This window comes from Rhopalosiphum maidis, chromosome 3 (genome assembly GCF_003676215.2).
Source record: "Rhopalosiphum maidis isolate BTI-1 chromosome 3, ASM367621v3, whole genome shotgun sequence".
In the NCBI taxonomy this organism is placed as follows: Eukaryota; Metazoa; Arthropoda; class Insecta; order Hemiptera; family Aphididae; genus Rhopalosiphum; species Rhopalosiphum maidis.
Window position 1 is genome coordinate 49,485,617 of NC_040879.1, and position 576,716 is coordinate 50,062,332.

Below are 576,716 nucleotides of genomic sequence, written 5' to 3' on the forward strand. Positions count from 1 at the left end.
ATTTAAACCACCCACCTACCCCTGTCCTAACCTAATAAAAATGTTCTTCGTTCAGTTTAAATAATAACTGCTTAAGTCTTAATTATGTATCACTAAATATGTATGTTCTTAGTTCTTACATTTACTTGTATATTAAATTTTAATTTATTTAACCAAAATATACCTACAAAAAGCAGTGGTAAGCTTAAAAATTTAAAATGTTGGCGTCCCAGCTTCTTATTTAAGTTTTTGTTTTGGAATGTGTGTATACAGAACTGTACCAAATACTGGTAAATGTTTTGTCTGGCTTGACTTTAAAATAAAGTTCATAAGGTGCCTTATCTTTTCTGAACTAGTACCGGTCATTTTTAATATATATACCGCTGTGTTTACTCCTTCAGCCCATAATGACACATCTAAATTCTTAGCACATATAGTTGTTTTCTAGCTGCTTCAACGACTGTCCTGTTTTTCCTTTCCACTTTACCATTTTGCTCTGGTGTATATGGAACTGTCGTTTGATGTCGTATGCCATATTTCTGTAAAATACTTGTAATATCATTATTTACAAATTCTAATCTTTTGTCTGTCCTTAGTATTTTGACTTTAGATCCTGTATCTGTTTTAATACTTTTAATAAATATTTCAATAATATTTTTCACTTCATACTTATTATTAATAAATTATACCATTCTGAAGTGTGAGAAATCATCTTTGAATAATAAGAAATATTTTGACCCAACTATTGAGTCCTTTTGCATTGGTCCATATAAATCTGCATGAATTAGTTCCCCTACATTAGTATGCTTTGTAGTACTTTTATCAAATGATTTACGTTGTTGTTTTCCAATTATACAGTCATCACAGAAAAATTGTTCATCCTTGGTTGTACAATCAATTATATTTTTTACCAAAAAATTCTTCACGTATTGAATATTTTGATGACCCAATCGTCCGTGCCACAATTGTAATGTGTTTTCTACTGCAATGTTCGTATAACATTCAGTTTTATTTGGCACTTCAACCATAACCTGTAATTCGAATAATCTTCCGTTCCGTTTACATGTGAGGACTACTTGTCCATTCTTTGTAAACTCACATATTTTATTATCCGAGATTAGTTTTAAACCTTTATCTAATGCTGTACCACATGAGTATAAATTAAACTTTAAATCTGGCACAGGTAATACGTTCGCTAAGTAATTTATTTTCCAATTACCGTTTATATAAGTTAACATATTTATATTACCTTTGCCTGTTGCATACAAATTAGATCCGTCACCGATTGTTATATGTTGCGTTTTCACTAATGGCGCATAACTAGAAAACCATTCTAATTTGGCACACATATGATCTGATGCGCCCGAATCTAATACCCACATATCCGCTGTGGTATTATTTAGTGTTGACTCGTTAATAAATGCGTTTTCGTTTGAATCTGTAGTACTTGTCTTTTTAACTCCATGCTCCGAAGGTAACTCTTACAATCTCTTTTAAAATGTCCCTTCTCACCGCAATAAAAATAACTTAATTTATTATTATTATTAATAAATTCATTTTTACTTTTACTATAACTGCCGCGTTTTCCACTAGATTTGTTTTGAAATTTGGCTGAAAATGCATTCAAATTTTCTAGATCGCCCACTTCACCTTTAATCTGCTGTATCCTTGATTCTTCAATCAACAAACGACTAGTTAAATTATTTACCATTTTACTTCCCGTTGGGATGAGTCCAAAGCACTGTAAAAATGTTGATAGTCTTTTGGCAACGTCATTAAAATTTTTGTCATGACCATATTATCCGAAATAGGTTCTCCTGCTAAACTCAATTTCCTTCCTAAATTTTCTAATTTGGAAATGTGTGTCGATATATCATCCATTGGATATTTTGAATTACTGAAAAACTTATGTTGAAGCAAATTTTTACTTGCCTCAGATTTCTGCTCGTAAATACTAAGCAGTTTCTCCCTCATTTCAAATGCAGTTTCACAGATAATTAAATATTGCAACGAACCATCATCTATTTTGGTAACAATTAATTTTTGACATTTACTGTCCGCCTTTTTCCAAGTTTTGATTTGGTTCAGCCATTGTAATTTGGCTTCCTCGTCAGTTTCCTTTTCCGACGTCCTCGTGATTTTTGAACTTGGTTTAGCCCAATTACCAGATATAATACTTCCCACTTCGCTTGAAGTTAGTATAACTTTCATTTGAAATTTCCATAATAGCCAGTTTTCCATACCTTTTAATTTCGTGATCCTCACCGAGTCTTCCATGACTGATGAATCCTGTATACTTAATGATTATCGAAATTACACCGTATACTGTACTGTTCCTGAAATTCAAATACCCTCCAACTGGTTGTAGTTTTCTGTGTTAAGATAAATGCATAAATACATCAAATAAGCAATTCGACCCAGAATGTGTATCTGGGCCCATAACCTGTTGAAATTGAAGTCTGAGTGAACTTGGATATTGAGATATTTAACACAAATGATAACACGACTTTATGATTATAATAACAGTATAATACACACAAGATGAGCCCTATTTATACGCGTCATTGACGTCACATAATCATACCTATGTATGTGTGTGGTATTAATAAGTATTGCTTTACATTACAATAGAAAGTTAAACTATGATATATAATATATTGATACGTGCACCTGTATGCTTAAAATGTATGCATACTAATATTAATTGTATATTTCAACAGTGACCATCGTAAGTAGTAAAAACAAATTTAATAAAATGTAGTTATCAATTTAATTATTCTCATTAAAGTAAATTAATTACAGTAAATTTAAATATTCATAAAGTATTAAACTATTTTAAAACTTGTAACATTAGCTATTCACAAATATAATTGATAACGCAGTTAATAACAATTCCCAGCATAAGATCAAATAAAATACCCTTTCCACCGGCTCTACTATGGTGGAACGCTACTTGTACAAACTCTATGAAAAATCGATCCTTACTTTTTAAAATTGTTCGCCGCTCAGATTCTATCTGTGATTTTCTCTCTTATACTAATGCATGTCCCCTCACAACTCGCACTTTAAAAAATGAAAAAAGAAACAGTTGGAAGCGTTTTTACTCTTCCCTAAAACCATCCTACACAATCCAACACCTCTGGTACACAGCTCGACGTTTCAAAAACTACGTAATTTCCCTCCATGCGTCTAGATAACGATGATTGGTTCGAGTTTCTGCTCTAAAATTGCACCATGTTGTGTCCCAAATAAATCGGAAAATTTCCCTTATTATACTCCTTCTGTCCGTCTCCATCACATTGTTACAGATAATTTAAATTTGTCAGAATTACAACTAGCTATTTCTTTCCGTAAGTCAATAGCGTCTGGTCCCTATAATATCTCTCCACTTATGCTTAAGACCTTCTCCAAAACGCTTTAGATTCCCTCTTTTCTATAATGAACAACATACTTAATAATCAACAAATTCCCTCGTCATGGAACTCCTATAAAGTCATACCTATACCTAAATAAAATTCTAATACTTCTTTCCGACCAATAGTAATCTCTTTCACTCTGTTTAAAATATTCGAACATATGCTTAAATTAAGGCTTGATTGGTGGCTTGAATCTAACTCTATTGTATCAACTAACATATTTGCATTCAGGAAAGGTCTGGGAATCACGGAATGCCTCTCTACGTTCATAGATCGTATTTATCACTCCTTTAACAACAAACAATTCTTTGTTGCTACATTTATTGATATCCGTGGTGCCTTTGACTCTGTCAATATCTCCACTCTTATTTCACATCTCCTTTCTTTACACGCACCTCCAAAATTCTGCAACATATTGCTCTCTCTCTCTCTCTCTTTAATCACAGAAATCTCGTCTTCTCTCCCTTTGGCTCATATAACTTTCGTTTTACATTCAAAGGTCTGCCGCAGGGCAGTTGTCTTAGCCCTTTACTTTTTAATATTTATATGAGCATTGTCGAAAAAAATCTAACGTCATTCAGACACCAATGTTTTATTTATGCTGATGATATTGTTATTTTCACTTCTGATAAATCTCTTAATATTGCTGTTTAACATCTTAACTTGGCTCTTAAAGACCAGTGTCCAATACCTGATAGGGCTCTCGTCCCTCTTGCCTATTAACAATTTACCTCTACCAATTCGAGCTAACCTAGACTACGGTTGTTCAGTGTCGGCCCGGTGGAGAATTTTGCGGGGCCCCATATGACCATATAAATTAATTTATTAATTATTTTTATATACATTATACAATATACACATCTATATTTATTTTATATTCTATTTTCTTTTAATTTTGTAAACTTTAAGCCCTTTATGGTATGCTAGAAACCTAAATTTGTATGTATAAATCAATAAAATCCAATTCGCATTTTAATATTATATAGGACACAAAATAAGTAGGTTTAATGTACTTAGGTACAATGTATAAACAATATTTTATTAATAGATATTTTTATATTGAACGATGCAATGAATATACATTTACTTTGAATAAAAAAAAATAATATAGGTAATATAATATTATTTAAAACATTTTTTCGCGCTTTTTATGATGCAAACAGATCAATTGTCTCATTGTAGCTCAAAGAATCGGCAATACTATGTTCGATGCTGATAAGGTCTAGGTCCGATAACTTATGCTGCGATAGATTGCTTCTTAAATAATTTTTTATCAGCTTCAATTTAGAAAATGAACACACTGCGCCAGCTGATGTAACTGGTATGGTAAGTATTATTCTAATTGCAACTTCTATATTCGGAAATGAATTAGAAACGTTTTTTAAAAACGTTAATGCCTGCAAAGGTGTCGTGTTTTCATCTATTATATTTCGAAAAATAAGAAGTTCCATAAATAAATCTGCTTCATTTATATCTCTAGAAGTGCCTTCACTCAATACGTTTTGCAAATCTTGGCAACAATTTTTAATAAAACCATCATCTTGATGTTTAAGTTTTCCAATCCTATACAAAAATCCAAATTTGAGTTAAATGTGATTTTGTGCTCAAATCATCCTTTAATGCTTCGGTAGCACGGTCAATTAGAATCAAAAAGTAATCACAACAAAAAGCTTCTTCTGAACTAATTGTGTATTCATCGTTACTTTCGTAGTTAATCATTTTTTTTTCTTTTTTGGTCTTTTTTCCTTGAACCAAGCAGTTCCACCAATAGATTCAACGATTTCCATTTCAACCATTTTGGCGTTTTCAAATCCATTTGTACGATTTTTTTCTAGAAAAGTGATAAGACTACCTAAGCTACTAGCCGATGCATCTATATCCATTTTAGGATCTTGTAAAATTTTATATTTTACATTTATTTTATATTTTATTTTATTTTTTTATATTCCTGAACTACATATCTTTTTCTCAAACAATCTACCTCTTACTGCTCTATCTTTCACTGCAGAGAGCTTTACTCTTATTTCAAACCTTGCCTCTAATAAATACTTAATTGCTTCTGATTCAATGTCTTGTCTACAAGCACTTATAACTAATCCTTTTGACTCCATCTGTCTTCCCTAATCCTTATCATTAAATCAATTAAGCTCCGTCAAGCTAATTATACCATCCAATTTATTTGGGTTCCAAGCCATATCGGTATACATGGGAACGAGGTCGCCGACAATCTGGCAAAATCAACGTCTTATTTAATATGTCCCGCACTCACCCAACTTCCTCGTACCGATTTCATTCCAATTTTACGGCGTCATATATCTAACCTCTGGTCTAACCTCCCACTAGATACAAAAACATCGTACCAAATGTTCTTAACAAAACATTTTTTAACAACCTAAATTTACCAAGATCAAGTATACAAGTATATCGCTTATGTTTTGGTCATACAAAATTTATATGCCCACTCGAACAAATTAGGACTAAACGACTCCACACTCTGTACTCTACATTTTAACAAAAGTGATTGTGATCTCTTTCACCTTATTTTTGATTGCTCTTTCCTGCACGCGAAATGCGTTATTTTGTTTGATTCTCTTAAGTCCATCAATATCCCCCTAATCTTTCCTCCATCCTTAACTCCAATTCGGAAATAGTTGTAAAACTAATTATTTATTTTATTTTGGAAGCTAGTTTTATCGCTGTTTTTATAATTGTTGAGGTGTAATAGTAAAACTAAAAGCTAAATAAAAAAAAAATATTATTAAAATACGAATACTTTATGTAACTAAAATATATTTTTATATCTAACCAAGTTAAAAAAAAAAAGAATCAGAAAAGAAATTTTTAACTGAATATAAAGCTTCTCTTATAGTATTAAAATAATCTTATCATATTTTAAACACTTTTTTTTTACTTATCCTTTAATTTGTCTACATCGCTATCAATAACGTTCACTTGAAGTGGTTGCATATCGTTTATGTCAAGTGATTCAGTGGCAGTAGAAGTGGCGTTGTCGCATTATTTTCTTATTGTTGACTGGTTCTATTAGCATTCATCTTTGATCGGATTCACATTAGTTGCAATAATTGTAGTAATGTATATCAATATTAAGAAATGGTATAATTTCATAAAACTTTAAGTACTAATAACATCCTAAAATTTGAATTTCTTTAATGTATGTACAGTGAAATTAACGACCACATAACATATTTTGTAATTCAAAATTTCAAATAAAATGATAAATCATGATAATAAACCATATTTCTGTTATAAACTGTTAGAAATTCGTCGAAGTTTAACATTCCAAGAAATAAAAATCTTGGGTAGAATATGAGATGAAAATGGAGACGGACTAGACCTAAAACGCACTCAAGCGATTACAAGGTATAAAACTTTGAACACCTTCCGTGAACTTCAAAGTTACATAGTATTTACTATAATACATTAAGACAGTATAAAATCATTTTCTGTTTATTGCCAGATCATTTAGAAATATTAAAAAAACAAATCGGCATCAAATAACAAAATCAACTAATTATAAAATTATGCTATCAGATGACGAACACCGAGCTAAACTAAAATTAGTTTTTATTAATATTAGTTAATATTTGTTCACACAAATTTAAAAATTGTGAAATAATAATGTTGAAAAAAATATTATAATATTAATGCATTCTTTGTTTGTGTAAGTTTCTTTATTTCCACATACCCACATACCACTGAAAGACTGTTAGTCTAAACCTCTAGTTAAAACGTTGAACCCATGTGAGTAGCATATATGTTTCGAATTATGTATTCAATTTATATTTCTTAAATATTTAACACTTATGTGGAATTCCGTGGAAATCCTCTGAAGTTTATCGTAGTTGTGTTATTTGGAATATCAATTGTCGTAGTTATATGAATAAGTTTTTCAAATCCAACGTATATTTTTGCGGCCATATTGTGTAATATTACTGGATTTTTTAAATGCTTTATACTAAACTTTACAATTAACCACATTTTTGTCATAAACTGTATTATCATTTCTGGATATTGCCAAATCTCATTTATCGTATCTTCTTCCCAAGGCATTCCTGGTATTACGAACCTTATAAATACACCAATAAGTTTTCTATTAAAATATGATGAATAACAAATAATGAAATAAAATTTAAAAAAAAATGTATTTAATTTGTATGACCAGGTACCTAGTAACTACTGTGTGAAAATCCTTCAAAATAAAAAAGTGAATAATAACTTACTGACACAACTAAAACTTATTTAAATAACTACCGTTAATATATTTTGAGTTACACATTTTCAGTAAATCAAATTATAATATTGTCGGTAAGTCTTTTACATAATAAATTAAATTTAAGGATATATTATGTAGGTAGGTACCTATCTTATAACTCAATTTTATTAGGCGAGTACGACGTGAGATAGATATTGATAATTATTAATATTTATGTTGCACCACTTGAAAAAGTGATCTAAATCTTCCCTTAACTCTAAGCATTCATTAGGTGTGTTCATTGAATTATATAATAGGTACATTTTAAATTATTGTCAAACCGCAAAAATGTAGAATATTTAAAAGTTTTATCCAAATCATTAACTAATAGTATAAATAATAAAGGGGATAAATTACCTCCCTGAAGCACACCAGAGGTAACTTCTTTAGTATCAGATTAAATATTATTAATTTTTACATGATGTTGTCTGTTAGTAAGATTCAACACTCAATCTAACGTAATAAAGGACCATAGATAGCGTATACCTATCAGTTTAAGTTTTACAATAATATTTTAATGTCCATGATATTAAGCTTATTTATGATTCCCACAATACCACATTCAACTGTGAATATTAGATTTGAGTAAGTTCGTACTAGTTCGTATTACTTAAAATATGTTTGTACAAAGAAAAAATACGTTCTACTTCTACTACTCTAGTTATTAGTGCATATTAAAAAAACTCGATAATTTAGGCGTTATATTTAAATAAATATCTGCTTTACCCGATATGACTTTATAGTAAGATTTAATAGATTTATATCCTATTTAGTAGTTATATCCTTTATTATTTTTCAATTAAGTATACATTATACATACATTTGTGTATAGTTTTTTATCCTATTTGGACCAGGAATATTTGTTAAAATATCTTCAGGTTTTCTAAACCTAATCATACTATTAAGTAGCTCACAATTCGATTCTTCCAAGTTTGTAAGATTAATGGATAACTCAGATAAGTGTAATTGTATGACTACTATAAACCACATTTGGCTGCATTATATTGTACAAGTTGTTTCAGCTTTTTCACACTGATGAGGATTAACATCGTTTTTTAAAATTTAATCATCATTAAAAAAATTCCAATAGAAAATTGCAGCAATAACCATGTTTTCGACTTTGTAATAATAGGTTTGGGAATCGGGAGGTAAAGGTATAGGTATATCCGGCATTTCTTTTTTGTATTTATTTATTCTCGATGGTACACTTTTAAGAAAGCTTTTTTTCCTTAATATAAACGAAATAAGTTTCATATGTAATTAGATTTTATATATTAAATGAATTACCATTGTTAAATAATCTATTTATGTAATAATGAATTAAGTTTAGTCAAGTATTTGTTTATTAAAATACCATATTTAAAAAAAAAATCCAAAAACGTGAAAAATAGCATTATAAAATTAAATAGGCAGAGAATGAGAGAACATAAAGTATATATAATTTATAAGCAATAACTTATTACTTATTATCAAAAGCAATGATTTTATAACAAGTAGCAACTCTAATATCTAATAATTTGTTTTCCGAAAGTCTGCAAAAAAAAGTCAAGGGGAGGATATAACCCCCCCCCCCTGTGAACGCATCTGCATATTGGGTAAGAACTTGAAATATTTCACTTTGCGAGATGTATTAACATGACGATTGAAGGGCGAAGATCCAAAAATCAAAATTTTTACAAATTACTTACCATATTACTATATCGTATTTTATTACCTGTATTAAAACTTTCAATTTGTTTATTCATGTTGTGTAAAATAAAAAAAAATGTTTTGTATTTTAGTATTATAGTAACATAGTTTTAATACGTTAAAAAAGTGTTAACAGGCCAGAACGTAGTATTGCCGTATATAACCTAAACTTACTTTAAACTAATGAAATTTAAAATAATAAATATTACTGTTGTTAAGTATTTTAAAATAAAAAAAATGTTAAGAATACATTTTGGTACCTGATATTATATCAAAACATAAATTTATTTCTCAGTTTTAAAAAGAATATTTATTTAAAATAAGTTTTGTTGAACATAGAACAATAAATATTAATTAATAAAAAACCAAATAGTAAAAGATAAATTACTAAAAAAAATAAAATAAAATTCTTGATAATATTTGAAACACATCATAATATTATTTTTGATAAGTTTTATTTTGAATTAGCTTGTGCTATACTACACCTTATGTCTGTGACACTTTTCCCGCCACAAGTGACTCTGCAACCGAAGTATGTATAACTATAATTTACGTTTTCCAATTTAATACCATCCATGATAATGTTGGTCTACTTGTTGTCTGCTACCAATTAGTATCTTTGTCTTTGTCTTATTAATATTGATATTGTATTGTTGATAAAGTGTGTTATTTATTTTTTGAAGTATTCTTTCTAGGTTTTCTTCGTTGTCTGATATCATAGCAATATCATCTGCGAATCGAAGCATATGAACTAGCATTCTCAGATCTCTTAGTGCTTCCTCAATGTACAAATTAAATAAAGTAGATGATAAATTATAACCTTTTCTTACCTCTTTTTGAATTTGCACTTCTTCGTATGTGTCTTATTCCCCTTTTAATTAATATATCATATATGTATTAATCTTTTGTCTTTTAAGTCAATACCTATCTCATCCATAATATGAAAAAGGTTAATGACCAATGTATTAATGGAAAGATTAGATAACTAAGTTTATTTTAAGTTATCTAGTTGATAAATCTGGCACCGTAATGGTTAGTGAACTAGGAACCGTTAGTTTGTTTCGTTATGGCGATTCCGCAAGAGAAAGCGTTTTGCGTCCTACGTTTCAATAAATGCGAGTCGGAAATAACCGTTCAACGTGATTTTCGAAGAACTTATGGAACTGAAGCTCCTACTTCTCAAAGCATTCGACGTTGGTACAAAACTTTCCAAGAAAGTGATTGTCTGTGTGCACAGAAACGCTCAGGTCAACCTCGTACCTCTGATGAAAACGTCGAGCGTGTTCGACAAAGTTTCGTTCGAAGTCCACAGAAGTCTACACGTCGTGCGAGCCTAGTGCTAGATCTCCCACATTCGACCATTTGGCGTATTCTTCGACGTTGTTTGACATTGAAGGCTTACCGAATACAACTGTTTCAAGCCCTCCTACCGGATGACAAACAAAAAAGGATTGATTTTTGCAATTTCATATCCGAAAAACAAGAAGAAAATGAGTCATTTGTCTCACGCATTGTTTTTTTCGGACGAAGCCATATTTCGTTAAGTGGAAAAGTCAACCGGCATAATGTCAGGATTTGGGTTTCAAAGCAACCACACGCAACTGTTGAACATCCAAGAGATTCACCAAAAATCAATGTTTGCTTTGCAATTTCCAGGAAAAAAATTGACGGTCCATATTTTTTGAAGAAAACACAGTAACAGGTAACACATATCTAAACATGTTGCAAACGTGGTTGTTTCCACAGTTACAAGTAGATAATGATGAGTTTGTTTTTCAACAAGATGGAGCACCGCCGCACTGGAAGTTAGAAGTTCGCCGGTATTTGAACGGTGAACTCCCTCAGCGATGGATTGGGCGTAAAAGAAACGACGATTTGGCTATTCATCCCTGACCACTACGATCCCCCGACCTCACAGTGTGTGATTTTTTTTTATGGGGCTACATAAAAGATAAAATGTATGTAACGTTTGTGAAGAATTTGATTACCGTATAGATGTGTGTCGGGCGGACGGTGGGGGTAATATTGAAAATTTGTAACCAAAATAAATAAAACTTGACTATTAAAAATATATTTTACTTTAATTCACCCTTATATCTTCATTTTTAATATAAATATAAATTTTTGAAATTGGATGAAGACTTTTGATACACCGTGTACATGGATTTATTTATTCAGAACATTTTTTCTTTAATTAGTCTAAGACATAGGATTGTTTCTCTTGTTCCTAATTTTTTCTAAACCCAAATTGATCTTTTGTTAAAATTTTCGACGCATGGGATATTTGGCTTAATGTTCTCTATTCTTTGCATTTTTCATCTTTTTGCTTCTCTGATATAGGCATCATTACGTATTTTTCGAAGTTTTCAGGTAATTCTCTTTTTTCACAGGCATTTATTATTACATTACACAATGCTTCTTTTCCAGTTCCTACTAAAGCCATAAAAAGTTCGCCATTCAGATTATCGATTCCAGGGGCTTGTTTGTTTAAATTCCTTAAATGCTAATTCGATTTCATCCACCATGATGGTCCTACAGTCATATTTCCATTTTCCACTTCTGGGGTTCTGTGCCTTTTGTCCGTGTTTTCTATTTTGTATAACTCTTCTATGTATTCTTTCCAAACTAACATTTTTTCTCAATCTTCCAGAACCATTTTTCCGTCTTTTACTTAAGACCTATTGCTCCATTTTTATACGTCCCAAAGAATTGTTTTATTATTTTATATGCCTTATCACTTAAATCTCTTGTTAGACAATTTTTTACATTTGAGCACATGTATTCTAACCATTTCTCTTTTTCTCTCTTAACTTCTCTGTTCGCCATGTTTATATGGTCAAATATTTATATGTATTGAATATATAAAGAAATATACAACTATAATATGTCCAGATTTTTTAATTTATAGTTCTACTATTAATATGAAAATGAAAATAGGAATGTAGATATATAGAATGTAGTCCGATAGAAATAACACGGGCAATACTGTTTTGTGGTTTAAATATGGAAATATTACGTCTTGACTTGATACTAAAAAGAGACAATAACAACCTTTTGAATTGAAAGACAATTTTTAAATAAATATTTTTCATAGAAATAATCGATTTTAAAGTTTTTGGCAATACCACGTTTTGGATTATCGCCCTTCAATTAGTATTAGTAACTATTATTATCAAAATACATTAGTAATGGTTGTGATGATTTTAAATATATGGACACAAATTATGAACTAAGATGTTATTAATGTCGTTTACATTGTTAAATTGGAGGGAAGTTATTATAAGTAACTGAATATAACAATGTTTTTTTTTTTTACATATTGCCAGAAGTATTCGGTCATATCGATTACTGCATTTTGAGTTTTGGTTAAATAATTAAAATAACTACTTACATTTTTTTCGACATTGTGAGAATTTGTTATAAAAGCAATTATGTATTATATAATAATATTATTTGAACATTAATATAACGGTGATTTGCTATCTAGGAAATATTTTTAAAGTTAAAAATATTGTTTAGTTTAAGGTGTTAATTTTATGCAGTCCATAAATTGACTAATAAAATCAATATTGTTAGACTTTATTTACTCCGAAAAATAGTTTTTGCTCCGTATAAGTTATAGGACTATTAATTATTTGAAAATTCTGAAAACCAATTCCTAATGCAACATAATTTATAAATAAATTGGCCTTGATGGGCAAAATGTTATGTGTAATAACACATACCTACTCAACCTGTTATCTAATAAACTTTTAACTCATACCTAACGCGGCATGGTTTCTTTACTAAATATGTCTGGGTGCCGGTTGAAATCGGTGGATCATTTTTCAGTTCTATCAACAAACGTCTATTCTCCATCAACTCCATCATTTCCAACTTCAAAGCTACTGCTGTCCTATGTCTATTTATTTCCAAACGATCGATCATCTTAAACACTCGACGCATGCGTGCATTTAGCGCTTCCAATGGTTGTAGGTCGTCCTGTTTAATTTTATTCACCTTCATCGCAATGTCAATTATGGGGGAAATACTTGGCTCTACGGGCTGTACAAATCGCTGACGATTTCTCAAAGCTGATAATAAATTTAATATCCCGAAATTAAACATTGTCATGTATTCGTGGATACAATATAATATAATAATTTTTATCGTCTACACGAATTTAAAATTATTAAATAAAAATGTTTGAAAAAATATGAAACAAAAATATCTTTATTAAATAAAAAATGTATACAACTTTGATTTTATAAAAATTCGTTTATTGTCATGGAAATATAATGAAACTGTTACTATACTAAATTAATTCTGGGGATAGTAAATAAAATATATTTTTAAAAAAAATAGTTGGTGGTTTACCTTGCGTTTCTGAGTGTAAAGCGTATTTTTGTTATAAAGTCGGAAATATGAACTAATTACAAGCGTCCAACAACTAATGATGTTATTTTATTACAAACGGCATTTTCTTAGTTGACGTAATTTATGAGTGATTTACGATTTTTTTGTAGTGAAATAGTGTAAACTGTCAAGTGTTACCTAGTGTAGATACACTACCTTACCTATCTCAGTGCATACCTATTTTATATTCAAAAGTCAAACCCGTTACATTTTTTTGGTGTTACTGTAGTTAACAGAGGAATAGGTAAATTAAATACCAAAAGCACCTACTGTTCATTCCCATAAGTGCTTATATTATTTTATAATATGTATAATGAACTTGGTCAAGAGTCTGAACTATTAGAAATAGGCATTTCTTACAATTCTGGATACGTTCTGCCTATTCTACCTCCTCAACAGTGGCGGTTTTGGTTGTATTTTTTTAGTGAGGCAACTTATGTATCACTGCCTCACCTGAATAACAAAAATTAAACTTCATAATAATGGAAATAATAAAATATTATATATAATATTCAAAAAAATATAAAAGTAATTATAAATAATATATAATATATGTCTTGTATAGTAAATAATATAATAAAGTGAGCATTTTAAAATTCGGTAGTCCTGAAAAGGACTTTTTTTAAGTTTGCCTAGTTCTGAAACTATGAAATAAATAAAACTATATTTAACTATTATTCATTTGATACACTAGTTGATGGTATGGTCAAAATAAGAATAAAAAATGTATAAGCTTCAGGTAAAATGTCTTTCAATGAATCTTGTTCAATAACTTTAACTATGTCATAAATATGTATTAAATTTTGATATTTTACATCACTATACAAAACCACAAATTTCACTGTTAGTTTATTAATATTATAAAATATATTTGAATAGATTAAATTCAAAATATTTAAATCATTGTCTGGAAATTTACAAAAATATTCTTTAAATTTAGTCACATCAGCTAACTGTAAAAATGGTAATTAATTTGTCTTTAAATCTAGTATGTACTTGCATTAGAATATTAGTAAACATTTCATAAAATGTTTTAAAATTTGATTGATTGTTAGATTCATTTCTTGAGCTTTTGGAGGTTTTGTAAAAATAATCGCTTGATTAAATAATTTTAAAAATTCAGACTCATTTCTTTTTTTTATTTATAATTTCACATGTTATATTTATTTTTCTTAACACGTTAAACGCCGATGTCAACCCGTGGTTGACATGACTAAACAGGCGCGCATAGCCGATGTCAACCCGTGGTTGACACGAATAAGCTAAGCGCTCGCCCATGGCCGGTGTCAACCTGTGGTTGACATGCCGCTGCCTGTCGCTTATTGCGATATTTTGAAGGCGGCTATAGCTGTACATATTTGAAATTTCTGTCGGCTATTCAGTAATATATTGTTTATTACGTAGTGTAGTTGGTTCTAGTTTTTCCTGATTTTTACATTTTTTTTGCAATTTTCATTGTTATATGAAGTAGAAGAAAATATAAGATAAGTTATACTTTTATTTTACATAAATCCATACATTTTTTTTTTCACATTTGGAAAGCTATATTAAAATATTCTAATAAAATAATATTCCGGACCTTTTCCGTTAATTCACTACCACTATTTTTTTTGGTTTCAATATTCCTCATACAGTAGATATATATGTTATATAATAATAATAAAATATAAAATAAAATTATATTATTGTTTGTAAAAAATTGATTTTCCGCGAATTTTGAAGTTTATTTAAGTATAACATTTTTAAAATAAATTATAATTATAAATAATCGATAAATACTTAAAACATTTTACCATCGCACGAAAAATTGAATTTTAATGGTTTATAATATATAACAAAATTATTTTTTTTTTCAAGAAAAATTGGCAACCCAATGACTGACGAAGAATTATTGCGTTTGTTAGAAAATTCAGATGATGATTTTGGCTTAAGTTCTGGTACTGATTTGGGGGAAGGGGATTCTGGTGATGATGATTTTGATCCAGAATGGTCACTTCCGATATCACAAACCAATAATACAGTACAACAAGAAGAGGAAAATATATCAGATGTACCTATTATTTCTTCATCGAGTTATACATGGAGTAATAGACCACCTATAGTGACACATATCCCGTTTTCAAAATCCAAAGGATTGAAGGTTTTTCCGCAAGGAAATGACCCTATTGATTATTTTAATCTATTATTTGATGATAGACTTTTCGAGTTATTAGTTAACGAAACCAATAAATATGCAGTTGAAGTTTTTTTATCTGGATCTGGGGGTCCATCATCTCGAATTTCTACGCGGAAAGATACAAATATACCCGAAATGAAACTTTTTATTGGTTTACTTTTTCACACTGGAACTATAAGAGTCAATCGTTTGGAAGATTATTGGAAGACAAGCGAGTTATTCAACTTGAATTTTTTTCGGCAATATATGAGTAGAAATCGTTTTATATTACTTTTGAGAAATTTGCATTTTACTGAAAGTGAATATGATGTGAACAATCGCCTGAATAAAATTGAACCGATAGTAACATATTTCAATAATAAAATGACAGATGTTTATGAACCTTCTGAAAATTTAGCACTCGATGAGTCAATGGTTTTATATCGGGGTAGATTAGTTTTCCGGCAATACATCAAAAATAAGCGCCATAAGTATGGTATCAAACTGTACATGCTCACAGAATCCGGTGGGTTAGTCCACAGAATTATGATATACTCTAGACAAGGAAATGGTACGTCTGACGATTTTACTTATACAGAATATGTTGTCGTAAAATTAATGGAAGGACTTACTGGGTGTGGTCGATCATTGTATATGGACAATTATTACAATAGTGTAAAGCTAGCTCACATACTTCTAACAAAAGGAACATATTGTACAGGAACTTTGCGAGCCAATAGAAAAAGAAACCCTAAAGAAATAACTTTGAAAAAATTAAAAGTAGGAGAAAGTGTTGGAAAGTATACCAAGGAAGGCGTATGTGTGATGAAATGGCGAGACAGACGAGAAGTTTTAGCTATAAGCTCTGAGCACACTAATGATTTAGTTGAAGTTACTAACAGAAGAGGAGATCAAAAATTGAAACCTAAGGCAATTTCTATGTATAACAAATATATGTCGGGAATTGATAGACAAGACCAAATGCTATCATACTACCCATGCGAAAGAAAAACTGTAAGGTGGTACAAAAAAATCGGGATTCATTTTTTTAAATTATTTTTGCTAAATGCCGATTACTTATACGTAGAAAACGTAAAAAAATGTAGTCTGTATGATTTTAGACTTTCCGTTATTACAGCATTGGTAAAAAATAAAACCAGCATAAATGTTCCTCCAATACTTCCTAATAAAAAAGCACGCACTATCCTACAAAAGTACCAAAAAACGAAAAAAAAAATATATTAGAAAAAGATGTAAGGTTTGCCATTCAAACGGCACACGGAAAACAACAATATTTTATTGTAGCAGTTGTGAAGGTCAACCTGGTCTATGCATTGAAAACTGTTTCGAAATTTATCATGCATAATCAAGTTTGTTATGATTTATTTTTAAAAACATTTTAAGTTTAATTATTATTTTGCGCATTAAGTTTTATTATTATACAAAGTAAAAGATTTTTTTTTTTTATTTTATATTTATGTATAACTATACAGTGTTATTATAATACAAATGGTATAATTTTGAAGTAAAAGATATGTTTTATTCTTTTTTTAAATATTTTGAAAGGTACCTTTCATTAAAATTGTATAATATATATTATGTATTATTATTTATTAGTAGTTATATAATAATAAAAAATAAAAAACGAAATAGAAATTATATTTTTATAAATAACTGAAAACGGGCGCCATTGGCCGGTGTCAACCACGGGTTGACACTCGTTAATTATACAAATTATACGTGTGGCGACAGGCGCCCGCACGTCAATCGACTGCAGCGACGGGCGCGCGCATGCCAAATCGACGTCGGCGTTTAACGTGTTAAGCAAAATTCTATATCAAATGATTTATTTTGAAGAACGTTAAATAAATAGTCAGTATACATGAATATATTACTAAATATGAGTGCTAAAAAAGCAAATTCAAAAGTTTTTAAATTATCTAAATGATCTATAGCACCATAAATAGATTCAGATGAATTTTGGATCATTGCTAATAAAATCAAAAACATTTATTAACCCTGACAACTCATTAACTACTGTATGTACAATTTTTGAACGCGAAGACCTTCTAGTTTGAACGAATTGAGAAATTCATTTCTCTTCAATATTATTAACAACATTGGTACATGAAGTGAATTGTGAAAATAAGCAGCATACCAGTTATATTAGATAAAAATATAAAACATTTAGCATTTATACTACAACCATGTTGCAATACCCAAATTTAATCTATGAGCTAGACAGTGAGTAAATAAAACATTAGGAGCAAGTTCTTTAACTTTAGTCTGTAAACCTGTTAAATTACCTGACATTACATTACACATGCCTCATCATAACATTAGCCAACTAATCTATTTTCCACATGAAACTCATGTAAAACATAATAAACCAAATTAAATAAACCTTCAGCCGTGCGATCTTCACTAAGATTATGAAAACACAAAAAATGTTCAACTTATTCAGATTTATCTGTAACATATCTAATTATAATTGAACACTGTGTTTATTGACTGGTCTGTAGTATCATCAATTTGAATTAAATAAAATTTACATTGCCTAATTTCTTTTTTTATTTGATTTATTAAAGAATCAGAAATACACGAAATTAAATCATTTTGTACGGACTTGGACAAACCTGGAAATGTGTTTTATGCTTTTATAATGATTTTGTATTTCTTAAGAACACCTAACAATATGCAATCAAACAACTCTCTAAAATGTTCTTTGTTTAATGAATCACTACGCTCATCATGACCACAAAAAACTAGCTCTTGTTTTCCAAAAATAAAACCAAATCAATTAAGAACTCCATCAATAAACGATTCAATCTCACATTTTTATTATAATTTTTTTTAAACAGATTACCATGCTCATTAATAATATCCACTATAGTAAAACTATTTTTTTCTAAATACTTTAATCCTAAATGGTTATGAATATGTTCTTTTAATGATTGATGTATTTGAATAGGCCTAGTTAATTTTTTTAAATCATAATAACCAAAGGTATTCCAAACAGACTGAATTTCACCCAATAACAAACATGGCCAACAAAACAATTTTTGTAAATGATGACTTATATATAACCAAGAATGTTGTTTTTATAAATTTGGATTGAATGATCTACAGAAGGATGGCCAACACCTAACAACCAAAGTCTTTCAACTACATCATGACATTGTAAATAACGCTTTTGAAGAATTTGTTGAAAACTCTCTAATCTCTGCCCTTCCTCTCTACTTAGCACCAAAACCGTTTACGCCTGGTGAACTTCAACATCACATAAATCTGTTTCCTCTCAAAATATCTCCTGGTCTAGACCTTATTACAGCTGAAGTACCTCGCCAGCTACCAAAAAAAGCAATCGCACACCTCATTTAACTCCATCTTAAGGCTTTCCTACTTTCCTCTACAATGGAAAACTTCTATTATAATCTTAAAACCAGGTAAACCACCCGAAATCCCTTCTTCTTATCGTCCAATAAGTCTTCTGCCTCTTTTCTCCAAATTATGTGAAAAACTAGTATTGAAACGTATCTCTCCCTACTTAAATGACGTATCAACCATCCCACAAACCCAATTTGGCTTTCGCAGGGGCCACTCGACTATGCACCAAATACATCACTTGACAGACTCAATAGTAAACTCTCTGGAAAAAAAGAATATTGCTCAGCCATCCTCCTCGACGTGGCCCAAGCATTTGACAAGGTTTGGCATCCTGGCCTTCTGTACAAATTGAAAAACATTTTACCCCCTCCTTACTACTTATTCTTTAAATCATACATCGAAGACCGCTACTTCACAACAAAGGTAGGGTTTGAAATTTTGGCTTTAGCCCCAATAGCAGCAGGAGTCTCCCAAGGTGCCATTTCATCTCCTATCCTGTTCATTTATACTCGGCATAATTACAAATTCTCCGTTCTATGTTTCAAACCACACTCTGCACACGAACTTAAGAATTAACACAGTAGAGGAAACTGCAAAACTATTTTATAAACGATTTCGTTCACAACTAACCAATCGCCCAAATCCTCTAATATCAGCACTAAATTCTGACTCCATTCCTGGAAATCCTACTCGCAGACTAAAAATATTGTCGCGATCTCAACCATAATTAAAAAAAAAAAAAAAAAATTTATAAATTAAACAAAATTTTTCTATAAAGTGTCGCTATTGGGTGGCTTCTTTTTTCACGTGTCGCATGCCAAATTGTTATATATATCAGCATACATGCTTAAGCCTCGATTAAATTGAGCGATTTCACACGCTTGTCGCCGGCGAATTAACTCGCTGCGATTAAAGTCGCTCAATGTAATCGGTCTAGTCGCTTACTCGCCGCGTGTTGAATACTCGTTGCTCGCTCGCGATTAAAGTTGACGGCCGGGCTACTTTAGTCGCAAGTCGCTGGCGTTTTTACACTTCAGCGAGTAAAATCGTTCAGTGTAATCGCCCTAGCTGGCAAAATCGCTAGTATGCCAGCGAGTAGTGACTGGTCAAAATGTCGGAAGCTGTAGTTCACGCGGGAGTTATTGTGATTTCTCATTTATTGCGACAGGAGTTGGAAAAGAAAAAGTATAAAAAGAAAAGATTATGGATCAGAAGTTGGATTTCAAGGCGAGATAAATATGGTGCATCCAGTACATTATTAGAAGAATTAAAACACGAAGACTCTACAGCCTACCGAAATATTCTAAAGATGAACGGGGCCCAGTTTGATACATTGTTACAGATGATTGACAGCCTAATAAAGAAAGAAGACACTCAAATGAGGATGGCGATTCCGTCGAAAATAAAACTGGAAATAACTTTACGTTATTTAGCTACTGGGGATTCATTTAAGTCTTTACAATATCTTTTTCGCGTTTCTGAATGTACAATTTCAGTATTTTTACCCGATGTACTTACTGCGATTTCTCAAGTGTTGGAACCATTTATTAAAGTTAGTATAATTATAAAAAAATAAGGTACTAATAAATAAAGTTAAATTTAACTAAATATCAACAAAGTTCTTTTATTTATTTTTTTTAAACTGTATCATTATTAAATTGTATAATATAATAATTAATTTTAAATTCATACAAATTATTGGTCATTGTCTGAAAAAGAATTTATGATAGCTTGGCTTAACATATCGTATTCCTCGTTCACACGTGGAGTAGATGTATAATTACTTATTGCACTTGACGAGGTAGATGGTGATGCGACATTCACATGAAGTTGTTCCGTATAATGGTTGTTGATGGTATTGTTGAGGTAGAGGTTCCAAAGTAGATAATCTGAACCGAGTAATACAACTTTGTATTTCAGACTGTAACAAAATAGCATGGCGTTGTGGTAGTTGGCGAAGCTCGTATGCAACATACTTTCCAAATTGATCATACGCTTTTTCTTCATTTGCACTCTGAGCGATTTTGTCTAATTGTTCAATTGCAATTGCTATATCAGGGGCTGTTTGCTTTTTAATTTTTTTTACTGACCCTGATGGTGGTTTCATTTTTGTTGGCGACGGTCTTGGTCTCCCAATTGTTTCATCTATTTGAATATCGTTTATGGATCCCCTTGTTGAACCTTCATTTTCAATTTCTTCGATTGGGTTAGATTCCACCTCATTCGAACATTGACTTAAATTGGTTAAAATCTAAACAATAATAATCAATTTGGAAATTTAGATTATTTATAATATGATTCCATACATAATTAAAAAAAAAATGATTATACAATATAAACTTAATTTAAATTTAAAATTCTCGGGTGCCTGCGACTGCTGATGAATGGGGGAAAATAAAGGATACATTTTTTCATCGTTGGAATTTTCCAATGTGTTGTGGTGCAATCGACGGAAAACATGTGATAATTAAACGACCTCCTGGTTCTGGCTCATCATTTTATAATTATAAAAAAACCTATAGTGTTATATTGTTTGCAATGGTTGACGGTGATTATTTATTGTTTTACATACATCGATATAGGAGCTAATGGCCGAGCTAGTGATAGTGCAATATTTCGAGACAGTACCTTAAATATCGCATTAGAAAATAATACCTTAGGTGTTATTATTGGCGATGATGCATTTCCATTAAGAACAAACTTATTAAAACCATATAGTAAAACTGGACTTAATAATTATGAAATAATTTTTAACTATCGTCTTTCACGTGCTAGAAGGGTGGTGGAGAACGCATTTGGCATTCTGGTGTGGCGATTCCGAATATTTTCAAAACCAATTGATCTACAGCCAAAAACAATAGATAAATTAATATATGCAGCTTGTAGTCTACACAACTGGCTACGTAAAACTACTCCAAATAGTTTTTTTTACCTCCACAAGCAGTTGACCAAGAGGATTTTAACAACGGCAATATTATTCCTGGGGAATGGAGAGAACACGTGAATAATCTAGAAACTATCAATAGAATGGGCAGCAACAGCTATAAACGAGCTGCAGAAAATGATAGGAGTTCATTGGCAAAATATTTTTAGAGGAAAATCCTTTACCGTGGCAATGGGAGAAAGTTGGCATAACTATATAAATAAACCTAATGAATTTATTTAAAGTACTTTTAAGTAATCAGTTATGAAAAATTAAATTTAAAGTATAAGCAAATAAATACATGTTAAGCTATTCATTTACGTTACACATTTATATCTATAAAATTAAACAAAATATTCTTATTTATATTGTCTGAGTTTTGTTCATTATGAAATATTTATCATTGCACATTATATACTAATTTTAAATAGGAAATAGTTTCTCCATACTTTAAATATTGATATTAATTATTAATTTATAACACTAACAATATTATTATACTATATAATATTCAAACTTACCAAATTTGACTGGCTGTGTCTTGTTGATAAAACTTCACGAAAAAAGTTGGCAGAGTTGAACCACGTAAGTCTTGGAGAATATATTTCATCTGTTCCACTTCCACTTTTTTTTACTTTTTTCGATTTTTGCAAGCTCATTTCTATAAACATCTTTTAAATTTTTAATTTTTGTCTTGAGTTGCTTTTCATCTATTCCCATTACCAATCCTTCAGTCTCGAGGTCTGCATACAACTTTTTAAACATTCGGTCTTTTAATTTTATGTTCAAATAGTCTTTATGTTTTATGTTCCACAGTAATGGATACTGTTCGTACATTTTTAAAAAGTCAACAATGTTATTACAATTCTACTTCATCAAAAATTATAAAATTTTAAATATAAAAGAAAACGAATGAATTATCTATATTAATGACAACTTCTTGTCACGTGTATATCACATGAATGCGTGTCCGCGACTAGCGAGGGAGCGAATTTAATCTCTCAATGTAATCGAACAAGTCGCTACACGCTCATACGTGTGCGACTTTAATCGCCGACACGCAGCGTGTAAAATCGCTCAGTGTAATCCTGGCTTTAAGTACAGGGCGACCGTCAACCAAAATGTATATATTTTCAAATGCTTTTTGAGTAGGTAGCATAACATTATGCCGAATACCAATTTATTTTCAAATTGAAAATCTATTCTAATACAAAAAGAACAAACGGAAACGTTACAGTTAACGTGTTCAGATATAGCTGTATGTATCATTAAAATTTAAAAATCAACACATTACATCGCAGACGGTCTGAAGAATATAATCACTACATCTTTATACAAACTATAATGTCCTCCGCTATTTTGGATATTCAATGCGTACTTGGAGTCAAAAGTAAGTACAGAATTAAAGAGATATCTATTGTGGATATAAAATGTTGTACTATGCAGCATTGGATATTTAAGCACTCTGCTGCAAAAAGTAGGAACGTAAACAATTGGCTTGAACAACGGTACCACGGCTTAACATTAGATTGTGTATTTTAATAATAAAGAAAAAAAAAACATTGGGATTAAACACACCGAATGGAGCATAACGCTCACATACGCCGCGCGCCGTAATGAAATGATTACGCTTATCGAATATAATTATTAATTATCTGTATTGTTTTATACGTTTTTATTCGAAATTATTTCAATTTATAAATCATTATTTAAAATTTATGTAGTTACTAGTAAGTAAAGTATATTTACCATGGCGAGAGGTTTAAGACCTAACGAGTTAGTTGATCTCTTAAACTTTGGTCGAGATTCCGATCTTTCTTCGTTATCTAGTGACGAAGAAATAGTAGGCAATTTTCCTGAAAAGGAATTTGAATACCTTTTATCTAATAATTTTTCGGATTATGATTTTGATTTTGATTTAGAAGATACTGAAAATCAATTTGCTTCAGAAGACGAACAATTTGAACCGATTGAACAACAGGTACTCATAAATAACGAAATTTTAAATGAACAGCCTTTAAATTTAACGGCTTATAATAAAAAAGTTAATAACATAACAAATATACCTCTCGTTGAATCTCATAGTGATGAGAATTCAATCAAATAGGATAAATTTATTCCTATAGAAAAACGAAATATAATTTGGGGAAAAACACCGTTTTCTCCCCAAGTAATTAATTTAACACCGATAAATGAGCCAATTTATCCTACAACAATTCCTAATCCCATTGATTATTTTTCTAAATATTTTTGTGAAAATGACTTTGCTAATATGGCCCAATATACTAATCTTTATTCGGAACAAAAAAACTTAAATAATTTCAACAAAACTGATTCCGCTGAAATGAAAATAATGATTGCTATACATATGTTATTTGGTGTATTGAACTATCCCCGGAGTCGTATGTATTGGGAAAACAAATATCGAATAAACATTATTGCAAACAATATGTCCCGGAATCGTTTTTTTCAGCTTCGAAATTGTTTCCATGTTATTGATAATGAATCTGTTTCAAATGATAACCGTGACAAATTTGTAAAAATTCGTCCACTTTATAATTCGTTTATCAAACGGTGTTCCGAGCTTCCAAAAGAAAAAAATGTATGTATCGATGAACAATTAATTCCATTTAAAGGTAATTTGTCTATAAAACAGTACATAAAAGGAAAACCTACTCCGTGGGGTATAAAAAATTTTTTACTATGTGGACAAAGTGGTATTGTTTATAATTCACTATTATACCAAGGCTCAAATACTAATATCAACGATTTTATGCAGAAAAACTATGGTCTAGGCGGTGCGGTTGTGCTCAAATTAGTAGAAAACTTGAAACCTAATAGTCACAACTTATTTTTTGATAATTTTTTTTCGTCATATAATCTTTTTGGCTGTCTTTTAAAATATAAAATATTTGCGATTGGCACAATTCGATGCAATCGATTTTGTAACCCTCCATTTCCGAAAGATAAAGAACTTGCTAAGATGGGTCGTGGAACCAGCTTTGAAGTGTCTTCAAATCATAATATTACGTTGGTTAAATGGTTTGACAATAAAGCTGTCAGTATTGGTTCCAATTTTATTGCGTCAGGAATTCCTGTTCAAGTAAAAAGATTTGATCGGAAGGAAAAATGTTCGGTGATTATAGAATGTCCTGAAATTATAAACTTATATAATTAAAATATGGGAGGTGTCGATAAGCACGACCAGTTAGTTAGCTATTATCGTACTTTTATTATGTCAAAAAAATGGACATTACGGATGATGTTTCACATATTTGATATGGCGGTGGTCAACTGTTGGCTGGAATATAAAAGAGACACAACTGAATTAAATATTGAACCAAAAGATGTTATGGATTTATTGCATTTCAAACAGCGCCTAGGAGAGAGCTTAATTAGCGTTGGTGTACAATTTTCTCCTTCAAGTAAAAAAAGAGGTCGCCCTTCTAACTCTCCCCCGATAATTAACCCACGAAAGAAGTTAGTTAAAAAAGTAGATGAAAAACCATTGGAAGAAGTTAAGAAAGATAGTTATGGCCATTTCCCAGAATATGATGATCGCACTGAAGCAGTACGTTGTAAAGTTGAAGGATGTAAAGGCAGGACACACGTTTATTGTTTAAAATGTAAATGCCACCTTTGTTTCACGAAAAAAAACAACTGTTTTCTCAAATTTCACACATGAATAACTTGTTTACGTATTTGTATTAATTAATTTGCATATTTTGTTGATTCTTATGAGGTAAAAGTCATACCATTTATTTTGTGATACTAATTTGTTATGTCTAATGTAATAATTTTTATATTTTAATTATCAAGTTTTTTAATAGTTATTTTTTATGATACTTTCTGTGGTCTTCCATAATTTATTATGTATTATTTCTTTTGTATCAGTACCTATGTTTATTTTATATTTTTATTTTAAAAATGATATTTTTTATAGTTATTTGTTATGATTATCAAATTATACATATATTCTTATTAATTAATTTACTTGTTTTATTTATTTTAGTGAGGTAAAACTGTAAAAGTCATGCCATATTATTTTGTGATAATTTTAGGAAATGTTTGATTAATCCCAATGTACATTATGATGTACATATGTGTTTATCTATGAATACCCAATGCACATTCTAATGTACATACAGTCATTACATTATATACCCAATGTACATAGTAATATTTTCGGTCCAGATGGTCAGAATCATCTGAAACTTGCTAAATATCTTTATTGAATGCCTATCATCATGTATAATGAAAAAAAAAATTTTTTTCTTCAGTTAAAATAATTCGGGTCTGAAAGGGTTAATACTACAAAATGTACATTGTATAAAGTATTTGAATTAAAAAAATGGTTTATAAATAGTTCTTAAAATTTCACTTGCTATCCGCCGTAAGTGCCAGGTGGATTGCCCAGCACAGTTGTCGACTTGCATCGGTTAAGGACTGATAGCTAGACACCCAATTACTATTTTAAGTATTTATATTTTTTTATTCATTAAAAAAAAAAAAAACTGGGCATGCATCGTATACCGTGTTACACCAATTGATAACTGATAGCTAGACACTCAATTGTAATCTTCGGCATGTTTTTTATAATTTTTGAATTCAAAAAAGAAACCAGGCATGTGATGACACACTTTTACACCGAATGATAACTGATTAGTTATAGAATAACAGTTAACTCACAAATACGGTAATCGACTTGATCACATTTATTAGTGACCAATTACTAGACACCCGATCACCATTCTCTATCGATTTTCCGGTGAAACGATTTTCACTCGACCACCTCGAAGGCGGCTTCTATACACCTGGATCGAGTTTCACCAACTACTAGTAACAATATAATAAATCTATAATTTAATACGAATTATATTGTTAATAGTCTAATATTCATAACGTTTATATATCGAGTTGTCTTCTTTGCATATGGCGTCGCGTTAAAGCTCATTCTGTGGTGGTATATTCGAAAACAGCTATTTAGTATTAGTGTATATCTGTGCGCTATATCATTGTCATCAATCCGGTGTAACTGTGACACTTTAGCGTCTGCGAATAACAGACAGCCAATAAATGAGGAATCGCCGATAACACGAGGTTTCGTTATGTGAATAAATAAACACGTTTTTTGAATGCGTCGGTCGACGATACAATTTTTATTAATGTTAAGTAACGCAACAAAAACGACAAATAGATGATTTCGTGTACGTTCGCAATGAAAAAAACACAAAGTATTAGTAATATGGAGGTAAACAGTCACAGGACGGAGTATGTCGTCGCGCGAGTCGATACGCAACGTACGTCACGGTAAGGCGGAGATGTTGTGATCGAGCGCGCGCAAACGAAAGTGAAAGAAGGCGTCGGCCGCCGGAGACAACGCGCGTGGTATGGGTGGTAGGGGGTGACATGGTTAGGTAACAAGGAAAATAATAATACAATAATCCAATAATCACAGTACGTACGGTATACAATAAAATAGTACAAATAACATAACAATCTAAATAAATATAACACAAACGGTAGTGGAATTGTGGAAATAACCCGGTGTCTCCACTACATTATGATTCGAATTATATTTGTTCCAACCAAACACTTTTCCACTCATATTTTGTGTTAAAAATAGTGATTGGAAATAGTATATTGTGTGGCAAGGGCGGAAAATGACCTTCCCGAGCGAGCCACACATACTATTTTTTTGTCACGTTCGTGCGTTTATGGAAAAGGTTATGCAGGTAACGCACTTATCTAGGAACAGTGCAAATTAAATATTTAACTGTTTAAATATGTTTCCCCCGATAACATATCAAACAATCAATTATCATCCTTCTTGATAGAGTTCAAACAACTCATTAATCCCTTAATTCAATTGCTTACCACAGTCATTAATAAATTAATTATAAATAATGATAAATAATCAAATTAACAATAAAAATCTTAAAATCATTCTCTGGAATGCTAACGGTCTTAAACAAAAACAACCTGAACTATTAAACTTCCTTTTAGAAAATCAAATTGATGTAGCTCTTATCACTGAAACCCACTATACAAACAATTCCAAACATTTCTTTCCTGGCTACAATGTTTACAGTACCAATCACCCCGATGGGACGTCCCACGCCGGTTCCGCTATCCTAATATCATCTTCAATCCAACATTATCCCCTACCGTGTTTTCAATTCCCCACTATCCAAGCAACAAACGTTTCAATCTCAATAAATCATATTCCTATAGTTATCTCAGCAGTCTACTGTCCTCCTCGGCCAAGTATATCGCAGTTACTTCTAAATCAATTTTTATCCTCATTAGGTCGCACCTTCATAGCTGGAGGTGACTATAATGCAAAACACCTACTATGGGGTAGTTGTGTTGAAAACCCTAGAGGTCGAATATTCTTCAATTCCATCCAAACGAACAAGCTCTCAGTCATTTCCCCCCCAGGTCCAACCTACTGGCCAACTCATTTAAACAGGCAACCCGATTTACTTGATTTTTTTATAACATCAATCCCTAACCATATAAATCATAGCATACAAAATGTATGTGATCTGTCTTCAGACCACTCACTAGTCTTGCTAAACATTATGAAACCTCCAATTCTTATTTCTCCTCGTCCCTCCCTTTCCAAAGGTCCAGTCAACTGGAATCATTTTTCCACGTCGTTAGTAAATAATACAAACTTAAAAATTTCTCTTAAGTGCAGCAACGAAATAGAATCCGCAGCTCAACATTTAGTCAGCTCAATCCAATCAGCAGTCTATGAATGTTCTTATCCTCCTAATCCGAATTGTCACTCCAAACACAAACACAACGAATATCTTTTACCCCCCGATATAAAAGATTTTTGTTGAAAAACGCAGGATACGTTCCCGATGGCAAAGATCACGACTACCTTCTGACAAGTCAACCCTCAATAATGTGTCAAACACCATCAAAAAATTAATCAAAATATATAAGAATAATATTTTTGACAAAAAATTTAAACCTTTAAATACTCATGATGGATCTTTATGGAAAGCCACGAAAAACTTGGTCAAATTAAAAAAATTCTCTAGTCCCATTAAAAAAGATGATGGTTCGCTTGCATTTTCAGATCTAGACAAAGCAAATCTTTTTGGGGAACATCTCTCGAATATTTTCACACCTCACCAAAACATTATTCCAAATACCGCACATTTAGATAAAATAAATAAATTCATTGATGCCCCATTACCTATGTCTCGTCCCATCAAGCGTGTCTCTCCGAATGAAATTTCAAATATTATAAAAAGGTTAAAGCCCAACAAATTCCCTGGGCATGACTTGATAACGAACAAAATTCTAAAACATCTCCCCAAAAAAACAATTGTCTTGCTTACATATATATTCAACTCTATGTTGAGATTGTCTTATTTTCCTGTCATCTGGAAACTATCCATCATAATTCTCATACCCAAACCAAGCAAACCCCCTAATGTACCAACTTCATATAGACCCATAAGCCTACTTCCAACATTAGGAAAATTATTCGAGAAAGTCGTTTTGAAAAGGCTAAGATCAATCACTGAAACACAAAAAATAATACCCAATGCCTAATTTGGATTTCGCGCAAAACATTCCACAATACAACAAGTTCATAGGCTAGTTGACACAATTTCTTCCTCTTTTGAGAAAAAAAAAATACTGCCCAGGAGTATTCCTCGATGTGGCGCAAGCGTTCGATAGGGTCTGGTACACTGGTCTGCTTTATAAAATTAAACAATTCCTTCCCGCGCCCCTATACCTATTAATTCGATCCTACCTTGAACATCGTTTCTTCAAAGTACGTCACGGTAATTCTCTTTCTTCTCTTTTTCCAATCCAAGCCTGAGTCCCTCAAGGTAGTGATCTCTCTCCTGACCTTTATAAAATCTTCACATCAGATATCCCCACAACTCAAAACACGTTCTCAGCCACTTATGCCGATGATACCTCCATCTTATCCCCAAATTGTAGCTCAGTAGGAGCATTTAATGCTAATCAACTCCACCTCGACCTTATTGATAAATGGTCCTCTAACTGGAAAATTAAAAACAATGCCGATAAATCCACTCTCGTCTCTTTTACCCTCAATAAAAAAAACACACCCATTATCTCCTTTCAAGGAGTTCCTATCCCCTCCTTGGCCCAAGTTAAATATCTAGGAATAATTTTAGACAAGAGACTAACTTGGGGTCCTCACCTCAAATCTAAAAGAAAGTCTCTTAATTCAAGATCCCATTTACTACGTCCTATGCTGAAATCCAAACTCCCAATCCATAATAAAATAATTATTTACAAATCTATGTTAAGACCAATCTGGTCATATGGAGCCCAAATATGGGGTTGTGCAAAACCAACCCAAATTAAAACAATTGAAGCATTTCAATCCATTTCCCTCCGCACAATAACGTCAGCTCCTTGGTATGTTTCTAACCACACCCTTCACAAAGACTTAAACATCGAATCAGTTGAAAACTTAGTTAAAACCCAGTATAAAAAGTTTCACTCCAAATTACTTCATCATCCAAATCCTCTGATTGCAAACCAACACTCAGCCACAATTCCAGATAACCCCCCTCGTCGCCTCAAAAAACGCTGGTGTCGCGACTCCTAAACTGAAACACTACTCCCTGTCCTAACTGTCACAAGTCAAAAGGGTCCTATCACTGGATAGTTTCCCTTCACAAGTCTTCAAAGTCACTAAAATAATGTTAACTTATTTGCTTATTGTATTATATTTGTACAGATTGTAAATGTTATTTTTTTTTATAAATAAAAAAAAAAAAATATATTTATGCGTCATGCAAGAAGGTTATATTATGAATATAAGATGTAATCAAAAGTTTATGTTTCATAAAGACTGTGGTATACATTTTAGTTTCTGGTTGCGCAGAGGATACATGTCCGGCACTTTTGGGGATTTCCTCATTTCCGCTCGGCACTTTTGAGGATTTCCTCTTTTCCGCCAACAAGAATGAAAAAGGTTGCTTTCTAGCGCTTCAACCGTGGTCGAAAACCAAACTTTCGGTACAGGCATGAAAAAAAATATTTTGCGGAACAAATAGTCATCCACACCACTTCGCACACCCAATAAACCTAACCCATCTTTATCCCCTTTTGCTACCGGTGTTATATGGTTCAGTACAGTATATACACTAATTTGTTTCTTCTTTGTCGTTTGATTTTCTTTTTGAATCATAAATTTTCATTTTTTTTTTTGTTATACTTGGACTTTCAAATTCTTTTTTATAAAGACTATTGGTAATGATTACAGTTTTTCCTCTGCGTGTACTTCTACTTCTAATAGCATGAGGAATCCTTGAAATATACTTAAAAGAAACATAAATGATAAGTGCTTTATTTTTTATTGTATTACATTACAGTCATGTAAGGACAAAACATAATATTAACGTGTTTCTCAATTAAACCACCAGTTTTATAAATAGTTTTATGCTATAAAATAAAAAAATAATGTTCAACGATTTCAACATTAACAAAATACAATTTTATCAATATTCACTTGATGATTTTTATGATTTTGTATGTCTGACTTTCTGGACGACGCAGTACTTGGACCAGATCTCATAATTGAGGTCGTCGTCAATGGCCGTTCCGCCTCGGAAGTCCTATCCCTCGTTCCAGACTACGGCACGAGGTTAGTGGACTTTTCCTTGGGTTCGGGGCTGATGTACAAGATCTCTAAAAACTGGCCTTATTATGTCAATGAACGGATCACATCTGCTTTAAGATTTTGCGGAATCATTAGATCCACCGGCAGTTTCAACGATGATGTAGGTATTTTTTTATAATATTATTGTTTTAAGTTCTTCTTAAATTCATAGTAAGTAAATACATTATTTTTTGAACGGTATTCTGTGTAGTAGTTTTTTTTTTTTATAGATATTTGTGTTTTTTATTCAGGGATGAAACTTAAGACAATACAAGACTTTTTTGTTTTCGTAGAAAAACAACATCAATAAAATTTGTTTGGTAAAGAAGAGCTCATTGAACAATCTCAAGAATTACTTGAGGCAGCAAAAAGAGTTGGGTTAGACATAAACGTGGAAAAAACAAAGTACATGATAGCTCAGAGGTCGGTGTTGACGGAGGATGTACACACTCATCTAGAAGTGGGGGCATATAAATTTAACAGAGTACAGAAGTTCCAGTACCTAGGTACACTTATAACTCAAAATAATGAAATACAAGCAATGAGATAAAAGCAAGAATACATGCAGGCAATAGATGCTATTTCGGATTGAACAAGCTGTTTAAATCCAGAATACTGTCTAAGAACCTAAAGATATAACTGTACAGAACACTTATTCGACCAGTGGTGATGTATGGATGCGAAACTTGGACGCTTCATAAAATACAGCAGAATAACCTCTTAGTATTTGAACGAAAAGTTCTGAGGTCGATTTTTGGCCCTTGCATAGATAGTCATACAGGAGAGTGGAGAATCAGACATAATGTGGAAATTAAAGAGCTACATCAGAAACCAAACATAGTCAACGATATTAGATATTAGAAAGAGGCGGCTCTTTTGGGCTGGCCACGCATAGCGTAAAGAAAGAGACCTTGTACAAAAGGTACTATGTGGCTCTCCAAAAAGCGTAAGACCACTTGGTAGACCAAGGTTGAGGTGGGAAGACCAGGTGTCAAAAGATGTGGAGCGGGCTGAACCGGATGCTGATTGGAGAATCCTAGCAGAGGATAGAGAGAGATGGCGTGGTATATGTTTATCAGTTTGGTCTTAAAGGCCGTCAACTACGAAGAAAAAGAAGAAGAGGACGCCATATCCACATGTGTTGTCTTTGTCTTACTAACGTACACCATAACAAAATTTCGTTCAGCAGAATACATTTTGTGATGTTAGTAATAATATTAGAGTAAATTTACCTATTATCAAATTTAAAGGTAAGAATATTATCGAAACAATGATGTATGCTTTTAATGATATTATTATTTTATAGTGAGTTACAGCTATGTAAAATATTAGTAGTAATAACTCACTACTATATCAAACCACAATCATTTATTACAAATTTTAAATTTAATTTTGAAAATATATCTCACAAATGACAACATTAGTTTAATAAATCCAATAGTTAACCAAAAATTAGAATTAGATCATTTTTAACAAAACCAATTAATTTTAGAAATCATTAATGTGTAACGTTATTATTTTATTGTTTGCGCAATCTATAATGACGGCCCCTTCAGATGTGCTGTTCAAACAGCGTGCTATTATTGAATTTCTTGTTGCCGAAAATGTGAAACCAGTCAATATTTATAGACGTCTGCTTGCGGTTTATGGGAACCAAACTCTCTGTTCGTCGTTGAGCATTACGGGTTAAAGGTTTTGAAGTAGGAAAGGCGATTATCGCCGATCAGGATCGAAGTGGGCGGCCGGTGACGGTAATTGATGAGGCCCATAAACAAAAAGTCGATGATTTGGTCAGGGGAAATCGGAGGATTAAACAATCAGAAATAGCAGTAGCATTAGGAATATCTAAAGAACGAGTCCAGCATATTCTTCGTGAACTTGAATATCGAAAAATATGCGCGAGGTGGGTGCCCAGAATACTAACAGAAAAAATGAAGCAAGACCGCGTAGACATTTGCCGCCAACTTATTCTGCGTTATGATAGTGAAAAAGAAAATTTTTTGAATATTATTTTTACCGGATATGAATCTTGGGTACATCATTATGACCCAGAAAACAAAAGGCAGTCAATGGAGTTTCGTCATAAGACATCACCGTGCCCAAAGAAGTTTAATGTTCAAGCGTCAGCTGGGAAAGTCATGTTGACTGTGTTTTGGAATTCAAAAGGTGTGATCCATACAGAATATTTAGAGAAAGGATCAACAGTAAATTCAATACGATACATAGAGACAATAAAAAGTCTAAAAAAAAAAGGATAAAGCGTGTCAGACCAAATTTAACCTAACTTTTGCTTCATCACGACAATGCAAGACCTTACTGTAGCCATGCCACCATTACAGCAATTGAATCACTCCGGTTTCAAGTCATTCCACATCCACCTTACAGTCCGGATTTGGCCCCATGCGATTTTTTTCTGTTTCCTAAGCTTAAAGAACATCTCAAGGGTAAAAAATTCAATTCTGACGAGGAAGTTAAAGCTGAAGTTAAACGATGGTTCAATGCTCAAGCTGAAGAATTTTATTTGGATGGAATTTCTAAACTAGTTAATCGTTGGCAAAAATGTATCGCCCTAGAAGGTAGTTATGTTGAAAAATAATAAAATGTAAATAAAAATCATTTAATTTACTATACACTTGTTTTTAATTTATTATTCTATGTACAATTGTTTTAAAACTACGCGTTAAGAGGCATTACTTATCAGCCCGCCTTCGTATATTTTTTAACTTTGAATTTTTAGTATTATAGTATAATCCATATTTCTTTTACTTGTGTGTAATTCATTTATTAATATAGTTATTTACTTATTTTAATTCACAATACTGACATCTGTAAACAATTTATTATTATTATTTTTTTTTTAATACAGATTTTTAAAAACTCTACCAATGATAATTTTCGTTTATTTTTAATTATATTTTAACACTGATTCAATAGTTACCCATTTTCTGAAAAATTTCACCATATAATAGAGTACTTACCTAGGTATAGACTTAATTATTTAAATAAATATGTTACACACTATGTTCTGAAATCTTGTCAATGATAACAAATAATCTAACAAAGATTAATAAGTTATTGAAAAAAAATAACTTCCTTATTTAATTGGAAAGTTAAAAAAATGAACTTTTTAATTAAATAGTATAATTTATAATTTACAATATTATTAGGAAATTGTGCCTCAAAAAACATTTTAGACTAAACACAGAAACAGATTAAAATATTAAATAACAATAGGTATACCTAACAAGAAAATTTAAAATAGAAATTTTTAATGCGTATATGTAAAAATATATATTATAACCATTAAAACAATTATTTTTTCATAAAATATTAATATTATGTATTGTAATATTATTATTAAGTATGTACACGTTTTAAAAAAAAGTAACCGTTGTATCCATGTTTTGTGTATTTTTGTTCCATGTGTGACGTACTGAGGTGTAGTTAAAGTCCATCTCTCTCACCATAATATATTGATATTTCAAAATGTTCAGACAGTGGTTGGGAACGCGCAGTTCATATATTATATATTTATATGTCTATGGGTGGTAACGACCTTCTCGTAATTTCATCGTTTGTAAGGACCGATCAAATATTCCTGAGGATTCCCTTGGTTACATATACTTACGGGGTGTTCCACGGAGATCTGACAAATGAAATAACTTGTTTTAATTAATATTTTAAAAAAAATTCTTTTAAATATAATTCATAAACATTTTCACTACATTTTTGCTTTTTTAATACTGAAAATAAAAAACTAAAAAATTGATAAAAATTTTTCCAAAATATACAAAATTGCCAATTTTTAAAAAAAATTAAACGATAAAAATGTTTATATGAAATATTTTTAAAAAAATTATATTTTTTGAAATTATAATGTTTCTAACATAAACTAGATCGTAATTTACCTACCTAACAAGAATATTGATATTTAAAAAAATTGTAAAAAATCAGCCAATTGACCTAAATGTTTTTACCACCTAAATTTTTTTTAAATCAGATTAACAAATTAGCTATTTTGAATGTTTTGGAAATTTTTTTAATCAATTTTTATGGTTTTTTTATTTCGTTTTTAAAAAATAAAAAATATATACTAAAAACGTAATGCCTGTGGCGATACGGCCGGTATCACCGGCTCCATTTATGACGTAAACCGACGTATTTTAGAATCTGAGAGTAGTCATAGAATTAAATTTTACAACGTATCATGTCGGTAGTACAATTTCTTGGTCATCAAAATGTTGCTTTTCGTGGATCACCTGAGCAGTTATTTAAACATAATAATGGACATTTTTTAAAAAAAATTTAACTTCGGCCAAGTACAATTATTATAATTCTGTGATGGTTGAACAAGCAAGAAGAAGAATTAAAAGTAAAAAAAATGTCTGAATCGCTGTCTGCTGTACGTCGCTTATGTACCGTCGCCGTCATGATGAACGAGTATCTCGTAAGACATGTATAATATGTACACATAATATTATGTCTGATAGCTACTGACTAATTTACCAATATTGGTTTTATCTATATCAGCGGTTCTTAACCTTTTGTAGAACACGGACCCCGATGAAAGATTTTTAGAGATCGCGGACCCCCTACCAATTTTTTTTCAAATACCTTTTTTTTACAAAACATATCAAGTTATCATAACCAAAATTATAATAACTATTTTATACTACAAATTATAGAAGTAGACATAACAAAATGTACACATTTATAATTATTACACTTGAACAACATTAAACACTTAAATTAAAAAAAAAAAATTGTAATATAAAATTATTTTAATTACTTAATTTTTATTTACTTAATTAATAAGTGTTAATGCGATGGTTGATGTTGCATTTCAGTTACGAGTTTTTGAACATCGGGCTCAATACTCGAAAGCTTTAATCGTAGTTCAGATTCTACGTTTTCTATTCGGTTTCGAAACTTATTCTTAATATAAACGAGGGCGGAGAATGCTTTTTCACATAAATAAGTTGTGGGAAATGGAATCAAAACTTTCAGAGCTTTACTCAATAATTGTGGATAATCCTTTCGAACATGCAACCAAAAATGTTCTAATGACTTTTGATTGAACTGCATTTTTAAACTAGTATCTGTAGACATTTCTACAAGGCTATCTTCTTCCAATGATGTCAGTCCATTTATTTGATGAATATCAATTTCAAAAGGTTGTCGAATCCAATTTCTACTTATATCTGGAACAGGAAAGTAATCACGAAAGTTACGTTGCATATCACCCATGTGTTGTATGAAATATTTAGAATCTTTATCTGACAATTCTTCTTCAGTTGATTCAATAAAATTTTTGATATTTGGAAATGGATCGTAATTCTTCTTTGACAGCCGAAGACTCCACAGTTCCAACTTTTTAATCATCGCTTCAATCTTATCTTCAACTTTGAAAATTGTAATATGTGTTCCTTAAAGACTTAAATTAAGTGCGTTTAAATGAGAAAATATATCTGATAGATATGCTAAAGTAGCCAACCAAGAATAATCATTCACGCGTTCACTCAACGAAAATGATTTATGTTCGATAAAAAATAATCTTACCTCATCTTTCAATTCAAATAGACGAGAGAGCACTTTATTTACCTCGAGATAACCAACGAATTTCAGAATGCAACAGAAGTTGATAATGTTCACTAGCCATGTCTTTGCAAAGTTGTTCGAAAATTCTTGAATTCAATGATTTTGCTTTTATAAAGTTCACAATTTTTACAGCATCGTCCAAAACTGTTCTCAAATGTATTGGTATTTTTTTGGAAACTATGGCTTCGTGATGAATGCAACAATGATGCCATGTGACTGATGGTATGATATTTCTAATCCGTGCAATTAATCCAGTAAATTTTCCTGACATTGCTCGAGCACCATCTGTACTAACTCCTACACATTTAGTCTATTCAATTTCATTCGCTATAATAAATTCATTAATTTTACAAAATATTTCCTCTGCCGTGGTGTGTACTACAGTGGTTACGAATAAAATGTCTTCAGAAATGACATTATCGTATTCGTATCTTACATAACACAGTAATACTGATTTATTAGTTATATCGGTACTTTCATCAAGTTGGAGACTAAAGTAGTCACTTTTATTAATTCTTTTCAACAACTGCTTTTTAATATTTCCTGATAAACGATCAATTCGTTTTTTTATTGTATCATTTGACAATGCAATTTTATTTAAGCTATTTGCAGCTTCTTCGCCGATCATTGCAGAAACCATAGCTTTCGCAGCAGGTAATATCAAGTCCTCTGCGATCGTGTGAGGTTTCCCTGATTTCCCAAACTATGAACGATGCTTTTACGGCGCTTTCATTTGTACAATCAGTTGCAGTTTTTTTAATAAATTTCATATTTTTTCTCAATTCTTGCTCTTTATTTTTAAAAAAACCAATGGATTTCATGGCATGTTCTTTATGCTTAGTTTCGAGGTGTCTTTTTAGTTTTGATGGTTTTAAAACCTCGTTTGATAATACCTCAAAACATACCACACATTGAGGTTTTGGTTCTTCTTCAGATCCGTTGGACGTGAAACCCATTGATAAATAATAACTATCATACTTACGAAGTTTTGTTGACTTTTCTTTACTCGTACACGGAGTTTTTTCATCATCAACGTCAGAATTCTTCCTTTTTAAATTTAACCAACGTTCCATTTAAACTAAAAAGGCTAATGTCTTTAAGATGATTTGAAAAAAAATCACGTATTAATTTAAATTATGTAGGTATAAAACTGATCAACTGCACTTATTGGTAGTAAATATACGACTGTCGAGTGCCGACTTCAATGCTATATGCCTATAAAATTCGTATGAACAAGAAACTGATAAATAAATATTAATAATAAAATTATTAGGTTTAGATACTTAATTGTATCGAATTCCACATTATAATCGGTGTAATAAAGATAAGATAGGTTTACCTATCTCTTACAATATAAGATATATTTTATAATTTTATATGATACAAAAATAATAATCGAAAAATATTGTAATAATACACTCATGTCACAAATTGACTTATGTTAGGTGGTAAAGTTGCCGCGGACCCCCAATATGAGTGTTGCGGACTCCCAGGGGGCCGCGGACCACAGGTTAAGAACTGCTGATCTATATGATTTATTAGGTCTATAGGTGGTTTGTGCCGTCATGGTCACACTCTTTGTGTTGCACAAATTTATAGAATGACCCCTGTCATAAGATATATACATGTAAAAAATAAAATAAAAATGTGGTCGCAGTCATTCATTTGTTTGATGCATGAGTATAAAGTTATCCAATATACATTTATCAAAACTACGGTTTTAACTCATGAAATATAAGCATTTTTTTTAGTATAAAAAAGTGTGTAATCCTTTTTCACAACAAAAAAGAAAAATAAGAATCCATTTGCATTAAAATATGGTTTGAAACTATTGTAATTTCAACTAAACTATAATAAATGTTAAGTATCATTATATAGTAATAAAAAAATCCATAAACTGTAATGATTGTAATAAGTACTGATCCAATGTAGAAACTGCATGAATAAAAATTGTATTTATTAATTTCATAATAGCATATAGATTCCTTTAAGTATAAATTGAATTGTTAGTAATAGTTCAAAAAATATATTTTGTATACTCACACATGGCTTAGTAATAAAGTACCTAATTTTCCAGCGTATCTCTCTAAGTTCTAGCTATAACCAGTTAAAGTTTTTCTCCATTTGGGTCTGGAATTGACACACTCTGTTCCTGTAATGTTGCACTTGGTTTCGTTAATGTTACATTATCTTCTGAAGCGTTTTTATCGTGTTCCGTCGATATTACATTTTCTTTTGGAGCTTTTTTATCGGGTTCTGATATTTGCTTAGATTCCATTGCCACAATAGACTTCTGTGTTTGTGAATTAGGGTCTAACGTTACTGAATTTGATTCTTGTAAAGGTGCAATAAGGTCCACCAACGCGTCAGTATGTTCTGTGAAATTTTCATCAGGTTCTTTTGTTTCAATTACATCTAGTGTTTGTTCAATAGAGTTGAGCGCTTCTTCATTAGGTTCTGTTGATGATACCGTGGGTTTTGATACTGCTGCACTCAGTTCTGTCGTTTCAATGGAATCTGGTGTTTCTACAATAGAGTTGAGTGCTTCTTCATTAGGTTCTGTTGATGATACCGTGGGCTTTAATGCTGCTGCACTCAGTTCTATCGCTGCACTAGGTTCTGACGCTACATTTGCTTCCGGCATTGTTACATTAAGTTTAGTTAGTGGTTGGCTAGGTTCTGTCACTTCATTAAGTTCTGGTGTTTCTACATTAGAGTTTTGAACTGCTACATTTGTTTCTTGCTTTAGTGTAGTAGAACTCATAGCTGCATCAGGTTCCGTCGTTTGAATAGAACGCGGAACTGAAACACTAGGAGTTAGTGCCCCTGCTCCGAATTGTCCTAGTTTGAAGGGTAATATCGTTTGGTTTTTTAACCATGATGTTTGTGGTTGAATTTTAGTTGCTTCAGTGTACTGCCAATAGCAATGCAACATCGTCATGTACATTAATTCGTACACGATAACTGTATTAAAATCATTATATAGTTATTAACAAAACTCAATAAAACTATTAATTTAAAATACTTGATACTTTTAGGTTTCGTTTGTGCAAAATAAATTTAAAAAAAGTTAATATATTTTAGAATTTTATTGAAGCTAATTATTAATTATTTATTATATAGGTACAACTATATACTTACCAAGAATATTTTTTAAAAATTGAAAATATCTGACTGGAGCCCAATTCGAACTAACAAAATATACAAAAATGTATAAGCACATACCTAAGATTATATGTTATCTAAGAAAACTAATACACCAATAGTAATAAACAAAGCAACAATATAAACTTACTTATAGTTACGGAAAAAAAGATTAAATATGTCCAAAATACATCCAATTCCTGTTATGCTTAATGAGTTATGGATGTGATTGGTTATTCCCTAAACAATATTATAAAATAGGTAATGGTTTGTTCAAATAATACAATACTATTACCTATACATAAGTTGCTGTTAATTTTATTTCATACGCATTACATTAATTATAAATGGTATTAACTTAACCCTGAAATGCAGAAGTTGCTTGTTGGCAACAATCATTATAATATTATTTAATAGGTATCTAAAATACAACATGTCAAAATATAAATACTAGGTACCCTAAGATAGCATATAATATTTATTTTATAATATATATGATATTATTGAAATGATTAATTTGTTGATTGCTATACTATTATAATTTTTTTTTTACCGAAATTCAGGCATCTCGCGCAAGATAACTTCCAATACCAAAAATTCTTATTGCTTAAACCATTTTATGATTTATTTTATAATTCTTATTAATTAAGTCTAATTGATGACAAGGCAAATATTGAAGAAAGTATTAGAGAAATAGAAATTCCGCAAACAAAACAATTTTTAGGGATTCAAATCTCAAACAAACTAGAAAAATGAAAAAAGATCAAAATCAAACTGTACACCACGATAAGTGATGCCAAAACTTCATCAAGTGAATGCACTACAAACAATATTTTTAAGTGTCTGAGTAAAGAAGTTTCTTTCTTAAAGCAAATACTAAACAATTATCAAAAAGCAAAGACAACCTTCTTGGAAAAATTTGTCATCAGATTCGAAAATAGCCCAAATACAAAGAAAATTGTTAATAAAACCAACTACTACTGAAAAAGAAAGAGGTATTAAGACCCTGAAAAAAGATACATTAGTACAAAATATCCAATTGAATTTTGACCATATTAATAATTTTTAAAGTATTTGTATTTTATTGTAATTTTATGAACTATAAAAACATACTTTGGAATTTGTAAATTTTTAATCAACCAAGTAGTCAACCGGAAACAAAATTAAATACAAAAAAACCGGAGGAATGAAAAAAAAAAACAGCAATAAGAAAATGTTGGTATCGGAAATTAGCTTTTCGCGTTACTACTGTTTTTCTGATTACGATAAATCAGTGTTATTACTAGGGCTTGGATTTGAATGCATTTCCATCTATGTTTTGAAATATGTTTCACGATGTTTTTCAAGCTATAAATGTGTTTCAAGTACTCCGTGTCTAACCACAAAATTTTTTTGGGGCATTTTTTGCAATTAAGCGAATTTTAAATTTTTCAGGGAATTTTTCATTTTTTAGGACTTTTTTGACATATTTCTCCTATTACAATAAATAATCAAAACAATCCGTTAGATTCTATAACAATAAGTACACTGTCGCTGAAAGAGGTGTGTTGAAATTATTTCGACGAAGAAGATATATTAAATGGATTTTTGAATAAGAATTAATTAATTGTTTTGGAATAATTTGGTTGATTGATAAAAATGCTGTTATACTCGTATAAATTAAAAATTACTAGAATAATTTTATAAATTAAAATGTAATGCATGACAACTTTTATGACCTAGTGCACCTATACATTAAATATGCCGTTATGATATGTTACATTTCAAAAACTTTATACTTCGTCTTGTAAATAACAATTCGTCATATTAGACCAGTGGTTCTCAAACTTTTTTATGTATCACTTAGGCATATTACCAATCAGTCGCGTACCACTAATAACTAAAAATAGAACGATCCAAATTCCAAATTGTACAGTTACATACATTTATTTTAAATAATAAGGCAGTAAAATACTACAACTACAGTATAATTATTTTTTTTTAAATAAGATATGAATTAAATAATAATAATAATAATAATTGAATGGGTTTATTATCCAAAAACGGCTCTCCACGTATCAACATATAGATGTTATAAATTATTATTTTCTAAGTGTGAATGTATTGCTTACAGTTAACAAATTAAAATACTTGTTTTCGAGAGACTTAAATAATCCAAAAAAAAAAACGTTTTAATTAGTTTTTCTTCAATTAAGTGTAATATAATAATAATAATAATAAAATATCTTTGCCATAGTTTTAAATACATTTCTTCTGTATATACCTTAGATTTACTACGTTATCTAATAATTCATAAAATATACGTAAATGTAGACTTATATACTCCACCACATAACAAAAAAGAAATAATTATCAACCATTAATCTAGATCGTAAATACTATAGGACTTATAATAATAGAATAATAATAATAATAAAGGAATTGATCACAATTCATAGTTTGCCTACGTAGGAACCAGACTGTTTCAGATGACATTTCAAAGTTAGAACGTGCACCTTCACGCAAATTTTTGCTAGATTTTATATTTTAGAACTTCAAACGTTTTTGAATTATTATATTTTTTTTACTAGAAACTATTGAATTAAATCGTATTTTGAGCCTTAGAAAATATCGAGTTATTTTGAATATATTACCTCATCTTTGTAACGTATGAGGGCTGCTACAATTCTATTTTTAAGATATGTATTAAGATTCATAAATAGACAAAAATATGTTAAGACATAATTTTGAATATTCAAGACCCACTCCAACCTTGAATGTATTCAACTATAAGGTTGAACATGTTTCACATAAAGGCAATAAATTACCATTAATATTGCTCCAATGGCGTAAATGGCTCCAACGTAGTGAATTCGATTCATCATGTTCATAAATGTCATCACCTTGTGTAACGTTACAAAATATACGTGTGGGTTAGAATTCAAAGTCACTATACGAAGCAAATTAATCAAATGTATAATATACCAGTGTTTCCCAACCTATTTGTAATGGCAACCCACAAATGTATTGTTTGTTGGGTACGAGAACCTTCTCTAAAAAAATATGTTATCATAGAGTAAGTATTATTGATAATCATTTTTGATTTCGATCATACAAAAGTGTCCTTAACGCCATTTCTAACAAAAACAAGGTAACATTCGAATTCCAGTGTTGGAGGTATATTCAACGTTTTATGCAAAAAAAGATACTCAGACATTCCCCGGCGTACAAAGAGGCTTGTTAATTTTACGATTTATGTGAGAAAGGGCCTTATCCCTGGACTATGGTCCCTTTTTACATGAATTTACCTAATTTCCATTGCTGTAGCTAGTCTAATTTATCAATTGTTCTTTATTTCGTTCATTTTATTACCATGTCTTTTACTATTAATTGATATAATATCGATAAAAACATTTTGCCTGCTCATTTGTATAACTGATGTTCTGTTTATTAAATGTTATTATTTAATGATAATGATAAATGAGTTCTATATTGTATTTTGTAACATGTTACAAAATAAGATAAAATAATAATTGTACATCCATAAGTCATAATAAACGAAGACTACATTATGTTATTGCTATTTATGATTTCGTGTAAATTACATTATTTTGACAAGAACCTGACTTTTCTTTAGCACATTTTTTTTTCATTTATGCAAAAAAGGACCTTAATCCAATTAATTTTTATTAAAATCAAATTAAAATGATAAGGAACCCTTTTTGCACGAACCAAATATTTTATTATAAGCGATTTTGTCATTGAATTTTAATATAATGATTATTTTTTAATTAAAATATTTAGAAATAAGTGTTTAATCATAGACTAAAATTTTTCGTTTATATTTATTCATATAATCTCGATGTACTGTTCATAAGCCAATAAGCAGTGTTGGGATTTATCTAGATGAAAATATTTATCTTTATATTCATATTAGTTATATTTTCCGATCGGTAGTGGCGACAGAAAAACACAACAGTTTATATAATATATATTTAATAATGATAGCGTATTTCTGCGAATACAGTTTAATTATAGTTATGCATATATTACTACGTATAATATTATATATATATCCCTTGGAATTGCCCATGAGAACATACGGGTTTGTCTCGTACACGGCACGCAGACGTGGATTGTACAACTGCAGCTATATATATTATTATTGTCATTTGTCGTTCTCTAATGTTCTTGTTGTTACCAAGGTTTCTACCTATCCTTATTTCAGATTTTGACTAGTGATATCTAAAATATTTAAGTATGAAGCGGTTTTTGACTGAAATATCTGTGAATAATATAAAAAACCTAAGTGTATCAACTTCATTTGGTTTAGCAGAATTATCTGTATTCAGACCATTTTGATAATGGGGTAAGAATTGTGCAAACGGTTCATCCTCGTGAGGCGATAACACAAGGAAAAAAATTAGCCCATTTTGATGATGCTCATACACTAGCACACTACCGACAGTAATTGATCCTCATGGTACTGAGCAAATAAAACATACTATAAATTTAGCTGATCATTATTTATTTGACGGTAAATTTTAAATTTTAATTGCAAAATGTATATACTACCAAAAATGGGTTTTTGGGGGGAGATATAAATACTTTAATAGACATATTTAGTCAACACATATATTTATATTTTTACATACAATATGTTGTATTGCGTACAAAATTTAGTCTCTGTGGTTTTTTTCTTTTTTTTTTTGGGGGGGGGGGTGTATGACCTTTATTCCCTCCTAAGATACGCCACTGATAAATGGTATTTAATCTAGTGGTTCTTTCCACATTGGGAAGTTTCTGACAAAGCCACTGCATGTCTACATAGATTTTTCATAATATAAAAAAAAAAATACAAAAATATGCTTATCTATTTTTTTTATCTAGATAATATTTTAGTTATCTATTCCCAACACTGCCTATAAGACAACAATTTTTTCATACTTACAATACAATTATATAAGTTACTAAAAATATATTTATATAAATTGTAAATCTGTGACCTACATTGTACCATACTGGTTAAATTTCACATTATTATTATACGTAAAGGTAACAAATAATAAATAAACAGTCATCGATTTACGGCTAAAATTATTTTCATATATTTATTTAAATTTGTATAATATATATATATATATATTATAATCGAAATAGTTGCCTCGTTAGTTAACAAAAACCGCAAGTCGCGACCTATAAAAAATATTTCACGTCCCATAAGGTTGGGAAACACAGTAGTATACGGTAAGACAATTTTATGTTTTGTTATAAATATTGTACTTACCAAACAAATCACTGTTGAAAGCAGAGTGTATTTTTGAATAGAAGCATTTTTAACAGTAAACTGAATCTTAACCATAATTGTTATAAAATCAACGTATTAAAAAAAATAATTAGTTACTTGCTGTATTTTTTTTTAAACATAATAATTGTTTCGATTTGTTTATAAAAAAAAGTAAATCTTGGTAGTTACGGTTAGTATGTAAATATTTTAATAACTACAATTATTCAAGCCTATTATTAAATAACTTTTTTTTAAATGTATTTAGGTAATGATCATCGTTTTGAGATTGAAGCACAACAACAAAGCGCTGTTACCACGTCCACGATGGCTGATCAAGCAACACCACAGATCCCACGTTAGTGGCAGGTGCTTCGCAACTTCGTGTGGCTCCAGTAAGCACCCGGGACGTTGACCCGTGGCCTTGCGCACGACGCCAACCAAAATTGTACTACATTAACGTCTTCGCCTTCGCTTCAAAATTTATACGACTATTAAAAATCAACTTTGACATCTTTTCGGCCTCTTAAAAATTCACACGCAACAGTCAAGAACTCAACTTTTGATCTATTTCAGGAACTTCAATAAAATTTTCCGACCAACATTGCAACCACCATGTACTCTGCATACATGTTAAATTACTTTTTCTAGTATCACACCTTTAGCCTTAACTTTTACACTTCAAAATAATTTATATAAAGAGTAGAGAGAAGCAGGAAGAGAACTATTTATAACACAAAATAAATTAAAGTATTTCTATATTATCTTAATTTTTATTTTATTTTAATAAGATCACATTATTTAATATGTGATATGTATTGTCTAACTTTTGTTGTATTATGGGAAAAATAATAAAAGTCAAGAAGAGGAATCAATTAAACAGTTTTGTTTAAAAACACAACAAAACAAACAAATTTTAGGTGAAATAATACGTATAACAGAACACCATATCCAACAAACAACCAAAATGATAAAAACACATAACATATACACAAAGACCATACAGAATTACGGAGGTTATCATAAACCCAACATTAGACAATTAATCATGGAGAAACCAGATGATAAAGATAACACCATACACAGTGTTAAAGAAGAAATAAATGAAGATGATGACAGGACAAAAAATTGGAAACAGATCGGTCAGTCATAGACCCCCTCTAAAACAAATATCAAGTTTAACAAAAAAGTAAAATCTCCGCCAGACAAGTTAAATCTATTAAAATCGGAAGATTTAATAAAGGACGAAGATTTTGACATCACTAAAGTAAAGACACAACAGATGGGATGTCCATATATAAAAATATTTATAAATAACAAAGAATACGAAATGTTAGTAGATTCGGGAGCAGAGATGTGTGCAATATCTGAAGAATACTACGATAAAATAGTAAAAGATAATACAGGGTGCGGCGTAATGGACTCCCATATTTCAAATAATCATTAGCGCGTAATTAAACTGATTAGATTAAAGTGGTTTATTTCGCTAGATTAGATTATTAATAAGGTTTTTAGTCGTCACCATGCCGTGGTCTGGTGAACAACGTGGTTTCGTTATTGAGGCATTTTTCAAAAACGCTGAATGTGTGATTGCGACACAGAGAGCATTTCGCACTCGGTTCAGTTTGAATCCAAACGAAAGTGTCCCTGATCGGAAAACGATTTTGAATTGGGTACAAAATTTAAGAGCAACGGGATCTGCAATGCCTAAAAAACCGGTTGGACGTCCCAAGTCCGTGAGAACACCGGAAAACATTGCCGCAGTAAGAACATCGATAGAGCAGTCTCCGTCACGTTCTGCTCGGAAACATACCTCTGCTCTCGGGATATCGGATCGGACGGTAAGGCGAATTTTGCACTGTGATCTTAAATTACACCCATATAAGATTATGGTAACTCAGGAATTAAGTCCAACAGATTGGGGAAAACGAAAAGATTGCTGTAATGCAATCCTTACAGTTGTGCCTCCCAACGGTATTGTGTGGAGTAGCGACGAAGCACATTTCCACATTTCTGGCACAGTGAACAAACAAAATTTTCGTTATTGGGCAGCTGAAAACCCTCTAAAAATACACCAACGACCTCTTCATAGTCCTAAAGTAACAGTTTGGTGTGCTTTGTCCTTGGTAGGCATCGTCAGGCCTTATTTTTTTGAAGAGGGTGGTGTTACAGTTACTGTGACTTCCAACCGGTACTGCGAGATGTTGGAGAACTTTTTACGCCCGAAAATCGAAGAGTACGAAAATAATGATGTCTTCTGGTTTCAACAGGATGGGGCCACAGCTCATACAGCCCGTTGTTCTCGTGCTGTATTGCAAAAAATGTTTCCTGGTCGCTTGATCTCCTTAAGGGAAAACATTACATGGCCTCCTCGCTCCCCTGATTTGAGCCCATGTGATTGTTTCTTATGGAGATACCTCAAAGCTGAAGTTTTAAAACATCGACCAAGAACCATTGAAGAACTAAAAGAGGCCATCCGTCAAGAAATCTCCGTGATTCCACTTGATATGCTGGCGAAAGTGATGAAAAATTTTCGAGAACGGCTCCATATGTGCGTTGCTCGTCAAGGCAATCATTTAGACGATATAATTTTTAAAAAATAATTAAAAAAAAACCTTATATAATATAGTTTTTAAAAATAAAAATTTTTTTTCTTTATCTTGTATCGTTTTTTTTTAATTCACTTAGGAAATGTGGGAGTCCATTATGCCGCACCAATAATACCGTTCACCGGATTAAGTATACACGACACAATAGGTTAAAAAACCTATAAAAGTAAATAAGCAAATTCTAATACCAATAGAAATAGAAAAAGAACGAATATAAACACCATTTATTGTAATAAACAATTTAAATGAAAAGAGTATATTAACTAGAAACATAATGGATTTTAATAATGATAGTAACCTATACATATTATATAGTTCTACCATATGTGCTTACCTTTCTATACATTGCCATGAAAGAATATTGTAGATATAATGCTAAGTCCACACAATTTGCTTTCAGTTGTTTATGTGGCTTCGAACCAAGTTTTCCAATCCTAAATAAAAAACCAGATTTCGTTAAACTTCGAAGTTAGTTCAAACCGTTGAGTGATGATCTACCCAGTCCACTAGCTTCGAACAGTATTAATTTATAATTATAAAATATTTATATTTATACTTAATTATTCCATAATAATTAACGGTGTGGAATCGGTTACCATATTTTCGAACAGCAGTGAATATCTATGTATTATGAAATCAATAACGTTGCATAAAATATGAATACCCATTTTTATTCACATAAACATGTAAGGCGCAAGGCCCTGGGCGTGGGCCCTACACAGACCGGTTGCTGCGGGGCCTGTAATTTGTAGCGGCGACCGTTATGTACCGTGTGAATTTTGTGCCACGTAAAGCCCCATCTGACTTTTTTCCATTAATTTAATTATTCTGAAATTTAAAAGGTATTTATCTGCACGAGTCAGTAAGCGACGTTTTTTTATTTGATAACAATTTTAATAAAATGTATTTGTTTATTAAAAAAAAATTATTATTTCTTCTTCAATTAACGAAATAATGACAAATAAAATAATTAATTTATAATATTTATTACAGAAGATTCGTTTGTATGTGAATTATATGAATATTTTCATACCCTTCATGGTCAATATATCTGCATGCGCTATAAATACTAAATACGTATTATAAAATGTTGCGCCCAGAGGTTTATCCTGATTAGCACTTGAGTATTCGGGAGTTACATGACCGGTCATTGAATAATTGTTTCTTCGCAGGTCATAAACTTCAACGAAACATAGTGGAATTTTAACCTGTTTTCGTATCCATGAATATACATTTATCACTGACATCTATAAGATGTATCGCCTATATTCTTCTGGAGTACCAACAATTCCAATAAGTATTATTGGCGAACGTCACCGCACTACACGTTACGACAATACGGTTGGTTAAAACAAGTTGACTGCCATGAGCATCATATTTGGTGCTCAGCCGTTTTTTCTCCACAAGTACCCGTAAGCATTTAGAGCCACTGGATTTGGATCCTTCAGTCGGATCTGTTGCTCTATCACTCGAATTCTGCTTGCCTCTCGGGAGAAAACCTCCGAATATCGGCATAGGACTTCTTCAACACGCATACTGTACACGCCTTCCGGTAAAACTGCGGTTGTTTAAGTCCACTCCAACTATTACCGGAGTTACTGGATTTCTCCAACTCACGGAAACTTCTCTTACTTTTCAGATGGATTATACAACCATTATAGTCCCAAGCGATTTGTTACTCCTTGAGGAAATCATGATGCAGGTCCTCTAACACTGAGGCCCTGAAACTCACCTCCAAATCCACTATCCGAGCCCGAAATTCGGAAAACTCAGTAATTTCTCGGGTTCTTCCGTCCGCCATCCAGTTTTTCGATTAAACTTCTTTATCACCCACGGTATGACATTAGTCCTCGCCGCTTGGGTCAGTAACGCTACTACTGCCGCGAGTGCAATCTCAAGTTCTATAGTCGATACCGGAACATCCGATACCCTAGTTTTCCCTGTTGACACCGTTGTGGTTCAACAATCCGGAGGCTCAATGGTTTTCACCGGATAACTTCTCACTCTGATTAGGAAATGTGCTTATTTAATTTCCCTAAAATTAGCACTTATAATAATGCGTTCCACGAACGTGGATCAAACAAGACTGCCGACTTGACCGGTCACGTGTCGTGCTCTTGCGAAATTAGATAAGCAGCGGCGGTCGTTGCGATAACGACCGTGATAATAGCATCTTCAATAAAATTTCCGACCAATCGACATCTCAACTGCAATCAACACAGAGCCATAGCCCGACAACGAAAACGACATCCATCGCTCACCGAACCCAACTACGCAGCTCACACAGAGATCATCGACTCCAAATCAGGTCAATTTTTTCCTTTACCTAGGGGAAGTAATGTAGTGACACCGTATTATCACCACTTTACTGGTCAAACCACCCGACCAACGATTCTCACATTTTATACGTGATTTTTACTTTTTTACATTGTATTCGTTCTCAATATTTTGAGTTATATTCTTTTTTATATTTTTATCTGTATGCGACAATAGTAAATTTTATAAATGTATTTATCGACGCGACGCAGTGATCTTGCCCCCCACTCTTGTGGGTTACCACAATATTTCCTTCCTTCGCCTCCCCCCCCTGTCGTACATTGGTAGCACCGACCGCCACGGTCCCGCTCGCTTTCTCTCACAACTACACGGACCACGGAACATGCACGCTCGCCAACGCAAATTTCAATGTTTCGTTGAAATTCATTTCTTTAGGTATTTTTGAGTCCATTTTGATGATGCGTATAACGATAATGTTGTTTTTTATGTTTCAGTTTCCTTCATCCGAAGAAGAATGGAAAGAAGTAGCAAAAATGTATGAATAACGATGGAACTTCCCTCATTGTCTTGATGCGATAGATAGGAAGCACATAGCGATTGTTCCACCGGCTAATAGTGGATCGTATTATTTTAACTATAAAGGACATTATAGTTTGTTTCTTATGGCAATTGTTAATGCAAAATACCAATTCATGTACATGGACGTTGGTATGAATGGTAGACATTCCGATGGAGGGATACTACAAAATACTGTATTTTTTGAAAAATTAGAAAATGAAGAATTACATATTCCAAGCAGTGAAACGTTAATTGGAACAAACAGAAATTTGCCATATGTATTTGTGGTAGACGATACGTTCCCATTACGTCCCGACATGATAAAACCGTTTCGGAAGGCCGATTTAATATCACAAGAAAAAAAAATCATGAATTACTGATTATCTCGTGCCAAGCGCGTAGTAGAAAACGAAAACGCTTTTGGGATAATGGCATTTCGATTTCGGATATTTTATACTAATATAAATTAGAACCAAAAAATATCGATGAAGTAGTTAAAGTTTCCTGTGTATTGCATAACTTCTTAATTGAACACTCAAATAAGTCTTATGCACCTCACGAATGTTTCTATCGAGAGAATTCTGAAAACGGAACTATAATTTCTGAAGGATATAATACACAGAATAGTACAATGGAAAACTTAGAAAGAAGAAACTCAGGGAATACTTTGAACACCGCAAAGATTGTCCGAGAAAATTTTATGAATTATTTCAATCAGGAGGGAACAGTACTATGGCAGGATAATTATGTTAGTTGAATTAAAATTTTTAAAATTATTAATAAAATATTATTATAATGATTTATCATTTACTTTAAGATTAATTAACTTATTTTAAATAATTCTGTGTTTTTGTGTAATATCAATAATAATGTTTTATTCGACTAAGTAAAAATAAAAAAAAAAATTAATTTAAAAATATTATGGACTAAGAATTCCGACTAAGTGCTCTGAACTGAATACAAAAAAAATCAGTGAAACGGTAAATACTTTTGCAAAAGAATGGCTAAATGACATCAAGGGATCTACTGATGATTTTATAGCTGAGATGACCATGTGGCACAGGTAACAAAATATTTAATTTCTTATACATAAAAATATTGTTTGTGATCTATATTAAAACATAAAATTCATTGTTGTTTCAAACATTGTTTAAATATATCAAAAGATAAACGGTCGAAAACATTTATTGAGACTCTCAACAATTGTAATTCTGCATTATATTCATCACACATTTTTGCAGATTGGTGCAATTCTAACCGTTCCTGTGGCAACAAGCGAACGGTCTTTTTCTTGTCTTCGAAGATTGAAAACATATCTGCGCAACAAGACTGGTGAGGAGCGATTAAATGGATTGATTCTATTAAACTTTTACAGAGACGGGGAAGTGACTTGTGAAGAGGTCATTGATATAATGGCAAAAAAACCAAGACGTATAGATCTTGTTTTATAATTTAAATTGAATTGACAAATTTTAATAATTAATTTTTAATCTATGATATGTAATATGTATAGTGTAAGTGCCTAAAATAAATAGTTTAAGTGTAATACAGTATGAATAATATGATATTAATGAATACCTACTTTAAATTTTTTCAAAATTTTTCCTGCGTTCACCCCTGTTTAAAGGATATCATGGAATATACAAATATTTTATCAAAATATTTACAATCTGTAAATATTAATCATGCCACTGTTATTGACATGTCTAATAGTACTATAAATATACTTAAAAAAATGCAATCAAAAATTGAATGTAATAATAAATGGAATGAGGCAATGGAGATGATTAAAACAAATAACATTGATTCTCCCAAAATACCTCGAAAAAAAAAACGTTCCGTGTAAGCAAGGTGGTGGCGAAAAGGGACCACAAACTTCGAATTTAAAAGAATATTATCGTATTTAAATTTACTATCCAGTTTTATATATTATAATTAGAGAAATGCAACAACGTTTTCAAAAAAACCAACTAGATATATTAAATGGATTAAAAGAAGTAATAGTCAATGATAATCCACTATATGAAGCATAAAATATTGTTTGTAACACCTACAACTTTGATTTAAAACATCTGAATACTGAAATCGAAGTTTATAATAGAATGTTCAAGTTGAAGCACTCCAACGTAGAAACAGCTAGTATTATGGTAAAGAAAATAGAATTTAATAAGAATGATGATTTACAAAACGTATTTCCGATTTTAACATCAATTATTCATATATTTCTTACTATACCCACTACAACTGCCAGCTGTGAAAGATAATTTTCGTGTTTAAAGAGACTTAAAACTTATTGAGGACCACAATGGGTCAAAAACGATTAAGTAATCTTGCTACGTTACAAATTGAAAAAAAAAGAATTATCAATATAGAAGAAGTCATTGATGAAATCAACAATAATGCCACTGTGAATAGCCAAAAATTAAGTTAAAAATTATGAATACCTATTGTAAATTATAATATAATTAAATAATAACATCTATTGAATATACTTTATTTATAGTTTTAATGCTTTTTTTTTAAATTTAAAAGAAAAATGGAATCCTCCTTCAGGCTTAAGATCAGGGGAGAAGAGAGGTATATGCATATTTGAATATCTATAGTCACTTAAAAAAAATTGCAACACCAAAAATGTTTACCAAATTACGCCACTGTTACAAGATACCAACTAATAAATATATATAATTATACATATTTGTCATAAATTATGTATACTCTTGTAAATTGTTGTGTTGGTTGTTTATTAATTTTATTGCTTATTTATTCTGTTGAACATTGATGGTTAATGGTAATTCAGTTTATTATTATATATATTACATTCAGTTTTAAAGTCCACATTCGATCCACATAACTATCGGTCTTTCTCTTATCTTCGGGCTAAATGTAAACGTGAATCTAGGAAATACTAGACTTTTTTGAACGAACTTAATCCTCTCTAGCTCGCTGTCCTAATAAATTCTGCGACTCTGTCCGTAAAAACCGTACTACCAGCGTAATTCCCAGTTTCTCTAGTACTAATAAACAAGAAATTGTTGATTATTTTGCCTCTCATATCAGCACTGTTTACTCATCTACCCACAGTATCCTGGACACTAACGGAGTCCCTAAGTATTCCTTTCTTCGACTTACCTCACAAAACTTACTTTTCCTTGGATGATGTGCTTTTTAAGTTATACTCCCTACGTGGAGTGTCTTCAGTTGACTCTGACGGTATTCCGGGGGATTATCTCTATCAGCTTAGGCAAGTTATCTCCTTTCCGATATGGTTGCTTTTTTAGTGATCACTTGATGAAGGTGTTTTTCCTAGAATTTGAAAAATCAGCCACTTTACTCATGTTTTTAAATCTCGTCAAGCATCGGACATAAAGAACTACCGACCAATATCTATTCTTTCTCACTTATCAAAAGTTATTGAATCTCTAGTGTTGGACAATATTATGTTCTTTCAATCAGGTTCTGATTGACAATTAACACGGTTTCCATCCAGGGCATTCAAGTGGAACTTACAACGTTACTTTCTCTAAATACATTTAAAATGCCTTTTAATTTGATTCCCGAGTTAACGTAATTTATACAGATTTTACTTAGGATTTTACAATGGCTCAAGCTCTTAGGCTCTAAATCTCGTATATTTATAGCCATGTCTGGTGTCCCTCAGGGAGAACAATTTCTCCAATCCTATTATCAATATTCATAAATAGTGTCTCGAATGTCCCCGCCATAACAAACTTCTGTGTTTTGCTGAAGATTTTTCTTAAAATTGATGTCCTGAACGATTGTTTAAACTTGCAAGATGATTTAGACAGATTTGTTAAGTGGGCTGAAGTTATCGGGTTATCTCATAACATTAACAAATGTACATCTATGTCATTCACCAGACGTCGCATTCCTTGTATCTTCTCCTATTCAATTAATGGAACCCTCCTTACTCAGGTTGATAGTGAAGTTAGCGATCTTGGCTTCATCCTTGTTCTTTCACTGTACCCTAGAGCCCACATTGGCCACATTATATACAAAGCAAATAAAGTATTAGGCTTCATAAAGGAATTTAAATTGTCAAGATCCCTAAAGACATTATACTGTGCATGACTCAGACTGATTAAGTACGGTTCCGTGGTGTAGAACCCTCGCCTGATTGTACACAGCCAACAAATCGAGCGTGTCCAGTGCAAATTTCTCAGTTTTGCAGGTTTCAATTTAAATATTGCCCATAACTTAACCTAACCTCATGATTATGTCCCGATACTCTAAAACTTGAATTTACTATCTCTAGCTGATCGCCGTATTGCCCGTGACCTAACTTTCTTTCAGAATATCATACGTGGTAAAATTGATTCTCTCTCTCCTTCAACACATAAGTGTGTTATATATATGTAAAATATCTAAACAATAGATATAGTAGAAATTTTTTCATTATAGAATGGTAATCGAGTGTCTAGAAATCGGTCACTATAATAGGCGATGAAGTATCATTGATAATAAAAACCACGTTAATTTTTAAGATTTTTAGTACGTAGAAATAATAATAACATTTTATTGTCGTTTCTATTATATTATTTTAGGTAAGTAATTTAAACATATAAAAACAATAATTAAAATGTATTAAACAATAAATCTATTATATTATTTGAGCAACACAAGAAATTGTTTATTATTATCGCCGCCTGCGTTATAATAAATGCATCTACATTAAACATCATATATGTATAATGATTAAATTAATACGTAACGAAAAAATAATATATATAAATATATTTTCAAATAATAAAAACTATAAATTATTGTTTTAATAAGATAACGAAACGACGGTAAGGTACACCCAGTGCCGCGGCGGACAACGGGTCAACTATTACGCGTTTTATAATATAAAATTCATTGTGTGATCATTGTACATTTACAACATAATTAGTCTATTTTTTTTTTTTATAAGCTATTTTGCTACGAGGTTGATTGCTTGAGTCATCAAACAGTAAACAGATGAGTACAGCCAAATTATATTATTGAATATTACACAAAAATAATAATAATATACTATATTTTATGTTTAATAAATAACCCTAACCTATCCTAACCCTAGGGAGTACCCAAAAGAAACCGAACTGATGTGTTGGGGAGAAGAGTAGTATTAGTATTACGTTTTCGCCGATGTGACAGTATACACATACTTCATAACAGTCATTATGCTAACTGCCGTGGCTATAGAATGTCGCCTTCAGTTAGTGTGATATTTTCTTTAAGTTGTTTTGCGTACTCGTTTTTTTAATGGCTGATTCGCATGAAAGTACTTTGAACATTGGAAAACAATTTTGGACAAGTGTCCAATGGAGAGTACTTTGAAGAAGATTAAATGTTTTTTTGTAAAAAAATTTAATAAATAACTTTGTACAAAAATAGTTTGGTTACTTTTGGGTACTTTTACGTATGTATAAATGTATTCTATACCTCAGTGTTTTTCAACCTGTGCGTCGCGGCTCCCAAAGGCGTCGCCGGTCATTATTAAGGGAACCGCGTTCGCAATAGTAACTAAAAATACAATTTCTGCGCACCAATACATATTACATTTTGGGTGTGTGAGACAAATCGGCCGTCGATAACCGTGTTTGCGATATCGAGTAATAGCATATTTCGATTACTATTTACATTTATTTGATGATATAATGCAACAAAAGCAAGCACAGCCGTCCCATTAAAAATAAAGTTAGATTAAAATTATTATAAATAATTTAAATTTGTTTATTTTTAAATATTCGTATGGGAGCCGTACATTTTATTTCAAAATCAAAAGGAGCCGTGGACCCGAAAAGGTTGACAACCACTGCTATACCTATTTAATTTATATTTAACTTACGTACTATGATTAAATTATTATTTAAAACGTATATTATTAGAGAACCTACTTTGACTATTACACCAAAAATTGTTTATGGATCAAAAACTTATTTTCTTGACACAGAAACGGGATCTAATTTAATTATTTAAAAATCCTACTTTACAAAGCCGAAGGAATTTGAGATGAGTTTCTGTTGTATATGCACACCCGCGCTCTGGCGGATTTTGCCGAACAAACAATAAATTAGGTTTTGTTCTTTTTCTCTTCACTTGTTTTCGTTTGCTGTCGCGTTCTCTTTATATTTTAAAAACTTATTAAATAAACATGTCTTGTTAATGTATATTTTACTTAAATAAATCAGCACTGAAATAAGGTGTTTCATTTACATTATTATGTGTTTCCAATTGCGGAGGCAAGAAACACAACAGTTTCTCATGTTAAAAATTAACGGTTTTGCATTTGGGTACATTGACCAAAATCAAGAGCATACTTTGAAAAGTTGTGGGCACAAACAATCTGTTTTAATGGCACAAATCCTGATGGTTTAATTATACATGCAATGGTGGTAACAGATGTTCGTTGTGAATGCTATTCAATTGCATTCTTATTGAGTATCTAATAGAAACGATGAAGTAGTGTTTAGTACGATACTTGAAACAATAAAAGTTCGAGTTGATTATCTGCACCAAAATTATAAAGAATATAATTTCAAGCAGATCTTATTTTAAAGGTTGAATGAAATATATGAGTCAAAAACTCTTTTGTACATGGTGTAGTAGGTTATCTATGTGCTGTAACCACTCAGTTGCTGTAAGACTTCTTTAACGAAGAAGGCGGTATCCGACCAAAATAGCGAAACAATAACCGCGAATGTAAAATCACGAAATTAAAAATAACGAATTTTAATAAAGAGCGAAAGTATACGATTAGGCATTTAGATAGGTTTTTTTAAATTTTTTAAAAAAACGATTAGGTTAGTGATAAATTATATGCTACACCATTTACCTAGTTATTAGTATTATAATTTGTAATTAACAAATTAAGTCTTTTAGCACAGTACTTGTACTTTTATTTTTCTGTGGTTGTTCTTCAGCATTATACTGTTCTCATTTCAATTCTTCTAAATTTTGAATTTTCTTTTTTCCGTCAATAAATTTCCATACAGTAGCATGGTTTCTTCCTAAAGAATATATAAGCTACACATTGACGCACTGCTGAACTACAACTATATTAACTTGTCTTAGCTCAAAGATAATACGTTTGACAATCTTATCTGGGTATATTTCCAATATTAAAATAGTTATAATAGTAACTATGATAGCACATTGGCGATAACCCGATACGAGAGGATGACTGACGTCAATGCGAATTTGTAATTTGGAACCACGTTTTTATGCAAAAACGCGGTTTTTACTACAATGGCGAAAAAAATTATCCAACATAAATAATAAAGAAAAATGAATATAGCTGTACGTAAAATACTGTGTGATTTATCAACAGAGTCGGATGTAGAGAAACTTAAAAATAAACTTATATACATTTCTTGAATGAACGAAGACTTACAAAAATACTTGTATTATTTTGTTCAATATTAGAGTATTCACATTTTTGAAATGAATGAGCAAGTTCCATCAATATACATATAAGTACCGATAAGTTTTCATCTCAGTATCATCTATCTAATGACTTAAACGTGATTTACGTTTATGTGGGGTGTCTAGTAATTGTTTTGCACATCGATTTGTTTCAATAATAAGTTTATTTATAATATTAGCTTTAAGAAATAAAGAATAAAAGTCGTATGGAATGCCAACAATTAACGTTTCATATATTTCAGAATTTACACCTACAGTAAGTCCATCAGGATTGTATAGAATGACACATCGTGCCATGTAATTAAATTTGCTATAAGCTACGCTGTTGGGTGTAGGTACATAAACACTCGATATCTGTAAATCTGTTCCATTGTTAAGTTGACCGGGATTCATAATATATATATATATATATTGAATAAATACAAGTGTACACTACATCGCATAGTAATGAAATAAAACGTCTATTAAACGATGGCCGGGAATATTTGTTCGAACACCAAAACCAAAACGCTATGTAAAAAATGACAAAAGAACGCTATTTGACACGGTGACTATAGAAAAGGCAAAGAGTACTATTGAGGAAACAAATTAATAAAACGCGCTCTGGTGGAAATTATTTGTATCTTTCGATTCGTGGTAGATTATTGTGATTATACTTGACTACTTGAGCACTAACCATTGTAGAGCCTTAATATTATACTAATGATTCATATTAAACACTGGTTTATTTTGTTTAATTCGTTCTATGTTTTACAAAAGTACATTAATTTTGTAAAAAGAAGCCAGATTACTTTGCAGTTTTCATGTTTTCCAAATATTACTTTCAAACCTGCTTAAAACGTCCTAAACTACGAGTAGATGTAATTCCGATTAAATTTGAATCATTTTAGATTTTAATACAGTTTCCATAATTATTTAAAATTAATTTTTCAAAATCAAAAATGTGAAATGAAATGAAATTTTTTTTAGTAGCTGTTTAAAAATCTTTAATTTAATATGTTACCAAAACATAATGCAGTATTTAATAACGATAACAATGTAGTAAATATTGGAAATGAACAATCACAAAACAATAATGGTGTATTATTAATGACTTCTTATGAACTTTACAATAAATCTAACTACTTGTTAAATAATGTGTTTAGATAATAATAAATATAATAATTTCTAACATTCAGAATGTTCATTGCTATAATGTAAATAGTAGTTAAAAATCTTAAAAGACATAATATCGACAGAAATATAATTGAGGAAAGTTCAACAAATGATGGAACTTTTCCATTAACAAAAAGGATAAAGGTTAATAATCTATTTTTATAAAAATGGAGCCAAAAATGTATAACAATTCATCAATTAAGAACGGTTGGGCCGATTTGGCTCAATTTTTTTTCGAATTGAAAAAGTTACAGCAAACTTTAGTTTATAAAATTATCCATATGACATTATTAATCGTTAAAATGCCCCCCCCCCCCGACCAACACCAAAAAAATGGATCAACATGGAGAAAACGATTTTAACATGTTTTTACTACATGGGCTTAACAACCTTATTACGCTCCCATAATTCCAACAGTAGTGGTGGCCGAATGGGATAAAGTGTCATTTAAAGAGTGGTGACCAAGATATCAAAACTTTTTTGCAGTTTTTTTTTAAGATTATTATCTTTTTGGATAAATTCCACTGGGAGCGTGAAAAATTGTTTTATCCAAGATGGATGTATAGAGGTGTAAACAACTTGCTATATTGTACCATTATGATTGTAGTAAACCGTCGTAGTCGCTTTACTATTACTATTATACTAGTATTAAAATATTATATCTAGTACAGGGGTGGCCAACCTTTTTTTATATTGTGCCAAATTATGTATACAAAATTGAGAATGTGCCTTAAAAAATATTTATTTCTTTACAGATTTTCAATGTTTACATAAATATATAAATTTTAGATTTTTTTCATAGGTACTATTTTTACTACAGTTCAATTGCAATGTTTTTTTTAATGATTAGGTATGTTGAATTTGCTTCATGGATATTATCTCTTCATAATTTAGTTTAAGTTTAGTTGAAGATAGAAGCATTAAATTTTTCAAATGAGAATTTGTTAGTTTGGTTCTATACTTATTTTTAATGAAAGTCATCCGTGAAAAACTTTTCACTTATATATAAGTAGAACCAAATCTGCAAACTAATTTCACCGCTACATTATGTAATTCTGGAAAATCTTCCTCGGGTAGGCATTTCCAAAATTCTATTATCTCAGATGACTCTTTATATTTGCATTTTAAGATTGTTGAACTTTGAAGTTCAATAATTTCCAATTGCATATTGGGGTTATATTTTTGGAGATAGTGTGTCTCTATGATAAATGGATTAATAAATAAGTTATTTAAATCTTCTTCTTCTTTAAATTTGCTGAATCTTTCTTGAAAATTATCATATAGTGATGAAATATGATTTTTAAAAATCGTCAATGGAATATCTGTCGGTAGATATAATAGATTTTAACCGTACAAAGTGATCTAAATTTTCCATTCCTAAATTACTTTCGAAAAGACGAAGTCGAGACATGAAAGAATTTATAGAACCTACAAGGGTTAGAAATAAATTTCCTTTACCTTGGAGTCGTTTATTGAGAATATTTAAATGTCCAAGAATATCAGTTAAAAATGCAAGGTTTATTAACCAATTTTTATCTTTCAGTACTTCACATTCATCAGGAAATTCATTATTTTTTTCTATAAATTCAATAACTTCGTCTTTTAGACTCCAAAATCTTTCTAATGCTTTTCCTTTTGCAAGCCATCTTACTTCACAAAATAATAATAGTTCACCAGATTCGTTAATGGCGTCTTCAAATAGAGTTCTGAATAATCGATGATTTAAAGGCCGAGCTTTTATTTTGTTTATACATAGAGATACTGGTTTTAATACATGATTAAATTTTAAAATTTTGACGCATAAGGCTTCTAGGTGTATAATACAGTGATATTTATTTAAATTTCTATTCAAAAACTCCTCTAGTAGTGTTACACAACCAATATTTTTACCTATCATACATGGAGCACCGTCTGTGCATACACTTTCAAGTTTTGACCAGATTAAATCGTCACTTTTTAACAACAAAGTTTCAACACAACATTTTAGTTTATTAAATATATCTGTACCTTTTGTCGATGTTTCGAGTACTTCAAGTCCTAAAAGTTCTTCCGTCACTTCAAACTTAGAATTCACACTTCGAATAAATATACTTAATTGCGGATTGTCCGTAATATCACAGCTTTCATCAAGCGCAAGAGAAAAATATTTAGAATTAGTGGTACTACATGAAATTCTTCTCATAATTGTATTACGTGATAAAGAAATGTCATTTACGTACGTAGAAATTTTTGAATCATTTGCATTTTTTGCAAAAATATCAAACATTTTTTAAATGATTTCGCCATCAGAATAAGGTTTTCCACACTTGGCTAGCAAAAATGCGATTTCATAAAACGTTAACACCATGTCTTTTTTTTCATTTGATTGTTTAGTAAAAATTGATTGCTGAGTTAACAATGAATTAGTATTCTTTTTAATATATTCCGTCCTCTTTACAGAACCCTCGGGATATTTTTCAATAATATCATTGTGATTATTATAGTGCCGTTGAACATTGAATTTTTTTGGAACTGCAATTACAGAGTTACATACTAAACATGTCGGTTTAGATTTTTTCCCTTCTATACATAAAAATTTTTCTATCCATTCTGTATTAAAAATTCGCAAAGAAATGTCATCTTTATAACTTCGTTTTACGCCTAAACCTGAAGTTCCTGGTTTATTAGATGCCATTTCACGATCACGGCGATTCTAATACGACTAACTTTATTGTAGTAATCTAGTACATACGTACCGTAACAATTCTCGAATCGGAATAATAATCGGAAAATCCCACTGCGATAATATAATCTAATTTAATAATACTTATTTTTAAAAATTATATATTATTTTATCTGACTCTAGTGTGCCATTCCATAACAACAAATGTGTCGCAGTTTGGCCATCCATGATCTAATAAGCCGTCGGAGCCGCTTCACTATTACTATTGTATACATATTGACGTAGCCATTTTTACTATTGCTGTTATGTTAATATTATTAACTAATATTGCAATGATATCACGAGTCGTGACTACGATGTTTTTAGCTGTTTACACATAATGTTACATACGTTATATTAATTGGATTTCAATTCTACGAAATAGAAGATTAACAACCTATGTGAAGTAGCACAATAATAGTTGTATTATTAAATCATAATTTTGGAAAGATCAATATATTTTCGGCTTCCTTTATCCACCACTTCTAATCTTTACCGTGCATTCGTCCAGCGGAGACTTAGTATATATACAGGTCTATCCGCTGTACGATTAGAATTAGTCTACCATCCCAGATCACCGAACTTAGCTTAGTCGTTGGGCCGCGCCCTAACATCGCCGCTTGTATTCTGAGTCTAGATCCAAAGTCTTAACTAATTTCTCGGGCAGAGTTATTTCACTCTGTCCACAAACTTCTTTAGTATATTGCAATTAAAACATTTATATTTTTGTCTTACTACAATAAACCATTATTTACTAACTCAAACTGCTGTTGTTCAACTTATTCGACCAAACCCGAGTTCCGTCTACTCACGTACGACCGACAAGCGTTCTCAGAGAAATACATATGTAACGCATGCAGTGCGATGGTGGACCAAAAACAATACACCACTTGTAACTGCCACCGGGAGCGCTGACTACCCGACGAGGGCTCATACTAGTTTGTATGACACATAATGCATTTTAGCATTTATTTTTACTTTATAATATCACGTCTTCTGCAGTTCTATTCCCTGCTGTTTATATATTTTATTTTGTTTGGGTAATCCAGTGATACACCCAGGTACAAAACACTTGAAATGTTAGGGCGACGCGACGACTCAACTAAGTCTGGTGATTTAGAATGTAAGACTAAGGCCCTCCGCACACGGTAAAACTGTTTTGCAATGAGAATCTCAAATGAGTTGCGTGAGCGATTGTTGTGCAATTGGTTTGCGATCAATTTATGTATTTTCTCCGCACACGAGATCGATCGAATTTCAATCAGTGTACGCAATTGTATGCGAATTGATGTTAAGAAAGAATGTGCGTCTTTTAAAGTTTTTCATAGTTTTTTATAGTTAAACATTAAATTTTTACAATATGTCGAGTAGTTCTGATGAAGATAATATAAATGACTACTATCAGTACCATAAATAACGAAAATTAGTACGAAGAGAATATTGGACTTATCCATATATAGAGAAAAATATGAAATGCAGGCTGTTTGTTGCAGCAGAACAACTAAATCAAACTGATACTAAGTTTATAGCATTCTACAGAATGTCAAAAGATTCATACCGGGAATTGTTAAAGTTAGTTACTCCTAATATACATAAAATAAACACAAATATGAGAGAATGTGAGTCGGCCGAAGAAAGAATATTGATAACTCTGAGGCAAGTGCTATTAGTCTTTATTGAATTATAAGGTTCAGAATTTCTTACATTTAAATCAAAATAATGAAATAATATCGACAAATAACTAAATTAAGAAATTAATAATGATTATTAAGATTACTATAATGGTGCGAAATTGGACTCGCGCTCCTCATCGTAGTTTTCGAATGTCCCAGAAAAGTTGCTATAACACTCGAGTGCATTTGATGGTGTACTCCCAGATGTATACGACGTGGTAGACTGCGAAGTGTGTGTTAACGGAAATGAAGTGGTATATGGCGACGAGAACGTTGACGATGATTGGGATGATATATCATCTATAACGCTGAAAATTTTTTGTTTAAATAATTTAATCTGATACTTATTAAAATGTTCAACTTTAGGCATCAAACTTAATAAAAAACATCTTGAGAGCTTCTTTGTTTTCATTGTTGTAAGAATTAGTAACTAAATTTGCTTCCAATCTTGCCTTTTTAGCTTTAAAGTATTTAGCCACACAATTATCTGCTTCCACTGCCGATTTATTTTTGAACTTCAGGTTTTTCTTAGTTCTAGACGACGAGAACTGTTCAGAATGATTGATTTGTTGCGCTAGCATTGGTGATGCTGGTAATGCGGAAGGTGATAGAAATGGTGCTTCTAACGTTGGCGATGATGGAAGTGGTGGCGGTTGTAGTTCTGAGTACGATGAGTTTGTCAGACCATCACATACTTCTGTATTTTCTATAGTTTCATCAATCGTTTCGTCCTGTGGTTTCTCCGGAAAATTACCAGTGAACGGCGGAACTAGCGTTTTTATAAATGGGACAGAAAACTGCATGGCATCTGATAAATAGTATGCCTTTTTTTTTCTACCAGACCCACTTGCCGGAGTTTTCATTTTTCGTGTAAAAACAGCACGAAGATTACGCCATTTTTCTTTACACTCGGCCGCTAAAATCAATGTAGTGAATCTCGTAAATGAGTAATATAAGTAGTGTAAGTAGGATTACTGGTTAGGTACTCGCTCCGGTCACCTAACTAAATTATTTACAGTAATTACACAGTTTGCACTGTTTCACATATGTAATAATATTTACTTATATTTTAACGGATATTTGGCTACATGATGTACATTTGTGTCTATTTCAGTGCACGAAACAACTAAAATAATCTGGGACACATTAAATGAAATATATATGCCGGTACCAAATAGAGAGCATTAGAAATTGATAGCAGATCGTTTTGAGTCAATTTGGAATCTCCCAAACTGCATTGGAGATCTGGACGGGAAGCATGTACGAATAGAGAAATTTCCCAACACAGGTTCACAAAATTATAACTATAAATCGTACCATTCTGTCGTTCTAATGGCATGCTGCGATGCAGATGGATTATTCACGATGATAGAATCGGGATACGCAGGAAGAAACAGTGATGGAGGCATTTTTAAAGCTAGTGCAATGAAGTATTGGATTACCCACGGAGGTTTCGACATCCCTCCACCTTCCCCGTTAATATATGATGAGACAAATACTCAATTTCCATACTACTTTGCAGCAAATCTGTTTAGTTTGAGTTAACAAATGTACGGTTTCCTATTACGCTACATATGCAATGTCACCAAACAGTCGCTCACGCAACTCATTGAAGATTCTCGTTGCAAAACAGTTTAACCGTGTGCGGAAGGCCTAAGTCTCCGCTGGACGAATGTACGGTATAGAATAAAGGAGGTGGATCAAAGAAGCCGAAAATGTGTTGGAAGTGCTAATACTCATCCTTCAGATGTTTTTAATAGTACAACTATTATTATGCTACGATTTTATGTGAATTCGTAGAAAACCAAATGTCAACTTATTCGTAAACAACATGCTTAGATACGACGATTCGTAGCAAACTAGTAATATCATTGCAATAACAATTTAATAATAATATAATAGTAATACTAAAGCAACTACGTCGGTTTACTTTATTAGTTTCATTTTAAAAATGATAACAATATACTTTCATGTGGGACATATTCGATATTATGATGCTTCTGAAAACAAGTACAGCACTAAAGGCCATAATAGATTCTATTATAAATTTTATATAGGTATTCTAGTCACGAATAAAGATGTACTGGTTACACATCCAACTTGTAGTATAACGCGACTCGAAATACGGAATTGTAAATGTATTGACTAATAGTCTTCTCAATTTATTTTAACCGCGGAAATTTATCAAATATGATAACTAAATATCTACTTATTTACTTTATAAGACACTAAGTCTCTGAATAACAAGATTATACTTGCATAAAAAGCCCACACGAAGTTTCAAAAATAACGTCTGAAATACCCAAAGATAAAGAAGAAAAAAATGGTAAGTAACTTTATTTTTATTATTTAAAAGGTCAAATCGAGTTAGTTCAAATTATTTTTATAAAGAATACTTGGACATCAAGTTCCACAAACCCATTAACTGTAAGCTATTATGCCTAATTGAAATAGGTACTTACCTATATATTTAGATATGTTTAGTGTTTACAATATATCTTTAATGGGTAGTGTTTTACTTAGGTAAGTATTGAATATTGTATATTGTATGTATATATATTATGTTGTATATATTTATTATTTGAATAAATCTTGTGTCTAGTAACTTGATTTTCTAAAATGTGTATGTGGTTTGGATATCTGCTACAAATCTAAATACATTAGTATTATTAATAGATTGTATTTAATTTAGTATATTAACAAAAAATAAAAAATCGGTAATAAAGTTTACTAGTTGTTAATTTTCAGTTATACTTACGTTACTCTGCAGTACATTACACGTATAGTATGATACATAAATACGGGTAATAATATTGTATGGACTAAGGAGTAAAGACCAATTGAATCAGTCAATATCAAATTATATCGAATAAAACGTTCAACCCGGGGACGTACTAAGGAAGTTTTTCTTGGGGGCCCAAGTTAGTAGGTATCTTTGTATATTTAATGGTGTCATGAGTACGTTTTTATTTGCCAGGATACAGTTATCGAAAGCACTAGGAGCGTGGGGATTTTAGTAGTTAAAAAAATTTTAATCGGTATCAACCATTCTATAGATTGGAGTAAAGATTCATTGAAAAAGTGGCCGCATCTTCGATAGAGTGTAACAAAAAAGTAGGTTCTCAATTGTAAGAGTTAAAAAAATCAGAGATGGAGGAGTAGTTGACAGATTTATAGTTCTTGTTCGTATGGTAATGGCATTATCTTTCAGATATATAAATTGCAATTTTATGAGCTGGGGAGGGTGGTAATGGTCAGGGATGACAAGATATTCAATAGCTGGGAGTACTAATACAATACTAGAGCTGGAAAAATTAAGGTCTAAAATCCTACCATAATTATTTAAGTTAGAGTTGAGCTGGAAGAGATTGTAATAAGAGAAAGCATTGATAATAGAGTGGGAAGTAGGATTAAGATCATCAGAGGCAATCAATCTTAACTCATCCTTGGACGAATCAACACTAGGAATGTTATAGTTACCTTAAACAAGAAATTTGGAGGAAGTATAATTGGAAAGACCTAGCTCGGAGTTAGAGACAGTAGGAGAGAGCCAAGTTTCAGTCAATATTATAATATCATAATTTCCAAAAGTTAGGAAATTAGTTTTAAGAAGGACAAGCTTAGTTCTGATACCTCAAACATTTTGTCAAGAAAATATTGAGATTTGATGTGGAGGAATGTTCAACATTTAAGGGATCAGTTTTATTAGTAGTTAAAAAATCAAAAATATATTTAAAGTAGAACTAACACGTTTAGTGTTTACACAAAGTACGCGAAACAGTAGAATAACTGAAATGGGCACAAATTTGGTCCAATAAAATGTTGAAAGGTAGAAAACATGCATTGGTTAGTTTTTTGAAATGGAAAGTAATTTGTGTTGATTAATCTGTGTAGTCATTGGGACTGGAACAATTCGAGGGAATCCATTGTAGTAGCGGATGGAAATATTTTTTGGCTTTTGTTTAGTACGCAACTCATTGTAGGTTTTACGGATTGAGTGTCGCTCTGAAGGTGTAGGAAAGGCATAATCACACAATCCACTTCATCGTTCGACAAAAGTATTATTTTATGAATGTGTAGTATGGAATTTCTACTCTTCTCAATTCTAAAAGCTTTGAAAATTGACGTTGATTGTATAAAAGAGTCAAGCTTTTGAAAAAAATTATTGCCTGTGACTCTTTTTGACGCCAAAGGGTCTAGAGATTCAGGCACTCCCCATATTATGATATTCCTAGCTCATTGGGATCTTAGATGGATCTCGTGAGTGATGTTATAAAGTAACGAATTATTAGCCAACAAAGGTGATGATGAAGATTGAGCAATATTAGATATAGTTTTTTCAGAGTTAGCGAGTCTAGTCTCAAGTATATTTATTTTATTATTAAGTATGTATTTTCGAGTTTCAATTACTCACTTGGGAGACTTGCTGCGTTAATCCTTCGAGATTTTTCTTTAGATCAATAAATAGAGCTGCTTGAAAATTCACAAAATTATTGTTAGATGTAAGAATGTCTGATGGAAAAGATTATAAATTTATGAGAAGTATTATATTCATAATATCTGAATTAGATGGAGCTGGATTAACAGATTTGGTAGACATAGAAGTATCCGATCTAGTGACTATTTGAGAAATTGGCGGTTTAAGAAATTGAGAACTCATAATTAAATGTAAATTTTCTGTGTCACGCTGAATACAGGAATTTTTGCGTATACCGTGTATACGGTGTGTGTGGGACGATCTAATAAAAGACGATACGGGTAATTAATGTGACAAGCGATAATAGTTGCGGCTACTTTCTTGCGGATAAAATACAATATAGATAAACTTATAGTGGCTGTTAAAATAGAATAGATTCACAAAAGGTCCTTGAGGGGAGATCAAGTCAGACCGACTCAAAATCGACACCGGTCTAAACGCGCACTTTTTTCGGATTGATCATGACAAAAAATATAAAAGAAACTACTTTAATGGGTACCAGAGTCCATTTTCTTCAGATAATTTTTTTAGAATTTTGAAAATTGAATATTAATTAAAACCATTATGATTTTAACATGGTTGAAAATGTTACCAAGCTAAAATGAAAAAAGTGTTAATAGGTTTCTAATATATTTTATGTATTTCGAAGGATTAATATATCCTTATAATATTAATATAGTATTATATTTCTGTGTGGTAGAAGAATATTTATGATAAATGTATATAGAAGTTAGAACATATAATTCAATAATATCTTGTAGTATAAGGTAAAAGTCAACAATGGAATGTTCATCAACGATCAAAGAAAAACATTGCACATTTTCATCAGGGTATCTATTAAATTTTATATTGCACATGATTAATTTAATTTTTTAATTTTTTACAATTTAAAATTTAAGATTTTAGTTAAGTATTGTTTTTAAGAGGACGTCATACTTACACCACAGTTATATTGTCATCATTTATGGTCAACGTATGTAACAACCATTCATCCAATTTTTTTAAAAATTACTGGAATTGGTTGTTTATAGATTGGATGACGTTATACAGGGTGGGGCACTGAAACGGCCGATTTTCATAGACAAATTATAAAATAAAAAAACCAAATAAAAATTAATTATTATTTATTATAATGAAGTATATAACATGCCATTTATTTTTTAAAAATTATGTCCTCAAGATGATGGCCATCTCTTCTCAAACACTCTTCTAGCCTACTTCGTATATTTTCCACTACACGGTGTATCACTTCCAAAGGCGTACTGGAAATTTCTTTTTATTTTGTTTTTTAGTTCATCAATATTTCGAGGTTTCTGTGCATAGACTTTACTTTTTACTTTTTAAATATCCCCACAAAAAGAAGTCACATACTGATAAATCCGGTGATCGAGGTGGCCAATGAATATCACCATTTTTGGAAATAATGCGATTTCCAAAAATTTGTTGAATAGCATTTATTGATACTCGGGCCGTGTGGGATGTCGCGCCATCTTGTTGGAACCAAAAGTTATCATTTTAAGGAAACTTCGTTAGTTCGCCGACCAAAAAATTATTGATCATATTGACATAACGATTTGAATTAACAGTTGTTGCCCGTCCATTTTCGTCCTCATGAAAATACGGGCCAATGATGCCATAATGTGAAATTGCACACCATACAGTTACCCTATCGCTGTGTAAAGGTCGTTGATGAAGTTGGCGAGGATTTTCTTCAGACCAATAACGACAATTTTGCTTATTCATAAAACCATCAAGATGGAAATGTGCTTCATCAGACATCCAAACATTTTGAATAAAGTTTTCATTCTCGTCCATTCGGGTTAGCATTTCTCGACAAAAAGTTTTGCGGCTATAGTGATCTGCAGGTTTTAATTCTTGAATCACCTGCACCTTATACGGGTAAAAGTTTAGGTCACTGTGTAAAATCCGACGTAAACTTCTACTGGATAAATTTAACGATAACGCATGTTTTCGTGCAGAACGTCTCGGACTCTTTATGAGAGCGGCTCTGACAGCAACGATGTTTTCAGGTGTGCGAATAGTTTTTTGTCGTTCAGGCTTCTTTTTTAATGCTAAACCCGTTTCTTCAAAGTTGGTTATCCATATTTTAATAGCCTTAGCCGATGGTACCGAATCATGCCGTTTAAGATTAAAATGAAGACGAAATTCACGCTGTGCGGCTATGTAACTGTCATTATTTTTGTAAAATGATTTTATCGCATAAGCACGTTGTTTACCACTCCACTGTTCCATGTTTACTAAATGGCATGTTGTCTTTGAACTAATAGTATTTAGTGAGAATTCTTATCTTAATTACTACTGAGAAAATCTATTTTTAAAATCGGCCGTTTCAGTGCCCCACCCAGTAGTTAATTACATCATGTATATTCATTATAAATTTGTTTTGTTTAATAAATCCACCGGTTTGGAGAATAAATATATTTACATATTCCCCCATAATAGATAGTTTTCTGTAAATCTGTTCCATTGTTAAGTTGATTGGGATTCATACTGATTATATATATTAATTGAATACGGTGTACACTACACCGCATAGTAATGAAATAAAACGTCTATTGAACGATGGCCGGGAATATTTGTTCGATCACCAAAACCAAAACGCTATGTAAAAAATGACAAAAAAAAACCGGTGACTTTAGAAAAAGCAAAGAGTACTATCAAGGATACAACACTCTCTACTACCTTTACCCATTTTCCATTTCGTTAAAATGACACACCAAGCAAGTTTCATGGGAAGAAAAAAATTAACATTAAGCAGTTGAGTGATGTATGTTGAGTTTGGACGCAAAAACACAAATTCAATATTATATTTCGAACGGGCCTTCCATAGTCAAGTGGTGTGGACAATTTTGTCACCAATTATTACTTGTTTTCTAATGAACGGTATAACTATTTTTAGTAATCAGCAAAGCATTGAACTTCATACCACCCTGATTTACTTCAATTATACCTAGCATTTGGAGGTCTGTATCCACTGATTCAAAAATCATAAATATAAATTGCCTTGTAGACTGTAAGTTGGTTAGAGTTCTCCCCAGTTCCAAGTACAGGCAAACATTATAGATGTCAAGACCTTATTTTATTTCATTATTCTTTCTGAATACTTGAACCTTCCTTTAGTAATAATTTTAACTCAACCAGGGTCATCGCTCAGATTCGTTTCGTCGTAGTTAATAATATTTTCTGGCAAAACGTTTTCTAAAGATTTTTCAAAATTATCGAAGTATAAATTTATCATTTCCTTACTTACTTGAGTTCTTGCACGTCTTATATTGTCAAAATATTATGTTTTTTGAACAAATCCAAAAAGTTAAACCATTTTCCAAATATTCTAAAGCAAGTATAATATCATTTGCAGTTTATTTCGTGTATGGTTTTTGGAGTACAGTTCATTTATATGTACGGGCTATTTTTGCCACGACTATTAATCAACAATAATAAAATTATAAAATTATATTTTACATTTAATTAAATTATTAAAATTAATAAATAACAAGATTTTCAAGAATTAAATTTGATACAATTTTATATATTAAATGCACACGTAGTTACGTACCTGTTCGTATTGGAATTAAAATCCAAAAATGGATCGATACGTATCACTTGTATAAGTCGTAACTATTCTTGAACGATAGATTTGAACAAATATGTATCGATACGCCCGAATATCCTCTAATAAGATATAGATTATCGGTGTTCTTATTCACCCGATTTTGTTCTTATGTCTTCTAAAATTTATGTCCCCGTAAAAAATGTAATTCTTATAATACATTTAAGTGTCTTAATTATCATCAATATGTGTTTTGGTAGAATAATATATCATAAAGTCGATTAGTCGGAAATTTTGTTGTGGTTGATCGCAAGTTGAATTTTTTGACTTGTGAAAATTTTTAAAAGGCCAGAAAGATGTTGATTTTTAATAGTCGTTTAAATTTTGAAACGAAAAAAAGTTCTGGCGTTGATGTAGTGCGAATTCGTTTATGGTTTGAGCACCGCTTTTTGGTTGCGAATGGCGGGGGGCACGATACCACGTTGTCGCCATAAGGCTGGTGATAGTAGCAGACCACTTGGGGCGTTCCGTCGCAGAAAGCTGACGAAGAGTCGAGAGTGGCGGACTTTAGTTCGTGTGTCGAAACCAAGTCTTTGAGCCGACGAAGTTCAATTTGTAGGTCGAAAAACAGGTACGCAGCCCATCGATTCTAACGTAAAACGTGTCAACGTCAAACGTGCGTGCTGGCTCACCCGAAGTTGAGCGAAGCACCTGCCACCAACGTGGGGTCTGTGGTGTCGCTTGATCAGCCGTTGTAGACGTATAGTGATTTTAGCGCTTTGCTGTTGTGCTCCCATTTTGAGAAGGCGATGCACAGTGGTCGGAAATGCAAGTTTAGACGGACAAAATTGTTTTATTTACAATATGTTTTCTAAATGTTTTAATTTAAATTAAAATAATAATTAATTTAAAAATGTATTAGAATTAAAGAAATTATATTTTATAATGATTTTTTTTTCTATACTCATAATTATTAATTATTTTATTCAGAATTATCGTTTTCGTCACTGTCGCTATTAATGTCACTATTTTCGTCTAAATCAACTATTAGTAGTGCTTTAATGTCTTCATCTAGTAATTTCATATTAAGTTTTGATATTTTTTTTAAACTAGAAATGTAGAGATATGAGGATACAAGAAGCATATGACCTAAATCCTCATTTTGTGAAACCCTGTTTGTTTTGCGTGTATTATTTTCTCCGATATTCCTGAAATCTTTATTTTGTGCCTCTTGCGCCTTTTCTGATAACTGGCTTGTATAAATAACATGTTCGTGATTACTTAATTATATTATATATTACATAGACAAACTATGGGTAATTATCAACTATTATATTATTGAAAATAGATTTATGTTAATCAAAATCCATCCAAGTTAATCATTATTTAATATTAATTGATATATTGTATTTGTATTGCTTTTCAAGGATTGTGCATCGTATTTTTGTATAGTAATATAAAAATTATGAGCCTTCATCGGGTAGGCGACGCTCCCGATGGAAATCACAATTGGTGTATCTTTTTTCAATCAATTTATAATTTAAATGTTTGCACCTCTATATATCCACCTTGGTTTTATCCAAGAAGCACATATTAAATTACTTTTATCATAGTTTGTCGGGCAACCACATGAACTTAAATCGTGGACCTTTGGAGCTCGAAACAATGTAATATTTGTATAATGTCTTGAATAAAATGCTGCCAAAGTAACTTTTAGAAAAATTACAAAAAATATATCTGACAGGATGACACAATAAACGAAGAAGAGGAGATATGAGATGACGTAGTTGGTGCAAGATATTACAAGTTGTAGGCCACTGGTCATTTTTGCAACATTATCGGGACCGGTCCTGCAAGCAAATGAGCAAATGCGCAAATGCAAATGCAAATGCGCATTTGCTTGAGCACGTAATGCGTTGTCCACTACGGAAAACGAGGTTCAGCCTCGGCCGCTAGAGCAACGGTTTACGGTGATGAAGTTGGTGCACGATGATATTGAAGATTACGATTCTGGTGACAAACAGCGGTGACCGGTAGCAGTGGCGTAATTTGGTCATGTTTGTGGTGATGGGGGGATGAAATGTTTTTATTTTTACATATAGCCCCCAAAAAAATTATATATATATATATATATGTAAGTACAGCTAACATTAGGGATTCGGGTTTTTTGTATTATTTCTACAAAATACAAACTAATTAAACTATACATAATAATATTTATTGATAAATCAATAAATAAATGTAGTCAATAATTCTTTTTAAAAAAAAAAGCTCGTGGTAGTGGTACGACAACAAAATCCTCCCTCCTCCGTAATTACACTACTGGCCAGTGGCGAGACTCCACCAGCGGGGGTTTGTCGTGAAACAAAATAAAAATCGGAATCGTTGCTCGTGTCAGTACCACTAGCCGCCAGGTCACAATTATCCGTCGTTCTATGTGACCTAAGATTCCGGGCGCTCGCACAACCACCAGAAGGTCAAGCGCGTCACGGCCACTGTGAGCTCACGATGACAACCAACAACTCATCACCCCGTAAATGATCGGAAAATGTGCGCGGGTGACTAACCGTCGGACACCTTTCGTGCACTTTCTCGTATACCCTCCGTCCTTTCGTTGTTGTCATCATGTCCATTATCTTAAGCTAAAGAGACTAAACCCTTGACGCTATTCGCATCGGGTGCAACATATACCCATCACAACGCGCTTGACGCTTCCCATACTGCCGAAAAACATCGTCATCGTTGTCACCGCTTTGTACGGATGTTATACCCAGATCAAGCCAACCGACGAGCTTGTCAAAACTGACTGTTCCTGGCCTTAAAAAGACTACTCGGAGTAGCCAATATTATAGGAGCCGTTGAGTAGAAGGGGATTAAGAGTTTTATGGAAATTATTAAGTAATATGTAAATTGTTATGGAGGAATGTATAGCGAATGGCAGCTTAGATGCCTACAAAAAGTACAAAAAATTATCATAGAATGAGCACAATTTATGTATTTGTATTTCGCCCCTATAATTAAGTTAACTAACTTGCCTAATTATTTCGCTATTATATAAACCTCGAATTAATGGAGTTGTGATAGTCCTATCAACAGCTTTCTCACCAAGAGCATTTCTCAGAAATGGTACATTCGAATCAATGTCTTCCGGCTCATGATTGTGTGGTGTTACAATCACGATTTGGTTGTCCATCTCATTTTTACTGATGGATGCTGAATCATAACGTATAGGACGGACGGAATTTTTTTTATTCGTTTACAAACTAAACGTAATCTATTGACGAGTGACTTCTTATAATAATATTTATAGCACAAATTATCCACATAAAATTTTGAGTTCAGTCGTATGCCGGGAATTTTCCTATGTATTCTTGGGGCTTCTTCTTATTGTGCTGGTGCTTTTTTTCTTCCTGCTGTGACGTATTTTGAACTGCAGGCACTTGTCGAACGTAGGTATGATCTTCACATAATATTGGTTTTCCAAAATTCTAAGTTTCTCTATATAGTGTACACAATAACATTTTTTATGAAATAAAACTATAAATAACAAATTAATATAATTTGTTTAATATCATTAAGGAATTATGCCTATAAAGTAATTATTATATAATGTGATGCAGGAAATAAATGTTTATGAATTAATAAAAAAAAATTTTTTTTATTATTATGTATAAAGTCCCAGATATTGGGATGCGTCCAAAAAAACCCGAACAGTTGACTGTGGAAATCAAAAGATGTTAAAATGAAGATTTTATGTCTTAATTCTTTTTGGAAATGTTGGGAAGGCACTTGCCCACCATTCCGCCACGTGTATCTCCATCCCTAGTTAAGTGTCCCGAATTATTGTGTGATACCATTTTATATTTTGATTTTTGCTCATGCACGTAAACAATTTTTTTTAAGAACATAAAACGAAATTATAGGTAGGTATTGAAGAACCCATTTTTTAGTAATAAGAATTTAGAATCATGTAAACATTTCGTTGTATTTGTGACAGTCGTCGCCAGTATATTTTTTTGCAATCAGTCAATCGCATGCTGGTAACATTAACAAGACGTTTTATTTCTACAGTGTAAGTTTAAGATTATTCATTAAGTAAATAAATAAAAGTAATTATATCGATCAAAACTGCGTTAGTAATTTTCTTTCCTCAAGAAGAACCCACTATCAAAAACAACCGAACCAAACCAAACTGGAACGGGATATAATAGTATTAAAGTATTATACATATTTAGTATATAGCTAAGTTAGATGCATAATGGTCGTATGGTCAACCTACTATAAACATGGAGGTATAAGATGTATTTAATAGTATTTGATAAAAATAAATCTTTAAATATTATACTTAATAATTGTTATTCTTTTGTTAAATTACTTTTTATTCGATTCAACACTGTGTTTTTTATTCTTGTCAAACGTATTTTTTTGTTGCCCGTTGGCAAGATTTATAAATAACTCTACCAGGACAAATTGCCTAATGTTACTTTCAAAAAATTGAAATAAGTGTACCAAATGAGTCGGCGAATAGTAGAGGTCAAGATATCGTCAAAGTTTGACATATAGAGCTACTTATTAAAACTTTGACTCAACAATATAATATAATAAAATGGAAAATAAAGATTTTTTAATTTTTCTTTTAAACTATTGAATCATAATAAAATAACAACGATCGTAAGAATATTCTAACTTATTTTTTTATGGCTATTATATATATACCTAGTTATTAATAAAAAAAGGGTGTGGGCAATTGTGTATCGCTTTGCTGTATAGTATATACACATAGGCGTGCGCAGACTTAAATTTCCGATCCAGCCTGGAAGAATTAATGCCCCAACACTTAAACAGTGCCCCTAATTTTTTTTGACACATTAACATACTGTAATATAATATATTACAACATAATTATAATAATTGTAAATTTAAAATTGTGTACATGTATATACCTATGCAAACAGAATCAAGTTGTATGTACAATGTGCATACGACATTAATGTGCTAGGAATAAGTACTTGTATATTTTTTAAGTTAAAAATAAAATTACATATTATATTAATACATACTAATACATTTTTTATATCTAATTATAATACATATAAACTTAGTAGGTAATATAAAAATGTGTAATTATGTAATAATTGATAAATTAATTTTCTTATTTCCCATAGGCGATAGGCCATTGTCTATACTATGAAGTATAGACTTAGTACTTCTTCAGTCACACTAGGTACATATTTTGACATTTAATGCACAATGTTTTAGTCAGATGAATAAATCAATAAAAATTATGTGGTTGTACACAAATATTTTTACTTTATTTCACTATTACGATAAATACAATTTTCAAGATCTCGACGAATATAATGATAAAGTCAAATATAATATACACAAATTTGAAATTTTACTATGCCCCTAAAAAGATTCCTGTCGAGCCGGGGCTCGTCCGGTTCGCCCCGTGCGCACGCCTATGTATATAAACTATTATAATGGATGTGTTAAATTTGAATGCAATGAAAAATATCATTGTATACGAAAAACTATTCTGAACGGAGATGATTTGTCAGTCTAGGATAATTAGTAGGATACATTATATTATTACCTATATTTAAATTGTAATATACCTATCGTTATTTTACGCGATTTCGTTAAAAATTTAATTTTATACGCTCATAAAATTTGTTCTATATTGATGCTAGAATTTTTTTTTAAAGTTAGGTACTTGAAGGAAAACATTGGAAAACCTTGTATTGGATTTTTTAACCTTAGGTATAAATCACAAAAATTTTATTAATTTAAAACAAATATTTGTAATTTTTTTAGGACATTTTTTGTTATTTTTATGTCATATTTGCATTTTTTAGGTCATTTTTTAATGTTTTTAAGGTCATTAACTTCCGAGCCCTATAATATCTAATTATCTTACGTACAATTGGAAACCTCGGCCAACGGCAAATTCCGCATGTCAGCCAAACTGGCATACGAAGCACCATTTAAGAACAAGTCCTGAATTCAAACGACGAAACGGGAGAGCAAAATGATGCCGATTCATTTGGAGATCATGGATCATAGCATTGTCCTATACCAGGTGGAAGAGAGCCAGGCATATGAAGGCAGAAGAACTAGTTTTCTACTTTTCTACTTTATTAAGATGATGCAGATAACAACAACTTTCCAGCCACGGAACTTGTGTTGTGTAAGTGAGATACCTACATATATCTATAAGTGTCTTTAGTTGTTGTGCTACACATAACCCGTAATATAACATTATAGGTTACACATGGCCTTTTTAGATAAAATATTATTTTTACCACGTCGGCGACTTATTCCTAAACATATACTTAAGTATAAACATTTAAGCTTTTTCTTGATAGTCAGAATCATCATAAAAATCGCGATAATAATGATAACATTCATCATGAGAGTAATAATAACATGAAAATAAAAAAATATATATATAAATAAAAAAAAACACACATTACTGTAAAATTCATCACTCCATTCAAAATCTAAAAACTTGGAAAATATGACAAATAACTAACAAGTAATTTTTATAATTCAATGTTATAAGTATAATAATTTTTATCTATAGTAAATTATTAAAAATTATTATATATAAAAAACTAGGCGGAGTGTCGAAATTACGTTTTTGGAACGTAACTTTTCCAAATACGCCTTTGGACCAAATAACTTGCACTTTGCAGTATTGCAGTTTAAGTTCAATTCAATGGTATACGTATACCTAAATATAAATATATTATTATTTATATCTGTGCTTTTGCCGATTGGAAGATATTGGTATTTGGTAATTAGATAAATTGGATTTCAGGACTATTATTTTATAACTGAAAATAGTAGTTTTCGGGAATAAGGAAACAGAAAATATTGAGCCATGGAAAAACGTTCTATTGGAAATTGAGTGCAATATAGTAAAATAGTAACACAGTACAATAACGCAGTGGCGCCATTTGAGTTTTATAATAGGGGTGCCAAAATTTAAGCAGGTCAATTTTTTTTTAAATAGTAAATACAAATATGGTCTGTGTGTAAGTAGCTTGTATGTGATTAAACTCTTGGAGGGTATATTTTAATGAATTCAAATTATTCATTAATAATTTATTTGCCTTTGGGTATAGATCCAAAAATATTTAGTATAGATACATATATATAATCAGTGCAATTTATTCCAAATAAAATTAATATATTATATTTATTTATTAACATATTATAATAAATAATAATACAATATTCCATACAAAATGCATTAGTTTTTTTAATTAATTATAATATTCTAGCTTATACCTTCTAGTTTTTATTTTAGAAAATCGTCTAAATTCATTTTGCTAGCATCTTCTATTTCTATCGCTATGACCATTAAATCACTTAATCGTTTGTCAATGACAAATTGTCACCCATTGAATTGACATAATATTATACTAAGTGTAGTAACCGTTAGGTAGTCTGTAACGATATCATAGAAATGTTAGAAATACAGAATTATTTAGAATTACAAGTATAATTTATTGTATAATGGAATACCCACATACGCCGATACGTACCTATTATATATTCATATATATACCGTTATTTATACTATATTTTATTATACCGCATTTATACCTACTAACGAATAAAACATTATGTGGAAAGTTGGAAATAGCTTTGATCAATGATCATAGACGTATTATAGTACATGCTATAATCTAATAAGAATCAAAAACTAATAAATATTATACATTTATATTTTATACAATATATACCTACGGGACTACGCATCACATAATACCTATTCATAACAATTAATAATATATTTTAATTTTTACTCATAAGTCTTAGGGCCATAGGCCATCGCCCGTGTGCCGTCGGCACGTAAATTTTACTCCAGTCCAATAAGACTCGGAAAAAAATAATGGCACAACAGCAATAACGCAATTGGATAAAATGGTTTTTAGTAGGTAATAAATGTTATGTTGACTTTTTCTATAGTCTACTTTTCCTATGGGAGATAATATATATAATGGATAATTTGGAAAGTGGTAAAACTGGTAGCAAGTTCTTGTTATCAAAATTATTTAATTTCGAAATGATATCACAGAATAATTCATAATAAATTATCAGCATTCTGTGATACGCGATAACAATTTACTTTTTCAAATCATATTATTATTGTTATTGCTTTTGTTCATTATTATTTATTAGTTTATTACTTATAACATATAGTCATATTCTGTTTTAAAATTGTTCAGTTTTACAAGTTATTACACCTCGAGTCATACTGCCTAGGTACTTCTTTGTGAGCGGCAAATCAAAAAACACTTAAAGAAAATCTAATGCGTAATCTTTCACAAGTATATGATTTAAATTAATTTACCTATTATTTTTTTTATAAGTAGTTTTTATAGAATAGTATAACAGAAATTACACACGAAAACAAAACAAATTGTTGAATTCTGGTTCAATATGTGACCTAACACTTAATTTAATTTTCTAACAATTAGTTCCTATCACTAAATATATAGTTATAATATATGGAAGGTACCATACCAGCAACCATATATGATGTTTTTAAAGGTTGAGTAGTCAATTGCATTTAGATGATTTCCATAGTTAAATGAAAAAAACTAATATATTAAGTTAAACATTAGATAATTTCTAATAGTTTAATTATAATAGTCTTGAGGCATGAAGGTGTATGGATCTCAGCAACTATGGTTTATTTCAATATGTTCTTCTTCCAACTCTGATATATGCCGACTCCTATAATCTCTTTTCTACACTAAAGATCTTACAATACTTGGCCAACGCCATTGTTGTTATTTTAGTAAATGTGAATTATAATTTTTATTTTATTTATTATTTGTGATGTATAATGATTATTAGAAGCAATTTGAATTATTTTATTAAATTAATATGTAGTTTTAATAACTTTGTAGCGTTTTATTATCGTACTAATATCCATGAATCCATAACATAATTTAAATAGTAAATTATATAATATTATTAATATTAATATATTATAATATGTATAGTCATATTGATGTAAACTAATATAATTTCTTTGTATACAGAAAAAAGACACTAAAATTCATAATAATGGATTTTGAATTTTCAATGGAAAATAAAACAAGCATAGTGGTTATCTCCTGCGCTATCTCAAATAGCTCAGATCGCTTCAAAATTCGAAAACTTGAGGGTAGACCTTTATTGTTACCCCTCAACTAAGAGGTAAGACCTATGAAGAATCAAAGCTATTGTAGCTATTAAAGAGATAAAAAGAATATTCAGATGTAAAACGAAAATACGAGATACATGTCTTGACCAGTTGAATAAGAGTCTAAATATTACGAAAAACAATCTAATACACGGGAATGATATTTGCATCAAAAAGATTCTTATCAGTTATGTCTATAGATAAAGATGTGAGTAAACCGTATTGTTATGAATTAATTTATTTTTTAGAAATAATGTTAAATCCATCAGTTATTTTAACTGATAATATTGTACTAATTCCTCAGCTTTTTCACTGTAAAACCTAACTTCAATTTTTATGGAATAAACCTTAATAATTCCCTTTCTAAATGTGAAATTAAGCATTATAAAATAAAATAAAATATAAATATAGATAGTAATAATTCAAGTCACTTCGATTTATGTAAGCAACACACTAATGCTCGTGATATATAGATAAGAGTTGGTGTTTGCTTATGTGACTTGATTTGATAATTATTCAAGAGACGTGTTTATGTTAGATTAATCTAACAAAAATTAAAAATTATTTAGAGTTGTGCGCCGCGTCCACTAGAATTTATGACAGATATGTAGTGGAACGTGTTCCGTCACAATCTAAATGCATAAGGAGGATTGACCAAATTAACTTAATAATCAATTGAGATTAATTTTATTCAAATAAGTTGTGAATAAATATGAATATTAGAGAAAAATAAATAAATAAAATAGAAAGAGTTAAGATAGTTTTGAAATTAATAACTTTATATGCACTTAATCTTACCATTACTCTGTACAACATATATTAATATTATATTGTATAAAATATTTAAGAGAGCATAAAGGTTATATTAATGAAATACTACTAATTTATTGTAAACCATCTTATTGTACAAGATTAAATTATTTTATTAATCACATATGTAATCACAATATTATAAAATCCACTAACCACATATTTTATTGTATCAATGAAAAATAATGTAACTATTAACTAATATATATAAGTATTTAATCACTTATATAACCAACGTATATTATATAATGTATAATTCGGAAAATATGAAAAAAAAAAAATGTTAACATGTGTGTAATAACACACAGGTGTAAAATTTATTAAAATATTGTAAACAAGTTTTAACAGTTTGTATTGTACTTACTGCAATTTAACCATTTTTGTACTAGACCTTGAAAGATTTCTGTCTTGAGGACATAAACCTTTTTTTTGTGGGGAGATGCTACGTGCTCTAACATCTCAGAATAGTAATAGTAATATAGTGAGTTCCGTTTAATGTGATCACTGGCTTATAGAATCAATCGTTTATTGAAAATCCCAAACCAGATCTTATATTACTAATGTTATGTTAACCTGTTATTAGAATCACCAAGTACTGGATAATTGAATCATTCTTAAGAACATTCTTATCGTTTTAATGGTATTTCAAACTTTCACTAAAAAGAAATAAGAATTGTTTTGAAAAAGTTAAAAAGAGCTATTCAAAAATATGTCGAAAACAATACTTTTCAGTTCCAAAAGTTATAGATACAATGTGCATACATTATTATTTATTTAATTTTAAATAATCAAAAATCATGTATATATTATACTAATTGAGTATCGATTTTAATTTTAGGCTAATATGAAAATGAAATCAGTAAATTCTTAAGTACTATCAAAAATAGCTAGTTTCTTTACTTTATTTTAATTTAATTTTAGACATACATATAAATATAAACTCATCATTAAATAAAATGTCTTATGGAATCAACCAGTTAATAGAATCAAAAGGATCTGAACCAATGTGATCACATTAAGCGGAACTCACTGTAGTAATTCGTATTAATAACAATAACAGCATATTAGGATGTCTCTTGTGGCAAAAGATAAACAATAGTAAAACTGTTTACTATCACTAACACTTAAAAGGACGTCATACCCGCATGTATTGTCTCTGTCTTACTAACATACATCATAACAAACTTTCGTTTAGCAGAATACATTTTTTGATGTTAGCTTTAATATTAGAGTAATTTTACCTATTATCAAATTTAAAGGTAAGAATATTATCTAAACAACGACATGATTTTATTGATATTATCATTTTAAAGTGAGTTATGAACATTTAAAGTTGTTATATTTTACATAGCTGTAACTCACTTTAAAATAATATCATTAAAAGCACATGTCATTGTCTAAATAATATTCTTATCTTTAAATTTGATAATAGGTAAATTTACTCTAATATTAAAACTAACATCACAAAATGTATTCTGCTGAACAAAAATTTGTTATGATGTACGTTAGTAAGACAGAGACAACGCATACGGGTATGGTGTCCTCTTAAAATGAATCAACTTATTTTATGTAAAAACTACGCAGTAATAATATTGCAAAGAATACCATTTATGAACATGTATAAACAAGGTTACATCCTGACACAATCTAATTAGGTTTTCGCATGTCCTCGTAAATCCTAAATTGTGTAAATACACATAGAATAATTTACAATCAATTATACTTTGAAAATATTTGCATCATCTTATTTATTAAACCAAGGCTACACCACCACTGTACATCAATTGTTGATTGGCCTACTACAATATATAAATATTTTAGTAATAGCTTTAATATATATTTATACTACATCTGTTTGAACATATTATAAAAGTAGGAAAATAAAACAATAATAGTACAAGTAACCAAGTAAAAGTTTATTAAAAATTTTATTACCAGATAATGGAAATTTAGTAAATATCAAATTATAATAGTTTAACTTAATGGTATAAAATGAAATATTTTTTTTTGTACTCTATTGTTTATGTTTAAACACACTTTTTTTTATTAAAGCTTCTTAGTCAGTTATTTGAATTTATTATTGATAGAAATGACATATTTTTAACATTTGGAAAATAGATAACAATAATAGTATCAAAAGTCAGTAAGGATGATTTTATAGCGTTTAGTATACTATGTACTAACTATAATATTAGTAACAATATAATACATTTAAGTTTTAATATTTACAATTAATAAAATAATAAAAATTATTGTAGAAGTTCTTGTGGGTGTCTGTTTGAATTAGCGTTTGAAAGGTGGATTACTTGGTCTGTAATATTTCGCACTGCTAATAGAATTTATGTGGTTGAATTAGTTGATTATTCATTTTTTTATGTACTCAGTTATTGTGGGTAACTCAAAGTCTTTATGAAATGTAGCATTGCGAACAAACTATAGAGCATTAGATTGGAATTCTTGTATTTTATCATAATTTCCACATACAAGGACTGCATATAAAAGTATTAATCGTAGAATTTGCTTATATATAATAAATCAATAATATAATGCCATAAAAAACAGGTGAATACCAATAGATCGTATATTAAACCAGGTTGTAAGTCATTAAGTCAAATTCAAGAATAGGTCTCATATACGTCCAGTAGTAAGTTTATTGCATACTAATTTTATAAGCAAATTATTATTATTATTATAATTGTGTCTTATAATATTTTTTTCAGATTAACTCATTTTAATCTTATGTTGATAGAGAATTGAATGATTTTTTAGTGATGAATAATCTATGTTCATATTGTCATTTTGATTAAAGTCGGATGCAGTTTCAAGTTTAACTCCTGCTAAATTTAAATAGGTAAGTAATTAATTAATTTAATAAATTATTAAATATGCAACGGAAGATACATTTTTTATGTTTTAGTTAACATATATCAATTTATGCAAAAATAAATAACCAAGGAATTATACCTTGCTATTCAATTAAATTTCTAGTTTGTCGTCTTTTTTGGTAATTATTAATTAGTATAAAAAAATATTTTTAATATTTTTATAGTTTCATAATTTTAGTTTCAGAAAAACAATAATAATACAGGTAAAATTGTATTATAGGAAATAAAGAAGCTTGATGACACCTATGAAAGATCTTATATTCCTTGTATTTCTGTATCTTTTTAATCTATTATCTAATTCACTTTTAACTAAAATAAAAAATAAACAAAAAATTTTTAAGTGGAAAATTGAAGTATTTTTACTACTGTTAAGTTAGAAAGTTTTAACTGACAGAAATAATAAATAGATAAAAAAACACACATCATTGTAAAATATATGTATTTATCACCCTCACAAAATCTAAAATTCTAAACACTTACTTTTAAAAACTTACAACTGTCCTATAACCATATCTATTTGCCTGATACTTCGATTAACACTATCTAAAAACTAAAAGTAATCAGGTTTAATATTCTCCCATTAAAAGAAAATAAATATTTATATCAATAATAAATTAAAATTTTTATTTAAATTATTAAACAACCTATACTTATTAGATCATATTAATTTTAAAAACTCTTAAAAACACTTAAAACCCAAAAATAAAATCATTATTTTAATATTTACATATTATGCTCTCTTAGGAACTATTTAGAAATATAAAATATTTTATTCTAATGAGTATTTAAAATTTAAAATGTTAATTTATACCCATTTTTATAAAATTACCTATATTTTTTTTATTTTTTTCAAAATCTAATAAAATGGAATTAATTTTAAATCATTTCTTATGTTCTAGGTTTTTAGAAATCCGAAGGTGCTAGAAATATAATGATGCCGAAAGAATCTAACAAAAAAAAAAATAAATAAATGCTCCAGTACATTTATTTTATACTAATAGTCAGTCAACTAAAGATCTAATATTTAATTTTCAAATTGATTTAATTGATTTTAAAGTTAGTCCATTCATACAAAGTATTACTGTTTTAGAAATATTACAAAAAAAGGTAAATAATATTATATTTTATAATTTAAAATGTTTAATTGTATTACTATGTTAACAGGATTAAAATCATTAAAGTTCTAGTTGGCAACTAAAGAAAAATATACTGCTGAATGCTGTGAAAATAGTTATTCTAATTCCATAATTCAAGATTCATTTGAAATATTTATCATGATAATTCGATAACAATATCAAATATTTTACATGAATATTCACCTAAAAATGATGAATGTTATGACTTTGCTTTCACTACACTATAAACTGATAATATGATGATGTAATTAATAATTACCTATATATAATTACTAATTATACATAGGTTTTAAACGTGTGGGTCTAACTATTGATGATGTATCACATAATCGTAATTATAATTTTAATGCACCTGTTACTGCCACATACGGAAGCAAATTATTTTTATCACGTGACATCAGTTATATATCAGTAACAACTAATTCAAGGCCTCCCTCACCTCTTGTCGTACTTACAATTCATACAATACATTTATAGTAAATAACAATTGCATAAATATTTTTCATAGGATGGATAAAATATTTTCCAGTAAAGCTTGTATCATCCTTTTTCGAAAAAGTATTATTTGGATTTACTGTATCTGACCTAATTGAAGTATTTTCACAAAAATGAATAGGTACTAAAACCAATGTTTATAATTGATTGTTTTGTAGAAAAATTAAAAGACATAAAACATATTTATTATTATTTCATTTCTATTGAAATATTTGAAACTTTAAATAATATGAAATCAAGTTCTTAAAATGTTGTATCTAGTCTAATTAAATTTTAATTCACGGATTTATATACAACAATATCATTAAGTAATATTCATTACAAATTTAATCTTGTACCTATTTGTTAAGCTTAATTCGCCTATCAATTTATGATGGTTGTAAGTAATTAATTCACAATAAATGTTCAGGTCTAACTGTGAGTGAACTTAAATGTGTCACTTTGAAAAATCGTCATCTAAAATGTATTTGCAAATCTTGTAATAATGATCAATGTGATATCTCCAAATTAAAACATTTAATTAATAATCCATTAATTTAAGTTAATGATCTTAAAACTCAAAAACCTACAATTTTGGATCACATCATTCTAAAGATTTCATACTTTGAAATGAACATGACTATTGGACCAAAATAAAAACTATCTGATGAAGGCTATATTTTCTTCAACAGTCGATGTTATTGTATATTTTAAAATCAAAGAAAAAAAAGATTATCATTACAATCTCCTTCTATCTTTTATATCAGTTCTGACTGTATACTTTTCCAAAAAAAATTTCTGATGAATTAAAATTTCAAAGAAATAATGGAGAAGTACATTTAAATTGTTAAGTTTGTATAATATAAGATTAATCGAAAATCGGTTTCAAGAATAATCGACCTAATACTTGTGATTTTAATTCTTTAAATTATTTTTTATAATCAATATTTTTTACCAGAATATGCTTGGTATTCTGGTAATAATTCCTTTTTTACGTAATACTTTATCAATTGTTTATTACGATATAATTTTTTTAAATGAAAATTGGTTAATTAATAATGTACTTGATGAGGAAATTAGTTTTACAAAATATAATTTATAAAGAGATAATTGAAATTTAACTTGTAGAATCTTAATTGCATGGTGGTGGTGCATTAATTGCAGCAAATAATAAAATATGTTGTCAATTATTAAATGTTGCTGTTGTTGTTGGATTTGAACAAATATTTTTAAAACTTGCATAGTTCTGGAGTACTCCAAAGTTCACATCTTTCCATCTTGGACTCCTTTTATTTACATTATTTATATTAATGATTTGTCTTCTATTTTTAATAGGTCTGTATATACTATATAGTCATATATTTTCCTATTATTCTAAATTGTTTTCATTGTTCATTACCGCTATAGTAGCTAGTACCTACTAATATTTTACATATTTTTTTGATATAATAATATATATGTCAAATTTATGAAATGGCTAGCAGTAATATATTCAGGTAACTTAATAATAATAATTTCTATTATCAGTTGCAATTATTATAATCTACTCCTATTGTTACTATTATATTTAAATTTATTTTATTCATCGTACATAACTAATTCAAACATCTTTTAATTTTTATCATAAAAAAAAAATGAATAAAATATTATAAGAAATAATTTTTTTAAATTTTTTTGATACATGCAATGCAGCATATTTTTATAGGTAAAATAAAAATAAACTTATGAATTATTTCATTTAAAAAAAAAAATGTGATAAAATGTTAGAATATTTTAACATAATTGCATGGTAAATTAGCATGGTATTCTTTGAAGTAGAGTAAGCACAGAGGTACATAACACATCTTGCACTGTTATGCACGTTTATGTTTTCTCTTTATTTTTATATAACATTATGTACAGCTTTCAAAGTATTTTTTCCTTTTATAGCCAAGTTGTAATGGTATAGATTCTTAATAGTGGTATTCACAAATATTATTTGTGTGGAGTTTTTCGGTTCCTTCTTGTGAATATCAAATGCATTGTGATATTTTGTGTTATATGTCATCTGAATCAAATATTTTAAAAGTGAATACTTAAACTTTTTGAATCTAAAATCTGTACATCCCGAATGTTTTTTTATAAATATAAAATCTGTTTCATACTTTAATATATATATAATAAGTGGAATTTTACTTTTTTATACTACAACTTACCCAACTTGCGAGGATAATATTAATAACTCATCATTTGATCTACATGATCAAACCACATATAGAATCATTAAATTGAGCTATTTAAACTGGTTTTGGCCTATACCAATTTATTTTTATGGAGATTCTTTTTAGTTAGTATTTGGTTGTTAAACAAAGAACATACTTTTTGTCTTTCCATTTTTAAACATAAATAATGTTTCTTAACTGTTTTTTTTTCTTTACAAATTCTTTTGGATTAGTTCTCAAAGTGCCTGTATTTTTTTTTTTTTTTAGATAGAATTACACTGTTAAAATAATTATTCATGGCTTTTATTTAAGTGCCTAATGAGATAGAAGTATTCGGTATTAATATAAAAAAAAATTTGGACCCCTCTCTCAAAATTTGTTTTTAATTACGGCTTTGATTTTTTTGATTTAGTTATCATTTTCTATACCTATAAATGCCATTTTAACAATATTTTTGACAAGTTGTACTATATATACATATTATACACAATTCATATTATAATTTATAGAGATATTAATAGTACTTAAGTTATAGATACCTATCTACTTATTTTTAATTTTACTATGAATCAATTCATACTGTTCTGTAGTACGTAGGTATTGACTTATAAGTTAATAGTTACCTATACTTATTAACAGTTAATATTTAATAATAAATATATTAAAATTGTTATTTGTTTTTGGCAAAAATTAATTCATCCTTCAGCCTACCGTATTACTAACAAAGAAATAATACAGTAGATTAGATTAATTATTGCCAAAACATTGCATTTATTATATTATTGTTATTACTTTTGAGTCAATAGATATTGACTACTTATAGTTTATAGATTAATGGTATAAATAGCCAATAGGTAATAGCTTGAAATTAATAAAAACAATTTGAAAATAGCATTGCATAAGCATAGTGAAATATACTTATAATAAATAAAATATAAAATATATAAAAAATATAAATTACAATGAAATAACTAAAGCTGTAGTTTTTTTTTATCAAAATGTATACTATTACTTCAAATATCTATAAAAATAATTGAACATATATATTATTTTTTAGATTTTTGTAAGAGCTATTTATGAGAAATCATGTTTTACATTTTCAAGTCTTAAAATAAAAATTGAACATTTTATAAATTTTAACTACAAAATAATTTGCAAATGTTCATGATTTCATCAACATTTTAAACATCTTTATAAAAATAAAATAATTTAAGTTGAACACCATTGCTTTTAACATTTTACCTTTGCTTATAAAACACTATAATACACAAGTTCTTACATAATAATTAAAAAAATTATATTTTTTAAACTTGCATTATAATATAAAAAAATTACCCAATATACAATACTTAGCAAAATAAAATGTATTCATATAGAAAACAAAATTATATAGTGTTTAAATTTATAAATATTCTTGCTGATAATTTGCTTTTATCATATTTAAAAGTAATATCACAAAAATATTTTTGTATGAACAAAGGGGTAAGGACCTGTCAATTTTCTAAGTATATTTTAAATATATATAAATATCAATTTATAAAAACATTATCAATCCATTTTAGATTCTAAACGGAGTGATGAATGTATTGATTTTACAATGATGTGCGTTTTTTGTGTTTTTCATCACATTTTGGAGTAGTAATAATGCTTTGATTTTTGACTTCAGCCTCATTTGAATCTAGTTGGTACTTTGGGGGTCACAAGTAAAAAATGTCCTGTAGTTTTCAAAAGCGTCAGGAAAATCCCAAAAAAAATAACGGAAAAACGGGAATTTTTACGCATAAGCAGTTTTTGATAACCGATTTTTTTATTTTACCATTACTCAATAACGATTGTAAATGATTGAAATTTTCACCAAAAGTTTATGTTAGCGTTATCTATTTACGAATATTAAAATATTTTGACTTTTTAAAGCTATTATTAACAATTGAAATTTTCGATATTCCTACATTTTTTTTTTTTAAATGCCGATAAAAAAAATTGGCATACCAAACAATCTTTAAAATTTAATAGAAGGTTTATAATTAGTTATACTCATCGTAGTAAAAAAATAATTAAAAATTGTAAGTCACAATTTAAAAAAAAAAAATCCCTAGCATCAATATAGAAAACATTCTATAAGTGTATAAAATTTAAATTTTTACGATATAACGTAAAATAACGATATATCCTAAAACGATTTAAAATATGTGTTGTTATTCAAAAAGTATAAGTCGCAGAAACTTAAAACTTTAATCAGTATAGTTGAGAAAAATAAATTACTTATCAAAAAAAAATGTATTACAGTTTAAATATACCTAGGTAATAATATAATACATCCTAGACTTACAAATCATCTATGTTCAGAATCGTTTTTCGTATACAACGGTCAACGATTGCATTCAAATTTAACACATTCATTATAGTGACCTATTCTGAACGGAGTGATGAATGTATTGATTTTACAATGATGTATTTTTTTTTTTTTTTTGTGTCTGTCATCACGTTTTGGAGTAGTAATAATACTTCGATTTTCGACTTCAGCCCCTCTTTGAAAAGGAAAATTCATCTAGTTGGTACTTTTGGGGGTCAAAAGTAAAAGTTCCAGTAATTTTTTAAAGCGTCGGAAAATACCCTGAAAAAATAACGGGAAAACGGAAATTTTTACGCATAACCACTTTTCCTCAAAATCGATATTTTGATTTTGCTGTAACTCAAAAACAAATCATTGTGAATACTTGACATTTTCACCAAATGTTTATATTATAGTTATCTATTTACAATTAAATTTTCAAAATATTTTGACTTTTTTTTAAATTATTTATAGACAATTGAATTTTTCGACTTTTTAAAATTTTTTTTCTTAAAATGCCGATAAAAAAAATTTGGCTATCCAAAAAATCTTTAAAATGTATTAGAAGGTTTATTATAAATTGTACTTATTGTAGTAAAAAAAAATCAAAAGTTGTTAGTCACAATTTTTGTTTATAAGCATTTAAAGTTCAAAAATTTACGACATTTATTCAAAAACGCGAAAATTTTCAAGGAATTTTAAAGTTGAAAATTTATAAAATTTTTGTGATTTATACCTAAGGTTAAAAAACCCAGGTTATCCATAAGTTTTCCTTCAAGTAACTGTAAAAAAAAATTCCAAAGTCAATATGAAAAAAATGTTATGAGCGTATGAAATAAAAATTTTTTTCGAAATCACGTAAAATAATGATATATTACAATTTAAATATAGGTAATAATATAATATATCCTACTAATTACCAATGACTAACAAATCATCTCCGTTCAGAATCGTTTTTCGTATACAATTATGCCTGTTATTGCATTCAAATTTAACACATCTATTATAGAGACCAATGACCTACTCTCCATCTCTAATATACAGCAGAGCGATACCCACTTTTTTAAAATATTGACATGATACAATCCTTATTTATTGATGGTAAAATAAGTGGCTTTATCTAATATAATTATTAGGGCTGGGATTTTGATACAAAGGCATCTTTTCTTCTGATGTTTTGAAACGTTGATCCGTAAATATAAAATGTGTTTTGGGTGATACTGATTATTTTAAAATATTTTTTATTTTGCATTTTTTGACTAAATTAACCTTAAATGTTTTTTAGGATGTTTTTAGTGCATTTTCTTGGTTTTTAGAGCATTTTTTACAATTTCTTTGTAAAATGAACGAAAATTGTTGCGATTCACAAGACACTTTCGGCAAACTGCTGACGGTACGAATAATATATTATAAATATTTTCATATATTCACATATTTCATCATAGCTAGGCTTTTCCCCAAAAATTATCACCGTTATACACTTATTTTGAATTATTATTTTTATACATACATACAAAGGTATTTTTTTTTAAATTATTATTTTAAAATAAATAATTAAGAAAACAGAAGCATAAAAAAAATAAACAAGTACCAACGCATAATAAACAAAAAAATATATATTACTGAAGTATAATTTAAACTATTTTCCAATTTTTAAGCTATAATTAATATTATTAAAATGCATTATTTTAGTGAATTTTTTTAGATTTTTAAGTCATTTTTGCATTTTTTGAAATTTCTTAAGGCATTAAAATCCCAGCCCTAATAATTATAGACAATATATTATAATAATTATATAACAAACCAAAATTATTTAATTTACTGAAATTGTTAAATTTTTTTTTAAATTTGAAAATCGCTACAAAAATCTTAAATTGTACTTTATAAAAATTAATCAGCCCTCCCAGAAAAAAAATCTTGGCTACGCCACTGCTCCCATGTAAGTAATTTATTCTTCAACACATGGATCACTTGAAGTTTTAAAGTATCGTGTAAAAATAGTAAAATAAAATAATGCCAACAAATCTTCAAATACCAAAATCTGATTGAAATAAATACAGATCTAGGTAGGTAGATACAACATATAATGTTAACAAGAAGTAATAAAAAACATGTATATACATATATATATATATATACTCACAAATTGTATCATTTTATCTAACACTAACAGTATAAGGTTTGCCAAACAACAATTTCCCATATGTGACTTTTGTATTCGCACGTGATTAGATTACGGTGATTGGTAACAGCAGCTTGGCTCCTCACATTCTCGCCACGCACAATAAAACTATCACTCAGTCTGTTCGCACACAACTCCTAACGAGATTAAATTTTGTTTGGAAACATCATATGTTGTATTATCAGTTAATATATCCAACGTAAAAATAAAAAAATCATTGAATACATATATCTACAATTGTATTATAATATTCACATGTCGCGGCCGGGAAAAAAATATATTTTTAACCAATATAAAGTCGATAAGCATAAAGCAATCATAATCAAGTACTTAACTATCCTGGCGATTATTAGTACTTACCTTAGTTAAATATATAATATAGTTATAGTGGATATTTTTTTAATTAATTATACGAGTGCCTATTACATACCTATTTATAACATATTAATCATCTTAGTGAGTAATTGGAATTAGTTATTTTTCTCATTGTTAGTACCTACTTGATTTATCTTTTGATTTATTTAGAAATAAGTTATCCTTCAGTAGACGAATACTTACTATAGGTACCAATATTTTTTTTATATTAATTTATTCATTATATCTTTTGTTATATTCGAAATAAATTATACACAAATATATCAGCGTGGCGTTTAATCATGTGTTAAAATGTGACAATTTTAAAAATATTCAATCTACGTAGTGTCGTTTTTTACAAATCAATTTTATCTTTAAATATAATACTATATTAGGTACCTATAACTTATAATATTTACCTATCTTAAGCTATTTACAATATTGTTTTCATATTTATTTTAAAATTATTATCAACATTGTGTATTAATTAATCCGTTTCAATTACTAAAGAAAAAACGCTTGTCAAGTCAGAGTTCGGCATGTAAACTTTCTTGATTTTCAATTTTTAAAAAATTATTAATTGTGTGCAAAATGTATTTATAATTTATTTTATTTTCATTTTCATTTAGTGAGATCAATCTCTGAAACCGGAAACCGGATTTTGTTGTTTCGGGTCTTGTTAGATTCACATTGGCTAGGAGAAGTTCAGTGAAGATTTTTTATAGTCAATTCACTACAGAGCTTCAAAAAAAAAAAAAAATAAAACACATTATATTGTGCGTTTTTTTTATGTTTTTAGCATTATAGCTTTATAGTGAGTTAACAATTGAAGATAAAGTTCTGAAAATCTTCACTGCACTTCTAGCCAATGTGAATTTAATAAGACCCCAAATAACAAAATCCGTTCTCCAGTTTCGGTAATCTTCCACGCTAAATGAAAATATAGGAAAAAATAACTATTTTTTTAACTGTGAAAAATTAAATGACTTTTTTGAAGATTTTTAATTTTACATTTTGTATCTACTTGATAATCCTTTTTTAATGAGCTATCAACTAACTTTTTAGCTATAATAGTTTTGGAGAAAAGTTAAAAAAATAGAAATTTTGGGACTGTTCGCGCCGTCATTTTTGTGGATTCTATCGTTATACCGTTTGGGTGTGATATCGGATCTCTCTCATTAATATTTTATATTAAAGCTAGGTTAATTATCTGCTATTCATTACAACTAAGTTACATTTTTATCATTTTCCTATTTAACAAAAATTCTTTAAGTTTTAAAAATTCAGACTTTTTCATTTCAATTACCATGCTTACTTGATTAAAAATCAAGAAAGTAATATCTGCAGTAGGTATAGTTGGTTTGGAATGTATAATAACATCATTGAGTAGGTAATAATGAAAGTTCGAATACTAGTTCGATTTTTAGAGTGGATTTAATCTAAATATGCCTGGTAATGTACCTTCCTATATTGAAATATTAAATTAATATTATTTATTAAATATGTATTTTTAAATTATTTTAATATTACCTAAAGATTGAACCGAGCTGTGACTAGAAGTTTTTAAATTCGGAGCAATGTATGTGTGTACATTAATGATATGTGTTTCTTTCCGATAAGTAGTCGAAAAATGGTTTGATTTTTGGACATCGAATTGGATCTAATTTGTACTTTGGAAAGGTAAAAATTAAATTACCTAAATCATATTTGAAATAATCGAGAAAAACAAACAAATTTAAGGAAAAACGTGAATTTTTACGCAAATCTAGTTTTTGACAATATCGATTTTGTTTTTAGGCAAAAAACAAAATCTAATTAAATCTAACTCAAAAAATAATAATCATAGAAACTTGTTATTATTTTTAGCAAATGATTATAATATGATCGTTTTCAACACATAAATTATATATTGTTATGTAACCAGTGGCGTAAATAGGGATAGGTAAATAGAATAATAATTTAATTGATAATGCCTATTACATGCACGAAATTTACAATTTTTTATCTGTTTATATATATTATTATATATTTCAACGATTTTCTGGCGGTGTAAGTGCTGCACTTGCAGCACTCAATTTACGTCACTGTATGTAACATAACATAATGTATAATATTTTTATTTTTTATTATTGGATATACATTGATTTTCAAATGTTATCATTCTAATAAAATATCATTTAAATAGGTGGCATTAATATATATAATATATATTTGTTGTGTATCTATTGTATCACTTTTGGAGTAGTAAAAATGCATCAATCTTCAACTTTGGGGATTATTTCTAATAATATGTGTTAATATAAATGAGGTATTTTGTGTACGAATATAACAATTCATAAAATGTCTCAAGTTCAATTTTTTTTTAAATTCAATGAATGATTGTTGATGACATTGAATATTTATACTTAAAAAAACGATTTTTCCTCACAATAAAATTATTTTTATATTGTAGTTAAAAAAATATTAACTTGTAATAATCAACTTATATTTTAATTATCATTTCTTATAAATAATGAATTTTTAAAAATATTTAGACTAATTTTAATATGTTCCTAGTCATTTGAAATTTTTGAATTTTTTTTTGAATTTTGGTTTTATAAATGTTGATAAATAGTAATGCTTGGTTTAAAAATCTTTAAAATGTAATACAAGGTTTTTGTTATTATATTTATATTTGTATTATACAAAGAAAGTTATGAATTTCAAATGCTTATAAATAGCACAAAAGAACCAAAATATTTTGAACATTTGATTATTTTTGGAACATACTAATACACGAGTAAAATATTAGATGAAAAATGTATGTCACAATCATACTAAATCAAAATAAAAAAGGTAGGTAATTGCCAATTAGGTACCATTTTGTTGTATATAAGGGATGGAGTGTTCCATTGTTTTGTGTGTGTGTTAAATTTAAATTCAGTGAAATATTATTGCATATGAAAAACAATTCTGAACGGAGACTATCAGTCAGACTTTTTTACTAAGTATGTCTTATGATTTTTTTTTATATAGCTATTATTAAGTCATTTATTTTAATTTTGACATTGTGATAGGTTTAAGATTGATACAGTTTTTCCAAAAATATTACATTTGTTATATTGTTATGATAATAATTAATTATAATAATATACATTTATACCATATTATATCAATTTATATAACTCAAAATGTAATAACATCTCTCTATAAATACCGTAAAATAGTAAAAGTAATATAAAGTGCATAATATATATATATCATATTTTAAAATAAATTTAAAATGTTCATTACGTATAGTAAAATTCATATTAATTAACTAAACGTAAACGTAAGTTTACACGAGCGATGAGCTGACGAATAATAATTTTAAATTATAAAAAGACAATCAACATCGTTATTTATCGTTTAAATAAGTAATTTTGTCAAATTTCAATTAATTTATTGCATATTAAAAAATTGTGGTTATGTATATTTAAATTTTTTTGCACAAATATAAGAGCAACTTATGTAGGACGTCATTAAAAATGTTTCAATAATTTTTGCCCAGTGAACAATTTTTTATAGTCATTTTTAGATAAATATCTAAAAAATAAATCTCATACCTAAAAAAAACTAAAAACGAATCAAAATATTATGAATTATACTATAGAGATAGTATAGAAAGTTATAATATAAAAATTTTGTGAAAAATTTAAGTATCTACGATAATTCGTTTTTGGATTACAACAAAAATTGTTTGGAATGGAATAGTTATTATACAGGGTAGTATTCGCTGTCATAAAAATTTTAACTTCAAACGGTTATAAAAAACCCCTTTTATAATAACGATTTCAAATCTTAAGTTTAAAAACAAACATTTTTATAAATTTCTAACAACAAAATAATTTGTACATTTTTGAGTCATTGACGAATTTTGTTAAAATTCTAAACTTTAAACGCTTATAAAAAAATATTGTGATTATAGATTTTCGATATTTTTAGTTGAAAAATTTGTGTTAATATGTATTTCTACTTAGAGAATAATTTTTAATCGTCATTTTAAGAAGAAAAAAACTAAAATAAATTAAAAATTTCTCATGTTTATAAATATATCAAAAACAATTGAAATATTTTAGAAATTTGAACGTAATATATAGAAAATATTAATGTAAATATTTGATGAATAATGTCAAATATCTACGGTTACATTTATTCTTATGTTACACCAAAAAACCAAAATCTATTTTGTCAGAAATTGGATTTGCGTAAAAATTCATGTTTTTCTTAATTTAAATTTTGTTTATTCCGATTAAAAAAAAAAATACTGGAATTTTTAATTTTAACCTATCTAAAGTACAAACTAGATTCAATTGTTTATCCAAAACCACCCTTAAACATGCATAAAAAAACACATTATTGTAAAATCAATACATTCATCGCTTCGCTCAGAATCCATAAAAAAGTAGCTAACCGTTCTGCTGTACACAGTAGGAAATCGAGTATAGGTACTTCGTTATTGAGTCGGTCACTGTAATGGAGATGCCAAATTTAAATATGATATATGATAAATAATTGCACGTGAAAAACGATTCCGAGTGGAAACGTCTATCATCCTATTATAATAAAAATATATTTTAACCTCACAAAATTATCAACTATCTATGTAGTTTTAATTGTCTATTTTATTTTAAGTTGAAGATCGAACTTTTTTTCAACTTTCAATCATTAATACACAAAAGTTAATAACAATTGTATAATAATGTATAAATATATTATATTATACTATTAAAGGATTAAATATTAATAGTATAATAAATACAATCTTATTTTTGGCAAAAATTAAATCATCCTACCGTAATAGTGTAATACTAACAGTAAAATAAAATAATTTAATATAGTTATATAAAAAAACATATTATGAAATATTGGTGATGTAGGCTATGTAGCCGATATAAGATGACAGACAATATTCGCTCAGAACTGTTTTTTGTGTGCGATGACTTATAATTCAAATTTAACACATAGGTACATTACAGTGACTTACTCAGTGATGAGATATACACTTAACACATATATACTGTACAGTAGAACGATAACCTAATTTTATTTCACCTTTTTAAGTCTCGTAATTGAGTTTTGTATATTTTTATCTAATATATATAACCACAAATATTCAGCCCTCCGGCCACCCTACTATCGGATTATATAATCAACTCGAAATAAAATATATGTCTAAATATATGAATAACAGTGATACTATTTTTTTTTTTAGGACGAATAGAAATATTTGAACTTGCACAAAAAAAAATTCTGGATATCTACGCGACCACGTTACTGAAAATAACTGTAGCGTAAATGAAAATATGAGTAGTAAGCTTTTACATATATATAGTGTGGTGGGAAAATTGTTTTTCCCTCTGGTTACACAAAGCAAGGGAGGCGTAGGTTAAAATCAAATTATGTAACGCTTCGTTAGATTTTATTTTGTTTCTTGAGCTCAGTGCCAAGTTACGTATCATCATTTCAAAATGGCGGCTTCGTAATGAGACTTCTTTTTTTCTGCCGATCACGAATCGTTTTTATATTGAATTGTTTTATATACATCAAGCGAATATTATAGTATCACGCCTTCATTTATAAATAACCTGTTATAGACTTATGATGCTGACATTTCTTATAGGATCCTCAAAGGTCGTAAAATAGTTATGGGTCTTATTACATAATTGGAAACATAATATTGTGTTAGTAAGAGTTATTTCAAATATAAACTTAATGTTATTGATTAAATAAAAACGGAACGTAATTGATTAATATTTTTATAAAAATTAAACGATTTTTAATGTTTTTTGAAAATGCTCTTAGTAGGTACTATAACCATTATTAAATGTATTTACGTATATCATAGTAGGTACCTGTTCAATGTTATACATACAAATGAAAAATATGCTAATATTTTCCCTGATCCTACCACAATTTTTTAATTTAAAGGATCAGGTATTAAATAATAATAGAAATGAGTAATATGTAATTTATATATAACACTATAAGAACTACATTTTAAATAGGATTTTATATTATTTTTTTTTGATACGCGTGGTTGTGTGAATATGTATTATTATTATTCTGATTCAATAATATATATATATATATATATATAAAGGTTTAAAATATTATAATAATGTACATTGTACATATATTATTCCTACTTCTAAAACAATTTTGAGATAGGTAGTTAAATACTATTATAAATATCATAAATTAATATTATAATAGTAAATCTTACTTAATATTTTTACTATATTGTACTAACTTAAATAAAGTTATATCATATGTGATCATTAGGCTTAGGGACTTATATGTTCTATAAAACACACAGATACATACCAAAAAATTAGCAAATGTTTTACAAAAAATACCCATAAGGTTAAACAGATATTGTTGAATTATTAAAATTTTTAATTTCTATTTATTTATATTGTTATTATTATTATTTGTAAAGCTATATCACTTTTATATTAATGTTATCCAAAATTCCGATCCTTGAATAAAAATTTTAAAAAAATCACTCAATATTTACATATAGGTAATAATTATAAATTGTAAGTATATTTAATTTTTAAATTACGCTTTTATGAATGGTTTTTGCTTTTGCAGAATAGTTAATGTATAAACACTAAATGATAGATAATGCGTTAATACCTAAATGCTTAGGTAAATGCTTTATAAAAAGTAAAACTTTAAAATAATATGCACAAATGTGTAAAATGTAATTTTGAATTAATGGACCTTTCACTTCAAATTTTTATTTGACTCTACTGTCTATTGAAAAAAAAACCAAATATTCAAATGTTAAAAATTCCTAAGCTTAAATCATCAATAGAGTATAAGAATATAACACATGAATTTTACCTACAAATCGTGTAGGTTATATTGTATATAATAATAAAGAAAAATTATTCATGTGACAATTTTCAATCATTCAATTAATTTCTAATAACTATATGTGAAATAAATTTATTAAAACGCAAATCTTAGAATGTTTTATTAATTACAGTTTTCGAATTTTAAACGAAGAAACCATACTGTGCAAAGGCTAATCTAAAATAGTGGCTAAAAATATAGTAAGTCTGTACAATTTTCGCCTCTCTATAGATTCCAATAATGGGAACGATGAAATAATATTGGCTTTATATTATTATTTTTATTATTACATCATTAGCATCTTTAATATATTTATATCATAGGTACTATTATATGTATGTGATTTCTTACATACTATAGTAAAAGTGGGGCTAATTTCTCAGTTTCTATTATTTAATTTGATATTAACGTTTTTTTCAGTATCTGAGTACCTACACTAGTCTAATTAAAATGTTTAGGTTTATTTAGTTCATTTGGATAAGTTTGCTACTAACATCTAAATAGTTTTATTTTGAAATGCTTAACTATATTCTTTGTCATATAATGGCAAAAAAAATCTTATACGTTATAACTAGAGTCCGGATTTTTAGCAATCGTATACTGTTTGATGGGAGTAAAAAATGTTTGTATTTCATAACCTGTAGAAACTGTCAAAAAAAGCTTTTTTTGCATATTAGTGCATATTTTAATTCAGAATATTTTAGTTAATGGTACATAATATAGAATATTTTAGCATATTTCCGTTATATTGGATTATATTAAAGGATATTCAGCACATATAAGACAATAATTACGGATCGCCGTAATAACTTTGCTCCGGAAAATTTGGAAAAATATATTATTGTATATATTTTTTAAAAACATTATATGATATTTTTTTTTTTATATATTAATATATTGCATAATGTAACATAAGATATACTTATATAAATAATGATAAATTATAAATTCATAATCACAATCAATATTGCATTTTTTTTTTACTTATTAGTTATAGTACTATCAATATTTTTCAGAATATTTTGAGAATATTACGAATATTTTTGGGAATATTTCATCAGTTTTAGCTGCATATAAACATCATATTTCAAACGTTTTAACAAAATATAATTCCGGACTCTAGTTATAACTAATAGTATAAATGCGTAAATCCACGGATTTAATGGAATTGAAGGATTTCCTATAAATGTTAATAGGTATGCATGACACGGATATAAAGTCAACCATTTGTACCTACCATATACATATTAATATATTATTATGTACTTATTATGAACATTTAAAATTATAAATAATAATATGTATACAATATATACCAAAATGTATTATAATCTACAGTACTACACTTAATTATAGTTAAGATTTTAATGGAATTTGTAGTCTCAAGTACCTTATAATACCTTATGTCCTTATATAATGAAGAATTAATATTTAAAATAAAGATAATATTCTGGTATGTTATATTTATGTATATTGATACTTACATCAGAATATTTAAATAAAAAATAAATCGATTTTTTTTTTTTTTAATTTATATTTTCAATATAGAATATACTTGAAAATATTAATTTAACAATAACAATGACATGACTATACATTGTTTTTAGAAAAATTAAACAATTTAATTTTTAAGATTTTATTTAGTAAATAAACATTTAAGTGGGTAATACATAAAAACAATTATTACATACCTATTAACATTTTACTGTTATTGGGTCTTCTTAAAATCATTTTTAAATTGCTGAATACATAATATTGGTATCTTATTGATGTCGAATGTAAAAAGAATTGCACGACATTTACATTTACTGAGGAATGAGTCCGAACAAAAAGTATCACTGTCAATATTAGCCCCAGCACATAAAGCACATAAATACACAGGGTAATAATACATGGTTTACACACATACGTTTAATAATTTAAAATTATTATTTCTTACACATTTAGAGAATAATGGTTTACAAATTATTGTGACTTTATTGAAATATTTTCTTTTTTAATATGATAATACATAAATCTTTATTATTATTAAATTAAGGCCTTAACAACACATGTTATTAGCCCACATGATAATATAATATTATCTAAATAAGGGTAGGTATATCTATTTTAAACACGATAATGATTTACACATACACCAGAGACCTACCGGTACCATCGTATGGTGTACGTATTAATACGATAAATATTATATATTTATATAATGTGATATCTTCATTTATCAGTGATCATAACTTTTTTTCTCTTAATATATTAACATTACAGTTCTCTTGTAAAGTCAATTTTACGAGTTATATGGTTCATTTTGACAAATTAATAATCAAACTACAATTTAACCATACACAGGTATACCAGCAACCAATATAAGCGTCAATACGTGTATCTAATATCTAAATATAAACGCTAATCATAACGCAACAATTCAATTACACGCTGTTAAGCGATAGCATTGAAATTGAATTCCAAAAGAAAATTATTGTCGATTTCAAAAACAGCCGTTTATATTAGCCTCGAACTGAACAACTTATTCAGTTCAAACAGTTGTAATATTTCATTCGAACGATCACAATGGAGAATTCGTATACATTATCATGCGCAAACGACGCAAAACTTAACTATAAGTCGTCGTGGAAAACGATAAATAGCTTAATACTCGCACGCCAGCCTTCCCATTCGTACGTGACTGGAATTACGAGAACTATGTTTGTTTTTCGGCAGACCGTGCGGACTCTGATTAGATCAGATCCGCCGCTTATTACCCGTAGTCCCTGCAGGGTATATTAGAGCTTGATGTTCGCCAACAAGGCACAAACACACTTGTTTACTCAACATATAGTTTCGCAGAGTAAAAAAATAGAATGTAAGCCTCAAAACGGGTAGGTATCCAATAACGGAACAACGTCGTCGTCTTTTAAAACATATATACTTCAGCCGACTTTTAGGTATGGTGCAATGAAATAAAATTTAACTGCAAACTAATAATATAATAGGTGGAATATAATATTAATGCCTATAATATAGGTAATAAGTATAGTATCTTATATTGGACCTATTTGCTACAAGTCCAATAGGTATATAATTGTATAAATATAATAATATGATTGTACAAGTAAACTTATAAAATTGAATTTATTTTTTTTTGTTTTATAAATTTAGTAAAATACCATAGAACAAGAATTAAGAATATAAAGATAAAAATAATCCTTTTAGCTTTTATGTCGACTGTAAAGCCGCATTTACGGGATCAATAAAAGTTTATTTATAATATTACGTATGTACATGCAATGATAATAGTTTGAATCAGGAAAACAGCGCATAAATGCGCTTAAATTAAAATGCAGAATAAAGTGACAATACCATGGGAAATTATAAAAAAAAAATGTGTAAACTAAAAATAAAAAATAAATGCGTATTTTAATTGTAATAGAGGAGCAATCACAGTATATCAGACACCATTAATTTATTAAAAGCCAACTTAGTATTATAGGTATACATAATATTATCTATTAATTTATGACAATTATTAGTACGATTGAGATATAAAATAATAGATTGCATATAAGTAACACAGATTTATGATAATTATTTCTCAAAGCTTGTATACAAAATCTTAAACACGAGAACAGTGTTTGTAATTTGGTTACTCATATTTTTGGCTACTCGAATAATGTTTGTTAGATTTATAAGCGTGACAAAAAATAAAAAATAATAAAATAAAAACCCGTATAAATAATACGATATAAAATCACATCGTTCTCGTGAACAGAAATGAATAAGCCAAATAATACGACCAATGCGTTTGGTAAAGATACTAACAAGTTGTTAAAAGCCCGTAACCCCGCATATATGCCAACTACTAAAGAATAAGAGATAGAGGCGTGGCCCACTGTACAAAACGGCAACCAATAAGGTCGTTCCGTTCGTTCCCCTTTTCTCACCCTATGCACTGGTAGCTATATCGCCAACCCTCGTCCCCCTGTTAAGTAGCCGAATGGTTTTTACAATCGTTCTCTGTATGATAAACTCCATCTCGTAACAGTCGACCACATGTGCACTGTAGAAACACATCAATTGATACTGCGGCATAGTGTTATTTCGCCTAAAACCAGTCAAATTATTTTATCATATTAATTACTTAAATCATAATCACTGAGAACGCGAAACATTCAATTATGTCGCGGTCCGATATTGAAGAAGACTCGTGCCCCAGAGTACGGTATTCGGCGAGCCCATTGGATTTGAAACAGAAACCTACGAGTGACTCTCCGTCAAAGTCGAAGAAAACTTCATTTTGTATAGAAGCGTTGCTTGGCCATCGCGAAGTTTCACGTAAGACATCAATGACCGCGTCATCGGACTGTTCGTCTACTCCTTGTTCGAGCCGTAGTGCTTCGATATCTCCCGGCCCGGAACAACAGTTCGGATATGAAGGTAAACACAGCGACGAGAACGATGCAATTTCGACAACAACAATGAGATCATTAACTTACAATTCCAACTATTTGAAATCCGACTTCCCGATCACTTCCTCTGCTACCGACGTTTTAACCCGTGACCATAGACGGAATGGTAGTTTTGGATTTATTCACGGATCTTCAGCATTTCAGCCATTACCTCGTATAGACACTAACACCAATAATTCGCCGAGCTCAACAATCGCAACAGTTTCGGCAACAACTACAAATCCCAATCGTTCCAATGTCTCTGCTGGCCAATTGCAACAGATGCAACTTGAGTGGTTTGCTAGAGCAGGAATGTTTTACGCTGGACCAAGATTACACGATTTAACAGGTAAAATATATTTTTAAATTATTTTTTTCGCTATAACGCACAATGTAATAATAACGTTATTCAAATAAGTTCAACGACAACTAACAATTTACTAAAACTTTTATAATGTATTATTATTTTTGTGAAATAAAGATTGATTGAGTTTAATAAATAATAATATAATATTTTAAATTCCTATAGGTCTTACAAAAAGTAGAGAATTTATTACTTTATTTAAATTTTAAGATGATATTTTTAATATTTAATACATATTTATTTGTAATTAGTAAATATATTTATATTTTGTAAAAGTTTCATTTGAAAATTTATATTAAAATATATAATATACTAATTATAAATATACTATTTATAAAAATAGTAATACTTTTTCCAAATACCCGTAAATGTGATATTTAATTAACTACCTAATAGAACAAGATCAAATAAGTCAGTTACATATTATTATTATTGTTTTAATAAAGTTATTTTTTCTAATTTAAATAAAAAAAAATTAGTTTAAGGCTTATCATATTATAATACATCTCTAAATCAAAGTTTTACTATTGTCTACATTTTATAATTATTATCTACAATACAGTTTTACGGTAGAACTTCCCGTTAAAAAAATTTATAAATTACTTTGAATTTCAAATATTGATTTATCTCCAGTGGTAGGTATCTTTAGAAAAAATGTATTTTTAAAAAAATATAATATAATGATCCCGATTATAGATTAATTTATTATTATGTTTCACTTTATAATGTTTTTAGTCATAAATACAATTATTTTTTGTTCTAACTATAATAATTATCTTTAAATCAAATCTATTGATAATACTAAATATTTCTAAGGTAAGTCCGTTCATCCTTTTTGAATCTAAATTTGATTCACTTACGCCATGAACTCTTAAGTTGTAGACACTTAATCCAAAATTCAACAAAACCTTCTACACTTTATATAAACGAAGAAAATGTATTGAGTTAGATTAAGTTAATTTTTCATGGAAATAAGAAAAGTATTTACTCTATTTATTAGTTTACAATATCAAATAATATTAAAACAAGTATTTTAAACACAAATTTGTTTTTATTATTATTTTTTAAGGACGGACCTTTCATAAATTTATATCTACAATTACATGTAAATTAACTAGGTATAAGTACGATGTGAATCGCTTTAAACTAATAACAGTTTAGATTTTCCATAGAGTTATATGTTTTGTTTTGTACACATCATTCTTAAATTTGTTCTTAAGCCAATGCATATTATCTATATCTATTAATGTTATTTGCTATTCGTGTAACATTTAATCAAATCGGAAAATTCTAAGCATGTATTTTATATTTGTATTTTGTATCATATTTTGATTAACTCTTATTTTATCTACGTTCATCTATTGATGGGCGATAATTATAAACGAATTATCCATTGGTGATACGCCAACAATTGAAAACAACAGCAGATTAAAATAAAATATAAATTTTGATGTCTTAGTTTATCTGTAATACCAACACGATTAACTTATATATTATAATCGGTAGATCAACCATCGATTCATATTATACATTCTATCCATTTAAACGTGGTTTGTGCTCATAATACTATAATATTTAAACTGAAAAACAATTTTTTTGTTCAAATCACAAAAATAAATTTAACGATACTTATGTACAAATAGAAAGAAACAAAAATTTCATCCCACGATGAGTAAAAACAAATAATCTATGGCCGTAGATGTCTATCTGAACTTTAAAATGAATATTTTATTGAACCTATACATAATATACGTGTTTGTATAGAAATTAATCGAAAAATAACAAAAATAATTGTGTCTAAACATGCATTATAGGTAAATACCCGCTAAACGTGTAAGCAATCGACTTGAAATCGACATTAACTAAACCGAATCGGTATCAATTCGGGAGTGTGTGAACTCTGAATATACAAGTATGCTTCAGCTATTTCATTCCTAAGGAATGATTCCTTCAAATCCCTTGTTCAAACATCTTATTCGTGCTCCGCTTTTATTTATTTATGTATTATTTCAGTCAACGTCAAGCGAACGTGTAAACAAACGCATTCCTCGGTTTTTTTCATGAAGTTCTTTCAGTGTAAATGATACGACAAAATACGAACCCGATAGTGATATTTTGTGAAAAGGCGATTGTATAGATTCCGCCGATTTTCTAGTCATAGTCTGTTGGTATTGTAACTGAAGAAAGCGGTCAACCGGCCGGCCGGCAACGGATCCGTCTTTATTCGATTTCAGATTGAACTAACAAGGTTATATTTATTAAAGTTCACAATTAAATAGATAAACACATGAAAAATAGACCCGAGGACCTAACACTCTGACTGTTATTTTTATAGATACCTATATCTATAAATTTCTTTTTGCATTTTTGCTTTCAGCCGAAAGCACATATTAAGTTTTGAACAAATTGCTGTCCTCTATATTCTACGGCCGCTTTGATTTGATTTGTTTAGATAGGCAATGTGTGGCTAGGTAAATAAATTTGTTTGTAGGCACCGTGGTTCTATTCTTTCTAAGTTGATTGAAAGTTTGATTGGTTTGTAATTCGTACAGCTCATTTTCAGTAAGTATTGATTTCACCATAACGTCTGCAAACGGAAAACTTTTCTTCAAACGCTATGTCGCACATCGCATTGGTTTCAAATAGAGTCTATTTAATACTACAATTATTAATTTATTTTTTTAATCAGTTTATTATTATACAGTTTAAAAGTAAACAAAATAGTGTACAATATGCAAAATGTACAAATAAAACATATTATTTAAGTTATAGTATGATCACAATACGTAGATACATAGAATATGTTTTGATGTATTGTGCGATTATTTATTTATGTATTTTGTATGTTATAATAAGTTTTTCTTCAATTAAAGCACCGTTGTTAATGAACGTTAAAGTATTAAAGACATATCTAAATATTTACATTCAAAATAGATTTTACATTTTTTCATAGTGATAAAAAATTAAAATGTATGAAAATCGTCCATTTAAAATAGCAATCTAAATATATTACCAAGTGAGGTTTGAAATTTTTAACTTGTTATATTTTACTTGTCCATACAATTTTTATAAAATCTTCCAAGTGGAATATATGAAATATACTTAATGTAAAACATGAAAAAAATTTCTTTTTTAATGTATAATGTATATACCTACTTCTACTTCTTCTTTCGTGTAGCCGACCAATCTTATAATATGCTTATCTCCGATAGTATTTCTTTTAACCGATTTCTTGATATATCTTAACTTAATTTTTTATTGATTTAACCGCCGGTTTTATAAGTATGAAAAGTTAAATGTGTGGTAAATTTTCGGTATGATGATTAGTATACTTTGCATATAGTGGTAGATAATTGGTTATGGTACTGATTTGAATGGACAATTTGGTTGAAAATAATAGAACTAAATATTATTACTCGAGCTTTGAATTTAATGCAATTTGTATAGCATAAAAATGCATTTTAATCTCGTTAATATAAAATATAATGCACTATAAATCTTGAAAATTGCATTAAAAATCTTATAAATTTATAATTGCATTGAAATCTCAAAAATTCACCATAAAATGCACTGCAAGTAACTATACAACAATCATGATTTAAGAAATCTAAAACTGTATCAAGTGCAGCAAAATATTTTAGGTTAAAGATATTATTTATTTAGTACGATATTCGCGTAGAATGTGTGATTTATTTATTTGAAGAAAATAATTTAAAAAATATATTGGAAGTTTCTATCTATAAAATTATTAAAAAATATCGAAAAATATATACAAAATTGAAAAAATGACCTAAAAAAACTTAATAAATCAAATATTACAAAAATTCAAAAAACTGCAAAATAAAAGTTTTAAAGTTTAATTCATTAGTACCTAATTCAAACATCATGTTACGGAAGTTATGTTCTACAAAAAATTAACATTAATCCATTGTAATATATCAATTCACAGCCGTAGTTATTATACCTACCTAGTAATACTATTACTACTTAACAATGTTATTACTATTAATTTATTGCACTAATTATTAAGAAGGTAATTATATCTAAAACTATATATTACATAACGATTCCGAATACATATTACATTTTAAATTCTTAGCAAAGCGATGATATATCTTTAGCCTAAACTTCAAAGGTTGTTATCCAAAATAGTAAATTTTACAGGAGAAGAAAAAAAATTTAATTTAATAAATTCAGATAAGTTAAATAAGAATTAATTGATTTTTCTTAATTTGAGTAGTTATGTTTTTGTTCTTGTCAGCTTATACTTATTATAGTATTGAAAAAAAAACTCACCAAATTCAGTCTACAATAAGCATTTCTACAAATTGGAGGCAAATACTGCAAATTGTATCACTTTTTATGTGTATTTTATTTGAATTTTTTGGTTTTTAATTTGAGGGAGTCTAAATAAAAAAGAACAGCAAACGTATTGAGCAAATGTTTTACAATTATATTTAAATAAAATAAACGACTGAACCGTTTTTCAAATAATAGACATTCAAATTTAAAGTAACAATACTCTGTGCCAAATTGACTGTTTAATAAAATTGCAAAAATATTTGTTTATTTTCATAATTTAAATTGTGTGTCTTCTTAATAGATAAATTCTGTATTTATACTTTCTTTATAGTTAATTTTTAAAACAATTCAAAAACCATGTTTAGTTTCCTATACAACTAATTCCTAAAAAAAGTTGAAATACTATAAAGTGATCATAATTAATAAACAAATTTAATTATATTAAAGCTATTTCAGTTGAAATAACTACTAATTTTGTTGTTATTTTTGTATTTTATTAACACAGTTTTTATTATTTCTGTGAATAATTTACAAATATATAATAATAACAATAATTTTGACAATTTTAAAGTTCAACTTTGTGAAATACCTATACACAAAACTTATATAGGTAGATTATAAAACTGCAATACTTACCTCACGACGTTCAAATGAGCTATGCGTTTATTATATAAAATAAAATAAATAAATACCTACCTTATTATTAACTATCGTTATTTTTTTTCGTTATTTTATAATGTTTTTAATTACAGTTGACTATGGTTTATGAACTGTAAAAAGTTCACTATTAAATCTGTAAAACTGTCTTAGTATTGTCTTATAAGACAATATTACTGAAAAGTGAATAATTGCTTTGTCTGGAAAATAAAGTTACTATTGGCCGACAAAGTAAATTAACTTAAACATAATTTAATACTTTATTTAAATATCATAAATAAGTTAGACTAACATGTTTCTCAAAAAAATTTAAACTATCGATTATTACAATATAAACTAAGAACGATATCAACAAGAATACAGTTTATTATTATTCCTACATTCAAATTATTTGTTAATTTGTTACTATCACTCTATATTTCAAATTACGAATTGCCTTTATTTAATTATTTACGTAAACCTTCCAAATTGTTCATAATACCGAGTTTGAAAATGGAATCTAGTTAGTTATCAAAACTAATAATCTGATACTAACAATCCAAAAGCAAATTTGGTGTTTGTTTTAAAGTAATATTATTGGTTTTGTCGTCTGGTTCCGCCGCCATGACTGTGCGAGAACTGCAGGGTTGCTATGGTAATAATTATATTTTCCTCCCTTTGACCATTTGTCCCTTCGCATTCCGGAATATAACACCGAGAGGTGTATCAAGCCATTCATTGAAATAACGTCTGAAATTATCATAAATAATGATAATTAAATTAGGTACATAAGCTTATATTCTTTAATCATTTTTATTATGAAAATTTATAAATAGAATATTTTTATAAAGCTATAAATGCATTACACCTTATATCACGCTTTTCAATAGGTACGCGAACACAATTTTATAATTGCAATTAAATTTTAATTTCAAAACAAATAAAATGTATGACAAATTATTTATAGTTATTTACTAATGATTGATAACAAATATGTAATAAATAATAGTAGATTTACAATTACTATTGACTAATGAGTATATCTTAAATATTATGATAAATGATGATAAGTACAGTTTTCATAAGTCCCAATCGAAGATAAAGTTCAACTCTCAATTTAAATTCCAGACAAGTAAGGTAATTGTATAAATTTAAGCAAAATAATTGAAATAATTATTACATAAAGTAGATATACAGGAATGAATAAAATACCTATAGTGATAAATTATTTAGTAAGTTATTAGATGCATAGTGTAACTCTTGAGTTAAGAAAAACATTTTGTTTAGTCAATAAATACTTTTAAATGTTAAGTAGAACATTTTGTTATTGAATTGATATTTATCTATATACTAATTTATTAATTTCCATATATTGCACAGCGACACATATGTAAAAACTCGAGTTAAATTTATTATATTATTATGATTTATCTACCAATAACATAGGTATTATGTTATTATTTAAAATATTATCTAAGAATCAAAAAGGTATTCAGTTTTCATACGACTGTAAAAACAGTTTGTCATAATTCACAATCAAGTTCATTAGTCAGTTAATAAGAAACTTAATGAGATAATATTATACCATAATAACTTAAACGAACAAAATTAAAGAATAATATTGGATTGAATTTTGTAAAACTGTTTAAACGAACTTGGTAAAGTATTTTAAGTCAATCAATTTCATTATTAAGTAATTTCTAACCAAAGCACGTTATAATACTCCAGCCTGTTAGCAAAAGATTTCAATATATATTCTTCAGCTAAATTAGTTAATCCATAAGTACCTTGTGCCTTTTTCAATGATATTTCTACGTAAATGCCGTTTAAAAAAAAAAATCTTCAGGTTATTCTCAATGTTGTTTTTCATAGAATTTAATGCGAATTCCGGTATAGGTATAGATACCTATAATATGTAATTATCTAAAATAATGTTTGTTTAACAGTTTGTATCAAATGCTAAATACATTTAGTATAGATATCTAGTATAGTATGAATATAAATATTATTACTTATTATGAAGTAGGTACATTTATTGAATATAAGAATAATATGAACTAAATTATTATTTCCAAAAAAGATACCATAGCGCCCTTATATTTTTACAACAAATTTATCTGCAGTCTACTTAATTCAAATTTTAGTACTTAGTTTATTATTTTCACTTATTCCAATTATAATTTCAGACATTTTTTTATGACAGTTAAAATAAATTAATTTAATAGTAGATACAAATTTGTCTGCATTTTTGGAAATAATTTGAAAAAATTCAATGTTTAAGATTATATTATTTATACCTATGAATAATATAAATCACATAGTAATCTAAGTATGAGTTATGACACATATTTATTAGCACTGTTTACATATTCTCGCATAGCACAATGAATAGTAAACTCGATAGTGATCTAAATCTTAGGATTTTGGTTTGGTTTTAAATGGTAATTAAATATAATTTTGAATTTGTATCTACTTTTTTGAACTTTTACTCAGTATTCTTGTTATAAATATCAAGTTAATTATCAGTCATACACCTATTACTAATTATTGAATAATATACAAAAGAGTATATTTCATTATTTAAAAAATTAAAGGACAAATTATTAATTGAATTTAACTCAGTTAAATATTGAAGGTAACTAAATAGAGTATATTGGCAACGGTTAGAATTATTATGCAGATGGTGAAAAGCATTAGACTGTATAACCATTCGACCAACGTCAGTTTTCAATTCTTGATGAGGGTATAAACCTACGACAGCGCTGCTTTGTCTTTAATTAGAAATGATAATGAATGTGTATACTTCAAATAAAAACTTTCATTATGCAATTCTGACTTGTCGTCATTATTTATACAACAGTTGAGGTAATCTTAACCGGGAGTAGTATTATAATTTTAATCGTGTTAATTTAAAAAAAAAGGTTTGCACTACAAAACACAACGTGGATTGTATTTTAGGTATAATATTTATTAAAATGTATTTGATATACTATTGTAATATAAAAATATTTATTCAGGAATAATGGCATTATAAAATTAACTTATAGATAATACTAGACTTATAGACTAGACCTATAGACTTTTAAATAATAAGCATAGGACGTTTATATTATATACTAATAATAAAATTAGTAATGAATCTATAAAACTATTTTTCAATTTTAACTAGTGCATGATAAATGAAAACATTGATAACCATTATAATATAACTGATAGAGAAAAAAATGTAAAGAGAAATTTACAATAATTTATTTTACACAGTAAAAACAACTAGTCGGATATTAATAAAGGCTTGAAGGACACAATCTGGAGTGAAGTATAATAATTTTAAAAACAACTATTTATTTTTTCATAATTTTGTTTCATAAAAATAAAAATAGTTGTATGTATTATGCGCATGCATTTGATTCACCTTCGTAGAATCTGATAAAACTGTTTATTTTGTAAAAAAACAATACATTTCATTCAAAAATGTTCCGGTGTCGTATTAACTTAAACAGTAAATTATATTTAATTACTTTTCTGAAGAGTAAAATTTCATATTGTCAATTTAATACATTGTTATAAAATTGTTGTAACTAGTTAGTAATTTGCTTTTACAACTAGGTAGGAATATAATCTTATTTTCTATGACGAATAAAATAAGTAACATAGGTACTTCTATTAAAATTATGAAGATAAATTTTTATTTTTGTTTAATTAATGTAGTATGATTATAAACTTCTAAAAATAAAACAATACATTTTTACATAATTAAGTTAATTATTCACCATCTACAAATGGAATAAAATATATTCAATATTAAAAATACCTTACAAATATTTATAACTTACAAACTAATAGGATCATCAAAATGTATAGATTATAAATAACACCAGTAGTAAACAATCTACAGAATAGATATTCAGTATAAATCATAACTTAAAATTTATTGCCGATAATTACATCAACGATTTACCTTCAAAATGAAAAAAAAATTTCAAATATTAAGGAAAATTACGACTTTTATTAAATAAAAAAATTATTTAACAAGCGTATATTATACCTATGTTATAGTATATATATATATATACATAGTTTAACACTATTTATATTTAATAAGACATTTTTCTTGATTACAAACTGCAACTAGGAATGTAATTACTATGGTTACACATCACGAATTACCTTTGAAATAATTAAATTGCTTATTTTAAAATGTTGTTGGAAAATAAATATTGTACACCTCCTACCTACTAGATTTTCATTACGATAATTTGAAGTGTTTCACGATTTCCACGATGTGCTTTTCATCATTCTTTGTTCTGAATAGTTTTAAGTATCAACAATTTACAACAACCACCTATATATCTTATAAATATAAATGTTATAATACTATAATTTCGTTGAACTTTCTATAAGATTTGTTTATCAAGAATTTCACTAAATAAAAGAAAATAACAGTAAATGTCTACTATATATTATAGAAAATCGTTATGGTGACACAAACATTTTATTGTTTATACACAAAGTTCATCTTTTCTTTTTCTGATTACTGCTAGCATAACTGAGTAGTTTGTGTAGTTTTGAAACATGTATTCTGAACAATAGGGGAAAAATGTACGAGATTTCATATGCCAGACTATTTGGAATTGCAGATTTTTTTTCCACGGCAGTTGCAACAGGGACGATAAAACGACTGAGCTGAAGAGAAAACATCTCGAGGGATTTTCATGTAAAATTTATAGCCATTATGCTAAGTATACCGAAAACCCTAACAGTGACAGATAAACAGTTAACAAAGCTTAACTACAAAACATATACAATCAAAGACGATCAGTTTTTCAGCAGTTCAAAATGTTCTTAAATTCCCCTTACTTTTTGCTGCCTTCCCTTTGCTCTTTGTGCTATTATAAGATACAGTTAATGGTAATTGATTACATTATAATACCCAAAATATTTTCTTACAACAATACGTACCTACATCGTATAATGTAAAATAGTAATAAAAACTATTCTGAAGCATAATTAAATTAATTTATATACGTATATTACCTATACCTAATTTTGTGGTTTTGTTTAAAATGCTTTATAGTACTTACACATCCGAATTTTTAATTCTAAACATTCACACAGATAATTTTTCAGTTTTCATTTTACTCAACAGAAATACTAAATGCAGAATATAAATCTATGACATATTGATATACTCGTATTGGCGACAGATGGTGTGCGCGCATGGCACAAGCATGATAATAATATATATACCAATTTATTAGCAGGAGGTTAGAGTAATACGCAATTATATAAAATCACTGTTTGTATTTATTTACGGTCAATAATTGGATAATATGATACAGGAAAAACATTATTAGATATATTTATAATATGGTGAATTATAGTGAGCAAATAAAGATCAATAAAATACTGAAATCGCATCAAATAAAAACGTACATCGACGGATAAGATGTTTCCTAAATTGAATTTACTTAAGTAATAAAATAAAATATTTTTGTGAAAGTAATATTAACTACATTTTATATATTACCTTATAAAAGCCAAAAACCTCGAACGCAACAATTTATTCCAAATACTTGTTAGGACACCTTATACTGTATTTTATTATAACCAATTTTCAACGTGTTCTAAATAATTATCTATCAAAAGTTTATTGTGTGGGATTTTAATTCATTTATGGAAAAATTAACGGAGTTAAGTTTCAGTTTTACCACAAAAATGTGTTATGATAATTTATTTTTTTTTTATAAAACGACTATTCTCAAAATAATAATAACGACTTTGTACCTGAAGTGTTCGATACAAAGCATATATATTAATATATATTTAACGTTTGAAACGTTTTGAAAATATTCAAAGTTTTACAAAAAAATAAATTACCAGTGACATATTATAGTTTTATATTTGCGTTAACATCACTATTGAAAACTTTGTGCCAGAAATATCTTATGTATTCAATCTATAAACTTATATAGTATATAGAATATCATCATATATAAAGCTTGAAATATTTATATTCCTATAAAAAGTATTCACATAAAAAAAGGAAAACATATTATTTTAAGCTTCGACCAATAACTTTCTCGCCATCAGATTGTAATAACGTATAAGAAAATAAAAATATATGTTTATAGGAATTGTCCAATAGTATTCGGACATACGAGATGTATTTATTTTTTAATTTTCTAAATCGTTTTATGATAATAATAAGAAAAACTCAAAGTTTAAATATTAAACGCATTTTTTTAATGTTATTGGCTTAATGGGATTTAATAATATTAAAAGATCTTTTTAACATTGATATTACTAAATTAAGTTATCAATTTTATTAAAATATATTTTTATTATTTCTAATCATAAAATAAGATACTCGAAAACGTTTAAATTAAATAAGAAACATTATTTCTCTTTCCGGAACTAGCTATTTTAACACGTCTGTATATTATATATATAATAATTTCTAATATGTTGTTTGATGTGGATTGTATTGGAAATTTTTGAATTTCTTTCCCTTCAATTCATGTTGTGATGGTCCACAGCAAAGGCTAAGTGATTAAATTAAGTAGGCAATCCCGTCGTCCGGATTCGCTCCTTTCCTCCCCTCGTCTTCTAAATGGCTTTTGGCTCGACAGAGTGCTACGCAGCGACCAGTTTTATTTGTTCTCTCCCGGGCGTCGTCCCTTTTTATATTACTTTGAAACCCTGGTAGAAAAAAACGTTCAACAGATGCGGACAATTTGCTCTTTGTAAACATTCGGCAAACGTCCTAAATTACATCCCCAAAAGCGTCTATCAATTATGCCATCATTCTTCTATGTTTAATCTGTATAGGAAAGAACCAAAATTACCACAATTAAATTATAAATTAGGAATTGAAATGTACAGTTCAACACTCGTTATAGCGCGATTGTTATCAAAAATAAATATAAAACAAATGATTTAGCTACGATCTAATAGTATCGCGGTCAGTCCTGCATCGAGTTGTTACAAAAAAATGTACGAGACAAAAGTATCACATTAATAAATAATCATTTATACTAAACAGGTACATTTTAATCAAAACAGAAAATTAACACGATACGTTATTCAATTTTATTACTATGAACAAATTAAAACGATAATATTAGATGTCACCAATAATCACATCAGACAATATGTACTACGTATAATCTGTGGTAGATTAGAGGCGGTAAAATAAAATATCCAATAAAAACTTAATAATTACTTATATAAGTAATTGTTAATGGATAATATGGTGCATAATATATAATAATATGGTAGTTTAATAGTTCATGATTTTTAGGTATTAAACCCATAACATTTAAGAGCCGAACCTATTATGATATTATTGTCGTTAAAATACACGTCCATATTTGTTTGTGTTTATTTTTATTAGATGAAATATTTTTTTAAACTTATTTTCTTAATTCATAATAGTTTTTAACTATACATTTTTCGATAGTGTTCCAATATGAAAAATGAATTGACTATAATTTTATCTGAGTGTAATATGTTATTCTAATGTTTTCAAATAGATACTAATTTTCCATTCATATAATTTATGCATAATTATTACCAAGTTATATAATATAAATATAGATATTATAAAATTGCCATCATCGTTTTAGTTTAATCCATTTACTATATTTTTAAATTGTATTGTTACTTGTTTTTGGTACCTATAGTTGATAAATTGATAATAAGCTCATTATACACTACACAGATATATATATATATATATATTATAGTTGTACTTTAGTGGCAGTTGCAGACAATGTGACGAGAATCATTAGTCTCGACTAATCAATTAATCAATGTACTTATTATAACAATTACTTCTTCGTTGTTGTTGTTCTAACGATCTTTAGATTTTTTTTTACGTTTTGGTTGCTACGCGGACGTACTGCGAAAACATTCTCGCGACGTTGTCGGTTTCAAACTGCAGGAAAAAAAGTTTTTTTACGTTTTAATTTAGCCAATTTTGGTTTTTATCGCAGTGCAAACAGATAGAGCCGTGGGTTTTTTTTTTTACTAAAACGCCAGTCTTCGTTCATTTTGAAAACATCACTGAACAATTTGACTATACTGACTGAATAGTTAACAACAACTATTTTTTTTTTGTCGTATAATAAATTTACTTTATTTTAAAATCAATCAATTATTAATTTTATACCTATTATATATTATAATTTTGGTCGTCAGTAGTCAATAACTTTATTATAATCGTTTGGCATGTGAGTAGCCGAGTAGGTATAATAGGTATTATTTTTATTGTGCACATACTAACATTTTCCTAGAAATGTTCTAGACCAATACTCTATACAAGTCCGATATAAAAACAGTACTGAACGTGAAAGAGAAATATACTTTTTTCGAACGAATAATATTAATTTTGAAAAATAAATTGAATTCATTAACCTATTTTCTAGGTTTTTAGGAAATAGATTTTTGATTTTATTTTATTTTTATTATCCAATATAATATAAAGTAAAATAACTTATTTTTAAATATCTTACACCTGAGTTGTATTATAGGTATTCACGAAATTAAAACTGATAAAAATCTATTTACGAGCAAATCTGCAAGGTAAAAGGAGCATACAAACCAAATATAGTTTTCAAAATTAAAATCGAGCTGTTGAAAGTATATTTTTCTCCCATTTTTTGATCTAAACGCATAAAAAATAAGTATAGGTTGTTTCAGTCTCCTCAAATAGAAAAGCCGCAAATTTAAAAATATATAAGATAAGTATATGTATCCATTAAGACATTTATTATTATATACTTTAACGGTACATAGCATATACGGTATGCGGTGGTTATACGTAAAACTTTTGTGCAAATAAAATTATATATAACGCGCGCTTATCATTGACTTTTAAACTTTCCTGGTTCAAGACGTTTTTCCAATCTACGTCGGTACTCATACAAAAAAATGCTATTTACTTTTTTTATTATGGCTTACATATGAATTTTTTATCATAAATTTATCATAGCTACGAAATCCTGTATAGTTTATTAATTAATTTTCATTGTAATATTATACGTCAATATTAAACGAGATTTAATTTAATGCAATACGATTATATTTATATGTACTGCGGTCTGCGCTTATTAATTTTAAGGAAAGATTGATGTTGTCCAAAATAAAAATAAAAATACATCAATTTGATATAAGTAATAAATGCACAGTATGTAGTTGTACTACGAAGTATACAAATATGGAATAATCTATAGTTATTCGAATTAAAAATTATAACAAAAAGTCAATGAAAAATCAATATATGCATATTAAATTATAATAGAAGTGTTCAAAGTAATTATTTAATTTGATTTCAATATAGGCATTTAAAATAATTCATATTAAAATTGTTTTTTTTTCTTAACTATTAAATGATTAATGTTGGTTTAAAAAAAGTTTAAGCCACTATTCGATATTATTGTATGCCGACGAATGATGATCGAATTCCTATTAGTCAGTAGTCTGAGCTTTTTAGTAGTATAATTTATAATTTTTAATATATCTGTATTGGCTGTAATATACTGTATAATGTATGCGCGATGTAGTTCTATCGGTCATGGAATATCACAATAATATCTGCAGGTTACCTGTATTATGTAATTGGTTTCTACAATCGTCGTTTAAACCGAAGCACTTGACACTGACATTTAATTTAAATCCGCTTCATCAATAACGGGATAATGATGATCCATCAATTCGACATTATTTATCCATCAATTTATAAAACTCTAGCTTTTAAAATCAGCTCTTTACTACTACTTAAGCTATACAACGTATTAATATTATTTTATTATTTATTCATTAATTCGATGGTGTTTTAGCTAAAATAATTTAAAATCACTATTATTTTATGATTATTATTATGTGCAGTTATTTACTCATATAAATTGATCGTTAATTATTAATAAATATTGAATTCGATTTTCGTTGTTATATGACCTTTGCCACGACGACTATTTTATTATTTAGACACGCGGTCGATTATAAGTTTAAAATAATATCTTGGCCGTCCAGTGCACACAATGTGTACGACGCATTTAGTACATACAATATGTAGACGCATACTTATAAACATGTAAACAATATTTCGGTGTAAATATATATATATATTTCATCAATTATCATAAGGGGAAAGGTGCGCCTGAAAGTGAGCGATAGGTGTTATTATGCGACCTACGCGAGTGGCCGTTTGATTTAAATTGAATTATCAGAGTGGCCGAAGAGCATACGGATATTACGCGTCGTACGTACCTGGGCCATAACAATTGTAACGGGTAACTGTATTAGATATTATATAATTAATATTGTCAGCACTCGAAACTGGACCGAAAGTCGGATGTGTACGCATAATAACAATATGAACGCGCGCGCGCGCGCGCGGGTATAGGTATATATGATGTAGTCTCACACGTTTAAGCGTTCGGACATCGACGCAATTACACGCGCATACATATATATATTTGCGTGTATACACACGACGAGTATGGCGTTTTGTATTGTCGCGCGTGCGTGTACACACACACACACACACACAACAATATAATAATATATACCATGTCACCACAAGATTATAATATACTTTATTATACTGACTCATCGTGTGTATGGGCGCGCGCGTGTGTGTGTATAATATTCGAGCACATAAACATCACGCGCGTAGCGTTTCCCCCGACGTTGCAATTAGGAGGAGCGTCCAATTAATCGCGAGAGGGTCGCGAGAGTAGCTTAAAACGGACAAGAACCATCACCGGTATAAAAGTGGGGTGGTGGTGGTGGTGGTTAATAGATAACGACAACATTGACTAAACGTTTAACCATTGTTCGCGACAGTTGCCATTGTTATGATAATTTAATTCTCGGATAAACACAAATCATATATTATAAAAGGGTGCGATTAGAAAAGGCCAACCGCCTCCCCCCACCCCCATAATAATAAGCAGAATCACACACACACACACACATACGGCGAACGAATATTATATTATATTAGTATGTCCACCGGGGCCACAATGGGACGTCATTTGGCGTGATCTTGTGTTTACTCGCGGCATGTGGTTCACGGCTATCGTGTCGGGCCGCCGCCGCCGCCGCCGGGTGACCCCATCGCCGCGCACTTCTCGTTATCGATTGTCCCGGCCGGCGTGGCGGCGGTGTACGCGAACGACAAAACTCTTTTCGAACGACAATAACAATAAATAATAATACAACAGTGATAATAATAATAACGCGATCGTATTCGGCATAATGTGTTGTGCACACACCGCCGCACTGCGGAGTGACGAATATTTGTCGACTTTACAAATTAAGATCGCATTTTGAACGAGCGGCAGACGGCGCGCGCGTACGACACGACGTGTACTGTTACAATAATTCCTAACCGTAATAGTATGACATTGTTACGTTTAATCTTTATTTTTTAAATGTGTCGCGATACGTCTGCACGTGTAAAGCGGCAGGGAGACAACGGACGGGGCTGATCTCCGATGGTTTCGCAGTCGGTCTTTTGGAAATGCCTTGAAACGTTTAATCGTCCGAAACTATTATTGAATCCAAACGCCGATCTGCATCGCGTTATAAGGCAATCGACTGTCGTTTGGGAGGCGGGTGGCCTCGATTAGTACCGATCGACAATTATCCGGATTTTGATCTATCGCGACCAACGATGATACGATATCATATCTGCTTTTCAACTGAATACCATCTTATCGTAGTGTTGTATATTGTATTACTATATACTTATTTTCAATTGAGTTACTTGCTGTATGTATATATATATATATTAATTGTATTATCTGTACGGTTTTCAAAAGTATTATCAATACTAATCAATAACGATTTATACTGACGTAAAATTTGATCTCCTGCGCGAAAATATATGCTCGTTAGATCTTATACAAACAAAAATAGTTAAGCTACCCCGTGTGCTGGCTACGGTAGTGTTATACTTACTGTAGAACACCGGTGGTACATGCTAAAGTGCTGTGAATGTACGTCGAAACGGCTAAATGTTACTATATAATATGATCCGCACTCGTCCCGTTTTCGATTATTTCCATTTGATTCGATGTACCTACTTATTCAGAATCCAAAAGAAAATAAATAGTCGATGATCGTTCGTTAAACTTTAAACGCCTAACTGAGTTATTTATACAAACGCGTGCCTGAGTATTTTTACTATGCATATGATTTTAAAAATTCTTATAAACGATACATTTAATAATAATGTGCAGTTGTTATCGTAGTTACGTTTAATTTACAATTTTATATTAATTGGAAAAATACGTTTTTTTCTAACTTTGTTGCATTTGCATATGCATGTTTTTAGCATATCGGAGTTAAAGTTTACTAGTTGAGTTATTTTATAGTAGTTTATACCAGTTAAAAACCATAAGTTATAATTCAAAGATTTTTTCAGTGAATATTTTATAAGTTTATTCATATTTTGTAATATTAATACAATTTTACTATGATACAGATTAAAAATAATCTTTTTTCAGTAACCAATTATACATTTTGTACTTTGAATCCAGAACTTATTGTATAATACTAGACGTCTGTACTTACTTAATTGTTTTAAATTGTTGATTATAAAAATGTGGTAGATAATTATGTGAATGATTTTTACAATTTAAAATACATTTTTTTTATAATAATAATTTATCATTATTGATGTTTTAGAGCATTAAACCCTAACTATGGAATTGTAGGCTAAAAATACATTAAACTTATACAATTTATAATATTTTTAGATAGTTTTAAATATTTGTTATTAAAACATCATCTTTTTAATTAAACAATAATTATGTAACTGTGAAGTAAATAACATTTTAAAACTACCTATAATATTAAACAAAAAATACGTATGCTAGAATATATGTATATATATATAATACATAAATATAACATAATGTATGTCTCTAGCCAAAGTAGGAAATTTACCGATAAAACTGACAATCTGATAAAATATGTATAGGTATACAATATATTTATAGGGATGCAATTCATTTTCATAATCTCATTGGATAATATTTTAAGAATTACAAGAGACAGAACTGAAAATAGTGTGGGATTAAAAAGATATGTAGTTACAATATTTTATATTTTATCTCGTACAACGTTCGGTGTTTATTTTATGGTCTTTTTTAAAAATAATTTTATTATTATTTCACAAAGAAAACGTATAATAGGCACATCAGTGACATCTATGTATCATAAAATTATGTAAAATGAAAAAAATCTATCTAGTATTGTACGTACTATATGTTAAATAAAAAAATGAATACATATTAGGTACTTATCCAGACGAAGGTTTAGTTTAAATATATAAAAAAAAAAACATTTTTTGTCCACTTATTTATTATTTATGAAATAGCTTCCAGCGGTCTTTTGATTTATATAAAGAGATATATCTAAAAAATGGGGTTTTATTTATAGGTCTTTGTTTATAAACGTACCGATTTTAACTTGAAATACCAGCAACAAAATATATAATGTCAATTATCTGTTTATATTATGTCATTACTTAATACTTATATAGATATAAACCAATAACCGGAAATATTTGACTTTGGCCAATTATTTATAAGTGTTAGAATTTGAACTTTTATGTTAAATTTTTATGTTATGGTGTATTTTTTAAGAACTGCGACAATTGTATCAATATTATTTTTATAAAATATTAAAACGTATAATTTTGATTTTTAGGTTATGTTTTAAGACTGAATTATATATAAGATTCTCTAGATTATATTATTGCAATAATATTATAATGTCCATAAAGTAGTTAAGTTATGAAGTAGTTAATTATGACCATTGTATAGGTGAAAATGGAAATTGGCCATATTAAATATTTCGTATATAATTGATGTACTAAAGAGTTATAAAAGTATAATGATTGTTAAAAATTACACAGTTGTTTTAGTAAGCTTGGCTTCAACATAATGTAACATAATAATATTACGGTATGTACATACCTACAAAGTTAGTACAATAAATAATAACATTTTTGAGGTTGCACATTAGTCTCGTTTCGTTAGATTCAAACATCATGCTTGAACATATTATAAAAAAAAAAGAGAATGAACGATATTGTGAGATGAATATGAACTTTGTACACGTGCAATTTAAATATTATAACCAGAATTAGCACATTAGTTATATTGTTCTAAATTACTGATTAAGTTTTGCTTTAGCGTTTGCTATATAGTGATGAAAAATATGTTAATTTAAAACGAATTTTTATTAAAACATATTTTATTGTATGCTACATATTATAGGTACCTAAAACGTACAAATAATTCAAACGATATAATTAAGGGAAAAGTAGGTAACGGTTGTCATATTTATCTAGACACTGAGTAGGTCACTGTAATATTTGAATTCAATAATAAATCACTACATACAAAAACAATTTTGAGCGAAACGATTTGTCGGCTTATAGATTACTTAGTATATTTCATGATATACTGGAATTATGATAAATTACTTATAAGGAACTTTGTATTATACAATTTTATGTATTTTGATAAAGCCTAACATTTTTAATCAATATGACTATTAAAAAAAAATCAAAACTGTGTTAATATGTCAAAAATAAAGATACAAAATATTTTATGTGTAGAAAATGTTAATAAATAGTTAGTGAAATTTTCAAATTTTTACGATTAATTGCTTTTGATTTTTACAAAATAAAAAAAAAAATGATTTGATAAAATTAAATTTAGTTTGACATAAAAAAAATTTTTGTGTATATATCCTGATTTATTTTAAAGTATTTGATTAATATTTCTATTATAAAAGATATTAAAGTTGAAAATCAAAGCATTTTACCACAATATAACGTGTAGACAGACATACGAAAAAAGTAGGTGACGTAAAAGTTAAAATTGAATTTCATGATAAATCATTACTCACGAAAAACGGGTTTAAGCAAAGATTGTTAGCTTATTATCACGATAATTTATATGCATATAAACATAAAGTATATTGCTTTGATTATTATTAATCATAGTAATCTATTTTATTATTTATAGTAGTAGTATCATGTATATTTTAAATAGGCAATATCATCAAACAAAATTAGTCTTAAATATTTTGAAAATGTTATTTAGTACATAAAACATAATAATATAGGTACGTTAGTTTCAAATCTCTACGAAAAGTATTTTTGATTTACAACAAAAATAACTAAAACCGTTATTCTTTGAAATTATTTCATACAAGAATTTCATCAAAATTTGAACTTGAAATGCTTTCTATCTTTAGAAAAAAATTTTTAAAAAGACAGAGATGTCCAATATCTATAAATAATAAATGTATAAAATGTCAAAATATTTAAAAAATTATATTATTTACAGAAAATGCTAATATAAACATTTGGTGAAAATTTCAAGTATTTAAGGTTATTCGTTATTTAGCTACACAACAACTCGATTTCGTTAAAAATTTTGGTTTTTCCCAATAAAAATACATGAAATTTTCAATTTTTACTTCTCAAAAGAACCAACTAAAATCAATTTTTTATTAGAAACCGTCCCCAAAATTTTTATAATTATTTTTTTGCGTAGACAAACGAAAAAAAAAATATTATTTTAACGTCTATCATTGTTTAAGTAAGACGTTCTTTGCTCTTCTTGAAATCTAAAAATTCCCAACTCTATTACATTTTTAAATTTAGTATGAACTTTATTATTATAAGTTACATAATATATTATACTAATTATAGAGCAAAACAAAATATTAGTTTGAGAGAAATTTTAAATAAACAATGAATATATAGTGTTATTAATAATTGCATAGGTACGAGTATTATAATTATTATAAATCTAAAAATATTTATGGTAAAAAAAAATTGTAATAAAATATAAGATATGTAGGTATCTTATCAATTTATTTGTTATATACTTGTTTGAATTTTAATAATCACAAGATATAATATCGTAATTTTAGATTAATATAATATAATTAATTGAAAGTTGGTATTTCGATGCTATAAAAATATTTTTGTTATGTTTGGTTTAGATTGGTATCTAAAGTAAATTATTATTTACATGATGCACAAAATCACAAATAGTTCTCTAAATTATAATGTGAGTCTTCAACGTATCAAATGAGCATATTATCTCAATATAAAGCGAATAAACATTAAGTATATGTTTACACTTACACTATCAGAATCATATTGGTTTTTAAACATAAACTATGAAAAAAGTGTCTATTTTAATTTATTTTTTACTTTTATTAATTACATATATTAATATTACAATAATACAATATGTTATAATTATTATTGTTATCTTATACAAGTTACTATTAACTAATTAGCCGGATATTTACCTCAATCAGTTTAAAATTTAAAAAATTGGCTTGTTAACTAAGAACTATAATCTTATAACGAATTCAAAATTATTTAGATTGTTTAAATTTCCAATTGCAGTATGACAATGCTTTAGTGTTTAAAGTATACTCAAGACTTGACATTATAATACGACGTTATAAATTATATAATTATATATTATACTATAAAATAGTTATTGGCCGATTATAAATTTTTTTTTTATTATTATTAATTAATCCGCGGCAACAAAGGCCACTGGATGGTTTGTTCGTTCATTTGTCGAGAGGAGGAGGAATGGTAGGTTGAAACACATTTTCTGTATGTGTGGCAAGGATTTGTCACTAAAATCCTGACTGGTCACCCATCCGGGAACTTGCAACACCGGCCGATACGTACACTCAGAGCGTTTCTGCAGTTGAGTGTACTACACCAAGCCACATTATAAATTTATATCATCTTATTTTGTACAAATATTTTATTATTTAAAGTTTGATTCATAGGTAAATTTATTCATATCACGACAATGTTAATTTTGTCAATAATCAACTTACACACATTTAGTTTCAGTATTATTATCGATTACCTACCTACTTTAATCATACATAATGTTATTAATGTTAACAAGACCCTCAGAAATTGTTATGCAAATTTAGTTTATGATCACTTGAAGTTGAAAAAACACTTTAATAAACCGATCTTCCCTCAGTTTTATTTTTCGAACGCGATGATTCATCATTGCTTTCAAATCAAAAATTATAATATAACATTATCCTGAATCAATGGTGAATGAAGCGTGACAAATTTTCAACACCCACTGTTTGTATATGTGATCGGTTTAAAAAAAAAAAAATAATAATAATAAAATGTATACAAGCAAAGCAACAAGAATAAATTAATTTTACATTCTGGTGAGTAAAGGTGTGAGAATCGATTTCTGTGTTTTTATATCGTATGTGGTTACTTTAAATATAAGATTCCGTTTGATATATTTTATATCGACAATTTAATTTATATGACGTATAAAATTATTGCGGAATGAATAAAAATTGTATTTAAACAAGTCATTATACAAATAAGTCTGTGGATGACATGCACATTATTATATTTTATTATTTTTATGTAATTATGGCACATTAAAAAAATGTACAAACTTTAATTAAATACAAACGTTTATATTTTTATAGGTCCACATCCACATACTTTACTGGGGAAGACAAGACGGCCAAGAACTGCATTCACTAGTCAGCAGCTTCTAGAGTTGGAAAAACAATTCAGACAAAACAAATATTTATCCAGACCTAAAAGATTCGAGGTGGCTACAAATTTAATGCTCACTGAAACTCAAGTAAGAATAGTTAAATAATTATTACCTATACGGCTATACCTAAATATTTTTGAAACTTTATTGATGTATAATAAGAATATATATTTTTACAAATACATTATGATTTTGAATCAATATTTTTTTAGAAAATTTTTTATTGTCTAATTAAATTTAAATTATGTTAAATGCATTTTTAATTTTAATGATAGGTTAGCGTTAGGTTATTCTAGTGTGTGATGATAGCTAATGCATTAGATACATATTATGGTATTTTTCAATGAACTAATAATAATAAATGATACAACGATACAATGATTATTTACAATTTTCTATTTTACATAAAGTATTACTAAATTATTGTCTAATATTATGTAGTTTTATAAAATCTAACATTTCAAAATGCTAAGTTTTTTTTTAAATTTACGCGGATGTTAGAACTGTATGGTACCTACAATTCTTTTCTAAAATCTAGTGCTGAGGTAAACGAAGTGTAACTAATTTTATTATAGTACAATAATATGAATGCATAAAAACAACGTGTCTCTGTTATTATGTATACGTAAACAATATACCTAGAATCTAGACACTAAATGTCACATAATATTTTAAAAAAAATCTCAATAAAAAGTCATTGAAAAATGGGAAACAAATATTTAAAGTCAACTTAATCAAATAATTTTAATGTGATAAATAATATACACCAAAAGAAAAAAAGAAGTTAATAAAAATATTTACTACTTAAGTATAATATATTAAAAAATAAAAAAAAATTGATAAACGATACGTTATATTATAACGTATAAATTTGTGAAGCATAAGAGAATATTATATCTATCTTTTAGTGTGATTTATGATAGTCAAATATTAATAATATATATAATCTCTTAAAATAATCTATCTTGTACGTAAAATATAATCTTCATTTTTAAATAATTATTTTGTAAATTACTCGAACTTAACTTTTCTTTATACATTTTTTTGTACTGTTGTCTGTTTTAAGTGAAATTTATAGACTTTGTTTTAGGTTTCATCATATATGAAAAAAAAAAATCAACATTATAATATGGATAAATACTAAAGTTTAACACTAAAATACAAAGACCAAATATGTTATTATTTACTATTTGTTTTAAGTATAAACATTAAATACACAAACACGGATACGAAAATTACATAATAGATCATTAAATAATGAATAATAATGATATAGGAATATACGCCCAATGTGCGTTGTAGGGCCGTATAATTAACCTATTCGTATGCGCAGGGAAGGGCCGCTGGGATTTTAGATTCTGAGTACAGTTACTGATACAGTGAAGAATATATTGTATTAACATTTATGTGCTAAATATATTTTTAGTTATTTTTAAATTATTTACTTATGAACATTTTTAAATCTAACCATTTTTTTATCTTTATAAGCGTTTTTTAGTTAATTATTTTCAAGATTAGGTACTTGCTTAAGATATCATGATAATGATTTTTATTTAAATCAAGTAAGTAAATTTAGTCTTTAATATTTTAAATTTCAATACGTGTCTAAATTTTAATTATACTGTCGCTACATTATAATTGAGTAATAATATTTAATAATATATATAATATAAGCTATTAAAAATCTTCACAACATTTTTTTTTAATTAGCTTTCTACGGCAATAGTCATGCAATAATTTCTATTTGCACTAGAGAACATTTTAATAGTTAGAGAATTGTTTGAAATTTGAAATTGTTTTTACTGTACCTAAAAGTTGTTAGGAAAAACGTAAAAATTAGCCGTCATCACTCATTAATGTAAAACTATAATAGCACACTTACTCACGTACTCCATTCTAAATCTACAAATAATTGCTCTGTCTACCGTGACTTTTATTGGCACGACAACCTGAAATAATCATATTCACGCGTTCATTTTACAAAATATATATTTTAAAATATTTATTTTTTTTCATTGTCATTAAATTATTAATAATCCTTTTGGATTTTTATTATACATCGATATTATATTATATTTGAAGTTATAACAAATGTCACATAATAATTACCTATCGGTGCTTATACTCGCGTATGTATTTATGTTTTAAACTTACATTATCATAAATTTGAGTTAAAAGTGCTGCAATAAAAAAATCATCATTATTCATCTCAGACTAGTAATATTTAATTAGGTTTATGTATAAAACAGAAACATCGTACACTCGTAAAACTTTCTTCATACTATATTTGTATTTTTATAATTTTATACACATTAAATATTTATGGGTAGCTATATAATATGTGAATACATTGTACATACATTCACATCAAGGAATCCCCTTCAGACATAGGTAATCCTTTCTGCTAAATTTCCTGAAATGTATATATTATACGTATGCTAATTCAAGCAGTAGTTAGGTGTATAGAGACTATAGAGATACCGCTGAGCGTTATAATTTCACCACCACGCTTTTACATTGCTTCAGAAAGTAGTTATCCGTGTATAGTGTACACATAAAAATATAGTAATATACCTTCGAGAAATATGAAGAAATTGAAAGAGCAGATTTAAGTTAAGTATAATATCTCAGTAGTACACACAGTCGCACACATCATGATCGTTAAGTAAATATATAATATTAAAAAAAAAAAAACGTATTCCAATAAATATATAGTAAATTTAATTTCATAATATGTACAAACCGGTGTCGGTCCACAATTCCACATCTCCAACTTTTTTGTGAAAAAATAAAAAGGTATTTTATATTATTGAAAATTAAAAATGGTTTATGTTACAAATTTAACGGCTCACTAAACATTGATTTGAATTTTATTTTGTCATAATAATGAAAATATAATCAAATTTAAACATAATAACAATAATAATATACCTATCTATTTATAAAACATTTTGTTGAACAAATTAGGCGAGTTCTTTGAAATCGAAATGTGTATTTTTATGCGGTAACAAATATTGCATACGTGCATGCCTACTTATTCATTGACAAATAAAAAAATTAGTATTTGAAGGTGTATAATACAATCTCAGTAAAAACATGTAGCTCGATGTTATGCATAACTTCGTGTCTATTTACTAACCTACTCATAATAGAAATTATTCTGCAGAATAATAGAATTATAGTATATCTATAGTTAGTATTATATAATATTAGTACTTATGTATTAATAATTATTTTAAATTTATAAAAAATCATTATTTTTTAATCAATATGAAATGTAGTTTAACTTATATTGAATATTATAACTTACGACGTATAATGAAATATATTAGTTATAAATTTATGAACAATTTATAACATGTTTATTAATTAACTATATTGAAGTTAAATTAGTTTATACATTTTTACTCATAATTATTAATTACAGATAATAGTTAATGTAATCTAACTATTTTTTATTTTAGGTAAAAATTTGGTTTCAAAATCGCCGAATGAAATGGAAACGTAGCAAAAAGGCTCAGCAAGAAGCTAAAATATCTTCACGAGACGATACGATGTTGGAAAAACGAGGAACCGTAAATATTCGAACATGCGGCACTGGGAGTAATGATCTTCAAAGTAACGCTAACATCAGATCTCCCGAAGAATCTCGCATAAAAATAGACTGTCCGACATCTTCCGCTGCCACAACAATTCAAACTCAATCTCATCACAATTCTACTGCTCAACTAAACCATAATTATCACACTTTAAACAATATTAGATCGCACGAGCAAGACGGAAATTGCGAGTCATTGTACAGACCGTACGTATCATAACAGACTTTCGAGTAAATTTGTTTTGTGTATAAAATTCCGATCAAAATAATAACAACGTTGATCGTTTTGTATTATAGATATTATTAACTGGTTTTAATTATTTTATAACTTAATAAATTGATCAAATCGATATACATTATACCTAATATTATACTGTTTTTTTATATATATATCATAATATTGTACTATTGAATAAAATAATAACTTATTAACAAAACAATTAAAAAGTAATGTATTCAGTCTAAACACATTTCTAAACATTTAGAATTTATTTGGAAAGCATTATATTTAATAAAACAAGTATATCTACCTAAATATTTTTAATTTTATGTAATGAATATTAATCTGGGTTTCCAGTAATATATTTGTTTAAAATAATCATCTGAAATCGTTATCATGATTTATAATATGATAAACACATTGTGCATACTCATATTATATAAAACATATTGTTATTTACCAAGTATAATATTTACTTTTACATAAATTTAATGTTCTTTAACAATATCGTATATTATTTATTTTAGTTATACGAGAGAGATAATAATTGTATGTTTTTGTGTGACTGTTTTTATTCGTACTTACTACCTACTAATTTAATATTACTATGAAATATTTTAATAATAGATATTATGAAACATATTTAATGGATAAATGATAGTACTCAATCAAAATCTGAAAATTGTATAAGTGCACGCTTTATTCATGTGAATTGTAAATAACTACATGATATGTGAATATTTAATAAAAATAAAAATTACATATTATATAAAATAAGAGCGTTTCAATTTCTTACCAAATATCCGATGTACTTGTTTGATAAATACTATAACAATATTAATTTAGTTATACCTTTATCAAGTTAATTTTAATAGAAATAATAATTAATCTTATTATCGGCTGCAGGCTACATAATAATATGTGCTGTAGATCTCGATTCTATTAAAAAACATAATCGACTAATTGAGTATTTTCATCGGTGATTACTGATTATACCTTACCTTATATTGTATAATCGAAGTGTTAAACTGCAGTGATTCTATTGAAGTTTAATCCGGGAATTCGCTGTACAATTTTTACAGTAGAAATATTGCAATAATAATAATAAACCTCACATACCTATACCCTACATCAATCGATTGTTTTTTCAACAGCATTATTTTATAATTTATTTTATTCAATTTTAATTCGACAACTTGTATTATTAATTAGATACAATAATAACAAGTATTCGTATAAAAAATTACGTCCACTTTCCAAGGGGGATTCGCTAACCGTCACCCCTTAAATATACTAATTGTGTTAAGAACTTAAGGTATTACAATCAAATATGATTAAAGCGACTTGAACTAATCAGTTATAATTATATATAACACATTTTTCACAATAAATGTACATAATATTAGTATTATAATTAATAGGGTTAGAATGTGTATGTATTGTATATATATATTTTCTTTTAGTCGTGCACATTGCAGACTAAGTAATAAATACGTTTTTTGTGACATAGATTCAGATATATTAAATTTTATTTTTTATATTTAGGGGTTAACAGGAATGAATTCGTATTATAGAAAAAATCAGTGAATAAGTGCATATTTCAATGAATTTCATAATGTCATATTTGATTGTTTTAAGAGCATTTACTAATTTTCAAGCATATTTATGTGTATTTTTTTAGTTTTTAAGATCGTAAATAAACATTTTAACCCTAATAATAATACATATTAAGTATACGATGAGAATTTTAAAACTTTACACTTGAATTTATTATAGTTACATTATTATAATATGTTAATACACCAACACTATACAGTATAATTACTACCATACGTAGATAGGAACCTACTTAATATTACTATACCATCACGTAATACAACATTTATATGGTACAAATATTGAGAAATCCTTGTTTAATTAATTTAATTAGGTAGGTACACTATTAGTCTAGTAATCCCGAGCTTAATCCGAATAGATTACGTGTTATATAATATAGACGTAAGCAAATATCTATATGTAACAATATTAATAATAATAATAATATTAATGTTATTAATAATATGAATATTGAATTATTTCGTTGTTATTTACCTCGTATATTTCAATAATCAAAAATCAAATTTTCGGCACATGAATTACACTATATTGATACGTCAATAATATATTAAACCGACGTACGGGGCACTAGTAATGTAAAAGTTATAATTTTGCGATGCCGGTGAATTCAATTAAGTGCTCAAATGTATTGTGTTATTAATAACATATTTTACAAGATTAAAATTTGTTCTCGTTAATAACAGTATAAATGCATTAATTCAATAGGTTGAAATGTGTGACGTTGATCCTAAATACATACGAACGATGGCCCCGTTAAAGAAAACAAATGAGCTAGGGCGAGTTTACAATTTCCTTCAGAGATTAAAAAGTGGTTTTATGTTAGGCGGAGCAAGCAAGCAGCGGTCCACCAACGTGCCAATGTGAACAGGCGGCGTTTAAGGGAGGAGGAGAGTTTTCGCCGCAGCTCTAATTAGCTCCAGATTAAAGTAATGTCGAGGGAGCTATTAGAGACATTTAGCTGTTAATTAAAACTGTTTTCCAGTCGGCCCAACTGCGGGCAAACGTGGTAGACACAGGGGAAAACGCTCGTAAAAACTTGTGATTAATGATCAACGAGAGAGGAATAAAACTATATTCTACTGGCTGGCCATTTGATGAAAACGACTATGGTATCGCTCTTCTTCTTCATTTTCACCCTCGTATAGTTTACATACACTACCCTAATTGAAAAAAAAACCCAAAATTTATATTATTCAAACTCGATTGTTTTCCCTATGTAGGTGTGTACCTATACTAATTTTACAGACACGTGTTTTTACGTTGCTTATAAAGTTATAACAAATTGATTTTATGTAAGAAATTATTATTTTCATTTTAATAAATGTATTTGAAATTTAAAAAATGGCCATAGTGGATTAATGATAAGACCTGAATAGAAAATAATTGTTGTTTAATTGTCGTTGTAACCTACATAATAATTATCATTTTAATTATAACCAATTCAATTTTCGATGTATACTAACAAATGTCGATGTTACTTATAAAGTTATTAATACTAAGTTTATTAAGATGACATCACGCATTTACTTGAAGGAATTAATACAATATAATAAATAAAACTATTAAATGATTATCAACATTTTAAATGTTGAACATGTATTAATAAATTAATATGTTCCGCGAAGTAATGAATCGAGAAGATTACCACTCGATTTGTAGACAGTGTTAAGCACTAGGTAAAATCTAAATGTTCGCTATCGCTATACAATGAAAAAAACTTTTACTGTGCAATATTGTATTTATTTTTTCAATATCACGTTTATAAAAAAATTATTCCAGTTTAAAAACGTAAAAATAATGGACTCCAAAACAATAATAACTTTTTTCGTTTTATGGTACCTAATATCGAAAAAAATAAAATTTAAATTTCACAATAAAAGTTTTTCTATTTTTGCGGTGCGATCACTCGAATTTTTAACTAGGACTATAGATTGTCTATATAGCTTTAATATCTACTTCTTACCCGTGCAAATCAGATTTTAATGTTTATGAGATTCCAAGTATGAAGTAGAAATATAATATAAATTACATATTTATATATTCGTGTAACAGGTGATTTACCTTAAATTTTAATTATAATTGGTGGTTTATCATTATTTTAAATATTTCGCAAAAATTATTTTTATATTTCTTTTTTAAAAGTGGTAAAATCGTTAAGTCTACTTTTAAGCTCATACTATTAATTACTTATTCCATAATATTATATTCAGAATTTACATCAAGTACCGATACATTTAATGTTTACTGTAAATATGCAAGAAATTGTAAAAAGGAAATTTATTTTAGTAATACTGTAGAAAGCACTCGAAAATGTAAGTTTGATAATAGGTAGTTTATGAAATAGAAACATAGTATAGTTAAACTGTTCAATAAAGAAAAAAAAATAGTGTATTTATTAATGAATTTTTATTATATGATTTGATTTATTTGATTTATAATTTTAATATTCCTTAACAACTAATAAAAAATAGTTTTTAATAATTAATCATCAATTATAAACTAATTTTGTGGGAAAATCAGCTGTTACACCACAAATGGCCATCATATTTATTAATTGAAGCAAATACTCATTTAGACAATAACGAGTGTTAATGTTTAAACTGAAATAGTAAGTTAGGTATATAAAATTATTTAATTTTAAACTACAAAAAAACAATGTAATATAAAACTATTATTGTTTATTTTTAGGGTCCGCAAACAGTTAAATACTCTGATTAATAATCTCAATAAATGTTCTAGAAAAATATCTTTAAGTGCCTTAACAATTAGACATATAAATGTAGTACCAACTTGGGTATGACACATTCTTTATGTTTATACGATTTATAGCAGAAAAATACTTCATCTTCAACTGTGATGATGGTTTCTGATAGAAAATAAAAACTAGTAAGTACTTTAAAAAAGTCAAAATTAATAATTCTCAGTATTTTTTAAAATAATCAAAAATGAAAAAATCGATTAATCTTTCGATTTTTTTTTTAAATATCAATAAAAAATTGTTTACTAAATCAAAAAGCTTGGAAATTTAATTCAAGCTTCCTTATAAGTTTTAATTTCCGGGATTAAAATATAACAGTTGAACTTAAATATATTTTTTGTAAGTGTTTATATTAAAATTATTTAATAATTCTTTGTAGTTGAATATTATGAAATATTAAATTTTTATAGCTATGTGTATAGTTACCATTTGAAATGCATAACAAATATTTAATCGTAAACTTAAATAATTTTAATTTATTGGATTACATTTCAATGAAAAGAAAAATATAGTTAACAAGTTAACATCATGATAATATTAAACACGTAATTTCAGTATATTATTTGTTCCTATAACGTATTTTTTACTACATTTGTATTATGGTATTGTAGATTAATATTTTCCGAGTAATTTTAAAGCTTGCAGTCAATGGTTTTTTAGTTTTGTTGCAGCAAAAATGTTGAACAAAATTACTCTTAGGTGTATAATAACCATTAAGTATAATATTAATTATCTTCATATGATGATAAACCTACATAGTTGAACTGCAGAAGAGATTTAAGAATAGTATATACTTAAATTTGAAATGTTAAGTGGTCGGAATTCGTCTCGCTTCAATCATATTGATGCAATATAGTGCTGTAGTTTTGTTATATTAAATTTTAAAACAATGGTAAATTGCGAAATAGGCATGAAAAGTAAAAGTCATAAACCCACGAAAAACTCCAAATTTTCTATCGTTTAATAAAATCTTGTTCGATAAAATGTAATAAATGTACCTATTGTTGAAAAATGTGATATATATATATAAGTTTAATCAATATCGATTTCCGGTTTTAAATTCACTAAATTGTAAAATCAATATCACATAATATTATTACGTTTATAAACTAAGAAAAAGAATATTTTCATTTCCTGTAAATTTAATATATTCTAAATTTATCAATGTATCATTGACCAGCATAGTAGTTTGTCACACCCAGGCACCTACAATTTTTCCCTTGTATAGAAAAAAAACTAAAAGAGTTACAACAAAAATACAGATTAACTGACAAATTATTTGACAGCACATGAGTAAATTGTGTAAAGGAGTTCAGCTGTCCGTAAATAACCTAAACAATTTAGGGAATTATATGTGCATTTAACAGCTGTCCAATTACAGTTAAATTTATTATATTATTTGCTGATTAATTACGTACTGGAATTACTTAGGTTAGACAGTAGGGTAGTCTTATTGCTTTTTTCAAAATATAGTTAAGTTTATATATTATATGAACTAATCGTATTTATGTTTCTATAAGGCTCTAAATAAAATATTTTAAAAATATATTTTGGCAATAATAAATAAATTAAATATGAAAACACAAGGAGGTATAATATATAGTATATACATTCTACATACGTCGTACATAATATTGTAAGTAAAGATCTTCTTTAAAAATAAATCATCGCGGACTAGATAATTGTTTAAAAAAATTGTAACGGGATTGCATTGTGCCAAAGCACCATAACACAAAAAGTAGAGCCATCTTATAATCTGTGCGTTTCAGGCCGATAAACATTTGCAGGAAATTACACTTCCTGTTATTAAAATATTGAAGGCACAGTTCTTCTATACATAAATTGTCTTAAAAAAAAAAAATAAATAAAATTACGAACTGTCAACTTGTGCTTGCTGTCACAAAGGTAATTATTAATGTACAAAATATTATCGTTTCGTTGATTTCAAATGTATATTATAATAATAATACGAGTACGTGACGCATTAACTACATATATATTTCACCGGTGTGAGCGAATAGCGAGACGGCTCGTGTCCTGTACAGTCGCACATATACGTACACTGTACTACTTAATTGTTGTTAGCAGGGAAGAATAGGTAGACTACCTATGCCGTTCGATATTTGCTCATCTATATTGCAATTAGATCAGATAATTAATAATAATAAAAAAAAGATGTTAGAGCCACCTACATTTGATCCAATTTCATATAAAATATAAATGTATCCGTCTCCGTGCCCTCGTCTAAATCAGCGATCGGTGGTACTGTGTGTTCTTTTTCGTCTACTACCAGAGTGTATGCAACACACATTTAACTAAATAACAATAATAATAATAATAATAGTGTGAAATGTAATTTATAATTTTCAGTACAAAAATACCTGTATAATATGTATTTTAATTATTGTACTATTTGTGAGTTTATGTAGGGCCTAGATATTATTAGACCTATTATACATTAAATAAGTATTAATGATTTAAATTTTTTTTTGCTGCATTGGTTTTTTTATTTTCAAAAAATAAAATGTATCAGTATTCTGTGGTTTTAATACACATTTTTAATTAACACTATGGGACACAGTCGCTAAACTTTAAATAACAATTTGAAAATCCTTTATGTACCTAAACAATATATTTTATGTACTTATAGTTAAAATCGTATGTTTAAATTTATAAGTTTATACAAATTTGTTTGGATCCAAAGGTCTTTTATAATTTAAAAAATAGGACACAGTATGTTACACGGGTGGTTGAAAAGAAAAAAACCAGAGTTATAATTACATTGATAATAATAGACTGTTCATATTGGTATACATACTTTAAAATATATTATTAAAAAAATATTGCCGATAGTATTTAATTATTTTAATAGCATATAATATATTTTTACCTGTAAACTATATTATTATTTATATTTTACACGAGAAATAGTTGAATTGAAGAAGCCATCCATCCAGTGACAAATTTAAACTTTAAATTTACTTATATAAAAATAAGCATGATTATATATTTCTTAGATTTTTTAATTACAATATAAAAATGTATGAGCAACATTCTACTTATTAATTGTCAAGTCTAACTTATAAACATAAAAAATTTTTGCTTATATATCTTTAATATTTTTCGATTAGTATATGAACGAACAACTATTGTTAATGAACTTAATATTATATTTTTAAGCTTTTGAACCGAGAAAAAATATAATATTGACAATTAAGAAATAAAAGAAAATTAAAATGTTTTGTATAAACAGTACAAAATAATTCAAAATACTTTAAAAATTATTCTATGAATAGAGAATGTATACCTTATCAAATCAAAATTATTATTACAACCGTTATTTATTAATCACATAATATAATAAGTGCCGAGATTATTATTAACTATTATTGTACCTCAGTGATAACCCAATCGTTTATAATTATTGTATAATGATAGTGAAAGGTTTGCGGGCCAACTGCAGGTTTATTCGAACTTTTAAATAAGTTTCATAAGACATTAATGTTTTGGAAATACAAGAATTTCACCAGTATTATTTTAGGTTCTAAACATTGGTGTTCTTTAACACTCACGAGACTATATAGATATTTATTAACGCAACTTGACTAAATTTAACTTGTAAATTAATATCTTATTGTTACATCCTAACATATATTTAAATAACAATGTATATTTTTGACATTTTATTAATATTTATTTCTTGAAGATCAGCTGTATATCAAAAAAATATTTATTAAAAATAAATTATTCAAATTTCTTAACAAAACGAAATTTGTTTTTTTAAATGTTTGAAACTATATAATCACAAATTAAACAACGGACGAAAATAGTGAAGGTATATTATAATGTAATTGTTGTCCGTTACAGATGATGATCACAATACAAGTTATTACAATATAAACCTAAAGAAGTACGTTCAAATAATTCTTCTTTGACAGTTGCCATTTGTGATCCAAATAGGACATACATACGTTGTTCTGTGTAATTTATTTAATTTTAGTGAACATAATTAAATTACTATTTTGCAAATTTTCTATAAGTGTGATTTATTTTTTATGAAAAAGTTGTACAATACAACTATCTATTTAAAAAAAAAAAAATTGGAAATTATGTAAATGTAAATTTAAAAAAAATATAGCCAAGTACACAAAATATTTATTACACATTTATTATTTAAAAATAAAATTATCTAAAACATTTATAGGATAAAATGAAAACCTCTAATTTCCCAATGAAGATTATTCTAGTTTTTGCAGTATACCTAATCAAATATTCAATGGAATTAGATTATTCGAAAATACAGGTACCTATTTAAATTATTTTATATAATTAATTTGTTTTTACTTAATATGCAAAAAAAAATTGACGCACATTGCTTTATTTATGATTGATATATTATACAACCAGATAACTTTTTATTTTATCATTTATTTTTATCCAAGACCCAGATACATTTATTTAAATAAATTTGATCCAAAACATAAAACATAAAATATTCGTGAAAAATTTTGAATTATCATAAAACAATTAAAAGTTTTAAATAGTTTTTATTCAATAAGTAATAATTTACTTAAACAGTAATACAAATAAATAAATCACAAAATTTAAAAAGTAGGAAAATATAAATTTAATTCAATGAAACTTGGAAACTGACTGAAATATTTTAATTATGGACAAATATAATTATTTATCTATAATAACTTATAATATAATAGGTATTTTTAATTATTAATAAATTAAAAATTAAACATCTATTATTATCTTTTTTTTGAAAACGTGGTATAAAACTAAATATTTTTTTTGATAAAATATCAACACTGTATAATGTATATTTGTTATTTATAGTTTAAATCGAATTAAATTTTAAATATGAAATTATTATTTTTGTAAAATAATAATAGTAAGCCATAGTATTATTAACATAATACCTACTATTAATAGTAAGCCATTTACCCATATTTAGGGATTTAATACTAATATGGAAGAAGCTACACAATTCCTTCGTGAATGGGAAAATGAAGCAGTAGCCTCGTGCAATAGAGTGGCAATGGCACAGTGGACATACGCAACAAATATAACGGAATACAATAAAAAGCAAATGGTGAATCTATAAAAATTAAAATATTATTAAATTTTAGTTTTGAAATAACGATATATTTTTTTAAATAGTGGTTGTCTTTTAACAATTTAAAATAACAGTAAAACTAGTAGAAGGTATACGTGATGAATAAAATGGTCTGATATTGGTAAATTGTTGCCCAATTCCTAAATAAATTACGAGTTGCGGACACACAATAATGTATTCTTATACATAATATATAGTACATAGCAGGGGCGGCCAAACAGTCGATCATATTAAAATTTATTTTTTGGGTCACGCACACGAAAATTAATCGAGGTTGTAGTGAACAAATTGTCGATAAGTTTTATCTGTATAATTTTTCATATATTATATAAATTTGCTATGGAAGTCGATACTCAAAGGTGAAGTATATTTTTAGTAAATCGTGATCAAAACAATTTTGGCCACCCCTGGTATATAGTATATACACATAATAATAATATATAGGTAGTATTAGGTACATTAAAAAAAGTAATTTACTAAATAAATTATTAATACTACGTATTTTCCAAATATTCAAATATTAAATTTAAAAAAATAGTGATAATAGTAATAATATTAATATTAATATATTTTTTTTAAATCAACAATATAATATTTCTCATTTAAATTTTCAATTTTCATATAAATAATATTGTTTTGTTGGTTTTTATTTTTATTGTATAATATAATAATATAATAATAACATTAATCATATTATATCAACATAAATAGCTACTCACGCATGTCGAACATTTCGTTTATTGTTTATCACCACCATCGTTTCTGTCAGGTACATTAGGTTTATAATATAAATAATCTTATAATATAATATCTACAGGTACATAGGTAATGATAAAAACTCGGGACACAATTCACCCACAACCTAACAGTCTTAACTTTTACAACGATGTGTTTTTTTCTGTTTATAATCACGTTTTAAAGAAACGAACATGCTTCAATCTTCAGTTTTGAGTGTAGTTTCAGCTAACAAATTAAATATTGTTGATTCTTTTAGAAGTCAAAATTAAAAAGATATTTTTCAAAATAAATGAATATACTAAAAAAATTTACGGAGAAACTGAAATATTTGAATATAACCATAGATCTCATGAATGTCATCAAATTTATATATTACCTATCTATGTGACTAGGTATAATATAATTTTCAAAATAGTTTGTCTGCTTGAACAATTTATAAATATATAACATTTAATACTTTAAATAATTTCTTAATTATTTAAATGTTGATAACATTTATTATTACTAGGTCAACAATTTAAAAAAGAAATGTAAGGCCCTCTCATAAAGTCACAAGATGATCTTATGGTAATTTAAATATATAGAAAATATAAATCAATACGTTTTTTTTTTTAAATTACTTGAAGTTTAAATTTTTACATAAATCATCAAAACCACGATATTTAAACAAAATATATCGATTTTTCCTTTAACAATTTTAGTTATTTTTTTTTTTAATCAAAAAATTTTAATCTATGAACTTGAAACTATTCACTATTTGACCACTCTAATCGTTTGTATCATAATATAATGATAATATTTATTTTCAATCAAATTTAACTTTGTATACAAATACGTGGTATACCATGAATGATCATACTTAAATCATACTATGCATCAGTATTGACTTTTAAAGAACTTGTATATTAAGTGATATACACATTATTTTCAGTCATATTTAATAAAATCAGAATTTACCCTACCAATGTGTAGTAAAACTATGTTTTACACATACCTAGTGTAAAAAAAATGTATTGTGTCAGATTTTTATACATTAATAACAAGTTATTACATATATTATGCGTTTAGTATAATGTGAATATGTAAAAACTTAATATATACGTAAGTTATAAGTTTGGCTTTTACTGAATTATTAATTAATAAAATTACGCAATAATTGTTTTTTTTCTTTAGTAAATAATGAGTAATAATCATTAGGTAGTTGTTACCATAATTATCATTGTAATAATAATAAGTAATAACTTTTATATTTATTGCTTTCGAACTCTATTACTATAAAGATAGATGAACAAAAATTGAATTCAAAGTTCAACAGAGTATCTTGGAGAAAAGCTTCTGATTTCATGTGGACTCGTATATCTGATCCTATTATACAAAGACAACTCAAAATTTTGGCACTGAAAGGCCAATCAAATATACCAGATTCAAAACTAAATCAGGTAGGTACCTATATTTATATCTACTATATACTTATAAATATATGTATATATATATATACCTGCATTAATATTCATTAAAAATAAAAATTGAATTCTAAATCTAACATTGTATACTAGTTGTACATTGATTAACTCAAAATAAGTTCTAAAAAGTAAAATTAAAGGAACCAAATATTTGTCATTTCTCATTTATTAGTAAGACAAATAGGTTATGAAAATCATTTTTCGTGAAAAAGAACCACTCATGCTACAGTTATAAATGAGAAATCAAATTTACACAGGATACCTATAAAAGACAAAATTTTCTGAGCCATACCTATAGTTTTTAATGGATTATAAAAAACTAATAATTATTTTTTGTATTATTGATGTAAACAAAATAATAGAAATGCTAAAGTATAGCAAGTATAATTTCTTAATTAAAATGTATAGGTAGTAGGTATACTTGGTTTCTTAACTATGGCTTTAGTTGAAGTCATTTATTTTCGAATAAAATTGTTTTTTATTTAATCTTGTTATTGTAAGCAATAATTTTAATGACTTGGGTGTGTATACAACTACTATTATAAGATACTTTGAATAAGTACATATTTAAACATATTATTATTAGGATTTAAAATTTTAATTCTTCACAAAATGTCATTAAAATTGTCTATATCAAACCATTTAAAAACAGATGGCTTTTCAAATTTAGATTTTCTCATACACGTATCGGTCAGGTAGATCGTACATACAATTTTTATTAGTTATCCAATAAAATATGTGTGTTCACATTTTGAATTAAAATTATATTATCCCTTTTTTATTTCTAATATAAATCAAGAATTTTGGTAACAGTATCTTAAACATATAGACAATAAAATTTTGAATTCGAAGAATCTTTTTTATTATGCGATTTTGTTGATAAATAGTATACCTATTTAGACGTTTGAATGTTTCGCCCACTAATCAAAACACTTAACAAGTAAATACCAAGCTGCGTACCATTTTATAAAAAAAAAAAAAATATTTTTACGTAGACGGGCGTGAGCTATATTGTTTTTTTTATATATATATTTGAAGTACCAATGCAAAATATGATTACACGATATGAAAATGTTGTTCACTAATTATAACTTTATTATTTTAGTATGTAAAACAGGTATTAATCTATTCTCGTTATATAGATGCATTCAATTTTAAATGAAATGAAAGATATTTATGCTAAAGCGAAAATATGTCCATTCAATTATAGATTGACATCGTATTGTGAACTAAGTCTTGAACCAGGTATCAATAATTTATTATTTATATATTATAATAAACAGTCGTGTGCATAGTAATATGATAATTTTGAAAAAAAAAATGCAAAAAGATTTAGTAAGAGTAATGGCTAACTCAAGAGATTTTGAAGAACTATTGTATACCTGGCGTTCATGGAGAGATAATATTGGACATGAGATTCGACCTAAATACATAAAATACATGGAATTGGTTAACGAAGCTGCAATATCAATAGGTATTGTGATATTTTTATTTATTAAAAACAATATAGAATTATTAGTTACGCTATATTAAATAATTAATAACATACTCTGTTTAAAAGTGAATGAAAATAAAATAACCGGAATAATCTTAAATCTTATTATTTATAATTCTGCAGTAGTATTAACATAATATATTTACACGCAAATGTACAATTAAAACGTTGGCTTACCTGCAAGTGCGATGAAATATCACTCTTTTTTATTTTTAACTGTAGGGTTTGAAGACGCAGGTCAGCAACAAATTGCAATGTATGAAGATGCAAATTTTAAAGCAAAACTTGACAATTTGTGGACAGCCATAGAGCCGATTTATAAACATCTTCACTCTTACGTACGGCGAAAATTAGTTTCTCACTATGGTAAACGCAGGGTTCGAGTCGATGGACCAATTCCAGCACATTTACTAGGTAGGTATCATGAATACAATGTGAATACCTAATGTAATATATAAAATATTATGATAAATTATTCTGCAAAATGATTTTTAAATATAAACTATATAATTATATTCAAATGTAAATATAGTAAAACCTCCTTATAACGGACCTTCTACAATAGGTGGAAATCTCCTTAAAACGGAAAACTACAACAGTTCCGCGTAGCCTGTATCCCGTATCGGTATTTTAGTCTACCTATAACGGAAAAATTGGTTGGTACCGAGCTATTCCGTTATAAAAAGGTTTTACTGTACATTGTATTCAATAAGTATGTACCAGAATAGGTGTATTTTAAGTTAAACAGTTTTGAAAAATCTGTTTTTCATATTCTTAATTCATTTACTCCAACCTTTTTTTTTATAATATTATAATTTACAATTTATCTTATGCAGTTCTATGTTTTTGATAAGGTAACATGTGGGCACAGAACTGGAAAAATATAATAGACTTAGTGATTCCATTTCCGAAGAAAAGACGTATTGATGTTTCCGGTGAAATGTTACGTCAAGGATACACGCCTTTAAAGTAATATGTCCATTAGAATTAATACATTTAAACAAATAACAATAGCGGAATGACCCAAATACATTTTTTATTTTTTGAACATATGTATCAAATCATGAACAGGTTAATTTAATTTTTAACTGTGAAATTATACTTAACATTTTCATTTTAGATATTAAATGTATATAACTCCCATAAAAAAACAATAATAATATACAAATTTAAAAAATTAGAATCTAATCATTTCGAAAAAGATGGGTAGCAACAAAAATAAATAAATTCAACAAATATCATAACTCTTACGAATAAGAAAAAAAATATGTAATTTTTAAAAACCAATTTATTTATAAATTTTAACAAAAAATGTTTATTTTTACCATTTTTTTTTTTACGAAATTTGAGTCTTATAAACGAAGTGTGAGTCTTTTAACGGAATTTTTTTTATAATGTTTTTGGATACGTCCGGACTGTTCCAGACGATTTTGAGTTCAATAAGCCACTGAACTTTATATTCGCGAGTCTTATAAGCGGTGTTCACTGTATAATTTAGGTGAGGCCTATCAATATAGGATAGGTAACTAAATATTTGAAATCATAAACACATAATAATATTTAATTATATTATACAGCTATGAGCTAAGACACTTGCCATAAGACGTATGCAACTTATTTGTTGCTATCGCTTAGTCTACATAAATTAATAAGTGAATAATTACGTTACATTTTTACTTTTTAGTACTTAACATATTATGGTATTACTATTTTGTTCGCCTTTTCAATAAAATCGGAGTAGATGCCTATTTGAAAAATCTATTTAACATTTGGCTCTAATCAAAGTCAAAGTAAACCCTCTAAAACGCGATAAATGTAAATCCTATGTACATAAAGTTTTAACGTGTATAAATCAATAGTACCTACTGTTCTTTTGGCCATTTAATTATGTAAATATATACATCGAAGTTATAAAGAAAATTAGATTATAATGATTTAAGCAAAACGCAAATACTCATTAATTATCCAAAGATAAAAAATAAAATAAAATGTGTGGTTCGATTATATTTTTATATTGTTTAATGCAAGATATAAGACATATATTAAACTGTATATTGTAAATGAACTAAAAATGATCTTTCAACTATAACAAATGTCTTCCAACTAGAGACAAAAATACTTATTATGCATTGTAATATAATCAAATAATTAAATGATTAATAATATTAAAATGGCGCGTTTATCAAACCTAATTAAGCATTACTATATTTCATAAAATTAATCTATTTTTCATTAGGTATATTTAAAAATAAATGATGTAAGCATTTTCCTTATAGTTCTGTTCAGTACCTAAAACTAACTGAAGTAATTTGAAATGGTTTTGGTTCGAATACACTTAAACCCATAACACTCACTTTACAACCCTAAAAATTTTAATTTAAAAACTAATACGTTAATACGTAATAGTGTGAATCGTGTAGAATCCAGCATAATTATTTATTGGTGTATCAAGGGATTTATGTAATTTGAAAAAAGAACACTTTATTATAGCTGTACCTACGTTTAAAGTTATAAGTATAGTGAATTTGTTACACGGATGCTTACTAACTATATTTAAACGAGGCAAATATCGAAGAACGTTTTTGTTAGGGGAATAAGATCATTTTGGTCAAAAATTCAAAGCATTCCAATTTCCATGATTCTATGTAACTATTGGTTATCATTAGAGCACGGATGTTGTAGTACAAAAAAACTAGTAAAATTGATTGCAGTATTAGGTACACTAAAAAATACCGAAAATTGCACTTAAAACTTTTAGATTTTAGTTCGTACTTACCTGACATGCATTCGTGCCCTAGTTATCATATTCAAAACCCAACACAGATGTTACCAAAAATACTACCTGAAATTTAGATTCTGAAGCGGCTAATGAATTTATTGTTTTTATAATGATATGTGGTTTTTTATAATTTCAAGACACTTTTTACTGTAGAAATAATATTCCGATTGTCTATTCGTTAAATGTATTACTATGAATATTTATTATTTTTATTATACATTAATAAATATGGTTAGTAATTTAGTATAAGTAATGGAAGAGTCTTGTAAAGTACTATTATACTTGGTAGGTCTATTCTTTATCTAAACAGTGGTCGGCAACCGTCAGCCCACGCGACTATATACGGCACACTTTGAATTCTAAAATAACGATTTTTTTTTAACATTTTATTATTTTTTAAGTTTTACAGAATTTTTTTTTTCATAATAAATAATTAAAAAATTTTAATTTTTATTTTTGTCTGGCCAGTGAACTTTTTAATTTGCGAATGTAGCCCTAGAGTTCAAAAAGGTTTCCGACCACTGCTGTAGAATATTAAAATAATAGATACTAATAATATCCTACATAATATTAGGATGTTTCAAATTTCTGAAGAATTTTTCACATCACTTGGATTGAAAGCGATGCCAGTGGAATTTTGGCATAATTCAATTTTGGAAAAGCCAACAAATAGGCCAGTATCGTGCAAAGCATCTGCTTGGGATTTTTGTAATAAATATGATTACAGGTAAATATTATTGTACATATAAAAAATTACAAATAACCAACTAGTTAATTTTGTGTATTTTTTATTTAGAGAAGGATCCACTTGTATTTATTTGGTGTTTAAATTAAAATATCTTAAAATTGTTACATAAAATCATAATAATAAAAGTAATCATTTTTAAAAATTTAAGCTATATAAATTTATAATAATACGTGAACATTTACTGATTGAATTATTATTACTTTTTTTTTTTTTATTGGTATTTAAAATATATTCAATAGGTAGTTTAATATTGAAAAAGTATGAATAATTAATGAAAATTAGTTATTTACTTGAATAAAAGTCGATTTTGATTACTTATTAGTTATTACATATTTTCTATACAGTTATTAATATAATATGTATTGGATTATGGGAATTATACCACCTGACACCTACTAAAATTATTATACAGTTATTAAATAAAAGTTTTTAAATTATATAAGCAAGTACCTGAACATAATTTAAAACAATTTTAAATAATAACTCAATTTTTTTTTTTTAGAATAAAACAATGCACTGAAGTTACAATGGATGATCTGTTCTCGACACATCATGAAATGGCTCATATTCAATATTATCTCCATTATTCTGATCAGCCACTGATGTTTAAAGAAGGAGCGAATCCTGGTAGATACCAACTACAAATATAAGATTATTTCATTTATTTAAAATTAGATCAATTACAAACAAATCAATACATTTAGGCTTTCACGAAGCTTTGAGTGACGCAGTTATTCTTTCTGTCTCCACACCACGGCATTTGCACAGGATTGGACTATTAAATAACATAACTGACGATTATGGTGCGGTATCAATTTAAAGTTAAAAACAAAATATTGTACGCATTAAAATGTTATTATTGTTTTTGCAGAAGATCAAATAGACTTCTTAATGGAAATGGCTTTAGACAAAATTGCTTATCTACCTTTTGCCTATTCAGTTGATTTGGTAAGTAGCTCCGAATATCAATACATAATAATACTAGAAAATTGTGGGTGCTTGCTATGAAAAAAAAAATGTTTATCAAAACAAAAATTGTTTTTAAGCAAAATGACTCTGTTGTAGTTAGTTGTTTTCTAAGGAGTGTTGTCTAGGTATAATTCATTATGATTCTAATAGCTATATAATCATTACATTTTCATCATAAGGTGTTTATAAGGTAAGCAAATGAACGTTGGTGTGTGCATAAATGCGCCCACAAAATAGTATTTTTGTATTCAAAACACTCAAGCATACGCGGACACACGTAGTCTAGTTTTTGATATTGGGTATGTGCGTATGGCATAATATATCTGTCTATAGTGGTCTTGAAAACTGCTATATTTGTAATAACATTGTACGACTGACACCACCATAAATATAGTATGATTTATTAGCATACACTTTTTAAAAACTTCACCTTAATAAAAAAAAAACTGTGTAATTTACAATAAACCACCATTAATATTTATTTTTGTTTATTTTGCCATAGATACTTAAAATGAGTTAAATTTACTGTTTAAAATGGTTACTAATTAGGTGTATTATTTTTATATATTAACTTGCTTTCTTAAATATTCTTTTCCAATCGTTTGTAACTCAATTGTATACGGCGTTATTCAACTTTTATAATATTAATATTCATTAAACGATTATTTTATTATATAATACGTAGCCATATCATATTATGGATTTATAACTTAAACTCATAACTCTCATTTATAACATTTTTTATTTTAATAGTTAAATGAAATGGCTTTGTAACTAATGAAAATACATTTAATAATCATTAATAATAATCTAAATTATTGAATTATTCATTTATTTTTTAATTAATTTGAATTAGTGAAATATTATTATATAGCTGACGAATATCTAGTGTCTACCAAAACAAGAAGTCAGTCGTGTAATAAATACTTTTTCGGAGTTTTAAGTTCAAATACAGATACTTATTTTGAAAAATAACTCGGTAAAAAAATGGTTTGGGTAAAATATAAATACTTTAAAAAAGTATTTATAGATACATTCAAAATGTTTCAATAACATTTTTGGTATCTTAAAAAATTATAAATCACCTAACCTAACCATTACATTAATTTTATAGATCGTTTAAAAAATAAATCTTTTTTCTTTAAAATACTTTGTCTATAAGCAATTTTTTCAAAATTATATCAAATATATTTGTATTAAATTATTTAAAAATAATATGAATACTCTTACAAGACTAAAAGTAAAAACTTATATCTGGTATCACGATACTCATTTTTAAGTATTCATTCTTGTCTATATTTAAAATATAAATGTAAAATTATAGTGGCGATGGAGTGTTTTTTCAAAAGGCATACAAAATTTAAATGCTCGTTGGTGGGATTTAAAATTATTGTATCAAGGAATCATTCCACCGATAGCCAGGGATGAAAACGATTTTGATCCAAGTTCTAAGTATCATGTGATTGCTGATACTCCTTATATAAAGTAAGTATAACACCTAGCTGTACGAACCTATAAAAATCTCAAAAATAGTTTTATTATAATTCTAGTAGTTTTCTAATTTCTGGCTACCTCTAATTGTGGATACTCTAGATTATGTTAGCATAATGTATTTGTGTACAATTGTGTAGGTATCCTAAGTTTTAACCTTTATTTAAAGGGAGTAATACAAAAGTCAATTTGCAATTATCAAGCACAGATATAATACTTATTGGACTGCGCGTTGCAATTTTGTAATTTAAATCAAAATCAAAACGTCTATATCTTGACACAAAAATATTGTTATTATTTGATTTATAAAATATATATTTATTATTACTTATTAATAATAATGAATTATTACAAAGTTTGTAATGGTTGTCAAATCGTTAAAAATATTTAATTAACTATTTAAATGGTTTTTCGTTTAAATTGATTTTTTAAGATTGACATGATTTCATAACTTGTTTGAACGTAAAAGTAAAAATAAAAACTGCGTGTTTGATCTACGTATGTTTATTAATAAAAAGCCATTAATAATTTCTTATTCTATAAGTATTCATTCTAATAGAAGTATTTTTTTTTCCAAAAACAAATATAAAATTATATTAGTTCCTGTGATTAAATTATAAGTTATAAGTCAATACCAGCAACCAATGTACAGTATGAACGGTGGTGTGAATAGGTTTTTGTCTAAATGACTTAAAATGAATTTAAATATTTTGAAAATTTAATTGCAGGTATAAAGAAAAATATATGTAATTAAGTGTCAAGTCACTTCATATTTTTTAATTATTACAATAAAATACTAAAATAATTATTTTTTATTTAAATATATATCTAATTCCGTAAATTAAAATATTAGATAAGTTCAAATACTAAACTTATTAAAAACGATGAAACTTTGTATTTTTAATAATTTTTATGCGCTAATATAAAATACTATAAAAACTTAATAATTGGATTTTCATAAAAATTTTTTAAAAATAAAAAAATATATAGTATAACATATTATATAAAAAAAATTTTACAGTTTCAAGTTAGTTAGATAAAAAACCAATATATTTTGAAAATTATATAATCCTATAAGTATTTATTCTATTTTGAAATACAACAAAATATTACTATTTTTCAGTTAATTTTTTTTATTTATTCAATTTATTTAAAAAAGTAATTTTTACTTTTGAACTTTAAAGTATCAACTAGATTTCATCTTCTACCAGCAATCACCTACAAAGTTAAAAAATTATGCATTTTTACAGTTCTAAAATGCGATGATAATCATGCAAAAAACTACATAATTCATCAATGAACCTAAAAATATCATCATCTCTTCACCGAGAATCTAAAATATTATGCTTAATTAAATATATATATACATTAATATAAATATTGAAAATAAGTAACCGATTATAAAATTTATTAGTTTAACAACTATAAAAAAGAATTATTGAAATGGTTAATAAAGCATTTATGATTTAGCTTAAATAATTTAGGTATATAATTTCTTTCTTAATAAATTATTAAGAATTTTCATGCGTAGTCTATTAAAACAGATGTTATTGCAAAATGTTCATATAACTACATAAGTTTTAATATAACTTATACTTCCATAATCTCTAGCAATAAATATAGATTGAATATTTTAATTTTTATATTCAAATATTTCAGATTTTTCATTAGTATAATACTTCAGTTTCAAATACACGAAGCCTTGTGTACAGCAGCAGGACATATTGGTCCATTACATACTTGTGACATATACCGCTCAAGAGAGGCTGGTCGGATATTAAGGTAAGAACCAAAATGTTTCATACTAATGGCGTAGGTATAGTCTAACTCACGTCATTCTTTTAAATGTAGTTAAATAGAAAATAAAAAATACTAAATAGTCTTTAGGAATTGATTTAAAAAATGGTGAAAGATAAACTTAATTTTCCGGCAAGAAATATCATAACTATACTACTGACCTACAATTTGACAATTTAAATTACTAAAAAATTCACAAAAAAAATGTAAAAAGACTTAATAACCTACAAAAAATGCATTAAATTTAAAAACAAATCCAAACGGATTTATGTTTTCACCGCATATTTTAATGCTAACTGAAAATAAAAGAACAAAAACCTATATAATCATACAGAATATATTACTGTAAAAAATATATGTTTTTACTTATATAGTAGTATTATGATACATATGTATAATGTATATTGTATAATATATAAAAAAATCTAGTCTCATCTGTATTATCACTACAACAGGTATCTTTTTAAACGCATTCCACTCTCCAGTATATATACAGAGATACAATTAGTCCAAATGACCGTTATTTTAATTGTTATAGCTCAGAAACAAACCGTTAAAATCATTATGTATATACGACAAAACTAAAGTTGTTTTGATAAATCCACACATGAAACTTTTTCAGTCTCATACACCGTGTCAATACGAATACTGATTTAAAATAAAAAAATGTCAATAAAACGTTACCTTCCACTACATAATATTAAATTTTATTATTATGTTAATGCATTATGTTTTTTTTTCTATTAGTGAAATAATGTCAATGGGTTATTCAAAACCATGGCCACAAGTTATTAAAATCCTTACTGGAGGAAGAACGAGTGAAATTGATGCACGGCCACTGATTGAATATTTTAAACCACTCACGCACTGGTTAATTAATGAAAATAAAGCGGAACGAATAGGATGGTCTAGATTAAATGAAGACATAGGTAATTAAAAACCAAATCATATTGTTAAAAATATACTATAGCCGTATTCGCTTTTATAATTTCAGCACTATTCGAGCCCTTGTCGAAGGCTAGCAATTGCGATTCAGTCGACAAATACTTAATTATATTCGTGATTTTTAATATAGTAAAAAATGTATACCATTAATTTTATGTTTAATAATAGTTTACAAATTTTTTATTTTAATTCTATAATGTAGTCTTAATCTAATTTGAAAGTATTAGTTAATATTGTATATTGTAACTCATTAGTAAAATATTAATGTAAAATACATTAATATGCGTTGATTTATTTCTATAATATAATATATCCATTTAATTGCTTTAAAATAAAACGAAGGATGTATAATTTAAAAGTATGTTTTGTTTAAGTTATATATGTTTGTAATATTAATGACTGCAAAGTACAAACACAACAAAATATTTTAGGAATATCAATTATATAATATTATAACCATAACCTATACATAAAACGGATAAAAAAAATACAGCAGACAAATAAACCTAACCACACAAGGGGCCCGATTGACATGAAATATGGTACACAGACATTTAACACCACCAAAAATTCAGGTAAACAAAGTTGAACATTTGTACAACAAAAAGAGGGACCTATATGTTTTTACTATTGCAAGTTTTTTAAATACCTTTAAATAGTTTAAAAAATAAATAATATTTCTCGTGTATAATACACTTAATCAAGGTAAAAATATCCTGTACCGAAATATCCAAGTAACAATGGTGAAAATATCTAATAGACACAAAATCTCAGATTGAAAAAAAACCATTTGATAAAAATAAAAAAAAATTAAAAATAGATGGGAAAATGGGTATCGCTCTGGTGTATGGTATATGTAGAAATGAAACTGTTACGAATGCGTTTAAATTCAATGATCACTGTTAACGGAAAACGATCCTGAGCAGAAACGGCCAGTCAGCTTGTATCAATAAGTACATTTCACGAAATATTTTTTAGTATTGCTACAAGTTAATTTTTTTACTTATTATTTATTAATATTTAACTATTATAATAATGTATATTTATACTATATTGTTACACTATTCTCGTATTATTTTTATTATATTTTAAGTCAATACCACATTACTAACATTATGCGCGTATTATAAAATATAATAAATATTTCTGATATTTTTTAATTAATAGACGAAAACCTATAAAAAAAAATTGATATTCAATTTTGAAGCTTTTTGCCGTAGGGAAAATTATTTTATGCCCATTTATAGAAAAAAATCTAAACAATTTCAAATTCTATAAATTGCTCAAAAATATATAATATACTTAGAAAATTATACTATGTGTATCATAAATATTTGCTGAAAATGTTAAGTACCTATCCACGGATACGAGTTTTTAAATTATATAAAAAAAACAAAATAAATTTAATTAAATATCAGTAGGTATTTAGATCTATTCGGAATCTAAAAAAACGACGGTAGCAAAACAATAGACAAAAAAAACATTCGTTCGGGTAAGTAACGCAAAGCCACTGACGCTTTTTAATAATAAAATAATTACGAAAAGGGGAAAATTATGTAGATTAAATGCCCGATTTTAAGTTAATACTTAATATCTATACTACCTATCATAGTATCATCAATTTATCTAACAGATTTATGGCTATTATTTCGATCAGTTTTTATGCAATATGTATTGAGGCTAAAGTCTAAATATTTCTTAAATAAAGTAGTGAAATGTTTAATAGTAACAAAGGTACCTATGTACATTGTACAATGTCAGATGTTTATTAACAAGCGATGTATAATAATTAATTGTTCTGGTCTTCTATTCTTATTTTGTTCGTGTAAATATGTGAATTAGCTAACTGTATACTCGCCACGTTATCAATTACACAAAACGTATGGGTTACTTAAATTAAATATTTATTTCAGCAATTATTTTAAATTTCTCTCCTAAGCATTAATTATTAAACTTAATAATCTTGCTTCACACTCACTGCATTCGTTTTGAAATATTCGTGAATAATAAGTAATAAGTAAATAATTGTATATCAGATTTACTTATTTATTAATTTATATATAACATTATAAGCACCCTTCATTATAGGAGTAAGTAATGCGATTAGTAAACGTTATTAAGACACATTATATACACAGTCACATCTTAACTTTTAAACTGAATCAATATCGCAACGAAAAACACAATTATATATTATTCGATTAAATGCTATATATTTTCTTTAATATTAGTCGACTATTATTTATATTATTACCTGATGTTTATAATAGATGCACATTCGTTGTAATATAAAACATTGTTCGTTGGGACTTAATTTTTTTATGTAAATTTTATTATACGCAATGATTGATATTTTAAGATATTATTATGTATTAATACTATGCATCTATTTTTACCGTTTTACAGTAAATACTAAAAATATAATAAATTAAATATTTTCGAAAAAAACTATATCAACCTATCGTAATACTTATAGTAAAATAAATGTCTTAAATAGCTATATCAAAAAACCATTTCATGAAATATATTCAACTAATTAGGTGTATACAATAGTATATCATTGAATTCCAATTTAAATATTCATAACAGCGAGCCACTGGACATCTCATGTGATATCCACTTGCCTACTTTTTGACAATTATTATTAATAAGAAAATGTTCATTCAAATAAATATTTTTACGCAAAATCAGTTTTCAACTAAAGTGATTTTGTTTTTTTTTTTTTATCGATAAACAAGTACTCGAAAATTCTTTAAATCTTCACAAAAATGTTTACCTATTTTAATATTTAGTATAATTTTCTAAATATTTTGACTGGTTTTTAAGCATTTATAGATATTTGAAATCTATTTTTTGGTTTTTTCATTATAGTTTTAACTATAGATTTTTTTCTATTCATGTCTATTTCAAAGTTTTCCTAGTGTCAAAATTAAATTTAAGATTTACTCTAACATTCTTTGTCCTTAATATATTGGAATGATAATTATTATTACTATCGAGTATTCAAGTTATTGGATAACACAATATTACAAAACACAGACTATGTCACCCGGTTGTGTATAAACGGAAAACAGTGGAAAATTCTATATATATTATGAATTATAATCATCAATTTTTAATACAAGTGTAATTTTTATTCAACATAATAACTATATAAAATCGTTATTTATCGTTAAAAAAATGTAGTAATGTGGCTTCAATATCTATAAAAAAAAAAATGTGCCAATGTATTTTTAATATTTTTAAAATTCTATAAGAATAGCTTATGAAGAATCTTATATTAAACTCAAGTATTTAGCATGTTAAGATGTCAATACACATTTTTCATCAAATTAGCATATCCACTCTAATATACATAAATATACGAACAAGACATAGAAAAATGTTTTATTTTTTTAACACTTATTGAGGCTGATAATAATACAACTAAATGAACATTATTAAATACATCAAAATACATACATTAAAATTACATTGAATCAAACATAAAGTCATAAAATATAAAGCTATAAAAATCAAGTTGGTGTCCAAGTATATCATGGAACGCGATCTCTTAACCAACCAAATAACTATCTTCTACTTTTCAGCAGAAACGCAGACTAATTAATCAAATTTTTCTATCGGCATTGCAATATTGTGATTCACGAAAATATTCAATAAATATTAAGTAACAATTTTAAGGTATATAATAATATAATTAAATAAAAATAAATAAAAATAACTAACGAATAACATAAAATCACTATAAATAAAAAAAAACTAATAACGTAGATAAATATATTAAAAAAAAAAAAATTAACTTGTCATAAACTTGTCACAAGTTAACTTTAAATATTCGATAAAGTATTTATTCTGTGGCAATTTTAATTTTTACGTTCGTGCACTATTTGGCCAAGAGATAATGCTAGCGTAACCTACCTACGCATATTATACACATTTTACAATAATTAATAGAATATAATATACGAAACATTTAATTTAATCACAATAAAGTTTAAATTGATAAAAATGTGTTGTATTTCATATTTTAATGTTATCGTTACAAATATGTCAAACGTAATGAAATATATTATTTTGCACATCATCAATAATTGTACATAGGTATTATAATCTAATAATTTTCTCCTTATTTATTTTGACTTTTTATTAGTGACGCGTAGGAGCCATATAATGATTATTCAATTACGTGTTTTAATTTTTCGTCGAATATACTTTTATATTACGGTAGTGAAAAAAAATACCGGAAGCTCTAAGTAGCTCCTCCACATAATACATAATAATACGTATATTTTATACATACAAAATAAAGCTTTTTTTTTTTTTTTTAGTTTCTCTATCACGTTTTCCCATTGGTTTTTGAGAAAAATTTTTAAAAAAATGGCAACGTTGTAAACTTGCAGGCTATACAGCGAACGAAAACCGCAAGCCGGTACCCGTCTCGTTGACGAAACTTTGATCATCATCGTGCGGGCTGCCAGGCTCGGTATTACATTATTTCGTAGAAATATGTCATTATAACTATATACGTGTGGGTCACACAATAAGGTTGAGGCGGCTAATATTGATTTTCCCGAGGGCCGTCTGCGATTGCGCAAGCTCGGCGGCATCCGACCGACCCGCCGTGAACTTATCTTGGCCGTAATAATATACGCTTACAATATTGAGTTGTTGGTCTCCGTCATTTAGGTATAGAAGGAGGAATACTGAAATTAATTTTTGTAATCGCAAATTTTCACGCTGTTTTATTTTTTTTACTAAAAAGACTGAAAACATTATATTATTTTATATACACGTTACAACGGATCTACAAAAAACAAGGTAAGTTACAAACTATGAAAAATAAAAATATATACACTGCAGTCATTCGTAAAATTCGTAAAATAATCGTTTTGAACGCATAGAAAATAAAATGAAATAAAGTGTTATGCTGAAAGTTAAACATAATATATAATAACATTTATACTATTAATATAACTGCATGATTTATACTTAAGTAGATAATAAGTATAACAGTAACTTTATAACATTTACTCATTAGATTATACTGTATTGTTTTATGTGTAGGAACGGTGTTCGCCTGTGCCGTTCAAAATTGTGTCGATATGAAATATCGAAATATTATAGGAACAATTTATACGATTTATCTATTTAGGTAGCGTAAATGTAATAAATAATAAGAGTGTAGCTATACACTAGATACATAATGTTATGTATATACAATAAATGTATCAGTAAATGTGTGTATGTATGTTTGAAAACAATGTTTTGATACATAATTTGATAAAAGTCAATAGAATTTGAGGCGCAACTGTGATGTGGAGCGACACACAAGGGTATAGGTTCTCGCCCTAAATTCCTAAATATTGTTGTATTACTAAACTTTGCCTATATAAGATATTTTAAATATATAAAAAATGAATTAATATTGTTCGATTTTAATTCATCAAATTGAACTTCGAATCATTAGGTAGTTAATTACTTACATTAGTGATGTAATTAAAATTAATATCTTAAAACACCAACGACGGTAAAAAAAAAAATAGTAAAAATTATAAAAAAAAATACTTTCCTTACTGAAATATTGTAGTTTTATGACTTTAAATCGTCTTAAAAATATATTTTCAAAAACATAATATACACTTACCGATGAAAAGTTATCTGCTTAGCGATGAAAGAATTCACCTCTTACCTATATCATGTATTATATACTGGCAATGTGTTTTAATAATTATTACACGGAAAATATATACTTGTATACCAATTGTTACCAACCATTATTCGCATACTAATCATAACATTGTTAGGTACCTACCAGGCAAATTGTCATAATTTAAATAATACGGTGTGCCCTAGTTTCACTGCTGTTTGTTTTATCGGCTCACCGCAGGCCGTCGGTTCCTACACCTACGCGTTTTCAAGGCTGTAACTACGATATACCTATATCGTTTGATGTGTGTTTGGATTTGTTAGTGTGACTGAACGCTTCACGCGTTATGGGCAAAAAAACAGTGAATCGAATAATCGAGTTGTTTTAGTTATGTTTATCGCCTTAATAAAAACAATTAAATTAAACTGATTGAACATCGGTGACAAAGTGTTTTCATCTTTAGATATTTTAATAATGTGACATTCACACGTAAACCACTTTCGGTATAAGTGTTAAACTTAAACTATTTAAATAAGTAAGTGAAATTAATATTCATAAACAAATCTAAATATATAAATTTGTATCGAATCGGTCAGTTAAATATGTATTAAAATATATAAATATAATCTTAGTAGATACAGCAATACAGTTGCACACATATACATGAACTTGTTTTTATATACAGTTAACGTTTACCAATATAAATGTGGTATAAAATAAAGATATAATACTTTTTTTATTGGAAACAATTAAATAGTATTCGCTCGAGTTCAAATAAAAATAATGTATCTGTATATCATTATTGTTTTGTGTACACATGGAATACCTTTTGATATATTTATATGAAACGTTAGAAAGAAGCGGTCCTTTCAGCACCGTTTTTTAACTACATTTTTATTATGTGTTTTTAATACCTGCAAATGATAGTAGTAATGTACTCATACTTATGATTTATTGTTATTTTCCACTTTTGCTCAATTGGTAGTTAGTAAAAACTTATACAGTCTAAATACAAATGATACGTAATTAATTAGGTAATTAATTACATAATATTTCATAAAACTGCTATTTATATCAATTTCAGTTTTTATTTATCATAAAACAAACACAATAACATTTTACCTCTATCGGAGATATTGACGTATATATATATTACCTACCTATTAATCGTGTCAATTTATATTCATTTTTTCTGTAGGAACAACCATCATATTTTGTATAAGCTGTAACTTTTTATTAGTACCCGCATATTAATATACTGCACAAAATATACAATGTATAAATTTTCAAATTTCTATGACTAAAAAATACTTTATTTAGTGTTTTTTTTTTAAAAAAAACAATTTATATTTATAAAAAACGATCGATAGATAAATAGCACACATTAATTATACTAGATATATGTTCTATACTTATAATTTAGTAATCAAATTAGTTTTTGAACACTCTTGAATTAAAATTTATCGGGAATCATTAGTAAAACTTGGTCAATGATATTATATTTCCCTATAATACCACAATATATAAAATTAATTTGTTTTTGAATTTAGTATTTTTCCAAAAATTAATATTTTGCCTCCAAATCCATTGTAATGTATAATAAATTATTTCAAAACATTGTTTTATAATATTTTTTTCCGTAAGTTTGTCAAGAAATATTCTGTGCTAAGTGTATGGAAATATACACGTTATTAATATAAATATCTGGGAAGAACTGAATAGTAATTTGTCAAAATTATTTAAAATACGATATACATAATTTAAACAATGATTATCGATCAATGATTAAAGACATATAAAGTCAATAGTTAATAATATTTCTCTAGTACTAGTATTATCTAGCTCTAGCCCATTCTTTTTTTTTTATGAAAAATCGTAAAACAACTTATTGTCGTTATTATTTTATTGTTATTTATTTTTTATGGTTTATTGGAACAGAGTATTTTATACATCTGAAAATCACTAGACGGTAGACATATTCAAATATTTGACCATGGTCTCTATAGAGTTGTGTTATTCCTTAACTTGATATAAATAGCATTAGAATTTTCAATTATATTAAGGGATATTTTATGCTGAACGTCATCACTGTCTGGACACAGACAAACAAAAAGTAATTTTTACTTTTCAAACAATATACGTTGACATATAGTTTCTGTTTCGTTTCTAAGTTTATTTAGTAATTTTTTTTTCAGAAAAAGTTATTTTGTACCGTACCTATATATTTGCAACTACTTCTAGTTTCCACCCACCCCAATTGTACAATACAATGGTATTAATATTGTGAATTAATAAACTGTATATTGCTTTACTATATTTAGTCAATATTTGATGTTAAAAAATAAATATTTTTTTAGAAAAATACTTACAATTTATTATGAAATAAAAAAATATAATAATAATAAAAAAGTTGTGTTAAATATATTTCCGCGATAGCATTAATGTGACCAGTGCCTATATTGTAGGAAAAAATTATTCAAAGTAGGCACATAAAATATTAATATTAAGTAAAAATAATTCTTATCTGAAAATGTATCTGAAACTACAGATAACAATTTAAAAAAAAATTTTGTAGACATATTAATTTAAAAATAACTAATAAAAACTAATATATATATATATTTAATTGACGACCCGGAAAACTAATGTAGTAAGGTTAATGGATTAAAAGCGTATTTAAAGTATAAACAGTGTATTGTGGATAAAATTAGGCGTGTCTATTATAAACGTACATCTAGTTCCGAGCCTTTTCCCGTGGGTGGAAACTGGAAAGGCGACACCGCGACGGGCGTCAAAAACAATATAATATTATTACAGTATACAATGTATATTATACGTACTCGTTTATAAATTATAATTGATTTGTATGTACCTATATATACGAATCAATGATGCGACAGTATTATATTAAATCGAATACACGCTGAAGCTTTAGTTTTTGTTACGAGTTAGATAGCTATCGTGGATTATATTTTAATCATATTAATTATTGTAGTTACTATTCATTAGATTTCAAGCACAAATCCCTTTGGTATTAAATAACGAATACAACAGTTTTATTACATTTATTTGACTTGGTTTTTTTTCCTACTGGGCGTGTTGTTTAAAACTAATATAAAATAATGAATAATTGATTAAAAAAAGAACATTTTATTTAGGATATACGTTTTATTTGCGTAGTAAGAACCTACCTACACTTTATTTCATGTCGATAAGTCAAGCAAACAATTTATAAAAATAAAGCTATAACTCATTATACAAATATTTGTGGGTAGCTTATATTAGTTATTATTGTTGACATAAAATAATTTATTTTTAAAGCTTTGGAAGAAAAACAAGGTTATCTTAATACAAATAGTTACCCTAAAAAAGAAGACAAAATCACAATCAAAATGCGACGCTATGAAAAAAACAATAGTTAAAAATAACTAACTTAGGAACCCATCTTTTAGCATACATTGAAATTTGAAAGTTTATTTGGCAGGTATATATTTTATGATGTAGTTCAATAAATTTAATAAATATAAAATAATAGATAATTAAATACTTTTTAAAAGTGTTTTTTAATACACTTAATACTAGTTAACTATAAAAAAAACCTGTATCATAAAGCACAATTTATATGTCCAAAAAATGACTATCCTTGACTAGTATGAATACCTATATAAGTACACTTACATTATAAATCGTTTTATTGCTATAGCAAAACAACATTTTAGACTCTATTTTAGATTGCTTGTTTTGAACACCAGATAAAATTTTTTTTTAGTTTTAAGGTAACCTACTATACAATTTACATATGCAGTAGTTCAGTTAATACTGGCAGTTGGTACCTTATACGTAAAACTTACCATATTCATTAAAATAAAAATCATAGTTAAATTTTTTTTAGGATTTTTTTTTATTTTGCACATTATTGCATAAACTATAAAATTATATCTAAACAGAGTATCATAAAATTGGAAGTAGGCTAAAATTGCATAAATATTTTTAATTTGTTTTATCAAATATTTCCATTCATAACAAATAGACATATTTCAAAATAAAAAGTGATTTTCTATAACATTTTATTATTATATTCCGCGGTTGTTGTGGCCATTGGACGTAACAGTGCAATACATAGTGTATTAGTGTAGATAAATTAAGACATAACAATTTATAGATTAGTTGATAACGGTGAATAAAATTTGTTTTTTAAATAAATTAAACAAAACAAATTTAAAAAAAAAAAAGAAAAAAGGTTGTATACAATTAATATAAATAAATGAATGTAAAGCATAGATAAATTGTTGAAGAGTGATGGTTTGTTGATGTTCGCTATGGACAAAGTTAATGAGATGTGTTGTTGATAAAAATTGGCTGAGCTTGGTGATGTACTGATATTGGATGGATTGTGCTTGGGCGTAGGACGTTTGCGCATCGCTATTGTTACGAATGACCTTATTCGTAGGCCGTTTGCGCATCGCTTTTGTTAAAAAAGGCTTAGGGTATTCTCCCATAGCTTTTGTTTTTTATAGGTCGTTTGAGCATCACAATTTTTATAAATTACGTATATGATACCAATAATTACAAAATTATAAATGTATAAAAAAGAAAATCATTAATGTTCATATTCAAAATAAATAACATTTGTTGTGCAATAGCTATTATTACAAATACCTAACCTTTTATACGCCGTTTGAGCATTAAAATTTTTATAAATTATGTACGTATATATATATATATATATACATATCAATAATTATACAAAACTATGAATTTATACAAAGAATTCTTAGAGTACTGGTCTATTGTCGGTTTTCACTGAAGCATAGCACGTTTTTTTCGGACGTTTCCATATAATATCACTTGTGTTTGGTGTAATACATTATGTATATTATGTATTTGTATTCGTGTACTATTATTGCCGATACACATCTCTTCGATTGTATCAAGTGTAATGTAGTCATTTTATAACGAAATATTTAAATGACAAACTGTTAATATTTAATAATGATAATAACGGTAATGATAAGCTTTTGAACATGCGTATCCTAACAAAACCAAAAACTACAGTTCTAGATATTGCTGATTTTCGTATAAATCTACAAGTGTGGTTCCTAAGCTTATAACTTATAAGTTATGAGTTATCGGTGTATCATCCGGTCATGTCAATATAGTAGGTAGGACGACAAACCAAATTTCTTACCATCTGAGGTGCTAATGATGCGCAAACGACAAATACTTCTGTGCTTAATATTTCCGCTATAGGTGGTCACTGATCAGGTATTTGAAGTTTTCTTTTCTCTGTATCGTTTACATTCGGTAAGAGTAACAGTGAGAAGGAGCCCGCATTGTGTACACTAAGGGGTGACGTCCTTAAAATTATACAATTTATTGGACTTCTTAATTCTTTAATATAGGTATCAATGCGTAACAACTATGGTGTTATCCATTAACTTTGTTCAAAATGTTTAAGTGATTTTTAAGTAATTAGATATTTAGTCAAATATAGCGATAAGTTACTAAAGAGTGAAAGTATGAGTTTACTTAGGTAATATCAATATTCTTTACCAAAATTATAATATACTAAAATATTATATAATATTTTACCGAAAATAAAAGTATTTTAGTCCAAAAACATGAGTTAAAATATTCAACATTTTTTAATTACATTTTTTTTTTAATTACGTCAAAACAAATTAATTGACGCATGTGAATTTAATACAATATAGTATTATAATTTAAATTAATAAAACTACGTTAAGCTAAAATTACTGGATATGATTGAAAAAGACTATCCACTTTCATTAATTTACTAAATATAATTTTTATTTGTGCCTCGAGGGTCATTATTTTTTCCGCTGCTCATAAATTGTATATTATCAAAATTAATTTATAATCCCATTCTCCAGGGAATTAAAAACAGTGAAAATATGTTTGTCCTTTAACGCGAAAGCCTTCGTTCTACACTGTATTAGCTATGTCATAAACCATAATTATTGTTTACAAAATAGTCAAAAATAATTTGAAAATAAAACATTAAACTTAAAAATATATGCCTATCATCAAATTTGTGTCATTATTATCAAAACATAGGTTTTTAGTTTAGTTTATTTGTTAAATTATTCAACTTTTCGAGTAAAAATAGTCGAATCAATTATATAATAATCAAATTATTATTTTAAGATTTTTTTTTATTATTATTATTATTTAGTGAGACAAAAATTATTATACTTCAACACTTAAACTAGTAAACATTAACATAAAACATAAACATTAACATATAAACATAGTAAACCGACAAAGTAAGACATAGTTGGTAAAGCTCACGTTATTAAATTTTGAGACCTGGCTGTAAAATAAAGTTGAAGATATGTTTGATAATGATTTTATTACTGGCTGAAAGAGAGAAATATAGGTTATAGATTATAGGATCTAATTTATTCGTTTTACATATTTCTCAACAATTTTAAGCATTTTAGATATTTCGCATACGAAATACAAATAATAGTAGGATTTTAAATATTAAAAACAGGTTTATGAAAAATGTACGCATTATAAATGCTCTGAATATTTTATTGTTGAATATAAGTGCATATTTGAAAAATTTCCACGAAATAAATGCATACCTACATCAATATTTTTACGGGTATATTTGAGTGCATATTTAAGACTTTCGTAACGCATATTTACTTTTTTTTTTATGAGGATATTTCATGAAATTTTGACGCACAAAAATGTTTATTTATTTTTTACGTATTTTCCGAAAAAATACATAACGAAAATTCTTATTATTAAACGAGTATGCTATTAAATGCTTTAAATCAAAGATGTCTCAAAATACATTAATAATATTATTCTAAGCTTCCGTATTCTAGATAAAGTTTAAAATTATGTTATTATTATATTGATAATCTTTTGTTTTTAATAAAATTTTTATTTTTTACAGAGCCGACAATTTATGCAACTTTGAACGGCTGTAATGCTTGATTATGACAGACGAAAAATGTCAAGTTGTTTTCCAAACAAATCAGAAATACTGTTTAGCTGCAGCTGCGAAGATTTATAAAAAAAATGTCTTCAACGATGTAACATAATAACAGCCATTGATATTAAAATCATAATAATTTGTTTATTATGATACAAACACTTCGGTGGCAGGGCTATCCGGTGATGATCTCACGACTGTATCAGTACATGTTGAATTTTTCATAGTGTTCTTTTTTGTTAAACTCTAAACTTGAGCAATACTTATTATATGTATGTAAATACGTAAGAAAAAACAAACACTCCAAACTGTGATATATCTCCTATATTTTTGTTACATAAAAGCTGCTTAGACAGTACATTTAGTTATCCAAAAATACCTTTTTATTATTCAAAATAATTACACTTACGTGCTATGAGCGAGAGCCAATTCTTTTGCCCTCGGCTGATCGACTATTTAGCTATTGTCGGAGCTCATCCCAATTCTTCAAAAAGAAGTTCTTTATACGAGTTACAAAATAATGGAACCAACAATGACGAATACAGCGGAATCAGTTCAACGGTATCCAGTAATGATGACAACTTTTATATTCAGGTACCTACAATGATTTATGCATCTTATTATTCATTATAAATAATCACTCAAGAAAATCTGTCCAGTGACACATACAAAAATTAGATATAGATACTAGGTACTGCCTACCAATTGGGTGTATAATGTTTGTTTTGTGATAAAATATTGAATGGCTAAGTGGCACTTAAATAATAATTCAATTAATTTGATTTTAAGGCACGCTTGAAAAACAGATAGTTAGATTCCATTGGTTTTCCGAAAGTTTTACCTTAAGCTTAAGAATCAATACCTAAGAAAAATAAATATGTTTAATTTATAAAAAGTTAAAATTTAAAACTAAATAGTTTGGATTACTTGAAAGTTATTTGATTGAAAATAACATCGTCGAGATTCCAAACAGATTATTTCCAATAATATTAAAAATATAAGTTTAACTAGCTGTTCTAATCATTTTTATTACAATCACCTAACTATTAAAATGTTTGTTCTTGATATTTAAAGAATGTCGATTATTGCAAATTATCATACCTAAAAATTAAAATATCCAATTAAAATGTACAAAATTCTATTAATTTGATGGTTTTGATAACATTAGAACCCAGAATTACTCCGACGGTATCCTGCAGAAGACCATAAAGATTTTATACTACCGGAAACGATGTCATATTTTTGTCAACCAGAAGGATGTGTTTCCTTCAAGCATAGCCGATCTGAATCGAACAAAGTTACATCGTTTGTATTTACACTAACAGATAAAGATACAAGTCAGTATAATTCACCTTAATAAATCTAATCATTTTTATTTTATCGAAAGTTTTATTTGATAAATATTTTTTTTTTCAATAGCCCGAACTAGGTACGGCGTGTGTGTAAATTTTTACAGACGCGTTGGTCAATGCTTTACAAATACTTCAAAGAATATAAATATAAATGATGAGCAGTGTGTAAAGAAACCACAAAACAACCATTCTTCGGTATTTTTAAGATGGTAATACTTTAAGATAATTTAATAAATGTAACATAAGATTTTTATTTTAAAAACACAAAACTAATCTTGACTCCTTCATTATAAAAATTAAAAAATGTTGATGTTAAGTTATTGATTTTATCAAAATACTTAAATTATCAAAAAATATTTTTATTATTGAATATACTCAACTTCAAATTTGTTTCTAAGTATTTATAACCATCAACTAATTATATGTAAATAACGAACATAATTAACTACCTATAAACTATTAAATAATAAAATATAAACATAAAAAAAAAATCATATAGAAACCTTTTTAGCATTAAAATGTTAAAATAAATCAATATAACATAACATAAAGGTTTTTTAATTAATAATTAGATTTTAAAAGTTTACTACTAATCATTTTTTTGATGAGTAGTATATATTTGATTTATTATTTAACAATATATGCTACGACAGGTTAAAATATACTTACACGGAAAATACACTATAAGTGTAATAATGTTATATGACTAGAAGTACCTATAACACTGAAGTGAATTCTAAGATACAACATTTTCTCTAATTTCTTATTAATTAATTAAATTTAAAAACTCTTGAAAAAATGGACACCGTTTGAATTGTATGCATTTTAATCCAATAAAAACAAATTATTTTTCGTACTAGTGTTTTTAACATAAGAGTTAAATCAAAAGAAATTGAAAACAAGAACCTTGATAAATATAAATAGTCTTTTTTTTCAGATTTTGCAACTTTTCAATTAGTAAACTAGTTGACACAGCTCTAATTATTTATACATATTCACTTAAATGATAAGGAAATCAAAGAAAAATTACTATAAACTCGATAATAAGTAAATTTAAATTGCGAAAATAAATATATGTTAGAACATTAAAGCATACAAACATATTAATTATTTAGATGAATAATTTATCATCGTAATACTTGCCTAATTCTCATTAAGAAATTTAATGCATTTATTTAACTATAACCATATCAAACAATTATGAACAATACCTACTTATTAATTTTTCTGAATGATAAGTAAATTAAGATCAAAAAACATACTCATCTAGACAAATTAATAAAATACTTAATAATTACAATTAAATTGTTAAATAAATTTTTAATGTTGATTTTCTATTTTTGAAAATTACGTTAAGTTTTAGTTGAAGAATAAATTTAAATAGTTGTAAGTAGATAGGTACCTATTTATAATGATTTACACTAACTTTACTACTTTAGATAGATTATAATAAATATTTTAAAATATACTAAACTTAAACTAAAACTACGTATTAAACTATTTTTTTTATCTTGACGATTATAATAAAACAACTTAGTACTTACATATTCCACAACATACATTTTGATCCAAAATATGAATTAATATTAATTAATTAAATTTATATTAATGTGTTTTATTTACAGTCATTCTACAACTTCTTTTGGCAAATCAATGTCTCAAGAACATCCCACGGATCAGACAAACGATAAAGTTACACAAAATATCTCATCACAGCCAGTAAGTGTTCAACAATTGATTTTGATATTTATTAAATTATTTGAAGTTTTGAACACATTTTATATTTTTATTCATTATCCAAAAATTAATAAAATTAGTCTATTATGTTCATAATTTATACCTAAAAAATTTTTAATTTTCGTTATTAATTATTTCAGGAATCCCAAGATTTATATTCTCTAACATCGTTGTGTCTTCTTTCTCATCATCCATTATTTTCAAGTTTTCGTACATGTTTGTTTTATTTAAAAAGCCTTATCGATTCGTGCAATAAAAAAATCAATCGCAGCAGAAAAGAAGGACATAAGAGGTACATATTACACTTGAATGTAACACTTGAAAAATTTAGAATTGCATGTATTAATGGTTAAACGTTTTCGTATATAGAAAAGAATGTATATGGAGTTTATTGACTGGATTTTTAACTCAAGCAAATTCACCGAGAATTATACAGTTTATCAAAGAACTTGAAATGTGGATTTTACGTTTGCTCAGCACTCCAGTTCCTGTACCAGGAAAGACCAAATTAGAAGTAAGATAAATTAAATAAGAACAACTATCACATCGATTTATACAAAACAAATTAAAAAAGATAGGAAAGAGTACCGGCCTGCTGTACATTATAGGTGTCGAGTAAGTCACTATATTATGGGTGTGTTATATTCAATGATGTATTATTGTACATAATAAAACGAAGACGATTCAGAAAATCTAACAAAATGTATAAAACACAATCTGTAAAAATATTCATTTTTTAACTTTTTATTTAATTTTATATATTTCTTTTTACCTAAGACAATTAATTATTCTAAGTTGATTCATACATTGATTTAAAAATATATATATTTATGCCTGTATTAAATGAAATTTATTTTCGTATAGGTTTATTTGTTTTCACAAAACGAGCGACAGCCACCACTGGCTTTCGCGTTACCCGATCACACAAGATTTTCACTAATTGATTTCCCTTTACACTTACCATTAGAGTTGTTGGGAGTAGATACGTGCCTTTACGTATTAACTATTATTTTATTAGAAAGTAAAGTAAGTAAATAAATAATATTTTATTTAATGTAATAGATAACGTTTATGATAACTCTTTTAATTATATTGTGTATTTTACTAATATTATGTTAAACTTTAGGTTGTCTTCCAATCGAAGGATTATAATGCACTCACTATGTCAGTAATGGCTTTAGTGGCACTTATGTATCCCTTGCAATACATGTTTACTGTTATACCATTACTACCTACAAGCTTACCAAAATCGGAAATGGTAAGATAATAATAATAAAAAAAACGCAATACATTAATATTGATATTAATACATGCGTTTGAATAACAAATTACATAATTCAATTGCCTTGTATATAACTTTTAGCTATTCGAGAGTCCTGTGCCTTATGTTGTTGGAGTTCCGTCCAGTTTTTTTTCAACAAAACGAGATTTCAGGTTAGCTGTGGATGATTTAATGATTATCGTGTATGCATTACAATAAACATTCTTTTGTGTTTCAGATTTCCAAAAGACGTTTGGATAGTAGATTTGGATTCAAATAAAATAACACCACCGATAGTTGTTAACCGGGAAGATGCTATACCACAGTTACCCAAGTCTGAAGCGTCAACTTTGAAAAATAATTTGAAATCTGTAATTATTATCATCATAACAGTTAATAAACTTGTAAATATGACAATTCTTTCTTATTTTATTTATGTTAAAATAGGCTTTAAATGGACTTTCGCGAATAAATATTTATAATAAAGCAACAAATAGTTTTCCGGAACATGAAATTATGTCAACATCACGGCCTCCAATAGAATATACAAGTACAGGTGAAGACATCTCAAAAAGAAAAATGGAAAGCTTTCAACTAAGTAGTAATGTCGTAAACACTGATAATAGTACAAATCGAGGAAACGAAATAAGGTGATAATAATATTTATTCATTAGAATGAACTCTACTATATACTAAATATATATTTCAAATAATTTCGCGGCACTCTGGTTGGGAATTTCTGGTCTATGCTAGAGATTTGATTATTCAGAATATACTATCATAGACCATAGTTAATTCCTTAATAGTCATGTATTTTAATTACTTTTAAATTTAAAAAAAAAATGCTCATTAACTCTGGAAATCACTTATGTTAAATGGATCATTCCGTACAGGTTGTCCTAACTAACTTTATTTTATATCTTAGTCATTTATAATTATATATTTAAAGATGATAATTTTTGTTAGAGTAATGGTCACATTATTTTTTATTCAACAGCTGTACATGATGTGCGCAAACAAAAAGTCTAATTTTTTTTATATTTAGATTTAATAATTTAACGATAAAAATTAGACTTATAAAGTGGTTATCTAAAATTGTAATTGTTATATTAACGCCAAAATATTATAAATAGGTACACTCAATAACCCTCTATTTTAATTTCTTAAGTTTTCAATTATTAAATCATTGGAGTATTTGGAATAATGGTTATTTGTTTAACGTATCCACTACACTTACCATTCACATATAAATTTATTTTTTCTTTGATGCACTAAATACTTAAGTCTTAAACACGGCACTTTACTTTTTTTTTTTTTTTAGAAGACAAACGTCGATGAATACAGCGTACAATACTGTCGATATCGATTCAGTGGATATTGCAATTAGAGTGGCTATGGTTCGTTTCTTCTTGTCGGGTGACGTATTGGCCAACCTAACAGAACATTCACGAACACTGAGGCTCTACCCTAGACCTGTAGTATTTTTTCAAATAAATTCTTTTCTAAAGAGCCGCCCTAACCCTTCACTTTTCACGTGTCAACTGGCTCGAACACAAGCAGTTGATTATTTTGCCGAATGGGCATTGACACCAAACAATGTGGTTTTCCAACGGATTCAAACAGGTGTTAACGACCCGTCTATGATTGGCGATAAGCTTAAATGGTTTGCAAATACCTTAGAGCCAGTTATATTTACCGTATGGCAAGAAAATTGTTCGATTCAAAACATAATGAATATAAATGTAAATTCTAACCAACCTTCTTCGGCGTTGGGTAATATAATTTCCGACACGTTAGATATTTTTTAATATATAAAAGACAAATATACTTATTTTGTATTTACATAGCTGAAAAGAGTCATCAGTCTGATAGTGGTGGTAGTGATACCAGTAGCAGTGAAGACGAGAGACCAGAAATTTATCGCGAAGATTTCAAACACAGTGTTGCTAGTGAAAAAATTGTAAAAATAGGTATTTATTATAATAATTTATAAATATTATACTATATATTCAAATATATAATATATTGCTGCCTTAAAATGTATACGAATAACAAACATATTATATTATATTTATTTAGAAAGTCAAAGACTCAATATTGGACCAATAATACAAGGAGTACATTCTGCTTATGAACCACCAATAACATTACAATTCCCATTGACATCAGATGATAGCCCAGACGATGATGGAACCATAGAATCAATAGGCAGTAAATCTATTGGATCATCGCCGTCCAGTAGCCACAGTGACATGAGCTCGCCCATGTTTAAACCCGAATCTTTAATAGTTTGTATTTTTAGTTCAACTACTACAGTCCTAAACTAAATAAGTGCTAGACTATAACTATAAAAAATAACATTTTTATCGAATTAACTATTTTTAATAAATGTATGAGTTTCCAATCAAAATAATTAACCAATACTATACCAATGCACATAAAATACAAGCTAAAATATTACTTAATAAATTAATCTACAATTTAAAAATTGATATCAAATAACAACTTAATGGATAACTATATCTTTTAATATTGTATACAAGCTTATGCGGTAAAATATTAATCATTACCTATACATTTAATTATAATTATCGTGAATAAATAATATTTTAATTCAATTAAGGCCCGGTTTTTCATTCATTCAGTTATCCGCCAGATACGTATCTGGCGGATAAATGTGAATAACCGTAAAAAATTAAATATCTGTGTCTGATATTTTTATTTACAAAAATTCAAACGTTAAATATTGTTTTAATATCATTATCGTATTAATTTTTGTATTCGAATTATTTATCATAATGAAACTAATTGTCAAACAAATTAATTTAATTATAATCGGAGAAAAAAATAAAATATTTTTTCATGGTAATATAATAGCTCAGTAGTAATTCATATTTCACACAATATCATTATTATTATAATTTTTAGATTAAGTAACTAATATTTATGAAAGGTAGATAATTTACATTACACCTAGCTACACGAAAAGCGGAGACCCGTGAATTAAGCGTGGCGATTTAAGCATATATACATACATGGAAACAGGCGAAATTTCCTGTAAATAATTTATTAAAATTACATTATTGATGTTTGATTATTGTAAAAATAATGTTTAGGTATATAAAAAGTAACTAATTAACAAAAGTACATGTCTAGAAAAAAAAACTTAATTATAATTTATTTAATTACCTATTGTTTATAGTCGTTTTATCAGTTTCAAATAAAAAAATATATGCATTTGGATTATTTAAATGTATGATAGGTACTATTGTATACTTATATTAAAATAATTTTAATACAAGTGTCAACTATTGAATAATATCTATTATTATATTATAATTGATTAAGTATACAAAGTTCCTAAGTACTTTGTAAGTTGTAGGTCAATGTATGTATGTATCTCTCCTATTTTCTTCGTCCTCCGTTTTCAACTATTTGGAGTCCTGTCACCCGTGTACGCAACGCCGAATAGTCAAAGTATTAGACTACCTACTGAGATTTAGAATTTCTATCGTATGACAACTACAGCTTTTGTACGGTTTAATAATTCAAATCAGTTATATGTTTTACTAATTTAATACTAATTAATCATTATCAAAAAAGAATAAAATTAGGTACGACAAGACACCCATAATCGGCCCATACTTCACTGAGATTTTCTCGATAGCTTGCCGGCTCAATACTATACTTAAGTATACCTTCTATTAATATTAATTATATAACACATATAGGTAGGTAATTATTAATTATCACCTGCATTATAAAAACTTTAATTTTTACCCAATTATAAACCCGACTAATAAAATAGTAAATATAATTTTAACATAAAGTCATATAGGTATTTTCTTGATTTACGTATTACGTATGATATTTAATCATCGCACAACAATGAAAATAATAAAATAACTATAGCGTGATAAACATACACAGTGTTTACATAAAAAAAAAATGTTTCTCGAGTTCACAAGCTATAAACTGCGAGTTTGTTGAAATTAAATTTATTTAAATGTGCTCAACTTGCCACGCTTAAATAGTCAAATGACATTGGTAGGTATGTAGATTGTAGAATACATTTATCACATTAATTTATTCCAATGACTCCATGTTTCATACCTTTATAACCTCTTAATCCTCCAACTTTTCACAACTCAATAGTACATTTCTAAATCAAGCACATTTTTAAAATCATATCATAAATATAAATACTATCCACAAATATATTTGTCAAATTGTAGGATATCGTTAGATCTAGCCAATTGCAACAATCACCTTCACAGTTGGCTGCAACTGCTACGAGTAACAAACTTCTTCTAAGCAGACATAACACAGGTGGTAGTGATTCTGCTTTAAACCATGTAGTTGTAGAACAAAAACCAAATAGTAATTTTAGACCTACATCGCAAACATCTACAGTAAGTTGAAACTAAAACTGTATATTTAACATATTAACATTAAATTATTATACAAACTGTATAAAGTGATTTATTATACAATTCACTATTAATTATTTCATAAATATTATGTATAATAGTATTCATTCACTCATAATTTTAATTTCTGGCTATTGTTTTTTTTTTTTTATTTTAGTCATCCGAATTCTACCAAACATTACCGGGGGCACTAGAAAAGAAACAAAATATAACGTCTAGTCCACCATCGTCAAGAAAGGGAAGTATAAATAGCTTACACCAACAGTTGACAAGACAATCCAGTCAAAATAATTCAATATTGGAACATTTTGCTATTCAAGCCAAAGAACTTGTCAGAGAAACAGCCAGGCAAAGTAGTCAAGAAGGAGCTGGAGGAATACTAGCGCATGTAGCAGACAAATTGACCACTCAAGCAAAAAAAGCTGCAGGTGAAGCTACAAAATCTGTGCACGAAGCTAGTAAAACTGCATTTGAAGCCAGTAAAACAGCGGCTGGTGTCAGTAAAAACACTTTTGATGATTTAACATATGTTGGAAAAAGTACAATCGGTGACCTCACTAAAAGTGCAAAACAAGTAGCGTCTAAAAAAGGATTTAAGGTAGGGGCTACTTGTATTGTTTATATTATTTATTAAGCTTTTATTTCAAAGTCAATTGTTTTAGACAATTTAAGTTTATCTTCAAAATTCTACATATATATTTTATAGTTTTGAATATGCAGGAGAAACAATTTAATCATTCGATGACTCGGAAAAATGAGTCGCATTAACACTAATGATAATAATGATATTTATTAAAATTTTAAATTACATATAAGTACCTATGTGCATTTAAATATTATTTAAATAATTATAAATTAAATGCAATTAAATACAGTAAAAAGTATAGAAAATAATTATTTTATATAATACGTTACAATATATTTTATTTATTTAAATAATAAGTAATTATAACCTTTACATTTAATTTCATAGAACATTTGTTCAATATTTAATTATAAACTCTTTCTAGATAAATTTGAACTTATTTTGTTTAGTGATAAATCTTTAGATAAAATCTGTAAGGCCTTAATACTTCACTGCCACCATATTTTATTTTAGATATGAATTGTACAGGTACTATCAAATACATATTTAGGTACATACGTTGTTGTCATAAACGTAATTATCAATTTCGACACTGAAATCTAGAATATTAATAAATGTAATGTATATTATTATATTAAATAGTATACCTTTCCATGAATAGGTATAATAAATATAATATACATATACCAATTACATATTATTATATTGAATTTTATATATATTTATTTATAGTTTATATTTATTTTATAGGTAGGATTATTAGGTGAATCAACGTCTCTAAGCTCACAACAGCTGAGTTTTGATGATGAAATAAATGACAACAATCCATCAACTAATCCAATATCAACTAGTTCTATTTCGGAAATTAGAAAATCGTCAGTGACATCGATGGGAACTGGTGCCACAAAAGATTTTTTTTCAAATATATCAAACGATATAAATGGATTGGCAAATCAAACTACAAGCATGTTTACTGATTTATTTGGTAAGGATTAGAAAAAAAATACTATACATTTTTCCTCTACAAGAAAAATTGAAGAATTATAGATATGTCCTTGGGTTAATATAAACACTATAAATTAAACAGTATGAATTCTTGGCCATAGGTAGATTTAAAATCAATATTTTGATTACCGCCAAGAATAATGAGTATTAAGTCGCCATAGTAATAGATTTCAATAAATAGCGTTAGGTACATAAAATCTTTTACCAGTAATGGGTCAGAAAAAGAAAAGTTATATCCATCCCAAAGCATAATATTATCTATGTTAAAAATTATTTATATTCTCAACTGGAAAAACAATGAATCATAGTTATATTTAACCTACAATTTGTCTGTGAAACCATTTCTTAGAACTTGGTATGGTAACTTAATTATATTATGTGTCGGTTGCTACAGGCAACCTAAATACTACGAAAAAAAATAGGTAATGAAAAATAAAAATAGTATTGTACCTAGGCCAAAAACATATCTATGTTAAAATAATTATTAATATTATAATTTCCTAGTACCTACTATAGTACCATAATAGAATTCTTTTTATATTCACTTTATTCCTTTACATACTGATTCAAATTTTAGGATAAATGGCGCATTTATATTTGATCTGTCTAATTCAACTATAAAGTACCCTCGACTCTCAAGTACCTATACCTACTTAGTTTCTTATCTTTAATTCAGTACTTTTGTTTCTTTTTATATATTTTCTTATAAAATATGCTGAATTGTCAGCATGATTTGCTTAAATACTAAATAAATAATAAATAATATGAGTATTAACACAAAGAAATTTAATATTATGTTTTAGGTGGTAATAAACAACAAAAAAATAGTAAGTCATCGCTCACGTTGCCAGTAACTAAAACTAAAGAACGAACTTCCTCTGGACCTTTCCCGACAAAAGGTAAATCAATTTTTTTTACAAATTTAATATTTTAGTATTTATATTTCGTATTTTTTTTATTAGCCGGGCGTAATGATTTAGTTGAAAAATCTAGTTTAATTCGTCACTCAAATCCGAGAAAACTAAGTGATACGACAAAAATACCAAACAAAAAATCAGTTAAACCAAATAGTCACATGGATAATGAAACGTTTCTAAAGGATGTATGATTCATACCACCAAATCGTTTTTAATTGACATATCAATGCATAAACTAACAAGTTCTTGTAAATCTTAGGTAACAAAACAAATTCTTGATGGAGATGGGATAGGTTGGCTCAAGCTCAGTAGATTCAAAAAGTTAATGGAAGAAGAGGGATACCGGAATTTAGTTGTCAGTAAACTTAACCGCACACTGGATAATAAAATTAGTCCAAGTGATCATATTGATGATGTGGTAATGATTTAACACATTTTTGTTATACATTATTTCATTGATATAATTGACACTTATTTCGATGAAATAAATTTAAATGTTATTATTATTATTATATTAAGATTATATTTTTTCCTTCTAGTATATAAACAGATTTGTTTGGAAAGGAATGCTTAAAGCCTTATTAGCAATTATTCATGGATTAGAAGTATCTTTTGGCAATCAATGTGGAGGTGGATTAGCATCTGCATTCCAAGTACTAGAAATAGCTCATACTCATTATTGGGCTAAAGACATATCTATGACTGGTTTCGAATCTCAAGTAATTATTCACATTTAGTTGTTTTATGTAACATAATGGAACGATAGATTAATTATTAGTTTTAAACAGATGTGTATGTTTTCGTAAATTCCAATGAAATATTATTTAAATGAGTAAGTGTTGATTATTATTGAAAATTTTTATTATATTGATTTGCAAAAATTTAAAAAAGTGGACATTAGGTATTTCAATATTATGAAGATCTATATTTTGAGTAGTTAAGTTAAAATATTATCTATATTTTGATGTGTGGGTATTAAAAAAAAATCTAAGCAGTGTTCTACTATTAACATTAGTATAATACAATTATATGTGTTGTATAATAATAAATATCTCTTTCTAGTCTCTACGACTTATACATGAGATTTGGTTTTCACGTTATTACTCTTGTTCAAAGTTAAAACCACTAAATATGCAATATACTCGAATAGGGGTTTTCACTGTTTGACTGATGATTGTTTGATATCACGATTCTCTAACAAGGTTAAGTATAGTTTTATAGTTCAAACTCTTGTATCCGGAAAATTGAGTAACGCAATAGGACTATGTTCATGGCTGTTTTTACATCAACATTTTTTTAAAAGATCTGCATATACACTCACTTCACAGTTTCACATCTAATCGTATTAAAAATAGGTGTAATTAGTATTTTTTCATTTTTTCCTGGGTAGAGAGATACGCCTAAACTATTTTTTTCATGAAGTTAGTGCACTTAAACCGAAATACATCAAGCACTGAATCAAATCCGCATTTTTTCAAGTGTAAACCAACACCAAATTTCCCAGGAACTGAAGTAAATATACTTAAACCGAATTACACCAAGTCCCATATTTTATATTTTGTTCATTTTTACCTGTGGAAAAATTCAGATAGTAAAACTAGTATATTATAATATTATAATATTTAAAAATACATTTAATTGGAATATATTAAACTTTCTTTCTTTGATAATCATATTTATTTAAAGTTTTTGCAATGTTTTTATTGGTAATGTCATAAGATTATAACAACAGAGTTTGTGTAGAAAACTTATAATTCATAGTTTTATCATATTATAAATAATGCCATTTTTCAATTTCAAAATCTATCCATTATTACTCCTAAAACAAAATAATCATCTAAATATTTTTGTTTTAAACTTTTAATAGGTACTTATTGATTATATCAGCTAAGTTTTTAGTAAATACTTATTACATCGCTAAAAATAAATTAAATTTACCAGGGTAGATCTAATGACTAATTGACAGGAATAGAATATTTTTAAGGATTCTTAAAAATTATTTATACAATCATATTATATAATTTGATTTATCTTCTATAACTTTCTGTGAACAGTTAATTATACCTGTCTTATACTGTATAAGTTAAACAATTTCTGGATCACTTATATACCTATCTATTTTATTATTATTTTAATTTGTAGATGTCCAGTCCATATAGTAGCCGTGAAAATGTACAATCACCACTACAAAGTCCAAGTATTGCTGGTTCACCAATGTCAAGTGTTTATCAAACATCTAGGAAATCATCTCAAACCAGTACATCTGGATTATCTGGTAAAATTCTTATTTTTGTATATATATATATATATATGAAAAACATATTATGTAATGTGCTATTCACAGAGTAATGCTTTTAATTCTAGAGTACCTTGCTAATACATTTTTATTACTAATCAATCGTAAAACTGACGAATTGAATAGAAAATATGTGATTTCTAGCCAATTTAATGTAGGTATTTTACATATATCATTAGTCGAAACGAAGACGTGGATACATCTTACTGATACAAAAGTTGACACAAACTGATAACATTAATAAAAAAATAAAAAATAATAAAAAATGTAATTCAATTTAATCAGTTTTTTATTTTATTAGTCCTATCTTGGCTATAATTATATCTCTCAGCTAAAAAAAGTAATTTATATTATTATTGTGTTTATTATTTACTATTATGACTTATAAACTTGACTTTTTAAATTCATATGTTAATATTATTATAAACTTTAAATTGTAATTATACAATGTATATGCAGACGAAGTACTACAGACTCGGAAAAGATATACCCTTCAAGTAGAACTGAAGTAGACGTGAGAGAATTTATCATCGGTAGAGTTTACAATCGTCCATTGTCATTTTCTGTCTATGGTTTATGAGATAACAGAAAAATCATAGTGTAATATAATATAATTAATACAAGCTTACCATTTGAGTCTGAACCAATATTGTTCGCACAACCCTATCGTGGCCAAAACAGTTTATTGCATAATAAAAATAATATATAACAATAGAAATAGTAAAAATGTGATACAAATGATTTCAAAAATGTAGGACTTTAAATCTTTAAATTATATAAAAATATTTCAAAAACTATTAACAGGTACATTTTAAGAATATGCGAGTGTGCTTTTAAAAGAATCGCGTTGTATTTATATTATATGCTTATAAAAATATTAGTCTCAAATTTAATAATTTTAAACTAAATCATAATATTATTTAAAATTGTTAATTAGAATGTAAAAATAGTGGAGCTGGAAAATTTTCACACGAATTTTCATTAGCTGATGACGGAGAAGGATCGACTTCTAATGTTTCTTTAAATGAAACGTTCAATGAGTTAATGAATATCGAAAACAATAAGCAAGAACAAATTTCAACAAACCCTTTCTTGGAAAATGAAGTAAATAATTTGTTTTACATGTATATTTATGTATAATTTACCATAGACATTTTATGTATGATTTTAATTACTTTCTACTTATATAAGAATGTGTATTATTTCTAAATATAAATTAAAAGTGCTGTCAAAAATATCTAGATAATAACCAATTATTGTATAGCGTTAGGTAATTACACTCTGAAAGGATCTGAAGGAGTTCAATTAAAATATTTTTATAGTTAAATAGATACTTTTCATTTATATTTTATAAGAAAAAAAAATTTAAACAGAATTATTTGTTTAAGTATTATTAAAATTATTTTTCAACAATTTAATTTGATGAAATCAAAAAAATAAAATCTTAAATAAATAATATTAAAAATAAAAAGCAAAACACAAATAGGTATAATTATTTTTTCTATCGATATTTTTCTTATTTGATCGAAAAATATTGCCAATACTGCAATAAAATTAACTTAATTATATTATTTATTATAATATACCTACCTAATATCTACATATTTAAAAGAAATATTTAATTAATTCATTGTTAGAATAAAGTTTTTAATCTTTTAGGCTTAAAAACATTTTTAGAAAATGTGGAAGATTTTCTTTCCTACATAGCATAATCGTATCTATTTCCGGAAAGTATAATACATAACCTGAAATATTTATATTTAAAAGCTGCATACATTTTACATACGGGGGAGTGAAAACAATAAATGTAACTTTAAGTAAAAACGTTAAATTAGATACTAACTACTAGCAGACCATTTTTTCATCGATAAGTCAATTGAACCTGTAATGTTTGATTCATTGATGCGAAACAATTACATTGAGGATTAAAGTGATAATAAAGTATTCATATTAGATTTATAAGGTGAATCAAATAATTCGTGTTCTTTTATATTATCACATTTTATATAAATCAAATGCATCAATGCAATTAAATATCATTAAATTAATTTTAAATGTAAATTCGTTTTAATAATTTGTACTTTGAAATAATTCTATTAAGATTTGGGATTTATATATTTTTACTCATTTTAAAAATAAAAACACAAATTTACGAAAGCAATAAGAATACGTATTTTGAATTAAATATAATAAATTGTTATTGTTGGTGAAATAATAGCAACGATTTTAAACTCTTTTAAGAGTTACTAAAAAAAACATCTACTCGATTATTTAGGGAGAAGGATCATCCATTGGGCCTATAGTAGTATCAGATGAATCCAGTTGTAACAGTAGTACAGTACTAGTCAACAATCCGTCGTTTTATTTGAAACGGATGACAAGTAATAATTGCAGAAACAATGCATCATTCTTTCGAAGTGCTGTATCGGACAGCGAACTTGATAATACAGGAGTAAGTACATTGAAAATTTCTTCTTAATAGTTGTATATTAGGTACACAAGTTTAGCGTTTTATGTTTTATTTTAGTTATTACTTAAGTTTTACAATTAAATTATAGAAAATAAAATATTTTCCATTACAGCTTTTCAAGACGAATAATAAGAATCGTACTCAAAGTATTTGGTCTAGTAAATCATCACTAAGCGCTGGATTTCGATACCACGGAGGTAATTTGTTGAACACCGCATCTGGATCACCTAGCCCAGAATCAGGACGTACTTATTTGTTTGAAGGTATTTATGTGTACCTACATTTACTATTTTTAAATAAAAATACTTTTAAATGTATAATGGTTATAAAATAAGATTATGATTATAATACTAACACACCCATAATTATTTTGTGCAGGTATACTGGGAAAAGAACGGAGTACAATTTGGAACCAATTAAAATTTTGGGAAGATGTATTTATTGATGCTGTCAGTCAAGAGAGAGACATGATAGGCATGGATCAAGGACCAGTAGAAATGATGGAAAGGTCGATAAAAAGATTTTTTTATTTTATATCATAAAATAATATATATACATATTTATAAATGTTGGTATTTTAATAACTATCTTATAGGTATAAAAATCTAAACCAAAGTGAACGGAAACGCCTAGAATACGATGAAGATAAGCTCCTATCCATAATGATATACAATTTAATTGCATTTATGATCATGGTAAACGTTCCTAAAGAAAGTATTATGAAAATCGTTAGGACTTTAGTCGGGAAAAGTAGAGTGACAAATTGTTACGCGACTGAAATAACGAGCCTCATGTCTCAACTATCCAATTTAGTAAGTTATAACATGCTTTAACCAAAATACTTATTTAAAAACTATTTGTTTGGTGTGCTATTTAGAATGGAAATGATGTCGATTTGAAGCCATCAAATTCAAGACAGGCACATAGACAAAGCTTTGCTGTACACTGTGGTGATTCAACTGGGGAATTGTTGTTCTTAGAAGTTAGAGACGACGGACTAGTTTTAAGATCAGTGAGCGGAGTGATTGTCAGTAGATGGTGGTATGAACGCATTGTAAACATGACTTACAGCCCTAGAAGTAAAATATTTTGTCTTTGGAGAACCGCCAACGGTGGACAACTTCAACTGAACAAATATTATACAAAAAAAGTAAGTGACAATCTCAATACCTACTCTTTATCCAATGACGTGATGAACTTAATAGACGTTTGCAGAGCCGAAAATTTACATTCAAGTCTCATCCTTTTACAATTTATCTAACCGTTTTAACCTAATCAGTCGGACGTACCACTGTAGACTTTTTATTTAATATCACAGACTTCAAAGTATTTACCTACTTTTAATTAGATGTGGTCCTTAAAAATACAAATTACTTTAATTACTTATATTATTATAGCTCTATAACAATTTTAACTACCACATGTTATCCAATTTAAATGTTAATTAAAACGATAAAAAATAAAGAATTATACTCTGTAGAAGTTAAGAAAATAACCAAACGACTAGTTTTCATCAGATGGTAGTCAAGCAATACACATTTGTTACCCCCCCCTCTCCCTAAATCAACATTCTGTTGTAAAATTGACTTTACACACAAGTCGGCCATTTAGAAGTTCTCTTAAAGGCAATGGTCAAACTGCACTCGGGTTTAAAAAACATATTTTTACGAAGATATCGTACATTTTAAGAGGTTAAAATTTAGAAAACACTCATTTCCCTTTCATCTAAAAGGCTAAGGATTGACATTAGTTATATTAAGAATATATTATCCGGCTATTCTTTTATCGATTTTCGATGACAAAATTATCTGAATTACCTAAATGACATTCGAGAACCAATATAATACTATATTAAATACGCCATAACGTTCGTAAACAAAATTCGTAATATTATTTTTTAACGTTTATTAGTTTATTTTTCGAATATTTTGTTGAAACCTCTTTTTTGAACGTGTACAGTTCGACCATTAACTTTTCTTTTACCCAAGTCCAATTCGATCATCCTATTCTTGACTTGAATAGAGTATAAATATTTGTTTTACTTTTTTTTTACAAAACATAGAGTAAATATTTTTTTATTCTATATATTACGCTATACAGTGCAAAGATTTATATACTCGTATCAAGCATTCCATGGAAAAAGCCGCTGAGAGAGGACAAGGTATCATTCCTGGAGTTGAATTAGGAGGCGAGTTTCCTGTTAAGGACATGGCAACTGGGGAAGGTGGTATACTTCAAGTTTGCATGGAAGGTGTTGGTTTATTATTCGCTGATAGTAAGGTAAGTAATAAATAAAATGCATGTCGCAGCAACAATGATATATATTACTATTATGCGTTTTATTGTTATTACTATTACTATTATTATTAAAACTATTGTTATTGTTGTTGCTGTTATTATTATTATTGTTAATATAATATTATTATCATTATTATTATTATTATTACAATATTATTATTTTATTATTATAATTATTTTTTTTATATACATATATTATCATTATTATTTTAATTATTATCAATAATATTATTTTATATGTTTATTTTTTATTATTATAATTTTTATTGGTAGTATTTTGTTTAAAACCCTCCTTTCTCAATTTATTTGTGGTTAAAAGAAAAACAAGTTTACTACCACATCATAGATATATATGTATATATAATAATATCTTTTCGTGTATAAGTAATAAACTATTAATTACAATAAATAAGATACAGGATAATACCTATAACGGCTATAATAATGTATAAATATCACATAAAATATGGCAATATATCAATAACAATCATGAAAATATGACAACAATTTTAACTGCTTTATCCTTAAATCCTTATTTTTTTATAACTACAATAACTAAATTTTTAATATTTGTTATATCTTCTTTCATTATATCAGATATCTTAATGTATGTTTCTTATAATGATAAAATATTGTTTTACTTTTTGTAGTGGATTAATTTTCTAACTTCTTTTTAGATCATTCATATGTTTTCTATTTTAAAGAATTTTCAAAAAAATGTATATTAATGTAAATTTACATATTATATATATATATATATCTATCTATATAATTTTCTATACCCAACAAAATTAATTTTAAGCAAAAACTTTTTTTCTTTTAACTATATTATGATTACTAAATTTACATACAAAGAAAGCTGTTAATTACAACTTACTACTACAAATTTATATATTTTAAGGACCTCTCAAAACTTTCTTAAAACATTATTGTTGTGTTGATTTTAAAACATTAACACAATAAATACGTAAATGAAGCTGCAATACATTTATGTATAATATATAGTATCTATTTATATTCGAATAACCCCACTTCAAATTCGGGTCGTTGGTATAAATTAACTACACTTAATTCATGATGTATACACGATAAAATAAAAAGTACCTAGTACCTACCTACTATTATATCATTATCGTGAATAGGCGTGTATATTTTCTTAAAGCTTTCTATTAACCGCGATTTTTACAGAAAATTAGGCATGCGATACTTTATATCTTTTCTGATCTATATATTTTTTTATATATATATTTACATAATATATATTTTATTTTGTGTGATTGTATATATATATATATTTGTATATATATATATATAGATACATTGTGTCCTAGAAATACAGAACCATTCAAAATGTCCCTTTAACAAATGAATATATTTAATACATTTTATATCGACAAATTTGGGAGATAAACGATACTTGCTCACAACAGATGGTTTTATTTATATTTTTTTATCCCAAATTTGTTTGAATTAAATAATTAATACGAGTGATATTTTGAATGGATCATGATCATTATTTCTGAGACGTATTGTATAAGTATATTCAATATTCAATATTTTTGGATATTTATATTTACATTTTTTTTTTTTTAACAATTCAGAATGTTCAATACGCTTTATAATTTATTTATTTATTGTTATTTTTATTCTCAAAGTTTTATTAATAACACCACGCTCGTTAAAATATTATACTTCACACGTGTTTTAACGCTCATTTATATCTAAATATTTATAAAAATATATAGATATATGAATACATAATATATAGATATATGAATACATACATATATATATATATATATCAATAAATGTATACAACGGTATGATAATTTATTGTTATCGCCTTGAATTAAATTTAATGTTTTATTTCAGTCAGAAAAACACGTCGTGTTGTTGTTATTCCTCTTGTTAACTGCAAAGTTTAAGAAACTTTTGAGATGGTCCTCGGTCAGGTCGATAATATAATGATTATCGAAACACGATGTATAATAATATTAATTATTCGTGTTAAACATAATGTTTAGTTGTGTTTTGTTGATTTTCAATTGTCCTTTTTTTTTTTTTTATGAAATGTCATAACGCGATGGATTGTTGTCTCGTTCAGGACTTTGAGGTACCTATATTAGCAACATTTACGTTTAAAAAAAGTACGGTTTTGTCATTGGTAATAGATATTATAATATAGTTTTGATTTCCTGTTTGCTATAAATCAACCACTCTAGTGCATATTACGTATATACGATTGGACTGTAAAATATTTCGTTTATTTATTTATTTTCTTTTATTACCTATATATATATATATATATTATGCAGACGAGTAGCGTCACTGTTTTTTTTCTATTATTATTGTTTTACAAATTACTGTTCCTCGATCGTTCTACCCTATACACACACACTAAACGTGAACAACATAAATAATAATGATGCATTTATTTAGGAGTTTCTACAACGGGGAGAGCATGGCTGTAATTGCACAAAAACATTACAAAAAAAAAAAAAATTATATTTATATACATATCACATAACTACATCTATATGCATATAACATACCTATTATGTATTCATATACATATACTTACTTACCTATCTATATATATATATGTGTATATATGTGTGTATGTTAGTGCGTGCGTGCGTGCGCGTGAGTGAGTGTGCGTGTGTGTGTGTGTGTATGTATGTGTGACGTGAGTGTGTGTGTGTGTGTGCGTGCGTGTGTGCGTGTGTGTGTGCGTGTGTGTGTGTGTGTGTGTGCACGTGCGTGCTTACGTACATGCCTGTTAGTCTGTGTAAGCATGTAAGTCACTAAGTCACTCGATCAGGTACCTATATATTTCAGTAAAAATAATTGACGATGAAAATAATTTAAAAAAATATATATGTATATATGTTTATGTATTACTTTATAACAGCTTAGTTTTTCAGTAATATATATAACATAGATATATATGACGCATGTATATGTTTACATGTACCTACCTATGTAGTACGTATATATAAATATGTATATACATATATTTATATATGTGTATCATCAACGTGAATTGATAATGACTATGTGTAACGATTACCTATATAATTATTTACAGTAACTGCCTGGCCATCTCACTAGTTGACTTAAGCTTTGATTTTTGATGTTTGTGCTTTTGTCCGACATATTACATTTCATTATTTATAAAAAAAAAAAAATATTTATCAAAACGATGTTCAACCATGTATAATATGTTTTAAGTATTATCACTGTTCTGTGTTTAACTTTAGACTTATTACCGTAAGTGTGTGTACCTGTATTATAGTATGATTATAATATTATGTAGCTGCACCGAATTGTTTTTACATTAACTAGTTTGCGCTTACAATTTGTATTACCCACTATTGTGTTGCATGTGTATTACTGTATTTAATTTAAATAATTACCTTTATAAAATATGTGGTATGTGTTATTATTAGGTACCCACACTAGGCATAAATTATAAAATATTTTAAGGTTTAATAGACGATAGCAATAGATACCTACCCGTCTTTACCTATGTAACGTGTTGTAAGTTATTGGTACTTATAAAAATTATTTACGACGTGTATAAAAACTATAGCGCTGTTTTTCCGATATGACGATCAGAAGTTCCTTGTACGAGTGATCCATTTATCGCAAGACGCTAACTTTTTGAAAATATATATTTTAAATAATTTCAAATCATTATAAGACAACGTTTTTAGAAAAATATTATGTTTCAAAACAGAATATTATTTGGAGTATTTTTATCTGTCAAAATCAAATTTCAGTCAAACTGTTTATTTATTGTAAGTATTTAGTAGTGGACCAACATTTTGCGGGGTACTCTTAACCATCTCAATTCTAAACTACGAATACTTATAATTATGAACTGCTTGTCCAAAACTGTATTTATATGTATCGAAGTTCTTCAATAAAATATATTCTAGTTTGAAACAAGGTATTAAAAATGCATGTTATCGTTTGAAAAAAATAAAAATTTAAAAAACGTTGTTTTATAAAGACTTAAATTATGTAACGATGAAAACGTAAAAATAGTTTTAGAAATAAAGAGTGTTGCGTTAAATGGATGTACGAGTATTATATATTCTATATTTTCTTAACAGCACCAGTTTTCATTATAAAAATTATATCGCCATTTTTGTTCTAATAATAATACTTCAATTTACCTACAGTTTTCTACGTCCAGCCAATAATAAGTTAACGTAGAGCATTTCAATTATCATTTGTTACCTATATGACCAATAATTACATAAGTATCTCGTATCTACTGGATACTGATGGATCAGTGTCCCGAAAACTGTTTAAGAATCGATTTAAAAACGATATCATTATTTTCATTAGCCGCGTGTGACGAGTAGGACTGACTTTTTTTTTTTGAAAGTGCTATAATTATTTTGGTAAGCTCAGTAGTAAATGGCTAATTGTTTTTTTTTAAAGACTATAATTCAAGCTTGGATGGCAATTTTCAATAGCATTTCTTAAAGTACCTATTGAAGAACGGCTGAAAATGTTTGAAGAAATTCGTGCATCGATTTAAACGCGGTACCTATTAAAATGCGTAGTGGCCAGAGAAACAAAACTGTGGTTTCATCAAGCTCTGCTAAAAATTGTTTTTTCAATGCCATCGTTTATCATTTACGAGCACTTCATTTCGGCTTCTGACGTTTCTGTAGATATCTTGTTCATCCCAATTTTTCCCATCAATGGCAACTCCGAGTTTCGCGTCGATCGCGATTTGTGTGTTTATGTACAATGCTGTACCTACCTAATTATAAAATACGAGTATAAATAAAACGATTGATTAACTATAATTTATTGTTGTAATAATTTTAATGACTAGTAATTGTCTTGATAAAAACTTAATTAATTAGTAGTATATAATATATATTATATATGTATATATATAAAGATCAATAAATTAGGTGCACAATTTTAATCCGATGCCGTTAGCGAATGTAAAATTAAATACTTAACAACTATATATACATAATAAATAGCATCACCAGCACATCTAGTCATCTCACTTAAAATATTGTTTACGTTAAGAACTAATAACTAATTATTTCGTTTCAGTTTTTCGTTCGACTTGATCACGTGCGAAAGTGTTTTACAGTGCAGAAAAAAATATTTGTTTTGGAAGAATACAGTGAGTATACCCAAATAATTTAGTTTATTTCAAACAACTGTTGCTAAAACCATAAACGTTTAATGTGTTTAAAGATCCGAAATTGAAGCATATTATTCAAAGGCAATACGAATCACCTATGGTAAGTAGTAACTAATGATGTTATGTTCTAGAACTTAAGTTCTCTATACATATGTATATTATATAGTATAGGTTAATAACTGTTTTAAAATGCATGCCCAAGACACCTATATCGCAATAATATAATTGCATGATTAATGTTTGTTTATATTATTATTTATTAATTATTAAACCTGAACATTTTGAAATGTTCAAACTCGATATCAGTTATTACTTTGAAACAATATAATTTTTCCCTTTATTAGAATCTGGTTTCGAACGCGGTGATTCATTATTGTATTAAAATTCAAAATAACAGCTGAAAACCACCATCTCACCAATGTCACCAATATTATAAATATTCGCCGGGCCCGTATTAACAAAAATTGCCGTCAGGGGCAACATAAAATTTGCCACCTCCCCCCCGCCACAAAAAAAAAAAAAATGTTACTTTATTGATATTACCGAATTGTAGTAGTAAATAGTTACATTAATGTAAATTAAAACTCAGTTATAACCATTAACCAATATACTATTTGAAACAATTTTTAAAATGACAAATTAACTTAAAAAATAAAAATGTTCAATTAATTTATAAGTTAATAACTTTCTGCGAGACTGTTTTGAAGCAAATGATTTAATAATATAATTGTAACCAATTGTTTTAGTTATGGATGACTCTATATTTAATATGGCTAAACTGTTCAATCTCTCTGATGTCATGGTCGATCTTAAATATGTTTTAATCTCCGTAGAGTAGAAAATGATCTTTCCGTTAAACAGTTTGAAGCAGGAGTACATAGGAACGTTCTAAGAGCAACATAAACATATGGAAATAAAGCTTCTATGTTTTTTTTCTTTTATAAATTTACACATATTAATAATATTTGTTGGAGGGTTTTTGATGGTCTTAAGCAAGCTCTGAAAATGAACACACTCGTTTTCAAATCATTCTTGTATATTTTTCTTAATTTTTTTGCATCATCGCGAACTTCTGAGGTTTTTTGTTCACTAATATTCAAGAAAAATAAGTATTTAGATATTATATCATTATAAGATTATTATAGATACATTCAAAATCTATTTTTGGTGTAATTATATTATTAAAGTTATTTTTTATTATACATTTATACTAATTATATATTATTATATTTTATTCTACATTTTTGTATTATACTCATTAGGTAAAATTGTATAAATAAATTTTACATTTTTGACCATTTCAATATTTTGCCGCCCCTAAACCTAATTTTTATATTTCCGCCAGGAGGCAGGAGCAATTGCCCCCCCCCCCGAGCCCTCCCTTAAATACGGGCCTGAATATACCTACATCATGTTTTCGTTTAAAGTATTTTGTTTAAAATAATCTTAGTACCTACGCATTGTAGCTGTATTATTTTTTTGTGTGCCTACGACCTACCCGTATAATGTACATACAAATATACAATTATACATTATTACCTACAAAGGCTACAAATAGAGCTTTCAGTTATTTTTATTCATAGGTAATCTGTAAATTGACAGTGGCCCATCCGACAAACTCGTCTTTTTCTTTCTTTTTTTTATATATTAGCTCAATTAGTAATATCTACGCTGGGATACATATCTATAATAGTTAATACACTGTCCGCATGTTTATGTATTGAATCATTAATAAAAAACTTAATTAGAGTTAATCTCACTATCAATGTTTTAATTACTCAACTCAAACATGTGTTATTATAATAAAACAAAAAGGGTCGATTTAAAAAAATTCTAACTATGCAATCTTACGTGGTTGAGATTGAAATAAGTAGGTATATGATTCGTAAAATATAATTTTTGTATTTTTCTTAAGAATTCAAAACACAAATCAATTATATTTCTTTTATTTATATAAGCATATACAATTTAAAATATTCGACGTGTATAACAATAAACTCTAATAATAATTTCACATTAGTCGCAGACATGAATTGTGCAAAAACATTCATTTTTTTTCATCTGTAGGTAATTTGAATTTCTACTCTAATGTAAATAAGCCTTATTGATATATAAATTGTAGTTAATCAAAAATAATATAGTAATTCATTTAAAATACGATTAGATAAATTCAGAAACACTCGCTTTATATTTTCATGCATATAATTTAAAAGTATTATTATTCATAACCAACTAATATTTTAAAATGTATATGTTTTTTATACTTACCTACCTGTAGTAAATGAAGTGTAATACACTAATACCGTATTAGTGCAGATGCAGAATGAGTATAGATCGCTATATGTGCCTAATTATTTTTATAGAAGGTGCATGGAATCTTCTCTGAGAAATGTGCTGCAAAATATATATTTTAGATATTAATGTATTGTAATATAAAATAACAATAACTGTCAAAGACTTTTCGAGTTTTGCCGGACAATCAAAAATTTTAATTTTCTAATTTATTGTAATTATTGTTTCAATACCTAACAATAGCGACAAGTCGTTTTATCTAATAGATATACCTAAGATTTTCAAATTCTAAAAACAAAATTGTTTAATACCATTAAAGTAGTCATAGTCAAGATACAAGATTGAATTTTATAAAAAAAAGTCATATAATAATATAATTTCGATTAATTGTAATGAGTTTGTATGACTTTAAATTAAAAGTAGGGGCTATCCTTTGAAAGGCTAATCCATAAAGACCCCTTAATTTCCTTCCCACTTAGTACCGTTGCAACCATGAAGACTTGTGCACGCCTATGCATATTCATATTATTAAGAATTTAAAACAAAGTTTATTTTATTTAACATTATTATAATGTACATACTACAATTATAGTCGTATATCATTAAGTTTAGTTATAGTAAAAACATATAAGCTTATTGTAATATGAGTCAACTGCATCTGCATGAAAAATTGCATTTGCGTATAATATGTTTCCAAAGAATTATTAATTATGCTATGTAAAATGTATTCATAATTGTCGATGGTGATTATTTGACAACGTACTATTTTTTTATAGATAACATTATGTTGTTTTAGGCTAGCGAAATGTTATTGTCTTTGCACCGCATCATGTCTATTGTATATACGCAAACATTGATGCTGAGAACAATGAAAGTCACGGAGAGCTAAATTATTATTATAATATAAACTGGAATGTTCTTGTTTGTCACTCCCACATTAAGGTTTTGTTTTGTTTTGTTTTTTTTTTTTCATATACGTTTTATTATATTATTTTATTATATGCCTTCTTCAATACAGAGTGATCAATTTCACTTAGTGTTACCTATGTTCATTTTCTCAGTCAATTCGGTTAACCTACCGACTATAAATAAATTATTTTAAAATGTTAATAGGAACACATAATATATGAATTAAAAATATAGGTAATAAATTTATCAAAAAATGTATATTTTTTATAAAATTAATAACTATATGTTTTTATACTTAAAGGTTTATAATTCTATTTTTCTTAAAATTTTGAATGCATATTTATATGGTTAATTAAAATGTATCTTATTCCGATTTATGAATCACTTAAACAAAAAATGAATAACAATTTTAATTGCATTGAAATATTACCAACAATCTTAGTACCTAGGTAACAAATTTGATTTTAACAAGTATAAAGTTCCTTGAAATATAATGCATTTCTCTCCAAATAGTAGGTAACAATATAAATTTATCAAACGTTAAATTGGCTGAGAAAATTAGAACATATGTATATTATAATATACCTAGATGATTTATTTTTTATTCAAAAAAAAAATCGATTAAGTGGTAGTAGTTTAATTGATGCATTGAATTGCTTTGAAATACATTGAATCAGCTATAATACTTAAAAACAAATATATTTCATATAATATACACAACTATTTTATCATGTTTGTTTGTTTAAGGCTGGACAAATTTGTTATGCAGTATTATGTGTGTTTTCGTATATTGCTGCTGGTCATAAACGGACAATTAGTCAAACTTATAAAGACAAAACACAACGAAAATTGTCAACATACTCAGCCGAATCAAGTGAAAAATGCTAATGTCTCAGGACATTATTACAGGTGTTTAATATACCTAAATATGTAAACAAGGAAATATGGTATTTAAAATTAAGTAGAAATTCCTATTTGTTTATTATTATATAGTTTTGATGTTCAATGGCTATTCATGTTTAAATGGCTAAATAACTTTCGTAACACCATTTTTTTAATTAGATTTATTTAGATTATTTATAACTTTACTAAATAATATGTTTTTTTTTTTTTTTAAATATATAGGATAAAAAATATTATTATAATTATTATATTATCATTTACTATAATCTTTATAATATTAGGTAAAGAAAAAAGTACCTAATAACAGATTAGTTATATTTTCTTAAACTTATGCAATTGTTAATTTCTTGCAAATACTTAACAAGTTTAAGCAACCATGTTATGAACATAAATATATATACATACATATATACATATATATATATGTGTGTATATATATTAATAATTGTAGGTACATGCAAATATTTAGAGCATTATAATAATGTATAGTTGTATCAAATTTTATTTTAAAATTGTCTTTGTTAATGTGTTATACATATAGCTATAACATGTGTTTAATGTGGTGTTAATTTTATCAAATAAAATACATATGCATTGTTTAATACAATTATTGCTGTAGGTATACCTACTAGGTACCTACTATATTTTATGTAAAAATATACAAAAAAATTTTTTTAGTGAGCAACATATTAAATTCAATGAGTCATATCAAAGTTGAGGTTTCATGTACAGTTCAATTAAAACAAAAATGTGCTGTTTGCCCAACAACTATTTGTTTACAATATTTAAAAATATGAATATTAATTGTTTATAATCAATCAAGATCCATTGCATTTATTTATAAAACTTAAAAAACAATAATTATACTATTTATATAATATAAAACTTGGAACGGTTTCGAAGATTGTTGAATGTTTTTACGACTAATTATGAACGATATTACTGCTCATCTACAATACGAGTATCCTGGTTATTAATAAAATCTATTAAACATTAAGTGGAATTTGTAAAGTTTGACTAAAAAATGTATTACTAGATGATTAGACTGAACCTTTCATTTATCATCTATTGTTATCAATATTGAGTTGTGTACAACATGTGTGGTGCTGATTTTAAGTTAATACTTATCAGTGGGTGGTGTCTGTTGGGTCCCCTAGTTGAAAATGTGATATGATATACTAAATAAAGAGTCAATAATGATCTGAAATAATTAGTTGTATTATCGTATAATGCATTTATGCATTCATAACTTAAACATTTAAAAGATTATTTACAAGAATTGTTTGATGCCCTCTCCCCTTCCCATTGCTACTTACTGTAATAATAGTGGTGGGTGGGTACATGGGGTATTTTGAACTTGCCTCCAGAAAATTTTTAGTTTGCCATGTCACTGATACTTAATAATTCTGCGCACCCAGCAATTATCTACTGTGAGCAGGGATACACAGGGTTAGCAGGGTTACGTACACAGAAAAAAGTTTTGGGGGTGTTTTTGAAAATTAGTTATTGAAAAGTAGAACTTTTTTTAATAAATATACAAAAAAATTTTATGAAAATGAAGTATACTTAAAATACTTTTTTTAGATACAAACATTAATCTAACAAAATTAATATTAAAATTGAATAAGTAAATAACCATGCAAAAACCCAAGTATTTCGGGGGGTGTTTGAACACTCAAAACACCTCCCTGGCTGTGAGTAATCCATTTCCCAAATATGACTAAGGTTTAATGGGTATATTAATATTAGACAATAGTTTGATAGCCCTGTCCCACTGTGTAATAATAAAATTTATTATTATATAAGCATATGTGGTCCTTAACAATTATAATTACTTTTAAAAGTAATTTTTTTTTTTTTAATTTAAATTTAAATATTTATGAATATGGACTAAATCTATTTCGATAGATGAGAACAACACTAGTCGCATGCACCATTATCTAATACAGTGAAAACTCTATAACGAATTTGAAGGGACCAAGAGATTTCTTACATTATAGAGTTTTTTTAATAGAGTATAGGAAGATAGAGGGTATAAGAATTATATAATAGATTATAAATCAAACCAACCATTATAATGTAATATTTATGTTACATAGAATTTTTCGTTTTTAAGAGTTTTTACTATAATAGATAATTGGAGACCAATATTAAGTTTATGGAATTGAAAAAATTTAACAAAAAAAACTATGAATCTTACATGATGGCTACATTTTAAGCAGTCTATTTGATTTAATTTATAGAACAATAAAACTTGAAACTAGAACTGTAAAGTAAAATTTTATTTATAGACCATCTATACAATTGAATTACAATTTTAAATATAAACATTTTAATTTAAAAATTATATTAGACGTAATAACATTTTCAATTAAGCACTATAAAATATTGTTCTTTAGACTTATTAGTAATAGTGAACTTGTACTCGATGTAATACCTTAAATCAGCGGTCCCCAACCCATGGTCTGCAGCACACAAGTGAACCGTGAGCAGCGTAGAACTGGGCCGTGGACCATACCACAATAACATTAATAACGTATTTATTTAAAATAATATTATTGTATATTTTTATTATATACCTTATAGTATTATACATATTATATATACACGTTTATTATTTGCTATTAGTCATTAGTGGGCCTTAAAGATTTTTTTACAAAAATAGTGGTCCACACAACTTTTATTAGGTTAGGAACCGCTGTCCTAAATCAAAACATGAAAATTTAGTATTTCAATACAAAGTCCATAATATTGTTTTGAATAATGTTTTATAATAAATATCAATTACATATTTAACTTAAATCCTATCCCATTATTTACTCAATGTAACCACTTAAATTATTTATTATAAGGCAAAGACTACATCTCACATAAAATAACAAACAGTCATTGTTAATTATATTCATGTACAATTTGGCAACAGTAGGTATTCAATTCACCTAATATACATATGATTGCATCAGCCGCGTACATAGTACAAATAAATATAATAACAAATATAATTACATTAGACAAAAAAAAAAAACCAAAATAATATCAACAAACATTTCAATATTTTTATATTGGTTGCTTATCGTCGACAATGAGATTAACAATGATTAAGACTACAATTAACTTAAATGTTATTATTTTGTTTTCGTTTTTGATGGATATATAAAACTAGTAAATGTGGATGGATATTTAAACTGTTGATACATGCCACTTGAATTGTTGCTACCATTTTTACTATTTGATCCTGTAATTTTATAAGATGCACCAGATTTTGCAGTTGATGTAGTAGTAGTTATATAAAATAAATAAACTCGTAAATGATCACATATTTCTTTACAGACAAACATTGAGTACACTGCTAAATCAATAACAGTCCATGCCTGTAATTATAAATTTATATTTAACATTAATATTTATCAAAAAAAATAGAATATATGAAATTATTACCATGCAAACACACAGTACGTAGTATTCTGGCAAAATAGAATCAAAATATTGATTTAAAAATAACATAGCTGGGCCTATAAGCGTGGAATCAATATATTCTATTGGACTTTTAGTCATATGAGCAATCTAATAACAGAAGACAAAATTAAATTGTAAAGTAAAAATAAAAATGTTATATTAAATAAAGCTTATTTACCACAAGTTTATTTGTTATTTTAGCAGTCACTAAACCAAATGCCATTATGTAAAGTACAGGATGAGTTTCATAAATGTTTTCAGTACTCTTGCAACTAATAATATATCCAGGGACAACCACTAACATAAGAGGAATAGCAGGAGACAAAACACTGGTACCCTAAAATTAATGAATAATGAAAATTTATTTAAGTTTTAAATAGTTATTTGACTTACAGCTACTGAAGATCCATTTTTGCCAACACCACCAGTAAGTATAACTGATAAATTTGATTTGGCTAAGACCATTGATATAATTAATGTCGTAAGTAGTAATACAAACTTGAGTTTGACATTGAAAAAAGGAATCTAAAAATAAAAATGTATTATAATATATTAGTACATTATATCAAGAAAAAAATTGTTAACATTAATATAGAATACAAACATAGCATATAACTACTAAAGATATAAAAAGTAATATTATTAAACTAGATATGTACACATATAATCTAGAAATGTTAACTACTATTACAACAACACAATACAAAGTAAGATAAAAAAATATATATTTCTTTTTAGTGACAATAAATAAAAACACTGATACCAGTGCCACATTAAGTATGCATTGGTGACAATGCAAGCATATATTATATAGCCCATTTAATAGATAATTGATATGTCCAGATATTTTAAGTAGATTTATAATTTTATTGAATGTAAATTTCTGAACTATAATTAAAAAAGAGTACGTTTCATAATATCCAAAAATAAAACATATTTTCATATATTATTTTGAAGTAAATGTATTTTCTTAAATATTCCGTACTTTTATATTTTACTTATTTGGATATTGACAATAATTAGTGCTAGAAAGATTTATATGCAACAGCATGTTTTTATGAGACTTCTGATTATTGATTTTGTCAGTAATGTCCGTGAATCATCTTAATATGAGATAAATGGTGTTTTTTATTTTACATGTTTTTGCATACTATTGCATATATTTAATAAAAATGAATATTATTGCATACTTCGATTATAAGAATGCAAAAAATGCATGTTCTATAGTATATTTTGTAATTAATATGAAAGTCTACTAATTATAATAAACACGAGGGATCAACTTCTTGAGTGTAACGGAAGAATTGTAGATAAAGTTAAAAACAAAATATCCTTGGTTTTACAAAAATATAAAGGATTAAAACTACAAACAATAAATAAAATATTAAATGGCGAATCAGACTATGACAATTTCAGTTGTAATTTAACACTAGGATAAATTTCTTTATTTAAATATGCGCCAACTACATCATGTGACAAAAAATATATTTAATCTGTCATAAATCATAATAAATAAGTAAACAATTTACTATTTTTACTATTCAATCTATTTTACTCTAATGACTATAGTTAGCATTTGGACTCGTTAAGATTTTTTGACTTCTCTATTCAATATTTTTCTCTTTTATAAAAAAAAAAATAAATTTGAAAACTTGGTATTAAATATTTCTTGTTTTTAAATATATTTTGGCAAAAATTAATAGAAAAATATTAACATATTTTAACTTTTTATTATATAAAATTCATGCTCTAATAATTAATAAATAATTAGTTCAGTAGATAAGTATTAAAAACACATTTTAACACAGGTGATCCATAATTACAATTTCAGTAGATTTAACCATAATAATAGTATAATATATTTTAAGTCAAAATGATCGTATTATATACGGTATGAGTTAAAAAGATGTCAGTGTACTATTTGTTTTCTCTTTAGCTAATGCATTACATAACAAATTTTAGTTAAGAAGAACTAATCTTCTGTAGTTAGTTTTAGTATAAGAATAAAATTAGCTATTATCAAACTTAAAGTTAAGAACAATATCAGTATTTTTATGTTGGTTTTTTTTACAATATTTTAATTTTAAAAAGAGATATAAGCATTTTAAATTTTATATACTGAAATACTTATAACTTTCATAAAAACTAAAATATTGTACAAAAAACAAAATAAAAACATGGATGTTCTTAATTTTGATTTTGATGCTATTTCATTTCAATCAATTCACTTATATTTAATCAATAACACAAAGTGGGTTTTACTTAATGTAAATAATATACTATGTTGCATGCAAGCCAGAGAGAAAACAAATAATGTACTGACGTCATCTTAATGTAATATGTATGACACCCCCCAGCACCCTTGGTAAATGCAACACTGGCTGATATTAACATATAATAATTTGATAATTATATACTGTTGTTTAAACATTTCTACAATGATCACGTTAATCAACTTATTAACTTATAAATATTTGAAAATGTTTTTTTCTGTATAAGTGCACTATCTTGTTTAATTTATTACTCACTGTTATATGATTAGGTACTTACTTCATAATCCCAAATACCTGTACCAAAAACAGCAGACATTAAATGAAGAAATATAATAGATAGTTGTGTTTCCGTGACATCAAATTTACCAAAACGTAATGTACCTAAGTCATAAGTAAAAATAGTAACAAATTAAAAATATATTACTAATCTAGAATAATCTTACTTTTTTGAAAAATTTTAACATACCAGAAACATAAGTCTGCCAATGAGCAAAATAAAATAAAGCAACAGCAAAAAAACTTTGCAAAAACATCCATGATGGGTATTCTCCTAGTTTTACTGACACACAGGCTGACAATGTAATGAATACTGAAATAAAAATTATTAACATGGATCTAAAATAACATTTAAATTTATTTTACCAGTAGAAACAGAATCACAACCATGATCAAATAATTCTCCTAAAGGTGAAGAAGAACCAGTTCTTCGAGCTTGCTTCCCATCAATAGCATCTAAACTCTGATAAACAAATAAACCAAAACCACACAAAAAACTTGCCCATCTAGGAATCTGAAAATGTTAAATAAAAGGACATTAAAATTAAGATACAAGTAAAAATATACAATTACTTAAAACAATTTTTTTTTATTTAATAATAAATGCACTCATTTACATTTTAAAATAAATACTACACTCAGATCTTAGATCTGAAATACAAAAATATTAAATTCTACACATGTAACCACAACTAATTATTCAACTACCCAAATATCCTAGAAAAATATTTAGCCAAATTAATGCCCAGTAATCGTCATAATAAACTGAAAAAGAAATTACCATCTGACATTACCTTTTAACCAAACTCAGAAGTGTTGTCAGTGTGTGGCTTTCTCCATTTAAGCCACCAAACCAAAAAAAATACTCAATCAGCAATTATGGTTATTATGCTAAAATTTCTTAAGTTATAACAAAAATGAAAAAAGTTAGTAAAGAAAATGATTGAAATTGTAGTATAAATATTAATGTAAGGAATCAATAACTCTATGCACACTTAGATAATAAAATAAAAAATGTATTAAAAAGAAAAAAATATATTCATAAAATTCTAATTTTAATGATGTTGTCTACAAATGATGTAGCTTATGTTATATTATTATTAATGATCAAACATTTATAATTCTCCTTGTAGAACATTTATTAATAATCTTAATAGTTAACTAAAATATTTTTTTTTACTACTAAAATATCTTATAATCAATACTAATATAATAAAGCTGAAATCCTTTAGTTTGTTTTCAAGCAATATTATCCAGAACTATCAGTCAGATTTATTAAGTTATGTTTGCATTTTGTTAGCCTAATTCTTGAAAAAGGTTATAGGCTATTAATTATCACGTTACAATTTTAAAGACGAAAAAAAAAGAAAGCTTAACTAAAAAAATAGTATGGATGTGCAATTTGACAAAAGTAGATAAGGGGCCGACAATGTCTAAAGTCATTTTTAAAAAGTCCTATATAAGAGATGATATTTTTTTATAGGCAACAAAGTGAATGAAGATAACCAGGGCTGGCAAGAACTTTTGTGGGCTCCAGGGCTGATCGATTCTAGGCCCCCTTTACTTACACATATTTGTCTGACATGATAATACAATTAAATACATATTGTACAAAAGTGAATACAATACAAATATTTAAGATTTATAATATGTAAACATCAAGAATATAGTAATTTGGTTCAATAATCATTTTGGGAAAAAATAAATACCAACACTAAAATAAACAAAAGTAAAAACCAATTATATCCTTAGCTTCTTGAGATAGTGCCTGATCCCTTACCAGTGGCCTAGCCAGGGGGGGTTTTGGGTGTTAAAATCCCCCCTCAGCTTTATTTATATCAAAAATATAATGTTTATAATATAAGAATACAATAATTTGGTTTTGGTAAAATGTATTCTGTTATGTCGTATTCAGACACTACCACAGTTTAAAATAAACTTTATCTTAGATAGTGCACACTACTACTATTGTTATTTGTAAAAAGAAAAAAAATTATTTTAAATAAATATTTAGAAGTTAAAGATATATTATAATTTATTTGAATAATTTATGAGTACATTTCAGGAAGTGTGAAATCCTTTGCAAGTTAATTGCGAGTAATTTAGAATTAAATATATAATATTTTCTAAAATAGTATCTATGATATGGCAAATGATTATAAAATAATTTTGTAAAAAAAGTGTCACAGGCCCTGAGGTTTTAGCCCTTCCTGCCCCGCCATCTCCCTGGCCCTGAAGATACCTAGTTAAGGCCAGTTAATGCTTTAACTAGTTAAGGAATACATTTTTTATAACATATCCAAAAGATTAAAATTTGAAATTATTCTACTTATACAACTATGTTTACAAAAATAACATCAACAATGCATAATTTTAATTTAATTTATGCAAATAAATTTTATAAAAAAAAATAATAATAGTAAGATAAGAAATGTGTTTGGTCTAATTTAATAATAATCTATTAAAATATATACTTCATTAGTTATTATTATAATACAGTTTTTATACAGTAACAAATTAAAATATGGTTAGTTCATAGATAATGATATCTAAATTATCTTTATGGTTTGTATAACTCGTATAAAACTGTAATACATAGTTGTATATTTAAGTAAAATAAATATAAAATTTGATAATAATATTATGATATTATTTAGTTATTAATACCAATAATTATTAGTAATGGTATAACAAACCAAAGCACAAAAAAAATATAAAATCAACATTTTAATTAATTTTACAATTATATAAATCTCACAAAATATATTAAAAATTTTTTTACAATTTACATTCTTGTTAAAATAACTTTCATCATTTGAAATATTTTAATTTATTATATTTTGAAATCATACACAAGTTGTCTATAACTCAAAGAGCAATTTATATGATTGATTGTAATATAATTTTATTTTAGAATATATATGGGCAGAGCTCTTTAATACAATTAACAAGTAGATAAAAATGAAAATAAAGTACTATATGACACAAATGCAACAGTATACAATTGAAAAATATAACATAAATGTATTGTACATATTTTTAACAACAATGTAAATAATGACATACTTCATGAAATTTAATTTTATATTAACAAATTAATTTGTCTTTTCAATTCAAATATTTAAAAACTTAATCTTGGTATTGATTACTAAGATATCTAGTAATTTATTAAAATGCAGGGGGGAATACTGAATAATAAATAATAAATATCAAAATTTAAAGTTTAATTAAAATGATATTACCTTAGAAAAAGTAAAATAATTTCAGAAAGTTGAAATCTATAGAATTTGAATACCTATATAAGAAGTAAATTAATTAAAATCTTTAAAATTGCTATTATTTAATAAATATTAATTGAAAATAACAATTATGAATATTATTCTTATTTGATTTCAAAAATATTTTTCTGTGTTTTTAGGAAATGTCTATAAAAATTACTAGTTTATACACAATATTATCTTTATAAAGTTATAAAACTCAGAAATTATTAATATTATTGCTACTAAATAATTAGATTTCTTTATGAATAATGTATATGTATGTAATGAAACTAAAATTGACAATATTTTTTAAACACTGCAATGGAGAAATAAATATCATGTTTACATAATATTATGTAACATCACAATAATATTATCATAAGTATTTATCCCCACAAAAAACTTTTTTAGAAATGAAAAATAGTTTAAATCAGCAATGATTTGCATACATTTAAAATAAAAAATTGGAATTAATGTTTTTGTAATGTTTCAATATTCTTCTGACATCATGCTCATTTTATATAATGTACTAACAATATAATCAATTATTTTTAATGTTAAAAATTGTGTAAATTAAATTATTATTAGTGGATATAATATGTCATAAGAAAGAACATCTGTGTATGTAAACTTTAAAGACACTGGATTTTTGTTTCAATTGAATGTTTATATAATTATTAATTATGCAAGTTATAAATATTTTAGGAGAAATATATTGAATGCTAAGCAAAAAATACTAGATTCTAGAACAAACAGTAGTTCACTAATCAGTAGAATTAGCAGTACAAAAGTAACATGTTTCTCTAATAATTGATTACACATAACATTCCAATTATTTTTTTATTAAGTGAAAAATAATATTGTATAAATAATACAAAATATACTGGCTGTATTTGAATTTTATTATTCGAAATATTACTTGTATCCAGGGCTCATGAGTTCATGCCCTAAAAAATGCTTAAATAAGTATGCACTTATGCACTAAAAGCTGGCAAAATATGCATTGAAAGATGCCTTTAAAAATTCAGAAATATGCATTTATATGCACTAAAAATCTAAAACTATGTACCAAAAATATGTAGATAAAGAAAGAAGAAATTATAAGTAAATTTTGGAATAATAAAAAATGTCCATTCATATTTGTCACAATAATGACTGAAATATCAAGAATACATCACTGTAAAACTATTAAGAAGATTAGAGTAAAAGACTATGTCATATAACATGTTTTCCACTAATTACTTAATGCAAGCTACGAATACATTACGTACACGCTTTATCTGCTCCATACGTTTTATTTTTAATAATTTTATGTTGTAAGAACTCTAATATATTTAAACTGGGCAAAAATATAAATTATTGCATTTTAATCAAATTTTGGTAAAAATACTCTAAATATGCTCAATAAAATAGAAAAACGCATAAATATGCCAAATAGTTTAAACAAACCTCTAAATATGCAAAATATGCAAAATAAAACTTCATATACTCAACCACGGTACCTTGAAATTGATTTCCATGTCACCTAGCATTGAATATGACTTAGCAAGATTGATAAGCATGAACTCACAATCCCTGCTTATATCATTAAAATTAAAATTTATCTTCAAATATAACTCGTATAGTTAAAAGATTTGATATATATATTTAATAAGTAATAGGTAGTTAATATTAAAATAGGTATATAAAACTTTTTGATAATGATTTAAATTGCTCTAACATTACAAAAGGCTCATTTACTAAATTTAACTATTATATTGTACCTAGATTATAAAAAAATATTAAGCAATAAATAATATAACTTCTATTATTTTTATACAGATTTTAATCAAAATGTAATATACATTCAAACCTAATCCTTATTTTTTTATTCTTATGTTTGTTGGTAAAACCATAAATGAAAAACTAATAACTAGATTTTGTATTTCATTGCATTTGCATTTTTTTATTTTCAAGTGCTACTGTTACACAATGAAATTTTTTCATATGACCGTCATTTTATGTTGAATCAACTTATTTATAATATAAAATAATTATTAAACAATAATTCGACCAATTATTTTATTATTTTAAATACACTTTCAAAAAAAGGTTTGGTATTTTTAAATTATAAATGCATTATTAATTGATATTTAAACCATACTATTAACAACATCATCAACTAACTTAAAAGTAAAAAAATAAGGTTAATATACAAAATGTTAAAATTGCATATATCTTAAACTGTTAGATAAGCTAATACTTTTAATATTAATGAGTCATAGCAATTAAAAGAATAACCTTGTATAATAAATTGAGTATAATATATTTTTCTTTTTAACTATTAGTCTATATCAATTTCAATTAAATCTAATGCAAATTTCCACTTACTTCAGAATTAGCATTTGGACTATAACGTATAATCACCAGTGTAGTAACAATATTTACGATCAGTCCAATTAGTGTAATTAAGTTTGGTGCCAACCATATGGGTGTTTTTAATACTAGCCAATTCCAAAAAGGTTGCAGATATGCATCGGTAAGACTTCGGCTCTCACACTTATATGTGTGTTCACTAAGTTTCTTGAGTTGAACTGGCAATAGTATTTTATTTTTTGTAAAACTAAACATTTTGGTAAGGATGCTTGAGTACCGACAGTGCATCAATGGCTAAATAATGACAGATGTGTGGTTTTTTATAAGTTTCGGTGTGGCTACTGCATCATGAAGATATGTCTAGAACAAAAATTTAGTGTCAATAATCGTAACATAAAAATTACCAAGTCGCAGTCACAAATACTGAAATCAGTATTGTTATTATTATGTAATTATTATATTATTGTCACTGACAAAAGGAAAAACAAAAAGCAATTACGAAAAAAATCGCAAGTATTTCTAAGTACTTACATCATATTTTGTGCGGTCAACAACGAGCCATTTTTGTTCTTAGAAAACGTATAAACATTACATTTATCGCATTCGATCAAATATGTAAGTTTAAACTTTAACCTCTAACCAAAACACGACCAGACTCGAATAAAATATGAAATAATAATACGTTTTAAGTGTGTTGTGAAATATTACATGAAAACGATCGAGACCCACTGGTTATCGATAATGCTCGCCGGATATCAATCGGACCATATTCGTTTGGTTAGTGATAACACCACCGCTGTACCAAACGTCTCGCCAACAGCATGCTACGTCATGCCGTGGCACGACGACAACGACGACGGCAGCTGGCCGTGTTGCGGTTCCGGAATATTGCTATCGATACACATCAGCAATCGCCTAACTGTCGGTCGAGTTCTGATAAGAAAAAATATTAACTATTGAATGCGATTTTTTACTACAACATAATTATTTTATTATACGACATTACGACAAATTATTTTGACATTTGACATAATTTTATTATTATTATAATTGCATACACATTACTTCCGTACAAACTATTCGACTTTAATATTGTAATGATGTTCTTCACTGATATCATACATTTAATTATTTAATGAATAAGTACATTACAACTTATCCAACTGAATTCAAAATCGAATAATAATCGATTATCTCCCTATCTAACTGATATTTTCATTGATTTTAATTGTTTAAACTTAAACTTAAGAGGACGTCATACGCGCATGTGCTGTCTCCGTCTTACTAATGTACAATACCTATAGCAAATTTGCGTTCAGCAAAATCCATGCTGTTAGCTTTTAATATTAGAACGTTTTCTGGCATAAATGCTAAATGCAATTTAGTTTTTTTGTAGCTACTTTGTTATAATAATATATGTCTGTTCTTTTTACATATATTTTTTTTTTTTTGAATATAACGTGTTTGAAATGTTTGAATTCTTTGAATCTCAACGTGTATGAAAACATTTGTTTTTGAAAAAACTTCCAACATAAAAAATTATTTTTTAAAAATGTTAAGATTCAGTATAGGTAGGCATTTGTTATATAGTGGTATAAGCTATAATTATAGCCTATAAATGGTACAATTAATAGATGTGTACTCTAAAAAATATCGAAATAAGTAACTATTTTTCAATTATATATCCAAAAAAAATAGTAAATACTTACCCAGTGATTATGACACTGACAAAATAAATCATAACAATGTGTGATACAACTAACGTGATACATATAAAGTATAAACCTATATACCTTCCCAACTGAATTACAGCAGTTCTTACTGTTTCATACGGAGGTTTAACCGGTTTAAAATTATTATCATTAGATAGACGTTTAGAAATTTAGAAACTTGGAAGATAATTCGATGTATTTTCTTTATTATACCTACGCACTATATTTTCTATTTAGACATTTTCCATTTTCAGTTTTATAGCGTACCTCGTACGACTACTTCATGTCTACATAAGTAGCTACCTACTGTTTATTTTAATAATACAATTGAGATTCTGAAAACAGATTTAAATTCGTCATGAAGTCTTAAATGTTCTGTTAAATTTTTCTGAATTTCCAGTTTATCTTAATAAATAATAAATTATAGTGAACAAGACATGCATAATATACATATACTTAAGACTTAACACATATTTTAGATACATGCAATAATATTTAATATAATATATTATATTATATACCTAAGTCTTATTTTATAATAAATTATAATTCCAGCTTAAATTTATTAGTAATCTACCTATAGTAATATCAAATATTTTGTTTCATTACGTGGATAGCTATATCATTCGATAAAACAATTACACGATATCAAATTTTAGTATCCATATCGGGAAAAGATATTCACTTAATGACATTTTTGAACATTTCAGATTTGAGAAACTGAGTAGATTAAATAAAAAATACCTACATATATTGACGAATAATCGGAAAATTGTTGATTTTTATTTAAGAATATGCATAAACCTTATAATAAGGACAATAAGGTATAACGTATATGAGAATATGTTACAGTTAAGACAGGTATACAATATAGTTCATCTGTATCATTAGGTAGTGTTATTACTTATTATAAATCAAAATATTTTATCACATTGATTCGGATAAAAAAAAATGGTGAGAAAGTGGGTATCGCTATGCTGTATAATAGAGATGGAGAGTAGGTCACTATAATGGATGTGTTAAATTTGAATGTAATGACAGGTATCATTGTAAACGAAAAATACTGAATGGACATGATTTGTCAGTCTATCATAATTAGTAGGATATATTATATTATAAGCTATATTTAAATTGTAATATATCATTATTTTACACGATTTCGTAAAAATTTAAATTTCGTGCACTCGTAAAATTTTTTCTATATTGACACATTTAGTAAAAATGTCAAGTATTTACAATTATTCGTTTTTGAGTTACAGAAAATAAAAAAAAATATCGATTTTATCGAAAACTGATAATGCGTAAAAATTTCGTTTTATCCTTATATTTTTAGGGTTTTTCCTGACATTTTTGAAAACTACTAAAAAATTTTTACTTTTAACCCTCCAAAGTACCAATTAGAGGGGCTGAAATCAAAAATCAAAGCATTATTATTTCTACTCCAACACGTAATGACAGACATACATAATTGTAAAATCAATACATTATTCACTCAATTCATTTATTCATTTATTTCAACAATTAATAATTATTGATATTTAATACATTTAATTATCAATGGTAATAGATATATCATATATGTTTATCATACATCGATTAGATTTAAGCACATAACTGATATTACAGTATAACACCTATAATAATATAATATAGATTATTATTTGAAATTGAATATTTAATTTTAACAAAAAAGGACGTCATACGTTGTTACGTTAAACAGCAAATTTGCATTCAGCGAAATCAATTGTAAGTCATTAACTTTAATATTACAATAAATTCATCCATTATCAAACTTAAAGATAGTTAATAAATAATAATATTATCTAAGGATTCTTATGGCTTATTGATATTTAAATTCTTAAAATATGTAAAATGTTAAAACTTTAAAATGCTCATGATTCCCATTTTTCCTAATTTTTTTGAAAAATATAGGGAATTTTCAATTTTGACCAGCTAAATTACCATCTAGATTTCCAAATCTACTCTTAAAGTTGAAGATCAAAGCATTTTTTCGACTAAATCGTGCATAATATGTACAAAAATCTTCACACATGATGTAAAAATAATTCACATTATTGTAAAATTAATACATTCATCACTGCATTCAGTATCTAAACATCAAATGAAAACTAATAAAAAACTCATTTAATTTACCATTAAAAATAATAATATAAAAATAAATTTTTTATCAGTAGGCCTGCAGATAAAATTCATAAATGGGTCACTATTTGATGACCCCCGTTATGTATATATGGGTAAGTCATCGCCTATAAGTGTATTGGAATTGGTACTTATACTACTTAATAGTTAAATTATATTAATAATATATGTAATCTTTCTTTGATATAAAACGTGCCGATACAATATTGTGCCCACATAAATTACTCGTTATTTTTCTACTGAACAAGTGTAGGTACTCACACTTCAATGTAGAATTACTACCTAATTCATTTTACTATGTGACAATAATCGTAAATCATTATTCATAATTATCATAATTATGATCGGTTAACATCGAATGTTTGATGATAATAAAAAGATTTTAAATATTATAATAATTATGGAACTACTAGCATTTGCATATATTTGATAAGTACCTACTCAAAAATATAAGAGAGTAAACTACAAATATGTTTTATATTATATAAAAACTAAATTTTAATTTTAATTTGCATATTTTTATTTTTATTTGATGAGAGTTTTTATACATATAAATATAGATTTTATGTAAGAAAATAATTTATTCGAATAAGTAGTTATGTAGGTATACCTACATGATGGGTAGATACTTTCAGTCTTGTTGTATTTTTTAAATATAGTCATTGTCTAAAATTATATTATTCTAGTCGACCTATTATGATTTATTTTATTGGAAACTTTTTTCGTTAACTAGTTGGTAGTTTAGGTAGTTAAAATAACAACAAATATTTATGATTAGAGGTACACCAACTCGAACATAATTAGTAAACAATATTTACTATTTTTATAAACACTCAGACCTCATTAACACTCGTCAGTTGAACACCATATTTTCGAGTTACATTGTACACGTACATATTTTTAAATTGTATTAACATACTTCATTATATTTAAGGTCATATAGCAAATGTTTGTGTATTTTTAATTACTATAAAAATCATATCTTTAATCATAATCAATAATGTAAGTATTGGTACTAATTATTCATTATTATGAATTATTACTTGGCAGATGACAGGCTAGGCACAACTAGACCTCTAAAATGTGGGGTGCTAAAACTGTCGATAGTTCAGGCGCGGATCCAGACTAAATTTACGGGAAGCAATACTATGTGCGTATCATATTTTATCGGCTGCCCAAAACAGCTAGATATCCTAAAATTTACCTATGTGGCATAGTCTACGCATGGCCCCTTGGATCCGCGCCTGCGACAGTTTACCAACTGATAATATTTCACTAAAATAATAGTAGTTAGGTATAAAAAACAAAGGATGTTAAAGACGTTTTTGCACCCCCTTAGTTACACCACTGCTTATAAAACTAAAAAACATTAGATATATTATGTAAACACTTATACATTTAAAAACAATCAAATATGTGCTTAATTTTTTTTTAGAGGTTTAATTAATAAATAAAATTGCGTAATATAAATATATTTCACGCTATTACTACTCGTAAATAAATAAAAACACTTTTTTTTATCTAAATTTAACTAACTTAACTTTTATTTTTAATGATTAGAAAATATTCAATAACATGATTTATTTATAAATTTCATTTTTTTTGTGCGCAGTCTTCTGGTGTGTGGGTGCATTTAAAATTTAAATTATAAAATAAGGGAATGTCGTTTTGATAAGTTAAAAATAAAAAATGTGCAGTAAAATATTCAAAATAAAGTCTAAATAATATGCAACATACAACATACAATTACAAATTTAAATTTGTCGTAACATAAAACAAATCTATATCTATTTGATCTTTTATTGTGCCTTATTTGTTATTATTTAAACTAGGTACCTTAGTCTTTAGTTTTTAATAGTAAAAGAACAACATACAACAAAAAATATAACAATGTATGAATAAATACTTGCTGACTTATTGCTGTATAAAGTGAACGTTAATAAAAAAAACAAAAATAATCTGTAACTTGGGTCCTGTTATTATATACTTATTATACCTAAACGCTTATGCCATAACTCATAAGTCAAGATAAAATATGAACAGATGAGTGGTTGCGGATAAAATAACTAGTAATTATAATTATAAATTATTCACTAATTACATTGTTATCATAATTTATTATTTTTTAAGATTATTATTAGGTTATATTATACTTATTATTACCTATATTATTATTTATAGTACCTAGTTATTACTTATTAAATTTGCAATTTACATTATATAAAGTAGCTATATTATTTAGATGCTGGAATTTCCGCTTAGGTAGGTATATAGTTCAGAGTAACAATAGGCAATAGCTACCTAATTATTTTCATAAATTCTACAGTTCTACAAATTTAGTTCAACTATAATTTACCGTTTACGACTACTATACTATAGTAAGGGAGGTAATAATAATATATACTATTATGTAATACTATTGTAGTATTGTAGTTTATAAGTATTTTGTAGATTTATAATAAAAGATATTATACATTTAAGCTTATGACAGTTTATCACGTCACAAATTCTTACCTACCTTACGTCCTCATCTCATCTGCGTTTTTCCGCTCGAAAGATAAAAATAAACAATAATACTTAGCTCGCACTTAAAAATACATTATATATAATATTATGCTCTACACACAACACACACACTACATTACATTCAATAGTTACCGCGCCAACACCACGTTAACGTCACCACTTATAGTATGGCACATAAAACATAATATTAATATATTATACTAATACACGCCCACGGCGACACGATGTCACGATCCACGCGTCTATATTACAACTATTCAAAGTAATAATTATGATTAAAAAGGAGTTTAAAATGGTTTCTGATGTCAAATCGGATCTAGGTGTTACTATGGCGGTCAAAACCAAAAAATGTCAAGTTTTTTCCAAAATAATCGTAAAAATATGTTTACATTTCGGATATTTATACAAAAAATAATGCTTTTAATTGTTTTGTTGTATTAGAAAAAGTATTATTTAAATGAACTTGAAACTTTTAATTGCATTTATAATTAGGTATTAGTAATTTTATTTTATTATTATAAAATGTATAATAGTATACTGATATAATAATAGCTGATAACGACAAAATGCTAATATTGATCGCTAATTGCTATACATTTTAATAATCATCATGGTATTATCTGAATATTTACTGGATATTAAAATATTGAAATGACTAATAAGTATAACAATAACACAGAATAGCAGAACAATATATACCTATTACTTATGTCATAATATGTTCGTAAACGTGTGTTTGTCTACAATTTTCGGTAAGCGCAGAAAATAGTACTAATTAGGTATTTAGGTCTGTGGGACAATAAATTATTACCTAAAATTTAAATAATTATGTATTGTCGTGGTGATATAATGTATTGAACTTTGACTATAATGTAATGTAGGTAGTAACAATATGTACAAATTAATACAGTAATACAAAAACTGCCCTAAATTAAATTTAGTTGAAAATTCAATATTATATAAAAATAAAAAATATAACCCAATTTATTTTAAATAAAAACTATATGGTCGATTCGCTAATTTCCCCTTTATCAGTAATCTTAAATAATTAATAGATTATTAAATATGCACTTATTTCAAAGGCCATTGCAATATATCAACATAATTGTTATTCATAAATATATTAATAACCCAAAACAATAACAAATTGGTTTGGATACATTTTATTTACTTATTCCGTTCTGAATAGGCAAAAAAGAATAATAAAAATTAACGAATAAGCAAAAAAAACAGTATTTTAGTATTTAAAAATAACTATTAAATATAATGTGAGTGCTAAATAAAATAAATTCAAGCAACACGTAGTTTTCCTAAGCAGTCACCCATCAAAGTATCTACTATTGTACTAACTACACCCAGGCCCGGATTAATACAATCGTAGGCCCTAGGCAAAGCCGTAACTAGAGGAGGATCCAGGGGTCCGGACCCCTCAAGATTTTTTAAAAATAGAAATATTTTATAGTGATGAATAAAGTTAGATGACTATAAACTTTCAGTATTAATATTTAAAAAAATAGTGAACTCCTCCCTCCGAATTTTTTTTCAGTTGCAGCCTTGGCCCTAGGCACAGCGCTTTTAATTCCTATGCGCTTATACAGCACTGCGGTGTCCAGTATTTAAATGGGTATAAAACCTTCTGTTTAGAAGAGGAAGTATTGAATTTCGATGTTAATCCTTTAAAATCTAAACTTTTATACATGATAATATTTTAATAAATCAAAAAACATTTAATTTTACTCAGTCTACAAATATATAGAAAATTAAATTGTTAAAACTATAAAAAACTTATTTTATGCCAATTTGAATATTTCTTTATCCCTCTCGTATTTAATTATTAAACAAGATAATTGTAACAAAAAAAAATAATAGCCACACATTTTATTTTTGTAGGCCCCAAAAATGTTCGTAGGCCCTAGGCACAGTGCTTATAGTACCTATGCGCTAATACGGCCCTGACTACATCCGACATCGTTTAACTTCAATGATCAGACGAAAACTGATGTTCAACGTGGTATGGTAAGTTAGCAAGGAAAAATATTGATCTGATGATTAGGGCTCAGATGTATATGTATTAAAAAAACCAAAATATGTAAATATATATCTAATAACAAATTGCTTTATATGTGATAATAAAATGAAAATACAAAGTATAAAAAAATTATAGTAAAAACATTACAAAAAAAAAAATTAAAAATTGCTTTTTAAATAACAAAAAAAATAAGACACTTGAATTGAAATTATTATGAAATTGAACCTTGTTTATCTTGATCATGATAACAATGAAATATCATGTACATGTTCAAATTGTCAAAGTTAAAGATCAATAGCACAGATTTATACCTACTAAAGGAGTGCTCAACTTTAACAGAGGTAATGTGCGAATTTCATGTTTGCAATGTCCAAAGAAGTAAGCTCAGCCTGCAATATATATCTCTAATTAATTTTAGGCAGTTTAACCGAGAATTTTTATTTAATACACTGTAAATATGTAAGAAAAATGGAATTGTTGAGAAATATGTAAAAGTATGTAAAATAAAAAATAATTCATTTCATTGGAAATCGCTTGAAACGAATTTATCACTTATCTAAATTAATTGATCAAATCACAGAAAAAATATGTATTTACGTATAAATCTGAGCCCTAATGATGATATATAGGTATTTAAAGGTAATAATAAGTATATTCAATATTAGTATATATTAAACTGATACTTATTAGATAATAGATATATCCAGATATTCTACAAAATATATAATTATAACCATTTATCCATTTATTTATACCTACTCACTCAGTCAGTCAATCGTATAATCAATGTGGAAACAGTGGCAGTGGAAATGTACTTAAATTGTTTAGAACATAGTAAATACCATTATCAATTGGTAATGGTAGGTACTAAATGTCTAAATATGAATTTTAAAAATTATCTACCATAAGTATTTGAGTAGATACTAGATACCTATATCGGGTTATATTATATATAACCCGATATAGGTATGTATTATTTTACAGTAACTAATAAATAATGAATATAGAATACATAATCCCACAACCCTCCAAATACTTTTTTTCGTAATTTCAATTTTCTAAGCGTTTTGATCATTAAGTTGTAATAAGAATAAATTATCAGTGATTCACTGATCACCAACAAAATCTTATACTCTTACATGCCGCTGTAAATGTTTATAAAAAATAAGCATACCTATGTAGGTATCTTTAATATTTTTAAACAACTATACATAGATCATCACAACTTATGAAAACATTTTGTGTGTTAGATACATTTTCATTAGGTATTTTCAATAGTTTTTTGACCGGGAAAATTTTTTGTGTTGATTTTTTTTTCTATAAATATCTTACTAAAAATAAATTGAAAAATCCTAATGTTAGCTCAATAAGAGTAAACATATTTTGAAAATATCATACCTAGAATATGCTGATTATTAACATTTTATAAAAATTTCAAATTTATAAGTCATTTTAAGTCCAGTTATTTTTATTCGAATAGGAACAAAATAAGAAAATTGTTTGATGAGAAATCGTTATTTTACGTATGAATAACCATTTTCTTGCAAATGTAATACAATTAAAATTAGTTTATGAATTATGAATGTTATTATTAACAACATTGATTTTTACATAGATGTACTTAAGTTATTTTTAAAATATCCCAATTGAAATAGTTATAACTTCCACAGTAAAAATACTTTTCTCATATTTGATATTTGTACCTTTTAGTCTTTAATGCATTTAAAATTAATAATAATTGGTAAGTACTATTTTAAGTTTATGGTATTTACCTACATGGCCATATGTTAGTGGTGTTAAAATTATATAGGTAGGTAATATAAGAACTTAATAATTACTCTGACAATAGAACATGCCATAATTATCTAGTAGCGATATTATTAAATGAAAATACAATTTAAATAAATATAAGTCTTATTCGATAGTTAAATTTAATCCGAATCTACGATTCTGAACGGAGATAATTTGTCAGTCTAGGATAATTAGTAGGATATATTATATTATTATAATAATAATAGCTATATTTAAATTGTAATCGTTATTTTACGCGATTACGTAAAAAATTAAATTTCATATGCTCATTAAATATTTTCTATATTAACGTTAGAATTTTTTTTTACAGTTATTTGAAAAAAAGTTATGAAGAATTTTGTGTTGAGTTTTTTAACCTTAAGTATAAATCACAAAAATGTTGTGAATTTTCAACTTCAAAATTCCTTTTAAATTTTCGCGATTTTGACATATTTCGTAAACATTTGAACTTTAAATGCTTATAAACAAAAATCGTGACCAAAGATTTTTGATTTTTTTTTTCTACGATAAGTTCAACTTATAATAAATTTTCAATTAAATGTTTATGATTATTTGGTATGCCAATTTTTTTCATCGGCATTTCAAAATAAAAATTTAGAAAAATCGAAAATTTCAATTGTATATAAATAGCTTTTAGTAGTCAATTTCAATACAGGTTTGATGTGACATGTAGAATAATTAAAAAAATATCCAAAAATACATACCTTTGTAGAAGTAACATAAAATGGAAAATTAACATTTTGATTATAAAATGATAATAAATAAATAAAATGACATACATGTAAGCATTATAAGCCACTAAACAGCATTAACTTTTAAGTTTTAACAATATATATATATATATATATATACCTAGGTATAAATCAACACTAAATAATGCATGTACCAATTTAATTACATTTCCATTTGAACAAAATCATGCATAATAACAATAAATAATTATATTATTTTGTTTGTGTATACAATATTTAGTTTGCATGCCATCTCATCTTGACACGTTGACGGACACTCGATCAATTTTACTACTATTACAGTAATCGTCTATTTGTGTCTATTATGACAATTTAAAATATTACTGCTATAGCAGTATTCTAAAAACCTTCTTAAATGCGGCATTACTGTAATGACAGTAATAATTCCAATGGTTTCTTGTGAAAGAGTAAATTGTGGTTGTCCACATTAAGCCAATAGCGCATTTGGCCACTGTCGAATTAAAGCGAATTTTTATAGGTAATTATTTCAATTTTAGCAGTAATGAAAAAGTGCCATTCTGAAGCATGGCTTTAGAACAAAATGGTATTATATCTGACTGTCCGTCAACGTGTTAAATTATACTCAGTAATTGATGCAAAACGTGCAAAACGTTCTAAACAAATCATAAATATTTTATTTGAGATACAATGGTATATATACATTATAAAATATGATTTTAGCACGCGTCGGGAAGACAAAAATAACATTGGTTAGACAACTGGAGAAGGTAAAATATAATAGAACCGACTGTCGAGAGTGACACGGAACAGTGAACGGCACTTACTTGGTTTTTCGATTCTTCATATGAACAAAAATGACGGGCAATCCGATTCAAAGCAATCGTAAACTCCGAACTCGTAATACAATAATCGATTGTATTACAACTATACTCGGCTACAGTCGGGACCGAGACAAAATTAAAATTACAAATTTACGAGCAAAGCGGCAAACAGAAAATCTACGAGACAATGTACGAATTACTAACATTAGTATAAACTAGTATTTTCCATTAATGTATAAATAAAAAATAGAAACATATAGGCAACCAATCTACTAAGTGTGTGCGTTGTGTGCAAGCATGACGAATAAAATACAATTATATTGGTCACGCCAATCACGCGTGCGACTCGCGCAGTGGCACGGTGCGCGAGCTACGACTAACGATGAGTATAATGTAATGATTGTAAATAATTGTAATGTATTGGCCAATGCTCAACCCAAAACGGTCAAAACACTTATTTTTATGTTAAAATTAGGTTATCACTTATCATAAGCAATATGACGGGACCATATTGTTATACGTAATTATATTAATTATAACTATTTATAAGTCTATGGGCACGGATGAGCTCTTGACATTTTTCTTTGGCCGTGACGCCACAATTTTTATTGTGCATACTGATAATTTTGTATGATTTTATTGTACTTTTTATGTTTGTATCGTAACTCTACAATACGTCTTGCTTACATGGTCCAGGTCGAAGGCGAGAAGGGACGTCAAGGGTTGTCGACGACCAAAGAAGGCCGTACTTTGTTAACTAATGTGGTCCGGATTAACAGCAAATTTGTGAGTACTGAGTGGCATCAACTATCTAAGTCACTAGTCAAAATATTTTGTACCTACTTAAATTTGTATGTTTATATGCCTACAGACTTAAGTAGCCGTAACTTATTACTTATTGAAATAAGTCGTTTAAATCAAATTGATTTTTTGAAAACTAGTAAAAATGAATAATCAATGTGTTCAATCCCAAATCAGGTAATTATTTACATAATAATCATTTTAATTGTAAAATAAAATCTTTCTGTTCTTTCTGTTCACCTAAATAACCAAATAATCTCCATCAATACTTCTGTTAAATACCTAGATCCCCTATTCAACAAAAGACTAACCTGGGCTAGCCATATTAAATTTAAAAAAACATTACTTCAACAATCTCAGACTCCATAAATTAAGATCACTACTCCGATAATATCGGAGACATTATCCCATAATCTCTCTGAAGAACAAAACGCTGATTTACTAACAATAATATAATATATATAATATCAAAAATTTAAACCCAATCAAATTTCAATTGTTTCAAACAATAACTCTTTGTATCATTACTAATGTTCCCTAGTACATAGAAATCATATTTTACATTATGATTTCAATATACACACTTGCTTCCTATCATTGTAACAAATTTCATATAAACTTCAACTACACTAGCTCCCTCATATCCAACTCTCTTCTCACACAATATCTGATAACCCTCAACGTCATCTTAAACGTAAAAATCTTTGCGATCTATTAAATAATCTATAACAACTTACTCTCCCAAAGTTCACAAATTGTAAATAGTATTAATGGATTCTCTACTAATTCACGTTTTCCAAGTCTAGTACACTAATTGTTAATGTATTTAGGTAGATATTTATCGTATTGTATATACAGATTGCAAATGTCTTTTATGCATACAAAATAGAAATGAATTTAAACAGTTTAATGATTGCTAATATTTTTATAAAACATGCACTCTTTTTCAACACTTTTCTACAGAATTATTAATCTATAATTATGTAATGTATACCTTGTACAGACATGAAACCATTATTGATGGATATGTATTAAATCAAAATAATTCATAATATATATTAATGATTCTATTACGAATATTTAGTGCTAGTCTAACCTATTTTACATATCATATTGTTATTCTGTAATGTGTAAAATTATTACCTTCATTGTATGAAATATCAGAGCATGGTTGTATAAAATATCAATAAAATCATTGATAAGTTTAGTTAGTACCTAATTGTTTTTATGTTATTATAGTTTTGTTAGTAATTTTCTTGGATTTAAGTATTACTTAACGTGTTATAGAATTCTTAGCAATAGAGGTTTTTTTTTTAGGAATTAAGCTGCTTGGAATTTTTTTCATACTAAAGGCTTATTATTGTTTTAAAATTAATTTAATTATAATACACTATTATCCTCTTTCAAAGTTAACAATGTATGTAATTTATGTAATTTAGTGCTACACAACTATTTTTTTAACAGAATATAGGTACTTGATTTAATATATAGTTCAACTTTTTTTAGTTCAGAAAATTTGCATCATATCAATACTAAGAGACCTCTACAACTTGATGAATGTTACAATCCATGTAAGTTAAAATTAGTTTAATACTTTAAAAATGTTATTTTTTTTTGTTTTAATGGGTTATATTATATTTTTAATGTGTTTCAGATAAATTTAAATCAAGAGAAATTGGTTATTACCCATATATTGATATAGTCACATTAATCAAATTAGAGTTGCAAAGTATTTTAATGAATTCTGAAAACAAAAAAACAATTATAACGGATATCCTACCTTATGGATCAAGAATTTTAGGTCTTAATATTGATAATAGCGATGTTGACTTAAGTATAATGTATGGTTAGTATTATGATCTTTGTAATACATTAATTTACACTGTAATAATTATTTTATAAAGCATTAAATAATATAACTTAACTGTAATTTTTATCTTTTAACAGTTAAAAATATATATATATAAAGCTAAATGGTGGTTGATTTATTTATTCATATTCAAATTATTTATTAAATTTTAACACATTCAGCATTTTCATTATGTATATTATTTAACAATTTTTTTTAAATTTTTTATTTTTATAAGCCCCTTTTATATTATTGGTTTTTTTCATTTATATGTTTAATTATTTTTTCAGTTTCAAAAACATCAGTCAAAGATGTTATGAAATCATTTGCTAATAAGCTTCGTCAAAGTCAAGTATTCATTAAAGTTTTTCCTTTGTTTTATGTTAAAATACCTATCATAAAATGTATTCATAAAAATACTGGTATTTATTGTGATATATCATTTAATAATATGAGTGGAGTTCATAACTCTCATGTTATCAATTACATTTTAAGTATAGACCATCGTATTAAACCAGTTCTAATGAAGTTAAAGATATGGGCTAAAAATATTGGGCTTATTGATGCTAAGGGATTTTCTAGTTACTCGATCTATTGGCTTGGACTATTTAACATGCAAGTTATGGGAATATTGCCCCCCCTTCATGATTTACAAAAATCTGTTCCTGAAATTCTAGTTAATCAATGGAATTATGCATTTCCTAAAAATAAACAAGAATATATTATTAACAAACAAGAAACTCTAAATGTGAGTGACATATTCAATGTTTTCTGTACATATTATTTAAATTTTGATTTTGATAAATTTGTGATAAGTCCATATACTGGTTGTCCTATACTCAAAAAAGATTTTGAAGATGTAGAAAAACTGCCAGAAGAATTATGGAGGTATAAGCAATTTTATAAAGAAAACAAAGAATGCCATGAGTTATTATTGTTAAATACTAAAAATAATAAAAATACAAAATTTAAAATATACATTCAAGATCCATTTCAACATAATGTAAATATTACAGAAAGAGTGGAACCAAAAATATTTAATACATTTATTAATGCTTGTGTAGAACTAAAATCTTAATATGTGAAAAAAAACAATTTTAATTTAAAATTTTACTTTATTAAAAATTATTCGTACTACAGTTATATTATTTTATTATAATTTTTTTTATATTTTTTATTGCATTTTTTAATATCTTAAGTTTTCTGTGTTGTATTAAACAAATATTTTTTAATTTTTAAAAAACTGTGATAAATTGAATAAATAAATCATATTAGTATGATACATTTTTTGAATTTTTTTTTAACATATGTAAATATTTTGGTAGTATAAATCTAAGCTCTTATTATTACTGTTATTTATATTACATTTTCACTTTAATTCAATTTGTATCTATCATATTTGTACTGATTTTCTTTATACTTCATTTGCAATTCCGAAACTCTTGAACTTTTTAATAAGTCTGTCTGTTGTTTACACATTTTTTTATGTTAGCTTCAAATTCATAGTTAAGAATATTTTCTAGATAATATTCTTACCATTAAATATGATAATTGGTAAACTTATACTAATATTAAAGCTAACACCACAAAATGTTTTCTACTGAACACAAATTTGTTATGATGTACATTAGTAAGACAGAGACAACACATGCTACCTGCATAATGTTCTCTTAACAAATCCTCATAGTTCATATAAGTATTTTTTTTTCATGTTTATCTTTGATATCATGTTTATCAATTGATCAGTTCATTTATAGTACATTCATTTTCAATATTTCATTTATTTTCTCTTTTTTCTTTTTATAGTAATAATTTAAACAATTTTAAACTAATTTGGTTTTTTCATTAGCAATTTTTATTTGAATGGGCAGAACATTAAATACTGTGATGTACAATCCTTAAAGTTTCCAATTTGTTAACAGTTAAAACAATAAATGAACACTATTATATAATTTAATTAGAAGTATCTCAAAGAAAAGGCATAAAATAAAACAAATGGTAAATTTTTTTATAAATTAAAAAGTATATAATATATTTATTTATATAATTTTAATTTTAATACATATAAAACAAATCTTTTAATATATAAGTGGCAAATATTTAATTTTAGAATAAGAATAACTAATATTTATTTGCAATTAAAAACAAAATAACAATATCTAGTTAATCTTAATTATTACAAAATATATTAAGATAAGAGGTTAAAGTTAACAAGTTAAATACCTTTACCATAGTATATCTTTAAACCAGGACAGTGGAGTATTTGCTTCTTCTAAAAAATAACATTAAAAATAATTATTAATATTATGCGAATAACATAAAAATATGAAATGTAAAATAAGGTTCACATTGTGTTAATAAAACAAAAGTAATTCAAAGTTTGAATTTTGTAGCTCTAAAAAAGCCCCTTAAAATAAAGCACATAATTAGAATATAATGGCATAAAAATAAAAATTGGTCTTAAAAATTTTAAAATATTTTTTGTAAGTTATTAATAAAATAAAGGCCAACTAAAAAATCTAAAATACAAATAACAAAAAAGTACTAGTAAAATCAAAATAAAATTTGTATTATATATTACAATACATTAAAATTGGATTCATATTTATAAATGGTATAGTTTCATATTAGACTAATAAAAAAAAAAATTCAAACACAAAATTAGATTTATAATATTTTAATTGTAAGGTCAGCAATGCGAAAAAAAAATATAAATATTTTTAAACTTTATTTTATTTTATATTATTAATTAAAGATTTTTTACCTGTAGTTTTAAGTGAATTTGCTCCGGAAGTTGTAGAATTATCTTGACGATTTTGATGGAGTTGCATTTGTGACTTATGTCTCTGTTCTTGATCAGTAAACAATTCAGCATCTTTTCTATACTCTAAACTGTGCAATTCTTCTAGTCTAGAGTTAATATTAATAAATAAATAATATGTTTAATATAGAAAAAATTGAGTAAATAGGTAACTACTCTGCTGTACAAACGTACAGCAAGTGCCAAGTGTATTAAGAAGGTCAATGTAATAGTTAATATAAATTAGAATTCCATAAAAATTATTGCATATTAAAAACGATTCTAAGTAATTACCAATTACTAAGTATATTACAGTTGTGCAATCATTTAATGAAATATAGTGTTGCTTAATTCTATCTGTCATTCAATTTTTGATAATATATTTCTATAATTTAACCTAATTTTATTACTATAGATTTGTTTTATTATGCAAAATATCTATGATATCATTTTAGATTCTAAGTACAAATGAATGTATTGATTTTACAATGATATGTTTTTTATTATTATTTTTTTTTTGTGTGTTCGTCATCAATTTATAGGACAGTAAAAATTATTTGACTATTAACTTTGGGAAGTCGCAAGTAAAAAATGCTTAGTAGTTTTCTTAATAATCAGGGCGAACAATAAACAAATAAAAGTAATAAAATAACTAATAAAATTTTTATGTTTAACCAATTTTTGACAAATTAATTTCTTGAATTTTTTATAATTCAAAAATTAATAACCGTAGAAACTTGAAATTTTAACCATGTGTTTATATAATCATTTTCTATACATGATATGTTTGAAGTATTTGATTGTTATTTTTTCTTAAATGTAAACAAATATTAAAAATGTATATGAACATTTTAAATGCTTATAAATTGCTTTGGATTGGTCTAAATATTTTATACATTTTATTGAAAATAATAATATACATAGAAAATAATAATTTAAATAACAGTGGAATGTTTCAAGTTTCTATAACTAATATCAATTTAAATCTATATAAAAAACTAAAGTTGTTTAACCAAATATTAGAATTTATGCATGAATATTCAATGTTTTCAAAATTTAAACTTTTAACACTCATACAAAGTTATAATGAATTTACATCAAATTATTTCATTTTTTTAAATTCTATTAAATTGAAAAAGACATTTTTGAAAAAAATTTACTCAAAAAAAGTTTAAGTATATTGAAGAATCATAAATTGTGTTAAAAATATAAGCAGCTAGTGAAAATTTCAGGTAATTATGGTTATACATTTTTTAATTACAAAAAATAATAACATTAATTTGATTAAAAACTGATTTTTGTAAAAAAAATTTCAACATAGAAATAATAAGTTACATTAGAAAAATCTAAAATACCGAAGCTAAGTAGGACATTGATGCCAATACATTAAATTTGTCAGCAATAGATTGATAATAAAATTATAATAATTATTATTCTATATAAACAAAAAATAGAAATGGCAGCTGTAAAACTATAACATTTAATTATAAAAGTTCATAATTTTATTTTATAAAATATTTTACTTGTCATCCATGGTTTTTAAATCAAATTTTTCATCTAATACATTTGATGTACCCAATTGAGATTTATTGTCAGATAAGAATTGAATTTGTCTGATAGAATTTGATAATTTCAATTGCAGCATATCACGTTCTTCTAATAACTAAAAATTATAAATTCATATAAAATCAAAACACAAATTAATAGAAAAATTCACATTTTAATTATTTACCCGGGTCAATTCTAGAGTTAATTCATCACATCTAACATCTCTCTCATGCACGGCTGTTAATGCTCTGTCCAGTTTGTCTTGAACTAATCTTATATCATCAACATTTCGATTTAAATTATCCAATTTTGATATTTTAACAGAAAGAAATTCTATTAATCGATCACGCTCAGCAATGGACCGCTGTAGCTGTTCATTTTCTCCATTTGTTAATAAGGAAGATTGTGTTGCTTCTTCACTAGAACTTAAAGATTTATTTATTGATGATTCCTCAGGGATGAGAATATTGCTGTCTTTAACAACACTATCTTGAGTTAATTTTTTATGGAGTTCATTGGTAGATTTATTATTTTTAACAGATATGAATTCTAATAATGTTTCCGTGCAAGATTTTAAGTCTGACATTAAATCAATTAGTACATTACTTGATGAAACTTCAATATTGCATATATTAGTTAAAATAGAAGTAACTAATTCATGAATAGTTTGAACATAAGTTTGTAATCGTTTAACTTCAGATTCTTCTAAATTAGAACCATACAAACTATCACAACATTTAGCATCAACTATTTTATCTAATTTTTTGGATTGAACAACTACCCAGTCACTATCATTTTCAATTGCTGGCCATTCGCATAAAACTCTTGAATAAGCTGAATCAATTAAACGTTGAGTTTCTTTCAATTTTCCTTTTAGAACTGTATTTTGTTCATTTATGTGAATAGAATTTGAATCTTTATCATTCAATGAATTCTGGTCATCTAAATTACTTTTAAGCTGATCATAATCATTTTGCAATATTTCATGTTTTTCCTTAAGTGCAGTCAATTGACGATAAGCTTCAAGTTTTTCACCCATGAGATTTTCAATTTCTGACTGACATTGGATTATATCTGCTTCATGAGTTTCATTTTCATTGGAATATTGATCATTTAATTGTTTATACTTAGAATTTGCAGATTCCAAATCATTTGTTAAGTTAACAATTTTTTTTTCTAAGTCAATTGTTTTAGCTCGGCATTCTTTGAATCGAGATTTTAAATTTTTGTAACGTACCAATAAAATCTTTGAATCGCCATTTTCTGTAGAAGCCATTACTTCTGAATTTTGTAATTTCTTCAAACATACATCCTCAGATACTATTTTCTTACCTTCATTGTTTTCTTCAAGGTTTTCTATAGTTTGAATAAATTCATTTTGTGAGTTTAAATTTGAATATTTATCAGTTTCCAGTTCAATAGGTTGTTCCACAGTTTTCAATGAAATTAATCTCTGATGTTCACTAATCTGATTGTTTAAAAGTTTATTTTCGTTTTTTATTTCATTTATGTAGAACTCAAGTGTACTTAATGAATTTAGTAACTCTCCATCATCTTTATCATCATTAATAACCAAACCCAAATCTTTTTGGATATTTTTTAAAAATTGTTTTAACGTAACGTTTTCATTCTTAATACATTTTATATCTACATTTTCTAAAGACAGTAAATTGTTTAATGCAGGACCATTTAAGTCTGTTAATACTTCTTTATTTTCTAAAGTACAAGAAGACATATTTAATTTTAGTGTATAATTATCATTTTGTAAGTTTTCTATTAATTTGAGTAGTTCATTATTTTGTTTGTGATATTCATTTTGTGTTGATAATTTAACCTTTTCTACAGCTTCAGATACACGTTTTTCAACTTCAGTGTGGTCAATTAATTGTGCATTAGAATGTTTTTGAGAATCATTTAAATTTATAATGTATTCTAAAATATGAATAGAACCAAAGACCATTTTTTTAAGACAAATTTGCAGTTCATTATCTAGAATGGTATTGTTACTAATTGAATCGACCATTTCAATCACATCAATATCGACCTCAACACCAACATTTTCAAAAGAAAATAATGATGCCAGACCCATCAAAACACAACGAAATATATGTATGTTTTGATTTTGTAAATTTGATTTAATTACAATTTTATTTAATAATTCGTAACAATTTTGAAGTTCTTCATCACAGTTTCGTACAACAGTACTTATTTGTTTATTACTTTGAATAAGATATGCCAATCTCTGATTCAAAACATGTATTTCTTTATTTAAAGATGCAACTTGCTGCTGTAAAATTGAACAATTGCTTTCAGATTCTTTTAAAGCTTTGATTTTTACTTTCAGTAGTTGTTTTTGTTTTTGGTATCGATCTGATAATAATTTATTATCTTCCATTGCAATATTAGTTCCATTTAATTTATTTAAAAGCATATTATTCTCGTTTTTAACAAGTTCTAACTCATTAGTTAATTGCGTAGACAATGTATGAAATTCTGTAATAGTATTATTCAATTTAAATATTTCTGTATCTTTTTTGCTAAGACAATCATTTAACTCTAAACGTTCGCATTTAAATGAGTTATTGTCTTTTAAAACAATATTTAATTGATTAGTTAATTCATTTATTGACGTTATACTATCTTTAAGTTTATTGTTACAGGTTGTAATTAAAACTTGATCATCTTCATGTTGTCGAATAAAATTCTTTTTATTTTGTTCATATTCATTTGAAGCTTCCTTCATTGCTTTTTCAAATGTTTCACGCATGTTTTCTATAACTGCCATTAGATCAGATATGCGTTCTTGGTGTGTGTCGTTATCAGCTTTTAATAATTTTATATTTTCCATAGATTTTTCAATTTGTCCAGTTAATTTAACATTAGCATCATTTAACTCATTGTTATTCATTTTTAATTCATCAATTACCTTTTCCAAGAGTGTCATACGTTCTTTATCATTAAGGTATGCATCTTTCAATTGAATCCAACGACTTTCTGTCTGCTGAGCTTCCGTTATTTGATTTTGGAGTTGTTTATTTAATTCTTCATTTTCAAGATTTAAACGTTGAATCTCGGATTCTTTTTCTAAAATAATAATAATAATACATAATATGTACTCTGCTTTGCTAAGAAAAAGTGCCAAGAACCAATATATTAAGAGAAAAATACATGCATGTATTTACTTAAAGCATTTCCGAAGAACAATAATTGTGCTTTTATCCTATATTAATGAAATTTCAGAGATATTCTCTCAAGAAAAAATGTGTAAAATTAGTATACCTATCAATTGGCGTATCTATCTTATTTTATTGAGTTACAGCACTTGCTTACCAGGGCAGGCAATTAGAGTAGATAGAAATAAATTAGTAGTAAATAATAGAAGTAACCAGGATATAGATTCAATGTTTTACAGGAACAAAATTTGTCATAACTTGTAAGGCTACTAGTCTTTTTTTAATATATATAAATTGTAAATGTGTAAATGTTTTTATTTACTTTATTTTACCATTATATTTATTTTTAAATTAATATTATATTCAATAGCTAGAGGACTATTTTATGCTTCCCATCTCTTCTATTTTTTTTTTTATAGAATAGTATATTTGTGAAAAACTGAAAATCCCCATTAGATATTATATCTAAATTGTTTATTTTTAAAATGTAAATATATATTATACATTCCAATACACAAAATTTATTTTTATTTTTTTTACCAAGACTTATAATACAATATATTGAATAAATTAAAAATTTATAAATAAAAGATTAAAAATTGATTCAATGTTAGAGTATTTCAATGAAAGCAAAAGTATCAAAGCTGGTTTCTAGCCACAGATAAGAATACTTTCAAATGAGTCGGGAAATCTAATCACGGAAGATAATCTTATAATGAACAGTGAACCATTTCAAAGAGTACTTTAATCAACAATTAAACCGACCAGTTATAGAATAAAACAATGAAACTATCTACAACTATATGGAAAAGCCCTAACAAGAGGAAATTGACAACATAATTAATAATTTTAAGAACAATAAAGTACCTGGGAAAAATAATACAGTGGCCGAGTTGCTGAAGAAAGGTGATACTGAAATAAGAAGAAAAATTAAGGAGATGATTTCAATTATATAGGCCACAGAATCTTTGCCAGAAGAATACTGCAATAATATGCCCTAGATTAAAAAGGGAGACCCAAATAAAACAGAATTACAGGGATGTATTTCTCTTAGACACATGTTACAAAGTGTAGATGTCATTAATATTAGAAAGAATTAACCCATATATTAATGAAATAGTCGAGAATTATTAATATGTTGTATACTTAAAAAATGTATATAATATTTACTGTCAATTTCCATTAATAAATTATCATTTTCTTGATGATGCACTGGTTTACTCTCCAACAAAGCTACATGGCTCGATAATAAATCATTTTCTTGTTGTAAGCTTAGCAATTCTTTTTCCATATCTAATACATATAAGTATACATAAGCAATATGATTAATTAATAATTTTAAGTAAAAAACAATTTACCGCCTATAAGATGTTTTGAAGTTTCTTGATTGTGTTTTAGCATCAACTTTTTCTAAAAAAAAAAAATTGTGTCAAATATTTTTATAAAATGGTTATTTGACAATATTAATTATGTTACTTATGTTTAATGTTTTCTTTTATAGCAACACCTCGATAAGACGGAATTGCTGGGGATCATGAAATTTGTCTATGTAAATAGGGTTTATGTTTTGATGGGTTCAAAAAAATTAAATTTGAAAAAAAGCACCAAAGAAATTTTCCGTATTACCAAGGTTTCCGCTTTACTGAAGTTCCGTCTTATTGAGGTTTTACTGTATTAGAATTTAAAAATGTCACTGATATATTATATTAAGACATGATATATAACATACACATTACACAATCCAATTGTAATAAATAAAAATGTTGAAATAAAATTATTACAAGATTTGTTCAAAAGATACATGGACTGTTTAGTTCATGGTTAAATGTATTGTTCATGAGTACTTCCATCAAGGCTCTACAGTTCAGCGAACAAGACCTACTACATTGAAGTTTTAAATTATCTGAGAGATGTCGTCTATCACAAAAGGCAAAAATATGGAACAAGGTGACTAGTTTTTCAATTACAACAATGTTCCTGCTTATTCAAAACTCGTGAGTTTTTAGGGATCTTGATATAATGATATGTACTATATAAATAAAGTTAATTTTGTTTTATGACGTCAGTCAGTGTATTTTTTTTTTATTTGATTATATCTCGTATTATAGTTTATTATTATATTAAATCTAAGTATAACAAGTATTTTTATTGAAAAAAATTAATTAATTAAAATAATAAAATTTAATTGACCATGGGATACTAAATTATGTTTAAGAAACTATTACCTCACTTTTGATTTATTTAATGTTTAGTGAATGGTAATGAAACTCGACCTAATAATTATAACTCTATAACTTAAGAAGAACCCACACTCATGTGTCATTGCGCGTCTCATCACCATCTTACAAATATATAACACAATTTATTAAAATACTGCAGAAATACCAAGATTTTTTATTAGCTATACAGTTAATAACTTATTTAATTTCTAATTAATCCAATTTTAAACAAATAGAATCATGAACACTAAATACATAAGAGATAAATATAATAATAATCTTATAATTTTAAAACAACTGAATTGTTTTTTCTTTAAAACAATCCACACAGATTATATCTGTGTCTGTACAAAGTAAACAAAAATCAAAAGATAATGAAGAACTGTCTTAGTTTATTGAAATTAGATTATAAATTCTACATATATTTAACAAACCAATAAAAATTATAATAGTTTAGACCTAGAGTTATAAAATAACGATATCCGTGGGCTAACTTTATCTAGCCCGTATACAAGAAACTAATTTTTATTTGATTGTAAATTTAATTAAAAGTTTTTATCAATTTAAATTAAATTTTTTTTTGTATTTATTTTTTTAGATAAATATGTATACAGGTATACAATTTATATGCCCTCCAAAAAATGTTAACTGCTGATCTTTGGTCTATATGGTGTAATTATTCTTAACATGTATTAGTAAATAATATATCTCATGTTAAAATTACTAAAACATACTTAACTATTAATAATATACTTTTACCAGCAATATATTGTGATAAAATATGATTTAAAAAAGGCTATATACATGCTAAAAATATTATTTTCTTTAATTTGTGTAATGGATAGGTAGATCAAATGTCAATGTGGCATACTTCTTAGTAGTAAATAACTAATGCTCTAAATAAAAATATTTTATATGTCTATAACTTTAATACTGCACAAGCCAATATGTTATTAAGCATGTTAGGTTATTAGACAATATTATTAAAATAATAAGTAAGTATTGTTTCCATTACATTAAATTCCTATTACTTTCCAATAAACTTCAATTAAACTAGGCAACTAAATTAAATAAATACCCATTAAGTATTCTGTAAATAAAAAATGTACTTACTTCATTCTCATAGCTTATACTTAATTTTTCGATTTCTGATTTTAGACTTATTTCATTTTTTCTTAGTTCAGTATTTTCTTTATCAAATTTAATATTTTTTTTTTTTAATTTATCACAGAGTCGGTGAACATCCTCTAAACTAAAAAAAAGTAAATAATATTTGATATGTTAATAATAAGCTCATTAATTCTTATTTTGTACTAACTTATTTTTTAATTCTTCTGCTTCTTCTGCAATATGATTAATCTCTTGAGTACATCTTAAACGTTCTTCATTGATGTTTTCAATATTTCTTTTTTTTAACTCTTCCACTATTTCTAAATGTAATTTTTTGTTTTGTGCTATACTTTTGTTTAATGCCTCAATTTTATTAATTTTTAATTGCAATAACATATCTTTTTCAGTAATATTGTTCTATTTTTATAAAAAAAAATAATTAACATTTAATAAATATTTATTTATGTAATTAAATATAATACAACTTACACGATAATTTTCAAGTTTTTCATTCAATTCAACAATTTGACTTTTTAAAGATTGTATATTTCTTTCCTGATATTGTGCTGATATAATATCTTCCTAAAATATAAAAATTAACTCAATATTAAATATGATAACACAAGAAAAAAACATAATATAATATCTTTTATTCAATTGATAATTCATTAGATTAAATTATAAATTTATTGTAAGGTTTAAAAACAATCATGTTGATTTTTTTATATCATTATTATAATCAGTAATTTCATATCTGAAATCTGATTTACAATTTTAATTTCTAAACTCACTAGATCACTAGGATCTTTATACATCAACATAATATTTTTGTCAATTGTGTAATCAATTTATATTATTTTGATGTAAGCAGTATCATTTTTACTTTCCATATTCTACTAAAATCATAGAACATATAATTTATTGAATTTGCATATGTAATAATTGAAATAAATAAGCATAATAACATTGTTTATTGGTAAAAAGTTGATTAACGAGAAAAAATATAGATAATAACTATTTCTAACATTAGTGTATTTGAATTTCACAAAATTAAAATTATAAAAAATTGTTTTCATTGTATTTATCCAATTTGTGAGATATTAAATATAATACAAAGAATAAAAAAAAATGCTTATTTATTATAAACCTATCTATTATAAACTATAATTTGGTATCTAAAAAATAAAGAAAAATAGTAGAAAACCAGTACAATTAAATAAATTACTGGTTCTAATTACTAACTTAATTTCTGCCAGTACTATTGTTTTAATATTCAAAGAAAGAACTTTTAAACTTTAATTAATTAAAAATAAAATTAATATTAAATAATTAAAATATTTAAAAGGAGTTATACCCACATGTGTTGCTTTTGTCTTACTAACGTACATCATAGCAAATTTTCATTCAGCAGAACATATTTTGTGATGTTAGCTTTAATATTAAGAGTAAATTCACCTATTATTAAATTTAAAGATAAGAATATTATCTAGGAAATGTTATGTGCTTTTATTGATATTATCATTTTGAAGTGAGTTATAGCTATGTAAAATACTACAACTTTAAAATGTTCATAACTCATTTTAAAATGATAATACCAATAAAACCTTAAATACCTTTAAATTTGATAATAGTAAATTTACTTTTATATTAAAGTTAACATCACAAAATGTGTTTGGCTGATCGAAAATTTGCTATGATGTACATTAGTAAGGTAGAGATAAAACATACGGTTATAACGTCTTCTTAATACGTAAGAAAACTTACATAATATGTTGCATTAGGTTTCTCTTTTTCACGTTGTTGCACATCCAATACATTTTCATCATTCGCTTGATCGTCATCATTATATTTTTGCTCATCTATTTTACTATTCTCAACTAACTTTCTGCAATAAAAGTTATGTTATTTTAGTATAATACATTTTAATAGAATTTGAGTGTACACTGTGCATTGTATGTTCATTTAAATCTTACCAAAAACCATAACATATTATATAAAAGGGAGTTATTATAACATTATATTACACTCATATATTATTATTATAACTCATAAGTCAGTGCAATTATACTATAGAATAGTATAAATAATTCTTAATATAAAAGCCTATATTAGCCTAAACTAGTCTTAATAATTTCAATATTTTATTGTATAAAAATTAATAATATATAATATAGAAAGAAGTTATCCAAATCCTAGGGATTAATATTTTTTGAATTAAAGAAAATAACAATTATCGTTTGTGACAAAATTATTGTTTTATGATGGTTTCATACTAAACATTTTTTATTTTTTATTCTAGTAAATACTATTTATGAATAATCTTGTATTTCAAGTCTACATAAACAAATCTTTACTATATAAATTCCTATTAAAGTGTTCCAATACATATCTGAAGTATACAAATTTAAGAAAACACTAATCACAACCAAAAAATAAACTGATGTTTAATTAAATCTGCTTAAAACAATTTTTTGAATACAAAATTGATTATAGCTTTGGAATTTTAAATTTTGAAGTGATATTCTAATTTTATAAATAAACAAGTTGAATTTTGATCCAAATCATTATGTTTATAGTTTTAATAAATAACTATTCTTACAATATGGTGTTATATACCTACAACAACTATGTGTTGATTATATGCAAAAATTACTAGAGATTATAATAATTCTATTTATCTACCTATACTTTATTATTATTTTCATAGTATTTTTCAAATTAAAAAGCTTAAATCTTTTATTCAATTGAATTAGTTAATTCAAAAATAACATGTCATAAAATAGAAATTTTCCACAAACCAAAAATAACTTAATAACCTGAGATATTTAATGTTATTTTTGTAGTGTTCCAAATTCTAATGGCTCAAATTTTAAAATATAATTTTTTTAAATGGTGACATATTGTTTTTAAAATGACCAATTAAATTAAATATAATATTAAATAATTATTAATCATACCTGTCATTTTCTAAAACTTGTCGGAATAACAAAATTTTGTCACTTGTATCAGAAATAACACTATTACTCTGTATAGACTCTATACTTTCTGCTGATGTGATGGGCAAAGGTGTATTACACCGACTAGAAGATGTATATCTACCATGATATTTTTCCATGCGCTTAGCAATTTCCTAAAAATAAAATAATTATCTATTAAATTAATTATAAAAAATTATGATTATAAACAAAAATATAGAATCATAATATTTTGGTTATAAACATAATGTTAATTAGGTTAAAATGTACTATAATATACTAGAATACTATTATATACCTGTGTTATTTTTTACATACATTTTGTTAAATTTAATTTAGCATTATATAATATGTAAAATTTATTTTTTGTAAATAATAATATCCAAATTTCAATATCTAACTCAAGAACACAAAAGATATTCAATCATACCTTAAAAACATATTCTAAACAAGATAAACTAGTTTATCGTCGCAGTAATAATAACTGAGTAATTAATAATCAGGGGTTGGGCTACAGAATTTATAGCACTAAAAGGATAAAAACGTATTTTAGTGAGTTAAAATTTGAAAGTACAAAAAATAATATATCTAGAATAATTTACATTTAATAAATTAAAAAACTAAAAATTTTCAATTTAATTGGTAATGTATTTTATTTATAAATAGAAATAATAGTTATTAATTAATAAATAATATAGTAAAATTTTTGTGATCAGATCTTGGGGGCATTCAAAAGCAGATTAATATAAATCAATGGAAATTTTGAAGAAAATTACTTAAAATTATTAAATATACTAAATTCTGCTTAATGTAATAACACTAATATAGATGCAAGTATTAAGATTTCATTGAACAACATGAGCGTTTCATGATTAAGATTGAGTTTTAGAAAAGTAATCGTACTATACCATTGACTTTATTAACCAGGAATTACAATAAGTAACACTTATATATACATCCTAAGACATGAAATTGTGGTTATAATCAAAATACAAATTATTATCCAAGAAATTAAACAATACTAACTTGAGCCTTAAGTTTTATCTGATTTGTTGTTAACTCCCCATCATTATCATCACTATTATTTGAGCTTTGCTGTTCCATAATGACAAGGCTTCTTGAAGTGTTAGTTTACTGTTTTGTAATTTATTCTAAAATAAAATTTACTCTATGACGGCTAAAAGTATTGTAGAATAATTGGTGATAGGAATAATTTTCTAAGTAAATCATAGTGAAAAATACTGCATTAACATAAAATTGAACAAATAACTATTTAAATAAAGTAATAATGGTTACTATTAGTGTGAAAATTATTCAACTAAAAATGAAAAGCACAATATTTTCAGAATTACGTCGATTATGTATGGGTAATAGCCAATAGGTACCTCCTATTATCTATTAATTAATTATTATAACATTTATCAACGTTTTAGAGGCACGTCATAACACGTCTAACACGACATAAGTACGAATAAGCAAATGGGAAGGTCTAAATTCTCCAAACACAGTAAGCAATTGAGTGATTGTAAGAGAGATAAGCCTTAAAAACACCACGAGATCATTTTTTAAAATTATTATTGATAGTGCATATTACATAATGATAATACATGGTAATCAGCCGCACTGCAACGACAATTATTATGATTGGATGTTAATCAATTACCAGTTCATATTTTCATAAAAATATGAACAGTAGTAAAATAGTAGCTTAAAAAGATATTACCAACTAATATGGCAATAACACTATTACCTAACAATTTTAAATAATTCGTATCATACTAATTAATAGTGTTTGAACCCTATAATATTTTGAGTTAATTTATACTTCTATACTATTAAGACATACAAATACAAAACACCAAATAATGAATTTAAATAAATAAGGTATATCTAACTGCAGTTGTAACTGTGTTACGCAATCGTTGTTTTTGGTATTATAATTTCTTGAAACGCGGTTCTTAATGTTCTTATTGTTTTAATCGTGGTTTTTATATAAATACATTAAATTTATTTTATATTCGATTAAGACTGTTTTACTGCGTAAAATGGAAGAAATTGATGCAATAATATTTTGTACTCTAAAAGAGATTGGTTGGTGAGTTTCTTTTTCTTAACTTAAACTATGGATAATATACAATTTATATATTTATTAGTGGTAATGTATAGATGTATATATCATTATATAAGTACATTTTTTTAAATATAATTTTTGTGGTTATCTATGTTATAAGTAATTGTTCAAAATGTTTTCAGCAACTTTTGACTGTCAATAGGTACAACCCTTTTAAAAGTTTAAATTCAAAGTACTATCCAGTAGATAGTTAACTTAATTATGATCAAAATATTCTTTTGAATAAAATTATTATGTCACTCATTGTCACCTGGATTATACATGATTTTTTGAAAACTATGTGATAAAAATATTGAATTCAATCATTTTAATTTTAATTTTTTTAATGTAATGGATTATTAATATCTAATTAATAACACCTTTAAAACTAAAGCAAAAATGTATTTGAATTTAATAATAAGTGTTATAGGAAAAAGAAAAGCAACATTTTTACATACAAATCCATCATCCCAATTTAGTTGATATACATTTTAGTACCTACCTAATAAATATTTTAATTAAAAATTTAATAAATTAATAAGTTATTAAATTATTGTTATATTTTAAATTTAATTTCTTTGTAAAGTGATAAATTTCCAACTTGCCACTTGCTGAATGTTTTTTTTTAATAACACTAAATTTTAATTTTTAGTTATTTTCATCAGTATAAACTACTTTAGTAATTTTCCACTAAATAAATACATAATACATAGCAAAAAAATGTTTTCCCACAAGATCTTGAAAGAACTTAGAAGAAGTTGATCATTTTATAATATGTGTTCAGTGTTTACTAGCATTAAAAATATTTGCTTTTAGTAATTTTTGTAAAAAAAATTTAAAGTATTGAAATAATGCGGCTTATTTACGGTTGCAGGAACTTCAACATAATATATAATAAACTATATTTGTAAGTAATAGTTCCTTTTTTTTTTTAGTGAATTCTCGGAAAATGAAACTGCTTTTACAAATATAGCTCAGGAAAATTTAATAAAAGCAATAATAATGTGCTTACAAAAAATTCAACCAACAATAAACTTATCTTTTACAATTCCTCGATCTATGTCTGCTAAATATCAATATGGTATCACTGTAGCAGATGCTTGTAAGGTAAAAGTAATACTATTTATTAATATATTATATAAGTGAGTTCATAGATATCTATTTATGGTATTCTTATAATGACTATACAAATTTAATGACATTTATTTTTAGTTAATTTAAATAAACAACTTATCTATAATATCCATATTATATACAGTCCATATTATCTACGATTTGTAAAAACAATAAATTTCAACTTAAGAAAAAATATTAAATAATTAATATCAAATTATATGGCTAATAAAGTAATAATGAATAACAATATAACTAAAAAACAAACTTTGAAAAAGTAGAAACAAAAATATTACACAATTTTTATATTTATATAAATATGTTACTAACAAAAATTACAGATTTTTTTGATGTAACACACTTTATTTTTTAATAATAGATATACATATTTAAAATGATTTGTGATTCAAATATAATAATAATATAGGTAATATACTGATTTGTAATAACTTTTTCAAATTTCTATTTTTATCATGGGCCTATTTCTTCTGGTTCCTTAAACATCATCAAAAAACAATTTTTACTATAAAATATTGATAATTGTTCATTTTTTTTTTCTTTTCATTAGTTATTTTTGTTTACATGCAATATGCCACTCAATTTTCCAACATAGGCAGTACTGGTACTTTATAGGTCAAATTATGTAATTATTAATTTTTATATCTGATATTATTGTCTGAACACTATATTATCATAAATAAAAAAAGCTACTAATTTAGTAATCTACTCATCTAATGGCTAAGATCAAAATATTAAATATAATGATTAGCAACTACCAAATTTTTAAATAATAAAAATTAAAATAAAACGATAATACAAATTATTGATTATTCAATATATAGATAAATACACTTAAAAGTAGGATATTATATAGTATAAAAAAAATATTAAATAATGTAAAAATCAATTAATACATAATATGTTAATTTTTAATTAAATATATAATACATACAATAATTTTAATAATGAATTGTTTTTACAGTGCAACATTGTAGACTAATAAACTGACTACCAAATGCTATCGTATATAAAACCCCATTCTTTTAGGAAATAAATCTTATTTAAATTAATCATCCTGATAAATAATTATAATGTATAGAATGATTCACCAAGTTCACCAAGTATGCTTACTCCCAGTTTTTCTTTAATATATGTTCAAATTCTGATTTTTGGAATTTTCAAATGTACTAAATAAGAATTTTTTGAAAATATAAATTTTAAATCATTTATATCAAAACTTGAATGAGAAATTTATGAGTTATTAAAATGTATATACTAATGATAATAGTCCTTAAAAATGGTTGTACAAAAATATAAAAGTACAATTTTCAAGCTGCTATCAATAATATGCCCGTTAGTATGCTGAAAAGAATAAAGAGAAACTTCAAAACTCAATTATCTCAATGCTTTGACCAGAACAAAAGACACTTAAACAATATGATTTTTAAGATGTACAAATAAAAACTTTAAATGTCTTCTTATATCATGGAAAAAGAATTAAACCGATGTATCTTATACTATTTGTGTTATTAATATTTTAAACAATAAAGTAGTTTCTCTACCACACTGTGTATTGAAAAAAAGATTTTGGTTGACCACATGACACTTCTTAAATATCATGAAATGTGTAAGTATTTGAAAATAAGATCTTTAAGCATAAGCGGAAATTTGGTGAAATTACTGAAGGGGCTGAGCAATATACTCATTACACCTATATAATACTAAGACCTGTACTTTAAACTTCTGGGGGGCTTAGTCTCCCCCAAGCCCGATTTCCTCCTATGTCTTTAAGTATGCTCGAAAATTCTAAAAAACATAATCTAAATGTATTAATCATGCGAGTAAACATGCCTGGCAAATTATATATTGGACGTTAGCTAATATTCAATTATACAAGTTGTATTTATCTATAAATAACACATTTTTATTACAACTTAAATTCATTCTTATTTATTTTAATATCAAGCTTTTTTTTTTTTAAATATTATTGGTTATTCAAATAATATAACAATTTAGTTTAGGTAGATAACTTTTAAGTTTAGTAAAAACTTTACTTATAATTTGCTAATTATGTTAAATTATTTTAAAAATTATTTTAGAAAGTTGGTTTCAAGTCTGACATAGGATATCAAACAATTTTATATGGAAATATTACAGATATGAGAAGAATATTAATGTTTTTAATTGAAAAATTACCTAAAGAAGTTGAAAATATCATAGAATACAGAAGTATGTTGTATATATGTATTTATACTCGTTTAATTAAATTATTGTATAAGGTATCTCAAAAAGAACCCCGGAAATACATCAAATTAATTCATGTAAAAATAACAAAAAATACATATCATTTTCTTCAGAAGAGGTTGAGATTTAAATGTAAAAAATAATATCGGGCATATGCTGGAATTGTCATACCAATAAATTTTGTTTGCGAAAATATGTTTAACATTTTTTCAATGTTAACAATACTTATAACAAAAACAATATTTATACAGTAAGGTAACTTGTAAGCAGAGTTTAGGACTTATAGTATTTACATATATTTTTTATTCATTCTAAAAAACAGTAGTGTGCAAAATAAATTAATTTCTCAATGCCATAGTATCCAAGCTGAAATTTGAAAGTGGATATTTTTACATATTTCATGGTTTGCAAGATAGTGATTCTTGGGGGTTTTCATATTTTTTATGCATATTTTGAAAACATTTTAAAATTTTAAACAAAAACTATATGTACATACTTAACTAAATCAGAAAAATAAAGTAAAGCTTTGAATTGAAAAAAAAATATTAATGCAATCGTATATTTGTATGTTTTTTCTGTACTTAACTTGCGAAAACATTTAATTATTCAATGTAACAATGATAGTAAGATAAATATAAAATATAATTTTTAATTTTTCCTATATTTATTTAGTTCACAAATAAGTTCAAAAATTGAGAAGTAGCCTATTATCAAGAAATAATACAGATTTATCCAAAATTTTAAACAATATTTTTCTTTTAAATTTTTTATTTTTACTACTTATTCTAAAATATGAATAATAAATATAATTAAATGCATATTTTAAAATTTTGTATGCATATTTCATAGGTTTTAATGCATATTTTAGCACTTGTTTAAATTTTTTAAGTGCTATAAGTCCCAAACCCTGCTTGTAAGTTATAATATTTTATTTTTGAAAAAAAATAATTAACAATATCTTATTAGATGTGAACCATATAAATACATTTTTATGTATTCTACTATTAATATTCTATATTAATTATTTTATTTTATTATTTAGGTAAACGATGTGCAATTTTAAAAGAACTTAAAAAAAGTTTATCGTCTGATAGAAAACCATTGAATTCTTCATTATTTTCAATATTTTCATACATCTCTGTACTTTTAGAATCAGGTGTAACTGTACCAGGACATAAAAGAAACTGTACACCTGCTGGTAAGGTTTATCATTTATAGATCATATATAATAGTTAATAAGATTAACATTTAATTATTTTATTTTGTTTTGATTTTTTAGAATGGAGAAATTTCTGTATTAATAGTTTAAAATATATAACTGAACAACCATCAGACTTGAAATATTTAATTCCTTCACTAATAACACTTAATACTAAAAGGTTGCTGAATATTTATGAGTTTGAACTTAAAACAACAGATGATTTATCAAAGGTAAAAATATAATTTTAATAAGTAAAGAAAAAATTCTAATAAGTATATTTAGTTCCTACTCTCCTAGGTTTATTATAAAAACGTCTATAAAAGTATAGTTATATCAATTTAAATTTTAAATATTTTAAAATGTAGTAATTATCAATTATTCTACGTTGTTTAACTACTAAGTTTTTTCTCTGTGAAAGATATTAAATAAAAATGGCAATATATATTTTTTTTAGAAACTATTGTTGATTCAATTAAAATTTTTAATTTAATTAAAATAATTTCACTGACTGTCTAATAGAACACAAAATTATTTTAAAATATAATTTATAAAAAAAAATTTAAAATAGATAAGTTAATAACTTAATGTCAATTAATTTATTTTTACTATAGTAAATAGACATTATTTTACATACATTTTTGATATTAAATTTATAATATTGTTAAATTATTATTTTTTTACACTAATTTTTGATATATTATTTAAATTATATCATATCTATTAGCAGGCACATGGCCAGGGTTTTTTTTTTGTAGGAAGTATTTCAAATTTAAATTTGAGTATAATGAGAAGGGTTCACATACTATGGATTTTAGTCATCAGTCTTCATTATAATATCAAATATGAAATAGAAAAACCATATAACAGCAGATAGTAATTATTATTTTTTTATAATTCTTATGTTAAGGAGAGTATTACAACACCAAAACACTCCTCCTTTAATGTTAATTAAATATTACTTCAAAGTTTAAATGTAACTAGGAAATTACTTACACAATTAATAAATCTGTTTTAGTCTAAAATAGTCCAAGGTGAAATAGAAAAATCAAATTCTAAACAAACAAGTAATTTTAACCCTATAGTTAAAAGTTTATCTAAAGATCAAGTTGAAAATATATCAAAAGAATCTGAAGCAACGTATATTGAAGAACTAGTTTCAAGAAATAACGAACTAAAAAATTTATCCTTAAAAGTAAGTTGTTTCTTTGTAAATAAATAAAAATTGTTTGTAAATATTTATCCTATTTCTATGTAGCAACATTCCACAAACATAAATCTTATGTTGAAATTAGAGAAATTAGAAAAAGAAATTGCTGTTCAAGAAAAAAGTTTAAATATTATTGATAATCCCGAGATTGTTACTAAATTAAAAAATAAAGTTGATGCAGCACCAGATAAAATAAAAAGAATGAACAATAAATGGAGTAAATATGAAAATGAACAGAAATTAATTATATCAGATCTAAATGAAAGACTAAATAAAAAACGAGTGAGTATTTTATTATTTTACTAAAGTTTTAATTAATCTTTAAAAGATAATGAGCTCCATAAACCATGTTTGTGTGAAGGCCCATAGGTTCACATTTTAAAATATAAATTTAATAAATTCATAGTACAATTAAAATAAATTTATCTTATATAACTAAAATATTAATATATTTTATTATTCATATTTATTATAATACAAACAAAATTTAAATTCATAATATAATTATGAATAAATTTTGATTTGATAAATAAAATTCAAATTGCATCTGACTATAATACAAACCAAATTTGCCCACCCCTAGATTGTAATACCTAGTTATTTGTATTAAATTTAAATACAAATGTAATTTACTAAAAATACAGAACAGTATTCATATATTTTTAACGAATTTTGATAACTTTTAAGGCCAAAAATATTAAACTAGAAATGGTGTACGGAAATGAAAAACTGAAATTACAAAATATTTTTGAAGATATACAAAAAAAAGAAGATATTATAAAAATATGTAGGAATGATTTAGACTCAAAGCCAAATTATAATTCAAGGTCTGTAAAATGTATTCTAATCGAATTTAAATTACTGTATAGTTAGTAAAAGTATTAAATGCTTAATACATGTTATTTAGGTCAAGTTATACACAAAGAATACTAGAAATTATATCTAATATTGAAAAACAAAAAAAAGAAATTAATAAAAATTTGAATGATACCAGGCAAGTTCAAAAAGAAATAAATTCTTTAGATGGTAAAGTAGAGCGATGTTTTATTTCAATTGATGAATTGATGTTTAAGGTATTTAAATATTATTAATTTTATCCTAGCTTTTAATTTTATAATACTAAAATATGTTATATAGGTAGCAAAAAAAGATGATACAATTCGTAAATGCTATAAACTATTAGCTGCTATTCATTCTAATAGTTCTAGCATTATAACATCTGTAAAACAGACAGGTACAATTGGAAGAGAAATTAAAGATTTAGAAGAACAAGTATATTATATTTATTTTTATTATTATCATTGTTATCAAACATATATTTATTCAGATGTTATTTAAAATATGTTGTATTACTTTTTTTTTAGATTGAAAATGAAAACCCTCATCAAGCCGCAGTTAATGTTCAAAAACTTAGGAAAGATTTAGAACTTGTTAAGAACGAACAACTATTATTATTAAAAAAAATTAAAAATCAAAATAATTAAGCTTGAATTCTGTTCAATTCCTAAGCATTAACTCATTATATTTTGTAGCTAATGTCAGATTCGAGAACTCATTATTGAAAAATAGTTAACTTAATAAATATAATTATTCATTATTTTTATGTATCAGTCATATTTAATATATCTTTTATAATACCATTTAATTTGTTTTATTAAGAAATTAATATTGTACGAATTTAAAAAATAATCAAATTTCAGATTCAACTTTATGATTCTGATTTATACTTAAATTTAATTGTTATACCTTATTACAAAATAAAATTATTTACTTTTTAAAAATATGTAAGATACATTGTCATAATTTTATTTTATAAGCATTTGATTAACAAATTATTTGTTTGTCAAAAATTTAGAGAATATTTCAATTTGGAAAGAAAGATCGAAATGAAATTATCCTGAGATTAAAAAAGAGTACTCATATTTTAAGAAAATTTCAATATTAAACGATTTTGGTACACACATGCATGGTGCATAATTCAATTTACTTTTTTTAATTAATTGTATAAAATTATTTTTTTAATCTTATAAAATTATTGAATTTAAAGAGCTTAAAATTGTAAAACAATTTGTGGTTTACGGCAATATTTTAACTATTCTTTTTACTTGAGGTAGCCCCAATATTATTATATGGCTATTTGTACACAAATATGAAAAAATGCGTAAATAAACATTAATGCTTGTTAAATAACAACATTGATATAAATACATTTTTTTAATGTCTTAAAGATTTTGTAAAATTAAGATAAATTATAAAAACATATAATTAAATTTATTATTCATTAATTTCAACTTACTCTAACTTTGTCAAATTTACAATTAAAAAAACAATAATCCATTAAAATGTATAAAAAAAATTAGCAATGCCATTAAATAAAAAAAGTAAATTGTATTGCAATTGTATTTGTATGTATTGTAAAGGTTAGAATGTTCTCAAAATGTGTACAACGGAACTGTCTAACTTTCCAAAAACCCTATTTTGATCTGAACTCATATAGATTAAATATTTACCTTCTATTCATCTTAAACACACTATTTGCTGTTTCCTTCTAGCCACACATTGTCACAGCTGCTAGTTTCTGTTACAATCATTAGCATTAAATCTATCTAATTATAATTATTGTCTGTTGTAGTAATCTCTCACTACTGTTTTATTAAACCTTTACTGTGCTTTCCGTGTGGTCGAGACGTGAATATGAAATGATTTTGCAGACTTGCTGATGAAGTATAACAATGATTAATCATTATAAGTATTATATAGCTTATTGATATAAAAAAAATTAATATAATAAAATTCACAGACCCAGTGTTAATGAAGTCCATCCGAAAATATTGTTTATGTGAACTCTGAATCTAGATATACAATGCAATCAGCAATGCCAAGACGTAGCTAGAGCAGTGCAACTGAGAGCATCAAAAGACCTAAACAATAAAGCAACTATCATGACAAATATCCAATTGGAGGAGATAGTCCCCAGAGAACAAGGTTTTATTTTGGTATCTACACAGAACATCAGGGTTTATTCTAGCTATTAGTCACCAAACTCGTCTCTCCAAGAATTCTTGGACTTCTAAGAAAACTGCAAGTTAGCATCAGAATGACACAATCAGAGTCAAATTCTTAAATACTATTAAATCTTACAACTTGCATACATAAATTTCACAGCATTATGTTTTTTTGTGAATTTTATTTATAACTTTTTAATAATTATTAAATGTTGACCTTACGGGTTACAACATTATACAACACTAAAATTTCACCTATTGACATGCAAGGACTCACTCGTCAGTAGTCACGGTTGTTCAACAACCTACCTCAACAGTTTGGTAAACTTTGATCCACTGCCTGCTGGTTCTGTAACGCTGAGCAAAACGATTCGTTCCACGCCCTGTTTGCAACACATGGCAAAACGGAAAACATTTTAGTCCGAGTCCATCTTTTCTCTGAAACACGTGTTCTATCAGTGAGGAATAAGGAAGCAGACGAAAGAAGACGACTTCCCACGTATATTTACTTAGATAATAAAAATGTACGCCAAAAGCAACTTTTGGGAAGATAAAGCCTCTTGTTTAATGTACTCTACCTTCATACAACCCATTGTACCCTAAAATATTTATTAAAATATAAAAAAAAAGTTGGGACATTTAAGCTTTTAAGTTGGAACCAATTCTAATTGTATAGTATACAAAACTTGTATTTATACATTCTTAGTAATTTGTGTAAACTCAGTAGACTAGAAGCAGTAACAAACAGGTTCTGCTTAAGATAACATTATTAATACTATTATTATATTGTTTTAGGGTTATTGTAACCCAATTAAACTGATATATTTATACATAATTTCTTACATATATGTAGTATTCTCATCGTCATTTACCAAACTGTACATAACTTGTAAAAATTATTATTATTTAGTCAAAATAATTTAGTTCCGTGAAAAACCATTGGTAAATTTTATCCGGCCCGCAGACAAAGAATAAATAACATATACCATGACATTATATGTACTTAGAATTTTGATGGCCCATAAAAAATTATAGCAGAAATAACATAAAAAGTTATAATTTGTAAAAACATTGTTTGACACAAAAATACGTCGATGGACAAAAAACATTGTGCTTTATTTCTCATTTACTATTTTTGCTAAATTGATTATTAGTCATAACAGTGATAAACGTTTCTATACAAAATATTAAGCATATAACATTGAATTATAAATAATTAAATATAATTGTTTAAATTGCATATACTGTTACAAAGTTAAAAAAGGCAATAACAGAAAATAACATAGTTTAACTCATATGTATACAAATATAATAAAAAAAATTTATATCATATATTATTGGACGGATGTCTTGCTGATTTTGATTAATAAATGCACTTAAAAATCATAAAATTGACAGATTTATATACCAATACATAAGTACAATTATCAAAATAAATCCATGTGTAACTAGTATAACAGTTTAGAAATTTAAAAAATATAGATACGTTAGTTCAATGACATTTTAAATAAAATATTTATCAGTAACTTTCTATAAATAAACTTTGAAATTCTTTAAATGTATATTTTTATTACAACAATAATAATAATAAAAAAAATGACCAGATTTAAACATTTAAAACTTATATCACATATTACATTACTTGAATAATTTTAACGATTCTATAGAATGTAGATCTTTAACATTTATCAATAATAAGTTTGAAGTTATAATATTATAAGCTCATAGTAATTTTATAATACAAACATAATTATAAACAATACATACATTGTTTAAACTGTTAAAATAAATAAATTAACAACATTAAGGCATGTAGATTTTAATATGACTAGGAAAAAATTATTTTTTAAGGCATTCTTTGGTAATAGTTGGTTTATATGCAAAAAAACGAACATTATTGATTACAGATAAAATAAAGAAAAAATTATATGAAATTGTAATAAAAAACAATAAATAAAATTGACCAATGCAAAAAATTTTTTTCCGTTTTGATAAAAATAATATAATAATTAATAATCCATAACTATTAATTAAATATAAAAAAATATATTATCAAACAAATATTTATTGTAAAACTTAATATCGTTTTTTGAATAAGTAACAAAGATTTTAATATTGTTTTGTTTCGGTAATAGTTTAAATTATTTATAAATTAAAATCTAATTAAAAACAAAATAAAATAAACAAACAATTTTTAACAAAATATAATTATAATAAAATGTCTTAGGTCAAGAAATAACAAAAGATCAATTTAGCTGATAATTTGGTATAAAATAATCAAATTATTAATAGATATATTTTATTTTGCTATTATACATTATTAATTTTGATTTTTTTTTTTTTTATTAGAAAAATATAATATTGATTTCAATGATTATTTTGATAATTTTAAACAATATATAATGTTTCTATTTAATAAATTTGATCTTAAAATAATTAATATGTTTAAATAAAAACATATTAATTTAGTTTATGCTTACTATACTAACCATCATAAAATGTATAAATATTAAGTAAGACAGATAGATTAACTTGTTAAGTTTTTATGTAATTTTATATTCTTTAAACTTTTAAAGATTTTATACATAATTATTTAAGTAGTTATTTATATTTGTTTACTGTTAATGTATAACAATCAATTCAATTATTTATTATATCAATAATAAAGATACTAAATACCAAATAATCAGCTCTATTACTCTTTAAAAATGATATGATATTTTACAGTGGTATAGGAATAATATTAAAAAATAGCTATAAAATGTCATTAAAAAAAATATATGTTAGTATAAATATTAAAATATATTAAATTAATTTAAAACAAAAATGATTGTGATGTTTGATTAAAAACTATTATTATATATTAATGTTAGTAAAATAAATATGGTAAATAGTGATTAACTGTATAAATTAGTAAAAATAAAACTATTAAATTGTATCAGTATGATGCAGTTGATGTGGTTGTTTGTTTATGAACTGATATATTTCCTTGGGCAATTTCTCCACGTTGTATTGCTTGATACTTCAGTAAAGCATCATATCCATATGCGAACATTGCAGCAAATCCAAATAACTATATAAATTCAAAGATATATGTTAGCATTATTTTCTAATTATCATATATTAATAAAATATTTCTTAAAAAATTTATAATTATTATTTATAGATAAAAATTTAAAGAGTGATACATTAAGAAGAAAGCTTGATTGATAAATATGTTAAAAAAGTATAGAAATATAATTTATACTTATTTATTTTATAAATAATGTTCTTAAGATGAATGTACACTATAAAAATATACATAAAAATTATTATGTGAATTGCGTATTTTAATTGGTAAATATACCTAGAACATGACTAAGCTATTATGAATTTCATTAAAATCAAGATAAATATTTTTCATACAAATTTGTGTAATTACTTTGTTCGGATAGGAGGTTTTATCCCCTAATTTATCAGGAGAGAAAATATTTCCTAAAGATTAATCTAACCTAATTACTATTGTTAACTAAAGAAAATGTAATTAATAAGTTCATCCAAATAAATAAATATATATTAAAATATAAACATAAAATAAAAATTTTAATTTATAAAAAATAACTTAAATATATAATTTTATAATCAAAATAATAAAATAATTTTTAGTTGAAATAGGAATACCTATGTTCAATTATTATCAGAATTTTTAAAAAATTATTGAAGGTATAATATTATACCTTTCATAAAAAAGAACTTCACAATACTTAGTATTGACAAATTCAAATTAAACATGTTAAGTTAAATGTGTATAGTAATAACTGATTTAATAACTATAATACTTTATAAAAGATAATTTAAATAATTTATTTTATGTTATAATATCAAGCAATTAATAGTTTTTTTTTTTCACAACAGATGTATGAAATATTTTTTGATTCCATTTAGAAAATATCCATAAAATTCCATAACTATTGAAACAATTTTAAAAATAGCAGATTATGTCATAAACTCATCAAGTCAACTAAAATAAAACATAAAATTGTGGGTCATACAACAAAAATTGTGATTAATAATTTTATAGTTAACTTATAAGTACATACCAAACTTATCATGTAGCTAAAATGTAATCCAGTATAAGCTGCTGCAGATGACGCTGATAAAAGGTAAAGTATTGGCCAACAAACATCAAAAATCATCTCCTAAAATTAAATTATTTACGTATTAAAAAATAACATAGTAAAAATTGTTAAAATCTTATTATGATATATGATAATATAGTTGCATTTTCAGTTTAACAATACTTACAATTTTAAGCCATGGTATTTTATAAAAACATTCAACCACGTGAAATATATAGAACACCAACATAAATAAAGAAAACCAAAATCCAAACATTGATATTGATGTGACAGCGCTATTTTGATACCACATACTGTATGTAGAGAATGAAACTGCTATAAGACTTAATAAAACAAACACCTATAGATAAATATAGTTGTATTAATTAATAATTTAATGTCATCAAAAGGTAAGTCTTGTTGGTATTATTTATAATAATTTTAATCTTAGTTTCTTATAATATGAAATATTTGAATTTAAATTGGATATTTAACTTAAGATTATCAGTAATAACAAAACCATTTAAAATTTAGAAGTCTTATGATGTTACATAAACTAGGTATACCTTAACAATTCACTAGTAAACTGTCTTAAAATACCTAATGGGACCTTGTTTCACTTTTAATTTATTATGAATCATAAGTTTACAGCCTGTAGGTTTTTAGCTTTAAATGCTGATTGCATAATACTATTTTAAAGGCAATTTTTCATTATTAAAAAAAGAGATACACAAAACACTTTTATTTAAAATTTTGAGAGAAGTAAAAGTCAGGGCTATCCACAATAATAAATGGAAACTTTGATTTATAATTATGAGTAATACTTTACATTCATATACAAACTGTGGCTTATACTCAGTATGATGAATGATTAAAGTGAGTTGCAAAACAAAAATTTAATGTAAGAGCGTATCTCCTTTGCTTGAAAATCAGTTGCAAAAAATAACTCAAATAACTTAATATTTGAAGATTTTTTTAAATAACATGAAAACAATCAAAATATATGTTATTAACATAATGGAATATTTATTATTATTCAAAACAACATTTTTAACCATAAAATAATTGTTAATGTAACAACCTTTATGTTTATAAGTTAACATTAGATATTTTTCTTTTTATTCTCTTGTAACAATATAAATTTATGTTAATAATAAATAGATTTATTTTAAGAAATCAAAATTACAAAATCAGTGATAAGCCACATAAATTATTATTATTATTAATTAGGTACTGAGTTATAGTAATTTTATTTATACAAATTACATATTACATATAGCTAGCTATAATTGTAATATGTATACTTAGTTTTCAAATATCTGCATTTATTTTTAAATACTTACAATTTGGGCAATTTTTAATTTTCCTTCTAATGTGTATAAGTATGCATTGTCATATCTCAAGTTTGAGATAATTTCAGTATTAGTAACAGTAGTAGTAGTAGTATGTTGACTAGGAAATCCTGGATCAGCCATTTTAAATTATTCGAACACTATAAATAAAATAAAATTTAATTTTAAATTTATTTTTGTACAAAATACTTAGGCTAAAAAAAAATTCTTCATAATTCAAATATTTTAAAATTACCTATAAGTTATGTAAATTGTCTTTACTATATCATAGCCAATTTTATATAATACTATCTATGAATGTATATATGCAGAGCGCCCATATTTTAAAAGAGGGGGAAATAAATGTTTTATTTGGTATCGGTAAATAAAAAGTGCACATTTCTTTGTTTTATGATAGCTAAGTCATTTGATAATAATAGTTTAATTTCATGGTAATAAATATAAAATTAATACTACAATTTTTATACAAAAAAATCATTTTATTCTACCTAGTCATTCTTGACAATGTCTACTTATCATAATTTTATTAATTCTCAAAGAGGATAATCAGGCTTTACTAAAAATTGCCAATTTTTGTTTTCTATTATAACTCAAAAACGAATAACTATAGATACCAGAGACGCCCGGAAAGGGGGACCAGTGGGGGCCATTCCCCCCTCTGACATTATTTGTGTAACTTACAAAATTGGAAGTTTTTTACATAAAGTTAATCTTGGGTATTCAGCGACTATTCAACAATCCTTGTATCTAAGTCATATAGGAGGTATTTAATCGTAAAAAAAGACATTATGATTATTTTCAATCACTGAGTCACTTTTGGCTAATTCCTACAGATTGTCTGTTAGTGCGGACAAGTCAAAGTAATTAATTAAATTAATTTATTTGCTTCAAACAAAAGGAGATTGCCATTACTTTTTGAATAAAATAATAAAATATGATGTAAATTTAATCAAATAAAGTTGTTTTTTTGTTTAAACTTTATTATGTTTTTTCTTATAAATATTATATATAATAGTGTAATTTTATATTAACTTAAATAAGTTTTGATTTTTAAAAAATTATTAATAATAGTATTACAAAATATGAGTAGATGAAAGATGTAGCGGTAAATCTTCCAATAATTATTTAGGTACTTGCAATTGTTTTGCCCCCCCCCCCCATCCCTGAGCTACATTTCTGCGGGCGTCCCTGATAAATACTTAAAATTTTTACCAAATGTTTATACTATCATTTTCATTATATGAAAAAATGTTCACAAATCTTTTTGCGTTATTTATAAGTATAAAAAATTTGGTTTTATTTTTGAGCTTCTTTTTCTATAAAAGTTGATAATAAGTTATTTGCTGAGATAAAACCAAACTTGAAAATTTAATTAAAAATCCCAAATAAATTATTCTTATAAGTGTACAAAATTGTTAAAAATACATAAGCAAAATATTAACAATAACTGTATATACATTTGAATTTCAAATGTAGACTAAATTACATATTTCAATACTGAAAACAGATGTTAATCATGTTTCTTTATTATTTAAAAAACATTTGGGGAACTTAAAACTTTTACATATTCTATTAATTTTATAATACACTGAGCTATACACAATGATATTTTTAAAATATGTTAATGAATTAAGATATTATCTATGAACCCATTCACACTATTTTAAGGTAAAGTGGTATTAACTCAAAAGTTATTAACAATATAAAATATTAATATGGCATAATTTTATGTTATTATAATAATTAAATAATAATAATATGATAAATTCAATACTATTGGAAAATATTAAATAAATCTACCATAATAATAAAAGTAAAATAAATAACTTTAATTGCAATATCAAAAACATAATATGAAATATACTAAGTGATATAAGCTGATATATCATTTTTTGTTACAATGATATATGATTGGATTCAAATTGAGCACACTCATTTGACATATAATATATGATAGATCATTACCTATTTGCATACCTTTTTTAACCTTAATATAACATGTATATTATACTTAAGTTGTACAATTAAATAGTACAATATAAAAAACTATAAAAATTAAATTATAAGCAATTAAAAAATTCTTCATCTAATTAATGCAACAAGTAGTAGAATAATCCTATCCTATACATTTGATATAGATCAGTGATACCCAACCTTTTTAATTCAGTGTGTCACTTTGGTAAGCAATCATCTCCAAACGGGCCATCAAATATAAAAGTACAAATAATCCCAATCTTAATATAATAATATAATTTGATTATATATAATAAGTGTACAATCTATATGGCGTATATCTTATCTTTTATTGACCATTGAAAATATCACGGATTGAAGTATATATTGTAGGTACATACAATGATCAGTATATCAGAAAATAAAAAATAAATGATTTATAAATTTGTGACGGGCCACACACAAAAACTTCGCGAACCGCAGAATAGACACCACTGATATAGAACTAAGTTATGTTATTGCATTATCCAAAGTTAGTTAGTAATTTTTTTTATTTACCTAACATCTATTGGTAATATATTGTAAATTTTTGAACTAATATAAGTATCTGAATTATGTTAGTCTTTTTTAAGAATAGTGATGTGAACTTTGATATAAAATATTATTAGTCTAATACCTATTATTTTTGATAATATAAAATACATAACTGGTAACATACATTAAATTCCATCTTAACTAATTAGACTAATTTTAATTATTTAAAAATACAAACATATCAAACATGTATGTATATTGCAACACATACTAGTTAAAATAAATCAATTTTTTTATAAACATTTTGTAACAAAAATACATTATATGAACATCAATTTCATATAATAGACAATACCTAAATTATTAACTAATTTATAGAATTGTTAATAAATAGTAAATTAATTTAAATATTGATTATTTATAAATAAGATTGATCATAATAAACGTATTTTATGTTATAATAAATTTTGAAATTAATCAATCAACGAGTTGTATTAGGAGTAACAAAAATTAAAATTGATAGCGACAACAGGTTCACTAAATTGTCTAAATTAAAAATATGTTATCACAAAACAAAAAATAACTTAGATGTATAAATTACATAAAAATTGTATATTTCAAAGATTTTTAACTACCAAATAAATTATACATTTTCGTGAATTTGACAAATTTTATCAAAATTAGAACTACAAAGTACAAATACTCATAAAAAAAATATATTAACAATGTATTTTTAATATTTCTATATGACTATAATAATAACTAATGAGGAACCTGGTATTAATTTTAAAGCTCTTTGATTATTAAACATACATTTTGTTAATTTTATTAACATTTAGAGAAAAATAAAAAATATTAAATATTGAACGTCTGTTATAATATATAGTTCAAAAAGTAAACATATTTTGAATTATACCATGTATAGAAAATATTAATATAAACATTCTGTGAACATTTTAAGTGTTATTTGTTTTTGAATTACAAAAAAATAAAAAAATGGATATGTTTATAGTGAATTTTATCAATATATAAACTTCAGACACTTGTAGATAAATAGTTTTCATATGACTGTAAACTTTTTTATTTATTCTAGTAAAAACAACTTGTGATAAACCTTGAATAAAATTTATTTATCTGGTTAAAATATTAAATTAAATTTTAGAAATTTTAAACACCATAATTATTTGCAAACTTTTGCGATTTTTACTTAAACATTATTTGCTTAATAGAGACTAAGTGGTTTATGCAGTCATGCTTATGCAAAATATGGAAAATTTTAAAAATATGAAGCTAAGCAAATTTAAAAATAAAAATTTTACTTAGCCATTTTTTGGATAATGGGGGCAATATTTTTATTTAAAATTGAATGTAATTGTTAATGAAATAATTATTGAAGTAAAATCATGCTTAGAAATAAAAATACTCTAAAAAAAATATTATATTTTATATATTGTCATTTCTTGTCAAATAATAGGTACTTAAAAAATTAATCAATTAGATACATTTGAAAAACTATTATTTTACAACACTTGTACACAGATTTATACAATCTCATTAAAATATATTTTTCCTCTTCACACACACACGTCTTCTGTGTTTAATTTGTACATGGTATTATATCAATATATTTTAAAAATTGAGATTTTTCATCATAAATAGATTTTAGAAGTCGCCATAAAAATAACGAAATGGTATTCTATAAAAATCTTCTGTACCTACTTTGTTATAATCAGGAAATAATTTTCTATTTTAAATAGTGGTTACAGTTTTAATTTATAAATACGTTTTAAGAAGTACCTACTGTAGTTTTGCCACATTTTACTATTTTAGGTGTACTATACGGACTATTATAATATAATATTAAGATAAGAGTATCTGTCTATTTATATTATTCACATGCAAACATCGAACTTTACTTATTGTTTATCAACAAAATAATAGTTTATCTATACGGTGTACACTGTATAATATACAATGTGAAAGTACATAGTATTATCACACATTTTGCTTATGTATTCATACTTAAAAATCATTGTCCTTGCCCAGAATTTAAAAATACCAAACAATGGCACATAACTTTCGGCTAGGTATCTCTAAAATATATGCCAAGTATAGCATTAAAATAAAATGATAATTAAATATTATATTTTATGGCAATCACTAGACGACGAATTTTTTTACTTTCTACACTGTTTCACACTGTTTACAAGAGAAATACCTGTTGCGAGTAACAAGCACCTACGGCTTTAATATTAACATACTTTACCCTATCAAATGAATCATAATAGGCGATGTGTCGCAATGTGACCAAATTTGGTAATTAGCAGAAGGACAAGGCATAACAGATACATTTATAATGAGCAATATTCGACGTACTCACACAAACACACACACTCACACATATATATATATATATATACACGCACACAGTATAAGATTGTACTTACGCGGTGCAGGACGAAAACCACAATATTTACGACTGAATCGAACGCGGTGGAGAGGACTGAGAGGAGATAAACAGTAGTGTCGAAAATCAAAATTCTACAGGACCCGTGTTGGTTGGGCCACAAACGATTGATAATAATTCCAATTGGCAATTAGTAATTTATTGTTAAATGTATTAATTACATACACGCGCACACGCCGATGCGGTTTTACGTCAAAAACGGTGATAATAATAATATGATATATGATATTATATAATTAAAAATTTGAAGGTACTATACTGTCTATACTAGTATCACTGTGGCAACTGGCGAGGATTCCCGATAACGCTCGACAAACCGCTGAGTATCCGTCGAACTCGGACCGTTGGTCGGGCGAGTGCAAGTGGTGTTCGACTTCCGTTCGCGGGCCAACGCTCCCGCAATCATGGTGGGAGTGTTTCAAATCCTCCCCACCCCGACTCTGCGTCACCGCGCTAATTAATAAATGGACGCAACACCCGTAAACGTAATATTTAAGGATGCCAGCTGCACACTGCCACACTATTCGTTTTCTCTCTCTCACTCTCTCTCTCTCTCTCTCCTACAGTCCGACCCACGCGCAACATAACAAAATTGGTGATCACCAGAACCAACCAACCTCATGTCAACTTGTGTTGTTAGCTCTAATTTACAATCATAGTAAAAGTTACAGAAAACACGCTCTGCGGGCTGCAGCGACGTGGTGAACGACGTTCGTCTGACATACAATTGCTTAGCCCTAGAAATGTATGTTGAGCTTAAAAATTAAAATTTTTATGGATGAATGAATACCTAGTTAATTGTCATATTATTTTTTATATTAAACTGTTATTGATGGCCTATGGCCTATAATGAAAGTTCTAAATTATAAGTAGTTTTAGATTAGGTATATACTATGTTGTAGGGACTAGGGGATATAGTGGTTGGCGGGTGGGTCATTGCTTAATTATGTACTTTGCTTTGCTTTGGTTTAAAATAATTAAATATTAAATATTCTATAAATTTGAATATCATCAATATAGCCATATAGCCATATAGATATACAATATTAATAATAAACCTACCTAATAATACACCTACGAACTATATGTACCTATCTATATACACAGCAGCATAAATAGTTACCAACATTTAAACATAACTCCCGAAAAAGAAACCAGTAACAATTATACAGAGTAGTATCGTGTAGTTATGTGTAGTTACTAGTTAGCAGTTACTATTCGCTAAAGTACGCAAGTGGTAGCATATAAAATATAAATATATAATATTAGAGTCTAGAGAATACATAGATACCTACCTACCTACCTACCTACTAGTTACTACATAATAGTACTATTAGTACTGTACATAGGTACACACGAAAAATTGAAAAATAATGAGTAATATGTGTATTATGTATTTATATACTAATATTATTATATTATTCCTTATATACCAATAGATAATATAATATAAATATAATAGGTTTTCTAGGTAGCGTCTAGTTTTAGCTGTCGATAATGTGCACACTTTCAACTTCTCAAAATGATTTTCTGATTTATCAGAGCTAAATCAGTCTTGTAAAGTATTCGAATACAAGTATTTCATTATTTGGATACTAGTATTTAAATACATTTTGAAGTATTTTTTAAGTATTCTGACTACATTTTAGAAGTATTTTTAACAAAATTTAAATACTTGTAATTAAATATTATAAAGAAATTAGTTTTATCAATTTCAGTAAAATTTTAAACATTAAAAAAAATATCAGATAAAAATTTCAAAAAAAATTTATTTTATAAAAGAACATGTTTGGGCCAATATGTTATTATCTCTAAAAATCTTCAAAGAATTGATTGTAAAAAATTTTAAATTTACTGTATCAGGTACGGTTTAAGTATGTAAATCTGTAAAAATTACAAAAAAAAACTTATATTTGTATTTAAATATTTTGTAAAATATATAATTTTATAAGTATTTTTAATACTTTTTCATGCGAATACTAGTAGTAGTATTTTTAATTTTAACACTTTTTTAAAAGTATTTTTTATAAGACTGGAGCTAATATAGCCAGTATAGGTAGATACTTAAAAAGATTAATTATTTTATACAACTGTAGGGGCACCCTCACATTAAATAACAAAATATAATATACTAATATATAGATATTGCCTCAGCAAAAATTGCTTCTTGAGCCTTGCCAATGTTAGTGACTTGCATGCTAAAATAGTAAAATATGTATCATAATAATAATTAATATTATGATATTTTATTATTTATGCATCATATTATGGCTTAAACTAGTTAAACTACATATTGTATATAGGTAATGTATATTATATTTTTTATGTTAAATGCCATTTATACATCTATAGTATATTAGTATAGATAATAGATACAACAATTTATAACGTATTCTGTTAATTTTTATAATATTAATGATAGGTAATAATAGATAATATTTATTAAATCAAATCAATTATTAATAAATATAACGCCCCAGTAAAAGTACAGTTAATACGTGAAAAACAGCATTATCGTTAAATTAATATTTAAAGAGAATAATAAAGTATTTAAATAAAAACTATACATCAAATATTTAAACTATAAATACCTACAAGCAGTGGCGGATTTAACGGGGAAAAAATGGACATTTGCTGCCTGGGCCCCTACACGAAAATGCCCCAGTGTCCCAGTCCTCAGTCCTCACTTATTTTCATTTTAACAAAAATTGTCAAATATAATTAGTTAATTCTTAAGTTTTTGAAGTTTTGGATTGTAACACATCAAGTAATAATTGGGATAACAATAATACTGCATTCAATACTGGCATCATTATAACTATTTTTATTTATATTGTTTCATTGCCTAAGTAGTTTAATAGTTTTTTAAGATCTGAAAGAAGGCGAAGGTAAAGTTCTCCACGAGTTAGTATTCACGACAATTCAAAATTATTGGGCCCTTTAAATAATATGCCGCTAGGGCTTTTTTCCTTAAATCCGCCACTGCCTACAAGTTAATAGCTTAGTACAGAAATAATAATAAAAAAAATCAGGTATGATTTAAGCACATTATCGACAGGCAACACACAACTATTAGTAAACATTTTATATTTTGAACAAAGTATAGCAAAAAGTAGATTAAATCTGAATTAAATGTTTAAACGGTTTAAACTATATTTAATTCGTTGATAAACTAATCGATAATACGATGATAGCTGTTAGTTAGTTGCTATATCGATGTATATTCCAGTGGTGGATTCAGGATTTAATTTTTTTCGGGGGGAGGGCCCATAGTCCAAAACGCAAATCTTAAATTGTTCAGTAATTAACAAATACATACAAATATGTGTATTTAACTTATGCCAATGGGGGGGGGGCGAGGCTTTTCGGGCTCCCCTTAAATCCGCCTCTGGTATATTCGTTCATGAGTTGAATTGCAGAGGTTCTCAACTGATTATATAGAAATAGAACTTAGAACTTATACTGCTATAGGTATAAGAAAGACGTCTTTCCATTATTCTGGTTTTTAGATAGGTTCTAAACGAAGCTACAAATATGACCAATATAGGTATTAATGATGTAGGTAGTTTTTTTTATAAATAACCTACAGGATACATAGTAGAAAAAATGCTTTGGTTTTCAACTTACAATGTGGTTTTGATTAGAAAATTTAATTTAATTTATACTTTAGAGAGGTCAAAATTCTTTATAGCCTTGTAAGTACTTTTCAAAATAATCAGGAAAAACAAAAAAACGGGAATCCGTTTTTGGAAAAATCAATTTTTTTTTTGTTATAATTTAATAACTAATAACCATAAATATCTAATATTTTAAATTTAGTATTAAAATTATAAAACTAAAAATATTAGTTGTCTAAAAAACTATCCTAGAATAATTCATCATTGTTTATTTCCGCGATAGTGCGATACAAAAATTATATGTTTATCATAATTCATAACCGTAATGAAGACGAGGTTATTTTCATTCACAAAAACGATTGTATGTCCTAGTAGAACAAAAAAAAACAGTGATTCAGAAAATATAAAATAGATACTTCTTAGTTCTTATATTTAAAAACTGTATGTTTTTAAAAGAAAAAAATGTATTGAAATCTGTGATTAATGTTTACTTTTAAAAGTATAAGTCTTTCAAATTTCAATCACTATTTTATAAGTATTATTATTATTATTTATTATATTTTATTATTTGTCATAATTTTAGATTCTATTAAGAGAAGTGTTAAATTAACACTGTTAATAATTATATTGTTTTACGAGATTCCTAATACATTTTTTTTAACTTTAAAAATATATATTTTTTAAAAGTGTTTTGAATTTCAAATTTTTATGATTAGTTATTTTCTATGTATGATACAATTTAATTTTTTTTACTACTTACAGGCTAACAGAAAATTTGTCGATTTTGACATGAAATGTAAAACATTTTAGATAGTTTTATGCTATTTATATTTTATAGATATTTAAAATATTTTAATATGAATTAATTAATAGGTACATAATTTTAGGTAATATATTACTTTTTTATAGCTTTATTTATATACCACGAACCTATTCACACAGTTGATCGGTATAAGCTGGTTATATTGACTTAAAATATATGATATAATATTTTAATTTAAGTTTTTTTTTTAATTGTATTATAGATAAAATTGAGTGTATCAATATAATGAAATGTTGTGTGTGAACAGTGGCGTACTTTTTTTGGGGGAGGGGATGTCTACGGTGTCTGGACACCCCCAAACCAAAAAAAAAAATTCAATATTTAATGTCGATAAATTTTGAAGGGAATTCGGCAAACAATAATATGTGATTCGTTATGAACTAATCTAATATTATATAGTCATAAACTAATTTTAAATTAGTTCATAACGAATCACATATAATTGTTTGGAAAATTCCCTTCAAAATTTATCGACATTAAATATTGAATTTTTTTTTTTTATATAAATAAGTTATAAACTAATTAGGAAGGAAAATCAATTTAGTTTTAAATAATGTACTTATTATCTTATTATATTTTTAATTATTTATAAAATTGTTAGTCTTATATAGCATCATTAGTATCGAATTTAACAAACAAAATACATAGTAATAATTATGTTTACGGTAGGTATTTTATACTTGTATGATTTAATTACTACTTTTAATTAAATAAATAAAAATGTTTCATTACAATATTTGATGAGTATATTATGAGCTTTGTGGTAGTAGATGTAAAACAGGAATATTGCAACCATTTAACAAATAAGTATATACCTATATTATCTGGACACCCCTCAAAAAACATACAAAATACGCCACTGTGTGTTAAGAGTCTACTCTCTTTTTGTCCTTAAAAGTTGAAGCCTTTTGGGCTTAAGCTTAAGCTAATAGCCCTATGTACTCGTATTAAAGGACCTGATTTACAGTTCTTTATTACAATGACGTGTTAAGTACAAAATAATTGGGTAGGCTCGTTTTGCTCTGTAGTATGTACAGAAGCATATTTACAATTTTAGCATCCTAGATGCAAAAATATATTGGCGTCCTTTTTTCCGCTTAAAAAAACTGAATCCTAAAAATTTAACTTTTGCTATTTATTAGTTTTTATGCATTTTTAACTAGAAAATAGTTTGAAATTGTTTACGATGTTTACGAATTTCGTCAAAATTCTAACTTTAAATGCATAGTATAAAAAAAATATAAACCTGTGTCCTGTGCCTATGCATTTTTTATATTTTCATAGGAATATAAAAATATCTTTTGTGGGATCTTGTTTTAAATTTTCAAGCATAACTACCCAGCAGATAATTTAAAAAAAATTATCGTATAATGAAGATGATTATATAAACATTTAGTGAAAATTTCAAGTATTTGTAGTTTTTGAGTTACCTAAAAAAAAAAAATCCATTTGCATGAAAAATTTTGGTTTTTTTTTTTCATTTTTTGTTTGTATTTGAGTATTTCCAAATTATAAAAATAAGTATTTGAAATTTTTTAAGTTTGACCTCTGAAATGTATAAACTAGTTAGTAGACCCAAATTAATATCCAAAACCACCTTCATTTTTGAAAATAGTAACATATTATCGACAACTTATCGTATACTCATAAAAAAAAAAACTATTATTCTAATAAATTATTTATATAACTCAGCGTTATTATTTTAATATATCCTCATAAAATATAACATAACTTATAAGAAAAAAAATTAATAAAACTTAATTAACTACAAAATAAAATTGGTAAATATTTCTTTGTATCAATGTTTATTTTATTATGCGTGTAGTCTTTATGTTTATGTTCTTTAATCTGTAAGTGTAATACTTAGCAAATATACATTCAATATTAATGGTTTAATTTTTTAGTTTTAAATTTTAATATTACAATGATTGACCAATTATCAAATCTATAAAAAGATAACTATAACATAAGATTTTTAATAATTTAAAAATGTTGAGAGCACACATTTAAAGGTAACAATTAACAACTAACAATATAATTTTTCTTAAAGATTGGTTCAGTATTTTAATTGTATGGAAACCACTAACTAAGATATATTATATCTTAATCTGTGACGGAAACAGAAATATTGTTATCTTTAAAATTGATAATAGGTCAATACACTGTGACAGAATAAAATACTGTAAAGTTATTTGATTACAAACCAAAAAAACTAAACATAAATTGCTGCAAATATTTTTATATTACCTACTTGCAAGTTAAGACAACAAAGCAATGCGGTGTTCTGATAATTAATAGTTACTAATATAATTGTGCATTGAAATAAAATGTATCAAATTTAAATCAAATTCACAACTTAGAATATTAAATAATAGTTGATACCCAATGCTTATATATATATATATATATATAAATATATTGACAAATTAAACAATGTATTTAATGATATTTTTATAAATATACTAGCAGATTCAGTTTTCAAAACATAATCTTTAATTATATTACACATTGCGATTTATTATTTTTTTTATATTATAGAATTTTAAGGCTTATCTAGGGCCCTAGATAATATTTTTACTTTTGAAATTAATATTGAATTAATAATTATAATTATTACAATTATTATCTAATATTAAAAATTATAGTAATATAGAAGATTATTCTGAACATAACTATATAGTATGTTATGAGTTAGTAAAATGGATATAATACATGTGGATAAGAAGTCCTCTTTATACATTTTATTAGACAATTTGAAATACTGCAATAAGTTTAATTTATATTGAAATTTATTACTGTTTTAAAACAAATTTCTTGAAAATATAGTCAGTCTTAAGATTACCAAGCTAACTAGGCAAACAAAAATACATATATTAGTTAATTTTTTATTAATTTTTGTTTTAATTATTTAAAAACATTCAAATTAAATTAGTATTTACACAGTATTAGTATATAAATACAATTTATAATACATTGTTTAATTTCATTATCAAATCAAAATTACAATTTGAATGTGTTTTATTTGAGCAATTTTTTCGATATTTTTAGGAGTAGCAAACTCCTAACTCATATAATAAATAATTATTCAAAATAATTACGGCATCAAATAATAAGACAACTAATCTTATATGGTATTTAGTGTTTTCGTTTGGAATGTTCTTACATTTTATTATTTATATACTTTTTTTGTATATTTTGATGTTATAACAATAAGTACTTATACAATTATACATTTTCACAATTTAAAATAAATAATTTTTGATTACAATTTCAAAGTTCATTAGATATTATTTGTTTCATAATTGTAGCATAAAATACTTCAATTTTCTTTACATTTTGTATATCTGAGGTTTTAAACTGCAAGCACTAAAACACGAATACATTATTATTAAATGTTATAGTTAAATTAATGATGGTATATTGTAATATATATTATGATGGTGTACATATAATCTATCTAACACAAAGGGTATAATTTATTCTACAGAATTAAAAAATACAGAGTAATTTTTTCAGGGTTAGTAGAAATATATGTATCAAAAAAAACATTTTAAAAATAAGGCAATTTAATTTGACCATCAAGTATATATTATAATAAATATAAACATCATAATGTATATTTTAATAATATAATATAAAACAATTTAGTTATTTACCGAAATATCATCAGTTACTTTTAATTGCACAGTTGATTCACTATGACAATACTTCATAGTACATCTGACCTAGAATAAAAATATTTTTGGCATTCAATTTTTACAACAAAAATTATTGTTGCTAATATGATTAATTAACATTAATTATGCAACTAATTTAATTAAATTAAATAATTATTTTATTTTATTCATTTCTTAGTAGATATATTAATTTTATGTTTTATTTAACAGGTAGGTATTTATTAGAAATATAATACTCCAATTCACTAAAACAATTTAATTATTGTTTTTATCCATTTCTTTTATGAAAAATATTAGGTAATTTGGTACCTTTGACTTTTTTCAATACCAAAAATTTAAAATTTGTTATAACTATAGTAAGCAAGTTTGATTTTAACTAAAAAATGATTATATTGTTTTGATTAAAATTTAAAATTTGATTTTGTTGCTTAAACTATTAACAAATTATAGAATAAGCCATACAAAAATAGATATTCAAGCAATAGAAAATTACATTATTTTATAATTGGTTTGTTACTGTGGTGCTACATTTTTAACTTTCTAATATTAGTCCGCTATTTTATATTTCTAATGTTTTACTTACACAGATATACAGGTGTTTAAGCAATTTTTTTTTTTGTAACAGTAATACATGTGTTTCTTATTTTTACAAATGTTTAAGTAATTTGATTTATACTATTCTTTTGCAAAACTAAAATGCATAGTAATTTATAGACTAATTATAATTATTGAATAGTTTTGTGTGATTTTATTTTAGTGTTAAGTTTAAAGTATTGTACGTGAAAACGTTAATAAAATGATAATAATTAATTTTTGTAAAAAATTGTAACAGATTTGAGATTGTGGATTTTATTATGAAAAGTTAAAAAATATATATATAATTTAATGCATATTCGTTTTTTTATTAGATGCACTTAATAAATGATTTCATAAGGTAGGTATGTATCATTTAAGGAATAGAACATACTACATACTTCTAACTTCAATGGTGAAACACAGAACATAATAGCCTAAAAACAACTGCCTAACATAGAAAACAAATCTTAATATTATCTGAATACATTTAAAAAATGTTACGATAAATGAAAAATTTAAATAAAAGTAAATTAAGGTATACAAATTTATTTGTACATATTTTCACTGTAAGACGTGCGATTCACACGATTAAAATTATTGTCTTAACAAGATAATAAAACGTCAATCACCCTGGTCGGATCTTTGAGGAGCAGGTTGTACGAAGCGGTTTCAAATTCTTTCCACGTCTTTAAATACATGTTGACGTTCGGATAGTCGCTTTGCTATAAAAGGTCGCCGAAAGAGAAATACGGAACGGTCAGAACGGTCAACCGATGAGAATTCACATTGGCGTCGTAATTCTTTTCTGGAGTGGGTCCACGACGGTGAACGCAAAAGAACGAGTACGACAAACACTACGGATTAAACACAAACCGGTACCTACATTGACGCTTGTCGCTCGTCGACGTCGTGGTGTGGACAGACGGTGACGTCGGTATTCCTTGTGAATTGATAACGTTTGTGATAAGTTGATAAAAGGCGTGGGACAGTTTGCAGGGGACACACAGTCGTCGCGATAAACAACTTGGCACGCATGTATACCGGTACGGCGGTAAAATAAAATTACATACCAGCTACCTAACGTATAAGCATAATATACAATTTAATTGGCATCGATTTATCAAAATAATTATATAACTTCATTTAATATTTATAGTCTTTCAGATTTGTCTTTATAGGACATAGGTAAAAATGTATTTTAGTTCAGTGGATAAGTAGGTAAGTAAAAAGTTTAAATTTAAATTTTATTAATATTCTGTATTTATTAGTTGGCAGGTACTTACCACTTCGGTTTTATATTTTTCAATTATAAAAATTTCAGGTGATTTCCAATTAATTGTTTCAAAATAATGTAATAAAAACATCGTTTAATACGAAAGTATTATATATTTCCTAAATAACATGACGTCCAAATTCATTGTTTCCAAATAAAGTAGATTTAAAATGTATAGATTTGAAATTATGTCAGTTCTACATTTATCAATTCCGTGTACTTAATCTCTATTATTAATTTATTGTTCCTTGGTTAGGTTTAACTTAGCTTTACTTTATCATGCAACGATGCAACCAACTATCCTCGTGTTGTAACTTGTAAGATGTAAGGTATAGATATAGGCATATAGATATATCATGTGAGTATGTGACATGTTGTAATAAGGCAGACATGCGATATGCTTAAGATTTCTATCAATTCTATTATCTGCAGCATATTGTATTGAGTATTTGAATGTAAATAGGTATCTACTATCTAATTTAAAATAAATTTGTTTTTGTACAGATGTAAAAATAAAACTAGGAAGTTAGATTGTACCTATCTTTTTCAATTGATCTTATTTGATAGGTAACTATTTATGTGTTTTTCATATTTTTCAAAATACTTATCTACTTACCTACTAATTAAAGTTCTGTTGAAATTGTTGTACAATGTACATAGACTTCAACAATTGATCATTTAGTAAACGAGAAATTTGTCAAAAAAATACTATGATAAGGAATACCAAGAAAAAAGTATATTAATTCAATTTTGAAAAATAATATATTAATATATATGTATACCTATATAAAAAGGTAAAGGTACCGCTTTATTGTAAGGTACATCGTACATTATATGTCGAATGATTCACTATAGTCAATAGTTTTGGGAGTGTTAAATTTGAATTTAATAATATATCATTAAAAACAAAAAACGATTGTTAGCGGAGATGGTCAGTCAAATATCTGCCTTAATCACTCAGTATATTTCATGATATTATTGCTTATAACAATTAATTAATACATTGATATCATTCATTTTTAAAATAGTTAATTTTATTCTAATTTGAACCTCTTCAAGTGCCTATAAACAATAATTGTGTTTGAACATTTTTTAGATTTTCTAGTACAAAATATTTATGAGAAATATTATACCTATTAAATTTTCAAACTTCAACTAGAAATATTTTATTATTTTTTTTATTTTTACTACAAAATACTTGTAATTTTCGTGATTTTGACAAATGTAAAAATTTTAACTTTAAATACACATAAAAAAAATTAACGGAAATATATTTTTAATAATTTTTACAGATATATGAACAAAATTGTTGGGTCTATTATCACGATTATAAAGAACAGGTTATGCGTCAGAAGGAATATTTTCGGTCAGATTTTGTTACAGTGGTGTAGTTCTTCAAACTGCCGAGCGCCGTTAGTTATCCGTGTTACATATTAACATTTTCCTATACAAACCATGTAAAACTAATTTTTTAATTAATTAATTAATTAACATTTTGTTTTAATGTTAGTAATTACAATAATATAATAATATTACATATTCATAGGAAATGCATAGACCTGCATTTTGGGTGCTATAGCCTACTGTATTTTTAGACCTTCTTTTTTTTATTTCGGCCCTACGCCCCTATTAACAATGTCTACAAACTTCGATAATATTAAATTATTTTTCATCAAACTAATTGAATTATTTTATTTTAATTTAAAAGGTATTAATCTTTTAGATATTAATTATAAAATATTTTTTTAAGAGATAGGCAATGATATTTTAAAAATATTTTGACAAATTTTAAATTATTTAATATTTTTGTTTATTTTTTTTTCACGCGGTTCATGTTTGAATAATTATTGTTTGAATGTAACCTGATTTAACATAACCTAACCATTGATAATTGGATAATTCTGAAATGAACATTATAATATGGTTTGTCAGACGTATGACAATAATATTCAGTGGCGTGCCCAAGGGGGGGGTTAGGGGTTATATTCCCACCATTGACTTTTTTTGTTGACTTCAACTTATTAGATACTACTCTATTATCAGTAATAAGTTATTGCTTAATAAGTTATTCTAATTATAGAACAATACTCAATATATATGTTTCTTTTGCGACTTCTGATAATTGGTTTTGTAGGTAATGTCCACGAATCATCTCATGATGAGATAAATGGTGGTATTTTTATTTTGCATATTTTTGCATATTTTGGATAAAATGCATATTATTGCATATATTGAATAAAATGAATATTATTGCATATTTCGATTATAAAAATGAGAAAAATGCATGTTTTATAAAGTATTTCGTAAAACTTGGTTTGTTTGTCAAAATTACATTTTATTTATATAAATACAAACCTATGATACAATATAGGTATGCGATAAAAGATTGAATAGTTTGACGGAGAAAAATAAACACAGTTAATAAAATTAAGTAAGTCAATATACAATACAAGATGGTCGTAGCATGTAACACACGTGAATTCATGATGAATGTAAATTATAAATTTAATTTATGAATTTTTTATTTCTCGATTACATTATATTAAGACAAAAGCTAATCACTGATATATTTCAATAATTAATATTTTTGAGTTTATCTTATAAAAATTTAAATGCATATTTTGGTAAATAAAATGCATATTTTCCATTTTTTTATTGCATATAAATCCTAGCCCTGCTTATAACATATATATAACATATATTCCCCCATTGAAAATTTCTGGGCACGCTACTGATAATATTAATATATTATACGATTCATCTTCACCTTCACGAATTCACAATAGAATATAGATAAATATAGATGTAGCACGATTATAAAGAAGTTTTTTATAATTGTGAGATGTAGATGATTTTTTACAATTATTTTAGAGCACGGTTAACTAGCAGTGCCTACCTAGTGGTAAAGAGCCCAACTATATCACTGTAACAATTTCTGACCACGGTTGTGCCATACAAATCCACTACCGACGCATAATCTGTTCTTTATAATCGTGCTCTATTATATCTATCTTTTATTCTTTTGTAAAAAAAAGTCTATAGTAAAAATTGTTAAAATACTAGTACCTACTGTTTTGTATAAAGCTGTTTTGATACTTTGATAGAACTGGTTATGTTAGTGCGAAATTTATAAATTTACTTGGGTATACATTTAGTTTTTCATTATCTGTGATAGTGTGATATATATTAAAACGTCTACACCAGGCATGTCAAACACGCGGCCCTTGGCTCATTTTTTTGTGGCCTGCGGCTGCCAATATTTATGGACAAATCAAAAATAATGGTAAAATATTAATGTCGTGTACAACTATCTTAGATTCTTAGAGAACTGTTAAATGTTAATGTTAATTTCTTTTAAGCTTTTTTAATTTAGCAGTATGCCCGTACCTAGTGTACCTGCTGTGTTTATAAACGTAATGAATAAAACTGAAAAATTTGTATAAAATATATTTATTTTTTTTGATAAATTTTTATGTGCGGTCCACACAGTAAACTATTCAACATGTTTGGCACATTTTATACTTTGAGATTAACATGCCTGATCTACATCATTATCCTAAAAAAACCAACTCAGTATTTACAATAATTATGATATACTCATATTTATTATATACCTATCTGCTATCTAAGTATTTTTTATCTATATATTCTATACATATAGGTAATTAATTTAAAATTTATTAATTTTTATTATTATATTATTGTTTATTAATTTATTATTACCAAGATTTTTGTTTATTTTGACATCTAATTTTTGTTTTGTTATGAAAATAATTTTTAATTTTAGGATAAGTTTCCATATTGTATAATTTTGGTGGCAACTATAAAATACGCAAATACGGTATACAGTCAAATGTCAATATTAGATAAAAAAAATCCTTAATACTTCCACAACTTTGAATCCATTTTACGGAGGAAAACTTCACTTTTTAAACTAATTAATTCTGGTTCGGTTTTATATGTTTTTAAAAATACATTTATTAGTACATAGGTATATCTACTACCTAGTGATGAACGATATGGTAACACTGTATATATATATATATATATATATATAGTAAATAGTATAGGTATTATTTATAGTTATTATATTCATCAGCCACTAGAAGAAAGAAAATTAGTAATAACTATATTTTACGTGGTAAGCATTTTGTAATATTTGTAACTAAATATATTCTATTACTCTTATATTGTATATTATTGAATGGAACCCAATCTATTTTGAATAGCCTACAATTTCCTAAAATATTATAAACTAAGACATTAACACAGTAACACTTATAGTAAATAATAATATTAATATATCCTGCACTATATAGGTATCCACAGCCAGTCCTTAATATCTTAAATTTCTACGAACGTTCACAGCAATAGAATAATTTATTCCAACTATCAAATGATTAATTATTTTGGCTCCAATATTTTATTAATTCAAACAAATAAGTAATAACGGCTTACACTAAAGCTCCTATACATGCATTTCTTGGTATGTTAGTAAATTATTATTCCACTAGTTACGTAAATTATATCGACTGGTCGACTGGATCTGGTCGTATCATTCCATTTTAATGAAACATTGAATAACAAGTGATCGTATTCAGATTAAGAATCAAATAATTTAATAATATATTCAATTCAACTAAGTTAGTTGTTTAAATGTTTTAAATATCAATATAATTTAGTTGAACATTTTTAGAATATTATTTTATTTTATTTATAAGACTAAGATTTGTTATATATACCTACCAACGTCTAATAAATTAAAATTTTTAAAGCAATACATGAAAAATTATATTATAGAATCACATAACCAATCCCAACAAGCAATTTTTTTTTATGTAACTGTTAAGAATTATAATTTACTGATGTTTAATGATTAACTCATAGTTTGTATTACTTATATAATATTTTCTGCGACTACTGCTTCCAATCGAGTTTCTGAATTTATTATTTCTCTATTTAATTGTTATCATTTAGTTATTTTGTTTTGATTTTACTAATTCGAGTACCTTCTTGAGTAATCTAATTGTAGATGATTGCATTCACAATTTTGAAGAATAATAATATTCAAGTAAATATACTAAAATTTTAATGCCTGCATAAATTAAATAAACATTTTTAATTATTTGCTCTTTATTTATGAATGCGGATAGGTACTCTGTACCTATAGCTAATTATGGATAATTTTTACTTTAGATTAATTTTCAGAAAGAAAAAGATAATTACTATAAGTGACTAATAATGAAGATAAGATAATGATTTCTTGAAAAAATACAAGTGTCAAGAAGTGTACTTCAGTTTAGACTTTTTAATGTGTACATTTTACGTAAATCTCAATATTTTTTTCGTTTTATGTTTTTAGTTAGTATTAAAATCAACTGTAACTTAAACAAACTGTTTATATTTAAATAAAAATAACTTTTTATTCTTGAATTTGAAATGTTTAACTGGAGGACAAAAAAGCCATCTCAAAATGTACAGTACAAATACTCCGGTAAGAAAATATTTTTTACTATCATATACTTTTTATTCAGCACATACAAAAATTACACACATCATACATTATGTACATAATTATTTTATATAATATAATGTAGAGGTACTATATGTATTAGTCTTTAGCCCTTAGGTTTATGATATTTAAAATTTAAATAAATATTTAGACTATGAACAATGGTGTAAATTGTTTCTATAAGTATTTTGCGTAGTTATTCTAGACCAACATATGAGTTATACTACCTATAGTTTTTAAACAATTTAATTTTTTAATTAACTATAGATAATAAATACCATAAAATAGCCGTTAACTACATAAAGCATAATACATTCGAAATATATTCAAAACCCCCCGCAAAAAAAAAAAAATTCATACACTATTTGCGCCTATGAGGCTACTAAGCTAACTAGATTAAGGACTCAATTAAAAACAACGGGGTGTTGTAGATAATCGTTCTGCTGTATTGAGTGACGAGTATTTGAGTATAAGTCACTGTAATGAATGTGTTAAAATTTAAATTAATGATAAATAATTACATATGGAAAACGATTACGATGATCGAAAACATTTTGTCAGCCTACAAAATTAAGTATATGTATTTTTATGATACATTTTATTGCTATTATGTATATGTAGGTTAAATTATTTTTTAGATAAATTAAGAAAAATTGATAATTAAAGTTGTAACAAAATGTTTCAAATTTAAACGATTAATATTTGTAGAGTAATAATTTATTGTAAAATGTTAAAAATTATTATTATACGTTTGAATTTACAGTACCGTCAATCACTAAAAAATAATTTATTAGCGCTACTTTTTTTTCCAAATAAAAATGTATGAGAATTCTTGTAATAAATTTTTAAACCTTAGGAGCTAAAATAAAAATATCATGCATTTTTTAATTACATAATAATTTACAAATTTTCGTATTATTGATGAATTTTGTATAAATTTGAACTTTTAACGATTAAAAAAAATTGTAACCATGACGTATTCCTAATATTTTTTAATTAGGGTATGAGTAATTGATGAGGAATCTTATATTAAATGTTCAAGCTTTTTAATTCAACAACAAAATTATTATATATCAATATAAATTTAAAAATCAAAAATTGTAAATAACACAAATACCAAAATATTTTGAATAATATCAAATCTAAAAAATTCTAATATAAAAATATAAATATTTAGTTATAAATATTAAAATCTCTACAGTTATTTATTTTCTAATTATTACAAAAAATCAAAATTTATTTTGTCAAAAACTGGTTTTGATTTGAATGAAAATTCTTATTTTCCCCTATTTATTTTTTATTTTTTCTGATTATATTGAAAAATAATGAGAATTAAATTACCAACTACCTGCATGCAATTCGCTTCAAGAAACTGATCTTAAAGTTGGTTGAAGATTGAAGCATTTTTTACCACTAAAATAGATAATGACAGATAAGAATAAAAATATTATTTTAAAATCAAAAAGTTCCGAGAAAAGCACAAATATCTAAAATTATAATTATAACTAAACAGTTAGTATACAATGAAAGATGAAATTCACGACAAAATGAATGTTTTATTTTTATGTTTAATACATCGAGACATCGTTACCATTTTTGAATATTTGATATTGTTTTCAGTGTTGTAATGTAGGCATATAGATATAGATACTTATTAGGCATGTACTTATAATGTTTATTTTGATCTTAAATAATACTATTATTATTATGAATTATTTAAATTTGTCTGGATTACAATGTTCAAGTGACTTTTAAAATATTAGATAGGTACATGCCCGTACACATGATTATTTGAGTCTGCGTCTGGCATGTGGTTGTGCAAAGTACAATACTGTATATCTATTGTTTATGTAAATATTTAATATAATCATCTATGCGACTATGCATACGCATCATTTGTAATTAAATATGGATAAAGTCCTATTGTAATATATATATGTCAGGATATCCTATTTGTGTTTTATGGAGATATCTATTATGTGCTTGAGTATTTTCATTTATGCAAATTAATATTACTTTTTCGTATTTGAGTACTTCATTATTAGACTTAATAAATAGAAAAATAGTTTAATTATAAAAATATACTTAGACAAGTTTGAATTTGATTAACTATAAAAACTTATTATAAATAAGTCAGTAATTGATATTGTAAAATCTAAGAAAAATAACTTTTTTTTTTGTAAACTTTATAACTTTTATTTTTAAATAACCTTTTAGTACTTATATAATTTTTACATTCTTTCAAAATAAAACGGTTAGGTCGTATATATTAAATTTTTGAGTAGATTGATTAAAAAATAATTATGTTATAAAATTGTCTTATTTTAACTTATTATTATTCTTGTAAATTCCTTGTGTAAAACTAATAATGTCATGTCATGTGATAGAAATGATAGAATGAATACAGTATAAATATATATTATTGTATTGATATAAATGTTCTAGCGGGATACAAATAATAGACTATAATAGTTAGTTGGGGCTTTATTAACATCTTGCCTATAACCACTGACTAATGCCCATAACTAACCATGATTTTGAGTTAAAAATAATTTTACGCCCTATGTATTACCGCTAAGCACATTTTTAAAATATGTACTCCTTATTGCAAGATTTTTGATTATAATATTCTGCTGGTGAAGTGATGAACAATATATTATGATATAAATAATATAAATTTTATAATATATAAATTTACACAAATATATGTCGTAGGCCAAATGGAAAATTAGTTTTATTGCAAAAAGACTAGGCTCTTTGCATTAGGGTAGCCCGTTTGTGAACTACTTATTATTTTTCCAAACAGCCTGCTGTTTTTCAGGCTCATTGCATACAGACTAACAGCAGTTAGGCCTTTTAAAAACTACAATCATTTTATGGTAAAAACCGTTTTAATTATTTTATTTTTAGTGTTATTGATAATAACACAGTACAATAAATGTAAAATGTAACATTATTATTCATTATCTACTTATTACTTATTAATTTTGTACAGTTGTTGACTATTGAATTACTAGTTTTATTATATATTATTAACAAAAAAAAAAAGAAAAAAAAATATGTATTATTATTATTTGGACGGACGTTGGGAGAAATGTGTCAAGTCAAAAATGCTGATTTTTCAGAAGAAAAAACGTTTCTATTCATTAATTTTTGTTTTTAATTTCTCGGAATAGTTATTTATATCTCATAGACATACTAATTTTCAGATTATCATTTAACTTTAAATCTTAAATCATTTTAACTTTTGTAGTGACTTGACATTAATGACATAAACAATATCTGACTTGATACCTTTTGCACATGTTTCTTAGCTGTAATAACACCCACTAATTTGGTTTTATAAAATTCAGAGCTATCAGCGACAGCTATCATACTATGTTGATCAATACATACTATTTTTTCAAACTAGTTAAGTACCTAGTATCTACTTGGTTTATTAACAAATTTGAAAAGAATAGTTTTATAAAATAAACCTATGCAAGAAAATCAATAAATAAATCTATAATAAATTAAAATCTGTAACTATTTCAATATTTTAGTAATGGAGGTAGGAGGTATTATAATAATAGTATAATACGTCAAAAATTATTATAACTTATTAATATTCTGATTCGTTTATACATTTCATATATATTACCTACAATTTTATTTATATATACGTAAACAAAATAAATGCTTTGTATTTGGTCTTAAAAAGTTGTCATTATTATGTGCGAGTTTTCCAACTTTGACAAGCTCCTATGTCACCCTGGCCCGGATTTACCCGTTTGTGGCCCTGCAGGGGCCTATTTTTTAATGGGCCCCCAAGCAAAGTTATTTTTTATAAAATTAATAATTTTTTCTAAAACAATTTTTTTAATTATAACCAAAGTAAAAAGTTGATAAAAATAAAACAACAGTTTCTTTAATTTATTAGTTTTCATCTATCTTATATATTAATACAATAAGTTATATTTTTAATATAATTAAAATCATTTTTTTCTTGCTTTTAGAAAAACTAATTTCTGGATAGTCTCATCAAAGTTAATAGATTCAAAAATATATTTTCTGATAATAATACAATTAGAGAATTAAAATTTTCTTTTGTTGAAGTAGTTCTATACCTATTTTTTTTATACGTACCAGTATAGGAAACTTCCTTATATCTATAAATCGATGTACATAATTTTTTAGGACATAAAAAAGCATATTTTCTATAAAATTATATATTTTAGTAATATATTGTCAAATTTAGGATTAATTTAAATATTTTATAATTTCTATAAATTGTTACTTTTATTTGTTTTTTCAGTGTTTAATATATTTTTATGGTAAATCATATTTTACCAAAAACAAATATTTATGCATTCAAAACTCAAAAGATTATTTTGATAAAATTATAAAGCATTAAAACTTCTTATTTTGAAGATTTTAAGTGCATATAAAATTATAAAAATGGCCTAGTTATAACTTATAATATCTTATAACATTTATCATTTTATCAATTATAATCTCAGGTATTAATAATAAATTACACTCAAATAATAAAGTCGAAGTTTGATAATTCGATTATATAGGTCTTAACATCCTATATTATAGGATATAAAAAAAATTAATAATATAATTTTTAATTCGTAAAAGTTGTTTTATCAATTAGGCAGTATGTAAGATTATGTTCCTTTTCTTTGTAAGTCCCTATTTGGGCATGGACCAATTGCGCTAACATACAAATTTTGTTTAGGGTCACTATATCAATTGCGTTCCTTATATTTTAGGATAAGTATACCGTATACCAATATCCGGACACCATTCATAAAAAAAAAAAATTCAAATAATTTAATATAAATTATAAATTTACCAATTACTATGTAAGTCAATTCACCTCATCGAGGGGGGATTGCTCCCTCCATAAGGACGCACCTGCCTACAACCTACAAACTAACGGTAACCAAAGCAATTAAAACTTGACTATTGTACAAATATATTTTACTTTATTTCACCCTTATATCTTCATTTTTAAAATAAATATAAATTTTTTAAATCGAATGAAGACCTTTAATACACTCTATATCAATTAAAATATCGCATAAATATTTTATCTTACACCAAATGTTTGTTTTGTAGATTGTCACGGAGATCAAGAAAATAGACAAAAGTGTTTCAGAGTCATACGATTTAATGACAAAGAACAATTTAAAAAAAAATCAAATCGAGTCGTGACTACTCAATACGGAATTTTATCATTTTTTCCACTTTTTATCACTGAACAATTAATAAAGTTCACCAACCAATATTTTTTATTTATATCTATACTACAGGTTAGTATGTAATAGATAATTTACGACTATTTAAGAATAACTTAATAATACTGTACTATTGTAGCGTTGTATAATGTATTAATGCCTATAATAAATTAACTACACTAATGTAATATAGTAGATATTATATACTATATTAATATTTAATTGAATTACAATTATATAGGTATCTGAAAATAACTCTTAAACTTTCCATCAGCATAATGGGATATCTAATAATATATAATATGCGTTATTACACTTCTTTAAAGTTTATAAAAAGATATATTAATATTTTTAAAAGTTTTTTCTAATAACATGTTCTCCTTCTATTTCCACACACTGTAATAATATTATATTTTTATAATAGTCTAACCCTTAGCATAAAATCAATAGTAATACCTACCAGCTACTACTCTAAATTATAATACCTATAACACTAATTTTACATAATTGATAGCCTGTATTCTATATGTATACTATATTACTGTATATTTATATTAAAGAATAATTAATGGAAATATTTAATATGTATCATACTAGTTATATAAAATTAAAGATACTAGATATTTTTAATTTTTTAAAGTTTTGAAAAAAAACTGACGGTTAATATTAATTTAAACATAGGTACCTATATTATTAGTTATTACCTACCTATTTATATATTATAAATGTATATTTTTTAGCAAATACCTGATGCATCTCCAGTGGGCCGATTTACAACTATATTACCTTTGACAATTAAGTTTGGATTCTCGGCTATAAAATCAATTATTAAAGACCTAGTAATTATACTTATACTATTTCTTTTATATATAAATTGTAGCACACTCTTCATAATATGAATTTTCATTTTTATTATTTGGTGGCTTATTGCACAAATTCTTGATATTTGTTACATCTTAGGTACCTATCAGATATATTTTTAAGTTGCATTATTTATAAGTTGCAAAAATTGTATATTAAATATTAATTCTATTAATTATAATAGCATTGCAGAATTAAGAAACAGTATAATATAGGTATAAGGTAGACTACTACCTAGTACATATTAGTAATCACTAATTTGTTAAAAAAAAAAATGATGACTAACACCTTCTTTAAAATTAGCCAATTTTTCATTTAAAATTCTAAATGAAGTGATGTATGAGTACTGTGTAGTGAGCTTTTGTGAAAAATGTTCAGTAAATTTATTTTATATTATCATTTTGTGGACATAAGTTTCAGGATAATTTTTTTTTTTAAGTTCATTATTGACACTTGAAATGTTCTAGTTTGTATTTATTAAGTATTTTCTTTTATATATATATAGATAACATTTTTATTAGTAAGCCAAAAACGTGAAAAAAAGGTCCTGAAAAAGCATTTCTTAAAATTTATTCTTACAGGTAGACTGATACCTAATATCAATGTGAGAACCTCAGTTTTTTTATTTTCGATTATATTTTATTTATCAATCTTATCTGCATACTGCATATTTGTGTTCTAAAATCTTTAGTGACTCAAATACTTGTTGTGTATTATTTTAATATTAAGGACTTGTACTTATATTTTCTTAAATTTCTTTTAAAATGTTGTTTTAAATTAAAGTTTTTAAGAGGACGTTATACCCGCATGTGTTGTCTCTATCTTACTAAGATCTAGTGCATTTATCTCATAGGCTTTTATTGATATCTTAATTTTTAAGTGAGTTATGGTTATGTAAAATATTAAAACTTTAAAATGCTCGTAACTAGCTTGAAAATTAAAATACCAATAATAACCTATAAGATGCCTTAGATAATATTATTACCTTTAAGTTTGATAATAGGTAAATTTACTCTAATATTAAAGCTAACATCACAAAATGTGTTCAACTGAACGAAAATTTGCTATAATCTATATTAATAAAACAGAGACAACACATGCGGGTATAACGTCCTCTTAAAAAAAGAATTTTATGATAAAAAGTGTGTACCTATTCAAAACAGAAAATTAATGATTTTGACTCTAAAAAGATTTATAGATAAAATCCGCACACTTTATTGGTTTTGGCGTAGTAAAATAAAACCGCACAGATCAGATATAGCCATGTAGGTAATTAAGAAAGTTAAAAATTTTCCAACAAGTATAGAAAAGATGCTAAATTTTATTTTGAATTGCATTATTTTAACCATCTAAAATGGCTTTTGTTTACAAATAAAACAAAATGTTTACTGTAACATGTAAACAAATATTGAATTATTTTGTAATTATTGTTATGAGTACCTAGATAATATATGTATTTAGTAATATATTTTAAAATGTATTATATTTAAAAATAATAAATAATACATTTGTCTGCAACTCGTACAGTTGCAGTAAATGTGCAGTTTTTGGATACAACGATCTTAAAAAAGTGTGCGGTTTTGTCCTGTATTTTTATCTAAAATGCATGTGTGGATTTTAGATTCAACGATGAATAACAAGTAAATAACTAATTTAATGAAATCTGATCTATAAAATATATTAAATCACGATTGGTACAAATACTATCTTAATAATTGTGTAAATGTTTAATAGATTAATCATATTAAAGATTATAAAGTTAATCATAAATATGTGGAAGTGTTAAGAAATGGTATTTTAGTTCAAGAAAGATGGAGTGAAATCGGTATAGGAGATATTATTAAAGTTAAAAATAATAATATCTTTCCAGCAGATCTAGTACTACTTTCCTCCAGGTATTTAAACGATTTCAGTAATTTATTTATTTTCTATAACTAGATAATTTTTAGCGAACTGTATGAACTTGTCACATAGAAACTACGCGTTTAGATGGTGAAGAAAATTTAAAAATCAGACAATGTGTTAAAGAAACATCTCATTGTAAAGAATTAAAAGATTTGATTGGTTTAAATGGAATAATTGAATGTGAATTGCCAAATAAGTTACTTTATAATTTTTTAGGAAGACTGACAATTATGAATAAAAAGTGAGACATATTTATAATTTTTACGAAACTACATGTTATGCATTAAAATTGAATACATCTACTTTTATAGTCCTATACCTTTAGATAATAAACAATTTTTACTAAGAGGATCAGTTCTGCGAAATTCAAAATGGATCTATGGAGTTGTGATATACAGCGGTCATGAAACTAAAATTATGCTTAATCAATCTTTACACTCTTTAAAAGAATCAACTGCAATGGAAACAATTCAAAACTCGTTACTAAAAACGGTTTTTCTATTGATTTTTTTCCTGAGTATTATGTGTGCTTTATGCTCTTTGTGGTGGACTAAAAACCATACTAATAAACATTGGTATCTTGAACAAAGAGGTAATACAATATAAGTACCTATTTAAATAGTTATTTTTATTTGAAAAATATTTTTCAAAAGTTAAACAAATTTTAATAATAAGTTATTATTAATAACTAATTTAATTAATAACTTATCTATTTAGTTGTTCATTTTTTATGATAAATTTAATTTTTATTTCTAATGCAAAATATTTAATAATACTAACATATTATATTTACTATGGAAAATAATATCTATGGCCAGTCAGCCAATGTCTATACAATTTATACCCTCACATTTGTTAAACATCCGTTAATTGAACAATAAAACTTGCAACACTTTTAATTATTTATAAATATATAATATGTATTATTGTTGCCTGTTGGTATCTATTTAATAATTATAATTATAAATAAATTAGTAAGTAGGTACCTAAGTATCTGAAATTATCAGGTAACAATGTAAAATGTAAATAGGTAAATAAATTCAAACTTTATACTCATATAGTTTGTTTATTCTTTTATATTAATAGATGTCAATGCGTACACGTTTCTTTTACAATCAATCAGTTTTTTCGTTATATTTCATAATACAATCCCCGTATCACATGTTTATATTGAAGTAGTGCGTTTCTTACAGGTAAAATGTTTATTTTTTTTTTTATATTAAACAAATAATCGTAAAAATAACTAAAAAATATTATAATAATAAGTAGGTGATATAACTAATATTAAAACAGGTGCGTCCCCGAGGAGGAGGGGCGATAGGTGCGATTGCTGCTTCTAATAAAAGAATTTTAGACTTTGTTATATAATAATATAATACCATATATATATATTTTTTTACTATTATTATTATAATTTACTTTAAAATTGTAAGTACCTATTTTACTGCATCTGTACAATATATCAGAAATGTTTAAAGCTAATATAAGTTGAAATTATATCAAATATATTATAGGTTTAAGTTTTAGTTTATCAAAGCGGTATGTAAGAGTTAAAAATGTTCGCCCCCCCCCCGTAGAATTGACCTGAAGACGCCCCTGTATTAAGAAGCTAAATATATGTGCCTATATTTGTTAAAGCTATTATATAAAAATAACATTTCAATAGATATTTTTACAGAAGTACTTAAACGTCTTGAATATTGAACATTTATCTCTAAAGTTACTACATTTTATAATTCCCATCATAGATACATCTGATTTCTAGCTAGCAGTAAACAACCATATAATCGACGGATATAATAAAAAAATGTAATAAAAAACATATATATCAACACTTATAAATATCTACACTTTTTTTATTTATTTTTTCAACGCAATTTTATGATATGAGTTATAATACTAACTTCGATTAGATAGTATTATGCAGATGGTTGATGATTATATAAGTTTAAAGATAGAAATATTTCTAGTATTTGAAGGTCAAATACCTCTAAGTTACTTACTTGCCTATTAACCAAGCGTTAATGGATAAAGAGCACATGTTAATTTTATCATATTTCATTAGTTTATTTTTTGTCAAAATTGACCTCAATCTATTTCATTTACAATCTGGTTAACTAAATTATCTTAGAAAGTTTAAATTAGCTTCAAATTAAAAAAAATTATTTAGGGAATTTTAAAATCATAAAACAATTGAGATAAAACTATAGCGTATTATTTGGTAAAATTATATTTTCAAGTTAACTTTGTAACCCATTTTAGTTTTAGTATCTAGGTATACTACTTTCTGTATTTATTTTTAGTTTAGTTTTTCACTGTTTTTGTTTAAATTGACTGATATTTATCGATATTTATTGATTCCACAGGCTTGGTTTATTAATAATGATATTGATATGTACCACAAAGAAAGCAATACACGTGCTAGGGTTAGATCACAAAATTTGAATGTCGAGTTGGCAAAGGTATTTATTTATTAATTAGATATTATTATTTTGTTATTATAAGATAATGCACACACGAATATATTTGACACAATTATTACTGTATTAGATTGGTACCTACCCTCATTATATTTATATTTTATAATCTTAATAAATAGACACCACATATTAATTACGAATACCTAATAGATAAATTTTGTTTTATCATAATTAGAAAATGTTTAATTTACTAAAAGCATATTTTTAGTAATAACTTATAAGCTTGTGTATTTCTATACTATTCATTAGATAATATATATTATATAATAGTACCTATGTTGTTCAATCGTATAATAATAATTAAGAGGACGTCTCAATGTACATGAAGTTGCCCCCCCCCCGTTTTGTCTGATCGATTTCAAAATACCACTAAATAATTGCAAATAATTGCAAATCTTTTTTTATATTTTTTATTAATTTTTCAACTTACGAAAATAATTATATCTTTAATTGCAATATATTTATTTATTTTATATTCATAACTTGTTTAAAAATTTAAATTACATAAAAAAGTAAAACATACAAACATAGATATGAATATTACCGTAAATTTACTATTTTCTGTTTAGGTATAACTAGCAATATCCATAAACTTATTAGTGGAAGATATATTTTTTTAATTTATGAACAATCAACAATTTTTAAAACGAATGGCATGCTTGCAAAATGATATTATTTTATTTTTATATATTACGTGAAAAATATTTTTAATACTTAATTACTTGTTTTATACATTGTTTACGATTTTTTTCAATTGCAAGAAATCTTAATTTGCGATTGTTTGGTGGTATTTGGAAAACGATAGAACAAAGTAGGGGGCTGGCTAAAAAAGTTTAAAAATTCATAAAAAATATAAAAAAGATTTGCAATTAGGGAAACTCGATTTACAATTATTTGCAATTAATTTGCTATTGTTTGGTGGTATTTTGAAAACGATTGGACAAAGTGGGGGGACCAACTTCATGCTTATGACGTCTCACCCGCATGTGTTGTCTCCGTCTTACACAAGTACGACATAGTCAATTTTCGTTCACCAGTTTCAATAGTGTGCTTTTAGTTTTAATATTAGAGTGAATTGACCTATTATCAAACTTTTAGGTAAGAACATTATCTGTGTTCTCTCGTTGACTTTTTACGATATTTTAATTTTTAGGGAGTTATGAGTATGAAATTATTAAATACTTGAAAATGCTTATAATTCACTTAAAAAATTAAAATATCGTTTGCTAAGGTGTTTGTTAACTATTCATGAACAAAAATGTAATTTATTTTAGGTAAAATACATTTTTTCTGATAAAACTGGTACTTTGACTAAGAATATTATGAAATTAAAACATTGTTCAATTGCTGGAGAACTTTATCCAGAAGGATCTCAAAATAAAATTATATATGTAAGTTATTTCTGTTTAATAATTAAATCTAAACTGGTTTTTGACAAAATCTATTTTGTTTTTGTTGTAATTCAAAAAAAAGAAAAACTGTCGACTAAACATTTTAACCTAGAAATGTCTTATTAGCATGGCCGTAAGGGCACCCACTAATTATAGCTTATAATTTATAGAACTCGATCAATCATTCTACCAAAAACAACTATGTCTTGGAATTTTTGAGAATAATGTCTATCTGTCATACAGTTATACCTGAGAAGTCAAAACTGACTGATAAAATAGTGTACAACGCATCGTCTCCTGGTAAATACAAATTTATGCAAACAACGTACCTACGATATTTGTATATTCTAAGATTAGTAATGCAAATGCATTATCACAATTATTAATATAGTTACAATGTTAGAATTCTCAAATGTTGATACTGTTTATAAGTGGTTTTATTTTTAATGAAGACGTATTTACTAAATTGAACCACTAACCTAACTAGAATAATTTCTTTTGCGAAGAGGTAAAGAAGTTGTTTTTATTAGAAATAACTATATAACCCTGGTAGAAATTAATTAATGGTTACTGTGACTTTAAATTGGTGCTTGATAAAAATATTAAAAGCGCCTACCTACTTGAACCTAAAAAAGATAATATTTGTAAGTTCGTACACAAGATAGGTATATACTATATACCTATATATACATTCCGATATGTATTTTTAGGGTTTAATAGGTTTGATATACGGTTATAAAATTTAGTCGTAATTCGTAAGTCAATAACAAAAAACAATTTTTATTTTTTTTTTTTTTGGTCAGTGGCTTATATTTTTCTACCTTCAGCATGATCACTATCGTTGGAACTTGGGTATCTATTTCTTTAGCAGATAGATGAGTGAAAGCCTACTTGCACGTTTCGTATTCTTACGAAGACTGATAAATAGAAGTGTTGATGCTCACTTACTTCTTCCTTAATTAACAGTTCAACTTCTCATTGTACAAGAAATTTTAGACATTACTTTTATTCTTTTTCCGTTTATATTTAAAATATATATACCACTTGATTATTATGGGAGAAACCATCAGATCAATCGTATGATTTGTATGATTTGTTTGATTATGAACCCTCTAACTTTTTATTTTATTCAGTTTATTATAAACTGTTTATAATCATTTAAGTATCATGAAGAAAGTGTATAAATTTACTGTTGTCTGTTGTTTATTTTCAAAAGGACCTCGCAAATGATTAGCTTATTTTTGTGTAGACACTTACATATCAAATGACATATATTGTATATATACAAGCGCGTAGGAAACTTATTACATAAAATTGTAAATAGTAATATTTATATGTATTTTAATTTTTTTTTATTTTTATATTTTTGTTTCATTATTATACTTGGGTATTTATATTTTTTCAAGTCATATATTTTTTTTAGATTTTAGTTTTCTGTTTCACAATTTATTCTAAATAATTTATATATCTGTATGCATATAATTTAGATGAACAAGCATTAGTCATTGGATCTCAACAATTTGGATTTATATTTCATACTCGTAGTCCAACATCAGTTACTATTACTACATTATACGGAGAGGAGACTTATGAAATTTTAAATTTAATAGAGTTTACAAATTCTAGGAAAAGAATGTCAGTTATTGTTCGGACACCTGATGGTCAAATAAAATTATTTTGCAAAGTAGTACAAATGAAAATAAATATTAATATAAGTATACATGTTTATAATTTTAAAACTTTATTAAACCTCTGCCAATTTTTCTAGGGTGCAGATACCGGTATCATTAAACGCTTATCAAAATCTGGTGAAAAGTACAAAAACCAAACCTTGATGCACTTAAATGATTTTGCCCACTCTGGTTACCGTACGTTATGTTTTGCATATAAAAATATTTCTGAAAGCTTTTATAATAAGTGGAAAGATGAATATCTCAATGCATCTGCCGTGTTAATAGATCGTGAAAGTGCCAAAAATAAGGTCGCTGAAAAAATAGAAAAGAAACTGACGCTAATTGGAGCGACTGCAATTGAAAATAAATTACAGGACAACGTTGGTTAATATTATGTTTTTAACAATAATATTACGTACATATATGTATAATATATATATTAGTATGTCTTATAAAATACATAACAAATTATAGTTACCTAATTACTGAGTTTCATAAATAATCAATGTACATTTAATTAATTAATAATGGACTAATGGTCCATTAACATGATTAAGTGGCCTGTGATTGATTCATTAAAATTTTAATGAATCGTTAAATGAATCAATTTTATCTCCAACGCTCAATGCTCAACTGACGTTCGAAATGCGGTGGTCTGCCTATATTTGGCATCAGCCTATCCCGGCAAACCATAGCTTTCTAAACCTTAACGGAAACGACACCTGTGTGCTTCACAAAGACAATCTGATATCGAACCGATCCCCTAGCTAGTACCGTATAGCGCGCTGCACCAGAATTTCACAAGCATTCACTTGCAGGTGTGGTGAACGGAAGGCGCTTCTTCGTCAAAACCACGCATTTTGATTTATCGGGAGCAAGTTTGAGGCCGTTGTTGGACATATAGTTGGCAATATCTGACTGAATAGAACCCGTACCGGTCGTACCTACTTACTTACTTGATTTAAAAATATTTAGCCAACACCGGAAGTTAGATTAAATATAAAATAACAGTAAAGCAGTAGCACTGTTACAGTTACAATACCATTATATTAAGTCATACAAATATGTATATTATAATATTATTTAATTTTTATGTAAACCCATGTATTTAATTTTTGTAGTTACTTTTTACTTAAAATCTCATATGTTGATTGATATTATTTGCTGTAGGTACCAAAAACTATCCAAGCATTAATGTGTGCAGCAATTAAAGTATGGATACTAACTGGAGATAAAGAAGAAACAGCATTAAATATTGGATTATCTACAACACTCATTACACAAGATAGCTCAATAATTATTTTTAATGAATCAAATTTAACGGTAAATTTATAAATTATAAATAATCAATAGATAACTAGGTATTTACATTCAACAAAATCAATCTGCTGTGTAATATTAAAATCTCATTAATCTCTAGAACCATTAAGTTTAAGATTTTGAGTTAAATAAAAAATTATGTAGATAAATAGGTAGTAGGTACCAACTAATGGTTTTAGTTTGTAGTTTTCGTAACTGTATATTATTAATTAGTTCTTTTATGTAGTAATTATACTATTAGCTAAAGGTATTATTATTCTTAGAAATACAATTAATAATAATTATGGTAATAACTGAATAATATATTACCTACCAATAATTTTAGTTGAAATGATTTTAAAACTATATTTTACCTTATGTACCTGAATTTCAAGGATCTCAGGCATGCTATAAATCAAAAAATGTATAATTTGGACCTTAAAGTTGAAACAATAAATTGTACATTGATAATATGTGGACGATTTTTGAAGCACGCATTGTCTAGTGATCTTAAAATGAAATTTCTCAAATTGTGCTTTAACTGTAAGTCTGTGATCTGTTACAGAATATCGCCTACACAGAAAGCTGAGGTAGGTGTCTAACTGATTTAAATTATTATTTTAATTTATATGATAAATTATTACTGACGACTCATATTAGCTAAAAAAAAATGGTAATCGTTCAATATGTAACCAAATTAGACTACACGATCTACTCGTATTTGAAATGATGATCTACTTGCTACTCAGAAGTATAGGTACCCACGTGTAGATACCCACATACATAGCTAATTTATGTTTTTCTAAAGTAGAACTCTGAACTTTATAACACTACGGTTGTTGCCTATGAAAAACATGGCATGAATAATTCGTATTATTTTGTGTTTAAAGTTTATCAATTTATATTTTAGTAAACATTTATTTAAAACTGATTTTTTTGAATTGAATAATCCCATATAATTTAATTACTATTAACGCAATGAACCAACAACTAAATATGAATTAATAAATTGTCAATAATTATCAAAGTAATATTATTATTTCAGACTATATACGAAATATGAAAATATATTTTATTAATATTAAATTAAACCCATGAGTGTGGACTATTAGAATTTTATTACAGAGAATTATTTTAAATTATAATATTTGTATAGTTATTTACATTAATCATTTAAGGATCTATGATCCAATATAAATATAAAATGTTTATTTTGAATATTTACTTATTTGATGTACTAAAAATTATAATATTTTCTTATAAGTATAGTCTGTGATATTATTGACAAAAATACACGTCATAAAACATGCATTTAATAATAAAATTAGACCTTATAATATATAATCACGGCTGTGGAGAGTAATCAAGGGCACTAGGCCTATTTTTACATTTAAGTAAAAATTAGGTAAAATATAAGATTTGATTGCTTTGGCCAGGCCCAAGCTACATACTGCCCCTTCTCGTCGTGCCAATATATAATCGAATATAAATATAACTATCGGTACTACGTCACCAATTTATATCGTTTTAGTAGGTTACATATTAAACCCGTGTTATTATTAGTAGTCCCGATAATGAACGAACATCGAAAATTTAAAATAATGTACATCTAAAAAAAAATCTAAATAATATAAATTAAATATTATCAGATAATCTAGAGAGAACTAAAATATTAACACAATAATAAGTTAATTAGCTTTTAGAAAAAACAATGTATTACAATTGTTGAAATCCATGTAACAGATTGTTGATCTCGTAACAAAATATACAAATGAAGTAACCTTGGCTATAGGTGATGGAGCTAATGATGTGCCTATGCTTCATAAAGCTAGTATCGGAGTCGGTGTAGTAGGTTTAGATGGATTACAAGCATACAATGCTTCAGACTATTCAATTGGACAAGTAAATAAGTAAACCTAAATTATTTTAGTTGTATGTAATTTAAATCAATATTTTTTTCAGTTTAATTATTTATTAAAATTATTGTTTGTGCATGGCGCTTGGAATTATGAAAAGATTACCAAAATGGTTTATTTTTATCACTATAAAACTGTTGTTTTTAATTCATTGCAATTATGGTTTGCCATTTATTCTGGATGGTCTGGTCAAGTACTATTCGATAGATGGAATATTTTCACGTACAAATCAGTAAGTATTTAGTTAAAACTATGAGTTGCTTACTATAAGTTACCTAACTATATGAACATAAATACATAATATAAAACTCTCTTGGTTGTTAGCCATGTAAGCATACCGATTGTGATAAATAGTAGATACCTATCAAATATTAATCAAGATACTTAAATTTAAATTAATAACCAGATGCAAACAGGTTTTTTGTGTATGTTTAGTTATTTACAGTTTCACTACCGATTGTAATGGGACTATTTCTAACTTCATGCTCAACAGAAACAAGATTAAAATGTCCACAGTTGTACTATAAAACTCAAAATGTATTTAGTTTTAAAATGTTTTGGATATGGATAATTAATGCTTTATTTCACTCAATATTCTTATTTTGGATATGTTTATTCATCATGAAGCATGAAGTTATATGGATCAAGGGGAGAGTAGGCGATTATTCAGTATTCGGAAACATCATATACACTGTAACGAAAATTAGCATAATGATCTACAATTAATAATCATATCTAAGTTATATTTATAACTATTATCTATTTTAATAATATTGTTGGTCGTTATTTATCTAGTGTACGTTGGTCATTGTGTGTTTCAAGGCAGGTTTACATATTCAGTCATGGTCTTTTATTGTACACTTAGCTATATGGGTATCAATACTACTATGGATATCATTCATAATAATTTATGAGTAAGATATGTAAATATGTAATTAATTATTTATTGTAATATTGACTATTGTACTATTTGTACTAATTAAAAAGATGTTATACTCACACATTGTATTGTCTCCGTCTTACTATACGTTAGACAATTGTATGTTAAAAAGAATACTTATTACTGTTTTAAAATAATTTCATGATTATTATTTATAGCCTTATAGGTATACCTATTCCTTTTTTGTAAAAATTATTTATTTATAGTTTTTTATTTTGTTTTGTTATTTAGCGAATTAAAGAACATTTTAATGCATTTTACTGTGTTCATCAATATAAATGAAATCATATTTAGATCGCCAATATTTTGGATTACAATACTATTTACTACGAGTGTAGTTCTATTACTTGATATTATAATTATAACGTTAGTATTAAGTGTGATTTGACAAACAGTAAACTTAATATTTTCAATATATTTTTTATTAAATACATTTTACTTAACTTTGTTTTAGAATTCAACGAACTCTAAGCAATGATATGACAAATAACGATTAAGAAAAATGGAATTTTAAAAAAATAATGCGATACCAGCCACATAATAAATAACATTTCATAACTTTATTGAAATAGACCTATTAGTAATTATATATTTAAAACAATTGAAAATATACAATTATGTATGAAGTAAGCAATTTACTAATTTTTAAGAATACTTTACCCTACTTTCTATGAACTTCTATATACACTTATTTACCTATTTGACCTATTTGTTAAAAGTTCTTGGATGATAAACTGATAACTAATAACTAGGTATATTGTGGTTTTTCAATATCGATATAGATTTCCAGAGTGCTGTATATTATTTATATTATTTTAATTGGATATATATTGCATATTATTTTTTTTATCACATATTTTTATGTAGATATACGAGTATGTTCAATTTTGATCTTTACTTTGGTATTGTAATAGTAAATAATAATATTTTAATCGGATATAATATTATTAACTGTTAAACTAAGTACGTATTGAATGTAATAAATTGTTGTATTTATGTCATATGAGAGATATATGACTTGGTATTATAATACCAAATTCTATCCATGTTTATAATATTACTAACTATTCCACATGGCTTTGTGAGTGTACAGTATTAAAATGATTAAATTTCTTCCAGGATCTCTTAAATGACGGAAGGTGTGATTTGAAATAAAGTATTGTTTAGTCTTGTAAATTATCGAACACATTTTAGGGGGAGAAGTGAATGCCCCTCTGGAGGCATATTATATAATGTACACGGTCAAAAGTAAGTATAATTCAGAAGCAGTTACTTGATAAAAATTCCAATAAAACTAAACTTTTTAAATTATGAAATAAAAATTAAAGTTATACGTAATTTATGTAGGACCATCAATAAATGGAATTCTTTATTTAATATATGTAACTATGATGTAGAGGCCCAACAAATTGAAAATTGCCCACTCCCCTTAATAGTTTATATCACCAATTATATTTCATAATATGTTTTTTTCAATTATTTTTATAGACATCTATAGAAAAAAACTAAAATAAAAATTGAAAATTTGTCATACCTATAAATAATCTAAAAAGAGTTAAAATTTTTTGAAAATATTATTATATAATGAAAATAATAACAAACATCAGGAACGCACACAAAAAAAAGTTTTGGGGGGTTTACAAAATTTAGTAATACATATAGTGCCGTAACATAATGAAACAATTTTTTCCTCGTTAATCGAAATTATTTCGTGGGAGGGGGTGAATCCTAAAACCCCCCCTGTATACGTGTACAAACATTTAGTGAAAAATTCAAATATCTTAGTATCTACTGTTATTTTTTTAATTTAAATACAACGAAATATAACCGCGTCAATTCAGATAACATTATAGACGACATTATTACGCACGACCTCTCGAAATCGACGTTAATCGATGTAATATTAATATATATATCCATATGGGTTATAGTAATGTTAACAAATCGTACATTTAAAAATATATAGGTATACATTTTTTATACCAAAATTGACGCATATTGCATAGGTATGTTGGTATGTAATGACGTAATGTATACTCACGCAAAATACACATCAAACAATTTTATTTTCATGCTGTACAGGGTTAAACAACCCAAAACGGCCAAAACACACTTAAATTTTCGTACTTCGCTTATACGAAAAACTTACAAAAAAAATATATTTTAATTCTACTCAACCCAAACTATACGTTATAAATTAGTCTCTAACTAAAAATGACAAAAATGTCTCAGATATCAAAATAAATTTTCTCTCAAGATGTAGTCTATTTGTGCCTATGTTGTGATTATTACCTATATTAATTTACTTTGAAGCAACTATTTATCAAATCAAATAAATTATTTGTTCATGCAATTTGTAAGGTAAGAACATTTTTAAATTTTGGGTTAATCAGAAGGTTTTAATCAGGTTTGCCTTAACTTAATTCAGCATTTAAAAGTATATTTGAAAGCCAAACGATTAAAAGGAAAAGTAGGTATAACACGATTTAGTGTATGGTTGGAAAAACCTTTAGTAGATTATTAAATTTAAAAAAAACATATAATAATTAATTGAGGTCCGTTTAACAGATGTTTGTCTCTCCGCGTAAGACTAATGCAATCCAGTGGAATTTCACGTCAGCAAAATTCTCTCACTCATGGCAACCGTAACAAAATATTACGTTGCCTCAGCACAATGTTTACTTCATGAGTCCTACTTAATTTAGTAACTTACACTTTAAAGTCTAGAACATATCATGTCTAAAATATCGAAAAGGACTTTTTTTTTCCTAATAATTTATCTAAGTCGTAAGTTTAAGTGACCTAAACAAAAGTATATTATATTACTTATAATTATTTTTATAATGTTGATGGTTGTCTATAGTATACAATAGTAATAAGCTCGTATAGGTAAACAAAATGAACAACAGTGATAGATTCCTTCAAAAGTAGAATATGACATTAATTAAGTAGATGCTAATTAATAGTAAAAGAAATAAATCGAACAGTAATAGACAATCGGAATCGAGTAGGCATACATTTTACATAAATAATTGAATAGTAATAGATTTTTAGGTTTTGGATAGGCAACTATGTGTACAAATCACGGATGAATAATATTATACCGATAATATACATATGTGATTTAGGCATTCTTATCAGTTATCACAAACTGACAACTGTGTTAAATTTTTAATTCTTATCCTTACGCTTTGCAGTTTGCAATGTTTGCATTTCGCAGCATTAGCCATATTAATTGTGTATTGTTGATAATCACAGTGTTCAGCGTATTAAATATTAGGGAAGACTAAATGCATTAGACAGTAGACATAGTAATCGATAATAAGATATTCCGAAAATATTGTGGAACGATTGGTAGGTAAATATAATTTTTGAAAATAAGATGGCTAGGGCATGACTATTAAAGTTATTAGTTTGTACTGATACGAATGATCATTATGATTTATGACGATCATTATAATTTATGAATAATTTACTATTATGGTAATCTCGAGTTCTTAATAACCGGATTAAGCTACCTACCTAATCAAACGTCATTGGTACGTAATTGTTTCACTTATCGTTGTTGTTAATTGCCAAGAGAATCATTTAATATTGTTACAGTTGTCAGATGTTAATCAAACGTTTATATTCAGTATTTAAAAATACATTTTCCGACATGGACAATCTTATTGCTGTTTGTCAAATAACATCAACTGCCAATAAAGAAAAAAACTACCAAATGTGCAAGACGCTAATTACTAATGCTCATAAATGTGGAGCTAAAGTATGTATGGATAATGTGATGTCATATTTAAAAAATAGTTTTAAGCCACTAATTATTAAATAATTAATTTGTATTTATTTGTATTTGTTATTCTCAGATGATTTTCCTACCGGAGTCATTTGATTACATCGAGGAAGACAAAGCTAAGTCATTAGAGATGGCTGAGTCTTTAGATGGATCTCTTATCAATAGTTATAAATCATTAGCTAAGTCATTGAATATTTGGCTGTCTTTAGGTGGATTTCATGAAAAGGTAATATTGTTAATAATTTTAAATGACATTGTTTTTAAATTATAAAAACTTTATTAACAACCAAATAAACATATAATTTTTTAAATACAATTAATAATATGTTAAACATAGATAATACTTGCAATGTTACTAGTTAAAACCATTTTCATTTGTTAGAAAGTTATATTTAGTTGGTTTATTTGTAGATAAGTTTATTAGAATAACATGACTATTTTTGTTAGATTTGTTTAAATTTTAAAATGTTTATAGGTATATCATAATAAAATACTAATAAATATATTGGTAGCCTAGTAGGATTTATAAATTAAATATAGTTTATCAACATTATATAAGAATTTAAATATATTGTTAATAATGAACAAATATGACTTATATGACACAAAATAATGTGAGACTATATGAATGTCAAACATCTCTCAACTTAAAATTTAAACACTACTTATTAGTTAAATAAGTTTCTATTTTTTAAATTAATTTACAATGTAGTATTGAATTATTTTCAAGTTTTCAGAAACTAAATTAAGGAACACACATTTGGTTATCAACAATAAAGGTGAAATAGCTGAAACTTATCATAAAATACATTTGTATGATGTTCAAATACCTTCAAAAAATATTCAAGCGTTAGAATCAAGTGTAATTGAAGCTGGTAATGAAATCTTACCACCAGTTAAAACACCAATTGGAATGTTGGTTTAGCTATTGTATCCTTTTATATCGAACAGTTAAGTTAGAATAATTTATACCTATAATTAAAATTTATAAAAAATAAAGTCATAAGTCACAACATTTTTATCAGCAAAACAATTTTTGAAGTGTATAATAACAATTTCAATTACAATAAAGAAATGTTAATGTTCATAATGATTTTTTTTTTTAATTCAATAAACAAAATTTTTATTTTTATAGCATTTAAATTATTAACCTAAACCATTATTGTATTTGTACAATATTGTTCTGCTAAAATATATTATTTTTAATTTATTTACTTTTAACATTTTATTTTAATAAAATAACAATTGCTTTTCATAAAATGCCATAATAAAGTAATAAACCACATTTTATTTACTTAAAATTAATATTAAAAATCAAGTATTTTAAAACATTAACAATTATTGTATAGTTTTATTTATTTATACATACACAAATATTTCTTTAAATAAAAGTTTAGTGTTATGATATGCGATTTTCTCAGATGGCTATAGCGCTAGCTGAAAATGGAGCAGAAATTTTAACATATCCATCAGCATTTTTTTTTGGGACAGGTGCTTATCATTGGGAAATATTATTGCGAGCCAGAGCTATTGAAACTCAATCTTATGTAATTGCTGCTGCACAAACTGGCAATCATACCTCAACTAGAAAATCTTGGGGCCACTCTCTGGTTTGTTTTATTACTATTTAACTTATAAATAGTTTTATATTAAACATTGTATAGGTGGTTGATCCACTAGGAACAGTAATAGCCCAGTGTTCTGATGAACCTGGTTTTGTTTTGGCACCAATTGATTTATCGTTAATAAAAAGTATTCGCCAATCAATGCCTATAGAATGTCATAGACGATATGATATTTATCCAAGAATGATGTCAAGTACCTTATGTAAAAATAAGTCAGTTGAAGATTCTTATGAATTTAAATTTGGTTCATCAATAGTTAAAGGGTTACAAGTCTTTTATAAAACACAATTATGCTTAGCATTTACCAATATTAAATGTGTTTTACCAGGTCGTATCCTTTTAAAATGTATTAAAATTATATTATTTTTATTTGTTTTCTCAATGTGATATTTTCATTAAGTATATATAATCAGATGTTTTAGTGGCTCCTCTTAGAGCCGTAGAAAAAATTACTGACTTGTCTAATGACGAAGTTGGGGATCTATTCCTTACAGTTCAAAAAGTTCAAAAAACCATTGAACAAGTACATAACACTAATTCATCATCTATTGTTATTCAAGACGGCCAACATGCTGGACAAACCATTAAGGTATGTATTATTCATTTTTTTTATAATATATTTGATGAAGTTAAATTCTTTGGTATGTAAACATTTTACATTTCTTGATTTCTATTGTTACACACAAAATTCTAAAAGATATATAAAAATGTTGATATTAGTTGTGAACTACTGTTATTTTTTTTAAATACATATCGAATACTAAATACTACTATACTTCCATTTTAAAATTAGTTTCTTCAATAATTAATTTGATTTTTTTTTAAATTATATTTATTCTTAGACTTAACATTTAATTAAAATAAAACAATAACTCACAAATAAACTATTTTATAAATTGAATAAGATTCAAAACAAAAAATAATTAATTTTGCTCCTAAAGTTATTTACTATTAGTTTATTACATTACATACCTAATTGAATTAAAATAGATAATTTTTTACTATGATAAAAATTAAAATATATATATATATTTAGTATTTAACTGTTATTTTAATAGATACTGAAATAATAATGAGTTTAAGTTAAAAAATATGTTGAAATTAAAAATTATTAATTTTATTAAAATACTTTTCCTTGTGTACAAAAACTATGATTGAGATTGCACTATACATGCACGGATAAAATATTGTTCTGTTTAATTTGTGTATATTATTTTTATTATTAGCATGTTCATGTTCATATTATTCCAAGAAAAGCTGGAGATTTTTTGGTGAATGATGATATATACAGAAAATTACAAAATGAAAAAGACTGTACAAATTCAAGGAGAAGCGATGATGAAATGGCACATGAAGCTAATCTATTAAAATCGTTTTTCTTAAAAAATTAGTTTTAAAAATGATTGTCATTAGTGGGGTTTAGATTACATTATTACTCTTTACCAACATTTATAATATAAATATAAAAATAAACGTAAATAACTTAATTATAATTCATGTTTTTTTTCTTGCTTTATTCTTAAACTTATAGGTAATGTATAATATAATTAAGTCTTATAATATATGATGAATACAACAAAAACGGCCGTAATTTCCTCCAATCAAAATAGGTACTATTTTCCACAACAAAAAACAAAATTATTATTTTTAATGTGTGAAGGAAATATGACTTGCCCACAAATGATTAGGTGTTTTGAAGTTAATTTTAAATGGTAACTGTGAAAAATTATTACAAAGTAGTGTACACACAACACAAATAATATGTTTTTGATAAAACAGGGTGTAATATGTATTTAATATAAATTGGTTTTCTTCATAATTTGAAGAAATTCTTCTTGACTGACTTCACCATCACCATCTTTATCTGCTTCGTCTATCATTTCCTATAATATCATTAATACCATATTACAATGAAATGTATATCATTTTATGTAATTCCAAAATTTTATTTTTTATAAAACAAAATTAATTTACATTTATTATTATTTAATTCTACTTGATAAATACTTTAGATGTAACTTTAAAAAAAATTTATTATTTCCAAGTAATTAAATTTTTTTTTTCACCAATACTAAGCAATAAAAATTCTAACAAACTTGTTATAAAATATAATGCATGACTGAATCCAATTTTAAAATGTTATCATAAAAACCAGATATTAAATAAAATAATTAATTATATTATACAATATTTATTATCAACTAAATTATAAGGGATGCTTTTCATTTTTATTGAATTTTTTTATAAATGTCTTGTGGTTGTAACAGTATAGACTAATGATGCCAAACTTTTTTTCCTCGGAGAGCCACTTGTTAAACAATTATCTTTGAGCGGGTCACCAAATATAAATATACAAATAAGCTCAACTTTAATCTAATGACATAATTTTGTCACACATAGTAGATAATAGGTATACATAACAAATACAATATACCTGTAAGTATAATAAGTATATATTAGACTTGTTTTCTTATCTTATATTGATTTTTTAAAACATAACGGATTGGGATACACATTAGTTTGATCAGTACGCTTTTTTAAGTGCACAGGTGATAACAATATTAAATCATAACATTTTTATTTGAAAATATTCGACAGAAAAAAACACAAATATATTTTTGATTTGTTATTATTGTATTTTTGGAAGATTTAAAAGAATAATCGTATTTTAAAATAAATATACTGTTTTTGAATATTTTGTTTTATTTTAACGGGCTATATATAATGTGACCTATGGCTCGTGGGTTGGGCACCACTAGTATATACTGTCACATACTTTGATTATTTTTTACCACTGCTATGGTTTTCTATGGACTCCTGCATAGTAGTAAGGGAACGCGAGTGGCAATCTTTTTTTCTTTAGACAGTATCCTACTAATAAAGAGAGTTTGTTTGTAGCCAAGGTTTTAACTAATAAGTTATTGAACTTGGCCACTTCGTCCTCTTGACTAAGCAACTAAATGTAAAGTAGCAATAATAATTAATATATTATGTTTTAAACTATTTATATTCACCTGAAGTTCTTCATCAGCAATATTCTCTCCTAATTCTTGTGCAATACGTTTTAAATTGGAAAATGTTATTTTTCCTGTACAGTTATCATCAAAAAGTTTAAATGCTTTAATAATTTCTTCTCTTGAATCTTTATCTGCCATTTTCATTGACATCAAAGTAACAAAATCATCATATGTTATGACACCTGAATAACATTTTAAGTATTGATTAATTAGTTGTTATTTATTAAGATAATTAGTTATGTAAAACTTAAAAACTGATCATTAAAAAAATAACTTACCAGTATGTTGTTTATTCAAGTTAAGCAACATACGTTTGATTTCTTCTTTTTTTGGTTCAAATCCCAAAGCCCTCATGGCTACCTAAAATTTAAATTAAATTAATATCATAATATTTCTGAGATCATACAGTGACCATAGGTAACTAAAAAACAGAAATTATAGTCTACGAAGCTAAATTAATTTTATATATTTATGATACTAAATACCTTTAACTCTTTGGTTTCGATTGACCCAGATCCATCTACATTAAACAATTCAAATGCTTCTTTTATATCAGCCATCTGTTTTTCACTGAACTCAAATTTATTGCCTCCAGACTTTTTTCGGTTTGTAGCTGGCATCTTTATACCAACTTATGTACTACCAATAATAACAACAACAATCTAAAAATAAAACATACAATATGTTTAAGTGTCTGTCTAGGAGACCACGTTCAATCGCTGTATTGCTAATTTTTCAGAGTACATTTTAAATCGCACAAAAATGAGTGTATTGACAACAAAAATTATTAAAACCAAAGTACCTAGTAGTACATGCAATGCTGTGTGTATTATTGATTTTTGAAATAAAACATGAAAAATTCAATTAGATTTGCAAAAGGAATCGTGAGACAAACATGGGGACTTGATCATTTGAGGAGTATAAATCTGACAAGCGAACGGTTAGTGGCTACAGGTCTCTGGTATGCTTGTATCGGTCAAGGAGTGAACTTTAGGTCAAAACTTCATGAACCTACTTGCTACGTAAGGCATTAAATTTATGTTCCTCACATTCATTACAGTTTTTTTTGCAATACAATTAATTGTCTCGGTATGAAAAGCATTTCCGGAATTGGAAATGAGAGAGACGTGAATTGTGTAAAATGTGTGTACGTGTGTGTAAAGCAGATACACCGTGCGCGTTCGTAGGGACTGTTGTCCACTTTAAGCACACGATGACGGTTGTGCACACCAACCTAAAGACGGGGCGGCGGTTTTCGTGCTGTCGGCCGTCAAATCGATGGCGAACGCCAACGGATATCGGACGGGCAACAGAATGATCGAATCGACTATTGAGTATACGTGCCAAAACGCAACAGAATTAATGCACTGCTCGCGATTTTTTTTTCCAATTATCGATGAAAACCACCACTGGATCGATGACGAGCGACTGGTGGGTCTGTGCCTCTGTGGGACGGAACAGCGCGGCTAGTGGCTTGGTTATCAATATCACACATTCACACCACTATTATATTATTATAGTTAATAGTCGTGTAAACAAATTGTTTGCGTTCCCGGCTAACCGTACCTAAGCAACGCGATTTCGATTATCGGTTTGAGAATAAAAAAACCAACAACAACAATAATATTCTGTTCGGTGGGTGACGGTGTAGGAAGATCGATATTGAGAAGACTTATTAGTTTTCTCTCTTCGTTATTATTAGCCGTACACACGGGTAAATAACACGATATCGCCAACAGTCATTCGAGAATCGTGATAAATTGTAAAATATACAAAAAATAATGATGATATCGTTTGTGTGATAATCGTGAAATAAATATGTTCATATTGTGTATAACGATAATAAACAGTATATTATAATAGGTACATATTATGATTTGCGTTCAATATGGTTGTTGCTTTTCACAATAACAATAATAATATCGTTATCTACGTGTAAAGCGGCGCATTCGTGATAACTGCACCGTGCAATGTGCATTCGTTTAACGCGGCTCTTACTACACAGTACATATGACGGTCGATCGGTCGAAGCGAGATCAATAGGCATCTGTTGCAATTAAACTTCACAGTATTGCACTGTAAAATACTTTTGTAGGGTTCCCTAAAGTCTATTCGTCCCTCTTTGTTTTCCGTTTCTAGACTTCGCATTAGCACTACGATCGGTGTCGTGTTTAGTTGGCCCGGAGTTTTTGTACACCGCAATCATGAATAAACAATTAGATCAGCTCACGGACGTGTTCATATCGGATGAGGTGTTGTTGATGTGCCACAACTTGGCGCTGCTCACGGAAAAGGAAGAGGTCGCCGCTCTGCTCATTGGCCAGGTAAGCGTGCCGATGCAAGTTTTTGCCATACCTAGCACGAATGCGTCCACTTAATATTGGTTTTTCTAGAAAATAATACACGAGAATGGGACCACTGTGTCCGTTTCGGCGCTGTCGATACCACCTCGGGGAGAGATAAAAAAGGACCGAGTAGAAATCATGTCCGAAGACTTGGTAAACGCTATGGAAGATGCCAAACACTTTTCCCGCATCAAAGGTGCTAACTTGAATGTCATTGGCTGGTATCATTCACATCCTCACATAACTGTATGGCCTTCTAATGTCGGTGAGTATTTAATTATTTCAAATAATATTTATAATTAGTGTACCTATACCTAATTGAAAACATTTAAAATCACATCATCAATGAGATCTAGTATTCATACTGAAATTCAATTTAATATTAAATTATGTACTTATGCATAAATAAATTTTTAAAATTAAAATATCAATAAAATCCTTTTAAATACTCTAGATAATAGTGTTATCTATAAGTTTGATAATAGGTAAATTGATCCTAATACTAAAACTAACAATATAAAATTGATTCATATGAAAGTAAATTTGCTATTTTATGTTTGCAAGACAAATCATCACATATGGTTAGAACATCTTCTTAAGAGGCATTGCTATGGTTATTATTTAAGAGACAACTTTTAGGCAATTCATAATCTCGTCTTAGCCGCCCAAGATCTATGTGTTAGTTGAAAGTGATTATTTATGTAAGTGAAATGCAATGCGGGTACTGGCTGGAGTACGCGCATGCACATGTCAATAACTTGATAACAATAAAAATTCACTATACAAATTTAATGACAACTTACTTATTGATTTGACAAAATTTAAGTTAGTCAACATCGTCTGATCTTAATTCTGAAAAAAAAATTTTAATTCAGCAGAAAAATGTCTGTTGGATTGTACGAAACATTTTGGTTTTAATTTAAATTTTAAATTTAATATTGATTTGAAAAAATTCATATTTTCAAGTTTTTATTACCATTTCATTAGAATATAAGATTTAATTTTTACAAAGTATTCTGTACGATCTATAGACAATTTTCTGCAGAGTTCAGAATTGTTTTCAGAATCAAAATTGGACATCTTTTTAATTTTGTCAAAACATTACTTCTTTTGAGCTCAAATCGACGGCAGTAGCAAGGCCCCTTAAACAAAACTAATCTTGTGTATTTAGCATTGATAAAAAAATGGATTAAACCATTTGATAATTAAACTTAAAGTTAAAAATATCTGTGTTTTTATATTCACTTTTTTCAATATTTTTGCAATTTATAATAGTTTTTAAATAATTTAAATATCTTAGAAACTCATGATTTTCATACAATTTTAATAATTATGTAAAAGTTAATAGTTATATTTGTTTAAAACGGTTAAGTCTATTACGGAGCTTATTTTAAAGGGCTTCTAATTTCAAAAAGAATGACTATAATTACTATGATTAAATTATTCATAAACAATCAATTATAAAGTTATAGCAAATGCATTACATTATTTATAATAAATGGTAATTTATGTTTTAATAAACTACCATTTATGTTCATAAAATATTACTCTACTTATACAATGATACATTATTTATTAAAAAAAAATAAAGTTAATATCTAATTTTGATTTTTATAATTTTTCAGATTTACAAACTCAACTAAACTTACAAAATATGGATTCATGTTTTATCGGTATAATTTGTTCATCATATAATACAGACACTACAACAATGGTAAGAAAATAAATAACTGAAGTACCTACTAGTATGCAAGGCATTTTTGACTGTTGAACTCTGATAATTCAACATAGTATTATTTTAATGATTATGTGAGATATAAAATAGTAATTTACAGCATTTTAAATGCAAAAATTGTCTTAAACTAAATATTTTTAATACTGTATTAATGTGATTAATAAATTCATTAATTTTTAAATTTCCAAAAAATCTAGAATTTATGTATTTTCATACACATTTATTAGCCTAATATTAACATATCACCATATTAGTCATGCTACATAAATAAATGTTAATATAATTCTACAATATTGTTTTTAAAATTATATAAACATGATTTAATTTTTAAAACTAATATGAATAATTGTTTAAATATTAAAAAAAAAAAAAGTATAAATCATTCATTACATTGTATTGTTTGTATTTTGTTTTGATATTTATTACTTGAATGAGCTAAATAACTACAAACAACATATATTTTGAAATGAAATTCCATGAGTGGTATACTACAATTTATGACTTAAAGTGCAAAAACTATATTTAGTTTTAAACTTGATTCATGCAGCTTTTAAGAGTAAAATAATTTAATTTATTAACTAAAATCTTCACATTCAAATATTGATATATCTAAATTATATTCAATTCTATTTATTACTTACAAAAACAAAAATAAATCTTATGGCCTAAACATTTTTTATTTATTTACTCAATATTTTCACGAATATACTGTAGCAAATTCTAAAATAACTAGAACACAGTGGATTAACATATAATATTATTGTATTAACTTACTGAATAATTGAACAACTTAAGTTTGATATACTTTCATTCAGTTGTTTTTTTTCATCATCATGTCTTTAGATAATTTTGATTTACTTTAATATTCTTTAAAATATAACTAATGGAGTGAATTTCTCTCCTCAAATTATGCTAAACCTAAAATTAATAAATTATTTGTGCAATTATATCTTGTCAAAGTGCTATAATTCATTCTTTATACATTTAAAATAAAATAATAATATAAGTATTGTTATGCTACTAGAATTTTCAGAATATAATTATTATAACTCATTGTCTCAGTAAATACTCATTTAATATGAAAAAGTAATAGATATTAGTATTTATTTTAAGCTAGATTTATAAGACCTTAAAGTGTGCTACTTTGATTGTAAATTTAAATAAAAATATTAATAATATTACAATATTGTAAATCATTTGTTTTAGATGAAAGAAATGAAAACAGTATGCTTTCAAGCGAAACAAATAAATGGTATGGTGCATAGAATAGATGTTAAATTTCAGGTTGCACCTACAACCTGCACCAGTCAATTGTCATTTGGGGTAATTACTTATTTATATTTTTATGTTTAATCAAATACTATACATAATTAATATTATAATTATATAAATCTGAGGTCTGCTGCTTGCTTTAAATATTATAATTTATTGATTGATGTATGTTATTAACAAATTTGAACCTCCTTTTCTTATATTGAAATATATCATGGTATTGGACATAATCTTATTAATTTATTTTTATTTTTTATTTATCTTAATATGTATTACTTCATATTGATTTAGTTGCAGATTAATACATTTATAATTTTTACTATTACCTTAAATAAATAAATATATAATAATTTACACTTAAATTACATAAAATAGTTACAAAAGAATAATGATATTTACACTTGTAAGTAAGAAAAAAGTAATTTTCATATTAAAGCAATAACTTATTTATTTAGCGTTTTTTTGATAATATTTTGTATAAATAACAGTTTTAATTATTTTATATTCAATTTAAGTAATACAGGTTGGTTCCAACAATATATATATATATATTAATTAAATAGATTGATAGCATATTCCAAAATTTTGAAATTATTACAAATCAACAATTTTTATTGTAGCTTGAGCAATATTTCTGATAGAAATTGATCTAGAATATTGTTTGTTCTGTATAAAGATTTAAAATTTTCATTACACAATTTAATATTTTAGATGATTATAAATTGTGTATGACACAATCTTTTTTTTCTTTTTTGTGTATAAATCTGATCAAAGAAATATTTATAAATATAGCTAATTTATGTTTATATTTTTAGGTAATTGTAAAGCATATTGAAACATTGTATGACGAACTTATAAAAAATTATAATGAAGCAAATGAAGGTGATATAAGTCCAATGGCTCAGCTTCATAATGATTCAGGTAATTCTATCATGAAAAAAGTTTTTCTAAACAATCTAAACTATCATTTTTGTGTAATATGGAGTCGACCACTTAAATAACTTTAAAGATTAACATTTATGTCTGAAATACCAAGTTTTAAATTATAGTACACCTTAACATTTATTCATTAAGCCATGTTCCTTTACTTTTATTAGTTTTGTAGTGAAATGTCTTATTTTTATTAATATTCTATTCCATTCAAAACCATAATAGAGTTGTTATTTCATCATTATTACATAATTCAGTTTAATGAATAAATGGAGATATTATTAATAATATTTTGGTTTTTAGTATATACGTTATCTGGAATACATATGTTGGAAACAGTGGCTAAACCTATGCTGCAAATGTTAGAAACACAACGTGATAGTTCAACTAAAAGAATTCAAAGTCTTCAATCAAAACTAGAACAGCTGTCATTAGGTATTAATGATGAGTCATATTGTGACGGTACAAACAAAAATTATGATGATCAAGAAAATAGTGATGATTCTTCTGAAGGCTTGATCACTTCAGTACTAACAAAAAATCAACCCAAAGATAAAAAAAAAGCGAAAAAGTCTAGTATGGTCTCCTCTCCTGTGTAAATTCATGAATAATGAGTATCTTACTATATTTTTTGATTACTTGTCATTTTTTTTTTTAAATATAATGTATATTGTTTAATGTATATAAAAAAATTTTGTTGAAATGTTTTTTTTTTTAATTATTATTATTTATAGTTTTACTGATCACCTATATACAGTTTGGGACATTTTTGTGAGTAATTTGAATGAGCCAAGAAAATATTTTATGGATGGTAAAAATTTTGAATTGCATAATAGACATTTTATCTATATAATATATTATTAAAGACAAATCATTTATTTCCAAACGAAAATTAAATGTAAGAACGTTATATAAATGTCATAAATTAGCATTGTTTTCAAATGTATAAAATAATATTATATGGGCTGTGAATTAAATTTTATGTTAACTATACTCTTTAAACAGTTTAAATCTATGGAACTACAAAATGTGTTTTTATTTAAAATTTAAAATTTATAGTCAAAAGTGGGAAACTTAGTTACCACTTACTGTATAGTAAGAATCAAATGAAACTTGTAATTTAGGTCATTTCAATTGATGTATTAAATATGAACTCATTGATAATTCAATGCATTCAAAAATGTTGAGCAATCTGTTAGCATATATTAATAAATATATTTTATCTTATATTTACATTATTTCTAAAGAAATTTATTTTACTTAAGTATTATGTTATTATATATAGAGAATTATAATGAATAATAATATTCATTAACATTTTAAGTCTAATATTTTTGAATTATAACAGAATGATAAATTGTTATGCGTTTTTTTAATATATATTTTTTCAACAGAACTTCAGATATCTATAAAAAAAAATTTAATTTAAATTTTTAATTTTATGAAATTTAAATTTCAAGCCTTAGGTATAAAAATTAAAAATATATTTTAATTACAAAATAATTAATACATTTTCATAATTTTATCAAATTTAGTATAAATATTAAACTTATTAAAACAAAATTTTTAAATTGCTAAAAGAATAAATTAGGTAAGATCGTTTTAAATAGCCAACTTTTTTAACCAGACCTAAAATGTTTATTCATTTCAAAACAAAAACTTGAGAATTTCAAATGCCCATAACTAGCATAAAATTTAACTAAATATTTTGAAAATTTCATTGAGTATGTAAAATTATATGCAATTTACTCTATTAGTCTAAAAAGTAAAACTTTTAAAAAACATAGTACTAAAAAAGTACTAAAAATGTTAGGAATTATTCAAAATATTCACATTTTAAATGAACTATTAACTTAGCGTTTTTTTTTTTTTTTTTTTTAAGTGATTGTATCTATTTGTTCATTTTTTTTGTATAACAGTAAAAAATAACCTTATGAGGAACCCAACATTTTTAACAAATTTTTTTTTGACTTATAGAACCTCATAAGATTCAGGAGGCTCATGATTATAAAATAGCTCAAAAATATATTACAAATTATAAAATATTATAAAATAAAATAAAATATGAATAATATATGCTAATAAATACACTAAACATAAAAAATAATATAAAATACATTAATTTATTTGGAGCAACTAAAAACGCCCACTCAATAAATTTTAAATAATAAATATAATATTATAAACCACTGTCAGCAGTAGAGTTTAATTATATATGTAAATATTAGTTAAATTATATATAATAGATGATTAACACCTGATTTATAAGATCCATTTTTAAATTTTATGGCAAATAATAATCATTAATTTGTGAATCTAAAATATATATGAACAGATTCTTGCAAAGATTTGTATATAAACAAATGGTAAATTTAATATAGTTCTAAAATTTGACAAAATGTTATACATACCATAAAAAACATTGACGTATTATATTAGGTATTATATTACAAACACCAACAATTAATACATACTGTCAGGTAGTTTAATTTGGTAATAAAATGATTTACAACACTGAATTTAACACCAATAGTATATACATGCTATAACATATATATATATATATATATATGTGTTGATATATATATATATAAGTATATAATTTAATATAAATGTAAAATAAACGAAATGCTTAATCGTATAACTTGTAATTAATAAATCATACATGAAGATATTTTACTTAATGTTGAACACATATTACAGAAAAGAACTCATTATAATTATGTTTAAAGATATATTCAATTAACAATATACACCGAAATGTCTCGTACTCATAAATTCCCAGTCACCTAGCTCAAGTATAATCCACTTAAGACTAAATATAGTACATAATATTTTGTGTGCAAACTAGTTGAACAATTTATATCTACTTGTAGTACAAAAATTATAAACTATACTAATAAATAACTAATTAATTACAGTAAAACTAATTGAATAGGAAACGATCAAAATACACAACCCGTTAAGACTACCTACTATGTAACTAGATTGATGTAACATTAGATGGGACCGAATAAAAATATTAGGAGAATCAACTATCCACTAGATTGGTATTCCAATATTTCCGAGACATTTGGCATACATAGTACATTATTATTATAAATAATTTATCGTAAACAGTTCTGATTAAAACATAATACAATAGTAAAATAATATGATGAAATGTTTAATAGTATTTTTTTGATAAATAAAAAATTGCACGTGAACTTTCTTATCTCAATTTAAATACAAGTATATTATTTTTGTAAATATAATATGGAGATGAAATTGATAAACAGTCACTTTTTTTACTGTTAGGTAATTAACAATTTGTATTTTATTAAAAATCAAAAATGTTTGTTAATTTATATAATTATTAATTGAATATTGCCATTACAACTTAGAACTTAGAATATAACCATATACAATTTTGAACTTCTAAATCATATTATATTTTTTTATAAATAGTGCATTATAATTATCTTTAAATCAAAAATAATTAATATATTTTATTTAAATTGAGATTTTATAAAGTAAAAATTATAAAATACTTGTACATTGTACTTAAGTATTTCTAAAAATACTATTAAACTTTCCAGATAACTATTTATAATATATACCACAGATAAACAAATAACTATGAAATGTATAATAGAAATAATAATAATAATAATAATAATAATTATAATTAAAACAACGTACAAATTAATAGTACAATTTTACAACATTGTTTACTTAAATAAAATCTAGATTAAAACATTAAGCCTTAGAGGGAATGTATTTGGGACGAGAAACAAATTTATTTCAATATAAATACAAATTTAATAACATTTTGATTAAAAAAAAAAAAAAAAAAAACAATAATAATTAGTATATTATAATTAAAAAAGATGCCATTTTCAGATGAAATGTTACATTATATTTATAAAAATAATAACTAAATATGAAATGACGGTATTTACCTTAAATAATAATAAATTTGTAAAAATAATTCATAGTAGATGAAGTTCTTGTAAAAATGTTACGGTTTATGTTATAAGTTTAAATTGATCGATTAAATTTGGCTAACCAATTTATATAATATATACATATTTTTAACATGTAAATCTTACAATGTTTTTAAAAATTTTTTCATATTGCTAAACTTTATAGCAAATAAAGAAAACTTCTAACAAAACATTTACACAGTTCTTGGTATTTATTCAATTATTATTGGACTGTTTTAATTATTACTGATTGATTCAGTTAAATTGTAGATAATATGCATTATATAAAATATTTGCCATTTAGTATTATTTACAGTAAGGAACCTACAATTGTTAACTTTTTGAAATAATTTAGTATTTATTTTTCAATAGATTTTCTTGCATCATTTAGAAATATTAAGTAAACACAAACAGTAAAAATACTTAACAATATGGTTATTTTCAAATGATCAAAAATACAAATCACAAAAATGATATACCACATGATATTTAATAAAGAGAGACTTCATAGATAAATCATTATATTCAGTTTGGTTTACATTAATATGTAATCCTATAATAGTTTGGAATTAAGTTTTGATAAATATGAATTGAAATATTTTATGATATAACATGTATGTAATAGTTAAATACTTTACTAATCATTAAAAATATATCATTCAAATACAGTCACTTGAATAATTATTTAAAAAAATTATTTATTATGAATTGGGATTTATTTTTAACTTATCGTAATTTGTAATTAATAAACAATATAAAATATTTATATATATATATATCGAGATTTAATTAAGAAAAAAAATGAGTTTCAATTGATATTTGATTAAAAACAAGTATTAAAAATTTACAACTAAATGGCAAAATCATTAACAAATAAAATGAATTTATATTTGATATAATGTTTAATACATTAAACTGTATAATTTGTGATACATAGTTATATTAAATTAAATAATACATTTATTATATATATTTTTAATTCATTTAAACATGAATTTTAAAAATATATATAGATTTATTTATAATATTAAACAAAAATAGTTATATAAAAACATTGTTATTTTTAAAAGTAGAAATCCCAAAAAAACATAAAAGATCATTTTAAACAAAATTTTAGTGCTTTTGAAAAATAATGACTGAAGTTCAGTCATTAGATAATATATTATAATGTATGAAATAGTTATCAAATAGATGGTGTAGTTTTATATTATAATGCTGTGAACATAACATAATTATTATGTTGTTTCTGATTTAAAACAAATTTCAAATATATTCATAAAATAATATCCATTAATTCTGTTATAATACATTGGATAATAGCATATTCATAATAATGGTTTAAATATAACTATCTACACTTTATTGGCTATGAACCATCAAATTTCAAAAACGTGTCAGCAATGAACATGTCATTATAAATGTATTGCACTGATTTTTATGGCAAGAGCTTTTAAATCTACAATGTTAAAATTTCAAGATACAATCATATTTTTCACTATTGGATGTAATATTCTGTTATTATTGCAGCAGATTCAGTCTGATTCTAAATACAGCATCAAAATAAATGTTAGGTACATTAAGATATAAAAATATACCCTTATCGGAGTGCCAACGATCACGGTTTTACAATACGGAAATGACTAAGACACAATTAGCAATACAAGAATATTGAAATAGTGTACTTAATAATATGATATGAGATTAATAATTACAACTTCAAAGAAATTTTGTTTTATAAATAGTTATAATTTGATAACCTAAATGATTTTAATTGCATCATTGAAATACTAATAAATATATTGATTTGTTAAGTTGTCAATTTGTCATTAACATTACTGTAATTTTAATTTTAATTTTAAAAAGTGAATAATATTTTTATAGATTGAGAATATAAAATAATATACCACAGAATAATGACGACAGATCTACCAATTAGTAATAGTATTTTTTATAACGGATATCTCTGAATAGGGATGTCATAATTAGAAAAGCTATTTATCCAAAGTTAAAAAACATGACTATCACATAGTATAATTCAAACTAGAGAATGGATATCAAGTTTGGTCGTTAATATAAAACTATTACTAATAAATGATAGTAACAGAGAAAAGTTATATTGATTGTTTGAATAAAACTTATATCAGCTTCCTTAATTTTACCATACAAATTAAAATGCTATACAAGAAAAGAAATTAAGTAAATTTATCTGATGTTTACTATTTTCATTTTAAATTAAATAATTCAAAATAAACATCATTCAATAATGTTATTCTGTGAATCTTAATTAACATAAGAAAATGTATTGATAAATTATATAATTTTAAACTTCATACCTTTTCATAACATTTTAGCTGAGGATGAGTTTGATTTTGATTACACTAAATAATAGTGTAAATAGAAAACTAAAGAAACACTCAGGCTGACAAATAATAATAATAATATAAAAAAATTTACCCAGATCAAAATTTAATATGCCAAATACTTGTAAATAGATACATATAAGCTCTATAAACACCAATTTAAAATTCAGGCACAATACACTCTATATGATAAATTCAGTTTAAACTGTATTTTAAAGTTATTTCATGTCTTTAATATTTTTTTGGGAATCTACATAGTTTTTAACTCGTAGTGATAATTTTTGTTAAACGCTTAGGGTAGTTTATGAAAAACTATCAATTGTGAATTTAAAAATCTGACAAAAAAAAGATGAATAACAACCCGATGACGGTGAGGTGAAAAAAATGGTGAACAATACTGAATGTTTCAAAAAAAAAAAAAAAATTAAATGCATTTTAATACTACATTAATAAAAAAAAAAAGTTTAAGTTATAATCAATTGTAATTATTTGCCACATTATGTTTCTTGGTCACCATACAATTGTCATCACTCCTTAATCAGTATGTAGTTCATCGATTGTCTTCAATGTCCCTAAACTAATATATATCCAGGCCAATTACATTTTCTCCTGCTCCTCCAAATCCTGACAAATTATAATCGCCCATGCCACTTCCACTATCTTCTCTCGGTGTCCCTGGGCCACCTGGCGCAGGTGAATTTTTCATACCATCTAGTCCTTCACCGTTCAAAACCGAATTCATTGTATTAGGACCCATTGGTCCTAATGGTCCACTGTCTGATGCATTATTCATTGGAAAATCCTGAAAATAGTTTTATGTATTTTAAGGAAACAGTAATTGAGTTTGAAATATACATATTTGTCAAAATTCTCTTAATTTATAACTTACACCAGGCATATTCCCTCCAGTAACCGGCTTCATCATTGTGTACATACTTTCTCCTCCAGAGTTTGAAGAATCTTGAACATTATTGCTCAAATTAAGATCACAAATAACTTAATGAACTACCTATATTTATTTATTTTACCTTGAGGACTTTGCATTATTGGTGTGCCTGGTCCAGGAGGGCCGCCTGATCCCGAGGGTCCCTAGATAATATTTTATTTAATACCCTAAATCTCTTTTTATCAATATTTTTACTGAATCGCAGTTAAAACTATTAAAACTATAAGTATCCATATAAATCTAATTTAGAAAAAAAGTTATGTTATGTATTTTAAAAATAAAATATTAAATTTAAACTTACTCCATACGCTCCTGGTGATGATGATGAATAACTCATTGGCTGAAAAATATTAATAAAACATTTAAATTAGTTCAATGAATTGATTTTTTTCTTAAGGTTACTGAATAACACTTCATGAGTTATAATTCTAACAAAACCATTTGATTAAAAGAAAAAGGAATCCTATACAATATTTTTATTTGTAAATTACAACTTTGAACTGTTGAGGCCATGTGCCATCACAATTTAATTCAATCACGATCAATGTCAATTATTAAAGTTTTATATACAATAAATATTAAAACTTGATTCTAAATAATTAAAATTATATCAATGCATTTTTTTTTAAATTTCCGACAATTTTGCTTTAAAAACCTTGAAATGTTTATAAATCAGATAGGGTTGCCAGGTTTGATTTTGAGCAGTCGCTGAATTAATCAAAACCTTAAATGGTGATGTAAATAAATATAAATAAAAAAAAGTTTATTAGCTTTAGTAATACAGTGAAACTTTCATATAATGAACTTCTATTTTACGAAATATTTTTAAGAACTATGACCCTCTTTGTTATTGATGCAAACGAGTATACATACAAATTTTCTCTTCGTCCATACAAAAAAAATGTCAAAACATAAATGTTTATCTATCACCAATAAATTTTAAATTTTAAATGAAGTCGATGAAGGTGTTAAAAAAAAGTACAATTTACAAAAACAATAAACAAACAAAATTCACTGATTATTTTACTAAAAATTAAATTAAACTGTATAATGATATTTAATGTTGTTTTTACATAACACATTCAATATAGAAGTATATACATACATACATAATTACATTTTAAAAAAAGTTGAAAAAATACATAATTCTATTTAACAAATTCCTCCACATAACAATTTTTTTTTCTTGCTTTTTCAACTTTAGTTTTTCTGTTATCAGATCTATATAATAACTAATAAGTAACATATCAATTAAATTAGCATTTTATTTTGATTCAAATAGTTCAATTCTCTTATGAAAGAAATCGATTTCATTTTGGAGACTATTATTTTCTTGCTTTAATCAGATACTACAGAACTAAGATAATTGATTTTAAACAAAAGTGACTGATTTAGAATCGTGAATATGAAAGTTCTTTTTATAACTAATAAATTATTATTACTTTATTTTGAAGGTTCCTTTAAGTTCAATGTAATTTGTTATTATTTAATATTTAGTTTACATAATTCACTAAAAAACTATTTATATATTAAAGACTGAAATATCAATAATAATAAATATAAAATTTATATATTTATTAATAAACAAAAATAAATAGTAATATTTGTGTTGTAGAGTATTGGTTTGAATATTAGTTCAAAGTTTATGCAAAAATGTTTTTTTCAAATATATTGATTATCAGTTTTATGTTGTATAAGAGAATCAGATATTGAAAAAAAGTTCGACCTATTCTTATTAATATCGTTTTTAATCATTTTTCAGTATCACAATTCACTAGTATAATAAAGTGAGTAAATAAAAAGATTGTATTCAAATTCTGTAAAAAAAAACAATATAAAAAGCACCATACCTACATTTTAATTTAACTCAACGCGATAATAGCTTATCAATAACAATGCATATGTTAATTAAACAACAGTTAAACTAGTGCTATTTGATAAACTTGATATGTATTTATATAACTTTATTACAGCCAATCTATGAAAGTTAAATATAATAATATTATAAAGGATAAAATAAGAATAGATAACTCACAGTATTTGCATTTGGTTGCCATTGTGGTCTTCCAACAAGTCCGCCCATAGATAAAGGCATGTTTGGTCCGCCACCACCAGGGCCTAAGGTTGTATTAGGCGGAGGTCCGCGCATTCCAGGGCTATAAGATCCTAATGGACTCATGTTTTGAGTGTTTTGACCTCGAGGAGGATTCATACGAGGATTCATTGGTCCCATACCTCCTGTTCATTAAAAAAAAATAAAACACATGAAAAATGTATGTTTTTTTTTTTATATATATAATATTACATTTACATAAGCAACAACTAATTATGAAGTGCATATAATGAACAAACATAATATGTTGAAGCATAGTTCTTATAACTTGAATATTAAAACAATATATGTATTTTTAATATATTAATTTAATGTGCTTTAAAATAAATTTGTAACAAACAAATAATATATACATTATTATGAAATTATAGATTAACAAATTAATATCAATTAATTAAAACAACCTTAATAAAATAAAATAAAAATTTAAGCAACCGAATTAGAAAAATTGTATCAATCCAAACTATTTCATAACTATAAATAATTAATAATTAAAACTTCCAACAATTATTTATTGAAATACCATTTTATTTATTTTAGAATTAATAAAAATAATAATAGACATTATGGCACTCAACTGGTAACAAAAAGTATATACCTTAAAAGTAAATCTATGTAAAAAGTATCAGATGATAAAATACCCACAATTAAAATGTATGCTTCACCATTGAACAAATTTGTGTTCAATGAGAAATCATAGTACATAATGAAAAATTATATTGAGTTAAAATATACTGTTGGCCTATAGAACTAAAGATATTTTATTATATTTATATTGCTATTAGTAATTTATTTTTCTAACAATAGGTTAACTAATTTTTGGCAAAAACACACTTATATTATATAGAATTATTAATTATTATAACATAATTAATATTTAATATAATATTGCTATCTATTATTAACTTAAAAGTCAATGCCGATGTGCTGTTAAAAGGTATGATTAGATTTGTGGAATAAATATAGTGAACTAAATCTAAATATTTTGAAAAATTTCTTGTTTATAGAAAATAATAATAAATGCCATAACAAAAAATTAACTAAAAATAGTTGTCTTTTCTAAATATCCAACTTTGTCAATATTTTTAACTTAAAAATATCAATAAAAAAATGTTTGTTTATTGTTAATATTTGTTATTCCTAAGTACTAACTAGATCCAATTTGCTATCAAAAACCATCAATTACGCTAAAAATTGAAGCATTTTACTACTCATACAGTTTATAGTAGATCTCTTCTATCTCACAAAAATACATATAAATAAAAAAAACACATTAATATCAAAACATTTATTGTTACACAAAGAATCTGAAATGCATATTAAATTGCAAGAAATTTAATTAAAATGCATCTATGAAGTATGTTAGTAATGAATTATACAGTATTTTATTAACGTATTTTAATGATGTTAATACATTTTTAATAATTTAGTAATATTAAAATGTTAATTTTTATATTTTTCAAAAATTGTATTATACAGAATTAAGTGTTTTTAGTTAGTATATTAGATGTAAACTGACTATGAAATTAATAAAATAATATTGTACTCAACGAAATATTTTTAATGAATTAATAAAAAATCAAGAGTATATTGAAACTTTAACACTAATAGTCAGGCTTAGGATAAAGCCAGGGTTTTATTTTGGGAGACAAGTTAAAAAAAGTTAGTAAATAATACTAAACATTCTTATAATTTAAACAAAAATTAAATTTGTAATGACCTCTACATTTTAATCGTTTAGTAATTTTTTTATAACATATAATTAATTATTAATTATACAAGTACAAAAAAAAATTGTAGAATTCAGATCCTATCTTTCTGGCTATGTCTCTGCTTATAGTATTGCATGGCTTGGTTTTAGATATTTTTAACGTAGACATTTGGACATTTATTAGATTCCCTTTAATAGTATATTCATAACTAGTTAGAACGAACTGATCCATCTACCTAACTCACAGTTAGTCAACCCCACTTTTGTTTATTAAAATAATCAATATCCAATATTAAAATGGAAACTATTAATTTGAATATTAATTCAAAAGAATAATATATTTTTCTAGTATAAATAAGTTTGTAAAAAGGATTTGATTTACTATCTATGAGATTTATTCACTATAATTATTTAAAATTTGGACAAAGTGAAGAAAATTGTAAAACCTTCCATTTAGTCCAATCTTTAAATACATTACATAAGTTAAAAGTACAGATTTTTTTTTTTTTTTGATAGATGACTTCAAATCAAATTAAAATTTGATAAAATAATACTGTTTTATAAATATTTAATTACAAAAAAAAAAAAATTAACACTTATTCAAAATTTGTTTTCAGACGTATGTTGATCAAATTTTACTTTTCAACCAAAAAACTGCTAAAGTAAAACAATTTTTAGCTAAATATGAAAATTTATATTCAAAGCATAATTATTAATAATAAATTATTTATTCAATAATTAGATCTTACGAAAATTTTATACTCCTTAAAGTAACATTTAAAATAAAAATGTAGAAAAGAAGCTGTGTAGTACAACAAATAAAATAGAAAAAATAATGGAAATCATTTTTAAGTTTCTTCCCTAAATAGTTCGAATTTCACTTCATTTGTAGTAAACTATAATCATTTTATTCATTTTTATTATTAATTGAAAATATAATTCACCAAATATGAACACACATTTTAATTACTTCTTAACAACATCAAACACAATTTATGAGTTTGAATTAAGTATGTATCAAGGGAAATGGCAGTGTTTAATGACTATATTAATGAATTTATGATGAAAACTTATTAAAAATTACCATAGAAAAAAATGGAATAATTCACATTTTTTAGATTTTTATATTGCCATTTCTCTTAACAAATAAAATTGTTATACCATGCTTTAAAAAAAAAAAAAATCAACGATGAATAGATCATAATAATTACTTTAAAATAAGAATCCAATACAAAAATCCAAAAATAAAATAAAAGAATAAAGATATTGAATTTAAAATGACTTAAAAAATTAATATAAATTCCAAGAAAAACAAATAGTGTTATTTTATCATCATTATTAAAACATAAACTACAAAATATTTGAGTTAAGAAATAATGTGCATAATAAAATTTAAATAATACTGGCCTACCTTGCCAACCTACAACATATTCTCCAGCTTCACCTACAGGAGAAAAAATTATTAAGCAAATTATTGATTAGTTATGTATTTTATACTTTCATTCCTAATTAATAAAAATTAGTAAAATATAACCTAATTACACAACAAATATTTTTTATTGTTTAATAATTATGATTTTACATTAGATTTGATGTTTTAACATAACATGCCAATACCATAGAATAGCTTACCTTGTCTTAAAGGATCCATCCCAGGCATCATTGGTTGCCCTGTAGGCTAAAATATAAAAATAAATTATTTATTATTTAAAAGTTACTCATGTTATATAGTGACCATTTTATAATTGTAAACTTACAGAATTAAAATCATTTCCTAATTGTGACATGCGAATTCCAGGCCTTGGACCACCTGGATATCGAGGACCCATAAAAGGCTAATACAAAATAAAGTATCAACATGTAAATTTGACTTTTACTTTGTGCAATTAAATATTTAAAATAAAATAATTAATAACAAACCTGATTTGATAACATTTGTCCATGTGATGGTGGTTGAGAATGAGGAGATTGTTGTGTTGAAGGATGACTCGGAGGTGATGGTCTCATAGAAGCATTCTAAAATGTATTCAATGAAATTATTTTTATTTAATCATATGACTGCTATTAAAATTTATAAATAATTTTAAAACACAAACTGGAAAAAATCCACCAGGCATTGGACCTCCTGGCATTCCATCATTTGGAGGCATTTGTCCTAAAGGACTAGGAGAAGGTCCAGCATTCTATAAATAAATATATTTTATTTAATTGTCTTATTAATATTAGTTAATAAAAATAAACATTTTGTGATCTTAATTACTTACATGTGCAATACCATTTACACCATATCCTGAATTTACAAAACCCTAAAAAAAAATAAAAAAATAAAATTATTATAATAACTAATAACTATGTATAATAATTTTTGTAACTATTCAAATGCATACATAATCATGAAATGCTTTAGCTTCACTTGAATGTTCACATGTATCACGGCGTTCTGGAGCTGCACAATATAAATCCCAAAATACACTAAAAATATAAATCAAGTTTATTAAAAATATAATTTGTAAAAATGAAAAGTATATAGCATTAAATATTTTTGACAATGTATGCATTAAACTATAGTAAATTTTAAAACAATCATTAGTATACTAGAATTTAGAAAATAGCTAAGATGTTGCTTATTCAATTTTTTCGATCTTAAACTATAATAAAAAATTTTAGTTATTATTATCAAAAAATATAAATATTCAAAATTAATTTTCAATTCTAAATTTAATCATCATAATTTAATTTTAATAATAAATATACTACTTTATATCTAGTAATAAAATTAAATATGAATTAAAATAATTTATTAAATGATTGTTTACAATGTTTTATCAAATTATGACAGATATAAACCTAATAAGAAATTTAAGAAAATCTGAATCAATTTTTAATTGAAGCATTTTGCTAATCGAGTTTTCATAATAAAACATTATAAATAATATTAAAAAAAAACCGAAAATGGATTTCTAAACTCTTCTAAGCATATAAAGATATAATTAGTTGACATTTTTATAATTACAAATAAAACTTAGTTTGTACAATTAAGTTAGGTTAGTACTTACCACCACCAAGAATGCAGAAATCCTGGTGGTTCACCAAGTGTGATATTCTTTTCCCATCTAATCTAAAATAATAAACAAAAACAACTAATATTAGTACATAATTTATTATTTGGCAAATCATAATGAATAATAAAAATTATTACATCCTATAATTAACATATTCTACCTAATATAAACTTATATATTGAAATAAATATAGAAAAAAAAATATTGTAATAAGTACTCACTTCATTTAAAAATGTTTGAGCTGCTTTCTGAGCTCCAATATGTAATAAATACTCATAAACATACAATGCTAACCTAAAACAAATAAATATCAAAAATTATTCCAATCATTCTTATTAATTTATATATATACAAGTTAGATTAAATTTATAATAAGCAAAGAAACCTCTAAATAGCAAACACTCTTATTTACTCTTATTTAAAGATGTCCACTATTTAGAGTAAGTACATTTTGAAATTTTTAAAAAGTAAATTTGTAAAAGCAAAAAATATGCATTAGATTAAATTTAATTATAATATTATTATTTAATGTTTTAATTATATTATAATTTTAATATTTTAATAATACATATGTATTTAAGTAAACATCAAAATGTTTTTAAAAAAATGCATATACATACATAAATACAATTGAATTTGGTGTGAAAAAAATTGGTCACTGAACAAGTTTGTTATCATTATATTATTGTAAGCTCATTTTACTGTTATCTTTTTACAATTATTTTTATATTAAAATTAAAATAGGTGTTCGATATTCAAAGGTTTTCATAAAAAATAGTAAAATTGACCCCGTTTCCAAAAAAAAAAAATAACTATTTCCTATTGGGAGATTTCTATTTAGGAAGGTTGCACTGTATAGAGTAAATATTTTAACATCCATCACACTCCTTTTTCAGAATTAATAATTAAATTTGCTGTCTTCTTAAACTCAAATTTTAGATTTGAAAAGGTTTAATTTTGAATCTATTTGACATACTTTCAATGACTTCAAACAATAAAAAAGGAGATGCCAGTTAACTAAAATACTGTAATTGGTTTTACTACATTCATATAGTTATAAGATATATAATTTTGAGTTTCAAAACAGAAATTTGGAAACCAACAACATTAATTCTTCAATATTGTAATAATACTTCAAATATGTACAATATTTTTATTGAAAATTAGTAATATCAGCAAAAGCTCAACCTCTCAAATTGCACTAGTAAAAACAAGTGATGAAATATTGTATTAAAATAACCAAAATTACATTAATAAACATTTTTTTTTTAATAATAACTAATTATAGTATTTTATTCTATATTTTATTTATTACTTACATTAGGTTAGGTAAATAAATTAAAAATTGATAGATATAGTTTTATATTTATAGAATTATGTTAGTATAGTACACAACCATATAATATTAATCTTTAACTATCTAACTATTAACCCTATTAAGTAAATTTATTATTAAAATTAGTGTTTATTTTAATTCTAAATTTGTACATGCATTACAACAAAATTCAGTACTTAAAGATGTCTATATCCTAATTTTGATTTTTATACTAATGTAAATATATTTTTTTTTTTTTAATTGGAAATCAAGCTATAATTAAAAAATGATTTGGTTAGAATAACAAGTATTTATATCAAATTGATAGATCAAATAATCAGTGTCTATCCTTACACATTAAGATTTAGATTTTTAAGGAAATACATATTATCTATTATGAATTATCATAGAAAGAACTTTTTTATATTCATATTTGTTTTGTTTACCAAATTCAGATTAATAAAATATACTTTTATGCATTAAGTCATCTATAGTTACAAACATCTGAAATAAATGTTGGATTTTAAGCTTGAATCATTATAAGTTTACCGTGTTTAATTGAAGTAATTATTTTAATAATTGTTTTTTCAACCGAATAAAATAGATATTTTTATATTTTATTATAACATACACATTAACAGTTTTTAGAATATAAAAATTATTATATATATGATTAAATTCACTCACTAATGTTAATATGTTTATTTACTAGTTATACACTAACACCACTAAATTACCGTCAAATATTTTTATCTATACTTTTTCCTTAAAACAATTTTTGTTATATACTTTTTTTGTTTAGTACGTTTTTGCTTTGCCTAATCAATTTGTTTTAAAATCCAAAACCTTTATATATAATATATATTAATTTAAAATACAAAGTGACTTATTACTTAAGTACAAAACTACAGATTTTATTAACAACTAATGAGCTTTAACAATAAGCATCAAAGTTTTTCAACATTTTTAAAAATGCAATGACCAATGTTATACATATAACGTTTATTTCTAGTAATTATTTTAAGCATAAATGAAGTCTGTAATCAATTAATTTACGATAAAGATATCGAGTATTGGAGTGTGATTATAGTAGAAAAGATAATATTTTAATTCATAAATATACAGATTATAATTAAGTCAATAATAACTGATAGGTGATTCAAAAGTAAACTATTATTTTTTCTGATCCAATAGTCATAGAAAAAATCAAAACAATAATAATAAATAAAATTACATAAGCACTTTAAGTTTGATAGTTAATACCTAACTACTTAATAAACTATAAATACATAAGATAATTCTTAAGCAATAAAAATATTATTTATATGAATTGTATTTATATTTTATAGTTATCTAGAGTTAATACCTAATAATAGGTACTATAATAATAAGTTAAATTTCAACACATAAATAAAAATAAATAACACAACAAACAAATGAAATAACTACATAATATATTATATTTACATACATAGATGTACCAACAGTAATCTAAACTTGGAATGAAAACAGTGACTTACTTTTCTCTAGCCTGAGCATCTGATGGCACTGTTGCGCCCTTTCCTTTTGCATACATCTCAATTTAAATTTGTTTAATAGCTTTGACTTAAAACAAACCCTGCAATTACGGCAGCAACAAAATAGGCCACACTATACAGACAATGACAGAAGCGCAATTGTTGTCATTGTAGTGTATATTGTAATGGTAGTTTTCAGGCACGTCTAGATGCTTGTATACTGTCCTTGATCAGTTACTTGCAAATCAGCGACTGGGCAAAGGAAATAAGCACTGAATGTATCGAGTCCCGCGTCTTCGTTTTATGCGTCAGATAAACTACCGAGTCAAACGATTCAAACAGCCGTTTCACGAAATTAATTCAAGATTTGTATAAAAGATTCGATGGTCGCGATGGTTCAGAGATACAAACTTAATTATCCACGCACGACTTCGACACTTGTTTTGCTCCAGAGTACATACACTCGATCTAAGGAGTACGTACCTCTAATAAAATACACGTTTACGGTCGTGATTATATTATATTTTTATCAATGAACGGACAGATGGACGGACGACTGAATGTAATAAAACGATCGCGGAAAGAGTAAAACAAATAAAATCTATTTGAAAGAATAAAAAACACTATATTCTTTTTCCTCCCCGAAAAATTAAATCGATGCGGAGAAAAATATTAGAGCATTACCTACGATCGAGGTGCAGCGGGTAGAGACGACGTCCAAGATAGTCCTTTCCGAAAATGATAATAATCAAACATTGATAAATGGCTGCGGTGTTGCCAACCATCCGGACCACACGATTCCACTACTATTATCGCCTACCCCTTCACTAAAGGTACGTCCCACCATCAATACTGCAGCTCACCGCGTTCGAGCACCGCGTCCGATGACCGAGAAAACACAAAACGAAACAATAAAAAAATAAATTACAAAAATATTATCACCAGTGGGCAGTGATTCGGGTTCCCCACTTAGTACTACTTACACGGTCATATCAAAACAGCCGAAATGACGCGTATAGTTTTTTCTACAGCGTACAAATACACGGCAAAGTACTCGAATTATTAAAATAAAAATACAAAACAAATTTTCACAACAAAAAAAAAATTGTTTTTCCATTTTATCGCAATAATTAAATAGCTAACAAATAGTATTTTTCAATCAAATATTTTTATTATTAACTTCTTGTTTCCATATACCTACTATAATTTATTACCTACATGGCTACATATTACACATAGGTATTCTCAAATTGAAGCTAATCCATTGCTAATCATATTATATTTTACCGATTAACAAATATATTTATTGAACAGAAAACATAATTATATTAACTAATAAACAAAAAAAATTACATAAAAACTAAAATATTTCACTGCAGTAACTAAATAGGTACCTATAGACCAGGAATGAGAACTTTAAAATGTAACAACTAGCGGGCAATGGACATGAGAGTATGGAAAGGGTTCTAGGTCACTTTATACGGTTGAGCATCAAAAGTGCGAAACGCGGACACTTTGTGCTATTATATACATACCTATGTATATTTATAAACAATTTTATTAAAATTGTTATTAAGTTTAAATATTATTTGGTAAATCTAAGTATCTTATACATAGTTTTTGTACAGTTTTACGGGCAATACAATTGGACGAATGTGGCAATATTAAATATAATATAATATTTCATTTTTACATTTTAATAATTTACATTATATACATATAACCCTTTGGTAATTACTATATACATTAATACTAATACCTAACTGTGAATAAATTTTATATCATTCGAAGTTTTGAACGTTAAGCTTGAGGGCTGATATACCTAGACCCCCAATTACCATTTTTCGTATTTATATATATATTTTTTTATTCATTCAAAAAAAAAATAAACCAGGCATGCGACGAGACACAGAATTACATCAATTGATAACTGATAGCTAGACACTCAATTACATATTTTTATTATTTTTTAATTCAAAAAAGAACCAGGCATGCGATGGGACAAACTTTTACACCGAATAATGAATGATAACTAATAAGTTATAGAAAAACTGATAACTCACAAATACGGTAATCGACTTTATTACATTTTTAGAGACCAATATCTAGACAACCGATCACTACCCTACCGAATTTCCAGTAAAACGATTTTCACTTAACCCTCTCGAAGACGGCTTCTATACACCGGAATCGAATTTCACCAGTCCCTAGTTACTTTTATAAATTATTTACTTTAACTAATTTCGTAAAGAATAGGTAGGTACTTTTAAAAAGTTTCTACTTCAAATACGTATATTCAAATATGAAATAAATATCAAAATATAGAAAATATAAAGTTTTAAATAGGTACCTGCGCATTTAATTTTTGCGTTTTCCCTTGTATGTGTTTAAACTTAAAATTATTTTGAATAATGCATAACTAAAATAGTATAACGTAAAGATACGTCTACGTTAAAAATGATTTTACGATTAATTTTTCATTTTTTTTATCTAACGCCCATAATGGATTAACAATAGCTCAAATACTCAATGCACAATATCTCAATAAGCTCAAATGCTCGAATATTTAATGTTGACAGAGGATCATGCAGTCAAAACCGCGAAATCCCTAAACGGTATTTTAAATAAATTATTAACATAGGCGCAAATTCAATATAAAAACTGAGGGTGCTTAAGCTCTTACTTTTTCGGACATAGCATTGAATCGCTGCTGAATGTGATATTATAAAAAAGTATTTGAGGGTGCTAATTTTAAAATTGGAGATTCTAATACACCTTAAACGCCCCCTCTAATTGCGCCTATGATTATATAAACCTATGTCCTATGACCTATATGATGGGCTAAACTTATTACTTCTATAGCCCAGCTATATTATTGTAAGCGAGAAAGATTCAGTAGAAACACATTTTATACTGTTCCCTAATGATATTATAGTAAATTTCAAATGCGTTTCGTATTAACACCAATAAAGTAATAAATGATACCTACATGTATGTTCAATAGTGTATCTATACTGAAAATATTATTGCTAAAACTAATAGATTAATGAGCTGAAATCCAGATAATAAAAATCTTCGTTTTGAGTGTTATACTTGCTACTTATACAACACGTATATTTCACACTTAAACCTATTTAATATCTATACGACTATATACGCATTAATTATGTATTGATCGATTTGATTACCAAATTATATACCTATTTCCTACCTATAGGTACCTACATATTATTTATTTCCGCAATCCTCTGCGATTTTTATACTTAAACTACCTAAACGGTTAAACACCTAGTAAGTATAATACATTTTGTATATTCAGCAATGAGGTTTAATGTTCAAAATATTACATTTTCATTTTTTGGTTATTAACTGTTTTTTATTGCATTGTACCTTTTGTACCTTATGAGTATATATGTTATATATAATGGTATGTTTCAGCAGGTGATCAGAATTATAATCAATACGGTAAAAAGGTTCACAAAAATATGGTCAGTTATACGTTGTTTTTAATAAAATATTTTAAATACTTGTAATAAAATAACAAAAAAAATTAATACGTTTCACATATTAAATAATATATCTATTGCAAAAAACAGGTCAGTTATTTTTTTTATATTAAAAAAATATAAATGTCTCGATATCTTGTTCTATTCATATAATAGGTAATATAATATGTACCTATACAATTTTTACATATTTTTAATATTTTAAGATAGGTATTGATATTAAAAAGTGTCCTACATTTTTTTGGTTTTATTTAATAATAATATATTTTCTTAAATTATCATCTTTTTGGTGACTTCAAGTCTTCAAATAATAAATAACACATACATAATATATTTTATATTTTTTTCTATTATGAAATTGTGTGTACTGTATATAAGTGCCTATTATATTTATTTATGTATTTGTTGACATTAACTCCAATATTCAACAACGCATTAATTAATAATTTACATGAGTAGGTATTAAAGGGATGGATTTATGATGTTAATTGACATTTTCAACACATTGTCATTTACAATGACATTTTAATCACAAATAAACGCCGTCACGCCGATAAATAATACAGCCGATAACGTTTACAGTTATATTCAAGTACCTGTGAGCATCGTTTTAAGTCGTTTTGTTTTGTTTTTATTTCGGTGTTTGGTTGCGTTTGAATAATAAAATGACACATCATTGTGTACCATTTATTATTATTATTATTTATTTTATGTGTTTTCTGTTGTTACCGTCATTGTCAACCGTTTGACACCGTCATTTACCATATCCATTCACGACTAGATAACTACAACACCTCAAATACCACCCACCATTCACCCTTTGAGGCCTACCATTCGCCATCATCACGCGACCATCACCATCTTCATTCTTCGCGTATCGTTATTTTGATATTTTTATTTATTATATATATAATAGTGTCTACTGTAGTAATATTATTAGTGGTTATTATTATTTTTTTTTCTGTCGACCGGCATACTTTTGTGCCCATTTTATAATATATATGCCTAACCTACCTAACCTAACCTATATATATATATATACACCTGTATATTTGGTTGTTAATGTTTTATACAATTATTATTATTTATCCATTATAATACTACGCTAATGAGGTAACTTAGCAAAAATGTATCATTTGTTTTTATTTCTTTTATTTTAATACATATCGTCCACTTTTAACCCAAACAGTGGGTAATCATTTTAAACGAGATTTTAACCAAATACAATAGTGAATGACGGTATAAAATCTATTTTTGTTTCATTGTATTAAAAAATTAATTAAATTTATACAGGTCCATTAAGACACTATAAATCATGATTCGTGGTTGAAACCAATTTTTACATTATTATTTGTGTTTCAATACATTCTCCTTTAGGCTTTAATTTATCTTTGTTAGCACCAGAAAACCGAACAACCTCTGTTTTTAATTTTATAAAGACAAATGTAGGCATAGATTGATGAATTGGATATTATAATCAATAGCAGCATTTTCACATTCATCAACATCAACTTTTAACTTGACTATATCAGGGTACTCGTTGGCGAGTTCTTCAACCATTAACTTGTATGGACCACACCATTTGGCAAAAAAGTCGACGATGACAAATTTTTCTTCAGCATTAGACAATTTAGTTTCCAGGTCGACGGCGTCGGTGACGAGTTGAACCATTTTAAATGTCGGTGGATTCGTACTGGACATGTATCGCTATTCGGCTTCGACGGTAGCAAACTGGCGACGGGTTCACCGATATATAGTACCTACTTGGTGCGGATAGCGTGTATATCGTCGACCGCGCTGCAGTGATGTGTAATAAGAATCGCTACAGATAACAAAATATAATTCTAAATTCTAATAAATACATAATAATATAACATATTACATAGAATTGCCATGATGGCGCAAACACTAACTATCAATATGTACATCTACATATTTAAAATAAGTAGGGTAGGTATAATAATTTAAAAATATAATCTAATGCGCAGACAATTGCTAGTTCAGTGTTATGATAAAAATATTTATATTTATTTTATTTACACTTTTAATTTTAATATTATTCTAAATACTAAATAGATACGTGTTTGTAAAAATTTATATTTGAACTTTGAATACGCATTATTTGTGAATAATACTTTTTAAATCAATAAAATGGTTATATAATTGTTTAATATTATTATTTTAATTATATTGATGAATGGTGATATTTTATAAATACCAAATATCTTGATTCTAATTACCTAAATTTTATCAGAAATATAAAGGAATATTTAGACAAAAATATATTTATCAAAAAATACGTAACTTAGAATCGAATAACATTAGATACTTAAATAGTTCAATGTCATCTTAATTAAAGTTATGTGGCCACTCACCCCTTAACTTATAAGTTATAGGTAAGTACCTACTTGAAAAGTTAAAACAGTTGAAAGGTTACTTGTTAGGTTAAAAATAATTAAATAAATATGCCAAATACGCCACTAGCCTTGTTATAAATAAATAGGTAATAATAACTATAATCACTCCTATTATAATATAATACTATATAAATTATAAATTATTGCACGTTATCACTTGATACCAGTTTCAAAATTGTAGAATACCGAGTAAATTACGTAAAATTGGTCTAAACGCCCCAAATACCCATATTTTGTTCGTAACTAGCAAACAGAAATTAATTTCTAAATTCAAAAAGTAAAATCGCAAAATATTGATTTGAAATTGTTTTACATTTTTGCATTACAATTATGTATATGATAAATTATAATACTTTAAAGAATGAAAATTTAACTCGAAATTCCTCATAAGTTTTTCATATCCCAATTGAAAAATATTGATGATATATTAATATATTATATGTTAATTTTTTTTGGAAGTATTTAAAGTTTTAATTTTTGAAATAAATAAGTCAAAATCACAAAAATGACCATTATTTTGTAGTTTTTAATTTTAACTCATAAAGTTTGAAAATTTAATATAAAAGATTCCTTATAAGTTTTTACTATTTAGAGTAAAGCCACAAAAGTATTTTATGAGCGATTGAAATTAGAATGTATAATTATGACTACTCGAGAAAACAATTTTTATTATTTTGTGATCCAAAAAATATTAACTGTAGAACCTTATAATATTCAACTATTACAAACTATGAAATTATAAACACCTAATGGTAATTTAAAAATATATAGACTCATTTTAAGCTATTTATTGTAGCCATATAAAATTTAAAAATAATTGTCGTATTAAAAACTAAATTCAAGCTAAGTCAAAAAGTTTGAAAAGTTATTTCTAAGTAAAGAATCCAAACGAATAATTCTTAAATAGCTATTTAAAAAATATTAAAAATATATTGGTGTTATTTTTTTTTTTATGTGTTTAAATGTTGATAAAATTCATCAAATGTATCTATACTATAATACAAGTTAATAGCTTAGGTTTGAAAATTGAATACAAAGTTCTTCAAAAGTAGGTAGTTCTAGCTGTTAACTATAATAAATATAAAAATTATTAATGCTCATTATTATTTATTTTTATAGACATGTTAAGTTGAAATTATGACAATATTTTATATTTAAACAAAAAAATAACAATTGAGTTATTTCCAATATTATATAGTATATAATATATATTATCAACCATCAACTTATATATTCATTTATACTGAACTATAAACTTTAACTCTTAAACTTTGTTGCATTTTTGTTTATTATGTTTGCCACCATTACAATACAACAGATGTATGCCAATTAACAAATAAAAATCTGATTTTCCGCCAAAGTGATATAAAAACTGTATTCTGTATCCTCCTTCCTATACTTTATACTTATAGCTTATGTTAAAATATTCCATATATTATTCTAAGCAGTAAGCATTGCTCACATACACAACACATATTTGTATTTTGTGTAGATACATTACAAATATTAAATTAACATTTTTAAATTAAACTGCATTCGTTTATTAGTCAACAAAAAATTTAAACATTTTTTTTCAATTATTATTTTATTCAATCAATTGCAAAATTTTTACTTTAAATATCCCTTGCCTGACATCAGTGGCGTATCCACTGAGGGGTCACAGGGCCATGCTCGCGATACCCCTCCCCTCGTTGGCCGTATTTACTATTTTTTAGTATAAAGATTTATATTTATTTGTAAACATGAATGTGTACTACAATATGTCTTTACAATTTTAGACTGTGTGTGCCCCCTAAAAAATATTCTGGATATGCCAATGCCTGACATCACTAATATAAGTACTTATCTTACTTTGTACTTATTGCTATTGCGATACGCTATATTTTAGGAATTGTCATGTTTAGTAAAAACATCAATTAGCAGGAAACATATTATACAGTTCAGCAATGTGCATAACAAAATTTACCTATATATTTTAACAATTTGTGATATCTATACATTTGTTAATCAGTTTGAATTCTGTAGTGATTCAGAGGAAACCCTATAGGCTACATGTATTCCCATATTGGATGTGACAGTGATGCAATATTAAACAATATTTCAGCTTTTATCCACATATTTGAAGTTTGACATTCAAAATAAGATTGACTTTTTTAGGTAGGTACTAAAAAATATCAATTGTATAATACGAATAAAAAAATACGAGCCATTAAAAAAAAATTAGATATTAGTTAGATAAGTATCTTGAATAAATTAAAATTGTTTTTACAATCAATTTAAAAAAATTGAAGTCACTGTTAGGTATACTTGTACCTATATGAAATGAATAAATAAATGATCTTGCAACACGCACTAACTTTGTTATGTAAAAATTAATAAATTATTATTAATTTTATAAATTTTCAACTTCAAAATAATTAGCAAAGTTTCTTTATTTAAAATTATGAACTTCTACCGCTTAAAAAAAAATATAACAATAATAATAATTCTTTATTAACGAAATAATTCGAACTATTTTTAATATTTTTTGTGATTCAAAAACAAATAACCGTAATAATTGAAATTATCGTATGTTTTTATAATGGCTTACTACAAATGTTAACATTTTCAAAATATTTTAACTATTATATTAAATTACTTACAGAAATTTGACATTTACGATTTTTTTTTGTTTTATTTCTTTGAATGTCGATAAAATTTTTCCCTAGGTAAAAAAGCTTAAAATTTAATACAAGTATTTTAAGTTCAAATTTTTTTAATTATTTTGTAGTTAACAGTTCATTAAATAATAAATGATAAATATTAAAATGTTTATAGCTATGAGAATGATAGAATGGTAGCTAGCTTGTAAGCAATCATAACTCATAAGTAGTTCATATTGAAACTAAAATATTGTATAATAATATAATATAAATTATATTTTAGGTATATTTAAATCGATGTTGCGCCGTCAATATTAATGAGTACACAATAAATATCGCATTGATGTAGTAGGTACGACGTAGGTAAACATATAATATTATGTACCTTATATCTACTAACTTACTACATACTTTTATGTAAATATCAATATACCTATGCATAACTTTTATTATTTTACTTTTACATTCCGTAGTTCGTAGTGTTCGTACAATAGTTTCGTTTTATTATCGCTTTTTATCGATTTTACGTTTAATTGTTTGACATTAATTATTCTGTTTAAATGATATATGCGTGTGCGGTGTGCGGTGTGCTTTCGTAGGTGTATAGTATATTACATAACAACGTGATGTTTTTTAATAACGAGAAAAAAATTATATCTTAAATTCTAATAAATCGACTGCGTTCCATTTCCATTTATATTTTATTAATCTGAAATAGACGTCTTCACAAAATAAATAATTTAATAATATTATATACTCATGTATAATTTATATACAATTCGTACAGCTTTAGGGTTATCGACATAATATCGTTTTTATTTTTGATATTAATGTTTTTACCAGCTTGGCAACTCCACTACCGACTCCCACGAGTTGATTCTTCGCATTGTGTCTATTGTGATTTCGTTATGTCGTATAATACCTATATTATTATTAAAGCATTATTAAAACACAATAATAATAATATGTAATGTATGCGATAATAATAATAATATAATTTATCACTGTTGTTATCATTAGCGATTATACTTGTCTATGGATTAGTCAATTACTCATATTATTATTATTATTCAGGGTTAAAGAGGCATTATGACGGAATGACGAATAGTAGCCGTACGTGGTAGCGGTAGCCGGTAGCTGATAGACTAGTACTGACTTGCTTCACCGGACTAGCGCATGATATTTCTCGTCACAAATAAAATCGAACGAATGTGACGTTTTTATCACTGTTTTGTTATAATCGTCATCGTCATCGGATATTATAATTGTTACGCATCGATTTTCGGTTGACTTCCAGAGTCCGCGACCGAGACCTTGGCCCCTGCAATCGTCCAGGAATCACGTCTGAGATGTTTCATAGCAGTCGGTGTGCATCATCAATCGCTGTTGTAGTACTGCTGTAGTAACGCCGCGATAAACACGGCAGTTATGGAAGGAAACGATTTCTATTTTCTCAACAACAAAACTAAGACTACACCGGTTGAGAATGACTACAGAATATCCAATAACGTACTTGGACTGGGCATTAATGGCAAGGTGGTGCAGTGTTTTTCCGTCAAAACTGGTCAAAAGTTTGCGCTTAAGGTAATATTCGACCAATGTACAATCTAACATGTCGTACAATGACTTCAAAGTGTCTGGTGTCGTTACTGTTTTCTCTATTTTGATTTTTACAGGTTCTCGTTGACTGTCAGAAAGCTAGGAGAGAAATCGATCTACACTGGAGAGCTAGCGGTTGCATAAATATAGTCAATATAATTGATGTATATGAAAACCACTATATGGAACAGAAATGTTTGTTGGTTATCATGGAATGGTAGGTTATACTTTACTCTATACTTACTATAAAGTACATTCTTTAAAATCTAATTTATAATCAAAGCATTAAAACAAACATTTTTAAATAAAATTGAATAGTATACAATGTTACAAAACTAAATTACCTAATAGCAGTTTTCAAAAAATAAGACTTATATAGAATTGCAGAATAATAATTTCAATCATTCACATGCCATGATATGCAATTAGTGTTGTATTATATGTTTTGTGCCATATTATCTTAATAAGTCTTTTTTTGTGGAACTATTACCTATTTGTTGATGCAAAAGGTAAATTCTGTGTACTAATGTTTTTGTAAGTTGAAAATTCACTATTACTTATTATATTAAATTGTTAATGTTATACTTGTTATGCAATTATTACAAATTTTATTAAATTTACTGTTGTTTTTATTTAAAAATTCAGTATCTTAATATTAGGTTAGGTTCTGAAAAATAAAAAAATAAATATTATTTATTATTTTAACTATCATTTATTTAAAAAAAAAAAACTAAATTATTTACTTATGTCTAATAATTATTGAACCATTGTATCTTTTTACTTTCAATATTAACATTTTAAGTTACTTAATTAACAAAATAAGATGTTGGTTATGTAATAAAAAGTTAATAGATGTAGAACTTGAAGCCTTAAAATAACTTAATTAATGTTACAAGATTCCAACATAAATATTATGATTTTTTTTTTATTCTGCAAGAGGCCTTTAGAGTTTTATGTTTTTGATCGAAAACAACTTTTCTATATTTAACTGACTCTGTAACGCGTTATCTGACAATAATTTTGTAAATAAGTATTAATATATTTTAATATTTCCTTGGTTCATGAATATGGCCCAGATATTAATGCCCTAAAACTATTAAAAAATATTGAAAATTAATTATAACTACAATAATATTTTTAAAAAATTTCCACCTTTTTTATTTAAATTTTTTTGGTATTAGTGTTCTTATTAAAAGAATGAAAAGTTTTTATAGTTCATGTTTTAAATGTTGATTGGCTAAAAAAATAATTTTTGAGGCTAAATTTATAGTTAGTTTTATGTTAAATTCTACACTTTTTGAGTATTGGACATATTACAGCCATTAACTGCATTGCAGATAGATACATATGTTATAAACTTATTAAAATTATATATAGAATAATCAACAAATGATTAAAAATAGTTGGTACTAAATTTGTTGAGTTAACATCTTGAATTACCAATTATTAAACAAAATAACCTAAAAATGATATATATATATACAATACATTTGTCTGTATAACATATGTTACATTAGATAATAAACATGAAACATTTAATTATTATTGCTTGCTTTTATTAATTTTAATGTACAAGTTGTAATAATGATTGTTTTCAGTGGCAGTGTGACAAAGGTTCTATGAGACTCGGGTCTCTTGGGTGGGTGGTTGTTGGTATATGCCATGTTAGTAGTTAGTACACAATATATATCTACAGTTATATTATTAACTTTACTCCATTTACTTAATAGCAATACTAATATTTATAAAAATTGGAAATATATTTTGCTTGCAGAGGCGTTATTTATTCTTTTTTAAGTTTTTAAATTTTAATAATATATTTACTTGCATAATCACTGATGATAGTTTCATAAGTTTCATTACAAATATGCGGAAATATAAAAAAATTACATTTAAAATCAATGAATAATGAAACAAAGTTAGATTAGTATTCATATTTGCATAGGTCCAAAAATATTAAAAAGTTGCTAATATTCTATGTTCCATCTCTAGTTATTTACTTATATCTAATAATACTTATACTATAAGTTTGCTATAGTAGAAGTTTAAAAATATATAAGTGTTACTATTTTACCAATAACTTACTTTTTAGTCTTTGAATATCTGATTAATGGTTTTTGACTTTCTTATATATTTAATATGTAAAATTTAATTTTCACACAAGATATTTTTCAAAGTTTATATCTTTAATTTATGTCTTGCAAATGAATAGGCTATTCATTTGCAAGACATAAATTAATTAATTAAATTTTTTGTCTACAATATTCTCATGCTAATCGGTTTATGGCCAATAAAGAAAAAAAAACTATCGGTTTTAAGTTGAGTATAGTATGTAATTAGGAAATACAATTTTCTTTTCTTATTATTTATTTAATCATGAAATGATGTATGATTTTTTTACTAGGTTTCCTATGTGTAAAGAAAAACTACATAGATGTGTTTAAAAATAGGGTATGTGATTTAAAATATCATAATGTATCAACTGAGATTTAAACACTGTTATTCAAATGTTCTAATCATTACTTTCAAAATACATCACTATTTTTCCAGCAAATAAATGGTAAAAACTAGGTCTTACCTGCAATCACTATAACGTGATATACAATTTTTACATTACTTTCAAATTTGAATGTCCCACTATAATATGTGATAAATTCAGTATAAATTGTTTATAATGAAATCAATTATAGTAACATACTAGGTTTAAAATAAACTTGTTATGGTATTCTTAAAATAATTATATAGATATATTAATTTTTATTTTTCTTAAACTTAAACAAAGATTTTATTTATAATAACTAAGGTTGGGATTTTGATGCACTTAGGATTTTTTTCTGAAGCTTTCTGTACGATGCTCGTTTTCTTACAAATATGTTTTAGGTATTTTTAAATTGGAATAAGAAAATTTATTTTGCATTTTTAACAATTTTTGATTTTAAGGTCATTTTTCTAATTTTTTAGGGGTTTTAAAGTCATTTTTGGTGTTAAAGATTATAGATTTACAATATAAAATATTTATATGCTTACAATATATGAAAAAAAGCTTTTTTATCTACTAAAACTTATTGGCGGACAACAAGAGGTCATTTCTATTTGAAAACCTGAAGCACGTTCTCGTGATTCAGTGTAATAATAAAGAATAATTATTTATTTATTATTATATTATTAATATATGAAGTAAAATAAAATGTTTATGTACATGTAATGTAATTTTTTTTTAATTTTATGCTATTTTAAATACATTTTTTGAATTTTTTTAAGGTCATTTTTCTTGATTTTTAAGGCCTTAATAATAACTATACAAAATAAATGAGTTATATTATCAATGGTTTATAACCCATTTTCCTGGTCTGTTGAATGTCATTTTAAGTAATTAAGTACTGTATATGTTAGCTATATTGTTATTTATATTAATAAGTTATTTAGTTTTACTATTTTTTTGTTACAATGTATGTATATTAGTTTTGAATAATAAAGTGAAAATTTAATGTTTAACAATACATTTTATAGCATGGAAGGTGGCGAATTATTTCAACGTATACAAGATCATAATGAAGGAGCTTTTACAGAAAGAGGCAAGTTTGATAAATTTATATTATTTAATTAATAATTAAATTTAGTTGGATAAATATGTACATGTTTTACATTTATGTAATAAATTCATTTTGGTATTTATAGAAGCAGCACATATTATGACAGCTATTTGTTCAGCAGTCAAGTATCTTCATGACCTTAATATTGCTCACCGTGACTTAAAGCCTGAAAATCTTTTGTATTCTAAGCCTGGTAATAAACTTTAACTTAAGGAATCATATCTTCAAGAAATATTTGTAAATTATATTTTGAACTATATAACAACTGTTTTTTTTTAAATTTTTATTCTACTCAAATAACAAATTACTTATTTCAAATAATTATTGATTTTATTTTCTAAAATAGGTGCTAATGGAATTTTAAAATTAACTGATTTTGGATTTGCCAAAGAAGTATCACAAAAAGCTCCATTAAAAACTCCATGCTATACACCATATTATGTTGGTTAGTTAACATAAATAATTATTAAGGTAAAAACAATTACCTATATTAATTTGTTTATTTGTTTGTTTCAGCACCAGAAGTTTTAGGTCCAGAAAAGTATGATAAAAGTTGTGATATATGGTCATTAGGTGTTATTATGTATATATTGTAAGTATACTTAAATAAATTATATAATAAAAAAACTATATAATTTCAATAAAATAATAAATAATACATTTGAGCACTAGTGCAATTTAGATTAATTTAAATCACTAGTAGAATCATCTAAATTAAAATGGTATTAAAATAAATATACAATAGTGTCGGGGTAATTCAAAGAGAATTGGTGAAAGGACCCTCTTTCGTTCGTTCAATTACTGTTACAAAATTGTCTTGTGGGGCCATTTTCATTTACTTTTTTCTGCAAGAACTAAATCACTATAAAAAATATTAACTATTAAGTATGTTATGCGACTAACAATTTTTATCGACATATGAAATCTTAACAACTCGCACGTATAATATGCAATTTTAATAATCGTTATGATTATTATTTTATTGGTCTACTTAAGTATAATAATAGAACTGTAGCGATATACACTCTTAAGTCTTTTGGATTAGCTTATGTTCGGATTACCGCGACTACTGTATTAAAAACATCCGTACAAAATACAAATTATGTCCTTTTTATACTTCTTTTTAATAAGTTATTATACTTCAATGCAAGCCATTTAACTATATTCTGTGCATTTTAATGTATAAATATAGGAATGGCTTTTGGGTATTGACTCACTTAAAGTTTCAGTTTCAATGTCTATTTTAAATTTTTTTATACTTGATATTATTTTTGGATCCCCTCTAATCTTATAAATTCCTAGGTACACCACTGTATAAATATTAGTTTTACAACACTGTTTGTATACTGTAAATCACTTGAGCACATTTTTAAAAAATAATTTTGTTCCAGATTGTGTGGTTTCCCTCCTTTTTTCAGTAATCATGGGCAAGCTATTTCGCCCGGCATGAAAAATCGAATTAAAACTGGACAATTTGACTTTCCTAGTCCCGAATGGAATAATGTATCTGGTGATGCTAAAACTCTAATTTCAAGTATGCTATCTGTTGATCCATCAGTTCGTCTTACCATCAATGAAGTTGTGCAGCATAAATGGATTGCAGTGAGTACTAATTAATGTTTTGATTCAAGATAATATTCAAAATATTTGATTTATTTTAATAATTTAGAGGTATACTGAAGTACCCCAAACACCATTATATACTGGAAAAATGTTGAAAGAGTCCGAAGATGTGTGGCCTGAAGTACAAGAAGAAATGACCCGGTCTTTAGCTACAATGCGTGTAGATTATGATCAAGTCAATATAAAATCATTAAATACTTCTAACAATCCACTATTAAACAAACGACGAAAAAAAGCTTCAAACAGTGCATAGACTATCTAATAATATAATTATTTTCCAAATTATTCACTATAAACTGACCACTTCTTTAATACTTATGTCTTAATAACTTTTGTTGGTTTTTATTTTATGTATTTTTACCAAAATTTATATTTGTATCACTATTTATTTATATGTAGTTAATTATTATACATGTAATAGCACTCAAAAAATGTAACAAAAAATATCTTTTTCGTTAGTGAATCTTGATAGAGTTATTAAAATTACAAAAAATTATATCATATGCATAAACATTAGTTAAAATATTAATATATAAATTATATCTGACTTCAAAGATGAGAAAAATAATTTTAAAAGATTTTAAGTTGTTTAAAAATAATATAGCTTGCAACATTTTGTAAAAAATATTATATTTTAAAGATAAGGAATAAAAAATAACGAGATTAAAAATCAATATTTAAATTAATTATAATATTTCATATTTTAAGATGTTGCAATATTATCAACGCATAAAATTAAAAAAAAAAAGCTATCAATCATTTTCTATCGATATCTATTTAAAAAAAAACAATTAAATCATAAATGTATCTTTATTTATTTGAAATTTCTAACATTGTTGATAAAAAACTAAAATATTTAATTTGTTATAATTACCTTAGTGAATGAAGACTGTATACGTGTGCAAATTATTGCAATTGTTTTCCACTTCTTTAAGTATATTTTTTTTAAAGTTTTTTTTCTGAGTAATATATGTTTCCAAAGTTTATCCGATATATTCCACATATTACGTTAAAAATATGTTTAAGTGAATAATGTTCAAGTATTATTAAATGTATACTGTATAACTATATTATAATTTACTCGAACAAATTAAAAATAAGTATAGTTATATTGAATTATTATGAAACATACAAACTTTTGATGCTTCATTATGATAAAACAATAGACATATTGATATAATTAAATTAAAAAAAAAAATATGTAAGAATGTCTATTCTATATTGGTTGTGATGGAATATTATTTTAAAAATTATGATTTTCTATCTTTTTAATTGTAATTTGTAATATTCCTGATTCAAGTTTATTTATACTTCATAATAACATAAGTTTTATTTTGATGTGTTTGATGATTGATACATTTTTTTATTCACATATTGTAAATGGTGCATTAAGATAATGTTATACCCGTCTTTCTATTTTAATAAGCAATATAGCAAAATAAAAATTGTGATGTCTAGAATAATTTGTTGTGTTATTTTGCTATATTGCCTATTAGATAAATAGAGACAAAACATGTGGTAACATTTCTTTCTTAAACAATACTAATTTTAAAAGAATCATGTTTATATAATCACAAAAAAATAATACTATTGTCATTCATAATTGACCATTTATGTAGACAACTTTAATTTTTAATAAAATGTAAATTTAAGTAACTAATTGAATTGTGAATGTAAACTAAACACCATATATGTTAAAATTGTAGTTCAAAGGTGTAATAATTATTTAGAAATATTATTGATTAGTATGAGCTGTAGATTATTTAAATGTATAAATAGTTTTATACATACAAAAAAAGTCTATATAAACTATTAATATTTATCTATTAGTGTAACTACAAAAAATATTTATTATTTAGTGGTATTAAGTTAAATACACAGAAGTGCATTATAACTTAATAATTACACTCATGTGTTAGTAACATTTAAGAACAATTAAGAATATTTTTATACACCACTAATGATTTAATAGAACTTCTTACTATAATTTGAATTGTTAATATTAGATATGCAATGATTAAAAAGTAAAACATTCATTGTCAATTAAATGTATTGTTTTCAATGTATAACTAATGTTCCAATAGTACTCATTAAAAGGTCTATTATAAAAAATGTAAATAATACGGTTTTTTGTTTATACACCAATAACTCTTCCAAGCGTCACACTTTAAAATCTGCAACTATTTTTTGGTAATGTTACATTTATGTTGTGGTAGTACAGGATAGAAAATGTCCACTTTGATAAACTACATCTTAATGACCATTAACTAGTTAATTAATTGAGTTGTATTAATTTAATGTAGGGTTTAAAAATATTTTTAAAAACATTGTTTTAAGTGGTTTTTATATTAATATGTCATTAAGTTGTAAATTATAAAATATAATTATTAGTTTATGATACCAATTCATAGTGCTCAGTTTTCTAAAAATAATTTTAACGGAAAATAAATAGTAATTGATATAATCAATAATTTAAGAATTAAATACAAAATATTAAGTTTTTAATTATTTAAACTAAATCATATAAATTATATGTATTAATGGATTTGATTAATTAGTAAATGAGTGTAAAGAATGTCAAGCTTTTGTTTTTTCTTTGAACTAGTTTAAGACTAAGTAAGAACTTAGAAAATTTGCTTTTATGAGGTTATAGGTTATATAATTTAAGACTCTACAAATAAAAATTGATGATCTATAATCAATTGATTCAAATAGTTTTACCATAAATTATTTTTTAGAACAAAATTTAAATTGACCGATATATTTTTATTCAAAATTTGTTTTTTATTATATAATATTATAATGACGTTTTTGCACGTTTGATCATCTTACACCAGCTGACTTTAATTATTAATACGTCACTTAATTTATTATTTTATTTTTTATGCATGTAGAATATAATATTTATATTTTATTTATTTAAATATATGCATCTATTGTTTAGCATGCTGCTGTTAAATAATACATAATAGGCAGTTATATAATACACTAGCATATATAGCCTATGCCTAATATAATAAATCAATGTAACAATGTCCAAAAAATTATCTTATTATAATGTTCTACTGATTGATGATTGGTTCTAATTGGTATCAAGGACTTAATTTAAATTTAATTTTAATAAAATATAGACTTAAAGTGACCAGACTTAATTTTTATTTTTATGTATTGTTCTTAACAATAAAATATAAATTATACTCAATTTTTTTAAAATTGTTTTATTTAAATAGTTTCTTTTAGGATTTTATAGTTAACTATAATATTATAGTATTTTAATAGTTAATTAATGCAATAGTACATTTATATTGTGTAGCGTTAATTTTATCAAAATATAAATGATACATTGCTACAATTGTACATCATACATTTGTACATAATATAAATAATATATTTTTAAGAAGAACTAAAATTTTATATATACTGTAGATTTTTATACCTAGTAACCTTAAATATAGCATTCAGTATAAAATTAAAAATATTGTTACACATTTATTAAATACTATGTAGTCATTAGTTGAATTAATGCATTCAAAGTGTTTATAACTTTCCCTCCCTCGTATTTGGCCTGATACTCAACTTCAGTAATTCGTATCTTATTTAATACATTTATTAAAAAGCATAACTTTATTTATTATATAATAGTTGATGTGTAAAAGAAAATATATTATTTAGGTATTATATTATGTAGGTATAATAGAGTAATATTGTTTTTGCATTTCAAAAATATTTTGACTAGTTGTTATTAAATATAAAATGACTTATCTATTTGATACATGAATTTGCAAAGGCTATTAACATCCAATAGGATGAATTTATATTGAAGTATTTTATCTAGCAGATAGTAATACTTATATTGCTTATGTTTTAAAATAATAATAATAAATGTAGTTGAAATTTAAAAAAAATATATTTAGCGTCCAGTATACTATATAGTATATACGTAATACCTATATATTATAAAATATTTAAATGTATATTAAATAAGACAACAATAATAATTTAGTAGTATCATTTATCAGCATTGTGATATGTAATATATAATAAATGTTTATAGTATAATTGAAATTTAATTTTAATGTAAGAAAAAAAATAATTTAACTTGGGCCTAAGTACTAAAATTATATTCTTCATAAAAATTATAAATTTAAATCAATAAATTCATAATATACAATATATACAAGTATATATATATACCTATCTATTGTAAATATTGAACCTCGTCTACATAAACTATTATTATTATAGTCCTATACACATTATATTTACTATACACCTATAATACATTTATTAAAATAATTACAATAATATCACAGTGCCATTTTTGTATTTTAAAGTGATATAAATTTTGTCACTGTATGATGATAAATAAAAATAAATTATCTTAATACAAAAAAATGATACTAAATTTAAAAGAATACTACTCAAGAAAATCTTTTTTATTGAATATCAATTAACACATTAACTTATATAAATGAAAATCTGTATAACATCAATTGTTTTATAGGAATGTAGATGATGTAAATACAACACATAAGAAAAATATAATAAATACCTAACCTATATTCAAAACTAAATTGTGAGAAATGTTGATTATTTCCTCAGTCTCATCATCTTTGACATAATCGTATCTACTCAATTTTTCTAAGTCTTGTCCATTTAATTATTACCTACATTTCAAGTTGTTCACGTAAATAAAATTATGTACTTCTATAAAAATACTTAATTAATATTTCTTACCGTGTGTGTCAATTGTAATATAAAAGCATCAAAACATTCACTAAACGTGTAATGTTTCTCTTATAGTAGAAGGTGACAGTTGGTTCTGTAGGACCAAATCAATGTAGTTATTTTTTTTAATATTTTAGTTGTATAAATTAGTGTCATACACTTTGCCTCAATTGATGAGTATTTAAATTTCAAAAAGAAATCACCTTTTATGTTCAAGAGCTCTCGCCTTGTTATTACTAGTATTTCTAATCTATGATTATAATAGAGTGAAATATTGCTCCATCTGGATACAGTCCATGTTATATAAAACTACTAAAAACATATACATGATATTAACGAACAATTGATTTGTTCTACTTGTAAAGATGCAATCTAAGAATGTGAACAATTAAGTATTCAAAATGGTTAAAAGAAATACGTGACTATCTAATGACTAAAGATAGTCCTTATTATAAAATAGAAATTTCATCAACAAATAATTATACTCACTAACAGTCTGGAGGAAGTCAATAACCAACAATTTCTTATCTTAATAGTTAGTATTTATTATTATTTCTTTATACAAAATCATCATTATCAACACACTATAAAATAATTAACAATTAATAAAACATTTAAAAAATTATATACATTAAATTAAAAATATGGACAATTTTCAAGGTTTTTTTGAATGATGATGAAAATTGAATAACTTGAACCTGAAAAAAAAATATAAGCTTTGAAAGAACAAGGTGAACACATTTTCACGAATTTGTTTTCGACGTAAATCAATGAGTACCAAATAAGATCTTTATATCCTCGCCTTGTTTGTAAAATATCACAGGCGAGTTTATCAAGATCTCACTCAATAACAAAGAATATGGCAACTGAAAATAAAACAAACGGCGTACACAATACAAATGCGAGTCCCGGTTACACAACAAGCGGTAGAAAAAAAAAATTACAAATATGGTGGGGAAAAAAAATTAACAACAACATAAAAACGTTTAAAAATCATATTGCATTATTACAACGGCGATGGAGGAAAAAACAGCACAGACCACCGACGGACAACACGGGAATGACGATATTAAAACGAACATGACGTCTTGGACCGAAAAACCTTGAAAACCGATTGCGCACCAGACAATGCTGCTGCGACACGATTATTATTATTATTATTTGTATAAATCGTCCGCGTGCAACAAACGGACGACCGCGATCTGTAACGTTTTCCGGTCGAACGGGCGCGTTTTACTCGCGTTCGTACGTGAATTCCATACTTACCGACACGACGCGCAGTAACCGCGCGAACCACCATTGTGTTACGCACAAACCACGTGATAGTTGCACGGCGGCGGCGGGCACACCACACCACCCTACGTGACATTGAAATTCTCGATATTGTCGTCGTCGTCGTCGTCAGCTGCTGCTGCAGTAGTCGGCGCCGCCACCGCCGCCGCCGCCGCCTCCTCCGATGTCGTTCTCACGTGTTCCGCGTTTCCACGAACAACGTACGTAGCGGCGCCGCGTTCCGGTGCGTGCGTGCGCGCGTTCCATTCGTATGAGCGCACGCACGAAGCACGTTTCTTCGTCGCCGCCAAACCTCAAAAAAATGAAAAAATGAAAAAAAATTTTAGTCGGTCAAGAGACGGCGATATTGCCGGGGAAATGAAATGAAATCTTAAGTCTTGAACGGTACAAAAAAAAAAGGCGAACGAGAAAACCCGTAGTCGACGTAACCACGAGTAACACACCGTTCTCCTGGCATGCGACGACCGTTTCGAAAACGTTGGACGTTGACGAATGACTTAAGACGAATGCGAAATTTTTTAGTAAAAGAAATGATTGAAAAGTAAAAAAAAATAATAAATGAATGAGACTTGAGAGTTAATTAATTGACGGCGGCGGCGGCGGCGGCAGTGGCAGTGGCGACAACGGCTTCAGAGTTCGGATACGGGAACGAGAGTGACTGAGGACCGAACGCGTCCGAGGGAAATGTGAAAAAGAAAGAGTACTGAGCAGTGAGCAGTAGACAGACCATCACACACACGGTGCACCCGCACTCGCAACGGTATGCGCGCAGCACGGGCCTTGGCCACACACACGCACGCACACACACACATACACACACGCACACGCACACACACACGCACGCACGCGACGCATCGCGACGCATCGCATCGGAATACGAATGCATTAACGTCGCTACATGCCTTCCCCTCCGCCCGACCGCCGGCCGATCCCCACCGAGTGCACGCACGCACGCACCGCAGGCGAAGGTTTTACCGTCGGAATTCCGATGCGGTTAGTTCGCCGCCTATAATGACGTCACGGCGCAGGGACGACCGTTTGTGTGCGCGCGCGGCGGTATGTCGTCGCCATCGCTCGAACACTGCTCGCACAGGCCGTACCGATATCATTACTATAAAATATTATTATGTCGTACTATTATATTTATTATATTATATTGTCGTCGTCGTCGACGTTTGGTATGTGTGCGAGGGCTTTATAAAATATAATATATATATAATAATATAATCTCCCATCTCGGTGTCTTACGGTCGACACTGTGTAAAGAACGCGATGTCACCGAATACCTTTATTTATGTCGTAACCAACGGTATTATTATTCACGAATACCTATGTTGGTTTCGTCCGAAATCGTAGTATTTATTCGAATAACGCCTACTCGTCGAAACGATAATATTATATAGAGATCGCTTGTATGTGGGTAACGGGTGACCGACCAAAAATTCGAGTAGAATAATATTGTTTTAGGCGAATATTCGTCGATTCCGACAACCAAACATGGCCATTTTACGACGTTTTAAAATCAAAAAAAAATATGATCCGTACACCGGCCGAATGAAATAGAGTGTTTTATTGGTAAAAAATGTGTACGGTTTACCTATGCCGACCTACGTTTATTCAATAGTTGTCTTTACATTTTATGGGTAGGAGGCAGGCTGTAGGTGGTATTTTTCAACTTTCTACTTTTGTTTCGTCGTAGGCATATAATACCGTATGCTTATCTGCTTACAAATTGCAGTTTCATTTTTTCAAAACTAATTCCGTACGAATGACACAGGACAATATTTTATTCCGATTATCACCACAGTTCATGTTGGTTTCAATATATTATTTTATAATAAGCTTATACAACATGGTTTAGTCAACCGAGTCATAATCACGAATGATAAATATAATAATATTAATAATGTATTAATATATATTATAATTGTAATTAAGAACATTGAGATACGTACACGGAAATAAAAACATGATATATAATATTATACCTACGCGTTACGCGGAGTTTTCAACTGTGTATTTAACATTATAAATAATAATATATATTTTTATTCTGCGGACACGAATATACATTGCGATAATGCATTATATAATTATGATTATTGTTATTTCATATTTGTTACTCGTACCTACAGGCTACGAATGTGTTGAAGCCCACCATACATACCTACCCAGGTTTTTTTTTAGTGTTGTGCAGTGAGAAAAGTAATTGTGTAGTGAAAATTGCCAATTGGTACTTTATTGTATCATAGGCGATATTTGTTTTCAGTTTAGTTTAGATAACTAAAATCCAGAAGAGTGGGGAATATATTATTTGTGCAGTCAGAAAAAATCATTAAAAAAAGCCATGAACCTACCTAAAATTATTGTATTCTGATAGTGTGTTTTTGAAACATGATGTTTTTTTTAATATTATTAATATAATAATATAACATAAAATTTGTTATATTAAATTCATTTAAAATATGATAAATAGGCAGATAAGTGCAGAATTCAGCGAAAAACGCCCAATTTTTTTTTAAAGTGGAGGTCGGCACTTGTACTTACTTTTAAGTCTTATTAGTTAGCATTTGTGAAATACCTTATACTAAAGTTTTAAAAAATAGTTTACATATATTAATCGTAAAACGTTTAGTTTGCAAATATATTTCAGAAGGTTATATTAGGTATTAAATTATAAATATAGTATATAAATTAAAACACAATCTGTCAACACATTCACTAATTATTACCTAGTCATTGATTAATATAATATATTGATTTGATTATTCTATACAAAGAAACAAATTAAATTATTATTTTTAAATCTACTTTAAATAATTAAAAACTATTAGTTTTCTATACATCTTAACAAATATTTATTTTTAAATGCAATGATTAGACCAATAAATTTAATTGTATGACTATTGATAAAACAAATTGACATGTATGTATTCTATAGATACCTACTTATAATATGTTTTTGCTTATATGAAAAAAGTTTGTTATTAAACATTTAGTTGAATATTTTTATTTTGCACTTAAATAATTAAAAAAACTAATTGTTTTATTTGAATATTTTTTACTTAGGTTTTTTCTGCTATTTGTTGTAAAGGTAGGTATATAATTCAAGTAAAAACCATAATATTTAATGATACAAATGAGTATAATGATGAGTAATGGAAATACGAGAATAAGAAATTGTCAAGACTCGTCAAGGAAAACAATTAACCGTTCGATACCTTTATATATAATAAGTGTTTAATACAATAATATGTCGATATTGTGTAAATACACGGTACCTATAACAATTACGGTAATTTGATCCCGAAAAATTAAAAATAATCACCATTCACCGTATTATTTAACTTGATGACGAAACGCATTTGCTAACGGCGCATTTGGTCTAGACCTATTACAGTTCATTCTACAATAACGTAAATCATAATAATTATTATTTATAATCGACGACATTAGAATTAAGTAGGTAATATAAACTTCTTCATAATACTACAATAGTCGGATAGTTCAATATATGAGTATCATGTGCCCACCTAAAGACATACGATTATTAGAACTGTTAGGTATGTGTTTGACCCGTTTCTTTACAAATATATTAATGTATTATAATATCGACTCATGCATCTACACTAGACATTCATTACGATATGTATTAACGTGTAAAATTATCATTATTTTTTGATAACATAAGATATATCTAATCGATAACAAATCAAATTTTTATTTTAATTTGTTAGAAATTGCAAATTATATCACATTTTTAGAAGAATCGCATTTATAAAAATATTAAAATGATATGCGTGCCACACTTAAATAGTTTTATTTACATTTTTAACGATGCTTTTATTTTTATTTTAATAATACATTACATAGTACAATATTTATAATAATAGTGTAAAATCAGTTTTTATTACTGGAAAAAGCCCTATGTAAACCGTACTTTTTCATTCTTTATCTTTATGTGTACCTACATACCACCTGTTTGTATTAGTGTGAACAAAGAGTGACACTTGACACTGTCAATGTGTACATTTGAAACATGAAAATATTTTGAACTGTTTTTCGTATCTTTGTATCAGTTTTTGGAAGCAGACATTTTTAAATTTTATGAAGGTAATTTCGAAAATATGAGGATCGATGGATAGGTAGGTACACTTAAAATATAACAAAAACAACTCGACCAATTGTCTTAAAATACAAAGTACTGTAATAGTATTAACTATTGAGGTTTATTTACTCTTCATACGATAAATAAAAAAATAATTCATTTTAAAAAATATAATAAAATATGTAGGTACTTTGATCTAATTTATCATTCTGTTCCTATGATTCATTGTACTTATAAAATTCAAGTAGGTACCTACAACACGGCAGCAAGTAAATACAACTTTAGTATTAACCGATCATTGACGCGTGATAACTATATATTATAAATTTTTAATATATTATATAAGTAAAATTTAATAATAATAATATTATTATTATTATGTCGTTGTAATGTACCTATTTAGTGTTAAATGCGTAATCCGTCTATTACAGTCCACGCCGTACAATATAAATATTAAATTGAACATATAATTTTTATAGTTACTCGATCGACAGAAGAAGAGATGTTTTGTTTCGGATAAAATAAAAATCTGGTCCGAGTTTGGAGTTTCAATATAATATATGTATGGTAGGTATAATACATTGCATAGCCGACACACGCGCGGTATCCGGTCACGGTACGGTGCCACCATACTTCTATAATAATATCCAAGTAATTTTTGACGTACATCCTGCCATATAATATATGATGCACTCGAGTATGTGTGAGAATGTGTGTGTTATGTGTCTGTGTCTGTGTTTGTGTGTGCGTGCGACTATGTGAGAGTATATATGCTCGCGCGCTCGTGTGTGTATAAGCGCATATTTATACGACTCCAAAACTCGGCATGTCCCCGATATATATAAAGTCCCCTTTTACTTTACGAGGACCAATGTAGTTCTCAATAGCATGCACATTTAAAAGGAGGGTGGTCCGAGGGTATATTATCTATATATCTACTGCGACCGGAGCACATCCGAAAACACCGAAAAAATGTGGTATTATATGTGTATAATACCAACATATAATATACCAACATTATACATACACTACAGACGATATGATATAGAATATATATATCTATAAAATATTATTACATAACTAAAAAATTACAAATACAGATTTCCGAATGAAAACGTTGATAAAATGTACAGCTATAGAGATGTATAGAATATATCTAAACGGAGAATATTATCATGTATTATATACTATAAATCCAGTGAGAGAGAGAGAGGGGGGTCTCGCATATTATTTATATATATATATATATATATGTTTAAATAATATAAATAATTATAACGTTGGTCGAATAAAATGTTCGCTTAGCTCGTCGAGAAAACGTCATATTACACGTTTATTATTATTATTATTATTGAAACCGTTCGAAAACACAACTTATTGTAACAGGTTTTCGAAAAAAATTTGTTGAGTCAGCATGGTTGCAATTTTTAAAAAGTTTTTGAATCTCAAAATAATCAATGTTTTATATAATATGTTATGTATTTTCAACGTATGCGCCTACATCTATTATAGTCTATTACGAGTATTACGATAATAATTGATTATAAAAAAACTTCAATTCATTTAAATGATTTTATTTCAAAATCTATTTATTCATTATTTATTAAAAAAATTCGATTTTACTTGGAGCATATTTATTATTTATTAATACTGGTTTTATTTGAACAAAACTTGTATTATTGTCATTTACATAATACTATAGTTAGTATAAAGTAACAAAATTGACATGTATAGATTAATTTAATGTAAATAATTTCATATGAACTAATATCTAGTAGATAATGTTAAAAAAAAAATAAAAAAAGTTACCTAGTAGTTACACAATATCACTGCAACAGTAAATAGTCTTGCTTTCAAACAGTTAATTTCAAACAAATAAAATATGTATACACTTTTCAATTTAATAATATTTTGCATTTTTTAATATTTTTCGTTGTATATACGTATATGTATTATTATAAATATAAATTATTTTTATCAGTTTCATATTTCTAATAATCCTAATGTTCTATATTATACTCGATTATTATATTTAGGTTGAAGTATATTCAGTATTCGTAGATTGACATTTACACCCTCCTATATGGGCAAAACAGTCCTCGGAACCCATATCCCTACTTCGAGTATCCATAACCTTAAATATATAACAACGTAGGTACACATTTAATTAATGTAAATAAGCATATTATATATACAAGCATACGACTATTATAATGAATAATTAATATTTATTGTTTTTCAGCTTGGTTCTTAAATTGCAATAAACATAATAATGCACTCATTATCATAATTCATTTAAGTATTAAACACAATTATTATTATAATTATTATTCCAATGGTAAGAAATATGAACATTGTTTTTAAAACAGGCAACATTATTTTATTATAATAGTATAACACATCTACCTTTATGCCTAAAGTCAAATTATCACAATAACTAAAATCAGTTTCCAGTTACAAATAACATTAAATATTAATAGCAAATGGTAAGTCACTAGCCTTAGGGCCGACTCATATGACAACGACTCATCATAGTAGATTCCTTTACATCAAAATTATACTCATTGGCTATTGTCGGTACCCAATGTGAGATTATACTTTTGTGATTTATACTTTATATTTGTTATTATTTTTATAAATATCTAATATTTTAATTTTCAGAGGACGCTCTACTACGGTTACACACACATTTGGTTATGTCTTCTTTTACATATAACATATAAAATATTAGTACTATATTTCCAATACAGTTACATTATTTTAAACATTATAGTATGTATGAGTTAGACTTGTTTGGTATTAAACGACATTATCCTATTATTAAAGACGATGATAATATATCCGTGATCACTCGTCGAATTTAAAAAAAAAAATTATTTTTAAACAATATATACATTTTTCCAAATTAATATGTTATATCTATGTACTCATAATTCACTTGAAAATTAAAATATAAAAAGCCGACAAGAGAGCACGGTCAATAGGTACCGCCATAGTTGAGTTTAATACTGGGTAAATTTAGTCTTGGCTAAAATTAAAAAGAAAAAAAACTATTTTGGAAATGCGATTTGTAAATTAAGTGTTGTATGTAAAGACAGAGATAACTAATGTGTGCAGCGTCTTCTTAATGAGTGTATTTTAATAATTTTAATAATAGACTAACAATTAACTACTTAAGACGTGGGTAAGTTTCGTTACCAATACTACCTATTCTATTAGGTACTTTTAAAAAAAAATTCTATAGGTATTTTCAAAAAGGTTATTATTATATAATTTATTTGAAAAAGTAAAAGTCTTAATTAAGTAAAATAATTGTGTATAATATTGCTTATTATAAAATAAATATACTTACACTACTTTTAGCTTTATATTTACCCACATAATAGTAGACTTGTATCATACTGGCGTATACCTAATAGTTATTGCTGCAGTGGTCACCGGTCAGTAATGTTTACGACGATATAATATATCTTCTACTGAATGGTAATATTTTAATGTGTTCATTATACTCTACTTTTTTTTACTTTATTATCTAATTTTACAGTTAATTTAATATCTATATACATAATAATTTAAATGTATAGAATCGAGTGTAATAATGAATCGAAATAATTCTAAATTATAATCCAGTTAAACATTTGATATAATATATAATAATTATCTTTAAAAATTGAAAATTAGAATAGCCAATATTGAATGTAGTCAAACTAAAAGTTAAACAACGAAAATATAATAATATTATATACAATAAATAGCATTAAATAAAATTATTTATCATATGAGTCAATGGTGCAGTATAATGGTGTATGAACTAAATGAAAAAATGATTAAAGATTCCGTCATAAAAAAAAAGGAAATGTTAACCATTTAAATAAAACTGTTGTAATCATTATCAGAGGTCAAATGTTCGTGACTCTGTGTGTAGATATGAATGGTATAATCATCCGAATACCGATAGAGATAAAAATTGATCTTAGTCCCATTATATAGACATAACAATAATCATTTTTATTTTTCTCTATTTAATTATTATTATTATTATTTTTTTTTTTAATGAGTAAGCAACTTATTTATTTGTATAATATTATAATACTATACTATCAGTTTTCGAAATGTACAATCTTCATCATTAATAAAATTACAGTTTGTATACAATTTAATATTATTTATATTTTACAATTTCTGTTACATACATATTTATCATATGAACATATTATTTAAAATAATTATTCACTGAATTATAAATACATAATAGTATAATACGTATGATACGTATAAACTTTAAATACTTAAGTATTTGTTTAATTTCCAATGAACAGCAATTTTCGTTTTAAAATTTGGATTAACTATTTTATTTATTTCGGGTAAAAATAACAATCAAAATCGATAATAGTTGAGTCGAATGATTTTTGATGAGTGATAATCTCAAGGCAGGAAAAACTTTAAATTTTGAATGAGCGATTTTATAAAAAGTAATTACCTATCCTTAAATGTTCTAAGTTCTATGATTTATTATGATTATGTTATGACTTGAATGCAATATTAGAAATTATTAGAATCGAGGTTTAGTACACGTTATTGAATCATAATAGTTCTAAAATAAATCAAATAATTTCTGAAATATGTCTTCAATAAATGTGATGTGTATAGTGTTGTTCCATGTAAATATATATTTTATATATTATATTATACAACTAATTTTGTCGCATTCGTTCACCACAGTAATCTTTAAAAAATATATATATATTATTTTAAGCCAATAATTTTCGTATAAGTAATAAACTTATGTCAACTACCCAAGTGATTTAATTAAATGAAATTAGATTTATCACTTGAAATGGCACCATGAATTGTGTTCCTTTTGAGTTTTTGACCTTTTCTTATAGTTTAGTTGACTTTTAATTTGTAATAAATAAAATATATATAGGTATTTTATTAGCTTCAGAGACTTTTAAAGCTACAATACAGAGTTGTTTCTTTTTTAGTTTTTTCTTGTGATTTTCGATTCATGACTTATTTTACAATCATATTAGACGTTAGACCTTATTACGTGATCTAGCTTAGTAAGTATACAATATATATATATATATATATAGATAGATTATGCGATGTGTTATGTATTTTTCAACAATAATTTAGGTTATCCATCTATCTATTCTATCTTTTGCATTAAAAATATAAAATCATATTGACATTTAAATATATGTATTTTAATTATTATTAACTCATTTCAAAGTACCTAGCTTTAGGTAATAGGTATAATAGCTGTTGCTCTCAATTAAACTCGCGCTTGTTAATTTAATATAAGTACTTACACATAGGTAAATAATAATTATATATATATTTTTATTTGCTTAATACTATGTATTTCTTTTTTAAGTGATAAGCGACTAACGTTATACAATGCTGTTTTACTCACGGCTGCAATGATATATTTAAGTAGTTAAATATTTTATCTCGAAAATTATTAACGAAAATAGCGGATTACGCAAAGTTGTTCAACTGGTGTTCGTGTACCTATTATAGTATAAATGTATAATTATAGATAGATTAGGTACATAGAAATAAAGACATAGTTAAAACGTAAAATGTAAATGAAAAGTAATAAATACAAATTATTTTAATGAATTGAATTTTTTTTTAACTCGTAGAATTATGTTCTTTGTAGTTTGTACATTGATTAAAAACATTGACGATAACATATGCTTTTTATCGGTAATAATGTTATATTATGTTATGTACCTACATATATAATATATATTAACAAACATAATTATAAAAACGGCTGTTCAATTCCCATAAATATGTTATCTATCCCTTCTCTCAATTAGTTTTAATTGGTTTTATAACTAAGTAAGTAATGTTTCCTAACATGATTCAACATTCATCGTATTGTTTTATTAAATTACTATATGTATTTTATACATAAAGTTAGCAAGTAAGCTTATGAAATAAGTAGAATATTAATTTAATTTAAACTAATATTATACTAAATATACTAATTGGAAATTGTATAAAATAAGATATTAAGTAGATGTTTACTAATTACTAATACTATACAATGTTGTATTAAAATATTTAGGTTGTAAATATGCGACTAAACGTAAATTTATTGAATTATTTCTATGAATTTTTTTATTGGAAATATAAAAAAACAATGTACACCTACATAATCATTATTCATTACTTATATGGTTATTATATATACCTATATCTATAATCTGTTATTATTAAAACCATATTTAATTTATTTAAGAAATAATTTTAACTTGTGGTGCAAATCTTTGTTTCACTTAAGGGGCCGGTATGCACACCAATATTTGTTTTATTTGTCTATCTCTCACATAATATAGGAACAAATATATTCCGTATTTTTATTAGGTATTACGAATTTGGTTCAATTTAGTGCAAAGGCATCTATTATATATTTTATAAAGAAAAATATTTTCTGTGCATTGACCAGATAGATTTTTATAAGTATAAGCACGTTTTAATTTAAAATAATTTTGATTATTTTAAACCATTAATAACGTATTCAAAAATGTAAATATTAAAAATCTATTCGGTCAATGCACAGGAAATATTCTTCTTTATAAAATATATAATAAATGCCTTTGCCCTAAACGACCTAAACTGAACCAGAGAGTCGTAATTGTGAAAATACGGAATATCTTTGTTCCTATATTATAATGTGGGAGATAGAGAAAACAAATATTGATGTAGCGGCCCCTTAAATAAAATTAATTATTAATTAACATTTAAATATTAATAAGTCATGACACTTTTTCTGCCAGTCAAATATTTCAAATTCCTCTATAGCTTATAGATTATAAAACAATTGTTTAAAAATAACATAAGTATTTCCTATTTATTATTTAATGTTAATACGTTGCCTTATTTTTGTGCTGATATTGCATTAAACAATGTACGTCAAAATAACTTAATAATAATTTTAATTTCTTTTGTTAACTCGTAGTTATATTTCAACTATTCTTTTGCTTTTTTAGATGTTAAATTAAATATTAATATTAAGTAGGTAAGAAGTACCTATATAAGTAATTATATAATCAATAGGCAATAACTATTAACCATATGCTTTCTCAATCTGATTCAAAATTTAGAAATAAAATGATTTGAATTTTCCAAAGATATTAATTAAAATAAATAATTAATTGTAGATACTAATAAAAAAATCTGTTTTGGGGGACAATATTTGTAAAATTGAACAAAATAAGTAACTTAAAACTATACATACCTTAGCTAGGTAGGGATTTAACATTTTTTTTTAACCCCAACCATTTCATTCAGATACCTACTAAAAAATTAGCTTAAGTGACTGAGTGAGATTTTGACAAAATGTATGAATTGGGTTTGGTATTTTATGCATTAAAAATTCCTAAGAGGATGTCAGAGGTTGCTATTTTTTTTCTCTGATCCACGCACAACTTAGCAAACTTGAGTTCAATAAACTAATCTTATGTCGTTAGGTTTAATATTATATTAAATTGACCTATTAACAAACTTAAAGATAAGAACATTATCTATGTTTTTGCATAACCTAACCTTTTTACAATATTTAAATTTTTATGCTGAATATGAGTATGAGTACATAAAATATTACAATTTAAAAATTCTCATATATCTCAGAAAAATTGAAATATTGTAAAAAGAAAACATGTAAACACCGATAATATCATTAACTTAATGTTTTATAATAAATCAATTAACTTTATAATTAAAGTTAACAACACAATATTGGTTCTGGTGAACGCAAATTGTCTATATTGTGCATTGGTATTTAGAGAGAGAAAGCAAATAGTGCGCTGATATTTGATAAAAAAAATAAAAAAATAAAAAATATTTAAAAGTATCTTAACTTTCGAAATAATATAATAAAAAAGTGTTATTTTTAAAAACATAACTCGGGCACAAAAACTATATAAGTTAATAAATTGAACTGATTAGTTAGTAAACTACTAATTATATTAGTTATCTACTCCTATTGGCTTTTGTACATTTTCGTTTTTAGGACCATGTTATTTGTTTTGTTATATATACGTAAGTAGTACAGTATCTTACGGCTAACTGTCCTAATTCGTAAGTACATAGGCCAATGGTTTTCAAATGATAACATATTTAAAAATACTATGAAATTATTGAAAATATATACATAAATATTTTCCAAAGTTATTATAAATTAATAAAAAAATGGAAAATTATTATATTATCTATACAGTACTTACCGTAATCAAATCGTATGTGTTTTTATATTTAGTGGTCAGTCTATTTTAATTTTTATATCAACCGGATTGAAAATTAATTGAAATATAGTTCATACGTTTTATAAAAAAATGTTCAATAATGATTGTACTTATGTTATCGGTTTGATTCCGATCATCTCAACATTCTCGACTGAGATTACAAATTAAAATGTTAATTGACCTACAGCAGATAAATATATTTAGCTAGTTAAAGGAATATGTTAATAGCTGTATTCGTTTAACGTACTGCTATGATATATTCTGAAGTATACAAAACTTTATTCATACTTAGGAACCGTGGACATAATTTCAATTATAAATTACATATTATATGCACGATTACACTATGTCTAGATTTTAGAGTCTAGAATATAAGTAGGTAACCTTAACCTACCTAGTTTAAACTTCAACATTTAAATATTTTATCCATAACTTTTATTTAAATATCATGTTAATTTTAAGATTTTAAATGTACTCTAGTTATATAGTCTGCATATAATAGTTAAACTGTGTTATTTTATAACCTATATAGTATACGAATTACGAACAACAAACTAACAAATTAGTAAAAATATTTGTTATTCAGTTTCAATTCATCAGTTGTAATTTTAAAATTATATGTACTACGAGTATTACTTAAATAATATTTCGTTGTATTCTTGTATTTATATTATTATTCTATTTTATACATTTTTTTAAATAATAAAATAAGTACTCTGCTGTACATTAGGTATTTAGGTGTCAATAGTTGGGTGTGTTAAATTTTAATTAAATGATATACAAAAAAGGATTCTGAGCGAAGACGGTCTATCAACTTATATCGTAAATGTAAATTTCATTATATGTTTTTATAAACATAATTATTGCAGTTATTTATTTTACTTTTAATATTACGGTAAGTTGATACATTTTTTTCCAAAAATATAGCGTTGGTTATAATTTTATTTATTAGAATTTAAATATTTTAATAATATATTAATATGTATTTATACTATATAATATCAACTTGTATAACTCAAAATATAATAATATTTTTTTCGTCTTTTTGTAAATAGTGTAAAACAGTATGAATAGGTTCATAATATAGATGAATAATAATATCTTAAAATAAATCAAAAATTGCGTCTGCGTGGAGTAAAATTTATAATAATAATTATATACGAAAAAGTTTTAAGTTCACAAATAATGTTTTTAAACTATAACAAAATAATTAACATCAATATTTTTTGTTAAAATAAGTTATTTTGCTCAAATTTGAACTTAAAATGTAATAAACATTTTATAAATGTTATTTATAAAAAATAATTATTGTCTTTATATTTTAGAGTTTATAATTTTAGTACAAACTATTTATGAGCAATTTAGTATTAAATTAAATTACTAAAACTTAAATATAAAAAGAAAAGTTTTTATAAATTTCGAATTACAAAATAATTTGCAATGTTTTGTGATTTTCATCAAAACTTCAAATGCATAGGTATAGGTATAAATAAATTATGATTATGTTTTTTTAGTATTTTTGTATGAATATAAGAACAAATTATTTTGCATTTAGTATTAAATTTAAAGAATTTTGTCCTAGCGAATATTTTTTATCGACATTTATAGAAATAAAACTAAGCAAATCGAAAATTTCTCGTGAAATTTATAGAAAATGAAAATATTAATTCGATGAAAAATTTAAGTATCTACTGTTATTTCATTTTATTTTTTGTAATTATTCCGAAAAAAAAATAACTTATATTTTACTACTTATTTATGTGAATATAAATATATATTCACATATTTATACGTAATATGTTTATATTAGTGTTTTATATTTTATATATACACTATACAATTTATCAATTTTCAAATGAAATGCTGTTTATATTGGTAATCGTATAACTTGAATGATGGACTCATTTATTTGATCGTAATAGTTTGAATAAGGTTTTTACGGAAAGAACAATTGGAAAAGTTATCTGAAAAATTGAAAAATTCGGGAAAAAACTGAAAGTGCTTTTTTTCGATTAAATTTTGTATGAACTCGCGATTATATGCCCGTGTAACATTTGTCGGGTCAGCTAGTTTTAGATAAAAACATTTTCATATGGCCAATAATCTTGAAAATATAATCCAAGGCTCATAATAAGTTTTATTATTGGCAAAATTAAAAAAATAATTTTCTAAAGTTTAAAATATATAACGGATTTATTGTAAAATAACGATTTCTTATAAACATTTTTTATTATTTTGTTATAATTCGAAAACGAATAACCGTAGATATTTGAAATGTTTATCAAATTTAATGTTTATACTTGAAATTTTCTTATACATGGTATAAAGGCCTCTCTAATTTCTATACTAAATAATAAATACGTCGGTGTCCATTGAGATGACGTACTATATTACTATATCACCGAAGGTACGTTTTTAAATTTAACGTATTAAATACGAATCCACACACTGGATGTCTGGATACGACGCGTTAAAAATTGAAGACGTTCATACGATGACGCGCGTTTACGTACGATTTAAAATTGCTATCAGTTAAATGTGTCGACGCATTCAAATCGAATCATTTATCATTATTTTAAAATAGTTTTATCTCCGTTTTCAGACCACGTTTGATTCATAGAACGTACCCAAAGTCTAGTTTTCTTTATTTTATGTTTTTCTTTCTTCTTTTTAATAATAATAATGCCAATATCCGTTCAGATCGTGTACATAACGTCATAGCTATATTTATCACACAGATTTACTAATAAAAACTTAATAAACAAACGAAACTCGCCCTATTCAATAGTATGATTAATACTAATTTATCAATAGGTAACTGGTTAGGCAGTATACAACTGAAATCAACTCCCTAGTTAAAGATAAGTAGGTTATTGGTCATATCGAAATAATTATAATTTATAACTAACTTTTATCTAACGGATAACTAATAAACGTATTCAGTGTGAGACTCATGTACATCGCATTGAATGTATTGTATATTTGTATATAATAGGTACCTATTCTTTGGACGTACATACGTCATCGTATCGGACACTAACGTACTATTTAGTATTTAGTATAATAGTATTTATAATGTGGGAAGGCCTTAATACTATAATGTTCATAATAATTTAACTCTTTTTGAGTCAAAATATCTTATATTCAGAAAAACAAAATAAAGAAAAATTAAATATTTTTATAAACATTTTAAGCTTAAATCTTGAAAAAATTACAATAACTTGAAATTTATTGTTATTATTATCATTTAAAAATTCATAAAGTATTCAATTTTCATAGCTAAGGTTTGAACATTTAACACAAATCAGAATCACCTTAATAAGTACCTAGTACATTCTGAAACCAAAAATTCTTAAAATATATTATTATTATGTTTTTTTTTATAAACGTATATTATTTTTAAATTTGAATGAAATTAAATAATTTAACGATAAATAACTATGTTAGTTATTTTTCTATAATTCAAAAACAAATATTCGTAAGGACTTATAACTTATGTGTATATTATGAATTTCACTTTATACAATAATATTTTCAAAATATGTAGCTTAATAGCTTTTAAGATATTACCTAATTATACTATAAACTTATTCACACTTTTTTTGTTGGTAAGATTGACTCAAAGGTTAATAAAAATAATAAAATATAATATATTGTTATAATAATTAAATTAATTAAATACTTATAAAATAATAAATGCAATGTTTTCAAGAACCCTAGCGTAATATTAATAGTAAAATTAATTAATTTAATAGCAATATCAAAAAACATATATCAACATCATAGAATATACTTATTGCTTAACCTAGTAATATAGACAAACAGATCGTCTCTGCTCGAAATCGTTTTTCATATACAATAGTTTATTATTGAATTAAAATTTAACACATCCGCACATAACAATGACCACTTCGACATTTACAGTACAGCAGAGTGGTAACTACTCTCCCATATTTTTTTTTTAAAATTTTAAGAGCAATATTTATATAATTTATAAATGCAAAATTCTTTAAATATAGCAAATGTATACAATTTTTAGAAAACTTAATATGAAATACTAGATTATTATAATAATACAAATATTCTCGGTTTAGAGTAAAAGACACGCTGTTGTACAGGGTTATAAGATAATATTATGATTTATGATGTTTGTACAAAGCGTATTTTATCGATTCTCTCTGCTCGCAATCAAGGTGGCTTCCTTAATATTCATAATATATAGGTAATAATATGTACTTAGTACTATTTGTATTATGTAGATGTAATACCTACTATATAATATATTATATAGGCATTATACTTTTATTTAAATATTAAATATGTACTGTAGTATCTACCAAGTAATCAGTAATGCTGCAGTTGTGCACTCACCTGACACTGTTTTAAAATATGATGGTTATTGATTTATTATTGTACCGAGATGTATCCGTAAAACGCATCGTCGTATAAAAACTATTTTTCTTACACTTTATGTCTCTATGTGCACTTTAAAATCAATAAAATGTATCAAATAAGATCAATATAATTTAAATATTAGATAATAATTTATTATAATGTATAATTTATACTTCTGTATAGTTATAGCGATTAAAATGTTGTTACCGTTTTTCAATTGTTAGACTAACAAATAAATGTACGACAATAATGAATAGTGATTACAGCACTACAACGGTAAACGATTTAAATGATGGCCGAGCCATTGAACAGTATACATCAACAGTATCTACTATTTTTTTGGCAAATTTAGTAATACGTATAATTTTCCGAAACATAATACAATACTATAATAATAATAATATAATAGGTATAATATAATTACATAAATTATTCTTAGAAAATGGAAATTAATGCTAGTATACTATCGTAGTAGTATACACATTGTTACACCCTTTTGATTCACTCGGATTTGTCTTTTGTGTATCTAATATTTAGTAGAATAGTGAATCTACTCAATAACAATTATTCACACTTTAAACCTACTGTACAGCAAAAGAAAATTCTTCGATTTTAATTTGAAAACGAAAACTTAAATTCTACGTTACAGTCAGTTACTCGCATAATAAAAAGTCGACAAATACATTTATTGAAAATTCATGATTTATGACGAATTTAAATTTAATCATACTTACTATAACTAAGAACAAATAAGTGAATTTAGTATTAGAATACATTTTTTATCTGAATTCCATAAAAAAATACATTCATGGGGGAATAGTACAGCTTCTAATTTATCCGATATAAATAAAATTACATAAAATAAAAATATAAAATTGGCCTTTTCTAAAATACACGCATTATACATTCCAGTTGAAAGTTTAAAAACTAATTAAAGTTATATTATGGGTTTTGAAAAAAAAAATAGGAACTCAGATATCTATTTTATACTTATATAATATATATTTTATTATATCATATATTTATTAGTATAAAAAATATTAGAAAATATATTTTCGATGTCATATTATACCAATAGAAAATAGTAGTTTGTACGTATTTTACGATGATAATAACATATTACAATTTATTGAAAATTTTATAAAAAAATTACTTTGAATAATTAGTATTTAATATATTTTTTTGAAATAAAATTTGAATTGCCTATATCAAACCCCTTAAATAGTGAATAAATGACATCCTTTTTAATTAGATTTTTTTTAAGTATTCACCAAATTATATTATAATTAATCTTTAGTCTTGAATACCATATAAATATACAATACCTGTAGAAAAAACTTATAATTTTGTAATACTATTTATTGAAATTTACTATAAATATAAATCGATATTAATTAATAGGTATATACACCTATAAGATTATAACCGATCTTTTTCAATCTATAGCATATATTTTGTTGTTGAATGCTTGTTACTTTTATTACATAATTTAAATCCATGATTTTTATAGTGGTATGTATAAATGTATAATAAGTACTATAAATTATAGTGTTCATATGTACCTATGTAATTTTCTTCAATCTTATTTATTATTTAATAATTAGATAGAATTATAATATTAGATAAATAACTTAGTATTTAAGAAACTAAATTAATTTTTCACTAATTCAAAATATTAATATTTTTTTAATGTTTTTTTTTTTTTTTTTATAACACTCCAGTTATTTTCGTTTATAGGTATATAGTTCTAAATATAATAAATATATAAATACATACATATAAATTTAAGTTTTGCATCCTCGGCCACGAAAGTCTATATGGCAAATTACAAATATGACATATAGACATTAGACACGCCTATGAATATGAATATATGATATTATAATGATGATAATATTGGAATCGAAAAAAATATTTTATGATTAGAGACTGAAAGACTGGATTATATAATAATACATGTTGTTACTGGGATTATACAGAATACAGCCTGTGACGTCTGATACAAATAAGTATCATTATTATTCAATTTGCATGATCTGTGTCTCTGTGACACGTGAGTTACCTACATACATTTATTATGTGCTGTCAGTCGTCAGCTATAACGTTTCCGCTACCGTTATCATCGAGAAAGCGGCAAGCATCCATAGTCGAGTTGTCGTTACGATAAGGATATGTCCGACATACATCTGTATGAAGACCCCCTCCACCTTATAATTTATATAATCAACACATAACGGACAACAATACAATTTATAATAATTCATTTTTTCCTGCCCAATATACCTATAATTAATCAATGATGGCCCGGCCAGGTCGACGAGTTGTAAATCGGGCTTACAGGTACCTAACTGACTAGGCTCTCGGTTAATTGGGCCATAGCGACCTAGCTCTCTCTCGAGCTTTGAAAAACATAATATTATAAAAATTGTAATTAAAAACTTTATTTTATTTTCTTTCCTTCTTAGATTATAAATTAAACATTGTTTTTTTTAAGACGATCGGAAATATATAGGTAAAACGTACGTTCGTAGATGCGACTGTGCACGGTATAGGCACTATTTAAAAACTAAAAAAGTGCATTGTAATAATAAATATAAAACATAAAACTGATAAAAAAAAAAACTAGATATAGTTTAATGGATATAGGATATTCATACTAATTATAAGCTGATAAACGGTGTTAACCAATTTCATCACGGATCCAGAACACGGGTTCCTCAGAACTAGATAAGAAATTTAGTACCTAGTTAATTTTTGAGGTCAAAAAAACTCGATAATATTTATTCATTTCAAAATAATTAATAAGCTGTTATGTAAATTCCTCTTCAAAGATACAAAAATTAATATATGATTTAATGACTATATCCTATATATATATGTATATTATTTAGTTTATTTTATTTGAACAGTTAATAATTTTATTTACCTATTCATAGCTTACCTATATATTTACTATTCGTTGGTTATTCTTATTACTGTTATAAGTTATTAGTTATTATAATTATTTATTAATTATCAAAACATTTCATAAAATGTTGTTTTACAATCCACAATTCAATAATAGTAATTGGAAAATAATTGTCACTTAAAATTGTTTTTCGTGTGCAATAGTAAAATTAATTTTTATAGAGTTCAAATTTGACACATCCATTTCAGGCTACGGTGATCTACTCTATGACGAGATATAAATTCGATACTAACTGTACAACAAGCTAGCCTTAAGAGGTTATTTAGCCTACTTGTTCGCATTTAATATATATTATATTAATTTTCCTATATTCCTCTCAGACATTTTCTTCTTCATCAGTTGGTTTTATGTTGTTCGACTGTCTCGATGACTCTCGACCCCGAATTTCTTAATAATACAATTTCCCAATCTATACAAATAAAACAATGCCTACAATTATTCATTTATTTTTCTCTCCTATCTCGTATCTAATTCTATTTCTACTATATTCCCAGGGGTGAATAGGCCCACTGGGACACCGGGATTTTCCCGGTGGGCCGCTACTTTTATTGATGAAAATGAGCCGATGAAAAAGATCTGGGTTGAAAATTTCCGGACCTTGGATACGATGATATGGGCTGCTTGATTTTATTTTCCCGAACCGGTCAGATTACGCCTATGTGGCCCCTGTAATATCATAAAATGATACAAATTTACGATAGTCCAACTCTAATTGGCGACCCGTCACAAAATACGGGAAAACCATTGTGAGCGATTTTAATACTGAAATACATCTTAAACTTCAACTGGATAGGGCAGTGGCGGATTAAAAAATTTGCCCTTTACAAGTAGGATATGTGTCACCGTATCAAATTATAATTTAATATTAAAATACATTTTATTTTTTAAGTGCAGCAGAATATTTTATAAATTATCTGTTTTAGAAATATAATAATATGAACGGAGTTATGAATAATATATTGATGTTATATTTAATGGTGTGTTCTATTTTTTTCCTAACAGTCATTATCTTCTGAGATAATAAAAAATAGAAATGCTTTGATTTTAAATTTTAGTGGTAGTTTCTGGTAGTAATAACTAGTAGTAGGTAAATTTAATTTATTCGGCACTTGTGGGTAAAAACTAAAAATTCCCAATATTTTTTAAAATAAGCGTGAAAAACGTTAATTTATGTATTATTAACTTGTTATTGACAAAATTGATTTACAGAAATGTACAAAGATCTACAGAAAGTGAAATTAATTTTAAACTGTGGTAAACTCAATATAAATATAAAAATAAACATAGTTTTTCATTAGTAGTACCTATGCTTTTTCTTACTAAATATGATGGAACAATCAAAGGTTGACGTTTGTATCTAATTATATTTAAGTTATATTTACATAGGTTCATAACATATAGGTACCAACTACCTAGTAAAGTTTGAAACTAAAAATGAAAAATTGACATTGACTTGTAAATAGATGTATCTATATTATTATTATTGCCACTCTTTTGGTGGCATTTTTTTACTTTTTTATTAAAAATAAAAAAAAATAATGTTATGAAATTTTTTATTTAATTATTTATTTGTATATATTAAAGATGTCCAATAAGTGTGCACATTTTTTTTCAAGCTGTCGTTATTTAAAAAAAAAATAAAATTCTAACTTTAATATTGAGTATCAGAAATGGGGAGATAGTGTTCGACATTTTTTATTTCATGACATTTTCGAAACATTTAAGCTTTTATCTATTTATACTACGAACTTATTAATATAGTAGAATATACTAGATAGAAAGTATAACGTATAAGTGGTTATGACTGAAAAGTTTTTATAAATAATAAATTAACAATGATATACCTTCCTATTATACCTATTATTTTAATAATACTTACCATAGTACAATAATAGCAATTTTTTATTATAAAAATGAATTCAATCTACCTTTTACCTTATAGTAAAATAATAATTATTATAATAGCAATTAGCAATACAATAAATATATCAGACAATTCATCATAGTAAAATAGGTTAAGAGGACGTTATACCCGCATGTGTTTGTAAGACAGAGTCTTACTAATGTAGATCATACCAAATTTGCGTTCAGCAAAACACATTTTGTAATGTTAGCTTTAATAATAGAGTAAATTTTCCTAATATCAAATTTAAAGATAAGAATATTATCAAGATAATATCAATAAAAGCATACGACATATTCTAGATAATATTCTTACCTTTAAATTTTATAATAGGTAAATTTACTCTAATATTAAATCTAACATCACAAAATGTATTCTGCTGAACGCAAATTTCCTATGATCTACATTAGTAAGACAGAGACAACATATGCGGGTATAACGCCTCTTAATAAACTATTATTCATATTGTTCAGAATCATATTTTACATATAATTTAATTAGTGAATTAAAATTCAACACAAACTTTATGTAGTAGACAGTAGTGCAGTACTTCTAATTTACATTCGACTTTTACTCTACAATAGACTAACAGAGTTTACCTACTTCGCCCATTTTTATAATATAAACTTTATTTTTTAATTATGTAAAAAATGTAGAAATAATAACATAATATAACCAGTATTCAGTAATATACTAATATATTACAGATTCACAGGTCTAGTATGAAAAATAAAAATCTTACGATTTTAAAATAGTATAACTAATTTTTATTTAACTAAAATATAATTACTAAATTATTTGATCAGTTTACTAACTACTTATATATATATATATATATATAGTCATTGAAATGTTTAAACAATAATATTTAGTAAATAATTAAATGTTTCTATTAGTATAAATTAATATTAATCATTAAATAAAATGTTTTAAATTTTTTATAAGTTATACCATTATCAAAATAATCAACTGTATGTCTGCATTAAAAAAAATAAAGGTAGGTACCTACATTCTTTATAAACACTATACTGAGTCCAGGGTTCTGATCGAACTATGAATACTATTTACATATTTTCAAATTAAATATATTTATATATATAAATATAATATTGCTATTAAATTTTAAATTCATAAAAGTTAATTAAGTATTCACCATTTTAACTAATACAAAATCTAACTATTAATATGAAAATTATTTTATTTTATTCATAATTTTAAATTGTATTAATATAAAACAATATGTATGCAAAAAACTTATTTTAAAAACGAAAATTAAATGATAATTTAAGACAATCATTTTTACAAACATGATTAGTAGTGTTATATTGGTTGATAAGAACTGCATTATTATTAGGATTAAACTTTATTTAAATGTCTATTCATATTTAATTAATTATATTAATTGTAATAAACTAATTAAAAGTAATGTTAATATTATGTATATGATGGTATATTTCACCTTTTTTTTTATAGAGAAATTGTTTAAGTTTAAATAGTAATGTTCTCCTCAAAACCATTGTATTTTACAGTGTAACACAAAATCATAATATTTTTCAAAAATTGTGATTCGTGTTCAGAGCATTTTCTTATAAAGAAATTTAGTCTGACTATCTATCTCTTTTTCAGACAATAATATTTATTGTTGTACATACATTCTTATACGTGTCATTTACACAAAAAAAATCTTGTATTTACATCTAATTTATTCTTTAGTTTTTTATAAAAACTAAAAGAATTATTTTAAGTAATAAAGAATACAAATTATTAAAACAAATAACTTTGCGCAAAACATTACTACTTAAACTTAAATCTCCCTAGAAAAAGGTATTGAGAAAACACAAATGTATAATTCTAATGTTAAATCTTTATAAATAATAAGTGTTTTAGTCAAAGGTATTAATTTAGTGTGGTTATTTTGACCAGTGAAACTAACAACAGTAACTAGATTAACAAAAAAAAAAAAAATCATATTTAAAATAGCAAAAACCAATCAAACAGCATTTACAATAATTTAAATAATGTAATTACAAAATAAAATAAAATAAAATATTAATGAAATGATTAGCACTATATTTTGAATTGTGATCTTATGTTTGTACTTTGAAATAAACTTTATTCTGTTTTTAAATGAAATTTTAAATTTGATTTATCAATTTGGTTATTAAATAATAAAAAACTTTTATTTCATGTTTAAACTTAATCATTACATATTATGTTTTCTGTAATTTAAAATGTATATAACTTATTTTTAAATTAAATATCAATATATATAAGCATTTGAAATTTGAATTCATGTATAATATGAGTAAAGAGTATATATTTTAAAATATTGTACTCCAAACTGTATTGAATTGTTTATATATGTTTAGCTATATAATTTAGTAATAAATAAATATTTATCAAAAATAATATTGAATAAATATGGTTTATTTACTCCTAATATTAGATAATAAAAGAAATGTTTAAACTTATATTATAATAAAAAACTAAAAAGGTAAATATAAACTAATATAATAATAATAAGTATTTAACAAATGGATTACTAAAAATAAAAATAATAGCCATTTATACGACATTTATTTATTTTAAATTTACAGATTAAATTATATAATTCAATACATTTTCACTACTATATAATATAAATATAATTCTAATCCCAGTGAAAACTTTTCCTGGAAGAGGCACTTTTGATGGGCAGCCAGGTTCAAGTTTCCTATAACAATTTATAAAATTATTTTAGTCATATTATATAATTGTTATTAATTGGTTAATAACTAATTATTATATTTTGAATTTTAATAACTATAAGCATTGAATAAAACTTTTATAGTTCATCTAAGGTAATACATTATTATTAAACTTTTAGAAAACTGAAAAAAATATCACAATGAATTAGGCATTTGAATAATTTTTATTCTAAATATAGGACAATTTGTACTTTTATTTACAACATGCTATTTTGAATTATTTTAAAAATAATATAAAGAATTATGAAAGTTATTAAAATAAAGTAGTCATAGTAGAAAAAATATATCTAATTGTTATAAAAACTATTACTCAGGTTTCTTGAGAATAATTACCAAGCACACCCGCAGAATAAAATCCTACCTCGGGCAAGTCAAAATTCTAAAACCAAATCAAAAAGGTTATTTTAAATTTTAATTTATTTCTAACATTTTCATTCTAAAATAGCTAACTTACATGTAAAAAAAACAACATTATATCATACTTCATAAATAAATTTCAATAAAATTATGTTATAATTAATATGTGTAGCATTAAATTAACAATAGTTTTAAAAAATTCCTAGTAGGGGCAATGACTCTTTAGCCCCCCCTTTCTGCGGGCGCCCATGATAATTACTAAAATTTAATAGTATATATATTAATTTTACATGGTTTATTACTTAAATAAATTAAAAATTATATAATATATATAATAATATTTACATATATATTATATATAATACCATTGTCCATTATATATTACAGGCAATGTGTAATGCAAATAAAATAATTAAAAATTTATTTTTTTATTTTTTGCATTATATACATTTAACTATGTATAAAATATTTTTTTAAATTTTAAATTATTTATATAAAAAATAATTTTTTACAATAAGTGTAAGTGCTGTACGATAGGCGTTGGATTGATTGAGAATTGGCAAGAGCTAATGGCTAAACACTTCAGTGTGTTAAGATTTATTGAATTTGATGGTTATAGCACCATTTGGATATTAAGATCATTATATGGTCATCAGGAATGTTGAGAACTACTAGTTCAGTTATGAGGATCTTATAAGACTGGAATGAGATCTTTTTTAATGAGTGTTGCCAGTTTTTGGAAGAGGGGAATAGAGAGGTCATTATGGAGTATGTAGTTGAAATATATTATGGGGCTTTATTTAATGATTTTACAGAAATATTTGGATTGGAAGATTTAGATATAATTTATGCTAAGGAGTGAATGGCTGAGCCCGGAATTGGATTCAGTAGGTCCACATGAGTTTTTACTTTAGGATTCTGTTATTATAGTTAACATATTTAAGATTGAATTGAAGTCGGTGGAATCTATTTTGAGATACCCAAATCATTTAGTGGTCATGATGAAGACCCAACCCTGATCAGGTAGTAGTGATAAACTGTAATTGATTAATAGTAAGGTAGTTTTGTTTATAGTTATAAAATTATTGTTTAATTATTACTTTCCAAAAATAGCAGCTAAATTCAGAAAAGATATTAGAATTGAAACCAAATCATTTTTCTATTATAAATCATGTATAAATGCAAAAAAAAAAATTACACATAATTGTAAACTCAATACATTAATCACTGTTTAGAATCTACAGCTGAATTATTTACACACTGTTCACATTGACCAGTCAAACAACATTTTCCATAATATATTTTTACATAATATATTATTCTATTTAATTTAAAAAAAATAATTACTTTGTATTTTCAATAAGTTTTGCATTATTTTCAAAAATAAGTACTGGTTGTGTAACTTCTCTACGGCTGTCACGTGCATAGTAATAATTATTAAAAACTGTATGATTTGGCCCTCCTGGAACATCAGGTGGAGGTTGAGTAGCTGGTGATACTTCATCAACCATTCTTATATTTGGCTTGAAGTTTCGCTATAACAAGGTAAACAAATTAATATAACTGATAATAAAATATTAAATAATTATTGGTATATACAACTTAAATACTATAAGAATTATTTAAAATTATACCTAACTAAATGTATTTCTCTTTCTGTGAAGCTATAAATAATTTTGATATACTTTCAATCATCCATTTGGCTGACCAAAGTTTATATTAATAATTAATGATTACTTTAAGTTGAAAATATAATTTTAACAAATAACATACATTAAATATGCACTAATAAATGTCAATCATGAAAAGTAATTCCATCTCCGGAAAAAAAATAAATAAGCAATAGTGTTTTTGTTGAGTATTCAACATGAAATTGAAAAAAATGAAAATATTTATTCCAATAATATCTAATATATAAAACAAAATAAGACGTATGTGATTAATTAAAAATACTAACATCTACAATGTAGGTACTAAGTCAATAAATAGAATCCAAAATTATCAAAATACTAAGTATTGTGTTGCACGTCTAATACATATTGTAGAACATTTTTAAATAGATTCATAAATGAGATTTAATTGTTGAGTAACCATCATCATCCGAACAAAACTTTAGATTCTCTAATGAATTGATAATAATTGTAGCCTACTTGAGTTTGTGACTATAACTATTTGATTAAATTGATGAAATATTTAAATAATATGCTTAACATGGATTCAAAACAATCAACTATGAATCTGCTGTTTTTAAAGAACCAATACCAGTGCGCTATGAAAAGTTAATTTAAATCAGTTTTAAAATAGTATTTGGGATTTGTTTGCATTAATTAAAACAGTACCTACCGAATACAAGTATGATACTTACTCCACCTAAATATGCTCGAAGAGCCGAAATGAAACCGGACGGCTTGAATTGGGAAGGTATTAAAGAATTCCAATTCGCCATTTTGTTAATATATAGTCAATGAATGGAAAAAAATAGACTGTTCACTCGTTTTCGTAATCGTGAAATTATTTTTATGTTCGAAAAAAAAATTTTTTTATCATCTATGTTATCATAATAGAAAATATCTGACCGTCTGATGTCGGCAGTACGGCAACCTTCAAGGATTTGATAAACACATGATAAACAGAGACTTTCGAATATAGTTACCCAGGTATAATAATTATATAAAATAATGTTGTAAGACCTCAGATAATTTTTTATCTGTTCGTGGATTTGGAATCAAACTTTATTTTATCAGTAAAATACAGTAAAATATTACTGTATCAGTACGTATGATGTAAAATTGTATAAACTGAATAAACTATAATAATAAAAACTACTGTGGGATTTATTTTTATTTAAATTAGTTGTTGCCTGTTGGTTTTGACAATCTTTCATACCGTTCCGATACGAACCGATCGTAGCACATCTGATTTATATATTTATATATGAAGGTGTATCGTTGATGTGTGTGTGTGCATGTACACTATGCGGTCGAACGACCCACGAACGATTATTATTATTATGTATGTATCATTATTTCATTAGTAAGTTAGTTTTACGTCCACTGTCCACATGTCTAGTTTTTAACTGAGACAGATAATGTCTTGATATGAATACGAAATAAAACAGTCAACTTTGAATTAATAACAAAAAAAAAACGTATTTTGTTAAACAAAATACATTTTTATTTCCGTCTCAGTTTCCGAAAAAATGTCGGTTATTCAGATATACGCTCTATATAAAAAACTTAAACATTTGGTAAACATTTCGAGTACCTATCTATTATTCGTTTTTCAGTTACTTATACAAAATAAAAAAATCGATTTTGTCAAATACAGGTTATGAATAGGGAGCAGATGTTTATACTCTAAAAAATTTAAAAATATTCATGCAATTATGCTTCTATAAAGTATAATAAAAATATGCTTAGAATGTATAAAAATATGCATCAATAACATTTTTTATTTATTGAACATTTAAAACAATAAATTATAAAAGATGTTTGCAAACTGCTGTTGAATTTTTTGTTAATCTGAAAATAATATACATGCATATATATTAGAAACCAAGTACCGATACGAGCGAAAACCAGCTTTTCCCGGTTGTCGCGAATATTACATAGGACTACAGACTACATAGGCCGTAACAGCCGCGGGACATTTTAATCTATTAGTCGTGCCGAGTTCGTTAATATAATACGAAAAACCTCAAATATACACTAAATTGACTAAAAGCATGATGAATATAGAAATATGATCAAACAAATATATAAATCGAACACATGCAAAAATATGCAAAATTAAATTGATAAATTTGAATTCTATGAGTGATGTAACAAATGTCTATCTTACTCCGCATTAACTTAGATGATATTAAAAAATATGATAAATGCAAAAACATCTGCACCTACTCATAACTACAAAAATTCCTGTTTTCCTTCATTTTTTATTTGTTTTCCCAATTATTTAGAAAAATACTGTGAACTTTAAATTTTTATTTTTCAAATGTATAAACTATAGATCAAATTTCTATCAGAAATTTCACTTAAACTCAATAAAATTTAAGATAAAATCATTTTAAATATTTACCTATCGTATATACATGGAAAAAACAAATCATTGTAAAATCAATCTATCACTCCGCAGACTGTAATACGTGTTTTCATACTTGTACTAATAGTAAGCTGTTCAATAGAAGTAAAAAATGATGATAATAATATAATGAAATATCAAATAAATGCATATTTTGTGGAAAGTAACTGTAACGGATATTTAAGCTCATATTAGAGTAATAATATTAATAATATAGACACTATTACTCATTTATCACATTGCATCACCAATAACAAATTCAACCGGTTTTCCTAAATGCAACATTTCCCATAGGAAATTTGTAAATTATTTTTTTTGTCTTTTATTTGTACACTAATTATAATAATTATTTATTACGAATATCAGTGGCCGACGAACCACACCAGTCACCCGTAAACATCGTTTCGTGATGCCTATAAAAATTGCTTTAAATGTCATAGCATTTGTAGTAGTACTCAGAGCCATATTTATGCAAGGAAAATGGGACATTTGCACTGGGCCCACTCGTAAGAGGGGCCCTTCCGATTTCAGTCATATAAAATTAATTATATACCGTTTTTATTTTGAGAAAACACAATTTTACTTGGATATTTTGGTGGGTTATACAGTATGTAAAAAGTATAATGGGGATTTCTCGAAAACGACGGCTTTAGTCAGCATTGACGATAACAAAATCTCATTGTCGTTATTATCGTCGTAATATTATATAATAATAATATAATAATCGTAATATAATATTATTGACGTTGTCTTGTGTATTTGCGTGGTTCATTCAGTCTTGCGATTTACGTCAACCGTATTTATTGTATATTTATTAGTCGTTTGTAAATTATTTTTGATGATTTTTTTTTTAATAATTATGTTACTTGTTTTATTTGAATAAATATTAAAAATAATAATCATATTTTTAACAATACAATTTTATTCTATGATCCAACTACTCATATACTAGTTATATACCTACAGTATTAGTTTAAAAATATATTATGCGTACATTTTTATTTTAGTATTGAAGAAAATAAAGATGGACAATTTGGGGCCCAAAATTGTAAATTGTACAGGGCCCACGAATTGGTAAATCAGGTCCTGGCAGTACTTTTACTTTATTACGATTGACAATTTTGGATTGCATTGTATAATAAAACAAGCCATTTATTTTTTCAATTTAATTCCATTGATTTTTATAGATGAAATAATTTTAAAAAGTCATCGTTTCTCAATCAGTATAATATGTCACGAGTCGCGACACACCGGTGTAACTCCGAATAAGTTAAAATATTTCACTATTTCACTAAGTATAATAAATGACACAAAATATCTCTCAACATTTTTGATTCGATTTATAAAAATGAATAAGTACTTAATTTAATTTTTATAATGATTAAAAATAAGTAATCTATTTTCGTATTCATCGTTATTTTTTATGTTGTATTTTTTCTTTTTAATTTTACATTACCAATTAAAATTAAATATTACCACGCTATTATTCTTATTTGTATATTATGTGTTACAAAGTATGAAATATTTTAATATTGTAGGTATCGCAATAAATTATAATACAAAGGTCGAAAAACAATTTATAAACGAATCGATTATTTAACTCACAAGCAAAGCCGGGTTATTCAGCTAATATTACATATAACTTGTTACAATGTATTATTTATTTTAAAGATAAATATTTTAAACATGTTATTTATATTCTTATCTATCTAGATACAATTTCTATGAATCATCTATCTTAAATTGTATACAAATACTGTGATAGCCGATAGGTATTCAATATTCATAAATAATAATCTACAATATTTTTAACCAAATAATGATTTAAATATAAACAATAATGTAATAAATCCACATCTAAAATAGGAACTTTACTACCGCGTAATATAAAAATTAATGAAAAGCGAACTAAATATGTAAGTTTTATTTTTGTTTTTCCCGATTATTATGAAAAATACTGTGAATGTTTTACTTTTAATGTCTTTTAAGTACAAACTTTATTCAATTTTCAAAACCTCTTTCATGATTTAGAAACAAATCATTTTTTCTACTACTTATCATACATGTACACAAAAAAATACTCTCATTATAAAATCAATATATTCATCGTGCCATGCAGAATCTAATAAGAATAAAATTGTACGATATGAATTATTATTCATGTTTACTTAATTTAATGCTCATTGCTCAGTATTCATAGATCATTGCAATTTATTTTAAGTTATTACGTGAGAAAGTCTATTTAGTCACTTTATCCTGTAAACTAACTACTATAGCTGCCTTCCAAAAAAATTCTATTAAAGTAAGTTCCTCCTATGGTTGGTGAAGGGCAACAGGATCTTTTACCCTTGGTTATTATAGGTAATAGCTAGGTATTACATTTGATAGCAGCATATTATTTTATATATTTTTATAAATATATAATATAATATTATTACCTACGGATTTTAACTATAGAATTATATTATTTTGTTATCCTCTTGCAATAAATACATATTAAGGTGGTTATTAGTTATAATTATAAATCAAATATTACTTAGGTTATATTTGAGTTAGATATATAAATAATTTGTAAAAACTGTCTAATGGTAATATGTTTGCTTTAACTCGCATTAAATTCCTTAAAAAGACCTCAAATGCAATTTGATTAAAATCAAAATAACAAAAGATTAACAAAAAATTCATTGCAGGAATGTCTCAATATGTCGATATTATTTTAATTTTTGTATATAATGTGTATATTATAGCTCTGAAGAATTAAAAAGAATTTAATTTTTAGATCTACAAATTAGATTGCAATGTATTTACCTAATTTAATAAATAAATAAATAAATAATAATACTATGGCTTGGAATAAGTAATAATTTTTTGAATGCTTTGACACTTTTAGATATTGTATTAATCGTCAAAAATGATTTAATTCAATTTATAGTTTATACCTATTTGATAAAACGATTTACTTCAGAATGCGGAGTCACAAGCTCCTCTACGAATGATTTGAATTATAACATATATTAATTACATATTTTTTACCTATAAATATTAATTGAGTCGTATAGAAAACGATCATACATATTATTATACATATGTTATATTATATATTATATTAAACTATTTTTATAATACTGATTATAGAAAAAAAAATGTATAGAAATATAAAATGAATTATTTTCTAATCAAATAATTCATAAGATTGGTCCCGCGGGGCAAAAAGTATATTCGTACGGTGTAAAATAAAAAAACGTCACAATAATGCAAAATAAGAAAATTACATAATATTAGATTGTAATGCAATATATAGTAACGAAGGTCATCTAGTGGCCTTATAAAAACTTCTACAATAATTTGTTCTAAATAAAAATTATAAAAATAATTTATAAGAATCAAACTGCAGATCGACACGTCTGCAGTTACCCTAAGAGAATAGTCAATAACACGAGTCATAGTATAATTAAGAAGTGATAAGTATAATAACTGTATGTCTATATTATATTGGTCACCAATACCTTTAGTATTATAAAAATACTTTACGAATAATACTACCTATCTTCACACTTGTTCTTAATTGTGCAACTATTTTTCACGAGATTGTTATTAGATATATAAAAAGTAGTTTGATAAATAACGTATCAAAATATACCAAGTACAATATTCAATCCGCAATGATCAGATTTTCCATATCAGTTAAATTAGTTTACAAAGCGAGACATACGACTAATATAGGCGTAAATTAAGCTTGGTTTACCTATAGCCTATAGGTACCAAATGTTTAATTTTTACTTGACAATTCATACCTATTAATTACTTAAGTGTTAATAGTGTTATATATAATATATTTAATTATATTCACTTAAAAAAACGTGTTCCTCCTACTCACGTTGATTTATATAAATAAATAAATAAAATACAAAATATTATAAAATATTTTTGGAAATAAAAATTGACACTTCATTTAGAATTGTTTTATTTACGATATACCTACACGAATTCAATGTTTTATTATTGAATTAAAATTTAACATGTTCCATTACAGTCATCTGCTTAAATAGTTAAATTCGAGGTGGTACACTCGTGTAATCTAATGTTTATTATACAATTGTATGAATAAAGTTTAAACTTTAAAATAGGTAAGTACCCAACTGTCATAATAGGTGGATAAATCGAGTTGATTTTTTTTTGCGGATGAGCTATAATGTTAAAATACCACATTAATTGACTAATTGGAGTAATTGGACTATCAAGAGACCACAAGAAGTATGGTTTATGAGTAATAATATACCTAATAATTAATATTTAATGTAGTGTAAGAAAACGTAAAACGCAGACCAACATCTTCGTCAGTACCTTATATTATACTATTATAGGTACTGTACTACTGTAATCGCGTAATTATGTCGAAATATTCTCATATTTTATCCGTAGTAACAGGTGCTTAAACTCTTTAACCTAGACCCCACTGTTCACAGGAACTAGGAAGGACGGTGACAGTGTTTATGGTAAGCGGTCACTTTGTATGGTTTATTGTTTAAATTACATAACGCGGACACTTTATTATACGGTCAAGTAAAATTTTAGATTACAGAACGCGGACACTGTACTATTATATACATAAAGTATATATTAATCAGAGACGGAATTTCGATTTTTTACACCCAAACATCGACCAAGAGTGAAATATCCTTCCCTACAAATGTTTTTTAATAATTAGAATTCAAATTACAAAAATACTTCATATTTATTGACTTTTAAACATATAATAATGCTAACTAACAAAGTTATTTAAATTGTAATATATCGTTATTTTACGCGATTTCGTAAAAAAATAAAATTCATGCACTCAAAATGTTTTCTATATTGACGCTGGAATTTTTTTTTACAGTTACTTGAAAGAAAACTTATGGATAACCTTGTGTTGGGTTTTTTAACCTTAGGTATAAATCAAAAAAATTTTACGAATTTTCAACTTCAAATTCTTTGCAAATTTTCGCGATTTTGATATATTTCATGAACATTTGAACTTTAATGCTTAAATAAACAAAAATTGTGACTTACGATTTTTAATTTTTTTTCTATTACGTTAAGAACAATTTATAATAAACCTTCTATTAAATTTTAAAAATTTTTCGGAAAGCCAAATTTTTTTTATTGTTATTTCAAGAAAAAATTTTTAGAAAAATCGAAAATTTAAATGATCTATAGATAACGCTAATATAAACATTTGGTTAAAATTTTAAGTATTTACAATGATTCGTTTTTGAGTTTACTTTTGACCCCCCCCCCCCCCAAAGTACCAACTAGATGAATTTTCCTTTTCAATGAGGGGCTGAAGTAAAAAATCAATGCATTATTACTACTCCAAAACGTAATGACAAACACAAAAAAAACAAAATAAAACACCCATAATTGTAAAATCAATACATTCATCACTCTGTTCAGAATCTAAAAAAAAGTAAATTTATGAAAAACGTTATTATAGTTTATTACCTTTATTAGTCAAAATAATCAGTTTAAATCAATTAATATTGTATACAATAAAAATGTATGTCAAAAACGAGAAATACCTAATGTTAAAACTGACATACATAATATAGGGAATTTAAAAATTCAAAACTATTTCTTTGTTTTGGTGCTGGTTACATAAAGTTAATGGCTTATTATTTTCATCAGAATTAGATTTTTGTTTCTTATGTAGGTAGGCTATTGACACATTTGTCCAATTGTATTATCCACAAAACTGTCTAAAAACTCGGAGAATGTATAAGATACTTAAGATTTACCAAATAATATTTAAACTTAATAACAATTTTAATAAAATTGTATATAATATATACATATGTATTATACTTTATGTATATAATAATTAATAGTACAAAGTGTCCGCGTTTCGCACTTTTGATGCTCGACCGCACAGTGACCTAGAACCACTGTTTATATAAACCATACGGGCATCGGGGGCATCAGTTTTCAGAGAAAATATACAACAATTTATTGCATTCAATTTAGTCCTGAAAATATTGCAGTGGAAGTAGAAGGTGGAACTCGTAATACGTCGGTAGGAAGCGCATCGTCCGTAAATTGTAACTGACCTCGCCATTAAAGTAGCACAACGGTCAGTGTTCAGTTCTAAGTAGCAAATGTAAATACGCGTCCCGACAACATTACCGTTTTACTGCGTAGCAGCAGCTGTACCAGCTGACAGCCTTGATAACGACAACAAACATCTACGCTGATTATGTGATAACGACGAGAAGAAAATAAAAAAAACAGTCGCAGTAGTATTAATAATAACAATAATATAATATTTATTGCCATTGTCGTTTAAAAATTTCGCAATGGAATTGAAATTATATTATTTTCGTTCAAAAACATGAAATGTTTCTACACACGAAACGCTGAGTCTCGCTGTGACTTTTTTTTTTACCATCTTCTTCTGTGTCGCAACAATCTTGATCGTTTTTTTTCTTGTACATTTCTGACGTTTTTTCTCGGACTGTGTAATCATGTTTATTATTGTCCTCACACCCGTGTAATTTTATTTGTTTCGAAATGACAATATCGGATAACCTTTTGACTATTGAAACACTAAACCGTGCCTGACTTGACCACAAAGTTTTCAAAAATGTCGGCAGATTCTCCATGTAAAGCATCCAAAAACCTGATTGGCAAGATAGTGCTGCCCGGCCCTGTTGTCGATCGTTCAATCATCGATAGTGTTGCTGGGTTCATTAACGACGTCGTCCCTCATGTAAGTAATTACTTAAATGTTCTCGTATAACACTTAATATTTATTCCATTATGTTCATTCTGATTAATGATTGATATAATATGTTTAATTTTCAGGGATATTCCAACATTCTAAATGTAGACAGTAGGGAAAAAATTCTATGGACACAATTTGAAACACTAGAAGCTAATGAATTTCCTTCAAACTTCGAAAATGATGAATCGCTTATGTCTGGTGTATCACCAATACTTCTTATTTTGGGTTATGGATTTGGCGTTCAAGTACGATAATTTAATATTAATTACTTTATAAACTTTATATTTAAAATTCATCAAATATAATAATAAAATTTAATATTATCTTTTTCACTGAATAGATAAATATACATATTTTATTTAGTATTTGAATACCTAATAATAATAAATATAACTATACGGTAGATTATTTATTTACATTCCATAACTAGGGACTTTTTACTAGTTATATACTTTGTTTTAATAATTTAAATGTTTATTATACTTAAATTTATTATAGATGGAAGTTTTAAATTTTTATTTGAGGTTTGTTTAGGTTTGTCTATAGCAAGGTGAAAGTTATTGAATTTTGAGGAGAGAGACAGTTAATTATCTTTGTATAAATCATATTTTTTCCATCTCTTATTTGAATTATAGGTAGATGAAAATAGAAATTATTAACTTTAAGTTAAATAACTTGATTGTTTATTAGAGTAATAATAAATTTAAAATATTATATATTTTATGTTGGATATATATCATTAGATTAACCAATTTGTGGGATTTAATTATAATATTCTAATAATTTGTTAACATTTTATTATATCATATCAATTATTAATTTATATGATTTATTAATTGTGTACACAATAGTTATGCAATGAATATGAAATAATAAAATTTATTTTTAACAAATAAATAATACCTATAAAAATAATAATAATAATACAAAATATTAATTCTTAGCAAAAATTTTGTTTATTTGGTAGTTATTAGATTCACTTTATATTTATTAAATTCAACAATAACATATTGATAAAATTAATATTTAATTAAAATACATACTATAGTACTAGAAGCTAACCTCTGTACTATTTGAATCTAATAGAATAATAGAACATTTAAATTGTTGAGTTCAGTAATGCTCTACTTCTGGAAAAACTTGTGTTTGTCAATAGTCTGTAATTGGAATATTTTTTTGAATTAAAACAAAAACATAATAATGTTATAATATTGAATTTTTTTCAAAAATATTTTTATATTTTTTTAAAAATTCTTTTAAATTCATATAAGTTTTAATTATATTGTTTAAAGAAATAATAGAATATTTATTTATTTTATTTATTATTATTATTTATTTTTATTCGTGCAGAATTTTCGGTTAAATTTAGCTCACTAACTATTTAATATGGGCTTAATTAAATTTATTATTAAAATGTGTAAAAAAAAGATTGTTGTTAAACTTGATTTATAAATTAATTATAATAAGTTAAAATACCTGTTAATATTTAATATATTCTATTAGGCCAAGAAATATTTGCATTTTTATTATTGTTTCTTGCAAAACATTAAAATCTTCTTTTACACAAATATTAATACAATATTATTTTGTTTATTTTTTAAATTTACTGTGAAAATAAATTTGTTTTTAACTTAATATAATAATATACAGTTATAGTAATATAGTATACACGTTTAAGTTTCAATTTTATGTTAATATATCATTTTATAGTAATTAGTATTTATATAATTTATAACTCTAATGCAGTTACTAAGCTTGAGTAAATTTTATAAAACAGTCTATAATATAGTATGTATTATAGTGTAATATGTAGAAATATTTTAAGTTAATCATTTACTTTAGAATTTTTGTTTTAATTATTATTATAAATTTAAATAGGTAATCAATAGTATGGATCAAAAAAAAATACTTTATTTTTTAATCATATATAAAATTAATGATGAAAGCGCATTCAAACGGGACAAAAAAATAAGCTAGTAATGCACAATTTAAAATACTCAAATAATTATTATTTACTTGTATAAATTAAAAAAATTTATTGTTTATTAATTATAAGACAAAAAAAAAAAATTATGAATGTTAATAGTTTTTTATACTGTTATTCAATTCTTAGATATTAGTGCCTAGTTTTAAAAATTGACAATAACAAGTTTTGTATTTATTTAATAATTTAAAAATATTTTAGGTGTGGTATATTGGTGCCAACGGTGAGGCATATGAAGTTCTATCTTGGTCACAAGGAGTTGTCAAGATTTTGAAATTTATACCTTCACCTTTACCGGAATTAAAATTTCGACAAGATCCATTTGCTCATAAAAGGCCATTAATTGCACTCTGTGATAATTCAGGCCCAGGACCACAGTTTTGTTCTGTCAGTTTTATATCATTAACTTGTGGAGATGTGGTATTTAAATCTAAATTAATAAATGTTCTTGAGCTTTATTTATTAATAGTAAAATTAATGATTTTTCTTTTAGGTTAAAACAATTAAATTTAAAAATACTGTAGTTGATATTGCTGTAAATAGATTTGCTATTGCAGTAGTATTTGTAGAACGTATTGCCGTATTTGATGCTCTCACAGTGGAAGATATAACTACAATTACTACATGTTATCCTAGTCCTGGAATTAAATTAAACCCAATTGCTTTGGGAACAAGGTTATTTTATTTTATTTTGATAAATGTTTATATAGTATAATTTTTATAAATAAATTTGAAATAACCAATAATAGGTGGTTGGCGTATGCAGATCAAAAGTTGATATCGTGGAATCGATCAACGGGGGGATATGAGGGCGAGAATGGCCATTCATATACAGCTACAGTTTTGCATGCAGCAAAATCATTAAGCCAAAGTTTGAGAGATTTAAGTGGCTCTGTAGCAAATAGTATTACGGGTGTGCACAATTCAAATTCAACTCATAATATATCAGTTGCAAATGATTCTAATCAAATGAATCCAGGCATAATTACCATAATTGATATCAAAGTATGAAATATTATTTTTAATAATCAAAAAATCTGTTTAAATTAATTTAGTTAATGTTTGTTTTTTTTAGAATAAAGTGTTAAAGGAAAATACACCGCAAGGTCCTGATATTATTGCTCATTTTTCAGCACATTATGAAGCTATTGTCGCTTTAAATTTTGACCAGTCTGGTCTTATGTTAGTAACAGCTGATAAAAATGGTCATAGATTTAACGTATTCAAAATACATCCAAGTATATTAGGTTCTTCATTTGCAGCTGTTCATCATTTGTATACATTACATAGGTATATGTTTATTTAATCATACTACATGTAATTGACAAATAATATCAATTTTATATAAATTATAGAGGTGACACCACAGCTAAAATTCAAGATATTCAATTTTCAAGTGATTCAAGATGGGTGGCTGTAAGTTCACTTAGGGGAACAACTCATATATTCCCAATTACACCTTATGGAGGTCCTATTGGTCTACGTACTCATTCAACACCGCATATTGTAAATAAATTATCAAGGTAAGATAAAATATGAAGAATATTTTTTTTAAGAGGACGCCCTACCCGCATGTGTTTTCTCTGTCTTACTAACGTGCATCAAAACAAATTTGTGTTAAGCGGAACACATTTTGTGATGTTAGCTTTAATATTAGAGTAAATTTACCTACTATCAAATTTAAAAGTAAGAATATTACCTAGAAAATGACATTTGATTTTATTGATATTATCATTTTAAAGTTAGTTATAGCTATGTAAAATATTACAACTTAAAAATGTTAATATCAATAAAAGAGTATGCTATTTTCTAGATAATATTCTTATCTTTAAATTTTATAATAGGTAAATTTACTAAAATATTAAAGCTATCATCACAAAATGTGTTTTGGTGAACACAAATTTGTCGTGATGTACGTTATTAAGACACATGTGGATATGGTGTCTTCTTAAATATTATAGATAACATTATAAAATTGAAACTGCTGAAAAAAAAACTATTTTATCTACCCTTAAAATTAAATTTTAGATTTCATCGCAGTGCTGGTTTAGTAACTGATGGACGAAACAGTCCTGTGATGACAGAATCATTACAGAATTCTCAAATTGTGTTGCCATACTCTAATCCTTGTGTGTCGCCTGTACCACATTCAATTATTGTACATTCACTGTGCCAAATTCGATCACAAAGTAATAAATTGAAACCCGACGAAACTGGAATAACAGCATGTATTAGACTGTCTACTTGTTTTTCTCATGGACGTGTGCTGGATACAGCTATGATCAGAGAAATGTCTAATGTAACTTATAATTCCAAGAAAAATATTGCAGATTCTTTATATGTGATGACTAGTAATGGCATTCTTACACAATACGATATGTATCCTATGCATTCAAATGGTAAGTAGAAATTTTGTAATATGTTAATGTTTAGTTTAGTGAATTGCAATAGTATTATTAAACTGGAGCTTATTAATTTTTATAATTAGCAATATCCAAAGAAAAAATATTTGATGATACGATGATAGAATTAAACATTGAACCAAAAACTGAATGGAATTTGTACAAACCGCCTCTTCATGCATCTACTGTTAACCCCCCTTTAAATCGGGGTAACCCATTGTTAGACCTTTATATAAAATTTCCAGCCACAAACCTGCCAAATATTCCTGAAAAGAATTCTTTAGAAAGCATTGATGAACGTTGGTTATCTCAAGTAATATATACAAATTAAATTCTCATTAATTTTTTTTTAGTTAGTATACTATAAAGATACTTTTATAGGTGGAAATAAGTACACATGCAGGCCCACATCGTCGCCTTTGGATGGGACCACAATTTGTGTTTAAGACTTGTAGTTCTTCATTAGGGTAAATAATTAAATATTTTATGTTTAACAAATTTTATATTAAATCATTTTACAGGAGATCTGAATCTGATACTCAATTGAGTGAAATTGAAAATGGATCGCTATTATTAAAATCAAATCCTGTTAGTGTTCCACAAAATAATATTAACAGACAGAGCACTCCTGTGTTCATTGAATGCGGTTCAAATAGTATGTAGTCAAAAAAAATTAATTACCGTAAAATTATTCTCACACTGTTATATTACTAATACATTATAATTGAATTTAATTATTGATTTTACCCTTACTATTGATGTTATTGACCAGAAATGGCAAACCTATTATACAAAGTGCACACTATTTTAGTGACACGCACAATAATCCAAGTAAAGATCATTTGTAGGAATCTTTAGGTTCAACAAGAACTGAATTTGACCGTTAAATCAAAGAACTGATACGGATACTGGAAAGTTTGCTATTCTTTTTTTAAACAATGCCCTGGTTTGATTCCTTTTTGTAGTGACTATTGCAACCAAAAAAATGTGTAATTGAAGTATAAAAAGTATTAGTTGAATTTGATAATAATTATCAATATTGAATTGGATGATACAGAATTATTTTGTATCATCCAATTCACAAAATTCATCAAAAGCTATTGTTCAATTCAGCAAGTTTTAAATTTTTTTAGTAACTGTTCTTTTTAAATTATCAATAACATTAGATTGATGGATTTATATTTTGGAAATGTAAAAAAAATCTTGTACTTCTTTTAACGTTTCAATCCCTCCCATGCAATTACATATTGAATAAATGCCACACAATCCTTGATTCAGAATGATTTAAATAATAAATGGAGCTATGAACTAATAAAGCTAAAAAACATTAATTTTTATAATAGCTTGAACTCGTTTTATTTTCCAGTTATTCTTGTTATACTATCAAACAATCTTTTTCTTCACATAATTTAAACAATTTTAAATCAACATAACCATACAAATAGACACTTATTTGATACCTATTACATTTATTGTTTTGTTTATGAAAACTAATATATATTTTTCAAAATGTATTCTGCATATTAATTTATTGAATATTAATGATTGAATTGCTGCAAAAATGAACTATAGGATTTTGATCAGTAGAATTTTTATATTTTAAATTTCTTTCACTATCAAGAAATGTATGTAATAAAATGTCTGTCCAGACACTAGTCTTGTAAAAAATACTAAAAAAAAAAAAAAAACATTCATTCATAAAGTATTAATGAAAACTAATAATTTCTTAATTAGACATTCTTATTTTAAAATGATTCACAAACTTTATACCAGTTTAAATTATTGGATCTTGTTAAACCAGCCAGGACAATAAAACAACTATTTGGTTTGTAAATGTGTTTTTGTTAAATGTTGTACCATTTATAAGCAGTTACACTTGCATATTTACCTTCACTGTATTCGTAAAAATGCAGTCTGTGCTTAATAATTAAATAAATAAATAAATTTTGACACTTTTTTCAATATTTTATTACTTGCTTGGCATTTTTAGGAATAACTATTCTTTCTTGATAGTTTTTAGCATCTTCTTCCACTATAATATTATTTTTCACCTTCAAATAATGTTGGACTAGTTCCGGCACTTCATTTTTTCTATTTGGCTAACCATTATTGAGTATATATAATATTTTTTTCAGTACTTAGAGATAGGCAAGATACTTAAAAATCAGTATTGCAATACTAGCAACTAGATACTTGTATCAAAAATACTGTCTAACTCTGTTTGTACTCAATATTATGAAACACCCTCAATAATTTTTTTATTATCATGGCTTTTATCAATGTAATTTCTAGATAAAAAGTCTATTATATCAAGAAAGTCTGTTTTGTATTTATTAATTTACTAATTTAATAAAACAATTTATTAATTATTTATTATATTAATAATAATAATATAATAATAGATTTTACAAAACAGTGTTTCATATTGTTTTACAATTTAACTTAACATAGAACCATCAATAATGGGATCACTATTTTACAGCATGTAAGTTTTATGTTGTCCTCTGTCCTCATTAAAGAAGTGTACATAAATTAAAAAAAATTGACATTTGGAAGCAGTTCAGAATCCCCTGACCCTTCCTTGATGTTATTAGTTTCGTGTGTTTTGATGGTTTATTTACAAATGAATTTTTTGCTCCAATTTTAAATTAAACATTGTTTGTTTTATATTAGTCATTTACAACTGAATTGTAATTACTGTTTAACTTATTGTTTGTTATAAACAACCATATGATATTAAAATGTTTTTATAAGGTTTGTCTCTTTACCTATCAAAGATGTATAAATTAGATTCTAGTAAACTTATTTGATTAGATTTATTAAATTTTCAATGATGTAATGATTTATTCTGAATTGATTTATTTGTTTGTTTATATTATGATTTATTAATTGCAGGTAGTTTTGATTACTCACCAAAGTTTTTAGACCTCAATCAAGGCGATTCATCTGATGTATCATCTGACCAAGGTGAAATTAAAATATTGGAAGATTTGGCAGAAGCTATGAATGAAAACCTTCAAATTAATAAATCAGGTAATTGTGTTAAAAGTTAAGTATACATTATCTTTATGAAATTTATTGAGTATGATATATTCTTCAAAATAGTTTTTGGTGACATTTAACTGCAATATTTAAAATTGATTTATTTATACATCTTTATTTGAACATTATATTTGGATTAAAAGGACTCTTCACTCTTCAAAATAAGACTTTAAAAGAAAGAAAATCATGGTGTTTGTAGTCAATCCAAAATTGATTTCACTAATTCAAATGTAAATTTAAAATATTTTTATAATTATATATTATTATGTATGCATTTAATTTTTAAATACATTTTTATTCAATAAAAATTAATGGTATTTTTTAAATTAAGTCAATATTTTATGTTGTAACAAATTTTTATAATTTTTCAGAACATTCAGAACCTGAGGTAATCGATGAGAGTGATCAAATTGTTACTCAAATAATCTCTTCAAAAAAATGTAAAAAAACAAAAAAGAAAAAAAACAAGTAATAGTTACTCATTTTATTTTTATTAATTGATATATAACATTTTGAATTTAATCAAGTTACCAATGTTTAAGTCCAAAACATTTTATTTTAAATGAGAACTATATTTGTGTCCTTTTATTCTTATAGAGTAAGTCAGTCATTACTATTCATTGTACATATAATTATAATTATTAAAATTAGGTTTTATTCATACTTATTATTTTAAGTTTACTTAATCTCTTAATTAATTTATAATAAACTGTGTCTATCTTATGTGTACTGAATTGTCAAATATTTTGATCAAAAATATATTAAATAAAAATCATATTTTATAATTTATTTAAAATAAGTCAATTAAAACATTTAAATTGAATTTCATTGATTGATTAATACTGGTATAATATATTAATATTGAATATTTTACATACCAATATTAAATTATATAATGTTATTCACAAGTAAATTGTAATACAGATATTGCCATATTAAAATTTGAAGCTAGAGAAATTCTGCAGAACACAGTCTATTTTTATTGTAAGTTTGGTTTTCACAGGTTATATCCACGGTACAGTAGAATATCGTACAAATAGTTAATTTATTATTTAGATCGGTGTTACCTGTTTCTTAATATTTGTTTGGAATTAAAATTTGGACATGGAAAAGTATTATCTCTAATTATCTTTACAATAAAAAAAAAAGTACAAATTCTATGGTTTTAAATTAAATTCATTGTTACAAATTACAATATAATACCTAGAAGCTAGAAGATACCTAATCCTTGTACAACATTATCACTAGTTACATATTTACTCTGTGTTTACAATGACTGTGATTCTTGCAGATATTGCCATTCAATAATTTACTGATTGTAAATATACACCTTAGTAAAATACTAAATATGACTAGAAACTTCTTGTAAAAATATATTGATTATAAGCTGAAATACAAATTAAAACTTAATAGTTTTAAGCTTTGATCTTAGGCGAGAATAAATAATTGTATTATATTTGTACTACCTATTTGAGAAACAAAATAAGACACAAAGTATTGAAAACTGAGATAATGCGTAGACTGTGTTATATTTAGTTAGATTTTATGTGTGAACATTTAAAAAAATATATATTTAATTTTAAGATAGTGAGAGACCAAATAATCAAAAAAAAATAGCTTATTGCAGTAATCATTAAAATAATACTTTAATAATATCATTTTATAGGCATGATTTATTAACATAAATTCAGTGAACCTAAAGTAATTTAGCCGCATTTTTACATCACAGAAAATTGTGTATTGTATAAAAAATTGAAAAGACCTTAGTCCAGAAACTACATGCACCTCTCCTAGGCCAAAACAAGGTTTCTTATTTTTTTGAAATTTTGTATTTCGTTGAATTCTTTTTATTAGACCTCTTATTTTATCCACCATATATGTATAACTGATACTGTAAAAATAGTTTTTCATTGTTTTCTTCAAATTACCTTATATTGGAATACGTTGTTTCTCAAATAGGTAGTTCATTTATAGTTGTATGGTAGATACCTTGATAATTGAGTATAGTACCATAATGACTGGTTAGCAGTATATTTTCATTATATTAATTTATATTATGCTTTTAGTCCATAGGCGGACATTTGGTTGAATTTTTTTTTTTTTTAGGGGTGCTTATATAATCCAATGTAAAGTGACCCGTGAGATGTGAATATTGGTTTAATAACGTTATGTAGGTATAAATGGACAATAATCATTATTATAATATATAATATATAGGTACACGATTTGCGATAAAAAGCTGAATAACAGCATGTACGATGTAAAATGTACAACCAGTATTATTACTCAAATGCGTTTATATTATAGTATTATAATAAATGTTATCGGATGTCATTTATCTGGAATCCAATTATTATTATCTAATAATAATTTAGTTATAATAAAATTTCGATTTTGGGGGGGCTAAGCCCCCCATGTCCGCCTATGAAGCCTTTTACTTATTTTTTTTTATCAAATTAAATGTATATAAAATTAATAAATCTGAACAAGTGAGTTACAAGATTTTCCCAGTTAAATAGCACCTTGATATGACAAGGTCTATTATAAGAATTATTATAAATCAATTTTATTGCCACTCACCATTAACTATATAATATACTAATCATTCTGATTAGCACAATTACTACTTATTATATTTGTGTGTTTCAGGTTATTTATTTTTTTGGTTTTAAATGTTTTATTTTTAGTTGATTCCTCTGGAATTTGAAAACTGAACGTGTAGATTTTTGTTTTTTTTTTATGTTCAAGAGTGTTACTTTCACACCTTTAACACTGTAATATTAAAACAATAACATGATTATGATAGGTAGTAAAATATAATGGTTATAGACTCATTAGCTTTAATATTAGAGTAAATTGACTTATTATCGAAGTTAGAGGTAAGAACATTATCTTAAGCGTTCGGTTTTTTCGATATTTTTATTTTTAAGCAAGCTTTGAGTATTGTTAATATTATTAAATTAGAATGCTAATTTCTAGCCTAAAAATTTTAATATCGAAAAAAGTTTAGTTTTACTGAACACAAATTTGTTATGTTGTAATACGGAGATAACTCATGTAAAAGTAGCGTTCTGTTACGGAGATTTGATACAAACCGTTTTTAAGGAGATCAATATAGGCAGATTTCTAAAGGCATGAGTGTGGATTATGCAAATGTATGTATAGTAATTGATCATTAGTGAGAGTGTAAAATAAATAGCGGAGCGCTTCCGTACATGTAAGCACTTGTTATCAACGCACTACACAACTATAATTTTTTTTTAAATTTTTATAAAGTTTTTTTTTTGTCAAAAGTATTAAATTGTCAATCAAAATTGCCAATTATTTAAATATTTATCCAAAAACATGTAAAAACATATTTTATTTCGTCATGAAATTTACTTTAAAATGATTTTCTTACAATTGTAAATTATTTTTTACTAATTTTTTTTTATATTATTAACATTTTAATTAAAAATTTTTAAAATTGAATATTAAAATGTTAAAATTATAATTTAGAAGGATTCATGAGTTAAAATTCAAAAAATGAAATAGCTGTTTTCAAATACACTTCATGACGAATTCAAGTACCTATGTTTTTAAATATTTTATCTGATGACTAGGATAATCAATACATTTGGTATGAGAGAAGTATATTTTGAAAAAAAACTTTAATATAATCGAATTCCTTAAGATTACGATGATTGTATTTAAAACGACACGAAATTTAACAAAAATATTACTCACGAATCAAATCCCCTGATTTCTACTTTTCTCAACTTGGTAGCAACGAAAAGCTTGTACAAATTGGCTACAAATGTATAATAAATATTACCCTTGTACTTGCTCAACGACTGGTCAACTTCGTTCAACTAAGGAATGTATAAAACGTAACATAAATTAAATATTAGTATCGTAATAATTTTTTTATAGGTATAATTTTTTGACTGTGCGGTAAATGTCTAAAATCTGAATATTTACCGATTGATTTCGATAAAACCAATCCACCTAGGAATCTAAGATACACAAAATAGTTTGGTCAAACCTCGAATGATTTTCGTAGTACGGACAATATTTGGTAGTACTTAGGATAAACAACCAAAAGTCCGAAATATTTTACCAATTACCTACGTGATTAATTATATTAATGATAACTATTATTAAAGTATATTAGGTATTATACTACTATACATTAACTACTATCTACTAACCTACTAGGATATTAGATAGGTACACATTTATATTACTATTATAATTATTATATATTGTATTTTACTTGTATATTATTATTACGAATTATTATACTGCCATTGGCTTGGGGAATTTTCATTTTGACTTTAATATAAATCATAAAAATGGAAGACCTTGACTATTTCTTTTATAGAATAAATTAGCCAAAAATTCACCTTCCTATGTGATAAAAGTCGTTCCTACTAAACAATGTGCAGTAGGTACATATAATTTAGTTTACGATACGGAACAGGTTAATAATACTGATAATTGATTGATATCGAAACATATTGAAAATAATTTTACGAGCAGTATTCGTTTTAAAACTGTCGCGAATAGTATATTTTTTCAATATGTCACAATTGTTACTTAAAATACGGGTTTATAAACTTTTAAGTGATGTTTTCGAGGCAAAAAACGATAAAAACTTTTTATGCATATCTAAAATATGATGTATTATTGAATGAAGCCAAAACCGATTCAAAAATATATTGCGCAACTCAAAATGCCATAATAAATGCCTGCACAAATAAATAATAAAAATGAAAATATCTAATATAATAATAGGTAGTAACTAATATAGTTATTAGCTACTAAGCTAATATACTTAAATAATAATAATTATTATTAATATTATTGATATCACGTAATTGGTAAAGAATTTCGGACTTTTACCAACACTGGTTTTTTTATCCTAAGATTTACCTAATCTCGTTTGTAAAAGTCCCAACTACAAATATTATTCGGGGTTTGAGTGTTCGACCAAATTATTTTGTGTATCCTATAGGACAAAGTTTTACCAGTATTCGTACTTTTACTGTAATTTATATATATATATATATATATTAATGTCTACTCAAGTATCCCACGCAGTTGCGCCTTGCGCCCCCCTCTGAAATAGTGCACTACCACCCGACGGAGTTCAATAATTATAAAATATTACTTTCAAAACTTTTTCCATCGAATTTGTCGTTGTTAGTAGCATCGAATCCATTTTGTATATGTGCAAACACAATGTTTCTATTTCGGCTTTCATCGCTGCTAAATTGTTTGTTAAGATCCGTAACTTATGGTTTTTTCTTTTTAACGTCTGTTTCAGATGTGTCATCATCGTATTTATTGTGCTGACTTTGTACGCAATACGTTTGTTTCTTTCATTTTTCGTAGATAAATCTTGTATTTGTAAGCTAAGACCTAATTTTTTAGTTTTTATTGCGTCCATTATCTAGAAATGCGTAAAAATATAAATTATAATCAATGCCCATAATAATTTTTTTTCATTTACGAATGTCGAATAAAGACAATACAGTGTACATAAGAAATAATCTTTATAGTATAAAATAATAAAATAATTAATATTGTAAAAACATCCACCTGTTTTTGAGCTATGATTATTTTATTTAGACGGCTATTTTCTTTTATGTACATTTTATTCTCGATTTTCAAATCTAGGTTATCTGATTTCAGCAACGTATATTTTTTATCCATTTTGAACCAACTATCTGAACATTTATTTAACTAAAATAATATAATTTTTTTAATAATTGACAAATCAACATATATCAATGTATATCTACGAAAAAAACAAATTTGAAAGGAAGGGCTTAAAGTATATGCTAATCAGTGGCGTAACTATAAATTTGGGTCCCCGGGGCAGTATTAAGTGTTGGCCCCCCATATATTTATAATACCAAAATTTAAAAAAAAACAGTCATTAATTATTATAAATATAGTTTATTTATGTTATATGTACAAAATGACAAAGTAGCTATTCAAAGTTTTTTTTTCTAGCTTCCGTCTCAGAAAATGTTTTTATCAGTTCTTTAGTGTCCATTTGTCTGTTTTCTAATAATTTGATAGGTATGTTTTGGCTGTTTTGAACTTTTTTCTAAGTATTACTAACCTAACCTGTCTCGTGAATTTTAAAATGAAATTCAAATGTTTGTACATCATTTTAAATTCTAAACGGAGTGAGGAATGTATTGATTTTACAACGATGTATGTTTTTTTTATTTTTGTGTCTGTCATCACGTTTTGGAGTAGAAATAATGCTTTGATTTTTTACTTCAGCCCCCTTTTTTTTTTTACATTTTCAAAATATTTTGACTTTTAAAGTTTTTTGCAGACAAATGAAATTTTTTTAATTTTTTTTTTGAAATGCTGATGAAAAAATTTGGCTTTCCAAAAATTCTTTAAAATTTAATATAAGGTTTATTATAAGTTGTGCTTAGTAATAAAAAAAATTAAAAATCGTTAGTTTCAATTTTTGCTTATAAGCATTTAAAGTTCAAATGTTTACGAAACATGTCAAAATCGCAAAAATTAGTAAGGAATTTTAAAGTTGAAAATTTTTGTGATTTATACCCAAGGTTAAAAAACTCAATACAAGGTTTTCCATAAGTTTTTCTTCAAATAACTGGAAAAAAGAAGTCCAGCTTCAACATAGAAAACATTTTGTGAGCGTATGAAATTTAATTTTTTACGAAATCAAGTAAAATAACAATATATTATAATATAAATATAGGTAATAATATAATATTATTTCCTACTAATTATCCTAGACTGACAAATCATCTCCGTTCAGAATCGTTTTTCGTATACAATGATACCTGTCATTACATTCAAATAGTGACCTACTCCCCATTTCTACTATACACTATACAGCAGAGCAATACCCACTTGCCCACGCTTTTTTATAATATAAATTGTATTTACAAGATTCGAGGGCCCCTCCGGGGCCCTCCAAGTCAAGGGCCAAGGGACATTGCCGTGCCTTGCCATCCCATAGTTACGCTACTGATGCTAATAAATGCTAACTATTTAACAATTTTTAATCTTACAAGGCCGCGTAGAAAAAAATATTTTTAAAAATATTTCACGGAAGGCGTAAATATTAAATGTGATTCTTCCTGTATACGTGTCTTAATAAATCGTAAAGGCTTTCGTGAATATATAAATAACTTACTTCAGTTTTAATAATAACATTTTCTTGTAAAGTTCTTTGAAAAGTTGAAGACATTAACTTTTGTAGGTTATTCTGAATCGTTGTAGATAATTGCAAAAGCTTAGCTTCATTTTGACATTTCATACTGTAAATAATAGTTATTTTTATAATATTACTCTGTGCTTGTTTAAACGCGTACTTTTTAAATACAGCAATCGATATTTTAAAAAGGCTTATACAATTTTTACTTACTGTTCTTTAGCTATAATAAGTTTTTTCTCAGTTTCATAAAGTAAATTATCGTTTTCTCCTTTTAGTTTTGATAGTTCTTCCTCTTGTTTCAAAAACTTATCAGTTAATTGAGATCTTTGTTTTTTAAACTCATTCAATGAATTTACTTTACTATCTGCGTACATCCATAGTTTGATAATAATTATTATTTTATGCATTTAATTTGTTGACATTAACAATTTTATAGATAAAGACAAGCTCCTATTATTTTTTCAATCAAATTAAACGTTAGTTTCCCTTCCCATTCAAAATAGTCAAAAAACAATTTTTACGTTTTGTTTTTACATAATTTATACGAAATATTCAAATAATTAATTGTTTAAAGTATTATAGACGACATAAACATACGTTTTTTTCGAACTATAGTGATTGTGACATGAAACTTTTGAAAAAATAAATGTCATACGAATATGAATCATTGTAAAATCAATGCAATATATGTACTTTACATTCATAAAATTAAATTTGATGATTATGTTATGATGTATGTCTGTAGTTGGTGAATTTTGCCAAATTAAAAAAATATGAATATTTACATAATAATTTTAATCAATGATGAGTGATGTGACATGTACGAATGTACGATGTACAACACGGTTTTAGTTACCTACTGTTAAAATATATTTTATTGATAATATTTAAAACAAAACATATTTAATTTAAGGGGCCGCTACACCAGCATTTATTTTCTCTGTCTATTTCCCACATAATATAGGAACAAAGATACTCCGTATTTCCACGATTACGACTTTCTGGTTCAGTTTAGGCCGTTTAGGGCAAAGGCATTTATTATATATTTTATAAAGAAGAATATTTCCTGTGCATTGACCGGATAGATTTTTAATATTTACATTTTTTATATATATAAACATGTTTAAATTTAAAATAATTTCGATTATTTTTAACCATTAATGATTGTAAATATTAAAAATCTATCCGGTAGGGAATACTCTTCTTTATAAAATATATAGTAGGTGCTTTTGCCCTAAACTAAACCAGCGAGTCGTAATCATCGAAATACGGAGTATCTTTGTTCCTATATTATGTGGGAGATAGACAGAGAAAACAAATGTTGGTGTAGCGGCCCCTTAAGAGAAGACGCTATACCCGCATGTGTTGTCTCTGTCTTACTAACATACATCATAACAAATTTTCGTTCAGCAGAATACATTTTGTGATGTAAGCTTTAATATTAGAGTAAATTTACCTACTATCAAATTTAAAAGTAAGAATATTACCTAGAAAATGACATTTGATTTTACTGATATTATCATTTTAAAATGAGTTATGGACATTTTAAAGTTGCGATATTTTACATAGCTGTAACTCACTTTAAAATAATATAATAACATTAAAAGCATATGTCATTGTCTAGATAATATTTTTACTTTTAAATTTGATAATAGGTAAATTTACTCTAATATTAAAGCTAACATCGTAAAATGTATTCTGCTGAACGAAAATTTGTTATGATGTACGTTAGTAAGACAGAGACAACACACGCATTCTCTTAATGAATTAATTATTATTATTAGATAATATTAATTATTATAATATGTATTATTCATTTAAATTATGATTTGTTTATTTTACACAATTTGTTGATCTCTTAGTAAATCAAGGATTGATATTAAATTTTAGTAAATAAGGATAAATTGTAAACGTTCCTTTACCAGTAAAATCTACACAATCTGCGTTTAAAATTAGAATAATTTAGGTATAAAAATATGATTGCGTAGTTAATGTTTGTACGTTGTACCTTTGTTATAATATATTGATATACCATTATTTTAAGTTTAACTTAAATGTATTGTATTTGTACGTATACCATCCATGGATAAATTAGGTAATCGCCAGATAGCAGCTATTATTTTTAAAAATAAAAATAATATAATTGAATAATTAATTTTTTTTAAATATGGCACTTTTTACACCAAGAAAATGCTGCCTCTAAGCCTTTTGCATATTGTCGCTCTGTGTTGTCCGTGTCTTCCGCCGGTCCTGATATGTCGATTTTTATTGAATACCCATACTCACTGTGAATGCTTACAAACAGTACAAGTTTATCAATATGACAACAATTACCAATGGTTTTGGTGTATGACGACACTACGAAAGTCACTGGTAACTGTTAGAATTCATTAATTGCGGACATTCACATATGCATTTAATGGTAAATATGAGATATTTTTAGTTATTAAGATACTTTTAAAGACTTAGCCCAACGGCATGTTAAACTTATTACAATAATTTCATTATCTACCAACTATAGACTATAGTACCTACCTATACCTACATTACATTAATTCATGACTGTTCTTAATCTTTTATGATAAAAAGGAAGGCACCTAACTATTTCAAGATAATTTTAACAAAAAATTTTGATTATAAGTTATTATCTTTTGACCTATTTAAAAAATGTACACACTTAACAATCCAATTTCTGCTTTCAATTGTCCAAAAACTGTTTCGAATTGTCCATTCTTCTTCATTATAATGTCTTCATAGTTTATTTTTTGATGTTCAATAGTCTATAAAAACAATTATAATTTCTACATTAGGTAATAAATTCAAAGAAAAATGTAATTAATAGTTTGTTAATAGTTATATTAGTTAATTTTGTATTTTAAGAGGACGTCTCTAAAATACTGTCTTTGTCTTACAGACGTGTAACATGGACAATTTAGTTTAGTGGCTATCGCTTTGTTAGTTATTTTATTATATAATAATAAAATTAAAAACATAAAGGAAATAAGTATTAAGTATTGTAACCTTGTCGGAATTTCGATGTTTTAATTTTGAAGTTAGTTATGAAAATGTTTAAATTTTAATATTGGTCACACAGTATATACAAAATAAGTTGGTAGGAATATATTGAATTTGATAACATTTCCTTCGAAAGCTAAGTTAGTCTGTTAAAAAAAAAAAAATATATATGTAGTTAAAATCTACTTATTTATTTATCTTGTTAATATTATATTGATAATAAAAAAATAATCAATTCAACTTAAATTAAAATTTTTAGTAATTTAAAATTGATACTATTTTATACCAATTACATTTAAATTGAAGATTAGTTAAATTTATAACTTAAGAAGTTAATAATTATTGTTTCATTCAAAATATAGTTCTGATGCAAATATTTTTTTTTTATCAAAATATTGTTACCAATTTTATTTTGCTGTGCGCGTGTTGTACTGATAGGTATAGGACATAGGTATATACCGTATATACCTACCTATGGAATATTAATGGTATACATACTGTTTTTAATGTTGAAACAGTATTTTCCAAGTCAATGATCTCGTTGTTTTTCATTTCAACTTGTCTCGACAAATATGCAATGATGTCACATTGACCCTCTTTCAACGAATTAGCTTTTTCTCTTTCCAAATCGTTATTTTTCTCCAATTCAGCACATCTATTGGTTACTCTATAGAACACAACATATTTTATTACAAACAACAATTAAAATTAAAATGTCATAATTAGAGACTAGCTATAGTCTGTGTATTTATTATGTCTTTAAAAACTTAAAATGTGGTGTAATAATTATATAGGTACAAATATTTTAAATTTTTAAGATACTGAAAAAATTGCAAGTACTCGCAATTAATGACAAGTACTGACAATAAATTATATAAGTAGGTACTTGTTTACATTCTTTAGCGAGTAGTTAATAGATATATATAATAGGTGTATTTGAAAATGGTAAGTTTTTGGTTTTGCTTATTTAAAATACTCTAAATAAAATGATATTGTGCTAACAATTTGACAAAACGTCATTCACGTTTAAGGCATTAGTCTATAATATATTATTTATACGTATAAAATAATTACTTTTTAAAATTAAAAAGCCTAGCTAATACAAATATTTATTATTTACCCAACCGTTTTTTATATTTTGTGTATTAAAAAAATAATAAATTAATATTTTATTGGGTGATTATTTTATTTAACAACACTCATTATTTAAAAACCTATTGATATTTTAAAAATTTTAATTTTCAATTGAAATAAAACAACATTTATTTTTTAAAAATGTATATGTTTTATTTTTCAATTTTTTTAATTTTTCAATTTTTGAATGATAATATATATTTGTAATTTCATATATAAGAGTAAAATATTTTTCAGAGTATTTCTTTGCATAAAAATAGAAATTCGGATGAGTAGTTTATGAGTTGTACTTTATGTAAAATTTAAAGTTTTGGCGAGTAGAATGGAAAGGTATAGGTACAAGGAAATCTTACAAATATTCCTTTGTCTACTTACTCAGTTCACTAAAAATTTATTTTATTTATTTGTTTAATACTCATAAGATAGCTGTCCGAATTTAGATTTTTATGTTTTGAAATTCTCTGAAAAATATTCTACTTTGGGATATGAAATTAAAAATATATTTTGCCATTATATCAAAAATATAATTTTTTTTTTAAAAAATGTTTTATTTCGACTGGAAATAATATCAAAAAAATATTTTCTAAAATGTTAATAGATTTTAAAATAATAAGGTTTATTCGATAAAAGAATCACTGTATTATTATACTATTTAAATTATTTAATAAAACAATAAAAATAGCCTAAATACACATTACTTATTACATATATTATGCATATTTTCTAAATTTCTAATTATAAGATAATTTGAAAATGTTCATGATTTTGTTTTCAAACTTTTATAAAAATAAATTGTATTTCTATATTTTTGATATTCTTAAGTTGCAAAAAAATAATTTATTTGTGATCTTGTATTAATTTTTCAAGCTTTTTGACTGAACAAATGCCCATCAATAGTAGCATCAAGTAACATTAAATTGTTTTAAGTTTCTACAATGCAAAAAAAATAAATCTTAATTAAAATTGTATGATCCGAGTGGATTGATATAATGTATATGTATCCAAATTATTGTTCATACGTATTGCACTATTCCAGAAATGGAACGCTCATATTATTATATTGAATTACTTACAGTGTAATATGTATGCAGTATTTAATGTCATCGGAAATAATTAGAATATGGTTTATGATCAATAAAGTTTCATCATAGAAAATATGTCTATAGCATCTTTTTCACATTTTCACAATTTCAATAATTGTTGTAAATATATTTAAACTCCAATCATTCAAAAAGAATAATATACTAAATAAGTAATAAATAAATCAAAATATATTTATGTAGAACAGTCAAATTAAGAGTATCGTCATAAAAAAAAATGTTATTGATATTTTTATCCTGTTCTTTCCACCAGGTTTAGTCACTTATATAGTTATATTACAATAATAAATGTCATAATATTTTAATTATTTACTGTATAACATAGGCTGATATGCGATGTTTTCTGATATAAAAAATAGTTCAAAGTATAATTTATTTTGGATTGGAAGATTAGTTACTTCAGCCCTTCTCTACCTTAGTTGCGCTATTGTTTATATAGTATAATGTTATACGAATGAATGCTTAGGAATACGTATTATATAATTTCAGTTATGTAAAAATAAAAAATAATAATAATAATATTACGATTGGTCAAACCAAATTTTAAATAATACCTGGCGAGCTTTTCGGTGAGATCGGCTATTTGTATATTGTACATGGTCCGATCCACTTCTTGCAATGCATCTTTTTCTTCTTTGACATTTTTCTTCTTGTGACCTTTTTTATTTTTTTTCTTCTTTACAGGTGAATTTTGCATGGTTAGTTTTCAACTGTGACCTTTGTGAGCAACCTAGAGATATAATCGGTAGATATTTTTTGTTAAAAGCGCCCTACTAAACTGTACAACGGAATGCTTCGCTGGGTTTACGAGCGCCGGTATATCGATCTAACTCGTCGTTAGTGTGTCAGACCACTCATTCAGATACTTAAATACTCAGATAGTCAGATGCAAATAATATCATAACATGCAAATAAATAAAAAATAGGAATTGATAACCAAATTATCAAAGGCGGGAAAAAATATTTGTTTTTATTAAAATAAACAAAATACACTTAGCTTAAGTATAAGCTTTAAGTTAATATGGAAAAAAAATATTAAGTTAAAAGAAGGTTGATTTTTTTGTAAAAATTATTATCTGGTTTACACAATGAACTTTGAAATTGTTAAAAATGTATCATACTTTCCATTTTTATTGCACGCTGTAGTGGTATAAACAATATTATTAGTTTATGGTTACCTACTACTTATTAATTAAAGAAATATTTATTTGCTTATTTTATTTTAAAACCGTTGTCTACAAGTAAATTAAACAATCAATTAATAAATTAACTTTCAATTTACTAGTTAGTTATAAATTTGTTGTTTATACAACACTTTAATACCTATTAATAATAGGCTATTATTTTCCAAATTAATTAAACTACAACCTATTATTACAATTAAATTATTACATAATAATAATTACTATAATCTAGTTTAGTTGAGTTATTATTGTTATTAAGTTAATTAGATAAGATTTAAAGCTCCAAAAGTTGTTACACTATGTCACCATGACTTACAGCAAAATTTTAAAATCGAAATATGGATAAAAAAAATTGAAATAAATAACTGCTAGGTACATGACTTTTTGATAAAATAGGTTGACTGTGTTTTAAACTTTTAAATCCGGCGTGATGTAATGATTGTACCTATTTGTTTTTCAATGTGTTTATATAATATATAAACACACATTGTATGTGTGTGTGTCATGTCATTTTCTGGAGTAAAATAATTATAATAATATACTACAATTTCCAATATTAAGGGTGACTGCTAGACGTAGAAAATTGTTAGTACTTTGGAGATAAAATTCCAGCACTTATAAAAATACTAGAGAAAAACAAAAAAAAAGTAGGTATATATATATATATATTATTGTTATTTAGTTCGAGTCAATAAACCACTAGATATACTATAAAACAGTGTGATTGTGTGAACACTGAACAGGTTCGTATTATAAATAGCCATTAGCTAAAAGGTAATATTTTAAAATTCTTCGTTAAAATATGTAATTTTGTTTAAATTTGAATTTTAAATGTTTATAAAAAATAAATTATGCTTATGTTTTTTAATGTTTACTTAAATACTTTTTTATTACTGATAACATTAACCTTTATTAATCTTCACGCACTGGCGAACGAATGGATCATAGCAGGAAAAATATTTTACTGTCCGTGATGCCATTATGCCAAATTCATTGTTTGATGATTTTTGGAACTCGTGGAAGTAATGTACCTAACCAGCATAACATATTATATCCCCAGCATCCTAATATTTTTTTTACAATTTAGAATAATAAAAATGTAGCCTATAGGCGATAGGAAAAGTGTAAAACTATAAACAATTCAACATTAGTTGTAACTTGTAGACACTAGACTGTTCGCTGTTGTAGTTTTTCTATTGGTTTTTTTCTAATAAGTAAAACTTACCTTTTTTTTCTAGCGGGCCATTAAAAATATTATATATATTATATTCAATATTGTAAAAAAAAATATTGCAATTTTATTATATGATTAATATTATAAGAATATTACTTTATTAATTTTTTATTTTCTTTCTTGATGTGATTTAAAATAACCTATTATAGGTATATAGTAAAAATATTTAAATTTTTTCGCGTGCCACCTTGGGCACGCGTACCATGGATTTGCTATTCCTGACCTAGTGACATATACCTATCTACATTTAAACTAATTATTAATTAACTTAATAATACATTGTTATTAATTGAAATCAGAAATGGTAATATGTAATTACTAATTTATTTTTAAGTACTTAATAATTAGTTAAAACAAATATTTAATTAAGTGCCTATGAAAACATTGAAAACATAAAAAAATAATAATAAGAATTAATAATTCAAATCAAACATCAACAAATATATAAACTTTAAAGTCATGAAATATTCATATAGGCGTACGCACTCTAAAAGCGGGTAGTGCCCATATTTATTATTTATATCATGGGCCTACTGATCAACCGTTTCATAAATACAATACATCTAAATTGTATATATCTATTTAATATTAACTATTAACACACGTACTATATTTTCTTAAGAGCATAACCGTTTTTCGCCAAAATGACCTTCGCCCGTTATCACCATGACTGTTTTCCACCAAAGGTTATATTCCGATTTCCGGCAAAAAAAAAATTAATAAATTATTTAAGATATATAGATAATAGTTTATAGTTATAATGGTTAATATCTGTTAAACAAGGTGAGGCGCGTATATCGTAATCATTACTATTAGATTCAGAGGTTCTCAAAAAATATCTTAAATAATTAATCAATTTTGTTTGGCTTATATAATTCATAATGATAACAAACGATGGTCATTTTGACGGAAAACAGAATTTTAAAATCCTTTTCTTACATAGTTTAATATAATTTTAAGTACCTATCTTATTTTAAATATACTTTATTAAACAGGTACTAGTAAATTAAAATAAAGTATAACTATCTAACAAATATAATAATTATGAATTACATAGCTAGAAATCATAAATGTATAATCTAACCTTAGAGAGACCACGTCTATTATCCATATTATTGAATTCATATATTACATATTATTATTACTGGATTTTAATCTACTTTTGATATAATATCTTGTTCTTTAAAAAGCAGTAATAATGACTCCAAATGTTCATGACCCATTCTATATCGTAATTTGTTTTTTACTATGGTTAATTTTGAAAAAACGCGTTCACACGTATAGCTAGTTACAGGTATGCTTATAAACATTTTTAAAGTTTTAAAAACACAAGTATATACTGTGGAATTTCTAGTTTTTTTCAAACAATCAATCCATTTATAAGCAAATTTACTAGTAGCACCATTTACATAGTAGCATAAAATGTTGATAATTTTTTTAAAGTTTCGGTTCAGTAATTAAATTTTCCTCTGAAATCTTGGAAAATGTTGACAACACTTTTGTAGTATTTTGAGTTATAGGTATTCATATTTAGCATGCATGCCAATATGCCATAGCATCAACCAAGTCAAATCTATCCTGTTTAAATCATAAATTAATCATAATGAATTATTCAATTTTTTTTCAATTTTGCTTTAAAAAATATGATCTAAAATTGAATGAATTTAATTATTAAGGTAGATTGAGGCATAGGGCGCTTCGGCTCATGAAAAATTACAGCAGAAACGCTCTATGCGTACATCTATGAATATTCATTACTGCTTTATATAAAACAAATACAATTAGCTGTCACTTAAAGGTATAGAGTACATTTGAAGTTATGTATATTTTAGATTCTGAATGGGGTAATGAATGTATTGATTTTACAATAATGTGAGTATGTTTTTAATATAATTTTTTTTTATTCTGTTGACTCATTATCAAATGGCAAATACTGAAAATACACTTTAAATATCAGTTCAACTCCAACGTTTGATTATTCTTACATAAAAGATTAATTATAAATGTTATTTTTAATAGGTACCTATACCATTTCGTATTTACCAATTATTATATAGAAAAAAAATTAAAGTGTAGTTCAAAATTGCATTTCAAAATAAATAATACTTTTGTAATGATTTTATTTGATCAAGATTGTGATTGTTGCTATTATTGAAAACAAAAATTTAGAGTAAATCCATAAGATTTGCTTATAAAAGTCTGGAGTTCAAATTTGTATAAAATGGTATATTCATGCATAAAATAATAAAATTTGTTTTTTGTTGTTCAAAAAGTATTAACTGTAGGAATTAAAAATGTTTTTCTGGTACTTATTTAAATTATAATTTTTTATATTTAATGCTATTTTAAAATATTTGAAAAATATATTTTTAACTAATTTTAAGCTATTTATGGGCATTTACATTTTTTTTTATTAACTGATACAAAATTGTATGCTCAATCAAAATTGTTGATAGTGTGATAGTAGTTTCCTCATAAGTTCTTTTATTGCTATTATTAATAACTATTGAAAATATATTAGAATGACTATTTTTATAAGTAATTAAACTAATTGAAGTTCAAATTTTGATAAAATTGGATGTTATTTGAAAAAAAATAAATAACAATTTTATTATAAATACCGGAGGCGCAAGGTTTTGAAAATGTCATGGAGGGCTCACTATTTTATAAACATATGAACAGTTTTACCTAAATAATTACTAAACATTACTAATCTTTAATAGTCCAATTATATTAGACGAAAAAAGGGGCCTAGCTAGGAAAAATCTCACCTAGCTGAATTTTGGTACACACCTTTATGACATCATTGTAAACAATTTGTGAAAAGTCGCCATCTGTATCATATACATACGCGTCAAAGGTTATTTGAGGTCAAAGGTCACGAAATTGGCTTTTTTTTAATATCTCACTTTTTATAAGTCATACAATAAAAAGTTGTAGTTATAAATTGTTGAGGAAGTAATTATCTACAAAAAAAGTCTTATGACATTTTCACGTAAAAATTATAGTTTTTGCGTTATAAGACCATCAAAATGTACACTTTTAATGAAATATGAATTTTTTGCTAAAAACAAGTAGCTTTTTCATTAATATCTCGCTTTATAGTGGTCTTACAAAAAAATTGTTGAGGACAAAATTATCTATAAGATGGTTATACATATATATCCAATCGCACTTGCGGTATACGAATTTTAACATTTACCGTACAAAATTACGATAGTATTATATATTATGTATGTATATAATATAATGACGATAATAAGAATGCATTCGTTTCTACACCACCATTGAGGTAGAAGCAAGGCGCGTTTTTTTTTCGTGATTCCCCAGTAGGCCTAATCCATGTAGTCAACAATTATATTATCATAGTAAAGTTATCCAATAGTCAAAACAAAGTAATTAATATTACATTTTAATTATTATTAATCATCAACTTCGCATTCGTCTTTTTGCATTTCTTTATTGATTTCATTAGTTATTGCTCGATTACCATATCACTCCAGGTTCCACAACTAAATTTACTACTGCGTCTAATTGTAAAAAAATTCATCGGTAAATTTTTTAAACGGCTGTTCATCCATATAATTTTTTAATTTAAGCATATCCAGATATAAATGAGCAGATTTTGCATACAAAAAATGTCCAGAAGCGTGGAAAAGGGAAGCATTTTTTTAATAGCATTCAATTCGTCCCAATTTTCTAGTCTTTCAGATTTAATAACAGTTTTAAGTATAGATACCATATACAAATATTGTACCCATAACTTTGCCATTGGTCTATACATTTCGATGGCCTTATAACGCAAAAACTATAACTTTTACGTGAAAATGTCATAAGACCTTTTTTGTAGATAATTACTTTCTCTACAATTTATAACTAGAACTTTTTATTGTACGACTCATAAAAAGCGAGATACCTTTGACGCGTACATGATACAAATGGCAACTTTTCACACTTGGTTTACGACGATATGTCATAAAGGTGTGTACCAAAATTTAGCTTGGTGGGAATTTTTCCGAGTTGAAAACCTAATATCACTGGATTATAAACAATTACTAAAATATAGTTAATTGTTGTTTTGTATGTTATAACATTTTAATAGTATTAGCAATTTAAATTTTAGGAGGCTGAGCTCCACCTTATCGAGCTCATGGGGGGCTGTAGCCCCCAAACCCTCCTGTACTCGGCGCCACTGATTATTACTTATTTAATATTTTGTTGTAATTTAAAAAACTATGTTCGTTTTTCATATTTTTTATCGAATTTTTAATTTTTTTATGACAATATTTCGAAAAATCTAGCCAACCTTTGTTTTAGTTAGGTACTTATATATTTTTATTTAATTTGTTTTAAACATTATTACGTGTCAGTCGTGTCACTTATTAGTTATTATTATAATAGAATATTTTAATATTTTATTATATCAAATACTAAATAGATATATCATGCATTTTGTTAATAGTAATAGGTACCTCTACCTATAGTCAATACTAATAAGTAGTAAGTAGTACATAGTTATTATAATTATAATGGTTTTTGTATAATATTGTGATAAATGATAATTACTTGTTGTACCTACTAAAACACTTGTTACACTATACTTATTGTTTTATTATTCTAATAGTAGTAATAACATTTTATTGTTTTAAATAGATAATTATCAAAAATATACATCGGCTATAATTTATTATATTTATGGAAATATTTTGAAATTTATTCTGTTTTAAAACGAAATTAGATATTTGACAGAAAAAAATTATGTTTTATTTAAATTTAAATAATTTTTTTTTAAATAAGTGGGGAATTATATTGTATATTTGCATATGAAATATCATAGATATTAGAGATGTACATATATTTTATCGAGTCGGATACTTAAATCATATATTATGGATGTAGTCACAGCAGTATACGGACAATTATTGGTCCCCGTATAAAAATGTTCTATGCGGACAATCGGATCCCCATCATAATTTTAGGCTGCATATTATACTTACGTCCCGTAAGAATGTTGATAGGAATTTTCAGTTACAACAGGTAAACTGCGTTTTAAATGTTCGGACGCAACTTACCTATTATATTTATTGACGAATTATTTACGTCCCAAACGATAATTTCGATTACAATATGATTGAGAACGTTGGAATTATAAAAATTAAGCGTAATAGTCAATCGTAATCAAAGGTATCGACGATAATGACCATTCTCAATCGTATTTCTATCATAATTTTTTATATCGATATAATTTGGCATATATATAATTTAATAAATTAAGATAAATAGGTACCTAGTATTGGTGATATTTTAAAGATATACAAGTACATATAATTCTGAAATTAACGATTTTGTGAAATATTTCAACAAATTTTTTAATAATTATTAAATATAACAATTTATGTTACCTATACGTTTATTTCTTATATATAGGTGTGCCTAAATGCCTAACTGTAAAATTATATTGTTACGAAAATACGAAATTATTATTCGTGACGCGATTAATACATCAATAAATACGACATGTAAGTTGCGTCCAAGTGCTTAGAACGCAACTTACCTCTGTCTTCTGGTAATAATTATTAACAAGTTACTACTATTAGTGCTATTATCAATTTGGGACGCAAGTGCCAAGTAGTATGCACCGTAATTGTGTACAAGGAAAATTCTGGGTTTATTCTGTTCGGTGCTAGAGGGGCACAAAACCACCGGGCGACCGGGCCATAAATTAATTCATAACAATAGGCCTATGACTGAACTATTTGGAACTTTTTTTCTAAATATTATTATGGTTAAAAATTTACAATTTATTATACGTCTGATCAGAATGAAAAATGTTTAGACTATAGGAGCATTATTATTCAATAATGTTAATAATAACAATTATGTGTATTTAGAAATTAAATTAATTTTTTATTATCTAAAAATAGAAGGATTTTGTAAAAAATTAATGTATGTCGAATACCTAGTTTATCGCACCGCGCCACCCGACACAACACGTTTCATATAAATATATTATATATTATAAGGTAATTTTTTAAGCATGACGCTCACCCCATTTTTATGCTTAAATTATGTACACTTTCAAATTCTGAGTTTTGGAATTTTTAAATATAATTAAAGACGATAGTTTCGAGTACTTAGATTTTTCACAACATTTTAGAAGTTGGGGGACTTCCCGGCCAATCTTTTCTTGAGACAATGAACATTTTTTAGACTTTTAGTTATGTTTTACTAAGTAGGTAACAAACACAATGTATCAGCTGTAGTTTAACCATGGTTGAAATATATTTCATACATAAATATAGTTTTTCCACCATCATATTTATGGTGTATAATATAATGCATCAAAAAAATGTAATGCTCACACTAATAACATATCTGAAGCATTTAACAATAAATTTCAAAATATTCTGCGTATTATTATTTGTACCTATTTAATTATTTTCCATGTGTGGCTGTGGGACGCTATTCGGTGATCGTCGCGTGCTTATCGCATTGACGACCGAGCGATCCCGCCGATCATACATCTACTTTTATTATTGTTATATATATATATATTTGTATTGTTTGTGTGTGTGCGTGAGGCGACCCAACGACGGGAAATATTGTACTATTTATATTTTTGTCAATTATTATATTATATCTTTTACCACCGTCGGCCGTCGTCAGTCTCCGCCGCACCGCGAAAGCGTAAGTCGTAACGGTGTTTGGTATGAAATTATTCCGCTTGATTATAATAAAGTCTAAGAGGCCTATATTATGACATTTTGTTATTTATTTAACCTTTTTTTTTAATTAAACATTAAAATCGGCCACGTAGGAGTTTTTGATTCCTATAGTATTAAATATCCAATTATTTATATTTTTATTGAATCGATACTAATAATTAATTCTACAACGATGATATAGTTGACAAAGAAAAATGAAGATGTTTTTTTTAAATAATTTTTAAACCTTTAAGTGATGAAGAAAAAAACTTGTATTTATTTGTAATAGTTTTTATACTAACTTTTCAAAAGATGAATTTTCGAATTATTTGTATAACCTATAATTTATAGGCTATAAGATAAACACTTTCGAGACATTCGTAAATTGTAATTATTATTTTCGTGAGTTGTGAAAACATTCATACATAGAAACATTTATTTTTATTTTTTTATTCAACGATCTTATGGTTCTAAAAGTATTATATTATTGAAAAATATATTTTGAAGAACGTTTTATGCTAAAAATATAGTTTGTATTTAACTTTAAGCCGGCGACTAATTGTCCGAACTCCGAGTATTAAATTATGACGGGCCCAATATTGTCCGCATAGGTACGGCGTTATTTGACGGGGACCAATATTGTCTTAGATGACTATAGATCTAGTCGCAGCGTATTAATCAAAATAAAAGTATATACGACATTTCGCCGCATACTACATTTGGTCGCGCGTCAATTCGTCGCTTATCGACGTTGGCGATAATTTTTTGACTATATATAGTTGCATAAGATTAATAACCCTAAGGTATAGATATATGTTTGATATCGTATCTTTATAGTTTTCTTTTTAATAATGTATGATTCTTTAGCATCAGTTAGTCTGTATCGAATGGTATACCAAAACAGTCTATAACAGTTAGCCTATACTATTACTATATCAATTAAACAGTAAATTTACTATAAAAATAAAATATGTCTTTACAATTTATAAAAAGCCAGCGTGGTCGAGATCTTTTATCATGCCGAAAATGAAGAGACGTTATCACCCCTAATAATCTGTTTTGAATGTACGCGGAATGGTATTTTAGGCAGGAGAGGAAATCGCCGACCTCCATTGTTCCCAATTGAAATCTGGAATTGTTTTAATCGTATTAAAGAAAATCTACCAAGAACAAATAACAAAATAGAGGGCTGGCACAATGGATTTTCAGCAATGTTGAGTTGTACGAGACAAATCATCTGGAAATTTATAGATTGTTTGAAAAAAGAAGAAAGTTTGGATAAAACGATATCAGAACAATTACGTGCTGGATATGTCTCAAATAAAAAAAAAAAGTATAAGGATTTATCAAATAGACTCTTGGAAGTATGTTCAAATGTTGACAATCGTCAATTAAATGAAATTTTACTAGGTATTGCCCATAATTTTAATTTTTGTAAATAATAAGTTTCGTTTTTCCTACATTTTATTTTAATTTTACTTAATTTTTATAAATAATTAATATTCTAGTTGTGACACGTAGGTACTCATTTTATGTATATTAAGTTGTTAATACATTAACTAACCATATATAGTCAAATAATTATTGCCAACATCGATGAGCGACGAATTGACGCGCGACCAAATGTCGTATGCGTTCAATTGTCGTGCGACAAAATGACGGTACACAAAAATAAAAAAATGTTGCCAATATCAGTGACGAGTCACCGTATGCAACTTCTCGCATGTTTATTCAAAGATGAGATTCCTTATACCTAATGATTGTGCATTGTGCCTGTGGATAATTATGCGACTAGTTGCTAGCGCTGCGCAGTAGAGGTCACACATAACTGGCGACTCTCCGTTAACAAGTACATCATCTACATTCGACATTATGTGTAATATATAGGCCACTACTCTGTTTATTGTATATGATCTAAGGTCGTATAGTATAAATTATAAGGTCTATGGTACTCACTGACGGTACTGACGCACGTCGTTACTGCTGAATAAAAATATTTGTTATAATCGAGAAATCGTAGTTTCAGTGATATGCATTTATAATATAGTGTTTCGTTTCATGTGCAGAACGTTACGAAACGTTCTTCATTATTGTGTTATCGTAAGTGGCAGAAAGCCAGAAAATAGTAGAAAAAACACGATTTAAGATAGTACTAATCGTGAGAAAAAATAAACAAAGCTACTTCATTTCAGCTTCATTTTTTTTTCATTACTACTGATATTAGACACGTAGAACAGTTGTCGATCATTATAAGATATTATGTAGATTTTGACTCGAAAATAATTCGTGAGGATTTTATTCAGTTTTTTAAAGTAGGTAATTGATTCAAGCGGAGAAGCATAAGCAAAAATTATTATTGAATTATTACACCAGTTAGGATTAAGTTTAACGAATTTAAGAGGACAGAGCAACGATGAGGCGGCCAACATGTCTGGCGAATTAAAGGCACTCAAGCTCATATTTTAAAACATCAACGTCTATATACGAGCAGCTATTGCTTAATTTAGTTTTAGTTTAGTCATGTTCAATACAACCAGTGCGAAATATAATTTAAATTGTTGAAGAACTTACAAACTTCATAAGAGCTTCATTCTCCTAAAAGACTTGACATTTTTAAAAGTAAAAACAAAGAACTTTATCAAAATTTCAATTCAGATATTTAAAAGCTTTTATAAGATTTAATCAAATGCTTCCTGTTATTTAATCATGTTTAGAATATATTATTGAAAGTTCTGACGGACAAGTTTTGACGATAACTAATGGATTATACAACTCAATAGTCAATATTATGAATTGATTATTTTATTGACATTACTAATTATAATGTATATTATAAATTGTACACTACCTTAAACAACAGTCCACAACTATTTATATATTGAGGTACAGTCAGCTTTAGTGGGCGGGAGACATGTCCGCCAAATCCCCCCCCCCAATAAAAAAGAAAACACTGAGAACAGGTATCTCCAGAATAACTAATATACAATTTAATATTATATAATATACGCTTTTATTATTACGGTATATAATATTATATTAGTTTATTCGATATCGTTTAATTGTAATTTCTCGTTAGTCGAAAAGGTATTTTATGTTTTTATGTAGTACGCTAGTACTAGCGTGGTTTTCCGATAGGGACTCTGATTCTCTATTTATAATTTGGTTGATTTCTCATCGTTAATATGTTTGACAACTATTGTGTTAATGTGTTCAGAGTAATTGCTTCAATAGGTACCTACTTGAAGTTGTGCGTTATTTTACCATGGAGATTTTGTATGAGCTGATAACCACGGACCAACAGTGACTACTAAAACATTTTATTTTGCATTATAATGGTACGTATTATTTCGTATTATTTTAACAACCAACATTAAATTTTTTGGCTAATATTTTTGTATTGCTTATTGTTTCTGTAGCAATTATACGTACCTCTACCTGTTTAAACTTTTTATTCTATTTCTATGTTATAACATTAGATTATTAATTTTTTTTTTTTTAATAATTATATCATAAATGTTTTTATGATTACTAACCAAACCTACATAGAGTTTAAAATTGATCTATTCATGACCTACCTAGTAAATTTCAAATTTCAATGATAGTACAATTTTGTATCTACAATAAATTTAAATAATTAATTACGAATAAAATATGAAAAAAAAAATGATATCAAAACTACAATAATTTTTTCCAACTTTTGATAATATTTTTACTTTGTTAGATGCTTTAAAGCTTATAACTATTAATGACTATTGTGGTTATCTATAGTACTGATTTGGGACTCGTCCAATGTGTGATTTACCAATAAATGGCTATGATAGTGTTGTAGGTAAAACGTGTGTTCTACCGATAACATTTATGTGCCTACATTTTACGGTACATCTATTGCGTTTTTACCAATAATAGAAAAAGAGGTAGAAATTGGTTCAATACTTTACAGCGATCAGTGGTAAGCATTTAGTTTTCTGAACAACTATGGATTTATTCATAACTGTAAATCATACTGACAATTTTGTGGATCCAGATACTAGAGCTCACGCTCAAAAAAATAGAGTCAGGCATTGTGGAAGTTAGTCAAGTCCAAATATAATATAAAAATTAATGGTGCATCTTCACTATTAGACCACTAACTTAAAGAAAAATGGTGACAGTTGTGTATCCGATAAAAACTCAAAATGTTTGATTGGTTTTTTTATCAGATTAAAAATACCTTTGCTGTATAAATATAACAACCATTATTATAGTACGAGTAAGTAGCATACTTTTAACATTTAGTTGTTAGATTACATAGTGGACCACTGGACCAGTACCCTAATTTTGAAGCATATGAATATATTTCGATATGTCAGGTATATAATACTTATCATAAAATGTAAAAAAAAAAAAAACAATTCTGTGATATATATGATCTTTCCTAGAATTAAATTCTAGAGTCGCCACTGTTAAGTTACTGTTTTTAATATCATATGCTCTGACTGTTTAGAAAAATAAATGTTTTTTTTTTTTTTTTTTTTTAAAGAGAATATATACCATCTGTATTAACTATACAATAAGTAATATGGTTGATTTATTTTATATACAAAACTGGACGGCTTGATGGAAGGGAGTGTCCAAACAACACTACTTCAATTCTAGACTTTAATTTATATTTTATTTTTTTTTTATTGGTTGAGGAGGTCCCTGGGCCAATTTCGCTTTAGACGACGTGGAGGGTTATCTGGGAGAGTGACGGATGAGAGATTGGAAATGAGTGGATTAGGGTGGTTTACTGTGTTATTGTGAAATAATTTATAGTAATGTGAGGCTAGGGTGCTTATGTATGGGATATTAAGGTCAGAGTGGAGTGAGAGGTTGCTGACGTACGTAACCGCGTTTGTGAGGAGACGAAGACAAATTGATTGGAAGGATTGGAATTTTTAGATGTTGGATTTTTTGGAGGTACTCCATAGCTGTATTCCGTAAGTCATTGAAGGGCGGAGAATTTGTTTATAGATTAGGAGTTTTGTGTTGAGTGGAAGATTTGATCTAAGAAGGTGTTTCATTTTGTGGAGTTTAAAGTTGAGTGATTTCCTTTTTGTTTTTATGTGAACTGCCCAAGTGAGTTTACTGTCGAGGTGGACTCCTAGGTAACGGGTGGCTTGTGCTTTGGGAATCGTGTCGTTGTTGATAGTCATGGGGGGACTATGGTCTGGACGTAGAGTAAAGGTTATGTGGGTAGATTTATTTGGATTTATTTTGATTCTCCACAAGTTGAACCAGTTTTGTAGTTCGTTGAGATGGGATTGAAGATTATCAGATGCTATGGTTAGGTCAACATTAGTTGATATTATGCCTGTGTCATCTGCGAAAGTAGCAAGAGTGGTGTTCTCGAAGTGAGGAATGTCGGAGGTAAATATATTGTAAAAAGTAGGTGCTAGAATACTTCCCTGGGGGACGCCTGCTTTTATGTAGTGGATTTGTAAGAGTTCGTCCTCGCAGCGAACGACAAAGGACCGGTTATGAAGGAAAGATTTTATAATTAAAAACAGGGGGGCTGGTAGAAAACGTATTTTATATAGTAGGCCTTCGTGCCAAACACGATCGAACGCCTGAGCTACGTCGAGAAAGACGCCAGTGGAGTACTGTTTGTTTTCGAGAGTTTGTGCAATTATGTCGATTAGTCTGTGAACTTGATGGATAGACGAATGTTTATTTTTGAAACCGAATTGAGTGTGGGAGATTATATGATGGCTTGCTAATATAGGGTTTAATCGCTTTAGTATAATCTTTTCTAGATTTTTTGAGAATGAAGGTAAGAGGCTGATAGGACGGTATGAGGAAGGCAGGTCAGGAGGTTTATCAGGTTTTGGAATTAGAATAATTATGGAGTGTTTCCAAGAACGAGGAATGTGGGAGAGACGAAGAATTGAGTTGAAAATGAAGGTTAAGAGAAGAATGGCTTTTTTGGGCAAATGTTTTATAATTCGATTTGTATGAGGTCGTGATCTGAGGATTTTTTGTTTGATAATTTACTGATAATAAATTGAATTTCGATGGAGGAGGTATGTTTAGTGGGTAAGGACATAGGAAGGCAATTGGTTAGAGATTTTTCAATGAAGGATGTGTGATCGATGTTGTTGACGTCGGGGTGAGGAGAGAAATTATTTTTTAGAAGAGAGGCAAACAGGTTTGATTTTTCTAAGTTGGTCTTAGCGAAGGATCTGTCAGGATATCTAATTGGTGGTATTACATTTTTTTTATTTAGGATTTTTTTAGTAGCTTTCCAAATAGAATTGTTTGAGTTAGATAGAGAGTGTAAATATCGTTGGTAAGTTTCCGTGTTGTGAATGCGTAAAAGGTTTTTGAGGGAGCACGCAAGATTGTTATAGCGACTTTTGTCACTGGGTAGGTGGGTATGGTTCCATCGGTTTCTAGCTCGGCGTTTTTCAACAAGCAGTTTTGAGAGGTGTTCAGGGAGAAATTTTTTATTGCGGTTGGTGGGCAAGGAGGTTGAAGAGTCAAGCGCGGCGTTTTTTATCAGCGTGGTGAAGGTCGAGACAGCAGAGTCTATCTCTTCAGTAGATTTTAAAGAAATGTTTAGAGATACATTGTTTTCAACGATGTGGGAGAATTTTTTCCAATCGGTTATCCCTGGGGTGAGAGTGGGGAATTTTTTCAGTGAGACCAATTGATTATTTAAAGTTAATAGGATAGGAGTGTGATCAGACGAGAGGTCTGCGAGATTGGCAATATTATAGTTGATGTTATTAGGAAGAGTATGAATGAAAAAGTCAAGAATGTCGGGGACTCTGTTGGAATGTGATGGCCAATAAGTTGGATCGGGAGGAGATAAGTATTTTAGGTTGTTAGAAAGTAGAGATCTGTGTAGCGAAAGGCCTCTAGTATTGGATACTCTAGATCCCCATAAGTTATGTTTGGAATTGAAGTCACCTCCGGATATAAATGTGTTACCGAGGGATTTGAAGTACTGAGTAAAATCATTGTCGGTTATTTTATTAGCGTGTCCTGGTGGACAGTATACAGACGAGATTGTAGTGGGTACATGATTTAGTGAAATTGCTATATTTGTAGCTTGAATGGATGGAGTTTGGAATTGTGGAAGTACAGCGTGACTAATGTTTGTTTTTATTATTAATGCAGAACCAGCATGCGCAGTACCATCAGGGTGATCGCAGTGGTATGTTGAGTAACAGGGAATATGAAAATTTGAGTGTGTGGTGAGGTGGGATTCACTTATTAGAAGTATATCTATGTTATTTACAGTAAGAAATGCTTTTAATTCATTTTTTTGTTGCAATAGGCCGTTTGCATTCCAAAGAAGGATGGATATCGGGTGGAGAATAGTTTCGTGATTATTTATCATCTTTAGAAACTATAAGTTTATTGATAACAGTGGTTAATAGAGAGATTAGAGGACAGATTAGGTTTTTTAGTTCTTCGAGAAAAGATGAAAGTTTGAGGGATATGTCTGGATCGGGGGGAGTAAGATTGGTTGGATTGTTTGCGTTTTCGGTGGTGGCTTGGGCGTATGTTTTGGGGAAGTTTGAGGCTGAAATTGAAGTAGCGTTTACAGATGTTGGGTGAACATAATTTGATTGAGGGTTAAAGGTTTTTTTTGATTGTAGAGTAGATTGAAATTCTTTATGAACTGGGCATCCTCGGTAGTTCGCAGGGTGGTCACCGCTGCAGAGAGCACATTTTGCTGGAAGACTCTGGGATTTTTGGCATGAAGTGGACAGGTGGTTGGCTCCGCAACGGACGCATTTTGGGGGATGGTTACAATAAGATTTGGTGTGTCCAAACGCTTGACAACGGAGACATTGTATTGTTAAATTGTTGGCTCGAGGTTCTTCGATTTTTATTTTGGTGTAGTACAAAAAAACCGATCGAAAATATGTCTTTATTGTTGATGGCTGGCTCCAGGTCAATAAAGAAGAGCGGGAGAGGAAGTTTTGTATTTCGTTGGAGAACATTGGTGATGTTTCTGACTTGATGACCGTGGGCAAGTAATTCATTTTTGATTTCTTCTATTGGTGTAGTGTGGTGGAGATTTCTCAGTATTACCCGATACGCCCTATCTTGTTTCAGTTGGTATGTATGGAAATCTGCTTTGGACTCTTGCAGAAATTTGATAACCAAGCGGTACAAGTCTGCTGAAGTAGTGGAAAGTTTTACGCCATTAGTTGAGCTTTTGCATGAGAAATGTTCACCTTTGATTAACTTTTTGATGGAGTTACAGAAAACATTGAAGTCATTAACTACGCGAATGAATATTGGTGGAGGTGGCTTGATAACAGGTGTGGTTGTTTCAGGTTCTAAATCCATCTCGGTTGATTGGTTGTCGTTTTGTTTTTCCGAGGGCTCGGTGTAATTTGAAAACAGTGAAAAACGATTTGATGAAACAAATGTTTTACTTTGTTGTGTAGAAGAGCTAGGTGAGTGGGGCAGCGAATGTTTACCATTTCTACTATTTTTATTTGTTTTCACAGTGAACCCGTCGGTTTGGTCGGAGATTTGTTGAGAAGTTACATTATTATTTGACACACTCTGTAGACGAGATTTCTGTATTATTAATGGTGGGACTGATTTAGGTTGTTGATTATCTGGCATGGTGTATGGCGACGGTACGTTTTGCCGTTAGATAACGGAGAAGCCTGATAAGGCTGATCGTGCGGGACTGCGGCCGCCCGACGGCCGGCCGTACTATTTTGATATAGCGCGACGATAATTAGGTTGTAATAATTAAGTTTGATACCGAATATGGACCGGAGGTGCTCCTTTTCGATGGCTTGAAGTTTGGTTTGGCAAGTCAGAAGAATGACACTTTGTTGAACTCGTGGAATGTTTTTTTTTAAAAAAAAAACGGACTATAACTTTGGAAGTTATTACGAAAAGAAGGATAAACACCGAGACACGATGTTTCATTATCAACGGTCGTGACCGAACTAAAAATAAATGTTATAAAAATAAATTATAAGATGATTTAAAAAAATCTGAAGATTTAGATTTATTGAATAAATTTAACATTGAAGTCAAGATAACACGAATAGCAAATAAACAGCGTAATCATCAGAATCAAATAAACCTGAGAGTTATTTTAGTCTATAGAATTTCTATTTATTATTTATACCTAGATTCATTATTAACTGAAAATAAGTAGAGATTTGTAACACAAAATATTAAAATATTAAATATCAAAGGCTTTATACCTAAATAAGTATTGTTACAATATAGACCTTTCAATGAATTAGTAGGTGAATTGAAAACCTAGAATGTAATATAGAAGGAAAAACCAGTAGATGAATTTCCATCCACTGCATTGGAAACAATATTTTTATCATTCATAGATTCTTATCCAAACATTAAAAGGCTTTAAATATTACTTGCAACACTTCCTGTAACTACATGCATATCTGAAAGGTCATTTTCTTCACTTAAGAGGACATTATACCCGCACTTGTTGTTTTTTTCTTACTAATATTATAATACATCATAGTAAATTTGGCTTCAGCAGAACACATTTTATGTTACATTAATATTTAGTCCAGTCATTTAAGCTTCAAAATTGCTGTTTTGAGGAATTAAATCGGAAAGTTTTAAAACTTTGCAAAAATTTTCGTTATAGGCTCCTGATAAACCAAAAAAAAGTCGCCATCTCTCCGAGGTCCGGAAGTGTCCGTCATCTTGGATTTTATGTGCGATTTTTCAGTTTTTTTAAATTGTCTCTGAAAATACTAATTTTATCTCGAAAATACTTCTACACAAAAATGTAGCTGACAAAATTTTGAACAATTATGATTTCATTACTATTTTTGTAGCTTGAATAGGTTAAGAGCAAAATTTATCCATGTATTATAATATTAGATGCGGCGAGCTATAATACTATGTATAGGCGGCAACTTGGCACCGCACTCGTGTCCACTAGAAAACGCAATATTTACGGTTTTTATATATATATATATATATATTAACATATTACAAATAAACATTATTATTGATATACACTATATTATAAATAATTTAATTATTATAATCATATTATATGTGCAGCACATATTATTTAGTAAAATATAAATACTATTACAAAAGTAAAATTAAAACCATGATAACTATACTGCCTCGGCATCGACTATTCCTTGTATTATTGATTTATTTATAGTTTGGATAATAATTATTATGGTTTTTACTATTTATGATTTATATTATAATCGAAATATTCGTAATAGGCTTAACAAAATTAAAAGCTAATATTAATATCGAATAATGATTATTGTTATCGACACGTTATATGGTACGTATATCGTTTGTGTGCTCTTAGCTGACTGTTTTCCACGCTGTTTTAATATATTTGTTAAATTTAAGCAATCGTGATGTCTGATACTGTTTGTTTTATTTGTGAAAATGAATTAACTGTCAATGATTTTGTTGTTGTAAAAAGAAAAGGTATAATATCTCTCATAAACGCAAGTGTTGTGCCTTATGATGGAAAAGATAGTCTTTTACAAGGACTCGATTCTATTAAAGTACACATTAATTGTCGTAAACAAAGAATTGATCGTATAAAACCGGATGAGATTAATACGAATCATGATGTGCCGATTAAATCGCCTACAAAGGGACAGTTGCGATCTGCTCGTCCTTTATTTAATTTCAAATTAACGTGTTTTTTTTGTGCGGAAAATATTGATGACAATTTTTTAAAAAATGAAAATAAAAAACCCGCAAATAAACGTCGTAAAGTATTTAATGTTCGAGGTCTTACTTTGCGTGACAGTATACTACAAATGGCTTTAAAAAGAGATGACAAGTTTGGTAAAATAGTTTGGAAAAGGGTTATTAGTGAACCTGATCTCGTAGCTGCTGAGGCAATTTACCACTATGACTGTTATGTGAAGTTTTCTCGTTCTTCTATTCCAACACAAAAAAGAGGACGACCCAAGGTAAGCAATATATCAGAAGCTATGGATATAATTTTTAAATATATTGAAAAGAGTGAGGAATGTCAATTTTCATTAGACGATCTTATTGAAGAACTTGATGGCTATAAACCTGATAAAAAAAACAGTGAGAAAAAAGTTGATTGAAAAGTATGGCAATGATATTATCATTAGTAGCGGAATAGGTACAACGCTTTGTTTTAAATTAGTCGGTAATCGGATACTTAATGAAAATTGGTATTCAAATAGAAGTAGTAATGTTGAGGAAGAACGATTAAGAATAATATACACGGGTAATAATAAACGACGTAATATTGTACATTTAAGGCCCGCCGCTAAACAGCACAGGTATAATTTGTACAAAGATGATAACGTTGTTTTGAAGCCTAGTTCGATACGTAAGCGACGTATTATACCTTCAACTAAGCTTAATTTTTAGTTTGTATTATGTATTATTATTTATTTCATATTTGTAAGCTTAATTTATAATTTTTATTTATTTATTTTTTTTTTTACTAAACAACTATCCGCGGCGTCCATGGCCATTGGATGTAACAGTACATTATTTATAAGTATATTTACATATCACATTAATATTTAAGAAAAATATACAAAGTAATTTAGTATTTAAAAACAAGACAAAGTAGTAATAATTATGAGATAAGTAGAGAGATTAGTATTATTTACAATTTACAGTTTGTTTATGAGATTCGTTTGTTTGAGGAATTGTATGATCTTGTGTATATTGTTGGGGTCCGGGTTGAGTGCTTCAGCGAGGTGGTTGGATATTTGATATAGCCTTCTTTCTTTGTCGTATATTCTGCATTCGGTTAAAATGTGTTTCACAGTAAGGAGTGTTCCGCAACATGTGCAAATTGGGGGATTTTCCTTTTTCATTAAGTGGGAGTGTGTAAGGTGGGTGTGGCCAATTCTGAGACGGTTTATAGAGGTCTCGTGTTTTCTTGAGAAGTTATCTGGGGAAGGATACGGTAGGGCGGATCTCTTGATTTCGTTAAGTTTGGTTGACATTTCATTCCATTTCTTTTGAGACTGAAGTAATGTATCATTTTCGATGACCCTCTTTATGTCGTCGAGGGAGAAAATGGGTAAGGAGAGAGAATTTGGGGATGAATGAGCGAGTTTGGCGGCTGTATCTGCTAGTTCGTTGCCGTTTATGTTGCAGTGGCCAGGGATCCAAGAGTATGTGATGTTTTTGTCCTGCTGTTTTGCTATGAAGTGGGTGTTTTGAATTTTTCTGACGATATCAGACGGGGAATACAGATTTTGGAGGCTGGTAAGAGCGGAGAGGGAGTCACTAAATATTGTAATATTGCTGTCGTTTATTTCAGAGATGGTGAACTCGATAGCTTTAAGGATCGCCAGGGTTTCTGCTGTATATATCGAACATTTATCTGAGAGTTTCCATTGTCTTGTAATTTCATCGCATATGATGGCCATCCCGACTCGCCCTTCGATGATGGAGGCATCTGTATATATATATGAGTTTGTGGGCTGTCGCGTGAACAAAGGTCTCTGAATGCGTTTTTGAAAATGTAAGGACAGGTTGAGTTTTTAGGGAATTGATGTAGGTCAATGTTAATATTAATGCTGAACTGCCGTGGGGGGCATAGGGATTTTTCAAATGGGATTATATTTTCGAGGTCGTATTTTATGTATGAGTGATTAAATGTATGTTTAGGGTGGTGAATTTGATTTTTGGGGGGATCTTGATATTCTTGCTGCTAATTTGTGGGTTTGTTCTCTCCACCGTACTTCTAGGGAGGGAATTCCAGCAATATTTAGGATGCTTTTGATGGGGCTTGAACGGAAGGCGCCAATGGAGAGTCGGATTCCCGAGTAGTGAATAGTCTCCAGTATTTTCAGTTTGGGGTGTTTCGCTGATGAGAAGATTGGAGTGCCGTAATCAAGATTCGGAAGTATGAATGGTTTATGTATCTTAAGGAGGGTTTGAGATTTGGATCCCCATGAGGTATGAGCTAGAGTTTTTATGATGTTCAGTCTTGGTGTAACAGTGTTCTTTAGATTGAGAATATGAGAATCCATGAAGCTTTATGATCAAAAGTGATGCCCAGTATTTTAACATTGGGTTGGTTTTCTACGGCTTGATTGCCGAAGTTAATGTATATTTTCTTCTTATTTTTCTTATGGCTAATTTTTATTATTTATTATGTGTAAGCTTAATATATATTTTGTTTTGTATATATATATAAAAAAGGAGATGTTACATAGCTATTATACTTGCTATCTACAATAATAATTATCTGTATTTATGAAATGATTATTGTGTTTGGCAATTCGGCATTTTCAACACAATAAAGTTAGTATGCTTTTAGCACTCGTGTGTAGCACCTTTTTCCTACCTAAACCTCTCACACGACAAAACAGGGCTAACATATATTTTTAATTCTTGAATAGTTGACACATACTCGCATTTTCTAGTATTACAATTCAATGCAGATGTTTAGGCTTCTTCGTTTTATTTGCGTTTTGTTTGTGTTATATTCAAAAATATTTCTTTAATCAACTCTTTCATTAAACTTTTTTTTTATTTCATTATTTTCTTGTACATCAGGTTAACACAGCACTTTTACCTTTTTGTCTACCTTTTCTACTTAATTTTTGTTTTTTTACTGCTTTTGGATATGGGTAAATATTTTCTGGTGAAATATGTCTTGATACGTTTTGGTCATTTTCATTTTTTATGTAAACATTGGAAATTGTTAAAAGTATTAGGTTATCAGCAGGTGCTTGGTTTTGAACAGTAGAATTTGAAGCTTTGGTACAGTGTCCGCTATCACTTGTATTAGACAATTAAATCCGGATAGCTTTTCTATAATAAATCCTGTAATGTAAGTGTGGGTGAGTAATTTAAGATTCTGAGTAATGTTATTAGTTTACGGTGTTACTTGTTTAGGCAAATCACATGAAAGTACTGCTTGGATTGGATTTTCTTGACAGAATGAAAATAAATTTTTGTAGGCCAACAGTAATCTGGATCAGGTGAATATGATAATACGAGATTATTTAAAAGGAACGTTATGTAAGAAGAAATAAAAAGACTGCAAGTGGGATTTTGACAGCTAACACTCCTTGTACTACCAAACAAACTTTCCAACGAATTCTGGTTCAAATGTCTTGGTAGAAATGATTTTATTTCTTTACTCTCTAAATGTTTTGACAATGTTTGAAAATCTAGAAAAAAATTTCTTAATAAGTAATGTTACAATTTAAACTAATTCCTAAAATATTAAGTATTTCATCTTTTATGGTTGTTCTCCAATTGATTAAAGTAGGAACTTTAATACGTTTTCCATTTTTTCCCATAAACTTCATAGTTGACAACAGACTTTTATCCCATAACGTATGATGAACCTATTTTTTTGTTGCACATGTACGATACATTTTACCATCTATAACTTTATGAAATGAGCTATTTAACGAATAAAAGAGTTGGTCGAAAAATAAAAATAATTCCGCCGTATGTACTGCTTCAGGGTCATTTACAGATTTAGCTACAAGAATAAGTCACTAAATTAAAATAAAGAATTTTATATATATGTTGCTGTATGCCCAATTACTAATTATTTTATATCTATGAGTCTTGGTAGCATCTTACAGTATTTAATTTTACTATCTGCTTGGTTCAGTTCAACTAAATACACATGTGTGTTAGCGTTTATACAACTGATCTTCACGCGTCCGTCTTTGGCCAGGTTAACGCATCTGAGCTTTTAAGTCTGACTGTGACTCTCTAGGTGTCAGCGAAGGACTGCCAGATACTTTTGACTTTGACTGTTGGGTCGTCTGGGGTTACTCCTAGGGCGCGTCTTATGCTTTCTACCACATCGGCTTTATTGTGTTATAATATAACAATATATTATATTATGTTGCTTTTTGTTGCTTTTACTTTTACAGCTTATAATTGCAAGGTTCAAGTGGTGTTATCACCTGACTCCAAAGATACTGATCTCAAAATTGTGAGTGGTGTTACGACCAGCCTTTGAATGTCTCAAATATCCCTACTTTTTGTCTAGCTCTTGTCTCAATCTCTCTTTTATAATATTGTCATAATGAGTGTTTGTAAATTTGGTGTTGGTTATGGGATTCGAAACATAATATACGATTGGAAAAACGTAAAATACTTATGAAAGAGTTTTGAACTATCTTGTACTCTGAATCAATTTTTGATGCAGAACATGCATATTTAAAGTCAATTGGAGAAAATTTTGACTATCCAAATTGAATAAACTATGTACAAAATTATTGAAGTTATAGACAAAAATGGTGTTTATGTTTTAGAGGTCATGTTACAAATAATTATTGTGAAGTTGCTGTAAGACTGTTTAAAGATCATATTTTATGAAGGGTAAAGGCTTATAATGTTTTAGCTCTAATTGATTTAACATGTACTGCCTTAGAAAACTATTATAAACATAGATTAAGAGAATTTTCAGACAATAGAAATGCATCGTCCAGATTATTTTTTCAAAAAATGTTTTAAATAAGAAATAATTATTCAAGAAAGTGAAGATGATTTTCTAGTACCGAGTGAAGAAAAAAGTGGTTTAATGTACTATGTTGACACAAGTAGTGGACTTTGTTCTTGTTCAGCTGCGCTTATTGGAAAATTTTGTAAATATCAATGTGCTGTTTATTTATATATTAAGTGTGCTAACAATTAGTAACAATTAAGAATTTGTACGTTCAAAATTCGATTTTTATAATAACTGATTTTTTTTTACAGATAGTGAGTTGCGCAAACGGGTCTTATTAGGGCATACTTCAGTCGCTCAGTCTACTGGACCGTCGTGAGAGGGACAATTTAAATTAGCTAATAAATAGGACTAAAGTAAAATATACAATATTATATTATTATGACAAACGATTTAGAACGAACATGTGGCAATAGATTCAATGTAATTGTTCCAGCGCAAATCGTGGAAACCATTGAAGGTTAGCCAGTAAAAAAATAATTAAAATAATCACAATTTGTTGTTCACAATAATTATATGTAATTACCTAATATTAATTATAAATAAATAACATTTCAGGACAAGCGCCAAATTATCAAGTAGAAGAAATTCCTTCTGCCAATGTAGGCGAAGACGTTGGAGGTTTGTTTTAAATTTAAAATATTTAAATTCAAAATAATATTTATTAGGTAATTTAAATATAATATATTAACTGTAGTATTAGGGAGACGCCAAGTTCAAATTCAAAATATAATGGAACAACAGCAAATAAATGCTGATCAGTAACAAAGTTAGTTTTAAATTAAAATATATGATTATACCTTATAAACTTATTTTAAAATTCCAAAATATATTTACATTTATGTCGTTTATCATACTGTGTAGATCAAATATCTAACTGATGTCCTATCTGCAACAGTCTGATCACAAACATTGTGCGTATATATGAATAAATAGGTATATTAACCTATATTATTACCAGGGCCTGGATTTTTATGCAAAAAAAATGTATTGTTTAAAAAATCAAAATTTAAAAAAAATTAAGAAATATAGTATTGTGAAAAAAAATACATTTAAATATCATTTTTTAAATTGTATATAAAGCATACAAATGTGTATTAATTATTGAATGAGTACCAACACGATGTAAGAAAATGTACTTTTAAATTATCAAATTGAAAACTTCTACGATTGTCGCGTAGCATCACCTTGTATTTTGAAAAACTTTCCACGTCTGCTGATACAATGGATGCGTATTTGAAAAAAGAAATATCTTGTGGTGACAACTCCGCAAGGTCTTCATCATCGTTTCTTATTTCTCCGCTTATAATTTCAGACATTTTTTTTATTTGTGATAACCCGGAATTTTTTGATAATACTTCCTATAGTTTAACTTTAGCAAATTCAATACATCGTCCTCTTTCATTCAATTTATTTTCTACATTTTGAACCAATTCTAGACTTTTTCCAAGATTGACACCCGATTTTTGATGAAAATATGCAAAAATATACAAAAAAAAAAAAATTAACAATAGACTACTACGTTTTACGAAACGTCAAGATATTTAATCAGGATTATTATACGTTAAATGTAGAAAAATATGCATTTTCATAAAAATCCGGGCCCTAATTATTACCTATTCCATATTATAATTCATTACTTACCAAATACAGTAAATATTATATAATATTTTATTTATTTAAATTTATTTAATACCTATGGCTTAGTAACTTAATTCACTTAATGTGCAGTTAAATGATTTAATTTTTAATTATTTATATTATCTTATATGCTCAGCTTTTTGTGCAATACTAAACTATTCTGTACCCAACACTCTGTTATCACAATGTATCGAAAATATTTTATATTATTTATGTGTGAATTTATGTTTAATATTATTTAATATACATCACGCATTCAATAATACACAACATTACATCAATTCTTTTGTCTATTATTTATATGATAAATTTTTATAAGAGAACATCATTAGAATGTGTTGTCTCAATCTTTCGAACACATAACATGGAAAATTGTATGTTATGAAGAAACCATTTAACTCCTTTGCACTTAATATTACAGTGAATTCACCAATCATCAGATTTTAAAGTAATTATATTATCTGGTAAACCTTGCAAAGTTGCTATACAGTTGCAACAGAAACGGACAGAACTGCCAATAATCTTAAAAGGGTATACGTTATACGTATTGGAAAATAAGTTCTTGTCACATCTTTCTAGAGAGCAGATAGCTGTTTTAGGCAGATTTATAACTCTACTGAAAGTCGGCATGGTGCCCACGTTGCAAATGTGGAGGCCCAGCATAGAGACGAGGCTGGACAGCAGCGACCCCCTCGCATCGTCGTTGGCAGATTCCCATTCCGCCGAATGCGCATTTAAATCACTAGCTACTATCAGTCTGACGTCCCTAGTGTCGAAGATGCGGATTGACCACTCGACTCCGTTGAGGAATTTGTCGAACTCCTGCAGTGTGCAGTTGGGCGTGTAGAAGCAGTTAAAAAATACAATTTCGCCGACTTTGGCCTAAGCGAAGCAAATGCCGGCTCCTTTTTCCGTGACAGCCATTGTGCAGCGGCTAGTAACGATCACCCCGTACTTGTGATCGACGCTTTCGACCCAACACAAATTGTTGCCAAAGCCTTGGTAGTAGTCACTTACGTTAACTACGTTCGGCTTCATGCACCTGAAGCATTTCCTTTTCTCCACGCCTACGCATTCTTTGGCCGTATGTCTCTTGACCAGACATCTAGCGCAACCCCTGTTGGACTTGTCAATCTCTTTAATCCTGCACTCCGTCCAGCCCACTTTAGTTCTTTTCTTGCAGATCAGTTTTAGGCCCATTCCAAGTGGCGTGTGGATGACCGCACTTTTGATCCCATTTGAGCCCTCACGTATGGTTAATTCGCCGATGATCTTTAACTCAGGATCGAAGGTGACATGAGCTCTGTGGAGTTCATGTGCGTCCACTGAGTCCTCGATACCTATCAGCACCAGCCTACGACGAAGCACAGCTGCTAGGTTGTCTGCCTGCACTTTATCGGGGATTTGAAAAATCATGTTGCCAGCCTTTGACTTGCGAGTAGTGATGTTACACTCCATGCCCTCCTGCCGAAACGCCACTTTAACCCATCTCACTATTTTCGCAGAGGATGAGTTGTTAGGTGGCTTTTTGATGACTACGGCCTGGTGCTTTGAGGACGTCCGCGCTAGTGAATATCGCTTGTTTGGGCAGCTTTTTCCACCGGGGTCAGACCCGTAGGGTGCTTCTGAGGAGTCTTGTTGTCTTTTTTCTATCCTTCTTCGTCCGACGCACGAACTTGAAGCCCTTCTTGTTGACATTTTTGGGATTGCTATCGTGCATCAGTAAATTAGTGGCCGGGACCTCGGCTGTTCCTCTTGGTTTTCTTCTACTTTTCCTTCTGACAACCGTGAACTCTGTCCCCCCAGGTACTCCTCATCCGTCGCCGAGCTTTGCTGTTCCCGCTTTTCCTTCCTCGAGGCCTTGAGCTTGGGGGTTACAGGATGAATTTTGCCTATTCGCTTGAAAGGCGTCTGTTGTTGTGGGAGTAGGGTTCCCACCAACATGGAGTGTCCGTCACTGCGTCCCTCATAGGCTTACGTTTTGTCCCAGTGAATGCATCACTTAGCATCGCATCGTGTGCCTTGCAACTAACCCTTTGCGGATCCACGTGCTTCATATTTTCCAATGTCTGTGCAGACGACTCCGGTTGCCGGCTCACACTTCGGGACACGTTGTGATATAACGTTGCACGCACTTATAACGTCTTTACGAATACCCTTGAGTCCTTTAATCACGTCCAGAACCTCTTCAATGGTGATTTTGACATCTGGACTTCTCACATTAACCGATCACGATTCCAGCGTCAAAGCTTTCTGGAGAAGAAGTTTATAGCCACCATCCTGGGTGGTGATGCACTTTCGAAGGTGGATGAATGAGCTACGGACAGAGTCTATGTCCGGACAAGCGTTCAAGTCTTTTCCTTTCTTCTAACAGTTCCCGTTACAGTTTCTGACTATGATTTCCGTCCAAGGGTACCTACCAACGCGCTAACTAAACCTAACCTAACCTTTTTTTTTCGGTTAAATTCATGACGCCGCGGGGACCGCTTGCGCATTACTTCCACGGCACCGCCATCGTTTATTATATATTATATTTATATAACAAATACATAAAACATTATCAATACATAATAATATACAAAAAAAGAATAAAATACAAATTAGAAAACATGACATGACTTATCATACAAGCATATACAAATGAATATACAAAAATAAAATACTGGATGACTGGTTGGGCTTCCTCAGTGACTCTTCCCGGGCCAGCTGTGCTCGCCGCCCTAGACTCACGTACATACTTCCCTCTTCACGAGCCGGCTAAAGCCAACCGCTCTCGATTCCCGTACTCATCCTTTTTCACTAGTCGGCTACGTCCGTCGCTCTCAAATTGCGTTCTGGTTAGGTTAGCCTGGGTTCTGCACACTCTGCCGAGCGCGTTCTTCCTCCTCCTTCACCGATAAAATGTCTTCGACCAGTTTGTAAAGCAGCCTAAGGGATTCTATAGTGTACTCTAGGGCTTCTTCCCTCTCTGTCTGCTCGTGGGAAAGTTCTTCCTCCGATGGGCCCAGGAAATGGCTGAGAAGCTTTCGACCGTGGGCCGGTTGTCCAATCGCTCTGCCAGCGCGACCCTGTCGGGCTCCCAGTAATCGCACACCAATAGGGTGTGATCGACCGTATCCACGGCGCTTCCGCACTGGACACAAATTGCACTTCCTGCCTGCCTATCTTATTGAGGTAGTACTGGAAGCACCCATGGCCCGTGAGCGCACTCTCGGCAGAAATTTGTCGTGCCACCTCCTGACGTCTGGGATCAGCCTTCTCGTCCATTGGCCCTTCCTAGAGTAAGCCCAACTTCTTTGCCAAATATCCAGTGAGTAGTATGTAAAAGGGGATTCTGGAGCCTCATCCTCATCCTCATCATCTCATTAACTGAGCCGCCGCCCGATCCGTGACATATACGATATACCCCGCTACTTCGCTCTTCCCTCATAACCTCATCATCGAGCCGTTGCCCGATCCGTGACGTATACGATATACCCCGCTACCCCGCTCTTCAATATCAATTGGCCGCCGCCAACCAACATTGCCGTCGCGCGAGGAAAATAATTAAAAAATTTTATTCATCGGACCGGTATTCGAACCCGAGCCCACCGCAACCGCAACCCGCCGCGGACGCCCGATCGCGTACATGCGCGACTTGTATTATTGTTATTATATACGTATGCATACAACCAGTTATCATTTGTTATCAGTTATCACATGTTATCAGTTATCATTTGTTATCACATGGTATAATATACGTGCGTGATATATATTTAATCAGTTATCACGTGTTATCAAACATTATATTTTTTTATATTAATTATTTTAATATATATATCACTGATGTATTTACAATAAGAGACATTTATCTGTGTTCAAATAAATATCAATAAATTGAAAGAAACTTTCGAAGTACAATAAGATACATTTCCTACCATTAGTAGGTACAGTAGGATTAAATATCAATATTCAAACACATTTCTTAGCGAAAACTATTATTATTGAAAAACGCCATAGCAATGTTCATTGAAAGGCACTTCCGCCGTATTGACGATAATAGGTATTCAATTAAATATACACTGCCCCACAATGATAAAGACACTTCCTGCCATTACAAATCGCCACCGTATTGTCATTACCTGTCATCACTTAAAGGACAATTATTAAAGGATAAATACCTACTATATATTACACTAAAGATATTAAAATGCATATTAGTGAATAACACACATTAATGACTGATATTAGTACCTTCTGCCAGACGTATACAGTGTAATATCAATTAAGTATCAATATTCCCATTCGTTTATATAAATCCTGAAAATAGTCAACAGTCCTCCAGTACGTTTTAAACCGTCGTATACGCGTCTTCATGTTTAATTTTTAAATATTATTTTTTTTTCTTTTACTATTACCTTAAACAACATGTTTAAATGCGAACAGTGTCCGCGGGTTTTCATACGTAAAGATAATTTAGTGAGACATGGGAAAACTCACGATGGTGTTCGTTTCACGTGCACTATCTGCGCGTTATCGTTCAGTATCATGTCAAATTTTAAGAGGCACGAGAAAAATGCTCATGGTATGTATACTTATTTATTTTTATTATTAATTTATATCTAATATTACATTATATCTAATGTTTTTTCCAAGGCATCGTTCAGGATCATCGTCAGCCTGCACCGGTTGTTGCTCAACCCACTCGACAGAGTGTCATACAGTTCGCGCCTCGCGTTGCCCCACAGGGCGACATACAGATTCCCCCTCAAATTTTCATCCCCGATATCCCAGCTGGTGGCTCGAACATGGTATCCGAGGACGAGATTTGCATGACAGCTATGGAAGAATTTGAAAAAGTTCAAGACGATAATACAGGTTAGTTTTATTTTTAATATTATAGATGGGGTATAATTTCAAAGATTCGTATAAATCATAAATTTTATTTATATGCTGATGGGTTGCACCGGTTGTCAGACCGTTTGGTAGATTTAATTTTAAACGATACATAACATTTTTATTCTATTATAAGAAAATTAGTTTCTCTTTAGATTTATTAGGGGTTTTTTAATTTTATTTTTAAGACTCTTATACAACTACGGGCGTAAACGATAAACGAGTTTCCACCGCCAACACCACTTCGGCTGCTAGAGCGAAAAAAGCACGCATGGATATGGTGAAGTCCCCCGGGTTAGTTGAAATTTCATCGTCAGCGGGTCGAAAAATCATCTGGTATTTCACAAAAAATTTCAATAATGTTATAAATTATACCGACTTTCTACGTCCTCTTACACCGGCTCTGTCAGACATGATGAAAAATCACGTGCAGCAACATCTAATAAAATTTAGCTTGAAGCTCGAGGCTACTTAAAACCGATAAAACGTACCCAATTCGTCCGAAAATAGGGCGTTTAAAACATCAGCAGTTGAAGTTTTTTCGGAAAGTAACATTGCTGAGATTATTGAAAGAGCTTATATAAAATTATTGACCGAGGAAGAAGTTTATACTAGCAGAGGAAGCGGGTTTACCCTGGAATCTATAGATGGGCTATTGTTGACCGTGTACAAATACACACCGATGGATGGCCGTCATGCATACCGCTGCCTGCGTATATCGATAGAAAACGGGGTACAATAAATCCTCAGAATGTAGACCAACAGTGCTTCAAGTAGGCTGTATTAGCCAAGCATGTGACAGGGCCGGCGGTATACCGTATAGGAGAAAATTATAGACAACACGAGGACAAATACAATTTCAATGGTATATCGTTCTCAACGCCATTATCCGACGTTAAGAAATTCGAATATAATAACCCGACTGTCTCTGTGAATGTGTATGGGTTAGACAAAAAGTTTCAGCCACCGCGTAAATATCTGACGTACGAGGTGTACCAGCTACGTGTCGTTGATGAGGAGAAAGCCAATCACTTTGATCTGTTGTTGGTAGCAGACGAAAGCGGGTCGCATTACATCTACATCTCGAATTTTTCACGCTTTATACGCTCTCAAAAGACTGGACATAAAGAGAGTGTCGTATTTTGCAAAAAGTGCTTTACCAGCTTTGACAATCAAAGATATAAATATAAATTGAATGGGCTTGAGGCGTTAACTCAGCATAAGCTTATATGCGGTGCACATAAGCCAATATTACCGGTGATGCCGAAAGAAGGTGAATGTCTGCAATTTGAAGCATGGAGAAACACTCAGAGACATCCTATAGTAATATATGCAGATTTCGAAACTATACTGATGATGACGGATGAGAAGAAGGGGGGAAATACAAAAATAATGCACAGACATGAAGCGATGAGCTATGGACTCATTGTGTAGGCGAGCAATGACGTACCGATAGAGCTATTAGCGAGACATGAGATACCAACGGAACCAAAATTATATCGAGGAAGTGAGAGTCGACAGGACGTGGTGAGACATTTTGTCGAAACCGTGTCTGAAATAGCATTAAAGATAGAGAAGTTATTGAAAACGAATATTCCAATAAATATGTTCGCAGACGACAAACAAGTTCATGAAGCAGCGACGCACTGCAATCTATGCAAAATCGAGTTTACCCCACCTTCAGAGGTACTATATCGTAAGACAGCTGACCATTGCCATCTCACAGGAAAATACCGTCAAGCTCTCTGCAATGTATGCAACCAAAAACTACAAACACCCGTTTTTGTACCGTGCTACTTCCATAACTTGTCCAACTATGACGCGCATCTGATGGTCACAGAACTTGGTTATGACACCCAGACTATTAGAGTAATACCAAACACTGAGGAAAAATACATATCATTCTCTAAATATGTGTCAAGTAAATTCCAAATCCGTTTCATAGACACTTTTAGATTCATGGCATCAGGACTATCAACTCTAGCTAAAAATCTTGTAACACCAGGTCTGGAGAACTTCAGAGAGACCGCTAAAGTTTTTAATAAAGTCGATATGTCGCTCGTGACTCGGAAGAGAGTGTACCCGTACGAGTACACAGATAGTTGGAGCAGGTTGGATGAAGAGAGACTACCGAGGAAGAGGGACTTTTGTAGCACGTTAAACGAGTCGGGAATAAAGGAAGAGGAATACACGCATGCAAAGGAGGTCTGGGACCACTTCGGTTGCAAGACGTAGGGCGAGTACAGTGATCTGTACTTGAAAATCGACGTGTTGCTGCTGGCGGACGTCTTTGAAAATTTTCGCGATGTGTGCCTTAAGACATACAACTTGGACGCGGCGTATTATTTTACTGCACCAGGATTAAGTTTTGACGCGATGTTGAAGTTTACGGGGAAAAAGTTGGAGCTGTTGAGTGATTACGATATGTTATTAATGTATGAGAATAGTTAGTATATCAATATAATTTTTAAAAATATGTGTATAATAATAATCTTGTATATTCTTCATAGGTATTCGTGGTGGATTAGTGCAGGCAAGCATGAGACATGCCAAAGCCAATAATATAAAGACTCCAGACTATGACGAAACTAAGGAGAAATCGTGGTTGATATACCAGGACTGTAAATATATTTATTTATTTATTTTATTTTACTTTTTTTTTTTATTATTAATTTTTCAAACTTAAACTTTACAGGTAATAATCTCTATGGCTGGGCTATGTGTCAGTATATGCCATACGGTGACTTCAATTGGGTTGAATCCAACTTGAACGGACTGAGTGAGATGTTACCAAACTATTTTCATTTTCCACTCGTTTATAGAGTAGCCATGCATTAACGATTAATATATCAATGGGGTGGTACCAAAGCCTCACGTACCACTTTTTGTTCGTATTTTAATTTTATAACGCCCAATCAAGGAATTTAAGGAGATCAACACCTCCCTTATGGTGATTGTATTCTTTAATTATAGAGGAGAAATTTACTTCTATATTTATTTTGGTTTTTTTATCAAATCGATTGGTTGACATTGCAGGTAATATACTACAATAAGGTGAAAGAAGTGTCACTAGTTCATTATATTTCCATACGACTGATTATCCATATTTTTTTGAACTGAATATTTAATTGATTCAGATTTTATAAGTAAATATAGGTCGTCGTTAAAAATTTATGAAAAAAATTCAATTAGTGTTTAAAATTTTGATATTTTAGTAAGAAGTGGAAAAAGTTCAAAGTTTAAAAACTGGGAATCAGGACAAAAATTGGCTTCTCTCTAATTTAGTTTTGTTAATTCAGATTTCAAATATTTTTGAATATTTATTTGTTTATTTTTTTTCTGGTTTTAAGTTGTAGGGTTATTTATAAAAAAACTTCTATCATTATTCATATCATATTTTAGAGTATCATCATTGTTCACATCAAATACTAGATTATCATCAACATTAACGTCTAGTATCAAAGAGTAGAACACAATTGAGAACGTCCCTTTTCAGTCGTACCTTTTTTAATAACACAATTGAGAACGTTTTTACATACCAATTTTTATGCGACGTTGCCATATTAATTAAAAATATTAAATAGCAATAAAATATATAGATATCAATTATTTGTCAGTTTATATACGGTTTAAATTTTTTTTCCTAAGTATTTATTACCAGTTAATTTTAGATACTCTATGAAGTCCTTGGTTCGCTCAAACTCTTTATAAGAATTAATTGTCGAAATAATACGATCATAATCTTTGCTGGCCGTGGTTTTGATAATACAGCCCGTAGCTCTAAAGCCATTTATAGCAGTAGTCATTGTAGAAGCTTTTAAATATGCTTTACCTAGAAGTGATGCAATTTAATAATGCGTTACTACTCTGTGCTCACTGGCATGCTCTCTCTACCATTTTTTAATTTCATTACATTGGTAAATGCTAAGAGGTTTCATGAAAGCTTCGTCTAAAGGCTGAAGTTTATGTGTGCAGTGAGGAGGGAAGTAAAGCAAAATAACACCAGCATCACGTGCTTTATTTATAAGTGCAAATAGTGCAATGTTTTTTATGTGGGTAGTATGCCCTCTAGAAAACACAATGAACTTTTCAAACTATTTTAAAAATATATCACTCTGAATCCAACCGCTTGGGTGGACTTCTGCCCAATAACCAAGTGGAGCTCCATCAATTAATTCTGGTTTTGATCTTACACGGAGAAATATTAACATAGGAGGCATAAACAAACCATCACACTTACATATTTCTACAGTTACAGTTTGCCCTCTTTCTGTAGAAGTTAAAGCCCCTACTTGTCTACGTTCACTGCAAGCAACAATTTTACTTTGTAGTTTTGGTATACAAGTAATACTGGTTTCATCGACATTGTATATTTGCGAAGCTTGAAGCTTATGAGTATCTACTGTATCAGATAGTAGTATATAAAACTTACCCACTACTGTAGGATTGAAACCTGAAGCTTGAGCAGCTGATGTAGCTTCAGGTTTCCGGATTGACAAATCGGGATGTCTTTTCATAAAGTTGTACATCCAATCTAAACCAGCTAAATCATTTTCTTTGGCAAATGGATTTATTTATTTGATTTTTTTCTGCAAGTTGATATGCCAAAAGTCGATTTTCTTTTGTAGTGAGACCAAATCAACGAGCTTCTATTGTTTTAATATAAGTTACAAGTTGATTTTCCTGTTCCTCGTTGAAAACTGTTTTAAAAGCACCTAATCCTAGAATATTAAAAGTACTATTTATTTAAAAACATAATCAAAAATATCAGAATTGATCTGTCCGTTTATAAAAATACTATTTTAATGTAAGTATACTTAATATCACTGTTATCACGGTATCACATTTTTCATGTTTTTATCAATAACTATTAGGGTGGGATTTTTAATGAAGAAAAAACCGAAGGGGGTTAACCTAAGCTAACGGAACCATTGACCCATATTCGGGCTAACTCCATGACCTGGGCGTTGTTTATGAGGGACTTCCAAGTCGGGCGTTATTTAATGTTGATGGAAAGTGATTTGCCGCGGGCCCCGCATGAACAAGATCCGCGCGCGGTTTGCAGCTCCCGGTCCAAATCAGACGTCAGAACAGGTCATACCATCATCGTTAATGATGAAACTGTCGGTGGAAACAGAATTTTTATCAGTGGTGGATTTGACACATTTACTAAGTCATTGGAAACGGAACCATCATTGACTGAGATGATATCTTCAGCGGGGAAGAATATTTAAAAGAGGTGGAAGTAGAACCATCATCGGCAGAGGTAGTATCGTCAGTGGAGGAGGCTGTGATATTACATTTGGGTGAAAATGCTGTATTCCCGTAGTTGAAGGAGACTTTGAAACTGTTAATTAACACGACTCAATTTACATTGATAGAGCTGAACCAGTCAACTTCAATTGAGTAGGCCCAGTTTGCGTCAACGGGGCAGGCTTCAACAACAACGAAATAGTTTTTTTTCTTTGATGTCGATGACAATCTGTTTTAAAACTATAACCTGTAGCTATAGTATGATGACACAGAACAATATAAATTATTAGGTAGATATTTACTACCTACTAAAGTTATAATTTTTTAAAATTTGTCAAAATCCGTAATGCAACTGCACTCATTTCATTTTATAATTTTTTTTATACTTTCACTGTGTGACATGAACTTTTGCATGCCTTTTCCACTATATATTTAATTATTTATTCAAGTTTTAAACGGGCCAGGTCCAATTACACACATAATAATAACAACATTCGATCTTAACAGTAATATACTAAAAGAAAAGTAATTGTTATGTATAACGCCTTGACAATACATTGTTATTAATAAATAAAATAAATACAACATTTCTAGTAAATTATACTGTATTTTAAATAGTAAAAAATTTAATTAACATGTTCATATTATTAACATGGGTAAGAGAAGAACAAAACACTATAATGCCCACATGACTAACATAATCTTTAAATTAATCTGGTTTAACTATGGTTCTTTTTGGTCTGGTATTTTTATTTTCCATTACTTCTAGAACTTTAATTTCACTCTGCATATGTACTTCCTCATCATTAATTTTTTTATTAATTTCCAATGGTACTACTATATTCTCATCACCTTTTTCTTGTGGTGTTATAATACTCCATTTTGCACAGATTTTTTGTTTGATATCATAATCATTGATTTTTTTGTTTAAACCTACTACCTCATAGAATGTACCTAATTTGAATATTTGGTCAACATGTCGTTTGAAATAACTGTAATTTATTGTATCCTAACAAATGTATGTAGAATTACCCAACTGTTCATCAATTATACATGCCTTTCCAATTTTTTTTATTTGGTTTGCTGTAGTCTCTAATGTACACATTCTCTCCAATTTCAAATCTTTTATTGTCTATTTTACCTTTGTAGTTTCTCACTTCTCTAGTTATTCCAGGGTAGAACGGATGAGAAGTCAAGTGTTTAATGCCATTCGTTTCACAGAATTTGATGAATTCAATTGTTGTAAAGGGAGTATCATTGTCAGAAACAATAGTGTCAGGAAGACTGAATCTAGCAAATGTTTCTTTAAGTTTCTCTAAGGTATAGAATGTTTCAGCATTGTCTACCTCAAACACTTCTGGCCACTTGCTATAAGAATCTATTATGATTAAGGACATTTTATTATTAATAGGACCCAAATAGTCCAAATAAATGCGCTCAAAAACTTGTAATGATTTAGGCCATTTCGTTAAAATACATTTTTGTGGTTCAGGTCTACTTTCTAAACATAGAGTACAACTTTTAGCTGTACGTTCAATATCTGAATCGATCGATGGCCACCAAAAGTATGATCGTGCCATTGATTTAATTTTAACTAAGCCAAGGTAAGAACTGTGTAATTCTCTTATTTATAACTCAGTAAAGCTGTTAGGTATAACCATTCTGTAACCCCAAACTAATACATTATCTTCTATCATTAATTCATCTTTTCTGATATAAAATGATTTTATTTCATAGCTACTATTTAAATAACAAAATACTTTTTGTAAATTTTTATCTTTAGCTATTTCAGATTTAATTTGACTTGGCAACTCGAAATTTCAATTTAACAACTTGACATTTTTGCGTAAAAGTTTTAAATATTTTGGTTAAGTTGTTTATGATGAAAATGGTACTATTTTTATTTTGCATGTTTTTGCATACAATGAGCTTAATGCATATTTTTGCATAATATTTTAATATGATCGTATATATTTTATTGTATTTATAAGCTTATAATAATTAAACTGATCAAAGTACCTATATACTAATATACTACGTACGCCTATCAAATGATTATTGGAAAATCAAAAATTTTATAAATATATAATCGTAGCATATAACACCCGTATTTTCTATTATTAAATCTGAATTATATATAATATATATTTTTATTTTTTTGTGTATATCTTTTAAAAACTATAAATGCATATTTAAAATAAGTAAAACTTGAGTGAATTGGGGGTTGTGAGGGACAGAGCACCCCAATAATACATTGGAATAAAATGTTCAATGCCTATATTATTAGTTGAAACCCACGCTTCGCCACTGATGATAAAGTATTATTTTATTATTTTAGTTATAGTAATTACTGCCTATAGCTTCATTTAATATGTATATATATGTCATAAGCATATAGTCAAATCAGGCATTTTACTAAATACCTAGGCATATAGTCAAAGAATTTAATTTTTATGCAATTTCACAATTTCACGGAGATTTCCCAACTCCAAGTTTTACACACTCACAAATAAATAATTCAAATAATTCAAATAATTTATGTAATTGCATTATGTTTTCTGCTTCATTTACCAAAATTAGTGTGAGCTTTCAATAAAGAAGAAACCTAAGGAGGTTAACCTAAGCTAACGGCACCATTGACCCATATTCGGGCTAACTCCATGACCTGGACGTTGTTTAAGAGAGACTTCCATATCGGGCGTTATTTAATGTTGATGGATTTGTTGATTTGCCGCGGGCTCCGCAGGAACGAGATCCGAGTGTGCAGTTTGTTGCTCCCAGTCCATATCTACTTATCGCATTTGATGTAGCTAATAATAGGTAGGTTTATGTTTATAGTAATACTAATACATACCTACTTTCTCCAAAAGATATAAATAAATTGATGTACAGATTTAGAAAAACGTTTATCGGAAGATGACAATAAATATTGAAATGGTTATGATTTTATGATGAAATATAAATTTTCCGCCATTTAATTGATAAAAATACTACACCACATCAAGCACTATCTGAAATAAATAAAAAAAAAAACAACGCATTTTCCAACTTGAATATTGCTTTACGAATTATGTTGACAATTCCGCTTACGTCAGCTGGAGCAGGAGAACATTCTTAAAATTAAAACTTATTAAAACATATCAACGAAGTACCATGTCACAACAAATACTTACTGGACTTGCTACAATTTGTATAGAAAATGAACAACTAAATTATGAAGATATAATAAATAATTTTGCATAAAAAAAAGTTAGAAAAATTAAAAAATTATAGCTGACAATAATTTACTTTAACAATATATCATTGTATTTAAAATATTATAATTTTTTTAGCTGTTCAGCACACTTATTTTTTTTAAACTTAATTTATAAATTAAAGTTACTACTTACCTATTAGTTAGTATACATTTAATTAGTAAAAGTAACTACCTATTAATAATATACATATATATATATATATATATTATATGTATTTTAATATTTTATAATAATAATTAATACAAGTTTATTTTCTATGCAAATATTAAATAATATGATAATACGTTTATCATTGATTGTTTAGATTTTATTTACATACCTAATGGACAATAATAATTATTTATTTTAAAATCCATGGACAAAATTATCTCTTAATTTAGAATGGGGATGTAATACATAAGATGGGAATAAGGGCCCCACATTTTTTATTTGCCCCGGGCCCTGCAAAAGCTTGCGCTGGCACTGGTACTACGTATTATACATATTCATTATTCATATAATTATGTCATTACAAATGATAAAATAATATATATTCTAATAATAATTCTATTTGAAACCTAAATATTATCTATGTATACTATTATATTTTCATATCAATTAAATATTATAATATTCTTACAATATAGTGAAATCTTTAAATAGTGGACACTTTCGGTCACCAAAATGTTGTCCACTATACAGTGGAGGTAAATTTATAATATTCATAAAGGGTAAATGTGTAAAAGGAAAAATACGTGATTTAATGTATTAAAGACCAAGATACTTTGACTGGTTTAGTCCAAAGGTTCTTAAACAGTGGTATACAGAAGGCCGTATAGTGATAAAACGTCAATCATAAATTATTTTAAAAAACTAATAAAAAAAAAATTATACTGTCGTATTTTACCACCATATTATTTAAAATAAATGTATTCAACTATACAATTTGAATCGTTCTATTTTTAGTCATTAGTGGTACGTGACTGATTGATAATATACCAAAATAGTAAGCAAAAAAACAAGTTTGAAAACCACTACTTTAGTCTCTCACACATGCTGTACAATGTACATATGCAATTTATGCATATTTATTATATGCAATTTTTTCCATGTAAATTGACAGTTTTTCACATTTTGTGGTTATTGCATTTTTAGGGCACGACAATAGTACCTTAGGGCAACATGCAATCCAATATTACTTCATTAAGTGATTTGGATCATATCTCAAAACTACTACCACCACCACCACCACCACTGGCTATAATGTAAGTAGTCCAAGTAGACATTCAAAATGAGGAGTAAGTGTAATCAAAATAATTAAATTTTCAAATCTCCAAAAATATAAAAAAATATTTTGTATATAGTATTTTAGAATCTTATCTCCTACACTAATTTTGCAACTATTAATTAATTTATAACAACTAGATATCATTATCTATCAACCAATAACAATATAATGTCGTTTCTATGTTTCTGTTGTAATGTAACGGTTTCTTCAAGTTCTTCTCCAACAGTTACAACAGCGTCTTCCTAAAAATTTAAATATACAGAAGAACCTCGATTATCCAAACTAATTGAGACCGCACCTAGTTCAGATATTGGAAATTAAAAAAAAAAAATTTTAAAACACAGTTAAATATTTTATTACATTATTTGAAATATATTACATATATAAGGAATGTATAATGTTTGTTATACTTTTTTGACAAAATCATCGATTTTTATTTGACGATAAGCTGCAACGCGCTTTTCTGCAGCCAAATCGCGGATACGAGTTTTAATGTTCGGATACGCTAATTGCAGTTGGATAATTGTGGGTCTGTATAATCGAGGTTCTACTGTATTACAAACCGTTTCACTGTTATCAGTTAAGAATACACTAAAGGTTATAAAGGATCCACTTACTCCTTTGGCTCAATTTTTGAACGTTGAAAACAAAATTATTGATAAAATAAATATACAGTGGGCTAATATACTAAATGTCAAATGGACAGAAACATCAAATACTATCTAATTTTGGAATGAAGTAGCTTGTTACACAGATGCTAGTAGTCTATTCATTCCCCGTCTTTCCGACTTCGTAGTAAGACTCACCCGGGCAGATTTACGCGAATAGGAAAGGCGGCCTCGATTCCATCAATTCCGGCGGAATTTTTTTAGTAATGTTAAATTATTTATCGAAGTAACACAATGTTTAATAATATTTTCATTTTCATTTTGAATTTCAAATGAATCAACCATTTTTATTTTTATCGGCAAAGGAATATTTGAGTCAAAAAATTAAAACACTGCCGCTTAAGAATTTATATACCATAAGTGGCCAAAAAAATTTTTCAATGCAATATTTGATATTTTTTTTATTAATATATTCATATTTAATCAAACACTGAATAAATAAAATATCTTGGTATGGGGCTTCAATTGCAACATTTGAACGAAACCATTTTTCAATGTAAACCGATATAAAAATACAATTTTTTGAAAATTGTTTGAGTGCTCCAGTAGATAATTATATGGTGGGTCTTGGAAAGTTTTGTGGCTCAAAGTTGGCAATTAAACTTTCCATATTGTGCAAGGGGAAGTACAATGAAGCTAAAGGTTAATATGATTTCTTAATAACATCTAATTATCATTTATTATACATTTCATAAAATTTAAATATAATTATATTATAAGGCAGCTCCCCATTTCTAATTATTCCTATTGATATGTATTAGGCCTCTTGTGGTACACATTTACTGGTGGGAAGTGATAAAGAATTACAAAGTGTTAATAACTTTAAGGAGAAATAAATTATTTTTATTTTTAAAAAACATTTTATATCCAAATATTTGAAATATTATTTTAATAATAGTTATTCATTTTTATAACTTGGTACAAAATAAATTTTATTTTACTGCTTTATATGAAACTTAACAATAAAAACCAGTATAAAATTGAAAAAAACCATAGTTTGATAATCTGTAATGGATGGACTTTGTTGATGAATTAATAATTCAAAAATAAAATAAAATCTAAATATATCATAATATTATGTAGATAGGTTTATCTATTTAACTCTTAACATATTGTGACATGATTAATTTTCTTCATTTTCAGGAAATGTAAATTAGCGCCCAAAACGTGGTATTGTCAAAGAATGTTGTTTAATAAGTTGTACAAGGAAGTACCTAAAAGATAATTATTGTGGACCTGAATTGACTAAACCAAAAATGTATGTAATTTGTAATTTAACTAAATATTATGATTGTAGTGTGATTAATAATATCTGTAATTGGTTCTATTATTAACTTTTAAAAAAAACTGACATCAGATGGTATAGGTAAGACCAGCATAACTATAACGTTAACAAATGTTGAAACTTTTTATAGACAGTTGGAATAATACATAGATTATCGTGTGTTTATTTGATGAGCCAAAATTTACAAATCATATAATAATTAAGTTAAAACTACACTGCAATGAAATTGTATAACATGGTACTCTGTTTTAAATTAACTATTTGATTTTGTTCAATAATTAATTAATATTTATTGTATAAATTACAGAAAACAAACAATGGAAAAAATAATGACTAATGCAAACATAAAAAAGAACAAAAAACAAAAAAATAGATTATTTTGGTTTAATTTTTAACCTAGGTAAATATACATACTTTAAATATGTCATTTGTGGGATATTATGTTATTCTAATTTATACTTAATATTATATATAATCAAATATTTTTTTAACTAATTTAAGTAATCAAATTTTGCAAATCTTTGGAGTGGTGATCCTTTATAGTCTTATAGAAAATTCTAGAAGAAATCTTTATAACCCACTAATTCCAATTCCTTCCCTTTTTAAATACTATTGAATGTCTGTTCTTCAATCTTTATTACCTATCTTTAGTCAAGATATAGTTTCTTTAATAATTTAAATTAATTTTACAGCTTGGAGTTTCGGTGAAGAGGTTGGTATGATAAGTGTACCAAGTGAACATCAACACCTTACATAAATAGGTATTCATTTTTTAGAATTTATCAATCATTTTAATTATTAATTTCAATAAATAATTATACTTTAAAAATTAAGTGTTTTTCTTTTTTTTAGTTATTGAATAATCATTGACCATTGATTAGTTAAATATTTTTAAAATTTTGTTTGTTATGTTTTACTATGAATATTTATAATTGGTTAACATATTTATTTATAATACTATCAATATTTTAATGTTTATATTAAAACATGAATTGCAAATATTAATTATGTACATATTAGTTTTCTCCAATAGCAAGTAATCTTTGCTTTGATGAGTGAATATATAAATTATATAAAAATTAGGAAGACCTAGTGGAAGCTCTTATATAGGATAGCTCTATACTTATTTTTTATATATTATTCTATATCATAGTATTACAAATATATCTCATGTTTAAAAACAGAACTATATAATGGTTATAAAAACATTATATATCTTATACAATTATTATAGTTTTGAATAATAATATTATAAACAATTAATAACTTTTACATTCATCATTTTAGCTTAAGATATACATTTATTGCATCTTTTACCATTTATAGCTAAACATTTAAAAATACATTTGATTCTAAGTATATTCTGATAAATCACGAACAACCATTACACCTAATTTTAAGTTTTTAATATAGCTAGGTATTTGAATAGTGTGTAGAATTCAAACTCATATTTGTAGTGACTAATAAAACAAAAATAGTATTTGTCACTGAATGTATTTCTTAAGATGACTGGACCTGCTTATAAATGAGATTACTTAATTTGTGTCAAAGTTATTACAAATGGTTATTACTTATTGATTTATTAAGGAAACTTGTAATATAGAATTTATCTACACATCACATTATTAATTTTTTCACTACACCTAGACATAGGTACTAAGTGTGTATCATTCATACTTATGTACGGCTTTTTAATTATTAACAATATATTTATAGAGATATCATATATCTATATAATATAGATGTTCTCTTTCAGCAACTATTTGTTTTCTTTAAGCCTTATATTAGTTTCTAACCACTTGCTGTGCACATTTGATATGATGAGGCGAATTCTCGTGTTTTTAAATAGTTGTGTATATGTTTCCAGTCTTTTAACCCATCTTTGGTTAAACTAGATCGACTCGTAGGATCAAATATTTTACAAAAAAAACAATACTGCATTAACTAATTCGAAATACACTAACCATTTTCTTAAATATTTTCTCCATTACTTATGGTTCGAAAAAAAAAGAATATGAAAAACTACGGTTATTATTATCTTTTGGAAAATTAAAATTCTTCATATAATCAATAGACATTTTGGGTCTTGTTGTTATCAAATAATCTTTGTCAGTAGATGTTATTTTTCAGGCCAATATGCTATATCATTGTAATTATTTAAATTAGTTATTACGTCAAAAGATTCATTCAAATCGATATTTTTTGGATCATTTGAGAGTATATTATAAATATTACTACATTCTTTGTCATTACTAGAACTATTAGTAAAATCGTTTATTTCATTAGAATTATCTTCTAATTCACTCTCAAATGTCACATTAGGGTTTTGTACGTTAATATTAGTATATTTAATATTATATTGTACGAAAAATTATGACATTTTTCTACTTGTAATTGCTGTTCTAGTTTTCTTTTACGATTTTTTGTTTACCAATTAATATGTTGAATAAAATTGCATTCATTTATGAGCGCTGTTTATAATTTATTATTACAAATGAGTAAATTCAAAATTGCTTTTATTATTTAAAAATACTTACATACTTTTGGCAGATACCGGCGACACCGCTAATAACTGTTCAACTTCACTAGCAAAACTAAAATGTGAAATAATTGTACATCGTATTCTTATTTCATATATAACATACGATAATCGAACATTTCAGATAACGACAATAAAAGACGATAGAAGACGATAAATTGTGCGATTAATAACTATAATAATAACTAACACAGCCCAATAGCGGCTATCTTATATCTCAAACGTATCGGTTATAACGCATATTTTTTTTTTTTTGGTTTTCCCGAGTTAATGGTTATATCTATATTATTGTATATTATTTTTTCACTATTTGTAAAGTAATAATAGAAACTGGAAAGTAACGTATATAACGTAATATATAACAGAATATTCTGTCATGGATAATTTAGTCATTTAGATATATATATATATACTATTGTCAATTTGAATAAATATTACACTCAAATTTATAAAATATTCGTATATTAAAAGCGTCCATATAAAAGTAGCGCCCCGGGCAACCGCCCGGTACTGTCTATTTTAATGCGAATACAATTGACAAAATATTAATGAAGTTGTATTAATTAATCAATTCAATCTTTTAAATTATTCTCTATAAACCTATTATAAATATACGTATCGGACTTGATCGGTTAGGTTAGGTTTTTGTTTAATTGTGAATACTTCAATAAATTAATGCTTAACATAGTAATAGCATTGTTCGTTATATTATGAGATATCGACCGATTTATTATTGTTTTTAAAAATTAATTTGTATCGTCTAATGTATCAAATAAATCATTATAGTCAGTATCAGTTTAATTTATTTACGTATGATTTAAAAGTATTGAATTATTTATTATCCAAAATATTGTCATTATAATTTAAAAGTTAACTCTTGAAAATTTGGTCGTATCATTTTAATTGTATTGCTATAATTAGCAATAAAAATATATAATTTTTAAAAGTAAATATATTTTATCAAGATATGTGATGAAGCATTATAAAATTATTATTTTAATTAATTATTTATTGAAAATTATAATAATATTTAGGTGTCACTTATTGTAATTGATCGAAACTCGATATGACTTTAAATATAATATAATACATTTCACAATTGTTTTAACTATATTGAATTGACAAATGGCAGTATCATTAAATATTATGTTCATATATTTTTATAATTTTATGTTATTTAATACTCTTTATGATGTTTATTACATGAATAATACTTAATGTTTGTGATTCATTTATGGACTTACAGGGCCGTAGCAAGGGTGAGACGACTGCGGCATTTGCCTCGGACGCCAATGAAATGGGGGCGCTAAACTTTGATACATTTTTTAAATTAAAATATTGTTCTACCAATATAGTACTTAGGGAGCATTCAAAAATGTCTTACTTAAAAAAATATATTGAACTATTCAATAACCTAATTTTATTTTAAATTTAATGTATGTAATATGTTCAGTATCTTTTGCATTTAAAAATTATTCTTTTACTGTTATTATTGTGATTTCATATTAAATATTGTACAAAAACATACGTTGTAAAGGCCCCCATACACGTCAAACAAATTTGCGCAAACATTTTGAGTGTGTATGGCGTAGTTTGAGTAGTTGCGCAACGGTTTGAAACAAATCGGTCGAGTTCGAAATTTGTACGTTCAATCGATTAGCGATTGACAATCTGTTGTACGTGTTTGACAAACATCGGCCGTCAAAATCCTCCAGACGATTGGAAAAACATATGAAATATTGAAATAGGTAATATTAATTATTAATTATCATACTTACTTTACTAGTAATAATAATTAATATATTATAATTAAAATATAAAATTTAATTTTTAGAACTATGGCGACTAAAATTGATGACGATAAGACATTTTGACTTGAATTTATCGCCCTTTATCAGACGTTTCCTGAATTGTGGAAAGCGAAGTCTATAAAAATAGAATTAAGAAAGATGTGTACAAAAAACTGGTCGATAAAATGAAAGAAATTGATCCACAAGCGAATAGGGACTTAGTGCGTGCCAAAATAAATTCTCTTCGTACATCATACCGTAGAGAATTGAAGAAAGTAAAATCCAGCCAAAAATCAGGTTCAGGGGCTGATGATATTTATGAACCAAGTTGGCGGTATTACTATGAAATTGATTTTTTAAGAGATCAAGAGACTCAATTGCAAGGTACTTCCACATTAGATAGTATTGATGAAATTGTCGATGTAGTCGAGGAAAACAACGATGAAGCGGTAAGCATAATATTAATAATATCATATTGTATTCCACTGTCGATGGCCTCGGCCTATGACTATTTTTAATATTTATATTTTCTTTAGCGACAATGGTCTATTTTTAGTATAGCATAATATATTAATTTATGTATAATAATCAATATATTATAATATTTACTTATATAATAAACATTTATTATATTGTCGTAAACGGTAGTTGGTCGCTCTGTGTTCTATATTTTGACGTATTAATACGTCAAGTACAATAGATTATAATTTTATCAATTATTGTGTACCAATAATATTATTGTACAATAGTAATAATATTTATTGTTCTGTTATTAGTGATTAATTTAATTTAAACTTCATATAGGATTAAAAAAAAAAAAAATAAGGAATTTCATTGTATTGTGGTTTAAACGTTTATTGTTAAGGATTTAAAAAATATTTAAAAATCGTGTAGCAAATTGATAGATAGAGAAATGAAAAAAAAAATGAGTTATTACACAAAACCTATTATTAATTTTTATATTAGCGGGCGGAGCCCTATACAACAATTTAAAACATTGAACAATGACATATGTAAATGTAAGTAACTACTTTATGATCTCGTTCTGCCATGGTACAGCCTTGTTCACTATTGAAATAGTGTGAGAAATTTAAGCGTATTTCTTTTGCTGATACAGTGGTATTTCGCCCTGAAAGTTGTTGTTGAGGAAGTAACAATCGATCTGATTTCCAGTCTGCGTTTACCATCTCTCCTGTCATTGTATTTTCAACATCAAAACCTCCTTGATAGTATGACTCGACTTTTTTCATTCGTAAATAATTATGTAAATGAGTACATGCTAGAACAATCAGAGTGGATTTTTCTGGGCATAAATTAATTTCTCTTAACAATATTCGGAACCGGGATGATAATATTCCGAACGCATTTTCCACAATACGTCTAACAATACGAGATAATCTATAATTAAATATAGCTTGTTCTGTGGTCAGGTTTTTTCTACTAAATGGTTTCATTAAGTTGTCCATAAGAGAAAATGCATCATCTGCTACCAAAACATATGGCTGTTTTATTTCACTATTAGGTAAATTATTAGGCTGAGGGATGTATAGTTCGTTTTTTACAAGTCGCTTACAGAACTGGGTATTAGAAAACACTCCTCCATAGGAAATTCTTCCATTGGCTCCAACATTTACCATTATGAATTCGTAATTAGCATTCACTATTACCATTAAGGCAATGGTGAATGATAGTTTGTAATTAAAATAATAGGAGCCTGTTCCTGGTGGTTTTCGGATGGTAATGTGTTTACCATCAATTGCGCCAATGCAATGTGGAAAGTTCCATCTTTTCTCAAATTCTTTTGCAATAGCCTTCCAATCATTTTCATTTGTTGGTATCTTCAATTACAAAATATTATTTTTTTTTTTTTTTTTTTTTTTTTTTTATTTGAAAATATACAATCTGTAAGGTTATTTACAATAGGCATATATGCGGTATTTATAATTTTAACGTGAGTTGACATGATTCTAAGGAACTACCCAACAGTAGTACTTATGGCTTGAGGGGTTTTGTGTGGGTAATGAGAGTTATTATTTTTTTTTAATTATGTTATTGCTAGGTCTCTGCACCAGTTTCTTTTCAGCCTTCTTGGAGGGTCACCAGGTATGTTGATAGAGTCGAGGGCAAGGATCAGAGGGTTTGGGTGGTTTGCTAGACGGGAGCGGTATAATTTGTAGGATGATTTTGCTACCTCTGGAACTGTTTGGATGTTTAAATCAGTGTGAAGTGTGTGATTTGAGATGTAAAAAGGTGCTTTTGTAATCATTCGTAATGTTATGGATTGAAAACGTTGTATTTGATTAATATTTGACTTCTTAGCAGAACCCCATAGTTGGATTCCATATGCCCACATCGGTTTTAGCAGAGTTTTGTATAATAGGAGTTTGTTTTTAAGGCTAATTGTGGAGTTTTTGCCGAGGAGCATATGGAGGGATTTACGTCTGATGTTTAATTGGATTCGTTTTTTTTTTAAATGTTCGGCCCAGGTTAAACGTTTATCTAGTATTAGACCTAGGTAACGTACGCTAGATGTTTGAGGAATGATTTTATTGTTTAGAGTTACTGGGGGAATTGTATTTTGTTTGAGACTAAATGTGATGTGCGAGGACTTTTCATTGTTGATTTTTATTCTCCATTTGGAATACCACGGTTCCATCAAATTAAGGTGGGTTTGTAGATGTTGGGAGGCAGTTTGCGGGCTATCGTGCGAGGTGAAGATAATTTTATCGTCTGCAAATTCAGCAACATTGGTCTGAGGGGTGGTAGGTTGGTCCGCTGTGTATATATTGTATAGAATTGGAGACGAAATAGCTCCTTGTGGGACACCAGCAAGGATTGGAGATAATTTTGAGAAGACTGATCCTACCTGTGCAACGAAATTACGATTTTCTAAGTACGACTTAAAAAATAAGAAATAAGGAGAAGGGAGAATCGCTTTTAGTTTAAATAAAAGGCCGGGATGCCATACCTTGTCAAATGCCTGGGCAACGTCTAATAATACAGCGGAGCAGTATAGTTTTTTTTTCAATGCATAGGAAATAGAGTCTGTTATACGGTGTATTTGGTGTAAAGTCGAATGTTTGTTTCGGAAGCCAAATTGCGTGTTGGGAATTATTTTTTTGTCATTTATGATTTTTGAAATACGTTTAAGTATTAATTTTTCAGTTAATTTTGCAAAGAAAGGCAAAAGGCTAATAGGACGGTAGGATGATGCAATGTCTGGAGGCTTGCCTGGTTTTGGAATTAGGATTATTACTGATACTTTCCATTGAAGAGGAAAATAGGAAAGTCTTAGTATGGAGTTTAATATGTGGGTTAAGTGGATCAACGCTTTTTTTGAAAGTTCCCTAGCTAGTTCTGCTGTAATTAAATCTATGCCGGGTGCTTTTTTAAATGGGAATGATTTTATTAAGTGTTGGATTTCACCTGGAGAAAAAGGTTTTGGAGCAAGATATAATGGTAAGGGAGAAGTTAATGAGTTCTCTATATTTTGTGTGCGTGTATAATTTTCTAAATCAGAGTGAGGTTGGAAGACTTCTGCGAGATGAGCACGAAAAGTTTCTGCTTTTTCATTATCCGATTTACACCAAGTTCCATTTGTAGTTTTCAAAGGGGTTTGCGTTATTTGTTGCTTGAGACAATTTCGAGTGGCCCTCCATAAAGATCCGTCTTTTAAGGTGAGTGATGTGATCCAATTGCTATATGAGTCATTTCTTATTTGAGATAATTTTCGTTTAAGAGTTTGTGTAAGGTTGTTGTAATAATTTTTATCCGAGGGAAGTCTGGTGCGTTGCCAGCGGGATCTAGCACGGCGTTTGTGCGCTATGAGCTCACGGATGTGGGTGGGTATCAAGAGTGAGTTTGAACTGTGTTTTTGAGTTTTGGTCGACGCATTCCATGCTGCAGATTGGATGTTTTCAGTGAAGTGAGACACCGCATCTTCGATGTCGTCTGGTGATTTTAAACGAGTGTTTAGGTTTATTTTTTGATCGATGGTTTTACGAAATTTGTCCCAGTTCATTAGGCCGTTTATTAGAGTAGGTTTAGTATTTTGGTATGAAGGTAGTGCATCGATAGATAGAAGAATTGGAGAGTGGTCGGAACATGGGTCTAGTAAATTTTGAATTTGATGATTGATGTTGTTTGGGATTTTTACTATAAATATATCTAAGATGTCTGGACGTTTTCTAGGGGATGTTGGCCAGTAGGTTGGGTTGGAAGGTGTTATTGTAGAGTAGTGGTTCGAGCTAATGATTTGGAGTAAGGCGTGTCCTTTAGGGTTTGTGGAATGGCAGCCCCAAATTTGATTTTTTGCATTTAAGTCACCTCCTACGATAAAGTAGTGGCCGAGAGAATTAAAGAATGTTTCGTATTGTGGTGGTGTGATTTTGTGTTTAGGGGGACAATAAACTGCTGCGATTTTGATTGGTACATGATTTAAGTTAATATTTATTAATGCTGCTTGGAGGAAATCCTTATTTATTTTTGGAAGAGGAGTAAATTGTAGTGTTGATTTGATAAGAATTGCGGCGCCAGCGTGGGCAGTGTTATCAGGGTGGTTTGAGGAAATTAGGGTATAGCCTGGAATTTTAAATTTTGTGTTGGGAGTAAAATGTGTTTCCGAAATAAGGGCTAAGTCGATTCTTTTATCATTTAACGTAATGATTAGTTCGTTTTTGTGGTTTTGTAAGCCATTGGCGTTCCATAGTAGGATGACTAAAGATGAATTAGTGAGAGAGTTATTTGGCATTCTGGGCGAGTAGACGATCGAGAACTGTAGTGAGAAGGGATAGCAAAGGGTTTATCAGTGCTTTGAATTCATTTATGAAGTTTGAGAGAGTCGCGTTTTCATTATTATTAGACGCATTAGGATTTTGGTCAGATGTGACCTGAGCATAAGAGTGAGTTTGGTATGGATTAGGGTTTGATTGTGTTGGTTGCTGTTGGGTAGTTTTACATTCATTATTATTTATACTTACATTCCTTATGACAGTTGAGTTTGAGTTGGTCAAGTTTGGTTTGAGATTATTTGTGGTTGGTTTGCGGGAACGTTGGAGCTGCTTATACACTTGGCATCCTTTGTAGTTTGCTGGGTGGTCACATTGGCACAGGGCACATTTGGCAGGAGTCTCGTATGATTTGGTACAGTTGCTGGTTGGATGATTTTCACCGCAGCGGACACATCTAGGCTGGTATGAACAGTATTTTTTTGAGTGGCCGTAGTCCTGACAATTTTGACATTGAATGATATCTCTTCGTTTGTGTGGCTCCTCTATTTTTACTTTGGTATGGAGTAGGGATGTTACATTAAATATATCGTTATTGATTGGGGCTGGTTCTAGATCAACAAAAAACATTGGCAGTTTGTCCTTTGTTATTTTCTTGAGTACGTTAGTTACTTGTCGGACCGAAAAGCCTATTTCTTCAATAGCTATTCCTATTTCGTCTGTCGGTGTCGATGGATGTAGGTTCCGGATAACTATTCGGAAGGCTTTATCCTCTTGAGGTTGGTATGTGTGATATTGCGCATTTTTATCTTTCAGATAGTGTATTAATTTACGGTATGACTCTGGTTCGGTAGTTTGTATTTTTAGATCGTTTGTTGACGATTTGAAGGAGAAATTTTCAGAACCAATTAGCTTTATTAATTGGTTGCGAAGTTCGACAAAATCTAATACACCACGGACAAATATTGGTGGTGGGAGTTTGATCTTATTATTAGGTGAGTCATCAGTGATTTCTGTTACATTTCTCTGGGAATAGTGTGAAGTATTTTCGTTATTTTCGTTCTCTGTAGCGAGCGGCGAATATCTGTTAGCCGTTATAAAAATAGATTTATTTTTTTTAGGTTCTGGGTTATCGGTAGATGAGAGGTTTCGTTTGGATGTAGATCCCGTGGGTAATGTAACTTGGGATTCATCCATTTCAACTGATGAATTAAATACGTCACTTGATGCACTCTGTATACGACTTTTTGTGGGGCTATTTTGAGATGTAGATAGACTGGGTATTGATTGACTTGATTTACTTGGTTTGTATTTGTTGATAGGTGGTTTCGGAGCCATTGTATGTATAGATAGTTAATGACGCTGCGACGCGATAACGGTGTAGACTAATGATCGCCGGCTGTCCGATAGCCGGTGTGGTCGTGTGAGTAGATAATTGGTAATTTAATAATTTAATAATTATAAATTCTCAATTTTTTTAAATTATCGACAAAGTTTAGATTTTCCGATGTGTTTAAAAACGGTTTTATGTATAGATTTTCATTACGCATTCAGTGGTGTAAAATGAAAATTTTTTTATTTCATTTCGGTTAAAGTAACACGGATTTATACGGAGCGATGTACAGAACACGTGTGTAGTGAACGGTGTACGCGGCGCGACTACAAAATATTATTAATATTATATTATAAGTTAGAGAAAGTTCAAATTTAAATCTAAGACCTTTGATATTATATTCTATAGTTTTAAGGTTGTGGAAGATAGCTTTTTATTTCAAACAATACTACAGAGTACACCGAATATAAAATTTGCTCTCAAAAAAAAAAGGCACCCACAGACGAAGAAACTAAAAGGACTAAACTGTTAGATATGGCTTGTCAACGTTTCCAAAAACCCACCTCCGATTTACAAGTCCTGGCAAAAGCGTGGGGCATAGAATTTGACAAAATGAAAGCAGACCAGCAATTATACGGAAAAAAATTTATTGATGACATTATTTATGAAGGACGACTGGGCAATCTCCACAGAAACTCTATTAGCATTAATCATTCACCTGTACCAATCACTGCACATTTAACAGGTCACATTCAGCATCCACACTATTATAGCCCATCTTCATTGTCTTCACATTATTCAGGACCCTCTCCATACTTACAATCATATACACCTAGTCCACAACAACAACCACATACATTGCAATATTCAACAGTTCCAGCCACACCTCAACCCTCCACATCAGATGGATATACAATTAATGATCCTCTTAACGATAACCAGTATCAATGAATATTCAATGTTGTATAATATATTTATAATTATTATTATAAATTAATGATTAATAAGTAATAATATAATTATACTATATATGTAATAATTTCATAACAGTTAAAACAATAAATAATCAATAATAATTACATAACATTTACCTTAATACATCCTTTTAAAACGTAAATCAAAGCTTCGCAGGTCTCAACAATTATTTTTCCAAGAGTTTGAGCTGCGATGGCAGTTTGGAATTTCAGCTCTTCAAAGGAGTCGCCGCTTATAAGGTATCTCAAAGTAGACAATAGTCTTTGTTCTGTCGTAATTGAGTCCCTCATATGTGTACATTGTTTTTCAATTAAAGGTCTTATTTTTTCCAATAGCTCACCAAAGGTATCTGCATCCATTTGTAGATAATTTTTATAATCAACGGCTGAACTTATTTTAAGTTCTGCTACTAAGCGATCATGGCTAAATTGATCCATCTTCTTTAGCCATTCCTTCATCCACACCCTCTGCTTTCTTTTCCGCTTTACTTTTTTCTTTTCCGTCAAACAAGCAATCACTACCTAACCAAACATCCATTTTATAAGTTGGTAAGTAGTTGTTTATTTTAAACTTAAAAATGTAATGAACTATTATTAAATATACTTCATACGAATATTAATAGGTATCGCGCCGTATCGGTAATCGCCGCGTACTACTCCGCCACCATCAATCGACTTACACACTCACACATGTACAACACATTATTCGTTATTTATTGTTTTATTTTTTTATTATAATTATAGCAATGTAGCATACTGTCATCTGTGAATTATATAATATTATGTAGATTATGTACCACGTACGATGTACGTTATTGGGCGTGAATCGCTGTTTTTAGTATAAATTTATTGTCGTTGTTATTCGTGATGGTCGATCCGGGAGTAGAAGTGAGACGCAAACGCCAAGTACGAGGTGTGTTCAATAAATACCCAGACAAAAATTATTACAGAAAAACGGTTAATGTTATCGATAATGTTGTTATGCCAAAATAAACTAGAGATAATGACCATTATTTCAGTATATACTAATAATCATTATCTCAAATCAGTCATCGACAATACGTGTTCAAAGTTGGTCGTTTTGTATAAATTCGCGATTTTACTATGGATAATATTACGGAGTAAAAATGCTAAGGAAACTTTTGAACTGATTAAATTGGCTTTTGGAGATGTTTCACTAAGCCGCTGTGTAACTTTTGACCGGTTCAAACGTTTTAAAGAAGGTCGGATATCCATTGAAGATGATTATCGTCCTGGGCGTCCATCATCATCAAAAACAAATGATACCATTGATCTTGTTCAAAACATAATTAGAAACGACCGAAGATAAACTGTTAGAGAAGTAGCCAATGAAGTTGGCATATCAATTGGCACTTGTCATTCAATTTTATCAGATGAATTGGGTATGAAAAGAGTGTCCGCAAAATTGTTAACGGAGGAGCAAATGGAACATCGAATTGAAGTGTGTTTAGAACTAAAAAATCGGGTTTCTAATGATCCAAATTTTATTAAATCAATTATTACGGGTGATGAAACATGGGTAAATGGATATGATCCCGAAACCAAAATGCAACCATCGCAATGGAAGACCGCAAATTCACCTCGTCCAAAAAAATGTCGTCAGGTCCGATCAAGCATCAAAGCAATGCTCATTGTTTTTTTGATTTTTTTGGTTTAGTTCATTATGAGTTTGTACCTACGGGTCAGACAATAAATCAAGTGTTCTATAAACAAGTATTAGAAAGATTAAGAGAGAAAGTACGCCGTAAAAGACCAGAAGTGTGGAAATCAAAGTCATGGTTTTTGCACCATGGCAATGCACCAGCGCATTCAGCACTTTTTATACGTGAATTTTTGGCATCTAAAAATATACCAGTGGTACCTCACCTTCCATATTCGCCTGACTTAGCTCCATGTGATTTTTTTTTGTTTCCGAGACTAAAAAGTTACCCTCAAAGGCCATAGATTCGAAGACGTTGACGAAACTATCCATAAGGCTACGGTTACTATGTATGCGAGTTCTGACGAGTTCTGACGTATTCGTCTAAACAAACAAACACATGTTTTCTAATGAGATTGTTTACACTGGTAGCGTTGAGTACGTCACAACATACACGACGTCGTCAGAAACAGTTGAGCGTTCAAACAAGTTTGATTATTTCGTCTGAATTGCGACTGTTTTGACGAGATTTGATTATTATATAATTATATAATTATTACAATTTATTTATTTATTTGAACCATGGATCCCGATAAATTAATCAGTCTTGTGTATGAGAATAGGTGTTTGTGGGACATGTGTGAAAAAAATTACCACAACAGAGATATTTCTCGGCAAAAGTGGGAGAAAGTTGCTACAGAACTCAACACTAACAGTAAGTACAATTTTTAATTTAATATCATATTGAAATGAATATACTAATATTTTTAAAACAATTCACAAAAAACCAATTATTTTAAAACGGTATTTATTTACACATATTATATTATTTGATACGCTATTATAACCATTCAATTGTATTCAACGCATATCAGTATGTCGCAATTCGTGTTATATTAATTTCCAAAAAGTATGGGAAGCGATAAATACCAGTTATTATTAGATTTTATTTTGTTAAATATGAATGTATATATCTAATAATAGTCGACAATATCCATGATATTTTGTATGTTATCGACAAAAATTACGAGCGTGTGTGCCCGTGTCGGTTGTCCAGCATAGTAAATAGAATAGAAAACAGCATAGAAAACAACTATAATCCGTTAAAAAAATTATTTTTTATTACAAAATAAATTAAAATAAATTTGAAGCTCTTGATTACAACAGTAGATTGTATTGAAACGGGATTTCACCTGCTGGACTAATAGAATAATTTTTCAAAGTTTCTCTAGTTTCATTCGCAATTCTTCCGTAGTGATTATATCTCCGTGAAATTGGCACATTATGTTGGGGCTCAAATCTCACCTCAGGAAAATCAAAGGATGTAAGACCTTCCTTATCAATGATTATATTATGCAAAAGACAAACACATTTAACTACAATGTCTACTTTATCAGGATCGATTTGTAACTCAGTTTTTAAACATCTCCACTTGGCTACTAGTATACCGAAGGCACATTCTACGCATCGCCTAGCTCTCGATAACCTATAATTGAAAATACGTTCTTCAATAGTGAGTCTTTTTCTTGAATATGGTTTCAACAAATTTGATTTTAAAGGATAGGCATCATCACCCAACAAAACAAAAGGTGCTGAAATGTCAGTTAATGGAATATTTTCATTCTCTGGTATGTTTAAAGTGTTTGCTTCAAGCCGTTGATAAACATTTGAATCTGAAAATGTTCCCGCATTACTCTGTTTACCGTAAGCCCCGAATTCAATAGCAATGAATTTGTAATTTGCATCAGATATTCCTTGCAATACGACAGAATAATAGCCCTTATAGCTGTAATACATCGATCCTGTTTGTTTAGGGCATTTCACGCGAATATGTTTCCCATCTATGCAACCGATGCAGTTGGGGAAATTCCATTTTTTGTAGAAGTCACTCGCCATAGTTTTTCATTTCTCTGTAGTAGGCAAAGACATATGTATACCACAGAAACACTCCCATATGGCTTGACATACTTCGTAAACTATGTTTCGAATAGTACAATGTGGAATTCTGTAGGAGAAGCTTAGTGAACGAAATGATATCCCAGTTGATAAAAATCTAAAATTAAAATAAAAAAAACATAAAAAAAAATACATACAATAATATAATATAATATATAATATATACAACATATCAATTACAACAATAATTCAATACGCTAACATATTTCTTGGTCAACATTAAAGTCATTGGTGAATTATTTTTTTTCAACTAATTTTAGGCGAAGCAGCCAAAACTAAATGGCGAGGTCTGAGGGACACGTTTCGCAAGGAATTGAGCAAGAATCCTAAAAAACGGAGTGGAGACGAAGGAGGAATCATCAAAGAGTCTAGATGGGTCTATTTTAAAAGCATGGAATTTTTGAAGGACCAATTTCAAAAAAGACAATTGCAGGGTAATGTTTCGAGTGAGACAACATTTGATGTAGACACCCAGAATTTAACTACTACTTTTTCTCCTGATCCCGATGATCCTGATGATCCCGATAATGAAAACTTGATGATAAAATCTCCTCAAAACACAACGAATACAACTACACCACCACAAAACTTAAGTGCTCCTCAGAAAAAAATTGCCAAAATGAATAATGCCAATGCAGTTAAATAATTGATAATGCTCGAAGAACAAAAATTACAATTTTTCAAAGAAAAGAATTCAGCTTCTCGAAACGAAGATCCAGATTATCATTTTCTCATGAGCTTATTGCCATATTTGAGGAAAATACCAGAAGAAAGAAAAATGTTTGTGAGGAATAAATTACAACAAGTGTTTTGCGAAGAGGATCTTTTAGGGGAGTTCAGAGGTTAACATACACTACAGCCAACCCACCGTCCACCACCAAGTGTATCATCATGCAGTTCATCAACGAGTGGTAGTTGGATTTCACAAGTGAGAACTTCACTGAGTACTACTCAACATGAAGATCTTGCTTCGTTCTTTTCAAGTGTAACACAATAAATAGCGATAAAACATTAAAAATGTAAGTGCGATGTGTTCAATTTTTCTGCATATTTTATTTCACTTGACTATTTGTATTTTCATTTATATTTAAAACAATTAAAAATAATAAAAATTAAATTTATAAATATCTCGACTTTTTATTGAAGTAAAAAACTTAATATTGTTAATTTTTTCTTACCTTATAGTTACAGCCAGACTTTGTTTTGTTGAAATACATTTACGAAAATTGGAGAATTTTGTAATGCTTTCTTCTATTTTCTCCAGTATGTATTCAAATGTTTCTGGTTTCATCCTGAAATACTCGAAAAACTTTTACGGTTGATCCCACAATTCTTGAAATAACATTTCAAACTCTCCTTTGTCGTCTCTTCTAGAAAATAACTCGTTGACATGCTCTGTTTTTCCATCATTTAACAACAATAATTTCAATAACGGAAATTCAAAAAAATACAATTCATCAAGTTCGTCCATCTTTGCTGGGTGGCAGAAACATACTGACCACCAGAATGTCGAAAAACGCGCACAAAGTAACCGCTTTGTTCTGACGACGAATTCGTCAGAACTCGCATACATAGTAACCGTAGCCTAACGCGACACAAGAGCTAAAGGCTATAACTATGGAGGAAATTCAAAGATGTTTCAAAAAGTGGCAAGACCGTTGGGAGTATTGTATTAAAGCTAAAGGACACTATTTTGAAGGTGATCCATTTAAATAGTTTGTAAGTTTTAAATATAATTTGTAATAAATTTTGTCTGGGTATTTATTGAACACACCTCGTATTTTAGTTAGGCATCACGGCCTATTATTATACGAACAAAATAGTCGTAGGAACCTGTAATTTTTACAACATACGTATTTTGATAATTTTTAATATTTTAAACATAAAGTATAACTACCTACCATTAATTTATTTCTACACAATAATAACTAGCCAATGTTGTCTGTTTTATTACTTTTAAAATGATTTTGTTTTCAAACACAGTTCTTAAATTTCGTTTAACTTAAATGGTTTAGGAATCAAGTAATTATGTCCGAAACATTTAAGAGAAAGATAAGTGGAGCTGAAAATCGCAAGAATAAAAAAAAAAATTAAAATTGAAAACAAGAAGTTGGCAAACACTTTTGAAAAGTGGGATTCAACATCTACAACAGTGTCTCCTTGTTCATCATTAAAAAATTGATGTTTCTGTGAAAATCCTTAATGATCTTAACAATACACCAACAATTAATAAGTCTCCGGGCATTCCTCTGAAAAAAAAAATAACAACCTAAATAATCCAGAACCGTTGAATGATACGACCATGAAAATAGATACTAAACCAGACGAATCAAAATTATCGAAATTAACTGCGATATCTGATAAAGATAAATCAAATATCACAGTCATCGAACAATATGATGGAGATATCGAGTATAACGCTAATTTTAGAAATTCCAAGCAACGAAAATATTGAAAAAAAAAGCTGCGATGGATTTAGCAATGAAATACAAAAAAGACATCAATGGTGCAAAATTTATTGATAAGATTTTCGATTTTCAGCACGTAGTGAAGTCAATTATTCCTGACCATATTAAGTCTGTAACAGTTATTGAATTACTTCAGCTGATTCAAGACTACAATTTAAAAGAATCGTATCCAAACAAAGAAATTGTATTTAGAATCTTTTTGACGATGCCTGTAACTACGGCTACATGTGAACGTAGCTTTAGCAAACTCAAACTCATAAAAAATTATTTGAGATCAACTATGGGCCAGGAGAGACTTGCGAATTGATCTATTTTGTCGATGAATTTGCAGCAATCAAATCAAGAAAAGTCAAATTATGAGATTTATTTTGTTGTGTGTCAATAAAAATGAATTTTAAAATAAATACTCGTTGCTTATTACATACAAATATTTATAATAGTTTAACATTTTAAAAATGATTTTTTTTTGACGGAAGGGGGCGCATAAACTTAATCTTGCCTCAGGCATCAAATGAGCTTCTTACGACTCTGTGGACTTAATAATAAAATCATAGATATAATACAACTCCTTTATAAAATTCGTTTCCTACCAGCTCCCCCTATTTTAAATAATAAAATTTGAATCGGAACTGTTCCGATGTTAAGATTTAGTTCTGCTGCCGTGTTCGCTTTAATTTCTTCTACATCTACTGTGTATGGTAACGATGTCTTCGTTGTACACAATAGTTTTTTTTTTGGTCTTGCCCCTCAACCTCACCAGTTTAACCTAACCTACGCGACTTCAATTGTTTAACTTATTACCTATCGTTTACTCTTTAAAAATGAAGCGTATCCATCCCATACAGTGGCGTACGCAGGATTTTTTTAAGGGGGGTGTCATATCATAATTATGTGCACAAGTTGACCTTTTTTTTTAGTCCTCGTTTCATAATTTGAACAGATACTTATTTTTAAGGGGGTGTCATATCTCCCAGCTGATTAAATTTGTATGGCATTAGCCGTGATTATAATACCGCAAAAATGAAAATATTTTGCATCGCATTTAGTGCATACGTACATTATAATAGTAATATCGATTACATCTGAATTGTACCTATGTTTTTATTTATTTTCAATTTTGTATACAATTTAATATGTATATTTGTTGTGTATGTGAACATCATGACGCACAACACTTTGTATTCCCCAAAGCGAGGAAAAAAAAATAAAATGGAAAAAAGCTTTGGAAATGGTTTTAAAAAAGAGTTATTGTGTCTGTGCTCAACATTTTGAATCTTCGGAATTAAAAATACTTGAGTCTGGTACCGGATAGCATAAATACACGGTAAACATAACATTTTAACTGAAAAATTGTAATTACTCGCATAAGCTTAGACTATGTTTTTATTGGAAATGTTTAAGGCCGGGCGCACACTGATAGAGCAAAACTGTTCCGAGCTAGTCAAAACATTTTGTTTCAAACGGCTCCGAACAAATTTCATTCATACTGACAAAACAAAACCGAACAAGACAAAATAATTTCCGATTCATTTTTTGTTTTTACACCAGTCGTCAAGATGAGTTCTGATGAAGATGATGTTGTTATACCGCTTTTGTGGCAATTTTTGTTAAATAGTGAAATAAATGAAAATAATCGTAAACGTAAAATTTGGGTGTATGAAATAAATAAAAAACGTACTGAAAATAATACAATTTTTAATTTTTTGGCCGAATTGCGTAAAGATGAGTTAAAATTTAAAAATTTCACTCGCATGAGTTCAACTACTTTTGACTTAATATTAAATGAAATTGGAGAGGCAATAAGATCACAAGACACAAATTTTCGTCAAAGTATTGCTCCTGCAGAAAAATTGTTAGTAACCTTGAGGTGAGTTCAAATAATAATACTATAATTATATACTAGAAATATTTATTAATCAAACTTTAGTAAGTAAGTGAAGTAAGTGAAAAACAAATTTATACAATACAATTTATTATTATTTTTTATTTAATAATTTTATTTTTTGTTTATTTACTTAAAATGTATTATTTCTTATTTCTTATTTATTTTTAAATTTATACGATAAGTATTAATAATTTAATAAGTATTTAAAATAAGTAGTCAGTATGTTGAGCTATTTGATGATGAATATCCGGGTGGACTGAAAGTATAGTTGTAGGTTTGAAATTCCTGTACTGGTACATTTGATGTAGTATTATCATATGATACTTTATCATTACCTACTGATTCTTGAGCTTCTTGACTGTCTATGTATGTATTTAAAGTTGTTAACACAAACTGTTTAAACTGCCGCTGGTTTTTTCCATTTAATTTTTTGAAATCGGGCAAAAGACTTTTAAAAAATAATAAATCAACATCTTCTACAGCTGACTTATTTGTTTTTGAACGTAAAAATTCGATCATAGGCCCTGCAACTTGTTCTGCAGCCGAATTTTTAACTTGAGTTTTTTTTGGTTTTTTAAATACAAGTTCAGAAGATACTCTTCTCAGCTCTTGTCTGTCAATTAAACATGTAGTATTTGTACCTTCATTTTCAATTTCATTTACGCTCTCATTGAGATTTGGATTTTCTGTACTATTCTCAGTATCAGTTGCTTCACTTTCATCATCTGATGCTTCCAGATTACTTGATGTTTGCTTGTGTTGCAACATGAAACTTGACAAAAACGACATTTCATTGAATAAATACCACTTTTTTTTTCTCGAAGCAGCAGAACCAGATATTTTTGATTTTTCTTCACGTAAAGCTCTTGCGAAACTATTACGAAGACACGCCCACTTAGTTTTACACTCTGCCACTAGAAAATGTATATTTAATTAATTATTGTTTTATGCATTTAAAGTTTTCACAGACTGCATCAAAATCTCAAAAAACGGTTAATGTATAGATATTTTAGACTGAGCGAGCGATGAATGTATTGGTTTAAAAAAAATATATAAATTTAAGTATCCAATTTCAATAAAAAAATTAACTTTTTATTCTATTAAGATTTCTTTTCATCTGATAGTTTTATTAAAATATAAATTTTTGTCCTCAACCTAACCAAATAAGATTTTTTATTCATCGTTTGATAAAATAATAAAATTTAGCAGGCGCGTCCTCAAGGGGGGGGCGAAGGGGAGTTCACCCCTCATAACAATATTTAATGTTTAAAATACTATTATGTCAACAACATTTTAATGATCAAAATTTTAATTTACCATTATGCTTAAGTAGAAAATTCGAAGCATTATTTTCTTCGTGTACATACATATAAAAAACAAACAACTCTGTAAAATCAAAACATTCATCACTCCGTTCAGAATTTAAAATTGACGTAAAAAATAAAATATGCATTTATGGCTAAAATGCCCAAAAATGTGAAATAAAATTAGTATAATAAATAGGTATAATAGAATAAATAATTATTTTTCAGCTATTTAGCTTCTGGAGGACACTTTAAACGCTTACATTATCATTTTCGTCTTGGCGCTTCAACTATTGGAAAAATTATAAGTGATGTATGTTGTGCCATATGCGATATTTTATGTCCTACTTATATGCCACCACCTACAACTGAACATTGGATAAAAGCAGCAAAAGCTTTTGAAGAACTGTGGAACTTTCCGAATTGTCTTGGCGCGATTGACGGCAAACATATATCAATACAATGCCCTCCTAATGCTGGTTCAGAATATTATAATCATAAGGGATTTCATTCTATTGTACTTCAAGCTGTCGTTGATGCTAATGCTAAATTCATAGCTGTAGATATCGGTGATTATGGACGAAACAGTGATAGTGGTATTTTTAAAGAATCCAATTTTGGAAAATTATTAAAAAACAATAAATTAAATATTCCACAGTCAAAAAAAATTGACCCTAAAATTAACGACGAGTTTCCGTTTGTATTTGTTGGGGACGAAGCATATCCTTTGCAAACAAACTTAATGAGACCTTTTCCAAGAAAAAATTTAACTAATGAAAAAAGAATTTTTAATTATCGTTTATCGAGAGCCAGAAGAATAGTAGAATGTGCATTTGGGATTCTTGTGAAACGATTTAATGTTCTAGAGAATAAAATGCTAGTTTTTCCTGAAAAAGCTACTATTATCACAAAGGCGTGTTATATTTTACATAACATAATAATGGATAAAGAAGGAGCCTCATCTGAAATCCATGATGAACTTCAACTTCAAACAACCCAAACGGTTGCTAAAAGCCAAATTACATCAAGATCAATTAATAGGGCATCTACTGCAGCAATGGATATCCGAGAGAAGTTCATGAATTATTTCAATTCAGACATTGGTGCAGTTCCATGGCAAAATATGTACAATTTATAAGTTTTGATATAACATTTCTTTAAATTTTAAAATTAATCAATTAAAATATTATAATATTATAATACTATAATTTTAAATAGCTCAAAAATGTAAATGTATAAATAGTTTGACTATTGATTTAATTTTGATTTATATTACAGATACATAAATACACTACTTACTCATCATGTAAAAATTATTTTATTTTTATATTTTTATTAACTAACCTGATGTTTCCATTTCTGTGCTGATTTCATTCCATAATCTATCTTGGATGATTCTATTACTATGCTCTTTATCGGTAAAATCGTAAATAGATTTTCTTAAAAAAACAAGATTGATCAATTTCTCTGGATCGCATCCCATTTTAAAATAATTATGAAGTATAGTATGAAGTATAAAATAAATCTGTGAGTGACACCAAAATAACGATAGTGTTCAGTTGTAAGCTAATCGTATAAATAAACAAATTTATTTATTTATTTATTTATTTAGATAACATTTTCGTATTTTGCTCGGAGAAAAAATAGAACCAGACCGAACAAGACCGATCATGCTTCGTTTTGTCTTGTCGTGTGTTGATGTTGACTGATTAGTGTGCGCGCGTTACTTACTTTACATATGTTATAATTGCCTACAAACAGCTCCGAGCTGCTTCAAGCAGCTCGGAACAGTTTTGCTCTATCAGTGTGCGCCCGGCCTAAAAGTTCTGAGATTAGTAAAAAGGGCTGTGTTAAAATTAAATTATAAAAATAAGTTTTTAAATTACCAAAATAAAAACAGACGTTTGTAAGATAATAATAAAATTTATATAATTTAATATATTATCAAATACCTTTACAATATACAACTAATGAATTAATATTAATTCGATTTTGGAGATAGAGGATAAACTGTTTTCAAAAAAATTATAACACAAAATGTATAAAATAGAAATGTTATAAATTATTATTATAAACCATCTTCACCTTACAGAAAAACATACAGGTGTATATTCGGTGCGTTCACTCAGATTTCGATAATATCGATACTAACATTTTTGTTAGTTATTATATAAATTCACATATATATTATATAATATATGGGAAACTAACGTGTTATGATATTGGACATTGCCAACAGCGCTCTGGGTGTTCGGTGTATGGAACTAAACACCGCGACGGCGGCGGGCTTCAAAAATATTTTCGGGTTTTGTAATATTTAAATATTATTGTATAGAATAATTTACTCTATTATTTAGTTTTTTTTTATTTTAATTGATTTTATAGTATATTTAAAGAAATAATAAATACACAAATCATTTAACCGATACTGAATTGTTTTTTTTATTTAAATACAAACTATATGAATATGATTATTAATACATACATATAACATTGATATATACTATTAAAATGAATAGCACAACAAAATAAACTTAGTGAATAGATTAAAAAACTAATAATACCTAATAAACGTTATTAGAAACTAAATAGTGTTAACAACGATACATTAACATATCATAATATACATAATACAATGCATAATTTTAAAATTGAAGCTTGAGTGCATTTGAGGATTGAGGTATTTAACACAAATAGTAACTCGACTTTATGATTATAATAACAGTATAATTTAAATGTAACATACAACTTGATCAGATACACATCATACGACATACCGTGTCCGAGAGTGAGTCTTGTACACGACAAGAGCCCTATATATATACGCGACATTGACTCATATATTCATACCTATGTATGTATGGGCAACTCCAGAGTGTGTCCCGTTTATCATATCGTACCTTTTTAATAGCCCAACTGCGTCCGCAATAATATCGCTAAAATGTTGGTATATCCCATGTGCGTCCGCGATATCACAAATAATATTGGTATATCCCGTGTGCGTCCGTGATATTATTGCCAACAATATTTATCTTTATGGATAAAATGCATTGATAACTTAAATATTACACTGTGTTAGTTTGCATTTACACTATAGTCAATACGTAAAAACCTACTATTCGTAACGAGTCTTTGACAACCACGTGCAGTATGTTTAGTGATGTGTAGTGATGTGTATGCAGCTAACCGTTTTATTTAAATATATTTAATTAACATTTTACATTAATTTATTTTATTACATAATATTACATACTATAATATACTTGAAAGATGTCGATGTCTTTGCCGTCGAGTATGAACAGCCAACACGGTAAGGAACTTAAAATTATTGATGGATATAAAATGAGATTTCATAAAATGTTGAATGGTGATGTAAAACGATGGTGCTGTGTAAACAAAACGTGTACAGCTCACATGAAAACAGATATGAATGAGAAGACAATTATTGATAGTAATTTAAATCATAATCATAATTTTGAATCTGAAGAAAAAACGATGAGACAAGTAATAAGGAACTCTGTAAAACGAAAAGATCAAGAAGAACTTTGTGAACGTCCAATCAAATTAATTCATTTGGAACTAAAAAATAAGAAAACGGATTTTTTAACGACGATTGACATATCTTGTATTCGAAAAGGGATTTATGCTGCTCGCCGTTCAATATTACCCAAAAAACCAACTAATATTCAAGACGTACATAATTCATTAAATTCATACTTAACTGAGACGCATTCGGACTATGTAAAAAATATGACCTTTTTTTCTTGGGACGCACTCGGATGATACCTTATTTTGGACGCACTAAGAACATTAAAAAAGGGTCATTTTGGGACGCACTCGAGCGACGCCCGTATGTATGTACGTCGGTATGTGGTATTGATATGTATTTTGTATTGCTTTACATTACAATAGAAAGTTAAACCATAATACATAATATATTGACACGTGCACTAGTGTGCTTACAATGTACGCATACTAATATTAATTGTATATTTCAACAATAATAATATATAACACATACTTGGTAAATAAATTTAAAAAAATAACAGTAATTAGAAACTTCTTTTTTTTTTTAATTGAGATGTTTTTTAAAAAGTTTTTTAACGTGAAAAGGCATTAGTTTTTATTTGATCGGTTTCATTTTGGGAAACAGATTTTACCTGCAAGTATTCTATTAATTGAGTGCACCAGTTATGTAAAATTACTTTTGACAAATTCAATAAATTTTTTCCAAATAGTGGTCCATGAGTAGGATATGACAATGTATTGGTATTAAAACTATCTTTAATAATTGCAAAATCAATAACTCCTTATATTAATTTACAAAACGACGACAGACTTGGATATTTGAGGTTATAATTACCAAAGTCTGTAATCCTTTTATTTAATTAGTTGAAGTGCAAATTTAAACATGGTGAACAATTTTGTAGAAAAGTGGTATTTAGTTTTTTAATAATGTAAATATCCCGCAATATAGTTTTTGGTTTGATGTTCCAGCTGTATCATATCATCTGAACCATCAGCAACTCTTTCCTCAACAGGAACTTCTGTGTCAGCTTGTGATAGTTCATCAGCAAAATATGTTTTAAATTATGTTTGGTAATGTGTCGAACAGTCACTATCTAAATGATCTTCACAGTTTCCTCCAAGTGAATGACTTGACATCAAATTATTTATTTAATACCAAAGTTCTATATGATGACGCAAACATAGAACAACTTGAATTATTGTTGCGATATTCCAATCTCCTTAATGCACCAAATACATTTTATAAGAAGTCTTGATTCAAATTACGAAGTAAAGAGAATTTACACCATTTATGCTATTTATGCTATTAAACTACATACGACTTTTCTAGAGTTTGAAATGTTTATTATTTTCTAATTGTAATAAGTCATTTTAATGATTCAAATGTCTAGGTGTTGGTGGAAAAACAGATTTACGTATTTTTCGCATCCTTTTAGCGGCTTGTACGAAAATATAATTAGTATCACCTAACCTTCTGGGTGACTAATACAATAATAAAATATAAAATCAGGGTAATCAGATTTATTTCTTATTAAAATATTTACACTAAATAGTAATATAATTAGTAATAATTACCTAACAATACTTTTAGCATATAAAGTGCGAGCTGAATATAAGCGGGCAGAGCGTTGTACACATTTGTCACCTAGTACATTTCTTAGTTCTCTCACTTTATTGTCCGATGATCGAACTGGATGATTGTGTATTCGTTTAAGTGAAAATACACTATCCTCAATCATTTTTGAAATAGATGCGGTAGGTGGGCATCCATTATTTGACGTTTCACTACATTTTAAGTATCTAATATAGAAAGTAATTTAATTATAAATTAAGAAAAAAATAATAAAATTAAACAAATATAAGTAGAATAATAATTACCAAATTGTACTTCAGTTAACTTGTATGGACACAATATTTATCATATTATACTCACTATTTTCATTATTTAATGCACTGTTATGTTTAATAATTTATAAATTGTGTTGGTTTTTTATTTTTGGGCTTTTGCTCATTTTGTATTTGTATACATAAAATAATATAATAATATAATTAAAGAACAAAACAGAAAATACTTAAATTTTTTTTTTCGTCAATTTACTTCTAAAATAAACAAATCCCAAGTTATCCTTAATAACTTCTTCATTTCTATGCACACTTGAAATTAATTAGTTTGAATGTATATTTTAATAAATAAAACAATGTACAATGTATATCGTCAGTAACATCATTACATTTTGAACTGAAAAAATAGATTAATTAAAAAAAGAAAATATTAAATAATATTTGATAAATTCTTTACATGGTTAGATATAGTCATGATCAATCAAATGTTGTTGGGACTCCATTGCTTAATTTAATTGGTTTTCAATATATAGTAATCCTCAAAATTGAGTATAGGTAAGTATTGAGTCAAAATAAGTATAACTTAAATAATCAAGTAAGTTAAACCGAAAACATATATGGGAACTGAATGATTTGTTAAAACTTAAAACTAAGCTATAATTTAAAATTTTTTTTTTTTGTCAATTTATTTGGGAAGTATAAAATACCAGTTTTGCAACAATTGTTTATATTTTTATATTTCCTATGTAACTGCTATAGTATTGCAGTATTATACTGTAATAATTTAGTATACCTATTTAACAACTTTAGAATACTATATATTCTCTGATCTTATCAAAGGTGGGCATTAATTAATTAAATTTAAGTTAAGTTCAACTAACTTAACTAGTTTAATTTACAGTTGAAATAATTTAGCTTTTCTCAGTTGATTAAAAATAATAATAATCCCAATACTATAAAACCACAAATATTTCTGTTATTTTTCTAGATTTTGTACGGTTTGCATTAATAAATATCGGTAAAGTAAAAGTAAAAAGGTATATCATGTGTACATTATGATAAAAGTTCAATAAAAATGTTTTTATAATGTATAAATTAGAAACTAGAAAATCATATTCACTTTTTATGTTCTTTACATACTAATTTTAAAAAATAGATTAACTTTTTTTAAACTGAGTTAAGTTAATATTTTTCTGGATATTAATTTTTAACTTATCGAGTTTTAAATTTATAATTTGTTAACTTTTAACTTAACCTTTGTCAATGTTATAACAAATATTTATTAATTTTTACAAAAAGCGTTAAATACGCTCATAAAATGTATATTATATTATATTTTATATTATACGATAAGTACAACTTTTAATAAACCGTTTATTCAATTTTAAAGATTTTTTGTAATGCCAATTTTTTTTTTTTATCGGCATATCAAATAAAAAAACACATTGTAAAACCAATACTGAAAACATTCATCACTCCGCTCAGAATCTAAAAAAGCAGATTTAGTCTTAAAAAGACTAACTTGGCAAAAAAAAAATAGATGAATAGTGAATACATAAATATATTTATGATACATTTTCTTTTTTAATTATGATAATGTCTATACAAACATTTAGTTATCAAACGTTGGAAATACTTCAAACTGAATCAAAAAAAATCTCTTATCAATTTTCTGACAACTGCCATACTCCGGAAAATATTATGTTTGCAAAAATATTAAAGATCACCAACTGTTGATGAAGACAATGATGAAAAAAAAGATTCGGACAGTTATTAAACATAAAGCTATTGAAAATATGAAATGCTAATAAAAATAACAAAAAAATAATTGTTAGTAAGTATGAAGATTCCCAGGTATTATCTTAAATAAATGTTTTTCGAAAATATATGTATAGAGAATGACGCAAAACTTTACCTATTGTTATATCGTCTATAACTAGCTATTCGGAACTTAAAGCTACTTGTATTGATTATAAATCTAGAAAAATATTTTATCAATTATTTGAAGTAAATGATATAATAATTGTAATTTGTAAAACTAATTTATTAATTCTTAACGATACGACAATTCGTAAACTTTTTTACCCGAAGATAAATTCACAATTAATTTCACAATGCACAATTAATGACTTGCTACGCCTTATATAAGAAACCACATTACTTAAGTTTAGCACGAAAAGAATTAAACATTTCAGAAAGTTTCATACAGAAATCGGTTTATTGATTGATGTTAAACTATAAGGTAAAAATAACTATTGTTAGTTTGGTAAAACATAAGCTAAGCAGATACAAATGCTTTTTCATATATTTCAGGAAAATAAAATGCAAATGATGGCAAACAACACGGATTTAAAGCTACCAAAACTATCTGTTACAAGCCGCAACTGGCGGCCATATTGCTTTTAACCTTTATAGCTGTAGTAACCAACCAGGACACGGCTTTTTTCGTAATACCAATGTTTTTAGATTTAAACACTTCCGAAGCTTGATTTTCTAATATTTCGTCAGCTCTATCCTCTATGTCTATCGTTTAGTGAATTGATTTTTTTATATGCCATATCATGAGCTCTGGCCAACTTGTTTATAGACTATTTATTTTAATAAATAAATACATTTTAACTAACTACAGAAGAGAAATAAAAAATATTGATGTTGTGGTTCAAGTAGGTAACAAAAAAATTATACTTCAAACCACATTTAAAGAAGATAAAGATATTAGATATGTACACAAAAGAGACTAAGGATTAATCTGTTTAAAGGTTTAAACGGAGAGATAGTTTTTCTTTATCAATCAATCAATAGTTTATGTATTATATCTTAAAATAAAAGTTAACATCTATCATATATCGTAATAATAATATAAATGTCAGTCAAACTAAAATTACGATTTTTTTTTAATATTTTTTAACCTAAGTGGTTAATAAATTAATACATCATAGACTACACATTTTTTATACTACTAACACAATTAGTTTTACTGTGCCAAAAAAAACGTATTATTCCTGTAAATAGTTTAACATGACATTGTTTGATGTGATATTTTCACAAAAATATAATATTGCTCACTACTCGATGGACCTCAGATGATCGTGCTATTAATGTAGTTTTTCTAAAATACTTGGCTGTTATAGAAACTTTATAAAACCTTACAAAGTCACATAATACTAACACTTCATGTCAAGCAAAGGATCTTTATACAAACTTAACTTCATTTAAATTTATTGTAATAATGATACTTATGATAACAATATTTGATATTATTACGCCACTCTCGAATTACCTACAGCCATCAACCTTAAATTTTGTAGAAGCATTGTTGATGGCGTTGATATCTATAAGAAAGAATGAAAAAATTAAGTACTGAAGAATCATTTAACAACTTAATGGACGATGCAAAATCATTTGTTACATTACATGAGTTAGAAGAAACTAGTTTAAAAGAAGAACGAATAAAAAAGAAAACAAAATTGCCTGGTGAAAATTGCAGAGATGAAGCGCCTACTAATATTATTAATAAATTTAAGACAAATGTATGTTTTTATACTCTCGATAAAATAATTGGTACATTAGATAGTCGTTTTCAATCCAGTCATGATATATCAACAGATCTCAATAGACTATCATATGCTCGTATTAAAGATGCAGCAAAAAATTCATTTCTTCCTCCTGATACATTTATAGAACTTTCTAAATGATTGCCTGAGATAAATGTTAGCAATTCACGTTCTGAATATTTGGCTTTTGCTTCAAGTTTTGAATAATTGGAAATTGGTGTTACTAATCCAGAAATGTCTAAAATCGCTACGATTTAACAGTCAAACGATATCAATGACAATGATAATAAAGAAAGTGAAAGTGAGCAAGATGTCGAAGTTTCTCATACAAATGTTTAACAGTTTGGTTTAACTTCTCGAATAGCCCAAATGATGAGTATTTACGGTTTAACGGTTTCGTTTCCTAATTTATACTTCAGGTGCTTGTAGAAATAAATACAGCTAGAGTTTGATCGGTCTAGCTAGACTGCACTAGAAGTGTGTTTATACTATAATGAAATGTGCTCTAAATAGAACAGTCTATGAGAGCGCATAGATCAAATTTACCTAGTTAAGTCTACGGCCCATGTACATAGTTAGACTTGATAGACTAGATAGTTGTTATTGAGAGAGCATTTGGGCTAGTTGGTAGCAAACACGTTGCAGCTGCAATTATAGTGTGTAGTTTGATTAAAAAACAAAACAGGAAATAAAAATTGTCAACGAATAAGAACAGCAACTTCACAACTTAGACTGGGTATTTTAAATGTGAAAGAACTGTTGGTACAATGCTCACATTCTACAGACTATTATTTAAACATAGAGTAAGATTGGTATACAAATGTAGAGCGAGGTATATCAAATTATTAAGTACCTACCTATTAGTTACTATTATTTTACAAATATTCATTTTTAATAATCAGACGATGATTATGTTGAAAATAATGATGATGATATTGACAACCATATTTAAATTCAATTGAATATTGACCCTCAAAATCCCAGAGTCATTAATGTAGATGATAGAATTTATCTAGTCAATCAGACTGCAAATGATGAAATTGGTAAGCATTTTAATTTGTATATTTTTAAACTAATAAACATCTCTCGTGGAAAACTAGGTTTTATATATAGGAGGTTTTCACTACAGTGGCGTGGTACAGCTTTATTATGAAATTCCAAAATGGTTTTATATATATGTCAAAATGTTATTTTCTAATCTAAAAATGTAATTGGAATTACATTGTAATGACAGTATTTTACATTTTTTACAGAGGTTCAAAAACTCAATATAATTATCATTTGATCTATCAGAACGGAAAATATGAAAATTATTTAGACCTAATTCAGTCATTTACTTTAGTATTCAGCGATGTCTTAGATAGGAGTAATAAATCACAATCAATTACAATTATAATATTACGAAAACAATTCAATTTGGTCAATATACCTCTTACATTTTGGTAATTAATATGAAAATTTAAAAATTTTGAGAATTTTTAACAACAGTATCAAGCTTGATAATGGTTGGCTGACCTTTGATAAATTTGATTGTAAATTTTTGTTCACCACTTGCAATACGTGCTGCTAGTTTTTTCATTTGCTCACGTTTAAACTGTCCTATCAGAACTAATATCAATATTAATTGACGTTGGTGGGAGGCGAGATAAAAGTAGTTTTTTGTTTCTCAATATATCAATGCGTCGCTAGCTGAGGGGAATATTGCTTTGATCGGACGGTGTTTATCGGACTGATAAGATTTTCCAAGACGAATTATTTTAATTGTCATTTTAATATCAGGCATATTATTAATAATTTTATTTATTTCTTCCTTATCGTGTGATATTCTTTCTACAACATTATTTGACGTACTTTCCGGTATATTATAAAATAATAAATCATATTACGTTCGTTCATTTCATTGATTACAAATTCATCTTGGCGTACTTGAATTATTTTTAAAACTTTCAACTTCCAATAATAGGGAATTGATTAATATTTTCAATTCTGGTAATTCGCTCAGCCCTGTCTCATATGAATCACAAAAATATTTCAACTTACGATTCTTCATAGTGAGACATTCAAGTTCGGTAGCTGATAATCTGGTACATTTAACATGGACCAGTCTAGAACAATTGTCGCATTTTAAAGGATTATCCAAATCACCAAATTGCAACTCATAAACACAACACTTAGTATTTGAAACCATTGTAATTAATTAATAACCGTACCCGCACAAGACAGAACCTGTTAGCACGGCTGTCAGATAACAATTATCGTTATTAAAAATTATTATGTTTTGAAATTTTTACGTTAAAATTAGTTAAACTTTTACTGTTATTAACAATCAAAACGTGTAACTCCTGGGACACAAAGTTAAGTAGACTTTAGGTGTTTGATATGTAAAACTAAAAAAAAATACAAAATATAGGTACTTACGTTTATTCTAGATACACTCACTGACTGTATCACTGATATAAAATCTTCAGTGTCAAACATGTTAAAACAGTTTGAACTAATAAAATTACTAATAACTGTGTTTATTAATATTATAATAATTAGTTATAATATTATTAAAAAGCTTTTGTACTCAGTAGATCACACAAAAAGTAGAGCCCATTTCAAAAATGATTTCATGAATACTAAATTCATAGATGGTAATTCAAGATCCGCCAGCGGATCGCGGCGGTCAAATCGCCTGTGTGAACAGATCTATTGGAAAACCATAGTTTAAATATAGCTAGCGGACGCGGTCGTCCGCGATCATATGCGGCGCGGTTTTTCCTGTATGAACATGCATTTTGATTAACTCATGTTTAATTGTAGGTGGTTATCCGCCGCGGATAAAAACCGCGACCACGCGTGGCCAAATCGCTCCGTGTGTAACCAGCTTTAATTCATTAGTTGTTAAAACCTAATTTGTTTTTCCATTTATAATGTTTTAAAATGTTTTTTTAATATAGGTAGTAATTACTACTTGATGTCAGACAAATGCACTTTTATATTAAATACCATATGCCAATTTTAAAATCATATTCTCATGCTGATTTACTAAATATACTCTCATCCACGTGTTTTCCTTTTATTATGGATTTATGCATATTCTGACTATTGGAATTTTAAAATAAATCTGGCATATTTTAAATTTTTTGATTTGTTTCTACTATGTAAGAAATATTTTGTTTTCTAGTGGTATTGTAAACTACTGTTTTTCAAATGAGAAGCTCCATTTTTTACTGTGAATTATTTAGTTGATAGTTGTTGTGAAAATATCAATATACCTAATACAGTAATACAAAATATGAAAAGAGTATGTTATGACCTTTTTGAAACTGTACATTTTAAAATTATCATAACTTACTTAAAAATAAAAATATAAATAAAGTGACGTGGGGCCCTGGGTAATAATTTTACCTTTAAATTGTATAATATTCACTCTAATATCAAAACTAACAGTACAATATTGAAACTGGTGAACGAAAATTTGCTATGTCGCACGTATGTAAGATGGAGACAACACATGCGGGTTCTACGTCCTCTTAAAAGCTCAGTAGATTCCGTATCTCTGCTGCTATCAGTGAAATTCGTTAAAAAAAATATAATTTTTTATTTAGGTTGTTGATCATCATTGACTTTAACTAATCAAATATTACAAATTATGAAATTACTTTAAAAATCAGTGATAATATTTTCTGTTGAACTATCATTACTAAATTTTTAATTTTTTTTTTTTTTTATTTTGTCGTTTTACAGTAATTTTGAATTTATGAATATTACCAATACGCATCTAGTGCCGATTATTGACACGTCTTCTACTCTTGTTTACCTGGCATGCAGAAATCGGTCCATTTGTATTCAAAAAACGGCCGGATGCTTCATCAAAATCTAGGCTAATTCAAACATTCAATGAAATATGGATATTTATAAAATAATTATATTTATAACATATATTTCAAACACTAATTGATCTGTGCAAATTATACATCGAATTGAAATGATAAGAGCAGACAAGCTGTAAAGGAAGTTTTTCCTACTATAAAACTCATCGGATGTCGTTTCTATTTAATTCAATTTTGGTGGCGTTATGTAAGTATTTAATAAATAATTAACTCACCTAAATTAAATATAATACTTACATAGTTATATACCAATTTTCACATAGATAAACGCAAATAATAAATTGAGGACAGCATAGGTACTCGGATGATAAGAGTATATTATGAAAATGGTTAAAAATGTTTTTGATCTACCATTTCACCATTTCTGCCTTATCGAATAGTTGAAAACGATTTTTTTGAACTATTTGGTGATTGCCGGGAGGCAGATGGGCTAGTATTTTCAGACTATGTATTAAATATCCATATACAACCAAATGTTATATTTACAATTAATAGATGGGTTATACTCAATAAATAAAAGGTAACTTATTTTGAAATAATTTTAATTAGATTATTATTTATTACGTAATTTTTACATAATTTTCATAGAACTTTTAACACTCAAATCTATAATACACATCCAAGAATATACTTTGTCATTACGTCATTAATAGAAATGCTGACTTAAACCGATAAAAAAGTATATTCCAAGCTATTCCAACTAGAGATATCCAAAAAATTATCTATATAATAAGACTATACGACTAATTTAAAATAGATGGTAATGTACTAAATTTTTATCAATAACTGACTATTGATACTAAGATTTAAAATTTATATTTTGTATTATTTTAAATTAAATTAAATTTAGTAGTACATGTTGGCATATTAATAATATTATCTTAAAATATTTATGTAAGTAAATTAAAAATTACAATTTGTAATAAGATAATAAATACAGAAAAAATGGTAGTTATTCATATATGTAAATGTATGTTGTACGTATTTTCTTATTTAGAATTAAAATAAATATGTAATGACATATTTCACTTACTATAAAGTTATTCTAGGAACCTTATTCTAAAATTATTCATGCTGCTTTTAGAGTTATACTTAAAAATTATATAATATTAAATAGTTTAATAGCAATTATTACGAGTATAATAATACAATATTAATGTACAATTCTAAATTTAAATTTACTTTAACGAAAAGTATTCAAAAAGGAGGTCTTAGACGATTGTATATTATTAAAATAAGCGATGTAGTAATTAAAATTACAAAATGGAATAATGATGAAATACGCTATTTTGTGTTCATAGTTTTAAATTAAGTATATAATACGAGAGAATCTTAACAATTATTATTTTAATTTACATATTAAAACATATAGTTAAACAATCGATAAAATAGTTATTTATTTATTTTACTAGAAAAGTAAATTTAATGTTATTTAATCTATGATATTACATAGTAGTAGTATATAATAGTGAAAAAAAAAACATTAATTTAAAAACTTAAATAATCATTTTTACTAAATTTAAAATGGCATGCCATATTATACATAGTAGAATCCTTCTAATAGGGACAAATGAGCTGTCCTGAACATTATTCGTTACTTGTACATCGGTTTATTGGGATTGGGGCAGACTTTGACAGGTTTCGACTTTATTTGGTTCTAAAGGTTTTATTCTTACTATGGTCAAACTTTCTATGTAGGTAAATATTGGGGTATCATCGACTTTTTTCTGCTCAGTGTGTGTAGTAGTATTTATATAATTCTCCGGTTTTATATTATTGGAATTCCCAGCACTTTTTATCGGCAATACGATTTTTACATTATTGTCTAAATTTTCATCATCTGAGTTACCCAAATCAATTTCAAGAATTCTTTTTTTTGAAGGACCACAAGATGTAGTCTGAACATCTTCAAGGCTATCACCGTACGATATACATGGTTTCCATTTACCGTTCGCATATAGTTCTATCTCCTCACAATGTTTCGGAACATTCAAACTATTGATAATAAACAAAATAAACGAGTCTATTTTCAAATCAGCTAATAGACAGGACTTCTTACAAATAGGACATATCCATGTATCTTTTATTCTGTTCAAAGAAATGTAAGCTTCAAGGTCAAAGCACTGTAAATGATTACATTTGACAGATTTGGCAGGCAATTCCATTTTTGATTTATTTATTGGACATAAAAGAGTTAATTTATAGGCTGCCAAATCTAAACCAGTATTAGAATTTTTCATAAATTCCGTAATTTTTTGTTTTGTACTTAATGCCGAAAAATATCGATCGTTATTTGTTTTAATTTCTTCCACCATTTCTTCGACATTAATTACTTCAACCAAATAAGCTATCAAAAAATATACTTTTGAACACTGAGGCCAAAGTATTGTAACAATATTAGCATTAATAGTATTCAAGTGCAAATAATCCATAACACTAATGTGTATAGGGCTATGTCTGTCACGCATAAGAATTTTCTTAGAATTGATCCAAATTTCTAATGGTTCTGGTAATATTTCTGAAAATTCATTTATCCCAGACAATTTTTCTCCAATACGGAACTGCAATTGGAAAGACTGCTTTTTATCATATGAAGCGATGTTTGATAAGTTAATTCGTCCAAAATCGGATAATGACAAAAAAAATTTGACGCTAACATGATTGCGTACTGAAAAAAAAAATTGTATTAATAACTTCAAAAAATGTATGAGTATTAAGTGAATTATTATTAACTATTTTTATAATTAGGCTTACCGTTTTTTGGTCCAGCAAGTTCCATAATTTTTCCGAAATCAATAGCCATTGGTGGAATAACTTCTCTTATAACACGTTGAAATGGGAGATGTTTAAAGCGTATCCTGCTTTTATCTTCGGGAAATGAACCATTCATATATAATTCAAAGTTTCCGCTCAATACGCAATCCTCCTTTGAAGCGTGGCATTTACATCCTCTCTCTTCTGGTTGACTCTCTTCTGGTTGGCTCTGTTGTGGTTGGCTCTGTTGTGGTTGGCTTTGTTGTGGTTGGCTCTGTTGTGGTTGGCTTTGTTGTGGTTGGCTCTGTTGTGCTTGACTCTGTTGTGGTTGGCTCTGTTGTGGTTGGCTTTGTTGTGGTTGGCTCTGTTGTGCTTGACTCTGTTGTGGTTGGCTCTGTTGTGGTTGGCTCTGTTGTGGTCGGCTCTGTTGTGGTTGGCTCTGTTGTGGTTGGCTCTGTTGTGGTCGACTCTGTTGTGGTTGGCTCTGTTGTGGTCGGCTCTGTTGTGGTTGGCTCTGTTGTGGTCGGCTCTGTTGTGGTTGGCTCTGTTGTGGTTGGCTCTGTTGTGGTTGGCTCTGTTGTGGTCGACTCTGTTGTGGTTGGCTCTGTTGTGGTCGGCTCTGTTGTGGTTGGCTCTGTTGTGGTCGGCTCTGTTGTGGTTGGCTCTGTTGTGGTCGGCTCTGTTGTGGTTGGCTCTGTTGTGGTTGGCTCTGTTGTGGTCGACTCTGTTGTGGTCGGCTCTGTTGTGGTTGGCTCTGTTGTGGTCGGCTCTGTTGTGGTTGGCTCTGTTGTGGTCGACTCTGTTGTGGTCGGCTCTGTTGTGGTTGGCTCTGTTGTGGTCGACTCTGTTGTGGTTGGCTCTGTAGTGGTTGGCTCTGTTGTGGTTGACTCTTTTGTGGTTGGCTCTGTAGTGGTTGGCTCTGTTGTGGTCGGCTCTGTTGTGGTCGACTCTGTTGTGGTTGACTCTTTTGTGGTTGACTCATTTTTGGATATTTTTCTAGTCTGAAAATCATGTCATGTTTTAATATATTATTTCAAAATTCCATTTTTTTCTTTAATCACTAATCACAAAAGATAATCAAATGAAACGTTGGCAAACAAAGTTTTCATATAAGACTCAACGACTACCTTGTTGAAAAATAATTTTTATAAATACAATCCTATGGTACAATAGGTATGTGATAAAAGCTTCAATTTAAATCAATACTACGGTCTACGATCCAATCGCCGATCATTTATACTCGAAAATTTAAAATATATGTGGTCGTAACACTCGTAGCATATACATACGTATTTTCACTATTGAATGTGATTTATAAATTTTATTAGGTAAAATTTGCAGGTAGTAAATTCAACAGGTAACTTGCGTCCCGTTTTGGGGATGCAACTCAACTATATTATTCTTCACACCTGCCATAATTATAGTAACTAAGTTAGATACGATACGATTGCGCACGCTATATTATATTTACTTTTAAGCAACGTTGCCAAATATATGGTAAATCCGTTTACCATTTCTAAAGGAATAATCAAACCAAAATCGAAGGAAGAATTACAGAAAATTGAATACAAATATTATGTAAATAGGTATCGGAGCTTTAAAATGTAAATTTTCCACTTTTTTTAATTATTAACTTTTTTATTTAGTATTATTTACGTAAATTAACGATAATTTTTTTCTTTTATAACAGTTTAATAACATTTTTTTAATATTATATTATTTTTGGTTTCTGAATGAATGTATTTGTATCTGATTTAAATATTAAAAATAATAATGGTAAAACTTGATTTTTGTTAAATAAAAATTTGATAACGTCACACCCAATTTTACGCGCAATCGTAATCCTTTGAATTGTTAAAATCATGTTTTTTGTTATTCTGTCACTGCACACAATCGTATACCTAAAAAGGTACAACGCGCGAAATCATACTCCGCTGACGAAGTTGTGTCCATAAATATTATATCCATGTTATGTCTGCGACTAACGATAAAATGTTATTAGCATTTACAAATGTGGGGACATTGGCGACATTGCGCGAAAGTATTTCGTAAGTTTTAAGTAACGCTTTGTCCACACACACAGACACACATATACACTTTTGTAGATTTTTACGTTTTTTTAATTAATTAGTTTTTCTACTACATAAAATATTGTTAAAAAGTTATTTTCTAAAATATATTAAATAAAAAGTTAAAAGTACGCAGGTGTTTTGTGATATTAACCTTTTCTACACATAACCCGTACACGCACTTAATAAAAAAGATACAAGAATACGCACAATGGTCATGTTGTCCGAAAATTTCACTGACCGCTTAGATAACCAACAACTGATCTCACTTGTCCATTGATCACCATAACTATTTTAATTTGGTGTAAGTACTAGACGAGTATAGGCAAACAAATATTTGTATGATAACTAGATACATTGAATAGTTCAATATAAATCTGACTGTAATATTTAATACATTTAACTAAAACGAATAGTTAGACGAGAAGTTAGCTATTGAATTTGGGTTGAAATAATAATTGTTCGTTTTTATTTATAATTTTCTCGGTTCTCCCTAGACACGCGAAAGACCGTTATCGTATTCCCCGGCTCTCCGCTACTAGTATTTATATGATATGCTCGATGCCGCTACCCGCAGTACGCACGTCGAAACTTCCTATCAAAATTTGTTTTCCGTTGCCTACCATAAACGGCATAAACACTGAATTAAATTTCGTTATTATTTAATACTTATTTGTATTTTTGGTTTGTAACTGCGCTTTACCGCTGTGAATTGCGTTTATTAAAATATTTAGGTAATTATTATTAATTATCATCAATGATTAATATTATTTTTATAAATTAACCAGCCAGCTGCCAACTACTAATTGTCCAAGTGAACTCGTGGTCGTGTGTTTTATTTACTTATTAAGTCAAAGCTTCTGACATAAGTAAGTAAAATATATACATATTATATACCTATTATTTTTAAATGATTTCTCAGCTTTTTTCTATTAGCCGTGATAAGCCTAGTTCACATGGTGACACTATAGGAAGTTGCATGACTCGTTTTTAAAATACGACACTATAGTAAGTTAGTTATATTAATAATAGGCCCTGGTACAAAAAAATATTATGGTGCACCTGTACTTGTATGATATTATATTCATAGATAAAAACTTTATTTATACTGTTGTAAATTTATAACAGAAATTATTTTTTTTTAACTGCGATTTGAATATTATGTAAAATTACAATTAAACTATTTAAGTCTGAAAATAATCAACGTTACTAAGTGTAAGATCGTTGTAGTGTGTACTATAATATGTACAGGAAATGAGAATTTTTATTATTTTTAATTTAGGTATAACTTTTATTGTTTACTGCCTAATATTAAATCTGAAACAGTGATTGCAACGTTCAAAGGTAAATTAAGTTGTAAAGTGATCTTTAAAAATTGTATAATATAATAATATAAACACTAATAATTGGATAGGCATGCACACAGGTATGTAGCCATTTAGGGTCTTGTATTTGTATGAATAGCAGTTAGAGTAGCATAACATTTTCATAAAAATATGTTTTTATTTTTTAATAATAAATATTTTCAAGATGGTGGCACAAGCATTTTTTTAGGGGCGGTGGGACATTTATATTTTTGGGGAGCTTATTTTATCAGCCGAATACCTTGCAACTTATGCCTATGGTAATATTTACACTATGAACTCAATAGATACAATAGAAGTGGCACGTTTTTATTTTTAAATTACCAATTACAAATTTAAATGTTAAATGGGTACACATGCAAACAAACTGCACACTTTGATTTCTAGAATACACACTTTGTGCCAGGGAATGGCCCTGGATTTATTTAACAAGTAATGCTTACTTCTATTTAATTAATGGAACCCCCCCAGAGTAGAACTAAAATAATTTAAATTATTACTTATATTTAATTTAAACATTTTAATATCTTTATAATCAAAAAAATTTAAACAAATTTTATAGATGAAGAAATTGGTGAAAGTTCATTTTTTAAATTAACTGAAAATGTGATAAAATTGTTAGTTCTAAAATAAGAACACAAGCAACATTTTTATCAAATTTAAATGAACTTAAAAATCATGGTGATACTTATATTAATAACATTACTGATGAATTCAACAAAGTAAAATTAATACAATTATTAAATTTGTATGACATTGTTAAATTTGTTGAGATAAATCTAATTATGTACAATTATTTGCTTATAAATAAGGGTGTCCAAAATCAAACTTATATTCAACAAGAATTAATTGATATTGCTAATATTGATGAAATACAAGTTCTTGATTTAAATACTATTAATATTGAAAACCAAGTAAGATAATAATAATGATATAACAACTGGTGTAGCACAAATTAACAATCACTTTACTAGTAGTAACCAATTATATAATATATTCCATTATTAATTATTAGACATATTAGACTAAATCACAACACATAAAACAAATATTGTAATGTTCTCTAGAGGGAAAAAATTTGTACAATTACTATCAGAAAAATAGATCTTTGACTTTTCATATGAGAACTAAATTGGTTCGATTGTTTATTGATTCTGAAATTCATAAAAGTTCTGATGAAAAGTTATCAATTAATACTATACAAAAGCTAGCTTTAGGTATTATTGAACTTTTTCCTAATGAATCTATCTATACATATTTTATACCATACAAAACATAACAACAACATATTCATCCTAATCGTGGAAAATTGTGGGACCGCTATTGTAACATAGGAAAAGACATAACAAAATTACAAAATTCTAATGATAAAAATAGTAATAACGGGAATCTAAACATCTTGGATAATTTGATTGTCAACAATGAAGGTTTAACATTTATGAATTAATTAAATTAAAAATAAAATACTCTTATAAATAGCTAAAACTAGTATCAATAACAATGTTATGTTATATAGACTTAGATGACAATCTCTTATGGCTAAGAATAATCGGGAACCTGTACACAGTTATAGAAAAATGGACATAACTAGTAGTTACAGATGTAACAAATTAATATCAAGCGAAAAAGAACTTTTTTATTTTCATGAGTATCCTGCAATTAGTGATCCATATGGATACCAGTTGGTTAGTATAAAATATATTTGGGTACTAATATATTAATAATTATTACTTCTTAAATATTTTTAGTTGAAAGGTTTAATTTTCTTACAATATTAGTAAAAAATCTGTACCTAACTTAAGAACTTAAAGTTAACAATCTTGGTTTTATAGATATAAATAGATTTTATAAGAATGTATTCAGGAAAAGAAGTATCTTTGTTTAATATATTTCCCAATTTTGTCAAAACTATATCAAAGTATATTTATAACTTCAAACCTCAATTGGAAAAAGATACAAAATGTGCACTTTTGTTAATACACCTATTGAACAAGGCAACTATTTGACATAACATTTTTTTATTAATTATATTTTCTTTGGTTCTTTGATTTATAAGTTATAATTTTAACATTAATTCATATTGCAGATACTTAGTACCTGCTTTAAGTCTTTTGCCAAGGATATTTCCATCTTTAACAATTATCAAATCATTCTGTAAGAATTTTGTAAAAAAAAAAAAAAACTGAAAATTGGAAACCTTCATACATAGAAGTCTTAGAAGGTTTCATTTGCTTTATAAAGGTAAGGAAACATGATGAATAATAATATAACAAAATACTTATTATAATTTTCAATATATTTTTTTTTTTTAGAATGCCACTCAGTTAAAAGAAATCTATGATAAAAAAAAAACTAAAGCTAATAAGTATGGATTAACTATTCAACCATATATAACTTTGCTTTGTCCTAATCCAAATAATGACCTAGTGATAACAGCATCGTATGTTGTTATTAACAAATTTATGTATAAAGTTGAAACACTTCTAAAAGCTGTAGATATATGTTTTAAGAATTTCTTTGCTCTCAATTTAACTTATCCTAAAGAACGTGACCATGTTTGGGAATTTGTTCAGAAGTTCTTTTATGGCATAAACATGAACCATGACAAGCAATATCAATCTGTTGATAATATAATAAATGATTTCAAGTACATACAAAATGTATTATAATAAGTTAAGATTTGTTTATATTTTACCTAAGCATTTACAAAGTTTTTAAAATTTCATTAAATATTTAGTTTTTTTAATACAATAATATCTATTAAAAATATTCATTTTACATTGGTAGTATTACCTACTTATTTTTTTTTTTTTATCATAATTTAAAATGTCTCAGTGTTTTAAATGTAGTACTGAAGTTGATAGCTATGAGCTATTATTTTTACACTTCAAGATTTATCATTCTTGTAATATAACTCATTATAAATGTAATGAAAATAACTGTTTTAGATAATTTGAAACATTTAACTCTTTTATTAAAAAGCATGTTAACAAAGTTCATCAACCAGGCATTCCTTCTCACAGTATAAATTTTCAAACACATAAACCACTTATTAATTCAATTGTTCAGCCTATTCCATTAAATAATATGTTATTTAAATCCAATAATTTAGGTTCTTCGCATGAATCTACTATGCTGAAAATATCAACTTTTGAATCTCTTATTTATAAAAATGCTATCAATTTATTATCTAAATGGTATAACCAGTCAGGTGTTCCAAGAAATAAAATCCAATTTATAATTGATGACTTCATATCCTTTCTTAATGACTATACCTTACATAAAAAACGAAGTTAAAATTTTAACTCGGGCCCAATAATCTACCACAAATAGAAGTTTTAAATTGAATACAATGTTGAATATATTAAGTAATCCTTTTAAAACATTGAATACTTAGTGTTTACGATTTAAAGCTTTTGATGAATTAGGCATCTTGATTAAATCTCGAGCAGTTACTTTAGGTCAACGTCTTAATGATAAGCTTGAAAATGGACATGTTATAATAGAATCAATTCCTATTAAAGCATATAGTGTACCATTAAAAATATTGCTTAAACAACTTTTTGAATTTCCTTATGTTCTTAACGTGATGTTAGATCATAATCAGGAACTATTAAAAGATAATAGTGGTATAATTAATAGTTTCATTCAAAGTAATACATGGAAACAAAATCCCAATAAAATATTATTTCTATTAATTTTATATTTTGATGAATTTGAAACAAATAACCTACTTGGGTCTCATGCTCCAAAAGCTGGGAGCTGTTTATTTAGCTTTACCTTCTTTTCCACATGAATATTTCTCTAAATTAAAAAATAAATTATTAGTATTTTTATTCAATTCTTTGAATAAAAAAAAAGTTGGAAATAAAGATACATTTAAACATTTAATTTCAGAAATAAATGATTTAGAATCTACTGGTATTGAAGTAACTGTCGATAATAAATAATTCAAAATCTATTTTAGCTTGTCCTTGATTGTAGGTGACAATCTTGGACTTCATAGTATTTTAGGATTTTCCGAAAGTTTTATTTTCAATTACCCATGCAGATTCTGCTGTAGTTCTAAAGAAGAATGTCATAAAATGTTGTTTCAGATTAATGACAAGTTACGTACAATTGATAACTATACTACTGATGTTGATTTAGAAAATGTTTTATTAACATGTATAAAAGAATAATGTGTTTGGAATAGTATTGAATCATTCCATGTTGTAAATAATTTTTCCGTAGACTTAATGCATGATTTACTCAAAGGTGTATGCAATTATGATATGTCAGGAATATTGAGAAGTTTTATTTTAGATTTCAAATAATTTAGTGTTGAAACTTTGAATAGTAGAATTCAGTTATTTGATTATGGACCCATTGAAATAAGGAACAGACCTTCTCTAATATCTGAACAAGCACTCAAAAGTACCAAATCTAGGATGTGTAAAATGTCAGTTGCAGAAATGTGGTGCTTTATTCGTTATTTTGGTTTAATTGTAGGCGATTTGATTCCAATAGGTTCAGAATATTTTCATTTATATATTCTATTAAAATAAATAGTAGATTTATCAACATCTAAATGTGTAGGGATAGGGTGCCCTTCACTGTTAAGAGAACTAATAACTGAACATAATTCCTTGTACATTAGACTGATACATACTCAATTGAAACCTAAATTTCACTATCTAACACCCATACATTATGAAAAAAGTAGGCCCTTTAATAAATATATGGTCAATGAGATTTGAAGTGAAACACTGATAATTTAAAAAGCAGCTCAAGCCAGTAGAAAAAATATTTGTTACACATTGACTCTAAAAAACCAATTAAAAGTTGCTCATTAGTTTTCTCAAAATTTCAATTGTTATTCTTCAAAATGATTCAGTGTGGGAAAAGTGGTATAGTATCCTGAAGAATTAAAACAAAATTTAGTAATAAGTTTAAACAATACATGTATCAATAGTTCACAGTTTGTTTCATGGATTGAAATAAAAGGTACGTTACACTACCAAAAATATGTATCTTGTAATTGATTTATCAAATATACCTGTGTTTGGATTTTTAAAGTATATTTGTACCTTACCTAATCTTATTCCTATAGCCATATATGAAATGTTCGATACTATTTATTTTGATGAACATGACCAATCATGTTGTAAAAAAATCATCAACTATTACTTCTATTAGATTCAAAGAGTTACATGAGAGCTCATGGTACATATCAATGAAATAATAATAGTTATTTAAATATATTATGAACTTAATATGACATATTTTAAAAATTTTAAATAATATATATATATATATATATATATGTATAATACATATTATTTATGTATTTTAATAAATGGACTCATTCCTTTACCTGTTTTTACTTACTAAAGCTTAAATGATTTGAATTGCTTGTATTGTTTTTAATCCAACACAATAATACTAATACCAGAGGGGAAGGGGCTAAAATTTTTTTAATACATGAACTAAAAATACATAATTATATTATTATTTTAATGAAAACATAATTAAATAAAAAACAAATCGAGGGAGGGGCACAATCACCCCACTGAATACATAGTTGTTTTCTTTATAAAATATAGTTGTTATAACTATAAGAACTTGTTTATGTTTACTAAACAAACTAAAATATAACTGTTAATTTTAGTTAAAATAATTATTATATTTCAATTCTTACTACTATTTATGACAGTAAAAAGTACTATACATTCAGTTATATTAGCTGTACATAATAATTACCAATGGAACTATTTATATAGTAGTTACAATTATACAATAACTAACTAAATGGTAAAAGTATTTATCACTAAATGAGTTGCTGTCACCATAGCGACTCTAAATCTTAGGTTAGTAGAAATATTTAAATAGTAGTAGCAACTATTTTTTTTCTGTGTATGATTTCTGAACAAATAATAGATAATTACCTACGATACGATTGAATCTGAACACCTTAAACCACAAAAATTAAGCAAGGTACTTTTAAACGAAAAGTTATAACAGACATCAATAAACTATCAAAATTTATTTGTACTGAGCTAAATGGCGGATGTAGTACTTCTATGGCGTCAGATATTAACTTAGTACGTAAAAATATACACAATGATTGGAGAGTTGTAATTAATTAAATGTGATGCGATAATGTAATGTATAATAAAAAGTATAATCAAATATACCTAATGGAATTACATACAATTAATCTATTCTGTTATCAAATAGTTTGTAATAATTAATTATTACGCAAATCGCACACTGATAATAATCTCGGACTCGGACGCAAGTAGTATGCACCGGACAACACATGCGAATTTAGCGTCCTCTTAATAACTAATTCATCAATTATAATGGTTAATAAGTAGGTACATGGCGCAATAGACGATTAACCTGTACGCGCAAGTAGATACAACAAATTAAAGACATTAATAGATAGAAAATAGCAATACTAAATGCAAGTGGTCGAATTAATACAAATACAATACTTTGTGGTCAGAATAGAAGCATGCTTAAGTGATTAATCGGTATAAATCTAAACCCTATGTCACGATAACACACTTACACTTCATAATATAATTCTAGAACAAAAAGAGCCGATATCCATTGTTTTATTAACTCGAATAAAGGGACTAGGGAGTATTATGAGTAATAAAACCCGCTAATCGTCAAACGGCATTCGCTAATCGGAACGTCCGCCATTTTGACAGTGACGCACCCAAACAAGATGAGCGCGGCTACATAGCAAACGACATGCTACCGGACTGCGTTATTGTTTAACAACTCGATATAATCGTTATTATTTTGATCTGTACAATTATTTTACAAATAGTATACAGTAATGAATACCTTTAAAACAAATACTGCAAGAACGGCTTAGTGATGTATGATAGTGTACGGTATTGATTAAACTTCGTCGGTGAAACAGTAACGACAAGACAGACGACTGGATGGGTAACGACTGGACCACAAAGATTTTACACAGCCCGACCTGTAGAAATGCAGACCAAAAAGGCGGCGGCGCGGCGTAGTAATTCGGTCTGTGCGCAGGAATACAATGGCGTGTTGGGTGGTGATGGTCCGGGCGCCGACGCGGTCTCGGTGTGCTGGATCGTGATTGGACGATGTCCGAATCGATATCAGTGTGGTGATGTGGTGGTGTCGAGGTGTCGGCGTCTGAAATTTGTGGCAGTGTTTTATCGATTGTAGCGCTGGAACAATAAACGAAAAAACAAATTACCTGCCCCCCTCCAATCAAGCCATATCGATAGTTATGTGTTACGTATTAAGTAGACGTGATACAATTATGAGTTCTATCCGACGGGTTATAATACTAAAGAATATTCCCTTATTATTGAAATAATATTAATATTTGGTACTATTTTGAATTTTATTCGTATACTTAATTTAATAGACATAAGATGCTTTAGATAAACAAAAACTTGGAATATTTCATTTTTTTTTTTTTTGTTTTTTCACAGAACTTGAACGAAACGCGAGAACAGCTGTAACGTTATAAGCTAAATATTCTTCTTTATGAAATTTATTTTGATGCTTTTGCCCTAAACTGATCCAGAGAGTCGTACGGTCGTACTCATGGAAATACGGAATATCTTTGTTCCTTTTTTATGCGCGAGATAGACAGAGATAATAAATGTTGATGTGATGCCCCTCTTCCCCAGTCATTGACCTGAATACTGCGCAGGCGCTATGACCGCTAGAAGCAGTGGAAGCTTGACAGAGGCAGTAGCCGCCGACGCCCAAGTCGATAATACGAAGTGCGTCTACGCACAAATACGTAGAACAGTGTGAAGAGCTCATGCGCAAAATGCCGTCAGAGACGTTCACAATCTACTGCCACCAGTGGTACCAAACGCTGGCCGTCCGGTAAATAGTAAACAGCTACGCTACTCGCTAGCCGCTAGGTGAGAACTGCGCATCCACACTGACTGTTGAGCACTGTTGTCAATGAAACGTCCCAAACTGTATGCGCTAATCTGTTATCATTTGGTCGTGAAGTATTATCGACACACTACACAGGTATACTGTAATTTATTATCATTAACTGCGAATTTGATTAATTTGTTTCTTAAATATTTATATTTTTACTATAATCTTCGTTCGGGTATGTCTGTTTGTATTGTAGTATAACTTATATTGTAATATATTTTGTCTTAAAATTGTTTTTTTTTGTATTTTTATAGAAAATGTGTTAGTTGACTTACTTAAAAATACCAAAGCGTTTTAGGACTGTCTAAGTAAAAAGAAAAAAATATATTGATTTATAATACGTATAAATCATAAAATCATATACAAATTAATATATCATATATTTGCAATTTGGTTTATTAAGATGTATTATTTAATTAAGTATATATATTTTATTATAAAAGCTTTATGGCTATTAATTTTTTCTAGGTTTTCTATTTGTTTATTAAGTTTCAAGTTTGAATAAAATTACAACAAAGATTAGTCATGTAATCTATCACATTTTTATTTTTATTTGATGGATATAAAATGTAAATAAATCAATATAATGTGTCGTAAGGAGAAATGTATGGATATACCTCTATGTGGTACACCCTAGGAAAGAGCAGTAATCAATCATTACTGGTTAAGCTCTTATCCGTAACCAATATCATTTAAAGAACACATTATCTATTACACATATGCTACTGTGTTAAGGTAAGTTTATTTAATATTTTGTCGCCTTCTATAAAATTACATGTCAAAACCGCCACTATTAGAAGAATAAAATGTATGTTTTGTTACAAAGTAATGAATGTCTAGAAATCTTCTTGACATTAATATAACTGGAAATTGGAACATAAAAAACATTTTAAGAATCCAAAGTAGATTAGTTCTCACTAAGTTTGATTATATTTATTAAAAATAAGTTTTTAAGGGTATTATTTATAGCTAGTAATAAGTTAATATTTGTTTGCACTATAATATATTTATTAAAAATTATCCCTTGTTGATATTATACATCTTAATATTTTGTAATTGCAACCCACTGTACATTCAAATTTGTCAATACTATATAGATTAATTCCAATTAATAATTTTCAATTTTTTAATGATAAATTTTATTTTCTCTGTATTTTATTATAATTAAAGAACTGTGAAATAGAACCTATTGACAAATTAATACTTGCACTATAATTCTATGCAACTGGAAGTTGTCCTATTATCATCAGTGTTTTTAAATTCTCCGCTTGTATATTTTTTGTTTGAACTATTAGCATAGATTATTATTATTATTTATCAATGATGTTCTATAAAAAAATTTACTCTTTATTTTACTAGTACATAAATATTTTTATTGAACGCCCAAACAGTTGTTTCACTTGATTTAAAAATAATGAATATTGTATCTCGCTGACTAGTATATTGCGACGGTCAAATAATTTTTTGAAATTAAGATGTTCATCTTTAACTTGTTAATATTAAGTAGATTTAGCTAGTGAGTATACAAATATCAGTCTTATTACAATTAGGTACTTTTATAAATCTTGGAGGAAATATTGAAAAGCTATACAACAAATCTATTATACACAAATTTGAATTATTTTAGATTAAACTTTTATTAGTTAATATGCAGAATAATGTAAAATTATAATTATTTAGCTTACTATTTCCCTTTTCCCTAAAAATTAGTTTAAATACTATAATTAGTGAGTTAAAACATTTATACTAAATTTCATAGTGTAAAAATTACTCCATAAATTTAAAATGATTATTACTTTAAAAATGTAGTGAAAAGTTAAAAAGTTAAATTATAGTTTTTAAGAATTTACTTGAGTTATTAATTATTATTTATAATAAAATATTTTAAGAAATTAGTTATAAGAATATATTTTTTTTTTTTAATTAAAAAAATGTTTTTCTAGGTTATCTTAAACTATAAAATGTAAACGCTAGATCTTCTGCTATATATTTTAATTTATTTTCATATCATACAAGTTGCTGTGGCATTTATTATGTACCTAACAATTTCTATATTGATATCAACACTAATTTGCTTTTTTAACCATGTTATTATTTTTATTTTATTTTTTTCTTATTGTTGTAATACCTATTAAATTTCAGTATGTGGCAGAATATGAATATTTCATTTAAAATAACATAAATTCTCACCTTGTGTTTGATGACTATTACCATTGATTACCATTATTAATTAAATACTATTTATTAATATATAATAATACTAGTAATCAATGCTACTACTAAACACATTTTTTAGCTATGAATTTTTAAATGTTCTTTAAAGTATTTTGATCATTATCTCATAAAAAGTAATTTAAGTTATATTAGTGCTATAACTATGTAATTAAAGCTGTTTTAAATTGTTATTGTATAATACTTAGACTTGCTTTGTTTTTGATTTTTAACAATAAATTATTATACATTAAAATTAATTATCTATCTCTCTCTTATAAAATGGATTTAGATTGTGGAAATTCTCAGTTTGCTATAAGACTTATAGTAATCAAAGAATATCTACCAATTACATATTTTTCACAAGAAAAAATAAATTATAATTTAAATAAGGAATCATAATTAATAGATGAGTATCAAAAGCAAAGTAGGTCTAAGTCTAAATATTATAAAAAACATAATAAATTTTTAGAGCTTTAATGGCATAATGCACAGCATTATTAACACTTAAATTACTGTTTATCAGATAATAGTCAAAACAATTTAATCTGGTATCCTTCAAATTCAACAAAAATACTAAGAACAATACCTAAAAATACAAAGTTAACATTAAATATTAGCAATCAAAAACAAGGAGAGTTTTTATTATTTTAAACAAAATATTAATTTTCTGCTGCAAGTACACATTAAATAGGTTTTACAATGTCTTTTTAAATATTATACCTACTGTCTACAACAATTAAGCTATTATCCTATTTACCATTAGCAAGTTGATTATGAACATTTGAATTTCAGAAAATTGTTGAATTGTGGCAGGATCTTGACAGCAAACTACAATATCTATTATTTTTAAATTAGGTGAACAACTGTTTGGACTTTCAATGAAAATATCCTTTTCGATTTTGAAAATACTCAGCATTTTTACCTCTTAAAATATTATTATAATTATTTTATATATTACATAAAAATATGTATCTGCTAGAAAAAAAAAGTAAATTTGTTTATGAAAAATTATGGGCAATATTTTTCATAAGTTTATTTTTATATATGGGTCATTAATTAATCATACAATTTATTTTCAATTAATTAGTAGGTTATAAGTATATAATATTAATATTTGATAAGTAAAAATATATACAATTGTTAATAATTGATGTGGTGTTAGTACTAATATTTTATTGGTGACACATGACTTCCACCTATGTAAAGCATTACAATTTAAATTATTTTTATATGAACTAAAATAATAATAATAATAATAATAATAATAAATAACCTGGGTTTTGAATTCTAGTATGTGTGTAATCTACTTATAGCACTCTTGGAAATCTAGCAATTCTGTAGAAACATATTTGTATCTTTATGTACGACAATGTATACACTTCTTTATCAGTAGTTAGCATACAAATAAATTGATGACATAGTTGTGCAATAACTGTGTTAAAAGTTCAAACAATTATACAAGCAGATGATTTACTAACAGCGATAAAATCAACTGCAGTAATAAGAAAACTTCCTGTTGCATAGAACATAGAACCGTAGTATTAGTAATAATTTGTCTATAGATGCTATTGCACAATTCCTTAATAATCATAAAGAAGTATAAAGGAATTAAAATAATGAAGATTATTAAATGAAATCAATCAATATAGTATTGACCGATTCCAACATGTAGTAGGTTGCCATTTAAAAATAGTAAGTTGTATGATATCAATAAGGGATAAATTATAAATAAATATAGAATAGTATAACGAATTTGATACTTGCAAACTTATATTTTAATTTCATAAATAAAACCTTACTATTTTTGTACAAAATATAAGTATGTACAATTATTTTTATATTTATGTTTCTTTTAAAAGTTTTTGACCTGAAGCTTAGAAACATTTCCATCTACATATCATAATATTTATTAAATGAGCTATATTATTTCTTACATAGAATTTTAATAAAATGGCTTCAGATTCATTGTTTAATGCATTAAAACAAATTTCAACATATTGAGTAATACTCAAACCATTACAAAATGTTCTTATTACTACTCACATTAGTGCTCTACTCATATCAATAACTATCTGAAATAATTTTACAAAGTTATTATTTATTATATTGTTTATCAAAAATCAATTTTGAATTAGGTTTAAACTTTTTGCCAACTTTTTTATTATAACACATTAATATGAGTAATAAGGAAATTAAATAATATAGAATAGTTATCTAGATATATTTATAAAAGTTTATAAATATAATATAATTTATTTTTTTTATTTTCTTGAAAATGGTACTAGTAAAATAATAAGTAATATAATAAATATACAACTAAAATTTATAATTTGATTTAATCTAAACTCAAAAATACTCAAAATTGTTGTCTATTAGAAAATATATTTAAAGTCATGGTAAAACTTATATTTTCTTAGTTAAATTTAAAAAATGTAATACATTTTTATCAAAATAATAATTGTTCAGATTAAATAATTAATTAAATTTTAATTTCAGATTAATATTATAATATAATATTATTTATATTAATTAAAGTTAATACATTACATAACAAAAAAAAATAAACGTACCTCTTTTGTAACTGGAACTCTGGTCATTAGCCATTTTTGTTATCAAAATTGAATAGTAGCCTTGTTTTGTTTTTTGCTTAACATTTGCGCAATCAATACTTGTACTCCATCACTATATAAAACTTATTTCATATAGAAATATATGTTAAGAATTTGCTGTTGATCGTTTTATTTTCTTAACTAAGTTACCTGTTGCATTAATTACCAATTCGCAAAGACCTTTTTTATATGCTGATTTATAGACAGCTGACCAAAATAGTGATCAATAATGCACAAAAAATTCATTAAGACTAATTGTGTGTATGAAACCTTTTTGCGGTGACTGCTTAAGGACATCTAGCGATTGAATAGGATCTGTTTTCTTAATTCCAAGTTGTTTTGCCTTATACTCATTTTTTGCTTGCCTTAATACGGTGACATGTGGTGGTATTTTATCACCAAAGTCACAGATTTCATTTACTTTTTATGTCACCAATTCGAAAGCAGATCATGCAAAAGATTTTGACTTATTTCCAATCTTTCAACTCCTTTGTAATATCTTTTGGTTGTATGGTTCGTTTTAGATATTTTGGGTTTATCAGCTACAATATGAATCTCCCAAACTTGATTATCCTCAGTAGGTTTATTATCAGACCATTCATTAATTTTTGCCTGACAATCTTTGCATATCCCCATAAATATAAAGTAATGTAGACTATTGTTATTATTTATAGTAAAGTTTTTGAAGACATAATTGCATGGAAATTTTTTTATCCCAAATTTTAGAATAAAAAAAACTTGTCCAATGATGAGGCTTTAAACTTGCATATGATTTTGTGTAAATACCACGTTCATAACTCCGTTTTTCTGGTTGCAATTGTCTAAAGTTATCAAAAGTTAAATATATTTTAAAATTAAAATTGTTGGAATCTTCTTCAAAATCATCCATATCATGTCACTTGGTGATTCCATATCACTGACATTTTTATTTATATTAGTATATTCATTTTGGGATAGTCTAGCTTTTCCCATTAATTTATTTAATATATTACCCCTATTTTTAAGAAAATTAAGGTAAATTGTTGGTGCTGCTATTTTGCCTTTTAATTAAGTCTCTAAGTTAGTTCATATATCATCATAAGATCTTTTCAATTTACCAGTTTTATTTTCAAACAAAGAGTATTCATTACCTTCTAACACAAATAATATCTGATCATAAGAAACAGCAGATGGACGACCATGACGAATATTTTTAACGAATTTCTGAAAATGTGTATAAACATAATATAAAAAATGTAAGCAAGTAGATATTACTTTGCTGTAAATTAGGTGTCAAGTGTGACACTGTTATGGGTCTGTTAAATTTGAATTCATTGATATAATTAATTTGTATACGAAAAACGATTTTAAGCTGAGAAAATCTGTTAGCCTATATCACTAAGTATATTGAATGATATGATTTTTTTTAATATAGCTCTTAAAATCTTTTATTTTACGTGGTATACTTAATTTTTCCGAAAATATTGCATTTATTTTATTATTATTTATTAGTATTTAATTATTACAGTAATGTATGTTTATTGTATATAGTATATATTATATAAAAATAATTCTAAATTTATGATCATATTGTTGTAAATTCTTACTATAAAATAATTTAAAATTGATATAAATAGTATAAAATATTAAAATACATCAAACATTGCATTGGATATAGTGAAGTTCATAATATTAATATAATACACAAAGACGTTTTAAATTCCCACAAATTATAACAAAATAATATTGTTATTTATCGTTCAAATAAATAATGCACCAAAAGGTTATAAGTCAAGTATCTAGGGCTCCGAACTTAATGTACTTAAAAAGTACTAAATATGCTGTACTCACTTAGAATACTTATGCTTAGAATAGTACAAATATGCCTTAAAAATATAAGCTTTTTCTTTTTTACTCACATTTTTCATAAATATAAAAATTGTATTTAATAATTTATAATATTGTGTATGAATAAAAACGGAAAATTATATGTCAACTAAAAATTTGAAAACGATACAATAATATCTAGTGAAAACAAATATACATGGTTCTGTATTTTTTTATATTGTCAAATGTTCAAATTGCATTATAAACATATAATTAATCATAAAATATGTTCTAAAAAATTAAAAATATGCTCTTTAAACTACGAAATTAATATATATGCAAACATTTTAATATATTTTTTGTAGTGTTGTGAAAATAATTCCATTTCGGCGAACAAAATACAAGATAAAGTGAAAATTAAATATCTAAGGTTAAATTAGTTTAATAACATTTTAAACAAAATAAATGCATGGATTTATTTAAATAAAAAAATGCCTGTCTAAAAAGGTAGGCAAATGGGTATCACTCTGCTGTATAGTAGAGATGGAGAGTAGGTCACTATAATAGATGTGTTAAATCGTCGGCAGGGGAGTTCCAAAAAGCTATGGAAACTTCCACAGCAGGTCTTGGGGGCATTGGTATATTCCAAGAAGACATTATTGTTGTAGGTTCCACTATCACAGAACACAATTCTCGTTTAGACAAATTACTATATGTATTGTCAAATGTAGGTTTAAGAGTAAAGTTGAATAAATACAAATTTATACAAAAGTCAATTGAATATTTGGGTCACAGGTTAGATGAAAATGATTTACACAACTTTTTTTATGAAAATTAAATAGGTATACTTAAAAAAATCACCTCGCTCTGTAGGTGTGTACGTACTTGGTTCACCGGGAAACTGTTTTTAATGAAGTAAAAACGAATTAAAAGTTATTTACAGTCGATGGTGACTGATGAACGACTGAACGATTGAATCAAACATTACAAAAAGTTTAAAGTATGATGGCATAATCAATGAGTATAGTTCCTACAAAGCTCGTAAAAAATGTAAACAGTAAATATTTATTGTTTTGTAATATTAGTTGATAAGTTAAACCTATTTTATATTAATTGTGATTAATTTAAAAAGAAAAAAAATAGTCTAAAATAAAAACTGCTTTCTTTTTTTCAAACTTTTGTTCAACTTGTGGAGTAAGTTCTTTCAATTCCTCAGTGGCGGTACAACGAATTTTAGGGCCCTGGGCAATATTTTTGATGAGGCCCTTGATGATTTTGGTAAATACTTACACCTGATATTTTGTTTTATGTAATACCAATTACCAGTTAATATTATTGATTTATTTTATTATTCCTAATTGACGATTTATTTAAATAGATACAATTTATTAGATATTAAAAATAATAATATATTATCAAAATTAAAACATTCTTATTCGAATAATTTTTGTTCATTATTTTATTGAATTTACCACTTATTAGCTTATAAAATGTATCTTTATATACACATATATTAGATTTACAGTTAAGTTTACTTTAAAAATAATTGGTTATTGAATACAATTTTTTTCAAAAAGTTATGAAGCTTTTATCAAAATAAATCATATAAAACAAAATACGAGTAGTTAGCTACATAAATAAAGAATACTAGTATATATTACTATTATTAGTATATATTATTCATGTGTCAATTGAATTATAATTAAATAAATATAATTAAAGGATATTTGTATTTTGTTTTTAATAAAATATATAACATTGCAACAATAATTTTATCATAATTTATTGTATCCGATATTGACTTTTCGATAGATATCATAGACAACCCACAAAGCTTTTTTGGCTGATCCTATTACAGAGATAATTTTTTATGATTTTTAGCTTAGAAAAACTTCTCTCTACGCTAGCTGAAGTGACTGGAATGGTCAGAAGTATCCGAAGCGTAATATTAATATTTGAAAATGAACCATTGGAATTTTTAACTATTGAAAGTATTTTTAGAAGAGTTTGGTTTTCATGTAGTCATGTTTTAGTGAATATTATTATACCTACATTTTATTATTTTTTCGTATTATATAATTAGTATCCGATTTCATTTATAAATTTATATAGAATTTTATAATAAAATGGAGTAAAATATTTAAAAAAAAAATGTATTATTATTAATTTAAAATAAATATATAAAATTATGAAAAACAAATAAGTAGACACGGAGCCCCGGGCATTTGCACAGAGTGCCCCCCCCCCTAGCGCCATCACTGCAATTCCTAAGTGTAAAGCCTTAAGTATAATTGTAATTTAAATGTATTGCAGTATAAGTTAAATATGAAATCAGTGAATGTAGACAAACAAACTGAGATATTTCTTTTTTTTGTTAATACCTAATCATCAATAAACCATTTAATTCTTTAGTCACTATTATATTATAGATTCAAACAGAAGAGTAATTTTATCTAACGACTAAAAATTGTTTAAGGGAAATATTTGATTAAATTGTCAATTTTCCACCAGGGATTACAAAAAGTGAATACATTAAAAACAATTGTTAGAAAGCGCCAAAATGATAACGATAACGGGTGGTCGATGGAAAGTAAGCTCTGATGCGCTCAGTAAAGGAACAAATAATTTATTTCTTGTTTGTGTGATGATATCAGCAGGCCTTCAAATTTCTTAATACGTCTCAGAGTAAATCGAAGCATTATTTAAACTTAGTACTTATTACGTACTCAGAGTACAGACATAAAAAATTTATAAATACTCAAAATCTAAAATAATGTCAAACAGAGAAAAAACTTTCTAGTTTCCCAGAAATCAGTAAATTCAAAGCTTTAGATTACTTACAATTTATAAAGTTAAAATATCTTAATTCGTACAATAAAAATCATATTAAATACTAAATGTCTAAATATCTTAGAAGTTAAGTTCATAGTATTCAGTATTCAAGATAGATTAACGTTTTTTCAGATTAATATTATTGAACTTCATTGAATCTTAATAACCCTCATTATTTGATCGGTCGTCAATCATCATAATCGTTGTATTTTAGTCTGGATTAGAATGCATGTAACGAGTGATTGTTGCCGTATAGTGTATTAGTGTTTATAATATAATTTAATATTATAATGGAAAAAGTTGATCGGATGTTCCAGAGGCACAGGACTCAAATACAAAGATGATGATGGATATATACATATTGGAAAAATAGACAATGTTGAATGCATTTTACTATTCTATGTGCATTCTGGAGAGCTGAGTAAATTTAATAATTTAAAACAATCAAGTATATTTTATTCTAAAAAATTAGCCTTCTTCTTTTTCTTTGTATTAAAATATTTGAAGATTTAAAAGTCATAAATTCGCTTTTAACATTTTTCTTATGTATTTTTAGCTTATTCGTAGTATAGATTTAAAATAACCATATTTTGCTAACCAGTTATCTAGCTGTACTACCTTGTAGATTTTATTCTAAATGGTTGTGTTATTAAATAATAGTGTATACTGTTTACCTATATGCATTATGTAATTAATAATAATAATAATTAATAATTATTAATAGGAGATCCATAGACGCAACTAGAACTCTAAAATATATGGTGCTAAAATTTTTTCGATGAAATTTTCCACAAGTTAAAACAAAACTAATGGTATTTTACTAAAACAATTATAGTTAGGTATAAAAAAAATAAAGGGTGCTAAAGACTCTTTTGTTAGTTGCGCTATTGGGTAGGTCGTAGATACCTATGATTATATTTTAAATATTTATTATTTTCTTTTTAGTTGTTGTGCGAAAGGAAAAGTATTTAATAGTGATACTTTGAAAGTATTTTTGATGACAATTGACAGGCCAAAGAAATTCAACCAGAAAACCAATTGGTATTAGATAGATTTAAAAATATTTAGTCCGGCTGGAGATGTCGTAGCAGTAGCACGAGCATTATGTTTGTCCTGTTATTACTGTGTTTTTCACTGGCAATTATTATCAGTTTTTTGTGATTTTTGCACCGAGAAGTACATACAAGTGCGCGCAGGGATCGGTGTCGGTTTCGAGTCGATCCCACTAAAATCTTCCTCTTAAGGGCAGTTTAAGTTAGTGCTGTATGGCTGTGGTTTAAGGTAAGAGTAACACATTATTATCTACCAGCTATTGTTATATCTTATCGGTCGGTACGCGGTTGACCAAAGGTCAGCCGGCAGGCAGTCGTCGACGCTAGCGCGTTATCACTACTCGGGCGGTGCACGGTCGTATTAGGCAAATAACGTAAGGAAATACACGATTTACCTGTACACTATATAATATACAAGGTGTTGCGTAACTAGAAAAGATAGTGCTGCGAAAGAATGAGTTGCTTCAACCTTGGACTTAGAGATGTCACCATGGAGACTGAATCTGCTGCCTCGGGTGTAGCGATAGTTGGGTCTCCCAACTTCAGGCGGGGGGGGGGGGGGTGACAGATTGTGTACCGACGGCGTTACCACACCAGTTACGGGTAGTAAACGGAAGGGCACGCTCTCCACATTCGGCTCCAATGCGGAGAGCAGTGAGAAACAGATTGAGACGGGCTTGGCATACATTAAATCATTGCTGAAAACAGCTTTGAAGGTAGCTAGACTAGGGGGAGAAAAGTCGGGGTCTAGTCTCTTTAAGCTGTTGGAAGATATGCACGACACATTGGCCCCGATGCTAACGAAGAAAGGCAAATTGAGATCACCATTTCATCCCCCGGCTGAGAAATTGAAAGATGACATTGAAAGTTGCCTGTTAGGTAGGATCATTGACAAGCCGGAGATGGTCGACGTTGGGACGGACACCATACTGACCCCTAACTGGTGGGAGAGCGAGCATGAGCGCCGGAAGGAGTCAGCAAGACGTCGCTCACACAAGGCAGGTGCTTGTGGGCCGCCAAAGATGACTACTCACACCGACGCTGGAGTTGAATCGGCGATGGAAACGGATAGCGAAGGGTGGAAGGAAGTTGTTGGTAGAAAAACAACCGCAGCACTTCCTAATGGTAGAACGGTGGGCCATCACATACCTCTCAGGACAGGGACCAAGCACAGGGCTAAGCCCCGGGCTGTCTTGGTCAAGTTGGCGGCTGGCTCGTCATACGCAGACACCGTTCGCGCAATTAGGCAAAATAGCAAGCTAAACTTGGCTGAGCTGGGAGCTCAGGTAACCGGCATGCGTAAAACCAGGGATGGTCATTTGCTAGTCGAGTTAGTCAAAGGTGCTGGATCCGTAGTAGCAGCACAGAAGTTGTCGTCGGCTATTGCTACCAAGTTAGGTAATTCGGTTGGAGGAGTATCACAGCTTAATCAGTATGCTGTGGTTGAGATTGTTGATCTCGATGCAGTGACAACTAAGGATGAGGTCCTATTGGCATTGCGGGCGGCAATACCAAGACCTGAGGACGACCAAGCTGCCATTTGTGAACGGCAGGCTATGCAGATCACTGGTCTTTGGCCTACTAGGTCCGGCCAGCAGATTTATACTGCTAGAATGACCAGAGCCGCTGCCTCTAGCATAAGTCGCGTACCGACTGGATGGACAATGTGCCGCGTTCGCCCTAGACGATCTGAACTTGAAAAATGCTTCCGATGCCATGGATTTGGACACCAGAGTGGTGATTGCTCCGTGCCCGACCTATCGTCCAATTGCAAACGCTGTGGAGAACTAGGACACGAACTTAAACAATGCTTGGCAGACAAAGACTTATGTGTAGCGTGTGAGAGAGCTGGCTTTGTGCGTTACGAGCATAAGCCAGGCTCAGATATGTGCAAAGCCAGGAAGGAGGCAATCAAGAAACCAACTGGGCGCAATCCACAAACGCAGTCTCGGCAGGTAGGCAACGGAGATGGAGTAAGCACGCTGCAATGATTTGCTGCCTGCAGATCAACTTTCAACAGAGTTCCACAACACAGAGCTTGCTCCAGCAGATCTCCGCTGCTACTGGCGCTCAAATTCTCCTAGTTTCTGAACAAAACTGGAACCCGACTCATGACGACCGATGGGTAGCCAGCATCGATGGAACTTGTGCAGTTGCTATCACGGCCACCGCTGACTTTGCGCCTGACTCGATCGGGACGGGCCGCGGCTTCGCCTGGATGCAGTCACGGGGAATTAGGATATACTCGTACAGCTGCTACATATCTCGGAACGACACTGATGCTAACTTTGCCAACTTCCTGGGAGACGTCGAGCAGTCTGTTCGCTCAGCAGACCCGCACTGCTCGGTTATCATCGGAGGCGACTTTAATGCCTGGTCCCAGGAGTGGGGTTCAGCGCGAAACGATGCTAGAGGTTACCAATTAAATGACCTGGCTGCTAGCTTGGACCTGATGGTCGGCAACGTTGGCACCAAACCTACGTACCACAGAATAAATGCCGAGTCAGTAATCGACGTCACGTTCCACCGCTGCCGACCTCGCCTCGCCCTCACACTGAAGAGTCATGGACGAAGTTGAATCGGCGAGTGATCACAGATATATTCGGTTAACGCGAACTCTTGATCATGACGATCCCCCTGAACGCCTCAGAGGATGGGCCTACAGACGGCTCAATAAAGACGCACTAGCTTCACATCTGGCAACAGCGCCTCTGCCCGCTACCGATGAAAACACACCTACTGAACAAGCCGCTGACCAGTTAATTTTATACTTGACATCTACTTGCGATGCGTGTATGCTGCCGAGGGCACCGCCGCCATCCGGCAGAAGGCAAGCCCACTGGTGGAACCAGGAAATTGCCGCGCTACGCGTTGAGTACGGTCGACTGCGTAGAAACTACAACAGGCATGGAGTCGGAGATTGCCGATCACCTCTTCTCGAACTCCCCAGCGACGGACTGGGCACTCGAGCCTCACCCACCAGCAACCGCAGAAGACGAAACCGTTGAAGACTTCACCCTGGCAGAACTGGGCCAACCCTCCAAAAGACTTCCCCCCGGTAAGGCAACCGGCCACGATAGTATCCCCAATGAGGTCTTAGCCAAGGTATTCCTCCAGAAGCCTAACACTCTACTTAGTGTCTACAATAACTGCCTGGCCAACACCACTTTTCCTTCTCGATGGAAGAAATCCAGATTAGTGTTACTGCACATAGGCCCCGGCAAGCCGACAACTGAACCGTCCAGCTATAGGCCGCTGTGTATGCTTGATTCCTCGGGGAAACTCTTAGAGCGGCTAATTCTGGCTAGACTTGACACGCATCTCGATAGTACTAGTCATAGATCACCTAACCAATATGGGTTTCGTCAAGGCAGCTCGACTTCTGACGCTATTGAGCGACTGCTGAACGCCGCAGACGGCGCAGCATTTGGTGCGGAACGGCACAGGGATATTTGCGTGACTGTTAGTCTCTCGACGTGAAAAACGTATTTAACACGGCTCCCTGGAAGAGGGTGGATAACGCTCTCCGGGTCAAGAATGTACCCTCGTACCTCGTGAAAATTATAAGATCCTACCTTCAGGATCGATCCATATTGGTCGGTGAAACACTCCACCGTCGAAGTACGACGTGCGGCGTGCTTCAAGGCTCGGTCCTCGGGCCGGCCTTGTGAAATGTCTTTTACGACGACCTATTGGACATGGAAACCCCGTCGGTTGTCCAACTCGTGGCATTTTCCGTCATAGGCATTGCCCGCACAGGCGAAGCAGTCGCTGCTCTGCTCAATCCTGTGCTAGCTAAGGTATCGGCTTGGATGGAACAAAATGGACTGAAGCTAGCCCCTGTCAAAACTGAGGCCGTAGTTAGGAAATACAAATATGATGTCCCGGAGCTTCTGGTTGAAGGACACGCAATTCCTATCAAACGGTCAATGCGATACCTCGGCGTCGAGATCGACACGCGGCATTCGTTCACCAAACATATATAACAGGCCTTCCGCAAGGCTACTGACTCAGCGAAAGCCATAGGCAGACTGATGCCCAACCTCGGCGGACCGTCGCAAAACAAAAGAGCGCTTCTTGGCACTGTGGCAAACAGCAAGATGCTATACGCCTCGCCGACTTGGGCCCTCCATGGTACAAAAACGGCTGAGAACTGCGCAGTGCTGGCAAGAGCACAGAGGGCCGTTGCGCTCCGCACAATACGTGCTTACAGGACAGTCTCGACCGAAGCATCGTCAGTATTGGCCTCAATGCTACCTGCGGACCTGCTGGCAATAGAAAGAGCTAGAGTTCGGGCTCACCTGGACGTTCAGGCCGACGTCGCCTCGAGCATCGTTAAAAAACAGGAGAGAATAATCAGCATTGCAGCTTGGCAAGCTCGGTGGGACCGGTCTGTTAAAAGCAGATGGACACACCGGCTCCTCCCTAACGTTGGGCGCTGGTTAACAAAGCCACCGCTAACCCTGACTTTTCGACTGACGCAGGTGCATACGGGGCATGGATGCTTCCGGAGTTACCTGAAGAGGTTCAACCGAGCAGACAACAGCTATTGCGTATACCGAACCGACCCCGACGATACTGTTGAGCATACGGTTTTTATCTGTCCAAGATGGCTTGACAACCGCGGCCGAATGACCTAGATTATGAGGCAATCTCTGAACGCGGGCGACGTGGAAGAAATCCTGTGCGGTCTCCTGCCACACGACTTGCCAGAAGACGCCCAAGCCCGCAGCAGAATTATTAAACAGTTCGAAATTAATCGCTCTCAGTTCATACGTATGGTCGAGACAATTCTGTCGACCAAAGAAAAGGATGAACGCGAAGATGAGGCCTTGCAAAAGGCACAAGGGAACGTGCGCGTTGCACGGCTGTGACTGCTCTGATGGAGAATGAGACAACCAGAGCGGCGGGCTTCGATCGGCTGGCCAACCGGAGGACAGGCACGCGAACTCAAGGTCAGCCCGAGAAGATCAGGAATAGGTCCAGGAAGTACTGAGTCGGGGAGCTGTCCCGTCTACCCCTCACATATGTATAAATATCTGATATTCTAAATAAATCAATAAACGATGGCTGCGCCGCAGAATCAATACGAAAGCAGATCCCGCGGCGTCGTTGGTTATAACGAAAAAAAAAAAAAAAATATTTAAAAATATTTGTAATCAACGCTCACGGGGTGAACAATTATCTCTTGCATCTATAACGAAGTAAGAGTTATACATATTATAATTACAAACACCAATTATATATCTACAATCCTAAAATATGAAGTTAGCTCTTTTTCTGCACCAACAAAATTAGTGCTATTGTCACTGTAAATGTGGGCGCAATGTCTGCATCTAGACATGAACCGGAAGAGAGCAGCCATGAAAGCACTTGTTGTTAAGTAGCTAACGAGTTCTAGGTGTATAGCCCTGGTAATAAAACAAACAAATACCGCAATATAGCTTTTAATAGACTGGACCTTGCCGTGACTTTACTGTGACCTCGAATCTGTGTGAGGCCATAAAAATCTACCCCTATTCTAGCAAAGGGCCGTTCCATAGTACCTCTAGCTCTAGTAAGAGACGCCATCAATGGTGCTCGTAAAGCAGGATTAGTTTTGTACCATATGAGGCAATTATGCACTACACTTTTTACAATTATCCGTCCCCTTATTGGCCAGAAGGTGCCTTGAATATGTGGTCCGATGTGTAACAAATGTTTGTGCTCGTATTCGAACAATAAGCGAATTAGTCTGGACTTTGATGGTAGTAAAATGGGAAACATCATGCTGTCTGACAAGTTTGACTGAGACAAACGACCACCTACACGTATTAGCCCAGAGCTATCAATGAAGGGGTGTAACTTTTTTAACTGACTTTGTTTAGATAGTTGCTGATTTTTACTTAATTTGTCTAAATCATTATGGAAAGCATGCTTTTGAGTGTGAAGTATCCAGGTTGTTTTTGCATTAGATAACTCAACCACAGTCAATGGGCCCTTCTTCCTGAGATGGCATCTTGCTGAGGGAATACTACAGTTTGATTTATATTTTAATATCCATGCTGTAATGCGAATGAAGCGCATGAAATCGGAGTATTCATCAAGCAAAGTGGTAGTAGGCAGAACGGTAGCAAGAATCAGTTTGACTTGTCAGGTTTCAGGAACTTCATCAGTTAACAGAGCACACTCCGGCTAGTATTTTCTATCTTGGCTTAACCATGAGGGGCCGTTCCACCACAACTGGTACTGAGCGATTGAACGTTAATGCCTCTGGTCATTTTGTCAGCAGAATTACTGCTGGTGGGAACATGCATCCATTACATTGGACTGGTGAAGTCAATTATTTGTGCTACTCTGTTAGCAACAAATACCTTTAGTGGTTTAAAAGTGTTAATCCAAGACAGCATGATTGTTGAATCTGACCAAAGCATTATGTTTGAAGAATTTATAATAACTTTCATTTTAGCTAATTCAAGTACAACATGATCAAGCTCAGCCATACTCACTGCTATCTAGCGTTGATACATGGGTACTACAAAATATTAGTGATAGTAAAATGCTATTTATATTTTATTTATATAGTAGTAGCTATTGTTATTGCTATTGTGAACTAGGAGTGATAAATAGCAGCTATTGCTATTTTTGTTTTTTTTTGTAATCTGAACATTCTGAGCTACTATTTCCTTGTGGTTTGATGTTTTTATACCATAACTGAAAGTATTCTATCTTAATAAAAACTATGTGTTATTGTGTTAGATATACACATTAACAGTACCAGGGTCTGTGGATAAATGTATCCAATTAAGAATTTTATAACATTTACTCAAGCCTATCTTTAATAATTTGTGTACTAGATGCTACACTAAGATAGTTCCCTTTCTTTGATGAAAACTATAGATTTTCTGCTTAAGTGGTGTCACTGGACGCCTCCTTCACTCAAGTCCACAAGTCCTGTATTTTGCTTTAAGCTCTTAAAATGTACTTATTGTATTATATGTGTAGACCATAGGTTCTCAAACTTATTTCATCCACCGCCCATCTTGAGAATCAAAAATTGTCTAGCGCCCCCTATCCCCCCCAAAAAAAATTAACTGCAAAAGCATCTGTTATATCTTTTAAAAATAGATATTACAATTTATAATATATAAATATGCTATATCTAATTTCTGAGTTCTAACATAAATTTTAAATTAGCTTTTTGGATGACAGCAATTAAAACGCATACTTTTTCATACTTAAAAGTATTTTTATTAAAATCATGCTAAAAAGGTTATGAATTCAAAATATAAAATTTACTTAATGTGATGGAATCCATGTGCATTAACGAGTTTGTTAATATCTGGCCCAAATTTACTCAAAAACAGCCGTAAATCACCGCGTTCGGTAACAAGCAACCGATTTCTCTTTTTTGTTAGCAGTGTTGCTACAGCACTGAATCCACGCTCAGACAAATACGATGATGGGAATGCTATCAGAAATCGTTGAACAATCGACCATAAACTAGGGTACAGTTCCATGATTGGCTTTTGCAGCCAAAATTCTTGATAGCCATTCTTGAATTTGAATTTGATTTCCTCATTTGTGGTCAATTCTAAAAGTTGTTCTTCTAACTGGGATGATTCTGCTGTGTTGACATTTGAAAAAGGATCTAATACCCAGTCTGGTATGTCCATGTTTAAAATGTCCTGGAATCGATCTTTGAAATCATTGTGGAGGTTCTCCAAGTGTTGACAGTAAACAACCAAGTCATCATTGATAAAAGATGCTGCTGCTAAATTAGGAAAGTTATTAAATTCACGTCTACCAATATTTCTCTTGTATAATAGCAGTTTGGCAACGAATGTAGAAATGACAGTTTTTGTTTTAATCAAGTTCAAGTCGTCACCTTGAAGTTGGAGATTGACATCATTAAATAACTTGTAGAGGTCTGTCAAGTACGAAATATCATTCTTTGATGTGATGCGGTTATCCCGAAGTCCTGTGTCTCTGTTTTTCAGGAACTCTATCACAGAGTCAAACAGATTGTAAAATCGAGTCAGACAAGTACCTTTTGACAGCCAGTGCACTTCTGTGTGAAGCAGCAATCGATTGAAATCTTCATCATTAGCAACGCAAAGTTGACTAAATAATCTGTCATTTAGTGAGTTGCTTCTGATTTTATTAACTGCTCTAATAACATAATGCAGTGATTTATGCAGGCGTTCACTCAGATTTTTTGCAACTAAATGCTGGCGATGAATGACGCAATGTACAGCAAGCACGTCTAGAACTTTATTTTTTAAATACGCTATGAAGCCTTTGTGTCGCCCTGTCATAGCTGGGGCACCATCAGTAGCAATTGACATAATATTCATCAGAGGGATTTGCTTTTCATAACAAAACTTTTCCAGTGTATTAAATATGGTTTCTCCTTTTGTATTTGTCTCTAAATTTATCGCAAATAATAGTTCTTGACATATTTTCTCATTTTTTATAAACCTCACGTATGATAACAATAATGCTTCATTAGCTGGTAAAGTGGACTCATCCAACTGAATTGAAAATTGACAAGTCTTCAAATGATTGCACAATGATTCTTCAATATTTTCGGCCATCTCATCAATTCGTCTTTGTACAGAACTATTGCTCAAAGGAATTTTTCGGATAATATCTGCCGCTGGTTTACGGAGCACAGTTGTTATTACTTCTTTTAATGCTGGTAAAATTAAGTCTTCCCCAATGGTATGCGGTTTGCCTGTTTTAGCAATTAATAGTGATATATTGTACGACGCACGAAGCCCATCATTATCTTGCTTAGAAGCCGCAGAAAAAAGCGTTGATAAAGTAGGTTGAGCTACGTACTTTTTTTCCATATTTTGAAAGTAAGACACATCTTTGTCTTTCATATCTGAATGCATTTTATTAAAATGATCGAGTAATCGAGAAGGTTTCATTGCTTCATTTGAAAATGTTTTTTGAGGCACATTGGCGATGATGGATTTGTCCGACTTTGAATAAATCCGTATTTTATGTATTCCGCACTGTATTGTCTTTTTTTCTTTTTTGCTTCCGACATAGTTTTCACTTATATATTTGTAAATATTTAAGATTATTATAAAATATGTATTATCATTTTAATTCCTTGTTTTGAGGTGAAATTAAAGCCTATATTGTGACTATGAATAAATTGAAAAGAAATAAAGAATAATAAATCATAATTATAATAAAAATTATTTTGGTTCAATGCTGAGTATTGAGTTTTTAATTCCACTTAATAGATGGCGCTGAGTGTACGTACTGTACTATATGAAAACATTTGTGTTCCACTGATATTACTCCGTTTCTAGTCCTGTATATCTTAGCCCGTGAACAAAACTAATAAATACACAAAATAATTGCATACCTAATAATTGTTGAAATATACAATTAATATTAGTATGCATACATTGTAAGCACACGAGTGCACGTGTCAATATATTATGTATCATTGTTTAATTTTCAACACCAGATATTGCATATGCAGTAAACATTGGTAGTCGTTTTTTAATAAATCTGAAAGGGCGCATTGGAATTTAATTAAGCGTATAATTCGTTATATTTAAAGAATATTTAATTATGGTTTATATTTCGATAGTAACGCACAGTTGTCGTTGGAAATATTTAACGTTGCAGTCTATGCAGGTGACACTGAAACACGACGTTCAACGTCAGTGTATTTGTTCAAGTATGGATTAGCTGTTGTATCATTGACTTCACAAGACAAAACTAAGTATCATTATCGTCAACGGAAGCAGAATATATTTCGGCAAGTGAAGCAGTAAAAGAAATTATGTGGATAACACTATTGATCAAAAACTTATCGACAATAGGAGGTAAACAACTAATATTATACACAGAAAAAGAAAGTGCTATACATTTAGTGAAGAATCCGGAATTTCACGAGAGGACCAAACACATAGACGTACAATATCATTTCATAAGAGAAAAGTATGAAGACGAATTATTTCTACTCCAGTACATTGGGGCAGAAGATTAGATTGCAGACATCTTAACCAAGCCATTGGTAAAAGATCGTTTAGAAAAATTGAGGGAGGGTGTTGAAATAAACAATTAAAAATAGTATGCATACATTATAAGCACACGGATGCACGTGTCAATATATTGTGTATCATGTTGGTTTCATTCATCCCAAGCAGTATGGAGAAAAGTTGCGATGTTACAAACATAAGTAAGTTGACTTTAAAGTTTAAATTACCTTTTCATTAATAATAAATGAAATGCCTAGTCAATTAATAATAATAGTTAATATTTAGGTTTAATTGAAACCTGTAGTAACTGTCTAGGGGCCTATGACACTGTGCACATGTTGATAACATTGCTATTGCTACCTCAAAATTGTATAGCGGAAGTTTTTGTAACTGTAGTGGCATATTATCTTGAACATGTGCAATCAGTGATCAGTAATAATAATAATTACAATTTTGTAATATCATTTAAATATTATCAATCAACATGGCTTGAATGTCTATAAAATGCAAAATAATAGTTTTTTTTTTTATCATACAACTAAATACATTTTTAACTTAATCTATACCATTGCCAATAGGAAATAATGCAGATATATTATCAGTGAGTGACACTGTTTGGCGAACCAACAATGTGTTGGAAGTTAGTCGCCGACATCTTCAGATAAACATGCAAAACCGACACAATCCAGGTCCATGGCTGTTTTTGAATAATTATATTTTTATTTATTTAACACTAGAAAATAAATATATCAATGTTACTCACTACGTTTTATTCAAATGGTATTGTGATGGATTATAATGAAGTAACTGATGGTGAACAAATAAGAGAACCTTAGCATCAAATATAAATAGATAAATAAAGAAATTTGGATAGATCCATGAGGCTGTTTGTTGAAGGACGCTACTCAATGGCAGAATTTTTAGTATATCCTAAGCATTTAATACTAACTTTTGTGTAATGTAACTTCTGCTGTTATCTTTTTACAACCTCCACTTCAAGAAGAACTAGCATTATTATCACTCCATGTTGATGAGCATAACGAACGACAGGAACTGAAACCTCAAGCTTTTCCTGTGCTCCCAGCTAATGTTTCACCACAGGCACCAGTTTTAAAACCATTGTACGTTGATCAGCATCAGGAACTGGTTCGTGAAGATATAATTAGTACGATTTACCACGTAGACCAGCAGTACACATTCTTAGAGATCGTATGATTTTTCATTATAATATCACCTACAGATTTCCAAAAAAATATACTAACAAATAAATTTTTGTCTTTGGTTTTTAATAAAATCGATACATATGATTCAGATGAAGATGTATCTAATGAACCTGTGATACCATCAATTATTAACATCGAACATGAAGACTAGACAAGAAAGTAATAATTATCTGAAATTTGTTTCTAGTTAAAGTAATTGATTAAAAATAAAAATGTTTTATTATTTTAGTCATATCAATAGTACAGGAAAAATACTGTATATGCCTGTACAGTCCGCCAACAGTAATAGCTCATCCTTGTTTATACCATGATTTAAGATAATACTGGTTAGACGACGAAATGTGATACCTAACATGACCGTCAAAAAGAATATATAATCTGGATCATGTGCCAGAACTGACTATAGGCGCTCCAAACGAGAAAATTATGTACTAATATAATGTATGTAGTATGATACGATAAAATTGATTAAATTTTAAGTTAATATTAAAAATCTTAAAAATTAAAATATCAATAAAAGCCTATGAGATACCCTAGACAATATTATTACCTTTATGTTTGATTATAGGTAAATTGACTCTAATATTAAAGCTATCAGCATAAAACTGAATCTGCTGAACGTTCGTAGGATAGAGACTGCCCATGCGGGTATGACGTCCCCTTAATTCGTGACGCGACCGTCGAGTTTAAAACGCCACGGCAGAACGTTCTATATCGTCGGGGCAGAACGTTGCTTATTGCTCGAACGGAACGTTGCATATCGCCGGGGTTCGGTTCGCGGTTTCATTGTTCATTTACTATCGCTTTTCCATGCGACTCTGGTGTAGTGTTGTGGCATCGATGTCAGGTAACTGACGTCTATGTGTTGATCGCTAATTTTCACACCACTTTTGAGTTACATCAAAAGGCAGTGATTTCCCCAAAAGGCCTCTAATCTACTTTATCGGCATTCGTGCCGTCTAATCATTTTACTTCATTAACCCTTCGCAAACATTTTTATTACCAAATAAATAATCCTATCCTTTCCATCGAAACTGATAAAATATACAATTTTTTTGCGTTTTGCGATGTCTATGTATTCTTCCATTGCGTAACTGTGCAGTATCTTTACACGATCGTCCATCACGAATATGTTGTACCTGAATCGAATTTTCTGTCTGCATATGTCGATTATGGTTGCGCCGTTGTGGAAAGTGATCTCATCACTATTCCCGAATACTTGTTTTGTCCACAGATATTGTTTTTTCCTTCAGCGCTAACTCATTAAACACGAGTAAGACTTAGCCACATGGTTCGGCAGTCACTTTGCGAGTTTGATGAATCAAATTACCAAGTTCTGACTTATCTCAATCACTAGTCAATGCTTTGAGATAAGTATGATCACAAACACAGTTAATAAATTAATAATATTACGACCGTAATGCGTGTATTATAGGGTACCCAATTTCAATCTCGTATCATGAATTTATTGCGCTTCAAACGTTACCAAAATATTGTGCAATGCATCAACTGTGTGGATAACAAACGGAAATGTGTTTCCATAATGCGAAGAACAGCACTAAATTACCATCTGCCGTTTTTAAAATGTGCGCCAAATATTTTTATTTCTGTCGGACGTAGAACCACAGAAAATGAAAAAACGGTCGATTGAGTGAGTGATGATCGCGGCCCACTTTCCGCCTCGCGAACTACATTTGCGTTATAGCTTCTCGACATAATGCACAAACTCATGTATTTAACTCTTGATAGCATGCACCGCATTTTTATGATTATATGGTCACCACAATTGATTCATTATTCATACATGTGACACAAACAACATTTTCTCTCATACTTTCAACTGTAAAGTAAAAGTTAGATAAGAATGAGAATATCATTACGATCATAGAGTATAATTTATAAGTGTTTATTTGGATTAATGATTTATGTGTGTGTGTCAATGTAAGCATACTATAAGTTTTCTTTAAATATTTTAAAGCTCCACTCAAAATCTAAAATAATTGTAAGAAAGTAAAGAAAGAGATAGGTAGTACAGAAATACTAAATAAATATTATGAAATCAGAATAATGCCCATCTACTACCCTAATTAATAATGTTTAGATTTTGTTTCTTTAAAGGCTATAGTTTCTGCTAAGGTTTTTGAGTGAAAATAGTGTTTAATTAGTAAAATTAAGCATTTAATTTGTGGTTAATAAATGTGCCTTGTACCCCATGGCCCTTGTGACCATGCCCTAAGTCTGGGAGCACATAATTATTATTAATACTTTAAATATTAATATTAATATTTCCTTATGGCTTACAGTACCGCCTAGTCAAAAATTCTTAAAATATGCTCTGATAAGAGGTTATTCCCGTTTTCATTCTCTTCTAAAAAAAAAATGAGACGTATTGTCATTGTTTTCGATCTCGATTAGTTCTAAAATAAATTATTTAGCACATGTATAAAACTACAGCAATTTAAAGCAGTGTTCGGCAATAACAAGTCGGCGTATACGGCTCGCTTTAAATTTTAGAACATTATTTTTTATTCATTTCAAAATTTTAGACAGTATGTAATGTTTAGGGATAATTTCTTATCATTACAATTTTTATGTGAATATGTTACCAAGCTATGATTTATATAATTTTCTTTTTTCTTATTTTTTTACTGAACTTTTTATTGACGCAAATCTTTGCTAAATTTGGGCTTTAATTTAGCTGGTTGTTGTTTATAACATTGATAATTGCTGTTTCCAATCCATAAACCAGTTTCATTAATGCATCTGTAGGTATGATCAAGTGGCCTTCACTTCTGAGGTTAACAAATCGCTCATTGTCAACAAAAGAATCAATTTCCTCTGAAACAATTAAATTAAAGCAAGCGGTACAATTTTTCTGAAATGAATGTTTGTTTGGAATTGATAGGTATAATATTGAATTTCAGTTTCTTCGAAACTTTTTTTTATCAATCTGTAATCTTCGATTAAATATTAATTAGAGTTAATTTTAGTGAATTTTTTGTGTGTGTGATCGAAAAATCTTCAAAAGTTTGATTAGATAAAGAAGTGAGAAATATTTCGTAATTTGAGATATTGTAGACATAAATTGTATTTTGGGACTAACCTGGGCGTCTTGAGTGTTGCCGTTTGTGGAAACGCCGTCTTGATCAAATTCGTCGTCGACGTTTTGGAGTGGAGTTACATTTGTTCTCTTTCTTGAGGTGTCTGGTAGATTGCGGGTTTGGAGAGAACTGCTACCCCTATTTGAAGGCATGTTAAAACGGTAACGAAGTATATATATTTTGGTAATCAGAGCATAGAGGACAACCTGCTGCGACGGCTACTGATAACCAACTTTTGTACTACTTCAAAATTCGTATTCATCATCATTACAATAAAAATCTATCACAGCCTTAGCAAAGAATTCGTTTAGCGTTTACAAATATTATACATTTTAAACACCAATAAAATTTTTTAAACATTATGCATTTATTTAAATTTAATTAAATAATATCTACACTTTGTCACTTTACTTTTAATACATTATTGTAATACTGTATACATTTATATTTTGTACTTCTAAAGCTGTAAGCTTTAATTATCAGTCAAGTTATGGAAAATAAACAATTTATAAAGATCAGCAAGTTGTATTTTTTCATTAACTATATTGTTCTCATTGTCTATATGTGATAAAATTCTGTTGGCAATAATCTAAAGATAATTACGACTCAGCTTGATTGTTGTATTGTGGTATTTTTGATAAAATAAATCTTTAGACTTTTTTTAGGTACAGGCATAAAATAAGTTTCCTGAATCAACAAATTAAATTAATTTCAATTTTATTATTATAAAAAGAGTTATTCTTAGTCACTAAAATTTTTTTAGCCATAAATTTCACGTCATCACGCAACTTAAATTTATCAATGCTCAATTCTTAAACCGTTCCCAATTAGTACCTATAGTTGTTGATTTTGTGATGCTCATTATAAACGTTCTAAGTTTACATTAACGAACTGAGTTTAGTTTTAATAGAAACCGTCTAAATCCATAACTTGATAAGTTTTATAATGGCATTTTATGTAAACAATTATTTTTTGATTCCAAATAAAAATATATGAAATTTATAATAAATATAATTTCCAAAACAATCAAACTCTTTCAAAAATATCGTGCATAAGGTTCCATAACTGTCTATATTATACTAGATAAGGTACACACGTTATCGTATAAAACCCAACTAATAGTAATAATCCGTTATCGTCAATTTCGTGGTTTGAAAAATTTTTAAATAAGCATTACGATTATATGGTTTTATGCATGTGCGGAGTACAATCTAGCTGTCTCGGATGGTGTTTCAATGTTGTTCGAGCACCCATCGGTTTCACTCAGCATTACGGCCAAAACAGCTTCTAATATAGTCTCAAATATCTAAATGTCTTCTGAAGTCATGAGAAGTTGAAATCCTTGGACATAAAATTCTTTTAAATTTTTATTTTTCACTCCGGTCAAACACTTTATGCGGCAGAATATTTTTACCATATGAGCAACATCCAATCTAATATAAGTGGCTCGGATTTTTTTTTCAATTCCAATTAGTTATCTAAATGCATAATCTACGTAATCGTTCAGACCTACCCCATTACAAAATGATCTAGATATTGCCGCTAGCAATGCTCGTGAATAATTGCAAACAACTTCATTCAGAGGTCGGATACCAGTGTATCGTGCTTTTCTGATACCATTTGGGTAACAGAGATATGACCAAAAGGAGTACTAACAATACCTTCATATAAAAATAAACTTGCCGATCATAAACCCAACGACGTTCGTTTAAGCTTTTTCGTAAATCCGCCAGATGCATCTACAGATAATTTACAATACCCTTTACATATACTGATCTGGTTATTTGTCCAACGAGACTTGCTCACAACTGCACAAGGGTGGATTTGACATGACTGATTTTAGTTATTTGTTTACAATTATTTGAATAGTATAATTATATGTTGATAGATTAAAAAATTAGGGGCACAGTCGAAGTATTAGGTCAGTAGGGTTCTATAATTGTTGCAGGCTAAACCAGAAATAAATTGATATCTGCGCGCTCTATAGTAGGGTAGAGTTGCCTACGTTGGACCACTTTGGACATTTATGAGTATTACAGCTAACAATTTAAAATAATAAGTATTTAACTGCACTAAGATGATAGCTAAACATGTAAACAACATTTTGGCATGGTTGGTTTTTTTTTTAATGTTTCAACAGTAACATCTTTTTACTTTTCAAAAATGCACCAAGTGGTCCAACATAGAGAACCGGTTGCCCAATTTGGACCGCCTATATCTTTAATTGGACCACCTATATCTTGTCCATATACACTCCTAATATTTAATTATACATTTTGTTCATAAATAAATTAGAAATAATTAAATCAAATTATCTCTTTTGGAATATGTAAAAATATACATACATTATATTTATTAATAAAAACAGATACCTTTATAAACAAACAAATTTTTAAAATAATAAAATAATAAGTACAATTTAAAAGTTATGAGTCATACCATACTGACTAGTAATTTTTATAAAATAAACAACATTTTTATACCTTCTTGGTTAAATTTTAAAAATAAACAACATTTTTAGAATAATATAATAAAAAACAATTTTAGAATAATAAAATAATAAGTACAATTTAAAAGTTATGAGTCATACCATACTGACAAGTAATTTTTATAAAATAAACAACATTTTTATACCTTCTTGGTTAAATTTTAAAAATAAACAACATTTTTAGAATAATATAATAAAAAACAATTTTAGAATAATAAAATAATAAGTACAATTTAAAAGTTATGAGTCATACCATACTGACTAGTAATTTTTATAAAATAAACAACATTTTTATACCTTCTTGGTTAAATTTAAAAAATAAACAACATTTTTAGAATAATATAATAAAAAACAACTTAAAAGTTATCAGTCACTACTTTACTGACTAGTTTAAAATCAATCATTTTACAAAATTAATATTTTCAGTCTTAAGTTATAATTAAGTCTTTATACCTAATAAATTTAAAATATAGGTAATCATGGTCTTTATTTAATTTTAAATATTGAATCTGTAGTAATTTTTACTGGTCACTTTTTTCAGTACACCAATGACACTCTTCAAATGTGTCACCACGATTCAATCCTAAACACTCTTCATGAAACCATATTGAACATTTTTTGCACATGACCATATCAATTATTTTTTCTTCCTGACAGAGAGGACAGTACCAACTAACATTACCAACATTTTTTGATGTAGATGGTATATTTTTCAATTTTTTCTTTTTATGATGACTTCCTTGTTCATTCAGTATCTTTTTCTTTTCTAATTCCTTAGATTTTTCAATTTTTTTATTTTTGGTTTTAACACCATCAATTTTTGCTGCAGAAAAAAGTTTTTTTTTTGGTGGTCCTTTTTTTATTGTTTGCTGTGCTCTACTGCTTTCTAGTAAGTTTTTATAGGGACTGCTTGTTAAAACAATTGCCTTTTGTGCAGATTTTTTTGGTTTTGCATTAGTATCTCTTTGAGTTTTGGGTATAGGTGAGATTTCTTCAATAACTTTCAAAAATGTAGACCTATTTATAGTTTTATCAGTGACAGTAATATTTTTATTTTCTTCCATATCATTTGTTTTACTGTTTAAATACACTTGATCATTTTCCATGTCTTCACTTACATTCTCATTAGGAGTAGGAGATCTATTTAAATTATTTGAAACAATAAAATGATGATCTTCAAATAAATGTCTATTTACTGGCCAAATTCCAGAGCCTCGGAAACCATTTTCAGCTGTACCTATTGTTGCTGCACGACCATACGCTTCATTTAACAAACCTGTAACCTGGTATTGAGAAATAGTTTTACCATAATTCTGTCTTAACCACTTTTCTTGAGTTTGTATGTAGTATAATCCCAATGGTTTGAAAAATGCAACGTCGAGAGGTTGTAAACGATGAGTGGTGTGCCCAGGTAGTTGCAATAAAATGATACCATGTTCCTTAGCAAATAATAATGCCTCCAAATTTTTGCTGTGTGTTGTGTGTCCATCCAATAATAATAAAACTGGCTCATCAATTGTAGATTTTACACATGAATGAAAATGTTTTAACCAAGATACAAATAGTTCAGAATTAATGTATCCAGTGTCAGAAATCTCAACTATACTACCTGAAGGTGCACCAATTTCTAATTCCTGGCGCTTTACGTTTCCTTTTAAAAATTATCATGGGTGGAATATAAAATCCAGCAGCATTTGTGCAGCAAACAATAGTGGTATTAATACCTCTTTCTCCACTAGTTATGGACCCAACATAACGTTTGCCTTTTTGAGAGATAACTTTTTGTGGTTTCTTCTGTACTGTTGTAAACCCTGACTCATCAACGTTAAAAACTCTATTAGCAGTTAATTTATTTTGATCTACAATTTTTTCCAATAAGTCAAAAAAGCTCATAACATTTTCTTTGTTAAACCCTTTGGCTCTAGCCATCGATGTTGCTTCAGGTTGTCTGAGTACTATATTTGGATTTCGTTTCATAAACAAATAAAACCATTTTTTACCTGCTATTTTCTTCTCTTTATTAAATTTGTGATTTAGAGAATACTTTTCTGCTATATCGTATGCTAATTTTCTTATATCAGTAATAGTATATCCAAAAAATAAGGAGTCTAAAGCTAAAATATGACTAACCAATTCTTTTTCCATGTCTATGTTAAACGTAGTTGGTGTACCAAATTTTTTCTGTCCATTAACAAATATATTTTTATTGTCGGAGTGCCTCTTAATTGTAGCTTTTGGAACACCATATACTCTTTGGCACTGATTGAGACCATAAATGTTGTTACTATATGCTCTGATAGCATGTTGTAGGTCTTCTTCTGACCATTTTCCATATTTTCCACGTTTAGCCATGTCTATAAAATAAAATATATGAACTATTTGAATGGTCCATTTTTGGAAACTATTGGTGGTTCAATACAAGCAACTTTGTTTTTTTTTAGAATAATTAATGAATACATTTCAATATCAATATAAATGTAAATTATTTTAAACGATTAGCTTCTATACAAAATTGCTTATAACACCATTTATAAATTAAGTGTAGTTTACTTACCTATTTTACTGTAAAAGCTTAAGGGATATTTAAAAAAAACAGCATGAAAATGACGGTTTTTGGATTAAGTGATATCACATTGATAGCGATGATTGATAACAATATGTGATAATTCCAAAGACGTTTTAAAACGGTTTTAAACAAATGTATGAATGTTATAATCATTAGTTATGTTTAACAGCTGATTAATTGAGGTGGTCCAATTAAAGAGCCGGTCCAATATTGGCGACTTTACCCTATAAATTAGTATTGTTTATATGTACCCTCACAGTTTTTCAAAGTAAAAAATAATTGCATTCATTTAGAAACTTTGAAACAAAACATTATAGTATATATTTTTCAACAAACATTTATAGATAAGCATTTTGTACCTATAATTCATTCCACTTAAAAATATGTATTAGGTACCCCATAAGTATACACTTGGTTGTTGACTGTTGTAATAGTACCTACATGTCTTACTCAAATAAATAATTGCCTCAGTACAGTAAATCCAAAGTTATCAGTTAGTTTTATATACTATGGAATATGGATATTATAAAATCAAATAAAGGAGGTGACAAGTTATGCTACAACGGCATTATATATGTTATAAAGCATATTAATAAATCCAAAATAACTTGGAGGTGTTCGAAGAGGTCTGCAATGAAATGTATGGGAAAATTATACACCAATCTTCAAAAAGAAGACCCTGTATCAAAATCCAATCATAACCATTTTGGAGATAATGACAAGGTAAATGTGGAAAAAGCTTTATGTGTTATGAAAGATCAGACAAAAACTGGTTTATCTAAGCCACTTGAAGTTTATGCTGAAACAATTTCCAAGTTGGACGGTGACACTAGAGCAAATTGAATGCCAAGAGATGCCAGTGGAAGATAATGTTAAAAGAATATTGAGAAATCAACGTAGTGATAACATTGGAAACTGTTGAATTTTGCACTATATTTCTTAAAAATTTGGCTGGTTTTCATATGCTGATTCTCGCGCTTTTATTTTAAACAATTGATTTAAATTATAAACGTTTAAGTTTTTCTCATCGTGATTTTTATGTACACTTTCATCACGGACAATCGTCATATTTCACCTGTAGTAAACAAATTTGCTGAACATTTTCTCTGTGTACAACGCCAACGAATTTTGTTTGTAGTTTTCGTTTTATATGCAAAATAAAAAGTATGGTTATTATATTCTAAAATATCTTCCCCACGATTACTTTTAAATAATCTTAACTTCCATATTTCAAGCAAAAATATTATAAATTGTATTAAAAAAAATGTTACGTTAAATTACGTATTACAACGAAACGGCAAGACTAAACGTATAGCTTAGTATTTTATGAAAATAATAAACTGATATACATTATATAATTATATATATATAATGCGATTACGACCAATAATTGGACGTAAAACGTCAAAATATTACCAGATAAGACGAAAAATCCCGAAACATTATTATTGTCATTCGTATTCATCTAGTCTTGACGTCAACGAAGATATCGAGGAATAATCGAATATTTCAAAATCGAACAAATAAATGATCATTTTGGTGCAAATTACAAACACTACTTTCGACTACCTGCAGTGTTGCAAATTAAAAATTCCCGATTCTCCAATCTAGTAGGTCATAACCATCCATCCATGTGGACATTGATAAAAAAAAATTAGGTTAGAAATTGCTGTAGATGGTAATAAAATAAGGTTATTTTTAAGTAAAAGTTTGACAGATACAAAGTGTTTGTCAGATTTTCTTGCAGTTTGAATTTCATAAAAATATGTTTACTACACTTGTTAGCTTCCACGAAGTACTCCAAATTTAATGTCTGGAAATTCTTAAGACATTTCAAATGTATCCAGTAACTAAATTGTTTTTTATTTATAATTTTTTTTAATATAAATAAATGTAATTATATATTTACATTTATTTATTGATACATATTTTAAATAATAAACATAGTAGTAAAATATATAGGTACATACTGTATTAAATTATACATATTTTTTTAAATACGCATACATACACAGGCACGTATACAGGGGAAGGGAAGATAGGGGTTAGGTTCATTATGTTTGTTCAAAAAATTAAAATGAATTAAACAATTACCATGAGGTTATTGGTACGTTGTTGAAATTCTACTAAGAACTTATTTTCAACAATAATCAGTTTCTGTTAAAAATATAAATATAAATATTTATTATTTAAACATAAAATATTGTTAACAATAATGATAATTTAAAATAATTTTTTATGCTAGAGGTACTCTTAAAAGTGATACCTATTTAACAACAAACATGGTAGCATGCATACCATTAACAAAGCACAAATATTCGCCACGCAACTACTATTTATAATAGTACATTTACAAATTAATCTATTTTATACATATTTCAATGATTCAATACTAAGGGTATTAATACAATTTTACACCAGGTTAATAAATAATTAGAGAAAATAGAAAAAAATTATATATTATCTATATTAAATACAAATATTGATGGAACTTACTAATTTTGTTCTTAAGAACTGATGTTACACTGTTGATTATGTTAAACATGTACCTAAGAATAACACAAACATAAAACATAAGACACATAACACATATTACATACAACACAAACATTTGTAGAATAATGCAACATAAAGACCACAGTATGGTCAATTGCAACAAAAATGACTAACGAAGAAAATCCCAATTATTACGATAGCATCCAATTTGGGTGAACAACGTTGAATGGAAGGATTCCAAGTAGTTTTTGGTCCGGTAATCTTGACGTTTTCGGTGCTCAAGTGCCGTGGACTAATTTGTAAAAACCAATGATTGAAAATATAGGCCATCAGGAAACGACTCATAACCTAATTAATTTCAGGAAATTGTAAGGAGAAGTTGACAATTGTATGAAAACCATCATAACCTAACCGGTAGATGAGGCAATGTTAGTACCCGAAATATAAAATACAACAATATTTACTTGTAAAAGAAACTCAAATTTAACATTCTGAAAATACGAGCTTCCTCTTCATGCCTCTTCACCAAGTTCAAGACACCATTCACCTTTCGGTGACAATATCTAACAACTGACTATAACATTCATACAAATTTCAAATAAATATCTGGCAAGTATGATCATAACAAAATGTTTCATATTACCTGAGTATAATGGAACTAACGGCATAGCAAATTACTGTTTGGAAAGATTTGTTGGACAGCATTCATAAGAGCACGCTCATAATCAGTAACAAAACGGATTCTATCATAATTCAATGTAGAATTTGCGTATCAAAGGAGAATAACGCAGAGTATGTTTCTTCTGTCGCACTTCCCAAAAGGACATAAACCATTGGGAATGCCTGAATTGTAAAAGAAAAGAATATTCGTGGTGGTAGTGATTGATTCCGTTAACACAAGGGGGCCTCGTATTAAGTTTAATATTCTTGTCAATTGACTACGAGTTTTAACTTTTCTAACAAGTGAACGACGCGTGAACATATCTAAATGATCAAATTAAATAATACATGTTGTTTACGATATTTGCCCTAAATCTCCATATGTTTAGCATTATTAATTTTAATGGGAAATGTGTCAAAGCACCGAATAATATTCGTTAAAGGAATTTTTATATATTCATAATATGATATATGTCTAATTTGTTTACACCTTTATCTAGCACCTACAATGAAAACATTAAAATAAAATATTAGGTATTTTAAGATATTTATTTGTAGGTAAGTATATAATAAAATATGAATTATGAACACATTATTTATAAAAAATATACTTACCTTAAAAATATACTAAATCAATAGGGCTATTTTTTTATGAATTTTAACGTTCAAATTATTATTTTTCGTTAATTTGTTAGCAAGATATAGCTTTCAAAAGTTGGATGGTAACCCGCAATTTCCAAGTAGTTGTATTTTTATTTTAACATTTAATATCGTGTATCTTACATTCTTGCTCCATAATCAATAACTTGTCGAGTATGATACATCGCATACGAAACTAACGAATTTATTTATTTATTTGACGTCAATTATTTTTGACACATTTGAATTATCACAAATATTATTAGAAACTATTATAATATTAGTATAGTATATACTATATACTGTCGTATCACTTGTAAGTCGTATTGAGTATTTGAGTGACACATACTTAAACCTACAACTGCATATTACGTGTAGTAATATATGTACTTTGTATACTCTAATAGTCTTATGACTATAATCTAAAATGCCAACTGTGTTAACTTATATAAAGGTGCGTTATATATGCACTCATATTTCTTAACGAAATGTATACACTTCCTAGTTTTTAGTTCTTTCATATTAATACCCAAACTTGATATCACTTTAGGGATATGAGTGTCCGAACATTCTATAGATTCTGAATATCAAAAATGTACAACACCACTTTAATAGTGAAAATTTAAATATTAATTAAATATCTACCTCTATAATAAGATAACTGGCATAGCTATTGGGAGTGTTTAGTTGGTACCTTCACATATATTCTCAAAGTGGTGTTTCACTTAGTTAAAGAGTTACAAACTTACAAATAGATCAGAATAATACTAAAATAGCTGTGTGTGAGTCAATTTTTTGTGGAGAACTAAAATAACTTTAATATAAAACAAACCATCGCAGAAAGCAATGTGTAAAAAACGTAATAGGTATTATTAATAGTAAAAAAATATGTTTTTAGAGTTTTTACATAGAATCGCATATGAAATAATGATTAATCAATGCATTATTTGTCAGTATCGATAATAAGGTTACCCTACTTTTTTTTATTTACTGGGCTATCAACAATATATTATATATTATTATACTAATATGACATGTATTTATGATATTTAAAAAATATTTTTACAATCTTAACCTATTGTGTTTAATCAAAATAATATTACTTAATAGCTATATAGGTTGTTTTTTGTATGACATGGTAATAATGGTGATAATATAAAATTATATTAATTACATTAATAAATAATAATAAATATTTATAGTTTGTCCAGTATTTGAGTTTCATTGAATAATTGAATGGCATTCTCTCCATTGTTCGAATAATAAAAGGTACTTTAAAAATGCATGTTTACTAAAATCTATAACTGCAATAATTTGCGAAATGAATTGCCTCGTGATCGGTCCAAGACCAGGCATTGTAAAAAAAATGCTGCATTCCTAGTACATATATGTTCTATTTAGGACCCCGTCCCTAAAACAAATATTTAATTAATATTAAATGAGAATATTTCAATCACATTTTATTAATATCATAATTTAGGAAAGAGGGATTTAAAATTCTTAAAAAATGTATAATATGCGTTTTAATAAATATTTTGATAAATAATTTAAAAAATAGAAAATTTATATATTCAAACATAAAAAATCGACCTTATTACACTAAATTAAAAATGTAAATATAAATGACAAATAAATAGTTAGGGATTTATTATATAACGCCCTAAATCTATGTTATGTTTAATATAAACCATATATTATTTCATACTATTTTATATTTTATAATACATAACAAATTACAATATTACTAACTTCACTAAAATTATATCAATAACGTATATTTTTAAAACAATTATAACTAATTTTGTATAAATTATTAATTATAGTGAAACCTTTGAATAGTAGACACTCTAGGTCACCGAAATTTTGTCCGCTATTCAGAGAGGTATTCATAAAGGGGTAAATGTTTAAAAGGAAAAAAATATGAATCAAAAACCACACGAGTCACATTTTTGTGAAATTTAGATATTATCAAAAACCATGCTAGTCATCTGTTTTTATGTGTTGAGTGCATTATATTAAATTTAAATTAGAATTATTATATTTTAATTTTTTAACGATGTATGTAATAATGTATAAATAATAAAAAATATGTACTTAAAAAGACACAGATAAAACATACTTAAATACAATTAAATTTGATTACAAAAAAATCGGTCAGTTTAGTTTGTTTATAACTTGCCGTCTCTGTACAATTTCGTTAGTAAGTTAATTTGCCAAAATTACAGTAGAAGAGAAAAAATATTGTTGCTTTTCAGTTCCACCTCTATATTGAGAATATGAAACGACTACGTCCTTAACAACAGCCAATGCCTCATGTAAATCTAAAATTTCTATTTTTTGTGAATCAATAATCGCTTACGTTTTAACAAACTCATCCCGTCTAAAACCACTACTAACTTACAAAACGCAAAAAACATTTAACATAGGAAGTCAAGACATTGATATTTTTGTTATAATGGTCGTTATTTGCCGTAATCTTATTTTGTTGTTCCATAACTACTTTAAGAGGTTTCGATAAAACGGGAAAACGTAAGTTCCTTTACGAGAGTAATAGCAGGTAAAAATTGCATACATTAATTCTTACATAATTTGTAATGTGTAAATTCCTATACGAATATAAAAATGAGATATGTAAGTTCCTACACGGTAAAAAAAGGCATAGATATAGTATGTTAGTTCGAATATTCAATAAACAAAATTAACTTATACATTTAAGTTTCCGAAATAAGCCGCAAAATGTATAACATTATTATCAGATTGATAACTTATAAATTAAGATATCATATTAACGTAATAATTTTTTTTTTTTTACAATTATTGAATAATTACTCGTACATTATATAATAATATAGCTGTGTAGGAAACTAACGTATGGGATCTTAATTTTTGACCTGCTAGGTCTCGTATAAGAACTTACGCATTCATCCGAAAAAAAGCTCTAGTGCTTTTCTGTCTTTGTTTTATCATTAATTTTAGATTAATATTACAATAGGTGTCTATTAGAGAAGATTTCATTGTAAAAAATGCTATGACACGGCAAATATATCAGGTATAAAGCCATATACGCTACATAAATACTTACACTAGAAAATATGTCTTACACGTATAGCGAGCGTGAGTCCTAGCCTCAGACTCTGTATACAAGGTCTGGTTTGCGCCTATTACATTTGCAAAACTGTTGATTGATTAATTTGATTAACCGTATTGTCGAACCTCTAGAAGAGCTTCGGACTGCAAATCTATGAAGAGGTTTCGCTATTTGTATCAATCAAAACTTCAATGATGACAGCATAATATGAAACAACAATTAATAGTAATTATTGTTATATTTTTATTCTATTAATATTATAATTCATAAATTTTACAATTTTTCTAAAAAACGTATAAAAAATAATTATCGAAATTATTAACCTTTTTATAATATAAAAAAATATAATACCTACTTAAATTGTCATTCTTCAAAAATAGGTACTTAATATTTTTTAATATTTATTCAAATTAATATTATACGTGAATATAGGACTTAGATACAGTGGTTATTTTCATACAAAGAAGAACTACCATATTTTTTAAATAATTTTACGTCTATTACAAAATAATTGAAAAAGTTACAATTTTTACTCTAGATTCTGTGCAAATCGGACTTAAAATTTGACACAAAAACTATATCGACGTCACTTCTGGGATCAGTAAAAATGATTCGATTTCTCACAATCAGGGAATCAAGTCATCAAAAAAAACCAATTCTTAACATTTTTAAAATAATTAGCAAAATCAAAAGAAAAAAAATTAAGTAATAACGGGATGTTGTGATTTTTAAATAATCATTTTGGGATATTTATAAATATTTGGAATTGTTTACTTTTTAGTTTATTTTAAATTTAATAGTAAAATTTTTATTTATTTTACGAATAATAAGAACCTTCAAAAACTCGTTCAAAACTACGAATATTTTCTAATTATTTTGTAGTTAAAGATTTCTAATATTTTTAATTTTAATAAGAATTGAAAATTTTGTTATTATTATTATTTATTGAATCATCATCAATCATAATATGGTAATTACTACTTATCGGTTATCACCACTAGGTACCTTTCTTAACGTGGCGTAGTTTAAAGAAATTATGAATTAAAATGTATTAAAACTATTAAAAAAACTAGAAATAAAAATAATAAAATCGAGGAGGAAAATATTAATAAGTATAATAGTACAAAGCATATAAATTGAAAGTATATTTTTCTATGTGGGTACGCATAAAGGATTTTTATGAAGCTATCCCAAAAAGTGAGTTTGTGATAGGGAACTGAGAATATAATACAAAGTTCAATACAAGTTTTCCTTATATAAATCTAAAAAAATGTTACCTAGAATATTTAAAAAAAATTTAAAGTTTAAGTTTTTACTAAATTAGGTAGGTATTTAAATAAAAAATACGTTTTTAATTATTTTAATGCAATTCAAAAAGTATTATTTGTAGAATCTAGAAATTTTCCACCACTACATATTTTCTTAAAAATATATTATAAATATTTATAATATATAAATGTTATGTATGTTATTATTTATTATACACACAATACAATTTAAAAAATATTTAAATACATTTTAAGTTATTTACACTATGAACTTAAACACTCGTCTACTTTTCACCGGTATTGACTTACGATTTTACGTCGATAAAAGCTACTACAATATTATTATTTATTACCTATTTATAATACATATAATACTATTTTAACAATAGCAGTTAACTATTAATTGTTATTAAATCATTAATACATAATAAATACGATTTATTATTTTTGTCAAAAATTATTATAAGCTACCGCATTATTAATAAAAAACTAAATTACTAATTTATGGATACTATTAATAACAATAAAACACCTCATAATATATAATAGTCTCCACAAAGAATCGCATATTTCGTATACAATTCCTATTTCATCGAATTAAAATTTAACAGTGACCTACTTAATGACAGTGCAGATCCATAGCTGCATATACTAGGGCAGGAGTATGGCAGACTTTAATAGATTTGTGATCGACCACTGAGCTTTTACAGGTTGTTGCGATCCACAAAAAAAAGTTATCAATAAACAAAAATATATTTTATATACATGCGTGTTATACTAATTAAAAGTATTGTTTAATTTCATAGTTTTACACACAACACATATTTTAATATATCATTTGATTACAAATTATTATTTTTAACTTTTTATTACTATACTTATTTAATTAATCTATTTGTATAACCAATGTTTATTGTTTCTATACGTAGCAACGTACAATACTCAAGGGCGCCCGCCGTTATAGCCGGAGGGAGGTGCAAAGTCAAAAGTATAAATACTTAAGCCATGCAAGTTGGTAATAAAACGATGAATATTTAATATTAACTAAAATAGCGGAGGGTCTATGCCCCCCTGCCACCCCTGCGGGAACCTTTGCAATAGCTACTCGATATCAGTGTATATTGTGTATAATCTCGTTTTTCGTAGTTATTTATAGCATCTTTATTTTATCTTGTTTCACGCCGAGTAACAAAGATGTTTTAATGATTGTCAAAGGTACTAATTAAATTACGTACAAAATTTGAAGAAAAGAGCGACGGAAATATGAAATATATAACTTACACCGAGGACATTTAAAAAACTTGAATCTGATGTAAAATAATTGGTAAAAATTACTCTATGTTCACATAGAATACCTACATACATGTGTACATTCACTTCCAAAACAAATAATGCAGCCATCCGATAATCTGTATACAACATCATCCATTTGGGAAACTGGAGTGTTATCAGCAACTAAAAATATTTTAAAATATTAAAAACTAAAAATAATTGATATTACACTCAGTGTACTTGTGCTTCATCTTTATACATGTATTGAACATATACATAAATTGATTATACGAAAAGTGTGATAAACAGGGTTTGAATTTTATAGCACCAAAAATACTAAAATATGCACTATAATATTACCAAAAAAAATCTAAAAATATGTCCTAAAAACATTAAAAATATCAAAAAATTTAAATCAAAAGTTTATTATATTTACCTATTAAATAATTTATGAAATTATTCATTTATAAAAAAAGCTAAGACTATCTTCTGTTACAGTTTCAAAAAACTTATATGTACTGATATACCTATGTTTTAACTTGAATGATAACCCGCCAGTACGTTGCATACAATTATAACATGTTAAATATCATATTATTTAGAAAATTTTAATATATTACGAAAATGTGGAAAATTTTCTTATGGATTCACATAAATCAATACTATTTTATTTTAAATTTTTCATTCAATATAAATAAGATTTATGAAAAGTACAAAATAAAGCATCAAATTATGAGTATTACCAAAAAAATACCACTAAAAATCTAAAGTACTTCAATTATGCAAAATAAAATTTCATACTTAGAGTCCCTGGTTCATAAAACAAATTTTTAGCCAACTCTGCTATTTTTAACTATCTATATAAAATAATAAGTAGTAAATGTTATAATATCCAAACCCTGATGATAAATATTATTTTTACCATTTATATTAGCTGCGGTTTTTAGGTCTACCTCATCATCATTGATACCTATTTAAATTATCTAAATACATATTTAACAGTTAATAAACTCTCAGTGAAAAATAAAAATATATAAAATAACATTATTCCAACCAAAACTATTTATTCTTTTACGACGTACTTGATCTTCAACAACTTAATCTAAAATAAAACAACTATCAATGAACACAGTAATTTATATTATATTGATGTATTGCTTTCTCTAAATTACTAAAAATTTGTCCTATTGCCAGTGCTCGTATTCTCTCTTCATACTCAGCTATGCTATAAGAACAAAGTTTTAAAAATGTTTGTACGCTAATTAAACTTTTCTAAAGTCGACGACTTGCAGATTTAATACGCTTATCATTGGCGACATATTTTGCACGTTTAGTACGTAAAATAACTAAACCATTTTCTATTTGGTTCAGCTTGATTGAATAATTTTCAATGAGTTGGCATACATTTCCTTAAAAAAAAAAAATGTTTACTACAAAATAAAATAGCTTATAAATGTAGTGTAATAAAATGTTTTATTTTACCCAAAAACATCCAAATATTTAGATGAGAAGTCTGGAAATTTTGTCTTAATTTATTGTGAAAAGATTCAACATTGTTATTAGTCCTAATATTTTTTTATTTTTGTACACAGACAGTACTTCTACATAAATGTTTTGCAGCCAATACCTGTTACGATTTAGTTTTAATAATATTTTTTACAAATTTACGTGAAATATATATAATTTACAGGTGAAATAAAGTGTACGAATCGGTTCCCGAAAAATTACTTTCCAGTATAATACAACTGTTACAAAATATGTATAAATCGATAATCTTATAATATTTTATTATAGGTTTTACGGTGACTGGGAAAGTTTATAAATATATTTTTATATCCATAGTTGTATCTAGTAGTAATTGTTTAATTTCACTTAATTATTATTATTAGTGTAAGGAAAAATTATTATTGTTGATTACTGTTGTACTATTATACCACAGTCAGGTACTCAGGTAAAGTAAGTACCTACGATATTATAATATTCTGTATAGATGATGACTGCGTGGTATCTATATAATATACATATCAAATGTTTAAGAGGTTTGTGGTATAATCGATTTTTCGGTTAAAAACTTTTAACATAACACTAAATAATTAAATATTAAGGTTTAGGGTTGATGGGAGAGCGACGACCTCATCATCCTTCGCAGAGATGGCGAAATAGTTTTTTTTTTAAGTCGCACAGATTTCTTTTTTCGTAAATTTTCTAAGACTACTGTTCTGCGTTATTTAATAATAAAGTAATAAATTAATATATTGTTGACGAATGGGTCACGTATACTGAATGTAATATAGCTCATTTACGGCGCAGAGTAGGATGTTAAAAAAAACTAAACATAAGCACACGAAAGACGAGCTATAAATTTAGGTGTAAATTGTCAATGTGCCCATAGTAGGTACTTAAATGATACTCATAATAAAATAAAATAACAAAAAGATAAGCAAGTGATTCTGCTGTATATCCAGTGACGATTGGGTCACTGTAATAGATGTGCTAAATGCCTAAATATTTGAATTCAATAATATATAATTGTCTACGAAAAACAATTCTAAGCTGCAGATACGATCTACCGACTTACCAGCCCATATCACTAAGTATATTTCTTGGTATAATTTTGATATAGATAGCTATTGAAGTAATTCGTTTTACTTTTAGTAATAATATGGTTATACCCCGTATACCGTATTTAAATGACACACGGAACAGTACAAATTTACATTAGAAGTACATTGAAAGGCGGTATGTACTAGGTAGACAGGTAAACGGTATAGTAATGTAGTATGTATATTGTATAAGTAATACATTAGTACAAGTGGTACTGCACGCTGTTGAGACTTTGAGATGGCACGTGCATCAGATTTAATATTTTAATATAGTTACCTGCTATTAAAAGAAATTATACATAAAGCTTCAGTATCTAGTTAGTAATTAATACTAAACGTTAACCGCGAATCGTGATTAAAATATGAACACTGAACATAATATATCTATTATTGTCTTCGGAACAGATCTATTATCGTCATTTCGCATGAACTCACAGTTATGTAATAATACATATTATATATTTATCATTATTTATAACTATCTTATAAAGATTTTGCATTTAAACGCAAATAGCCGTATAATAGAACATACGAGTATATAAGACATTAAGTATGTATGGTACGATTAGGAACTGTATCGTTCAGTCGCACACATTTAGCTGAAACAATTCCAAATGATATAACAAACAAACAGCGAACGCATGTGGACATGTGGTTGTAACTCGTAATACAAATAGTCCACAACAGCTAATAGCGAACATTATGTAATAACTTATAATTTATGTATAAGTATGGAAAGCATACACAGTGAAACAAAGACGATACACACATATTATAGATATTACACATACAATCGTAGTCTGCAGCAAGATTACTTAAATATAACTGAATATTTGTATAGTAGGTAGGTATGTATCGATACATTTTTTTAAACACAATTATAAAACCAATACCAAGTGGGTTTTATTGGGACATTTTCAATCTTGTAATGTACTCGGTATAGTTGCGTAATATTTTTTTTGAATGTATTCATCCAGAAATGACTAATTAGAGTAAGACATCTAAGTTTGCTTAAAAATTAAAATTTAATAACATTATAAGTTATGTTTTGATGTATTATTTTCTATATATATTATTATGTTGACATAAATTACATATATTAAACCTATTTTATTACTCTAGGTATATTACCGAATTTTATGTATATTATTTTAGAATATTTAAGTATTCTTATAATAATGTCTATTCTATTTTTATTCTTATTTATTCATTTTTAAATTTTAATTGAATAATATAGATAATATTAATTTATTTTGTAAATAAATTATAAAAAAAAAAATCGCGCCTGTGTATTTATTGTTGGGCAATATAATTATTATTATTATATTATCTAGATATTTTTTTGAATAAAAATATATTTAAATATAATTTTCAAGCATAATGCTAATAAAAAATCCAAATATATTCGATTTCTTTTGTTTCTTTAGATAGTTATATAAAATATTTCATTTGTAGTAATTTTCTATCTATTTATTCAAATAATCATTTTTAAAAATTTTTCGAATAAGTTTTTTATTCAAATACCTAATCATATTTAAAATTTTTTTTTTTTAATATATTTAAATTATTAAGTAATGTATTTTATACTATTTTATTAATAGTATATAATTATAATAATATATTAATATTATTATTTATATGGCAGTCAGTAAATTGAATAAATATTATTAACTTACAGAGGTTGAAGCTGAACTAATTATAGCACGAGTGCTGAATTCCAAATTTTGTGTAACGATATTTTTTATTAAAGTTAGTTAGGCGATCAATTCACCGCGATCCAAAAAAAAATAATAGAAAAACATGTTTATATAACAGTCTTTAAAACAATTGTCAATTGTCTAACTAACGTAACAGTCATAAAATTAGTAGTTAGTCTTCTTATGAAATAAGTGAATGCAACATAGGTATAGTAATAGTAATATTCATAGTGATTAAATTATTAACTAAGTCAATTGTATTTATATAATATTATAGGTACTAGGTAATACAATTTAAAAACATGAAATTGAATTTAAAATTAAATAAATGAATTGTATTAATTATTTTTTACTGAAATAAATATGATTAATTTCCATTAAGAACAACTATTTTTTTAAATTGTGGTCAGATAAATTTCTTCTAGTAGCACAATGAATGAACCCAGCAAATGAAAATAAGAAATAACTGGAGCAGGAGAACAGAGAATAGTATTAAATTTTACAAATAGTTTTTTTATTGTGACACGATTATTTAAAATTGTTAATGACTTGTTTTTATCATTAAAAAATTGTCGTTATAAATATTGTGTTCTATAACTTATAAATATTAAATACATTCGATTGCGTGCTGCGGCCAAAGATAAATATACCTAACATTATTAAACATGTTTTATAGGTGTTTAGGTAATGATTATAAATTATAATTAATAATAATTCCTAGTTATTAGAAAATATTAAAACATTTTTATTAATATTGAAATTCTATACTTGTATATATCGTCGTGAAATCTCCCTTAACGGACACTTCCTTATAGCGGATAAAATTTCGGCGGCCAAGGGTGTCCAGCATTTAGTATTTATTTTCACTGTATATAAATATTATAAAATTAATTAATTTCATTGTCAATTATTATCTAATAAATCTACAAGATACATAGATAGATATAGCCGTATACGAGTAAATTTGCTATTAATTATTATATTATTTATATTAGTTAAGTACTTACTCGGTATTGTTTCTTTTTGATCCATTTTTTAGATAAATGTACCATTGATGCTTCATGATTTAAATGATTTAAAGATAAATTCTAACTCGTCAACCGTCAATATTATATGAAAACTACTTTGAGTCAATACCTAATTGTTTATGTTTTGTCGTCATTCAAGCATTGTACAATGTACATGGGTTATAGATATTATAATATATAATTATATAATACAGCTTAATAATAATTTATAAATGGGTATGTTTTATTTCTGTCAAATGATATTGTTATTATTATCTCATCCGAAGTCTATATATAATACTTATTATAAATATTATATTAATTCATCATCGGTTATTTTTGTATTTCTCCCAACGTATTTGAAAAAAATATTATAATCTCTATAGTAATCATACTACTAATTTCAACTTTTAAATTGTGTATGTAAAATTTATTTTATTCAATAAATTGCATATTTTTGCAAATGTTTGCGCATATTTGAATACTTTTTAGTGCATGCAGTTCCGAGCCTTGATGATAACTTATAACTAAATACTAATATGGTAAAAAATAAATGTATGTATATATTACATATTAAATTTAATATATTTTTTTAATTAACGTGTATGTTGTGTGTGTGTGTGTGTGAACGATATATTACGTTTATATAATATATATAAAAATACGAAATTTTTTTTCAGCTAGTGGCAAGTATTTAGTCATGTTTAAGTATAAAAAAATACGTACCTTGCACAAATGAAAAAAATAAATTAAGATTAATTTGAAAATTTCAAGTTAAAAAAATGCAAAAATTTTTTTAGAGATCTGTTGTGTGGCAAACGCAATGGGCAGGTACTTTTAATTTTATCTATACATTTTATACATGTTATTTTTGATTATTTATTTACAAATATACATGTTATTTTTGATTATTTATTTACAAATATACATGTTAGTTTTGATTATTTATTTACAAATATACATGTTATTTTTGATTAATTATTTACAAATATACATTTAAATTTTCTTTGTTATTTATTTTATTATACAGTAAGTGCTACTCGGGAGCGAAAACCCGATTGTAGGCTATTATATACAAATCAATCATCACGTTCGTCACACACCAGATCTCCGAGTTGATAGTGAACGACTGGTTGTATATATATGTGATATTCCGTCCGAAACATTACAAGGCAGAGTAGTCGGTCGTCGTTCTTAGTATAGCGTTCGTCCGACCTAAAGACGAATGCGAAACCATAGATAGCGCTGTAATATCCTATTCGTGAACCTAACTGGACTCGACCAACAGCTACCGCCAGATCGTTATTTGAATAACTACCACCTGTTTGACAAATTTCGTGTGCCCTTGATCATTGCCGTATAACATAGTCACAAGCTTATGTTCGAGTATCTAGTTCAGGCCCATACGCAAAATTTCATAAAGAATGGTGGGAGGGGGTTGAAAAATAAAAAATAAATGTACAAAATAGATACACAGTAATTAGTAACTACTAATTTATATTTATCATTAATTTTGTAAATATATTAAAAATGTTTTTTTTATCAATATATACTATAAAAAAGTATTGATTATGTATCATGTTTGGTACTTATTGTATTTTAGACCGATTTTGTTATATTTTTTATTTATTTATTAATTTTATAATATAATCTTATTTTTTGCATGTATTGCGTACACTAAAAATAAGGTTTATAAATGAAAAAAAAAAATATTATTTATTTTTAACAAAATTTCAATTTTACAAACTTTTTTTAATGAACCGTCGAGTTTGTTAAATAGAGAATCAGTTTTATTTAAATAAAAAAATGTAATTTAGATTGAATCCAAAAACTATTTTTAATATATAGTTAACATAAATAAGTACATTTTTTTATTTAGTAACCAACTGATTTTAGTAAAAATATTAATTAAAATGTATCTATTAATGTATCAAAAGAATCTGATTAAACTTGTAATTGTGATGTTAACATTGCTAGTTGTAGTTATATAGCTATTAAAGGAAAATAAAGTTTGATACTGGATAATATTTTTGAAAAATTAGATTGTGTTTCAGGTAGAAAAATTGTGAGGTGTACTATATGCTATCGCCATAAACAAACTTTAAAATTGTTTGTTTATCCTGGTAACTGGGAGGAATTACTAAAAACAATTATTTTATTCAAATACAGAGGATTAAATGCAAATAATTAACTTACATAAAATTGAGTTAAAAGAATAAATGTTGCGAATCAGAAAAAAAAATCATAATTAGTATGTGTCTGATAGTCTTTTAAACCCATTTGTCATGACGCAATTCAACACATTTTTACTTACTTCAGTGATCGTTTAGATACTTCTACATTATCAGTTAAAACCTTTAAAACAATAGTGAATTTGTCACTTCTGATGAACTTAAAAATTGTCACAGATTCATTTTCCCAGATTATCAGTTAATAGATTTTGTTGCATCGTATCAAGAGACTTTCACGATTGACGAACTTAAAAGTCATATTTCAATAAATATTTTAAAAATTGTGTAAAAAAAATGAAAGCAGGAAGTTACGTAGTACACAAAGTAATGCAAAATATATTTAATATGTACATACATTGTTATATAATTTATATGAAATGTTATATGCGATGCTTATTATAACGATATCTATTTAATCTCAGCAAAATTGACCCGTTGTTTGATTCAGGCATCACTGGTTTTGAGTCAAATAGCAATTCAGATAAGCCGTCACATTTGACGTTACTACTTATCGCCATTCGAAACATCGTCGCATTTCCTTTTACATTCTCGTACATCTGCGGTATAAGAGAACGAGAGAAACAAAAACAAAATTAATTGATTTAATAATATTCGAGAGAAAACTCAAATTAGAAAAAAGCACATATCCCTGATCGAAGAGGCTAATATTCAGTGGTCAGCTCAAAATTATAACAAGTTTTGTTTATATGTTTTAAATAACTTCACACATTTTGAAATGTATTATTATACAAATTATATGAAACGTTTAAAAAAAAAATAAAAATAATCATGAAACAGCTACATAAATAGCTACAGAATGCTGATATGAATAAATACAGTTAATATGGAAACAATTTACGAATAATTACAATAATAATTGAAATCAAATTTCTTGATGGACCACAGCATACAATAGTATATATAATTCAAAGTTAAATACTACATTAATAATAAAAGTACTAATTTCAAAATACAAAATTACTAATATTATTTATTATTTGTAAATATGTTTAGATTATTTTACCGTCAAGAATATAAATATACACAAATAAATTATTAATAAAGCTAATAAAATATTACATTTTCACTGAGTCTAAATTAAGTTATACTCTGTCTCGTATAAGAGAAATCTCAGGCGGCGATTTATTTTATACTTGTTCGAGCTGACCACATCAATAAATAAAGTTTTCGTTATTAGATTAATTTTCAGCAAGCAGCCACGGACGAAAAATTACTTTATCGCGTTAATCTTAGCAAAATGCTTGCGAGGTGGTTGTTAGAATTATAAATAAACACTCCAGTGAGACACTCGATGCGGGTAAACTACATCCATTGGTCATAACTTTGCACTGAAGCTCGTGGCCTAAGGTCACTATTTTTAAGATAGAGTAAGTTGTGAATATACTAGGTATGATAATAATAGTAATGTAGTAATACATTTGAAAAGATGTTTAAATAGATTCCATGGTATTGAAAAAATGAAATGACTGATCATAAGTTAATTTAATAACAAATTAAAATATTTTTTCAGATCCACCAATGGACAAAATCAATTGTTGGCGTAATAATATAAGTAATATAAATACATTAGACACTTACGGCACATTTGACATTTACTTTGCCAGGAGTTTTGGTGGCTGGGCCGTATAGCCTTACGTACACACGTCCCTTGTGGGCGTCATCTGACGGCGAAGGTGGTTTTAACAGACAGTTAAAATGGTAATGTTCCATGTCTGTATAGTCTATGCGATCAACAGAACAAATACATGAGTTTGATGAATGTGGTATGATGTGTTATTCTTAAATCATGTTTGTACACTATAATACTTAGCGATGACTCATCACTAATGAGTGAGTCTCCACGCATGTTTTTAAATATTAACAAAATAATAAATATTATTATTTATAGTTTAAAATTTAAATAAATTGTAGTTACGTCCAAACTTGAACTTCAAATGTTTTTTAAAAATTAATTGTATATAGGTATTTTAAAATTTTTTTTACAACTTATTAGTTATCAGGACAAATTATTTGTAATCTCGAATTAAATTTTTAAGGATTTCGCAAAACATTTTTAATCGTCATTTTCAGAAATAAAACGAGAATTTCAAATTTCTATTATACAAATAACTCGAAAAAAGTAAAATTATTTTAAAAATTATTATATAAACTTTTGGTAAATTGGTGAATATGTCGAGCATTTGTGTATACTCGTCTTTGAATCATAATAAAATAAAATAAATCATTTAAGAAAAAATAGTGTTATTAAACATAGAATAGAGAGAGAAATAGATCATTATGAACATTTCGTGAAAATTTAAGCCATCCTCAATTAGGTATTTATTTTTGAATAACACTAAAAAAACAAATTAATTTTTAAAAAGTACAAACTAGTTCCAATTTGCTATCAGAAACTACCCTTAAAGTTTTCTATCAAAGAATTTTTCAACTACCTGTCATATACCTTATACACATACACACACAAAAAACACATAATTATAAAAATACATTTATTGTTCCACTCAGAATATAAAATAGAAATATTTATGTGAAAACAGTTTTTAACAAAATAAATGATCTTATTTTGTTGAAATTCATATCGAATAAGTGTAGATACTTGAAACTTTTATTATATGTTTAATAACATTGTTTATATTAAAAATTTCTAGGCATCATAACATTTTCTTTAAAATTATTTTGTCTTTTTGAACTTTTTATAAACATTTCTTATTTTACTTAATTTTTTCCACAAATTTCAATAAAAATTTTATTTTGTAATTTTATTTGTTTGGTTAAAAAAGCTTGAAAACTAAATACAAGATTCATTTTTTTTAGTCATTATTACTGCAATTAAAATAGTTTAAAATTAATTTGTTGCTTCTTTATGAATATCGATAAGGACAATTTTACCAGGTCAAAAAACTTGAAAATGTATCACACTCTTCCTCATAAGTTGTAATTATAGCTATTTAAAAACATTAAAGATAATATTTTTATTCGATAAATAAAACAAATTCAATATTCTCATTTCAGTTTAAACTTTAAATTTTGCAAATCATCTTGTATATAAAAATGTATGAAATGTTTAATATTTATAACAAAGATTTATATATTTCTAGAAATGTATAAAAAAAATTGTATTATTATTAATTCTGTTTTTATGATAGATAATCGATCAAGGATAATAGTAAATGTTGTTAAATGTAAAAACATACTAACATTATATTAATATAATATTTTTTACTGGTAGGTATGTGGATAAATTGTCTTGCTTAGACAATATAGTTTTAGTGCACGTCAAATATAAAATAGATAGTAAAAAATATAAAACAAATAATTGAATTAATATACATCCATTATACATGTAAATACTGCTAATAAACTGGAATAGCTTCTTAGAGTCGTGGGTGCAGCGATGAATCCTGAATTTTAGGTACTAAAATTAAAAATAATATTAATTTATTACACATACTATGCTCCTGGCAACGTTTCCCGGTGCGTGGTAATTTGCTGAGCCACAAGCTAAACGATTGTCTCTTACTGTTGACAATGTTGAATTGTATATAAGCACAGCCGCTAACCAGTGATGTATTCGATGTCATGACAGTTACTTGGTAATACTCCGAGTATCCACTCTGCGACGGACATTTCCCTTGAATACCCGGAGGAACTGTAACACATAAAACATTGTTGAAATTAGTAGATTTGTGGTTTATAGTGGGTAAGGGTTGTTTAAAAAAAAAAAAATCAAACTCGATAAAATATGTTTTAAAAAATAAACAATCACTCCTATAGTATAGGTAAATAATAATTATTACGAGAAGAAATGGTACACATTATTAATTCTAATCTCATATTTTCAATAATTCAATTATTCGTGGTAGTTTGATACGGTAGTGCGATAAAATTTGTTTTGAAGGGGCAGAGCTCTATATCCCATCACGCGTCACGTACAAACTAAAATCCACTTTGAAGAACAAATTGTAAATAAAATAAATATCTCGAAAAGGTAATAATAATCAAAATAATATGATGTGAACAATATCGCTAATATCGCTGATATGGATAACAATACTTCACAATCGTTGATGTCAGTCAGAATTTTTTCAACTATTATTGAAATTTGACGTGAGTATCGAACTCGTTGAGCTGTAAATACAAAATCGCAGGTCGCCGCCAAAAACTTTGACGAGAATATGATCACGCACTATAATATAATATTATATTATATTATCATAGGCAATAGGTGTACACACGGGGCGAGCCGTACGAACCCCAGCTCGACCGGAATCTTTTTAGGGTCATAGTAAAATTTCAAATTTGTATGTATTATATTTAACTCTATCATTATATTCGTGTAGAACATGAAAATTGTATTTGTCGTAATAGTGAAATAAAATAAAAATATTTGTGTACTACTACATAATTTTTATTGATTTATTTATGTGACTAAAACATTGTGCACTAAATTTCAAAATATGTACCTAGTATGACTAAAGGAGTACTAAAGAGTCTATACTCTATAGTATATACAATGGCCTATGGGAAATAGGAAAATGCTTTTATCAATTATTACATAATTACACATTTATATATTACCTACTAAGTTTATATGTATAGTTACATATAAAAACATGCATTATAGGTATATATTAATTAATAAGTAATTTCATTTTTAACTTCCAAAATATACAAGTATCTATGTCTAGCACATTAATGTTGTATAGGTATATACATATTATACAGTTTTTAATTTACAATTATTACAATTAGAATGTATGTACCTAGTATGTTAATGTGTCAAAAAAAATTAGGGGCACTGTTCCAGTATTGGGGCACTAATTCTTCCAGACTCGACCGGAAAGTAAAGTCTACGCACGCCAATGTATATTATAGTATATAATACTATTATATACTATAAGACTATTCCCACCGCGTCGCCTGGACACCCGTCATTGACGTCCACAAATTGCGCTTATGCTCGTCGCGCCATACAAATGGCGCATAGGTCGCATATGGCTCGTCGAAAATGTGCCATGAGAATATTATCGCACTAAAATAATATTATACTATTATAGTCCTGTCGCTGCCGCTGCCAATGCGGCCCGTCTCAATATAAAAATAACACGATAATAACGATAATATTATAACCCGTATGAAAGAATTATAGACCATCAAAATTCCTATTTAATTACTCTAAGAAGTATAATTATTGAGAATATAATTTTATTTTAAAATGTACTTAAGGAATGCGGCCGCACCATCGCTTGCCTTAGCACGAGCCGCCACTGAATTGTTGTGTATAGGTAGTTAACATATACCATTACCATTGTTCATACATAAGACATAGGTAATTGTAAGTGAATCTAACAAATTAATTCTTATTAAATTTAATTGGACATTTACTAAATAGTAAATACAAGTTGGGTACAACTAACACCAAAATAATAAGCTCGACAACTGTACTACCTACGTAGATTGCAATTTGTTGGATAATTGAGCGATTACAAATGTATAAGAATATTAAGAATAATAATTTTGTGTAATACTGAAATATCAACGAGTGTAAAAATCAATAATTAAAAAATCATGAGTTTATTTAGGCATACAATAATAAATATTGGATAAGGATGATGTAGGTACCTATTTGATGTTTTATTCTATAAAATAAAATATAAAAAATATGATATAATAATAAATCATAGTAAACATTCAAAGTAAAGCACTATTTAAGTACTATATTATCCGATTATCAATATTACCGCTAGATCGCGTTAAAGGATACTAAATTTTTATAAGCAAAGTTTTTTTCTACTCGAAATGCCGACACACAATCATTTAATCTCAAACCGTGGTTAAAATAGAAAAACTAAAGAACGTGCATTGGTGCAATAATAATAATAATTATACTATAATAATGTATTTTTAGTCATTACTATTGTTATTGTACTTATGTTAGTTATACTTATTAATATTTTTACCTTTCCTAAAAATTAAATTCATTATCGTAAAAATAAATAAATTAATATTAAATTACAATGTAGACGGTACATTGCCTGATAGTTTAAACTATTATAAATATTATTTTTCGAATAAGTCATAACTCATAAGATAAATTATGACACTTAACGATTATTATTATGCCAGAAAAAAATTATAATTTATTAAATATATTTTGGCTTTCCTTACTGTCTTATATTTTTATTTCTAATCATAAATTAAGGAAAAATATTTTTTACACAAGGTTACACAATGTCAGTTACCATATTATTTATAATTTCGATTAATTTATAAATTAATTACTAAAAATAAAAAAACTATATAAATAATTATTTGAATACGAAAAAATGTTAAAAAAAAAAAAATATGTTCATAAAATGTAAATAATTTTACCTTATTTCCCTATTATTATATAGACTGGAGTTTATTAATAAAACTTACTTTACATAACGTGCCTGTGGAAAACTATTGCGAAAATTTAAATATCTAATATTTGGTCTATTTTATTTTGTTTTTTAATATATCTATTTATTAATTTAATTTATTTAAATTATTAACATGAGTGACAAATATAATTTGCCTTTATAAATTAAATTAGGTAAGTTCTTTATAATTTATTAATACAAAATAATATTTAAATATTAACTGAAAAATAATTAGGAATTAAAGATTTAATCACATAGTTTTAAATAATGCTCAAGTTATTCCTCTGTAGTATTACTATTATTATTAACTTTTATTAAAATATGTAAACTATTTTACAAAACAAATTGTAAGGATCACAGTTGTAATAGAAATAAATTTAAAAGCAAAAATCATTATAATAATAACAATAATAATGAGTGTAAAATAATACCTAAAATGCAATAACATCTTTTCATTTATAATAAATTATTAATAGTAATAAGACGAATAATAATAGCAATAAATTCTAATAAATTATGAAATAAGAAACTTCATATAAGATCATACCTTCCATCACCTCATTCACTTCTTCGTCGAGGCTTGAGTTCACAGCCACATCGAACATCAATGAAATTATAATTAATGCTAGTACTACTATCGATTTCATGGTGGTGTACGAAAAAATTAGGACAAACCGTTAAAACAAAATAAAAATATCTAGAGCGATAGACGGGTGTCAAGAAAGACGTTCACACGAGTATTCTAAAAGAAGTCTACACAATGATGGCGAGACATCTTCCGACAGCTATTTATATAAGCTACCTCGACTGCTCCCTCTACCGGCAACATATAATATAAATGCCATCACAAACACAGATTAGCACTTCTGCAGTTCCGCTTCCCAAACACTAATGGAATATATTTATGGGTAGGTAATCACTAATCACTAATCTGTTTATTGTCTACTTCAGTGGTTCTTAATCGTTTTAAGATCACAATCCAAATTTATCTTGGAAATCTGTCGCGACCCGCATGGTTTCACTTTTACAGTATAAATTAGTATTCCTAAAAATATAATATTATTTTATTACTTTATACTATTAAATTTATGGGTTTATACCTAATGTAATTTTACAAATGTATTTTTAACAATGAGGTGTATATGCGAAAAAGTATATTTATTTCCCGCTATGGTCGATAATAGCAACTTAGAATTTATATAGTTTATGCTTATACAGTATAAAATAAAATTAATATCTTAGAACCTATAAAAATATAGTTAAAAAATCGACTTGCGACCCTTAGTTTGAGAAACGCTGGTGTAGTTAAAACAGTAACAAAAATGTCAAGCATATTAAAAGTATAACTACGAAAATATATTTATTATTTATTAAAAATTCGGATAAATGTTTAAACAAAAAGATAAATAAAACAGCATTAAAATATTTAAGTACGTACCTACATGTTACATAATATGTACACGCGCTATTGGTGATTATAATTGTTATAAGTGTTTAAGACAATACAGGATTTCAAAATTGATTTTTTTCTATTCCAAACGTAGTATATACGTAGGTATGTTATATTTGTTCATAATATATAAAACACAACAGCTAATAGTGTAAATTTGTGTCAATATTGATTTTATAGTTTGATGCATTTATTATTGTTATTAAAGAATAACGATAACATCGGCGTCATAATGTCGGGCAGTAAATTACATACATATTGATATTTCAAAAGGTATGATCCTTTGCTATGAAGGTTGACAATTAGTTTTCAGAATTCAAAAATATGTTATGTACAATATTGTGTTGATGTTGTATCACAAATCAAATCGTTTTATATTACCTATATTTTGTACGTGAAACCGGAGACATGCGTGGATTTTAGTTAGACAACATGTAAAAATGAAAATTATCGATTAATAGTCACGTATAGGCTGATCTAATATTTCATACTAAGTAAACAAAAAAATAAAAACGTATGTAATAATTTACAAAATGTTGAGTTATATTCAATTAATTTATTAATTTATGGTTAATACTTTAACATAGTTGATTAGTGTATTTGTTATACTTGTTATTATTTAATATCAATGAATCCATTGGATCCAAACAAATGAAAAGTCGTGCCCATAACATAATAGTATTTAAATTAATATTTTAAACATGATAACGCGTTGTTAAATAAACTTATTTTCAGCAGTTGTAGAATTAATGAATACCTAGGTTTAAAATATAATATGTTTTTCAAATAGTATAAATATTTATTTGGACCCTGAACCAATTGGAATGTATGGTAAGGATTGACAACAATATTCAGACGTAACACTAATCGTCTGTATTAGATACATAACAAATAACTTTAAAATGACGCATTTAAATGAGTTTTTTTTTGTATATTGATAGCACCTAATAAAAAAAAAAACTATCAGCATTATATGGAATTCAATAAAAAAAAGCAAATAAGTAATCGCTTTGTTAGATCGAGTGTACATCGTCATTGAGTAATGTACTGCCAGATTGTGTTAAATTTGAATTCAATGATAAATTAATACACACGAAAAACAATTTTGAGCAAATACAGACCTGCAATACTACGTATATTTTATGATACATTTATATTGGTATTTTAATAATTTATTTTACAATTCGTAAAACGGTTTATTGTACATTATTGTACATAAATTATACCACGTGCAGAAATTTATAATATAAACATTTGGTAATAATTTCAAGTACCTACGATTATTTTTTTTTGAATAAAATCATTACATATAAGAAAATCGATTTTATTAAAATTAGTTTTGCATAAAAATTTCTATTTTCCCTACATCTATTTTTATTTGTTTCCGATTATTTTGAAAAATACAGTCAATTTTTAATTTGTACTTCTTAATAGTACCACATAGAAGATTCACTTTCACACAAAAAGATAACTTTGAAAATATAAGCATCGCGATCGTGCACGCTAACAAACAGAAAACAACACACATCATTATAAAATCAATGCAAGACCTCACTTTGGTGAGTGTAATATTGCCTATATTTTGCCCTTAAAACTCTTTATTATTGGATTTGTTTTTTAATATAATAATTACTTGGTTATTGTTTGTTGGTATATTATTTATTTCGTTTGTTACTTGCAAATAGAAAAAACTTTATCAAAATATTTTAAAATTATTTGTTTTGATTTTTTCCATTTAGACATTTTGTTTCATCGACATTATACCAAATATTATTATCATTATAATTAATTATTAAAAATGAAATTACATTCCAGAATATTAAATTTTATATTATTTAAATTAGTTTCAGTAGTTATATAATTATTTGGGACTGTGGCTATAAAAAAAATAAATAAAAACTTATAAATAATAATCAAAGTATAAAAAAAAGTATTTTAAGAAAAATTTACGATTTATTTATTTTAATTTGAACTGATGAGGTAAACCGTATATCATTGTGTTTTTTTTAGTTTTTACATAATATGAAATTGATAAAAAAAATTAGCTAATCAAACTAACTAATTTTGACGTATAAATATATAAGTATGTATACGCGTTGTTTAAAATAATATATTATTCAACTGTTAAATGGTACGAACTTTTAAAATACCACCAACTATTCTACAATTTAGTATTTGAAAAATAAAGATTTTTCTACTTAATTGGGCGGTAAATAACTTGAACCATAAAAATACTACATCCATTTTCCAATTTTCAAATCTTTTAAGTACTCGTGTAATAATAGATATTTTATTTTGTTGTATTTGCCTGAACCAATTTTGTCCTAAATGAAAGGTACAGTCAAAAATCTTACATCTAGGATAAACGTGTATCACTGCATTATGCGCAGTCTTTTCAAAATAAAAATTGATTAAATTAATTTAATTTCCCGTAATTTGAAAGCATATATTGTGTAGCGTTTTCCATATTTGTATGTTTATTGTGCAAAAAAAGTATTTGATAATATTTCTATTACAGTCTGTGACGATTTATAAATGTGTGTGAATGTGTCGTTGTGCATAAACAAGTGATCCGCTTTCAGGTAAAACATTTTAAATGTGTGCAAACGGCCGTAACACGTTTGGGTACAGTAGACCCTAAATGCAACACGTTTGGGTACAAATTAATATACCGTTTGGGTACACCGCATCTCTAGAAAAATAACACGTTTGGGTACATGGTGTATATAAATTATGTTATTTTATGGTAGTATGGTACACTATTTTCTGAATCCATGAAAACAAATCTTTTTTATTTTGAAAAATTATAGCTTTTGCTTTGAATAACAATTTTGGTATTTCAAGAAATATTTTTCGTCTAGCTTCGTATTACTTATTCCGAATAACCTAACGTTGGAGAGACTTAGATGCTCTAACTGGGCAGTTATGTAGTTCTTATCGTATAACGATAAAGTTTATTTGGCTTCACGTTAAGATCATTAGTTTCTTTGCGATTTAAAAGTGACATCACTGTTTGCTTTGTGTACAAGCCCATAATAATTACAACGAATAAAATAGTCTTATAAAAATATTGCCGATTAGAAATCCAAATCGAAACTGTAAAACATTTAGTTAGTTTCACAAACCATATTTTATTAGGACAGATTATCATTACTGTTTTTTAGCGATTGGCGATTAGCGTATGTATCCAAACGTGTTATGCATTTATGTACCTACCCAAATGTGCTCTACATTTACAGGTAAAAATTACGCTATGTACCCAAACGTGCTGCGCTCGCGCAAATGAGTTGTAGCGATTATTTAGTTGACATTGGCCTAATACTGGAAAAGCCGAATAAATTAAAAAAAAGTTCAAAGGAATAAATATTTTTTTTACTTTAAATTGGTCATAAATATAGGTATAGGTATACTACATTCTACTCTTATAACATTTAAATAATTGTAAAAAATATTCAGGTGTTAATTAAAAATATCTATTAAAAAAACCAATTATGTATACTACTGATATGTGTAACACAAATGTCAGACCTTATACCATCCTATAAATAGTGTTGATTTGTAAACATAGTTTTGTTACTGCCCATGCCCCGGGCGCTAATTATGGAGGGGCGCAAATTTCAAATTTTAAACTCATACTTTTTTATTACATTTTAATTTTTTTCAAAGAAATTAAATATTTTGTAGTGAGATTATTATTTCACAATTATTTACAAATTATATAATTTTAATTCAACAATTCAATATAAACACACTAGCAATGATCACAGAACGACAATTGTCATATTATATCATATATCATTTTTTTTTTTTGAGAGAGAGAGAGAGAGAGAGAGGAACTGGTTCATAAGTATAAAAGTGGCGTAATAGAGGGGGCTGAATTATGAGAGGGAGCTAATTTTATACTTTTCTCCAGGTAAAAAATATACTAGATCCGGTACTGGGAACACAAGGGTAGTAAGTCATATACCTTTTTAACGTCACGATAACAGGGTTGGTTAAAAACGATGTAAAATTATTATATAAAGCAAAATATTATTGGAACACGGGTGTATTATATAGATATATGTTTTTAAAAAGTCGACATCGGTGAACGCTATATTAGGTATATACGATATAATTTGCTTAATAATAACATCATCATTTATAATATAATTTCATTATTATTTTATGGTAACTACAGCAATGATGTCGACCAATCAAGAACGCCTGCACTACCAACGCAACATCACTACGTCTCAACCCGGGTTGTGCAAAATAATATAATACATATGTACATATATATAATATGATGTACTTGTAACTGGTTGTGGAGCAGTTGTAAAACTATGTATCTTGCGCTACGGCGACGATGATGGAGAAAACACGTTTAACCGTGCCGTCTTGTGTGGGCGAGGGTTGTTTGGAATCGGAGCGCGCGAGGTAGCGTTCTCTGCAGGCGGGTGTTTTTCGTGGGAACAAACGACCGTAATACAATATATAATATATATATATATATATATCATGCAGTTTTCGCTACTGCGTAGTTACAATAAACCAGGGTTAGCATTATTATTATTATTATTATTATTATGATCGTAATCATTTCGATGTGTGTTATCTATATATACCGCGAATAATATATAATATAAGGGGCCTGTATATACACGTAACCTATTTTTTTTTAATGGTTGTATCTTATACAGAGTACAATAGACGTATACATTCAAAATGTTGTTCCTAAACCAAACAATTTGGCTTTGAATATGACCAATTTTAACAAGTTTTTGTGTCTATATTATTTTTGTTTTAAGGAACGTAATCAAGAATCAAAATCCAATACATCTTGTAGAAATTCATCTTTTCTACAACACGTGTCCGGTATATTCGTGTACAACTATAAATAATATTTTAAGTAGTCATGAAATGAAAATTTTTTAAACCATATTATTTAAATAAAAAAATTATAATAAATAAAAAAGTAGGAAGTCACAAAACAGGACCTCGTCTATAGGCACTGCACTATCACGCGACTAACCCCGGTACAGCTACGGTGCATATTGGCATAAATATATTCATAACCTTGACACATTCTTGTTCCATAAGGTAATTAATTTTTGCGACGTATTTAATGTTCGGTTTTTCTATTTTACTTTTAGTGTTGACACTTATGAGGTAGCGAACACTACTTACATTCAAAGAAGTTAGTTATTTTATCGTATTATAGGTATTACGTACTACGTATATATATTAACAAAATGGAAAAAAACGAAAAATATCAAGAAGAGTGGCAAACATAAAAACCTGGTGGTTACAAATGTAGTTGTAAAAATATTTTAGGTGCTATGTCACGACCACGACAGAGAAAACACATTACGGCGGGTCTTGAGGCGTATAATTCGGCGCCATAGTGTGCACGGTTACATTCTCGGTCGGCAGATGTTTTTCGTGAGAAAAAACGCCCATAATATATATAATATTTTATACAATCACCACCGCTGTGTGGTTATAATATACTCAGAGTTGGGCATCAATCGAACAAAATTTTATTTAGATGATTATTTAGATTATATTTTATTCGAATAATTTTCAGTAATTTTATCTTAGTTAACATATTGTTGGTATTTGGGTAGTTAATACATTTACGTATTAAAAAACAATAGTAATCATTGTATTTTAAGTTCACGATTGTAAATAGAAAAATACTATAAATGAAACAAATATAGAACTATTTAAAGAAGAAGACAGAGAGTAAATAATTCGAATATATTTGTATTTTTTATTAGCATTATGTTTGAAAGTTATTCAATTACATTTTTATTCGAATAATTATAAAAAAAGTCATTCAAATAATTATTTAGATTCTAGATAATATTTTACCCAACTCTGAATATACTGTAGTGTTAGTATTATCGTAATCGTCATCATCGTTTCGGTTTATATAACCCTGAACCCATTAACCCATATAATATACAACGTACAGCGTGTAATGTACTGGTGTCGTCTCTTGTACAGCTGTGATGCACATGCAGCGGTACATATAATGTTAAAAGTTAAAACGTGTTTTATAGGTAAAAAAAAATGAAAATAATAATAGTAATAATTACAAGCAACGTTATGCGGGTCATGTATGTGCTCAAGCACGGTCTGTTCGATTATAAATTATTGATAAATGGACTAGATGGCGTCACAGATGCCGACTCCACGACTACGCCGCGTACACCCCGCCGCGCACCTAAATTATTTCACAAAAAGGGAAGCGACCGTGTTTGAGACCGCTGTTTATCGTTTCTAAATGGAGTGAAAAACGAAGAGAAAAATAATAAATATATATATAGTCGATTCATATATTATCGTGTTTCAACGATCACATGCCTATTATTATTATACATTCCTTCTGTCGTAGCATTATACGGACACGTTATCCCTTGACGCACATGTACTGCAAGAATACTATATAAAATCTCCCCCCTTCTCACACCTCACGACGTTGGCTTTTTATTCGGACCGAAGACTTATAAATACCATTAATACCTATAACAATAATATTATTAGAAACCCTTTTTTTATCTCTCTCGTTTCGTTTCTCGACGTTAGGTGTAATATACAGACTGTACTCGAGTTCTACGACAGCTACAGATAACGAATGCACTCAGACACTCGGTGCCTAACTACATCAATTAGTATAATAATCATAAAAAAACACGAAATTAACGAAAGTACGTATACAACATTCTGTAAGTTGGAATACACGTTATACTGTGCGATAACAATCCATTACTCACCAACACCAATACGAGCCATACGTTATGTGTATCTAAGTATAATATATTAATGTGTAACATCTTACAATCTATTTACTACTGTTTAAAATTTTCGAAGACATGTATTTCTGTACAAGTTGTTTAAAATGTTTACGTATACTTGATTAAATAGCTTGAAAATTTAAAACAAAGTTCTTCATAAGTATAGTTAATATACTCAAAAAAAATCCGTAACCTAAATGTAAATGTAGCAAAAAAAAGGACGTATAGATTTTATATTTGTATGTGAATAATTTATAAAACAATATAACTGTATTATAATATATTTTAGAAGCTGGTGTTTTCGAATTGATTGCAAAAGTCATTACCTATGTGGCTATGTTAAATTACGTGCATGTTTTTTTTGTGATCGAACTGATCTGTGAAATATAAACGACACGTTAATATTCCACAAAAATAATCAATTTCATATATACCAAAAAAATTTCTAATTAAAAATATATAAGTATATGTACTAATAACCATGTCTTATTATATTATATACATTTTGTTAAAAATCAATGAAATCATAGTTTGTAAAAATAAATTCACTGCATCCAAATTGCTAAGTCCACTGAGTTTACTTAAGGGCCTCGCTACGGTTATTATTTAATGGACAAAATTTAGGCTATTCATAATTACGTCTTAGCCGCCCGAGATCTATGCGTTAGTTGTTATTTGTACATGATTATTGGTGTAAGTGAAATGCAATGCGGGTATCGGCTGGAGTACGCGCATGCACATGTCAATAACTCGATAACAATAAAAATTCACTATACGAATTATTGATTTGACAAAATTAAAGTTAGTTAACGTTGTCTGATCTTAATTCTGAAAAAATATTTAATTTCAGTAAAAAAATGTCTATAGATCGTATAAAACATTTCAGTTTTAATTTTAATTTTAAATTTAATATTATGATTTGAAAAAATTCATATTTTTAAGTTTTTACTACCACTTCATTAGAGTATAAGATTTAATTTTTTCAAAGTATTCTGTACGATCTATAGACAATTTTCTGCAGAGTTCAGAATTTTTTTCAGAATCAAAATAGGACATCTTAAACTAACTTTAATTTTGTCAAAACTTTACGTCTTTTGAACTCAAATTGCCGGCGGAACTGTTATATACATAAAGTATATATTAATGTGTATATAATGTAAATTATTAAAATGTAAAAATTAGATTTTGTTTATATTCTAAACAGAAAAAGAATACCATGCGTTATTGTTATTACCACTAACATAAGTTCTATCAAAGTACGAAATAAGAAGTAGTAACTCTTGAGAAAATGTTGAATACATATTACTAATTTCAACCAAAATATCGTCAGTGGGTAAAAATGACAATGAAGTATATCATTTTTCACTCTTTGGAAAACCGTTCATTTTTTTTATACAATTTTGTTAGTTCCAGTTGCTAAATTTTCGCTATACAGACTGATACAAATGAAAAACCAACCTTGAATTTGGACTCGGTTTATCACTTTTATTACGCCTAATTCAAAATTTATTATAATTCGTTCAAGCTAAAGAGGAGTTGCGTTTCTAATAAATGCTATAACAATAAATAAAATATTTTACTATAAAATAAATAATTTCATTATTTACTCATTACTATTACATCCGTGTGTGATTGATAAAAGAATTTGATTTTTACTTTCTTTGTTATTAACAGCTTCATATCAGTTTTTACGTTGTTAACGGTACAGAATGTTTTGTACTTGTGTCATCCAATTGTTTTGAATGGTGGTTATATGATATAAACTTAGTAAATGTATTATAATAAAAAAAAATATATATATTTAAGTTAAATTCATATTATATAATATATCGTTCATAATATTATGGAAAATTAACCTTTTGGTGAACATTTTAGTTAAGCTTTTAAAAACTACATATTATAGTAAAAATATAAGTAGGTATAGTAATAATACCTACTAAGATAGATAATTCACTATCTTAATCTAATATCTTGTTATAATTGTCGGATGATGTACTCGTATGTGATAATCTTGTAATACAATCGTAATTTACGACTTTCCTTAGCTATTAAATTTGGTAAACAATAATAAGATGATTTAAAATTATAACTATAGTAGATTTTTAAAATATAACGTTATACGTAGGTAACATATAGCACATAATAACTATATATTAAATATATATATATATATAAGTATATAGTTCGCGTGCGTATCTTTTTAAACTTTGAACAATACTCGTATTTTGAAACTGATATCAGACCTTCAAAAATATAATCTGTGTACATATTTGAATAGAAATATTTTTTAAATACGACAAAATAGTCGCATGTAAAATCAATTGACTATTTCAACAAACATATTTTATAACTTTAGTCATAACTGGTTTTTAAAAATTATTTTTATTTTGCTGACATTTACCAATGAAATGTTTCTATTTTCTGTAAAAATTCGTGATTAAATACTTACTCATAAGTCATAAGTAATTACGTTGAAATAATTATTTAGTTCTATTATTTTACATATCTATTAATGTAAAAATAACAATTATCACAACATTATTTTTTTTATTTAGAAATGTAATTATTGTATATATGTATAATTGAATATAATTAATACATTTTAAAATAAAAATGAACATAATATTATTTATAATAGATACCACCCGTTATAATATTGTTTATACTTTTTAGTGGTCAAAATATGTTCAACGGAATCCCTAAAAAAAGACTAAGGCAAAAAAGAACAAACACGAATAAAAGAAAAAAATAACACAAAAAAATTTTTTTTATAAATATTAAATATATTAATTGATTATGAAAATTAAAAATGATCACTTATTATCACGCAAACATTTACATGTACACACATATAATAAATACATATAGATAGTTGAGTTGAATATAAATATTATAATAAAATGTAAATTAGGTATAATTACGTGTGTTGTAGCTGACATAGCGACGTGCACGAATTTTATGCATGTGAAATTTACAGTATTACCTATACGCCTTTATATAAGTATATCTATACTTTAAGTATAGATATTTTCAAAATTGTTTATAAATGATAAATATTGTTATATTTTATTTGTATATAAAATACGTACACACTACTCGTAAAAACACATGCAGAAAATATTTTTAACAATGAAATACTCTATATAATAGTATACAATATGCTCAGTGTTGGATAAAATCGTCTTTATAAATTGTATCAATACTATATTAATTCTGGATGTTTGAACAAAATGTACAACATGAGTTCGTATTAATGTATAGTTCACCGCGTCGGGACCATTGTATATACCTGTATAGTGTATAGTCTGCCGCCGTTTGTGTCTACATTTTGTGAGTGTGTATACGAAGTACACCTGTCTTAACAATAGGCATTCTACGTGCACGTGATTGGGGGTTCCTTTGATGTATTATTTCTGACATTCTATAAATATATAGTCGTAAGGCTTTTACTTCTTATTAGTTTCGGTTCAGCAGGAAATACGATTTTACCACCCAAGGTTAATTGAATTTTTAAAACTTCATTTTACGGGTATACAGTCCCATTCTGTAGGGTTAAGTAGATATGTATAGAAATCTTTGAAAAAATGCACCGCATTATCTGCTGTGTTGCTATATTATATATCTATAGAAAAAATCTCGAGAAACGACGTGCGACGTTGAAATTTCTGCCGAATTAAATTACAGGGTGTGTCTTGCAAAATACTGAAGATCGATACAATCAAAATCCGTTCCCCTATCCCAATCACAACCCTCGAACCTTTTATTATATTTTGTAGCAACCAAATACAAAACTTATTTTGCCACGAATTCCATTACTCGTATTTATGGCGAGATTTGTTAGCAAATTAAGCAAATTGGGTATAAAATAGCATACATTATATTTTACTTATATATATATCATAATATATATGTACGTAAATCGCATTATTAATATAAATGAGTATGTCAAAATATCAATCATTTAAAATAAATTATCGTCTCTAACCTCAGTTCTCGATGTTCTTATCCAATCCAAATTTGTATTTATGATATATTTTACGAGAAAGACGTACTTGTAGAATTAGCTTAGGGTGTATTAACGACAATGTCGCGGTTTACTACTACAATATTGTATTAAATCTGAGAAAAATTAAAAAAGAATCTATACAGATTTATAAAATATAATATTTTATGAAGGTTGTTATAAACACAGTAGCGCGTAAGTTAAAAAAAAAAACATTACATTCACTTATTACCACTTAATAAACTATATTTTCAACATCAGAACAAGTCTCGATTTTCCCAAATCATTAACCGAAATACTACATAATCACCCTCAGTCAATATCCAATACCATTAAATTCATAACAGATGTCAAACTTTAAACCAAAATATAAAAACTATTAGAATAAGTTAAAATATATTATGTAATAAAAATCATTTGTAAGCCCAATAGTCTAAGAGCCAGCTTTTAATAAAAAAAAATAACTATGTTTTATATGATTAAATCACAATGTATTATTATTGTATTCGTTATTATTTATTATAAATAATTATACTATGTATATATGATATTTTAGGAATTTTTGTACAGATCATATAAAAACTTACACTTATGATAAAAAAAAATCATCATAAATTTATGATCTTAAATCTTCATTATAATTGTTGGTATAATACAATAATGATACTGATATTTGTATGTCCACATTTCGTTTTAACATGAAATACTTTGATCTGAGATAACATTCTAAAATAAACGATTTTAAAATTGGAATACAAATAACATAGTTTGTAAATACAAAGTACAAAATAACATTTTTAAATCGATCAGAGAGTAAATTATAGTTAGAATTGTTAAAGTCGTATAGTTATCTGAGTAATTACAGATTTGTTTTAATAGCAAATAAATACAACAATCACATATAAGATATAACTGTTCACTATACTTTCGTTTAAAAGAAAAATTAATATTAAATAGCATCATTCAATAGAATTTAACTGTTATTTATAATATAATATATAAAATCCATTAGACAAAAGCTAGATGATACCTTAAAATATAAACCCGAAACACCGTATTTAAATACAAAAAACATAACACCCACTAAATTATAATAAATACATTAAAAATACACAGTAAGTACACAATATAAGGAATTTAATTATTACATGACAAACGTAAATCTCGGCTATTAACAATCTAGTAATCAGTACTATAACTCTATCATCGATATTCGATAGTGGCATTTCCGCCGGTATATTCGAATTAACATACTACACTATCTAACTCGGGTACTTGATATCCCATTAAAAAGGTGCTATATCCGCATGTGTTGTTTCCGTCATATTCGTCATACAAACGTATACACACTATACATCATAACAAATTTGCTTTCAGTAGTATTGATTTTATGTTGTTATTTTTAATTTTTAGAGCAAATTGACCTATTATCAAACTTAAAGATAAGGACCTCATCTGTTTTCTATTGTTAGTTTTTTACGATACTTTGATTTTTAAGTCAATTATGGGCATTTTTATAATTTAATATTATACATAATCATAGCTTGTTTAAAAATCCAAATATCGTAAAAAACGAACGATACGAAACAGATGATGTCCTTACCTTTAAGTTTGATAATAAGTCAATTTGCTCTAAAATTAAAAATAACAACACGACATCGGTTCTACGGAAATCAAATTGTCTGTGTAGTAAATTTATAGATGGAGACAAAACATACGGGTGTAGCATCTTCTCAAAGAAATAGAAATTGGCCCCTCTCCACAGTAATTATATGTACAGCCAATTTATATGTATAAATAATATTTACATTATGCTGTAAATGTACCTACTCGATATGTGTATACTGTATATAGTGTAAACTATATATTATTGTTTACTCACGATAATACGATATGATGTAGAACCTCGCCCAGCAATAAACAGTACAGATTAAACGAACGAACTTGTTGGATTCGTGATGCGATAAGGCGGATGTAAATAGACAAGTCTAATGATTATACCATTATAATACCAAAAACTAAAAGCGTTTATCAAAATGTATGAACTCTGAAGTACCTAAGTATTTATAAAAGTTATACGTGACATGTTCAATTTCAAATATATCGCGGATTATCTCTGTGGAATGTTTAAACTATTTTACTGTCCTAATGGTTTAATCATTATTAAGCAATTAAAAAGTAGAAATATTAGAACGAATTCTCCGGCTTTACTCGTAATCTATATATTTGAAAAATACTTTTTGGATAGCTGAATAATACTATAGATTCTGAATCCTTATATGTATCTATAATAATGTGTATTAACATTATACATCATGGATTAAGTATTTATATATATCTATTACATAGGCGATAGGCGTGCGCACGGGGCGAGCCAGACCGGGAATGGTAAACTGAGTCCCAAATAATTGGGTGGATATTGGTGCTAGGTAAATTGAGTCCGAAAAACTTTAACGTGCTAGGTAAACTGAGTCCTGAGCAATAATATTTTTCGAAAGAAAAATTTATAAATTAACAACAATGTACCTACTTAAAAATAAAAAATCTCTTCAATGACTACTGTATAGTGACTATAGTCACCAATTAGTGATTATCAATTATCGATTTGCTTACTTAAATACATTCAAATATATATATATATATATATATATATATATACATATATATATATATAAATACGTAGCAAAAAGGTAGGTAATTAAAATGAAAAAAATAACAATAAAAAACAATTTTTTTGAGACAAGAAATTTTAAAATATAAAAATAAAAATATTTCAAGATTTGAATTCGTTAAGAATATCTGAATATATCAAATAAATTTTTACCATATATATATAAATAACAATAAATAGTAATAAAAAAAAAATTGACTTGAATTTGTATATTATATATTTAATTAGTTGTGATTTTTATGTACAACGTAGTGAATTATATTAGATATTAAAAACAAAAAAAGTACATTTTTAACCACGCCAGTTATGTTAACATAATAGATAGTACCAAGCCTGTAAAAGTGAGAAGGAAAATGTGCTGTTTTGGAAACTAAACCTATTATAACCAGGGGCTTAGTTTACTACAAAAACGGTATTTCGGACTCAATTTATCTAGCCCCAGCCGGACGAGCCCGTAGTAAAATTTCAAATTTTTGTACAGTTGACTCTCAATAATTCAAAGTTGACGGGACTGTTGAAAAACTTCGAATTACCGAAAGTTCGAATTGTTGAATAGTTCAAAATAACGAGAGGGCAAAAAAAAATTCGAATTATAGAGTTAAGAAAAAAATTTTGTTCTTTATTATTGTACATATTAATTATTTCAGTAAATTAGGTGGTACATATTAGAGTTATCTATTTAATGTTTTTAATTTTTTTTTTTAAATTAAACTATATAATAATTATACTATGTAAATTTAATTATTATTATAAAAGATTATTATTTTTTGAAGAAATCTATGATGATTTTCTGCTTCATTGAATTTAGTTTCATTTTTTAATATATATACTTCGAATTTCCGAGCGTTGTACGAATGATACTTTGAATTGTAAGTGTTAGTGGCCAATTTTCCCAAAATTTAATTTCGAATTACCGCGTGATTTTCAAGGGCAAGGGACCGAGTATTTACTTTGAATTACCGAAGGTTTTGAATTATTGAAGGTTTAAATTATCGAGAGTCAGCTGTATATTATATTTAACTCTATCATTATACTCGTGTAGATCATGAAAATAGTATTTGTCGTAACAGTGAAATAAAATAAAAGTATTTGTGTACTACCACGTAATTTTTATTGATTTATTTATCTGACTAAAACATTGTACACAAAATGTCAAAATATGTACCTAGTATGACTAAAGAAGTACTAAAGAGTCTATCCTTTACAGTTTAGACCAATGTTTCCCAACTGGTGTTCCGCGGAACCTAAGGGTTCCGTCAGCCGGTGCCAAGGGTACCGTGAGTAGTTTGGGAAAATATAAATTAATTAATAATATTTTTGATTTGAATTATGATTCTAACATAGAATAGTTGCAAAAATTATATGGGGGTTCCACAAAACATTCAAGCTCCTGCAATGGTTCTGCGAGTAAAAGTAGTCAGAAAACACTGGTATAGATAATGGCCTATAGCCTATGGGAAATAGGAAAATGCATTTATCAATTATTACATAATTACACATATGTATAGTTACATATAAAAACATACATTATATGTATATATTAATTAATAAGTAATTTTATTTTTAACTTCCAAAATATACAAGTATCTATGTCTAGCACAATGTTGTATACACATTACACATACAATTTGATTATATTTGTATAGGTATATACATATTATACAGTTTTTAATTTACAATTATTACAATTAGAATGTATGTACCTAGTATGTTAATGTGTCAAAAAAAATTAGGGGCACTGTTCAAGTATTGGGGCACTAATTCTTCCAGGCTCGACCGGAAAGTAAAGTCTACGCACGCCAATGTATATTATAGTATATAATACTATTATATACTATAAGACTATTCCCACCGCGTCGCCTGGACACCCGTCATTGACGTCCACAAATTGCGCTTATGCTCGTCGCGCCATACAAATGGCGCATAGGTCGCATATGGCTCGTCGAAAATGTGCCATGAGAATATTATCGCACTAAAATAATATTATACTATTATAGTCCTGTCGCTGCCGCTGCCAATGCGGCCCGTCTCAATATAAAAATAACACGATAATAACGATAATATTATAACCCGTATGAAAGAATTATAGACCATCAAAATTCCTATTTAATTACTCTAAGAAGTATAATTATTGAGAATATAATTTTATTTTAAAATGTACTTAAGGAATGCGGCCGCACCATCGCTTGCCTTAGCACGAGCCGCCACTGAATTGTTGTGTATAGGTAGTTAACATATACCATTACCATTGTTCATACATAAGACATAGGTAATTTTAAGTGAATCTAACAAATTAATTCTTATTAAATTTAATTGGACATTTACTAAATAGTAAATACAAGTTGGGTACAACTAACACCAAAATAATAAGCTCGACAACTGTACTACCTACGTAGATTGCAATTTGTTGGATAATTGAGCGATTACAAATGTATAAGAATATTAAGAATAATAATTTTGTGTAATACTGAAATATCAACGAGTGTAAAAATCAATAATTAAAAAATCATGAGTTTATTTAGGCATACAATAATAAATATTGTATTATAATATATGCATTATAGGTATATATTAATTAATAAGTAATTTTATTTTTAACTTCCAAAATATACAAGTACCTATGTCTAGCACATTAATGTTGTATACATATTACACATACAATTTGATTATATTTGTATAGGTATTTACATATTATACAGTTTTTAATTTACAATTATTACAATTAGAATGTATATACCTAGTATATTAATGTATCAAAAAAAAAAAATTAGGGGCACTGTTCAAGTATTAGGGCACTAATTCTTTCAGGTTTGACCGGAAAGTAAAGTTTACGCACGCCTATGGGTATAAGTTATGTACTATTATATACATAATGTAAAGAAATATATTAAATAGATCACAAAATAATTGGATAAATACCTAATTAAGATTAAAAAATAGATACAATTGAATGTTATGCGTACCTACTATATTCTAATTTTGATAATGCTATTGTGGTATTGTCATTGGTGTATTCTTTTACGTTATGTCGTTCATGTGTTCATGAGTACGTTAAGTTCAAATCAGTTAACCCGCAGTTTCTATTTGTGAATATAATAATGACAATAATGTAGGTATGTACTTAAATTGTTAATTTTCATTATCAACTTTTTATACGCTTAATTCTAATATTATTGAATTACCACACAGCGTTTTAGTACCTTTATACAGAGGAAGCTTACTTATCAAATTTTTCGTTTGGATATCATCGATACACAAATATGCAATTATTTAGAGTCAAAAATATAAATACATATACTAAAAATCAATGTTTTTAATTATAATTAAATACAATTAACGACATTTTTTTACATGTATTCTGAAATAAATTATATTTAGGTACAAATAAATTATAATTTAATTTTCTAAATGTTTACCTAATTCAGATGTCAACCTCCGACGATTCGAGTATTGCTAATATCCATGTGACCACACGTTTTTTGAGAAGCTAATTTAATCGAAGAAACAGTTTGTTTAACCACAATGAATCAGTTTTAAAATAATTCAAAAATAAGATATATAATCATAATAATCAACAATATTATGAAATTAAAAAAAAAAATTGTTTTGTACAAAAAATGCAGTCTGGAACACGATAAATGTATAACTTATACTAAACAAATCTTGTTCATGTTTAATTTAAAATATAGAAACATTTACCTAAGTATAAAAATATAATATACGTAGAATTGTAGAATAGCAAAATACTAAATAATGATTATATTATATTAATTCGACTTTTTTTAACTCGCGATGTAGGTACCTACCTTACATTTTATCGTTAACGAAAAGGATTTATGCTCTATTACTAGATGTCTTTCAATTGACAAGTTATAATAATTACAAATTATAATTAATATAATTATCATGATTTATTATAGTACCAACCTACCTTTATTACTTTATTATTATATTATTATTTTATAACTAGATTTGATTATTTTAATGTATATAGGTACTATATTTTATAACTTATCATTCTTATTAATTTACTGTAAATTATTTTAATTTGCTAATATATAGATATGTTACAATTACAATAAAATACGTTAAATTTATGTTAGCGTTATTAACTAGAAATTAACGTTAATAGATAATAAATAACAATGAATACTTTCTTAGGTTTGTATAACGTTAATTAATCCAGTAAGGATTTTCGATAATTCCAAACAATATTAGTTTATCATGTTAATTGTATTTAAATGTTTGTATTATAATTATTTATTTTCACATGATAATGAACTATGGCATTTCGTATTGCAAAATTTAAATATGAAAATATAAATACATGAATAAATTAAAATTTTGTATTTTATTTTACTCACATTCGAGTGTAGTACAAATAATAATAATTATTATTAATTACTCATATTATTGTATATTTTGTACTATTCATATTACTAGCATGTCTTCGATGTCTCGGTTAGCTCTCTCTAAGACCATTAAGAGGATGCCAGCATAGTATTTGTTATCTCTCTCTAACCCACGCACAAAACGGCAAATTTTACGTTCACAATAACGACTATAACCATATTAATTTCTTATATTATAATGAAATGACCTATTATAAAATTTAAAGTTAAGAACATTATCTAGAGCATTTCATAAGCGTTTTATTATATGTTTATTGTAAAGCGAGTTATGGGTATTTTAAAATTGTAAAGCGAGTTATGGGTATTTTAAAATTGTAAATTGCGTATACATCTTAAAAAATTCATAAATCGCTTTACAATTAACATATAATAAAATGCTTATGAAATTCTCTAGATAATGTTCTCAATTTTAAATTTTATAATAGGTCATTTCATCCTAATTTGAGAAATTAATATGGTTATAGTGTTATAGACGTTATAGTCATTATTGTGAACGTACAATTTTCCATGTTGCGCATGGGTTAGAGAGAGATAACAAAATGTACTACGCTGGCGTCCTATTAAGAGGGTGTCACTCGCATGTGTTGTCTCCGTTTTACAAGTACGTAATATGGCAAATTTATGCTCAGCAGATCACGTTTAGCTCCGTTAGTTAAAAAATTAGAGTGAATTGACTTATTATGGAACTAGATGTCTAGATGGTAAAAACATTATCTGTGTTTGTTCGATGGTTTTTTACGATTATTCATTTTTTAAGTGAATTACGAGCATTTTAATGTACGCTATATTATATACGAGTACGTATAACTTGCTAAAAATTAAACTCTCGTAAAAAATAAACAAATAAACACAGATAATGTCCTTACTATTAAGTTTCATTATAGGTCAATTCATTCCAATTTTTTAACTAACGGAGCTAAACGTGATCTGGTGAGCATAAATTTGCCATATTACGTACTTGTAACTTGTAAGACGGAGACAACTCACGCGAGTGACACCCTCTTAAGAGGACGCTATACCCGTGTTGTCTCTGTCTTATACACGCGTAACATAGTTAAAAACTGTTTTGCGCGGAACAACTTTACTACCTCGATATTTTAATCAGAACAACCGAAATTATAAATTCCATTGGGAAGAACTTTACCTATGTCGTAGCGTTTTAATTTTTTTGATAACATGAATGCAATTAAAGTTATCGGTTTAAGAACTTTAGGTTTTTTTCATTAAATTATTAAAAATTATTGGTTACCACTATCAAAAAAATTAAAACGCTACAACAAAGGTAAAGTTCTTCTCAATGCGATTTAAAATTTTGGTAATTTTGATATAAATATCGAGGGAGTAAAGTTATCCCGCGCAAAACAGTTTTTAACTATGTTACGCGTGTATAAGACAGAGACAACACATACGGATATAGCGTCCTCTTAACAAGTTTACAAAGACACTTTATTATTTATTGTTAAAGTATCGTATTTACGTACCATTCGATAATTTTTCTCCTGGTGTTTTCATCACAAATGTTTAATGTTTTAATTGTTCTGATGTTAATATATGGTAGGTACTCATAAATGGTTAGAAATGAGTTATTATCGCTACGTTTTTGTTATTAATTATTTCAAATATAATGTTGCTAAATTTATTTTCCATATCAAGCTTATCCATATTGGAATTGTATTAATAATACAATTTAAAGAAAATCAATACAACATTTTACGATTATTTTAAAACACGACGATAATTTAACGATGTCGATCCAATGCGTACCGTGAAAGGCTGATACAGATATTATGTAAAAATAATTACAATAGAATCCTAAGTAAGCTGCATACAAAGCGTATGTATAAACATCACTATAGTGGTTGCAGTTAGACACAGGACTAACCCATAGTAGACATTAGATATATAAGCCCGTATAGTATACCTAAATTCCGTGGTTCTATCTAGTATCTACTGCGGCTGTAATAGTGTAGGTAATACCAACTCATCACAATATACCATTTAGATAACATTTTTAACGATTTATATATTTTGAGAGACATTTACTGCGTTTATATGCAACAGTTAATGCAAATTAACTCAATGTGCATTAAATTAATTCGTATTAGAGAACGGGTTTATATACACCTAAAATATCAAGATTAGATGTTGAATAAAATTATAAGGTAATGCGAATGTTTTTTAGGCCATGTTTTATAGCATAAAGTTTATACTTTGGATTCCATGACCAAAATAATTACCTATTATTTGACATTTTAAAATTCCCGCTAAATATTAATTCGCATTGAAGCGTTTACATGCATTTATTAATCCCGGAGTAGGAGTTAATTCGATTTGACGAATCGAATTAAATAATAAAGGCGCATCAGCTTGATGCGAATTAAAAATGCGTTTATATGCACCTAACTCTCGGACTAACTCAACGCGCATTGAGTCAATCAACTGCTGCATATAAACGTAGTAGTAGTAGTAATTTATAACATGCACCTTTTTTACTTATTATTCTAGTGGACGAGCAGGCGAAGTAATAACAAACCCGAGTAACGTGATGATAACAAACCAGTAGGTACCTACACCTAAAATGTCGTACTCGTAATATACATAGACTATAGACATCAAGAGTAATACGATATATATGTATATGTATATGTATATAGTGTTTAGGTACGAACAATTAAAAATTTAAAACTGAGCATTTCGGTAAAATCAGACGACGGGTAGACGAATAATTTATAACGTGACATAAATGAAGTAAACCACCTAATGGATGGATTTATATGTATTTTAAATATATCGTGTTCGAATTTTGGCGGCACTCGCTATCGCTGAAGCTGCCGTGGCTGCGGTCAAGACCCGTTTATTTTTTAGGTTAGGTATTTGTAGCGTCGTCCGTTGACTGCTGGACGACCGGACCTTCAATGCGCCATTTCCCGCCGCCGTCGGCATCAGTCATCACGGTGTAGGCGTAGTGCCCGCATTCGACGTATTTCATTCACTGGAACGGCAGCTGAACAAGCGTTTCGCAGTTGATCTCGTTTTATTATTTCCTTTGTTCGTCGACAAAAGATTTGCACCATCTGTTAAGTATATTTGTATTTAAGAAACTATTATTGTAGTATAATATTCATACAGCATGAGAGCGTCGGCGAAATTTTCGCTTTGCACACTGCTTTGTCTGGTCACTGCCTTGGCCGTTGGCGCGGAAATCTTTTTCGAAGATAACTTCCCCGATGGTATGTATTATTATTTATCATTATTTAAGACTACCACCAACGACAATGTTTTTTATTTTGATAATGTCATTACTGTTTTGCAGATTCTTTTGAGAACGAATGGACGTACTCCGAATATTCTGGTAAGGAGTTTGGTAAGTTTGTTCACAGCTCAGGTTATTTCTACAACGATTTCGAGGCCGACAAGGGTATACAGACAACACAGGACGCTAAGTTCTATGCCTTGTCCAAAAAATTCTCACCCTTCAGCAATGAAGGCAAAAACCTTGTCATTCAGTACTCGGTCAAACACGAGCAGAATATTGATTGCGGCGGTGGATACATTAAGCTGTTCAACTGCGATTTGGAACCTAAGGAAATGCACAGTGAAACGCCTTACGAAATTATGTTTGGTAAATATATTTTTATAGTTGTTTTTATTAGTTATATTAGGTATTACTAGTACAGCTCGAAAATATAATAAGTCCATACGTATAGTCAGAGCCCAACTTATGAAAATATGGACCCGGAGCAATATAATTTTAAGGGCCTTTAATATTTGTTAAATGTAATTTAAAAAAGATAGTGAACATTAAAATAACATAATTACATAAGTGAACACATTTTTTATTTATAAAACATAAATTATTTTTTTATACTCGTATAATATTTAATTATAATTATTGATTATCTATAGATAGTTAATAACATTAGTACCAAAATTATATTAATTAATGTTTACTGATATACATTATATAAATGTCGAACAAAATCAATAATATCATACAATTTCACAGTGCCACTTTAATATTTAATCATCAACAGGGGCCCAGAACTGCAGCCCCCTAGCCCCTAGCCCCCCCCCCCATAAGTTGGACTCTGCATATAGTGACAATTTAATAGATATTAATAATACAAATATATTTAAATATATAATAAGATATACACAATTGATTGAAATTAACATAACATAACAAACAGATTTAATTTTGTTCCAATATTGGTAAATATAAAATTATGAATAAATATAAAAATATTTTTTTAAATGTTATATATTTTCCCTAATAAAATGCTGTAGGTATTTCAAAATAAAATTTTTCATTTATACGTATGCTATATTTTTTATATTTTAATGTTTTTAAAATTGTTTAATTTAAATATATTTGTTTTTGATTTTCAATTTATTTTACTCTTAATTTCAATTTTTTAAACTAAATTTTTTTTTCTAGGACCTGACATTTGTGGTCTTGCAACAAGGAAGGTGCATGTTATCTTCAGCTACAAAGGAAAGAATTTATTGATCAATAAAGACATTCGTTGTATTGATGACGTTTATACTCATTTTTATACACTTATTTTAAAGTCAGATAATACTTATGAAGTATTAATTGATAATGAAAATGTAGAATATGGTGAATTAGAAGCCGATTGGGACTTTTTACCCCCCAAGCAAATCAATGATCCTAACGTTAAGAAACCTGAGGAATGGGACGATAAGCCAACTATTGATGACCCCAATGATGAGAAACCAGAAGATTGGGATAAGCCAAAACTCATTCCTGACCCAGCTGCCACTAAACCAGAAGATTGGGACGATGAAATGGATGGAGAATGGGAACCAGCAATGATTGATAATCCAGATTTCAAGGGAGAATGGAAACCAAAACAGATTGATAATCCAAATTACAAAGTATGAAAAAATTAAAATTATATTATATTAAAAAGGTTTTTAATTGAATAAATTACATTACAAATTATCTATGATGTTTAAAGGGAGTATGGGTACATCCAAAAATTGATAATCCAGAATACAAAAAAGATGATAAACTTTATGCAAGAAAAGAAATTTGTGCTATTGGTTTTGACTTATGGCAAGTAAAATCTGGTACAATCTTCAACAACATTTTGATCACGGACGATATTGAAATGGCTAAAGAAAAAGCAGATGCCATCTGGAAACCAAGATATGTAAGTACTAACTATATTTTAAGTATTGAATGTCATTTTAAAATTATGTTTATTTTTCTAGGAGGGCGAGAAGATTATGAAGGATGCAATTGACGAAGAAGAAAGTAAGAAAATAAAACAAGAAGCAAAGAAATCTAATGATGAAGAAGATGGGGAGGAAAATGAAGAACTAACTGATAATGACCATGATGAATTGTAAAAATAAGACTGTGTAACACACTGTCATTTTTTAAATTATTACATACTTTAATTTTGCTATAACATTATATAAAATTTACATTGTATTAGATACAAATCATGAGCAAAAACTTAAAATAATATCAGTTTATCTAAGTATATTATACTTGTAATACAAATTACTCGTATTGATGTTTGTATACATATTATTTTAAAATTAACAATTTACATTATTAATATTTTTAATTTAAGATTAAATATTTTTAAGTCATATCTTCTTATTTTATATTTTTATTTGTCAATATAACATACTTATAACTAGTACATTACATGCACTTACAGTAACAGAAGACCATATAAGTTAAAATTTAAATTATTTTTAAAAAAAATATGTATAAAATTATAAATTGAATAGGATAAAAAAAATGTTAGTATTAAGAGGATGCTATAATTGCAGTTATTTTGCCCATCTTACAAACATAAAGCATAACAAATGTGTGTTCTTTAGAATTGTAGTTGCGATTAATTGATCGATTATCAAAATTAAAGGTAAAAAAATAATTTGTTTAAAAGTGTTGGCTTTTTTTTGATATTATAATTTTTAAACAACATATAAGTAATACAAATATTACAAGTTAAAAATAAAGATATTGAAAAAAAGTCAATGCTTAAGCGTAGATAATGTTTTCACTATTAACTTTGATAATAGATTAATTAACTAATATTAAAGCCAACAACATAGTATTGGTTCTAACGAACACAAATTTATTATGTTTTATGTTTGTAAGATAGTGTCATCATAAGAATATGTTAGTTTGTATTTTTCTATAATCCATTATTATTATTATTATTTTATTTAGCTTTATCCTTTACAAATAGAATAATAGGTACATATTATTAAATTGTATTGTTTAATTTTAGTTTTCTAATATAATAATTGCGTATAATAATGTACTTTTTAATTTTAATTTAAAGGTGCGTGTTTGATTGTAGATAAGAAAAGCTTTAAAATTCATATTTATTGTCATTGTAAAAAATGTTTTATTCGTTTCAATAAGACAATTAATATTTTATGGGACCATAATTTTAGTTTGAAACGACCAAACGTTTTGACAAAACTAAAGTAAGTATATATTGATTGATTTTAATTCTCTGAAAAATTTAATCTTATTTACTGTAATTTAAAACTTGAAAATATGATAATTTTTTCATCAAATCATATAACTACCCAGTGGCTATTTCCCCCTCCCTTAATGTTCATATTTAAATTAGAACTTTGTTACTATAAATTATGAGGGAAACAATAACTATCATTAACAAAATAACATTTTAAATGTTCATGACAAACATACAAATCCCGTGCAGCGAAAACGAGATTGAAAAATGCCTAATTATTGCCCCTTTAAACAATACTTTTCATTTAGTATGATAAAGTGGTTTTTATCAATAATCATAATATATTTGATAATATTATATATAATTCATTTTACGTAAGTACTGTATTTTAAAAAAATTCGTAAAGTATGTATTGTGGTATTGTTTACGAGTGGATATAATCTTCTATTATGATCAATAGATATAGATGTCATATATATATTTTTGATTATTTCATTGGAATCGTTGATTGCAATTCGCAATAAATAGGCAAGACATTTTCAAATTATTTAAGCTATTGCTGATTTATATCACGAGCCGATTTCTATCGTTCTATATCCGTGTTGTTGACTCAAAAGTTGATAACAATAATAAAATAAACGCAATCTGATTAAATCAAATTACTGTACTAAAGTGCCGAAATGTGTGAAATCGAAAATCCAATATCTATATTATATAAATATAGATATATGCCGGTTACTAATTCATCAAAAGACGTTTTCCCATGACTTATCTAATAGTCGAATGAAATGGTCATTTAAACAAATAAAGTACGTAGAAAAAAGGTCTTACTTTTTCCAGTATAAAATTGGCTGTATGCAGCTTCGTTCATTTTCTAAAGTGGGTAAGATTTATTTGATAAAACCATTAAGTACCTATTAAGAAACCAACAAACTCGTGTTCTTTTTATTAGCAACTGAAATTAAAGACATGTCGTGATCATTGCGTGCTTGTATTGATGATAAAACAATATTACACTGTGACATGTAATACTACAAAATGTGTTGAATATTTATAAAAAATTACATCGTCCGATCGCCGCAACTGTTAATAATATGACCAGTTACCGTTTACTTGATGATATCTTTGAATAAAATATATTCTATGACAATATCTTTATAAAATAAATAGAAAACTGCCACACAATTTTTTTATGCATTTAATGTTATATATACGGTGACTAGATGTACTCATTTTTGTAAGACGGTACTCTTTTTTGACGTGTGTCCTAGTGTCCTCAACAATTGTGTTAAGTACGTGATATTGTACTCTTTTTTTTAAATTATTGTGGGCTAATACGTGCTTATGTGTGTTTTTACTGTTTTTTAAAATTTGATTATTAATTTATATTTTATGGTTCGACCCAACGCATTCTTATTGGTTGGTAGCATGATTCAAGATATACTAAATCGTATATATTTATATTTTACACTTGGTATTTTTACCTTTAAAAAATAATCCATACTTTAGTTTAAGTTTGCTTTAAATTCTTCAATATCAAAGTATTTTCAACATAAAGACACATACTAAATGAGTTGACATTATAATTTCAAATAATTTTGGTTTTTATAATCGATAATAATAATAAAATAAATAGAGTAATCAGATGAAAAAAAAAACATTTTTATAGAAGGAGGTGATCTTTGGAAATATGGGTAAAACGGGTAGAATAGCATACGCATTGGGCAATTACGACTGAGAAGGAGCTAAGTTTTAAAATGTACATTTTTTAAAATTTCTATAACTGGTCACTATAGTTATATAGTTATTATCAGTCTCAAACTTATAATGTTATAAGAATACACTTAATTCACATTGAAAATTAACATAACATACTTTTTATAATTTGACTATTATTGAACTTTTTTGTTGTAGCATTACATCATAGTTTAAAATAACATTGCATATTTACATAAATGTTTATCGTTCAAGATTGCAAACATGGTACCTAACACAAAAGGAATATATAATTCCTAAATTTATTTTTAACCCATTTTTAAATTATATTTATTTATTAAATAAAACATTAAATATACTTTAATATATTAATAATATATTTTATATAAAAATACAATTATAAAAAAAACATAATACAAAATGTTAAACACAATAGAATAGGTAATATAATAATTAATGTGTACACTGGTTCATGGATAATCCGATAATGTATGACATAAAGTTGTCACGGTAGCTTTGTAACTTACAATACAAATAAAAACACATTTATAATTTTTATCATAAATATCAATTTCAAAATTATTTTTCAAAAGCTGTGTGTTAATTATTTATGAATCTATGATACTAGTATCAATTGGTCTCATAAAAATAGCTATTACATTTAAATATTTCACAATTATCACAATTTTTATCTAGTTTGCTTTATTTAACAATATGAATTATTTTTACCAGTAAACTATTTTTTAACATAACATACTTTTCATTCTGTTAAACAAATATTTGAAATATTTAAAATAGTGCTTTCAATAAATTTATCAATTTATGTGTAAGATATTGAAGGTATTTTATTTTATAATTCTTTAACTGTTATTGTTTGAAATAGTTTTAATGGAAAAGCTATAAAAATATTTTGATTCTTTTTAATTCTATTACTTTATTTTGAAGGGGGAGGAGGGTGCTCTAAAAATAACAAAGTACAACCACTTACATCCATAAAAATACTTTTATACCACAATACATCGAGAGTCAATGTGTCATTGAAAATTTAACTACATGAACATAATTAAGCAAAAATACATTGATAGCTCTTAGAATATTTTTCATATTACACTTACTTTTTTTGTCTACTCATAAACGACTACAAATAATAGTTAAAATTTTCATAGTATTATGGTGAGGTAAATAAAAAGAATTTTTAAGTCTATAAAGGCTAAAAAAAAGCAATACTACCACAAAAAAAAAGTACTAGTAAAATCAATACTATCATCAGATATAGTTCTTAATAAATTTGATAGATTAAGAAAAAGATTAAAATAATTTAAATACAAATATTCTTTAAACAAAAATTACCACTTTTAAAATATAATCAAAATCATCATGTATTCAGAAATCCCATCTTTTAAGACCTCCTTGTTTAGTTAAATTAAATAATTAGTGTTTAAAGTCAGAAATATTTCACAAAAATGTGAAACATTGAATTTGTTTAATACAAATATTAATGATAATTATTTATTTATTAAATAATAGTCCATAAGTTGTAGCTTTAATCATTGATATTAATATTTAATAACTCTGTGAATCCACCACTCATTCTAACTATATAAATATTAAAGTTTTAAAGTTTTTAGTAAATTATACATTTGCAAATAGAATGACAAATTTTCGTACAAATAACTTATTTAAAAAAAGAAAAAGAAATTTCATCAAAATTCTGAAATATTTCATGAAGTTTTCATATTACAAATAATATCACCTGACAGGGTATTTGGATGTTCGAATTTACGAGTTATATATTATTCATTAACTTGGTATAGTTAATAGTAAGGTGATGATGTTACATATATATATATATATATATATATATATATATATATATATATATATATATTACATTTTATTTTGAAAAATTCAAAGGATAATTAATGTGTTAGAAATCCGGAATCCGTATAATAAGGATGCAAACTTTATTAATTATTTGAATAAATCAAACCTGTATCTAGGTCTGCTGTAGCTCTATTAGTATATAACTGTGTTTGCAGTGTATTATTTTCTTACAAGTAAAAATTTACATTTTTTATATAAAGTTCTATTTTTGATTCAATTGTAAAATTTCTAAAAATTGTATACAAATTAATAAAAATTGCAATTAATTATTAAAAATAAAATAAATACTTTTGTTTTGATTCAAGTGGAATACAGACCAGCTTCCGGACTGCTTCTTTCCGATTTCATTCCTTTATATTTAACTTATATAAAATTTATATTATATTATAAATATAGATATATGCTTGATACTAATTCATCAAAAGATGTTTTCCTATGACTTCTCTAATAATTGAATGAAATGATAATTTAAACAAATTAAGTATGTGGGAAAAATATCTTACTTTATCCAGTATGAAATTTGCCAAATGGATGCTTCGTTCATCTTCTAAAATAGGCAAGATTTCTGTGTAAAAACCACTAAGTACCACTCGAGAAACCAATAAACTGATGTTTTTATTAGCAACTGAAATCAAAGAATCATCAGAGCAATATAACAATATATATATATATATTATAGTCTAATAATGCTTATGGATTTCAATGGTTTCTTGAAATATCATGAGTAAATGGGTATTAAACAAACTAGAATGGACATATTTATTTTTCATATGCTTTTATATATTTTAAGCTTTTAAAAGTATGTGTTTCAACAATAAATCTATGTATCTGAAGATTATGTCGTTTGTTCTTTAAATGATCAAGCTTGTGTCATTGCAACTGAACACACTAACACACTTTATTTTGAATATACTAATTATTTAAGCCAAAATAATACCTATATTTTGCTATACTTTGATTTTTAAACCATTATAGCTACCATCTTATTAACTTATAAACAACTGTTATCTTTAATAATAAATTAGAAACTTATTATTTTAATTTTTACATATTTACGTACTACAAAAATTTCAAAAAAACCATTTACTAACGAAATGACAAAAAAAAAAAGGTGTTTCCATTAATGAAAAATAAATTTGTACCAACATAAAATATATAATAATGGCATAAAAACTCTAGCATTAATTTATTTAAGTAGGTACATAATTTAAGGGGAAAATGCGGGTGAGTATTAAGTTGAAATATCATTATAGCAATATATAAATGATTTTAAAATTTCAGTAATTGCACTTATTTTAAAACGTAAAAAATTCAAATGTCAATAACAGTAATGATATAAAATAATAAAACTAACACAGATGTTTTTTTGGTCGAGATTTAAAAAAATCATTATTATAAACATAATTAAGGAAAAGTATTGTAGTAGTAATATTACATATATTTATAATGTGTAAGTCCGGATGTCGTTACATTTGCAACTTTTTTTCTATTTTTTTAATATATTGGTAAGTACGAACTAAAATCTAAAAGTTTTAAGTGCAATTTTTTGATTTTTATTGCAATTTTATTTAATTTAATATTTTATACAAATATTTTAGTTATATAGTCGACACTCAACTGTCGTAACATCTATGTTATCTTATAAAATAAACATAATTTCAAGTTGGTAGGTATTTAATACAGCAAAAAAATAATTTGTGAAATATCACTATTTTACTATTATGCGTTATATTGTTATAATTTGGTTTTCAGTTACTTCGAATAGAATATTGAATGATTTTTATTTATATTTTTGGTAGAATTTTAAATTATAACAGTAAATTTAAAACGTTTATAACAAAACGCTGATATTTTTTAGTACAATTTTTAATATTTTAAATGCAATTTTTGGTATTTTTTACTGTAATACTGCCATTAATTTTACAATGTCGAATTGAATCCCGGCTTGTTTTAGGGTATATACCAATCGAGTCCAGTGAAATTTTAGGTAAAATACTAATTCAGTCCATGTTTTAATATTAACAAATAAAAATAAAAGCTTTTTTACAGACTTAGGACTGTCTGTAACAAAAAAATCTACAGGTATGGTAAAAAATGATTTTTTATTTTAATATTTTATAATATAACTATATAATAATGTAGGGGTATAATATAATATTTGTATATAATTAAATAAATATAGATGATGTTTAAATAACATTGTTTATATTGGTAAAAATGTATGGGATAAGCATTGCATATACAAATCTAGTTATTGTGTTTGATTGCAACAGCGGCATTTGTTGTCCGATTTCTTTTTCTTTTATATAATTTATTGCATAAATTGAATGAACACTTAATTTTTATATACGTTTCGCATTTTACATTCGACAAAATGCTTATAAAATGATAAATTTTTTGGTGGGCTGAATAAAACATACAGTATTGATTTTCGAATGAAAGGATCCACAACTGTTGGTGGTCCTCGCCAATGAATAAGTAGGTAAATGAGGCCCACATTTCCCAGAGGATATGAGCTTTCGATCATATAATTTTCTAATACATAGCCAGTGAAACATTCCACTCGATAGTCTTGAGGTAAAATTATTATGGTTAAGTTATTGTGTTATCTGACGAAAATTATAAAAATAATACGAACAATATCACTGTGTCTTCTATAATGATATCGATAGACGGTAATTATTATACTGGCGATGATAGAAATAAAATCTAAAATTCCCGGCCTATAGTATAATATGTTGCTATATTATCTGACGAAAGTCGTAAAAATGATATGAACGATACGTATATATCCATAGGTATATCCATCTGTAGCGGCTTTTAAAGCGCGACACGGCTGTACCCTGTACGGCATAATATCCGCTGTGTTTGGACTCTGCACGGTTGATTTTATGTTTTACTCAAAATCATCCTCGGACTTAATTAGTTTATTATGTCCCGTTTATACCCGGAACTCAATTAGTATATTATTTTTTTCCTGTTCAGGTATAGGGACTCAATTAGTATTCAGAGCAAACAGTAAATTTGTGGGTTACCATTACAAAAAGGTTGGGACACTCCGGAATAGAACAAACATAAGACTTACGACATCTAAGTATATAAAACCGTCAACCTGATCTAGCTATCGAGCTTTTCATACGTTCTTCAGAAATCATTCCTCCTACTATTTTTTCAATTTTATCCATTTAGTTATATCCATAAATATACTAGATACTTAATTTTAATATTTTTATACACTTTACTGACCGCAAAAATGTTATGTTCAATTATTGTGTCAGTCAATAATGATTAACTTGCAAGATATCGAGACGTGCAACATGTATTTAAATAACAAATATATTATATTGTATATATTTACAAAATTGTCTGTTATTATTTCCTTATGATATGACCAAAAGAATTGTCATATAGCCATGATCAGATATAAAAATTTTAAAAAATGTACATTTTAAAACTTAGCTCCTTCTCAGTCGTAATTGCCCAATGCGTATGCTATTCTACCCGTTTTACCCATATTTTTAAAGATCACCTCCTTCTATAAAAATGTTTTTTTTTTCATCTGATTACTCTATTTACTTTATTATTATTATCGATTATAAAAACCAAAATTATTTGAAATTATAATGTCAACTCATTTAGTGTGTGTCTTTATGATGAAAATACTTTGATATTGAAGAATTTAAAGCAAACTTAAACTAAAGTATGGATTATTTTTTAAAGGTAAAAATACCAAGTGTAAAATATAAATATATACGATTTAGTATATCTTAAATCGTGCTACCAACCAATAAGAATGCGTTGGGTCGAACCATAAAATATAAATTAATAATCAAATTTTAAAAAACAGTAAAAACACACATAAGCACGTATTAGCCCACAATAATTTAAAAAAAAGAGTACAATATCACGTACTTAACACAATTGTTGAGGACACTAGGACACACGTCAAAAAAGAGTACGTCTGGTCACTATACGGTATAGGTTCAATATCGTCAGAATTAATTATAGACGACCCAGGCAAAGTTGACACGGCATGCGACGATCGCCGGTACAAAGTTCAGACACCGCAGCGACCGGTCAGCACCTCTACCGACCACCGCCGCGGGCAACGACGACACGACACTGTCGACTCTCCTACCACGCTGCAAAGGCGTTGGGCGGGACGGGAAGACAAGTCGGTCCGGACGAGTACCGGCCGCCGGCCATCGTTCTCTTTTGCCCGAATCGTCATCGCGACATGACTGATCGTCTGGCTGTTTGCCATCGCGTTTTCTCGTTTTATTTTTCTACTGTCCACGACACTAGTGCGAACTATAATATCATTACAGCCGTTGTCAATTACTACTGTATACAAACCTCGAGTCATCGAAACTGTGTCGAAACAAAACCGATTTGTCGATTTTTTTTCTTTTTTTTTTTTGTGTAAAATAACATAACAATATAGTGATAGACTAATAGTATATAATATAATATACAATTGTTACCACACCATTGTACGGGTGAACACCTATTTCGTGTGAATAAACCGCCACATTAAGCGGATCATATTACTATATCATACCTAATAACTATAACACTTGTGTGCGATTTATTTATCGGCGACCGGACGACCGCGGGGGCCATCAACCTCAAGCACCCGCCGGCCGCCGTAACCGTGTCAAAGTTTTGTTAAAATCGGATCTGGTAACATGTTCAGCGTGTTTTACATCGCACGTCTTCATAAAATGTTCTTAACATTTTGGATCGCCCGTAATCGAATACAAAATACATAGATGAACAATATTATATAAACCGTATTGCTCGTGTATGTTACTAGAAGGAGATGAATAGTACTGTACAGCTATAAGCAGTTTTTACTAATGTTAAACGTACTATTATTTGTACACTTTGTATGTGAGACGCTTCATATAATATTCATGTGCGGCCTCAATAAACTTGTGACGATAATCTAATACACATGCGTGATACACACTATACAAAAATTCTTAATGATTTCATTGTCTAATTGAGACTGGAAAAAAAAAATAAATACAAATTCGGAGGAAATGTGGTTTAATTAGATAAAATGTAAAAATCGTTATTATACACAACTTATCATCAATACGATTGGCAGTTATTATTATTAATACTATTTTTACTATATATTATATTATATACCTATATTATGTAGGGTGTATACATCCGAGAATAATAATGACAATCAATGTTACAAATAAACAGTCTTACTATTTTATTAGTGATGTGTTCAAAATTAAATTACAACTATGCGATATTGGATAAACTTTTTTGGTAATGTATCTTTGAGTACTGAATTTATGTCACGTGAAATACTATGAAAGTATTTTTCCCGAAGCTAAACGTCAAAGACACCAAAATTTATCAAAAGTTAATACTAGTATGATGTTCTAATAAAGTTAATATTCAAAAATATTTGTTTTTGAAAGTTACTTGATTTTGATAAAATTTTACTACACTATTTTAGGGTCATTGCTTTAAAACTAAAAGGTTAAAAATTAAAATATAATACATAACACAATATGTTAATAATAAATTTTAGTAAATTAAAAATAATTTAATTTTGTTCACAGTAACGCAAAATATATTTAATATGTATATACATAGTTATATAATTTATATGAAATGTTATATGCGATGCTTATTATAACGATACCTATTTAATCTCAGCAAAATTGACCCGTTGTTTGATTCAGGCATCACCGGTTTTGAGTCAAATAGCAATTCAGATAAGCCGTTACATTTGACGTTACTACTTATCGCCATTCGAAACATCGTCGCATTTCCTTTTACATTCTCGTACATCTGCGGTATAAGAGAACGAGAGAAACAAAAACAAAATTAATTGATTTAATAATATTCGAGAGAAAACTCAAATTAGAAAAAAGCACATATCCCTGATCGAAGAGGCTAATATTCAGTGGTCAGCTCAAAATTATAACAAGTTTTGTTTATATGTTTTAAATAACTTCACACATTTTGAAATGTATTATTATACAAATTATATGAAACGTTTAAAAAAAAAATAAAAATAATCATGAAACAGCTACATAAATAGCTACAGAATGCTGATATGAATAAATACAGTTAATATGGAAACAATTTACGAATAATTACAATAATAATTGAAATCAAATTTCTTGATGGACCACAGCATACAATAGTATATATAATTCAAAGTTAAATACTACATTAATAATAAAAGTACTAATTTCAAAATACAAAATTACTAATATTATTTATTATTTGTAAATATGTTTAGATTATTTTACCGTCAAGAATATAAATATACACAAATAAATTATTAATAAAGCTAATAAAATATTACATTTTCACTGAGTCTAAATTAAGTTATACTCTGTCTCGTATAAGAGAAATCTCAGGCGGCGATTTATTTTATACTTGTTCGAGCTGACCACATCAATAAATAAAGTTTTCGTTATTAGATTAATTTTCAGCAAGCAGCCACGGACGAAAAATTACTTTATCGCGTTAATCTTAGAAAAAGGATTGCAAGGTGGTTGTTAGAATTATAAATAAACACTCCTGACAGTGAGACGCTCGATGCGGGTAAACCACTACCATTGGTCACAACTTTACATTGAAGCTCGTGGCCTAAGGTCACTCTTTTT

General features: G+C 27.2%; 39 protein-coding genes, 2 long non-coding RNA genes and 7 pseudogenes across 58 annotated transcripts; 23 read left to right on the top strand and 25 right to left on the bottom strand.

Annotated features, from left to right (window-relative positions):
* Positions 1–7,217: 7,217 nt before the first annotated feature.
* LOC113559179 lies at positions 7,218–13,464 on the bottom strand. Its single transcript, XM_026964810.1, has 2 exons — positions 13,121–13,464; positions 7,218–7,482 (listed from the first exon to the last, which is right to left on the bottom strand). The coding sequence occupies exons 1-2, from the start codon at positions 13,462–13,464 to the stop codon at positions 7,218–7,220; spliced, it is 609 nt and encodes a 202-aa protein (XP_026820611.1).
* A 2,161-nt stretch (positions 13,465–15,625) lies between these two features.
* On the top strand, positions 15,626–19,870 carry LOC113557994 (piggyBac transposable element-derived protein 4-like). The gene is made up of 3 exons (XM_026963527.1): positions 15,626–16,921; positions 19,037–19,243; positions 19,502–19,870. The coding sequence occupies exons 1-3, from the start codon at positions 15,626–15,628 to the stop codon at positions 19,868–19,870; spliced, it is 1,872 nt and encodes a 623-aa protein (XP_026819328.1).
* An 802-nt stretch (positions 19,871–20,672) lies between these two features.
* Positions 20,673–21,883, top strand: LOC113558984 (protein ANTAGONIST OF LIKE HETEROCHROMATIN PROTEIN 1-like). Its single transcript, XM_026964578.1, has 2 exons — positions 20,673–20,845; positions 21,658–21,883. The coding sequence occupies exons 1-2, from the start codon at positions 20,673–20,675 to the stop codon at positions 21,881–21,883; spliced, it is 399 nt and encodes a 132-aa protein (XP_026820379.1).
* Positions 21,884–23,967: 2,084 nt separating this feature from the next.
* LOC113557993 (piggyBac transposable element-derived protein 3-like) lies at positions 23,968–25,395 on the top strand. The gene is made up of 2 exons (XM_026963526.1): positions 23,968–24,198; positions 24,691–25,395. Exons 1-2 carry the CDS (start codon positions 23,968–23,970, stop codon positions 25,393–25,395), a joined length of 936 nt encoding a protein of 311 aa, XP_026819327.1.
* An 11,310-nt stretch (positions 25,396–36,705) lies between these two features.
* On the bottom strand, positions 36,706–38,558 carry LOC113557991 (SCAN domain-containing protein 3-like). The gene is made up of 3 exons (XM_026963523.1): positions 38,391–38,558; positions 37,489–37,795; positions 36,706–37,313 (listed from the first exon to the last, which is right to left on the bottom strand). The coding sequence occupies exons 1-3, from the start codon at positions 38,556–38,558 to the stop codon at positions 36,706–36,708; spliced, it is 1,083 nt and encodes a 360-aa protein (XP_026819324.1).
* A 1,034-nt stretch (positions 38,559–39,592) lies between these two features.
* LOC113557990 lies at positions 39,593–45,970 on the bottom strand. Its single transcript, XM_026963522.1, has 6 exons — positions 45,896–45,970; positions 43,437–43,511; positions 40,781–40,869; positions 40,627–40,676; positions 40,081–40,449; positions 39,593–40,011 (listed from the first exon to the last, which is right to left on the bottom strand). Exons 1-6 carry the CDS (start codon positions 45,968–45,970, stop codon positions 39,593–39,595), a joined length of 1,077 nt encoding a protein of 358 aa, XP_026819323.1.
* A 5,470-nt stretch (positions 45,971–51,440) lies between these two features.
* LOC113557989 lies at positions 51,441–52,787 on the top strand (annotated as a pseudogene).
* An 8,429-nt stretch (positions 52,788–61,216) lies between these two features.
* Positions 61,217–62,182, bottom strand: LOC113557988 (general transcription factor II-I repeat domain-containing protein 2-like). The gene has a single exon (XM_026963520.1). It carries the CDS (start codon positions 62,180–62,182, stop codon positions 61,217–61,219), a length of 966 nt encoding a protein of 321 aa, XP_026819321.1.
* Positions 62,183–62,185: 3 nt separating this feature from the next.
* On the bottom strand, positions 62,186–62,590 carry LOC113557987. The gene has a single exon (XM_026963519.1). The coding sequence runs from the start codon at positions 62,588–62,590 to the stop codon at positions 62,186–62,188; it is 405 nt and encodes a 134-aa protein (XP_026819320.1).
* A 17,951-nt stretch (positions 62,591–80,541) lies between these two features.
* On the top strand, positions 80,542–86,289 carry LOC113558866. Of its 2 annotated transcripts, XR_003405719.2 has the most exons (4): positions 80,542–80,680; positions 81,401–81,751; positions 85,123–85,204; positions 86,138–86,289. It is a non-coding gene; the product is annotated as an uncharacterized LOC113558866 (long non-coding RNA). The 2 variants fall into 2 exon arrangements; XR_003405718.2 differs by lacking the exons at positions 80,542–80,680; positions 81,401–81,751 and adding an exon at positions 84,907–84,997 and having other exon boundaries at positions 85,074–85,204.
* An 18,565-nt stretch (positions 86,290–104,854) lies between these two features.
* Positions 104,855–132,058, top strand: LOC113558568 (homeobox protein Hox-B4). The gene is made up of 3 exons (XM_026964067.1): positions 104,855–105,590; positions 128,082–128,242; positions 131,620–132,058. The coding sequence occupies exons 1-3, from the start codon at positions 104,972–104,974 to the stop codon at positions 131,971–131,973; spliced, it is 1,134 nt and encodes a 377-aa protein (XP_026819868.1). The 5' UTR covers positions 104,855–104,971; the 3' UTR covers positions 131,974–132,058.
* Positions 110,946–159,670, bottom strand: LOC113558569. The gene is made up of 3 exons (XR_003405659.1): positions 159,543–159,670; positions 145,347–145,611; positions 110,946–111,293 (listed from the first exon to the last, which is right to left on the bottom strand). It is a non-coding gene; the product is annotated as an uncharacterized LOC113558569 (long non-coding RNA).
* On the top strand, positions 140,446–154,088 carry LOC113558567 (angiotensin-converting enzyme-like). 3 transcript variants are annotated; one of them, XM_026964064.1, is made up of 16 exons: positions 140,446–140,465; positions 140,553–140,651; positions 141,312–141,449; positions 143,492–143,650; positions 144,817–144,919; positions 145,005–145,148; positions 145,392–145,583; positions 146,024–146,138; positions 148,523–148,675; positions 149,199–149,323; positions 149,401–149,499; positions 149,568–149,644; positions 150,990–151,150; positions 152,816–152,938; positions 153,701–153,882; positions 153,948–154,048. In XM_026964064.1, exons 2-16 carry the CDS (start codon positions 140,559–140,561, stop codon positions 154,046–154,048), a joined length of 1,965 nt encoding a protein of 654 aa, XP_026819865.1. In that variant the 5' UTR covers positions 140,446–140,465; positions 140,553–140,558. The 3 variants fall into 3 exon arrangements, with proteins under 3 accessions (XP_026819865.1, XP_026819866.1, XP_026819867.1); XM_026964065.1 differs by having other exon boundaries at positions 140,455–140,490; XM_026964066.1 differs by lacking the exons at positions 140,446–140,465; positions 140,553–140,651 and having other exon boundaries at positions 141,358–141,449; positions 143,496–143,650; positions 153,948–154,088.
* On the top strand, positions 158,558–194,620 carry LOC113558565 (MAP kinase-activating death domain protein). 8 transcript variants are annotated; one of them, XR_003405657.1, is made up of 35 exons: positions 158,558–158,716; positions 166,477–167,109; positions 167,684–167,852; positions 167,935–168,076; positions 169,493–169,586; positions 169,745–169,896; positions 169,974–170,118; positions 170,469–170,630; positions 170,731–170,862; positions 170,968–171,038; positions 171,104–171,236; positions 171,313–171,515; positions 172,187–172,638; positions 172,713–172,835; positions 172,945–173,153; positions 175,101–175,277; positions 175,453–175,893; positions 176,632–176,866; positions 177,690–177,785; positions 177,849–177,988; positions 178,063–178,221; positions 178,343–178,522; positions 179,946–180,078; positions 181,037–181,203; positions 182,375–182,551; positions 182,682–182,832; positions 182,948–183,077; positions 183,165–183,381; positions 183,447–183,719; positions 184,670–184,849; positions 186,972–186,980; positions 189,956–190,028; positions 190,103–190,149; positions 193,138–193,283; positions 193,998–194,132. XR_003405657.1 is itself a non-coding variant. In XM_026964057.1 (34 exons), exons 2-34 carry the CDS (start codon positions 166,930–166,932, stop codon positions 194,136–194,138), a joined length of 5,493 nt encoding a protein of 1,830 aa, XP_026819858.1. In that variant the 5' UTR covers positions 158,558–158,716; positions 166,477–166,929. The 8 variants fall into 8 exon arrangements, 6 of the variants coding, with proteins under 6 accessions (XP_026819858.1, XP_026819861.1, XP_026819862.1 ...); XR_003405658.1 differs by lacking the exon at positions 186,972–186,980; XM_026964057.1 differs by lacking the exon at positions 193,138–193,283 and having other exon boundaries at positions 193,998–194,138.
* Positions 194,621–197,024: 2,404 nt separating this feature from the next.
* LOC113557302 (cholinephosphotransferase 1) lies at positions 197,025–206,594 on the bottom strand. Of its 2 annotated transcripts, XM_026962753.2 has the most exons (9): positions 206,305–206,594; positions 205,789–206,133; positions 200,525–200,672; positions 200,349–200,471; positions 200,160–200,263; positions 198,003–198,134; positions 197,788–197,946; positions 197,592–197,717; positions 197,279–197,524 (listed from the first exon to the last, which is right to left on the bottom strand). In XM_026962753.2, exons 2-9 carry the CDS (start codon positions 206,059–206,061, stop codon positions 197,279–197,281), a joined length of 1,311 nt encoding a protein of 436 aa, XP_026818554.1. In that variant the 5' UTR covers positions 206,062–206,133; positions 206,305–206,594. The 2 variants fall into 2 exon arrangements, with proteins under 2 accessions (XP_026818555.1, XP_026818554.1); XM_026962754.1 differs by lacking the exon at positions 206,305–206,594 and having other exon boundaries at positions 197,025–197,524; positions 205,789–206,061.
* Positions 206,595–217,927: 11,333 nt separating this feature from the next.
* Positions 217,928–221,274, top strand: LOC113558534 (terminal uridylyltransferase Tailor-like). Of its 2 annotated transcripts, XM_026964021.1 has the most exons (6): positions 217,928–218,066; positions 218,243–218,332; positions 218,418–218,524; positions 219,854–219,918; positions 220,002–220,193; positions 220,487–221,274. In XM_026964021.1, exons 3-6 carry the CDS (start codon positions 218,493–218,495, stop codon positions 221,272–221,274), a joined length of 1,077 nt encoding a protein of 358 aa, XP_026819822.1. In that variant the 5' UTR covers positions 217,928–218,066; positions 218,243–218,332; positions 218,418–218,492. The 2 variants fall into 2 exon arrangements, with proteins under 2 accessions (XP_026819822.1, XP_026819821.1); XM_026964020.1 differs by lacking the exon at positions 217,928–218,066 and having other exon boundaries at positions 218,097–218,332.
* A 1,019-nt stretch (positions 221,275–222,293) lies between these two features.
* LOC113557421 (reticulocyte-binding protein 2 homolog a-like) lies at positions 222,294–235,486 on the bottom strand. Its single transcript, XM_026962930.2, has 12 exons — positions 235,048–235,486; positions 234,004–234,176; positions 232,811–232,931; positions 231,536–231,628; positions 231,255–231,463; positions 231,050–231,188; positions 229,076–229,127; positions 228,888–229,010; positions 224,729–227,628; positions 224,520–224,659; positions 222,961–223,106; positions 222,294–222,468 (listed from the first exon to the last, which is right to left on the bottom strand). Exons 1-12 carry the CDS (start codon positions 235,123–235,125, stop codon positions 222,422–222,424), a joined length of 4,221 nt encoding a protein of 1,406 aa, XP_026818731.1. The 5' UTR covers positions 235,126–235,486; the 3' UTR covers positions 222,294–222,421.
* Positions 235,487–235,680: 194 nt separating this feature from the next.
* LOC113557896 (coiled-coil domain-containing protein 22) lies at positions 235,681–243,549 on the top strand. Its single transcript, XM_026963436.2, has 11 exons — positions 235,681–236,116; positions 237,067–237,238; positions 239,344–239,473; positions 240,531–240,686; positions 240,768–240,919; positions 241,705–241,881; positions 241,945–242,178; positions 242,584–242,723; positions 242,804–242,969; positions 243,034–243,168; positions 243,261–243,549. The coding sequence occupies exons 1-11, from the start codon at positions 236,067–236,069 to the stop codon at positions 243,378–243,380; spliced, it is 1,632 nt and encodes a 543-aa protein (XP_026819237.1). The 5' UTR covers positions 235,681–236,066; the 3' UTR covers positions 243,381–243,549.
* Positions 243,550–247,716: 4,167 nt separating this feature from the next.
* On the bottom strand, positions 247,717–255,668 carry LOC113557402 (MARVEL domain-containing protein 1-like). Its single transcript, XM_026962896.2, has 5 exons — positions 255,285–255,668; positions 250,342–250,490; positions 249,186–249,359; positions 248,981–249,079; positions 247,717–247,974 (listed from the first exon to the last, which is right to left on the bottom strand). The coding sequence occupies exons 2-5, from the start codon at positions 250,471–250,473 to the stop codon at positions 247,840–247,842; spliced, it is 540 nt and encodes a 179-aa protein (XP_026818697.1). The 5' UTR covers positions 250,474–250,490; positions 255,285–255,668; the 3' UTR covers positions 247,717–247,839.
* Positions 255,669–262,748: 7,080 nt separating this feature from the next.
* Positions 262,749–264,926, bottom strand: LOC113558577 (signal recognition particle 9 kDa protein). The gene is made up of 3 exons (XM_026964073.2): positions 264,627–264,926; positions 263,401–263,469; positions 262,749–263,110 (listed from the first exon to the last, which is right to left on the bottom strand). The coding sequence occupies exons 1-3, from the start codon at positions 264,693–264,695 to the stop codon at positions 263,015–263,017; spliced, it is 234 nt and encodes a 77-aa protein (XP_026819874.1). The 5' UTR covers positions 264,696–264,926; the 3' UTR covers positions 262,749–263,014.
* A 5,675-nt stretch (positions 264,927–270,601) lies between these two features.
* Positions 270,602–278,737, top strand: LOC113558975 (phospholipid-transporting ATPase IB-like). The gene is made up of 5 exons (XM_026964573.1): positions 270,602–270,764; positions 275,889–276,082; positions 276,748–276,846; positions 278,396–278,508; positions 278,603–278,737. The coding sequence occupies exons 1-4, from the start codon at positions 270,710–270,712 to the stop codon at positions 278,402–278,404; spliced, it is 357 nt and encodes a 118-aa protein (XP_026820374.1). The 5' UTR covers positions 270,602–270,709; the 3' UTR covers positions 278,405–278,508; positions 278,603–278,737.
* Positions 278,738–278,834: 97 nt separating this feature from the next.
* On the top strand, positions 278,835–289,255 carry LOC113556170 (probable phospholipid-transporting ATPase IA). The gene is made up of 16 exons (XM_026960964.1): positions 278,835–279,014; positions 279,085–279,365; positions 279,860–279,966; positions 281,140–281,235; positions 282,528–282,644; positions 282,815–282,944; positions 284,132–284,328; positions 284,413–284,697; positions 285,488–285,640; positions 286,012–286,206; positions 287,360–287,518; positions 287,579–287,764; positions 287,968–288,225; positions 288,328–288,446; positions 288,704–288,838; positions 288,927–289,255. The coding sequence occupies exons 1-16, from the start codon at positions 279,004–279,006 to the stop codon at positions 288,967–288,969; spliced, it is 2,472 nt and encodes an 823-aa protein (XP_026816765.1). The 5' UTR covers positions 278,835–279,003; the 3' UTR covers positions 288,970–289,255.
* A 2,381-nt stretch (positions 289,256–291,636) lies between these two features.
* Positions 291,637–295,383, top strand: LOC113555774 (deaminated glutathione amidase). The gene is given in 9 exon segments (XM_026960306.1): positions 291,637–292,011; positions 292,076–292,238; positions 292,336–292,491; positions 292,996–293,176; positions 293,179–293,195; positions 293,663–293,875; positions 293,930–294,221; positions 294,304–294,479; positions 295,117–295,383. Coding segments are annotated over 8 exon segments (1,356 nt in total). The 5' UTR covers positions 291,637–292,011; positions 292,076–292,082; the 3' UTR covers positions 295,282–295,383.
* LOC113555776 (caltractin) lies at positions 295,384–298,623 on the bottom strand. Of its 2 annotated transcripts, none has more exons than XM_026960309.2 (5): positions 298,474–298,623; positions 297,393–297,569; positions 297,186–297,267; positions 296,905–297,089; positions 295,384–295,773 (listed from the first exon to the last, which is right to left on the bottom strand). In XM_026960309.2, the coding sequence occupies exons 2-5, from the start codon at positions 297,525–297,527 to the stop codon at positions 295,684–295,686; spliced, it is 492 nt and encodes a 163-aa protein (XP_026816110.1). In that variant the 5' UTR covers positions 297,528–297,569; positions 298,474–298,623; the 3' UTR covers positions 295,384–295,683. The 2 variants fall into 2 exon arrangements, with proteins under 2 accessions (XP_026816110.1, XP_026816109.1); XM_026960308.2 differs by having other exon boundaries at positions 298,142–298,603.
* A 228-nt stretch (positions 298,624–298,851) lies between these two features.
* On the top strand, positions 298,852–304,044 carry LOC113555775 (lys-63-specific deubiquitinase BRCC36-like). The gene is made up of 6 exons (XM_026960307.2): positions 298,852–299,231; positions 299,301–299,517; positions 300,878–300,966; positions 302,194–302,310; positions 303,075–303,180; positions 303,493–304,044. Exons 1-6 carry the CDS (start codon positions 299,112–299,114, stop codon positions 303,786–303,788), a joined length of 945 nt encoding a protein of 314 aa, XP_026816108.1. The 5' UTR covers positions 298,852–299,111; the 3' UTR covers positions 303,789–304,044.
* Positions 304,045–309,468: 5,424 nt separating this feature from the next.
* LOC113555823 (single-stranded DNA-binding protein 3-like) lies at positions 309,469–320,894 on the bottom strand. Of its 3 annotated transcripts, XM_026960377.1 has the most exons (15): positions 320,182–320,894; positions 317,568–317,640; positions 317,341–317,402; positions 316,672–316,756; positions 316,549–316,590; positions 316,381–316,467; positions 316,205–316,300; positions 316,042–316,119; positions 315,917–315,962; positions 315,696–315,728; positions 312,496–312,698; positions 310,762–310,800; positions 310,543–310,603; positions 310,404–310,474; positions 309,469–310,316 (listed from the first exon to the last, which is right to left on the bottom strand). In XM_026960377.1, the coding sequence occupies exons 1-15, from the start codon at positions 320,235–320,237 to the stop codon at positions 310,092–310,094; spliced, it is 1,257 nt and encodes a 418-aa protein (XP_026816178.1). In that variant the 5' UTR covers positions 320,238–320,894; the 3' UTR covers positions 309,469–310,091. The 3 variants fall into 3 exon arrangements, with proteins under 3 accessions (XP_026816178.1, XP_026816180.1, XP_026816179.1); XM_026960378.2 differs by lacking the exon at positions 315,696–315,728 and having other exon boundaries at positions 309,470–310,316; XM_026960379.1 differs by lacking the exons at positions 310,404–310,474; positions 310,543–310,603.
* Positions 320,895–325,031: 4,137 nt separating this feature from the next.
* On the bottom strand, positions 325,032–325,355 carry LOC113558629 (annotated as a pseudogene).
* Positions 325,356–329,772: 4,417 nt separating this feature from the next.
* On the top strand, positions 329,773–335,986 carry LOC113556474 (MAP kinase-activated protein kinase 2). Its single transcript, XM_026961434.1, has 8 exons — positions 329,773–330,327; positions 330,420–330,559; positions 333,853–333,917; positions 334,021–334,128; positions 334,282–334,380; positions 334,452–334,527; positions 335,327–335,537; positions 335,605–335,986. The coding sequence occupies exons 1-8, from the start codon at positions 330,172–330,174 to the stop codon at positions 335,809–335,811; spliced, it is 1,062 nt and encodes a 353-aa protein (XP_026817235.1). The 5' UTR covers positions 329,773–330,171; the 3' UTR covers positions 335,812–335,986.
* Positions 335,987–365,753: 29,767 nt separating this feature from the next.
* On the bottom strand, positions 365,754–368,872 carry LOC113558460 (NADH dehydrogenase [ubiquinone] 1 alpha subcomplex subunit 7-like). The gene is made up of 3 exons (XM_026963915.2): positions 368,684–368,872; positions 367,666–367,853; positions 365,754–365,927 (listed from the first exon to the last, which is right to left on the bottom strand). Exons 1-3 carry the CDS (start codon positions 368,762–368,764, stop codon positions 365,813–365,815), a joined length of 384 nt encoding a protein of 127 aa, XP_026819716.1. The 5' UTR covers positions 368,765–368,872; the 3' UTR covers positions 365,754–365,812.
* A 7,758-nt stretch (positions 368,873–376,630) lies between these two features.
* On the top strand, positions 376,631–385,279 carry LOC113555934 (breast carcinoma-amplified sequence 3 homolog). Of its 2 annotated transcripts, XR_003405428.2 has the most exons (14): positions 376,631–377,143; positions 377,239–377,403; positions 379,344–379,562; positions 379,636–379,817; positions 379,892–380,147; positions 380,218–380,432; positions 380,498–380,665; positions 381,171–381,541; positions 381,631–381,857; positions 381,926–382,011; positions 382,066–382,199; positions 384,440–384,577; positions 384,650–384,816; positions 384,958–385,279. XR_003405428.2 is itself a non-coding variant. In XM_026960564.2 (13 exons), the coding sequence occupies exons 1-13, from the start codon at positions 377,018–377,020 to the stop codon at positions 385,056–385,058; spliced, it is 2,388 nt and encodes a 795-aa protein (XP_026816365.1). In that variant the 5' UTR covers positions 376,632–377,017; the 3' UTR covers positions 385,059–385,234. The 2 variants fall into 2 exon arrangements, 1 of the variants encoding a protein (XP_026816365.1); XM_026960564.2 differs by lacking the exon at positions 384,650–384,816 and having other exon boundaries at positions 376,632–377,143; positions 384,958–385,234.
* Positions 385,280–385,819: 540 nt separating this feature from the next.
* Positions 385,820–397,735, bottom strand: LOC113558863 (cilia- and flagella-associated protein 157). 2 transcript variants are annotated; one of them, XM_026964439.1, is made up of 10 exons: positions 397,585–397,727; positions 395,295–395,463; positions 394,459–394,561; positions 391,992–392,145; positions 391,761–391,884; positions 390,170–390,313; positions 389,739–390,020; positions 388,313–388,437; positions 387,167–387,358; positions 385,820–385,973 (listed from the first exon to the last, which is right to left on the bottom strand). In XM_026964439.1, exons 1-9 carry the CDS (start codon positions 397,725–397,727, stop codon positions 387,241–387,243), a joined length of 1,362 nt encoding a protein of 453 aa, XP_026820240.1. In that variant the 3' UTR covers positions 385,820–385,973; positions 387,167–387,240. The 2 variants fall into 2 exon arrangements, with proteins under 2 accessions (XP_026820240.1, XP_026820241.1); XM_026964440.1 differs by lacking the exon at positions 385,820–385,973 and having other exon boundaries at positions 387,241–387,358; positions 397,585–397,735.
* A 30,036-nt stretch (positions 397,736–427,771) lies between these two features.
* LOC113557985 lies at positions 427,772–430,103 on the top strand (annotated as a pseudogene).
* A 68-nt stretch (positions 430,104–430,171) lies between these two features.
* On the top strand, positions 430,172–431,399 carry LOC113557984 (annotated as a pseudogene).
* A 349-nt stretch (positions 431,400–431,748) lies between these two features.
* LOC113557983 lies at positions 431,749–433,059 on the bottom strand. Its single transcript, XM_028188661.1, has 5 exons — positions 433,044–433,059; positions 432,763–432,840; positions 432,234–432,674; positions 432,033–432,134; positions 431,749–431,960 (listed from the first exon to the last, which is right to left on the bottom strand). Exons 1-5 carry the CDS (start codon positions 433,057–433,059, stop codon positions 431,749–431,751), a joined length of 849 nt encoding a protein of 282 aa, XP_028044462.1.
* A 1,022-nt stretch (positions 433,060–434,081) lies between these two features.
* LOC113557982 (uncharacterized protein K02A2.6-like) lies at positions 434,082–434,952 on the bottom strand. The gene is made up of 2 exons (XM_026963517.1): positions 434,426–434,952; positions 434,082–434,364 (listed from the first exon to the last, which is right to left on the bottom strand). Exons 1-2 carry the CDS (start codon positions 434,950–434,952, stop codon positions 434,082–434,084), a joined length of 810 nt encoding a protein of 269 aa, XP_026819318.1.
* Positions 434,953–445,167: 10,215 nt separating this feature from the next.
* Positions 445,168–445,815, bottom strand: LOC113557981. The gene has a single exon (XM_026963516.1). The coding sequence runs from the start codon at positions 445,813–445,815 to the stop codon at positions 445,168–445,170; it is 648 nt and encodes a 215-aa protein (XP_026819317.1).
* Positions 445,816–451,277: 5,462 nt separating this feature from the next.
* On the bottom strand, positions 451,278–451,915 carry LOC113557980 (annotated as a pseudogene).
* Positions 451,916–454,030: 2,115 nt separating this feature from the next.
* On the bottom strand, positions 454,031–454,768 carry LOC113557979 (protein ALP1-like). Its single transcript, XM_026963514.1, has one exon. The coding sequence runs from the start codon at positions 454,766–454,768 to the stop codon at positions 454,031–454,033; it is 738 nt and encodes a 245-aa protein (XP_026819315.1).
* Positions 454,769–454,801: 33 nt separating this feature from the next.
* Positions 454,802–455,675, top strand: LOC113557978. Its single transcript, XM_026963513.1, has 3 exons — positions 454,802–454,862; positions 455,089–455,421; positions 455,491–455,675. Exons 1-3 carry the CDS (start codon positions 454,802–454,804, stop codon positions 455,673–455,675), a joined length of 579 nt encoding a protein of 192 aa, XP_026819314.1.
* Positions 455,676–460,837: 5,162 nt separating this feature from the next.
* LOC113557976 lies at positions 460,838–461,623 on the top strand. Its single transcript, XM_026963512.1, has 2 exons — positions 460,838–461,044; positions 461,144–461,623. Exons 1-2 carry the CDS (start codon positions 460,838–460,840, stop codon positions 461,621–461,623), a joined length of 687 nt encoding a protein of 228 aa, XP_026819313.1.
* Positions 461,624–474,839: 13,216 nt separating this feature from the next.
* On the bottom strand, positions 474,840–478,397 carry LOC113557975 (E3 SUMO-protein ligase gei-17-like). Its single transcript, XM_026963511.1, has 4 exons — positions 478,380–478,397; positions 476,885–477,042; positions 476,042–476,823; positions 474,840–475,955 (listed from the first exon to the last, which is right to left on the bottom strand). The coding sequence occupies exons 1-4, from the start codon at positions 478,395–478,397 to the stop codon at positions 474,898–474,900; spliced, it is 2,016 nt and encodes a 671-aa protein (XP_026819312.1). The 3' UTR covers positions 474,840–474,897.
* A 1,635-nt stretch (positions 478,398–480,032) lies between these two features.
* On the top strand, positions 480,033–483,790 carry LOC113557974 (annotated as a pseudogene).
* Positions 483,791–503,325: 19,535 nt separating this feature from the next.
* Positions 503,326–504,410, bottom strand: LOC113557973. The gene is made up of 2 exons (XM_026963510.1): positions 504,232–504,410; positions 503,326–503,941 (listed from the first exon to the last, which is right to left on the bottom strand). The coding sequence occupies exons 1-2, from the start codon at positions 504,408–504,410 to the stop codon at positions 503,326–503,328; spliced, it is 795 nt and encodes a 264-aa protein (XP_026819311.1).
* A 792-nt stretch (positions 504,411–505,202) lies between these two features.
* Positions 505,203–506,965, bottom strand: LOC113557972 (SCAN domain-containing protein 3-like). Its single transcript, XM_026963509.1, is given in 2 exon segments — positions 505,203–506,866; positions 506,869–506,965. Coding segments are annotated over 2 exon segments (1,761 nt in total).
* A 1,068-nt stretch (positions 506,966–508,033) lies between these two features.
* Positions 508,034–509,461, top strand: LOC113557971 (annotated as a pseudogene).
* A 5,789-nt stretch (positions 509,462–515,250) lies between these two features.
* On the bottom strand, positions 515,251–517,081 carry LOC113557970. Its single transcript, XM_026963508.1, has 2 exons — positions 516,454–517,081; positions 515,251–516,380 (listed from the first exon to the last, which is right to left on the bottom strand). Exons 1-2 carry the CDS (start codon positions 517,079–517,081, stop codon positions 515,251–515,253), a joined length of 1,758 nt encoding a protein of 585 aa, XP_026819309.1.
* Positions 517,082–534,636: 17,555 nt separating this feature from the next.
* On the bottom strand, positions 534,637–541,405 carry LOC113557969. The gene is made up of 4 exons (XM_026963506.1): positions 541,229–541,405; positions 537,729–537,926; positions 535,856–535,998; positions 534,637–534,813 (listed from the first exon to the last, which is right to left on the bottom strand). The coding sequence occupies exons 1-4, from the start codon at positions 541,326–541,328 to the stop codon at positions 534,637–534,639; spliced, it is 618 nt and encodes a 205-aa protein (XP_026819307.1). The 5' UTR covers positions 541,329–541,405.
* A 21,716-nt stretch (positions 541,406–563,121) lies between these two features.
* Positions 563,122–565,375, top strand: LOC113555570 (calreticulin-like). The gene is made up of 5 exons (XM_026960002.1): positions 563,122–563,229; positions 563,313–563,621; positions 564,438–564,898; positions 564,982–565,176; positions 565,238–565,375. The coding sequence occupies exons 1-5, from the start codon at positions 563,130–563,132 to the stop codon at positions 565,373–565,375; spliced, it is 1,203 nt and encodes a 400-aa protein (XP_026815803.1). The 5' UTR covers positions 563,122–563,129.
* Positions 565,376–576,716: the final 11,341 nt, after the last annotated feature.

What these genes read in the sequence shown, in the direction of transcription:
- LOC113559179 (XM_026964810.1), bottom strand. Translation starts at nt 13,464, where the DNA reads ATGTTTAATTTCGGGATATTAAATTTATTATCAGCTTTGAGAAATCGT. An exon ending in AAGAAACCATGCCGCGTTAG is followed by an intron (nt 7,483 to 13,120) that starts GTATGAGTTAAA and finishes TGTATTTATAAG; the next exon opens with GTTCGTAATACCAGGAATGC.
- LOC113557994 (XM_026963527.1), top strand. Translation starts at nt 15,626, where the DNA reads ATGACTGACGAAGAATTATTGCGTTTGTTAGAAAATTCAGATGATGAT. An exon ending in ACCCATGCGAAAGAAAAACT is followed by an intron (nt 16,922 to 19,036) that starts GTAAGGTGGTAC and finishes AATGATCTACAG; the next exon opens with AAGGATGGCCAACACCTAAC. An exon ending in TAGACCTTATTACAGCTGAA is followed by an intron (nt 19,244 to 19,501) that starts GTACCTCGCCAG and finishes TGGCTTTCGCAG; the next exon opens with GGGCCACTCGACTATGCACC.
- LOC113558984 (XM_026964578.1), top strand. Translation starts at nt 20,673, where the DNA reads ATGAGGATGGCGATTCCGTCGAAAATAAAACTGGAAATAACTTTACGT. An exon ending in GTGTTGGAACCATTTATTAA is followed by an intron (nt 20,846 to 21,657) that starts AGTTAGTATAAT and finishes TTAAAATTCTCG; the next exon opens with GGTGCCTGCGACTGCTGATG.
- LOC113557993 (XM_026963526.1), top strand. Translation starts at nt 23,968, where the DNA reads ATGGCGAGAGGTTTAAGACCTAACGAGTTAGTTGATCTCTTAAACTTT. An exon ending in TTGAACCGATTGAACAACAG is followed by an intron (nt 24,199 to 24,690) that starts GTACTCATAAAT and finishes CGTTTTTTTCAG; the next exon opens with CTTCGAAATTGTTTCCATGT.
- LOC113557991 (XM_026963523.1), bottom strand. Translation starts at nt 38,558, where the DNA reads ATGGAACGTTGGTTAAATTTAAAAAGGAAGAATTCTGACGTTGATGAT. An exon ending in AACCAAAACCTCAATGTGTG is followed by an intron (nt 37,796 to 38,390) that starts GTATGTTTTGAG and finishes GAAATTGAATAG; the next exon opens with ACTAAATGTGTAGGAGTTAG. An exon ending in AATTCGTTGGTTATCTCGAG is followed by an intron (nt 37,314 to 37,488) that starts GTAAATAAAGTG and finishes TAAGTCTTTAAG; the next exon opens with GAACACATATTACAATTTTC.
- LOC113557990 (XM_026963522.1), bottom strand. Translation starts at nt 45,970, where the DNA reads ATGGTTAAGATTCAGTTTACTGTTAAAAATGCTTCTATTCAAAAATAC. An exon ending in CTTTTTTTCCGTAACTATAA is followed by an intron (nt 40,677 to 40,780) that starts GTAAGTTTATAT and finishes ATATTTTGTTAG; the next exon opens with TTCGAATTGGGCTCCAGTCA. An exon ending in ATTTTTAAAAAATATTCTTG is followed by an intron (nt 40,450 to 40,626) that starts GTAAGTATATAG and finishes ATTTTAATACAG; the next exon opens with TTATCGTGTACGAATTAATG.
- LOC113557988 (XM_026963520.1), bottom strand. Translation starts at nt 62,182, where the DNA reads ATGTTTGATATTTTTGCAAAAAATGCAAATGATTCAAAAATTTCTACG.
- LOC113557987 (XM_026963519.1), bottom strand. Translation starts at nt 62,590, where the DNA reads ATGGCATCTAATAAACCAGGAACTTCAGGTTTAGGCGTAAAACGAAGT.
- LOC113558568 (XM_026964067.1), top strand. Translation starts at nt 104,972, where the DNA reads ATGTCGCGGTCCGATATTGAAGAAGACTCGTGCCCCAGAGTACGGTAT. An exon ending in AAGATTACACGATTTAACAG is followed by an intron (nt 105,591 to 128,081) that starts GTAAAATATATT and finishes ATATTTTTATAG; the next exon opens with GTCCACATCCACATACTTTA. An exon ending in TAATGCTCACTGAAACTCAA is followed by an intron (nt 128,243 to 131,619) that starts GTAAGAATAGTT and finishes TTTTTATTTTAG; the next exon opens with GTAAAAATTTGGTTTCAAAA.
- LOC113558567 (XM_026964064.1), top strand. Translation starts at nt 140,559, where the DNA reads ATGAAAACCTCTAATTTCCCAATGAAGATTATTCTAGTTTTTGCAGTA. An exon ending in CAAGGATACACGCCTTTAAA is followed by an intron (nt 146,139 to 148,522) that starts GTAATATGTCCA and finishes ACATAATATTAG; the next exon opens with GATGTTTCAAATTTCTGAAG. An exon ending in TAAAGAAGGAGCGAATCCTG is followed by an intron (nt 149,324 to 149,400) that starts GTAGATACCAAC and finishes CAATACATTTAG; the next exon opens with GCTTTCACGAAGCTTTGAGT.
- LOC113558565 (XM_026964057.1), top strand. Translation starts at nt 166,930, where the DNA reads ATGAGCGAGAGCCAATTCTTTTGCCCTCGGCTGATCGACTATTTAGCT. An exon ending in CAGGAAAGACCAAATTAGAA is followed by an intron (nt 170,119 to 170,468) that starts GTAAGATAAATT and finishes ATTTTCGTATAG; the next exon opens with GTTTATTTGTTTTCACAAAA. An exon ending in CAGTACATCTGGATTATCTG is followed by an intron (nt 180,079 to 181,036) that starts GTAAAATTCTTA and finishes ATTGTTAATTAG; the next exon opens with AATGTAAAAATAGTGGAGCT.
- LOC113557302 (XM_026962754.1), bottom strand. Translation starts at nt 206,061, where the DNA reads ATGCACTGTCGGTACTCAAGCATCCTTACCAAAATGTTTAGTTTTACA. An exon ending in GTCCAAATGCTAATTCTGAA is followed by an intron (nt 200,673 to 205,788) that starts GTAAGTGGAAAT and finishes TAACATTTTCAG; the next exon opens with ATTCCTAGATGGGCAAGTTT. An exon ending in CAGGTATTTGGGATTATGAA is followed by an intron (nt 198,135 to 200,159) that starts GTAAGTACCTAA and finishes TTTTATTTTTAG; the next exon opens with ATTCCTTTTTTCAATGTCAA.
- LOC113558534 (XM_026964021.1), top strand. Translation starts at nt 218,493, where the DNA reads ATGAATAATCAATGTGTTCAATCCCAAATCAG. An exon ending in TGTGTTCAATCCCAAATCAG is followed by an intron (nt 218,525 to 219,853) that starts GTAATTATTTAC and finishes AACTTTTTTTAG; the next exon opens with TTCAGAAAATTTGCATCATA. An exon ending in TGATGAATGTTACAATCCAT is followed by an intron (nt 219,919 to 220,001) that starts GTAAGTTAAAAT and finishes AATGTGTTTCAG; the next exon opens with ATAAATTTAAATCAAGAGAA.
- LOC113557421 (XM_026962930.2), bottom strand. Translation starts at nt 235,125, where the DNA reads ATGGAACAGCAAAGCTCAAATAATAGTGATGATAATGATGGGGAGTTA. An exon ending in AACCTAATGCAACATATTAT is followed by an intron (nt 231,629 to 232,810) that starts GTAAGTTTTCTT and finishes TTTATATTTTAG; the next exon opens with GAAGATATTATATCAGCACA. An exon ending in AAAAACTTGAAAATTATCGT is followed by an intron (nt 231,464 to 231,535) that starts GTAAGTTGTATT and finishes TTATAAAAATAG; the next exon opens with AACAATATTACTGAAAAAGA.
- LOC113557896 (XM_026963436.2), top strand. Translation starts at nt 236,067, where the DNA reads ATGGAAGAAATTGATGCAATAATATTTTGTACTCTAAAAGAGATTGGT. An exon ending in CAACAGATGATTTATCAAAG is followed by an intron (nt 240,920 to 241,704) that starts GTAAAAATATAA and finishes AATCTGTTTTAG; the next exon opens with TCTAAAATAGTCCAAGGTGA. An exon ending in TTAAAGATTTAGAAGAACAA is followed by an intron (nt 243,169 to 243,260) that starts GTATATTATATT and finishes CTTTTTTTTTAG; the next exon opens with ATTGAAAATGAAAACCCTCA.
- LOC113557402 (XM_026962896.2), bottom strand. Translation starts at nt 250,473, where the DNA reads ATGGCTGATCCAGGATTTCCTAGTCAACATACTACTACTACTACTGTT. An exon ending in AATTAAAAATTGCCCAAATT is followed by an intron (nt 249,360 to 250,341) that starts GTAAGTATTTAA and finishes ATTTATCTATAG; the next exon opens with GTGTTTGTTTTATTAAGTCT. An exon ending in TTAGCTACATGATAAGTTTG is followed by an intron (nt 247,975 to 248,980) that starts GTATGTACTTAT and finishes GAATTTATATAG; the next exon opens with TTATTTGGATTTGCTGCAAT.
- LOC113558577 (XM_026964073.2), bottom strand. Translation starts at nt 264,695, where the DNA reads ATGTATTTAAAGACGTGGAAAGAATTTGAAACCGCTTCGTACAACCTG. An exon ending in TCCTCAAAGATCCGACCAGG is followed by an intron (nt 263,470 to 264,626) that starts GTGATTGACGTT and finishes TTTTTATTCTAG; the next exon opens with GTCAGATGTACTATGAAGTA. An exon ending in AAGTAACTGATGATATTTCG is followed by an intron (nt 263,111 to 263,400) that starts GTAAATAACTAA and finishes TTCGTGTTTTAG; the next exon opens with TGCTTGCAGTTTAAAACCTC.
- LOC113558975 (XM_026964573.1), top strand. Translation starts at nt 270,710, where the DNA reads ATGTTTAACTGGAGGACAAAAAAGCCATCTCAAAATGTACAGTACAAA. An exon ending in TGTACAGTACAAATACTCCG is followed by an intron (nt 270,765 to 275,888) that starts GTAAGAAAATAT and finishes TTTGTTTTGTAG; the next exon opens with ATTGTCACGGAGATCAAGAA. An exon ending in TATTTATATCTATACTACAG is followed by an intron (nt 276,083 to 276,747) that starts GTTAGTATGTAA and finishes TATATTTTTTAG; the next exon opens with CAAATACCTGATGCATCTCC.
- LOC113556170 (XM_026960964.1), top strand. An exon ending in TTGGTATCTTGAACAAAGAG is followed by an intron (nt 279,366 to 279,859) that starts GTAATACAATAT and finishes TTATATTAATAG; the next exon opens with ATGTCAATGCGTACACGTTT. An exon ending in TCATTCATAATAATTTATGA is followed by an intron (nt 288,447 to 288,703) that starts GTAAGATATGTA and finishes TTTGTTATTTAG; the next exon opens with CGAATTAAAGAACATTTTAA.
- LOC113555776 (XM_026960309.2), bottom strand. Translation starts at nt 297,527, where the DNA reads ATGCCAGCTACAAACCGAAAAAAGTCTGGAGGCAATAAATTTGAGTTC. An exon ending in TCGAAACCAAAGAGTTAAAG is followed by an intron (nt 297,268 to 297,392) that starts GTATTTAGTATC and finishes TTTAAATTTTAG; the next exon opens with GTAGCCATGAGGGCTTTGGG. An exon ending in TTGCTGATGAAGAACTTCAG is followed by an intron (nt 295,774 to 296,904) that starts GTGAATATAAAT and finishes ATGATATTATAG; the next exon opens with GAAATGATAGACGAAGCAGA.
- LOC113555775 (XM_026960307.2), top strand. Translation starts at nt 299,112, where the DNA reads ATGAATAAACAATTAGATCAGCTCACGGACGTGTTCATATCGGATGAG. An exon ending in TGTATGGCCTTCTAATGTCG is followed by an intron (nt 299,518 to 300,877) that starts GTGAGTATTTAA and finishes ATAATTTTTCAG; the next exon opens with ATTTACAAACTCAACTAAAC. An exon ending in TCAGCTTCATAATGATTCAG is followed by an intron (nt 303,181 to 303,492) that starts GTAATTCTATCA and finishes TTTGGTTTTTAG; the next exon opens with TATATACGTTATCTGGAATA.
- LOC113555823 (XM_026960377.1), bottom strand. Translation starts at nt 320,237, where the DNA reads ATGTATGCAAAAGGAAAGGGCGCAACAGTGCCATCAGATGCTCAGGCT. An exon ending in GATGCTCAGGCTAGAGAAAA is followed by an intron (nt 317,641 to 320,181) that starts GTAAGTCACTGT and finishes TATTTGTTTTAG; the next exon opens with GTTAGCATTGTATGTTTATG. An exon ending in ATATGTTGTAGGTTGGCAAG is followed by an intron (nt 312,699 to 315,695) that starts GTAGGCCAGTAT and finishes TTTAATGAACAG; the next exon opens with GAGGTATGGGACCAATGAAT.
- LOC113556474 (XM_026961434.1), top strand. Translation starts at nt 330,172, where the DNA reads ATGGAAGGAAACGATTTCTATTTTCTCAACAACAAAACTAAGACTACA. An exon ending in TTGTTGGTTATCATGGAATG is followed by an intron (nt 330,560 to 333,852) that starts GTAGGTTATACT and finishes TACATTTTATAG; the next exon opens with CATGGAAGGTGGCGAATTAT. An exon ending in TCTTTTGTATTCTAAGCCTG is followed by an intron (nt 334,129 to 334,281) that starts GTAATAAACTTT and finishes TTTCTAAAATAG; the next exon opens with GTGCTAATGGAATTTTAAAA.
- LOC113558460 (XM_026963915.2), bottom strand. Translation starts at nt 368,764, where the DNA reads ATGGCGAATTGGAATTCTTTAATACCTTCCCAATTCAAGCCGTCCGGT. An exon ending in TTCGAGCATATTTAGGTGGA is followed by an intron (nt 367,854 to 368,683) that starts GTAAGTATCATA and finishes ACCTTGTTATAG; the next exon opens with CGAAACTTCAAGCCAAATAT. An exon ending in AAACTTATTGAAAATACAAA is followed by an intron (nt 365,928 to 367,665) that starts GTAATTATTTTT and finishes AAATTGTTATAG; the next exon opens with GAAACTTGAACCTGGCTGCC.
- LOC113555934 (XM_026960564.2), top strand. Translation starts at nt 377,018, where the DNA reads ATGTCGGCAGATTCTCCATGTAAAGCATCCAAAAACCTGATTGGCAAG. An exon ending in CATTAACTTGTGGAGATGTG is followed by an intron (nt 379,563 to 379,635) that starts GTATTTAAATCT and finishes TTTTTCTTTTAG; the next exon opens with GTTAAAACAATTAAATTTAA. An exon ending in TTACCATAATTGATATCAAA is followed by an intron (nt 380,148 to 380,217) that starts GTATGAAATATT and finishes TGTTTTTTTTAG; the next exon opens with AATAAAGTGTTAAAGGAAAA.
- LOC113558863 (XM_026964439.1), bottom strand. Translation starts at nt 397,727, where the DNA reads ATGCAAAATTCACCTGTAAAGAAGAAAAAAAATAAAAAAGGTCACAAG. An exon ending in TAATCATAGCTCAAAAACAG is followed by an intron (nt 390,021 to 390,169) that starts GTGGATGTTTTT and finishes ACGCATTTCTAG; the next exon opens with ATAATGGACGCAATAAAAAC. An exon ending in CGATGGAAAAAGTTTTGAAA is followed by an intron (nt 388,438 to 389,738) that starts GTAATATTTTAT and finishes TACATTCCTTAG; the next exon opens with TTGAACGAAGTTGACCAGTC.
- LOC113557983 (XM_028188661.1), bottom strand. An exon ending in CCCAAGCGGTTGGATTCAGA is followed by an intron (nt 432,135 to 432,233) that starts GTGATATATTTT and finishes TTATAAATAAAG; the next exon opens with CACGTGATGCTGGTGTTATT. An exon ending in ACCTCTTAGCATTTACCAAT is followed by an intron (nt 431,961 to 432,032) that starts GTAATGAAATTA and finishes ATTAAATTGCAT; the next exon opens with CACTTCTAGGTAAAGCATAT.
- LOC113557982 (XM_026963517.1), bottom strand. Translation starts at nt 434,952, where the DNA reads ATGGCACGATCATACTTTTGGTGGCCATCGATCGATTCAGATATTGAA. An exon ending in AAAAAAAATTGGAAAGGCAT is followed by an intron (nt 434,365 to 434,425) that starts GTATAATTGATG and finishes AATAAATTACAG; the next exon opens with TTATTTCAAACGACATGTTG.
- LOC113557981 (XM_026963516.1), bottom strand. Translation starts at nt 445,815, where the DNA reads ATGGTAAATGTTGGAGCCAATGGAAGAATTTCCTATGGAGGAGTGTTT.
- LOC113557979 (XM_026963514.1), bottom strand. Translation starts at nt 454,768, where the DNA reads ATGGCGAGTGACTTCTACAAAAAATGGAATTTCCCCAACTGCATCGGT.
- LOC113557978 (XM_026963513.1), top strand. Translation starts at nt 454,802, where the DNA reads ATGTATACCACAGAAACACTCCCATATGGCTTGACATACTTCGTAAAC. An exon ending in CGTAAACTATGTTTCGAATA is followed by an intron (nt 454,863 to 455,088) that starts GTACAATGTGGA and finishes AACTAATTTTAG; the next exon opens with GCGAAGCAGCCAAAACTAAA. An exon ending in TACACCACCACAAAACTTAA is followed by an intron (nt 455,422 to 455,490) that starts GTGCTCCTCAGA and finishes TAATGCTCGAAG; the next exon opens with AACAAAAATTACAATTTTTC.
- LOC113557976 (XM_026963512.1), top strand. Translation starts at nt 460,838, where the DNA reads ATGCCACCACCTACAACTGAACATTGGATAAAAGCAGCAAAAGCTTTT. An exon ending in CTAATGCTAAATTCATAGCT is followed by an intron (nt 461,045 to 461,143) that starts GTAGATATCGGT and finishes AATATTCCACAG; the next exon opens with TCAAAAAAAATTGACCCTAA.
- LOC113557975 (XM_026963511.1), bottom strand. An exon ending in ACAGAGCCAACCACAACAGA is followed by an intron (nt 476,824 to 476,884) that starts GTCGACCACAAC and finishes ACCACAACAGAG; the next exon opens with CCAACCACAACAGAGCCGAC. An exon ending in ACTTGCTGGACCAAAAAACG is followed by an intron (nt 475,956 to 476,041) that starts GTAAGCCTAATT and finishes TTTTTTTTTCAG; the next exon opens with TACGCAATCATGTTAGCGTC.
- LOC113557973 (XM_026963510.1), bottom strand. Translation starts at nt 504,410, where the DNA reads ATGGCTGAGCTTGATCATGTTGTACTTGAATTAGCTAAAATGAAAGTT. An exon ending in ATTGACTTCACCAGTCCAAT is followed by an intron (nt 503,942 to 504,231) that starts GTAATGGATGCA and finishes ATCAAACTGTAG; the next exon opens with TATTCCCTCAGCAAGATGCC.
- LOC113557970 (XM_026963508.1), bottom strand. Translation starts at nt 517,081, where the DNA reads ATGGCTAAACGTGGAAAATATGGAAAATGGTCAGAAGAAGACCTACAA. An exon ending in CATAACTAGTGGAGAAAGAG is followed by an intron (nt 516,381 to 516,453) that starts GTATTAATACCA and finishes AATTTTTAAAAG; the next exon opens with GAAACGTAAAGCGCCAGGAA.
- LOC113557969 (XM_026963506.1), bottom strand. Translation starts at nt 541,328, where the DNA reads ATGAAATCGATAGTAGTACTAGCATTAATTATAATTTCATTGATGTTC. An exon ending in AGTGAATGAGGTGATGGAAG is followed by an intron (nt 537,927 to 541,228) that starts GTATGATCTTAT and finishes TATGTGTTACAG; the next exon opens with TTCCTCCGGGTATTCAAGGG. An exon ending in AAGTAAATGTCAAATGTGCC is followed by an intron (nt 534,814 to 535,855) that starts GTAAGTGTCTAA and finishes CTTATACCGCAG; the next exon opens with ATGTACGAGAATGTAAAAGG.
- LOC113555570 (XM_026960002.1), top strand. Translation starts at nt 563,130, where the DNA reads ATGAGAGCGTCGGCGAAATTTTCGCTTTGCACACTGCTTTGTCTGGTC. An exon ending in CGAAGATAACTTCCCCGATG is followed by an intron (nt 563,230 to 563,312) that starts GTATGTATTATT and finishes ACTGTTTTGCAG; the next exon opens with ATTCTTTTGAGAACGAATGG. An exon ending in TTGATAATCCAAATTACAAA is followed by an intron (nt 564,899 to 564,981) that starts GTATGAAAAAAT and finishes TGATGTTTAAAG; the next exon opens with GGAGTATGGGTACATCCAAA.